General features: G+C 32.5%; 21 protein-coding genes, 2 long non-coding RNA genes, 1 other non-coding gene and 1 pseudogene across 30 annotated transcripts; 14 read left to right on the forward strand and 11 right to left on the reverse strand.

The window, feature by feature from the left end:
* The first annotated feature begins 52975 nt into the window (after window positions 1-52975).
* On the forward strand, window positions 52976-75576 carry LOC149906988 (fasciclin-2-like). The gene is made up of 16 exons (XM_090104043.1): window positions 52976-53203; window positions 64135-64288; window positions 64730-64887; window positions 64957-65090; window positions 65767-65907; window positions 66202-66339; window positions 66803-66940; window positions 67455-67597; window positions 68892-69004; window positions 69441-69588; window positions 69915-70113; window positions 70368-70645; window positions 71423-71546; window positions 71921-72089; window positions 72773-72947; window positions 75069-75576. Exons 1-16 carry the CDS (start codon window positions 53152-53154, stop codon window positions 75193-75195), a joined length of 2391 nt encoding a protein of 796 aa, XP_089960169.1. The 5' UTR covers window positions 52976-53151; the 3' UTR covers window positions 75196-75576.
* Window positions 75577-84767: 9191 nt separating this feature from the next.
* Window positions 84768-258449, reverse strand: LOC149906989 (uncharacterized). Its single transcript, XR_016456961.1, has 2 exons — window positions 258394-258449; window positions 84768-85046 (listed from the first exon to the last, which is right to left on the reverse strand). It is a non-coding gene; the product is annotated as an uncharacterized LOC149906989 (long non-coding RNA).
* LOC149906990 (galactosylgalactosylxylosylprotein 3-beta-glucuronosyltransferase I-like) lies at window positions 88909-97223 on the reverse strand. Its single transcript, XM_090104044.1, has 5 exons — window positions 96803-97223; window positions 95834-95987; window positions 94165-94296; window positions 92901-93122; window positions 88909-90479 (listed from the first exon to the last, which is right to left on the reverse strand). The coding sequence occupies exons 1-5, from the start codon at window positions 97012-97014 to the stop codon at window positions 90315-90317; spliced, it is 885 nt and encodes a 294-aa protein (XP_089960170.1). The 5' UTR covers window positions 97015-97223; the 3' UTR covers window positions 88909-90314.
* rsh (Rap GTPase activating protein radish) lies at window positions 229635-278974 on the forward strand. 3 transcript variants are annotated; one of them, XM_090104047.1, is made up of 18 exons: window positions 229635-229669; window positions 231778-231986; window positions 232095-233504; window positions 238685-238773; window positions 245216-245402; window positions 250839-250989; window positions 256833-257084; window positions 262781-262961; window positions 267777-267921; window positions 268426-268683; window positions 269778-269907; window positions 270304-270467; window positions 270826-271057; window positions 272840-273001; window positions 274068-274219; window positions 275164-275276; window positions 276282-276464; window positions 277539-278974. In XM_090104047.1, exons 1-18 carry the CDS (start codon window positions 229635-229637, stop codon window positions 278052-278054), a joined length of 4569 nt encoding a protein of 1522 aa, XP_089960173.1. In that variant the 3' UTR covers window positions 278055-278974. The 3 variants fall into 3 exon arrangements, with proteins under 3 accessions (XP_089960173.1, XP_089960171.1, XP_089960172.1); XM_090104045.1 differs by having other exon boundaries at window positions 250839-250985; window positions 256823-257084; XM_090104046.1 differs by lacking the exon at window positions 229635-229669 and adding an exon at window positions 231665-231699 and having other exon boundaries at window positions 250839-250985; window positions 256823-257084.
* LOC149906992 (U2 spliceosomal RNA) lies at window positions 274548-274740 on the forward strand. Its single transcript, XR_016456971.1, has one exon. It is a non-coding gene; the product is annotated as a U2 spliceosomal RNA (small nuclear RNA).
* Window positions 278975-280729: 1755 nt separating the features above from the next.
* On the forward strand, window positions 280730-314805 carry Actn (alpha actinin). 2 transcript variants are annotated; one of them, XM_090104049.1, is made up of 20 exons: window positions 280730-280978; window positions 302684-302888; window positions 303304-303434; window positions 303540-303774; window positions 304194-304279; window positions 305819-305911; window positions 306228-306331; window positions 306465-306591; window positions 306963-307110; window positions 307422-307572; window positions 308162-308347; window positions 308698-308824; window positions 309236-309331; window positions 309914-310102; window positions 310938-311065; window positions 311604-311782; window positions 312135-312257; window positions 312421-312527; window positions 313108-313266; window positions 313907-314805. In XM_090104049.1, exons 1-19 carry the CDS (start codon window positions 280859-280861, stop codon window positions 313264-313266), a joined length of 2694 nt encoding a protein of 897 aa, XP_089960175.1. In that variant the 5' UTR covers window positions 280730-280858; the 3' UTR covers window positions 313907-314805. The 2 variants fall into 2 exon arrangements, with proteins under 2 accessions (XP_089960175.1, XP_089960176.1); XM_090104050.1 differs by lacking the exon at window positions 304194-304279 and adding an exon at window positions 305118-305203.
* Grx5 (Glutaredoxin 5) lies at window positions 314565-316308 on the reverse strand. The gene is made up of 3 exons (XM_090104051.1): window positions 316277-316308; window positions 315904-316188; window positions 314565-315323 (listed from the first exon to the last, which is right to left on the reverse strand). The coding sequence occupies exons 2-3, from the start codon at window positions 316157-316159 to the stop codon at window positions 315142-315144; spliced, it is 438 nt and encodes a 145-aa protein (XP_089960177.1). The 5' UTR covers window positions 316160-316188; window positions 316277-316308; the 3' UTR covers window positions 314565-315141.
* A 269-nt stretch (window positions 316309-316577) lies between these two features.
* LOC149906995 (uncharacterized) lies at window positions 316578-318398 on the forward strand. Its single transcript, XM_090104052.1, has one exon. It carries the CDS (start codon window positions 316703-316705, stop codon window positions 318125-318127), a length of 1425 nt encoding a protein of 474 aa, XP_089960178.1. The 5' UTR covers window positions 316578-316702; the 3' UTR covers window positions 318128-318398.
* A 1086-nt stretch (window positions 318399-319484) lies between these two features.
* LOC149906996 (putative 4-coumarate--CoA ligase 3) lies at window positions 319485-337739 on the reverse strand. Of its 2 annotated transcripts, none has more exons than XM_090104053.1 (9): window positions 337629-337739; window positions 333626-333836; window positions 332400-332546; window positions 331716-331916; window positions 331522-331630; window positions 322034-322260; window positions 321215-321393; window positions 320648-320803; window positions 319485-320400 (listed from the first exon to the last, which is right to left on the reverse strand). In XM_090104053.1, exons 2-9 carry the CDS (start codon window positions 333798-333800, stop codon window positions 320116-320118), a joined length of 1479 nt encoding a protein of 492 aa, XP_089960179.1. In that variant the 5' UTR covers window positions 333801-333836; window positions 337629-337739; the 3' UTR covers window positions 319485-320115. The 2 variants fall into 2 exon arrangements, with proteins under 2 accessions (XP_089960179.1, XP_089960180.1); XM_090104054.1 differs by lacking the exon at window positions 337629-337739 and adding an exon at window positions 336601-336951.
* Window positions 337740-338541: 802 nt separating this feature from the next.
* Window positions 338542-345781, reverse strand: LOC149906997 (ATP-binding cassette sub-family B member 10, mitochondrial). Its single transcript, XM_090104055.1, has 10 exons — window positions 345260-345781; window positions 344701-344907; window positions 343391-343593; window positions 342974-343108; window positions 342643-342789; window positions 342290-342521; window positions 341859-342136; window positions 341539-341622; window positions 340744-340896; window positions 338542-339712 (listed from the first exon to the last, which is right to left on the reverse strand). Exons 1-10 carry the CDS (start codon window positions 345618-345620, stop codon window positions 339416-339418), a joined length of 2097 nt encoding a protein of 698 aa, XP_089960181.1. The 5' UTR covers window positions 345621-345781; the 3' UTR covers window positions 338542-339415.
* Window positions 345782-350272: 4491 nt separating this feature from the next.
* On the reverse strand, window positions 350273-356289 carry LOC149906998 (Golgi resident protein GCP60). The gene is made up of 10 exons (XM_090104056.1): window positions 356071-356289; window positions 355223-355436; window positions 355005-355073; window positions 354820-354924; window positions 354190-354456; window positions 354027-354109; window positions 353488-353673; window positions 352938-353048; window positions 352295-352410; window positions 350273-351441 (listed from the first exon to the last, which is right to left on the reverse strand). The coding sequence occupies exons 1-10, from the start codon at window positions 356189-356191 to the stop codon at window positions 351325-351327; spliced, it is 1389 nt and encodes a 462-aa protein (XP_089960182.1). The 5' UTR covers window positions 356192-356289; the 3' UTR covers window positions 350273-351324.
* A 603-nt stretch (window positions 356290-356892) lies between these two features.
* Nprl3 (GATOR complex protein Nprl3) lies at window positions 356893-362805 on the forward strand. The gene is made up of 11 exons (XM_090104057.1): window positions 356893-357340; window positions 357686-357880; window positions 358556-358650; window positions 358849-359062; window positions 359365-359519; window positions 359815-359946; window positions 360194-360358; window positions 360849-361050; window positions 361195-361846; window positions 362113-362306; window positions 362402-362805. The coding sequence occupies exons 1-11, from the start codon at window positions 357142-357144 to the stop codon at window positions 362551-362553; spliced, it is 2355 nt and encodes a 784-aa protein (XP_089960183.1). The 5' UTR covers window positions 356893-357141; the 3' UTR covers window positions 362554-362805.
* A 499-nt stretch (window positions 362806-363304) lies between these two features.
* LOC149907000 (motile sperm domain-containing protein 1-like) lies at window positions 363305-365225 on the forward strand. Its single transcript, XM_090104059.1, has 4 exons — window positions 363305-363502; window positions 363576-363739; window positions 363814-363977; window positions 364415-365225. The coding sequence occupies exons 1-4, from the start codon at window positions 363382-363384 to the stop codon at window positions 364602-364604; spliced, it is 639 nt and encodes a 212-aa protein (XP_089960185.1). The 5' UTR covers window positions 363305-363381; the 3' UTR covers window positions 364605-365225.
* On the reverse strand, window positions 364661-367700 carry LOC149907001 (beta1,4-N-acetylgalactosaminyltransferase B-like; annotated as a pseudogene). The gene is made up of 3 exons (XR_016456962.1): window positions 366627-367700; window positions 366089-366440; window positions 364661-365983 (listed from the first exon to the last, which is right to left on the reverse strand). The product of XR_016456962.1 is annotated as a beta1,4-N-acetylgalactosaminyltransferase B-like (transcript).
* Window positions 367701-367925: 225 nt separating this feature from the next.
* LOC149907002 (uncharacterized) lies at window positions 367926-373462 on the forward strand. Its single transcript, XM_090103731.1, has 6 exons — window positions 367926-368616; window positions 369550-369641; window positions 371350-371570; window positions 371745-371967; window positions 372167-372315; window positions 372629-373462. The coding sequence occupies exons 1-6, from the start codon at window positions 367950-367952 to the stop codon at window positions 372834-372836; spliced, it is 1560 nt and encodes a 519-aa protein (XP_089959857.1). The 5' UTR covers window positions 367926-367949; the 3' UTR covers window positions 372837-373462.
* A 2074-nt stretch (window positions 373463-375536) lies between these two features.
* LOC149907003 (uncharacterized) lies at window positions 375537-377922 on the forward strand. Its single transcript, XM_090104060.1, has 3 exons — window positions 375537-376975; window positions 377128-377346; window positions 377539-377922. The coding sequence occupies exons 1-3, from the start codon at window positions 375662-375664 to the stop codon at window positions 377755-377757; spliced, it is 1752 nt and encodes a 583-aa protein (XP_089960186.1). The 5' UTR covers window positions 375537-375661; the 3' UTR covers window positions 377758-377922.
* A 25-nt stretch (window positions 377923-377947) lies between these two features.
* On the reverse strand, window positions 377948-386425 carry Dip-C (dipeptidase C). The gene is made up of 13 exons (XM_090104061.1): window positions 386251-386425; window positions 385813-385987; window positions 385168-385359; window positions 384671-384718; window positions 384427-384488; window positions 384305-384349; window positions 384073-384148; window positions 383202-383395; window positions 382709-382843; window positions 382356-382470; window positions 381734-381925; window positions 380925-381076; window positions 377948-378105 (listed from the first exon to the last, which is right to left on the reverse strand). The coding sequence occupies exons 2-13, from the start codon at window positions 385981-385983 to the stop codon at window positions 378051-378053; spliced, it is 1437 nt and encodes a 478-aa protein (XP_089960187.1). The 5' UTR covers window positions 385984-385987; window positions 386251-386425; the 3' UTR covers window positions 377948-378050.
* Window positions 386426-388978: 2553 nt separating this feature from the next.
* LOC149907005 (uncharacterized) lies at window positions 388979-390553 on the reverse strand. The gene is made up of 2 exons (XR_016456963.1): window positions 390478-390553; window positions 388979-389451 (listed from the first exon to the last, which is right to left on the reverse strand). It is a non-coding gene; the product is annotated as an uncharacterized LOC149907005 (long non-coding RNA).
* Window positions 390554-398220: 7667 nt separating this feature from the next.
* LOC149907006 (organic solute transporter alpha-like protein) lies at window positions 398221-409604 on the forward strand. Its single transcript, XM_090104062.1, has 7 exons — window positions 398221-398603; window positions 402896-403044; window positions 406410-406558; window positions 406861-406947; window positions 407666-407762; window positions 408421-408667; window positions 409396-409604. Exons 1-7 carry the CDS (start codon window positions 398447-398449, stop codon window positions 409596-409598), a joined length of 1089 nt encoding a protein of 362 aa, XP_089960188.1. The 5' UTR covers window positions 398221-398446; the 3' UTR covers window positions 409599-409604.
* Window positions 409605-409620: 16 nt separating this feature from the next.
* LOC149907007 (uncharacterized) lies at window positions 409621-415234 on the reverse strand. The gene is made up of 6 exons (XM_090104063.1): window positions 414215-415234; window positions 413199-413416; window positions 412885-413029; window positions 412577-412805; window positions 412246-412454; window positions 409621-411698 (listed from the first exon to the last, which is right to left on the reverse strand). The coding sequence occupies exons 1-6, from the start codon at window positions 414851-414853 to the stop codon at window positions 409782-409784; spliced, it is 3357 nt and encodes a 1118-aa protein (XP_089960189.1). The 5' UTR covers window positions 414854-415234; the 3' UTR covers window positions 409621-409781.
* A 1825-nt stretch (window positions 415235-417059) lies between these two features.
* Window positions 417060-424771, forward strand: LOC149907008 (uncharacterized). The gene is made up of 5 exons (XM_090104064.1): window positions 417060-417166; window positions 417596-417768; window positions 418942-419116; window positions 419492-419575; window positions 420047-424771. Exons 1-5 carry the CDS (start codon window positions 417137-417139, stop codon window positions 422378-422380), a joined length of 2796 nt encoding a protein of 931 aa, XP_089960190.1. The 5' UTR covers window positions 417060-417136; the 3' UTR covers window positions 422381-424771.
* A 4722-nt stretch (window positions 424772-429493) lies between these two features.
* Window positions 429494-431947, forward strand: LOC149907009 (uncharacterized). Its single transcript, XM_090103702.1, has 4 exons — window positions 429494-429676; window positions 429887-430009; window positions 431331-431494; window positions 431833-431947. Exons 1-4 carry the CDS (start codon window positions 429503-429505, stop codon window positions 431936-431938), a joined length of 567 nt encoding a protein of 188 aa, XP_089959828.1. The 5' UTR covers window positions 429494-429502; the 3' UTR covers window positions 431939-431947.
* Window positions 431948-432395: 448 nt separating this feature from the next.
* Window positions 432396-451837, forward strand: LOC149907010 (uncharacterized). Its single transcript, XM_090103729.1, has 13 exons — window positions 432396-432529; window positions 437238-437271; window positions 437518-437649; window positions 437954-438001; window positions 442856-442997; window positions 443645-443728; window positions 444831-444964; window positions 446507-446643; window positions 447660-447814; window positions 449917-449995; window positions 450283-450445; window positions 450942-451098; window positions 451588-451837. The coding sequence occupies exons 1-13, from the start codon at window positions 432513-432515 to the stop codon at window positions 451761-451763; spliced, it is 1458 nt and encodes a 485-aa protein (XP_089959855.1). The 5' UTR covers window positions 432396-432512; the 3' UTR covers window positions 451764-451837.
* A 2992-nt stretch (window positions 451838-454829) lies between these two features.
* On the reverse strand, window positions 454830-483358 carry Setd3 (SET domain containing 3). Its single transcript, XM_090104068.1, has 9 exons — window positions 482925-483358; window positions 482490-482711; window positions 481364-481452; window positions 480337-480476; window positions 458034-458142; window positions 457155-457282; window positions 456025-456224; window positions 455332-455518; window positions 454830-455009 (listed from the first exon to the last, which is right to left on the reverse strand). Exons 1-9 carry the CDS (start codon window positions 483208-483210, stop codon window positions 454901-454903), a joined length of 1470 nt encoding a protein of 489 aa, XP_089960194.1. The 5' UTR covers window positions 483211-483358; the 3' UTR covers window positions 454830-454900.
* LOC149907012 (uncharacterized) lies at window positions 471478-479883 on the forward strand. Of its 2 annotated transcripts, XM_090104067.1 has the most exons (6): window positions 471478-472098; window positions 475791-476534; window positions 476639-476767; window positions 477030-478341; window positions 478438-479004; window positions 479078-479883. In XM_090104067.1, the coding sequence occupies exons 1-6, from the start codon at window positions 471952-471954 to the stop codon at window positions 479572-479574; spliced, it is 3396 nt and encodes a 1131-aa protein (XP_089960193.1). In that variant the 5' UTR covers window positions 471478-471951; the 3' UTR covers window positions 479575-479883. The 2 variants fall into 2 exon arrangements, with proteins under 2 accessions (XP_089960193.1, XP_089960192.1); XM_090104066.1 differs by lacking the exon at window positions 476639-476767 and having other exon boundaries at window positions 471480-472098.
* Window positions 483359-486617: the final 3259 nt, after the last annotated feature.

The following is a 486617-nucleotide window of genomic DNA, read 5'->3' on the forward strand; positions in this document are numbered from 1 at the left end:
TCGAAACCTCGATTCTCTTTAGACTTAAGTACTTAGGAGGCTCGTTCATTCTCATTAGATTTAAAATCTACTTACAAATATACTTAATTTATGTTTCTAGATTTATGTGGATTAATTAGTATTGTTAATGAACAAGACATTTTATATTAGAGTAATTCTTTATCTCTTATATTTACTGAGCACCTGTTCAATACATTAAGACTTATTTAGGCAGGCTCTCTAAAATCAGATAACTACAACATTTAGTAATAAGAATGAAAAAATCACAAAGCATTTTCTATAACTAAATTCTTTAAATATACCGTAGTCATATAAAACACATCATTTTTGTACTACACAGAACTTTTTAAACAAACACATTATAATATTATTCCTACCTATATGTACCTACGTATTTATAGTTCTTTAATATATGATTTGTAAAGCAGGCGCAGTTGCAATGTATTCTTATTTATCGTAAAATTAGATATAAAAATGGAAGCTTATATATTTATATTTCAATGTCATTGCTTCAAATGTAACTCGCATGAGTCTCGTGAATGCAAGCTTTATGAGACGTTATAAGTGAACAACTACGCATTTTTATAAAATAAATGTATTAAAAATACTTTTTGTTTTATTTCTATCCTGGTTTACTATTATACTAGTTTGATCATAGACAATTTATTCCATTATTTTCATTTTTGAAAACATCAAATTCCTGATTAAAAATAAATAGGGATTGCTTCGAATTTTTTGTCGATAAAAGTACAACATTGTTTTTTTTTTCGTTTTTAAATGCAGGGGTGTAGCAAGACTTAATTTATTCTCGTTAGTGGGACAAAGAGGAAGTATAATAGGCACGCTTTTTAATCGCAGCTCATATTACATTGTAATCTTTACTAAGGGTTGCGCGTGAGCAGACGGGACCCGTATTTGTAACAATATCGATGTTGGCCAACAACACTTACCGACTTATTATAAATAGGGATGTGAATATAGAATATCGATGGAAAAAAGTTCTTGTGATTTAACTTGTGTCGAGTTTCTCTTAAATAAAAAGTCTATCAACAACGAAAATAGCTGTCTGTATATTATATAACATATTAAAGGAAAGTCACTGAAAGTAGATTAGAACTAATGGATTATATAAATAGATGTAGTTGGAGTTTATTGATATTTTAAACAAATTGTATAGGTATTAGGTGTACCTACCAAGAGGCAAGAGCAATTTCCAATTGAAGTACTCATTCAATTTTATTAATTTTTTTAAATATTTGAATGTAAACAAACGTGATGACGTCATAAATGTAGTTTATCGAAACATCGATAGTTACAGCACAACACTACATGCGTCACGCTTCACACTGGGTACAGTCAATCGCCGTGGTTTAATACATTTTGAGGTATGGACACAATGACACACCCCGCTGAAGATAATTTATGTATTGTGCTTAACTATGGGGGAACTACGGGCCCGTCTATCTAGTAAGATAAATGGATGCACTTTTATAAATGCAATAAAGTTAAAACGCAATCTTGATGTTCGGATCTGTGTGATTTGTTGATTGGTTTTGAATGGGTTATAGTGGAACGATTTTTTACACTTATGTAGTTTCATAGAAGATTATCGATAACAAATTACAACATAATCTTGATAACAACACTACTTATAAGTTAATTCAAAGGTTTTGGCAGTAATTTAGCACACATTTTACAGCTTACAAATAGAATAATTATAACATGGAAAATAATCATAATTCTATTGGAAATATATCAATATTTCGCATTACTGACTAGTTTTGAGGTAAACAACTCAAACTATAAATAGCAACCCCGTTGCAAATACATAGTCTATGACAACGAATATAACTTCATGGTAACCCCGCATTAAGCTGTTATTGGTTATCGAACGTAACAATTAGGGCCCGACACGCGCAGGAGCTTACTATCTCCCTTTAAATAATTACCCAGTAGCAGATGATACGGATTACAGTTCCTTTATGAAAGCGAACTGCTCTTATTAAAGAAGAGACCGTTAAGCCGTTATTAGATACAAATTTTGTATCAAATGTTTTTGAGCCGTATCTAGAACATATTTAATCTATGGTCACACACGTGTTTTAAATATATAATTAGGTATAGGTACTATATCATTTTTTTCCCTATTAAGGTGTGTAATTTATTGATGTTCTCTATTGTTAAATGTCATGGCATCAGCTATTAAGGATCGAATTGAGTTCATAAGTTCGTATTAAATAGGACATGAATATTTTAGTGTTTCATTTATACCTATCATTATCAGTTAAAGAAAATGTAAAAAGTCAAAGGTAGAGTCTACTTGCAAAACTAAACATTTATTTTAATCATAAGTTTATTCGAAAATTAGGATCAAATTGCGTAGGCATTAGTTATGTTTATACAACATTATCTCATCAGAAAGTCGGCCTTTGGCTAACCTTTTGGCTTCACTTGGGATCTATTCAGAATCCTTCTAATTGTTACGTTAATGAGATCAGTCTAACGTTACTTTTGGTCAAGAAGTTTATAACTACGTTTTCCTTAGGTACCTATATGAGAGTAGTCCCCCGAAGTTTGTGTATGAAAATAGGACGATAAAGATACGTAGGTACTTCAATTTCATAGGGCAGTATACATTTCAGGTAATATTATTTAGTATTGTGGTTATAAACCTTGTTAATATGTTGGAATACCTTGTTACATGGGAGCTACTATTCTAGCAGCAAAGACGCATCAATGCCTAAGCTATACGCAGTGTCAATTCTAGCATCAAGATTCAAAACCATTTAACAAGGCAAACATGTTCCCATCATTTACATGCAAATTGATTGAAATTAATTCGGCAGCGACAATCCGACGCCTAGTCGACTCAGGCACAATTACTTGCTGTTGCTACTAAGCCTCGTGTTACAGTTAAGTAACGATCACATAGAATAATATAAAAGTGGTAATAAGAAATAGATTCTCACAGTTTCCTTATTTATGTATGTCCATATTGCCTTGTTTGGATTATTTCTATCTAAAGTAGACAAAATTTGGTATTTTTTCAATCACGATCGCTTTATTCTTCAATCTTGTTGAACTGAAACTCAAATACAATAACTACAGTTTCAACAATTTGTTGCAAGTTCGTTGACAAATTAATTTTTACCTTGGTAGGTATTTTATTTTAAACGCAATATAAAAATGATGATACTACGACATTAGCTTCCATTTTTTGAAGTAGGTACAGTCATTTTTTATCTCTATTTGATCTAAAAAAGCTGATAATTGAATTTATGTGGAGAACATATCCTTTATCTATCAGCTGCACAAAATCGTAACCCAATCTTTGAACCTAACCCGACTCCGGTGTGAACGCACCGCTACGTGATCTATCAACTCACTAGTTATTGACTAAAAGCCAAGTGTTATCCATCAAAGTGTCAAGCTCCCTATCTGAGGGTGCTACAATAGCTTTAGATGCAAAATATAATAAATATTGTGTCCGAGTTATCGGAATGAAAAATTGCTGAGAATATCGTAATTTCACACTATTTCCCTAACTTCCGTGTTACGCACAAAGTTTGTAACCGCATAACAATGATATCTGTAATAATACATTGCTGATATTTATTGTATACAAATCAGTAGTGTACTAAATTGAAAGACTAGGACTTAATCGTAACAGAACTTTTATATACCTACTATTACAATTTACAAGTATGTGTTCACAATATTATAACATGAGCTTTTCTGCGAAAAATGTCACAATGCTCTAATTCTGTTTGTGTTTACCTACAGCAGCATTTTAGTAATTTAGTTTTTAAAATCAAGTTCTACAATTATATAATATCGTTGATTCTACATATTATAGGTCGATTCTACTAATCAAGAATATAATAAACTCATCCTTCAAATAGTCCGGGATACATCGCCCATTTTTGCAAGTGATTACTATCAAGCTAATTTTTCGTGAGTAGCTTTATTTTGATGAGATGCCCAATAATTTCATGTATGAAACTCTCGATTGTGGTAGCTACCAGAGGAAACAAGGATAAAATATTTTGATTTGATGGTTCTCAAATATTAATTACTAACTGAATGTTTTTTTTTGTTCAATCTCAAGATAATTATCTAAATTATTCGAAAAAATATTTGTCCTACAAAATCTATGGTTTGATCAAAGAGTCCCCCTTTCCAATGTGTATGGATAACGAAGTCATCATAAATGATTACTAACAAGCTGATTTTTTTATTTTCACTTATTTAATACTTATATAATTCAACAGACATATTGTCCTACAAATTGCGTAATAAATATTTGAGAACCGTCAAATCAAAAATTTTTATCCTTGTTACCTCTGTATAAGCTACCACAATCGAGAGTTTCGTACATGAAATTATTGGGCATCTCATCAAAATAAAGCTACTCACGAAAAATAAGCTTGATAGTAATCACTTGCAAAAATGGGCGATGTATCCCGGACTAAAAGTAATACAAGAGAATAAATCATTAGTAGAAAACAATCGATAAAAGCTTAACGCGTTACTTACATTCCACTCATGTGATAAGACCTCAGAAAGGAATTTCGCTTATCAATAATTCATTGCGAATGACGAATCGATGGTCGGTAATAAAACGCAGGTTCCCGAGGGAAATCTTAGCGGTGTAATGAAGCCAATGAATTTAATATTGACGAAAAGGAATTCTGTATGAAATTGTTTATTCACGAACCAATAATGACAAAGGTTACAAATGATATACAGACGAAAACGTATCAATTACTTTGTTTAGTTTAAATAAGTAGGTAACTAAAATGTACCACAATTAATGTGTTTAGAAAATACTATACCTACTCTACAAAAAGTGGCCGTACGTCGTACACCTTCCCTAAACTTGGCTAATAACTATGTATATTAAACAACCCCTGCGTCCCATTAAACGACCCATATAGCATTGTCTTCATAACACCTTTACAAACAAAGCAATGATGAATGCATTAGTGTGGCCACCGTTGTATTTACTTAGCTATAGGTATACAGGGTTCAGGATTATGCCGTTATACTAATTGACATAGGTATTTAGCAAAAACTGTCCCCTTGTTTCGTGTTGATGCATTTTGATAGAGGGTTTTGCTAATCCGCCTTAAGCTGGGTGGAATTAAAATTAAGCTCGTACAAACCTTAATTTTAGACAATTTCGGTCGCATTCTGCAGAGTCTGATTTGTAATTTAATTTTGACTGAAATCTTGTATCTCTTAAATCTCTGTTTCCTTCATAAATGCAAAATTCGAGATATTTTTAGTACAAAATATAAAAAATATGATTTCCAGAAAAATAAAACAAAATTAGGTTATCATATGTTTTATTACATTTTCTCTTCATTTGTACAATGTTAAGAGGTATTTTTATTCCACATAATAGGTAGATAATGAAATATATGACATGGTAAGTCGAACTATAATAATTACATATAATATAAGTTTTAATAAAATGTATGGCTTATCTGAATTTCAAAATATTAATAAATCATTATTCTATACTCTTGCGTAAAATATATTTGCATCTAAACAAGACCACAATTGTTTGATTTTACAACTAAAGGTATTCGATATTTAGGACAGAACGTAGGCTTTGAATATCGTATTTACCGCAAAGGTCGAGTCAGGAACAATGGATAGAAAACGTTAAGGTTGCTAACCTTTTAGCTAATACCATTAGTAAGGATCTTCTTTGTACTGAATAAGTAAAGTAATGGGATTGTACAGTTCGTATGCTAAAGTCTTAGATACGTGTCTTTGCGATACAAATCTATACTAGTATTATAAAGCTGAAGAGTTTTTTTTTTGTTTGTTTGAACGCGCTAATCTCAGGAACTACTGGTCCGATTTGAAAAATTCTTTCGGGGTTAGATAGCCCGTTTGTCGAGGAAGGTGGAAGGAAGGCTATATATCATCACGCTACGGCCAACAGGAGTGGAGCCACGGGGGTGAAACCGCGCGGAGCAGCTAGTAAGTAATAGAATTTATTGCGATATAGCAAACCTACTGATAGTCAATGATAGAAGATATTCCTATGATAGTAATGATATGAGATTCCAAGAAAACGAATTAAAAAAAAAAAAAAATCTGGTATGACATAAAGACCTCTTTGACGTGTCACTATGTAGGTAAGGAAATCGTTATAACATCGTAGAGCTCATTTTATTTACAGGTAAAGTCACATTCAGAGTCCTTTCTCTACTTTTATTATTTAATACAAACTGTTTCTTTTTACATTTCATGTATAGTTAAAACATTCAAATTTAATGTGTGTTACTGTTAGGTATAAAACATTGTATAGGCTCACAAAGGAGAGGTTAGGAAAGGTTAGTATAATATTTCAAAATTTGTGTCGCAGTGATACATTTTCAATTATCCACGCAATTCAAATATAAGGTATATCGTACGTGTAAGGTAACGGATTATGGAACCATTCAACAATTCATTTTCTGTAACAATGAATAATTCCAAACTTTACACTAGTTTTGACAATTTATCGCGTTGTACTAAAACCGTGCCCAAACGATTACCCTCCTGTTATAGAGCAGATGGTCAAGCAACAAATGTTATTGATACTTTCCGACAATCCTCGCTAATACTCGAAAATTGCCCGTAACAGATGTTATGTGGCGTTCGCTGGATTTGTCACAATATTAATTAAAATTTACCTTTATGAGCACTAACAACGGGAAACAATGTATTGTTGTTTTAATAGGCGATATTTTGGTAATTAAGCTACAACTGTTTTATTGATTTGGAAATATTTATATTTATCATATATTGCTTTGGAAATTAAATATATTGGAGTCGGACATGCTTCTGCAGGAATTGGTCCAGCTCTCACCTAAGAAGGTGCCACCTGACACCTCCACAGAAGATCAGTGTCAAATAGTAGCATATCGATGTACCTAACTGTGTTTCGTATTATGAGTAGATACCAATGTCCACGAGCACCTTTGTCAACGCTGAAATAATAAAAAATGTGTTTTAGTTATCATAACTTACCCATTTGTTATTAACAATTCTAAAAACTAGTTAAAAGTTTATACTACAAATTAGTACACTATCGGTAAGTAAGTATATAGATTTTAGAAAATGGAAATTTTACTTCTATAAACAGTTACCTACAGACTGTCCACAAAACCACGAATAAAATGCTTTTCACAGTAAACTTACAAATCTTATTCTCTATTGTAAGAACTCGTAAGCAGGTCATCCTAACGAGGCCCTGTCGGGAGCCGTTGGGACACTGATGACGTCACGTACATACGTCACTATTTAGCTAAAGAGCTTTGTACTGAAATTGAATTGCATTTGGCGGCGCGTGATCGCTGACTGACGTTGACGAGGGAAAATATATCTGCACGGCTCTACATATGTCTGTCAGCGCTGAATGTATTGTGTTTTTTAGACAGTTTTATACGAGTAATAAAGGTTTTGTTAACGTCTTGTAGGTTACAAATGTATTAGATTCGATATGGGCTTTTTTCTATGATAATTATCAGAATGGCTATCATCAAAACTAGCCGCATATTTCATTTAGCTTCGTCACTAGAATACATGCTCAGTATATATTTGCTTCTTTAGATTATGTCATAGATTATTAGATAATATTACACAGGTACATATTCGTCGTCATAGATGTCCGCATTGGACGACCACAATTCCATTTTCTGCTGACTTGGCATCGTGCTATATTATTATTGTATATAATCGCAGAGGTCAATTTAATTGGATAATGCTGTAGCAAGATAAACCATGCTACGTACCTAATATTGCTTGCATGGCGGAATACAGAGGAGGCTTTTTGCCCCGTCTAGCATCCTTAGGATATAATTTAGTAAAATCATTGTCACACGTCGTCAATTTATTTGAGAATTCAGCTTTCGAATGTTTCTGTTACTTATGTTAACAAGTGCTGTTTATTTCCATACTTTGTAATGCAAATAAACAAAAATTAGCATGACAAAATTACAAGCAATTAATTCAACTCCTTCCTTTAACAACTTCACCGAAACGAGTGTAAAAGTTTATCACCCCTTTATTTGGCACGCTGTAAACTTTTACGATATAGCATTTACTTACGCAAGTTGACCCCTTGCTACCCGCGTACCGTGTACTAAAGTTATAATTTAATTATAACACCCTCAGGAGTCGTTTTCACGTCGAATGAATACCAGGCTTTATATAATACTAGTGGTCCGCCCCGGCTTCGCCCGTGGTACATATTTCGCAATAAAAGGTAGCCTATGTCCTTTCTCGGGTATCAAAATATCTCCATACCAAATTTCATGCAAATTGGTTCAATAGTTTAGGCGTGATTGAGTAACAGACAGACAGACAGAGTTACTTTCGCATTTATAATATTAGTATATGGATAATATGGTTATGTATCATTAGATTTTACCATTATCATTTCATTAGTACTACAAACGTAAGTACAAGTTCGGTTGAGTTTAGCCTTTAGGTAAGTTTGTACCGAGGTGCAGATTGAGCTAAAGTTAAGAGAAGTTACCTGCTTCTGTTGGACGTGTGTCTTGTTTCGTATGTCTAGACATCGCCTATTTAGATAATACAAATAAAATAAACCAACCTAGGTTAATAAAACGAAATATAGTGAAACTGAGATAAATAATCGCTTTCTCTCCTTTACACCTACGATATTCATTATTATTTTTCCAATGACATTACAAATATAAAGAAATGGGCAAGTAATAAGCGTATAAGTTGGCGTAGATGGTTGACTTTTTATTTCTCGACCGGTTCATCAAATCTTCGGCCTCGTTTCAAAAATTAATGAAAAAGTAAGCGAAGTCCTACCAAGGTAGAGCTTTCATATTAATTTTCTTTTAGTACTTACCGCATAAAGAGCTAAAACTAAGGAAATGAAAAAAATAATAACAACATTGTATATTTGCTTGTTTCATGGTGATTCAGGGGGCGAGTAGTGGGATAGGTGATTTTTATTTTTTTTATCATTATCGCAGATCAAGGTAATGTTCAGTTATTAAGTACAAAAAGTTAATTCTAAATATCCTACTAATATTATAGGTATTATCTTATAAAACTAGCATTATTATTTTAGAATTTACGTCTGTCTCCAACACATTTCAAGCAGATAAAACCGTGTATAGCATGAGCTACTAATTCCGTTAAATTTGAAACTGTAATTGAATTGAATTCGAATTGAATAGAATCTTTAGAACGTTAAAGGAATTCTCTAATTCTAAGGTCCGTTTGTTTGCGAGCGCTCACCGCTTTAAGCGCTTTTTCAAATTTAATTTTGTCGCAGGCGAGATTTAAAAGGACAATTTGCAGAAGACAATTTTCTTTGTAAACTTCCGAAGAATTTTTTACTTTGGACAACTTTTACCTAATCTATCGTTAATAGTTCATTAAAGTTTCTGCATAGTTCTACCTTAGAAAATTTCTCATCGAAATACCAACTTCAAAATCTCTTTCTTCACAACTAGGTAAATAATTTAAAACTAAGTAAGTGCGTAGTAAACCGTAATTTTATATTAGATATACTTATCAACACGTTCCTAATTAACTCTACTAACTTCTATTCGTATACATTTAGAATTGTTATTAAACTTATTTAAATACTTACATTAAGAATTATAGAATATAATTATTTTAATTGATCAATTATTATGATAATTGGTAACAAAATATGTATCCTTCATTAATACCCTCTACTAACTACAGTCCAAAGGTTCTAATTATTTCGTTTCACCATAACGTTAATGATGTGTATGTTGAATAATAACACTAGTGCTAACAAACTTGTATGGAAACTATGGCTATTGTTTCGCAAAGTTTTCCGCCTCTGATGAGACGACATATAAAGATAACAACATATGGAGGGGACACCGCAGCCTCCCCTAATCACTGAAGTTGGCCGACAAACGTCGCATAGAACTATTAGATAAAAACAGATCCTCGACGTCTCCATAAATTTTACCTGCAAAGTTATGGTGTAATTTTCTGTTTACGTTCACAGTGAAACTTTACTTTTCAATGAAAATTGTACCGTCCTTGAATATAGAGGATCATTCTACCAGCCTTTTTATAGGTATCCTTCACGGATCGAACTCTTGAATCTATTGCCGGGAGCCACTTGAACGCAGTCACATCGAAAGCTTTATCATTGAAGAAAAAATCATTAGCGAATATTCGCACTAATGTGATTAAGAATTACCTAGTTTCATTACCGGGCTGTGTAAATATATTTAAAATTAGATCCAAATCGGTAGCAAAATGTTTCACACAAATTTTATCTACAAAGTCGTGTACGAGGAACTTAAATGTATCTAAATTCTAAATGCAATAATTACAGCAGTTAGTTGCAACGCTTGCAAATGGGATTGGAATTTTGTACTATTTCTACATAAATTAAGTTATCTAGAGAAAGTTATCGCCTTATCACAGCAAATTCATTACAACGGTTACAGAGGAAATGTGGATTGTTTAAATGTCAGTTTAAATTTTAATCTTAAGATTAGTATTCACATGGATGATGATGATGATTTTTACGAATAAGTAGAAGCAATATAATTCCAGTAAAAATAATAGGAGCAAATTGGCATCGAATGTAAATAACAGGACCAGAATGTTCCTCGTCATTTAATGTAGTAAAAACACACAATACATCAAAACGAGGCAATAATGAAGCAAACAAATTCGCAGCGTCTGTACCTATTAAGAAAGTCGGCATTGCTCTTATATTAACTGTAATATTAGCAACATTAGGCTGTTTGTGTGAGGACCTCGCTAATGGTGGGATGCACTCTCCTGTCGGCTAGGCAGCTGCGTCTCCGTTCAGGTACTTATGGTGTAAATACACCTAAATAACACCCCTTAGTTGGGGATATTAATTCTGGTGATAAAGTACCTTTTAAGGTTATTGAAAATTTATAATAATAAGCGGGAATTACTTGAACGCAGATTTTTCTTTTTTACTGATAATAATTTATTGAAGGTTTGGGCAAGTCTGTAAATAAATGTTTTCTCTCTATGTTTATCAACTGTAAATTTGCCAAGAAACAGTTCTTAACTTACCTAAGAACGTTGCCAACGAACGAAAGTTTAAGTTTAAGTGTATTTATTTATTTTAATAACAACATTAACAAATAAGTATATTTGCATGACTTGTGGGAAAGCAAACCAATTTAGTCTTAAATTAATATCATTTAAACTTCAAAGCGTTATTATACTGTATCCAATCAAACCTACAAGCTAAACCACATTTACTCCATCAATGTCATGCGCAGCTCAACTTTCCCAAACTATCAACTGACTTGCACCAATAATTACAAGTAATTCAATAGCAATATTGCCTGAATTGTAGTAAAGTTTAACGAATAACTCAATTACCTTGCGGTGTTCTTCCCTAACTCTATTACTTGACCGGATCTCGAACTGTTTCACGGAAATTGGTTCTATGGAAGCAGAGTTATCATATAACTTCGTCACGCATGTAAAGTGCAGCCGAAAGCCACGCTGAAACTAAATTTAGCAAGTAACGTCCCTTGTTTGCTGGAAATTAGGGAAGTTGGGAACACTTAATATGCATTAAAAGATGATATGATTAGAACAGTGGAATAGACTTACGCCTTGCTGAAAGTGAAGGCAATGTTCTGTGAATTTTGCTATTTCAATACTGTTAGGATATATGTTTTTGGTTTTTTCAATCGTTACAGTTCAGGTTCATGAGCTATTTTTAATTTTATTGTGATTATTGTGTATTAATTACTTTTGTTGCTCTTTAAAACATATTATATCAGCATAATCTCTAAAGAAGAATCACGTTAAAACGTTTTTTGGTTCTACAGAATAATCCTTTTAAGGTAAATTGTGTAAGATAAATCAAATAAATAATGTTTGTATGAAAAACATCTTACCATTAAGAACATTCGTGTATCTAATTCGCAAATGAAATGGTTATAACAAAATTATATTTCGAGGAGCAATATTTAATTTTATGGAGTGGAAAAAGGAGGGTTGGGATAGGACAATGGCATGATTTGTTACGGAGACAGATATCATCTAACGAGAAAATTTCCCATCTATGAAAATTGCTAAGAATATAACAATTTTTTTCCGAGGGCACCTTCGTTTCATTCTTTGTAAGAGTTTTTATTAACCTTATTTATGGCTTTCTTTCTTGAAAAGATTATCAGATTTGAATAAGGTTTTTTATTTGTTAGTCTGCATTTGTGTATTTGTGTTGAACGAGGGTTTTTGTGGATTTAAAACGATATGAATTGTGTGAAATAATTGAGTACGGTATATTTGCCTTTCATAACTGCACTAAATTAAGTCTACTATTCTTATTGATATTAAAAATAGAAGATTAGATTGGACGGATCGATATTTGTAACCTGTTTGTTGTAATTTCATTCTCGTAAGAACGAAAACCGTAAGACGATGTTTCAATTCTTGACGAAATTTGGCAAATTAAATGTGTTTGAATAATCTGAAATATTATCACTTTTTATCTAGTGAAGTATTTATAAAAATAATTATTATCTCAATTTTAAAGAATGATAAGTAATTTTAATTGTAAAACGAGCTGGTCTCAGCTCCGCCCAGCACTCTGGGCCGGTCAGTTTCCGGAATAAAATTTAAATAAAATATAGCCTATGCTGCTCGGAAATAATATACTTTTCTGCTGATATATATTTAAAATCGGTCCTGGAGTTTTGCGTCTATTCGTTACAAACAAAAAAAAAACACAAAGAACTCTCTTTATGCTCTAATCTCTATATAATGTGCTGCAGATAAGACAATAGATATTTTTAACGACTCTATTGCCAAGTTTATAAGTTATGCTCTACAGTGTAGGTACCTAGAGCTTGAATAAGTGTAATTCAAAATGTATACCTTGTTCGTGAAAAAAAATCTGTTAAAAGTATTAAATATTACAATTGAAAGGTACCTATATACCCTGCAGAAACTAATAAACCAGTGGACTCTGCCACGCTATAATTATACTAATAAGTAACCAAATAGACTGAAACTTAATATACCTTTTCAATACCACCCTCGATATTTTCATACGCAGCACAATTGACCAAAACAAACTTCGGACGCTGTTAATGTTGAATAACCCCTCTATAACCTATGCTCAGGAAAGAAATGTGTATATCAGGGGGCCCCTATGGGGCCTTTTTACATTCAAAAACTTTACGAATAATAACAAAAGTTCAATTTTCGTACCTAAAAGTGGTGTAAAAAGTATAAAATAACATTATAATAAAATTTTAAATTTATAAATGAAATAAATTCTACAGTAAAAATAACCCTCAACACCATTTAGGATATGTTTTGTTACGTGTTGTTGTTTTCACTAGTATTTTTTTTTTCACTTCAGTTCTTAGAAATAAAAACATAATATGTACTACATGTACCAGATACATCTTCGTTCCCGATACTTAAATTTTTAACTAATAACAAAATACATCCCTGTCTTTACCCCTCTAGGTGTGCCCTCTGTATTGTTGTCAATTAATTAATTATCTTCGGATAACGGATTTCTGGCCAAAGTTATTACCAAAACTAATGAGTTTTATTAGAGTGGTGATTGATACACGTCCACAGCTCTAGCTCATTAACGTTTAACGCACAATGTCATGATGAAACGTAACTTCCTATTAGCTTTAATTAAAAAATAACATGTTGATCGCATGGTGACTCTATTTTGATTATTTTTATCATACCTTATATCTGTGCCTCCAGTGAATAAGGGAATAACTCAAAAACAGCACTTTTCAGGAGAGACAAAAAACTATATATCAATACTAAATCTTTATTAATTCAAAATTTTAAGCTTGTATGTGTAAGATATGATGTTAGACTATATTTTTACATATGAACACATATTGTAACAACCCCATAAATATACTTTTTTCGTGTTTTTTTGTAGTTGTGGCCTTATGAACGAGTACTTCATGGAATAACTCAATGTATTCACATACTTTTTTTTTTACTCTTTGCAATGTAACGACTTATGCCCTTATGCACTATGTTCATAATCGCACAACACGACTTATATTATTGCCAGTTTTGGTTTTATAGAAATGATGTGACTTATTATGCTTGAAATTTGTGTACTTTATGACTCAATTGAGGCATTTTAGTGGAAAAACTATGCACGTAGCTTGAAAAACGAATGAAATCAACGGGTTTTTTATCGTTATTAGATAACAAAAACATAACAAAATTTAGGTATTTATGCATATAACCCTAGAAGTCCAATCTACGTAAATTTGACGTATGAACTCTTCTATATTTACCATCGAATCGCTGACAAATCCAGAACCAACTTATTAGCCGTCTAGACCTAGCAGTACATAGTTGGCTCATCCAGGTAAATTCCGCAATTTGGTTGTAAAGAGGATGTTGTGCGTCATTTTGACGTATAATTAGGCTTTTTGTAACTTTTAAGATTGTTTCAAATTTTTATTTTGTGATTTATTTCACATGATATCTATAGATTGAGTACAAAATGGGATCCAGACAACTTTTATACTAGGACGAAAAACCTTCAATTTTAGTAAATGACGATTATTGTCCTCCGCTGGATTTGGACTTCAAGCAAGGGGATTGGGTGGCTGAAGATGTTGTCCGGAGTAAAACCGAATATGTTATGGGGTTTTGTTACCCATGTATAATGAAAGTCGTAGATTGTAAAATAAACCTTTAATCGATCTTTCAATAATACAGTACTATGTTGTTAATGCTATACAATGTTTCACCAGTCACCACAATGAGTCTAGTCTGTACAGGTTAGCAGGAGACAATCATTGAGTATTGGTATTAAATACGTATCAACTGCGTATTGCGTTTTGCGTATTAACTATTGTCCTAGTGAAAATTAATCGTCGAATCAATTTAAAATTCGATCAAGTGCGTTCCGTTTCGGAACGCCACAGATAATAAAAGTGGCAACGCCACAATGTCATGGTGGTTGGTATACATTGAGGATACAAGCACTATAAAGAGATAAGAGTAGCCCGAAAACCATATTCCTGTATGTTCAGTTAATACAGGAAAAGTTATAGGTGGTCAGTGGCGATATTTTACGGCATGATATAGAATTTTAACAATTTCTATATCATATAATATTAAAATAATGTAGATAAATAAAGAAAATACAATGAGCCGCAAAGATTTTATGAAAAAATTAAGCACAGATTTGAAGGTGCCTTGGATGCAAATACGACTTGTGGCACGCACTTTGAAGAGACTCTACGTGACAAAAGCCCAATTTTTTTCAAAATATGTGGTACCAGAGTATCCATAAAATGTTTACGAAAATGCAGGACCAAAGAAGTATCGATATTGCGGATTTTTTTCCTATAAAAAAAAGCAAATTACCAAAGCACAGTGGCTAAAACGCTATATGCGGAGAAAACGATATTCATAATTGTCAAGACTGGTTATAAATACTTTTTTTTATGCGACTATTATAGACTATAGTATTATTGTCTTGATTGTTGTAGTTAGATAATTTAAAAAAAAAGATTAAAAATGAGTTATTTTTTAAAAACTTACCCAATTATAAGAAGAAAATATAAGTTTAACATTTTTGTTGGTTTTTTTTAGATGATTCAATTATCGTTCTGTATTTATATAAACAATGAGTATAATATCATTAAATGCACTTAATGTGTTAACTGTATTTTTAATATCTATTGCAAAAAGTAGTTAATTTCCATAGAAATATATTAGTATCCCAAGTTAACTGATAAATACCTTTTTTAAAAAATATAAAGATTTGTTGTTGCAGATTTATTGAAAAAACGATTTAAAAATAATAAGGAATAGTGTGTGTTGTTTCCGTGCAGTATTCAATTAATAGACCAATAGCACCACGGCATTAATGCCAAACTGTCTCATGTCGTCACTTGAACCAATGACACTAAAAGAGTTGTTCCTTTATGCTCATGTTAGAAAAATGACACAAATGCGTTTATACTAAAATTGTGTTAGGACTGATGGAACAAAATGAATTAAGTCTTTATTCAAAAAGTATAACTACACATACGTCTTTGTGTTCGTGGGTACTTTTGACTCGAGACGAATAGTTCCTTTGCGATTGCCTAAAATGATGGATAAGGTAACTTATACCGTTAATCACACCCTACTTATACCGTTTGGGTCATTCGAAAAAATGGGTTAGGACGCAGCTAGAGATATGACCTTTTGATATGTTGTGTATTTTGACGAGCTGAATCCAATGGTGCAATAAAAACCAAAGGGAATAACTCGTCTTACTCCCTTATTCACTGGAGGCACAGATATAATCTTTTTAATTATTTTTGGTTCTAATTTTTTCTTTGTTCTCTAATCATAATAAAATAATCTTTATTTACATTAAAGATGGCTAACTAATATTGATAACTGTATGCCTAGAAAAATTATGAAAATATATATTTTTTTAAATAAAAAAGGAAAATCAAGACGAGAAAATTAGAGCAAACTACTAAACATAATTTAAACAGGGAGTTATTAACAGGATTTTGGTTCTTCATTAGCTTGAGTACTAATATTTATTTAAAACTGAGTCTTAATACTTTGTATAAAGGCTTACACAAAGTTGGGATGAAACTTCACCACTTAATAGTAAACATATCAAAACTTGGTTTCATAAAATTTGTACCGCGAATGCTGGTTTTATGTTGCAACTTCTGTAAACTTATTAAAGTATTACGAGAACTTTTTAACATGAGCTTATTGAATTTATGTTTTGATCACTACACTATTAAGGATTAAAATGTAATATCCAACCAAACAATGTAAATTTCCTAAATTTTCTATTAACACAACATTTTATTATTCGTTGTTTTATTTTTAAGTATTAAGTTTCATGCATTCATTAAATGTTTATTTGTAATCAGAGGAATCAAATTGATCAAGAGGTAAATGTTGTTTTTTCCCATAAGTGACTGGACAAAAAATATGAAATCTTATTAATTAAATAAGTAATAACATATACCAATATGTTTTAATTCAGCTTACAAAAAACATCTAAAAGAAGGATAATCGACAGTCAGATTCTCTTTCTTCTAACAAGTCTTTATAAGCCCTAAGAAACAAATAATGTATTCTTAACCGGGGGTTTTTAGGGACAGCAGTATCAGTCCCTTCGTCCTTAGGGAAACGGATAGTCTTTGTTTATACGAGTAAACGTTTAGTCAATATGTCTTCGTATTATTTAAACTTAATGGAAATTTATTTACAATTTGGTAGATATTACCTACTTGTTCATGTGGAAATAAGTGGCTGTTTTAGGACGTAAATAAAGAATTACGCGTACATTATAATTTATAACATTATTAACAACAACATTTCTATCGTTACAAATATTTAAACGGTTGTACAGTTTCATTTTACCTTACTTAACTTCAACCACTTCTTAAGATAATTCGAAATGAAGTTAGCCAGCCTATGAAAAAAAAAAACAAAACGCAGTTCCATAATGTATGTAATATTTCGACATCCTGGAAATACCTAGTTTCTTTCTATGTGAAAGATAGTTCTCATGAAAAAGTTCACACAATCGATATAGAAACTTGTCCTTCTAGTTTCCAAAGCTTACAAGCTGTAACCAAGGTGAATGACCCCGCCCCATGGGACCAGCTGATGTTATTGACAACCATGTTGTTTCTTTTATTTCCAAAGGGGATGAAGATTGTCGTACAGGTGTGTTTATATCAACTCCCTGTTTAAACAAAAACAACGGTTTCATGCTGTTTTTCTGCCCTTGTATTCGTATAGTGTATAAATGAAGTAAGGTTAGATGCTCATATATATTTAGGACTGTTAAAAGAAATCTTTTTGAATAAAAGTATGTTCAAAAACGCTCTGTATAAATAAAAACTCACATCACATTGTTTATCAACCCTTGTATTTCGCGTCTAGTGTTTAAATGAAGTTCTACTAGATGCTCATAAACGTTTAGGTCTTTTAAATTAAAATTTAATCTCTATGAATAGATCTAGTAACTAGGTATAGAGAATTTGTCCTAGGAAATAAATCGGAACTAGAATACATGTATCACTGCAGTTTTAAAATGGTTATATGAAACGGAAATGTGACTGTTCCAAGCAGACTTGGCAGTGGATTATTATGGCGGAAGCAATGGCTGTCTGAAGATCTTGGTGGATAGTTATAAGGAAATAAAGAAAAAATATTATACGACTGTTTTTCTTAGAATAAATAAAAAGGGCATCACCTGCATAGCTTTTCCGTAAACATAATCAATCAGTGAAACATAAAATAATGTTGCGTATGACGGAACACAATTAATGTCCTTTATAGATCTTCTAATCGTGTTCTAATCATATATTTTAAGTAGGTAATTAATTATTTATGTCAAATATTACTTTTAAGTAGAGCAAAAATCTTACAATATTTTTTTACAAGCCTGATAGGAATCGTTATCTTTTATTCAATTTCATATTACATTTATCCCCAGCTTTAAACGATTCCAAAGGGACAAAAACCTGTGGTTTAACCTTAACGCTCTTACCTTTGGGGTCGAACCATAAAGAATTCATATAGAGAATTTTCAAGGAAATACTCGTTTGTCGTTTCCGTCTAAATTATCTATGGACAATGTGATCTGTATTTTCGTCATTGCCTTTATAAGTCTCAAGGAGGACGTAAAAGGAAATTTATGTAAAATAGAATTAAGAATGTATTGTATGCAACGAAAGGGGCTGTGAGGAACTGTTTGGATATAATAGGATTATTTTTAAGGCAATGATGCATACGGGAATATTTAGCATTGTTTTATGATACAGCTTATTGTAACATTTATTTATTTCATGGAGTCTAGGGCGGTTTTGCGATTGAAAACAATATTTCATATGACTGGAAGCTATAAAATAATCATCATGTTTATTGATATGAATTACATTTCACTACTTAAGTACCTATGATTTTCACAGAAGTGTGGTTTATTGGAAATCAAAACAGAAGACGAAACAAATAAATAATGTAAAACTGGAAAAACTTTGCTTGTTTTGAGCGCTTAGACCCAATTTCACCAATATTTTCTAAATCAGACATTTATTAATCGAGCTTCAAATTAAACATGAATTTTAACATCGTTGTCAACTCTACAGGTCCCAAGAAGGAAATCTAACAGCCGATTATCAAATCGACCATTAACTGAGCGACTCACGAATCATTCATTCGTATTTTAAACCGCCCGAAGGCCCAGTTTCATCAAGCTCTGTTAGTTAGTTTAACACGCTGTTAACTCTTTTAACGGGACATCAATGTAAGGGAGTGTCCCACCATGACCTAATCGAGGATTAGTTTCCTTAACACGGCATTATATTTAACCCGTGGCATAGAGGCTCTTTAAATTTTTAACAAGCGATTAGAAAAAATGATTTGAAGTTTTCTTGCTGTCAAGATGGACTCTGCATACTATTTTATTTTTGTAAATGAAGATGTGTTGGATGATTTGTATAATTTGGATTATATAGTGCGACCGCGACGGCCCAGAATTTATAAAGACGTCGTCATTGTTTCGAAGAATATGATGATGTTGATTTTAGTACAAGATTTCGTTTATCAAAACAATCGGTTTTGGAAGTATTGCAATTAATTGAAGATAAACTCGAATAACCGTCGGATCTGTAAGTAAAACTATCTCGTGAGGTAATATTTATATTTATGTGCATAAAAGGTTCCTTCCTACATACTGTATTATTTTCAATTAAACCATAATAATCCTGTGAGTCATGTCAAATCTAGTATTGAATACCAATATAGGTACTTAAAATGTAAACTTCACCACTACTCAGGTAAGGCTCAGGCCTCCTCATGATTATGAAATGTACCTACTTATCTTAATTTTAAATTCTGTTTTAGGAATCTATCAGTTTCACCTACAGACCAACTGCTTCTTGTAGTGCAGTGCAGTGATGGCTCAGTGGTGAAAAACATTGTGAGGAAACCGACATATCATAAGATAGCGTTGTGGATAATGACCTGATCCCTTACCGTGTTTAAGTTTAAGTTAGCACTACCAATCCCATGTCCCAGCAGTGAGAAAGTATATGGGCTGACGATGATGATGATCCTTATTTAATTTAAATGTGACATTGTTATAGAAATATGTAATTTTTCATGTTACCTAAATAAATAAAACTTGTGTTTTTATAAAACATTTTTATTGTACCCTTAGATTGTACCTATCAACATCATTCAATAAATAGGTTATACCAACTAGATACTAGGTTATTACAAACAAGAATTTACTATTAATTTACTTTAAATGTATCTTGCTGCTTTGTCTTTATTTTTCTTGTTTTAATTGCTCTTCTAGTATGAGATCTCTCGCACTTTCCTTCGGACTCCGAATTTTTTTTCGTAATTTCAACCAGATCCAGTTTACCTTCGACCAAGTGAAATTGAACCGCGATTTTTCTTCAACATTATTGTATTTATTCAACTCAAAATAAAATTAAAATAACACAAGAAAAATCACAACAAAACAATCTCCAAATAACATCAAACATTTGTAACCATGGTAACGACCAAATCGTTTGACATATAAACCAGCAAACGTAAAAGTTTCTACATGATTATTAAATTGTATACTGTGTTAGAACATTTCAATTTAGTCGAATTACCAAACATGACAGTTATAATACAACTAGAACAAATAGCCCCAACGTGCGAAACTATGGCATTGTCAACTATGACATTTTGTTTCGGGCGGTTTAAAATACGAATGAATGATTCGTGAGTCGCTCAGATATTGGTCGATTTGATAATCGGCTGTTAGATTTCCTTCTTGGGACCTGTAGAGTTGACAACGATGTTAAAATACATGTTTAATTTGAAGCTTGATTAATAAATGTCTGATTTAGAAAATATTGGTGAAATTGGGTCTTAACATTTCAGATTTCAGATATGGAATTGAATGGAGCTGTGGAATATCTGTATGATAGCTACCTATGAGACGATATTATTATGTTAAAATGACCTTTGAAATTTGTCTACATTAAAAAAAGGCTACGCTTTTGCCATTGAACTGTATTGTGTATAAGATGCAAATATACAAAATAGAATAAGAATACAATAAATGTCTTCACTCTCTTACAATAACAAGATATAAATTATAATTGGAAGCGTGGCGTGAAATCGGGGACGGTCACCACCGCCCCAAACGGTTATACTAAATCACATTCACAATAAAAGTCGCGTATCGATAAAATAATAAATATTGCCTTTATATTTATTGTGCCCCTTCTAAGGCCTTGTCACTTGGAGGCAATGCCTTGTGAATTACAATGTTATTTTTAATAATTTGTAATGTATTTTTAGTCATACTTTAAATAGAATTACATGTTAAAAATATGCAAGGATTATTGTCATTTTAAAATTGCATGTAGTTTAAAAAATGTAGACAAGTTATAATAAGTAGGTACCTACTACAAAAATAGAAAGCGAATCGCAAGAAGAAGGAAGAAAAATTGCTCGAACGTTAAGGAAATCTAATTAAACATAAAAATGTGCAAGATTTCATTTGTTAACAATATAAATTTATCCATCATTTATATAAATGCTGTTACGATATCCAGCTGTAGAATTTAATTACAGATAAGGGCTACAGTTTCCCGATTCGATTAAAACATTCGGATTTTCTAAATTTATCGTCGGATCCTTAACGCTAATTAATTTCCACCGCTATCCGAAACGTTTAAAATTGTAAGACAAGCCGGCTAATTAGAGCTCAAAACTTAATGGATACCTTTGTTCGGAATAATACAATATTATATTAAATGTCTAATGTTTTGATTCATTTCTTTGTTATAGAATTTCGATCGATCGCGGTTGCTAAGTTTTGGTGTCTATTTCATTAATTATGAAACTATAAAAATTACTACTCATTCTTGTTCGTGTTATATAATTATTATAATGAATAGTATTGACGGAGTTAAATTTACTTTTTATTAGGAATTTATCCCAGTTAGACTGGGGTAGAAGCCTTTGAAAATAATGAAAAGATAAAAAAAATCGCAGTCGGATGAAACCCATTACAAAAGGAGGGGAATATGATAAAAATGTAAGGAAAAATAAATTACGGTCAATCCGAGTTCGGGAAGCGGGAGGGGGGAGCTTTTAAGAGAAAAAAATGGTTTCTCTCGATTTCCGACAAAACTACAAGTCCTATAGAAAAAAGTTCAATGGCAAAGTTGTAGGTAATTAAAAGTTCTACAACTTTTGTATTCACAATTTTTTCACATAACCTAAAAATTTAGGTGAAAAATTCAAAAAACCAAGTTTTTGGTCTTTTATTTCTATCTACTTCAAAATTTATTTTTTTTCTACGAAATTTGGTGGAAACTTACTTTATTATGTCCCAAATACACTGTAATTTATTTGATTGAAAATATTTATTTTTTCGCCTTATTTTGAATTAATACCAAAAAAACAACCTAATTTTCAATCGAAAAGTCACCCGTCAAAATATCAGCTTTTTTCAAAAACTTAGGGTGTCTTTTATTCATTGAAATCTCTACTTTCATATGGTGTAAAAAAAATAAACACCACCATAGTAAATGTTCTCAGGAAATGCATACAAACAGTGTGATAATGAGCTTTTACTAAATCAGGCACACTTCTTGAACTCTATATCTCCTCTTGTATCGGCTTTTCGGTAATATTTCAAAAGAAAAATAATTATCTGTTCTAAGTTTAATATTTTACAGCATATTCAAAAGCAAAATGATGTCGATAAAAACATTTCAGGTAGTTCGAGAAGTGTGCCTGATTTAGTAAAAGCTAATTTTCAGACTGTTTGTATGCATTTCCTGAGAACATTTACTATGGTGGTGTTTATTTTTTTTTACACCATATGAAAGTAGAGATTTCAATAAATAAAAGGCACCCCAAGTTTTTGAAAAAAGCTGATATTTTGACGGGTGACTTTTCGATTGAAAATTAGGTTGTTTTTTTGGTATTCATTCAAAATAAGGCGAAAAAATAAATATTTTCAATCAAATAAATTACAGTGTATTTGGGACATAATAAAGTAAGTTTCCACCAAATTTCGTAGAAAAAAAATAAATTTTGAAGTAGATAGAAATAAAAGACCAAAAACTTGGTTTTTTGAATTTTTCACCTAAATTTTTAGGTTATGTGAAAAAATTGTGAATACAAAAGTTGTAGAACTTTTAATTACCTACAACTTTGCCATTGAACTTTTTTCTATAGGACTTGTAGTTTTGTCGGAAATCGAGAGAAACCATTTTTTTCTCTTAAAAGCTCCCCCCTCCCGCTTCCCGAACTCGGATTGACCGTAATTTATTTTTCCTTACATTTTTATCATATTCCCCTCCTTTTGTAATGGGTTTCATCCGACTGCGATTTTTTTTTGTTTCAAAAATTATCTACTCTAGTCTAAGTATCTACTTATCATTTTCTAAAAGAAAAAATATCAAACTTATTATTTCTATTTGCAGTAACAGTATATTTTAATTCTTAGACAGAAAATGCGCTGCAACATGATAAATAAATTTCTTTATTTCTTGTTTTCTGTCTAGTCTACACATTGATAAATTCGCGCAAACATATGAGCTCAAAGAAAGTTGCACGTCTCACCGCATTTGTTGATCGTTCTCATGACACAGCAGACAAAGAAGGTTCATTTGACTCTATACATGTTTATTTACTATTGTCGAATCGTCACCCTCTCGAGGCATTTCCGAATTTCACAATATCAATATTCCACAGCCGTACGGGCGGCGCGAACAGCATTTCATTACACCCTGCAAGTAGGATATATATAGTCTCGTATTTTACACATTTAGATATAGAGATAGATACACACCTATAGATATAGTCTCGTATTTTACACATTTAAATAAAGCCAATTTACGGCGCCTTTTGAACGACTTTTTGTGTCTGCTTCTTTGTCTCTATTTACGTGATGCTTTCGTAATGGAATAGAAATATAGTACGTCTATTCGTGATATGATTTCATAATTGAAACAATGAGATTTTGTGAATGTCTTTTTAAAATCACATCATGTCCGTTTTCTGTTCCTCGAGTTAAAAATTTAATAAAGGTAAGGAGATTATACGCTTTCATTAAACAAAATACAATTTTAATAAATTAATCAATGCATGTGCAATATACAAAAGTTTAACACTAGATAAGGCTTTTCTATCCAAAAACAACGATAGTAAGAAAAAAAAACCCTACAAAACAGTAAAGTGAATTCATACCCAAAACATTTCAACAATGTATTTTCTCCTTAAGTTTATGCACCGACTATCGAATGAACTTGGTTTATACAAGTGACTCGGAGCGACATTTTCTTTCAATCGTATTTCAGAGTTAACCAAAGTTAAGTTTATCCGAGTAAACCGAGCTTAACACAAGCTTTTAATTCGCTTTGAGTCCGCATTAAACGGCAGGTCTTATTGTCGATTTAGTTGCAGTATTCTATGTACCTTCTAAAATAAACATGCATAAAATTATGAAGAATGCATAATGGAGAGGAGACATTGTTTGTTGCTTTATGAATAAAAATTCTCAAATATTAAAAAAAACATCACTGTATTTACGCAAAACTTGTGGTAGGTAGGTATAGTTTGACTTTCTTAAGAAAAGTTGCAAAAATTTGTCATCATTCATTATGTCGCTAGACATCAAATTCACGACATGCATCTAAAGTTATTTATTATTTTTTATAAATTATAAATCTAATAATTATGATCACCAGTGCAATTTATTATACTATCATACAATACAGATATTCTGATTAATCTTCCACGCTTTCAAACAAACAATCGTTAAATAACTTTTCGATAAGAAAGTCCAAAGTTCAAACATCGTGTTGTACACAAACTTACCACAAATTAAGACAAATTATCAATCCAGACTCCCTTCGTTACGATAGGCTTTTAAACTCCAGTCGGTATTCCCTCCACGTTTTGTTTTATTGGAATTAAGCTTACGGAACCCTTTACAATGTCGACATTTGCGAGAATTGCCCGGGATTACTGGCTACACTACGGAATTCTGTCGGAATTAGTTCAAATTTGTTGTGAAATCTGCGTCATTATTCATTTATTTTAAATTCCAATGCTGATTCTAAGTAGACATTCTTCGTAAATGTAGTGAAAACATCAATATCTATTATAGAAGTACTATAGAATTAAGAATACGATTTTATTTGAAGAACAGTAAACTTTCATAGTTTACGTTCACATTATTTTTCCATTCAAAATATTTGGCGTACACAAATAAAACAAAAGAAACTGCACCAAGGCAATACGATGGTGCTATAAAATTCGACGTACTCGTAAACTATTGGGGGTTTTATGATTCATTTTCTATGTTTGCCTATACTCGTGAAGCAGCTGTACTGTTGTGCAGAAAAGCTTAGCATAATATTTCAAATCAATATTCACGAGTAAATCTCAATTGAATGAAATGAAGGAAGACTTTTTTTCAATTTTCGTTTAATGCAGTAGAGATAAATTATGTTTTTAAAAAAGCAAACCAACTTCTTCTAGTTTAAGTTCGGTTTGAGGTTGGGTTGGTTTGCTTCGCAATATGGGACACTTTTCCAAACGATCAGTTTCCTTTTAATATTTTATTTTTGCGAAAAACACTTAAGTTGGTACCAGGTTCGTTGAATTGTTAGTATAATAGTTGAGTATTGTTCAATAAAATGAATCGCAATTCATATACGACTGTACAAAAGTGTCGAAACCGTCTCGTGTCTAAGTAAATTTGGTCATCTCACCCAATCTCCGTTTACGAGGGGCCAGCCCCTTTGAGGTATCGAGATTTGAGTGCAGTAACAATGAATCATACTGGCCCTAAGACATTTCTTATTTAATTTATCCTCTTCTGTTTTATTTCGCTCTTGACCCTCGTTAATAAGCGCCAATTTCTAACAGCGCCGTTATTTTTAATTTAGAACCAATCCTGATTTTCGATTCATCGGTCGAAGATGATTCATAATAAACGACCGTCTCGCTTCAATGGAGTAGTTTTATCTTTTTAGTCTGTAGACTGGAAGTTAGTTTAACGTGAGGTAGTTTAATGGTCGTTGGATTAAATGTACCTTCTCAAATTGTTATATTGTCGTATAAAACGGAGATCTGCATAGCATTAGAAAATTAATAGTAGTTAAAAAATGTAGATAATAATACCTCACGATAGACGAGTAAGACTGAGGATTTATGGCTATAAATGCCTGCCATTTAGCACGCAGGAATTTAACTTGTAGCATACCTTTGCTTTTTTTTGTGAAGGCACGTGAGGTATGGGCTCAGTATTAGCTGGGCCGTTTTTTGTTGAGAACTAGGGAACAATATCAGATACATATTATTGAATATATGTATTATTAAGTTCAAGCTTAGAATAGAATAAAATTGAACACATACCGACACAAAATTGGCTTATTGAATCGAGGACACAGCACGCAATCTGTAGGACAATACGTCATTTTGCACATAGATATTTTGTGATTTTCCGCAGCTGATACGGCGCGATTTTCAATGTAAGAGGTTTAAAAGATAGAATGCTCGGCAGTCACGTATTTCCTCTTACATCGCGATCTTCAATATTTCGAGATCACTTCAGATCGCACGTGGCGAATATTTTGTTGCAGAATACAATATCTGAGGTATTTGTAACAAACTGTAACATATAATGCGGCAAAATTGAAAATAATTCGTTTTTATATACCGACTATAAATAGGAGACGCCTCATTTAATTTATGTAAAATTCGATGATTGTTATAGTGTGTCCTATGTGTATATCTGACAATTTACAAAATGAATATAAGTAAAAATAAAAAATGCTACATTTTGCCAATCTATTATTTAAATAGTACCTAAAAAAATTATTTCAATTTATAGATACGCACTTTATAACATCTCTACTACGCATAAACAAAAATATTATGAATTATAAGAGCGTTAATAATTTTTATACAAAAAGTATTCCAAAAATTAAAAAGGAAGGCACGAAATTCACAAATGATGTACCGTCGAATAATGATGGAAAAGCCCGAATTCAAAGAGAAACGGGAACAGGCAATAGTCCAAAATGAGCTATTAACATTTATGTAAATGTAGACGTTGCTTAATATTACAATTGTAACTTGATTTTACTAAGCAATTGCAATGTAAAGTTTATTTTCATAGGAAATTAGACTTAAAAGATATAATAAATTAGTAGAATATATGCAATATACTCCTTTACATATCATTCATTGGTAGTTTTATTATTATTTTAAAATAAAGCCTCATTTTTGTCGTCTGTAATACCTTTGTATCCAAGGACGTCTTCCGTTTTTGCTGCAAATTTTCGACATTCGCAAGGGAATCAAAACTTCCCGTGAACACAGAATCTTTAAATTTGGTACGAAACAACACCTTTTAGCACAGAAAGGAAAAATAATTGTGAGAAGTATAAAACTATAATGACAACATATAAAAAGACAAGTTTAAGGGTACGCGCAGACAGAGAGCGTTCTGCGTTCCGCGTTCTGCGTTCTGCGTTCCGCGTTCTTTGTAATGTGAAGGATCTATAGCGCCGGCGCACACAGAACGCAGTTAGACCGCGGCGGTCATTCGGAACGCTTGCGTTCTCGCGTTCTCTGTACAGAATTACAAAGAACTCGCGTTCTCGCTATGGCTGGTCCGTCTTCTCCAATTGGTATCTTGTTTTTCTATTTCAGATTTTACATAGTCATGTAACTCATTGAAGCTATTTATTGACATTCGAAAATAAATATAAAATCTCTCTTCATCTTGAAGCAGCTCAGGCATAAGAATACTAAATTCTCCCATATCATCTCGTTTCGTGTTGATAGGGTGTACCCAACATTTTCTACTTTTTTTTGACTCCTCTAGACTCCACAAAAGCAAGGCTTCATCTTCGGAAGATGAACTTTCGAGAGACATGTTTCACGTGCGGAGAGTCACGAAATAGAACGCAAAAGTCTTGAACGGCTCCTGTGTGCGCTAGAACGCAGAACGCAGAACTGACGAACGCAGAACGCAGAACGCGGAACGCAGAACGCTGTATGTCTGCGCGTAGCCAAAACGGAACCCTTGGAGCGTGAGCACTCGCTCCTGTCACAGGGACAAAATTGCATGTGTAAAATACCAAAATGATTAATATCAAATAAATTTAGCAGAGTAAATTAAACATTGTGCTGTGTTTAATTGATAAGCAAATACAAATACGCTTTGAGAACAACCACAAACTGAAACAAACATTAATTAATTCGTCTCGATGGTGGCTCATATCGACAATTTTCATTACCTACGATTCGTTGCAGTACAATACCTCATTTCAATAATAGTAATCATAATATGCCACATTAATTTAGCCGGGCCATTAGTGGTCAGCGATTTGTAACGTTTTGTATAGTACAGCGTAAATATGATACGGTAATAGAGTGTGTTTCATGGAATTTGTAAGCGTACAAGAAGAATTGCAGAGTGAAAAAAATTGCAAAATCTGTTATGTAGAAGCAATTTTTGTGCTATTGAATAATGAATTAGATTTTTCATGCTGTGATTGTGTAAATTTTAATAGTATGCCACGACGCGCTGTAACTTGCCCCACGCTGCACTGTAGGTAGGTACTCTGAAAAAATAGCAAAATTAATAATTATTGAATGTAGTTCAACTGAAAAAATATTTATGGCATCTAATGGATCATATACGACTTATGGAATATGTTTTATAATATGGATATAATGGACACTCTTTATTTTCTATTTTCCACACCTACTAATTTTTCACATTTACATCTACTTATAGACCATTACTATAACAAAAAGAGTTTATTTTTGATTCTGGATTATTTACGCTTCCGATTCCGACCTCATCTTTATTCAAGGTATAAAGATTGAGATCTGATACGAAACTCTGATTTTCATTTAAAAATAACGGCTCTAATATTTTCTAATAAATCTAATAAATCTTAAAGTAGGTATTCGTATTGACTTCATTATAAGACCTCGCTAACGCTCAACAAAATCGTTGACCCGCTGTTGACCTGTTTTTAAAGTGATACTTTAGCTCTCATTCTTAAATATAACTTTTCATTTCGATAGTTCCATAAATAGTTTTCAAGGTTGTAATTTTGTGAACTCCGTGTTTAATAATTTAGTCGTAAAATTTCGTTACCTATATTAAAAACGTTAGTGATTTCATAATTATTATCAGCTTCAAAATGAGTAAATGTGGCAAATGTTCTATATAATATTTATTATCTTTTGTTATTGATACAAAGCAACTATGTATATACTTTCCTATACATGAAATGTATACAAAACCTTTTCCAACGTTAAAATTGAGATTTAATTATATATATAAATGAGATAGAAGGTTAAAATTCTTTGTCTTTAATTGAATCTACCCCTCTTACTTAACGGAACGAATATTACTGTTTCGCATCCTTATCTTTGGAAATAAGGATTTAAAAGCCTGTCCCTTTATTCTATCTTGTTTTGTTGTTTATAGATTTAATTTATATTCTACTAGCTTTCCGCCCGCGGCTTCGCTCGCTTTGTCGAAAACCTATCTAATAAATTATATACATACTAAAACCTTTCTCTTGAGTAAGTAACTCTATCTATTAAAAAAATTCCGTTGCGTATTTGGGACAGAGCTACATTGTTTTATACTATGTAGTGATAGTAGTAGAAAAATGTTACAAAATTAGTTCATCAATTAAATTTTCAAAATTTAGTCAAAGGTCTAACTGCTAACAGCTTTGAATTCACAATATCAAACTATGCAATATGCTTTTTGCATATGTGTTTCACAAAACAAAGACCACATCGTACAATGAACAGAGAACGCATTATTTAATATTTCCATTTTGTTTCAAGTCAATCGTGTTTCGCCTGTAACTGACAGGGATAGGAAAGCGTATGTCGGTATTCATAATTAATACAGTGGAATGTTCATTCGAACTGTCTGTTAGTCGGGAGTTTATTTGCGGTCATGGTTTATCTGATTCGAGTTCAGCTTATGTATATGATAGAGTTTTGATACTACGTGGTTTGCGGTGAAGGCCGTGGTTAATTCTTGATGTGTATTTAGCAAGTTTAATTGAATTGACTTGCTTTTAATGATATTCATTGTACATTAAATTTATACTATTTTCATTGCCTTTTTTCTTATACGGAGATATTAGACCGGGAGATACTGACACAAAATTTCGAGTCATTTGTAACAGGATGGCGGTTCTACAGGGGTCTTAGTACGCAATGACAAAAAGAAAAACGATGGCGTGAACGCTGGTACCGGCGGCTTAGTCGCGTGGGCGTTAGTTGAACTCGTCGGAAAATAGCGAAAGTCAAACGATTTGTAACAGTATGGCACTTATTTTTCCTGTAAGTTTGAGGATCAACAAATATAAATACAAAATTTCAAAGATCTAAGTGTTGGAAATCCTCACTTATATAAATTAATAATAAATTAAGTTTTCAAGTATAACAGCACTTTTTCCCCCTACTAGAAGTATGGCAAATATAATAATGGTCACATTTTATCAAATACTCTCCAAAAATCCAAATGCAATACTGGTACAAAAAGTTTGGCGAAATAAAAATTTTTTGCAGATTTTCGACGGTATGGCGACCATTTGGAATCGTCCGAAAAGTATGGCATGGCGATTTTCGTAAATGGCTGCACGACGATAGTTACCTGTGCAAAAGTTAGCCTGGTACAAATGGTTGAATGATTGTTTTATTTAAATCAACACATTCGCGTCGGTATGGCGGGCTGTAAGTCACACCGGAAAAGTATGGCATGACACTACCGCCTACTACTTTTTTATGGGCTATCGGTAAATTCTAAAATTTTTGTGTTACAAATCGTTTGACTTTCGCTATTTTTCCGACGAGTTCGACAAACGCCCACGCGACTAAGACACCGGTACCAGCGTTCACACCATCATTTTTCTTTTTGTCATTGCGTACTAAGACCCCTGTAGAACCGCCATCCTTGTTACAAATGACTCGAAATTTTGTGTCAGTATCTCCCGGTCTATATACATTTTCAGTACATAAGAATGTAAGGATTCTCTACAATATATTTTAGCCGCCCGCCCAAACTTTGCCGCGTTGAAGTGTCGTATACCCAATATAAACGTCTGCTATTTGGTAAAGCTCAGGTAAATAAACTGTGTACATTTGTTCTAGGTTTCATCTTTAGTATTGGCACATACGCTTATATATTTATTACATAGCATACCTAAATTCGCAGAATATTTTCAATGTAAACCAAATTAGACTTGTCAGTAAGAAATAATCGCAATCAATTTATATTATATTACAATGTTCCCACAAAGTAAATATTAACATACAGCAAGGGATAAAGCCATTGATTTTATTGCGTTTTCATTAAGGGAAATAAAATGGAATGTTCGAGGCGAAATGAACTGAAAAGAGAAAGGGTTGTGACGTGGGCGGCATACGTAATCTGAACGTTGATTTGTTAAAACCATTACTGGCATACAGATGAGCACTTAGGTGACAAATTGCTGTTTTCCTTATGTATATGTAGCTATCTTTATTATAATTGAAACGTTATCTGAAAATGAGGAACCTTTTGATGAACTTTGCATTTATAAACATTACCTTCATGATTAATTTGTTTTTCATAGACCTTAAGGCTGCAGTCTAGCAAAATTGCGTTTTCAACAAGTTATTTGACAATTTTTTCCCGGCTAATGAAATGATAAACTGAATTTTTTTTTCTTGTTTATCAATAAGTGTTATATACGCAATGCGCGTGAATTTTTTCACATTTATAAAGTTACTTTATGTTACCTTAATCAGGCCTTCAAGATAAGTCTCTTTCCCCCAAAGACATTTCGAGCTAAGTTTGTGCACTCACTACGTTGCAACCGATTACAATTTACACAATCTGATCAGCGCATTATTATCCTTATATAGTCGTTATTAAAAACTGCTGAATACAATTGCCGAAAAACTTATGATTTTCTTAATTAGAACGTTATAAATTCATTAAATTTCCCATTTTTTGCCTTACAAAATCTATTGATAAATACTGCTAAAAGTTATTTTTTCCATTAATTTATTCGAGTTGGTTGAAGTATTAATCCTTTAAAAATTTTTTTTTTTGAATTTTGATAATTCTTTAAATATTAAAAAAATATTTAAAATAATTAGGAAAAATCCTAGCGAATTTCTTTAGTCGCGCTCCTTGGGCCGGAGCGTTCTGACGTGTGCTCTACGCTCGATTTTCCTTCATACTGAAGTGAAAGTTGCTCTACTTCATTAAATTTAATATTTTTGTTAATTGATTATTTTTATCTTAGTTTTATGCAAATATTCGTATTTTTAAACATTTGATTTCGATATGGAAAATAAACGAAAAAAATACGCGTGTAACTACTAGAAGAAAAATTATCTTCGAACATAAAGTTAATGAAACCAAATAGATTGCAAAGGTGATTTGCAACAATTTCTTTATTTTACGGGGTGTCAGGAAAGGGATGTATATTTCTTTAAAACTAAAGTAAGCTCATAAATTTTCTTATAATATAATTTTTTGAAGTTCCAAAAATGTTTATTTTTCGTTTGAGAAATACGAAATATAATATAAACTTGTATTGAGAACTTGAACTTCCCAAGTTCATCCGGGGAAATCCCCATACGGGGAAAATGATTTGTTTACTCCAAAATTGATCCGAGGTGTTTTAATTTTTTCTTCTAGTCATTTTCAACGTAGCGGCATTTTGTTTGATTATTAATTTTGTAACTTAAATACAGGATGTTGGTTTTATATTCTGATCTTACAGACGCGCTGACAAATTTAGTCCGCCATTTCTAGTTTAGTCTACCAACTCTAAGTACCAATATTAAAACGAATGGATTATCATCACATCATCAAAACTCAGATGTTATGGAAGATCACAATAACATAGAAAATTCAGTAGTTGTTGAGAACTAAACAAACAGAAGTAACAGAGACGCGAAGAATAAAAAAAGAGGACGAAAACGATAATTCGTTGATGCTTTCCCTTTTCGACGTATTGTTAGGGTACATCACCAATCTGCAAAAAACAAAACTGATGATTCCCAATTGCTGATTAAAAATGAAAAACAAATAATCGACAACAGTGGTGAAAATTTGCTGATCACAATGAAACATCCTTCAGTGGTAGCAGATTTACTCATTTAAAATGTATCGGTGAACAGCGTAAAGGAGAGGAGGACAGGAAAACATTATGAATGTGGATGGTGGATTGTATACAGGGTGTAATCGATAAGTATGTGCAGGCGATTATGACGTTATTATTGCAGGTATCAAAAAACTTAAAACTGATATCGAAATTACTTTACCTAATGAGCAAAATGACAATAATAACTTTTTAAAAGTATAACGAGAAATATCTAAAAAATTTACTTTATACACTCCCATATCAAAAAGGGAAAATGGGACTAGTAGAAGTTAAATGTCTAATTCCGGCAAAAGACATGAATGCGGAAGATGCGTTTAAAAAAAAAAATTTAATATTTGAAATACAATGCAAAAAATAACACTTTTGTCATAGATAAGAATCATGACTATTTTTTCCAAATTCAGGGACAACTAAACGTTGCAGAAGCAGAAGTCTGCTTATTTGCTGTTTGGACTGGAGTGAATCATTCGTTAAAAATAGAATATATAAAAAAGTATGTAACGTTTAGGCAAAATAAAATGATGGACCATTATCAAGATTTTACATAAATTGCCTACTGTCAGTATTGATTGATTCGAGACTTCAGCATTCGATGTCCATCAAGGACCCATCCTATATCATTCAAGCGATTGAAAAAAAAGAGATAAATTCAGTGCAACCGATAAAGCATCAGAATGCTAGCAAAAGATTTATTAGGTTTATCAATATAAATCTATATATTATACATAATATATTAAATCTGTAGAAGACGCGAAGACTGACATCCGCGCGGACGGAGTCGCGGGCGGAAGCTAGTCAGAAATAAAATATATCTTTAGTTTTCATTTGCGTATTTTTCTATTTAACAATTTTTTAACACAAACATTACATTTTTTTTATTATAAGTATACAAAATTTGTTTATCCGTCTTATTAGTTAAACTGAACAACTTTCACTAAGAAACTTAGGTCGAAAAAAATGTATAGAGTTATGCATTTTGTATGGAAAGCTTATTTTTTTTTATATTTCGTCCAAAATTTCTTTGTAAAAGTTGATCAGTTATATAAACATGAAGTTGAAGATATCAATAGAAAGTATTCGCAAATTTTGTGTACTGATAAAAAAAAATCACCCGGTGTAATTTTCACGAAAATTGTTTCAAATTGTCATTTTTGGTACTTATTACGAATATTAAATTATGCATACGAATGATTTAATTTTTAAAAATTAAGTGGAGCAACTTTCCCTTAGTACATTTGTATTATTTACATATAGGATGACAGGATGCATTTGTTTGCACTACTAGACCAAGCCCTTAACAGTGTCAGGTGTCAAAAAATTCCGTTTCGATGTTGCTAGAAGGTTGCTAAATGCTAGATTGTATGGAAAATTGTTTCTTTACTACTTTGACGAATAAACAGTTAACGTTTTTAATTTATTTTATAAAAAAAATACTACATACATGTAAACTCGTGTTATTACCACTGCATGTGATAAATAAATCGCGTTTCAGCCTCTCTCTTTGCCTCGTAAAGAAACCCCAAGTCAAACTCATGCCACCTCATGCATTGTAAAGCCAAAACAACGTCCGTTAGACGCACAAATTAAAGGCCACACACGTGTCCCCTGTCCCATGTCCCCTGCCCCCTGTCCCATGCGGACGACAATCACGAAATGCTTTTATTTTTCCTCTCTCTACGTTTACTGCCTCATCAAGGAAGGTTATGGGTGGAACTGCATTACGTTCGTTAGAGATTTGTGTGTTGAAAGTATAGGACTGATATAATGTCTCACTATGTAGTGTAGCTGCTTAGATTTCAAGGATAAGAGTGCTAAGAGGATTCGTTAAAACGAGAAACCGATTTTTGTATCTCTGTGATTCCAAGAAATTGAAGGAAATTGCAGTTCTCGTACTGTACACATTTGCTGCACAACTTTTACACTCATATTTATTTATTTTATATAGTTTGTAAAAACGAAGGTAGGTACGTCAAACAATCTAAATATATGTAATTTACGATTATAAAAATGTATATTTGGGTTATTTTTGATAATACAAACTAAAATTACTTAACACTTGAAGGTCGCGTGCATCTTTATTTTACGTACCTAATAGCAAATGTTAAATATTTCTTTGTAAAATAAAACAAATAATATTAAACCAAAACTATTCATGGGCTTGAACTAACAAAACAAATAGAATAGAGACGTGACCGAAGTTTTAACAATTTTAGAACATTTAAAAGCGTTCCAAAACTAAAACTATGTTGAAACTGAAAAACATCACGTACTCAAAACTTCGTTTATAAATTTTTCTCCACGGTTAAACTTCATCTTTATTGTTTAAATTCTGAAAGAAAGTTATTTTAAATCTGTATGACTTAAGCAGTGTCAGAATTTAATGAAGTTTTTTTTCCAGAACTTTTCCAGAAGTTACTGGCTATTCAGGAGTTTTATTCATTGTCCTGAAATAAGGAACTCGCCATTTTCAACGCAATCAAAATGCTATCAACATAGCTCAAATATAATAACTTCAATTCATGAAATAAGAAACATTACATAGTACGCAGAATCCTTGTCCAAAACCACTTTCTGTTTTAATCTATGTTGAATAATTCTTTTTTAGTTTTCCGTTAATTATATATAGTTAAGGCAGACTTCGATTACATATTAGATATCAAAATTATAATGTTATTGCCTAATAATTTCGAGTTAAGAAAAATGGGAGAAAGTTATAAGGAGGGACACATCGTTTGTCACAGGGTATAATATAAGCTGGCCGAAATATTATGATATATTAAGTGACGAAAAAATGGGAATGGTTCTCCAGTGAACACGTCTTTTAGGAGTTTTCTTTCAATAACCAGCAAGTTTATCAGTATTTCCACATTAATCAGAGTTCTGAATGCACAGCCACCAAGGGCTATTATTTATTTATTCATACTTTATTGCTCTTAGAATTATTACAATAATACTTAACCTAAGAATAGTAGGTACATTTAAACAATTGGCGGTCTTATCGCTATGCAGCGATTTCTTCCAGATATATACTCATTATATCATTCATTATAATATATTTTACTATTATTTTATTATATTTCTACTAAAACAGTATTATAAAGTGCGTTAAAAATTAACAAAAACGGACATAGCAATCGACGCATCCGCGCTATCGATTACGCAACATGACAGCGACGCTTTCAATTCACTCCTCATAATGAATCGCTCTTAATCATACTATTGCACGTAGCCGAATTTGTTTGTAAACTAGCGAGTTTACACACACGTACACATGTACACTCAAAACATGTTACATTTGTTGAATTTTAACACTTTGTCTTTTGAACTAGATAATCGATTATCTGTTCTATAGGGTAACTGTACGGTAAAATATGCAAATATAAAACCTGTAAATAAGGTTTTCAAATGCCAATAATTTATAAAAAAAAAATCTCACCACACATTCTTCATTGGCGAACCCCACTATAGTACTATATTGCATTGTAAACCAAGATAACTGAATTGTTTTGTTGTCCAAATCCTAGATCCAAACATACTGGAACGTGTATTACGTTAAAAAACATTCCTATAGCACTACAGACGGTAGCACGTTTTATAGCTACAGGTAACAGAGGTTCAAGTTAACAATTGAACCCTCGTTTCTAGTCCATTGATTTCAATCTTAGCTCCATGTTCAGGATTGTGAAAATTCGCTATTTTTCTTTTCCCTTGTTAAAACTATTTATCGGCTATAGAGTTTGTAGTTTTGCAACTTTATTATGTTCAAACGAGGCTATTTAATTTATTGGATTGCTTCGCTTTTGAAATTTCTGGAGATAGCTTTCGATTGAGATATGTTATGTATATATTATTTAGGTAGGTATGCTTAAAGAAGCACTATGGATCTATGTCAATGCGATTTACTTTTTTAATAAATATCAGAGGTATAACTCTACGCTTTCTAGAATATGTAGAAATGGCTTAGACGCTTAGAGCAATGCAATTGAAGTGATACCACATTATTTTATATCATAGCAAGTGACTGCAAGTGGAGGCATAACATAGAAATATATGAAAGATGATATTTTATTTTTTACCTATCTAAATGATAAGACATAATAATCCTAAACGTGTTTATGTATTTTGTGCACAAGGATCATACGGTACATAATAAAACACAATTACATAAAAGGCAATATTAAGAAGAGTACGTATGACGAATCAAGTAAATGGCTCAAGTTGCATTTAGGGTAATGAAAGCTGATACCAATTCAGCTCTACAGTAAGTTTCGGCGAAGATTTGAGTTGCCTTCAACTAACAGTTTACCCAGGGCTGCCAAAGTTTCTACTGTTTCACTGTTTTAAAGCCAATAAAATATACCTCAATTATTCAAACTGTTTAATTCATTAGAAATCAATTTGTGAGTCGTTTCTGAGAATCTGTCAGTTAATAATGAGGGACTAGTCTCATCTCTGTCTTTCTGGATTACAAAGTCATTAGACTTTTTTATTATCAAATAATGTTTTAGCAGTATGTGCTGATTTTATTTATTATTACTAATATTTTTTTAATTAGTCGATAGCCCTATTATAAGAGACATTTGGCTTTGTACAAGAGTAGGTTTAAAGATAATTTATCTCCTGAATACAGTCTCGTCGTGACAGTGTGAATAGTTACCAGAACAATTTAATTTAATGTTTCATGAAACATTTTTGTTCCTTTATTAATTTGTTAATATTAATTTAGTTAAGAACTTCGTGTGCTAAAATAATAATAACCTATAGGTAGTATAGTTAAATTATATCGAAGTGTTTCATGCTCCACATGATACAAAATGTCTTTGATTTTCTTAGAATGCGGAAATAATATCCTATATTTAAAAATTACATTTGCAAACTTCTTAGATTTCTGAACAAAAATCCGCTTTACGTGTACAATATTCCATAAAGCAATAAATTATTCAGCACATCGATGTACTTCCTTAAAGAATTTATCATATTATCTATATGATACGGAAGGAAATGTAATTTCGTGGTTGTGAGCACAATTCCGGCCATTTTAGTTTCATGATTCATATGGGATGGGAGTGACTCATTCTTAGATCCCTTTTATGTTAATCCCGTAATGCGACAAAAATGATGACGTGCAAAACAGTAGAGATATATATCCGATTTTTTTTTATGTAGAACATTGAGGAGTTTGAATATATTATAGCGTGTATTTCTAGTGTTAACAATTAGTTTTGAGATAGCTTTGTTAGAATTTAAATAATATCCATAGTAGATATCAAGGTCATAAAAAAGCTATCAAAATATTTTTACAAATACTTCATTTGATATTATTACATACTATCTCTATGTTTGATATATTATTAGATTTAAATAGATTATCGTTACTGACACCGGTTTCATAAATCTAAAAATAAAGAAATAGGTACTACTCAACATAATGCATCATTAAGCTATCATTTGTTGTAAAAACTTACGACTGGAAATTGTTTACATACAAATAATAAAAAAAATAATAAACTTAAATAATTTTCTAACACGACAAATCCTTAACGATAATATGTACTTACTACTTTCGGTCGCGGTGGGACGAAACTGGTATTGCTCATTCATATTTGAAAGTATGAAAACTAAATCTTTTCTTAATTATAAACACAAATTCCAATAATTAATGAGGTACCTACCTATATTAAATGTCCTAAATTATAGAAATCATCACACAATTCTATGAAACCAAATAAAATATTTTCCACATCATACAGAATTTTAAATAGATCCTCCCATAAATAACCAGCAGACTGTACATTCAAAGGTTGTACGGCATCTCAAACGTGCTCAGTGAGATACAGTCGCGCCACAAGTCGCGCCACTGTGTCGCGACGTCGCGTCGCCACCCTGAATTAATAACCATGGGTTTGCTGACCTCCTCTTAAACTACCCCCTGACACCTGATATTTAGTATTGTTATGATCGTTGATTATGATTGATGAGATGTTACTGACGTGTCATTAACCCAATTATTTATAGGAAGCTTTTCATTATTTATGATTAAAATATAAGTACAAGTTATACCTAGTTGAAGAATTTAATGAATAGGCTTTGAGTATAATAAAGTTTAAGTTATTTCTTTAGTCTATACCTACTTAAATAAGTCTATGACTAAAATAATTATTATGAAGTTTTAAATCAAAAAAATCAAATGCTGCCGTTGTCTGGTTGAGGTAATCTTAACCAAAATTTTCACCACTATTGTCATTTTGTTCCTACTGCAGGGACACAGACCTCATGTTAGGTATCTTAGGCTTAGGTTTGGCTTTGGTCAATGCACGACACAGGCCAAGTCCGGGTTGGAAGACGTCACATGCTGTCGAACTCATTAGTTCTGAAACAAAACATTATTTTTTTGAATACCCAGAGATAGATAACGTAAATTTATTAATTGTATATGTTTTCTTTAGCAATATATAATCGCGTGTATAAATAATCTCTTCAATTACTATTTGTATGTTGCTTCATCAAAACATATAGGTATTTTTCAAAGACTAGATTTAATATTGTTATATAAGTAATCATTGATTATATTGTTCAATAAATATTACCTAGTTATCACAGTATAAAAATTAAATATTTTCCTTAAAAACATACCGATCATTATCACGAAATTTCGAGTAGAATTTTATTATTTTTATAATTATCTGAAGCATGCAAAATCTTGACAAATTCCTTTCAGAAATTATTTTAGAAAGTAATTCATCTAGCTTTGATTGCCACTAAAATTCCACCATCTCTACTTATCCTATTATAATGTCCTGGTTCGTGCACAATGATCGTCCTTCTTATTTTATATTTCCTCACTATTTTATCACCGTATGAACGTTTGATGTTCCATAGTTTAGCTGCTGCATTGCAATCAATAACTAACAATATTATAAGCAAAAAAGAAACCGTCCGGACACTCAAAATCACCTTCATAATTACAACTTGTTACTGAGCAAATTTTACCAATTTCCTTTTTATAAATATAAGATTATTATTGATATTACATACTTTTTTAATCAATCTCGTTGAAAATCATGTCATGGCTGCCACGTGTAACGAATATAATTAACGTTAGTGTTTTGATTATTCTGTTTTATTTTGTTATAAATGTAAAAATTGTTACTCATACAATTATTTTAACAGTAGATTATAAACATTGACGCACTTAAATCGGATCTTTCCTATGTTTACAATCATGAGAAATCTAGTTATCTAGAAAGTTCTTAAGAAATACAGATAACCTTGTATACAGTTTATTCCTATATACTGTATATTGTATGCATTGTACAACTATTTCATTACTCTAATAGTTGAAAGGTCTTACCCGTTCAGAGAGAGCTTTATAGAATGATAGAAAGCTTTCTAAGCCGTTAAAGGTCGATACTTTACCTTGGCTATTCATTCATTACACTCTATAGGATTGAGCCGATTTATTTCAGAAGAATTATTCAATCAAATAGAAAACGACCAAAATTATTTCAGTTTGGTTTTCGTAAAATATTTTCTTTAAATAATACGATTGCGAAATTTTTACAGGGCAAAGAAAGAATTTTCCGTTTTAGTTTTATTTATGAATGTGGAAGACTTATAAATGTGGTAAATAGCCAATTTGTCTTTCATATTATGTTCAAAGGGAAAAGAAAATACAGCCTGGACTTCCTGTAACTAATGATTGTGTGTCATTATCGTCCATTACTGAGTTTGATTGCCGGACAACTGTTTTCTATTGTGGCAATATTAAAACGAATGGATATGTAATGAATTGCAAATATTGGCTGTTATAAAATCGATTGAAAGGTGTTTTAAAAAAATGTAGTGTAGCTGTCTATATTTTATATTATAGAATATATTTCTATCTGATATATTTATTATTTATTTATCTATGATTGGTTCATTTTAAGGCAGTGATTATTTTTAACTTTTTAGTAATAAGTTAAATGTAATGTCTTCAAATGCAATTATTCATTAAGAAAAATGTTTTTGCTCTTTCCTATCACCAACTAAATACAATTCCTTCATACAATTTTAAAAATTCGTAATGTTAACGAAGTATGAAATAAAATCAGTTCTTACCCAGCTAAGAATCACTAAAACCTAATTAAAGAAAAAAAAACACTTGCAGTTAGTTGAATGATTTAAATCGACTTTGTTTTAATAATAGATTTATTCTTGCTTGAAAGCACTTAGTTGATGACAAAGTTATTGCGTTAAATCGGAATTCTCAAAGCTTTGGAGCATGTGGATACATTTAACTTTACGGAGCCGAGGTTACATGAATAAACTTAAAAAAAATTCAAGTTGTTAAGATAGATAGTTTTAAAGTTTTGTATAAAATATTTTAAGAATTCATTATATGTATATTAAAAGAATGAATGTTTACTCAAAAGCTTTAGATTAGATTGCACGTAATATTAATAATTGAAGTAGGTACTAGGTAGTTTATTTTTTAGCGCCTTGTGTGTTAATTGAAATATTACAAGAGACGATCATATAAGCACAGGTGGAACTCTTATTACTTTTTTTATAGGTGATGTCAAGTCTACAGGAATGATTCATATATATTATCAAGGTATATTAACGTTTATAAATGGATATGACAGCAACCTGTTTCCCACGCTTTATGTATAATATCCCTTCGCATAATCATAGTATGATATAATACCCTACAGTGTAAACACATTCAGTTTCCATTACATAGGAATAGTAGATACAAATTCTGTGAAATCTCTTCGTTATTAAATCAAATTGTGTTGTTCGTTGAATCGTGTATGATAGATACTGGTTACTAATATCTAAACAAATACTGAGTTACATGGAATTAGTAAAAAGATTAATAATCAAACATAAAAATATACTATGTTTTTTTTACGAGAACAGCGGTTTTTAGGGTTCCGTAGCCAAAATGGCAAAAACGGAACCCTTATAGTTTCGTCATGTCCGTCTGTCCGTCTGTCCGTCTGTCCGTCTGTCACAGCCGATTTACTCGGAAACTATAAGTACTACAGTGATGAAATTTGATGGGAATATGTGTTGTATGAACCGCTACAAAAATATGACACTAAATAGTAAAAAAAAGAATTGGGGGTGGGGCCCCCCATACATGTAACTGAGGGATGAAATTTTTTTTTTCGATGTACATACCCGTGTGGGGTATCAATGGAAAGGTCTTTTAAAATGATATAAAGTTTTCTAAAAAACATTTTTCTTAAAGTGAACGGTTTTTGAGATATCAGCTCTCAAAGTCGTAAAAAGTATGTCCCCCCCCCTCTATTTTTATAACTACGGGGTATAAAATTCTAAAAAAAATAGAGGTGATGCATGCTAATTAACTCTTTCAACGATTTTTGGTTTGATCAAAGTATCTCTTATAGTTTTTGAGATAGGTTGATTTAACTGTAATTTATTATATTTGCTGCTACGGAACCCTTTGTGCGCGAGCCCGACTCGCACTTGGCCGGTTTTATTTTATTTCATATTGTAATTGTTATCATTCAAATAGGTAGAACTAGAATAATTTTTCAGGATTATTTTACATTAAAACGTCTGCCACATTGTTAAGCTAACTTTGGAATTAATTTTAACTTTGTTTTATTTTCAATTAACCCATTAAACATTGGCTTAAAGTCGGTCTAATTAAATTGTAGCGAACAAAATGTTCATTACACAAACTTGATAATCTCTCTTAGTTTGTAAGAAGCAAGTTTACGTGACTAAACCACGCGAAGTTAAAAAAAACTTTCGTTAGTTATTATTTCGGTATTACTACGCTGACAGACGCTGCTAACAGCTACATAGGTAATATTGATAAGAAAATGCATATAGAAATATAATTTGGAATTTTACAATACTAAATTATTATGAATTTAATAATATGGACGCAGGCCTACGTTAACATACATAATAGTACAGGACGAAGGGCGAACCACCGTATGAAACAATATTATCTCTCTCACGTTGTTATTTTGAAACACAATATTAGGACATATGATGATATATGTTCACATTATGTGATCTGAAGCAGTTACGTTTAGTGACCTGAGCGCCTTTGATCCCTTTTCGGGTTCAAAGCGAAATAATCTGTTTATAACGACTGAGTAGTCTCAAGTAAGCTAACAAAAAAAGAATTCGATAAAAGGACAAAGGTCCAGTTTATACATTAGATATTTATTTTTCTGGTCGTTTACCGTATTGACGATCGTAGCCTAGACCTTTCGTTAATAGCTGTTGCGTATTTTTCGATATAAGCCTTATCAGAGTTATTGGCATAAATTATTGTGTCAACATAAATTTATAGAAAAATTGATTATGGGAATTATATTTTTTTATTATTTGTAGGAACCTACAATGTATATTATAATATATAAAATATTTATTTTAGAGTAGGTATTATTGTATTTTGTGTAACACGTCCAGTATAAGTTACCGTGTTAATATACATACTATAGTTCATTTACAAATTAATTACCCTCAATGAAAATTTACCGTGCACAAAATGTCGCAAACTACACGAAATTTTAAAATGCACTTTCGCAACTTCCGAACATTAAATTTTCATTTCTCTTAGTTACAAAGTTGCCTAACCTATGTACCTAATTAACTATTTCCCGTGGAGTTTCTAATAGGATGTGTAAAATTTTTGCTGAAACTTTTCAAACTTTCGCAGTTTAAGACAATTTAAGAAGAAAATAAGATAATATTTAGGTTGGTTTGAACTGTGCATAATAGGATTTATTATAATATCTGATTATCAATAAATATCAACAAAATAATAAGCATGGTGGTTTCGATCTAGTAAGTTCTGATAGTCTATAAATAAAAGTATAGACTATCAGAACTGACTATGAACAGTAGCGGTTTCATTACTCGCTCAATAAATTTACTCATATTAGAAAACTAACCTTTGTTCTATTAATATTACCTAATACTGAAAATAATTAAGTTCTAATAATATATTATGTGATCAAAATATTCAAATACTGTGTAATAGATTCTGGATTTTCAGTAATTGAGCTTCTTTGTTGTCATAACATTACAATTTACAATCCCGCGAAGAGTTAAACTAGCAAGACGTTGTTAACTGTGAATTCTCACAAATTTATTCTCTCATTCCTAGAAATTTTCTTATGACAGGCAGATTGAAAAGAGCATCATTACGAATGTAATAAGAAATATTCCATTTGTGAACGTCAAGATAACATTTGCTCGTTGATATAAATGTCCTAAGGTTCTGCTGCTGAGAAATATATATTGGACAGCTTCCAATATTTCACTACTACGATAGTTTTAATCAATACCTAACTTTCCAGTGCAAAGACAACAAAGAAAATAGTGATTAATTTCGCCTAGACGCTTCTAGGGTTTCATTTGGGGACATTCTGCGACTTTTTGTCGGCTAATTAATTTTCTTTTCAATGTGATTGAGACCATTTAGCTAACCGTTTTTGCGATAATGAGGAGATTTATACAGAAATTACACCGTTGAGAAAATGAATCCACGCATATTGATTCTTTTCTTGTGTGAGTTATATTATTTATTTAATTATTATCAAAACTGAAACTTCATACACTTCAACGCTTTTCACGTATACCAGTGATAATTTATGATGTTTTTGCTTGGATTCAAACTAATGGTTTCATGCTTTTTACAGTTGTTTATTAAATGTTCTGATTAGTTTCGTAAATTCCACAAACCTATGTCCAATGCATTATTTACATTTTTAACATAAATTAACGCCACTTAATCCGCAAACAACGCACTATATCAAGAAAATAATGTGCAATAAATCACCCTTTTAATGGCATACTTCACACCAATGCGATACAAATGCTAATTAAATTAATCTATACTAATATTATAAAGAGGAAAGGTTTGTATGTATGTATGTATGTATGTATGTATGTATGGTTTTCACGCATAAACTACTGGACCGATTTTGATAAAATTTGGCACAGGTAATCTTTAGACCCTGAGAAAGAACATAGGCTACCTTTTATTGCGAAATATGTACCACGGGCGAAGCCGGGGCGGACCGCTAGTATTTTAATAAATGGGTAACATAACTGAAAAATACGTGATATTATTGAACCTTAAACCATAAAAAATTGGTCTTATTTTTAACAGATTTATATATTATCATTACAATTAAGTAATTAATAAAAATAATTAATAAAAAAAATCTTTTACACAATATTTTTTTAATTCAGTCTTCTGTTATTCCGTGACTGTATAATAAAGATAAATCATTTTTATTATAGTGCATTGTATCTGTACGAATTAATTGTACACACAAATGCAATGTAACTTGACAGCTTCTGTAATAAGGCTCAACTATTTAAAGGTCCAAGAAGCCAAGGCAAGAAATAATCACTCAGCATAATTTATCCTTCACAACGGTAATGACTACTAGATTACGTTGTTCAATGCACTTTTTACATATATTAATAATTATATTTTGATTACCCGGTCCGGTTTATTGCTACTTTATATTCCGTTATGTTAAATCGTAGCTAAGTCGGTTATTGAAATCGATATTAATGTTAGTACAGAACAGTAGTTCTATTGTAACAGTTGAAAAGCTTATTTATTTAATTTTATTTCGTTATTTAATTAAATAAAACAATGTACACCCACAACCATATAAATATGAATATGTATTCTCTATTTATTGTGTAGGTATCACTTTGGATTTGTATAAGCCAGTATAAATCGTCTTCCTATCTAAGAGGCAAAAAAAACAGCAGAACTAGCTACTATAAGAACGTGTTGGATTTTCACAAATATTTCTCACGTATATACTAGAAACAACAAGAAATTAAAATCTAATTTGAAATTGCACCCCCTTATCAAAAGCCTGCCGCCTTAGATACCGCCTTTGTTTTCGTAAAATTTGCTAAAATACATATCACATAATATACATTAATATACAACTATACCAATGAAGGATACCAACACCCATCTGCGAATTGTAACGCCAACCAGTGAGACAAGAACAAATGATAACTATGTTTGCAACATCTGCGCTCAGCTCGCACGTGATCTTTGCACGGAAGGAATCGATAGCTATACGAACAATATTATTTAACTCGGTTAAGTGTGGTGAGAATTCAGTATTAAGAGAATTTGAACCACACTTTCTTTATTGATTTTTTTTGACATCTTTAAAAATTCGCTTTAAAAATAACTGTAAAGCTAACCTGTTACGATGAATTGTATCTTTTCTTATATTGTACTAACTTTCCGCCCGTGGCTCCGCCCGTGTGTATAAATTTAACATAATACAAATATACTCAAAACTTCCTCAAGAACCATGAAAATAAACCGCATCAAAATCCGTTTTATAAATCTAATAGCATACAGACACACAGACGGCGGAAAGCTACTTTGTTTTAAACTATGTAATGATGTATCTGTAACATTAACAATAACAAAAATTCAGTAATCTTAAAAAATAATAGTACCTAGCATTGAATAATAACAATTAAAGTTTTAAAATTCCTGAACCTTCTGACCAATATTTTCTTTACAGTGCCAAAGACAATTTTATTAATTTATTATCTACCACTTAGGTATATCTCCTGTTAGCTCGCACAAGGTCACTTAATATTTAAGCCTATTGATTAAACATAAGGCTCCTTAAAGCATCCAGCCGTGTAGGTGGTAATATCAGTTGACCATCTGTGCCTTCCCCTTTGTGGGACCGCATGTGAAATCATTCGCGCGTTAATAAACCGATTAGTGAACTTCGCAAATTTGATTTTAACTTGCTATTCTTCTTTTTAGCAATCGATAGGACGAGACGAAGCAATGTGCATTGTTTTATCATGCTTTTTTAACTAATTAGCTGGCGTATGATATTTTCTTTTGTAATAGATGGAAAAATATCGTTTAAGTAAAATATTGTGGCTTTCGTTATTATAAACATATGAAAAGTATGTATATTTTCAACTGAATTACATTATAATTTCATTAGTTTATGATAAAATTCCACATACATGCACAATAATATTACTGTATACTGTTCACAAAATAGTAAACACGAAAGCATTATTTTAATGAAATACGTCACATCAGTATTAGAGTATCAATAATGGATTGATTATAAATGAGTGATATCCCCACTGGTTAGGTTTGATGAACATAAAATAGCTTTTACATTAAAAGCCGCAAGCGATTTGGTCATTAGGGAGTTACTGTCATGGTGCGATTTTTGCAAATTTTGATTGCAAGTCACAAGGGACTGGGAACTAACAAATATCAATGTTGCTTTTGCACATTGTAACAAGTATGGATTTTTTATGCGCTTATTATAATTAAAAAAAATGTCTGTCAAATGCTTTTAATGCTCTAAAAATATTTCTGAAATGTTTTAAAGCATATTATAGAACAACGCAAAACTTACTACCTACTTTATTTGAGAATGTCGAAATAAAAGCTATTTTGTTAATAATTCAATTTCGGAAATAAGTACAAGTAAATAAATTTGAACACAAAAATCCAATAAATACTCACAACTGCGAGGCATACCCAGTCAAATTTGCAAGTTGAAAATGTATATTGCACCGCGTAGAAGTTTTGATAAATTATTTCCAGTATTACTAGCATGGAAGTTGTAAGTTTGTTTTATTCAAGCTGTCGAACTTTTTGGCGGAAAACTCACAAAGTATCGTTATTAACTTGCCCAATGTTCAATGCTTTTGGCGCAGTTTTAAAAAACTTTCTAATTTAAACATTGCACTTTCTTTTTTAATCTTACTGCAAGGAACAAAGGCACTGGAGCGAACTAAGAATAAAAAAACACCACAGATTAAAAAGTTTTGTAATTACCTACTTAGATCCGTTATATTATGATAAGGTGTTATTTTATAAGATTATTTACCAAATATAAATTTGCGTATTATGAAAACAATTCAGTCATCGTTGATTTTCACAAAAGATAAAGAATGTGATTCTTCTTCTTCTTTTTTCAAGTGGCAACTCCCGATCCCAGTGAGGACGAATTCTGCCAATGTCAAGTTTTGAACAGAAGAATTGCGAAGTCCCTTTTTATTGGGTGGAGCCATTAATTAAGAGAAGAAGAAGTGATTATATAAGCATAGATAACATAATACTATACATATCTACTAGTTACTGTGACTAGTTAATATATGTATTATCTATGTGTTTAATTAATATCTATTTAAACATAATTTTGTCTGCAAAGATGCGCAAAAGAGTGGATTATAATAAAGTTTTAAGTGGTTGTCTTTAACCTCTATAAAACTCATTATTATGACCCCACTCTCATAGTTAAGTGTAAGATAGTGCATAAGGTCGCAACCATAGAAATCTAAATAACAAGACACTATAGTCCGTTCGCGTTAAGAAAATAGTGAGTCATCAGTGCAACTACAGGATGAGGGTGTATTCACAGTGGAGAAAAAGTACAAACATTTTTTTAAACATTAAATTATTATTAATGGAAAAAAAATGTCTTAAAATTACTTAAATCACTATTCAGTATCGCTAGATTCTTCAGTTACATTTATTATGAAAGAATTTTGTTCTGCGTGTTCCATCAAATCACACAATTTAAAGTACTTATAAACATTGTAAATTATGCGTCTCTCTCCGCTATGGATTATTGATGCACTTTTATTCTTTCGAATTGGTGAAGTATTCATTTTCAAAATTTATTGTTGAACGAGTCACGCAAAATACACAACCGTTCTGTTCGAAGGGCATATTTCAACTGGTCACTGTGAACTCGACTTTCTAATTTGGGGCGTGGCCAGGCCGGCGGACAACGATGACTCACTATTTTCTTAACGCGAACGGACTATAGAAGTCGTAAGCGTGCGTGACCTTGTCGCCACTCAGGTGATTTGCACATCACCAGTGCATTCGTCACTGTTCAGTTGCTCTGGAGACGTATGAGTGTATACATGGTGTGTTTCAGCAATTCCCATTGCGGAAATTCTTCCACAAGTTGTAATTATACTTATAAAGGAATAATATTTCATCGGAAAATATTTTTTTTTAGAAATAATGCCGTTTTTCCTTAAAATTATAGAATATTTACAAGTATTACGAGTGTCACCATAGTAATCGAAATAACAATGAATGACACAGTCAACCATTCTTATTATCACGTTTGTTCGTATTGGAGCAAAAAGTCTCATATACTTAGGGATGTTATTCTAAAATAAACCGTGAATTCGTGCGTTAGGATACATATTCAAAAGCTTAATTTAATAGATAAGTTAGTTTTCACTAAAATCAAGCTGTCCAATAAAAGACATAGTTTACTTGTGTGTACTGTTTAGCTTGCGGTTTGAATGTGTTGATTTTGGCGACAGCGGTTTTCATACGAATTATGACAATAAAGCACTTCTATGTGTCTTGTTATTTAGATTTCTATGGTCGCAACTCATCGGAACTAACTTGAGACAAAGTTTCAGAGCTTCATAAATTCCTCTAAAGCCTTAAATGTAATCGATATGAAGTTTGCAAGAAAACTTTCGTTGAAAACAAAACTTTTTTGATATACTGTTTAGATTTGTATCAAAAAGGTAATTAAATATTTAATGAAATTAGTATTTTTAGTTTCTATAAACTTCTCTATTGCGACAAATTATGTAAAATTCAATTAATAAAACAACAAATGAAAATTAATTAAAGAATTATAAAAATATAAACACTTGAAATTCCTGTATTTTAAAGCTAGTTGAGTAGAAAAGGGATTAAAATAAATCTATATAATCATGACCAAGGGTCCAAAGCACAGATGTTGGAACACCATAGACAATATGGTAACAGACTGACGACCCCAAAATTGATTTGGGAACGAATTAACTTCCCGCATCTTCGATCTCACGCTAAATTCATCTCAAATTAAAGCTCATTCTAGCATTTAAAACTTGAATTTTATCAATGATTGTGAAAATAATTACTAAAATTTTTTCGTTGGTAAGATACCTAGGTTTTAAATTATTATTTATTTCTAATTTAAAGTTATCTCCATCATAAGTAGGTAATCCACTGGTATGTTACGCAAAATTATATATTAGGTGTAAATAATTATGCTTCTGTTAATGTTTTTCATTGTATTTATTTTAATCGATGTTCCTATTAATTCAAAATGATATGTTTTTAAATACAACTTACAAGCGTTATAATTTTCAATTACCCGTATCTTTTAGACTGCAGTAGGATGTACTTATTATCTCAACAAATATTATCATTACTATAAAACTTTATGAGACAAATATAAACTTTTGTTTTTAAAACAATTCCACAGACAATTCTTTATTGAGCTAATATTTCCATTGACCTTTAAGTTAACTGTTAAGCGCGCTCCACATTCTCCACGAGAGGTTTTGTCTCGGGTCTCGCCAAAACTATTGACGAGACGAGAGCAGCTCTCCACATTCTCGCTCGCGCATTTGTGCGCTCGGTACTCGAACGAGATGGACGTGGAAACAGCTGTCGCTGGAGCATTATGTGCTGTGGCTTACTAAAATTATACGTTTATTCGAGAAAAAGTTGTGTCCAGTAAAAGTTACACTTATTACTATGACATGTATACTATTGCACAACTACTTATGAAAAAGTAAAACCTCGTCTCAAGTTTATACACCTCCAGGTACCATGGACATATATGATCTACGACAATAACAACATGCTAGTTTAATCAGGATCATGGAGAAATAAAATCGACGAAATCGGCGCTCTTCGTAATTTACCAAGAGTAGCGCGTCGGTCAGCATTGGACGCAATAGAAATTAGGGAAGAGTTTACAAAATATTTTTGTAGGTAACTTCTGTATTTTAATTGAAGTTAATCAATATGTCCAAAATCATTATTTTATATTAAACATGAAAAATCTACGATATAGCTAGATTTATTAGAGACCAATATTTTTTTTTTTTGAAAATATTGTGTGGGAATGTGGAGGGAGTGTTTTTTGTTTCGGCAAAACTACACGAGAGTCCTTTGATTCGGATACGAAATACCGACACGGGATGGAGACTGCACGAACATAGGCGAGACTTGCCGAATATGTCCTCCACACTCTCGTATTCGCTATGTCTCGTGTAGTTTTGCCGAGAATGTGGAGCGCGCATTATTGTATTTCAACTGAGCGCAAACAAAGTTATCAAAGTCGACTGTAAAGTTCACTGGAGATTCGAACATTGGCGATATCTACAATTACACTTCTACAAACTCAGCCGAGAACATTGTTTTCCTTCGAAAGGCTTACACCGCGATATCATCAGCTTTTCCATCCAATTTCAACTATGAACGTGTAGGTAAGAAGATTATGCGTCTATGTCTGTTTGCGGAACAATTCATCATATGTTTAACGACGAAAGATTCATTGCAATGTCTGCTTTAAAGCTTAGGGAGAAGGTGGGTTATAGTGTAAATAGTTTTGTTTATTCATATGATATGTAGGCCATATTAATGGATGTTGGGATATGTGTGTTAATTTTAATTGCTTGTTGTTAGCGCGTAGTTTGCGTTAGATTAGAAGAAAATTATAATGCGTGTGCTCAGTACTTTAGCAAGCACTTAAATCGTGTTTACATAGTATTTAATGTTCTGCTCTCCAATATAACTAATACATACATATCTGAAATGAACTAAGTACTTACCGAATAAATTATAGCCTTTGAAATATCTAACACATTAATATATGTTCTGTTTGATAAATTATTTGTAATTTTAATGCTTGTGATATTGAATGATTATTATAATCAACACAGGGCACAGGCTTATCCCATACCATATTCTGTATTTCAATTTTGAATTTATATTATAAATTTAGAAGATTAAACGATACCATATAACTAACAATATGGAAGAGCAATAAACATAATGTTCGAGATAATAATATGAAGTCTGATTTACTTACTTACCTATAATTTGTTTGATTTCGATGATTTTCCCCTCAGTAACGTTGTATTTTTGATTATTGTATATAGCTTCTGTAAGTAGAATCTGTTATTTACTTTGGATGTCTCCATAAAAAGTGTGGTAAAATATTCACACAACCGTGATACAACTCTTACATGACGTTTTAAAAAAATCTTCAGCTACGTCCGCTACTCGGTTTTAAACAAAACCATTATGTTACTCTTTGTGCTCTTAATACCACAATGATTAAGCAACGTTGCAGTTTTTATTCATCCTACCCCCGCTTACCCTTCTTTAATGCTGCGTTCAGTACCAAGAAGCGATTTATTTAACCAGAGCGTAAAAACACATTGCTTGTTCTTACCCTCCATAACAAGATCTTTAAAAGGGTAGATATTTTGCAAAAATATCATCGCATTAGCAGAACAATAACGATCCACGGAGATAAGGAAAATATGAAAAGAAATTTCCATCCTCCCGAAATTAGCTATCATTTTTCACAAACTTCACTTAGCCGTAACAAAAAGATTACATTTCGGTTAACGGCAAGACTTATGTCGGACAATTTATTTAGCAATTATCTAACTCAATGGCTAAATTAAGCGGTTGCTATTTCTAGTCAGGAATTTTTTTACTTCATAAATTTTACGTTTCGGAACCTTTAACTATCAAGTATGACATTCCATTCTGTAGCATGCCGACGGTTCTATTGAAACAGCTCTAAAAATAAGCGTGATGTTTAGAACAATATACGCGCCGTTTTCGAGCGTGTGTCGTTCAAGCAAAGCTAGAACGTCAGTCGTGTTACATCAAGCCGCTGGAATACATGAGACAACCGCACAAATCAATTAGTGCAAGTTTCCGAACGCATCCAAACATTCAAATTTGGAACGCCCGTCGGAGACGCGCGGTAAAATTGCGTCATTCCTTGTTTTCATTTTGGATTTCAGCTGTTGTTTATAAATAAACATGAAGGAAAGAAATTATATTACGATCATAGTTATGGTTTTCGTGCCCTATGGTAAGTGTATTTTTTTTTTGTTTTTCGATGTTAAGTCGCCATTTTATACATTAATATAGATATTAATATCAACGGAAAAGTTTAATTATCTATACGTAGGTGTACGTGTGGTATAAATTATAATTAAACTATTTAAGATTGCATGTTATTCCAGTACATATCTAAATTATAACTTCAGTTCACGTTTTGTTTATAACTGCTATTAAATCGTTGATGATTAATTATTACAATTTATAGTGCGCAATACTTTTTTATTCTACATAAATATAAACTTTATATTTGTAATTATAGTTTTTAAGGTTAGATTATTGTAAAACATATGCTAACTTAATTATTAATTTTAATTTATTAGGTAGGTAGTAGTAGTTATTTTATTAAACTACTTAAATTCATTAAAAATTATAATTTAGTTTATTTAAAATATCTATGAAAATAACCTAAATAAAGTTCATAAATTAAATTACCTTCCCATAACATTTTTTGATAGTTAATTAGACATAGTATTACAAAGTTTTAAAACTTAAAAACTCTATAATTATTAATCTAGTAACCTACTTTAATTTTAAATTACTCATAATCGTTATATCAATTCAGACAATTATTCCAAGGGATTTAAATATTAATAAAGTAATTATAAGGTTTATATTAAAGAACTAGCGGTCCGCCCCGGCTTCGCCCGTGGTACCTACATGTTTAAACTATCCTATCTCTCAAGTTGGATCGAACTACACATGGTGTGCGAATTTTATTATAATCAGTTAAGTGGTTTAGGAGTCCATTGAGGACAAACATTGTGACACGAGATTTATATAATATATAATATAATATATAAGATAAGATAAGATGTTACAAATTTATGTATTAGGTACAACGTAGTACAAACAACTTTTAAATTTTAATGGACATTCAAATTGATCTAATATCCTAAAGTTAAAAGAACATTAAATAACTTTTAGCAAAAGCCCATTGGCGTGTTTGATTTTGATTGATATTGCATAAACAAACATCTTCAAGGCTTTGTTGTTTTGAGTAAACATTCTCGTATATTGTTTGAGATATAGGAAAGGTATTTCGGAAAGGGCCATAACTTCATTTAGTTTTAAAGCATTCAAATGCTTTACATTTATAAAGCATTTTTTTAAAGAATATAAAAAATCGAGGGGTGGTCGCGCGTCGGGATCGTTTTTTTTCTATTTTCGTCATGTTTTACGTTACAACTGCTTTGTAAATTCTCGAAAATTATTTAATATGATTAAGCAATAAGTCTCAATGTAATTTAGAAAAGTAAACGTATAAGATTAATATTTATCAAGGATACGTGATATATGATAGTGTGTATCATGTGTTACCGCTCGTATGTGATATTGATCTACATAATATGTCACCTATTCAGCTATATGTTAAAAATAAACCGGATGTTTATTGTAATGCTAATAATAACATTGAAATAAACTTTTATACTATGAATTAAGTGCGTTAAGAGAAATCCAATAATTGATGATTTTTAATAATACTAGCGGTCCGCCCCGGCTTCGCCCGTGGTACATGTTTACGTTTTCTCTACATAAGAACCATCCTCGTACTTCAAGGAATATAATAAAAAAAGAATTATCGAAATCGGTTCAGCCGTTCTCGAGTTATGCGCTTACCAACACATTTTGCGATTCATTTTTATATATAAGAGAAGATTTAGGTATTAATAATTAAATCATACTGAATACATTTTTACTAGGAGATGCATAGTCAGTAAAAACTTTCCATTTTACAAGATTAACTTCTAAATGATAAAGTTCCCGGAGTTCAGTGTTGGCATTTATTTAATTAATTAGTCTAGTCAACTAACATAAAGTCCACATCTATGTTTTCTGACCATAAAGTTCACCAAGAAATAACGTGACAAAGGTACCTAAATGTAGCGTACTTTTTTCACCGCCATAATATATTATTCAATTTTTTACCGATTTAAACTCAGAATAAATCGCAAGAATTACGCTAAGTATATGAAAATTTATCCTAAGTATTAGATGGTAGGAATTAAATAATTACGAATAACAATTCATAACAAAAAGAAATCATGATGCCTCTAACAGTACACTATAAATAAAATCATCACTAATAATGCTCACTCAGTATAGTATTTATAATGATAGTTTGTTTAACGTTTCACCAGAAAATATAATAAACAAAATGCGTTGGAATGTTCAAAATATAAAAATAATAAGTGACTATAGCCATAACCATAGTACATTAATCGAGTCTCGGTCGCCAGCTAGTTGAGCTCGTTAAATCTACAGTGACGGGTCCAATTCCTAAAATTATGAACGTCGCATTATATCATGGCGTTCTAATAAAGGGTTACATGCATCTGTATTGATAAGAGAAACAAATTGAATGTTGCTGATTGATAAGTCTTTGATTAGTGCAAGCTGTTTGGAAGATGAGAAAATAAACATTCCAACGTGGTGAATAATATTATTGACTTTTTTCTCAAGAAATATTATGTGTGGTGTTGCTGGAATATTTAATAGATGAGTACGATCGCGGAAAGAATAAAATCATCTCGATGTATTTTAATTAACAATTCCAGTAATGAATGCAGTTTGCCATTCTCTAACATTAAATTGCAATTTTCACTTTGTTAATGGTCTCATCTTACACACTGATTATAGGAAATGATAAATTGCAAAATAAATATAAACTGCATTTATTGAAACCCCAAGATAAAAAAATAACTTTCTAAAGTCTAAACTAAGACCTAAAGCTGCTATACTTACTCATTTACGTAATTTAGGTACTGCCGATCTGAGTTAAATAAAATGTTTAAGTACTTATTTAATAATACTTTGGAAATTAACCCTAAATTAAGCGCCAGTCTTTCAACCATTACTGTAACTTTCGCAATAGTTTACACCAAATATAACACTACTGGGTAATAATGTATTTATCTCAAAGTTTCAATCTCTGCTTATTCCTAGAGAAATGCATTGTTGCTTTATGAATACGAGTTTAAACTTTGGATGGTTCAGAAATAAACGTTAGCTGCGTTGGTGCGGACTTGAAAACTTAATACTGAAGTCTTTGTTCGAGAAACCGAGATACAAAGTTAATAAAGTTAATGCAAGCTGTTACAAAATGTTTTTGTCATGTCTCTATCTAACTTTCTAGTCAAATTATTAAAAATTGTGACGATTTGCTTTGATAAGATATAGAGAGAAATACATATTATGAAAATGAACCTAATGCCTCGACCGAGGAAAATGACAGAAAACAGCTGCTCGTTTTTGTGGAATCGGCAGAATTTTCAGTTTTAGACATTTTATAAGCTTTTTATTATAATATGGTTAAAAGCTCTACTTTAAATGGAAAATTTACAGTAAAACCTGTTGAATTTTCCAATTTTCCAATAAGGTATATTCTCTAAAGTAAACTGATCAAATCCCAAGGCCATAGTTCACTATTACATAATATAATCTAGTGCAAATTAAGCACCTAATTAGTTTAAAGTACACAGGCGACGATAAACTTATATAACGGGACTAATAACCTAAATTGCCATATAAATAACTTCTAGAGAGCTCGTTCGGTTGTATTATTATGAGAGTTTAATTAGGGCGCGGAGTTTATAAAAGCAAGCTTACATCAAAGGAAAAAAGGCATTTATTACTTGTAAGAATACTGAACAATATGTGGTCGCGATAAATACTCTCTTACAAATATTTTATGATATTTATAAGTCTGTTGGATAGTAGGATGGTAATAATATTATATTAAGTGAAATGAAATGTAATATTACATTTTTATGAGAAGCCGACTTCCTTAACAACAATGAAAAGCAGACTAAAGCAGTTAAATGGTATTGTAACGTTCTATAAATAATTCTCATATAAAAAGTACAATAATTTATCTAATTGAATTTATTTAAGATATTATATTTATGATACAATATTAAATGATTTGATATTGCAAATTAATTTGTACATAGTTCGTCCCAACAAAATTAGGTAGGTATGTACTATGCAAAAGTTTGTTCAGCATATTAGTATAAACATTATATTCTTAGAAGATGTACGTACCATACATAGTTACCATTCACTGTTGATATTCATGCTGTTACATTTCAACTGTGCAATGTCCATGCTAGCTGAATTTCCAAGGTTTCCAAGAATGCCTTGCCTTTGTGTGGCGACTGGTGACACAAATCCCAAATGCACCAACTCAAGCTTCGACACTAAGTATACTAATTTAATATACTAATGCTTCTTGGGAAGAATAATTTACCAAACCTATGATTTAAACCATACGTTAAATTTATAAATATACTAGCGGTCCGCCCCGGCTTCGCCCGTGGTACATATGAAAAATAGATGTTGGCCGATTCTCAGACTTACCCGATATGCACAGAAAATTTCATAAGAATCGGTCCACCCGTTTCGGAGGAGTATGCAGACTAACATTGTGACACGAGAATTTTATATATAAGATTCATGAAATATCATCATTATAAAGACGAGTTTTCCTTGAGGTTTTTCAAAAGCTAGCACTGCGGTAGCTACAACGAAAGCTAGTGAGCTTGTAATAATAAACAACAAATACATTTGTCAAATTAACAATAATAATATGAAAAGGATTTTTTTATTGAGTTTATAAACAACCAACGTGCGATTTATATCTAAATTTACACCTTATTCATGCAAAAATGGATTATTCCCAGTGCATGATTACAGGATATAGTTGATTCCACGTTGATTCTAACCTACGTGAGCTTACATGTATCTGTACTATGTTATAGTATAACGTGGTTATAACAATGTGCTTTCTGGACGGTTATAATACGTAGGTACATAGAATTCCCTCGAAATAGTTTTAGGTGAAGCTTCTCATGAATTGTTGTGTGATGATTAATATGAAATGTCAGTGTATTTCCTTTGTAGATGGTATAATATAGCTTATTGTAGATGTTTTAATATCTTGTTCTTTCATTTAGACAGTTTCCATTTCATCTTGTTATAATGATATTATGAAAAAAAATGTATTGAATAATTTCTCATTTTTACCAAGTTCATAGCAATATCTTTTTATTCAGGAGTAGATTTTATATAAAAATAGACAATGTGATAAAATACACTTTAAGTGATGATTAAGTCTTACCAATTGTCTCATGTATTTTTAGGAAGAATAATTGATATATTTATTTATAGCGTTCTAAATTGCTACACGTGTTTACGTTATTTGCTAAACTGAATATTCCAGTTTTATTTAGATGGACACTGATTAGTGTGTGACTGTACAACTTGATGTACAACAATGTCATATGACAAAGCAGTTAACACCGTTTGTTATGATATTCACAAAGGACAAAATGAAAATGTACTTCCTATGACCCGCTGATCTAGATACAAATAGTATGAGGCTTTGTGATGTAATAATATATACTAATATATTTTTAAAAACCCACTTACAATTCTACTTGTGTAGGTATTACACGTGTTACTGAAGAAGTTTGTAGACTAAGTACTGAAGGAATACGTGTAGATCTTGAAGATTTTGGTTTTTCCGTTTGTCATTAACATCTATCTATCTATATTTTATTAGTATTTTTCCAATTATGAAAAATTTCACTTGTCTCGATAATTAAAAGTCACTATAAATACATACGTGTAAATTGATTGTTACTACTACCGTAGTATATTATTATTAGTCTGTGCTACTACTATTTATTTCATAAAAATGTATAGTGCAGTGTTAAAATATACACCTATATGCAGAAAAAACTAGCTATATGATATTGGGAAGGGTATCGCCCTAAGCCATTTTCAATGTGGTAATTTTTTCACTTGGGAGAAATAACATTAAATCGTATGGACTTCCGAATGCTTTTCCACTAACGAACCGATAATAATAATTCAAGGGGAGGGAAACGCTATTACCAAAGATTCGCTAGAATTCTTTGTTTCGTTTTGTAAGCGGATAATATATTTTAAAGCGCGAGGTGTTGAGTAAACTACATCTTCCTAGTCGGGTACTCGGGAAAGTTTAGTGAGATCTCGTACTTGGCTTTATGTATGGTTTGCTATTACAACTTTTAAACCTAATTTTCTTTATACTATAAATGTTAAATTCAAATATAACATACCGGATAAGGTGGATATTTAACGGCAGATGTTTGAGTTAAATTTAGCTACATGTTTGTCATAGTTTACATGTAGGTATGGATCGTTTACAAATCGCATCAAGTCAGGCTGGCTATTAATAAGAAATTGAGAAAGTTTGTATAAATTTAACTCTATGTTATGGACAACTTCACATTATTTATATGATTTATTTATACCAAGTAAGCTGCAGTATAAATATTTATTATTAACTATGTAAATCTATCATAAGTAGGTGTGTCTCAATTTATTTAATTTAATTTTGCGAAACTTCAATTTATATCAAACACAAGCAAATTCCTGGTAGTTAAGCTCATTGGACGTGGCACTTTTTCATTCAATACCTAATGTAGCTAATCATTCTGGCCTTGTAAGACGCTAGACAATTTATTTGCGGGCAAAATATATTTCGCAAGATTATAAGACAGCTGCATTAATTCAAGACGTCGTAAAAACGAAGTCCTTGAAAAATCCTTTGTTACGGGAACACTTGATATAGGTATGATGTCAGTCCATGACATCTTAAAATCATTTGTCAGATTTGCATTTGGCTCATGTTACAGTCTACATACTGATCTATTTAATACGTCTAGAAATCTTAAAGGTGAGTCACCAAGTTCATGCATCATATTATTTCATTATGTCCAATTGTTACGTCCTTTAACTTGAAACACTATTCAGAGGTAGAAGTTTAAGCATCTTAAGGCATTAACAGTCTAAAGTACTCCGTGAATAAGAACCAAGCTTAGTAAGCCTCTTAAAAATGTTTGAGGAACGTAAGCCGCATAAAATACTTTAAAAATAACTATGGAAAATTGTTCATCTGAGATGTTCTTGTTATATAACCAGTTTTCAAGGCTAGTGTTTTTGTAGAAATTAAATAATAATATCTAATAATAATCAGTAGTCTGGTAGGTATACATTATCTAGATAAACATTAATTTTCATTGCTCAGTTAGGATTTGAAAAACGAAATAAGAAACTAGAAACTGTTTACATTATTATATCATGAAACTAAAAGCTAATAAAAGCAATAATAGAAAATAATATTTTTCATATTACTCATCATAATAAAACTCAACTATATTTACCGGTTTGCGTAAGCGTCCACAGCTACAGTTTAAATCTTTGACCTATTTTTGCTAATTTGGACTCTCTTTATTATTTTATTGAATGTACGATATGGAACAGTGTGCTACTGTAGAAAAAGGAAGAGCTAAATTGTTGAAGTTGTTTTGAGCCAATATTTTTAGAAGGTAGTTAAATAAAACATGAAATTATCTATATCACGTCAAATTCGACTGAAAAAATTTGAAAATAATTTGGAAAATCCAAAAGTGCACATAATTTTTTTTTAATAAATATTTATTAATTATTATTTTTGTTTATTTAATAACAATTAAACCACATCGAATCAGAACCTGAAAAATGAAAGGGTTCTATTCCTGAGCATACTCAAGCGTAAGAGGAAAAAAAAGACTCGATTAGTAAAGTATTTCGGTCGCTATCGTGTTAACAAGAAAAAGGATCCGCACATACAGACACACGGACGTCCAAGACCACAGACATGTATCAAGATAGACTAAGCGAGTGTATGTACTTCCCGTGTCCAAACTAAGATTATGAAACTTACTTGACGCTGGCCTACACTCAGTCCGCGCTTGCAGTTCGCCAAGGAAAGACGTGAAGCTGAATAAAGTAAAATGCCGAATTACGCCGTTATAAACTGTAGAAACTCCACAGCTGTTAGTGGCCGAGTTAGCAGAGATGTTTCCTTCCACCGGTAAGTAATTTTCTAATCAGAATATGCACTATTTATTTTAAAATCAAATAAAGAATATCTGTGGAAAACGATCGTGACAAACACGGATACCAAATCATACGAAATGATTCAGAATACATTGCGGCTTTTACTTGGCACGGTAAAGATCGAGTCGTATGATAACAAGCAATGAATAGCGTCTTCTCATTTTTCTGTTCTCATTTTTCTGTCCAATTTTGTGGTTAGTGATGTTCATTTGATGCAACAGTTCTCGATTCTAATCGATTTTATAATCGAACAGAAAAATAATAATTTGAAGGAGCAATTTTTCAGAAAAAAAGGCATAGATTTTTTTTGTCAAAACTCCTTATTGCTTAGACTATGTTTGTTTTTTCAGTTTTCCAAGTAACCCGAACATAAAAGAAAAATGGATTGATGCAACGGGACATAAAGATTGATTGATTGACAGTTTCATTACTTTCTTTCGATGGCCTCTCTAGTACGTAGTACACGGTAACTCAATGGGCATATGTAAGAAAAAGCTAAAACACATTAGTTTACTTGTTAGAATATTAAAAGGTTTATAAATTTATTTTATCATTCCTCTGTCTATGGTAATTATCATTTTTCTGTCTTGAATTGATTTAGTAATCAATTACGATTCATTTATTTAATTACCTCTTAGACATAGATCTAGTTTGATCTGATTTCTTTCGATTTACTTCGATGGGATAGGACGATACTAGAATCGCCGCGCGAGTGGCGTCCTAATCGATTTAGCGTAAAATGAAATTACCATCACTAAAAAGCGCTCGTGACGTCATAACGCGTCAAGGTCAGTACAAAAAATATGACACGCTTGGTTTTCATACAGATCGCGGTACTTGCGTAGTCTATCTATGTCTGTGTCCAAGACAGAACTTTTTTAAACTGTTTTTTACCTAGTTTAAATAGCAAAAATGACATCAAAAATATCATGAACGTTAAAAATAGTGTTTTTTCTTAATATGTGTGTGTATGTATTATCTTACAAGTGCAATGTATGATTAATGATACATAAAGACATTTTAAGTTTGAAAAATCAGTTGTTTTGCGCGAAGTGACAGTAGTACCCACCTCAACGCTTCGCTTATGAGGCGTGCAAAAAAATAGCGTGTCAGAAGTGAAACTTCTTTAGCAAGATTATAAGATACCAAAATCGTCGCTATATTCCATGACGTGACGGTATTGCCATTCAGACGCGACCATGAAACTTTACAATGTGCTTTGAAGTTTCGCTTCAAAGATCATAAACTTGTGGTATTTTGTGATCAAAAGTGTATAAAATATCTACCTACCTATTCCTAGAACACAAAGTGATACCTACCTTATACCTATACAGCTTTTGTTATGTAAACGCTAAAATTTTCTCTCTACACACTCTTGTGGAAAATACCAAACTTTTTTACCAAATGGCATTGAAGTAAAACTGTATTTTTTGCTTTACCACTACGATTCGATACTTATAGTTCTTTGTTTCTAAAAGATCAAACATTTCGTTTTTTGTTTCATCTTTCATAACGATGTAAACACGACACTCATCATTTTTAAATACCGCTACTTTTGTACTCTTTCATGACTGTTCATCTGTTCATACTAGGTACACACTACCTACACATTAAAACTAAAATAGGTGTTACCGAAGTACCTATTTCAAAAGTATGTGGTCCTCGGTAGCTATAACATTTGTGACTTATTATGTCTATTTCGTAGACATCTGCTTGAATCTGCTATTTGATTGAATGACTAGCCAGTTCATTGAATGACGATATTTAATTGACACGATAGGTACCTACGCGTAATAAACAAAATAATGTACATCCTTTGTTACCTACCCGTTTGACTGAAATATAAGAATTATCCTCAATATTAAGTATCTATTTTTACTTATGGGGTGGCCAATCAATGAATTCCAACGAATTTCTTTTGGGACCCCACATAAACTTCGTATCCATTAGATGTCTGTCAAGATTGAGATAATGCGATTTTCGTCATTGGAACTAATTTGATAGAGTGGATTCTTTCTGTCTTCGCTGATTAGACGTTAAATAAACCATAGACTAATTGGTACTTAATAGTTATACTAATGGTATGTGGAATTTTATTTTATGTCGACAGAAGGAAATAATACATATCATATCTACTTGTAATCTTCCGCAATAATAAATAAGGATATTGTATTTATGTATGATGTAAAATATATTATAATCAATATTATTATTGAATAACCATTCACTCGTTGTCAATAATCCAGCTAAAATTGCCAGAGACGGATTCATTCAATCTCATAAATTAAGCATTTTTCGCTCGCGTATTTCATGCATAAATCCATAATCAATAATGCTTCCATTTTGAAAAGTATCTAGATACGTCCATTCCTAATAATAGCTAGCTATCTAAGAATATAAACTATAGTTACCACATGCCTACAGAAGCTATACAAACGAGTTAATATGTAACATCAAGGTGCTGTAAATTCGCTGAATAAATCTTGCTTTATGTATTCCAAAGATCACCTATTTATCTCATCAATCTTGCAACGTGAGTCGAACGATAAATTAGTTTAAACAAAACTTCAGGATGCCGCCACTCGGGAGATTCATATTGCGATCTCGACAACTTTTGTGAAACTTAAATAAGATTCGCCATGAACAAATTTCCCTCCATCTTTCATTTAGCTTCTAAAATTACTGAGTTATCTGACTCAGTGAGTTAAACAAATTCTTCGGGTTGGTTGGGACATTTTAAATAATCTAATAATCGTGGTCTTCTTATAGACCTTCGAGTTTATACCTATTTAGATACCATATAACAATATACGTATGTAAATTTTAGAGTAAAAGCTGTATTTAATAATCGATTAATCTTCTAATCAATTTTGATTGATCGATTCAATTCCTATGCTAACCCACGCATAAAAAAAGTTCAAAAATAAATACCATTTTTAAACTGACAACTAAAAAAAACATATTTCATTTCAGTGTGCTTCGCGTGTTTCACTGATAATCAGGAATATGAATACAGACTCAAAACAGGAAGCACATTTTATATGGAGTGTCGTTGCGAACAACCAACCAGCTCAAGGATAATGTTACAATGGCTCGATACACACGATCAGACAATCGAACCTTCGGGGTAATACAAGTTATTTTCTCCTTATCCGCAATTATATCTACTACCTACTCATAACTTCTGTAGATTGAATGTTGAGGACGATAGAATTTCTTATAAAATAAATATGGAATGTGGGTGCTGAACTACATTTTTTCTGATTTACTTTTAATGTTTTTTTAATACCTGAAAAAAAAATATGCCTATATCTATGACTATATCTTAACTGGGGCAATTTTATGCAATTTCAGTCTCATACTCTTCACAAATTTCTGTAATACTACTAATGTTATAAACAATAATTAATATGGCTATGGATCGATCTAGTGGCGTCCTACTAGATCGATCCCATAAAAATAAACAATCCTCTTTAGTGGAGTTTTGATTTGGTCACTCCAGCAATAATTATGGATTGGATCTATAACTGTAATATTTGTGTTATTCTTAAATAATTATTTCCACAAGACCAGGTACAAAATCGAACGTGTACACGGAGTGGTGGGACGAAGTGACCTACAGCCTTTACATCACGAACATAAGCAAATCCATATCTGGTAACTACAAGTGCGTGACTGATTACAACGGCCAGATACACTATCATACATATGACGTCGAAGCATATGGTGCGTAAAGCATATAGTTAATTACCCGATATATGATACTGGTAATTAATAATAATTATGATGTTATAGATCCACCGTACTTTGTTAACACGAAGGAAGCGCAGTATGTAGTTAGTGGGTCTGATGCGCTTATCAATTGCGAAGCTAGAGGCGAGACGGACCCGTTGATTACCTGGCACAAAGATGGGAGTGAACCTATTGAGGTGAGAATTGGAAATAAATTTAGATCACTCATAGAATTTTTAGCTTTTAGGACATACTATTGAATTAGAAGTGTTTTATTTTGCGTTTCACCTTCTAAATCTAAAGCAAATTTAATTAATTGTAATTTAGATTTGTAAACGAAAATAAATTAGAAAACGATTGTGATAGCATTATAGGGATTTCGTATTTTAATTAAAACATTAGCAGATAAATAATTTTAAAGAAAATATTATGCATAAAGCCAAAAAATACATTATAAATAATAGTAAGGAAATACAATCATAACATAATATTTTGATACATAACAATTTCCCTTGTAATTATTACTACTAATAAACTTATGAACTGTTCCCAACTTGAAAGTTGAAACATTAAATAAATATTGAATGAAAATACTCGCAATTGGATTTACAATTGAATTCTTAAAAGTTCATTGGGAGATAAATTTGAATGTTTTGAAGTCGTTAATTCTGTAGCTACACTCCAGGCTGTATTCGAACAATATATAGATTTATTCAAGGTGTTATTTTATTATATAATATTCAACAAATGACACTTATAACATATAGGTACATTACGACATCGATTTTCAACAACCATAACTTTTTTAAATTATTAGATCATATTGATTATGACGATTGACTATTTAAAATTATTGTTTTATGTACATTTTAGATAACAGATGATAGCAAATATGAAATATCTGGACTTGGCTTACTAATTCGTAATATAACCGATGAAGATACAGGAGTTTATAAATGTACAGCAAATGATTTTGAGACAGGTGAAGAAGTCAATATTGATATCAAAGTTGAGGTATGAGGTGACTCGCTTAATCTTTTTTCAGTGTTCAGAAAATTGTAACGATATTATTATTTCATTTCCATGGTAAATTTTCAATTTGTAGTTGCATAATGGACATTCTTTTTGTATTATAGTTTAAGTTACGAAGATGATCTTAAATCCTTATGATCTAAAAATGTTAGTTAAACTGGAAATACTATCATTTACCATTATACTGAAGTTCGCGATCGAAATACATCACTTATACTAAGACTTTCTCATATTAAAGAAACTATAAGTAATTATATAGTATTTAATTATTTTAAGGTAATAACAAAGCCAGAAATTGAAGAAGTAACCGCTATACCAGATAATGTAGCATACGAAGGAGCATCCATTGCGATGGACTGTAGCGCTCATGGGATACCACCACCGGAATACACTTGGAAAAAAGTTTCCAAAAATGTGAGATTTTATTCTAAAACTAGCTTCCGCCCACGATTTTGTACGTGCATCCCCGTTTTTCTCCGTTCCCGCAAGAATTTCGGGAAATCCTTTCTTAGCGGATGCCTACGTCCTAACATCTACCTGCATGCCAAATTTCAGCCCGATACGTCCAGTGGTTTGGGCTGTGCGTTGATAGATCACTATATCAGTCACCTTGAGTTTTATAGACTTGTGTTCTTAATGATGTGAGATTTTCTAAAACACTTCAAATTTTGTGATGGTTTAAATTGTCTTTGGTTCTAACTTTATTCTTGTTCTTGATTATATACGTGTAATACTGAGAAGGAATAATTTGCCAAAGGCAAACATAATCCAAGGAGAAACATTTTAATAAGTAGATACCTAGAAATAATATGAATAACATTTTCATAACCCGAAAAACCTAAACGTCCGTCGAAATATAAAAATAATTTATTTTCAGGATAACGGATCAAAAACAAATTATGAACAAGTTTTTAATAGAATTGTGTTTGAAAATATAACAGCAAGTGATAGAGGTATTTACGAGTGTATAGCTTCGAATAGTGCTGGAAGCGTCTCGAAGCAGATTGAACTGAAGGTAGGCAAGAAAAAGTATTTTTTTATAGTTTATGTTTTTATGTACGTACGCAAATAATTAGAAGTTAAAGAATTTAATTGATTTAAAACATAATTTATTCTAAAATTTACGTAAACGTAAATATTATTTGCATAATCTATACTAATATTATAATGCTGAAGAGTTTGTTTGTTTGTTTGAACGCGCTAATCTCGGGAACTACTGGTCCGATTTGAAAAATTCTTTCGGAGTTAGATAGCCCATTTATCGAGGAAGGCTATAGGCTATCATCACGCTAAGACCAACAGGAGTGGAGCACTGCAGGTAAAACCGCAGGGAACAGCTAGTTTATTCGAAAAGTTACGTAAACATAAATATTATTTGCATTTTATGAAAAATCTATTGGGCTGTAAGTAATAAATTAATAGAGTATAGTGGAGCGCATGTTTATTTTTTTTTATTTATTCGAAAATTACTTAGTAATCAGGAATTGGAATTTATTAAAAATAACTCTTGTAAGTACTATATGTTTTAGGTTCTTGTGCCACCTACAATAACTCAGTTTAGTAATATAACAGCTATAGAAGACGGTACAATACAAATAGTGTGTAAAGCTACAGGGATTCCGATCCCCAAAATTAATATATTGTTTTTAAATGAAGAAACCGATGACCACAGGTAATAAATAATAATTATCTACTGTGTTAATAAACCTCTATTTTAAACATAATATTAGTTTCCTAGTTTGAAATGAGACTTATATAGGGTAAAAGTGGGATAGATGCCGCACTAGGATAGATGCCCCATTTTCAAAAAACCTCACTTCCCAGAGTCCTGACTACGAATTAATGATTTAAATAGGAGCTCCTATCACCCCGCACCTCGTGTACGCATGAGCTGTTGTTTGGTGAAGACGTGTTTCGCTAGTGCGTGTTATAATATCGGCGGCGAACTTCACGAACACGTTAAAATTTAAAAAGGTTGATATTTGCCTTTGCATAACTTTATAAGTATTAATAAATTTCACTATATTTCTTATTATGTCTATACACTGGTTCATTAAGTACAAATCTAAGTGAAAATAGTGGCTCTTTTGTTTTTATTTAATAAAAAAACTACTGGGGCAGCTATCCTTATCAAAAAGGATAGTTGCCCCTTTTTTTTCGAGGGATAGATGCCCTTAGGGGCCTCTAAGGGCATCTATCCCTCAATACATATGTACATGTTAGTATCGATAATCACAGGTACTGTTTATATTTTTACCTGATTGCGTCAGAGGTTTTCTCTATGTTAACCGATTTTACTCGTTTAATTTGCTTTTTTTTTTATTATGTTTACTTACTTATTAATGATCTGCCCTTATACTGATTGTAGGAGAACCACGCCACGAAAATACAAAAGAAAAGAAGGAGTGCGAGCGCAAGTATATTCTTGGACAACAGAACAACTATGTGAACTTGACATTTGCTGGTTTATCATATTAATTTTATTAGATTTCGCGTTTATAGAGTATGTCAGGCATCTATCCCACTCTGCAGGCATCTATCCTCCTTAGTATTTTCATGGTGGGGCAACTATCCAACTAGGTAGGCATCTATCCTCAAAAAAGGTGTTCTACAAAAATATTTATTACACATTATCTATAAATGATAGGATTAAAAATATATATAGTAATTCAAAACAGATAATTAACCTAGCTATATTCATACAAAGTGTTCGTATAAGATTCATGTTTTTTAAATTATGAGGCTATTTCAATAAGTGGGGCATCTATCCCACTTTTACCCTAATATATACTTATCTTCTTCTACCCTCATTTATTTGTTATAATTTTTTGACATTATATTATATTTTATTTACGTATTCATATTCTATGATATATTACTTGAAATGCTATATTGTTTTTCTCTAATTATTTCTAAAAAAAATACGTGATTACAAATAAAATTTGAATTATTTATCTGCTTTTCAGTATAGTGTGGGACAGCAAAAACATAAGTGACACTGAAATTGAATTTTATTTATCATTTCTTCGCGTTAATAGACAACATGAGGGTAGTTACATTTGTAACGCAACTAATGAAGGTAAGGTAAACTCTATTGTAAATTGTAATGGTTTTTTTTACGAATGTAGGGTCTTTCATATTTTATAGTTTTAAATAAAGTGTGTTTTTACATACATTTGGTTTAGCCTTGCTGACATTGTTTCAGTATTTTTGTTTTGAATAGGTGATTTTTTCAGTTCTTATATTTTAATGTCTTATTCATATTGATTCTATATAATATCATATTATAATTTTTTTTGTAAAAGTAAGGAAATAATGCTCAATTATATGATTATTATTCATATAGATTACCTGTGTTGATCACCTATGCTTAAAAATATATAAATTGTGAATATTTGAAGAGTTCGTTCGTTTTAACTAATATTCAGCTTTGATAATGTTATTTACCGAAGTTAAATCCAACATAATTAATGTCTGTATGTAATAATTAATGTTATATGGTATTTTGTTTATAGTGGAATCCGTGACCTCTGAAATGCATATGTCAGTGCTATACAAACCATACTTCAGTAAGCCAACAGTCAACGTGTGGGGTTGGGATTCAAATCCAGTCAATTTAACTTGCGACTATGAAAGTAATCCACCTTCTAATATTACTTGGAGGTAAGACTATTTTCAGTACAAAAAAATTAACATTACATATTATATGGCAAGATTTTTATTTGGTTCAATATTTTTAGCTTTAATTTTTTGTTGTTTTGTTTTTAGTAGAAAAATGCTTGGAATTGCAATAATAACACAACAAAATATGACATTCAAAATATTGCAGGCTATATTCAATAATACTATGGTATTCGTGCCATAAAAAAAATATATAGTATAATTATACATAAACCCAAAATTTAGAAAGATTACCTTAAACTTATTCACATTTAAATTACTTATTAACTAATACATACTTACTACATAATATTATATTTATTTACCAGGTATCAAGGAAGCAACATATCAACGAATGTGCAATTAGAAATAAATAGGAGAATAATAGAAAATGAAAATAAAGTCCCCGTTGATTTCAACAACGAAACAATGTATGGTATTTATGAATGTACTGCTATAAATGATTATGGAGAAGCTAAAAAGATTATTGTATTTTTGGAGGGATTTCCACCACCGCCTATAAGAAATGTAAGTGCAGTTAAAATAGTGTAGAGTTTTTTCTGTTGTCATATTTTGATGAGCTTTAAAAATAATTGAGTATATTGCGGTGATTTGATTCTTATTACAATTCAAATTAACTTATAGAGTTAAGTATTAAGTTATTTATTTCCTACTGATGACTTTATTGCATCTTATATTATGTAGGTACTATAATATTGTCATTTATCAATTTAGCTATTTTAAGTACTATAAAACATTCAATATTTACCCCCTATTTTTAGGTAACAGTACAAAACGTTACATCTACCTCCGTGACCTTTTCAATCGAAGGTCCAGAAGAAATTCCTGGACCAAATGTGATAGGATTCACATCGGAATACGATCTCGCTGAAAACTATAACATAACAAATATTCACGTTAATCGTACTTGGGCTGTTGGAAATTTGTATAGAATAAATAAATTAAAACCGAATAGTAGTTATTTGATAAAATTTGCAGCTGTTAACGATGTAGGCGCGGGCGCTTGGAGTGATAGCGTTGAATTTAATACGCTAGAGAAGTAAGTATATTTTTTATTTCAAGTAGTTTTTATCTATTTCATTTCTTAAGTAAAGATTAAATATTCTATTTTTAAAGGGATAAATTGATGTTATGTTTTTAAATTCTTTTGATTTTTTGAGCTAAGGTATGGTTAGTGGTTACCTATTATGAATTAAAATTGCCACCTTCGATATTTTAAGTGTTCTATAAAATTTTATAAAAAAATGTAAAAATAGGTACCTACCATTTCAAATACCTTAGATACATTAAGAACTTAACCACGTGTTAAGTGAATCATATGCCTAATTAATTATATTATTAGTCATTGATCTAATAATTAATGAGCCGTATATTATGTGGTTTGAACACATGTGTTCAAAATAACATTATAACAGATTATTTTGTACCTACTTCATCTTATGATCATAAATCTATTGTTTGTTGCCTTATTGTACTAAATTTATAGCATTAAAGTAGGTATGCATACGTAAATAATTAACACGTTTTATAATCAAAGAATTGTATTATTTGAAGAAGTTTGTAAATGAACATTAAATAAAAGAGCGTGTGTACCGAGCACACGTGTCAGAAGTGAAACTTCTTTGGCAAGATTCAAAGATACCAAAATCGTCGCCTAAATTCATATATAATAATATATTTTCACCTTAAAAAATTTAAGTTACAAAGTATCTATTGCTTCCCTTAACGAAAAATTTGAAAGAATCATATTATAAAACATTGACTTTAGTAAAAGCACAGCTTGTTAGATTTCGCTAACTTTCGTCTCAACTTTTAGATCAACTCCCGAAGAACCAATATGGGAAACGGATTTAGACTCAATAAATGAAGGAATTCTTAAATGGAGGAAATCGGATGATACAGACGAACAAATCGAATTCTACTATATAAGATACTGCCCGGTAATATAATAAAATAAACATAATTTTCACTGTGGTTTTAGAAAAATATTAGTTCAAGTAAATTTCACAACAAACTTTCAAAAACATTATGAATAATGTGTTATTGTTGTATTCTGATCAATATTTTTCTGTTTTTTTTTTTATAACAGTCTTCAAAATTTCTTTACAAACAAAACAAATAAAGTTTAGTAATATTTAAAGAACAGCAAAAATTCAATCACGAGGCGGGATTCGAGCTTTCTCCATAGTCCATACTGGTTTAAAAGACGCGGGTTAAAAAAATCTATTGTTTAACAATTGCTCGATTATAAAAGAATTTGAATATTATAAAACTAAAATTTATCGAATAATTAAAGTTACTTATTATTTTCTAGGTTTTGGATCTCGTAGTACAATATGAGTTATGTAACTTAGAAATAATTGAACCAACGACTCAATTTGATTTAAATAAATTGGAGTCAAATACAACTTATTATTTTGAACTGGTAGCTCATAATTCTCTAGGAAATTCTACCGTCGCATCAAATTATATAACATCACCAGGTAAGAAAGAGTTTAATAATACTTACTTATATATGGAAAATATTGTCATTTCTAGATATTTAATTCATATCATAAAATGTGAGCACAAAATTATTACCCGCTGACGTAAAAGACAATAAAATTTTTGATGAATGGTAATTTTCAGCAGCTGTTAGATACGTAATTAGAATCATATGTGAATCAATTTCATTTTATATTCTATTTTGATTGTACGACTACTTCTCAAATATTATGATATAGTATTTTTGATTTATCAATTATTCCTTCACCTATTTTAAGTTACCTACTTGAATTATTTATTGTAAGTCCTTTTATGGAAGATAAAGCTCATTTGAAAAAGTTAAATCACTCTATTAAATTTATCTTATTCTAAAAATATTATACAGATTTCAATATCTAAAGAAATACACATTACTATATTAGTTTTCATTATTTTACATTCATGTTTGTTTCGCTTTTAATTTATATTATTAAAGTGAAACTTTTATTATATCGTCTCAAATTTTTTGGTCTGTGTAGCGCATGTCGCGTGTATCGCGGCTGCCGAGTAGGTATACCTACTCGGCAGCCGACCGTCACGCGACATGCGCTACACAAAGCAGTGTTCGGAACCGTTCGAACAGTTTCACTTTTACCGTGGTTTCATAAAACCACACAACATTTTTTTTATTTTTATTTCGTAGTAAAAGAGCCATCAACGTTATCAGCAGCAGCGATACTAGGAATAGTAGTAGTTATAGTGTTCTTGGTGTTATTGTTATTAGACTTTATTCTTTTGTTGTGGCGAAAACAAGGAATCATAGCCAGTTGTGTGAATAAGAAGAAAAAGGATAAAAAAGTCGATAAATTAGATGAGCGGTAAGTTATTACATATAAACATTTACACTGAAATTATTGTTAACAATACACAATGCTAAAAGATACAAGATTTAGATATAAGACTATGAGGGTTAGTGAACTACAAAATGAGAGTACGTACCTACATATTATCTATACTAATATTATAAAGCTGAAGAGTTTGTTTGTTTGTTTGTTTGAACGCGCTAATCTCGGGAACTACTGGTCCGATTTGAAAAATTCTTTCGGTGTTAGATAGCCCATTTATCGAGGAAGGTTATAGGCTATATATCATCACGCTACGACAAACAGGAGTGGAGCCACGGGAGTGAAACCGCGCGGAGCAGCTAGTTATATTATGTATTTCATAGTTCACTAACCAGATAATGTAGGTATATTTAGCAGTTCCATCAAGAATACGCTCGGTACTTAACACATAATCTTCATTTGATTTAGTACTTATCGAAACTGCATAATAAACACAGAAACTCTACCAATCGCCTAGCCTTATCTACGTTCTACTGCTACAAGTCGTATACTTCTATTAAAGTCTCCAAAAATAAATTAATATTCTCATATCATAATATCTTCCTTGTACAAACACCGATCAAATATATTTTTTATACGTAGATATCCAATATACATTTACAATCTTTATATTATTAGATGTTCCATCATAATCGTGATAAATTTGACGTCAAGCATTTATTTGCGTGATACTTACTTCCTATTAGGAAGGTATTTTTACGTTATAACGTTGCAAAATATATAATTATTTACGTTATGTACGCTTATTATACAGGTCTTCGTTATTATATATTTTATAAATTGGTACACGGTCGATAAACTATAGGTAATGATATGATATAGTGACTCGTAAAAATATTTCAGTCGATGATGAAATAAAATTTACGAAATATAAAAGTAAATTGTGTTTCCCCATTTCATAAAAGAGAGCCTTTCCAGTTTCAAAGTTACAAATCAAATTATATCGAATTGAATAGGTTAGATAAGATATGAAAATTAATTTATATGGATTCAAATTAAAATATATTTTAATTAAAACGTTTCCTTTTATTGTCATGAAACAAATTTGTGTGTATTTTCCAACAAGTTTCCTAGAATTGGTAACGAGGATTCAGTTCTTCGAATATTTCATAAAGTGAAATATAGGAAAATACATGTTTAAATTACTAAATAAATATTTGATCTTTTTATGAATTTGTTAACCAGTCGGAATAAGTATTAATTGAATTTTATTACAATTTACAAAATCACTTCTAAAAATCTGGCAGAGATTGTCGAAAAGGTCATTTAGATGAGACTTCATTCATCGTCTGAATAAAATGATACATTGCAAATTAAAATTAACGCAAATGTACCTTGTCCCCTGAAGATAATTATCGTTTTATATAGGTACTTATCTATCAATACGTTCAAGAACTAATCAGTAATCACTCTACAATAAAGCCCTTGTATATAGATTTGGATCAGAAATTCTATGGAATTTTATATCTCAACCCGCCAGTGTCTAAGCTTAAAATATATAAAAAATATATCTCCGTAAAAAATAATTAATCGCACTACGACAAGCTTTTGGTACAAAACGACGACCTTGTTCCCTTTAGTCCGTGGTTGTGTTTGAACAAACGGCTTAGCTGAAACTAGAACCTAACAACAACACACGTGTCAACTCTGTTAAAATTCAACTTGATGGAACTGCTAAAGTAAAACACGTACATACGTACGATTTTATCTACCTACTACATTCTAATTTAGGATAAAAAATACAACTGGACAGCTTATTTGGATCATGCTACAACCATCACCTTTTCTTAGTATTTCCAAAAGAGAGAAACAAAGTACTTATAGCAATTTCCTTGAATATTACACAAAAAAATCATGGTTTGACTGAAAATTCAGAAACGAGTCACAGCATTAATACCTACTCTTATAATTAACGATGAAATAAATTCAATTCCAATTTGTCGTCCAAAATAAGCACATTATATCATTACACCCTAGAAATGGCAGATTTAAAAATTGTATCATTATGAAAGTATTTTATAAGCGTAAAATAACGAAGCCACTTAACCTTCATTAATTCAAAGTAAAGATGATTTTAAGAGCGTTTTATTTTAGCGATAAAAAGGGTCTTCTGCGAGACAACGCTGAGTCAACAGAAGGTAAGAGGCCAGCCAACGGTCACAAAGAATACGAATATAATAAAACTACAGGAGTCATAACTGGGAAACATTCTGCCGTATAGCTTTTATTATATTTGTATACCTATTATTTTAGCGTTAAACTATGTAAGATAAGCTCTAAGAGATTGTTACTTTTCAGTATTTAAAAATTATAAATTATTTGGATTACATAAATGACTTATTGACTATTTTATAAAAATATATATTTTTATAGCTTTATTTTCAATGTGTATGTAATTTGTTGATAATAAAGATTTAATATAATATTGTATAAATAAATAAGTGTACATAAGTATTATTACATATCTGTACCTATTACATTTATTATGTTTATTTAAAATTCTAAGAATTGTTTAATGTTATTCGTAAATCTAATGCTTTAAGAACGTGTTGTTAATACCAAAGATTTTAAGAATTATATTAAAGACCTATCTTTAAAGCGATTTTTTTTTTTATTTCCATCGATTGCTCTTCTTATTTAGAACCTTCTTAAAAGTTTTTAATAAATAAAATTTATTGTGTGCAGTTGCACACAATAAATTTGATATAAACAATAAACAGAATACCTACAGAAAGATGAAATGTTATATTAAGATGTTGCAATCCGACGCAAAATATTACTTACCTATTAGGTAACAGTGAAAACATTGAACCCGATTTTCTGAAAAAGATTAGCTTTTTTTAATAGGACAAATCTGCACAACACCTTGAAGATGTGTAGATTTTATGTTAAACCATTCTTTTAGCTTTATCTAGAGATTATCTAACTTCAAAGAACAAGCCAAAAGCTCCGTGTTCATAAACCTTTAAACAATAGTTCTGAAAATCGCATGCAATTCAATTATACACGGAAAACAATAATCCAAGTTCGTGTTTAAGACAGACATCTGAGTGTTCTCACAGTTTCACACTAGAGGAGCAATTTGCTGAATTTATTGGCTCCTTAAAAGAGCAGCGCCCGGGCAGGTGTCAATAATGGTGTACTCTCTGCCGTTATTATCTTGCTAGAAATACTATTATATTGCTGGCTATAAAAATAACGCTTTTCAAATTGCATTTGCTGTTTGTTTATGCTAATATTATAAATGCGAAAATTTGTGAGGATGGATGGATGTTTGTTCACGCAAATACTACTGAAGTCTGAACCGATTACAATGAAATTTGGTATGTAGGTAGCTGAAGACCCAGAAAAAGACATAGGCTATTAAGGGGGCGCATAAAGCAAAATAACCAATCTTCTATTAGATGATACGTGTAATATGCAAGACCAAATCTAAAAAATAAAATATATATCAAACTAGATGATATGTTCAACGATTCTGTTTAATCAAAAACATAAAATATTAAAATTTACTCGATAAAAAAAAATCACCAAGTTAGCTCTAATTTTCACACTTTTACGTTTTCTACTTGACATGGTAATACTTATTATGATTTTTTTTTCATAAACAATTATATTAAAACATTTGCAAGATATTTATCAGAGCATTTTGTGTAATTACTTTTAGTTTTGGTTTTATCTGCGATAAACCACTTTTGGCGCTCTTTTTTTCTCGAGATAAACGTTTGATTTTGTCACGATAAAAGTGGTTTATCGCAGATAAAACCAAAACTAAAAGTAATTACACAAAATGCTCTGACAAATATCTTGCAAATGTTTTAATATAATTGTTTATGAAAAAAAAATCATAATAAGTATTACCATGTCAAGTAGAAAACGTAAAAGTGTGAAAATTAGAGCTAACTTGGTGATTTTTTTTTATCGAGTAAATTTTAATATTTTATGTTTTTGATTAAACAGAATCGTTGAACATATCATCTAGTTTGATATATATTTTATTTTTTAGATTTGGTCTTGCATATTACACGTATCATCTAATAGAAGATTGGTTATTTTGCTTTATGCGCCCCCTTAACCTCGAAATCTCACAGGAACGGGGACAAAGCGGGTTTTTCGTAGAAAACACGGGCGAAGGCGCGGGCGGAAATCTAGTTTATTATATGGGTACCTACTTTTTATTTTTAGTTACTATTGAATACAAGAAACAATAATAAACGTTACCAGTCAAAATACGTGATTGTTTAATTATTTATTATGTTTAGTTTAATGCATAATGAAGAGACGTGTTAGCTGAAATCAAGCAACAGGTGTAAGTGAATCAATTAGTGCAATTTATGCTGTGTAAATAATTAAGCGAAACACAGAGAGATAAGACAAGAGGTGAATCCATATAATATTCTAAATGCGAAAGTAACTCTGTCTGTCTGTCTGTTACTCAATCACGCCTTAACTACTGAACCAATTTCATGAAATTTGGTATAGAGATATTTTGATACCCGAGAAAAGGACCTAGGCTACTTTTTACCCCAGGACATAGGATAGGTTTTATCACGGAAATCCCACGGGAACGGGGACTTTGCGGGTTTTTCTTTGACAGCGCGAGCGAAGCCGCGGGCGGAAAGCTAGTAAAATATAAACAAGAGAACACTATGTGAGTAATGCCAACAAACTTGGCAATTTACCTATTATATAATAAATACTATGAATTGCTTACTTTCTAAATATATGGAATAAAATAAGGATATGACAAGAAAGAATCCGATACGATAATGAATTCCTAAGAATGTTGTGAACCTCTTTTAAATAAATGATATATTTAATGTGTAGGTAATGCATCTGCTAATTGAACACCGATAGTATTAATTATTCTATACTTAAAGTAAGGATTCAATCACGTGTGTTCTAATCATGTATTTGAATCGTAGCTAACTATGTTTAATTTGTGTAAGACTTGTATCACATGAGTCTTGTACATCATATCAGCAAACAATAATTACACAAAAATAAGATGAAAAAAAATCCATGTTCTGAAGAGTCTCGTAAAATGAAGATAGAGCTGTTTTTAGTGTTTTTGATTTCATAATATTATGCCGCTTACAACGACAATGTTTTGATTGTTGTAAAGGTTTACTATGAAAATTCCATCATGCAGATTTAAATTTATAAAAAATAAAGCAGTAATTCTCAATATCAGAACAAAATTAACGCCATACCTCTATTTTTGGCAACATAATATCTCTAACATTTAAACACGTGTTCACATTCAAAATTATTCCATGTATGTATCAGTTTTAATTAAAACGCATGGTTGATATACGACACACAGTATAATAATTGTGGAGCTCGCTGTTCTCGCTATTGATTTATGTGGAAAATTTTGCATTTTTACTCATGTATCGTTCCCAACGGTAAATCCGCGACTTTGTTTTGGCACGTGATACTGTATTTAAATAATGGGCGATATTTTTTTACTATATTAACCTCTTAACTCTGTGAATACGCACTGTGCTTTATTTATAGACCGTTTTTATTTTTGTGTAAAAACATGTACGCGGAAGGGAGGAAATTCAACCTTATACAGTAAGTTTTTTCTCTACCAAGACCTATGGTAACATTGAACAAGTGAATCTATAAGGCTTTTCTTTTAAGTAGGTGACTCTTATATACCTTTATATTTACTAAGAGAAATTTAAAAAAATTGAATTTCTATTACAACGATATATTGTATTTATAAGTTATCAGATGTTCCCATACTCAATAAACAATTAGGCATATTATAGTAAATAATTGGGCTTTGAATCAGGCATAGATACATTATTATATTAACAAATCGTATCGTTTCAATATAATATAATGGAATTTTAATACCTCCACCAAGATAAATGATTATTTGATATATCCTCTAACAATTGGAAGTAATAACACCGTCGTCCGTCACGTGATGGGAAATGTTCACAACACGTGCTAAACTTAGGTAAGTTCCCGATTGAAATCAATTTTCTCGTCCATTGAAATTTATCATGAGATTTTCGCACACATACCTACACACGAATAAGATTTGTTGGCGTTGTATGGTAGGTATACATATATATGTATATTATATACCTACCTTACAGATATTTTCAATATCCTTTACGTTTTACTTTGTGCTTTAACAGATTTAATAGATTTCTTAAAACTACAATTGAATATTATCTTTTATAATGTGCACCCGTTACAATTTATAAGATGAGTCATTCCGTTGCATTTATCAAACTTTATCTTATGAGCAAACATGTTACCTGAATTTCAGGGATTGTATAAAAAATATGGTCTCAATTAAGAATTCTGAATAACCAGCTACACCTGCAGTTGTATAAACCTTAAATGCAACCAAGATTATAATGATATTAAGCATCGATTTTACTATTTAAAGTTTAATATCCGCTTACAACCAAGGCAAGTTCATAAACGTGCTTACTGCTTATTGCCGTACAAAAAAATTCAATACTCCTGATACATACAAATGGCATATAATTATTCGAAGCTTGGAAGCAGCAAGCACGTCCAATCTTGCCATTAGGGAGTTGGCAGAGGAACTGTTGAACTAATGTTCGATACGTGATCTAGCCTATGTCAGCTTGGCTTACAACACCTATAGATGCGCTTCAGATTTCGATTATTCTACTGTGAATACTGGACGATATAGGTATGGTAAGTAATGCAGTTAAATTGAACAGGAACAAATTAAATGATACATTTGTGATGGATTGTATATTTCGTCGTCGAGTTTTCAGGAGGGGCGTTACAGTGTGAGTTAAATTAATATCTTTCCGACAAGCTTGAATTTTATAAGGAATCATGAAATGCTATGTCTGCTGATATATAGCTCATAGCTTACATCTGCAAGAATCTGCATACATTTCAACAACTCAATAAATTATAAACAAAAACAACTCTATTTTTACAGAATGTGGCCTGAATTAAAAATGTTATTGTTGACATCAATTAAGGAGGAATTCAAATGGACATTTCGTTTTATTGACACATTTTATTAAATATGTATATTTAAAGGGTTATTCGCTTTATAAAATAATAGATAGAGTCACACGTTATATTTATATTATACGAGCAATGGATCCTTTCAACAAGGGTTGTTCGCTCATACATAAAATATGTGGTTGAATAATATTTATTTAAATTACTGTTCCCCGGAGATTCCGCCCTAGCAAACTAAATGTTTCATACACTCAGCACGTTGGGCTTTTAAGGGAAAAACTTTATATAATTAAATAGATTACGCCGCATTAGCAATAAATGGAGGCATTTATTTGAATATTTACACAGCGCGAAAGTTTAAACATTCTCTAATCTAATGAGGTGAATGGCTTAAATTTTCATAATACCGAAACTTACTTTTTGGAGCTTTTATTAAAGTTTATCATATATTTTGTTAGTACTTTTATACGTAGCAAGTAAGATTACTATTTAAAAATTCCAACCAATTTTAATATAGTAAGTATCTCTATTTCTATAATGACACTTTTTTCTTTTATTATTATTTATTTCGCATATGTATTTATTTTCGGTATGCTACTGTGGCACGAGTGCTTACTAAGCAGATTTTTTGTACCGTGAAATATTATGCCAAATCTTGTTGCTAGAAAATTTGTAAAAGAACACAGATTTCACCATTGTTTTATAAATCGCTAAAGGTGAGCACCATAATTCAATATTATAACATTTATATGCACTAAAATATCTGTATGTATTCATAGCGTTGCATAAAATTCGAGCGTGACTCGTCGTAAAAAATTCAACATAGCAATATTCAGGATTGGTTGTTACTGGTTTAGAGGTACATAAAGCGAAGTACTATTTTATTGTTACGTGGTGAAACAGAATATAAAATTGTATGCATACTCATGAACACATAAATACGAAAGAACCCTAAGTGAATATTCTTTAGTTAGTTTAGTTTTTTTTTATCTTTTTCAAAAACATTGGAAAAAAAAAATTTTCATGAAATTTTATTTTGGTTAAAATGCGCCTGGATTGAAGTTATTTTAAAAAGCTACTTACCCACTTGTCCATTATATCTACTTCCTATTTATTTTTATAAAATATTTTCCCTCAGAAAACGCATACTTTCCATCAATTTAAAGACGTTCTAAGGCTTCTATTATATAAAGGAGAGTGCTTCATTGGTGTTGGGTTTTGATTGATTGCAATAAAATTTTATCTTGACGGACCCTTGTTAATCTCTCTCTCTCTCTCTCTCTCGTAAAGTACACAATTACATAGATTTAAAAGGCACGTTGAAGCTTAACAAACAACTTAACAACTTAGATAATAAATTTGCTCTCATAAAATCTATTTTTTGAGTAATTTCTGCTTGAAGGTTAATTAAATATGTTTTGGGGGTTTTAGATAAGAATGTTTGGATCTATTTTTTTTCTTCTTTCACACCTCTATGCAATTTAGTACAGGAGCTTGATAAAATACTTATACTTCGGTAAGAATAGGCTACTTTTTACACAGGTACCATGCGATTGAATAAAATGGTATATTATTATATCCACATGAGATATAAATTGATGTCATAAGAATTTTGTAACAATATGATCTCGATCTTTTACTATGGTGCTCTACCTACTTACGAGTGTGATCACTAATATAAAATTTCAAAATTCAAAGATTTTATTCGTGACTTTCAATGCGTGTTTAAACTGAATAAAAAAAACATATTATTTTATACAATTTGAAAATCTATTAGTAAGCAAGACACAGTCCACAATCAATTTCATAGATAGAGCTTCAGTGAATTCTCTGAAAAAAGCTTCATAGGTGAGCTTACAAAAATCGAACCGCAAGGCGTAAACCTTACAACCGATACAAAGCAGACTAATGATGAATAGTGCGCTTATGATATAACAAGAACTTTGATTGCGCTCCCGATGCTGTAATAGAGACATATTGCGTGACGGGAACACGTGACTTGCATCTTTGTTCAGTTTATTAAAACAAATCTTCTATCTTTTAACGACGGGTGAAAGCTAGTGATAGAATGTATTTAAATGCATTTTTTAAAGGATTTATAAGTGAAGATAACGCATCGGACGAACGAAGTGTCGGCATCAAATCGATGTTATTTAGGTACTTGCGAAGTTAAATAAATTATGGCCATTTTATTTCATTATCTATACTTTCACCAATATTGTCCTAATTCCAAAAAAGATATTTAAAACCCAAAATTTTAATTGAGTAACTCGCATTCTCCGTATAAAATATTTGCATACATTCCAATTCCATTCTTTCAACAGATTTAAAGTTTCAGCAAACTACAAATGCATACCTGCGGAGCAAATCTCTCTCAAATGCTCTAAAACGAGATAATTTATCTCGCGTTGGAATTCACTAACAACATTTGTGTGAACTGTGAATAAAATTCTGCAAGGAAACTGTTACAGTTCCGCGCAAAAGTTAAGCGTAATGTTACGGCTGTAGTAAAATAAATGTTCCTCTGTGTTACCGTTACGAACTTGTTTTGTAACAACATGCAACTATTTGAAGTTACTTAATTCATAGTTGTTCACTATTTGCTTTACAGTGATTATTATTAAAGTTGGTAGGTACTAATTAAAGATATAGGTATGCCTGGCAGAGTTAGAGAATGATTTGAAATCTTGAAACTATTGCTGTGAAATATCCTCATCCTTTACACGTACGCGTTTGTTATGTGTACCACCGATATCGTATCCCATACTTACGACATTTTCAATTAGATCCGCATGAATGAATATTGAGATATAACGAATTGGCAAGCGTGGGAGTTTCCCCACTCTATAAAGTAACAAGTTTATCTTATAAGGAGTTTATTACTATAAGTACAATGTTTTATACCTACTATAAGTAGCTTAAGTAGGAACTTACTTACCTTAGTAGGTATCAAAAATACCTTTATGTGGAAAACTTCCTTTTATTCTTCTGAGACAGAAGAATATATTATGCAGGTTACAGGTAACCTTCAGCTAATCAATCAAAGTGAAACGTGTGTCGGCCCAGCAACTTCTATCCTGTGAAGTGCATGTAAAACAGAGTCACTTTTCGTCGTCTGTGTGTCTGTATGCTTACCTAGATATTTAAAATAACACTACTGATTTTGAAACCTTTTTTTAATAGATAGTGATTATAGAGGAATGTTTAAGTATACTTATAATTTGCCAAGTTTTAGATATTATTATAGCGGCTGAAGCCGCGGGTGGAAAGCAAGTAAAAATTAAAACACAATTGTAATAAGAGGAAAATCGATGAAAACAAGCCAATATTTTGTACAGACTACGAAACTTTTTATAGCCTCACTGTAAGTATGCTGGGTTTATTTAAATTCACCCCTTGGAAGAAAAAGGTTTCCTCTTGTAAATCGACTCAAGTTGTAATAGAATTTAACATTACAAGTGCTTCAATCGGCAATTCAGTTAAAAGTTGTTTCTATTTGTATAATAAAATATGTTTGGGAGAGTAGCCAAATATCAACTTTTTACAAAAGCTCTGAGCTTTTTTGTTTCGCTACGAGTATTTTATTAAAGAATGACTAAGCATCTGTTTCCTTCTGCTTTTTTCATTATGATTATAATATAAAACGGTTTGGTTTTTCAATTGTCATAAATTAATATACCTACTTAGGTGATATTCATGTTTCAATTTTCAAAGTGATTTTTTTGCAGAAACACTATAAAGTTGTATTGGTTTGTATGGAATAGGTACTAGATAAGGAAGATAGTGAAAAATAGTGTCCGATACATACTCTAAGGTCTAACTATAATTACTAAAAGGTATATGTATTACAAATGCGAAAGTCTTCTGTCGCCTCTTCACACCTAAACTACTAAACCGATATGGATGAAAGATGGTGCAAATATTATATAGTTTGACTATGCGGGCGGAAAGCTAGTTTAAACATAATTTTATGCATTCAGTTTTATACAATAATCCTACTCGACTTAATATCAGCGCCATCTAGACAAATACTATATGAACTATAGGAACGTGTGCTTCTCAGAGGAACCTCTCTGCAAGTGTGTTGCGTGGAGCTGTTGGAGATTATTTATGTGCTTAATAAAATAAAATGTATAGGTACCTATGTAATTAGTAAAATAGTATTTATCGTAATAAAATAGATTTTATATTAGAACTTTTGATTCGTTTCGATATATTATGTAGGTACTTGTAATGTAGATGGTGGAATGTAATCTTTAGAGGTATACAGGAGAACCTATTAGCACAGACTAATAATAATATACTACGTATACAACTATTAGTTATTTTAGAGTTCTAACAGACGAACGGCAAGTCGTGAACGGCTACTTCAGCCGTCGCCACTTGTCGACGGCAGTCGTCGGCACGCAAAAATGGATGCCGTCAAACGTCGAACGCTTGCAGTTTGCCTACAACACAAAACTGCAAGCGTCGCCACTTGTCGACGGCAGCCGTCGACGTATTGACTACTGCCGCCGACGCTCCGACGACTGACATCGACATGTGGCGACGGCTGAAGTAGCCTCTGCCGTTCACAACTTGCCGTTCGTGTTAGAACTCTTACCAGTACAAAATTATGAAATAAGTTCTAAGAAGAAAAATCACAGCATCGGATAAAAAATTGAATAAATTAAATATTTTTCCGTGACTTGCCTGGCAATGAACTTTTGATGATTTATTTGAAATTCATCATAATAATATAGTAATTACTTAAATACATTATATTGATAGGTACTTAGTCATTTATGATAAAACAAGGTAAATAAAAAACTGGAATCACAGGAATAATTTATTTATGTATTCAAAAATCATACATAGGGTATACATTAAATACTATGGATACTTAATTTATTTTTCTATTAGGACATCAAACAGTCCGTTTAATTCTTTCAAAACGTCTATGCGTGTCGATGTATGTGTAATTAACATTTAATTTAACATTATCTGTGTATATGTGCTTATTACACACACATACAAACACACACGCATACACGTTTACAAACATTCAAACAACTACATATCTGAACCATATTGTTATGTTGTCTTGATAATTATCTATATAATGGGGAAAATAACACATATTATAAAGAAAATGGGTTATCGCAAATTTTGAATACAGATACGATCTATTATATTAAATACCCTATAATATAAAATTATAGTTCACAAATTATTGCTCGGTTACAGATATGAAAATAGAAATAAAATGCGTCAATACCCATGGAAAAGATTAAAAAAATACAATTTGTATGTGGTATTTGAAGCTTCAAAACAAGTAACTTACTACGGTTTTAATTTTATTTTTTTAACTACAACTGAAGCCATTAACAGCCCGTTTGTAGTTTTACTGACGTAAATACATATTTAATATTTATAGCTTTATTTTTTTGAATGCACTTGAAAAGGTTACCCTTTTGCGATTATTATTTTAAAGCAATTTTATCGTTTATTTTACACATTACACAAAATTTCAAGACATCGCAACATACTTAAGGCTAAAGGCTGGAAAGAAATAGAATAAAACATCATACATATAATAAAACAACATCCCGTACGAAAATCACTGGAAATAAGAATTCACAGAATCCAAAAATTATCTACGTAAATTATAAGTACAAAAATTACAATACAAATCACGGACGAAAGTATTAGACCGATACTTTGAGCATATTCTAACAACTAAATATTATGCATTGAATTATAATCATATAGATAAATACATACATATAATTATGTATTTTTTATGATCAAATGTTAAAATGCAAAATTACCTGTACCAAAAACGATACATGAAATTTCAGCGTAAAACAAATTATTTAAATAAAAAATTGAACCTACATAAAGGTTCAATTTTTTATTTAAATACCTTAAAAGTTTAAGCAACATTATACAAGTTTATTATAATAAATTTAAACCAATTTTCTATAAGGTTTACGTATGAAATACAATATATTATGAATCTAAATATAATATATTGCCTAACTCCTGTCTCAGAAAAACTATATTTTGTTCTTGTGATGTTTTCTTTCATGATCTGTGATATTGAAAATTTGTTTTTAAAACGCAACTGGTTACAACATTTTGAATTGTGTCACTTACATAGCAGATAATTAAATAACTATGACACAAAATAAAGGAGAACGCTAATAAATTATTATCTGTCATAGTTGTTATATAAAATAATATTCGATCCTAAATAATGTTTCAAATTTCAATGTTAAAATTTTCTCTAGTTGTCTAAAGCTATTCCTAACATCTATATTCATGAGGAACTCCCAACTATTTTCATATATTTGTGCGTTAGATACATACAATATCCTATTGTTTTATGAGAAATATAAAATGAAATCAAAATACACACATATATACATTATAATATATTAGACTTTATTAAAATAAACGATAGGCCATATACTTACGTTGAAGTCAAATAGACACACAAAGGTAATAGTTATACTAAAATTTAAAGTAAAATTAAATAAATTCATTTATCCGTTTTAAGCGTTAGATCAAAACAGATAAATAAATAACGAAATAAATATTGTTCCTACACCCATATATAATAATGAATAAGATACTTGACTATTTCAGAAAAAAACTTGGTACCTTATATTTGGTACTTTTTGAATATACATATCTAATAATATGTAGGTAATATTTATATTATATAATTTGTTTTTCTATTTGGATTGTCATATTGTTATATCTTTAAATAATGCTGAGTAAAAGATACATACTCACTGGGTTTTGAAGATCCTTGCATGTTGAATTATAGTTATGGGTGATTATACAAAAATGGGGTAACTCGATGTCATCAGCCAATTTAAACAAAGTCTTATTATATTTTATTCAAATAACAATCTATTTTAAAACAATGAAGCGTCCTTTATTTGGTCACTCAATTTCACTTCTTTATTTAAAATACAAATGAATAAAAATAATAAATTAATACCTCAAATGTCAGTACTTTGGCATGTCACAACTCCGAAATCCAACAATCAAGTGACTATCGTTTAAACATTATCATCGATTTAAGAAAACTTACTAATTCACTACAATCTTTGATGTACATAGTATTATATACTACAACTTTCTTAACGCAATGTTTTCCATTTTATTTAAAAAATAAAATTAAACTTTGTCATCGTTTTCACTAGTCAGTCCGTTGTGTGTTTTTTAAATTCGAAATTCTCGCTAAATATCACCAAGTCGAGGTCAAATCCCTGTCTAAGTATTAATGATGGTAATGAAGTTACTTGTGCACCGCATATTTTGACGGCCGTCATAACTGTACCAGCGCTAGGGTTGTGTTTGTCCTCTAAAATCTTGCTGCGCCAGTCAACATTTCAGTCCTATGGTGAGTCGTTATTTTATTGTTAATCCGATTTTTATTTTCATTTATAAATGGTTAACTATGATTTGTAAAAATATAGTTTGTTGATATAAGAAATTAGGCAAAAAAACCTAATTTGTGATTATAACCTCATATTAAGTCCCTTTTCATCAATCCGCTGGCATCAGTCCTTTGTCAGATATCGCGCCAGAGGACTGACGGGGCCCCATAGTACTGATGACTCTATCATTTTTGAGAACTTTTATCTTGATTGCTATTGGTATAAGCATTTCTATATTATATTTCAGTTAAAAACATCATGCGCCACGCTAAAAGAAACTGAATTTGACTAGGGAAGAAACATTTAAAAAAGAGTAGCAAAGAAAAGAGCTATTGAAACAAACTACTAATAATTTTATTAAAAAGATCTTATTTTCTTTTAATTATTGATTTTGATGCTTTCAGGGCATAGCTTTTTATATTTATCAGATAAATACGTATACGTATAATACTGTGAAGTAAAATTACCTCAAAATAACATAAAAGTTAATTAATATACTTAATAACATTATAAAAATGTCAAGGGGCTCTTATGAAAACTCAGATGAGACTTTCATTCGAGCCTTTGGTTTTTAATTTTATAATAATTAGTACTTTTAACATAAATATTGGTAGATTTATAGGGCTCCGAACCTCAAAAGGAAAAAACAGAACCCTTATAGGATCACTTTGTTGTCCGTTTGTCTGTTAAGACGTTTTTTTGGAACGCGTGGAGGTATCAATCTGAAATTTATATTGGATACTCAAGATTAAGAACCCTTGGGGATGTAAAATAATCAAACTTATAACGCAACGCAATCAAAAGATACCTACATCCGTTAATACTGCAAATTTCCACAAAATTCAATATTCGCAAGGGAATAAAAAAACACACAGGATGCTTGCCGTGTATACAGTCTACTATAGTTTACTTCTACTCGGTAAATAGCAACGTCTTATAACACAGATAAAGGAAAAATTGCTAAAAGTGTAAATTTTAAGTTACAAACATAATAAACAATAGGTTTGTTAGGAGTCCAACTCGCACTTGGCCGTTTTTTTGTTTCTATTGTTTGTGAATTACTTAAAATATCAAGTAAAACTAATTCAAAGTAGTAAAAGTTAAGTAAGAGAGTAAGAATATTCACGTTGCGTTAAATGTCAGAAGGCTGTTTTGAAAATTGAGACATTGTTTTTCCCAGTATCACATATTATAAATTATCATTTTTAAACATGTTAAGTACGTAAAATACATGTGCCATTATTAAAACTGAGAGATTTGTAGTAATTTTCATTGAATTTCTTTAAGAATATTACAAGTTATAGTTTTTTATCAGTACCATGTTAGCCTCGTCAGTCCCCTGGAGGCCAAATCCAGAAAATTTAAAATATCTCACAATCTATTTAAAAAAGTGGCTGGCCCGATTTGGAACAATATATTCATTAGATTAGCTATCATATACACCCTAATTTGTAACAATCTGATATAAAAAATATAGTAAACAAAATATCCTCAAAAGTTACCCCATTTTTGTATAATGACCCTTATATATTTTGATGAAATGTCAAGTATCAAATTAAAATTAAGTTAGTTACCTACTGTTTTAAATGTTTTCGACGTATCAACTTAAAAAGATAAAAAAGGGGCTAACAAAAATAAATTAAGCGAATAAATCAAACTCGAATAATAAAATTTATATGAAATTAGACTAGCGTTATATAGCACTAAGATTTGCAAATTGAAATTGCGCAGTTATGTATAAAAATACTTACTAAAAATCTAAATCCTCCTCCTAAAACTAAATTGATATCTTAATTTACAAGTATCAAATTCGCATAGCATTTCCGTATAAGGATATAATATAAAATAATACTGGATTGAAATAAAGTCTGGGAATTAAAAAAATCTTAAATTATCTGCGAAATTAATGTTTGTGATGTTGATTTAGTGATTAATATTGCTGATGATTTTATAAAATACGTATATTGAATAATTAGCCTTTCTTTAAAATATTTTTTTTATTGCGTTTAATATAAAAATCTCTTCGGCAAAATTAACTATAATACTGATGTATATTTTCGATTTGGAATATTTTTAACGATTATTTTCTACCAATTATTGCATCAATATTAAATTTACATTTAAAAATCTATTCTACGTATTTAAGTAGCAATTACCTATATAATTTTATTGTTTGATCGAATTATGAGTATCCTTATAGAGTATTGTTCTATATAATATTTATCATTAAATATTCACTGGAATAAATGTCGATACATTAACATTTAATTTGTTAATAAAATTTATCTTAACCAATTACGTGATGATAAAATATTGCTTTGGAATGTGTATTTTCAAATACAATTCTAATCAAACAAATGATTTTCTCATTCTAATTCCGTATTCAATAATTAAAAAGTAGAAAAATGTAAAAATGGATACAATAAAAAAAACTATAATAATGACTAAAACATGCGTTGTTCATTTACCAATAAAATAATGGTAGACATTGAAATAGACGTCTGATTGTAATACTATTGCGTAATTACACAAGTTTTTGACATATCCGAGTATTTATTTGCGAATCAAACGAATAGGTATATTTACGCGGTATGGGTTTCTTCACAATGGGCAGCGTTGGGCGAGTAGTGCAATCACGGTTGTGTAAAGGGCTTAAATGTCTATGATAGGCCGTCGTTGTAGATGTTTATTCATAATCGCCGTAATGGCGGCCAACATCTACAAACATTTGTTGGGCCAACGCTGGCCATTGAGAAGAGGGCCCATTATAGTAATACTATTGCATAAATAGACATATTTTGACATATCCGAGTACAATCGAATTAGGTATCAACGCATATTTATGCGTTTAAAACCTCGATATCTCAAACATTGATAGAATGGTATACCGTCAAACGGTGATTATTGACCAATAGGATTCGAGAGATGTTCAAACCTCAATATGGTCGTCGGGTAATGGCGGGTTCTTGAGTTTCTTGGGATTCAAGATGGATGGCTTCTGTGTGCGTGTGTGCCATACGTACACTTTGGTGCAGTTGTCCGCGAGCGGTTCGAGTTCGTCCTTTGTTGTTACGTATTTTAAAATCTCGCTTTCCTGAAATTTTAAATACAAAGGGTTAGAGTAGATCTATAAAAATAAGCGTTTTATAATTTAGTATTTTCAATAGTCGTTTCTAAAGCATGATAATACAGTGAAAATAATAAGTCTATTTTGTGAAAAACCTATCCAAATCCAAATTGCTCTTTGCTTTACTTATAGAACGTTATGGTTTATTACGGATCGAACATTTTCTTTTACTAGCTTATCAAAGAGCGTTTATTCAAACAGCTTGTATCTACCAAACTGGATAGCGAATAGAAATATCAAATAATGTAAAGATTTCAACACTAAAATCTAGTTTCAGTCCCAGCCTGCTACTTCAGCCCTTGTGAGAACAAAAAGCGAACCAAACGATAACGAGTGCCATAAATAATTTTCGTTACATTATACATTCAATGGCATAATTATTTCCAAGAAAATGGAGTAAAATTTCGAATAAGCATATGTGTGTTCCACATTAAATAACTTTACCTAAATGAAAGTTTATCACGCATGAAATGACCTTGCCTTTAATTAAACTGTTTTTTTTTTTTAATATACAATTATTAATAACAATTAGATCGTTATATTTTAGGGCACACCTACGCAATCAATCAAAGTGTAGGTAACTATTGTATTGTAATTTATTGCTTCTTTTCACTTGGGTACTAGTACCCAAAGTACCTTGGTACTTAGTCTAATTAGTTACATTTTATAAACTCAATATTATTAAAAAAAAACAATAATAATAACTGAAGTAAGAAAAGCACAACCATCGTTTTAATAGGCACTTATACTACTGTATAAAACCAAAAAAAACTGTTTTGTTTAGGAAGGGGCTTTTAATAGTTCAACATAGACAAACAAATTTAATTTCTTAACCCTTTAACAGTTTGTTAAAAATAAACAAAAACAAAAAAAGGAAACACATACCGATAAACAGTGAAAGTGTTACCCATATTTGTTATCGCGAGTGACCTTAGACCCGCATGCTATCGGTCAATCGTGTGCAAATGTTCAAATATACTTTAATGGTAATAAGTTATTGCTCCGTATTCCCATAACTTTTATTTTTAAGCTAATTATTTTTCGTTATCGAACAGATTTAGATGAATTAGAATCCGTTGGTTAACTATGAAATGATTTTAAAAGAGCAACTATGGATTTTCTTGCCGGTTCTTCTTCATTACTGCTTTCCGAATCGGTGGTAAATTTTAAAAATATTTTATGACGATTCAAAAGTGCTTCTAGAAGAAGTCTAATTGAATAAATAAATGTTTGAGTTTATGTCGATTTTTTATTACAATCACATGATAAAGTAACTAGATACCTATCAAACAATAAAAATGTATGAATCTTAAACTTTTTGGTACAATAGTAATTATAATATAAGGAATAACTTTACCACGAGAGTATTTATAAAACAAATCCTAGTTAATCACAACCGGAAATTATGCGACTATAAATAGTATTGGTTTATACTATCATACAGAATGATAACACTTAATAGATTAAAAGTTATTACAGTAATACAAACATTGCATATAAATGATTATTATTATAGTTTACAGCCAATAAAAGTGATGAACCTTTAAGAAAGATCATTAGCTTACACTCCGCCAAGATAAAAAAAATACGAATTTAGGGTGTATTGTCATGACGATAAATTATATTGTTTATAGGTGTATAGGTTTATCGTCATGACAATACACCCTAAATTCGAGGAAAAAATTAAACAAAAATAATACGCATGTTTAAAATACATTAATAATTTTGACAGGCCCGTTCTCATTTAGTATGTAGGTTAAATGGTAAGTTATAAGTTTATTTCAGTAAAATATTTCTCTTTGAAAATTGCTCGTAACGTTAACGCAAAACCTATGTATTTCGCACTTGGTGGGCTTTTAAGATGAATGTTAATATAACCTATTCACAGTGAATGAGCATATATTTCAAGTAAACCCACTTTCTGAAAGCCTTGACCGATTTACCTGTGGGTAAAAATTACGTAAATGTATAACTAGTACATTTAAGTTGTACATTACATTTAGTACATTTACGTATTTTGTTTCTCGTAATAACAAATGTACAGATAGCGGTATTAAATCAAAAGAATGTATATTGTCAACATAACATTTTAATTATTAATCTCATGTAACACGTCTAACTGATGCTAATCAGATTGCGTAGATTTCAGTAAAATTATCATCAATATTGAAACACTATTCATGTCATTTATTGATAAAATTGTATACAGCTAGGACACAAAGTGTATATTTTTTTCAATTCTGAAATTGAGTAAAAAGTTATATTTAGATTTTCCAGTTACACTAAATAACGCTGTCCAAAACTTAATAATATGTTCCTTAAAAAGGAAAAACTTAGAATCTTCAGAAAACATTAGCAAACAGAAAAAAACATGAAAAAAATGTCCACCTGAAATCCGGACTGGACCTTTCTAGAAAACTTCGCTTCCGGGTGATCCAGGAACAATGTCGCATTAATAGCGAACCCGGCCATATCAATGGGAAACGGTCTGAAGGGTTTCCACACCGCGTTGTAACCTGAGACCTTTCCGTTGGTGACTAGAGGCATTTCCACCCTCATCCCTCCGACTATACCCACCGGCCATACTCCGACTTTCTTTATTTTTCGCATCTGGAATAGATATATAGGTTTCCAATAAAATTCCTGTAGTAATTTAAGTATTTGAGGCAGAGCATAGAGCACTCAGTTGAACTCATATTGTTATGTTAAAATCGTAATTTTTTATCCAAACGGACATCTCCTTTATCATTAGGGACACCTCCCTTATCATTCCAAGTGGTAACCTTTTCTAACAAAAAATACTTAGATACTTATCTCAAAAAAATTGTACCCGAAAATGATTAGTAAGTACAATTAAATGGCTGTCTCTGCTGAATTAAATTACTTTACAAATATAACCTAAAGCATGTGGGTAGTTCTCAAAAATTTTTGTTTTTCTACACACATATAAATTCAGAAACCTCTAATTTCAGTCCGAGTAACTTTTCATTTTAATATTAGCAAAGGAATGTGACAAAGTATTTATGAAATCATTAAAATGTTATTGTATCCACAATAAGTGAGTCAAACATACAATAAACATTATTGTTTAAATGCTTTATGTATGAGAAATTAACATACCTTCAGCTGAAAATGTAAACAATGATAATGTAAACATAATATGTATCATATTAAAAAGAAAATTTAAAACACTTACATCAACATTGAAAATTGATAGTTATTTTATTTACTTAGTTGGTACAGATGTTAAAAAATTCATGAAATAGGAATTTCCCATATTTTTTTATCTCTCAGACAATCATTATGTAAAGTTGATTAGAATGAATCATAATGTAAAGTTAAATATTAAGGTTATTAATGAATATTAAGTATAGTTTTCTACATTTAGTGTCTCAATTATCTGAATAAGGTAAAAATAAAATAAATTCTTAACTAGTCCGAGAATTCTAAGCGCAGTTATTAGTCATGCAATATGACTCAATTTTAGAAATAATTCAAGAATAATAATTGAAATTGATTGCAAATTGAATAAGAATGAGAATTAATTGTTGATACATTAATTTACAAACACGAATATTCCAACGGCATTGAATACTGTTATAGTATTCCATAGAATTAATAAAAAATATAATTATAGTGAACTCAAACTTACCTCTTCAAAGACTTTGAGCGCATATGTATTGTCATCATCCATAAAGTACACAACACCTTTCTTATCTTCAGATTTACGCAAATGGTCTCTAATCCAATTTAGAGCCACATTCCTCTGCTCCACACCGCTGGCCTGTTTGGAAATTAAATATAAATATTAATGTTTTTGCATTGTTATTCCTTCCTTGGATTTTAAAATGTACATTCCCTATTATAAACTATTAAAATATTATATTTCACACATCTAAAAATGACTCATGTCTTTTCTTCTTTGTAAAATAGTATGATGTTTTTAAAAACAACAGGCTAAGATTTTTTGACCAGTATTTCTCTGAATTAAAACATTTACAATCAAACAATATTTAATGTCTTTGGTTAAATATACAATGGGAAAACATGTTATTCCGTATAGTCTTTTATTTTTAATCAATTTTATAAGCTATCCCATATAAATTTTACAATACCAGCCTTGTAAGCCTACAATATTAATTATCTGGTATATGAATGGAACATATGCCTTTGCATATTACGGCTATTTGCATGATGATACAGTTATCTAATCTAGTTACACAGAAGTAAAAGGCGAAAGATTTATACGTTTTGAAGGGAAACCAGAATCTTAAGTCACCTCATCTGATAAAAGTCTTGCGACTGATTGCAGATCACTATAGCAAAAAAAAAAAAAAAGTTACACAGAAGTGAATATACAAGTAATTTTTATGAAGTAACCTTGAAACAATGCGGTTGTTAATTGCAAATTAACGAGTTTAACTGGTACTATGCTATTTGTATTTTTTACTCACTCCTGTTATTAATAGATTTTAATATAGGGTCCATATTTATTTCTTCTACAGATATATACAACGAAAACAAGTCTATAGCTAGACATACACTAGCTTACTGTTTTAATTTTGATATTCTATTGCATGTGTTATAAAATGTATTTCCACAATCATAATTATTGTTATTACACAATTTTTTAACAAATTCAAATCCAAAGATTATGTTTATTAGGGGTTTATTATATTAGTAAAATAACTTCAAACATTTAGTGTAGTAAAAATTGATATGTTTATGCCACATGAGGTGATTCCAATGACATTCTAATTATCCAAGGTATATGTAGCAATGATATCCAATTATTTTTATGTATTTCATATTTTGTACTTTGAAGTAGGTAAGCTATTGAATAATTTTGTAGACCTTATTCTAAATAGACCAGCTTCATGCGTTTCCTCATGTGGCAGACAATTTTAGCCATTATAATAACAAATATTAATACATTAGCAGTACAAACTCGCATAAATCAAAATGAACCACATACACAATACCAAGATGTGTAGTATGCATCTGTTTTAAACACACAAATATTGATATCCATCACCTGAAATATTGCAAACAGTGGGAGTAAAATCTACAAATACATGCTACTTCTAGTCTAGGAGATAACTTATTATAATAATATGAAAAATGAAGCTAAAATTTACTACTTGAAATGTATAAATATATGGTCAGGGCTCGGTACCATTTTATAATGAATGGTTTTGTGTGGTCTAATATTAACATTAAAAATGGTGATAAGTTCTTAAGTAAAGAATCTGATTAGAATGCTAATGCTACAATCCTAGAATAATTTATTGTATTGGGTTGTAGATTCATAAAATACTTACAGTGGAATGCTTAGACTTTTGTGTTTTCATATTAAGATGTGTATATTTGAGTGTGGATTCCTTTAGAAGATTTTCAACCAGTTTTGTTTTTGTCTCAGAGTCCTCAATAACGATCCAATGGAAGTTCCTCACTAACATTAATGTCTGTGATAATCTTAAAAAAACATTGTTTTTTTAGATATAAGCTTAAAATTATAAGCATTGTTAAAACAATAGTTTTCAATAGCTATACATTGTTGCATAGTTGAAAATAATATAAGAATACTAAAAATGTTGTGTGGTTTTATGAAACCACGGTAAAAGTGAAACTGTCCGAACGGTTCCGAACACTGCTTTGTGTAGCGCATGTCGTGTGACGGTCGGCTGCCGAGTAGGTATACCTACTCGGCAGCCGCGATACACGCGACATGCGCTACACAGACCAAAAAGTTTGAGACGATGTAATAAAAGTTTCACTTTAAAAAGAATAAAAAATATGAGAACACAGAGAAACTTATAAGAAAAAAATATGAGAACACAGAGAAACTTATAAGAAAAACTTTTGTTTAGTATCCATCTTACGGGTCAGTTACTTAGACATAGACCTTTCTCCAAAAAAATTTTGGTTGCCCAACTCGATGGCCCTTAAGGTACATTTTAGCCTCCATCTTATTTGTTATATTTTTGATAATGCATGCTTTAATTTATCTTAATTATTAATTTAATATATATTTCTTTCAACTTAAATTACAATACTAATAAGTTTTACAAATTTAAAATGATGAACATAGGTGAATCAATAAAGCTTCGTATAATCAAGGTTCTTCTTCTCTGAGTAACTATAAATTCGATCACCACTTAAAAATATTTATGAAAGAAATCCTAAACATGTTTGTACAGACAAACCAATTAGATTGCCAAATAACGAATCAGACAATAAAATTATTTAGCAAGAGCATTGAAGCCAAGGGCAATAACATCATGAATTACCTTGTGAGATCAGCCTTTTGTGCCAGTCGAGCATAAGTTGGGGTGATGCCGTAAATCGTCGGTAAATACGTATTCACTTCAGGTGTTATTTGACACTGAAAAGCCGGACGGCTATTGAAGAAAAATAAAGCTACAAAAACTAACATCCCGATTGCTAAATATTGCTTCTTGATATTAACAAAAGGCATTTTATTGTCACTGGAGCCGTCCATGTACAGTTACGGTTTCCGCGTCTGTAGAACCACAGACTATTAATTCAATCACAGTATTATCTCATTATGAGTTAAGTTGACCATATATTAACGTCGGTTAATCAATATTCCCACACTTATCGTGGTTATCGAAACAACCACCTCGCCGAGAAAGCAAAACTTGACTCTGAATGAAAAATCTAGGAACGTAAACTATCCATATTGTTTGAATGACATCTGACTGAACTCAGAACTGACAACTGTACAATCATCTATCAATTATTTTGACATTTGACGTTGAAGGCAATACAAACACTACGTTCGGAAATGATAATCTTTAGTAGTAGTAAAAATTTGCTTCTCTAATTACACTGAAGCTTAGATCATTAAGTAATGGATAACACTCGCAGGCGTTTCCCCTTTTGCCGAGGTATAAGATTATTTTCATCGAAAAATCTTATCCTTTCATAAAAACTACTTGCGTAATCGATTACAAGCACTCTGCGTATTCGTAAAACGTCGAACGGACGTCTGCGAGTGCTCCGCTAAAAATGCCGTTTTGTACTGTCAAGTCTTGCAGAAGCAATTCAAACATGTCGAATATTAAAAAAGATGGAATAACCTTTCATTTGTGTATATTTTTTTATTTTTTTAACGTACATTTCTAATAAAATGCAATTTCTAATAATCGTCGATGTATCGTTTAGCGATATGATCAAGAAAAATAATCGAGTCATGTTTACTCGATCATTGATGCGGCCCCACGAGACTATCATGGAAAGAAAATATACAAATTTAATCTTTATGAACTAGGAGATAAAGTTGAATTTAAAACGCCTTAATAAACCGCATTCCTAAGACCTCATTCACACGAGAGCTTTTTTAACGTCCGTTAAAAAAGCGTCCAAATAGAACAAATGCATTCCCAAGTATATGTTCACACGTCAGCGCTTTTAAAGCGCGACGCTTTTTTATCGCGCAGTGTTCTATTTTCAACGCTCGGCGTTGGGCGTTAAATAAAATAGACCATAGGAAACTTCTTACTATTGTTCAGACGAGCGCTAAAAAAGCGCCGGCGCTGCGTTCAGTATGCCGCACGCTCGCTCAGCGGTAGCACGTGTTTGTTGTGCTTATAATCATCAGAAAATCGATACGAATTACGATGTCGTGGATTGTTGATCCCGAACTATTAATTATAGATGTGGAGTCTCGTCCGTTCCTGTATTCAAAATCGTTATAGATATTTGAAAATAATTAAAAAAATTCCGGGGTATTGCCTTAACTCTTCGTACAGTGTCACAAACTGCCCTTTTAAGTATCTCTGTTCATTCAGAGGATGTACCCAGAATGCCTTTTGTTTTCTTTTTCGTCTTTCAATAACACAAATCGCTAGTGCCAATCTTTCTTTCTTTCTTTCTTTCAAATATACCTAACATATAAAAATTAAAACAGTAGGTATTTTTATCATATTCCTTTAAGTAACATGTTTATCGATGACGAGTTTGAACAAATACCTAAGTAGGTACCTACAAGTGGTTTATTAAGAACAAACTTTCCGAGGAATTCTAAGCAAATATAATAATATAAATATCATAAAGATATTACGCAACTGACATTACGTAATTATTTTAGCAGAAACCATTTCCACGTCTTACTGAAGCCAGAGACGAGACATGAGTGATTTTAAAGCGTTAGTATGAACAACCACAGAGAGAACGTTTAAAAAGCGCCAACGCCGGGTTTTAACGCAACGCTTTTTTAACTCTCGTGCGAATGAGGTCTTACGAAACTATCTTGTAAAGAAATACAAATTTAATCTTTATGACCTAAGTGATAAAGTTGAATTTAGAACGCCATATTGAACCCCACTCCACATGACTATCTTGGAATGAAATACAAATTTAATCTTTATTATCTTAGTGATAGAGTTGAATTTAAAAACTCGTCGCTTAAAAGGTCGTAAATTTTTACGACTTTCGTGACACAAATTATTGAAGTAAAACTTCTTTAGGCGCGACTAGGGAGTAACTCAAATTTTTTTTCTGACGGAAGTAACGCTTACTATAGTCTGTGTAGTTTCCGCCATTTAAAAATAATAATTCTGATTGGTTGTAAGTATATGTCATATACTACACGCTTCTTGACTTATACGCCAGCTAGTGGCAAATATCATAATCAATTAGGATTATTTATTTTCAAATTTTCAAACGGATCAATTGTGAATAGCAAAGTGAATGAAAAATTCAACAGTTTTAAAAACATTATTTTAAATTGCAAAATTTTTTGAAAATCTCTAAATATACTTACTTGTTTATTTATTACTTTTAAAATAAGTAAATCTTATATATAAAAATGAATCGCAAAATGTGTTGGTAAGCGCATAACTCGAGAACGGCTGAACCGATTTTGATAATTCTTTTTTTATTATATTCCTTGAAGTACGAGGATGGTTCTTATGTAGAGAAAACGTAAACATGTACCAAGGGCGAAGCCGGGGCGGACCGCTAGTATGTATATAAAAATGAATCGCAAAATGTGTTGGTAAGCGCATAACTCGAGAACGGCTGAACCGATTTCGATAATTCTTTTTTTATTATATTCCTTGAAGTACGAGGATGGTTTTTATGTAGAGAAAACGTAAACATGTACCACGGGCGAAGCCGGGGCGGACCGCTAGTCTTATATATAAAAATGAATCGCAAAATGTGTTGGTAAGCGCATAACTCGAGAACGGCTGAACCGATTTCGATAATTCTTTTTTTATTATATTCCTTGAAGTACGAGGATGGTTCTTATGTAGAGAAAACGTAAATATTATGTACCACGGGCGAAGCCGGGGCGGACCGCTAGTTAAAAATAAAAATAAACATGTTGCGGATTATAATCAATCTATTTTAAATATTGCTGAAGACAAAGTAGTATCCATAGCAACAGATATGTATATAGGTTGTCATTCAGTTGAACAAGAAGCATATGTACGCCAACAATTTCATAAAATGTCAGTTATTGATACAGGAGGATCGCCTTATGAAATCATATTAGTTCTTAACAAATTTTACATTATTACAACCAATATTGATGTACTTATCTGATGGCTTAGCCAACGGTTGTGTTGGAAAGTTAGTGTATATTGAACGTGATGACAGTGATAACATCATACGCTTATGGCTTGAGTTTCCTGGTAAGATAGGAGAGAAAATTAGGAAAAAAGCTGCCCATCATATTCAAACTCTAAACATTAGTAGAACAGCAGTCCCAATTTTATGAAGATCGTCATCTGTACCAATGAATAGAAATAAGACAATATTTGCAAAGAGAAATCACTTTCCATTAGTATCTGCTTGTGCGCTTACAATACATAAGTCTCAAGGTGGTACTTTTGATCAAATCGTTTATGAATACAATAAAAGTCACAGTCAGCAGCTGTAATATGTAGCATTATCACGAGTAACTGATATAAATGGATTGTTCATTGTCTCAAACACCGATGACAACAAATTTTATCATGGAAGAAAGCGTCCAGGGGGAATAGTTGATTTACAGTGTGAATTTGAAAGACTTTCAAATTCTCGCCTAATAACACAACAGGAAGAATTATATAACCTTGTAAATGAGAGTAACATTACACTATTTTCCTTCAACTGCCAAAGTTTACGTGCTCATGTTTCTGATCTGAATGATAAAGTATTAAAAAGGTCCACATTGCTGTTATTTTCCGAAACTTGGATGAAAAATGACGAACAAATTCTTATTGAAAATTTTTATTGCGTTACCCAATACAAACGACCCAACTCAACTGCTGGTGGAGTAGCTGTATATCATTCATCTACAGATACACTGAACAATGTAACACCAATTCAAAATATTTCACAAACGATATTATCACAAATTTCCGATGAGGTTTCACAAATTGGTGACATCGCCTTGGTTCGATGTGTTAATACGAATGACCAACCTGTGATTATCGTTGTTATTTATATTTCTACAAATACTAGCCTGACAAATATCATAAAATTTATTCATCAGCAATTACTTCATTTCACAATTGAAGGTTCTCGACTTTTAAATAGTAATTATCATGAATTACCGATGATTCTAACTGGAGATTTTAATGTTAATTTTCGCTCTCAGGAATCTCAGCCGTTAATTGATTTTTTAGAAGAAAAATTTGATTTATCTATGAATACTTCTCGACTTCATTCAACAACGCGTTTCGGTACAACGATAGATGCTGTATTTTCAAGAAAAGTAGCAAATTTAGAGAGTAAAATTTATGTTTCACATTATAGTTACCACAAACCTATAATTTCGTACGTAAGAAATTATTATGACATTCAATTACCTGTTTCGAATGAATAATATTAATATAACATTTAAATAATCTTTGTAAAGCACATGAATAATAAATATAATTAAATTATAATATAATATTTATTTATTTAAGTTAATATTTAATCATTTCAGTGATATAATATGTCGTCAACGCCAAAGAAGTTTTACTTCAATCGCGCGTAAAGGTTACACGCACACACTTTTTTTTCTAAAACCGTCATATAAGGCGTCATATAATTATTGCAAATACATGAAAAATTTTATCTTGCAAACCAAATTTACTCCGCTTCGCTGACGGGACTCCCCTTCTGTGCCATCCGTACATAAAATACTAGCTTCTGTCCGCGGTTTCGACCTCATAGACCTTGACGCTTGACTAATGACTGTGTCTATGTGTACCAGCTTTTTTTTAATTACTATTGATTTTTACTGTCTAGGTACCTACCTATATTATGGTGAATTATTATGAACACTCTTTATTGAATTTTTTTATTTATTATTTTGGATTTACTGTGATTACCTATTTATTTATAATTTAGGTATACATTTATGTTGCCCGCAGATTTATATCTAGAAATTGTTAAGACAAACATCATGCATTATCTTCTTGTTACTTCAACGGATTATGCAGCCCACGCCAAGATAGATCTTTGAGGGTAGGAATTTTCCCACTTGGTACAATATTATAAATATCCATTAAAAATATATAACGGCAAAATATTTTCACAAACAAAAAAAAGGTACATAAATCTATACTTTAATATTAAAAAGCTGAAGAGTTGGTTTGTTTGTTTGAACGCGCTAATCTCAGGAACTACTGGTCCGATTTGAAAAATTATTTCGGTGTTAGATAGGCCATTTATCTAGGAAGGCTATGGCTATAAGTATAATATCAACACGCTAAGACCAACAGGAGCGGAGCAATGCGGGTAAAACCACGGGGCACAGCTAGTGAATAATATAGATACATTAATAATGGTTTCAATGATTTCATTTAACTTATTCTAACCCTAGTTACTGGTATGGTATAATTTACATAGATAGCAGATGTGGTCAGCCATTTATAGACCCACCACGTCTAGGTTACCTACTCTTCCCGCAAAATCGTTTAAAACTATTAGTGAGAGCAATATTATTATGAACGAACCTCAAGAATCTTATTTCAAATATATTGGAATAATTACAATCATGCGAAATATTGTTAAATCACTCTATTTGAAAATTATTAACAAAAATATTGTATTGTATTTTAATTATATTGTATACCACAAATTAAATCTTAAAATGTTCAGAATTGTGAAGGGATTTTTCATTAAAACAGGTAGTTGATCTGAAAATAGCCTGATGACTTATTAATACGCTAGGCATAATTTCAGATACAAATCTTAAAATTGCAACTAATAATATAATAATATAAACGAAGAGATTATTATGCTTAAACACAATGCTTGGAGTTTACCATGCCATTGAAATTAAAAATAAACAAAATAACATCACGTTTACATTATCCGTAGGGTGGCATGTACTTACATCAATACCCTACTTATGTACCCACGTTAAGCTTAAAACGTAACAACGTTTAAGTCACTATTGAATAAACCATAGATAATAATATAAAGCCTTTTATCGAATCTTGATCTTCAGGTGCCAGATTCTTGTAATTTATAATATTTTAAGTTACTTATTAAGCTATTGCATAGCTTATAGCTCAGACTTTGAGCGCGGCGACCGAATGTAAAAATTCCTTAACGAACAAACCTAAAACCCCCCACTCCAACCGGCACAGCGATGCGATGCTATGCAATAGCTTTACCGAAGAGAACGATGTACAAAATAAAAAAAATGTACCCATACCAAAGCCATAGAGAATATATTGCTTTGGTATATTATAGGTTAAATTTTGTCCGGCTAAAACGCGCGTAGAACTGCCGTCTTCAGCTAGTAGCGTTATAAAACAGCATCAAAAAATGACTTTGATTTATTTTCATCACATTTTATTTAAACTACACCTCTAATACGATCAATGTAGAACTATATAGAGCGTACTATTTTAACCACTAGCTTTTAACAACTTTGCCTAGCAAAGTAGTGATTAATTTATTCTCTCTATGCTACGTAGGTATTACGTAGTAAAAGCCGTAGCAAATGTAGCGCTCGATGCTACGAACTTATAATACTCAACTTAGTCTTCTTCACAATATTGAAAAGCATTAGGTAAATGGGTTGAAAATCATAAATAAAAGATGAAGTTACGACTTTGGGAACGTCATTATTTCCGTAACAAGCTTGTTGGGCAGCTTACGTCTTAAGAAAACTTGTATGCATTGAGTTTGATAGAACTAAATGTAGAATATTGCAATATGATGGAGATCGTAGAGCTTAAATAAAGCTATGTTCTCGGAAAATGGTTGATCAGTTAGAGGAAAGGAGGGTTTATTACTCATTGAGAGAATATTGTTTGAACATTGATTTTAATCTAGGTTACATAATCTTAACCAATATAACGTACAAAAGAGGAAAGATTTTTTAATGTAACAACACTCAAAAACTACCTATTGAATCACTTTTAAAAAAAGCTGCATCTTTTTATCTCGGGTCAACCCGGGCGAGGCTGCGGCAAGAATCTATCGGCAAAATATTTATAATTTTTCAAATACATTTGTGGCAGAAGTAAGCAAAGTTTATAATATCGTGTCGAACAAATAGGCACTGATAATGTTGTTAAGTAGGTACTCTGTTTATTAAATAAACTTTCATCTAATTTCGAAAGCACGCAAAACTTTCGTTAGCTGCCGCAAGAGGTATGCCAACTTTCATTGAGTTTACGACAGAAACGGGTCAAGTATTGTGATCGCGCATACGTTCAAACATTAAAGGACGCAGGTAGTTTATGTTTAGCCAGGTATTTCATTGTAAAAGCATTATAGATAGGATAGGTAGCTGGCTGGGGGCCGCCGGGCTCACCTGTGCTAGACCTGTAGGCGCCATCGACGACGGAACACACGCGCAGGTCACGCACACACAGGTAGGGGCTGAAAGCTCGGTTCGCTACACGCTCAAAGAGGGTTATGCACACAGAGGCACATTTACAGTGACGCAAATAACAATAAGGGTTGCTGTGTAAGGCCAGGTCGCACACAGGCGCAGTCGCCCGTTGAGGCGGGAACGTTAGCTCAGAGCATTGGCGGGCGAGCGATCCCGCCGCGTGGTCGTTCGAAGGACCCGCGACGCCCGCCTTCACAAACCACTTGTTGAATCTGGACAGTTTTCACACTATATTTGAACTCTATCGAGACACGCCGCGCGATACCATAAACAGTGACCCCTCTCTCTAAATCTCACTTTTCCTAGCGCTTATGATTTTTTCACTCCTCGACTGACCTGTAATGTCCATTCTTCACCTGAATGTTGTATCATTTATTTTCCATTTCCCAATTACGCTTGATTTGGTCTTCTCCATGTTGTTGTTATTACGAACTCTTGTACTCGTGATGTAGCTATATTTATTCGAGATTGTTGTATCTTTAAATAATATATTGACTGTTGTTATCTGTGTTACCTGTTGACTATTTCTTAAATATATTGTATTTATTCCAATTCTATATTTAATACTTACGTCGCTGTAAATTGTCTAATTGCCATCGTCATCGAGTGGTGTTCTTCAGGTTTGGGTAAGTTGTAATTATAATATTATATCTAGATATGTAATATATAGGTATCATATTATATTGATGTGCACTTTCAACGATTTCATTGTAAGATAAACTTGAATTTACTCTAAAACTACGCTATAGTGAAAACTATAAACTCTTATTTCAAATACAAAAAAGCTGTTGTTGTGAAAACACTTTTTTACGCGCCGTTGATTCACATTTGCATCAAAAAGTGAGCCTCTGAATTGGGTCAAGTATTCAAGCATAATATGTCGTGAAATTAAATATGCATTGTCATTTATATTCATTTCTTTTCTCATTATGGGACCAAAAAATAACATTTATGATAAAATCCATTGGTATTCTGTACAATTAAAATTTTCTATTCATTTATAAAGATTTAACGATCGAACAAATATAGCTTAGACTATAGGTATTATTATGTGTATTTATTGAAAATGACTTATATTTTATTATGCATCCTAGGTACTATTTTAATTAATATTGTTTTAGTTTTGATGTTAACGTTTATCTTAAAAGAAGAATAATTTTTTGCAGCAAGTACAGCCTCATAAAGTCAGAACCCAGTTCTTCAACACTTAATGATAAAACAAATTTAGCTTTTAGACAAAAAACCTTTTTAAAAGATCGACATTTAGGTAAATCATTATAATCTACGCAAAACTCTGATTTCCCACAAAACGATTCATTTTCCCCGATTATTTATAAGCGGATCGATCGAGGTTGGACACGACTGGTCAGTGAGAAAGACTTCTGCTAGATAATGCTTATCTGAACGATTTATGACTTGGAAAATCCTAGTTTCCTCGACTTTAAGCTTATCGTGAAGGCATTGACATGATTTTATAAATGGGGACAAAATTTTAAATCAATAAAATATAGAGTTTTAAAGCAATATTAACCAGTCGCTAAATTGTATAATAAAAATATACTCTTTATTTTATCGCTTTAAGCTTATTATTAAGACATCGATATGATTTCACAAATGGTTACAATGGTTTAAATCAATAAATGTAATTTTAAAGCAATATAAACCAGTCTCTAAATTGTTTAGTGAAAATAGCTTAAAATATAGATACTCTTTACTTATAGTTAAAATAATTTTAAAGATACTATACCTACTCAGTTAGATTCAAGCGATCGACGCCTGAATTGTAATAATGTATTTGAGGTGAAAAATGTTAAATCAGTTGCTAGATTAATTATTATTCTTTTGTAAGCTGATGTACTGCAATTAATTTGTACCTTTGTAACTATATTAATATAATCTGTGTAGCGTGTGACCACTGGAGTCTCAATCAATTACGAAAGGTCGTTAATTAAGTGTGATATATACTTACTGATATTTGATAATGGGTATTAATTAACCATCTTATTATTGAAAAAAGTATTTGAATTATTATCTGCCAGTTATTTTTAAATAATTTTTTGAAACGAAGACTATTATTAGGTATAGAGCTAGAGCCTATGTGTATTGTTTAATTGAACATTTTAAAACTGTCTTACATATTCTTATTCGAATTAATAAAAATAAGTAATTTCTAAAACCTCATCCCATTGAATATTTGGTGATTACTATCGCAATTTCAAAATAACATTTATTTCCTCGCTATTTCTACCACGACGGACGTAAAGATTTATGTTACTGTATACATCTTTATTCAAAAATTATGTGAAAAGAAGATTTAAAACATAGTACCTAATAAGTTTGCTAATAAAATAGGTATTTTATGACATGAGAAGTAAGACAATGTACATCGCCATTATAATGTGCGAAGACATCTATCGTGAATAAAATAGATATTTATTTAAAAAAAAATTACTGAAATATAAAAATATAAAGCTAAGAAAAATATATTGGTAAAAATGATTAGCGTCATGTTCATAAATACGACCACATTAAAATTCAAAGGAAATTGCCAAGTGCCGCGCCGGCAAGTGAAGCAAGCGGATATGAACTGCTTTATACATAAATTATTAAGGCAGTTTTATAGACAAGTTGTTGTTTATAAAAATGTTTATCTTTATTATTAAAATTTAATGAGCATTGCAACGCCTTCACTTCGACTTTTGGACTTAAATCACAGCCTATCTACAATGGCCTTAACCTTCGGAATAGGTATCATGATAGTATTTTGTGTTTTGTAAATTGCGAATAAAATACAGCTATTACAGCAGAAATTAAACAAACTTGGATTAAAACCCCTTTTTCTTGGGTTAATCCGGGGTAATAGAATAAAATTAAGCTTATTCAAGAAATAGTTTGTTTTAAAATAGTAAATAAAAAGTCGAGTAATTTTTCAGCTAGATCGTAACAAAGAAAACTACCAATCCTTTCATCTTAATATTATTAGAGATTACATAAAGGAATACATTTCAGATAAATATTAAGATTTTTATGATATTAACTAAAGAACCTTCTTGGTAGATAAAAGTCTCTGTATCTCCATTCTAAAACTTTTTACTTTCAACGTAAGACAAAATTAAATTAAAATTATAGCATAAAACATTCTTTCTAGTTTCTCTAATAACATGTTCTGTGTTTTAAAAATAATTATCTTGTATCTCTGAAACTATAAAACTAAAAATATATTCGTAGAGCGTCTACAAATCTCACAAAGTTAAAGACCACTTTGCCTGCGGCGAACAAAACTTAGTAACAGCTTAACAAAGAATTGAGTTTATTTAATACTTAGTTAAACTACGTAGTTAAATCGCTAGTTAGTTAAACAAGTTGGAAGATGCTTTTTGACGTCTTTATTTTAATTAAAAGCGCCTGTGAGGTGCTTGATTGATAGCGTCACTTGAGTTTAAATTCATTACTGAGTTCATACAAACTTCATTAGGTACCTACGCGTTTTGATTTGAATAAGATTTAGTTGTGTAGTCAGTGAGTTGTATGTTTGTCTCATACAGTTAGTGAATTATTTTTAGTATATTAATTATTAAATGCATGGTATTTCATGTGTATGTTACGTATATTTCATCATGAAATATTGACCTTGTCCTGTTGACTTTTGTTTAATATTCTGCTGCTGCTAAGTGTATTCTTTTTGTAGAGTAATCAATTTCGACTGTCCATCCTTCGAAGTTGTCTATTTACCTTGTCTATTTTTTTTAAACAAGCATAATCTAATAATTCGAAGCAAGTATCTCAAAGATGAATGTTGAATTGTTAATTGACGGAATTGAGATGGAATTCTATAAGTAAATAATATTCTAATCGATCGTCCTTCATCAAACAAGATCACAATATTGAAAGCTCTGTAGCTAAGGTTAAATTAAGCAACAAATACAATATTTGAATCATTCATTTAAACATAACAAAGGCGATTTATTTGAAATTCTAAATAAATATTATTTTTGAGCACCTCTCGTAAGAGAACGAACAATTATTGCAAATAGCCTTTGAATTCGACGGAGTGAAAACAACTTATTTATTTTATATTACACCCACACACTGGAAAATAATAATTGTAGACTTAAGAATAATATTCAAGTTGTTATGTCTAGAATAGTAATATAGTTTATTGATACGTTTATTAAAACTTTTTATCATACGATGAGATACGTTTTATGTAAATAAAGACGCCCTTTATAATATAAGAATAAATAAAAATTTGGATAGGCTTTTATTCTCTATTTGCGAGGGTTTTATCAAGATATTCTAAAAATAAAAGAAAGGATATAAATCTAATTGATTTGACAATGCTTAAAGTTCTTAGATAACATAATGGTGTAGGAGTTATATCAAAAGAGAATAAGGTCTAATGTGGATAGCATTTCTCTTAACCACCTACGATATCCTTTACTAAAACGAAAAACAACTATGATTGCATGTTATGTTTTTATCAGTTATATTATTTTACTGAAATTACAACTTTTATATTTTGACAGCGCCTGAAGTTAACGAAAAATCGATTGTACATTGATTATACATTTAAAATTTCAGGAATTAACAGAACACACCTACCAAAAAGCCTTGAATATCTACATTGTATCAAAAAATATACGATTAATCTTAATTTTACAAAAGACATCCCGGATCTGGTTACATCACGCAAGCTTTGAGCTAACAATGCTTGTCATATCATTAATACAAATTAGCCGCCTTTTATGTCGGAAGCTACACACCTGAATTTTGAACGGAAATTTTGTAACTTAATAAGGTTTTTTACATAACGAATGTATTACGCAATTTCGAAGTTACGCAGAATATTCGAAGAATTCTAACATTTTTTTGTTAAGAAAGTTGATTACAAATATTACACATTAATAAACTTGTTACAAAATATGTAGCAATTTCATATCCTAGGTACTCTCTTCTCGTGGGAGTAAAGAAAGGTCAACCACTATTTGTTGTTTGAAAATATTTTTAGTTTTGTAGGTAACATATCTATCTATAACACAAGAGTAATCAATATAAAACAATCGTCCGGTAACAATACCTGATATTAATTGTAGAGCAGAATCTTTTTGGTTAGTTGGTTTGTTGCTTTACTAGCTAGAGAAATATGTATCTATATTTGTAAGGGAGTTTTTATAACTTCTCTTTCCCCATAAAAATAAAACGTATTTTATGTAATTAAATATGATACCACCTCTAAGCACCTTTCGGGATGCGGGTCAATTACCGATTCTTCGGTTAGATTAATATTTTAGATGATGATACAAATAATTGCCTACTTGGAAAATATTCCCCGGTACCTCCATCACTGGGTTTCACTTAATAAAATATTCAATCAAGGAAAATCAGGAGGAAATTACATTTAAAAGGTTTCCGACTTATGGACCCTTAAAACGTCTATCAAAGGATGAAATGACTGAGTCCACTACATTAAAAAAATATATTCAATGTATTTTCAACTGTCTCGTTCGAATTTGGACAGAATTTAATTAGCTTCACATCGAGGTCGGTATTTAGAAACAATTTTCATTCAGTTATGAGAAAAACGTGCAACTTTGTTCTCAACTTGTTTCTCTTTCAATTTTCAATTTAATGAGTATGTTGCATATTTTAATATAATGAATACACGATGGTTTAATAAGAAACTACCTATATTTATGCAGTTTCTTAGTAGGTAACTTAAATGGTATATCTACAATTCTTTTACGATTAAGAAACGTATTTTTCTGAAGAATTATACGGTTCTATTAAATCCTAAGGACCTTAATAAAAGGATCTCTGATTTCCTTATTTGGATGTACGTGTGCCAATACAACGTTATTGTAAGGCATCCGTGCATAAAAAAGGTCATGATGCTTTTTCACCTGGTAAATCTTCAATACTTCCAGTGATTTTATTATTTGTATAAGTGACGTATGAAAACAGGATAAGAATAGAATCATCTCAAAGTTTATATTAAAGTAAATGTATGTGGATACTTCTTTGGGTTTTCGTTGGTTAAATTATTACAATAGAAGTATTCATACAACCCATACATACAGCCTAACATAAACTTTAAAATATAAAGTAGAGGTATCTATGTACCGTTTCGGACAACAATCAATGTCAAATAACGACGTGGCGATTATGATATTTTTTAATAAAATATGTACGTAAAATATGATATTTATTTTGAATTTGTCGACGCGCCTATAAACAAAATAATTTGAATATATTTATTATTATAATGAATTTATTTATTCGTTTCCCCTTAAAACATTGAAGACTTTTCATTTGCGCAATCTTTATATTACTTAACCTGTCAACAAATTCTAAAGCTTTATATAATTATTACTTAATTAAGAAATATTTTAATTCGTTATCGAAGCGAGAAGTTGTATAAAGCGAAGCGAAAGCGGTTCACTGGTCCTTAATTGTTTATTAATTAGAAATTTCAATCCAAATAACTAATAACTATACGTGCTTTGCTCAGTTATTTATCTTATTGAAGCAATTACTTTAAATGTGGTGTACGAACAAAGTTATAGCGAAATTAAATTAATTAAGGTACTCAAAACGAGCTCATTAAATTTAATCCCCTCTTGTATCTGCTTCACAATATTCTTCGTTATAATATAAGAAGGGCTCACAAATTAGAAATAATGTTTAATAGAGAAAAATGATACCTATCGTACTTGAGATATGATTTATAATGCTTTAAAATATATTTTGATAATAGCTTTAGGTTCTAAGTTAGGTTGTTGTTATGAACAAATACTTTTTATATAAATATACTCATAAATAATAAAGATTGAATTGATTGAAACTTAGAAAAATTTTGATACTAAAACAAAATGGTACGCTAGTCCAGAACATTATAATTATGTTATAATTATTATGATTCATGCACGAATAATAAAATAATAAGATGTCCGCGCTCACATTATGCCAACGTTAAAATTTAAATCTAATTATACGCGATTAGTAATTGCGTAAAACTAAAAAGTATAATATTCAAACACATTATGTATATTAAAATTTTAAGAACATTAAAATTAAATAAACTAGTTTAACAGTACTATAAGAGATGGTAGAGACACGCAAAAAGGTATCTGATAGAAAATAAAACAAAAATATAACATACTGCTCATATATTGTTATTAAAATGAATAGTCACATGTCTACAAAATTTCATCCATATTGTCTTTTCATATCCTCCCAGGATAAGGGCTGTCACAAGCGACATAACGCAAAAGACCCTGACAGATTTCTGTCATACAATTGCGAGTCCCAAAAAAGGTAGTTATTAAGAAACAAATCTGGTCTTTACAAAACGGGTATTTTTTTATAATTTGTAGTTAGTAATAAAATTACTACTCATAAGTATGATATTGATTGTATTCTTACGTAAATATGAGCATTATTATACATGATCAAACTCTTTAGCCGGTCTACACAAAGCGAGCAGCCTCGCGAAGCAGCCTCGCATTTGCTACGCGAAACAGCTCTGCCGAAAATGCCTCATCCGAGGAAAACGCGCAATGCCATTTAGCTCGCAATGTGGACCCGCCTTAAATCTACACATTTTACCTCACTGTAGAGCAAGTATCCCACAAGTAATTAAACTATGATCCCAAACATGCTATCATCACTCGAAGGCGTTCGAATGTTAGTGTTCAAACAATGGTTAAGCCTGGTACATATTTTCAAACTTTACGCGCTTCAGTTGCTTTAGTCGTAAAGTTCGGTGAGTGTTTAACTTTGGAACGTTTTCGGAACGTCTAGTCTTTTAAGTGCTGACTTTAAACTTGATAGTGTGTGAATTTGAGTACATTATAGTCGGGTTTGTTCGGTTAAAATGTGATATGAACTTGGATGAACCTCGTAGCAAGTTCGTAAGTACGAGAACCATTACCTATACGTTTTTGTGTTGGTTAGGTAAGTAAATAATAAATTTTCAAGTAAGTAACTATTAAAATGCGTATCTGGAACGCGATTTGTATATTAATAGATATATCTATAAGAGCACCTAGAAACATTATTACATTACCCTATTATATATTATGTTTCTTAAATTCACAGATGCAGACAAAAGTGAGTTAGTTTAATACAAGTGGTTTAACCTGATTTATTTATGAGTTCGAAATAAACCAAGAGGGTAAAGTTATTGGACCCGTGTATAAAGCTTTTAATTTCCTTGATATATGCTATGCATATTAAATTGGTTTCATAAAATTAATAACAGCGGAGTATATAAAGTTGAACACAGCCTTCGCTTGTCAAAGACGAGATCTTTTTGAAACTAATTTTAACCACGTAAGAGCTTTTAAGTCCTTACCATATTTTGTTTATTGAATACTTCGCATAATATTCTCGCATAGAGGTGAATGAACATGAAAACCAATGTTACAGTTTGTCACTTGTACATCTAAAAATAACGTAATTAATATGTGTTTTATTCAAAATCTTATTTATTTGAAACATATCAATATGGAATTTACCATAGAAATATATTTATTAAAAATATATTATATAAAGTTAGCATAACCCGTAATATATAAACTTAACAATAGCATCATTTTTAATGAAATTTAGATTGACACAATTTACGAATACATTCTACATTTTACAAGCTCAGACAGATAGGTATCTAAATTATATTGTATATGTTTAGTTATTTAATACACGTATAAACCGTTTATAATTAGGGATTCCAATAAGTACGAATCTATCCCAATATTCCAATGAAATTAAAGCGACGACGTCAAAACCTGTCTAATTTGTATGAGATCACGAAACATTATGACGGATGATGAAAATTTCTGGGCTAAATTAAATTTTAATTACGATAAGCGTCTATCAAGGAAGTGAAATGAATAAGTACGAATGTTCGTGGAATGTTTGAAGGAAAGTTTATGTTTCACGTAACGATCATTCCAGCCCATCTAGATAACGTTTATCTACAGCCTACGTCAATCTCATACATTCGTAGTCTATTCTATTGAACGCTACGCTAACAGAAAGCCACTTGACTAGGGGGGCAGATTTTGTTACTTTGGAATGTACGGTAGTGTTTAATTGATTATGGAAACGTTTAAAATTACAGATAATATAACGATAGGTTTTTCATTAAAGAGGACTTTAACGTAAAGTAGATAAAAAATAGGATCTGAATTCTAAAGTAGCTATCAGTAGTTAATAAATTAATAGCCTATAATTACTTACTTACTGATTTTGCCAGTTCATAAAGTCACTGGTCGCAGAAAAATAAAAAAACATGTTTACTAAAAAAAAAATTGTTTACATCTACTTCGGGTTTTTTAATAAACAGAAAATCCGTTTATTAAAGGTGATCAGTATTATTTGCTAGAAAAACAGTGAGTAAAAACAAAATAGTGAAGTTAATTAAAAGGTTCGCTTCTGAGTACCGCCCGCAGATGTTTTCAAAGGACTGAAATGTTTACGTTGACATTTCAATAAGAGGGAAATTTTATTGTGAGTAAAAAAACTCCGTACGGCGAATAAAATTATATCATAGAGGCATTTAATTAAATTTCGCTATATGACGTTCACAAAGACAGTGCATTATTTTTATTTTGCGGTATACTCTTTAACAAAAATAAAATAACAAAAATAATCTCGTTAATAACGAGCTTAATTTTCGAATAGAATTTTTTTTTGAAACTGGACAAAAATATTATGTGCCTTTTTTGGTGGTTTGCGTAGAATTGAATTAAAAAAGATATTATCATTGTATTTGAAAGTAACTCATTAATACGTTAAACTTAAACATAATTAATTTTTGCTTTACATAGAGCCCAAAAATTTTATTAAAATAAGGAATTTGTCATAAACACATGAATGTCATGAATCAAATTGGATTTATTGTACATACTAAGTATAATGAGAACTGAAAATAACTGGTGCATTAATATAAAAGTAGAGTAAGCCACCGCTTCACGACCTATATCGAGGAATTCTTAATTTTTATTGTACTTTCAGGTTGTGGTATAATAAATCATCGTAGTAACTTCCCATAAATAGTATTTGAATACTAGCTGTGTTCCGCGGTTTCACCCGCATTGCTCCGCTCCTGTTGATATTATATAATAGCCTATAACCTTCCTCGATAAATGGGCTATCTAACATCTTTTTCAAATCAGACTAGTGTTTTCTGAGATAAGCGCGTTCAAACAAACAAACTCTTCAGATTTATAATGTTATTAGTATAGATTTAATTGAATTATCCACTATTAGTAAAGCATCTTCAACACTAAGAACATTTAATTTTTAAAATAATATATGTTATATATAATATTATATAATATAATATATAATATATATATATATATATATATATATATATATATATATATATATATATATATATATATATATATATATATATATATATATATATATATATATATATATATATATATATATATATATATTTAAAATAATATATAATATAATTGCCTTTTGCCATTAGGAAAATATACGTAAAGTATAAGTAAGTAGGTACTTACTATTTCTTTTACCAGGATTATACCTACTCATAATATTGTACCAGAACGAAAAAGCATTAGGTACTATTGGGTAATCTCAGCACTATACAGTAATTGATAAAAAATGGCGCTAGGAAATGGAATACTACTCGAGTTTCCATCATAATTTAAGGGTCATTAGGAAAATGGCAAGGTCTCTGCTTCGTGACTAAAATAATAAAACAGGGCGATGACCGACTCGGTGTAACATGCATGCAGTTATATCACGTATGATTTTGTTGTGATTTATTGTTTTGTAATTTAAGTATAACTCCTGGGTTATTGAAAGGTATTGGAAATGGTCACGGCGTGGCATTGGTCAAGGCATGACGAGTGAACGGCTGGACCGATTTCGATAATTCTTATTTTGATGTGTTCGTTACTGTCAGAGATAATCTCAAGAATTTGCACCAAAAATTAAGAAAATGTGAAAACAAATCGGTTACTTCTCGGGTTTAATAATAATTTGCGCGAAGACTGGTATAAAATATAGCAGATAAAAATGAAGCTGGGTTATTCTGGCCAAAACATGACGATATTTTTCAACTATGGAATACCTTATGTTGTACTTAAATCAAGCTGGGTTATTCTGGCCAAAACATGACGATATTTTTCAACTATGGAATACCTTATGTTGTACTTAAATCAAGCTGGGTTATTCTGGCCAAAACATGACGATATTTTTCAACTATGGAATACCTTATGTTGTACTTAAATCAAGCTGGGTTATTCTGGCCAAAACATGACGATATTTTTCAACTATGGAATACCTTATGTTGTACTTAAATCGACCTTTTTTATTACTATATTCACGCTATATCTACGTATTTCAGAATATAAACTCTGACATACCTAATGTTCACATTTTAGCGCAAATTTTAGGTTCTCAATCTCGTAAAATCATACGTATAAAATAGCTAAAAACACCGTTTCTATATACAGCATAAACCAAAATAATATTATGCAGTTTAATTTAATAAAATCACAAAATCTAATAACGTCCTCCACTTCTGCGAAGTACACATTAGCGGAATGTGAAACCTCGTTCGTGGTAAGCGTTATTATAAATATACCCAGTGTCTAAGGGTGCCGTAGGATATGACACCACCGTTTTGTTAATGTTGCTTCTCAACCCATAATGTGGCGTCAGCTTATGGATATTATTCGTAGTTGTAATTTTGGTGATGACAGTGACAAATTGTGCGTTATGTTACGTGACCTCTAAACTGGAACGGAACGGAATGAAATTGTTTTAACGTTCATTAAATTATAACAATGAAATTGTTTGAGCTAAATTATTTATTTGAACGTAAACCAGACCAGTATTTTCTTTAAGAAAATAAGATATAGTGTGTTAAACTAAATTGTAAGTAATAACATCTGATATTAGCTGTTATCTCGATACAAAAAAGTATAACAATACATTATTTAGTTTCAACCGTTCAATATGTATCACGTAATTTGACTAGAAAAAAATCCAAGATTACATAAGATCGAAACCGATGATACGCTTTTTACTCAACAGTATATTAGTAACAATGTTAAGGGTGGGTTAGAAAACATAAAGGCACATTGAATTACGATTCCCATGGCTTGAGTGCTTTTGTTATAGCTTCAATTCAATCATATACGTTTCACTCGAATTACTAGAACCTCCGTGATATGGAATAATATCAGTGACGTGAACGTATCGTGTTTAGGGTATTTTGTTCAAGATATTCTGTAGTAAATTGAGTAATGTCAGATATTTTGACACCACATGATAGCACAGTATAACGTGGGAGAATACCTATAATTATTAATTTGAAGACTACGTAAGTCGTAGGTGAGTACTACGTAGATACGTACATAATATTATAATAGAGGATGGAGGATACAGGCAGTAATTTTAGTTCAATTAATTAAAGAAGCGGAATAGATATTTTTTTAAACAAAAAATCGCTTATACTTGCTTTTCCATATATAGCAATTCCCTTGTTATTATAAGATCTCAAGAGTTACAGACCAAAACAAAGTATACTTTTACAATAAATTATGCACAAAAAGTATTTAACCCTTTAAACCATAACTATAAACTTAAGCAACATTCGCAGGGCCCTAATAAAGTGAGCTTTAGTAAGCTAACATGGTTTTCCGATATACCACATCAGGCAACTATTGTGCCGCGGCAATGGGTTCACTAAGTGCACTTCCATTTATGTTGACGTAAACATATGTGGGACAGGTGAATTGGAAAGGAAATAGAGCCTGAGGGTTTATAGAGAAAATTTGGTCATTGACGAAGTTGTTATATGAAATTAATAATGTTAAAGGCTACCTATTATAACATATTTTATACATATAAATTTATAAAGATTAGAAAAAATTCGATCACGAGGCGGGACTCGAACCCGCATCCTTTCGCGCCATTCCGGGGCGGATGCCTGACCAACTCAGCCACAATATTATATACAACGAATATTTGTTACAACAATATTCACTTATACAAATACTGTAAGTTTTTTGACAAAATCATAGAAATCGAATCAAAATCTAAAATATAATTATCGTGCTAACTTACAAGAAATAATGAATTTGCCATGATAAAGCAGTGTTAATTACACTGTGGAAAAATGAGAAATCTCCATAGCCATCTACGGCTATCGCTTTCCCACCCTCGAATAAAAGCACGGCATATTAAAGCATGCATATAACACCCCTCGTAAAAATATGTTCGTTGAATAATATCAATAAATTATAAATATATTCTGTATATCAAAAAACTACAGCAACATATTAAAAGTTTAAATTGACACTAAGATAAATATTAGCAGTATATCACCATCTCACTCTAGTATTTACGGTACTAACTCCGAAACTAATGTTTTACAATTAAATTCAACTCATCCAAACTACACTGATGGAGAACTAGCATCAGTATTTATTTAAATAACTCAAACTACACTGCATTTCGGTAACAACTCATTAAAGTATAGAACACAATGTCCATTTCCCGTTCATATTTAATGTGGAGAGTGGTTTTTCGTGTCCCGTCTTCTGATAAATCTATTTTAGATCAGAGTTATACGTAAATAAATAAGCAATGGACTAAGCTGGATCGATTTGTCATTTTGGGAACGACAAATCGTGGAAAATTATACCGTAGAGTTATAATAACTCTACCTATGTTACAATATGTACATAATAACCTACTAGTATACTTAAATAAGAAAAATTCAGTTTTAAAATTAGGATTCAATATATTTTACATGATATAATTTAAAAAAAATGTGTGCGTGTACTAGAGTACATACGTAAGAAGTGAAACTTCTTTATGTCCTTATTTTTCAAAAAATAATTTACTATATACAATATTAAAGAAATACGTTAGTCACACGCTCGTCGCTACCTACTTAAATATTTACACCGGCCGCTGCTGCAACTCGCTCGCTTCGCTCGCTCGGCTCGTGCGGTAGTTCAAAAGTTAACCTAAGATGCTCGTCGCTTCGCTCCTCGCTACCTATTTACATATTTACACCGGCTGCTGCTGCAACTCGCTCGCTTCGCTCGCTCGGCTCGTGCGGTAGTTCAAAAGTTAACCTAAGATGCTCGTCGCTTCGCTCCTCGCTACCTATTTGAATATTTACGCCGGCCACTGCCGCGACTCGCTCGCTTCGCTCGCTTGGCTCGTGCGGTAGTTCAAAAGTTAACCTAAGATGCTCGTCGCTTCGCTCCTCGCTACCTATTTAAATATTTACACCGGCCGCTGCTGCAACACGCTCGCTTCGCTCGCTCGGCTCGTGCGGTAGTTCAAAAGTTAACCTAAGATGCTCGTCGCTTCGCTCCTCGCTACCTATTTAAATATTTACACCGGCCGCTGCTGCAACTCGCTCGCTTCGCTCGCTCGGCTCGTGCGGTAGTTCAAAAGTTAACCTAAGATGCTCGTCGCTTCGCTCCTCGCTACCTATTTGAATATTTACGCCGGCCACTGCCGTTTTCAGCTTATAAAGGATTTCGACTTAGGCGGATTTTGATTGGACAGAGAGTTTGAGGTTTATTCTTATAAATTTTGAATTCATAAAATTATAATTGAACACCTGACACCAATCAAGCAAACACGTGTTTACGTGAGTCATAGATTTATTATCGTATACTCCTAAAATGTTTTCTAAGAAACAATAGTGTACTTACATTGTCGGCACGTTCTTAAAGTCGGTAACTTATTTTTGTTCGAACAATAGAGGTAATAAATTCCTAATGATCAAGTTGTAAAGGTTGTAAAATAAAAAATATTCTATATTAAAACGTATATACAGGGTTACTTGTAACTGGACGTATTCCCGTCAAGAATAGATCGGGGAGCTCAAATGCAACAAATTTAACCCCCTATATGTATATCCGAAAGTTAACGGTTTTCGATTTATATTTAACTTTGTGATTTTTGAAAAAATATCGACTTTTACCCCTTTTTGACATTATTTAAAAAAAATGAGTGGTAAAATGTTATCAAATATTAATGACGCACATAGTACATAATATATACATATTAAGACAGAGGTTAAGCTTAAATAACTTGAAAAATAAATAACATGATCACGCCCACGTGTTGGTGTTTTAAAAAATTCAATCATAAACTGAGAATAACTGTAAATATTTTAGAATTAGAAAAATAAATATGTACCACAATAACATTCAAGTATTAGAAAAAATTTATACATAATTCCACCCACGTGCTAGTGTATCTATACATATTATCTATACATATTATAATAAAATTGAAAAAATTGAAAAATACAATCAAAAAGTGAGGTTAATTTTAAATAACTTAGAAAAATAAATACCATAATTACACCTAAGTATTAGAAAAAGATATGTAATTACTTACTTTTTTTTTAAATTCACTGGAATTAGAATAATTCAAATAAACACTTTGATTGTGCTGATCACTTTAATATAATATTATCACGTCACCATAGAGCGTTGGAAATAAATACGAGTGCAATAGAAAAACGGTCAAGTAAAGTGGTAGGACGTACGTTAAAACGATACGATATCCCTACTCCGCTGGAGAAAGTATACGTCGAATCACGCGTGGTAGGGATAAGAAAAAAAATGTCACGAGTACGGCGTAACGCAAAAATGTAACGCGCGCGGCGTAACGCAAAAAATGTAACGCGCGCGGCGTAACGCAAAAAATGTCTCACAAAATTTTTGTCCACCCCCGATAAAGAAGTTTCACTTCAAAAAATACGAGTAAAATAAAATAAAATAACAGCACTGATTTAAATAATTTATTTCAAACTTAAATCTAATCAAAATACAATATCCATACTAATATTATAAATGCGAAAGTAACTCTGTCTGTCTGTCTGTTACTCAATCACGCCTAAACTTCTGAACCAATTTGCATGAAATTTGGTATGAAGATATTTTCATACCCGAGAAAGGACATAGGCTACCTTTTATTGCGAAATATGTACCACGGGCGAAGCCGGGGCGGACCACTAGTCTTCTATAAAACAAATACGAATCACGATATCAATACGTCAGAAAAATTCAATAACGAAAGGATGCCACTATAAATATTGACTCGGTCTGAAAATCCAAACAAATCCACACATCCAAGGCCACGAGTGTATGCTCTATCCAGGGAGAGATTTGTGAGGACTTTATCATACATACTATACAGAAACATTCTGTAGCTCAGATAGATATTTTTACTTCAAAGATAAGTGCCAATACAGTGGATTGCAGTTTCAAATCCTTTTAAATTTTGCTTTCTTGTAAATAACCTTAAATACCTCTAGAGTAATCTGTATTAATAATTAAAACCTCGAAGCATATAAATTACAATATTTAATATTTATTGCTTATTTTGAGTGTTATCATTCTGTACTGTTTAGTATGAATAGGTTTATTTTGTAATTTTTAAATGTACATTTATAAAAATCTATCTTACCTCTCTATATCTACAGGACATTTTGCTTATCTTATCTTTTACACTTCGATGTAGTTAAATTTCTAAAAGTTATTATATAACCAAAATTTACTAGGCATTTTTTACAAACTTAAACACAGAACTGTTAATTTGATTCGAACACACGTTAAGCAAGGCCTGAGATTGCAGTCACAGGCTTTAATTGCGATCTGAGCATATTTCAATGACTACACTCTGGAGAAATATGTGCACACTCAACCGCAAACCACCATGTATTAACGCGGACTTGTAAGTTATGTCTCATTTCAATCCTTGGCATTTATACCCTTGTCATGAGGTAATAGAACCCACAGCTTTAATCGAAGGAAATTGGTTTGGAATGTGACTGTAATAATTAGGTACTTTATATATTTTACACACTTTTATAAGCTTTTTAAATATTACATTCCTACTAAGTAGTAACTACACTATTTCATAATAGTACGTTCGACCTACCTTTGTGTTTTCAGTGTATATTCCTTTTGCATACCAAATTATTTACACTAAATTAGTTTGGAAGTTTTTGTGGGAAAGAACAACAAACATACCATCCATCCAAACAAAACTTTTGGACGCGTAGTGTTAGGAGCTTTTCTTCAATATATGTTACATTATTTAATAATTTTCGTATACATACCTTTATATATTTTAGAGTTTTTATGTACCTATGCATAATGAAAACGTATGATAAGATTTAGGCGTAATAACAGTAATATGATATACGATAATTCAGTTCAAAATAAGCCCCTACCTGTTTTAGGATGTGGTTTGTTAAATCTATTTGTTTGTTTATAAAAACTATCTGAATAAAATCATTTTAATATTTTTATGTAGAGCTTCCCTCCAACATTATTGGGTAACAAAAACACGGTAAACATTCAAAATCATAAACCGTTCATTGAAACAATCACAAAACCAACAAGCCAATTATCGTAAGCGTAAAAATATAAACAAAAATGAGGTCCGTTAATAAAATTTATATTTTTAGATTTAATTCCAAGTGTGATATTTCCGTAGCCAACCAGCCAGGTGTGGTGAGCCGGGTCGCCGGAGACCCACGTAGGCGACGCGGGTCAACTTTTTACGGTCTACTTAATAATATATTAACGTTTACTGCAGACTTATGTCGGGTTGGAATTTTGGGTTTTGAATAATGGAAGCTTTAACATATCTATGTTATGTATTTTGCTTTGGAAAACCTTTGCGAATTGTTTAAATATTTGGTAATGTTTCAAATGGCACAACATTCCATTGAAGAAAAGCCCTTAACATTGTAATGAAGTCGTACAAACTATTATAACAATGAATATTACCAAAAAGGTAAGGATTTTCAATCAAACATCAGACCTATTCTTCGTAAAAAGGATACAACATTATTGAAATGTATTGTAAACATCGAAACATCGAAGTCTTATTGCTAAAGGTATAAATAAATCTATTTCACCGTAGCTCCTGCGAAACATCACCATCATATTTGATGATATTACGAATATTTGCTCGGCTGCATTGCATTAAAGATTAATAAAAATAAAATTGGATATCTGCCCTTACATACTCCGATTAGAAGTCAGATATACGACTCCTACCTCTTGAGTTCTATTATTAATGGTAAATAAGCATGTATAATTTTATTGGATCCGTATATATGGATGGAAAGAAGAAAACTTGGTAACGAACAAAAATAAGAATATTTTCCTACAGGTAGATAATATGCAATAAATAAGTTTGGAAGTATTTAGTACGTACTGTATTATATTATCTACATGTAATCATTTTACTACTTAGGTACTGTATTGTATTTACATATAAACATAAGTATAACTAAGATAAATCCAATATAATTTAAAGACGATTATCAGAGGCTCAATCGTCATAATACGCATATTGCTTCAACACTGCACCAATATTGTTTAGCAGGATTGTTTGAACATGAACTGCATTGGATTATAATATTGCTATAGATAAGCAGAGGAAACTATGAATGGATTTCTATTAACTACTATACTAACTACTATAGAATAGATTATGTCGCATGACCCCTTCTGGGAATTCTTGCACGCTCTATTATCTATTTACTCTGCATACAGCTTTTATCATCCATGAAATATCGAATGCACTGCGTAAACCGACAAGTTTATGTTCAATATCTTTATTTATACAGTAAAATACTCGTACATAGAGTAGGTATAGGGTATACACTCGTATATAGAGAAAAGACCTACACATAGGTAGGTACTCAAAAATCATTTTATTTCAAAATTTAAGTATTGGTAGATATCATATTTTAAAAACTACGAATAAAGAGTAAAAAATGAAGAGAAGTTCCAATAAAAAAAATATACCTAAATTTTCTGCTGAGATATAAATGCCTCGATTTGTTTAAGGACGCTTGTAACATAATTTACAACGTCATTATTATAAGATTAGCGCAAAACTAATGACTTGCGGTAAATAAATGGGACGAGATGGAGTATAAAATTTCTTATTATACCTATTTACGAGACAGCATATTTCAAAACCGTATTATTAATAAGGATAGGGAAGAATGTAAGCAGATAAAAAAATATTAATAAAAATCTAAAATATTAAAAAAAATCTATCTTACCTCTCTATATCTACAGGACATTTTGCTTATCTTATCTTTTACACTTCGATGTAGTTAAATTTCTAAAAGTTATTATATAACCAAAATTTACTAGGCATTTTTTACAAACTTAAACACAGAACTGTTAATTTGATTCGAACACACGTTAAGCAAGGCCTGAGATTGCAGTCACAGGCTTTAATTGCGATCTGAGCATATTTCAATGACTACACTCTGGAGAAATATGTGCACACTCAACCGCAAACCACCATGTATTAACGCGGACTTGTAAGTTATGTCTCATTTCAATCCTTGGCATTTATACCCTTGTCATGAGGTAATAGAACCCACAGCTTTAATCGAAGGAAATTGGTTTGGAATGTGACTGTAATAATTAGGTACTTTATATATTTTACACACTTTTATAAGCTTTTTAAATATTACATTCCTACTAAGTAGTAACTACACTATTTCATAATAGTACGTTCGACCTACCTTTGTGTTTTCAGTGTATATTCCTTTTGCATACCAAATTATTTACACTAAATTAGTTTGGAAGTTTTTGTGGGAAAGAACAACAAACATACCATCCATCCAAACAAAACTTTTGGACGCGTAGTGTTAGGAGCTTTTCTTCAATATATGTTACATTATTTAATAATTTTCGTATACATACCTTTATATATTTTAGAGTTTTTATGTACCTATGCATAATGAAAACGTATGATAAGATTTAGGCGTAATAACAGTAATATGATATACGATAATTCAGTTCAAAATAAGCCCCTACCTGTTTTAGGATGTGGTTTGTTAAATCTATTTGTTTGTTTATAAAAACTATCTGAATAAAATCATTTTAATATTTTTATGTAGAGCTTCCCTCCAACATTATTGGGTAACAAAAACACGGTAAACATTCAAAATCATAAACCGTTCATTGAAACAATCACAAAACCAACAAGCCAATTATCGTAAGCGTAAAAATATAAACAAAAATGAGGTCCGTTAATAAAATTTATATTTTTAGATTTAATTCCAAGTGTGATATTTCCGTAGCCAACCAGCCAGGTGTGGTGAGCCGGGTCGCCGGAGACCCACGTAGGCGACGCGGGTCAACTTTTTACGGTCTACTTAATAATATATTAACGTTTACTGCAGACTTATGTCGGGTTGGAATTTTGGGTTTTGAATAATGGAAGCTTTAACATATCTATGTTATGTATTTTGCTTTGGAAAACCTTTGCGAATTGTTTAAATATTTGGTAATGTTTCAAATGGCACAACATTCCATTGAAGAAAAGCCCTTAACATTGTAATGAAGTCGTACAAACTATTATAACAATGAATATTACCAAAAAGGTAAGGATTTTCAATCAAACATCAGACCTATTCTTCGTAAAAAGGATACAACATTATTGAAATGTATTGTAAACATCGAAACATCGAAGTCTTATTGCTAAAGGTATAAATAAATCTATTTCACCGTAGCTCCTGCGAAACATCACCATCATATTTGATGATATTACGAATATTTGCTCGGCTGCATTGCATTAAAGATTAATAAAAATAAAATTGGATATCTGCCCTTACATACTCCGATTAGAAGTCAGATATACGACTCCTACCTCTTGAGTTCTATTATTAATGGTAAATAAGCATGTATAATTTTATTGGATCCGTATATATGGATGGAAAGAAGAAAACTTGGTAACGAACAAAAATAAGAATATTTTCCTACAGGTAGATAATATGCAATAAATAAGTTTGGAAGTATTTAGTACGTACTGTATTATATTATCTACATGTAATCATTTTACTACTTAGGTACTGTATTGTATTTACATATAAACATAAGTATAACTAAGATAAATCCAATATAATTTAAAGACGATTATCAGAGGCTCAATCGTCATAATACGCATATTGCTTCAACACTGCACCAATATTGTTTAGCAGGATTGTTTGAACATGAACTGCATTGGATTATAATATTGCTATAGATAAGCAGAGGAAACTATGAATGGATTTCTATTAACTACTATACTAACTACTATAGAATAGATTATGTCGCATGACCCCTTCTGGGAATTCTTGCACGCTCTATTATCTATTTACTCTGCATACAGCTTTTATCATCCATGAAATATCGAATGCACTGCGTAAACCGACAAGTTTATGTTCAATATCTTTATTTATACAGTAAAATACTCGTACATAGAGTAGGTATAGGGTATACACTCGTATATAGAGAAAAGACCTACACATAGGTAGGTACTCAAAAATCATTTTATTTCAAAATTTAAGTATTGGTAGATATCATATTTTAAAAACTACGAATAAAGAGTAAAAAATGAAGAGAAGTTCCAATAAAAAAAATATACCTAAATTTTCTGCTGAGATATAAATGCCTCGATTTGTTTAAGGACGCTTGTAACATAATTTACAACGTCATTATTATAAGATTAGCGCAAAACTAATGACTTGCGGTAAATAAATGGGACGAGATGGAGTATAAAATTTCTTATTATACCTATTTACGAGACAGCATATTTCAAAACCGTATTATTAATAAGGATAGGGAAGAATGTAAGCAGATAAAAAAATATTAATTACTTATACAGATGTATTGCATTTTTCCGTGACACAATATATTTGGTTTTCGTTCTACAGTATCTAGTTATTACTGTGACCTTTATCAGTTTGCGTTTGTATATAGTCGAATTGCGTAGAATGGAAAATCGCAGCACGAGAACCGAGCATTACAAAGCTAAGCAATACAGCCGCACTCGGAAAGTTTGCCCCAAGTTCTAATGATACAAGAGCATTTCGAGAACTTGAAAATTATTACACAACTCACAGATTTGTCAAAGCACAAACCTTTGTATAGTTTTCTGTAATATACGGTTCCAATTAGCTGAAGTAATGGAACTCGGAATTGAACTGGCTCAAAACGTTTGTGCTACAAACAAGGTTGAAAATCACTTCGGAGCAACAATCATGTAGAATGGATTAGCGTTTCAGAAATTGTTTTCGTTTAATTCGTTGATGTCATTACGCAGTATTCTACTTGGTTTAACTTTACATTAAGGCATCGAAAACGTTTTCACGGATTTTATCTCTGGAAATGCGATTTATTCACCCATATGTCCATGCCTTTAATTCTAAACGTACTCGTTTAAAATCAAACAAGATAATAATTACTTCACTGTATTGAATTAATTTAAGTACAAGTTTTGGATTGTGTGTCATCGGATTTTTTTTTCTATTATGGATGGTTCTGTGATAAAATTATATTGTTAATGATTTTAAACAAATTTATTTAGAATTATGAATTGTAATATGAAATAATGGGTATACCTACTTAATAAGCATTTTTTTTATATTGACAGTATACTAATACAGAACTAACTAAACAAATTGCAGTTTACTCATTGCAGCTACTATCATTAAACATTTAAATTATTGCATTTTAAGTCTAAGATTATATACAAGGAAAATTGTAAGAATCAAAGGGTTAACAGACAAATGAGAAGACTTAATTCACAATTTTGGTAATGCTCCTCAGTTCCGGGTAAATTAATCGTTTTGAAAAATGCCCTTAACTGACCTAAACGGTCCATTTCGCACCGCAAACTCGAAATAATTACGTAGTATAATTCAAGTACGCAAGAGGAATGCTTGACATTAATTTTAATGTTCGTATTGTTCTAAGTCTAAAAAGTTGGAACCCTCCTTTTAAGTGAGCTCTACTGATGAAATTATTTTTCCACTTATTTATCGTCAACTGTGATAAATTTGTAACATTCTCGGGGTGTATTACGGAGTTAATTCATGACGGCATTTGTATCGAGTATTTTTATTTTACTTTAAAATGAGCTTTGTTTTTAATGTATTTAGCGGAGGTAGCTGGCATTTGAAATAGCGCTAGCTGGCATTTAAATGTTTTTGTTTATTCATTTTATATCTGGAGTAAAGTTTCAAAGCTATATATAATGAGCCAGTTGATTTCAATACCCATTTTAGAATTTGTTGGATAGTATTATTAACTTTATACTAAAAATAATTGAATGCGACATTTTCTAACTATTATTTTAAATCATAGTCCGGAGCAGTGGCACCGTTAAGTATTATTTTACAAAAGCAACAAGCGTTATTCATAGTTTTCCATAGGTACTATATTTACCTACCAACATTATATAAATAATGATTACAAGAATTGAATAAAATTCGTATTTTAAATTAAATATTTGTTTAAAAAACAAAAAATATTATTACTTCCATACTAATTTACCTACAATTAATGATCGGAAATTTTCATTCTGCAAATACTGAATAACTGCAATACCTTATACCTAAGTATGTTTATTTTGGAATAAATACATGATAAGTACTAGTTTTTTTCCACAGTTGGCACGTACTACGAATAATTAATCAATAAACCATATTTTAAAAGCTGGTTACAATCATACAACAGTAATAATGAATGCGGTTACACATATTATAACAACGTGTAACACAAGGACGCATTCAACCGCAAGTAATAACTGTCTATAACGATATTTGCTCACGTGTTGATGATTCAGCCCTGTAAATCATTATTTTAAAATATTCATATACGAAAACAAAATTTCAATAGACATCATTTTGTGAAATTTCTTTATGCAATTTTTATATTGTATAAAATTTCGCATCGAAAACTCCGGCGTAATTTCAACTGTAAGTTTCAGTTTTTGTATGTCTTGTACTTTATTTTCAAGAAGCAGAGTTTAAAAGTTGGTAACTTTGTTTGTCATCGTTGAAACTATTGGATGTTGAACTATTGAACATTATTGCTTCGACAAAATGTGTCGTATATTTTAATTCTAAATAGCTTAGGCTCAGCTGAGAAGATCTACAAGCAAATAATTAGGCTTTGTCAAAAAGTGTTCAGTCTATATTATTATAACCTTTACTTTTATCACTGGTAGAGACTTCGTTAGTCTTCACGTATTTATTACATTTATAGCATATTTTAGAATAACCATCAGGTTTTACATATAGGCGTCATTAAAAAATCGGTCAGAGCAGATCCGAGTTTTGCCTCAAATTCTACAAGGGGAATACGATGCGAATTACCAGGAATGGAAGAGCGACAGTTAGGAAGAAGTTCTTATTACTGTCACCCTATATTCTTTGATTCTAAATCCTCTTTTAGAAACAAAACTAGCTGTAATGCATATCTTCATGCTTTTCAATTTCAAATTTAGTTACGTAAGCGCGTTAACGTCACTGCATTATTATAATATGATTTACTAACCACTAATCTCCTAATTTAGCTAATCCACTGCACATGGTAGACATATGGTATATAAATCAAGTGAGAGTACAATAATTTTGATGAGCGTGGGTTGGGCGAGCTCATCGTAACACCAATTTGTAAGACGACACCTGTGTCTTACTCTTTTGTTATGTACCTGCTCGTGACATCGAATAAATGGGGCTAGATTTTTTGGACTCTCTCAGAATTCTGGAGATTATTTCTAAAATAGAGTATGTTTTTAGGATTCAGTTAATATAGATAAAACTTAGATTATATGTTTATGTTGTATTTCTACATATGTATTACATTATATACAATATACAATACTTATGTATTTTCAATGTAGAAATACACAACATAAATCCATACTAATATTATAAATGCGAAAGTAACTCTGTCTGTCTGTCTGTTACTCAATCACGCCTGAACTACTGAACCAATTTGCATGAAATTTGGAATAGAGATATTTTGATACCCGAGAAAGGACATAGGATAGGTTTTATCCCGGAAATCCTACGGGAACGGGTTTTTCTCTGAAAACGCGGGTGAAGCCGCGGGCGGAAAGCTAGTTGTCTATAAAAATTCCTATGATATTCTGAATCGGAGTTTGTTTTGAGGAAAACATTATTGTGTTTTTCCCCATCATGTAATACTAAAAGAATCTTTATAATTTGGAAAGCCGAAAACATATTGTAACTACATTATCTTTGTTCGTACCATGCGTGCAAAACCGCGAGTCGAAGGAAACGAATTAATTAATATGGTAGTTGAAATATAACTAAAATATGGCTAACTTTGAATTTCACGGAGCATATTAACTATACTAATTTATTTTATTTTACGGAGCATCAATATAGTAGGTAGGTATGTAATTAACCTCTTTCTGATTTCTTATTTTCGCCAATGACAACCGCCCACGGTAGCTGAATAAGAAATGGAACCGTAGTAATTAGTATCTTTTAAAATATTATATTAGCTTCGTTCTTGTATTTAAAAAAATATTCATATACTAGCGGTCCGCCCCGGCTTCGCCCGTGGTACATATTTACGTTTTCTCTACATAAAAACCATCCTCGTACTTCAAGGAATATAAAAAAAAAGAATTATCGAAATCGGTTCAGCCGTTCTCGAGTTATGCGCTTACCAACACATTTTGCGATTCATTTTTATATATAAGAAGATATTTCCACGAATCGAGTAATTCAACAAAAGGTTTTATTTGTGTATTTACTCATATTTTTATACAATAATACCTACATCCGTATTGGCTCCGGAAATGTATTGTGTACAATTTAAATATAAATAAATTTACTACCGGACCGATATCGGCCTTATATTAAAAGCGAGTTGACGCTCAGTAAACAAACTCCATTTAATAACAGTGCAACTTTACAAATGGATCAATACGAATATATGAGGAGCAAGTAAAGTCGATGAAACAAATACGTTTTATAATTCAAAACAATTACGCCTATGCCAGCGACTCTAACTGTGTAGTTATAACACTATTTTTTTAATCCAGCTATCTACGTCATGTTTTAAACATACGAAACTTACTGTGTGTATTTTAGTATTGGCTAACTATACAACATAATATTGCTGAATTAATTAACGAAAATATAGATATTATATTACAATTATTACAATATCTGTAGTAATATATGCCGAACAACAGGGCTTCGCATCCAGATTTTGCCAAAATGAATATCGTTCAATTTTAAAACCATCTCGTCCTTTGTGATGCTTCAAGTCACTCTTATGGCTTTATCTGGTTAATTACTAATTAGGTAGCTTTGCTTTTCACATAATTCTGGGTAACCTTTGTAGCAAACGTTGATTAGTCCAGGAGGAATCGGCGCATGAGTACCGAAAACTATTCCACCTCAATTTTTTTACGTGATCCTCTTCAAATTGCCCTACTGATGATATAAATGCATGTTGCCATGGGGCAACCCGGTGCCATATTGTTTAAACCGAAATTGTTTAAACAATTGCAAGGAATTGTTATTTTTCAACCGGACAAATTTTTTTTATATTTTTTATCGAAATACCAATAAAAAAGGTCCAATTACTTTTCACGATAAAGTTAATATTTTCAAAGATATGAATTTTTTAAGGTTTGAAAAATCTCAAATTTGGGTACTTTCGACCCATGAAAAATATATTTAAAAAAAAAATAATATATAAGTAATATTTTTTTTTCAATTCTCTATACAATAGTTAATAATATTGTTAATAGAGATTTAAGAAAATTTCATTGTTTATATCTGTTTTTTAATTGTTAACTTCGCGCGCTCACAAGTACGCGCCGCTTACCTTTAAGTATCGCCGTCTCTCTCTTACTCATGCGCTGCATCGGCCTCTCTGTGTCTTGAATCATTATTTATCATTTATCTTAAAAACTATCAACTTTATCAAGATTTCTAAAGAGAGCAATCTTATTAATAATTAAATTGTCTACAATTTGTTTCTTATATATTTTTTTCTGAAATCAATTTTTTTAAAGTTATTTAAGCATAAATTGAAACATGTAATTAAAATTACTTTTTTGTCAGTTTATATTACTTTTTTGTTATTGAAACAGCAAGTAAGGTAAAAGACCCAGTTATTGACACTGGCCTAGTTGTTTGACACTCGCAATTTGATTTTAATTAAAAGAATGAAATGTTCTCAAAAAACCAAAGATCTTAAAATTTTTAATTCAAAAATTATATTTATTAATTTATTAGAATTGATTTGTTTTTTTTTTAACTAAAATAAAATTTAAAGTGTCAATAACTAGGTCTTTTACCTTATTAATTACATTGAATAACTTCTTCAAACGAAAGTTATAGATGGAGAAGTATGAAATAATAAAACAAGATTTAAAAATAAGTATTTATTTATTATCAATATTATTTTTATATATTATATTCTTACAGTCTTCTGAATCACAACCACATAGAAGTATGCAACTTATATTATTTTTTTTACAATAACAAGCTTTGGTTTTACAGGCTTTCTTACAATTACACGGTTTTTTAAGATTAGTTGGGAATGGTAAAAAACAAATATAATAAAGGTAAAAAACAGATATAAACAATGAAATTTTCTTAAATCTCTATTAACAATATTATTAACTATTGTATAGAGAATTGAAAAAAAAATATTACTTATATATTATTTTTTTTTTAAATATATTTTTCATGGGTCGAAAGTACCCAAATTTGAGATTTTTCAAACCTTAAAAAATTCATATCTTTGAAAATATTAACTTTATCGTGAAAAGTAATTGGACCTTTTTTATTGGTATTTCGATAAAAAATATAAAAAAAATTTGTCCGGTTGAAAAATAACAATTCCTTGCAATTGTTTAAACAATTTCGGTTTAAACAATATGGCACCGGGTTGCCCCATGGCAACATGCATTTATATCATCAGTAGGGCAATTTGAAGAGGATCACGTAAAAAAATTGAGGTGGAATAGTTTTCGGTACTCATGCGCCGATTCCTCCTGGACTAGATTACAATTCCAAAAAATGCCACTCGCTTATTAAGATATATTTGACAGAACATTTCAAAAACCATTATCAGTTTAATTAAGAAAGCAATTAGAAATATAATCACGTGTATATCAGTTCAACATTTCAGTGATTAACGTTTATTGTTTAACAAAAACATTGTGGAAGGTTATGACAAGACAGAAACGGTAAAAGATGAATGGCTAACAAAAACTTTATCTCGCTTTCTCGGAGGCGCTGGCTGGAACAAATAGGAACCTGCAAAGAAGTAAAACAAATGCCTTCCTGGAATCATCCTTATAAGAAAAAGGAGATATATTTTCATTGTGCGCATATTATTTTGCTACGTTATTAAATTCTGTATGATGTGTGATGCTACATTGTACTTTAGTTGTTTAGTTAACAAGTTTTAAAGGATTGTTTCATTATGCTTTCACGTGATCGTAATGTAAAAAAATAATAACTAAGTATCCGTATCTGAAATCTTCACTTTGGACTTAGGGCTCTTATGAATTAAATTATGTGATTTCCTAATAGCAAAGAAGAATCAATGTAAAGGTTATGAAAAAAAATATACTAAAATTACTCCGATAAGAGCTAACTAAAGCTGTATCACTCGAATATTTTTGTTTAGGTTAGAATCCTGAACATTTATCAAAAATCATTCAACTTTATTTTTCCATGTTTTGTAAATTCAATGCTTCAACGATAAAAAATACTTTGGTACCCGAATTTCAAAGCGTTAACACCAACGAAGAATTCTTTTGTCCTGTAAAATAAAGTAACCGGGCGGTTCGGGGAACACGAACGAAAAATCACATCGACTACCTGTAACTTCACTTTAAACATTTTAGCAGCACTTTGGGTGGTGAGATAGGAATTTATTTACGTAAGGACATCGCCAAAATAATCTAAATAATATTTAACACCATCAAAAATGTTCGCTCCATTGACAGGGATCAACTGCGCACCTTTTCCCCTGGTGTCCGTTTTAGCTCTTTTCATGATAAAAAACCTCGATCTCTTAAAGTATCCAAACGTATCCATATTCACAATAATAATATATATACAATTCAAGTTGATTTTTACAATCTCTATACTAGCAATCCAATGTTTCCAATATCGTCTACCTATGAACAACATGCAAGCCGCAGCCTCACTGACCGTAAAGCGGTAGCAAAAAATATTGCTATTAATTTCATAAGCAGACGTTATTAAAAACTCAAGTCACCGTCTCATAATGTGCCCCGAGTCCCGACGCACTGACCTGTCGACGCATTTCACGCTGAGACAAGTTTGAACAGCATTCGGGTGACATGAGCGAACATCAAAGGAACCAAACCATTGTTGGAGTGGCACATTTTGTTGTACGTACCTAATCTCAATCGGGTTTTTATTGTACCAAGCCTTGATTGAAGAGATGTTTGTTTTGTTTGTAGTACGAATGTTTGGGGAAACCAGCCATCTATGATTATACTTTATAGCGAAAAAGGTGTGGTTCCAAAAACTTGTAAAACACAAATTTATTTAAGAATATTATTTTCTATTTCTTTCAAGATCTCGATACATTCTGGAATATCCTGATCGTTGTGATAAAAATGTTTGTCATTTTTATTTCTGTGCGCTTTACATCTAATAATAAATGTTCACATAATTATCTTTAAGGGAAAAAAGGTTATTGTAAATTTGGGTTGACCGCCTCATTTGTCTGGGAAGTAAGTTGGAGTTACAACCAGGAAGTTTTCATCCCCCGAGGAAAACAAAAATATAGACGGCCACAGAGGGAGTTTACTGTCAGCTCGAATTCATTACGAAACCTCGTTGTCTGCCATTTTTATTCTAGAGAAAAGAGATTCACTGGTTAGTAGAGCACGTTGACTTTAAATACTCTTATTTAAAATCTGACCTTTTTATGGTATCGTTTTGTACATTTTAATATTAGGAGTACCCGTGCAATTCATCGTGGTATTAACGTTTTTATTCATTTTTCTGTTCCAGTATCTAAAACTTACCTAATTTATGTAACCTCTACTACGGTTTTTTTGTTTTAGCTAGATGAAATAAGCATCACAAAATGAACGCTTATTTCATAAAATGTATAAAATACAGTGGCACATTCAAAATGAAATAATCGGACAGATGGTCCGTTCAGAAATCATAAAGCATGTCAAGGTCGCTGCTTGAATTAAGGAGGCTGTAAAAATCACTTTACAACCTATTGCTGACAGAGTGGAATTCCGCTAACGACCCGGACCGCCTTAAACGAGGGCGCAAACGACACTTGTAGTCAAAGAAGTGCTTAAGGTTTTACGCGACTTGGTTTCTTGTACACGAGATGTTTATTGACGGCGAATGCCTTTGAAACGCAATTGTAGGTGTGAAATTTGTTTTCCATGATTACAGTGGGAATGATGCAACGGCTTTGCAACGAATCGTGGAGATTTTGAATGTTAGACGAAACAGTTATTTAACAAATAACAAATATTACTAAACTGAACTTTAACGGGAAAATAAATCAGTCACAGTCACAGAATGAAATTGTTAAATACCCTATTACATCTCGAATTTAACAATTAAGCTCTAACGATGCTGAAGGGGAGTTGTCTTTATAATTTTGGGCAAAAAAATCTCCCTCAAAAAGTTACGGCAGCTCCGTTGTCTAATTAGAAATAGAAAACTGCCATTCGAGTCAAATTACGCATAAAGACTTCACGAATATTTTTACCGAATAAATAGAACCCATTCAAATATGTTCAAATTCTATAATTCAACAAAAGTACAACGTAGTAATTTTTTTGAAGACCTCAATCAGCATTTATTTTATTTTATTTTTATCCGCGAAAATAGGCTCTAGAGCAATTACTTTATAATATGCAAGAAATTTTCTTTATAATTCTTCTTATGAAGCTCATTTATTGACACAATTTTGAGAGTTCGTTTTAACTCCATTACTCAAAATGTAACTAATGGTTTTTCATAAGAATTTTCCCCCTTTTTAAACCAACGATTAAAAGTTTATTTTTTAATAGGATAAATCCATATTTTGAAGTAGGTTGATATTCAGGTATGTAAAGGGACTTATTAGTAACCAAAATCATTAAAAATACTTTTTAAAAAATAATCTATATGACAAAAACATTAATTGTATTTGGTGCGTTCAAGATTTTGTGCAATTTAAGTAGGTACGTACATCTGAATTACATGTACATTGTACAATGTCCATACAAACATTATCACTGAATTCGCTTATGATTAATGGTCCAAGCATATTGCTGAATAAGAACTTACTCAAACTACTAGAAACTAACTTATAAATTATTCGAAATTTTCCAAGTCATGGTATAAGCATGCTTGTACATTCCGTGGGAATATTCACAAGGGTATTTCGAAAACATAATAGTGGCAATCCATCACTCCGCTTTATTTTATTGCCTCTTATTTATTACGTTTTCTTTTGTTATGCAAATAAGATTCAAACCAATTGTAATGCTGCTTTTAGTTTAGTAAAAACAATATCGCAAAGCTATCGTTATACATATATGGGCATTAAATGTAGGTTAAAAATAATTCCGTGAAAAGAAAGTCATACGAGATATTGGTAGATCGTTTATCATATCATTTATTGTATCTTCTATCTGTGCTTCTAAATAGCTCGTTTTATACAGGACGCGGATGTTACAAGTTACCACAATAGGATATATTATTGTATTGTCGACACCTCGACAATATGTCTATTTAAGATAAAATCACTTCATAAATATATGTAAAACCCAAGAGATTTCTAAAAAAGGTTTCCTTTAAATACCCTTTTTATCACCCCAGAATAGCTTTTATTTAGCTATAAATTTATGAACAGAGAAGACAAGCTTTTTACAAAGTTATTTTAAAGTAATACTAAAACCTATAAAAATGCCACTAACTTTTATTAATCTCACATCTCAGCTGAAGCGTCAACTTTCTTTAATAAACAACTTTCGATATCATGAGTTCCATAACAGTATTCCTCCTGAAAGGTACTAAACTTAATTTTATGTCTGTTTTACGTTTCCCTGAAGACGTAGTAATTGTTAGATAAGCTATCTTGTAAACTCTTATGAAACGCCTTACATTCTTTCGCCAATTCGGCACTAATTTCCTTAAGGGATACCTACTTAGAATATTTCTTTTGTTACTTAAAAGTTTAAATAATACAAAACAAAAAGAGGTTACAAACGAAAAGTTTAGAATATAGATAGCTACCTAAATATTTAAACGAATTAAAATGGTTGAATCTTTGAATTTAACATCCGAAATGTAAATGTTACAAACATTTTGCAGGAAAATTAAGCAAATTTTAAGAGCTAATTAAAATCAGATGAATTTTTAAAACAAGTTTTTCACTTAAAATTGTTTGACTGATTTCGCTTAACGGGTCAACGATTTTGCGAAAAGGTTTGAAATATTTAACAGGTATGCTTTTATTAAATGATTTTGAAGTTGATTAAGCTCTTGAATTGGGCAACTGCTTATTAGATAAGATGTTAAAAAAATGTTGGTACTGAAATTCCAGTACGTACATAATACAATATGTTCAAAAAATGCAAAAAATAAAATATGCATTGGAAAAGTTCGCACCTTGTTAAACTAAGCGCTAACTATCTAAAAACAAATTTAAAATGAAAAATACATGGACGTATAAAAAAAGACGGACGCCGTATTACGAACAAACAACGTGAAGCCACCATAGTAAGCTAGCGATCGTGTAAAGACAATAAACACGCACACACTCTCACCATAGTAAGCTAGTCGGCCGCCATTACATCGTGAACTACCGACTGATTAACTGCGTCACTGTTTCACAAAAAATATTTAAAATGCCGTCTTGCGTGGTTAAATGGTGTCGCAACAGTACAATTTTAAATAACAAAACACAAGGGATTACATTCCACAGGGAAGCAAGTTATTTCTTTTATGTTTTAATGACAAAATTATTACGGCAAAATTTATAGAAAAAAATACAGCCGCCATTGTCATCAGGACAGCTGTTGCCATGGCAACATGGCACACACACATGGATGTTTCGCCGCCATTACTGGGCTTCACTCAATGTTTAGGCGATATACCGTCCGTCTTTTTTATACGTCCATGGAAAAATACATATTGTTGAAAACACGTTGAAAACAATTTTTAGGGTAACATGAAACGTGATCAAGTTGTTAATGGCTTTTTCAACTTACAAATAAAAATTTGTGAATAACATTAAGCTTATAGATATTTCGTATTATTATTTATATACTTTTATAACTTAAAATTTTTAAAACATGTTTTGCTCTGCCTGTTTAATTTTTACAGTAGTTATAAATTACAGGTGAATTCAGGCTATCCACATTAGAAATATTATGTGTTTATGATTTGACAGTAGATATCTACATTTTCGTTCGTTCCAGTTTTTTGTTTTATTTTGAGCCCGCTTTGAGCACTCTAATTTGTTCAAAGAAAAATTTTTGGCCTAGTATATCTACATAATATTATAAAAAAATTGTTTCTATATATAATCGTAAACAATTCATTTAATCCTGTGACGATCTTCAACAAAGACTTCTGAGTTGGTACGACCAGAGTAGGTACTAATGACGAAACCCGGGTGCTAATAAAAAATATCAATGTGAATATTACAGTGATGTTTTCAATAATTCACAAAACTTCAATTATTTTCCACCATACATCGACCACAGTGCCATTATATTAAATCTCGATATCTTTTCAGGTATAACTAAACGCTTGGTCGGAAGCACTTGTCATTTTCACTTACCTTGACGAGGGTACACCGCTCTTTTGAAATTCCTCCTACCCTCATTTTCTTACCGCAATATTTCAAAATACCCTGCACTGTAGTATGATTTGATTCTTTGTCTCCTTTTAATGGATATATTTTGTTCATAATTAAGTGGATGCTAGCTAAATAGTGTACGGTTACAATATAAGGTTTTGTATGGAAAATAATTGTATATAAATTGTATATAGATTTATAGTAAATTAGATAAATTAGAATCCATTTCTTTTACTCTTACATTACACGTTAAACCTTTCTGACTTTTTAGTCTTTGGGAAATAAACAACATATACCGACAAAAGTAAAGAAAGGTCGTAATGGATGACTTTCATACAGGGATTTGAAACTTTCATCAATTTGACAAGACATCTTGATGCATATGGGATCCCCGATGGTAAAGTTATGGTGTCATAAATTAGAGAATAGCTGCCAGAGTGGCATCGTAAAGCATTAGTCGAATAAAAAATCGTAAAGACTGTACACAATTTTATTAACAAAGTAAATAATGAAAATATAATGTAAAATGCCGATTTCGATAAGCTCTTCGGTTGAAATCATATTATGATACATGAAGTAAACCGTTAAGAAACTTTATAAATTATTTCCCGGTATTTGAACAATTCCAAATCCTAACAAGATCGTGCTTGAACTGATAATTACTTCACAGCAAACTTGCTTCTAAGAAGCTTAGAGAGATTCTAACGAGGATATTTAAAGAAAGAGTTTACCAGCGTTTAAGTTAGAATTCTTTTCAACTAATGTCTCAACATTTTGCTTTCTGTAAAATATTATTGTTTTTATTGTAACGTGAACGTTTTGCAAATATTTTGCTCGGTCATGCTCATGCAGACTGCGTACCGACCATTTGTTATCGTGTTTTACAACGTAACATATTTTTGGCATTCGTCATACTTTTTACCTATACTATAATGTGTAATGTGATACTGGCAGAAATCACTGCATAGTGATAAGGCCGCCCTTTGTGCTTTTGTTTATTGTAAACTGTTATTTTATGTATCTGGTTTATTGCACAATAAAGTGTTAAATAAATAAATAAATAAATAAATAAATATAATAGCCACAATAATTTTCAATTCTTTGAATCATAACCGAAAATATTTTCAGAATATTATACAGTAAGCAAGGATAAAATACAGTGGCACACTGAATAAAATGACATAATCAGCACAGTTGGACGTTCAATCATAAAGCAAGGTCACGTCACGGCTTGAAATAAGGAGGCTGTAAAGTCACTTTACAATTCTTAATAATCACACACTTATCATAATAGTAAGGAAAAATACTTATGTTAGTTATCTATACAAATATTATAAAGAGGAAAGGTTTGATTTTTTGTTTGTTTGTTTGTTTGTATGAATTGAATAGGCTCCGAAACTACTTGGCAGATTTGAAAAATTCTTTCACTGTTGGAAAGCTACATCATTTCTGAGTGACATAGGCTAGGTTTTATCCCGGAAATCCCACGGGAACGGGAACTATGCGGGTTTTTTTTGAAAACGCGGGCGAAGCCGCAGGCGGAAAGCTAGTAAATTATATTAGGCAGTGCATCAAAGTTATAAAAAATATTATAAAGTCTAAAAAAATTAACTTTAAATGTAACATTACAAAGAATACCCCACGATTATAAAGTTACGAAGATAACTAATTGATTCTCATAAAGCTGAATAAAGTTTAATTCCGAAGTACAAAAAGTAATTAGCGAAGCTTGCACGAAATAATCTGAAACAATATGGAAACAATCAAATACATTGCAAATTGCAATCAATAATTATTTTCCATAACTGGTATTCAAATGAAGGTAAATATTTGCATAACACAGGCTTTAGCGAAAGCAAATATTATATTGGAGCAAAATGTTAACTTTGTAAACAATTTGGTCTATTTTGTATTAACAGCATTTATGTATGTTCGTGTAAATCTGACGTCGAGACGTATTGTTTTATATTTGAATAAAATTATTTATGATATGAAGCCGTCATAAGCACACAGGTCGGCAAGATGTAAATGTTGAGATTTAATAGCCAATAGGTGTCTTATTATCATATGATCAATACAATTGAATCAATTTAGTATTAGAAATATATCTTTCGTAAGTAAATTATATTAATTCAAAAAGGATAAAGGCTTGTGTACATACAAATAATTATTAGCGAGAAATTCAGGAATGGGTTTCAATAACTCGATATTATAAAGGAGCGTTTGCAAAGAGCAAATACGTCAAAGCTCTCTTAAATCCTATCTCCTTTTTAAAATCATATTGAACGAGGATTATTGGCTTATAAATCAGCTTTTCCTGTCTGTTTACCTAATACTCTCGAGAAATTATGTTTATTTTGAAAAATATTAATCTTTTTATCAGAATAGCAACGATCTTTACTTTGAATGTTTTTGTATTGTTTGCTTCTTTCTCTCTGTTATAATACCCTGCAACTGATCCTGGCCTTTTAGTTATTTATTTCTATTATTACAACATTGGCTAGAGCAATTTAATAGTACCTAACAGTATTACTACTGTTAATAAAAAAAATCCAACCAATTCAGTTCTCATAAAATATAGACAAGACACTCTTCAGTCTTAGAAGATTTAAATTAATAAAGAATGTTTGTATAGTTTTTCAATAAACCTACAATATTATTTATAACATTGTATACAAATAGACTTATAATTAATTTAGCCAGTAGCCTTAATTAATTACTACCACATTTCCGTCCCATAGTACATAATATATGCTAGGATTTTACATAACTTTCGAGCGATGTAACTTTAGCATGCATGAGCCAACAAATTAAACATTTAGATGTGGTCAGTTTGAATTCTGCCTCAATTTACATTTAGCTTCGGGCTTTATACGGACAGTTAGCAAAAGTATATAGTTACCGTTCTTAATTAACGATGACGGTAACATTCAAGGGATTTTTAGGGCTTCCAACTCGTTTACGATTAAAAGTTTTAAACAGTCCATTATTTAAACAACTAAGAAAACATTTACTTGTACACAGTGAAGGAACTTTGTTTTAAAAATGTAGTAGGATAGGGAATAAAACAGCATAGGTTAATTTACTCTAGGAATTCTGCTTTAAATCTTTTCTTTACTTAAATAATGATTTGCATATCAAATATCTATAAACTAATGCTTTTATTAAATACATTTATTTGGATTCGAATTCTATTACAGATACACTAACATCGTATAAAGTTAAGGGACATTCAGAGGACGCACGTTCCTTGCCGCTAGGTTTAAAGTGAATGTCGATAATCTCAATTCAGCCAAGTTCGGTCGCTATAAACACTCAATAGAATGTTGGAAATTCTCCAATGAAGATTTGTCTGTTCGTACTAAAACCAGCCTTGTAAATTTAATTAAAACAAACATTTATAAACAATGGAATAAAGCTTTTGATATTCATCACAAAACAGCATATAGTTTTTGCAAATAAAAAATGACAGTCATTGAAATACGTGGGCAAATACTAACCATAAATTTATAAAAGTTCATATCAATATAACAACTGGCAGGTAATGTTTGCGAACGTGATAACTCATTCACCCAAAACTATTTACATTGAACCCTTTTTGAAGGTATAAATGCCTTACTCACTTTAGGGATAGCGTATTTAGGGTATTATTTGAACTAACTAACGTGTATTTGCTAAATCATGAATATGTTGAAAGTGTAATAAATACTTGATCTTATGAGAACGTAAATCAGAAAAAATCGTTAGATTAATCCTTAGGACTTAGTGCTAATTTATAGGAAAGAAAAACTGGGTTTAGACCATCTATTAATTAGGTAAGTGGGTTTAGGTGTATTAAGGAATCCGCTTCTAATCGTGTGGGTCGTTAAATGCTAAGTGATCACCGCTGACGACTATATACACCCTAATCACTGTCATAGGTGATTTGCCGGCCCTTTTATTGACACATAAAAACGTCTCTATGTCGTAGTTGATTCAGTCAATAGGTTTCTAAGAGCTGTGTATAAGAATAATTGTCAGTTAATAATAGTAAATCTATGACAATAATAAAAAGCTGAAGCGTGTGTTTGTCTGTTTTTACGCACTAATATAAGGAACTACTGAACCAATTTCAAAAACTCTTTCAATGTTGGATTTGTACCCTCTTCTTCCCTCAGTGCATATATAACTCGGACGAAGCCGGGATAGACCGCTAGTTATCCATAAGTTGAGAACTATAAAACATACTGTGTCTGGTTTTAAAAGAAAATTTCAAGGGTTTCTTGTTGATTCTCCTGTGTAAATACTGTTTTCCAGACCGTTGGTTCTGAATCAAGCGCTTCATCAAGTCTTGTTGAATGAAACCATATTTGAGTTTGAAGTACCCATGTAAAACATTATTAAAAAAAAACTAAAGTATAAGTAACACGTGTTTAGATAATAGTAAAATAATTTATCAAGCTGCCTATAGCACATCTCCAAGGATCATTTATTATTAATTTTTGGGCGGGATAATATCTATACATATAATAAATCTGTAGAAGGGTCAATTCTGTACATTGAAAATATTGAAAAAATAAATAGCAGGGGGTGTTACTGGATCGATACCAAACCCAAATATGTGATTAAAAAAATTTTTGGCTGTCTGTCTGTCTGTCTGTCTGTCTGTCTGTATGTTCAGGCATCACGTAAAAACTAACGGTTCGATTTCGATGAAACTTGGTATAATTATACCTTATAAGCCTGGGCGTAAAATAGGATACTTTTTATCCCGGAAAAATACGTAAAAAAAAATTAATCTTAATTTTTCAGTTTTATCCATAGACGTTGTTCTGTAGAACCGCGAACACACGTTGCGTATTATTATAGGCCTAGCCGTATTTGGGTCCAATAGATATTTATAAGATGTCATTGTCAGAGTTATCTATATGTCACGGCTAAAGGTAGGTGAGAACATAAACTTAAGATTAGCCGGCTAAACTTAGGTTTATTTTCGACGAGGTGTTAATGTTAGTTTGTTCTATCTTTAGCCGGCTAAACTTAAGTGTAACCGCAGGCCCGTGGCTAAAAATGTCAGGGTGGGTAGATTTGGTTAGCGCCGGGCCGGTGGAGGGCTTGAGGGGCCCGCACAGTGCCAGAAAACACTCGCCCTGTTCCTTACATGTATTATAGTAACCAAATCTACCCACCCCGACTCAGGGCAGAAAGCTGGTGGCTAGGTTAGGTTAGGTTAGAACTCTTAAGACCCGCACGAGCCGAGCGAGCGCAGCGAGCGTGCTGCGGCAGCAGCCGGCGAAGTGCCAGAAAACACTCGCCCTGTTCCTTACATGTATTATAGTAACCAAATCTACCCACCCCGACATTTTTAGCCACGGGCCTGCGGTTACACTTAAGTTTAGCCGGCTAAAGATAGAACAAACTAACATTAACACCTCGTCGAAAATAAACCTAAGTTTAGCCGGCTAATCTTAAGTTTATGTTCTCACCTACCTTTAGCCGTAACATATACATATAATAAATCTGTAGAAGGGTCAATTCTGTACATTGAAAATATTGAAAAAATAAATAGCAGGGGGTGTTACTGGATCGATACCAAACCCAAATATGTGATTAAAAAAATTTTTGTCTGTCTGTCTGTCTGTCTGTCTGTCTGTCTGTATGTTCAGGCATCACGTAAAAACTAACGGTTCGATTTCGATGAAACTTGGTATAATTATACCTTATTATCCTGGGCGTAAAATAGGATACTTTTTATCCTGGAAAAATACGTAAAAAAAAATTAATCTTAATTTTTCAGTTTTATCCATAGACGTTGTTCTGTAGAACCGCGAACACACGTTGCGTATTATTATAGGCCTAGCCGTATTTGGGTCCAATAGATATTTATAAGATGTCATTGTCAGAGTTACTCAAAATGGAGAAATAAACCATCCACGCGAAGACCGACATCCGCGCGGACGGAGTCGCGGGCGGAAGCTAGTTTTCAATATAATGAGCTTAACTTTGAGAGATTTCAATAAAAATAACACAGATTAGATTGTTGGGATGAGGCTAAAATCGACTTTACACCGTTTTCCTTGCGGCTACAGTTTTGTAATGAAATTGAACGAACTTTAATCACTTCAGGTGTACCTTCTTCGTAATTTACTTCGCTAAAATTTACTTACGTTCGGAAGTAGAATCTTCTTTTGGAGATCCGTGGGCAATTATATATATTATAATATATTTGTACTGACATTAAAAGTTTTTTTTTGCTATATGCACATTACATAGGTAGAGATTGTCTAATCTAAAAATGAACGCCCCTCCACTAAACTTAATTGTTTCAATGTGTGAGGACAAATAATTATTGAACCACTTTATATGTGTGCGCGCGTCGATTCTACTGCAAACTTTGACACTCGCGCACTGATTTGTCAACTAATCGGGCGATCAGTTCAGGTGCCTAGCATTGTATGGCGGGGAGAGCGCGCTATGTACGGAATGACACGTCCGTTCTGTCGTGCATCGCGTCATTTATGCACTAGTTGGCCAACTGGTCCTGTCGTTCGGGCATGGACGGGACTGGAGGACTGAACGACCAATGAGGCAGACCAATTTGTGTGTATTGCGTCTATACACGTACTTTGAATGTGAGCGTAAACACAGTGGAGGGGCGTTCATTTTTAGATTAGACAATCTCTACACATTGTTTCGAAGTTTATTATACCTAAGTTTGTATATTTGAAATGTTATGTTCTGGGAACCTCCAACATACCTACATAATATTTCCAAATTGGACAGAAAGGTCTCAGAAAATATACAGGTATAATATTATTATATAATACTAGCCTTACGCCCGCGGGTTCGCCCGCGTTTTCAAAGAAAAACCCGTTCCCGTAGGATTTCCGGGATAAAACCTATCCTATGTCCTTTCTCGGATATCAAAATATCTCTATACCAAATTTCATGCAAATTGGTTCAGTAGTTAAGGCGTGATTGAGTAACAGACAGACAGACAGAGTTACTTTCGCATTTATAATATTAGTATGGATAAATGGTTGTGAGAATCCATTTTTTAAGAAATATAGTATAAATTCTCATTACATTTGCGCAATGCACAACCCTATACGTTCTTGTCTGTTATAAATTAGAATTAAAACAGAATGAATAAATTCTATCGATGAAATATTTTCCCAGAAAGAGATATTATTTTAATACTTATTTCTCAGAAAACTAGCAACTTGTTAATTTGCTACAGAGAAACGCAATCGTATCTTATTCCTTTAACTGGAATATTTCTCTTTGCTGTAATTTCACGCAAATCAGATATCGGTACCTAATATATAAAATGTTTGCATAAGATTAGTCTTTCTTGGAAAAAAATATTATTGCTGCATTCTTCTTAAAGGTAACTTCAATGATATCTTTATTATATAAATACTCATTTATGATACGTGCAAAAACACAATTTCAGAGAAAGTAAGAAATCACCTATAATATATAGAAACTGATTACCTACATATTTTATATTTGGAAACGTAAATAGCACCTACATTTCTCTGGGACAACTGAACTAATTTCAATTTGGACCGAGGTTTTAGGGTAACGAGTAGGCGTGAAGGGTGTATTTTTATCCCGGAATAACTACGGGGATTTAAGTGGGAAAGCCCGTTTTATCACCTCCCGTGCGACCGAAGCGAAGTCACAAGCACAGGAGTTAAAGAATTTATTCTGTTTTAAAACCGTTAAAAGTCTTCAATTTTAAAAACTGTTCTACCTACCAAAATGAAATTTACTCTGACAATCTTCTAATAGGTATTACCTATTATTTACAAATGTTTTGCTGACTACAAATATATTTTGTCATTAAATACAAGATACATGAATATACTTCAACATCAAAGCATTATAGAGTTTAATGAACAAAATCACAATACGAAATATCCTTCTTACAGAATTTTTTATTCGTAATACACACCGATATAATATATCGTATCAACGACATCGTTATAAAGCAATTTAAAAGTAACACTCATTACACAAACTAAGTTATACTCATTATAAAAATAAATGTCAAGTATCTACAGGAAAATTCAAGATGTGCCAACTGCCACGTTCGATTTCATACACGCGCCGCAGTTACCCTTCAAATAATTTTATTTCCTGCACATACGAACTTACAGGAACTATTAGTTCTCGATAACTAACTTACGCCTACCTTGACCCAGTGCTCTGCTGGCTTCACATCACCTGTAATTTGTTTACGGGGAATATTTGTCCTAGATCCTGCGCAGACCTCGGGAATGGAGGCTACTGGGCTGATTACTATGTAGGTCAATGACGAAATATATATAGAAATGCAGTTGTTCTATTGGTTAAAGTAATTGTTAAGTATCGATGGTTTCAAATAGTACCTACGCTGGATTAATTTAATGACACAAGGTTATAAAATTTACAGGTTTAATTTAAGAAATGCCCCGAAGACGCGGATTTGTTGAGAAATGTTGAAATAAATTAAAACAGATGAAAGAAAACAGCCTTTAATTTTAATAATATGGGAATAATTCCATGTTATTAAAAATAAAGGCAAAATATTTAATATTAATTTATTATTCCTCATTTAATTAAATCAAAGGCAAACATTAATCTATAGGTACAACGTATTAATTATATTTACAACGTTACCAATAATAGCAATACATTTTCATAAATTAATTTCTGGTAAAATTATAACGTATTACTCAAATTATGTTTCCCCCTCAATTCATTGCATTCCGTAGTCAATTAATATATGAAATTTCAGTAAGGGATTAATGAAAATACACACAAATCATGGTTCATTAATTTTGAAAGAGCAAAATACAAGCCTTTGTGGATTGCGTTCGCACCTACGCTTTGATAAAATAACATAATATATTAAAGAAATAATTATCAATTCCAATAACTCATTTGCTATTTATAGATTTTGTATTTGCAATTCATGTTTGAGTCTGAAAGTAATGAATGAGCTGTGACCGATTTTTCCTTATTACAAATGATGTAAAATATATTTATGCGGTTTTATTGATTCCATAAATAAAATATAGGCCATAATTATATGAGAATATTTTCAGAGGCACCTAAATATCGAGGTCATATAAAATCTTAAAACAAAATGACGAATAAAAAAAGATTTACATATTTTTCAAGCTTTTGAATGGTCATTGGTCGCCTAATTGTAAGGATATATTATACATCCTAACCAGTATGCCTGTCCAGAGAGATAAAGCGTAGTATTCACTTTAGCCGTGAAAATTAGTGGGGTCGGAATATTATAGACAAAATCCTGAAAAACAGTTTATAACTACGTATATATTAGGAGCCTGGGTAATTAAATGTATGTAGGAAATAATGGTGGAAAATAAACGATTATTTATTTAAAATGGAAGTTTTTAATTTCTAAACTTACGTTATAATATGATACCGTAAAACATTTTTATGTTTACGATTTTAGGGTAGGTGTAAGAAGCAACTTAATTAAAAACAATTATAGATATTGGGTTAATTAATAATTAAAAACAATTATAGATATTGGGTGGGAAATTCACAGGACAACGTATTCAATATCGTATTAATTTAGTTACATTAAGTACATTCGGCATGTCGATTGAAAAGCTTATTCAAAATACCCACATAATAATATTTTAATAAATAAATGCGGGTTAAACTTTTATCACTGCCTCTCTTTTGTATACAGACTGGTATTATGAATATTTCTAAACCTTATAAATGAATTAAAATATCATATTATATGACAAAACATAAACAAATGCTCAACAAATAAAACATGGAGGAATATTTTTATTAAAAAGCTGAATACTTGAATAGTTTTGAAATTTTCCAAAGGTATTTCAGAATATGTACATCGAATATTAAATTCCGAGAAGCATGTACGGGTTTCATGGTATATTAATTAAACCAACAAAATGAAAACTTTTATTACGAATATATCTGGGAAAATAATTTAAATAAAAATACATTTTTAAAATGTTAACAATTTAGAAGCTAGCAATGTATTTTAAACATAATAATGATGAACATATTTGATAGCGCTGTTTTCAAATATCTATTATTTCTTTCTTTTTAATGTACCATGCAGTAAATATATTTTGCTTTACTGCACTTATGTACATTCATGCTTGAAGCTTCCATTGTATGATAAAAACACCTTTGAAATATAAAAGTAACACAATATCCTTACTCCTTAGACTCCTTTTGCAATCGTTCAATCATCAATACGCTCACTTTACGCCTTTATAGTCAATTTTTATGCAAAAGCTCTTATTTCATAAACCTAAAGAAATGATAAGTGATTATTTATAAAAAAAGCTTAGGAAAATACATCCAACATGGATGCGCTATAGTTAATAGATTCTCGCATTAAAAAAAAACAATATGTACGTAAAAAAAAGTTTTAAGAATATTGATTATTAAACATTATATAATTTTAATATTATTTTCGTATTTTTATATGATAAGAAGGAAATATTTTCGTTGTTTCTTTCCAACAGGCACTCTAAAAATCACTCAAAAGACGAAATTTGAAAAAAAAATTTGAAGGTTTTGTATTTCCTACTTCACATAAATTACAAAAAAGCTATGTACGGCTTCTGATTTTTATTAAACAAAGGTTATCCTATTTCGTTAACACAAAATACATCAGATTTATGCTGGTTTTAATAAAATAAGAACTCCCAAAGTATTGCAAAATTAGTTCCAAGTGTGTCTTTACAAAAATAATGTTATCAGTTTATTTTATTTATTTATAAACTTTATTGCACACAAAACAGAAAATACAAATTTTACTTAAAAGGAGAACATTTGACAAAATGCGGCTTTATTGCTTCAAGGAATTTCTAATTTTTTATCGTTTTTACAAATATATAAATACTCCTTTCAAACTCACTGTATCTCATTATAGTAGAGCCATTTTAATAGGCAACATTTGACAGTTCAACAAAATTCAACACCGTAACCTAGTAACGACGACATAGAATAACATGATATTTCGTTTTGTTAGAACTGCACATTTGCTTAACTTTTTTCAATTACGATTACATATTTATAATGATAATGACCGATGCAACTAATTTTAAGATTTGATTTTACTGATAAACCATTCTAAACATAATAAACATTTTCTTATTTAAAGAACTGACGTCGCTACAATTTTGTGTCAATAAACCTTTTTTCTTTATAAATACCAGAGACGTTACTCTAAAAATCGAAATCTGACATCTAGAATCGAATGCATTGGTTACTTGGGAATAAAAATCATTATAAATTATTGACATGTGTTCCAAGTTCGATTGACAATTGTTTCAAGTCCGTATCGATTAATTCGCTTTAAATCGATGTTTTTAAGCAGGTTACCACCCTATGAAGATAAAATTGATAGACGTCAAATGTTGCCTATTAAATTGGCTCAACTATAGTTTGGAATTTTAATTAAATAAACAAATCTTATGAAATTTACAAAACTTGTCGCTTTAAACCTCATAATTATTCAAGAGAAATGATAATCAACGTTATATTTGCGGAGAATTTAAATAAAAAAATTATAAGATTACTTATACGATATGAAAATTAATTAAGCACTCACAACTGAATACATTATTACATGCGTGCGTGTAAATGGTCCTCTGGGTTTATTAAAAAAAAACACAAATTATTTAATATAATATTAATTAATAAACAATATTTTGAGGATAAAAATATTTAAATGAAAAGCAAAAGATTTAAAAGAACTATTAATTGAGTTACTAGTAAACGCATTCATACTACTTTGGATCGTTATATTTTTTTTAAAGTTAATTATTATTTGTTTTAAAATTTTTGTCATTTTGACAATCTCATATATCTTTACAATATTCAGGTGTGTAGATTGTGGTTAAAAATCCAACATTATATATCAATGAATCGTATTAATACTGTTCAATATTGGTTCCAATATATTTAATTTTTGTATTACACATTGTAGATTTTGTATAAACTATTGATGTGTTACGTTTAAATACGCTAAGAAGAAGACTAACACACACATATGAAAGTGCTACCTCACTTCATCTTCATTAAATATTCATAATATAATCTTGGATGTAATTTATAAGCCCTTAGAGTAAGTCTTCGCATTACATTATTTATTGCAAAAGTTGGTTCCCAACGTTTTTTTCGACAAAGTACTTAAACGTCAATCAAAAGTACGCTTTATTGTTTTTCATGAAAATAAGAACCTTTTATTACTTACGAAACGTTAACTTTAAGGTTTTAGACGTCGATCAAATAGGTAGATAATGATTTATTTTCCTAAAATAAAATACTTATACTATCATTCATAATATTTATTACATATGAAACTGATAAAAATACTTTAATCAAACTAAAAACCCAGCAAAATATGAGGATTACAGAACAAAATACATACAAAATAAATACCATCGCTATTCGTATGGAATATATTTTCTAAATTCGTTTCGTTTTGTCCTACGTGTGCCGCACAATTTAATCCGATATTGATAGATCACTACGGACAGTTATATATCACTAGTTAAAAGAAAAACGCTTGGTTGCTTTATTTAGGGAGGGTTAAGAGAACAAATGATTGTACTGAAAATTTACAAACTCTGCTCTACATTATTGAGAATATAAAAAGTTCTAGAAAAAGTGTTTGATTGGAACTGGTTAAAAAAGATGAGTTTGCGAAAATACTATTTTAGTATGCCTCAATTACTTATCTTTTTGGGAGTTTAAAAAGTTAAATATTCGAGTTTATGTCTAGCCATAACCAAAAATATATTTTGTTTTATTGTGAGATATTGTCGGATAGTACAGTTATATTTATTGTGTAAATGACGTATAGACGAGACTCTCAGTGGAGTTTCGTTTGCAAAAATAGCGGACCTAAATCTGACTTCTGATATATATTGTATAGATCCCAGACATCCTATAGACAGATGTGGCCAACCAGTTTTGTGGTCCCCTTCCCCGCATCCCGGTAATTAAATATGGCATACAAAGAAAAAAATAAACATTTCCAAAACATGCCGCGTGGGGTATCAAATGAAAGATCTTATTGAGTAGATCACGAATATATAGCATACTATAACATTTCTTACACTTTCTCTAAGATTTTTTAGAAAATTTACGAAAATGGTCCATTTTTGAGTTAACTTTAAACCACTATAGATTGAAAACTCATGAATATATTTTTTAAATTATTATTTTAAATGATTAACAATAGTCCATTGTTTACGATTCAATAGTTCGTACAGTGAAATAGTTGCATGGGAGAGTGGGGGGAGCATCCAAAGATGGCGAGTATATTTTCAAGTTTATGCCAAATCTAATCACACAGAGGCTGATTCAAGAATTTTCTGCCATATTTTTCATTCTTTCAAACACAAAGACAGTGCAGAGATAATTATTCTAAGCCCTGACACCGATATTTTTGTATTAGGCCTTTATTTCTGGCATAATCTTGAAAATATACTCGCCATCTTTGAATGCTCCCCCCACTCCCCCATGCAACTATTTCACTGTACGAACTATTGAATCGTAAACAATGGACTATTGTTAATTATTTAAAATAATAATTTAAAAAATATATTCATGAGTTTTCAATCTTTAGTGGTTTAAAGTTAACTCAAAAATGGACCATTTTCGTAAATTTTCTAAAAAATATTAGAGAAAGTGTAAGAAATGTTATAGTATGCTATATATTCGTGATCTACTCAATAAGATCTTTCATTTGATACCCCACGCGGCATGTTTTGGAAATGTTTATTTTTTTCTTTGTATGCCATATTTAATTACCGGGATGCGGGGAAGGGGACCACAAAACTGGTTGGCAACATCTGTCTATAGGATGTCTGGGATCTATACAATATATATCAGAAGTCAGATTTAGGTCCGCTATTTATGTAAACGAACATCTCCTTGGAGCCTGCTCTAGTATAAGAAGTCAACCTATTGCGCATTATTATATTTAGGTATTTGCTATAATTAGCTACAAATATAAACTAAAACCGTCAACTCATTAATTAGTACCCTGAAACTCAGCGGTGAGCTTATTTGAACTTAAATCTACAAACTACGGGTATCTGCTCATTCAAATTTACGTGGAATAGTTCAATAGTACGTTTATTACGTAAATATAAGTTTATTGGCAGAATAGTGGTTGAAGCAAGTAAATATTTTGAGTCGTTATATATTTATTTCCTGGTACCTAACCTACCTAGTTTGAGTTTGAGATTTTTGTATCATAGAAAATTATGTATGAGTGATAATGACTTGAAACTCGTAGTACTATGAAATGGTACAATGTTATATCATACTTTAAAATTTTAATAATGAAGACGATATTTATTGCAATCATAATATTCATATATCTGTATTTTGAATAAAAAAAAACATCCCAAATACAGTCTAAACAGGCAGAGCGTTCCCAAATTCGTGCACTTAAGAAGGCGTCGCACGGAACATACGGTAATATAATTTTGTGAAAATATGAAAGCGAGTAAATAGCATTACCTACGTATCTTTGTAACCTGAACCCCGAACTTCAAAGGAACAGATAAACATGTGTTGGGTAACAGCAAGCCGAATGGAAACTGTGGGAAGTATTTGGGTAGGGTTTGTAGGTCATGAGCACGGAATATGCATATAATATGCATATTATAGATATTGTTAGGCTGGGAACCATTGTTGATTTAATGTGACAGGGGGTAATTAAGGTTTGCATCCCTTTCGGTAATTATTTTTGAGGTTATTTTGTGAATGGTGATTATTCTCATTGTATCTACAGCATGCCTAATACCTATAAATTATCGAGATTATCTTTTTAGAGCTAAGTTTTAGAGAATATGAGAGTTTTTGAATTGTAGAATTTTTTCTTGTATACCAAATTATTATAATAATTTTAAAAAGGACAAATGTAAACCGATAGAGAAATAGGCAACAAACAGTATTTTATCTTATTTATTCCGCTTTAGTTTGCAGATCGTTGCTAAGCCTACTCATGGACCGTTAACAAATTGTTTGCTGACTCTGGGACGGGAAGGGTAACTCCTAAACTATTGCAAATTACCTAATACAATTACCTCTACGCCGCTACGACAAAGTGCTACGAAACATTTTCATTATTTACAACCTATTTGTATTCGAATTTACCCTTATTTTGTAGTGAAACTATATTTAACAGAATATAGTATTAAACCATACGTTATCATTTTATCTAATACTAGCGGTCTGCCCCAGCTTCGCCCGTGGTTCATATTTATGTTTTTTCTACATAAGAACCATCCTCGTACTTCAAGGAATATAATAAAAAAATAATTTTCGAAATCGGTCCACCCGTTCACACGTGATGCCGTGACAACGCGAAACGGGTTTCTATTCATTTTTATATATTACTAGCGGTCCGCCCCGGCTTCGCCCGTGGTACATATGAAAAATAGATGTTGGCCGGTGTCCCTTCGTCCAGCATACTCACCATGGAATCCTGATATTTCATGAATGTCAAAAAACTGTTCTGAAATAGTGCTAAATAGTGCCCAAAGGAAAAAAATAGTGCTCTTGTACTTGCGAAGTTATAGCCATAGTTCGATGAGTATGCTGGACGAAGGTTTCGCCCAGCATACTCACCTCCGTCCGGAGAATCTGTATACGCTTCAAACATAATTCATACTTCAAAAAATAGTTCCCAAATAGTGCCAAACGGTGCCCAAAAAGAAAAAAACAGTGCTCGAATAACTTCGGAGTTACAGGCTTCGTTCAGTGAGTATGCTGGGCGTAGGTTCTACGCCCAGCATACTCACCTCAGTGCGCGAATATCGAACGAGCTATAGGTACAATTTACGTCTCAAAAAATTGTGCTTGAAATAGTGCCCAATATCAGTCCAATTTTTGCTTGACTTTTGACCTAGAAAACCATTAAATTTGATTGTAAACTTCTACATACATTACATTGAGTACAGTCGAATACAATATTATTAACTTTCTTTCTAACAATTTTTGTCTTGTGTAAATTATTAATTGTCTATGTAAGGGAGTATTTACTTTAGAATCGCAATATTATTAATTACACATTATTTTAATAATACTTTATAATAATATGATTAAGCCTTCGCGCGTCGCATGGGACCCCGGTAGCTAGGAACAATGATTTTATATATTTTGTCTAGATCACGGCGCTTGAAGGATTAAGATATCAAATGAAGTAAATCATGCATGAAAAATAAAGTTGCTGTTATTAATGCTTACATTACAACTGACAAAATTATTCAAAATAATCATTTTCCGGATCAAGGACGGTACCACAACGTTTACGGAATTGACCTGTATTCCTCATGTGATAAAGTTCAATATAGTGTGGCAGTAATGGATGCACGTACGGTCAATAGGTATGGGGCTTACGACGCGCGGCGCCCGCGACGCAAATGAATATGTTTATGTTTAAATACTAGATGGCGCTGCCCTAACATCTTACGATTATTAGACAAGACTGATCTGTATTTTGAAGGTGATAAGGGTCCATTTTGTGTCACAAAGCAATCGAAACGAACAAGCGCTTCTCAGTTTCTTTGTTTGTTTACTTCGTCGCACATCATTAAAATAACGCCGGCTTTTGAGTTTGACTACATAGTGGGTTGCAAAACCAAACAATGTGTTGGTGATGTCATTATTTACCTATATAAAATTGTGTATCTAGTACGTAATCAATATAGGAGCTGCACCCAAATCAGTAAGTATATTTCAATTTATAATAGTGGCATTTAACTAAATTGATTTTACACTAATTCATTAATTGCACTGTAAAACTAGGTAGCAAGCGAGTTGTTTTTTACAAAACACACAATGCAATGAAGTAATAGACTTCATTTACGCTTAAAGTTTCATTCATTTATTATTATTTATAAAATATATAATAATGCATTTAATCGAAAGTTTTTGACATGTGAGAAAATACCATAATTATTTCCAATAACATGAAGTCTACAATTAGAAAGTTTAATATTTTTGTCCAAAAACATGTGTCGACGACTGTACCCCATTTTACGTTAGTATGTAGAAGTTTACATTAAAATTTAATGGTTTTCTAAGTCAAAAGTCAAGCAAAAATTGGACTGATATTGGGCACTATTTCAAGCACAATTTTTTGAGACGTAAATTATACCTATAGCTCGTTCGATATTCGCGCACTGAGGTGAGTATGCTGGGCGTAGGTTCTACGCCCAGCATACTCACTGAACGAAGCCTATAACTCCGAAGTTATTCGAGCACTGTTTTTTCTTTTTGGGCACCGTTTGGCACTATTTGGGAACTATTTTTTGAAGTATGAATTATGTTTGAAGCGTATACAGATTCTCCGGACGGAGGTGAGTATGCTGGGCGAAACCTTCGTCCAGCATACTCATCGAACTATGGCTATAACTTCGCAAGTACAAGAGCACTATTTTTTTCCTTTGGGCACTATTTAGCACTATTTCAGAACAGTTTTTTGACATTCATGAAATATCAGGATTCCATGGTGAGTATGCTGGACGAAGGGACACGTTGGCCGATTCTCAGACTTACCCGATATGCACAGAAAATTTCATGAGAATCGGTCCACCCGTTTCGGAGGAGTATGCAGACTAACATTGTGACACGAGAATTTTATATATAAGATATAAATGATGTTCTAATATCTTTGCTACGATTAGAAAGCTTTGTTAATTGAAAATGTTATACTTTTTATATTTTCTTTTGTGTTGTTTTCCAGTGTCGTTATAGAAACCACAACAAATTTAAGCATATTGTATACAATTCAAGAATGCATAAAAACTTATTAGGGGAGGACTTGCGGTTAAAACCCAAAATATATAAGGGTATTATACTAAATATAAAACGCAACCCGCCAAACTGAGGTTTGAATAAGTAAATGTTTGCTAAAGGGTAATTTTATTCTCCGGCGTACAATTAAGCTACCCGATATTGTTGCAAAAGTCTTTAATTAAACTTCTGCTTTTCTTGTATTATGAAAAAGTCAATCAACCCTTCAAGTTTGGGAAAGTACTGTCCATTCGGACCCACGTCAAACATTGTTCATCTTACGTTTGTTAGGAAATTCACTATACGGAGATTCCGTATTGATCTTGAAACCACATCTTTTTGTTGAAATACATTTATACGGAACGTTAGGTACACTATACAATGGACTGTGGATCTCTATAGCCGTTCTGTATACAAAGAGTATTCACGATGACAAAGCATTTTTAAAAATCTGCTTTGAATAGTACTTTATATGATTTCGAGGAAAATAGTTGGAACACGTGCCGTGAAAAATCAGATTTCATGAGCATTATGTATAATATTTTATATTTTGTGAAGTATTTTTTGAGCTGCATGAACTGGTTAAAAGCTACAACAATAATCTTATTGAGAGGGAAGATTTGATTATATGTTTGTTTAAAGTATTTTTTATCTTTGCTAGGAAGAGCGAGTAGTTTGGCAATAGATATCTAATATTCATTAATTTACAAAATCAATTATATTGCTTTGTTTGTAGTTTTAAATCAAAATAATTGTAGGTACTAATATTATAAACGCAATATAAATAATTGAAATTAATACAAAAGCGGTCCATTATCCGAATAGTATTATAACTTACGGTATATTTCAACATTCGCATAATCGGATTAACGTGGCCATCAAATAGCACGTGTCGCGCGGCCAGAACTGTTTCATTATCAAATATACGTGTTGATTCTGTTAACCGGTTTTATTACAGCCGTTAGACGCGAATATTGTTATAGGCGTATGAACTTTGAGGTGATACATGGTATGATTTTTGAAGAAAAAATATATACTTTTATAATTGCTTACACAAAATATCTTTAGGTAAGATTTGACTCTTCTGTATTATAGAAAAAATATCTGAAAATACGTTCACGGAGAAGGTGAGTCTTGATTGTCTTTTGTTATATCCCGATCTGATATGCCGAATCAACAGGGCGGAGGAGCCGAGCATTCAGCTTCAGTTAATATTTCTTAATTTATACAGTTTGAGGCACCGTAAGCGCAATAAATACAATGCATATATCAACAATAAACATGCCCAATTCTGTTTTTAAAATTATATACCTAGTGACATGGACGTATAAAAAAAGACGGACGCCGTATTACGAACAAACAACGTGAAGCCACCGTAGTAAGCTAGCGATCGTGTAAAGACAATGAACACGCACACACTCTCACCATAGTAAGCTAGTCGGCCGCCATTACGTCGTGAACTACCGACTGATTAACTGCGTCGCTGTTTCACAAAAAATATTTAAAATGCCGTCTTGCGTGGTTAAATGGTGTCGCAACAGTACAATTTTAAATAACAAAACACAAGGGATTACATTCCACAGGGAAGCAAGTTATTTCTTTTATGTTTTAATGACAAAATTATTACGGCAAAATTTATAGAAAAAAATACAGCCGCCATTGTCATCAACACAGCTGTTGCCATGGCAACATGGCACACACACATGGATGTGTCGCCGCCATTACTAGGCTTCACTCAATGTTTAGGCGATATACCGTCCGTCTTTTTTTATACGTCCATGCCTAGTGATATGTAAAGTTTTATATTCTCGTTTAGAATAAACAGGCGATTATAATTATTTATTTTTTTAACCCAAAATAATCAAGAATTTTCACTTAAAAACAAACTTCTGAAACTCTGATTACTTAAAATGTAGTAATTAAAGCGTTGATTACAAGATTCGTAATTAAGAATAAATCAAAATACCTTCACAAACAGTCCCGAGGGATGAAATAGAAGATTTTTTTTCTCTTTCATTACAAAAAGGGGGAAAGAGAGGGGTGATTATTTGTTAACGGTTCGTACATTTATAAAATGTTTGTGAGCGTCACATTTCCTGATTTATGATGAAACCATAACGCACAGCCACCTGAGCTGACAATTTTTATCGTCCATTAACAGAATGGTTCATTATTTTACGATAATGCGTGAAATGTAAGTATAAAAGCCAGATACCACTACTAATAGTCGAACATAAAATTTCACTATATTCCACTACCGCAAATAATAATTATGAATAATTGAAATATGACCTTAATTACTTTTAATGAGTTATTTATTACCCTTTTCTATCATATTTTTAAGAGCTTCATTAGTCCTTTAATTAATAGCCTAGCTTCTATTTAAAGCGCCGTTGGTATAGCGGTCTGAATATTATGTCATTAATCTGCAAAAAATCAAGTAGGTTTCAAGTCTGATCAAATCAGGTACATAATATGTTTAGAAAACATTACTAGTTTATTATTTCGGTTAAAATATATACACATGTGTATCAAAATATCGAAAACTTTAATGCCATAGAGACCACACATTGCAATTTGCATCTATGAAAACTTCAATAATTTATTAAACTTGATACACCCAAAGCAACCGCTGAGAGTCCGTTTCATATGAAATCTCATGTTTGACTACCTTTGCTAGATAGCCAAGTATTCCTTCCATTTGCCTTTCATCCTAAACTTGTTAAATAGCACTGACCTAATATTACTGCGAAACTTTGCTTATTCGACTTGATATTTGAGATAATTTTAATTAGTTTTAGGGCCGATTTTTCAATGCTTGGATAAAACTTATTCGTCGAATAATGTATAAAACTACCATTTTAAAAACGTATTCTAATTGCCCGTATTTGACAGTTTACGTGACATTTTAATATTATCGTGTAATACTTTATTGGACGGATAAGTTTTATCCAAGCATTGAAAAATCGGCCCTTAGTTCGACATTCACTGGATATTTACACGGAATAAATTCGAAACTAGATAGTTGGTAAATATTACAATTTATGCAATGTACGAGAGCTACGAGAAAATTCGTATTACGTTTATTTATTTAACAATTATTTCAAAATGAAAACTCAAATACAACAGTCTGTAGTGTTCAGATTTTACCATCTTTATTCTAGAAAGCGCTAGAAACCCTAAGTCCACATTTGTACGAAAATTGTTAACATTAGCCGTGCGTTCCCGATTTTTCCCATTACCCACAGAACTTAATCCATCGAATGTATTCCAACTCACGTCTCCCTTGCTTGTGTTATGGAAGTCCTGCTGATAGCTCTTAAAAGGATTTAATACTATCCTGCTGTGACTGGACTAGCCACATAAATAATCCTTAGCGAAGATTTAATGGACTGATGCATGTTGGTGAACTTAGGACAGTATTCAATCCGTGCTATTAGGTACGTCTACAATCAAACTTTGGATAATGTTCAAGCAAGTAGCATTCTACGGTGAGCCGTAATAACTAGCTGAATTAATTCAAATTTTATGTAAAATAAATGTGTTGATATTTAATAAAAAATATTGTTATTTTATTCTTAAAAAACACGATTTATTCGTAGTAAAGCAGCTCAAGTATTCCGAAAATTCAATAAGATGCCATTTTCCAACGATAATTATTTTAGACGCCTTTTGTAATCAATATATTTGTCTCGAAGAAAGAGGTACACGACCTTTTCACTCATACGTTCTATATTTTTAAGGTAAAAATACTGCTCATCATTTGAAACATGAATATGAAAAATTGCAAGCAGATGGTTTTATGGCGAATAATATTACGGTTGAAATATAAATTCTCTGGCGGACAGCTAGTGTCACGAACAGAGGCAGGGTATGGATCTCTATTTAAAAATAAAACTCATCAATTTAACCAATACTTCAGTTGCTATAACCCACCTTTGAGATCGCAATTTGCGTTTTCTCATTTCCACCAAATTGAGTAATCCCAAATTTTTTGATTGCATTTTTATGTTGTATAAATTGCCTGTTTATTTTTTATTATAAGCGTTTGTATACGAAGCATATTTGATTGATTGGTGTCAATAATGGGTATTCCATGTACAATAAGTATAAAAAAAGAGAATATATATTTTATGTTTATGAAATAATGTTAAATTTAAACTACAAATTGAAAAGAAAAAAACTTAATTAACTCATGATGATGTATCCTAACTCTTTCATTTCATTTCATATATAATAGCTTACTAATTAGTTTCTTCAATGTCTATATAATTAGGTAATAGGGATAAAAATAGATAATAAAATTTCATAATTTATTAATAAGCACTTCAGAGAATTTTATTTTCATACTTCATCCTCTACCAGCAACCAACATGTTTTCCTCGGAACCCTTCTCAATAACAAACGAAATAAGTTATTTAAATTATGCTTTTTTATGCCTTTGGATAAACTTTATAACAAGCACACACATATATACCATTATTAATAATTTTATGCTTATGAATGCACACATATACACCATATATGAACAATACTGTAAACTAATTTATATACCTACTACAAGCTCAAACTGTTAATTGTAATTTACTTTCAACACCTTTCAATAAATTGGGGCAAGTAGGTAAGTTTTTTCGTAAATCTCGCCCTGAAATGCGAGAGTAAAGGTCTCTACATTTTAATGTATTTTCTATTACAGTTATTAAATTATTCATTCCTGTATTAAATTATTTATTATTAACTGTATTATGGAATTATAAGATATTCTATAATGTATTAATTTAAAAAAATAACTTTTCGTCTCTCTTTTGAAGGACTCATGAATTTATAAACAAATATTCTATATTATTCATTGGCATTCATTAATATTAATAATACACTTTGATTGATAAAACATAAACGCTAAGGTTGAAGTGTCTCCTCAATACAAATTTTAATGAGTCTCAAAAAGTTCTGAGTTACAAGGGCTAATATTTTTTTCATACATACGTTTATTTACGGAAATTTTATTTCTTTTTCTTTATAATAAACTAGCTGAGCCCCGTGATTGTATCCGGAGTGCTCTGCTCCTGTTGGTCTTAGCGTGATGATATACCTATAAATGTGCTATCTAACACCGAAAGAATTTTTCAAATCGGAAAAGTAGTTTTGAGATTAGCGCGGTTCAAACAAACAAACTCTTCAGCTTTTTAATAATAATATCAGTAATTAGTATAAGTATTAGTTGTATACGTAGTATATTATTATTAGTCTGTGGTATTAGTATAGATACGTCTACTAATTCGAGTGTGACACAAAAAGTAGTTAACATTATATTAATATGTTATATTATGTCTTCTTTTTTCATATGGAGTGTTATTCTTCAAAAAAGATTATGATGTGTATATAATTTCCGATGGTAATAGAAGTTGAGCAAACGTCCGAAAAGGCTCGGCCACTAATACTATTAAGTAATTTGCTAATGGCCATTATTGTGTTCATACATCAAGCTCATAACTAAATAAACGAGTAATGCGATGATCATTCTTGTCCTGTTAATGTTTTGTTTTTATATTATGCCATTGAAAATCATATCCATTCATATCAATTACATATATCTTCATACTTATTCACAACGCATAATTCATGGATCATCATTAAAATAAACTTAAATATAAGATTTATACACGCTAATTAAACTTTCAGATTTATATTCCAAAGCGATAGGGATCAGTTTCATCTTTGTTTATTTGATAAACTAAAACAATTCTAGCACAAATACTTAATTGATATTATAATGGAAGTATTCAATTGCAATCATTTTATTGTAAGAAATCTATTTTTATAACAATAATCCAATACTGCTCTTGTAAAACCTGCAATATGTTGGCTATTTATTATTTGTTTGAGTCAATAATACATTAAAATCATTCAATTTCTTAATACCAAAGCAATAACTAGGTATTCAGTATTTAAGTTTTCTTTAAGGATATTTTAACTCGTGTTCAACCTATAGTTTATTTTATACAATTCGCACAGTTCACTAAAACACTTTTATCTACGAGCCTTCAGCCTATGAAGGAATATTTATCAGCTACCGTCCATTCCACTATACATAAGACTTCGCAATTCAATAAATAGCCACGATCTAAGCAATCCAGTCGCACTGTCAAGAGAATTGGAATATAGTGTAACTTCGTATTATAAACAACTAGCTGTAACACGCAGCTTCGCTCGCGTGGTGAAAAAAATTCCCAAGAGTATGAGATGTTTCACTGTGGAAAAAAGTAGTCTATATCACTCTCTAGCCTCCTCTACTATATCCAGGCACAAAAATTACGCCATAAAATCACACCTTGAGACCTGAAAAATAGAAACATACAAAATATAATTATTCGCATTTCTAATGGAGATGAGAAATTAATAATAATTTTATAATTTAATTATTCGTTCTGTAAATTCAATTTTCCATTTCATATATCACACAATAAAGTTTTAGAAATAATTTCGTAGAATTTGCGATTTATAGCAGTAATACATCCAGCCTAGTGTAATATGTTGATAATAGTCATCATTAAGTTCTGAAGTTATCTCACACGTAACTAAGAATAATGTCCGTCTAGGGTCGGAGTTAGGCGAATGTAATACTGTTTATCTATTTACATGTACGGTAATGAATATTTATGTACATCACTTCATCTTATATGCACTAGAAATGTGTATTTAAACTGGAGTGTTCCTAAAAATGCAATATCAGGTAAGAGCCATTAATTTTGGACTGGCGCGGTAGGAGATTAATTTTCCGCACAGCGGTTGGCGAAAAGCGTTCATTCGAAAGTTAGTGCGGATAGCAGGTCACATGTGCTTCACAAACATTTTACGTATATTTTTAAATACACCTACAAAAATGCACTCAAAAGAATCGACGTCCGATGTTATTGAATTAGGTATACTTAAATATGAATTGGGGTTAAATTTACTTTTAGAAAGGTGTCCATTTTTTATTTTACTTTATTGTAACTTTAGGTTCAGAATATGTTACTCTATTAACAAATATCTAACGTTGACCTATGATTGATAATGCCTTGTTGGGAACATAAGCTTCTTACTACACTAGTTGAAATATAGAAAACACGTATTTCAATCTCTATTGCAAAAGTTATAAAAACCAAACAGAATTATTGTATAAACGACCATAATATAAAGACCCAAAAGTTTGACGTATTCTACAAACAACGACAATCATCTTGGTAAAGCTTTTTCAATACTAAAGTTTTAAACACTAACTGACAGATACAGGTTGGATATACGACAAACTACGGTATTATTAAAGTGATGGTTAGGGGTGGAATGTTCTCAAATATGTAGTTCAAGAGGTCGATCTGGAGGCCATTAAAAGTTACCGCTTGTTCCTAGGTCACTTGACTTTGGAAAGTACGATCGTGAGTTGGGGATTATTTTCTTTACAATAATTATTCATTGACTAGGACACGAAGTCTAAATAGATTATTAGTACGGTAACTTTTATCTCCTTCGTCTAACTGAAGTAAAGTAGAAAGTCTAAACTACCTACTGTACTGTACTATTTCCTTCATTAATATTATTTTTTTACTTTTTATTTTACTGTATTAATAAGATTGTTACCTATCGTGATTTTAATTGTTTACTTGTCTTCCTTGTTTCAAATTGTTTGTTTTCTATGTTTACATTAATTTGTCCTGTGTCCATTGTATCTTGTGGAGACAAATAAATGTTTCTTTCTTTCTTTCTTAAACAAAATTGCCTCACTAGCCTGTTTATATATAAAATAGTGTCGTTTTATGTTTATATAACTTTTGTTGACTAGCTACATTTAAGTAATACTATTCAATAGTACTGTGTCTTTTGTAATATATTATATCAAGTAATATGTATGACCCAGCTTGTAATCTATTTTGCGAAAGTTGATCGTATATTCTTTGGAGAAATCAAACGACCCTTTTTATGATGAGGTAACTTCTTTACAATATAACTCAATTTCTATGACATAGAGTAAGATATGTAATTTCTATGTCTCCTTCCTTAATATTTGTCACGCTATAGGACCTCGCTTTTGTACCTCCGAACATTACTGTCAAATATTTTTTTATTTTTAAAAAATTAACATGCTAGATTGCTACGTAATTATAATAAACTGTATAAGAAAGAAAACAAAATAATAAAAACAATCCCTTACTTAATTTACATATATTTAATCCATTTGTAAATGCTTAACACATTTAAGGGCAGTAAATTGCAAAATAAGAGCACAGGCAACTCATATTATGAATTTAAAACTCATACAGCCGCCTCAGGGCCTCATGAATTAAATAACAATTCTATTACTTACTATCGGAAACCCGTTAAATTTTATCCGGATACTTGACCGTAATCTTAAGGGTCAGGTTTCTGGTTACCCGTGGGTATTTCTTATAACATTTTAAGCAAACATTCAATAAAAAAGTGGCATTCAAATAAATAAAATGTAGGCATATTCCAAACCTAAATTCATTCCAGTAAATCCCTAACTCATTGATAGATGCCGTTCTTATGACTATTATATATTATTCCTTAAACCTCCAGTATTATCTGTGCATCCAGTAACACAATTTGAGTTTTTCCATATTATATTATGTAGATATAAGTAGCTACTCTTGTTTGGACAAAAATAAACTTAACCCACTTAGTGAAGGACGCTGGGATACATTGTAAAATAAAACCATCCACTGTTTAAAAGCGCCTGAGGCATCGTTCTGTTACCCTCCCTCGGTTCAGTTCCATAATCAATTACTTTTACCCTTCGGCTTTGGAAAATATGTCTTTACATTTATTCTGATTTTATGTGATTGTGAGATTTGTGAGAATTCACTACTATTTGTCAAGATAAAGATAAACTCACTAAGAGATCTCTTTAAGAATACTGGTATCCTTACTGTACCATCACAGTATATATTTAATAATATTTTGCATGTACACAAAAACGCCGACTTACACACAAGAGTAGGAGATAGACACTGTTATGGCACAAGGAACAGAAATAGAATTGAAATGCCATTTTTCCGATTAGCTAAAGTTAAAAATTCATTTATGGGTCAAGGTATACGCTTTTACAATAGAATTCCTCATAATATTAAAGAGTTCAGTAGTTCTAAATTTAAAACTTATATAAAAAATGTACTAGTTCAGAGAGCGTACTACAGTATTCAGGAATATATGGACGATAAAAACCCATGGAGGGTTGTCGCGAAAAAACCACAGGACAGTTCTTTGGCATGTTATTATAATATATTATAATGTTATATGTATTTTGTAAAATTGTAAAACTGACATGATTTAAAAGAGCAACTATGGAGTTTCTTGCCGGTTCTTCTCCGTAGATATTGCTTTCCGAATCGGTGGTAAATTTTAAAATATGTAATGACGTTTCAAAAGTGCTTCTATAAGAAGTCTAATTGAATGAATAAATGTTTGAGTTTGAGTTTGAGTTTGATAAGATACAAATATGCGACAATAAACTCTAAATGAGATGTATTGCGATAAATGATTAAAGAAATAGAGAGAGGATGTGTGGTGATACAGTACTTGTTTTCTGCTATTAGTAGATACAATTATACCTAAAAATCTAATATAATCGAGCAATAGTAACTCAATAAATGCATTTAAATCACTATGTAAGTTTTGTGTTACTAGATGGTACCATATATGTATATAGTAATACTAAACTTTATTTTACCGCAAGGGACAAAAAAAGTAAAACATTGCCCGTAACTAATCCAATAAGAGCATAAAACAAAAGCGACATGTACTCCATAATTGGCAACTAACAGCAACGAGAGTACACTTATCCACCTAATCCTGTCAAAACCGTAATACTTACTTGCTTTGAGTCTCAATTAATATTGATTTTTAGTGAGTTATTTTCAAAGAACATTGATAAAGTTGTGAAAACTTAACAGTGAAGTGGACATCAATTGTTTACAAGTGAACATTATATTGGATAAATGTGTTATTAACGTGAAAATAACAGTTTTAACTTGTGTTGGAACATTATTATTTTGAATTGTGCGGGCAGTTAAAAATAACTTCAAGTGATGATTTTTACGTTACAAAGATATATTATTAAGCAATATTCGCCCAGTTTTGAATGACTTCACTTGTGATTAAGTGTCATATTGGTCTGCACCCTCTATTGACAACTGTCAAGTTAAACAACACAGATAAGAACAAAACCGCGTCAATCATCATAGATCACAACAAATTAAACAGATAATAAATATATTATAGTACAGATAAACTATAAAAATAATTTGGGAAGTTTTTTCAACTTATATTTATACTTATGTTTTTTCAATTTAAATATATTTTTTTGACTGTTAAATTTAAGTTCTGTTTTCATCATCTGATTGCATATTAAATTGAATATACCCCATAAATTATTAACTTTCACGCCAAGATGGTATTATGCTCTAAATGTAAAATAAGCATACTCGTTACTCAAAAAAGAATAAAATGCAGTTCTTGCAGTCATCAATATCATGCAGATTGCGTAAAAATTGGGCAAGATCAGCCTAGATCTAAATGGTTATGTTCTCCTTGCATGTCTGGACAGTCAGACGCGGCATGCTCTGTTTCTCCACCGAATAAAAATATACAAATAAGTAATGAATTCCAAAGTCCTATTAATACTGAATCTATGTCTTTTGACCGCATTCAAGAAATTTTAAATAATACATTGGATATTAAAATACGGGAATTACGCGAAAGTTTACAGGATGTTTTGAGAAAGGAAATATTTGGAGAGATCGAACGTTTGAAACAAGATTTTACTGCAACTACAGATTTGCTGCAAAATGAACAATTAGAGCTTAAGACATCTATAAAGAACATAAATAAGTCTATTCATACCCTAGAATTGGGTGTCATCGAAATGCAAAAGGAAGTAGCTTTTCTCAAAAAGAAAATAAATGATTCTGATAAACTAACACGCAGTCAAAATATCGAAATTCAATCAGTTCCGGAGCGCAAAAATGAAAATTTAGTAAAAATTTTTACAAAATTGTGTCAAATAGTATCCGTGACTATAAATGATTCTGACATTGTTTCTTGCCGCCGCGTTGCAAAAATGGATAGCAAGTCTACTAGACCTCGCAATATCATAGTTACTCTACCTTCACCGCGCCATAGAGACAATCTTATATCTGCTGTTAAAAGATATAATAATACACATCCCCAAGACTTATTATGTTCTTCACTACTTGGCATCGTAGGCGAATCCTCAAGAGTCTATGTAAACGAACATTTGTCTCCAGAACAGAAGTTATTATATGCAGAAACTCGTGCGTTTAAAAAGGAATGTGGATTCAAATATGCTTGGGTTAAATATTCTAAGATATATTTACGAAAGAATGATAACTCTGGTGTCATTTATGTTAAAAATACACAATCACTTGATAAATTGCGTAATTAATTATATATGTGTATTTTTTTTTTATCAATGTTACTCTGATCGGTATTTAAGTATTGTATTAACTATTTAAATTAGTAATGGATCTTTTAATGTACTATCAAAACGTAAATAGAATAAGAAGTAAAACTAACGAGATTTTCTCTCAAATTTTAATAGAGAACTATGATGTTATATGCTTTTGTGAAACAAATCTAAATGAAGGTATTTGCGATAGTGAGTTGTTTGACAATAGGTATACCGTCTTCCGTAGAGATCGCTATACGTCACAATGTAGAAAGGTGGACGGCGGTGGGGTTTTAATAGCGGTTAAAAAAGAGATACCCGCTGTGCGTCACCAGACCTGGGAGAGCTCTGCAGAGGACATTTGGCTATCTCTTAGAATAGGTAATGTTACTGAAATCATTATTGGTTTAGTTTATCTCCCACCTGATATACCTAAGCAAATCTATGAACACTATTTTGAAACATGTTCACAGGTACTCACTGAAAATGATAAGCAGGTTATAATTATTGGTGATTTTAATATTCCAGAAATAGACTGGAGTCACGATTTAAATTTTATGCAAGGATCTCTGTCTCATAAGGCTAAGGCTCTTGTTGATATAATGTCTATAGGCAGCTTACATCAATTAAACAAAATAGTTAACGTAAATAATAGAGTACTAGATTTTTTCCTTACGAATATTATGGGATTAAAAACAGAAAATGTAGATCCTTTAATAAACGAAGATAGACATCATCCTCCTTTTAAGGTATATATTTCTACACCTAAAAAACGTAAGTCTAATTACAAGATATCTGATTCTTTTAATTTTAGAAAGTGTAATTTTACAGAATGCAAGAAATTTTTGAATAATATAAATTGGAATAATGAATTTAAAGGCTTTATCGATGTTGACGAATATGTAAATAAATTTTATGAGCTACTTTATATTGTAATTAAAAATAATACACCTTATAAAAGATGCAATGTTCATGGAAACGCACAAACTCCTGTTTGGTTCAGTAACGCCCTTAAGAAATGTCTGAGAGAAAAAGAAAAATATCACACAAAATTTAGAATATTCGGTAATCCACGGGACTATGATACTTTTTCTCTTTTACGCAAGCGAGCAAAACGCCTTATCAGAACGTGTGAACGTAACTATAAGAAATCAATAGAAGAATCTTTACCCCAATCTACAAAACTTTTTTGGTCTTACATTAAAAACAAAAAACGCGCTTCGTCCGTTCCTCCCACGCTTACTCTGGGTAATCGTTCAGCACATACAGATATTGAAATAAGTAATATGTTCGCAGAGTTCTTTTCATCTGTCTGGGAAAAAGACTCATCAGATAATCACATATTAGAAGTTGATAGTGTCGATAGGTCTAATTTTACATTGCACGATATTCAAATTGATAAACTAAGCATAAAACAACATCTTAAAAATGTTGATATTAATAAGGGTCCAGGTCCTGACCGCATATCCCCTTTATTTATAAAGGAGTGCATGCAAGGTCTTGTTGAACCTCTTTACATTATTTATAACCTCTCAATAAATCAAGGTAAATTTCCGACTATCTGGAAAACTGCTCACGTAGTACCTGTGCATAAGGATGGTGATGTAACTAGCTGTGAAAATTATAGACCAATCAGCATTCTTTCATGTTTTTCAAAAATATTAGAGGCTTTAGTGTATGATCATTTATTCTTTTTTATTAAACCAGCTATTAGCACGAAACAACACGGCTTTGTGAAACAAAAATCTACAACGACGAATCTTTTAGAATATACAAATTTTATTCATGGGGCGTTAAATAGTCAAGTACAAGTCCATTCTATATATACAGACTTCAGGAAAGCCTTCGATAAGGTTAATCATAGGCGACTACTTGGTAAACTATTCTGCGAGGGAATCCGCGGTAATTTGCTGCGCTGGCTCTCTTCATATATATTAAATAGATCTCAGATAGTAAGAATACTTGGAAGTTATTCTCGTCCTATATCTGTACTATCGGGTGTTCCTCAGGGCTCAAATCTGGGCCCTTTATTATTTGTGATTTTTATAAATGATTTGTGCAATAATTTATCATCAAATTGTTTACTTTATGCTGATGATTTAAAAATATTTAGAAAAATTTTCACTATAAATGACTGCATTGAACTGCAAAATGATTTGAATAAATTAAAAGATTTGTGTGATACAAATGCTATGTTTCTTAATGTAGATAAATGCTATGTTATGGAATTTGGTAGTACGACGGTAAAAATAAAATATAATTACTCTATAAATGCTAAAAATCTGATATGGAAGTCAAACGTACGTGATTTAGGAATTATCCTTGATAGCAAACTCTCATTTTTGGACCATTATACACATATTTATAAATCATGTAACAGATTACTAGGGTTTATTTTACGTTCATGTAAGGGTTTCCGGAATCCTAAATCTTATATTTGTCTTTTTAACTCTCTCATTCGTAGCAAATTGGAATATGCAAGTATGATTTGGTCCCCCTTTTATTTGATTCATATAAAAAATATAGAAAAAATTCAAATCAAATTTATGAGAATACTTTCATATCGGTTTCATCTAAACAAAACGCTTCATACTTATGAGGAAAGATTATCTTATTTTAAACAAGTAAAACTGTCAGATCGCCGAAAAATATTGGAATTAATATTTCTAAATAAAATTATATGTGGCCAACTGTCCACTGCAGCTCTGTCCCAAATTTCCTTTCATATACCACTTAGAAGTAATCGAAATAATCGAACTTTCACATTACCAGTCCACCGCACCCAAAGAGCATATTATAGCACTCTAAACAGAATCTGCACAAATTACAATAAGTTGTGTGAGATAATACCAGATCTTGACATTATCGGGAGTAAACCTATTAGATTTCGGAAATGCCTATTTGAAAACCTTACTTTGCTGTCGCAAGTCCTTCAATAGATTAGAAATTTGTCTCTTGTAGTTTTTTTACCATTTCCCTTTTTTAAATTATCTGTTATCTATAAGTTAGTATATTGATATAACTCTTTATATTTATGTGTAAGCGATTGTAATATTTTATAGTCTAGTAGTCAACACATGTTATTGCAATAACAATTAGTCATTAAGGTTTAAAGTGAAATAAGTATTGTACCTATATTATTGTTATATGTGTTTGTGTTGCAAATAAAATAAAAATAAAAATAAAATAAAAATCGCATGATATAAGGTCGGGATTTACTCCATGATGTAACCTGTAATAGAAGTTGTTCCCGCGGGCTGGTCGACGTGACGGGCGTAAATGGACACACTTGTATCATAGAATACGAACAGTAGGGCAACTAACACTCTACGATAAAATAATTACCTACGCTACGCTATGCTACGCTGGCAACATTGAAGCAAAAGGGTTTTTACTTTGTATATTTTTAACTTGTCATCACGATGTAACCTTTACGTGCTCTCTTTGAAGAGGACACTCGCAACTGACAACACCGCGACCACTGCACCAGTCTAACAACTCTTGTTAATGCGTATATTTGTGCGAGTGCCGTTCCGTACGTTTTGTAGGTAGTTTCCGTACTGTTTGTAGTTTATTTACTGTACTTATATTGACGTCCCTTTAAGGGAAGAGCTCGTGCGAATATATTATTGCCTCCATTCAGGTGAAGTACGAATCGCTCGGCTCTTATTTTCGTGTTTAATGTATTTCGTGAGTACGGGATCAATCTCGAATTAGTCTGACGAGGATATCATTGTTGTGTGTGACCTATTTCTATTGTAATAAGAAAACCATGTTATGTCGCTGTTAACCATTATTATGTTTAAAATGTTTTCTTATAACAGTCCTCTCTTATAATCGGTAAAATATTTATAAAAATTAACACGTTTATGAAAATAAAACTTTGCTTTATTTTACTAAATATAACCTGAAATACAGGTTTTCAAAGATTAACTTTAGTTTAAAATCTCATGCTTACATCCTTACTAATATTATAAATGCGAAAGTAACTCTGTCTGTCTGTCTGTTACTCAATCACGCCTAAACTACTGAACCAATTTGCATGAAATTTGGTATGGAGATATTTTGATACCCGAGAAAGGACAAAGGCTACCTTTTATTGCAAAATATGTACCACGGGCGAAGCCGGGGCCACTAGTTTAAAATATTATGAAAATTTGAAAACAATGAAAATTAAAAGCACTCCTTTTCAGAACTTCCAAATTCATTTACACGGCAAAATAAATTGAAATTTCATTTAAAATTTTAAAAATCTAATAGCATTTGTTGTCAAAATGATGAATAGCCTTTTCAGAAAACTCCATCTTGAATTTTAATATAGGTAGGTAGGTGGGTCCAATCTTTTAGCCGCTTGATGCATGAAATAAAAGGACAAATATTTAAAAGCGTATAAAACCTATAACGGATTACCATCTCTAGAAAATGGAACATAATAGGATAACAAATGGGATTTCGGTATTAGTTTTCATTATACTTTTAAAGGATAAAATAAAATTTATCAGCATATATAGGTTATTGATCGAGACGAGATTGCGAAGTCAATGTATTTGCCACTCGTCTTCATAATTTACATAAAATAAAATAATTTTGAAACATCTATGAGAAATTTTTGAGAAACTATTGCGCATTATATAAGTTGACTCAACTAGAGAAAAGCAAAACGGAACCAATTATTACCCTTTAATAAAATCAAGTGTACTTTTTATATAATATCTAGTATCTGAATAATCCGGTAACATATAGGTATACCAAATGCCGATATTTTGTGACAACACTTTTTTCTAAAGCATCAAACATACAGTAATTGCTGTATTTTCATGAAAATGTTGCTTTCACCATATAATATATTTGCCTACCCGTTCACAGTAAGATGAAAGACGAAACACAATTTAATGATAAACATCTACATAAAATTACATATTTCACTCCAATGACTATTTAAATTGGAAACGTGAAAATTTGCTTTTACGTATTTTCTATCTACGTTCTACACAACGAATGAAGTTCATTATTCGATCTCTATTAAAGTAACGACTAAATAAAATACAAACGGTGTTATTGGCTTTCAATAACATTTAAATAGTCATAAATTTTTACTGCTTTTAAGATGTTAAATTTATTTTAACTTCGCAGTTAATTCTTGAGAAATAGCGTTTAAAGTATAGTAAGTGAAATAGTTCAATTTATTGTGGGAGTAAAACAATAGTTCGAACGGGGTATAACTTCAGCATGAATTCATCTCATATCGGGGTAAATCAACACTAACAGACGGTCGTTGTGATAGCGTTAACACTAGTAACATATTAACCTTTCTCATACAATAATTGAAGGGAGCGGATATTCACCCTCCCAATTCCTATCTCAAGATCCAAAACATTGTCTTAATCCCAAATTCTATTAACAGCCCATTTGTAGCTATTTGTCGTATACATTACCTACGATATGTTTATCATCAATTAAGTTCCTTTTCATCCCTTTAAAAATGTAAAACATTATATCAAAACAGCATATCTGCAAGGGCAGATATGCTGTTTTGATACATGACCTTTCATGTATCGCATAAAACTTGGTATCGATGTTCAATAATCGAGTTATATCCACGGTATCAATTTCACGGAATCGCCGGCGGCGTTGCAATCTGTTGCTTCGCTAAGTTATCGAGGCAGCAATATTTATGTGTCACTTGGTAACATTTTGTCTTTCGATATTGCTCTTGAATTAGCGGTTTTTAATGAAATAACAAATTATAAGCGTATAAAGCCTTGTTTCCACTTGAGCATGCTCAGGCGAATGAGCGGCTCATTTGGCCGAGCCGCTCAAGTGGAGACGCCTGAGCATGCTCGGGCCGCGCGTGCTCAGGCGTCTCCACTTGAGCGGCTCGGCCAAATGAGTCGCTCATTCGCCTGAGCATGCTCAAGTGGAAACAAGGCTTTAGGATTGATGAAGGTTTATTATATCAATGAAACTATACCGTTTTTTGAGAGAGAGTTTTAATCCTGATCGATTAAAATACAAGAAACAGGTAATAAAAATGTTTCATGATTCTTTTATCACACAAGAAGAAAAATTTACTTGAGTTATAAGAGAGAATTTATATCCATCATTGTTTGTTCGTGTATCAATTACATATTGTGCCTACACTCTACAGAGACCTGTATATATAATCCAATATATGATATTCTGGAATATAGGACTTCCAAAATATATTTGTAATAGTTCTAGATAGATTCAGCAAACCCGGCATAAGTTTATATTTCAAATCGATAACACCCACAACCGATTCAATTCAAGTGGAAATAATGCTTGAATTTCAATATTGAAGCATTAATAACATGAATATTATCTACGGATATTATACAATTATATAATACTGTTGCCTGCAGTTTTGCCTGCGTGGAAAAGATAAATTTTCATGGTACAAAATTTCAACCCCTATTTTATCCCCTACAATTGATCAAAATCCTTTCTTAGCTTAGGCTTTGCGTTGATAGAACACTATGTCAGTCAATCAGTCACCTTTGAGTTATATAGAGCTGTGCTCCGCGGTTTCACCCGCATTGCTCCACTCCTGTTGGTCTTAACCTGATGATATATAGCCTGTAAGCCTTCCTCGATACAGTGGCAATCTAACAACGAAAGAATTTTTCAAATCGGACCAGTAGTTCCTGAGATTAACGCGTTTAAACAAACAAACTCTTCAGCTTTATAAAAATAGTATAGATTTAGATTGAATAGTTATAATAAAGTATCAATTTTTATTACTTTTATAAAATTCAATAAACGTATCTAAATATACTTATTTATATTGCCTACGCAGGTATGTTGTAAATCCAAAAAGCTTAGAGTTATGAAATAGTGTATGTACTTTCTTTCGTTATTCTAAGCCAAGAAATTTGCCACGAATACACTTATATTGGTTATATAAAGTAGTCTTTTATAAATGAGTTACATGACAGCATACAGGAGCATTGTACCAAATTACATGAAAAGAAAGCATGAGAGAAATACAAGTTTTAGTACGTGGACAAACTGTTTTACAAAGTTTAGCTTCCGTGTTAACTTACTTTGGTCCCCGTACTGCTAGTAACAAACATAGTAAGTATATTGCTCTATTTTAGACGGAAAATAGTAAATCTACTTTAGTTTAGAATGTTTTATTTTGTAGAGAGACCATGAAATAGACCTTTTAAAGGAAGGACCTTTTTATTTCTAGTTGAAGGAATGAGCGCAGCTATTGGTCTATTTAATAATTATCACATGATTAAGTTCAAAAGGCTTCAATCAACTAACATTTATGGCCGAAAACCCGACATCGAATCGAAAAACGATTTAAAATAGCTTTTTAAATAAGTATTTATTCTGATAAATATGTAAAAGAAGATCGTGATACGAGAAAAAGGATTATAATTAAAGATAGGAAGAAGGATAAGAAAATAAGAAACACATAGAAATCATGCTTTATATAATATATAGGATTTATTGAAGCTATAAAAATCACATACATCTCCGCTCTACACAACTCTACATTGGCTCTGCATTATTATACATAGTATATATCTACAACACATAATAATTATATGATAAAACAAAATATTCACAAATTAACAACTATTAATAATGCATGCGCTTGAAGTGGTCCCTTCAAATCGTTGACATTAAAACAAGTATGTAATAAAGAGCTCACCTTAATCAGTATAATTTACAACTCACAGGCACCATAAAATATTATAGGCTGTTGTATGGTCTAGAATATAAAATTTTATGTAACTATAACCTTCGTATGGTGCTGTCCTTTATAACCTAGTTAAGAGCTTATAGTTTTCCTTTGATGATCTTAGAAACTTATAGCTACTAAGTATAAACTTTCTACAACAATAATTAATCTTCCATTTAGCCTATATTGAGCTACTAAATATTTCACCGTTAAAGATTACCTATTTTTACATAACAGGCTATTTCGTATTATTTGAATATAACTAAGTGTTATGTATTGTTGATATATATCTTCCAAATATACACTGAAATACAATAAATAGAATGTGTATAACAACATTTGCAAATGATAAAATTCAAAAACAAATTACGCGCAAGTTGGTTTTCTTCCCAATTTCCATCACAAAAATATGATAACAATGTCACATTACTAACATGACATGCTAAGCTCATTAGTTATTCTGATCAACGAAGGTATGACATTATACAATTTACTCCTACAAGGAAAATGTTTTATGCCCTAAAATTTCGCCTAACGTAACAAAGTGTTGCTTTTATTGTGTAATTTATTAAATTTCTTAAGGATCTAACAATTTCGTAACATTAACATTATTTATAGTCGTTACATTAATACTTAAACTTTTAAAATGAATCGTGGGATAATAATTTTACTTAAGCTTTATTGAATTGTTTTATAAAACCATGAATTAACCCACCGTAACAGCGTAATGGCTAACAAAATGTAAGACGAAATTGATCAGTAAGTTTTATTTATTGTTGACAGAACATAAATCTTAAATCACGTTTTAAATTGAAGTTTATTTTGTTATCCATAAAATAAGAAAAGATTATTATTTTTTTCACTTACCTGTGATTTAAAATTAAAGTCTAGTTTGCTAACCTTAATATTAGAAAAGATTATTTTTTCACTTATAATAAAACCACTTATTGTATCTTAGTTTTTTAGCCTTCGTAAAAGAAGAGCTTATCGTTTGAGTGTCTTCTGATAAAAGTTATTGTGTATATCTTAGTGTTATGTCAAATGTTTTGTGTTTTGCTAATAAAAATAATAATCCTATATATATAAAAGCTTGTTTTTTTAGTTTTACTTAACGTATTATTTTATTAAATAACAAAATCGAGTTTAGAATTATTCTCTGGATTATGGTATTGAACTTTTATTGGACTTCATCATAATCAATCTGTGGTCTTACTACATTACCTTTTGTGGTATAATAACCATCGTATTATGTATAACTAATTAAATTTTACCTTACAAAGCTGTTCCGAAAGTGTCATTGCAAATATAACGACTGTGGGCTTGATCGTGGTTACGATTTGCATATAAACGAGCAATAATCGGGTTGCTTTTGTCACTAAACACTAACAGGACATTATTAACTCTTGTTTAAATGTCACCATTGACTAAATAATATCACAGATTATATCTATTAATAATACGAAGCAATCTGCGTATCACCACCCACTATAGAAATAATATTCTGAATCTAAGGAAGGACTACTAAGTGCAGGAAGTAATATTTCTATTTGTTAAGCATTTCACAATACTTCTAATTAAAAATTAATTACTACAGATCACGTTTCAGAATTTAATTAAAAAGCTACTCTATATGCAGGGAATAGAATATTGGAATATAATGTTTCATTATTATTGTATTATGTTATTATATTTCGCAATAAAAATATAAATACGCTTTTTAATTATAGAACGCCGTATTTAAAATACGCCAGTTACTATATAGGTATAGTTAAGTGCATGTTATACAAAAAGTAATTGTAATATTATGATGATGATTTTATGAGCTTTTACAATCTAATCTAAATAATTATGATACAACTGTATGATTTTCTCTATTTTGTGTAACGTATAAAAAACTATAAAATATATTCAAGTGTATAAATCAATTTAAATAATAAAAGCAATTTCTTAAAGACGATGGAATTATCCCTTAAATCTCGTTAGTGTTTTAACGAACCAATTAAAATGGAATAAGATGTAATTTCTGATTCGCTAACCCCTGCAAAACGACAAAGAAAGTAAGTTGTAATCTTCGTGTAACTTGCCTTGTAATTTCGCCCGGGGTTACTCTTCAATTAATAAAACTCATTCCTCGACACCCACTGAGAATCATTCTTCAAACTTTTCAGGTCAATAACAAAAGGTGACTCTATATTACCAGCCTTTGGTTCTTTATTTCTTAAAACCTGAGAATTTTTTATAGCAAAAAGTTCTTCAAGTAATTACGCTCAAACTTCAAGTCTCAAGATTATAGGTACGTAATATACTAATGATGATTTATACTTTATACAATTTCGTCTATAAAGATGTTAACTACTAGCGATGGAAAGATTTCACAAATTTTATGGAATGTTCAATGTATTTTTTGTTTGAAATGGAAATTGTATTTCTGAAATAAGTTTTAGAGATGTATTTGTACCGTGACCTCATTTGCATGTTGCGATAGTATTGTATTGCGAAGTATCTATTGAAATATTTACCTTTTCTGAGGTATTATATTTTTAGAAGATTGCGATTTCTCTTCACCACTCCGTAACTATAGGCGTATAATAAATACGTTAAAAATAATATATGATAATTGAGATTACATTTAACTTTCAAACTCTTTATTTATTTATATATATAACATTAAAGTATACAAGTATAATTTAAAACTTATTCAAGCTAAAGCTGAATCGCGTAATCAAAATGAAAGAAGTCATCGTAGATCTGTTGAATACAATACTCATTCATAACTTTTCTATTGTTACAGCTGATTCAAGACAATATGCTTCAAAGTCTAAGAACTACTACTACTTTTTGAACAATTGTAAGTATTCTTAACCATTTAATTGTTTAGTTGTTAATAATCTTACAAATAAATTAAAATGAATGTTGATAAGGGCATAATTCAAGAATGGCTCGACCAATTCGTTTTTTTTTGCATGTTCCTTAAGTTCCGGAAAGTTATGAATTACTTATAAAATTTTGGAAAGCAACAAAGAAAATACGCGGCGTGCGAAGCCGAGCGAACAGCTTGTTATGCATTATAACAATGTGAATAAAAATTTCTGAGCAAATTTGTGTTCTCGTACAATTTGTATTTCAATATAATGATTTTAAAATAATATATTTCATCGTTAACTTCGGACTGCAGGCGACTCATGTGTAATAACAGTTGCCCCAAGTAATTGAAACTGTATCGACTTCAAAGAGAAATGAGAAATTGTGTTTGTTGGTTGATCCTTTATTCAATATAAATAACTTTCTGCTATGCTATAGTTCCTCTAAGTTTATATATAATTAATATAGGTATTAAGAACTGCTTCATTTGGCACAACATAAAGAAGAGGATTCAATTTCTAAAAAGTATGGCAGAATACTACAATTCTAGAAATACAAAAGACCGCAAAAGGTAAGTTTAAGAATAGATCGTTATTATTTGGTTAATGACGTGGAAGTAATTCAGCCATCATTTCCTTTCTTTGTCGGCCATTGTTGTGATTTGGATTATTACTTACATTATTCAGTATTAACACTAACGATATTTTTATATAACATAATAATATGTGAAAGTCTTGCTCTGCTTTTAAATAATATAAATTAGAATTGACTGTTTCAGTAACATTAAAATTAGTTCCCATATTCGCATGAGTAATTCATCATGAGTATAATATATTATCTAATAACTTTTATAAAAGAGCTTGTCCTAACAAATATAATATCCATGTCAAGTTACTTTATTTTTAATTTCTTACCGTTAAAGAAATCCTGAATATTTAAGTATGTAACTAGTTATGTTTATTTTACACAAACGTGTGCGGTTAATATAATTGTGTTTAGAAAGAAAAACTGCGAAAGTAAGTATTAGAGATTCAGCTTTCAACCTTTTATTGTAATGTCATGGAATCTATTTGCATGCACGAGGCCACTATCGACAATATGTAATAGGTATTATTAGTAAAATCCGAACAAACTTATATTATAACGATACAAATAGATTTCAATATCTATCTTTCAACAAACAGATTATAGTTCAGAAAATAAAGGTTTATTCTATTTATACACTGTATTTTAATAGATTAAGGTTCCCGGGAAAACTAATAAGCTGGCTATCAAATTTGTAACATAAAACGGATTTAACAAGAGGAAATTGCCTGCAATTGTGTAACGAGATAATATGAAGCGAACACCAAATAGCTTGTTATACATATATTGCAGATGCCTTAATAAATCAGTATTGATTTAAAGCGATGCTTTAATATGAGCACATTCTCGGCTGTTTCGACGTTGATAAATCTTTGTTACATCATCAATGTCATCGATTCGATGAGACAATCTGGAGTCTATATGGAACTTTGAATTATTTTCTAAGTAGGCTAAGGGTATTGTTAAAACACAATATGAATGAATGAATTAATTAATAAATCTTTTATATCATCTCTTTTAAATTGAGTGACTGAAACAGGTATCTTACTTTTATCTTTAAAATAATATTTGGAGAGGACATTTCAAAAATAAGGTAGCCATAGAACATAGTTTATAATTTTTATCATAATGATAGTCTAAAACAATGTAGGATTTGAAGCGATTGTAGGATTTAAGCGCATTTGGATTTCGTCGAAACTACACAGATCTCAAGATCAACCTTTCGATCCCGGCAAATTGGAACGGTTTTTTGCATAATTAAAAAAATAAAAAGTGTTACAAAACTTATTAAAAATTCTAGGATAAAATTTGAAATCATTCAGTTTTCAGAAGGGTCACGAGAACCTTGAAATATAAATGTTTCTAACGATTTAACTACTTAAATAAAATAGAATAATATTATCGCGTTTATTTCATTCCAGACGAGTAGACAAATTCGCAGAGATATTAATTAAGGCACTCAAACAGAGCTCGTTAAATTTAATCTTATCTGCTAAACCTCACGATATCATTCAATGTATTGAAGTGAATTTTGTGCTATTCGCTAAGATTTTAAGTAAATCAAACATAGATTATATATAGATAGATATATACAGATATTAGATTTTGTTATATATTACCCAACTAGTTATCATAATGTTGAAAGCTTTATATGTTTTCAAAATTCTCCTAATATTTTCTTATTCAAAATTGTCTTATTTAATTGACAAGCTGTTAGCCTCGGTTTAGTCCAGATGGACATTTTTTTAAATTTACTGAACTTATAACTAATTTATATTTAATTATTTATGATTATTCGGTATTTACTGATTATCCATATCCGAGCTAAGATGAATCCATCAAACTAAAATTCATTAAAATCCGTAGATTCGTTCGTAAGGGTACGTAAGTAACACGACTTTCTTTTACTCTTTGGTATATAATATATAATATATAAATAGATGTCATATAATAAGCCTTACAAAGAAAAACAAATGATTAAAATTTATTATGCTTACAAAGAAATGCTGCAAAGGATTTGTTTTGTTGTCTAATAATAGAATTGGACGAGAATTTATTCATTACGTATAAATCCTTTATTCTTTGTAAAACATTTTCTAAATGAGTTATGAGATACCTAATTGTGAAGAATGAAAGTATTATATAACTGAACCTTTATCAAGTCCATTTGTTGCAAATAAAAATTTCTTTAGTTGAAATTACTTTTTATTTTCGTTTCCAATCACAAATAAGACTATATATACCTATAATATATAATATGAAAAAGTCTAATCAAAGCTTCTTTTTAATTTTACTTCCCGCTTCTATACTAGTAACAGAACCAAGCTCGCGACAACATAAAGTAAACAAATACATACAAATTTAAGTACATATGTATATATAATTTTTGTTTATATAACTATAGGTATATCTCAGATAGGTGGACACAAGTAAAACAAGGCCACATTGGATTACGTGATTCCCGAGTCTTATTGATTCAATCAAATCATATACGTTGCTCGTATACATCGTTATTTCTTAACGTACCGATATTAATGTTATTGCTATTGATATCCCGGAGAATATTCCTTGACAATTTATTTGTTGAGCGAGATGTACAATAAATCATATTATTTGACGATATTTACACAATATTACAACTATGAGCCTGTATTTATTTGAGTATTTGCCAACTTATAGCAATGATACATTATTATGACTACGTAAGTAGCAAATCCGTCAATGTTGGGAATAAAAAGTATTGTGGCCTCGCTCAGATTCAGTTACCTTTTTAATTTTTTAGAACTTGATAAAAATATGTAATAAAATTAGCATATAAAAATATGATTGTAACAATAATTTTAATTTGTCTCTATCTTAGGTAGAGTAATACGCCTACAGTTGAAACATATTCAATTAAATAATTAAGTAGAAAATATATATCGTCTGTAAATATTTCCCGAGCCTCTAATTGGTCGTGTAAATTCTATTGGCACGCTTTTAGGACGTGTCAATGTCAATAATGTGCGTGTTCATAACCTAATAGATGATGGCATTATACTTTCTTCCTCAATATTGTTTTCATTTGGCCAGACGTCTTAAACGTTCTCCCTTTTAGAATAAAAAAATGTACAGTTTGCAATAGTGCGATGTTAAGTAAGATTTAATAATGTAATCAATTGGAACAATCGGGAAAAATACCGGCGAAGTTTACAAGCCTTAATCAAGCCGAGCCTTAATTACTTTGATATTCGTCGGGATTACTTATAATGAAAAGAGGCAGCAATCTGTGACTACAAACGTTAATATAGTAGTAAGTTTAACTATAATTAAAATGTTAATCGATGAAGTTAACTCTATTGAAATGTCATTTAAAGGATTAGCTCTTATATTAAATAAATTACTTACAAATAAGCGCACAGCGTTATTCAACAGTTATTTACTATAACACGACCTTAAACACGACATTTCAATTCCAAATGTCAAAGTTAACTCTCAGTACCGATGCAATTACTAATACTGAACAATATTTATTAACCCTCACCCGTAGCACTCACAGGGAAACCACAAAACAAGTAAACCGTAATTTAAACTGTGGTTAAATACTTGTATCATTAAAACTCCAAACAAAGTTAAAATTTCAGCTTTGTACATACGTCTAAACATAAAAGAAGGGCGTGCAAACAATTTCACAGGCACAATTGTAAGGTCGTTAAAATATCTCCGACCTGCAGGGCTCGCAGAGGTCCGTGTAAAGAGCAGCTAATTAATATTTAGTTTCTCTTTGAAAATCCACGAGTCAACGAACCGGTGTCTTAAAATTCTTCTATAAATGTAATCATATAATTTCGTTTTGAATTTAGAGCAAGCTCATGATATATTTATAAAAAGGTTGTTTTTATGTAGATTTTTCCATTAAAAAATTAATTACTTGCCATCAGTTCCCTTTTCCTCGTTTTATCTCAATTTTAAGTACTAATTAATATGCATATTTAAAACGCGGCACGTAATGGAACTTTTTTGGATATAGGTAATGTAATTACAAGTTTAAGGATACTGTGCTACAGGTACATGTATAGTAAATTATTTCTACATATTCACAACTAGCTGTGCCCGCGGGCTATCTCACACCGAAAGACTATTTCAAATCGGACCAGTAGTTCCTGAGATTAGCGCGATCAAACAAACAAACTATTCAGCTTTATAATATTAGTATAGATATAGTATAGATAATAATTCATTGTAAGTAGTACTTTTTTATTTTATTAGTGTTTTATTTAACTCCTTCGAACATACATTTCACACTTACTAATTCCCTCCAAGCGTTACAATATTGACTGGCATGATTCAATAGACAGACCCGACAAGAGCTCTGAGGCATCACAATTATTGCTCGTATAAATGCAAATTGTAACCACGATCGAACTCAATGCAACCCTTTAGCCCAATTGATTTAATTTCATGAACCTGCCTTCGAAACGCCTATGAAGTGATTGTCTTGTAGACTTTCTTTAAATAAAGAAAGGAACTTAATTTACATATACAATTTGTAGGCTGCAAACTTTGTTTCAATAATATAAGGGGCAAGGGCATATCAAACATATCACAGCCTTGTTTTTTCATAAGTTGGAATAGAGTATTCACGAGCTTTTTTCATATAATTCATGTTAATATACCACCTAAAAATTGGCAAGGTTTTTCATTGTGATAATAAATTATATATACTATAAAATCATGAAGATTTATTAATTAAAAGAATTAATTATTTGGATATTTGTTTTTTCTTTAATAATACACTGTTTCGAAGTCATAACAGGTACACAACCTTCAAAGGTTATTTAATCTTTTGAAAGTTGAAAGTCACAGCTTTACATAGAATACCTTGTAAATTGATAAACCTTTAGAGTATATCGCAAATTAAACAATCTTATCTGAAATCACGATTAGTGGCAAAGATGAGGTTTACCTTTAGTGCTTTGAGCACTTCATTAACGAGTTAAAAGCTTTACTGCAGTATTAGCAGAAATACACTTTACACTATAAATATAAAACTTTAGATAAAACAATCTGATAGTACAATTAATAACTAAGGTAATATTTTATTCACATAGATTTTTCTGATTGTTTTTGCTCTACCATATTTTTCGATAATTGCTTCTGTCCAAAAATAAAACAGTGTCTCGTTAGTCTAATTGTGTTTTATGACTATAAATATTTTAAACTAAATCGTTTTATTTGACTCTGATTTGCCCGAAAAACGCAGATTTTATTTGAAACAATTTAAATCTTCCAATTACCAAGGAATGCCAATCAAATATCATTAATTATTATTTATTGAAACTGAAACCTTTTCAATAGCACGGGATAAGTTTCGCTTTGTCATCGCTATTGATGAGGTGAAAGATGAATATTGATTTTGTGCTCGTTAAAATATAGATTAGGGTTTTCGTATTAAACGTATAAAAAGATTAAACCAACAAAATTGCTTTTACGTTTTAGGTAACGCCCTTTATAGACTTAATAGTTAAGAGGATTAGGTAATAAATTGAAAATACAAAAGTTTGTGTATCGTCCAACACAGATAGTTAATGCTAATAAAGTAGCTTTTAACTTAATTTTTCTACATTGTCACAATTTTAAGGTATGCTTTCAGTCTTTATTGACTGAAATATAATATTATTTATTACATGTTTCTTGTATCTTATCGTATATAGATCGAAAAACTAAAAATACAATTTTAAAGGTCAATTTCTCAAACTAGATTTTCTACACGTCACTAAATTTAGTCATAAAGGTGGCACGTTAAGCGTATTATTTAAGATTTCATGTCGTATAAGGTCATATACATGTGTCCGTTAATGGGTAATGAAGGACCTATAAAATTTACGACGACGCTGTAAAGTGACCCTCTATATCTTTGTTATTGTTTAATCATATGTCTTGTATGAAGCACAGGTAAGTTATTTTCCATAAAATAAGGAGCAATCGCTAAAATTTTAAACCAAACTTTTCATGATATTATTGTATCTGATAGAACAATTAGGTTTACTTACTACGGTACGATACTTTATGGTACATGTTGATTATTTCATTAAAAATCTTATGGAATGTGTAATTAATTAATGAACTTTTTTATATTTGCAATTGCTGTTATAATAAAGATATTAAAAAGATCACAGCAGTTCAAACGATAACATATTATTATACCGTTCATTATTTGAAAATGAATTTATAACTTTACACATTCTATGAAAGATGAGCTTAATGAATGATAAAGCCTTGCACCGTGCACCGTAAAATAATATTTCATCCTTACTCTAATATTTCCTCAAAATAGTGTATGAATACAACATTGCTTATCTGGCTACTTTCGTTTGCAAGCCATAAAATGTATGACTAATGAAACAGTTTCATCTCCTCTAAACTACGAGTTTAAGGTTTCATTAGTGCTACATTTCCGTCTTCGTGTGACTTGGAATTGTATTAAAACTTCCATAGTATATTTCCATAATATTAACCAGTGTTTCACTGACCTATAGTCTGTCCACTATAAGAATTGCTTTTTGACAGCTCGACGAGTGATACCAGAAGTGATGTTCAAAAGATTATCGATTGTGATACCATTTCAATTATAAATTAAAAATATTATCATAAATCGAATCAGGTACGTAAATAATAATTACAACGTAAACGTACTAATAAGATATGTAATAATAAGACCACATATCTATGCATTGTATGTTAAAACTAAACTAAACTAATATTTTATTATTTATTGGTTTCTATCTTACAATTTGGTTGTCTTTACGTTTAAATTATATAACATAATAGAAGAGTTATTCTGCATCGCATATATTTTACAGAGTATTTCTATCGATTATTATAATCTATCGACCCATCATTGAATAATTCTGTGTAGACATCACTAAGTGGGCGGGACCTGTCCATGAAGAACGATAATTATTTGTATGACATTTTAACATAGACAATACAATCTTTCATAGGCGTTTAGCTGTCAAAAAGCAAATAATATAATGGACAGAGTATAATAGATATTCCAGTGGAGCGTTCATTGATGCAGAATAGACAGAAACCAACTTAACATAAACTTTGAGAAACTGTTCCTCTGTGTTAGCAAAAAATCTTGTTTGAATTTATAAGTGGCTTCTTGCAAAGCGTTTGCATAAATGTTTAGTTTGTTGAATGCATGTGAAAGAGCTGATGAAAATATTACTCGCAGCTCGCGACTCCAAATATTTTGAGTAAAAATCTTCTCATTAGTTTAATTTGTAGCATTTTTTCTTTGTCAATTTATTCACACATGCACATACCACAATGAAGATTATAGTCAATGGTTTATTGTGTTGCTCTTTTACCAAATAAAAGAACAATATACATGGTAACTTTAACCAAGCCACAGATCATGCACAAATATTGCAATCTCAAACGTAGATGTAACAGATAAAACACGCATCGCTCAAGCCAGATCTCGTAAATCGATATCGAGTGTAGGAACATGATTATTCAGCATCAAAACTCGATTCCGAAGTTTGTAACTGAAACAGTATCATATTTGTTTTAGTCTGTGGTAAAGCTTTGACATCATATTTGTTTGTATATCCTGTGTTTCCGATGGCGATAAAATGTTCAAAATTCTATCACAACATTTTTAAATTGTGAAACAAAATAACAAGACTGCTTTGGAAAAAATATTTAAACTTGTAGCAGTTTTTAATAAGAAAAATACTGCTCAAAGCTTTGGTTTGTTTTCTATTTTCAATTTATAACTTTACTCTAGATATTTACCTATTAAAATGTTTTTTAGAAGCTTAAAATGCCATATTTTTTCCATTGTTGCAATGTAAAACAATGAGTGCTATAATGTAGACATAAGAATGATAATAGTGCTATAAAACTGGACATCTTCACAATGGTTTATTACCACTTGTGACACTGGAGGAGGTTTATTGTCTTAGGAAAACGTAAATGTATAAATCTACTAAAACCTACTAAAACTAGTATTATCGCTCATGTATTAATAGTAGTATTTATAGCTACAAATCTTTAAAATATAGCGAATGGAAAATATTAAACTGAAAAGACACCAATATAATAATATTCAAATTCCAACTTATTCATTCTACTACAAAACTTCTATTCTAAACTACTATTACAAGTACATACTAAACGACAAAAATATACTGGCCAGGTAAGTGCAGTCACTCAGATTTTTTATGACAAAGAAAATTTATGATATTCCTCGAAATAGACGGAGAAACCCTTTTAGCTTAACTTATATAAGTATGAGATATAAGCTGGAAGGCCGTAGGTACTTAGATATGTATTGTAAGTATAAGTGTTGAGGATATGGGAAAGCGATTGTTTCTTATTATAAAAGCTTTGGTTAGGGTAGAGTTAATATGATAGAAAATCCTTCTTAATATTGAATCATAATAATTATTAGGTACTAAATTTTACTGTCTCTTTTTTATGTTTTAATAGCCCAACGTTTCGAACACTTTTTAGATACTATGATGATAAAATTAGAATCTACTTATATACCTATCTATAAATTTAGACACCAACTGGTATAAAAACTTCTATAGAATAAATATTTAATCAACAGGCGACAATGTGAAGTCTCAGTGAAAATCACAGCGAGCAAATGATATTATAACTGGTACCTCATATTGTGTTTCTCTTTCCTTACCACAATCCCTAAACACGCTTAAGTACGCTAAACTAGCGTAGAAATAATATGATATCTAATAATTTCTTTCGATAGACATTTCGTAGAACCCCTGCATTCAACCATTTTCTGTGTATAACAAATTTTATTATTGAAACGAATTTTATTATTTATTAGAGATTTCTAAGAATGTACTTTGATCGGGGAATGATTTCAATTTAGTTTAAATATTAGTGTTACAATAATAGAAACTTTACAATCAATTCATTTTAACAAAGACCTTCTCTATTGTGTTTAAAAGCAAGCTGAAACAATAAAACCAATACACTTTGTTTTACCCCTTTAATTTATAGGAAATACAATGGATGGCTTAAATGAGAAAGCTTCAAAAATATTCGAAATTATTGCCAAAGAATAGGAACATAGGAACTACTTACTCTTAAAAATATCAGGAAAATAACTTTAAACATATTTTAATATCATCATCTTTTTGAACTTTACTTACCTAAATAATAATAAATCTTTCTAATGCATGCGTAGTATGCCACATAAAGATTACAAGTCCTTTTCTCACCAAAATGTAAACAAATTTAGGTAATTCGTTCCCCGAAACCTGAACAAAGTTCAACAAAATTCAGAGAAAGAAAGTTACATATAAATGTTTTGTTAATGTCGGGTCAAAGATAGATAAAACTAAACCTATTTAACTACGGAAACCAATGTTTAATCCGATTATGTTCCATTTGGGAGTGATTTAAAATGCAAAAGCTTTTAAAGAATTTCCAGTTTTAAATGAGTATTCGTAAGTACGTTTATAGTTTGCTAATTTCTTGTGAACTTTGAAAGAATGACGACGACAACGACAAATGTACCGTATATTTTATTGTTAAAAGTATAGGTACATAATATGAAGAATAGCAAAAATATTAACATTCATAAGAGCGGTAGGTATTGCCAAAACGTTATTTTAAATACTGTATTATATTATGTAAAACTAGGTTATAATGGATGACATACACACAGAATAACTGTAATTGTAATTGTCACAAATATAACATTCTTTAAATAGTTACCAAAACCTTATTTTAAACAAAAAAATCTTCCATAAATATAAGCGCACTCTTATTCCTATCACGTACAAAAGTCTCCGGGGAACAATTTCGATTTTATAGGTTACTAGCGACCCGCCCCGGCTTCGCACGGGTGCAATGCTGATACTAAATAAACTACAGGAAAACTGTGAACGTTGTATATAAAAAAATAGCGGCCCGCTCCGTCTTCGCACACGGGTATAAAATAGGTATATAGCCGGGCGGCCGGCCAGTACCGCCGCAAATGCTACGTCCCGCAATTTTTAAATCTGTAATATCTTCGAAAATATTCACTTAAATCATACGGTGTAAAGGCCCATATAGATCTATATTAAATGAACAATGTATTGAAGGTATTTAATTGGTTAAGGATTAATGCTGTATTGGTTAAAATCGCATCGAAAATTAGCCATTATTTGTCGTAAAAAGTAAATGACAAAAAAAAGTTATTGTGGGTTATCCATAAGAGATAGACATATACCATCGCGGACTTTTCTATAGACCTTTTCAATGTGTATAATACTTAGTACATTATTTTGATAAAACTCGTAGGGTTCAGCCTGCGTTTGCAATGTAAGCGGAAAAAAATGTAATTTTTTACGACATCACATTAGAAACCTCAAAAATAACAGTACTTCTCCACTATTTAATGGATGTTATTATACATATAAACCTTCCTCTTGAAACACTCTATCTATTAAAAAAAACCGCATCAAAATCCGTTGCGTAGTTTCAAAGATTTAAGCGTACAAAGGGACATAGGGACATAGGGACATAGGGACAGGGAATGCGACTTTGTTTTATACTATGTAGTGATACAGCTTGTAGTTAATCGCGATTGGAGACCTTACATCACGTGATTAGGAGGATGAGTAGGGAGTAATTGTTACTATTTACTACATTAATATTACATTTAGTTCTTTATTGTTGTTTAGCTTGAGATGGTAAGTACAATATATTACATGCCTACCTACCGCTCTTATGAATAGTAAGGTCTAAATTGTGTAAATAATGTCTGCGTGTGTGAAGAAATAGCAATGTTGGTTAGGATAGGAATATTTAATTATTATTATTTATGCGTTATTCGTCGTACAGTATTCGATCTGGAAGAACTTTTTGATATAGGAACTTACCTATAGCATGAATGATTAACTGTAGCATACGTTTAAAAATGCTTTTAATTATGTAAGAGGCTGAATTACAGTAAATTTTTACAACTGGTTAGGTACAAGAACATTCCCCATATAATTTATGCTTCAGCTATTTAATTATCGTATCAAGAGGTTCTTGATACCGCCTTGCTTAAGTGTTGATTTCTCTAGAGATCTCTCGAGCAAGACAAGTACATTTGTTAATGAATTAAGACGAAATATGAAACGATATTGTACTACAGAATGTAACACAATAAGATTATTTAGTTTACATAGCATGATTGTGTTTAATTAAGTGAATATGGTTAAGACATTCGAAACCTTTTGTATTTTATGTGTGTGTTGGTAAATCAGTCATTAAATAGGCTGTATATACCTTTATAATATGGCTTTGTGATACAAATCGTTAGAGATGCACATTGTCTTCGAAAACATAGAATTTAATTTTGAAATGATTTTCTTTTTAATAGAACCTAATAATCTCTTTACAGCATTATTCTTCTCAAAAGGGTAACAGCTTTTTAAATTGGAAAACTCTAAGGGTATAAAAGATGCGCTTTGTCACAGGGTCGTTCCATAAACACAAATGCCAATAATGAGAAAAGTTTTGCGAGATATTTTGACAGGCTATTTTATATCGCCTTCCGTTTCAATTCACGCAATTTTTTCCCTTTTTAACTGACTTCAAAAAAAGAAGGAGGTTCTTTTCTTCGGTATATTTTTTTTATGTATGATTTCGCCGAGATTTCTGAACCGATTTACGTGATTCCTATTTTGTTTTCTCTATTATATCTTTTCAAGGTTTTATTCACTTTATTTCACGTCGGATATCAAATAAGATTTTGTGCCCGAATATAAGGAGAATAAACAACAACGCTCGATGTTAATGAATTGGTTGTTCAAAATTAATGAAGCCAAAACCATAGAGAGTAGAACCAGCAATGTCTTTGATAAATAAATATAGATGAAACCTTTCATTGGGGAATTTATTCTCAGATTATTTGTTTACGGTAAAAACGGCTTTATTTCTGCCATAAATATATTCAAGCGGCTATTATCCACAGACTGGACCACAGATACAACTTACAAGAAGGTTTTACGTAGGGGTCTTGAATTCACTTGTTGCATCGTCGGAATTCAGCTCGTCTTAACTTGAAAGATTTTTTATATTCATTCTATAAGTTTTGAATGAAACATTCTTTATTGTACTCTACAGTATTACAAAACAAGAGAAATATTAGTGTACATCTTAGATTACAAAATAAAATACAGATGGAGCATGTCAATCATTCATCGACCTTGTCAAAGAAAATACGAAATCAAAAACGAATACGTTCCTCCGCTAGTGCTATAGCGATTGTGTCATGCAATACGTCAAAAGGGGTTTGATATTTTAGTAAAAAAATGCTGTCTTGTGATATTAAAACGCTGTAAAACTTGTTCCCGAAAACAAACAAAAAGATAAAACATCGTTTTACAGATTTTCTGTAGATTATTTGGCTTATTTAATTTTGTATACAAATAATAATTTTACAAATACGAAGGAATTCAAAACTTCAACGTATGCTGCCAGTATTTTGAAAATGAATTTGCCATTTTTAGGGGTAAAATGGTTAAAAGATATTCGGGGTAGTGCTGTTGGATTTTTCGATCGTGAATGTGATTATTTGTATAGTGCAATAAAAGTTCATGGTCATTATTAGATTATTTTAAAAAGCATTATACATTTTTTTGTTACTTTTATAAAAAGCGTCGTTTTCGCTTGCGATTTAATTCATGTGAACACATGATGGATAATATGATGAAAATAAAATGTCCAGCATTCTCGACTAAAAACTACCGCTATTCGCATTCATATGTTTTGAAAAATAAAAACTTTTTTTAATGTAATTTATTTAATAAATTTAATGTAATTTATTTAATAAATTTAATGTAATTTATTTAATAAATTTAATGTAATTTATTTAATAAAAATTGAATAAAATTATTTTGTCCATGTGTAGATAACTTTAGTAGATAGCTAGATAGGTGATAAAATAATTTTTACAATATTATAAAACAATATCAAAAACCCGAATTTATATTAAAATAAAAATTAAAACATGACTGCTAATAATTTATGTAGCCTACGTCACTACCACCTAGAGGTCCGCGCCGCAGTCCAAAAGCCCAGCGGCGGCGCGCCGGGTGCGGCACCCGGCGCGGCGCGGCGTCGCCGGCGTGGGCTAGTTATTTTTAAAGTTATTAGGGGGTGGACGGGCAGTAGAAAAATCTCTCTTTAAGTTTAATAAAAAAATATTTTTATTAAAATCAAGTAGTTGTGGGCCACCTGAGGTTAAGTGGTCACCACCGCCCATAAACACTTGTAACACTAGAAGTGTTACAGGTGCTTTGCCGACCTTTTATGGACAAATAAGCTCTTTTCTTGAAGGCCCCAATGTCGTAGTTGTTCGGAAACACCGCAGGTGGCCAATCGTTCCATAGTTTCACCGTACGCGGAAGGAAGTTGCGGGTGAAGCGGACAGTGGTGGAGCGCCAACCATCCAGATGGTGCGGATGGAACTGGTTTTTACGGCGTGTGGTCCGGTGGTGGAACTGTGCGGCTGGTAAAAGGTGGAATAATTCCTCAGAGCACTCCCCATAGTAGATTTTGTACAGTATACAGAGAGACGCAACGTCTCTTCGCACTGACAGTGGATCGAGCCTATCGGAAAGCCTACGGTCATCGACAATTCGAGCTGCTCGACGTTGGATGCGGTCAAGAGGAAGGAGTTGATACTGTGGGGCTCCGGCCCAGAGATCAGAACCGTACTCCATATGCGGTTGCACCTGAGCCTTGTACAGCTGAAGTCGGTGGGCCGGCTTGAAGTACTGTCTCGATCTACTGAGCACACAAAGTTTTTTCGAGGCTAATTTAGCCTTCGCTTCCAAATGACTACGGAATTGAACGTCACTCGAAATTTCAACTCCGAGGATTCCGATTTTCAGCGATATACTAAGGGGAGTACTCTTAAACCGATGTTCTACGACAAATGGGGTCTTTTTAGCCGTGTTGTAGACAACAACGCGTGCGTGACACATGGTTCGCGCGCAAAATTTGAACTCGGCGCCAATTTTTCTGTGACCCGGCGGCGGCGGCGGCGCGCCGGGGTCTCTCGGCGGCGGCACGCCGGCGTGGCGCGGACCTCTACTACCACCACAGCTACCTTCATAATTCAGATGATTGCAATGACACCTCACAAGTCACAACTCAAAATCGATCCAACAGTTTATACTGCAGGGCGTGTCAAAGAAATATTATACATACATACCTACACTCGAAAAACATAACCCTCTTTCTTCCGTAGTCGGGCAAAAATTTGGGAAATTTTTCATTATCTGGTAACATAACACGCACACAGAAGCACCGTGTACGTACAGTGCAACGGCGAAATGACAGCACACATAGCTTTATGGAAATGACGATAAATTATTCGGTTTAGTTCGGCAACGCTCCATCTGTCTTTTATTTTGTAATCTAAGGTGTACATGTACAGAGGGCGGACTTATCGTTATAAGCGATTTCAGCCAGGCAAAACAGTTTTAATTTGAAACAAAAAATATAATAAAACATAAAATATATTAATAATAATATTATAACACACACATAATAAAACAACTGTAACCTATTGCACGCCTCATAAGCGAAGCGTTGAGGTGGGTACTACTGTCACTTCGCGCAAAACATCTGATTTTTCAAACTTAAAATGTCTTTATGTATCATACATTGCACTTGTAAGATAATACATACACACACATATTAAGAAAAAACACTATTTTTAACGTTCATGATATTTTTGATGTCATTTTTGTTATTTAAACTAGTTAAAAAACAGTTTAAAAAAGTTCTGTCTTGGACGTCCGTGTGTCTGTATGTGCGGATCCTTTTTCTTGTTAACACGATAGCGACCGAAATACTTTACTAATCGAGTCTTTTTTTTTCTCTTACGCTTGAGTATGCCCAGGAATAGAACCCTTTCATTTTTCAGGGTCTGATTCGATGTGGTTTAATTGTTATTAAATAAACAAAAATAATAATTAATAAATATTAATTAAAAAAAATTATGAGGCGTGCACTTTTGGATTTTCCAAATTATTTATGATACATTGTTGCTGGTAACATTTGATTGAACTAATCCTTATAAATTAACTTTATTATCTAGAATACCTATGCTATATATTACAAGATTATTATCATGAACATAACGGCTTTTGATCAATAATATAACAAAGACATAATGATATGAGAATGCCTTTACATGTGACCTGGAAAACTTTACCCTTTGCACATTATATATACTTCATATGAGCGGCTTACCAAGAAGGAAATAAGCCGATTGATAGCAAACGTAGGTATGTCATGTGTGATATTTTATAAAAAATATTACTTTTAGTTTGTAACAATAGCAGAGAGAGATTTCCTTAAACTAAACGAACCAAATTTTTATCTTATAGATAGTGTCATGTATCTCCACTAATATTATAAATGCGAAAGTAACTCTATCTGTCGATCTGTTTGTCTGTCTTTTCTTCACGTCTAAAAAATTGAATCGATTTGGGTAAAATTTGGTAAGGAAATACTCGTAAACCTGGGAAAGGTCATAGGATAGGTTCTATCTTATGTCCTATGGCATAGGTTTTTAAATAGGTACCCGGGCGGAGCCGCGGGCAGAAACTTAGTATATTATAAACTATAAAGATTATGGCTTAGGTTTTTGGTTTACAAAAAATAATCTTCAATATAAAAACAAGCGAAATTTCAGGAAATAAGTTCTATTATGTAATTCACGACAAAAATAGTTGAGTGAGAGATGTGTTTCACAGTTAAAATATACATTAGATAATGAAAGGGCTTTGTAACTGATTGTGCAGCTGCTTTTGACACTAGCTGTCCGCAAAATACGAGTTATAGTTTGCTTATTTGCAACAAAATTAATATCCGCTCCAGGAACTTCGATAAAATCGTGACTTGAGTTTTTGCGTGTAACGAGCTAAGAAGATTTATAGCAAATTATAGAAATATCAGAGATAGTAGCTTGACCTTCAGGTGCTTCAATAAAGTGTGAATTAGGGATTATTTTAGAAATAAGGCATTTTACAACTTACAGTAAAGAGTTACACATAATGATAAATATCTTGTTATGAATAATACCATAATAAAAATTAAATGTATATATGCAAAATTAATAGCTGTAATTGATTATTGTATTGAATAGGAATAGTTTAAACAGGTACCTAATAAGCTACAACAGTGTAAAATCTATACACACAGACATATCTGTCTGTGTGTATAGATTTTTATAATACACAAAGTAAATAGGTTAGTCACACCCGATGGTTTGGAAAATAAAGGCACATGTGATAAATTTATCTCAATCAAATTCTAATAAGCCTCTAAGTGGTACTTATTCCTGAGAAAATGGAAATTATTCTGAAGAAATTTAAAAGTATAAATTTGAGAATAGGGATAAATTTATTAAATTTTAAACATTATTTCTACTCTTATGCTTTTCTCATTTACATAAATTAAGCTGCGATATTTCCTTAACAATATTATGTACCAATAGATAGTTTTACCTCGCCTATTTAATCCGATTAATCCAAAGTAAACCCCGATAGTAAAATTTTGTTTCAGGAGGTATTTGCATATTAATAAGTATCGAACAGAATAATAAACACACTATGATTGTACAGGGTGGACCAAAAGTCCGTTTACATTTCAAACGATGATTTAGAAGAAACTATTTAAGTAAGATGAAATCTGTTTATTTATTTAAAAAATACATAAATAGGGATTTTATTTTTTTTAAATCACATCGTCCATATGTGATCCTTCTCTATTTTACACTGCTGCAATCTGGAGCGAAAATTTTCAATCATGGCCTCACAAGTGTTTTGTGAAATGTTAATTCTCATTTCCATTCGAATATTGACTTTTAATTCATCAAGAGACACCGGATTACTGTTGAAAACTTTACTTTTAAGGTATCCCCATAGAAAGAAATCCATTGGGGTAGGTCCGGACTACGAGGCGGCCAGTTAATGTCACATCTTTTAGAGATCACCTTTTGTCCAAAAATTTCACGAACAGCGAGTCATTTAAAGTGTGGCATGTGGCCCCGTCTTGCTGAAACCACGTTCGTTGATTAAAACCATCGAATTCCTGTAGCGCTGGTGTAAAAAAGTCCTGTAGCATGGCAATATACCGCTCTGTATTCTCTGTAACAGCATTTTCACGAAAAGACGCTCTTAGACGCTCTACGTTTTCGGGGTCTCTTGATGTTCTAGGTCGGCCGGATCGTGGTTGATTCATTCTTGAACCTGTCTCCTCGAACTTTTGTACCCATTTCCTAATCAATTGAACTGACGGAGCTTCATTTTTACGCCGTATGTTGTAATGAACGCAAAATTTTCGTTGCGCTAGCGTGAAAAAATCGCTGTTGCGGTTGTGCTCGCGCACACAGAATGCTCGTTGCTTGTCGCTGAACGAATCCATGGTACTGAATTCCCATAGACCGCTCTAGCACTACGTACCCCTCCCGCCCCAACCCGTTGTCGCTGCTTGTTGCAGCTACCGATTTAAATTTAAACGGACTTTTGGTCCACCCTGTATCTTCATTGTGTGCTATATAAACAACCGCATTTTGAAATGCCACATAATATATAACAAATTACTATTGCCTAATTTATATTTTTTACACAAACCAACAAGAAGAAAGAAACAATTAATTTATTTAAATATAATCATAAGCATTTAGCAGATTATTATTTTTATCTAGGAATTTTATTGCTTTATCTGTGCCATCAGATATCCACATTCCTTTATCTCATTGAAATTGTAAAATAGTTCCAAGTTTTCCATAATGAAATAAGTTTAATTACATTTTTATAACAAGGAAAGTAGCAATCGGCTAAGACTGTTAGAAAGACTGCTTTATAACTACGTGCAAATTACTTTTGCAAGTAACTCTTAGCAATTGCGATCATAAAAGTTTAATCATTTATTAAAGTTGACGTCCGTTCAAAGGAAAACACGGATTAGGGGCGTATTTTATTTGAAACTAGATTTTCCCGCGCTTTTACGCTTCAATGTTCTTCTTATTTTGTGAACGGAGAAAAATGGGTCATTGCAAAAAAGAACTTGATTAATAAGAGTAGTTAAGAATCTACTTAAAAATTTAATAAGTATATAAAATTCCCGTGTCACAATGTTAGTTGCCATACTTGATACTCCTCCAAAACGGCTGGACCGATTCTCATGAAATTTTCTGTGCATATCGGGTAGGTCTGAGAATCGGCCAACACCTATTTTTCATACCCCTAAGTGATAAGAGTAAAGCAGAACAACGTTTGCCGGGACAGCTAGTATTATAATAATTTAATATGGCTGAAACTTAATGAATACAAACTATGAAATTTCAAGCATATCATAATATTATAACATTAAAATAAGGCAATCAACAATAAATATATTGTTTGGATATGATAACAAAGTGTGTAGGGGTAAAAATAATATAACAAGGAAAATTACTCTATCTAAGTAGTAAAATGAAGAGGCGTTTCATCTTAAAAGTTATATTTAAATTCTTCAAGCTGGAATACTAATACCTTCTGTATGTTGATACTAAACAAATACTGCATAAAACAGAAGCTTGATGTTCAAACTCTGAAAATCAAATTAAATCAAATCAAATCAACATCTGAGTAACTCTATATAAGACTGGCAACATACATAATATAAAAAAACCGGCCAAGTGCGAGTCGGGCTCGCGCACAAAGGGTTCCGTAGCAGCAAATATAATAAATTACAGTTAAATCAACCTATCTCAAAAACTATAAGAGATACTTTGATCAAACCAAAAATCGTTGAAAGAGTTAATTAGCATGCATCACCTCTATTTTTTTTAGAATTTTATACCCCGTAGTTATAAAAATAGAGGGGGGGGGGACATACTTTTTACGACTTTGAGAGCTGATATCTCAAAAACCGTTCACTTTAAGAAAAATGTTTTTTAGAAAACTTTATATCATTTTAAAAGACCTTTCTATTGATACCCCACACGGGTATGTACATCGAAAAAAAAAATTTCATCCCTCAGTTACATGTATGGGGGGCCCCACCCCCAATTCTTTTTTTTACTATTTAGTGTCATATTTTTGTAGCGGTTCATACAACACATATTCCCATCAAATTTCATCACTGTAGTACTTATAGTTTCCGAGTAAATCGGCTGTGACAGACGGACAGACGGACAGACGGACAGACGGACATGACGAAACTATAAGGGTTCCGTTTTTGCCATTTTGGCTACGGAACCCTAAAAACGGCTGAATAAACTAAGCTTTCCTAAAATCATAAAACTAATTATTATTCAGGTATAATATTAGAGTTGATAATAACTGTTACTCGGTTGTAAAAGCATTGCGGTAATATAATAACCCAACAGAGTATTATTCGATACACAATATTCATCAAACTATTGAACACAATATGTTTTGCATGTCGAATTTTTGCTCGCTTTTGGTTTTATTCCCTTGTATTGTGAGTACTTAATCGGGTTATCCGTCTATCTATAAACAATTTTTCTTTTAGCATTTTTATTCAGGGTTTATATTTTGATTATCTTCTTCCAATTAGAAACAGAGTATAACTACATCATAATATTCGTTTAGACGCTTCAATTTTTTTTGAAGTTAAAAAATAATTAAGTACATTAATATTGCGATTTTACCATACATGGACGACTTTAATAATATTTAATCAAGATAGTGGTACAAGTAGATACAATATACCTTATTCATGGAATAATCTATTAAATAGAAGCAATGTTATTTTAACACTATAAATATAGAAATTCCATTGACAATTTATAAAATAATGTTCATTCTCCACACATAACATAAATTAAGGCTATTTATAAGCATATAATGTGGGTCATTTATAACGCAACAGGCCGCTGGCCTCGCTCTACGACCATTCCTTTTTGTTTTTTACGTTTCCACACAAATATCCATATTATAGCTGTATCGCTTATTACGTTCATTTGGAGAAAGGAGGCACATTTTTACCCGGCGAGCAATTTTATGGGGTACGATCGCATTTTGAGGAAACTAAACGGAAAATCAAGGCTGAATAAATTATATTTTATCGTGTAATGCCAACAAATTGTTTTAAATTGAACACCAAATAACTTGAGATATTTCTGATTAATGTTTATTGTATATACTAGCTTGTTGAATTAAAGTTTACCGATCGTAATATTAAGCCCCTGTATTAAAGTGTATAATGTTTGGGCTTTTATTGATATATTTTTTAATAAACACCTTAAATCACGTTCAGTTTCTTCCATAGGTATTTGTTGAAAATTCAATTTATATAGTAAAGTAATGCATCTTACATAATACCAGTAGGTAACATTTTTTTTAATTCCGATGCTTAATACAACATTTGCCATTTTTCTTTTAACAATCAAAAATACCTTATTTGTTTATTTTTATACTAGGTACCTTATATATATATGTATATTATACATACATATGTAATCCTCACCAATTAGGTAATGTTACCAGGGATAAAAGCGTTAATTAACAATGCTATATACTATATACAATTGGGGCGTCTATCACAAAGCATTGTCTCACCATTGTGAGGCAATCAAGATCACAGATGCGATCGTATTACACTATCATTAGGCCTTGTTGGAGATTGAGAGCAATTCGAAGGTATATCACGTATAATACATGTAACGTATGCTACTTGAACTCAATCTAAAACGCTTATACATGATCTACAAACCATTTGAGAATCGTCGAATAGTACGACGATTGTATGAATGTAGAAGATGTATTGTAGACAACAGTGTGCTTATAATCTTAAATATAAACTATACACAACATTTTTAATGTAGATTTAAATATATTATTACAATAGAGGCTAACGTTAAATTCGGATATAATATTTTAATGTTAGTGTATACGATACGATATACGATCGTTGAAAATTAACAAGTTATTTAATACATATTGACCGTATAGACAATAATCGTTTTAAAATACTCTATAAAAAGCTGGCTAATAGGTTTTATTTTATATCTCTGTAACGTTATACGCAGCATGTTTAAAGACTTATTAACCTGGTTGCCATCTTCCATTTTCGTAACTAATTATATGGATATTTTGAGGAAACTGATGTTAATTAGAAGCTTGTAAGCATGGAATATAATTTTGTAATAAGTATACTTCACCGATTCAATTTATTTTCAATAGAATTTAGAAATTTTTTACACCTTACATTCTAAACATCCTCACATTCCAATTTTTAACAAGGCAATTACTTATGCATATTAAATTAAATTTGATAAAAATTTCAAATTTCTTATTACGGACCATGAAAATGTTTCACATATTATGATACTCTTCTTATATATTAGGGCTATTGTTTTAAGAATATAAACCAAACCCTTTCTGGTTTTTGGGATGTAAGCCACAAACGCTGCTTTTGTTTTCGTATGTAATTTTTACTGTGACTCTCCGGTGACTCTACTTATAGACTTTCTCTATCTATTTGCCAAAACATATTTTTATTCGTATCTTATGAAACTTTGTGGAAAAACATGTTGTATTTTCCAGGTCAAAAGGTGAGGATGAAAATATTAAATTTTCAAACAATTCCAAATCACATATTATATATTATATGAGAAATAGGTACCTACAAGTTACATCACGTACCTATTTTTCATATAGCAATCATATCTGAGTTTATGAATCACACATTGAGAGTAACAAATGAAATAAAAGATACTTATATTAATTCACATTTCGAAAAGAAAAGGCCAAGGTCGGTATCACTAACCCGACAAGAGTATCTACTTGAGCATTCTCTTTTGTTGCGTTCTCATCTAAGACTAAAATTCAATTGTTCAAATTCAAGTGTAAAATTGTCAATTACAATATAATATGTATAAAGTGTTTTATACGGAGTCAAGAAGACCGAGCCTAGAGGGGATTGTCCAGCTATGATATAACCAGTTTAAATGTATTTTATCCGCTTCATAGAAACTTAGACTACATAAAAAGGACGCTTTTTTAAGCCTTTGAGTATAGATAAACAGCACGCAATATTTCTTTCAGATTTTAATAGACATTGGCTCTTATTATCTCTGTAATAATTTTCCTTGTCATCTGATTTTAATAAAATAGGCTGGTGGTATTTGGGTATATAAAGGTAAAGAGGGAGGTTGATACTTCATCCCTCATTTTGTTTTAACGAAAGAACCTAAGCCTTTAAATTTTAAATATAGCAGAAAAATCAATGAATCAATCATAGAATGAACACGATATCAACACAAAGGTATAAGAAATAATATTCTGCAAAATAATATACTCCCACTGGGTTTCTATCTTTTATCGCGGCTTTATTTAATTTTAAAATTCCCCTGAAAAACCAAACGCAACACGTCAACAAAAAGGCACTACTGTGTATTGCACACAAATATTTGTTTTTCATGCACACTGCAGGCGATTCTATTTAAAACAACCGTACAAACATCTGACATACATTTCGCAAACTGCGCAAAGATCAATAAGTTATTTTGGGTATTCAATTTTCTGAGTTTCCATAGCCCGCTGAACAATGCTTTTGACGTGGGACTAAATATACTTTTCGGCCAGCTAGTTGATTGACTTTCACAATAAAAGTTGAAGACCACAACTTTAATTAGAAAACTCGGTTTCCAAAACAGCTACTTCGGCTCAGGTTTCCAATATTCTTAATATTATACGTTCATTGATTACCGCTTCGGAAGTATTAAATTTACAGAATAAATATTCCCCTTTACAGAGGTTTCACTCAAAAATATGTACTCCCAAAATTGGCAAAGTTAACTCGGCCAAACATATTATAATTTTACTTTGGAAATTTTCATCAGTAATTTAAGTTTCTAAATTCGTTTTATAATATTACATTACATTAGAATACTCTAATGTATCGTTAATATAACGCTACATTAGAGCCATGTTTATGTGTTTATTTTATTGTTATATTTTTTTTATAAATTAATCGTATAGGAGCTACCTACGTTGACAAGAGAGCATTTTAGTATAGTTGGTTCTTTGATATACTGTTCCTCTTGCTATTTCGGTTAGAGTCCGGGCTGTCTGGCTGGTCGCAGTGGTTGCGTTTATTAGTGCGCATTTTATCTGCACAGGAAAATATCCTTAATTTAAAGTCATTTTTTAACGCGTAATTTTTAATCTTTTGCCTTTAGATAGATCCATGAGACATAATTTTTTTATTGCAAAACGTTTTTTTCGTTGTTGAATAGGTGCCAGACGCAATTTTTTATTTCAAAATCATTAAAATGTCATCCAAATAAGTGAAATTCCATCAACATGAGTCCCCGTGAAGGATATACTATGTAAAATATTCATTTTACTATTTACAATTTTTTAGCAACAATCTACCATGGTGCCTCCTTTTCCCAATGAACCTCAAATAGGACGTTAATGTAAACTTGATAAAAACCAAATATCATCAAATTCATATTAATACCCAAAAGTGTAATAAACATGAAACTATCTATTAAAAATATTAGTTTACTAATTATTCAATAAAAGTATTAAAAAAGGATAATATAATATAAGTAATAAAGTTATTACTTACCTTTTAAGCGGAATCATGTTGATGTAATTTCACTTATTTCGATGACATTTTAATGATTTTGAAATAAAAAATTGTGTATGGCACCTATTTAACAACGAAAAAAACGTCTTGCAATAACAAATTTATGTCTGATGGCTCTATATAAAGGCAAATGATTAAAAATTACGCGTTAATAAATGACTTTAAATTACGAATATTTTCCTGTGCGCACTAATAAACGCAACCACTACCGCCAGCTAGACAGCGCGGACTCTAACCGAAATAGCAAGAGAAACAGTATATCAAAAACCCAACTATACTAAAATGACTTTTTTATAATTTCCCGTACCATAACTAAGTATATAGTCAACTCATCTAATTCTGTGACAAAACAGAATATGAAAAAAAAAACAGGTTAAACTTTATAAATTTTATTTTTATTTTTAATAGGAACATTAATCAATCTTCTATTTATCAAATGGAGCAAGTGTAATCTTAACACATATGAATTAACTCAGCGTAAAATGAGCTTAATCAAACCGCGATGACTTGTCTAATTCTGTGACAATCACCATAATTCGGTGATAGTACTTCTCTAATTCTGTTATAACCGAATTAAGTGAGTATTATTATTTTTTAACACAAAAGTAAAAAAAAAATACAATTAATAAAAAATATAAACATATTGAAAGTAATAATTATGTATTTATTTATCAATGAGAAATTATCAAAAGAGGGGAACCATAAAAAATTAATATTGGACTTTATAATAATTGTTTGTGTGAACAGTGTACAGACTCATTTTTGACTGCAGAATATTTTTAATTGCGGATGTCAGCGTTGTTTCATTATATTTTCTATTTTTATTTTTGTCTTCCTCCATGCTGTCTAAAATAAAAAAAATAACTCACTTAATTATGTGATAAAAAAAATAACGGACTTTTTTAAAATGCTTGAAAGCGATCCTACTTTTAAACCTGAGTAAAAATAAATATTTTCTGACTTAAACGACTAACGTATACGTACTAAAAACAATTATTTATACACGAATTGAAAATAATAAAAATTTGCTTGGTTAATTCGGTGACACTGTTTTGAGTTGCAATCTTGAAAATCGTTAACTTTTTGAACCCAGGAAATAAGGTATTATGCAAAAACAAATGAAAAATTACTAAAACCTTTATCGGTATCAACAAGAATATGTTTCTAACAATTAATTATCAAAGTATCATGAACTTACGCTCACCTTTTCCATTTAAAATTAATTAAATAATGACTGCACAGTTGCACGCTACCGGTGAAACGTCAAACATGGCGGGCGCAGTGACAAATCCCGTGATTGTTACTATCTCACCCGCACGATTTTAACAAAAAATTGTACACGAAAAGAAGCTTTATTACCATACCATAGGGCTAATTTTAATGTATTGGATTTTACTCCTATAACGCTGTAAAAGAGTCCAAACGTTGTATCTCCGAATTAAGTGAGTCACATAATTAGGTGAGTTTACCCTACTTCTTATTTATTTTTATCTGAATAAATATTAAAGGGCAAACAATGATACCCAAAAATACTTTTTTCACTTGAAATAGCAGAATGATTAAGTATCCACATAAATAATAATATAATAATATGAAATCAAATATTATAACAAGATGTTACACAATACCTTTGTTTAATTTACGATCATATAACATTAGTTCGTAATTGATTAACCTCCCTTGATGTAATGAGATGTGAATGAGATATTGGTAAATATTGTGCAATTATTTACGCTTCCTTCTGATTTACCTTTAAAAAAATCTCATTAAAAACTGTGTTTTATTTCACCCACGCCGTTTTTATCGAAAATGTTCAAAGAAACATTTAATTGGCATCTAAAATTAGAAAAATACAAACAACATTTATACAGGGTGTAATCGTTAAGTGTGCACAGGCGATTTTTCCGTAAGTATTACAGATAACAAAAAACTTTAAACTGATATCGAAAGTACCTAATGAGTAAAATGGCCGTAATAAATTTTTAAAAATAAATCGAGAAATATCAAAAAAATTATCTTTAAACCCTCCCATACATTAAGTATGAAATATGAATATCCCGTATACATTTAATATGAAAGATTTTTAGCTTTCTTTTTCTTTTTTGGTTTTCTGCTTTAATTACTTCGCAAATTTGAAGTGGCATTTTCCACGCTTTTTCCGGACATTTTCACGCATTTTCCGGATATTTTCCGGGGATTTTCCGAGCATTTTCCGGGCATTTTCCAGGCATTTTCCACGCTTTAACCGGACATTTCCACGCATTTGCCGGATATTTTCCAGACATTTCCCTGGCATTTTCCAGTTATTTTCCGGGAATTTCCCAGGCATTTTCCGGGGATTTTCCGAGCATTTCCCGGGGATTTTCCGAGCATTTCCCGGGGATTTTCCGGATGTTGCCCAGACATTTTCCGGACATTTCCCTGGCATTTTCCGGGAATTTTCCACGCATTTCCCAGGCATTTTCCGGACATTTCTCATTTTCCGGGGATTTTCCAGGCATTTTCCGGATATTTTCCGGATATTTTCCGGGAATTTTCCAGGCATTTTCCGGACATTTTCCTGACATAGCCTGTAAATGTCTGGAAAATCCCCGGGAAATGCTCGGAAAATATCCGGAAAATGCGTGAAAATGTCCGGAAAATATCCGGTAAATGCGTGAAAGTGTCCGGAAAATATCCGGAAAATGCCTGGAAAATCCCCGGAAAATGCCTGAGAAATGACCGGAAAATGCCTGGGAAATGCGTGGAAAATCCCCGGAAAATGCCAGGGAAATGTCCGGAAAATGTCTGGGAAACATCCGGAAAATCCCCGGGAAATGCTCGGAAAATCCCCGGAAAATGCCTGGGAAATTCCCGGAAAATGTCCGGAAAATATCCGGAAAATGCGTGGAAATGTCCGGAAAAAGTCTGGAAAATGTCGAGAAAATGCTCGGAAAATCCCCGGAAAATATCCGGAAAATGCGTGAAAATGTCCGGAAAAAGCGTGGAAAATGCCACTTCAAATTTGCGAAGTAATTAAAGCAGAAAACCAAAAAAGAAAAAGAAAGCTAAAATCTTTCATATTAAATGTATACGGGATATTTATATTTCATACTTAATGTATGGGAGGGTTTAAAGATAATTTTTTTGATATTTCTCGATTTATTTTTAAAAATTTATTACGGCCATTTTACTCATTAGGTTAAGTACTTTCGATATCAGTTTAAAGTTTTTTGTTATCTGTAATACTTACAGAAAAATCGCCTGTGCACACTTAACGATTACACCCTGTATATTTTTATTCATGTATCTTAAATTCGTACTTGTTTTTGACTGAAATGGCGTAGTTAAAACATTGAAAAAAGCTATATGTATCTGCGAAGCGATGAATCGTCGACCCATTTTATATTCAAACGAAAACTTACCTTGTATCCAATCAAGCAGCCATTCATGAAGGTGGTCTACGAATTGCATGCATCAGAAATTATTTTCACTCGGCCTGCACTCAAATATTCACATACTGTATCTAAATTAACTACGTTTTTGGTATTCCGCTCGGTGCTTATTTTCCTGGAGTTATTTTGATATGAGATTATTATAGATAGTGATAATATAAGTAAAGAACTTGAAAATTCATTTTCAACATTAAGATTTAACGAAAATGGTCTAATATATAATTTTTTTCAGTATAAACAAGTTAGTTTAAATCAATTTCATTAATAAAAGTAAATACAGAAAAAAAGAATAAGAGCTATTACGCACTGTCGACCAGTCGCTGGCGACTCAGTCGCCGGCGACTGTGACTTACTATAGTTTAAATAGGGGCTTGCGCACTTAGTCGTCAGTCGTCCAGGAGTAAGTCCTGAGTCGCCGGCGACTGGTCGACAGTGCGTAATAGCTCTAAGAGATTTGAAAAAAATACTCTATCACATGACATCTTAACTATTTTTTTTAAACTACGACAATAACTATCGCGATATTGATAAAGCAAATATATTTATCTACATAGCAATTCATTAATAAAGTAATTAATATTGCTAATTAATGTGTAGCATCAGCTTTGCAGCGATATTATCAATTATCATTGCTTGCAATTAGTCATAAACTAATGGCATGGGTGGAAATGCAATACATCTAACGTTTGCAAAACTAGATACGATATTTATACTATATTTTTATTATTTTCAACTTATAGGCACTAGCTGCTGCAAGTTTTTCTTTAGCTTATGTGTTTTCTGACCACCTCCTTGGTACAGTGGTTGACGCGTGAGCGAAGCACCGAGGGCTCCTGGGATCGATTCCCAGTGGAGACGAAGAAAAAAAAATGTCTTGGTCTGGTAGGACACAGAAGGCTAATCACCTACTTGTCCCTAAAGAAAATCGATCAGTGAAACAGATGTATAATGCATCTGTCATGACATGGGACTTCACACTTTTTTTATGTATTCTCTGGTACCAAAACTTCGCAACGGCCAAGTATCATCCAGATAAGTTCTGTAGTTTTTTCGTGAAAAAGTAACATCGATCCTCAAATACATCTATCCTGACAAACTTTAACATTGATGATATCAGTAGGATAGGATAATACATTATATTGTTGAAGCTATGTAAGAGCTTGTCTCTAATTTTATTTTATCGCGTCAGGTTTGAGTCACTAGTTTTCTACCTTTGGCTGTTTCGTTTTTTAGCCTCTAAAAGAGTGAATTTTTTCTCTTTTATTAGAGCAAGTAATTGTGAGAACAGTTTTTTTCTCCATGTTTATTATACATTAACTTAGTAAGTATTAAGTCAAATATACTTAAAGATATTCTTTATTGTTTTATATTCTAAGGATAAAACCACTTTTCATCAAATTCTTAATGACTGATCATGATATCAACTTTTATTTCTTATTTCATTTCTTTATATATATTTTAATGAAAAAGATACGTTTTATAATACCTATATTATGAAGATTTTAGAAAATAATATCGATACATGCACTAAACTAAAATCTTCGCATCTGTAAATTAAATCAATCAAAAGGATTTGGCTTTTTTCTTTTTACCTATAGGTAAACAACCTTTAGAAATATTAATTCACGCAACACATACACAATACAGGAAGAATATAAGCACATTGTATAAAGAAGAATAAAAATGTATACCTACCAGTATTGAACTTTTCAATAAATAAAACAGATGTATTGTCTGCCCACGCTACATTATATACGAGGTAGACAACGTACCTGCCACGTAATAATCTATTTTACGATGAATTGCAGTTTGTCCGACTTTTATTGAATACTCAAGCACTGAGCTTTACAGAAATAGTTAGCCATAAATTGTGTTGCATTTTACAAAGTAACCTTCATGTTTTCAACTATAGTGTTTTACATTTTTGTATAAAATAATGAAAAAGTAGTGCTTACAACCAATTGAAGCATTTTGTTATTGAAATTAATTTATAAATATATCGCTCAGGTCATTTAAGGAAATAGCATGTGATTCTAAATTCTAATTTCACAACACTTCATTTGATATAATTAAATTGATTGCTATTTCTTTATTGTTATAATATAAGGTTTATACAGACTTCGCAAATATTGTTTAATTTCCTTTACTTTTACTTGCTTCAGTGTTTTTATCTATCTATTCTTATCTCGTCTAAAATAAAATCCCTACTAATATTATATATGCGAAAGTAACTCTGTCTGTCTGCCTGTTACGCTTTCCCGCTTAAACCTCTCAACCGATTTTGATTAAATTTGGCATAGACAATCTTTAGAAAGAACATAGGCTATCTTTTATTGCGAAATATGTACCACGGGCGAAGCCGGGTCGGACCGCTAGTACATAATATAATTTAGGTAAACTTTTGAATGACGTAGGTACGGAAACTTTTTATGTAATTTACAAACCTTTACGCATATTCTATTTCAACAATTCGTGCTCTGCATTTTTCAGAAGCGACAAGCAACGAAAATTTAATAAATACCACTTTCTTTTACTTTATCTTGTTTGGAAAATATTGTTTTTTCTGAGCCTGCGAAGTATCGACATGAATAATAACAGTCATTACAAAAACACCGAATTATTGTTTGAAGTTTCGAACTTTTTTCAGCCTATTGAATGCTATTGAATATGATTTTCCATTACAAATTTAGTTTAATTAGAAACGAAAAAATATCTGTAATTATTTATTTGCTGCCAATTCAGTTAAAAACCGTTTAATTTAAAGAAAATTGTGGTTTTTCAGCGACATTAAAAAAAATGACTGTATAAATAAAATGTGTAATAAATCACATTGAAGAGCAAAAGCTATTTGTGAGGGTCTGAAAGCGTTTTATGTAAATAGCTTCGGGACAAACGTATCTCCTGTGTAAATAAACATTACCTGCCGATAGGCCTTCGTGATATAAACGCTCCAATATACATTTCAAATATTAAAAACCTAGGTCCTATAACGCGTAATAATTTTGGACAAAATTATTGTACCCACTATGTACAATCAAAGATAAGGTTTATCGTCATTGTTGTTCTCGTTACGAAAAAATAATGTAAAATAAAGGCAAATTTGTAAAGTATTTATATTATGGCCAATGTAGCTAATAATATTATAGGGTGTACCAAAATATCACCAGCCACTAACCACCCGACAACTCTTACTCAAAATGAAACTTTACGATACGAAAAAAAGTTTTTTGTTAGAAATATATCTTGCACAATTAACTAAATGAAACAAATTTTTTGAATATTTTTCACTATAAGAGAACACAATTTCAGAGATGATGTTCAGATTTTGATGTTGAGAACTAATTAAAAAGTTTGGTTTGAGAAGTTTTCATATTATCCATGAAAATATCTGTTCATAAAAAATTACACTTTAAATTTTACGATTTGATAAATCCATACTAATATTATAAATGCGAAAGTAACTCTGTCTGTCTGTCTATTACTCAATCACGCCTAAACTACTGAACCAATTTGCATGAAATTTGGTATGGAGATACTTTGATACCCGAGAAAGGACATAGGCTACCTTTTATTGCGAAATATGTACCACGGGCGAAGCCGGGGCGGACCTCTAGTATAACATAAAAAGCCTATCCATCGTATAAGGCTTTGATTTTATTATATTCTTCCAAATTACATAATAGCATCAAGGATTCACGATGAGCTGTGATTTTTAAAATGGATTGCAATAAAGGTGATTTTTATGTGTTTTGATGGAAATTTAAAGAGTTCCGTTTGGAATCCGCTCTTAGAAGATTTAGGAGATATTCGCGAAATCGGAAACCATTTCGTCGGATCATTTTCCAATAATCTTGGATTTCACGCTTCCAGATGCCATATTGGCGGTAAGATAGTATTTGTACAAATATACGGTTATATTTCTTGTTTTTATCGTCTATGTTTATTTCGAAAATTTATCAGAGTTTTCTTGTATAATTTGTATGTCTAAATTTCTAGAGAAAACGCTTTAAATTTAGCCTGAGATGAACGTTTTAATGTAAATTAATTTGTGAAAGTTAAAGAATTTAATATACTTAACTACAGGATGAGGAAGAGGAGGTTATTTTAATCAAAGTCAATACTGAAAGATGATTTATTAACTCTCACAACTAATTATTTTATAATATGACCGACAGAAAAGTTTAGTATATGAACTACTTCTATTCCCATATTTTTTTCAGAATAAAGCTTATATTTGATTTACTTATAGAAAATACACTGTAACTTGAAAAAACTTTCATCAAATGTATTGTTGATTCTTTCTCTAGTATAAATAAATAAAAATATCGTTGGCCACTTTAATTAACTTGGTTTGTTTTATTTCTAAACAAAACTACGAACGTTACTTCGATGCTATTTCAAACATTTGTAATATCCTATTTCAGATAAAATTGGCTCACGATATCTACGTAAGTATATATGTATATACCTAAGCTAGGATTTTAGTGTAATATTTTTTATATTTAAAACGGACTAAATGAAAAACATATTTATTTTTATTAAAGGCGCATTTTTCTCACTTTCTTTTTCTTTGCATGTAATCAAGGGAACACTAAAACAATGCAATACATCTTTAACCTCTGTGTTTCCTAAAATAACACTATAATCCCAAAAATAACCGAAAAACACCACATGTATTTTCACACAGAAAATGCTTAAAAATATCCATATAGTAGTTATCTCGGACATTCCAAACATACTCCAATGTAATTTATAGATCATTTGTTTAAAAACATACCGGAATTCCGGGTAATATAATATTGTATGTGGTCTCGCTTTATACACGAAACATCAAATATTAAACATAACTTTTAAGAATTCCACAGTATGTTTTAATAAATATTCATTTGCGCAAAAACCTCTGTTATGCAAACGATACCCAATCACTTGTATTCCAATTTTCGGTGCAAAGTAAATATCTATTAATATTTCAATAAACTGATTGATTGAGTAGTGATTGCTATGCGAATTTCCTTCATTTTGATGTTCATGTTTGATTTATCATACTTTTGACATCAATATAGAATTGCATTCTAATTATTTCAGTAACATTGGAATGTAATGATATACAATTTTTTCTATGAGTTATTTTCATATCAATGAAGTATGTTATTATGTCTCTAATTAACATTTTTATCACTGGATATCTACGCATCAGAAATATAACATATTTTATATTGAACAGCGTGATAGAGTTTTTCATTTAAACTATTGAGCAAATTACTCTTTGAGAGCATTTCTCACTTCCCTTAATAAATCTTACGACAACTGTGTACCCTAAAATCTAATAGCAATTAGAAACCCCAGAGGTATACAAAATTGATTGCAGTTGTGGCGTTGTGGAGCACCTGCTCGACAAATCGAAAATGTATTATTTTAACAATACATAATTATATTTAACATTTTAACTTAAGTTTTGCAACCTACTTCTACTTCTGGTTTAATAACGTAATTCATTTATATTTTTAATCTTAAAATACTAAATATCCAAATATGAATTCGAATGTGTATTGACGTAATTACAATAAATAAGTAGAGTTAACCAATAGGTAATGAAATATCGCCTGTATGGTCAAATAGTGTACATTTTTATACAAACTTTATGAAAAGGGTCGGCAATTCTTGGATATTAGAAGGGACCAATTCTGACCCTTTTGTTTATTGAATAATTTGTTTCAGCAATAATTCATGAACAGACCAATCCTATTGTTGCCATAATGAATAGATTATCCATATTTTAGTAGTCTAAATTCATATTTATAGGAAATATTGAGATAAAGGTAACAAATTAGGTATTTACATTTTTAAAAAGTCTGTTATCCTTTACATGTCTATGACGAGTTACAGTGAAAGTATTTCTGAATTTTTCTTTAACGCATCACAAAAAATAGTAAAAAGTTCTAAAACCTCCAATTAAAATCCTTGCCTTCCTTTCTGTACATAATAATTATATTCTCTGAATATAATTTATTTTTATAAACATAACCTCTTGTAATTATCTACTAAGCGATAAAGACCACGATATTAAACTTTCATTGTAATTGAATGTTGTGTTAACAGGAAAATAACGGTAAATTAATTTAAAATACAGAACACAGACCTTCGCGAGCCGTAAAAAATTAATTAAACAGTTCTCTTTAGTGTTATCTTTGTTCAAACAAAGCTTTTGCGTTGCTTTTTATACAATTTCGTTCATCCTAATTAAATTTACTTTGCCAACAAATAGAATTGAGCATTCAGATGAACCTAGAATCATTGTGCTTTTAAGATCTTAAACAAAGCTATGCTTTGAGCTGACTCTCCGTTATGTTGCTTCTTCCTTGGTATCACAAAGGAAATTCACGTCTTAAAATATCCTTTACCTAAATTTTTAATCTGATTTAAATTCTCCAGGTATTTAGTTACTAAATCGGATTTAATTCCCACTGGACTTACGACTACGAGCGTTACCAATTTTATTAGGAAATTGTCTTTATATTTATATCCGAGATTCACAATTAATAATTATTAAATCCATTTCATTCTCTTATATAATAACAATTTAATAGAATTTGTATCAATTTTTCATCATTTGGCGTTGTGATATCCTGAATTTCTCGGAAATATCATTTATTTTTTTAGTATTTCTTAAACAGTATGTTTTGATTGAAATATGGTCATACTTCAACTATTAAGTCTTGTGACTCTAGATTCTAGTATGAGCTACGCTATTTCTATACTTTTGTAATTTATATAAAAAATATCTAAAAATTAAGACACATCTTATTGTCGACTTACCTACTAACACGGCCGCTCTGAAGTCCATAAGGATTTCGTCCTTATTACGATACATAAATAAAACATGCATGAGCCTCTTTCAAAGATAATGCTTCTTTCGTGTTTCCCCAACACTTACCCAAACATGATAAAAACGTATTATATGTAACGTAAACGTCTACTATTATAGGCTTCTAAGCAAACAATAAAATTATACTGAATAGAAAAGATTTGTGAGTTATATGGCTAGTCCTTTTAGAATGTTTTTAGTATTTTTTAAACATTTTTTTTTTTGAGCAGTTTATGTGTTCAACGTGGCTATGAAGGTATGTGTATATTTCTATATGCTATACAATTTCAGTGAAGTGAAGGTTCTTAAATTGCTTTAACAATATTCTACTTTAATGAGAAAATAACATCTATGTGAATGTTAGTAGATAGAGAAAAAAAATAAGAAGATAAAAATAGATGATATAAATTTTAAAAACGAAAAATAAAAAGATTATAAATCACAACCGTGACATGTTTAGCAAACATGTATACGAAAATTATATTTAAATCCTTTGAGAAAGAAGCGAAAATTTAAGCGAATATAAACAATCATTAATCATGTTGTTCATTACATAACCTTATATTTCCAAAACATATAATTGTACTCTTTGTGAGCATGAAGAATTACTGCGGAGTAGCGTCAAAGAGAATCCGTCTCATTAGAGGAATGTCGTAAACATAATGAATGGAATTTGGCCAGTAGAGGCGAATTCATACTGGCCTATCACAGTAATGCCGCATAACTTTGTTGTACTAATGGCATTACGAGGTACATTATGAAAGAATTTTTGTTTTAGGTGATTATTTCCGAAATGATTTATCTAATTATTAAATTCGGACTCTTCTCTCTGTCTTAGTTGGTTGTGTATGAAATACTACTTATTGAAGTGGTTTTTTTTTATGTTCCACTTACACTAACAAATCAAATCTGAGAAGATGCAGAATGCAGAAGGAGCAATAGATATAAATAATAATTAGCAGCGTACTTTTTGGTTAACATATCACCTTATGAAAATACATCATGTAAAATTTTCCAAGCATTTTCTTGGGTCAAAACCTTACCTTTTTCAAACAACCAAACTAAATAAATATGACGATACTTGGCCCGAGCTTTTTTATCATTCTGCAACTGAAACATAATGGAGTGTAGAAGGTATCTATTATAAGAGAAATCTGAACTGTGTGTAGAATTAACAATGCACAAAACTATTCTATTAAAATGTACAGGTAACCGTGGATTAGAAAATGAACCGAATATGCACGTCGAATTTCATTTTGAACGGGTTTAGCTGGCATGTTTTGATATAAATGGAATTCAAAACCAGTATTGCGCAGTAAAACATGTAATACAAAACTGGGAACACGATCCGCGCTATTCCGTGGGATGTTTGTTAGTCAATTATGCTTTTAATGAAATTCTAAATATTTCTGTTTCGCTAAAATTTATACTAATGCTTCAATAATGGTATCTCTCATTCGTGTAAAACCTGATAGGTTATGTGAAGGCTTCATTGTCTTATTATTACATGCTACGTTGTCTAAAAGCGTATTATTAACAGAAATATCTTGTTTATGTTCATAAGCATAAAAACGTGTACTTAATATAATCTCTATGTATTTAGTAAATATGATACTATTAGTAAAGCTTTTACTTAGACCCTGACCAATTATTCTCGCTCATTTTCAGTTCAAATTAGCCAAGATTAAGAAACGTCAACTTGGGATCGTATAAAACTTCATCTAGATACATGATTTAGAAGACTACTTGTCTAGTACTACAACCCACGTCTCGTTTAAATGAAAAAAGCTAATATCATGAGTAATTAAGGTATAAGTATAGTGTAATGCGTATTGAAAGTGTGTTATATAAAATACTTAGGTACAAAATTACCCACTGAGCCATGGAATTGATAAAATATACAAAAAATCACCTCGATAGATTTCAAAGCATTTCAAAGTTATCTGATAGTATCTGATGCTCGGTGCATACTGCATAATATGCTTCATGTGACGTATTTGCATGTGAATAGAGAAATCGAAGCTCACTGAAGGCTATCTCTAAATACAAGATAGCTATCGAGAGATTTAACGTACTAAGACCAAACTTTGTAATGATAGAAGGTTTAATGGAGATTAAGCTATTTTACGAGAGGCTCCGAATACAGTAAAACCTTTACAATATATCCAAACTATGGTGACTACCAAAACTATTAGACTGTAAAGTTTATCTTACCTTATATTTTATTTTAAAGACATTATACTTTCTAGAGGATTAAATTGGTTTTAAAATTAATTTACATAATTCCCTATATTTTTCTATTTGCGAATCTTTCGTAGGTGTTTATGCAATAAATGAAAATATTCCAGAAATAACTTTTATTACAGCAAATTGTTGTTCAATTTCATCATCAAAACTAAACTAAATTACTCTAGATTGCTTGGGATTACTCTGGCTTCCTATTATTAAAAGTATGTTCAAGAACTAGTAGGTTGTTTGTGTTTATTTCTGTGTAATCCATCCTAACATTATACCCTTATGTAATAGTATTGCTCTGTCTACCCTTCCACACCAAAATCGCGTAACCAATTTTGATGACATTTGCAACAAAGAGTGACGAGAGCATAGGAAATGAATATACAATGAATGCCATAAAAATTCCAAAATAGCCAAAAAAATTATAGTTCCATCAGGCAAAAATATTTTCTGAGAACATTAGAGCTTTTCATATGGTAAAGTAATTCTATTGAATATTTACTTATATTCATCTACTTATGTTTCAATATGTTACTCCTATTTATAGGTACTTAGATCTAGAAAAAAATACATTGACGTCAGACACTCGTAAATTTTATAAATAAATTTCTCAAACCGTTGTTCCCTTGCAGCTGACATTTCTTAGTCACTTCATCACACAAAGGCTTGTTAAATGCAGCTTGTAATTGATTATAATGTTACAACGTTCGATTAGTAACCCTTTTAAGAAGGGACAAGAAGTGTTTTCCATTCGCATACGAGCTCTAATAAGAAAGACTATGTAATTTGGATGACAAACTATTATATTTAAAAAATGTAATAACTTACCTATTGCTCATCATAGGAAGCTACACGCTACATATTTCAATTTATTTTTAACTAAGTACATACTTACCACACAGTTCGATTTTTCATCATATTTTTTATCCACAAGAAACAAAGCCGGGATACAAGTATTATATAAGTATAGTCTCGTAAATATGCGGTCCATTTATGCTATTTGCTGCTAAATGGTTCGTTATAATTACTAAAAGCATTTTAATGGAACGAATAAAACCTTGAGTATATGCGCGACTATATTGCGTCGCTAGTTTCTAAAATGCAGCAAAATTCTACAACAAAAATTTGCAACAACTAGTTCAGCGTTGGTTTTCATGGCTGGAACTTTCTGATATTTCTGATAAATCTGCAACCTTAACCGCGGTAGAAGTCTCAAACTGGAAGTATGCAAAAATCTGGCCAACGATAGCTACTCAAGTGTTACAATCAGAATGAAATGAAAACGTTTTTATTTTACACCATGTAACAGTGTCTAATGCATAAATAACATAGATTGGTTAAGTGCTCATTTAATATTTACCTACTTACCGTCCTTACCTTTTTATATACCTGTTGTATGGCATCAATTTAAAGTCATCTAAAAATAAACACTTAGCAGTCTATCAAGATATCGATTGCCGTATCGTCCGATGACAGAAACAATTTCCATTTAAAAAACAATAGAATCACCTTTGTCTTGAGGAATTGAAAGTAACAATTTATATTTTGTTGGGAGCAATATATTTGCTATGTTTCTGTCCCCGGGGAATGTTCTGGAACATAATAACCGCGAACACTCGTTTATTTATTAATTTCACAAAAATTCAGTTTATTTCTTATGGCAATTTTTCTGTGTCCTGTTTCTGTTTCTGTTCTTTTTTTTCATATTTAATTCTATAACTTTTAGATCTTTTTCATAAATGTCTTGGTAACTGAAATAAAAGGTTATGAATCAGCACCTTTAACAATAATACCTTTCATTATTAAAAAGCAATTTTTTGTTTTTAATTTTTCTCTCATTTCATCCTAAAAACATCGCAGGTCAAATAATACAAACCAACAATTGAAATGATACAATGGCTGCAGTTATATCTGTATTCGTTGATATTTATTTTTAGGACAGATCAATAACTACTGTCTGAGTTCCGAAATAACCAGATTACAAGAAGGTTACCAATCTGTGGAATTAAAATATATCTTTTATATATTTTTCAGAAAGGAATCTTGAATGCTTACTTTGTTGTAGAACTCGGGTACATATTTACGTACCTTGGCAAAAGTAAAAACTACAAACCAAAACTGGACATATCATTCTATAAAAAAGAGCGTGTGTGCTGAGCACACGTGTCAATAGTAAAACTTCTTTAGCAAGATTCAAAGACATCGTCTTAAAATTTTACTCTTAACGCGCCTAAATAAGTATCACTTTAAAAATGGTTGCAACGAGAATTTTTAATAAATAACAGTACGTAAATATCGTTTGAATGATGATTATTTGTTTTGAAATCGAAACATTGAATTTACTAAATAGACTGACAGATCGGATGATTGAGTGACTTGTGGAGTGACTTGACTACATTGTGCATGAAATTAACACATTCAAATACATAAATCCAATAGATTGATACCACATTATACCTACTTACAAAAGCTCTTAATTAGTTTATAAATCAAACAAAATCGTATATTCTGGTACATTTTAGAGCCAACACTTGCAAAGTACCAGCCTATAATAAAATTGATGTATGGAATGATTCAGTAAAACTAGAATTAAATTTTCCTGCTATTGTAAAAATACTCGATTATGCGCAGATATTTGTATACAAACCCTCAGATAAAACCTCCTCTATTATGCAAATTTATCTATTGGGGATTGACATTTTTTCTTGTAAGGTTCTTTCTAGGTCGTGTAACTCGTCACCCTCCTACTGTTTACATAAATAGTTCAACAGAAACGTGTAGAGTATATTTCGCTGCAAGAAATTTGTTAAACTTTATTTCAAAGTATTTTAGGACGGCGAAAGATTGTGCGGAGAAAGAACTTTGTAAGTTAATTACATCAAAACTTGGAGACTTATCAAAATTTAATAAAAGAATGTTGTATCAAAAATACATTATTGGTTAACAATTTGTTCTTGATTAAATTTAAACTGTATTTCATTAATATTATAAAACATCATGAAACAATATAACAGTATATTATTATCTATAATTAAGTACCGTAAATAACTCCTAAGGGCCACACTTGTTTTATTTGTTAGGGAACCCTGTTTGTTGCTCGGTATCTTCAAAGAGCGTGTACGAGATAAAAGTTTTTGTTCATAACACGCAATGCCCTTTAGAAATATATTTTGCAACATTTCCCACATTTTCATAACAGCTACTTCATATTTGTTCCACTTTAATTTTAAGCTACACACTTTTGTACATTAAGCTCGTTTAGCGTTCATACTTTATGTGACTTTTAGCTTTTTTACATTTCAATTAATAAACTCTATCGTAAACTCAAAAACTTCATAATTAAACCAAACTGTATGACCATAATCACCTTATAACAAATTGCTAATTAAACCGATTATTTCTGCTCTATATCTGTGACACAATTACCGACCAAACCATCCGTGAGCTTAAAACTCCTATCATTTGCCTTTCCCATTTCAAGAACATTATTCACTAGTAAATTTTAATCCCCGACCGCACGCCAGTTCGACAGCTTTGAATACTAATGACTCCACTAATTACTAAGTCCTTTTCAATAGGCTCACTATCAATAAAATAAGATCACATCCCCGTTTAAATTGGCATTGGGGCCATTCAACGTGATTGGTGGATATATGTTGCAAAAGACTATTCATGCCGTAATTGGTGTATGTATGACAAAAGTAATCCTGCATTGGGCGGAATATTCAGTTGGTTGCTAATTAACTAGAGTGAAAAGCCACTGAAATGATTCGATGCATCACAAAGCTCAATGGGCAGGTTCGGACTATTCGATCCGCATATCGTGTGTATGATTATTTTAACCGCATTTTATGTTAGAGTAGCGTTATTGAATTTAAAGTTCGAATATTATGTTAGTATTTGATTTTTCGAAAAGGCTTTCAATTGAACACATCCGACTCAATTGCAATATGGTGCGATAATTACTTAAATTGTGCTTTGCTACTTCGATCAAAATTGCCATCCTTGATAAAAAAATATCCTTCCTACATAAATTAATATAAAATTTATTTATTGAAAATCTGACGTCATCAAATTTATTACTTAAAAGCTGAAAAACTGCAGTGAAAGCATTATTAAATAATTTCACTCAAAACTTTAAAATTTGTTCTTTTTTTTTAAACACGTGACATTTCGACATTGTATAACATAATTAATGTCGGGAACATTTCTCTCGAGTGTTATAAATTATGTTACGGGAATTGTTTCCATTTTATGGAACAAAATGGTCCTAGTAGAATACTTTGACGGAAAATTTTATTTTATATATTATCCATACTAATATTATAAATGCGAAAGTAACTGTCTGTCTGTCTGTTACTCAATCACGCCTAAACTACTGAAACAATTTTCATGAAATTTGGTATGGAGATATTTTGATACCCGAGAAAGGACATAGGCTACTTTTTATCCCGGGAAAATGACGCAATCCCGGAAATCCCACGGGAACGGGAACTATGCGGGTTTTTCTTTGACTGTGCGGGCGAAGCCGCGGGCGGAAACCTAGTTATAAATAATTATAGCTCATCCTCAGTTGTTCTTGTCAAGTTCACCCTGGAATAAAAAGTAGGTATATATACATACTAGAATAATAACGACAATGATACATTATAATTAATTAAATGAGTTTTCAGACGATTAATCCTCCAACATTTATGTATCAACAACATAGCCTGAAGCTATACAAATACAGCAAAATATGCAGCTTCAAAAGTTAATCAAATAGAAATGTTAACAAATTCTCTATTTTAATAAATTTAAATGTGTGCTATTTTCAGATATTTGAAAAACCGTAACTTGTATTATTTGTTCTCAATTACTATGGACGCATTAAGTTTAGTTTTTTTATTTAGCCATTTCATCGACATTCACCAAAAAGCTCCGTGCTACGTCGTTCAAATAAATTATTTTAACATCAACATATGTTCTGTTGTCTCGGCTAAGATTTAATAAAACCAAGAGAACATTATTCTTGAAAAATCTGTCCAAAATATGTTTTTCTTGAAATAAAAGGATAAACCCTTAAAAGCCTATTATTAGCCGCCTTAATTCCATTTCCCAAGTTAAACATTTTTGACCCAGCTTAGAGCAACGGTCAAAGGTTCTAGTCTTTAAAGGTGTTATCAAAATAAAGATTGCCTTCATACATAAACTTTCAATATTATCCTACGACTTTCCCCAACATTATTTAACTTTGACAGGTTTCATTTGGATTTATGAAGCCACTCATACAAACTGGTTCACTTTTTCGGATGAATGAAAGTCTGATGTAGAAGTTTATATTGTAACCCATTCATATATTTAGAGAAAAAGATTTCAGGAGAGTTAACTTAGGGATTTGTAAGAAAAATTGTTTATCTTCAATCATCAAAATAACAATTTATTGTGAGCTATTTGTAATACCTCGTGTGTGTAATTTTGAATATTACATAATCTTTTATCTAATAAAAACTTCACAGAGTAATTTTCGATATCTACCAAACAACATAAATCAACATTTGTTGATTGCAATGGACGCTATAATATCTATATTTTATAAACGACACAAACTCGAAAGTAAAGACGCCAAAGTCAAAGGCCAATAAAACGAAATTGATTTAATCAGTGAAACTCATAAACGAAACAGTTCATAAGTTCGCCAAAATGTTTTAAACATTAGTTTGCTATTTGTGTTCCCAACATCAAAGTCGTACTATGTTTGATTGTGGCGAAGCAATCAGATTGTGACTGCTTTGTCGATGCCATTATCGGAATTAATTCTCAACTTTATTTAATTTATAAACTTTAATATATTAGAGGACCGTTGCTCGTGGGTCACGGAGCAGATGTCTGTAACTGCCGTTTTACTGACTCACTCATCTGTGTCTTACCAATCCTTTATATTTTATTGGTATATAAGAAGATACAAATATAAAATTGTAGAGCAAAAGCTCTGTTGAAAATTGAAGATATTTTCGTGGATATAGAGGTGAAATAGTTTTAAAATTTCATTGCGGTAATTGAACAGCTTACTCGTGGAAACTAAATTATTAATTTTCAGATAATAATCACTTTTAAAATTACATTCCAAAGATGTTTAAAAAATTACGTCAATATAATGAAAGGTCATTCGATGACCAGAAACTCTGATCAAATTGCGTCGATAGTAAATTACTAAAAGCAATTAATAAATATTTATAAAACGTTATTTAAAAAGCACACACAAACTGCAATCTGCTGTACATTTAAACGCATTTATATTCTAACGAAATATGCAAATTCATTCTCGTGGCGTTAACGAGAAAAGTGATTAACTATATATTGCAAACTTTCACACATATACTCGTATAGCTTGACAAAATAGGTAACTCATATTGTTTGCTATTTTCGTACTAATTTATAACACTAGGCGGTTCCCAATTTTCATACACGCCCTTAATTGTGCCCTTAATTGGTTTAAAAATTTCGCATGCGGTTTTTTCATTTTATCGTAAAAGAGTTTATGTTTATTTGTAACTTTACACTTTTATGGACGTTGTTGTTTTAATTACATCCGCATAATGTCTGTATTTACCCATATTGTACCTAATCATTTAATTTAAAGACAGATTCTGGAATCTAGGCTTAAATGACATACAAGTAAAAGGCCAATGTCGCTGATAGCTTATTTGACACTTTCTAACGTACATTTACATTCATTTGTCACTTAATCTGGCAGATAAGCTAAACAGAACATATTCAAAAGCAGTAAATCCAGCCATAATACTTCCCAATATAACCAACTTATACTAATATACAAATATTTACTACATCATTCAGTAACTTTAGCATTGTTGTTTAATGTAATTAATTAGTCACGGATTATTGTAAGCGAACCAAAGTAAAGAGACATTCGGACTAGCTTAAGGAAATTGAAATAAATTACGAAATGGATGGTCTCTAAATGATATTTAACGAGAGATTAATGCTACCATTATTATGTTCCGAATAAAGCTAAGAGACACAATTAATCTGTCACAGCTGTTGTTTTATATTGAGTGTATTAATTACTAATTTGATAACTGATGGCTCAGTGGTTGTAATAAAAAAAAATAATTTATACGACAGTGGTCTTATTTATTTCTAATACTTATTTTATGAACGTGAAAGTTTGTGAGGATGGATAGGTAGATGGTTGTTACTTTTTCACGCAAACCAAGTATTCGGACTTTTGTTTTAATAAGCATATACATTTTACCTAAGTACCATGCAAGTGACACCGTGAGCTCTACCTAGTATGAAATGAATCTGCTGCTGTGACTTGAAATCATATTAATTATTAATGTATATTTAATGTGTGTGTGTGTGTGTGTGTGTGTGTGTGTGTGTGTTTATATAAATTCACTTCTTTTCGTAGCAGTTTCGTAACTTCGTAGCAGATAGAGATGCAAAATATATATATAATGTGAACATAAAAAAACTGTACAAAATGTATTCATAATATACAAGCAGCAGCTGTAGGCATAAACTATTCACGCAAATCCATAAATTAGGATCATATACTGACGTATAAATCTTAAACAACAATATATGGCGATATATCACATGATTAATGTACAAAACCACTGTATATGAAGGGACTAATCCGAAGATTATTGTGTTTACCCTCTTTCTCGATGTTTGAAAGGTTCTTAAGAAAAGTCTTAAAGGTTCCAGGGGTCTCATTCATCAAGTTTTTCCTGTAATTCGTAACTAAAAGATTAAATTTTTGTACCTTATTTGACATCTCAATTCTATTGTGCCGGGCTATTTCAATTGGATTATACACGTGGGAAATGCCAAATTGTAATTTTAAACAACATAGAGACTCTTTTCGGTAGGTATCTCTAAAAATAAACTCCTATGTCATTCCCACAGAACAGTATAATCTGTGCATAAATGTTATTGATTTATACATAATCCTTTTCATATATAAATATCAAAAATAGTGTTTCTTAAATAAATAACACAAAGCTGAAATAACAATAAGTCAAAATAAAAAACACGCCTCTATGGATGATTAAACACTCCCGCGAAAGGTTGAAATGGAAGTGAAAAGGCTTAAAATAATTGCAATGTCAGTCCTCATACAGTGAAACGCCAAAAATAAAGGCTAAAAACGGCTATTTCCTTTAAACGTAGCTTAGAGGAAATTGGAAACCTTTTCCAATTGTTCCGGCAACGACATAAAACCGCGGCTATATTGTATATTTGTCATCTATAATAATCATTTTATTATTAAGATGCTTTATAATGTAAGTGTAATAGGTAAGCTCAAAAAAGTTGAAATCTTCATTTCTGCTATACAATTAGCTACGCAAAATGTTAAGCAACAAAGCCTGAGTTGACGAAGCGCATCTTAGCATCAATTATGCGTGGTTATATGTAAATAATTCACTTCTTTAATGTCTTATAACAATAATATTTATAAATTTTCGTAAGGATATTATTGTGTTTTTACGTGGAAAATATTAGACATTTTAATTTGTGTGCTACATTTTCTCAACTCCATTCCTAAGATCAATACGTATAGCCAGCGTGCTAAAATGCGTACAAAAGTATCTAGTTCAAATACCTATTTTTATTCCCTTAAAATCGTTAAATTTACTAGTACTTCAATGAATATGTAAGGTATAAATCTGTTAATATATTCACAAAATAGTGTGAACTTGCCTTAAGCATATGCGTCGAGTCGCAATGACTACTTTTCCGTAGCAGTGACGTACGGATATAGGCGGCAGTGTCAGTTTCCCTATGTGTATCAACTTCCAAGTTTTGCAAATATCGAGGAATACATTTTACTTTTATATACTTATGTTATGGTTTTATTCAGAAATAAATTGTTAGAAATCTATCTATCCAGTTGATGGTTGTTTGCTCAGCATAGGAATAAGCTTTAATTACATTTTCAATATTCTTGTACACGGTTTCTATAGTAAAACTAAATCGTCGTTGTAATACAAGTTATGAAGGATTCCTTTCAATAATAAATAAAAAAATATTTTTAAATGAGAAAATAATAACATTTCAATTCAATTTATTTGAGTAAAACTGATTGTACATTTACCTTTCTATGAAAGATTAAGATAAAATTAATAAAACTTAGCTTTAATAAAACCAATCCGTCATTTAAAATTATTTTTAAATTTCGTTCAGTTGCTTATAACAAACCAATCAAAAATAATAATACAATCAGTTGTTGAAAGATAAAAGAAAATTTATCCGCGTATTTTTTTTCTCGTTGTAACTTTTATTTGATTAACTAGCTAAAAAACCCGGCTTCGCCCGGGAGTTGACATGGGATGACGTGGTAGAGTCGAAGTAAAAAAATAAACTATGACGTAAAAAGTAAAAAAAAAGTTTATTGAAAACGTTTTCTCATTATTTACAATACTTGTTTATAAACAACATTTTTCATTTTATTGTCCGGAGTATATATACATAAATTTTTCGGATTTCCTACTCTTGAGCAAGCTACATATAGCTGACCGTGAGAGAAGCAGGATTCTTTGAGGTTAATGCCACAATATTTTAAAGTTTGTCCTTGCGCTTTGTTAATTGTAAAACTAAAGGCTAATTTTATTGGAAACTGCAGTCTTTTAAATTGAAATGGCAATTCCGAAGAGATCAGAGGTATTCTAGGTATAAATACTGTCTGTACAGTCATAAGTTCAGCTTCAATGATATTATTCGATAGCTGTTTTACGATCATTCTAGTTCCATTACATAATTTTGGGGAGTTGAGATTTCTGAGTAGGTAGTATGATTGGAGTTCCAATTTTCAGACGAAGGCAGTGTAATGGCATTCCTGGTACTTGTAAAGAGTTTAGAAATTCAGTGGGGAAGTTTTTCGCTGTTCAAATTAAACTAATTCTGGTGAGCGACACCGGGCTCTTATATATTCAGAGAGCTAGGCTCTAGAATATTCGAGAAAATTTGAAAATATTTTCTCTCTCACACCTTCTAGAGTATTCTGGTCATTATCGTCCGCCATAATAAAAGAATATTTAAATTTCGCGCCACTACTACACATGCTGCAATGGCTCACAACTATGGAGACTATGTACAGTGTACACTATGACTATTGGAGTGTATAGTCTCCGAAGTTCAAATATTCGATAACAGATGGCGCCACTGCACTTAATTTCCAAGTTGAAGGGTCGGAAAGTCCCTTATATCTTTAAAAACATGCCCTTTAGATTAAAACGGGAACTTTCTTGTTCGAGGGGGGATAAAGGGCTATCACACCACATAAGTCCCTTTATCGTGTCGGGACTCCTTTTTAAGTTTTATCGGCACGCACATTTTATCGACTTAGTTTTTTTTATTATATATATAGATATTGAGATCACCTCTGACAATGCCTAAAAATTTATTTTCTTTGAACCGATCCAATACTTTTTTTTTACAGTTTTTTTAATAATTATTTCTACTTGACATTAATTATAAATTTTCCTCTATATTCAAAGATTTGTTATGTGGGTAATAAATCAAATAAATATTTGTATTTCGTTGTTTTTATACCTTAATACAAACCGGGTTAGAATATATTACGCACGAATGTAAGGGTTATTGTTTAGTTTACAACAAATACAAACACATTTAAGGTCTTAAATTTGGAGTAAGTTAATATGTTATCATTTTATATTTCATGAACGAAAGATTAGTAATGTGTTAAGTATTTTTAGGAAGAGAATGAAATTATAAAACATATTTGAATCGACTTAATTTTTATTGTTTTATTAGGTAGATGTATTGTCTATCATAATTTTAAATTATGTAGTTTATATTATGACTTTTAGATAATGCTACGAAGCTACGAGGCTACGTGTCTACGGCTACGCTTTATGATAATTATGTAATGTAAATTATTGAGAACCGTTTGCTCTCCGTAACAATAACTACGCAATAATATATTAAATATTGCATTATAGTATTATTATTTAATGTTTATTTTTACTTTTTTACAACACGTTAAACGTAACAAGTCTAAGACATAAAATGTTTGATTTCATACTATATGTATCATAAATTAATTTATCCTATCTTTTGTTTCAGGTATCTTCCAGTCCTTGAAGACACTGGCTTGTTAATAACTTTATAAGAAAAAAATGTAAGAACCCGATCTTAGTTGTTTATTATTTGTGGCGGAATAAATGTATTTAACCCCGCTGGCTTGCTTAAGTATTTCATGTGTAGAAGATATACATGTCCATATATTATTATAAATTGTGCAACTTTACACATTTACATACAATAACAGTTATTATGAACATTATACATTTAATTCGGTGACAAAATTATAAGTAAAAAGCAGTTGAAACACATAATTGCTCTAGAACATTATGGTGTAACCATGGTGTAACCTATTACCTACACGGCTGAAAACTAAACTATATACAAAGGTATAAACCTGTTATTAATTGATACTTAATTACTGTGTTAGACATCAAAGTATGTTACAGTAATACACAATTACTATAACTGATATTTTGGTAATTAGCAAGCATAATAATATATTCGTTACGACCTCTTAAGTATAATATGCTTTAATATGCGCTGTTATAATTTAGGTTATACCTGTGGTTATACGATGCTGCGTATCGTCAGGTATTTTATAATAAAAAAGAGGATCTGAAAAACAATGAAATGAATAATACATAATGGATAAAGTTCTAAAATGGGATACCTAAAATATTTTTATCCTTTAGGTATCCCATTTTAGAAATTTTCCCATGGTTTTCCATGAGATACATAAAGTGACCAATACATTTTTTAATTGAATGACCATTCGTTAATTACGTAATATATACAGGATAAATAATTATAAATCTACAAAACCAATTAATTAAATTCATGGAATTCAAATTTCAGCAAGCTCAAGAATTTGTTTCTTTTACAATGACTCCGAACCGTATTAAAAATAAAATATCGAACCTTCTCAAGTAATTTCCTAAGGGACAAGGCTATGAGATGCAAAAGTGATCTAAAAGCTTTTTGTGTTTACAAAAATAAGACTTAACAAATATAAAAAAATAATTGTTGATCGGTTGACTGATCAATTTATGACTAAAAATAGAGAATGTTTGATAAAAGTATCTTATGAAAGTCCTAATTATCACGTGAAAGTCCTGTTCAAAAATACAATTATTTAAGGAACATTTCTTCTATTCTATTCTACACAATTAAAATGAAAATAAGTATATTTCACAATCTAATATCGATATATTTAAAATTTGAAAACACAACTCTATCGAAACATAAAAATTACCTTAACACATAGTAGAATATTTGAATATCTCAAAGTTAAATAGTGACCACCTGATTCGTAACTAACAAGACTCAGCTATAACAAAGAACAGAGTTGCAGCGTTGCTTTTGTAACTCGATTCAAAGCAAGTATTAGAGCTTGTTTGACGCTCCATTTATGATATGAACAGATAGGAAACATACGTATGCTGATTCAATGAATATTCCAGGTCGATGATTACTTTAATGTGTGTATAAAAGAAGTTATAATTATTTTTTTATCTGACTTTATATATCGGTAATTTTTAACAGTAATATTAATATGAAGTTTCTTTTGAGTTACCTTGTCTATTCTTCCTTTACCTTCTCGTATTTCCAAAGTAAATGTACGAACTATTCCTGTTTCTAATGCAAAGTTCCAGAAAGTTGGCAAATGCAATCTCGCCAATGGCCACTTCGTCAACCTCATTTTATATATGTTTACAGTTCACATCCAACACGTAGTCAATACGTGCTCCGAATCTATATAAGATAAGTCCAACTAACCAAAAAGCCAACGTTTAAATATACATAAGGAATAGCTTCAATGTAGGTAACGTTACTTTGATTTAAGCTACGATTGGATAATAAAATATTAAGATTATCATGATTTAGATGTTAGTATACTATTTTATAGTATTTTATTACCTGTGGTTTATACTAAAGTACCTATATATATTTAAATCTATGAACCTGTAGGTAGAAATCATCTAACAAACAAAGTAAGCTTAATTTCCTTTGCCTTTTTATTTGTTTATGATGTATTTAAAACTATAAAAAACAAGTCAAAAGGAATAAGAAATAAAAACTTTGAAAGTGTTCCTGAAGAAGAATAAAAGCAAGTTTATTAATCCTTCTACGAGGCTTCGTATTTTTATAACAGCTCTTATAATTATTTCAAAGCAAGGAAGAAATATTACATTTTACATGTTACATCAAACACGATCCATAAAAACATTTTCATGAGCATTTTATTAACTTATAAAATCTTTAAAAAGCTCTCAACATTAAGTACGTAGACTTCAAACAACCAAGTGGATTATCGTGTTTAAGAGGAAGACGACTTTAAATACGTTTTAATATTCAATCAAAGAATTCTCGATAGATGTGACATAGCCTTTAATGGAAGGACTTAGAAACATATTTCATAACTCTCTTTAAGAAGCATCTAAGACAAATCAAACTTTAATTAGTATAGTAATTGTTTTCCCGTCGTTGAAATTATATTAAAATAGACCTAGATAATCGTTACTCCAACCGTCGTCGTTCTATTAAAAAAATACTACTAATTAAAAACCGTACTTATTATCATACGTCTCACGTTAGCTAACTTCTAATTTAGTTTTGTGTTTATAGTTTTATAGTAGGGGCCAGTTTATTATTTAAATCGGTTAAATGTTGATCTTTTGCTAAAAAAACCTATGAACCTTTCTCATCAATCAAAATTGTTTGTAAACAATGAAGATTCGCTCTGAACATTTATGAAACAAGGATTTTTAGTGATCTCTGGTTAACTTATAATATAGAAAAAACTTCGTGCATATTATTTCTTGGAGTAGGTTCATAATATTCTTGTTGACTTGGTTAAGTTTACAGCCTTATAATTTTAATATCAACAACGTTAAGTATTATGTTACAAATGTGAAAAGGCTGAAAACCAACATATTCTAAAGGGAATTAAACTTCATCTTCAGTCAAAAGGAGGAAACTAAATTAATTGGTATAATACCTGAGTGCGAATTGCAATTGAATAATACCGTGTTTCTATTTAGGTCTACTCTATACGGTATTACGTTGCACTGACTTCATATTTCAAGTAGCTTCATACCTCTTCAGTTTTCGCTATGAAATAATAAGCTTAAAGTTGTTCTCGTTAGTGAAGTATTACATGTTATTACGCGGTATTCCTTGTTAATTTTCGGAATTATAGCGGTTGATAATAATCATTTTAAATGAATATTAATATTTATTTTATATTAATAACATAATAAATAAAAAGCGGGAAAAATTAAACACACAACCAGAGCCATCTATTCGCCGCGCCTGAAACGTATTGTATGAAGAAAGTTACGCGATGAACAGCGAATATTTTTAAAACTATGCCATCTAGCGGTAAAAGGAAACAAGACAAAAGAAAATTTCTTCTTACATACGAGTTGATTTCCATATTTGACGCTATGCGACGCTCGTTGTTACTTTCATCGTAAGAAAGCAGCATATTACTCGCAAAGAAAACTTCTGTATTATGTATCAATAATAAAAAAAAGAAATTTCTCTAATACCTAGTTGAAGAACAATAAAGATAATAAATAATGACTGTTCTTTTAATAAATGCCTCTTGCACGTTCTACATAAAACATTATAAATAAAATTTTAACTCTCCAATTACTTTAAAAACAATTTCTTATAAAAAATATGACAACTACTTTACTACTGCTCTCTAACTACTAGATACACATGTACAACAAACTTCATACACAACAAAACAAACACATATCCACATTCGAAACCAGAAACTCACACACACAACCACGTCTAATACAATGCCTATTGTTTCAGATGTTCAAAGTGTTTGATGTGATATTGTATATCGGTAACGTGAGCTAGCCCCCATGACCCGGCTTGCGAGATGCAATCCCCTTCACCTCGTCTGCGCCACTACAGGTCCCCTATGTCAATCCTAGCATGCCCTATGTTAGCCCAACTAGCCTTACGTTCGACCGACAATCAAACACATTAAGATGATTTTGTACACCTTATAAATTATCAGTATAAAGTATACACTTTACCTACAAAATTATAACATATGAAAAACTTCTCAATGTATAAGATTATAGAATTAAGCTCGATAGTATTAGCGTTAAAACAGCTTTTTACAGATCGTTATGAAAGTTGTATTATTTTTTCATAAAATGCTATATATAACAGTCTCAGTTTTATTTGTATTCATGCACGCAAAACAGAGGGACTGAAGCTATTCAGACCACGTAACTTCAATTCAAAACTCAAATAAATAAAGATTTATTTTCAACATTATGTTAAAATAATTTTTAAACTGAATGTCGAACTTGAGGTTAGAAAAGCTTATTAAGCCAACTCTCCAATGCTTTTCAAATTATGATCTAATGGTTAAGGCTTCTTAAATAACAATATGCATGCTATGCGGAACCTAGATACCCATGCTGCATGCCATGCTTTACGCGCCGTCTAATTTATATGACAGGAATGACTTGCAACCTGCGCAAGCATTTTAAATGAAAATAGATACATGCCATTTAAGATGACCTTCAAGGATTAAGATAAGATCAGGTAAGTATAGGTAGGTATTTATAAAGTGTAGAAATATAATAATATGTACGTTATTGATACTTAATTAAGCATTACTTACTTAATATTACTTAATTTAATAGATTACTAGTGAAAAGTTCCAAGAAAACTTCTTACATCTATTTATAACATAGATATTAAGCTTTTTAGTCTCACCAGTTGGTACGTATTTGCACTGTTCCGAGCACTATTTGATTTTCTGAAGTATTTTAGTATAGCTTTGTCAATACATCGTAACCAAAACACGCTTTGAACTAAGTTACACTTTGCATAGAGCACGCAGAGGTTGGTATATAAGACAAATAATAATAATTACAAATATATGCTAGTTGAGGCCTGAGGGTAACATTAATTAGTGAGAACCACACTTATTATTTTATTATTATTTATTACTACAGTTACCACGTAGATTACAGGAATGTTAATTATAGTAGGTATATCAGAACAATTATAGTTCATTATACTTTAAGTTCGTCCTAGATACTTTATTTAACATTATTTTTCAAGTTTTGTTTCATAAGTCATTTCATGAGTATACCTACCTAGTATGTGCATATTTGGGTGGTTCCATAAAAGCATCATCATCTTCCTTCAATTCTCAAATCTAATTATAGAGCATCAGCATTTCGCTAAACAATACTGTAGTATCAAACATAAATTGAAATTGAACTTCATTGAACAAATCATTTCAAACCGATTGAGCACATTTGAAGTTTCCACCTCACCAGTCTCTTCCAATATAATTCGCATAGTGCCGAATGGTTTTTAGATGTGCCAAGTGTAGTAGTCATTCGGGCGAATAGACGACTGATAAGCTTATCAACACATCACGCTGACTGGCAACGTAATATCGTAGCTTTATCAATACGTTTTGATGATTCTGTATGCTTCCCGCAGGGTCGCTCAAACCTACCTCTAGACTATGATAACCTTATCATCACAGTGTTGAAATCATTTAATATTACAGTAATAAATAAACATCAATTGGGCGTTTCATTGGTTTTAAGACCATAATATTATGACAATAATTTAAATTCAATTAGGAAAAATTATATTAAATATTAGTGAGAAGCATTTAATTAATCTATAAAGTAAAGAAAATGATCACATTCTGTGAGATTAAGTTATGAGTAGTTGAATAGTGGCAGCGGTAAAACTGTTTGTAGAGACCATGAATTGTTTATTGGTGTAATAGATATTGTCGACACGCATGGGAGCGGTTATTATTTAATATCTTGTCGCCAGTTCAGTTATCAGACCGCTGATGTGAAAACAAGAGTGCGATATCTAAAGTTTTACGTTCGTGTATCGAGTATGTCGCGAACAACCACCATGTATCCATATTCGTATTTTAAAAATAACAAATCGTAAGTTAGTAATGGAAGAAAATTCAACCAATAATTATTTGTGGTCTATATTAACAACAATGTTTCGTCATTTAACAGGACTATGACTGCAATATGTTTCGTTTGCAATCTACCGATACTATCCCATCAAGTGGGATTGGTATGGGCGGGCGGCAACGGCTGGGACGAGCTGACGCGCTCTACTCTCGAAGAGTCAACTCTCAGACAGCGGCTGGGCAGCCGAAGGGACTCAGCTGCTCAAGTTTCATGTCTCTCTCCACCAGAACCCGATAGCGACCAGCCAAGAGGTATTATTTCATATTTTTAATTACTAAGTAACGATATACGGAATACGAAATTAATATTTTAAATTACTTTGGATTAATGTTCATATTTGAACGAAAATGTTTGTTTAGGTGGACCCCGCCGCCGCAGATCATCGTTAGCTCAACTCACAGACATTCTTCGAGAATGGGGTGGTGGTGGAAGCAATGCCCCAAGACGTCAAAGGGCGCCTTTATCACGACGAGAAACTTTAGCAGATCTGGCTCGCTCTCTCCCATGGGCGCGCCACGAGCCTCCTCCACGAAGGCGGCGCGATTCATCCGCAGATTCTGGCATCAAGTCAATGGCGTCAAAACGTCGCGATTCAAAAGCACCCCAAGATTTCAGATCTGACTACCCACACTATTTTGAAAGAAAAGACTCCACAACAATTATTCCCTCTAGAGAACGGCGTATAAAAAGACGCGGTTCTGGTGATGATAAAGAACGCAGAGATTCTGTTGATGGACACCGCCACAGGCGTGATTCTGTAGTAGCCCCACCTCCTAGAATCGTTGCAACGCATAAAAAGAGAAGACCATCTCCCCCAATGCAGGCACCACCATCGTTTGTCGATGCTTCGTCAGATCCTGGTCCATCGCATCCACCATCAGTAACGGTTGTTACCGTACATGAGCCGAGTCGATCAGATGGCGAATGTCCATCAATGACGATGCCAACTATCATTACATCTGCAGTAACACCATCTCCAACGTCGCCAACAGTGCCTACCGTAAATACTGTAACAACCCAAGCATCTCCAACCACACAAGTAAATCAAATAAGTACAGCAACGCAAGAGTCTCAATCGACGCAGGCTACACAAGCAACACCTGGAGGTAGAACACCGCCTAACTTGGGAGGTAGGCGCGATTCCACGACACAATGCGGTCGAACAAGGCGTGATTCAAGAGCAGCAGCAAGTCCAGAACGTAGGCTAGGAAGACTGCAAAGACAAGCTACCGCTTTCGATGATCCTATTGGTCCGCCTGGAACGCGACGGCCTTCTTTAGAGCCTGATGATGCTGGAAGAGCTCGTCGTGATTCTTTAAGTCCAGATTCAGCTGCGCGATCCAGAAGAGAAAGGAATCAATTGAGCCCAGATAGAGCGGGAGGTGGTGAATTAAGTCCATCAGCAGCACGACGGCGGAGTCGTCTGAGAAGGCAAGCATCCTGTGCTAGAATGGGACGAGCACGAAGTCCAGAATCAAGCTCTTGTTCCAGCCGAGATCCGAGCCCGTGTGCAAGGCCACCAGAAAGAACCATATTCAGGCGGCAATCAACTACAGAAGAGATACTCATTGCACGGGGTTTTCGACGTCAATCAACAACAGAAGAAATGATACGTTGCAGAAATTTTAGGCGTCAAAGTTCACAAAGCGATGATGCGTGTATGCGCGCTAGGGGTCGCCGAGATTCATCAACCCAGATTTTAGACGGCACAATTGGGACCATGACTGTTGAAACAACAAGTACTTTCTTCGATTCAAGTACACAGACGGGTGAGTAATATTTGTTTTATTTTTTTGGGTTATGTGAAATAACATAAAAGAATTAAAATTACATTATGTAAAGCGACATCTCCTGATTTCTGCAGTGAAACTAAAGCCTATACATACTTTTTTTTCCACAAACTTTTTCTAATATGCGACATATATTGATAAATACTTTTCGATATAGCACTATGTAGAAATTAATATTTAATAATCAGATTTTTTATTTAACATTCTATGCTTTCTTTATATATAAAAGGTAAACTACATTAAGTTAAGGAATAGGAATAGCTTACAAAAACTACATAATAAAACACTAACTTCACTACTATTATGTAAAGAAGATTCTTTCAATTGAGCCTTTTGTTGGGATTTTCATCTGTACTTTACAACAACATAGTACTCGATTACAATAGAACACCACGTGTTTTCCATCCGCCTCTCTCAGTCGACCAATCATTACGCTCGTATCAGCATCTCTTTCACTCGCAAGCTTTCACCCGAGAAAGCGGAACGGGGTAGTAGAGAAGGTTTTTGAGAGGATGCACAGTGGCGCCATCCGTACAAGCTTTGGCAGCCGAGAAATAGTGAGTCACTTTGAATTGGTAGCGCTTTCGCGCGGACCTCGGGACCGAAATGAGATGAGTTGGGACGCCCGGCGCAGGCTCGCTCGCCCGCGCCCTGTCATCTGTTGCCCACTAACGCTGCCATGTTTACTAAAACGAAAGTGACGTGCCGTACACAACGAATAACCTCTACGATATCACATTGACACGACTAGGTATATCGCGACTCGATGTAACTAGGCCAGTTTCAGTCAAATTGACGCTACAACGAATATGTTAACCAGACAATGAGTTTAAAATCACATAGAATTTGCTATTTTTAATATTGTCGTATATTTTTTAGTTATTTAATGTGTGGTTCAGTGATACACCTTTGAACAGTGTAAAGGTGTGACATTTGTACAACAATATTTACAAGGAGTGAACTTAACCTATATACTAACTTTCATTTTCGAACGAACGCTGAATTTTGACTCTATATTTAATGTTTTTATTGCTGAAGAGAGAATATTACATTTTTATATGACAAATGGTGTGTAAATAACGGCGGAACGATATGGTAAGTCTTAAAATTACTCGAAATACCTATTTTCATACATTTTTCTTGATAGAACTTCGATCTTTTCAATAGAAATGTAATTTATGATGATTTTGAATGTGGTTTGTAAATAACCAAAAGCATTGGGATGTAAATATCTAAATAATCAACCACAATGATATCAAGTTTAAGGTAAAACTATATTTTTTTACCTATTGCTTTAAATATTATAAAATATAATATACTTACATAGATTTTAGTTATTAATGACACATAATAATCTGTTTTTTTTTTTATATAAACAATGTAACAATGTGTAAAAAAATTACATCGCGACTTTTCAGTCATAAAATTATCTTTCTATTTGAATACACATTCGATATTAATAATAACGTATTATGAGATAACGTACTTATTCCATATTCTCATTATGAATAAAAAATTAAATTCAAATTGGCAAAAATAGGTCGGTATTCTGATTATTAATTTATATTTCTAAACACATGAAAAAATGATTGAAGCAATATTAACTCGTGAAATGGGCTGTTACATTTAAAATAACATCGCGGACTCCCTGGTTCGTGCAATAAAAAAAGAAATGAAAATACCTATTTACCGCCCACTTTACTACCTACGAGGTCATTAATTACAGCCCATCTTTCTATTGCTTTCGTTTTATACTTCAATAAAAATACAGGTAGCTTTTTATGCTATCATTAATGTGATCGGTGCCTACTACATAATGTGTTTTAAAATACAGATACAGTAGATATTAAATAGCGTCCCTATACAGAATATGAAATTAAATTACACAACTTCAACATTAGTAAGCAACGCTGAAACTAACGTAGTATACCTATTATCTTTAAACTTTACGTTCGGAAGTTGTAAATTCACTTAGTGAGAGCGACTATTACGTAGAATTTGTTGGTCGTGGAAAATAATATTATTATTAAAATATCCAGCGGAATATCACAGTGTCACATAATTTCTTATTAAAAAACTTGAGAGCTCAGTATACTAATACCGTACGATATGAGTTTTGCCTTAAAATTTTAAAGGTCCACAAAACTTGGCAGCTCTCCTGGCGAGACCAATATGCCCTTTGGCATTGCGCCAAAAGAAAATCGCTTTCACTCTTTCAGTGGGTTACCGATTTGGCACACATATCTCGTTGTTCTTTATTAAAGGTTTCAAGTCGAATATTATTTGCTCTTGTTTATGTTACCTACAATTTCCTTTTTAAATTTTTAGTGGCCAGTACGTCATATGATTTACAAAATGTACCAATTTATTTTCTTAATTTATAATTGTAGGTAATAAATTAGATTAATTAGGTTAAAATAAATTTAATGATGACATCAAAAAAGACTGAATGCATTTTTTTTACTTAATATAATAATTAATTTGTTCAAATTGTCTGTATAGGCCATTGTCCAATAACTTTTTTAAAAAGTAAAATGCGGCTATTCCATTTTTAAAAATGCCGCGAAGCGAAAGTCTTTTTAACCAAGAATTTAGTAATATGCATTGAGATAATATTACTACGTATGGAGGAGACACCACGAACAAAATCTGTGCGCCATTTTTTTGCTCTAACTAAGTTTTAAAAATTATTATCTAGTTAGGTACTTAACGATGAAAGTTATTCCTTTGCACTTTTCCGTATTATTTGTATTATTTGTGCAATATCGTAACACACACGAAGGCATGTTTGATGCGTTTCACTTTAAAACCATTAAAAAATACCGCTCAACATACGTCACATGACGTATGTTGAGTGGAACATAAGTGATGTAGGCGGTGTCGTCTCCTATTAATATTATCTCAATGGTAATATGTCATTTATTTTTTTTTTTTTTTTTTTTTTTTTATATTATTGGAGGGCAAACGAGCAGACGCAATGCCTGATGTTAATAGCGAAGTGCGTCGCCCATAGACGTCCACAACGTAAGTTGTGAGTGTTGCCTACCAAAGAGGGGAATGGGATGGGATAAAAACGGAACAAAGAGATGGGAGGAGCTGTCCGTGAATTAAGAGGCGGCTTGCTTTCGGCCTTTGAGAAACTGATATGTTCTTTTCTTAAAAGTCCCCAAGTCATAGTTCCTCGGGAACACAGCTGATGGGATTATTCCAAAGCTTACATGTCCGTGGAAGAAAGCTACGGTTGAAACGTACTGTTGTGCTGCGCCAACCATCCAGGTGGTGAGGATGGAATAGGTTTTTGTGGCGGGATGTGCGATGGTGGAATTGAGCTGCCGGAATAAGGTCAAAAAGTTCCTCGGCGCACTCCCCGTGGTACATTCGGTAAAATATGGCAAGACTCCCTAAGTCCCTTCTTAAAGAGAGAGGGTCGAGCCTTTCGGTTAGCCTGTGGTCGTTGATAATTCGAGTTGCTCGACGTTGAATGCGGTCAAGTGGAAGAAGATGGCAGTTTGGGGCGCCAGCCCATAGATGAGAGCAGTACTCCAAGTGGGGTCGCACCTGCGCTTTATATAGCAACAGCAAGTGATTTGGCTCGAAGTACTCTCTCGATCTATTGAGCACACCCAACTTTTTAGAGGCCAGTTTTGCTTTTTCTTCCAAATGACCACGAAATTGGACGTCACTCGAAATATCAACGCCAAGGATACCGATGTAGGGCGAAATACTGAGGGTAGTGCCCTGAAAGCGAGGTGCAGTGCTAAAAGGAGACTTTTTTGCTGAAAACGCGCAGACTTGTGTTTTCTTGGGGTTGAACTTCACGAGGTTTAGTCTACCCCATTCCGAGACCTGTTCCAGGGAAGTCTCAATAGAAGAGACAAGGCTCATTCGACTCTCATCTATAGTTTCCTTGAGGGAATTTGCATGGCCGGAGTAACTCGCATCCACCGTGCTGTCATCCGCATAGCAATGTATGTTGCTGGTATGCAACATATCATTGATGTGCAGGAGGAACAGCGTAGGTGATAGCACGCAGCCTTGGGGTACACCAGCATTTATCGGTAGAAGTGAGGAGCATGAACCGTCCACAACGACCTGGATGCTCCTGCCAGCGAGAAAGCTAGCGACCCATTCGCACAGTCCCCCAGGTAGTCCGTAGGATGGAAGTTTTGAGATAAGTGCCTTGTGCCAGACCCGATCGAAGGCCTTGGCAATGTCCAAACTTATAGCTAACGCCTCCCCCTTGCTCTCGACTGCTTCCGCCCATTTGTGGGTTAAGTAGATGAGGAGGTCTCCAGCAGAACGACCGTGTCGAAAGCCATATTGGCGATCGTTTAATAACTGTTTTTCCTCTAAATAACCCAGGAGCTGGCAGTTTATAATTCCTTCCATTATTTTGGAGAGTATAGAGGTTATGGCGATAGGTCTATAGTTTCCCGGATCTGTGCGATCGCCTTTTTTTGGGATCGGGTGCACCAAGGCAATCTTCCATGAATTCGGAAAGATACGCTTTGAATACGAGAGCCGAAACAGGCGTGTCAGAATTGGTGTAAGTTCCGGTGCGCACGTTTTCAGCACAGAAGGGGAAATGCCATCAAGCCCACTCGATTTAGAGGTGTCCAAGGAGAGGAGTGCTTTTCGTACAGCTTTTTGCGTAAACCGGATTTCCGACATCGAAGAGTTACACCTTGGGATGGAGGGCGGTGAGAAGCCTTTGTCATCCAGATTAGAGTTCGCTGCGAAAATGGAGCCCAAGAGGTCAGCCTTGTCTTTTGCAGAGTGAGCCAGAGTGTCATCTTTTCTGCGCATGGGTGGATAAGAAGACCGACTAAAGTTATTTTGGATAGCCTTAGCCAGCGACCAAAAAGCCCGGGTTCCTGATGGAAGTTTAGCAAGTCATGTCAGTCATGTCATTTATTAAAACAATGTTGGTGTTATTTATTATTTTTTTGTTAATAGCGATGGAATAATTATTGTTAAAAAGAATATTAGTTTTTTTTTGTTGTTTAAAAACCACGATGAATTTGTCATCTAAGAAAAACATTCGGTAAATTTGTTGGTGCGTTCTTACTTTTAGCAGTTTTTAAATTTGCAAAGATATTTCAATTTAAAATATAATTGTTTCTGATTTGTTTGTTCTCATCTCTTTATTTTTAAAACAGAGCCATCACCATTGTACGACAACAATCATTACCACGAGGAATGTCTGCGTTGCAACTCCTGCGGGTTGAACCTTACCGGACCAAATCAGGTGTGTATTTTATGTTATTGTGAAGTAATTATAAACAATTAAAATATACCTATTACAAAAATATATTTATTTTTGTACATAATGCAAGCGTTACAAAAATTACGTTAGGTTCCTAAACATGTTAAATTACTTACTTACCTATATTACTCTTTCTGTTATGCAGTAATAGCACGGGTGAAGCCAGGGCGTACGACTAGTCATAAATAATTTTCTTGTTATATTCTCCAATATTGCTCCAATAGCGATATTGACATTTTATTGGCTGTCACAAAATGTCAATTGAATTCTAAACAGTAATGTATATATTCACATATTTCTCAATCCTTTGAACTTGTCCTAGATAGCGATGTAATATATTATAATATATCCTTTGAAATGTTAAATAATGAAAATAATTTAAATAATTTCATGTTCTCTACAAAATTTTATACAACGGCACATTTTTCAAACAATTAACTTTTAATATATTATGCTTTATTAACCCTTGGCATGCCTGGTGGGCATAAGTTACACTCTATGCCTGGTGGGTCTCTCAGACCCCGATCTTAAAATGGTATTTTTTTCTATAAATTTTATTATGTAAGGTGATTTAATGATTCAAGACGCATGCTTAAAGGGCAAAAAAGAGATAGTAAAAATAATCACATTAGAAATTAATCAACTTTATTAAAATATTTGAAATTAAACTTTAACTCACATTTTTAAGCAATATTTCGTGACTATAACTTTGTTAACATATAATTAGCATCAAAAGTAATGAGATCATAATCAGACTTTAATCCAGTGTAAGGCACTATCATATACTTAATCTAAATAACAAAATAATTAGTCTTCATCACTTGCATTTACACTTTGTAAAGCTTTGGTTTGGTAACACCTTGCGCATGGAAAAATCGAGTGGTCAAGATAAATGTGACAACTACATGTCTTACAAATGTACTAATGGATGGACAGAGGCACCTCCATTTCAGTATCCGAAGAGGTGGAGCCTGCATCATTTTCTTCCTCCTCAATCAAATGCAACTAAGTCTTCCTCATCCAACTCTTAGAATAATAAACTAGCTGTATCCTCGTCTGTTAGTTGTTTATTCATGATTAAACTGAAAAAAACCAATAAAATAGGATAATGTAATGTACAAACTAATATTATTTAATGCCAAATTCCAATATTTATAAGAAAAAAGGAAAATAAATACTTACAAAATAAAGTCACGCCGTATGTCTGGTGGGGTCTGTGGGACCCGCACGCACTTTAAGCACGTCCTTTTACGCTCGTAGCTCGCCTCGGGCTGAGGAAGCGGGCGGAGGGCATTCCGCGGTTAGTAACGGCCAGCTACTAAAAACGGTGAGGCGCGAAATTCAAATTTAAACGAACTACAACGGTTCGCGCGTTGGTGTGGGTCTGACAGACCCTACCAGGCATGCCAAGGGTTAAAATGTGAAATTCTCGTTTTAAATTGTGATATTTAATGTACATATTTTTAGTAGGTAGTTCATTTAATTCAATTTATTGTTTATACATATTTTGCATTTAATAATTAAAACACGTCTGTCTGATGAAATCCGTGTAATTGCAATAATTAATAGAATGAACGGTCTACGATAAGTTTTAAATTGTGTCTCGATAGCAAAATACACGAAATCACAAACAAAATAATCATTTTTTGTTTTCTTTCAAATGATAATTTTCAACGACATTTTACAATTAAACAGAACATAAGCCTTCCGTCGTTTAATCCAGTGTGATTCAGTACTGCTGAGCTAGATAATGCCTACAGTTTATTCCTACAATTTTCTTTTCCCTTGCTCAACAAGTTTCTCTATTATATTTACCAAGCCTGTTAATTTATTTGGTTGCGAATAAGCTTCTTATGCAATTTTTAATAAATTTATAGAAGCGTATTGTAATGTATTTTAACTAGTAATTAATTTTGAAATAAAAATTATTACAATACAATATAATAAATATTATGAATGTTTTTCTTTATATCATCTAAGCAGAATAATTTATAATTAAAATTGTGTCATGTGCAACGTTCATTCGGGGTAATCCTTAGGCACCACTTTAAACGTAAATCAAACGAAATTCTACAGGGATACTATTCGTTTAGATTTAGTTCGTAGAAGCAGGTGAATAGCACTCCAAACCTAAAATAATATTTATTGGAGCTGTCTGTTATTCAAAGAGAGCGAATAATTAAAGTTATATTAATTGGAACGAACAAAAAAATAACACCTCCTAGGGCGTTTAAAATAAATGTATTGTTTTTATAACAAGCTGCACGCACCAGCTTCTCCTGATACAGCAAGGAAAAGCAAAAAAATATATAAAAATAGGTATAAAGCCTACCTATATACCTAACATAATTCTGGGTCAATATTGGTTACTGGTGATAATAAGATTGTTAAAATCACTCCAGTTGTTATCAAATTATCTATTTCAAACGATATAAAACAAAAATTTACAACTTTGGTAAAAATGATTTGTTGTTTACACATAAAGCAATAAAACAACAATACCACAGTATTACCATTATTTCCTACAGTAGTGCGACGAATGTACTTGTGCAGAGAAACGGAGGGGAACTGGCGGGGGTCGGGCGACGCGGGCCGCGTAAAGCAAACACGCTTAGTTTGCTTTACCTAGCGCGAAAGGATGTCGCAGTCGTATTTTTTGTGTAATAATTTTATTATACATAGGTACTTACATATTCTATTATGGCGCGCACAAACTGTTCGGTTTACGGATGTAAATCTACATTGAAATCCCAGAAGGAAACAATATTTCAGAAAGATTGTATTAATTGTATCTGTTGAATTAAAATCAAAGCTATGTATATAATATGTTGTCCTCATTCTTTTCTAATCAGATTGTACATCCCAATGCGAAGGCATTACTTAGTTAAATGTTATAATATACAATTAAGAACATCCAAAAATAAAGTGTCCACGTAAATAATATTTAGCAGTGCAATATCTGTAATTATATATTTATGAACAAATAATTACATCAGATTTAATCGCAATTATTTTGAATTTACATATGAATAAAGATTTCATCATAATATTAATAATCACAATTGTTTTATTTCCCATTTGTTGCAACCCTAGCGTATTTTCGTGTGGCAGCGTCATTACCTACGCTGGCGGCGGCATCGCGCGACATCAAAGGCGATTCCTTACTGTAGGAAATAATGGTAATACTGTGACAATACTACATAGTTAACCTATAATACATCTATTCAACATCAAAACACGCCTATACGATGAATATCGTATTCACGAAAGCAATTAATAAACCGCTTACATGAAATCATAACTAAATGTTATTAATTCGTCGTTCCGCATAAATACGAGGCGTATCAGGGGCACAGCCTCCGTGCGGCCTTGAACAGAATTAATCAAAGAAATCGCTAAGGAAGCCCACATGAAGTTATTATCGTCAATAGGAAACCATCACGCGGCCTGCAAGTGAAACCAACGAAATTTTAACAATGTGCCATTGTTTATTAGAAGCTTCACAATACTTGATTGATTGCTTTGTGCAAATATTATAATTAGTTCAAATAATGTTAACGCTTGGTATATTTTAATATCTACAAATTATATCTGATTATAGTGGATGGGCAAAGCTCTAGAGTCCAGGGGGACACTGAGCAATATTTACTGTGGTAGATGGAGTTTTCCATTCTAAAGTTATGTAGAGTAATTATTCCTATTATCTATTTAATATAGATTTGGCTGCTTCGGATACCAAGACTTGCTATTCAATTTATTTGTAGATATTAAGCGCAAATATTAAAAACAGCTCTAGATCCTCGATTAATTCTTTAAGAATTTTTTTATTGTCTCTTATTACAATACAATTTTCTTCCAAACAGGAGATAGAAAATGAGGTTATGCTAATATTTTTTTCAAAATTTTTGAAAAAGAAAATAGCATAGCCAATGAAGCAAAATTCAAATCATCACCATTTGAGAAATAATAAGTGGGTAGGTATGTAAAATGGGTATGGGAAAATATCTAGTTTAGGTTCGTATAAAGTATAAAAAAATGTATTCCTTAAACTTTTCCATGAACTCTTGGGTACAAAAGCACTGATAACTTGTACTTCTATTGAGACATTCAAACGGATCGCTTAAATTCTCTTTTCTTAGACGAGGGTTGACACATTAAGGAAGATATCTATTTCGATTATTCTTTTTAGGTTATCGAAGTGAATTGCAGGTAGGTAATATAGATATTGTACTACAAAGCACCTTTCTAGTAATGTGACATATTACAAGCTCAATACATTTAAAACAAAAGGTCGGTTGTAAGAAGGGTTCAAGTTATATCATTGAATTGTTATTTTTTTATCCTCAGATGTTTATTTTTTTTTAAACATTCAAAATGCATGAAATTCAAAACGAATGCTGCTACAAAGAATTCTCAATTTTGTCCTTAATTATTTTTAATGATGTTAAAGCGTATTTTAGGAACACGTGAATTTAATTGTTTAAATCAAAAACAAAAAATCTATTTCATTTTGAATTAACTTTTGATCGCGCTCTTGAGGAAAACATTTCGTTTTAGAACCAATCTCACAATACCGTGTGTTGAATCTTATTGTAGCGAAACAACCGTGAAATAGAATTTTTATTCCCAAGTATGTACTTATTAAAAAATCTATATGTAAAAAGGAATTTAAACCGACTTTATTTTGAAAGCAGTATTTGTAGAAAATAGACGCATCATCTGACTCGCATCATCGTAAATGTATTCTTTCAACTATGCTAAATTATGCATTGTTTCGTGTAGAAAGGCTGAATATTATGATGTAACGTAATTCCATGAAAACACAAACTTACGAGTATCTTAGATTTAAGAAAGGAATAGAATTTTTTTTATAAGACACTTCTATTAAACTATGTGCTAAATAAATAGTGTCCAATAATATCATTTAATAATTTTATTACAGAATAGAGGGTAAATTATACTATGTACTTGTTATTAGTTAATTTCCATTCACAGTTTGATTAGTACATTTAATTAGTTTGCGAGTTATGTTTTAATAACCATTTATTAGCCGAACTAATTGCTGAGTAATTATAGTCCTGTTGGAAACAAATAAATAATTAGAAAATATAATCAGTGTTCAGTATTTCAGTTTAAAATTCATAATTCTTTAAAAATAAAATCTTAACGTGTATTATATGTCTTAAAGAGAGGAAAGCGTCGATCGACTATAGCACAGGTCTAGTAGGTACCTAGTTTAGTCGATCGTCGTGTCTTTAATTTATTGTGTAACTATTTTATAATGTGTGTATAAATAAACGTTTTTCATTTCATTTCATTTCATTATAATGTAGCTTTAAACGTGATTTCACTACACAGATGAAGTTTATGCAAGGTTCACGCAATCCCTTTGCGATTCTCTATTACTTTTGAGGTTTTAAAATGATATAATGAAAAATACTTTCATTGCTTAGATACTTTCTTTTCTATTTATTTTTCTCCTAGATTGTTTGTGATGATAGAATGTATAGAATAGAGATTAGAATCCTCTATTTTCTTGGAAGCGTTTGTATAATATTACCTTAAAAACACAAACTACTTTTACCTTTATATTTTTCATGTGAATATTCGGTATTCATTTGTCGCCTTTCCGGTTCATCGTCGTCGGCTCTATTCATTTTTCATTCTGTCGCATACCAATGATATCTGCTTCCAGGAAATGCTTGCATTATCATAAATATTTATTAAAATGTGTATTCTTCATTTATATAAACGAAGCGATATTCTACTTCATGTAGAGTGAGTGCACACAATGTACGAAGAAAATAATTTCATACAGAAAAATCAAAGGTTCAAAGGACTGATGATTTTACTGCTAGATGGTCCCAATTCTCTAAAGAAATACTTTTTTAATTTACGGTATTCATACACAAACAGTAGCGAAACTCCCCACAAAAAGTTCGAAATCTCTTCGATGCGTAAAGCGCGTCACACACGGTAAAGATACTATAATATTTTATCTTAAGATACTGTCATATTTTATATTACAGTATCTTAACGCTTCCGGTATCAGCGTTCGGACCATCATTTTTCTTTTTGTCATTGCGTACCACCCACCCCTGTAGAACCGCCATCCTGTTACAAATGACGCGAAATTTTGTGGGTCATTTGTAACAGGATGGCGGTTCTACAGGAGTCTTAGTACGCAATGACAAAAAGAAAAATGATGGTCCGAACGCTGATACCGGATGCGTTAAGATACTGTAATATAAAATATAACAGTATCTTAAGATAAAATCTTCACCGTGTGTGACGCGCTTAATGCGTATGTTTGTTTGTGTGAGCCGTTTCGAACGTTTTATATGGGAGTTTCTGTACTGTTTCTGTATTGTTTACTGTGGTATATCGAAAAGCTAGTAGATTTTGACTATTCTCTCATCACCAGAAACGTGCGCGCCGCTTCAAAAACCAGATCCTGTGCGACCTTCACTTCGCGGACGTCGCGCTCATGGAGTGCAGCGACTTCATGCAACAGCTGCGCAGCTTCAAACCTCAGTCACTCGGCTGCGCTGTGGCCAGGCGCAAGTCGTCAACTACCCTCATATTCCCTTTGCCACCACAAGCGTGTTCAGGTAACTTTGAATGCTGTAACGAATACTGTTTTTATTTTAAATGCTATAGATCCTAAATGTATGGTTCAACTCATGTGCTTCAAACTTTTATAAAATATGTTCCAATTTCGCATAATGTATGTAATTGTTCCGTCTTATAGAATAATGCATTCCATTATAAAGCTTAATAAAAATATGTATCTACTTGTGAAAAATCTGTTTTAATACAGTATGGCAAATAGCTGCGAAATTACACATCTCAGACACGCTGCTTAAAAGCCAAGCGCAAATAACTCGTTTAAGCTTATATTGCAACTTCATATAAATTTAAACACCTTATTAAAACTATGAAATGATGTTACTTTGATAAAATCTATGCTACTATGAAGTTCTCATCCACATTACGTGTTGGTTGCCTAACGAACCAGATTATAAGCTTGTTGGTAGTATAAAAACTTTTATAATTTATCCAGTGGAATAAATGTCACTCTAAATTTACTTTAGATAGAAGCTTATAATCGGGTTAGAAATATTATAAGCGCTTAAGAACACCGCATCCGTATTAGGGTGAGATTTCTCCCAATTTTACGCTTAATTGACAAGATAAAACGCGTCGGCCATTTCGTTTTGTCCTTTCAAAGTGTTCACGAAACTCATGAACGGTAATTATATTTAAATGAAGATTTCGCTTGACACTTGCGGCTGAATAAATGAAACGCTTTAGTATTTTTGTATTGCTTGAGGGCTGGTCTGGAAAATGGCTAAATGTTTTTTAAATGATAATTGGTTTATCTATACTTATAAGTGTAACCTCGTAAAGGGCACAGATAAGTTAAATTAAACATTTTATGGATAAAATATATTTAAAGCATGCAAATATTATCACGCATGATATTATCCTGTCCAAAATAAAATTGGTATATTACTTACCGACAAACAAGAGTGTTCATACAATCCGTACATGTGTCTACGTCTACCCATGTTAAAGGCCCGTCATCATTATAGGCGGTTATTTATACACATGCCAGTCACTGCAAATAGGCTTCAGCAGGGCGGATCCATCTCATATTTCGTATTTTCATCTGCAACTCAGCAGGCTGCATACTACGCTGTCAGCTAACAACCAGTCAATAACTGTCAAGTGAAAATGGAGGAAACGTGTTCGCGGTAATCTCATCCCGACTATTGTGATATAACTGATATTGTTCTCGACGTATTTTCAACCCCATGGCACCTGCATAATTGAGTTAATAATATTGTTAATTATGAATTTATTAAAGGAATGCTGTCGCATCTTTTGACGAGTTTACAATGATTGTTGTTGTTTATTGGTGGTGCAATAATAAAGAAAATTTTAACACAAAAATAAATTAAGATTTTAGTATTATAGAAAAATTCGTACAGTTATTGAATCTTGTTTTTAAATACATTTAAGAAATTATACATTTCAACTAGATCAGTTCCCTGAATGCCATCGACAACCGAAATCAAACACAAAAAGAAACGACAGTCACACCACGCCCATCCACGCCACGTCTAGAATAATTGTAAAACGAAAAGTAACTTAATTTCCGCTATTTCCTGAGTCAATCGCGTTCACCACAGACTCACAAACCCGCTCACCCTCCGGAAACCCCCACGTAAATGTATAACGTACCTTTATAAAATACATAAGCTCTTTATTCTGGGAAGGATGCGAGGATACTACACTGTCAATTGTGTACGTTTCGCGTATTGTTCGCGACGCAACACATCCATTTATATACGACATTTAAGAATAACAGAAAACTATTACGATTACCTGAAACCTTCAACAAAGAGAAAGCTTGAGACATCAAAACGTCTGCGTATGTTCAACTGAATGTAGTTCTAAAAATAACCCTTTATTGTCACAAATTTTGTACCTACCCACATGTATGTTTTGTGTGTTGTTGTAAAGATATGAAGATAAATGAAAACATTTATCTAAAATGCGTTATAAAGCGTAAGCTTTCTTCAAATGATAGATAAAAAAGTCGATAAATGAAACAAATAATCTCGGTAATGGTATTCTTAAAAAAAAGTTGTAGATATCTATTTAAAAGCATTGTAGATTCCCAAAGCGTAACGTTTTTTTATATTATTTGGAATCACAGCTACGGGAAATGTTTACTTCATTATATTCCCCAGCAGTTCCAAGCCATTAGAAAACCCAAACAGAATTCTTTGAGGGCAACTTAATCGATTTCCCAATTTTTCACAATTGGATAAGTCGACACACATCGTACATTAAAGGTAAAACTTGTTCAGTATGGCAGCCCCAAATCTTGTTTGTGCCGCCCTTTTCCCTGAGACTAATATATTTGCTACCACCCCATTGACGGAGCCGGCCAAGTTTAACACTTTACTGCTTTCAATCTAATGTAGATTCACAAACCTACATTCGATTTATAACGAAACCCTTTTGATAAAATTACCCTCGTGTGAAATGTGTTATTATTAGGGTTGACATTTATTATTTGCGTCTAATAACTTAATTTATATTGTAGCAATTTGTCTTTGTTCAGTTTTGTCAAAAAGTTTCCCATTTTGTAGTAGGTATATTATGTACTATGTTAAATATATTATGTATATTGTATATATGTCAGTTTTCAACCATAATTAAGGAGGTTAAAATGTCTAACTCAGTTAATTTACCCATAACATACCTACGGATTAAAAACCAATTTGTGCAAGCCACGAAGTAAGCACCTTTTTGTGTATCGCACAAAAATTACACTAGGCGTGACATGATATCAAATTAAAATCCAGCAAAGGTTTACGTTTGCAGAGAGCCAAAACACACAGTGAAATATTAATTAAACCTTCACATTGTATGATAAAGCACGTAGTTCATAAAAACCCGCGATTCAACCGACTACCGTTTACTGCCAATTACTTTTTGTTTGTCAACAACGCTATTTAAACACTATATTTCATTGAATGTGAAATTTAAATGTATAAGTTGTAGTTATTGTTAATTATTATAGTCATAATAAAATTTAAACGATAATTAATATTTATACTTTTTATGTTCAGAATTTATAATATCATTTTCTAAGCCACTTTTAAGTAACATTGAATATGTTAATGAATGATATTTTTATATTGTGACATTATGTAAATTAAATTAAAATAATTATATTTTGTAATTCATCCATAATAATATATCAAACTGTAACGCAAAATTGTAGAAATAGTTCATCTCATATAAATTAATTATAAATTTGCGATGTGAAATATCACCAATAAAATATTATTACAGAAAATATATTTTGTAAGTTGTAACCTTTCTTATTATGGAAGATTCGTCTCATATAAATCAATTTACAAGGGTCCTATAATTAAATCACCAAAAAGTCGTTTGTTTTTATATTATGTCAAAGACTTTGAAATATTCCAATTAATGGTATTCAATTATGAGCCCTTATTTTATGCTATATTTGAAATTAAAAATTGATGAATAAAGTAATTAAAATTCCAAAAATCCCATACGTTCAAAGGGATTTTCGAATACGTTTCCAAGAAATTTACGATATTTTTGTCGAGCTAAATGAAAAAGTCCACATTTGTTTTTAAAATTAAAAAAAATGGAAAATGAATAATCTTTCGTATGTGTTTCGCTTTCATAGATGTTGCTATTATGTTTGTAAACTAATTCTGTTTAGTGTATCTATAGTACATAGTAATGAGAATAATGTATTTTACATACATGGATTTTAAAATAGATTCTTGATATATTTTATGTTTTGTTATTGAAAATAATTATCAAGACCTTGGAGGATGAGCAGAAGAAATAATTCCTTATCTCAGTACACTCTAAGTATGAACGCCAAGCATAATAATTAAAGTTTGGTGTTCTACCTTACAGTGAATTGAGTGATGTGAACAAACAGCGAAAAAGAAGAAAGAAGAAAGAAGACCTCATTTAAACATACTGCGTGATAAATTTGTGTAACTGTATAATATTTCATATTTATTATATTATGTATTTCAAATTTTTATCTAACATAACTAAAATTTACACTCTCCATAGTAACAATAAATATTTTATTTATTAAATAATAAAAAACACTGTCTATTTTCCAACATCAGTAAAATTATCTTCCCTTCATCAAGTTGTCAATTTCCTTATTTCGTTTTCGCGTTGGTACCTTTAAAAATATTTACCAGATTGAAATGAAAATTTCCATAAACAATTTCATAACATTAAACTTGACTGAAGCTCGTAGTTAAAATGATGTTTTCCGACCAAATAAATACATTGAAACGTGCACAAGTCTTTCATGTAAACTCTAAAATAACATTCATAAAATATTCAAAAGCTGTGAACATCACGGAATATTCACTTGCATCAGTAAAATGATGTGGCAACATTGCGGATTGTATTTTCCGAAAATTTTCCGCCAACAAGACCCTAAGACCGAGTGTAAATATTTTATTTAGGACTCTGGGACCGGCGGGTAATGGCGTGGGTATCAGATTTCCGTCCCATGGACTGCTTTAAATATAGGTGTGTTTTGTTGCGAACCGTAAAACTGTAATGACATAAATACAACGCTCTGCAGAATCTGCGTGCTCATTTAATTCTTTTGGTTTACTTAACAAATGATTGTTTGAGCTTTGTCAAATTTTACTGTGGTTCAAGTACTTTCAGCAAAGCTTCACAGGTGCTCTACATGATTTATTTTTAAATAGTAGGTAGGTTTTTGTTTACAATTATGATTATATGTAGATACTATCCGTAGATACTAAACTTTTCTAAACACAAAAGTAACTTTTGCTAAAACAAAAAAAAAATATCACAGAGCGAGATTATTGAGAAATGATAGGTATAAATAATATGAAAAACATGGAAATAGTTCTAATATTAATAGAAGGGCATTTATTAGCGTTGAAGGAAAACGTTATTCAAATCGGCCCAGCTGTGGCCATTCCCCTAAATGCTCTAATTTGGCTTTCTGTGAAAAATAATATAAACATTAACATAAAGCCGCCGTATTTCACTAACTAAAAATGGATTCAATAAAAAATATCACGATTCCTTTTCGTCTTATTTTCTTATTTAATGATATGACCAACGTTAACGGCAGTTTAGGATTTTGTTAAGAAAATAAATAAAACATAGAAATATAATAACGTTTCTTTTTTTTTCAAAAATTTTGTACAACAACACAGGGCCGTAATAACCTACCTACCTGTAGTGTATGTCCTTCCCTATTATCGGCTCTTAGACGCACACGACCTCTCACTCCGACCGCCTGCAGCCAACTGAGCTGTGTGAGCGGTGTCACCGTTGCACGTGCGCAAGAGATGACATAATACTTCCCTCTCTTTCACTCACATACACTACACTACCAACCACCGTGCGTACCACCCTATGTCAGAACCTTTTCATTGAAAACGTCATACATCTCTCTAACCCACTTATTCTTTTAGATGAATTCTGCGAAGAGTACCCGCACAGCCTGATTCCCACGCCGGGATACTGGATAGAGTGCTCACGTCAGAAAATAGCAACAGACACGATATGGGACGAATCGGAGTCAGAACATGACAGCGGGCCGGACAGGGACAATGATAATGGTAAGTGTATTATGTTGGACGACATGCAGTAATATGTTATGAAGTAAATATATTTTTAAACAGCCAGATGTTATAGAATCAATCAATCACGCCTAAACTACTGAACCAATTTGCATGAAATTTGGTATGGAGATATTTTGATACCCGAGAATGGACATAGGCTACCTTTTATTGCGAAATATGTACCACGGGCGAAGCCGGGGCGGACCGCTATAGTAGTACTATATATATATACTATATACTCATCGACTTTTAAGTAAATTCAATTATCGATATATTATTGTTACAGTAAAAATCAAATATGTTATAAATTGTTTCTTAGTAAACAAATATTTTTTGTTTAATACGTTTCCTTTGCTGCAGTCTGCAGTATACAAATAACGTATGAAATCGAATCGGTACATTACTTTCATATCACTTGGCTCTACGTAGCTTTTAAAAATTTATCTGGTACTCTAAGAAATAAATATCACGTAGTATGTTTCCCCCTATCGTCAATATCGTCGTCGTATCAATATCCAACCCTCATGATTCTAAGTTTTCGATTCATTTATTTTTTACTAGCTGCGCTCCGCGGTTTCACCTGGGTGGCTCTGCTCTTGTTGGTCTTAGCGTGATGATATATAGCCAATAGCCTTTCTCGAAAAATGGGCTATCTAACACCGAAAGAATTTTTCAAATCGGACCAGTAGTTCCTGAGATTAGTGCGTTCAAACAAACAAACAAATTCTTCAGCTTTACAATATTAAGTATAGATATCACATCAAACACCGATGAAGCTACCTTCATAGTGACTAATAAAATCTATCCTGTAACAAAAATGATTGATAGAAGTCTCCCAAGGCAATCTGTCAAGATGCTACGTAAGAGAATGCCAAGAAAAATGGGAAAATTATGATGATATTATGTATGCTTTTGTCATTGAATGATTCATCTACTAATGAATTACGTATTACATAAACACGATTTTCTACTCTCTATTTATATGACACACTGGTGATGTTGATGGTCGAATATAAAGAATTATTTCAACAATAAACTGCTTCATAAACTTTGAATAAACTATTTTTATACATTTTTTTAAGATAAAAATAATAATGGATAGAATGATTCAACCACCATTTGGAAATGCATTGATCTTGGTTTTAAAATTTTTAAAAGGCATATGAAGTAAACTTTTTAAATATTTTTAATAAATATCTGAATGAATGAATCTACGAACAATACTCATACCAACCTGTTCAAACACTAAAAAAGCCGTTACAAAAAATTACTCCCCATCGGTCCTAACGAGAGAGCATTTAGGGAACTTTTTCAATTTCGATAAATTTCATTAGAAGAGTTTCCCAATAACTCACCTTCAAATGTTACACACGTTAAACTTTTATAGCACTTTTAATTAATTTTTATCGCATTGACCTATTACTGAGAAAAACGAACATTTATTTTAAAAAAAGGTGTATAATATTCCATTATTTCATGAGTAGGTACTACGGCGTAGCCTTCCGTAGCAGGCAAGTTACATAATATAATAAGATATTTGTTCATGAAAAAAAATTACAATATACAATTAATACATATTTAACTCTTCAAAATACTTTTATTTATTAAATAATTTAATTAAAAATGAAATTAGTATTTCGTTCAGTCAAGCACTTTAAGTTACGAAGATTAAATTTGTAACTTCACAACGACAAAACGTTCACCAGTTAATTCAATAATAAAATATTTCAAGCGTTTACGTTGATACTTCCAAAGAAACCAAAAGTAAGTAAAGTTGCTTGGTGGTTAAAATGCACTTTGCAAAATTTACGACGACCGCGGTTGCACTCTTCAAAATACTTAGTCGATTATTTAACTTGTTGAAGTGAAAAATCTTAAATTGTAAGAATTTCTGTTTAAAAATCTTTTTTATAATTTAATCAAATTGTGTTCTACTCATTTTATTGAAGCAAATATTTTTTCCAATGCTCAAAAGTTCTTTAATTTTTTTCCACTTATTCTAACTATTGTTATTAATGATTCCCTGATTTTATCGCCACAATATTTTTTGAAGTGAAACTTCTTTATCGGGGTTGGACAAAAATTTAGTGTAACATTTTTGCGTTACGCCGTACGCGTGACATTTTTGCGTTACGCCGTACGCGTGACATTTTTGCGTTACGCCGTACGCGTGACATTTTTGCGTTACGCCAAACTCATTTTAAAGGTCATAAAGAAGTTTCACTTCTTACGTGTGTACTCTAGTACACGCATACATTTTTTTTTATAAAAGATTACATTTTAATACGAAAATAATTTGGTCATTCATCAACAATAATAAACTAAACTATGAAGCCACCAAGGGTCAGTCTTTCATTCGGCACACGTTTTCAATTTATCGAGCGGTGTCATTATATACGGAGAGGAAGATGTTTGGCGCCCGACACCACGTCTCGATTCACAACCCACAAACAGACAATGAGCTTCAGTTTCCACGGTACACTTCCTTACACTGATCTATTTGTTCCAACTAAATTAAACTCGACACCTGTACAACAATGGCTACAATAAAATCACGTTTGATTATCGCGACATCAAACATAACGATATTCTCAAAGAATAAGAAACCGAAGGAGTAGTTTTCAGAATATATATGAAATAAGGTTATCGGGCAACGTTATCATAAAATCTAAAGATAATCAGAAATAAGTTAATATTGAGCCTTACGAAAAAAAGAATGAGAATCAATCAATTTCTATCAGATTTTCATTCCGTCTTTACCTTTATATTACGTTACGTTAACGTCTATTTTTTTTTATTTTTTTATTACGTTCTTAAACAAAATTTTCAAACAATGAATATGTAGAGGAAGTTTTATAACAATTTTACTACTTCAAAACGTACATTAAATGATAAATGAATCGGACTGACCTTATCACAATACACTTACAGACGGTACTGTTTGCGGTTATATTCTATAGGGAGTAACTTCCGAACCCAGTATCGACTCTAATTTGAATAGTTTGATACTGTTTCAGTAAACATTTCTAGTCTACATTTCTACATTTTACATGAAAGCCAATCATTCTGGAAATGTATATAAATAATCACGTTTTAATAAATTTCAATTTTATATTTCACCGTAATTCATAAAAATATATAAATATAAATTTTATCTAGTAGCCTCGATTATAGATTCGAGTGAAGTAGCCGTGTAATCACTAACTGAATATTTTATTCAATATAAATTTGCTAGCTCTCGAGTTTTCTATCGTGAAAATGTGTTTCGTAAATCTAAGCACCTCCATTTTATTTCGTGTATAAACGTAAAGAAAATTTTTCGCGTTCTTTGTACGAATTTATTTACTACAGTCATGCGAAAAGGGGCATATTTTCGACATTTTCGTACTTTGTGCGTCGTAAGCGGCAATCCCAGGAACATAGAATATTCATTTCTCATCTCAACGAAGGCCTAATCGTGTAGGAGGGGACTAAGACATTTTTCCGGTGACGTTCCTGCGCATTATTGATGCATAAGCCAAGTTTCGTCTGACCTTTGTACCTCGCGTCCCGGCGACATTTTACATTGTATTTTTAACAAGACGTTACCCGCCGTCAGACTTTCTAAGTTTGTTTTGACTCTATGTATAAATTAAACTTTATATGTTTATTTTCATGATTTAAATATTACAACAAAAATTCTCCATTTTATCATGGATATAGGGTAATTAACATTTAACATTAAAATATTTAGGTATTGCAGCAGTAGAGTTCCATTATTAATCGTTTTTAATTGCTGCTTTTGACCGTCCCGCCTTTGACAGGAAAACGTGATAGACATTTCCCATTTTGGACTAAAGCTAACTTATATTTCACCAAATCGTTAAATAATATAACTAGCGTATTTATAGATTAAAATAACAAAAACGTGATTCCATTTAATCATCATAACAAATGTATCATTGAATGATAAAATTGGGCAATAAAAGCAATTTAAGTTAAATAAAAAGTCTACTCCGATAGACTCAGGTGTACGCCGGGATGACAAATGTTCGAATCCTAATTTACGAACAGAGAAATGAGAAAGGAAAAGCGTCACTAAAATGTTCCCTCATAATTTTGCAAGCAGAGAGGTATCATTTTTAATAATTTACCCTGACACCCTGTCGTCTTTGCACTGAACAAACATCTCTCCTGAATTTGTAAGCGTCGCTGACACATTATTCTTCAAAATTGTTTTTAACATATCAGACTTCATAAACTAATAAGGAATAAACATCATTACCTATAAGATGATGATATATTTCCCAAGGCCCTGACATCTGAAAAATCAATTGAAAAATTAAATTACATTGGATAGAGTTGGATAATAATTAATTTCCTTCTGGTCTACCGTATCGAATTTGCGTAAAACATATTATTATTGATCTATCTAAAAACACAGTAGCGTAACCCACGTACAATTCTCAGCTAAATAGTTTTAAGCCAATAAATATAAAGCGTCAATAAAGTATACGTCTATAAAGAACAAAACTTGCATTTTACAGAAAGTAACGCAAACTTCGGGGATTTCTTAATATAAAGTTCACTGTTCTTAAGAAAGGATAAAACAGTCTGGGAATTCAAATCACATACATTTTAGCAAAGTATCTGGTATAAAACAGGTGAAAACTTTTAGTGCTTTCAGTGGGGTTATGGAACTTGTTATTATTAAATCTTTATGAGCAAGCATCCCTTCGATATAAGTACCATATAAAACGATTATAGCACTTGAAAACTAGCCATTAATGATGAAATAAAATATATATTGATATAATTAAACAAAAAACGGTTTTAAAACTAGGTGGCTTTTTCGATAGTTTTAGGTTTAGTTAATAAAAACATTGTATTTTAAAGATAACGTTGTCATCATGTTTTTTGCCTGAAAAGAATCAGTGTATGTTTGTGGAAACTAGAAAGCAATTTTCTAAGGCTTTTGTTGGCACAAACGACTTATAAAGATAAAATCATATTCGCTTTGAATACAGTTTTTGCACCGACTTGTAAAATATGCTTAGGATCTTAGGTACAAAATATTGTATGAAATATCCTTCTTTTCATAGTAGGTACTTATGAAGGAAACTAGGTATCTGAAAGATATCATATAAAGACACGTTTGCAAACCAAACGTTGAAATCAAAGAAAGGTAAAGACCATATCAATAGTTGCTTTCACAATAATATAATTACCAAATATTTAACTTTGTAATACAATTTCAACGTGAAGCGAATTTTCGGGGAAATTTAATCATAAGGTGAAATGGGATGCGACGACACAATAATCTGTTTGGCTCAGGTTGACAGTCGAGATACATGCGGTGATGATAATATGGCTTGCATGCGACCGCGAACAATGGCTGCAAGCCTTCTATTTGTAGCTCTCAGATAATAACGTTACTACGCTTTAACGTTATAAATATAATGCGGAAGTAGATGCCAACGCACGATTTAAGCCCCTCGACAGATATTGAAAAAGTTCGGTATGAAACTCACCCTGAGTTTTATGAAATTTCAAAAATATTTTCTTTGGTATTATTTCTACTGATACTTTTTCTGGTTAGGCACATATTATTAGTTGTTGCAGTTGCGTACATTATGTAGATAATTTAATGCCTTCTTTGTATCCTATATCTATACGGTCAAATAATTTCAACATGGGAAATCAGCTGAGCTAACGGTAATTCATCGTCATTACTTTTTAATTATTTTTTTTTTTTTGGTCACTTCCAAATTCAGTTCATTTCAACATCGTATTGATAAAATATTGATCAGGCGCACATACCTATGGACAACATTTAGATTAAATATTTTCCACAGATCGTCACAGAAGATCTGGTTCCCTGGACGAAGCGGCAGAGGACAGCAGTGATAATGGCGGCAGTACGCCCAAGAAGAAAACCGCCATAGAGGAACAATGGGAGAGATCTGGCGGATTCGAACTAACGTCCGTCGAACAGGAGACATACGAAAAATACTTCTATGGCACAGAACATTGGAACTATTTCACAAATGACGAAGACCTCGGACCTGTGATACTTTCTATAAAACAAGAAACGCTTAACTCCAGGGATCAGTTTAGGTAAGTAACTTATAGCACATTTTTCGCTACACCCTTCAGAATTATGATTGAGAGAAACGACGGTATAGCATTATTGCCATATAAGTAATATGTAATATAATCTTATCTACTTGGCGAAATATTATATTCTAACTATTCGTAAATTTATTGAAATGGTTATGTGTATTGAAAGCCTGTGTTGTCATTGTCATTTTGTGTAATTAATATATCTAATAATTTGTAACGCGATTATTTTAGATCCTTAAGTTGTCTAACTTAAATTGTTTGAAGTCCATCATATAACTCGACTTTGTTCGAAACTCAAATTGTTTAGACCTAAACATTATAAAGGATCACAAGCCCTTAAAACTTGGGATCGATTCTCATTAATCTATATTGGCAATACTAAATAAATTTGACAGTAGCTTAATCGATGAAGCATCTAGTTTGAAGTTGTCCCCTCAGGGGAATGTTATGAATCTCCGGTCTTCGCTGAAAGGCGAGAATAGAATTTAATCAAGCGTTGCTTTAATTAATACCTATAGTTTATTTGTCTGTGAAATTATTCGCGGTCAAGCTAAAATTTATTATCTCATGAATATTATAAAATCTTATTTAAATATACACACATACATGGTTAATTAAATTATTTGCTACATTCACCCTCCTCCGAAGTTATTAAAGGGGTGTGATTACTCTTAATAAAAAAGACTACCTGAATTTTATTACAAAAAAGTACTATATGATCGTATTTGGTATAATTTATCAGGCGTTCGATACGCATTTTTAATTTATCGCAGGCAATTCTGTTCCTACATAATATTATCCTGATAGGTAAAAATTGTATATTTAAAAGATAAGCATGGTTAATATGAAACTAGCTTACCTATCGAACCGTTAAATAACGTGTTATGGATCGAAATCAATTACAGCAGCCGAACCTTTTAGAATTACGTTATCCAGAATATGTTTAACTTCATACACCCGTCTCCTAATTTCCATCCTATAAATACAGCTTATATTACAACATTAAGGCCGTTTTAATTTAAAACGAGATGTAAAATGCGGGCATGCAAATTACGGTAGTCTTTAATTAAGTGCCGTCGCGACGCAGGTTGATTTGCCTCTAAAGGCCTATCGTAAACGCACGAAAGCGGGTCATCATAAGAAAGTGGTATTGTAAGTCATAAGCGGTAGATAAACAAAATTAAACAGACAACTGTTAGGTACATAGGTATAATATAAGTAATACTAATTACCTACCTAATTGAATTCGACTAACGAGAACGTTACAGATCATAGTTGACTTGAAATGTGTTATTAAAATCACTACATAGTATAAAACAAAGTCGCTTTCCCTGTCCCTATGTCCCTATGTCCCTATGTCCCTTTGTACGCTTAAATCTTTGAAACTACGCAACGGATTTTGATGCGGTTTTTTTTAATAGATAGAGTGATTCAAGAGGAAGGTTTATATGTATAATAAGATTAAGTAGTGGAGAAGTACTGTTATTTTTGAGGTTTCTAATGTGATGTCGTAAAAAATTACATTTATTCCGCTTACATTGCAAACGCAGGCTGAACCCTACGAGTTTTATCAAAATATTGTACTAAGTATTATACACATTGAAAAGGTCTACAGAAAAGTCCGCGATGGTATATGTCTATCTCTTATGGATAACCCACAATAACTTTTTTTTGTCATTTACTTTTTACGACAAATAATGGCTAATTTTCGAAGCGATTTAAACCAATACAGCATTAATCCTTAACCAATTAAATACCATGAATACATTGTTCATTTAATATAGATCTATATGGCCCTTTACACCGTATGATTTAAGTGAATATTTTCGAAGATATTACAGATTTAAAAATTGCAGGACGTAGCGTTTGCGGCCGCCCGGCTATGTATTTTATACCCGTGCGATGCCGGAGGCCGGAGCGGGCCGCTATATTTTTATACCTATACAACGTTCACAATTATTTTTCTGTAGTGTATTTAGTATCAGCATTGCACCCGTGCGAAGCCGGGGCGGGTCGCTAGTATATAATATATATATATATGTATTGTGTGTGTGTGAATATATAATAAGAATGAGTGTTGTAATCACAAAAACAAATAAAAATAAAGAACAACAGTCGTACCAATCTAATCTCATTTGCAACGAATATGGAGTACCGCAAGGTTCTGTACTAGGGCCAATTCTATTTCTTGTTTATATAAATGACTTAATCGATGTTTCGGACAACAAGATAATCTTATTTGCTGACGATATATCCATAATCTTTAAAACAGACATTAAAAATTTTGACCATATAAATTACCAACGTGACATAAATTATAATATTGACTATTTAATTAATTGGCTGACCTTGAACAATCTCAATTTTAACCTAAATAAAACAAATTTTATTCAATTCTTAAATAAACCTAGATCTGACTTAAAACTAGAACATAACAATATAATAATAAATAAAACTCATGAAACACAATTCTTAGGCATAACAATAGACATGAATTTAAATTGGACATCTCATATTGAAAAAGTATGTAATAGAATAAATAAGTATATATATGTACTCAGACGTCTTCGTAAAATAACTGACATAAAGACAGCAATATCGGCATACCACGCATACGTAGTATCAATTTTAAGATATGGACTTATAGTATGGGGAAATGGAGTAAATATAAACAAAGCTTTTGTATCACAAAAAAAATGCATCCGAGCTATATGTGGTGTAGGGCCTTTCGAATCATGCAAACCCCTTTTTATAAAACTTAAATTATTAACTTTGCCGTGCCTTTACATATTTGAAATTTGCAAATTTGTTAAAAATAATCAAAGATTGTTTACGACGGCTCAAGAAATGTACGGGAATTTACGTCATCCCGATAGATTGATACTTGACCATAAACCTAGAACATCTTTGTACTCAAAAAACTGTCATGCTATGTGTGTTAAAATATATAATAATATTCCAGACGATTTAAAGAAATTTGACGCAAAACAGTTTAAGACAAAACTTTATATATGGCTATTAAGCAAAAATTTTTATAATGTAAGGAACCTTTTGGATTGTAAACATAAATATTGACATGTATGTTATTCTTTGTTGTTCGTGTGTGTAATCGTTCGTTTGTGTGTAATAAATAAGTATATTTTGAACTTAATTATAATAAGTATGTAATGTTTGTGTAATAATTTTTTTTTCTGATTATGCGGAGCTGTGAAATTATGTTTGCATGCCAGTATAACTGGCGAATGTGCTGTACTTTTCCATAAATAATAACTTGTGAACCACATTTGAGCAAATAAAGATTTATTTATTTATTTATTTATTTACCTAAGCATTTATTCTAACTAATGAAAGATTTATTTTACAAGAGAAAGAACATACCTACCTATTCACTCACTAAATGAACTCCCAGCAATTATTTAGATTAAAAAAAATACTTCTTCATATCGTTTACTCCTATCACTTAAAACTTGGAACTGTTTTTCGGGAGTAAAAAATTTAATTAACATAATGTACGGGCAAAATGTGTAAAGGTAGCATGGTCCTCCTGTCAATTTCCTTTATATAACGCGCTTACCCTGTCGCGAAGAATTTATTTGACAAGGCATATAAAAAAAATATTGTATGTTTATTTCTACACTATAAATTAAAGCATTTTAAAATATTATTTTTGCACAATTCAAAAAAAATTTTAAGGATATATACGTTTCATTGTTAAAAATATATTTAAACATTACATTAGAAACTGGCTGTAACATAAAAATATTCAGATAAGAACCAACACCGCATAAAAAGATTTGTGGTCAAATATATATGTATTACGCCTACATCTTTTTGTTCATAATAAATCCTTTACGTATTTCGTTTTTCTCTAGTCTCGGATGTATTCATAAAACGGATTTTGGAATACAGGGAGTATTCACCTAAAAATAATTTACATATTTACAAGGGGATTTATTCGCCGCATCACTCGATCAAAAGTATATTTGAAGCTTTTGTACGTGTTTTATCTAAATGTGCCTCATAAACTCGACTTTTCCGTACCTATTCTTCATGACTTTACCGTGTGGAACGTATGAAATAATCCTAAATGATTGGGGTGTGGTGTGGGTATGGGCTTCATAAGCAAAAGGGCCAATATTTATATCTAAAGCACGATTACATATTTCAATGTTACCTCCAATTATTTTGAACATTTATGGCAATTATTGATACACAAAACGTTTTCATATATCAAAGTTTATACCCATTAGTTCGGAATTATAAATACACGTCATTAAAATCAGGACGCGTAACAAAATATCTCTTTTTGAATACAGAGTGCTTTGAGCGGCATACTGACGTACACAGGTATTTTCATTATTCTCTGTCGTAGAGAAACTGAAAAAGGGGGAGCAAGGGAGTTTCATTTAAGCTCTATAAATTTTCATAAACGCTGCATCTTGCATACTTCTATTGTACCTTAAAATAAATTCTTGGAAATTGAGATTAAATTTTGAACAAAAATTATGTATATGTATAAAATTTAATCTACATTGTCATTAAAGCATTCTTATGCTGATAATAATCTCTCATAAATTTCTTTTTCTGCAGACGTTTTTGTGTCAAATGCTAATTCAACAGATTTTTTTGCTATTGGTACCTAGTACCTAGATCGTCTCAATTTATATAATATAGTTACGTCCCTCAATTTTTCTTACATATATTATGTCAAACATTTTCACAATATGTATTTCTTTTATTTAATTACATTGTAACAATAATAGAGTTCCCTAAAACACTGAACATAAAAGTGAATAAAGTAAATTGTAAATAAAATCAAGCTTAATTGAACAAGCGTGGACAAATAAAGTTCTAATTTGTTTCTTGTTTGTGGTCTGAAAAGTCAATTTGTAAGCCAAGTTGCTGCGCTGAACATACCGTCGTACTTTGTTTGCGTTAAATGTCCATTAACGTGTACCTACATATAACCACGGTATTCTGTGATACAGATAATGTTTGACAATTATGTTTTATTTTTTTATTAAGAAAATTAGTAAGAATTTTTCGTATAGTTTAAACTAGGGCACCTTAGTTGGGAATTCGTATCAAGTGTAATAAAATTTAATACCTATGGTTTCAATGAATCTAATTTCTATTGAAGTTGTGTGTTTGGATATTATTATGCTATATTTTCGTGGAATGTTAATATTGTATTTAATACAAATTCCACAATAGTTATTACGAACGCGCTCAGTAATGTAATAAAATCACAATTGGATTTTAATGATTGTGATACTCATAAATATACAATATCTTTAGGTAATATCAACTTATTAAATTTCATCCTAATCACAAAAACCGATACACAAATGAAAATTCACGCAACATTTTTCCGATAATGATGTACCCCGTTGCCAGGGAGACATAAAAAAAGTTTATTAGGCTCAAAATACATAGACAACATTTTTTAGTAGGTATATCCATTTTTAATACAGTATGATTTGTTTAAACAATGAAATGACCAATGAAATGAAATGAAATGCGTAGACGCAAAGTTATGCCTATGTTAATTAACAGGTCATTCGTCTGTCCATACTTTGAGAGATTTATTTAACGGACTTTACAATTTGCATGCACTACCTTCATATACATGGCGATGAAAAGATGATAAAAATAAACATGCCGTTCGTTAAAAACATTATACATTGTAGGATTTTAGTACGAGCGATAAGTTACACGGTGCACGGTTTGATTCCCGCGTCGTGCGTGTTCGCGGACCGATACAACCGGGAGGAGGTGGTGCGGTCGCTCGGCAAGGAGGTGAACATCAACCCGCCGCTCATGCTGGGACAGCTGCCGGATACGCCGGAAGAACTGTTGAAGCTTGACCAGGTATTGTATTAAGTACAGAATATAATAGATTTTTGGTGATGTATTTTTGATGTATGTGTCGTTAGATGTTTAAAATGGTATTTGAAATTTTAAGTTTATAAATGTTATTAGAACTAAATTTATATTTAAACTTTCGATATCTATAACCTTTAACCTAACCTTCTTTTTGGTGAATGATCCGATATTTTAAAACTTGGTTAACTTCTATTAAAAAATTTCGGTGGTCACCTAAAAAATAAAACGAATTCGTTATACTGAAATTCTGATAAACACAAATTCGATAGGTACCAACCTAATATTAATTACGCAATTTCATTGTTCAATGTCGCCAACAGAGTGCTACGTGCAATAAAAACCCAATTAGACATTAACATATAAATGCTTAATAAGCCGGTTGAATCGTGCCTCATTCGGAATTCGGCCAAACTCTCGATCGCTAATAAATTAGTAAGTCTCGCAGCGATTGTTTTTTCATTTCCCAATCACCAAATAAACGGCGCCTTCGCTCACGAGCGTGAAACATTAATGAGTGTTAGGAAGGGATTCTCTCCCTTTAGACCCGACCCCTTGCAACTAATCACGGTAATGAACAAATGACAAGTTTCAAACCAAACTACTAGACACACGTATCAAGTTTGTGAATGAGCGCCTAACTTTACTTGTAAATTATCTAAAATATGTTATGAAGTTTCGTTTGAGGTATGGTAATGTGTTAATCCGATCAACACCAAATGTTATTAATTTTATTTTAATTAGTAGATGTTGTTGTCATCATTATTTTGAATTTATAACTACCATACCGATTCCTTTATTTCAAATCGACGTATTTTTGGCGTTATGTAAAAGGTTTTCTAAAAATATAAAGGTTTGAAATAGATAACAAACGGATAGAAAATAGAAATAAATATTTCTTACGAAATACACACACAACAATGACAGAAAATCACGTCATCAATCTCTTAATAGTAACATAGATCTATATGATCGTATCTACTCAGATAAGAATGATAGGCTTGAAGGAAAATATATTCCATACCCGATTCTGTTGTTTCAAAATGTTCTCTATGAGCACAACCCAAAGTTTATTCTTGTTGCTCATAAAATACCCATTGTTTGAAGCAAGTTTGTTCGATCCAGTGACCTGCCAATTTTCATTAAGTCCCGTCAGAGGTGCGCGTAAGTCGGAACTTTGTTGAGAGCCGCCCTGTTACGTATCATGTGTAGGTATGTACACACATACACACAATCTATAAGAAATTCGATTTACAAGTTCTAGATTAAATCTAGATATAGGTGCTTGAAAATTATGATACATAGCTATATGCTTCTAACCTAAGCTACCTACTATTGTTCAGTGTTCTACAATGATTGAGTGATTACAACGAAACCCGATTACGGATTTCACTTTATTTGCAAACAAACCGATTGTGTTGTATTACTAAATAAAATTCTTTCAATGAATTCAAGACCTTTCGCATAAATTCTAGTAATTGAATCTACATGAATTTCAGTTTGAAATTCAACACGATTGAGCGCTTCGGTTGTATTCACAATTACAGATTTCGAATCAAAATTGTTGATTCTGAATTCGTTGCTGACGGGAATAAGCCTTCCTGTCCGTCCCTTATGCTGAGTGAAATGTTGGACTTTATGAATACAACAGCCTGGGTTTATATGAGTGACGTAAATTTTAACACGGCCTCACATCGTACCATATTCATGGATTAAATTCAAAGGGGAAATAAAAGAAGCAATACCGAACTTATACATGAAGTATAAAATCATGTTTTTATTAAATTGAAGAATATGTAAGTGTGGGTAATTTTTGCCGCAATCTACATATTATTCGAAAGTATTTTAAAACCTTTTATCTGGTCCTTCAACGTTCTTACGTACTTAAACCGACGAACAGATATCTAACAAATCGTGAGATTAAACCCTCTGGATTCGTAAGCAGTTAAAATATAATTATTAACGAATTAGCCAGCCAAATAAGGCGAATGATTGAGCGTTGTTTTCTGCCTTCATGAGAAGTAGAAGTTCAAGGAATGACATGAACAAGTAAATTGATTTAGAAAGTTAAGGCTTTCCTACGCCGTACGCCTTACATTTTCCAAGGATTAGAGCTCGTAAAGTAATGAACTTAGAAATCCAATTCCATTACGTCTGCACGTGGCGAGAAGCTGGTTTTAATGCCCTTTTGTATGTTAACTACTAATTTGCACATTTGTTTAATTTGAGTGAGATCCATCAACGGAACTTATAGCCTATGCTATTAGCTATAAAATTTGTAACTATAGTATTCAACTTCCATTTCAATAGCTACTTAATAACTTTATTAGAAATTTGACCGTATATTCATAAATTTTACTCATGAATATACTAAAATATGACCCATGACTTTTCATAAATTCTTATACCTCTTTTGTCAAACTACATTAACAGAGTGACGTAAATAGTGGAGGTAAAGTAAGTTTCAACGTCGTGTTCAATATTGCATGAATTTTTACCGAGGGAAAACCGACCGACTTTATTATTGACAGCTTTTCGGAGACGTTTGGACTTTGGTCTGATGTTAACTTACCTGCTTTTACAAGACGTCTTAAGATGGACAAAAAATAATATTTTATTAAAATTGGCCGAACGAGACATACCTACATTTTGGTTTATTATTTGGTTATAATTATATATTTATCGAAATAATTTTGTAGGATTAATCAATTTATGTAATCTCATAAAGATGCTTGGCACTTTTCCAATATATTTTACTTCCTTAATTAGGTAATTTTATTCAATTAACAACACGGTCAATCGTTTACCTACCTAGGTAGTATTTATGCATAAAACTCACTCCTAACTGAAAAAATGATATAACATTGAGTTCCTAATCAAGTAATAAAGCAGACATAAAACTAGTCCGGGAGCGAAGAAATACTTTTATTTGTGCTTTATTAGGTAGAAGAGTCGTAAACTGTGCTCTCATCATACGATCAATTACCCCTGTCTGGACTCCCATTGTGCGTAGGTGTAGTGTTTAAAAAACATAATATATCCTACACGCTTTGTTCTATTTCACTATAGGATAGTAGGTATAAAATGATAAGTCTATATGACCGATATGACCACTTAATATTTGCCGTAAGTATGACTAGTCGATAGGTAGTCGATAGTACAGCGAACAAAAAAATTATATTCTAACGAATTTTTGAAATAAACAGAAGCTTTGAAATAAACAAAACAGTGCAGTGTTAATTACAAAATATTCAGCTTGACTAGTGAATTTAAATCAAAGGTGGACACAAATAAGTTATCAGTTATTCTAAAATGAAATATGCAAAGTCGACATTTCAATGTTAAGTGGATTTTCATGTCACATCGATTGTGGGCAGGTTAATATTGTACTAAATGCACAAAGCTATTTATTCAATGATATTTCTGTGACTTGGATGTAAATGGGAAAGTTTAAATAGGTCAGTTAATTCGGCTTCAAACCGATGTTAAAAGTTAAAACTCTATCAACGAGATATAAGTAAAGGTTTTACATCGTAAACGTGTTTGATTTTATGACATTTTCCTTTTATTTTGAAAACTACCATTTTAGGTACTTTTTATTAATTGTTCTAGAAATTTACTTTTATTATAATTTTATAAAAGTCTTTGTATTATTATCAACTATGTAATGTTAATATAATGCGGGATTAGGGTTGTCTTGTTTTTCTTATCGTCAATAATAAGCAGACGATACTCTCCGTTATTACTATTTAACGGCAAACGCCCATTAGATGAGCACTTTTATAGGAAGGGAATTTCACTCATTATAGACATTTATAGGCTTTCAATGCCGAAGCATCTTAATAACCTTGCAGAGCTTGTAAAAATAGCTACACGCTTAAACCCTTATCATAATACTTTTAGCATTCATAACGATTTTACTACTGGATAAAAGATAATCTAAATGGATATATTCGAACTAAGTAAATTATAAACGACTTTAATATGTTGCTAATACTGGAAGTTAATTTTATATAGTCATTCAATTTAGTTGATTATGTTTAATAAACCCCGAAAATTAATTGAATTTAGTGACCTCTTAATATAAATTTGCCCAATTTTAAGTCTTACAAATAACTTCAGGATGGAGCACTGAATATTAATCAGTTGCCTAAGCCTAAAACCAATATCTAATTTGGCAAATTCTTATCGTTCTATCGCTCGGAGGTTTGGACTTTAAATAAACGATACAACATAAATTAACCTTTACCTACGAGGTCTCTTCTTTATTTTTACTTACTTTATTATGGAAGTAACTAGGTATTATGTTTTTTTCTTATAAGTTAATTTTCTACGTCCACATGATTAAATGTTATAAATACATATAATGTTCTACTAAAATAGAAATGGCTAACGTATTATAAAACAATCAATTTAAATGAAGCAAGTATCACAATTTTATATAAAAAGGATTAAAGAATCAATATAAAGAAAAACAGAATAATAAAGGAAGTCTCCTGAGACTGAAATCCTTGTACAAACCGGTACTAATAGATCGAACACGGAAATAGATTGCCTCCTTGGCTGTAATTTTCTGATAAATTACTCCATCGCCTTTGTTAGGTTCCAAGGAAAATAAGATTAAGTATACAAGATTGTAACATGTGTGATTTATTAGACCTTGGGCAAGTAATGAATAACGATACGATTAAAATAATATTTTAATACCTAAAACGACGTAGAGACTAAGAAAATCATGATTTAACGCACATATTTTGACTTCGAAAGCTCGTTGAAATTAAACATTCTAACCCCTTATTTCAGGTTTTCATCAAATCCGAATTAAAAGTTGGCATTATATACGTTAAAGAAAACCAATATACTGAGGAGGAAATCTTGGATAATAATGAGAATTCACCGCTATTCGAAGAATTTCTTCAAGTTCTCGGAGAAAAAGTGCGACTCAAAGGTAATGTCATTCATTCTCAGTTCAATCATAACAACTTGCTTTTATGCAAAACCAACGTTTATTAAATAAATTATTACGATTAAATTGACACAACTTTTAATAACTCCTTTCTTTGAATATTCTTTTTAGTTTAAGATCTTTAAATAGATGTCCAGCCTTATGTTAGTTATTTAGGACCTACAGTACAATTTAGGATAGTAGGTAGTAGGTAGGTACGTTACCTAAATTTTAAACTTTTGAATTAAAACTTCTATATTTACACTTATTAAGCAACTTCATCTTCTTTTCTAGTAATAAAAGCGTGGCCTGGAAGAAATCGCTTTTAAGCGATAAGGTCACCTTTTGTACTTCGCATCCAAACAGATATATATTTTACTGTACATTGTAATATTAAATGGTGTGGTACAATAAATGATTAAATAAATAAATATATAAAATATATGTATGACGTACATACGTATGACCCTTTTTAAACTACTCGTTTTACCTACAAATCTCACACAGGTTTCGACAAATACAAAGGCGGTCTGGACACAGTCCACGACCTGACCGGCCTGTACTCCGTATACACAAACTGGAGGAGCATAGAGATAATGTTCCACGTGTCCACACTCCTGCCTTACGAGAGACATGACCCTCAAAAGTTACAGAGGAAACGACATATCGGCAATGATATTGTGTGCGTCGTGTTCTTAGAAGCTGATAACACTGCCTTCTCACCAGCTTGTATAAAGAGCCATTTTCTACATACGTTCATTTTGGGTAAGTCATTTTGATTATTTAATTATGGGCGTGGGATTGGTTGTAATTATTTCTGAAGTCCTTCGAGGACTGAGGACTCGAAGGACTTTTTTATCTATTTTGTATTAGGTTTAACAATTTGTTATTGTTCAGTACAGTCTCAATTAGTATAAAATAAACTATGAGTGAAGTATCTGTTTCTAGAAAATTTCTTGAACTACTACGTAATGTTAAGTAATTAACTCTCTTTAGTGCCCCTTTAAATAAGTACAATTAACTGGAAACCAAAGAAAACAATTGCTGTAGGCGGCATCTAAATATATCTACTGATGTGTCTGGGGAATTTATTTAATTTCTTTAAATCTCTCTCCATTAGTGGTATCCTGAGATAGATTTAATTCGATTCTAACACAATTTGTTCCTCTGCTTCTGTACTACATTAAATTTTCTTTATAAATGCGGTACACACATTATTATTGCACGCATTCAGGTTTTTAGATAAAATCAATTTTTATATATCATAAAGAAAAATACGCATATGATATTTCCAGACCCCTGGGGAAAAATGCCGCGGGTTACTTTAGCCTTCCACTGACTTAAACCCTCTGGATATCCGGAATATTCGTGGAAGTCTTGAATAATTTAAAACGTGCCATAACATCATCGTATATTTTTTGACACAATATATTAATATGCACAAGTAATAAAAAAATTATAATCTACCTAGATATCAATACCGCATACCACATACGATAAGTTGCCTCATATTATGGTTCCACCTTATAAGGATTTTTCGTTTTTAACTTCCGTTTATATGCAGTCCTTATAATTGCACGCTTAGCAATTAATTTTGTGCATACACCTTTTCATTTGTTTTCTAGTCATTTGTTTTCATGAAGGAAAATATTTCGCCCTAACGTTTACCGTTGTCGTAAACACCTTTTGTGTGTTTGTGTACTTATTCTTTCGTGGAATATTAATTATTGAACAAATAACATAAGCAAAATATATAAGCATAAAAAAAATTGGTATTGATTAAGATTGAACTTAATGCTATATTTTTATGTTTGCTTATGTTATTTTTTTATTAATTCGAATTTGTCTGCCAATTTCAGTGCGAGTGTCGGCCAAAATCAAGCGTCGACCGACACGCTATGAAGTGTCGGTGGTGACGCGGGATGAAGTCGGCGCGTACAAGCCTTACTTGTGGGAGCAGAGCGTATTCGATAAGGGGGCTATGTTCCGGTGAGTAAATTATTAATAAGAATTAAAATAATATTTATATCACATTTCAGAAAGAGGTCTACTGACGTAAGAATTTCCAAACTTTCTGGACCGGTTTTTTGGATTTCCAAAGTAAAACAATTAAAGAGCTAAATGAATGCATATTGAAAGGTTGACGCAGCTAATAAAATTACTGTAATGCATATTTTAATAATGTAACTCTAGAAATTAAAGATTTTAATTTTAAACGGATTTGAAACGCGATTTATTCATTACATTATTTTCCCGACGTTTCGCACACTTTGCAGCGAGCTTGGTAATTCTACTTTTACGATAAAGTCATATTCTCGTACGGCTCGGAAGGTGATAGAATGTAAAAATAATTAATTTTCATAACTCCTACGTTAACAATTCCAGAGAATGGCTCCTCACAAAGATAGTGAACGGCGAACGAGCCTCATACTCTGCTCCGAAGTTCGCGCGAATGCAGGAACGAACCCGCAGCCAGATGTTAGAGGACATTGTGGCCAACCTGCAGAACCACGCGGAGACGGGGCAGATACCGAAGCCTTATAGACGAGGTAATATTGTATAAGATAATATTTATTTTTCAGAGAAAATTTTTAGATTCTACTGCCAACTGTTTTTTAAGTTCCAGCTTTTCTTTAACTACATCCAAAAGGTAACATTTTTATGTATCATCTATTATATTATGTTTCTAGACTCTAGATGTTCCAACGCTGCTATAGAACCACGTAAATCTGATCAAACACCTAAACTTAATTAACGAAATATGCTCTTAATATTTTAGTTGTATTTCTAATTACCTTAATTGTATTTCCAATGCTGTAAAAACGAAAAAGTTTTCAGGTTGGCGACCTAACATTACGGGGATATTTATGAAAACATTGGTAACATGATAATGTTTCTCATTTGCAGGTTCCTGGCGTCCCATCGGACACATGCGTCCATCCTCTCCCCTGTTGGACTCAGTACGCGACCAGTTCGAAGACTACGACCAACTTGCGAAGGACTTCACGCGTGTGTTTCTGAACAGCGAGTTAAATATGGCCCACAATGCACAGCTCTTTGATGTCGTGTTTCTTGTGGGACAGTCCAAACAGAAGACGCGGTTTATTGGAGTACGGGCGATATTGGGGGTGAGGAGCAGGTAAGGATATTATGATAATATTGTGTAATTAGTTCATGAATGAAATAATAATAGTGAATAAATTAATTGTGATATCAGATAATCTTTAAAGTTTTAAGTGTACTTCAAACTCAAACTCAAACTCAAACATTTATTTATTCAATTAGACTTCTTCTAGAAGCACTTTTGAAACGTCATTAAGTACATATTTTTAAAATTTATCACCGATTCGGAAAGCAGTATCTACGGAGAAGAATCGGCAAGAAACTCCATAGTTGCTCTTTTTAATCATGTCAGATTTACAATTTTACAAATTACATATGTAATATCATAATATATTATCATAATATGCCAAAGAACTGTCCTGTGGTTTTCACGCGACAACCCTCCATGGGTTTTTATCTTCCATATATTCCTTAATACTGTAATAGGCTCTCTTGACAAGTACATTTTTTATATAAGATTTAAATTTAGAACTACTAAACTCTTTAATATTATGAGGAATTCTGTTGTAAAAGCGTATACCTTGGCCCATAAATGAATTTTTAACTTTAGCTAGCCGGAAAAATGGCATTTCAATTTTATTTCTGTTTCTTGTGTCATAACAATGTCTATCTCCTACTTTTGTGTGTAAGTAAGCGTTATTATGTACATATAAAATATTATTAAATATATACTGCGACGGTACAGTAAGGATACCAGTATTCTTAAAGAGATCTCTTAGTGAGTCTCGAGCACGCAAATTATATATAGAGCGTATGGCTCTTTTCTGTAATATAAATATAGTTTCTATATCTGCAGCCCTGCCCCATAGCAGAATTCCATAGGACATTATGCTATGAAAGTAGCTAAAGTAAACCAATCTAGCCGTTTCTTCATCGGTGAGATGCCTATTCTTCTAACTGCATATATGCAGCTGAGCTGAGCTTAGCAGCGGTGGTGGTAACATGAGCCCCCCATTGAAGCTTCTCATCTAATGTCAAACCAAGAAAAACAGTCGATTCCACAGGGTATAATACCTCCCCAGTCCCCGTTTAAAATAATATTCCTTTTCACCTTTTTTACATTTGGGAGGATAAATTCTACACAATTTGTTTTTTTTTGTATTTAATTGTATTTAATAGCATGAAACCAATTGGATATGCGTAAAAGAGCAGAGTTTACTTCGTCAACATTTGTGTCATGTCTATCCACATTAAATATTAATGAGGTGTCATTTGCAAACAGTACTATTTCACACATATCCTGCAAATAATAAGGTAGGTCATTAATATACACTAAGAACAAAAACGGTCCTAAGATAGATCCCTGCGGAACACCTATGTTAATCGGTGCACCGTGAGATTTCTCTCCATTAAGGACAACTTCAAAGGGATACTAAAGCAATTATTGCGGAGAATTAATATAAGGTGTATTACACCTACCTTTTATACAAAATAGAATGCAATCTCAAATAAAACAATAATATAACGTACGTGAAAAAACCTGATAGCTGTGCAAATTCAATGGCCACTGACGATGACGAAGGCACTCACCAGTACCATTCCGTGGGTATTTATTTATTCATCTTCATCTTCATAGGTACTTAGACATACACTTGAAGCAAGTCAAAATTAAACAAATACGGCGTAGGTATACGGCGGCAGTTCACAAATTCAATAATGTGCTTGAGAGAGCTAACTTACCACGTCATTCAGTGCGTAAAATCAATTCCGTGCTTACGGTCCAGAGATGCAATATCGGTGCATAAATTCTTGCAAAAGTTCGTAAAACAAATATTGAATTCTGTGCACGATTATCCAGGGTGTTCCAAGAGATGCTGTACGGCATCCAGTCGGGGTTCGGCTCCCCGCAGGTGCCGGTGGCGGAGCTGCTCGCGCGGCCCGCGCCCACGCTGCTCTCGCCCACGCCCAACAAGCACAAGAGCAGCAACTTCCTGCAGGTGCCCGATATTGAGTCGCCCAGGTACGTGCACACACATATTTTACTGACGTGACAACGTCTTATAATTCGATAGAGCCGGCTGCACGCACGAAAAAACATGACTCATGCGGCGTTACCTCGCTCTGAGGCGTTCCGTAAGGCTTGAAGTGCAAGCGAGAGCGTGGAACGAGCGACAACGAAGCACAATCGGCCGTTGTCACGTTCAACTATCGTCAGTAAACCGACTTTACAGACAACCAATTTTTTAGTTATTTTATGTATGTAACATGTCTACACACAACTATACAGACGCATACAATACATGTTTTCTAACTAATCATTAATACCTAATTTAAGAGTGATATTTATTTTCCACTAAACGTAGCATCTATCCGACATCCGTACTATCCCGTTCGGTTTCACGATATATTAACCAATTCACTTACTTACCTACTTCATCAATAATTAATAACACTAGAAAAAATTCGATCACAAGACGGAATTTGAAATATCTCAACCAATATGAAACATTATTTCAATCGTAACAATATTATAATTTATAACGATATAAGTATTATTATTACCAACGTTTTATTTTGACTGACCGGTTGGCTTGGTTGGTAGTGGCCCTGCCTTCCAAGCCAGAGGTCGTGGGTTCGATTCCCACCCGGGGCAAATATTTGTGTGATGAACATAAGTGTTTGCTCTGTGCCCGGGTGTTAATTATCTATATAAGTATTTATTTAAATGTTATATAATATTATGTATGTTTATCAGCCATCTGGTTTCCATAACACAAGCGAAAGCTTAGTATGGGATCGATTGTGCCGTGTGTGAAAATTGTCCTGAAATATTTATTGAAGTGAAAACTTCTTTAGCGGCGTTGGGTATAAAATCTGAAACTCGCGTCAGGACACGTGACCTGATCGAAAAAGCGTAAGACGGATGGATATCAAACATGCTCAACGTTAATAATCAAGTTTTCACTTCCGCCGGCACTCCCGTCTTTTTTTTTTGACTAAATATGTCCTACTAAGTAAAATTTGTATTTTCTGTTTGTGTGCAATAAAGCTTATAAGTAAATAAAATATTTATGTATATATTGAAGGCCGAAGAGCGTCCCGAGCTCCCCGATGGTGAAGCGCGCGTTCTCCCGGCTCGGCACGATCACGGCGGGCTGGGGCCGCTCCATCCGCAAGCAGCACTCGCACCTCAACGCCGACGACAAGAAGAAGTGGGCCAGCTCGCAGGACTGCTCCAGTGAGTAGCTGTCACATGCAGAAATGCGCGCCTACACAAACATTTCCTCTTTACACCAGCTAAACAAAAAAAGACGTACACTAGGCATGAATTTTGTTTTGGCTATTTTAATGAAATTTTAAAATAATAATTAATTTTTAAATTGTCGAATTTAGCAAAAACACAGAATAATAACTAGTACCTAGGCAAAAGTAACAATAAATAAATTTACCCAATAATTCAGAGTTTCTACAACAGATGTCGCTACTAGCGGAAATCGCGCAAGAAGATCACGCTTTCGAAGTTTTTTTTCACTGTATTGATATACCCCCGAAGACCTTGTTCGGGTATCGCTTCTCGGCCTTTTGGCTAAGATCAAAGTGTAGTATCTGTTCTTTTCAGCTTAATATCTGAAAGTTCCCGCACAGCGGGACCAGTATATTAAACTGATTTTTGTAAACCGACGGGATGTTCGGGGCTCGCTCCACTCCCGTCACGGGTCGGCCCGGCATTGCAGTGCCGCCGGGATCGGCCCACATAATTCTATAAACAATAAATTAATTAAATATATAGATAAGACGTTACTATCCGTATCATATGTGATGTGATGATCTACTTATATCGTTATTCGTTACCTTATATAATTAACAAGTTTACGGATTTAAAAATGTCCTCATCATGTCCCGATACCCGGTTATCCAGGAGGGTTATGAAAATCACACAATAACTACATCACATAATATATTTTTATATTACATATTTAGATATTAAACGTTAAAACGTAATTACCAATATAATATTATAGATTTATAGAACACAAAAAGCTGAACTATGCCCACCGTCCCACGCCATAATAATTAATCATTGTACTTTGTTTTTTTTACATTTATTTTAAATACATTTATATGCAAAAATGCACTACAAGTACAACTTAAAATAATAATATAATCTTTCTTGTATTCTAGACAAAGAAGCAAAAGAGAAAGAAAAGGACAAAAACGCAGCGTTAGCCGTACCCCGGCTATCTGTCTGTGCTGACGCGCAGAAAGTCGACCGTGCCAAACTAGCTCAGACTGAGGTATTATTTAATAAACCATAGATATTAGTGATAAAATACCGTAGAAATAATTTAAAACAGTTCTAAGTACATTAATTAGCTTTCTATGTTAGGTGTCACTTTACAATCCCATTGTCTGTTTAATAAATTTGTATAATAAAAGTTTTACTCTTTTACACAAATTTGCTCTTACATTATATAAGGAGTCATTAATTGTACATTTTCAAATATTACTAATACACGTAGTATATTATTATTAGTCTGTGCTAATACATTATAATAATTTATACCAAGTCATGTTGCCTGGTAGAGATCGCTGCCAGCGATAAGGCTGGTTTCTTTAACAATTTACTTCAATATAATCTATATATTATAACTACAATAAAGAATTTTCCATTCATTTCCATTTAGAAATCATATAAATTTCTTGGGCCCCGCCTTATATAATTTTGCTAATAAGGAGTTTAAAATATCTAATCTATCTAATTACAAACTTCGAACAGTAGCACACGACTGGTTTCAAGGATTAAGCTATGATGACACTGAAAAAATTTTGTATGATATCCTCTAAAAATCACACAAACACACACATACATACGCACACACACGTACACGCAAGCGCATACACACTCACTCACACACACAGACACACATACTCACATAATTAGATAACTTGTAAGAAACCATTTTATAATGAATATCTTTATATATATTATATGTACATATATTAATCTTATTTATTTATATATTTATTTATTTTTTTAAAGTTAAGTCTAACTAAGTTTGAAGATTGTACCTACACAAAAATTTCTGTCTCTAAATATGTACTGTTAAAATCATATTGTTAAAAATATTATGCTAAGCCGACGGAGGTCACTGGTTGACCCCGCACAGGTTTTTCCTAGTGGGTTAACCAGGGATTAACTACAATTTTATATGAGTTGTAAAAATTGTGAAACAAATAAATAAATTTGAAATTTGAAATTTAAATTTTATTCATTCATTAATTCCTTCATGTTTATTCAGTTCTCAATAATCGAGTTCGACCCGGAGACGTTCCGCACGCTGCTGGACTACCTGCACACGGGCAGCTGCCCGCTGACGTGCGCCTCCATCCCGGGGCTGATCTGCGCGGCCGAGCACTACGACCTGCCCGAGCTGCTGCAGGCCTGCTTCCACCATGCGAAGCAGTTCTTGAGGATTGAAGTGGTCTGTTCTTATTGATATTTTTTATCTGGTCATTTTTCTCAAACTGCTGCAGGCCTGCTTCCATGCGAAGCAGTTCTTGAGGATTGAAGTGGTCTGTTCTTATTGATATTTTTTATCTGGTCATTTTTCTCAAACTGCTGCAGGCCTGCTTCCATGCGAAGCAGTTCTTGAGGATTGAAGTGGTCTGTTCTTATTGATATTTTTTATCTGGTCATTTTTCTCAAACTGCTGCAGGCCTGCTTCCATGCGAAGCAGTTCTTGAGGATTGAAGTGGTCTGTTCTTATTGATATTTTTTATCTGGTCATTTTTCTCAAACTGCTGCAGGCCTGCTTCCATGCGAAGCAGTTCTTGAGGATTGAAGTGGTCTGTTCTTATTGATATTTTTTATCTGGTCATTTTTCTCAAACTGCTGCAGGCCTGCTTCCATGCGAAGCAGTTCTTGAGGATTGAAGTGGTCTGTTCTTAGGGCCGATTTTCCAATGCTTGGATAAAACTTATCCGTCCAATAAAGTATTACACGATAATATTAGAATATCACCTAAACTGTCAAATACGGGCAATAAGAATACGTTTTTAAAATGGTAGTTTTATACATTATTCGACGAATAAGTTTTATCCAAGCATTGAAAAATCGGCCCTTAGTGATATTTTTTTATCTGGTCATTTTTCTCGAACTGCTGCAGACCTGCTTCCACCATGCGAAGCAGTTCTTGAGGATTGAAGTGTTCTGAGATTTGAGGCTTTTAAAATATTTTTTAGTGTTTATACTGTTATTTGTCAATTCTGATTTTAAGATACCTTCCACTGCTTTAACTTAAAGTGTCTGTACGTGTAATTTTACGGTCTACTTTTATTTGCTTGTTTTCATAATTTTCTTTGCTTCATTGTATTCCACTATTTTCCAGTGCTCTTTTCAAGCTGTCTTTAATTGTTTTTGTGTTGCTCCCTACCTTTTCCATTCTTCCTTATGCTTCTACTCATGTTAATTGGCTTCTTTCTTTTGTTTTTAGCAGCAGAAAAATATTTTATACAACAACCTTTAAGTATATTAAAATATTTTGCCTCGTTTCCAGGTATGCACAATGCTGATATCGCTGGAGAACTACTACTGGCGTTACACATCGGCCTCCGAACTCGTGAACATGATCCTTGCATTCATTGAACAGCGAGCCTATGCTCTTTTCCAAACACCGGAATTTCTGAACCTGTCCGAATCAATGGTCCAAATGATCATGTGCAGGAACCTAGAAGTGCCGGAAGTGAGGAAATTCGAAGCGATGCTAAGCTGGGCTAAAAACAAAATAAAGGCCAAATCCGCTAATAAGACTGACGCTAAAAATGAATTTAAATGCATCATGGAAAGGCTGGCTAGAGATCTGAAACTTTACCGAATATCGCCCCAAGAGCTGATAAAAGTGGTGCTTCCATCAAAGGCCATTAAGAACGAACGCATTCTGGAAACTCTCATGTACCAGGCCAACTCGGGAATGTACAGAATCCAAGAAGACTACATCGAGGCCTGTCAACAGCGTATACAGAAACAAGACTCTAGATTTTCCGAATTCGAAAGCTTTGACTATGGCATTTAAACTTGGAGCTGTGAGGAATATCAGTGTATTAGATAGTTTAGGAACTGTTCGGACCGGGTTCTTCTTAATGTGGTATGTTGACGCCTTCTAAAAGTATTATTGTTGTAGATGTACTTTAGTAGAGGTGCGAGAAATTTTTGTACAATTCTCGAAAACCTAATCCTTGTTGTTGTTCATTGATACCTATATATTTTATACATCTAGCTAGACGTGTTCAGTATAAACAAACATCTCTATTTTTGGTACCAGAAATTTGGCAAATAATATGTGTGGAGATACTTATTTGATAATATCGTCAAAAAAGCTCGAGTACAAAAAGCGAGATAAGAATATATGGGTCAAACGCTGGGGAGTATGTTCTAATGTTCATATTAATGTAATTTGTTAATACCTTTACACCTTGCAACTATCCGCCCTTACAGTTAACTAATGTTCGAATGATTTTGCTCATAATACAAGTTAAGACTAAATGTCCCACTTATCAAATTCCTTAGAATAGTTCCCCAGATTGGTCCCAAATCATGTAGAGGATATAATGTGACTGATGAATAAATTGAAAAAAAAAATATGATGGAATTCTAAATGTTAGATGTAATGAATGATATTTATGAAAATTACGCGAAAAATATTATATTATCTTAAAAATGTATATAAATAGTGGCGAATAAAAATTATCAAAAAATAACTGTGTTATGTTGAAGTAGAAAAATGTGTAGTAAAACCTCTTCCTATCTTCTAAATAGAATATACCCTGTGAATTCTTCCAAGAACTATCATTGGTTTCTATACATTTTATACTGAAAACCAATAAGTCAAGCTTTAAATTCTATTATACCTTAGCGTGCCTACTTTGTACATACCTCTTAAAATTATATATTTTCACCTTCTTATCCTTGCTCTTTGCAATTTCCTCAATTTATTTTATATCTTTCACAGTACCCACATATTAAATGATAACAATGAAATCTTATATTCATAATACAATTTAATATGTTGTCATCAAAATTATATTACGATAAAAATATGTAATTTATGTTACATAAGTTTAAGATATTAATTTAACCTTAACCACTGTCCACTGTTTCTATAAATTTGAATATTATTGAAATATGAGTAGATTATGTTGTGATAACATCTTGAGCAATGCTTAAAACATAATTTGCGTTTCAGGGAAACTTTCTGTACCATATCTTTTAAAAGATCCATTTCACCAAATCTACTTGCTCATAAAGCAAAGTATATAATAATATTAATTATTATAATAATGATATGTATCCAGACATTAATTTTCATTTAATAAATAAGTAAGTATCCTTTTGGTGAAGTGGATTCTAATAAATATCTACAATATTATTGTATATTGAATAGGTGTTAATATATGAATATAAAATATTATGTAGCCTAAACTAACATTTCTAAAATCTGATAAAATTAAATTTAAACGTCAAGTTGAATTGTCAGTAAAATTTTTATACTTGTGAAAATTTAAAGAGAGAAATCTACCACTTACTATATTTATGTTATCGGTAATTGCTCAAAAGCTTTGAAAGTGTATGGCTTTTATCCAATAAGTATTTATTTCTCCTATATCTTCAAGTATATGACCCACTGCTTAGTCCTTCCTTAAACTTCCCAAATGTGTAATACTCATAAATATTTAATAATTAGGTTTAATTTGTAGAAACACCAAAATATATAAATTATTGATGTGTCATGTTCTTAATGATTAATATAAGTTTTCTATTCCAAAATTTAACCTTCCTGTGATTGTGGATGTTGCTATATGTATAACATACGGAATCTTCAAATGATACAAAATTTAAGATATCTATAACTGTTATTTTGCGTGAGCAAGATTATTTAATAAAATTTTATGTGGTGAATAAATTTTTGTGTATGATTCTTGTGTTTTATTTATTAAACCCGCTTTTCTTTGCTTCATTTGTATGTTTATAAACTTATCTAAATAACCAAAGGAGTTCTCTTAGATACAATTTTAACCTACTTCAAAACAGACAACTTTGAGATTTAATTCTTTAAAGTTTGAGATCAAAACAGTACGTGCACCTTTCATAAGGATCATTAGAAATAGTATCCTACATAGTTACTATACTCTTTGAATAGTATATAGGTACCTACCTACATACCTACATTTTCGCACGAAGAAATGAATTTACAAGAAGTTGCACTTAATCATGTTATTATAATGAAAACCTGTTTTGCGTTTAGAATTCTAGATTTTTTTAACTACGAAGTAATAATAGCTCAATGTTTATAAATAAAAAATTTAAAAACTTTCCAAATTAATACACAATATTATGTACTTAATTAAGTATTTATAATCACGTGATTTAAACACTAGTAAACTTTTGGTTATTATTTTATAATGAATAAAGCAGAAACCATGGGCAGAAACAAAGCTTTTATGAAAATAATAACTTGGTAGTTGGTAAAGTTCGTGGTAAAGTTCTAAAATAAGTTACAATACTGATTGCTCTCGAAAATTCAAAAATGACGCGCGACTGATGACATTGGCATTTTCCAAGAGACGTCACACCAATGTTACCAGTCATAAATTAAATTAAGAACATTGAACAAGCAATGCGGCGGGCACATTACATAAGCGTGAAACAGAACGAAACTCAAAAGTTCCAAACGCGGCCGCGAGTAGCGCTCGTGAGCCAGTCTTCTTGCAGCAGGCGCGCGGCCGGCTGCTTGTTGCAGTGCGCGGTGCGAACTATCACACACGAGTTCGCGGTCATAGGCTCGAACGAACATCGAAATCGACGGTCAGTGCGGTGACCATGATGATGGACAACGGGGTGATGAATAATTATGAGTATGGGGACGGATACATGGAACAGGAGGAGGAGTGGGAGCGCGAGGGTCTCTTAGACCCGGCCTGGGAGAAACAACAGAAAAAGGTTAGTTTAAATGAAGAATAAGAGAGGGTATTCGTTAAAAAGAGTGACATCGTACACAAAACAGTATACATATTCCAATAAAAACAATAAAATAGGCAGCATAAACGTTATCGCTTAGTGACTCATGTTTTTGATGTTTATGTTTTTCCTTTCGTTATTACCTAAAAACCGCGATATCCATAATGCTATAATTGCAATTTTATACCCGTTTACTTATCTAAGCCTATAAACGACCTTTAGCTAGATAGTTGGCTTGTTCTATTTTTAGCTTTTCTGTGTTTTTCTTTAATATTTTTATGCCATTGAATTAGGTATATTTAAAAATAATTTAAGTTCTCTTATCTGATGAGATACAAGCTATATAAAAACATATGGATTAATATTTTCTATCGATATAATTTATTGTTATCGTCTCGCGTTTTTTTTTCTGCAAAAAAAATCAAAATAATAAAAAATAGTTAATCTCATTTTGGTGCCCTCATACATAATACACACTGGATCAATCAAATCACAAATTCAAACTAGCAAGTTTCCCGCCTCAAATTGAAAGTAGATCGCGGCCGTGGACACTATTAAAAGATTTCTTGGAGCTTTTCGTGTGAGCGAGATGCGTGCACACTGTCACGCCACGGGCGGGAGCGGGCCGGAGCGAGAGGAATCGAATTTCCGTTAGTCATGTCCTAAAATGGGTCCGACGCAGGCGCCGCTGAAAGCGCGGGCGTCCGCCTTTACGTCACTATGAAAGCCGCATTTCAGGAAAACGTTTGGGTCCAACTTGCTACGTAAAATGCATCTTAACTTATGTACTATTTATGTAATACTCTTCAGATCCGTGACGAATGCTCTGACGCATCTCGACCAAGTCGAGTGGAATGTCATTAACGAATTACGAAAGCAGTCCCCCGCAGGGTATTGTCAAATATAAAAGCACTATTTACTATTAACGGTAAATTTATCATATTTCGCTTCAGACCACCAAAAAAAAATATATAAATTATAAAATAATATATCAATCATACAGCAGTAAAAATCTCCGAAGAGTTTCAAAATAACATACCGACTTTGGCCTTTGCATATTGTTATTCAAAGTACCTACATTTAAATAACCCAATGAAAATTGCAGTTTGCTCAATAATAAGGCCAGATTTATCACCGTTAATGCAAGACCTTACAAGGACTATGATTATCGGTGTTGCTTCCTGTGGCGGCTTCTCATAAGAACCTCATTAAGAAGCTGTTTTGTCATTGATTTCTCATCAACATCACATCACGTTTTTGCCACTCACATGATTACGTTAGCTAAATTGCGTGCGCGAGGATGTAATGTCTAGTGCTTAGTGGCAGGGCAAAACCAATATAAACAAAGAGCCTGCAACCGGTGCATTGGCCGTTCGCGTATGGCGGGTCAATGTCGCGGCCATATTCCTCGGATGCGTCTACGGAAAAGTCACCCGACCAGTCACATCGAGCTCTGAGCACGAGAATCGATCTTACACAAGGGGGTCACTGGTGCAATGCTTCCTTTACTTTTACCAAATTCGACGAATTTGCAGAATTATTCATTAAAACGAGTAGGTAATTGACACAACGATGAGAGGTCAAACTATAATTTGAGCACATTTCCGATTCGATTCGATATCTAGAAGAATAATCTGATAAAGTAATAAGAAGGAATGGATTTGGCAAAAACATCATGAACATTGGCTTTTATTTTAATTAACCTCTAGTAAAAACTGCATTCCATCAAAAGCAATACCTGGTCTCATCAGAAATCAGATGTGAAAGTGGTGGGTTCCAGTTAAAAACTGGTTATAAATTTACATCAAACTAATAGCCCCTACAAATGACACACCTCTGCAATTTATTCTTATAAATGCAATTTAAGATTTATAGAGATCCGACGTTTTGATATAAACAAAATTATTATTAGAGAAGATGTTGCCATCATACCTATTTGAATAACTATTGCAGAGAGTGGTTGATATCGTATCTTATTAATCAATATCTGCGTTATCTTAACAACATGTCTACATAATAAGAAAATCGGATTATCATAATCTGGAATTGTACATATTACTAGAATCGGATACGGAAATTGGTAAAAAATTGTCGTTTGAGGGATCCAAATTTATTATTTAATAAGTATCATTATCCTTATAACAAAAGTTCACTTGAATTACATGAAGAGAAATATTCAAATTAATCGTGAATTTTTACTCAAAGGTCTACAAATTACAATGTTCATACAGCCTGAAGTAAATTTCATTCCCACTCCTGTCGGCCTAGAAAGTTGACACTCAGTTAAAGTATAATGTTAAAGATGAGGCGAAATAACGGCATCTGAATACCCAAGACTACCCAAGATATTATATTAACACAGTTCAACGTGATAACATAAAAAATAAAACCCCAACCGAAGAAGTAACAAATGAAAAATGTTATCAATCCATTGCTACAGGGCATAAATACATTTACGACGTGTATTTACTGCCCCTAAGTGAAAGAATTATCACCCCAGCAGACCTTTCGCATATTTCTTGTAAATTTGAGGTCGTTGGCTGACATTATTGAACACTACCAATAATTTTGTTTGAACATTGCAACTACATGAGTTTTTACATGTGTTAACTGTCATTGCTCATATTTATAAGAGTGCATAGGAGCCAAGTACCACAAATACCACCTTTGATCCTAAACTTCATTTATACCTTGTCTATCGCTAAAGCATTTGGGTTGTAGAAATAGATCGATATAATTAGAAAATTAGTCTATATTGAATTGAAATGCTACTGCTTCATGATAGACGTTGACGCAGAGCATACGCAGAGTAATGCGGGTTACGTAATATTTGACATGCTATAACTATTTTTTCTTTAGCGTCGTTTGTTTGCTTTTGGCAGACGTTCAAAAGTCGCTATCACTGAATGCGATGGCTCGCAACTGCTGACTTTTGACGAGGAACTTTAAAAAACATGTCTATACCTCGGAAACGATTTAATTATAGAACCGTAACTACTGCTTTATTGATCATAGGAATGGAATCTTTATCAATTAATTGAATATGTCATACACATCGAAATTTCTCATGGTTAGTATTTCTGTATATCATAATGAATTTAACCTTGTCCAACTATTAGTGTTCTACAATACAATTACATTTATCTATTTAACTCGTTTCATGTTTTGTATCACACGTAGGTAATCACGATATTCCTTTTAATAAATGACTACCTAATTGGGCATTAAAATATTTTTAGATAATTTTTGCTATATGTGTGGAACATACATAATATTCAAAGACGTTTTAAAGGTATTATATATTATATAGGAGAGCCAAGATTTAACAAGAAAATAAACATAACATATCAATTTCCATTTACCAACTTACATATTGATTCTAAATGTCGACTAATTACAAATAACACAAAGGTTTCAACATTGACCACATCCTTGGTGTCAAATGTTTACTAAAGGAGGTATACACCTCCACCCACATGAAGTCATGCTTGATGCTATTGAACTTACAGATAATTTAAAAGGTAAAATGTATTGTAGTTAATTTTTATTGTTTTGTTCTTAAAACACAGACAAGTACTGATTAGTTGATATCGTCTAATATTATCAAAATATGTACATATCTACATATAATTATTATTTTACGTAGAAGTACATACGTGAAGTAATAAAAAAGCTAGTTTTTTACAAAACATAATCATTTAAAATCTAAGATAATATTATGTTAAATATTATTATATTCAAAAAATCATAATTGAATAACGTGTGACTATAAAAAAGTAAGCTGTACTTTTAAGGAAGTGTAAACTAACGATTAGGATAAAAGAACTAATATTTGAAATGATCGACCAATTGTTCACTTTATAAAAGTAGAAAGTTTCAAATTATTTATTTACTGTTCAGTTCCGCTTGATGTTGTTCCACAAATCAATTAATTAATACGTTAAAAACTTAAGTTACCTACAACATTATGAACAGAGTATTATATATTTATACACACGCAAAATATAATTATCAAAAGGTAGAGACGTAGAGACTGTCTCTTCCTCATTAAAATATTCAGATATATATAGATAGGTAGTAATATTTTAATAAATAATGAATCATTTACAATAACATTCTTGTAACTTATGTGTAATGGTGGTAATCCAAATATGTTTGAGCGATCCACTTCGAATATCAATATACCTTAATATGACGACATGATTTCAACAAAATAGAGAAAGTGTTCTCCCATGATTTGGAAAACCGTATGCTTTCTAAAATCAGGTTACGTTTATAAATTAACCATAGAGCACAGAAGTTTGAGATCAAAGATAAGTAGGTACTTAATAAAAATATCTAATTAACGTATGAACCGTAACGATACTTAAAATCTATCTATTTATACATATTTAAAAAATATGTAAATCGGCTTGTTAATAAATGCTAATGAGTAGTACAGTTGATGATGATAATTAATAATAATTATTCGCTTATTATATTTCATTTCTGATCATTAATTTGGGAACAGATTTATCAAATGGGTCTATAGTTAAGCCTTAAACTTTACGGCATATCCAAATACATAATTATTCAAATCTTCCCATAAAAATACTGTTTCGGGAATGTTTTTGTTACTTTTAATGCAGAAAAGTGTTCGCTGCGTACATTCAATTATTTATTTCATATTATACAAATGTAAGGCCAACATGAAACCATTCGTTATTAAGCGCTGGGGACACGTTTACTATATTGACCCACGTACTAGGCACTAGCCCACGTCAATAATAACATTATAAGTAGACCGGTTTTCGTCTACAATCCTAAGTATGTGGATATGATGTTGATGCATTAAATTATACACTCTATCGTATATAAGTATCTTGATTTTACTTTCAGCTATCAATTATTATGGACAGTTTAAAAATATTTTACTTTCTAGGATGTCAAACATCCGGATACAATCGAACTTCATTTAGAAAAATATTTTTTATCTGTGACAAAATGTCCATTATCTGTGGCATAGCTATTAAATTATTAAATTCAATTTTAATTTCTTTTACATAATTCTTGTAACATCACGTTCACTTGTTTAAATACTGTAATTTTCTTGTCCGTATAAACACTATAATTATACTAAGTAGGTCTACAGCATAGTAGGAGTGGACTGGATGCAGATATAAAAGCAGGTTTCTTGATGAATGAACCGAGAGAGTAATTTGAACGTTAGTGAAGGTGCAGTGAATATTTTAGTATTCTTAAATTAATTGAATGCTAGATAGAATTGTTTATTATTCATTCTTGATAATATTTTTTCTTTAGAAAATTTATAAACTTTTTGTGGCATGATTATTTGAACTAATCCATATAAAATTCGGCTTAACTATATGTATATTGTATACAGAAACCAGTTATTTTCCGGTACCTATAATTAATTAAAATAAGTTTACCGTATACGAATATAAATGGTCTAATCACATATTATTAATTTATTATCAACGGCACATAAGGAAACCTTAGAATTAAAAACCGTTAAAACTTAAAACCAACATTGGTATGTTTTGGAGTAATAAAACTAGATTTGTTTTGTGCTTACCAAAACACATACAACGATACACCTACGCTTTGTACTCAGGTAACCCTTGCGTCGCGTCAACCTTATCTTTACGATATACTTATACGTGTTTACTTGTATGTGTATGCTCTTCTTTCATATCGAGTTGCATTCTTTGAGACAACAAACTAAATTGTGCTGATCTATTGAGACTTTATACACGGCAAGACGGACATGATTTATAGATTCATTCAATTTATATTTCTCTCAATCATTTGTAGCGCTTTCACACTCAAGATGATTTAAATAAAGACGTTGTTTAACGATTTTACTGAATTGATATCCTTTGAAGATGCTCTTTTATTACTAGTTCATGATAAGGCTATTTTATGAGTTTGAGTTTAATGTTATTAATAATTCATATGAATGGCAACTTCTTCCCACCTTTATGCTGACGTAAGTAAACTTCAAAGTTCGATAGGTTCAGTGAGGAAACGTGTGTTTTTCAACTAGAACGGATGATGATCATTCCGCCTTACTGGCATAGCTATAACACTGCCAACATCTATTTCAGTGTCTGTCCTCACGCCCACGCAAATTGCTTACACTCGATATTATAATTAGAAAACTGTTTATACATTTATATTTAATTTAACGGCCAGTAGACTATGGACGATACCTTAGAACTAATTTATGACACATTTACATCGAAAACCTTTTACCGTGACAAACATAATCGCTTACAAATTACAATCCATTTAACATTCACATTGTTCTATGCGTTATGTCGCATCGAAGAACTGATTTCAATACCGCCTACAGGTAGAACTGTGAACGAATATTATTTACACCGTAATCGACTTATCGATAACTGCATTGTTATCTATTGCCGTCCTTATCACTCGTGATATCTCTGTCGATTATCCGTTTAGATAAACCCAGCAGCCGGCGCACTACTGAGGGGGACTTTATTATTCACTCGTAGCCCCTGTTTGGGATGTTGTGAAGATAATAGAACCACACCGGTCCATTTGGAACACAATATGAAATAGATCACGGCTCTACTTGAGAGTCTGCCCTGATTACATTTAAACGTAATATTTTTTTAAAACTTTATGAGTCAAATATTTGTCGTTTTCAGTAATTTAACTACAAATACCTTAATGATATTATGTCATTACGGTATTATGCGGTATTATGCTTATACATAAATATGGATGTAATAAAAACAATTGAAGAGCCATAAGCATAAATTTAAACTTTTCATTTTATGTTATCACGGACCCTTACCCAAATATTATAAACATATAATAATTTTGAGAGCATCTTTAATGCAAATTAATTACACGGTCATTGAGTCGTCGAGCTTGTTATAAAAGTTAAATATTTTAACACTGCAATAATTTTATATATTGAGGGCAAAAAACGATTCGACCCAACCAACTATGTGTGTCAGAACGCCCTTTAATATTTTAAACATTCAAGTACCGTAATTGGAGGGCTTCATGCAGGCAATTTTATACGCGGATAAATATAAGGACGAATTGCAAACGATTGTTATAATTTCGAATTAGAAACCTTTCATGTCGGCGTTTGTTAGTGTCAGCAAATTCTTTGAAGTGTCACATTACATTTGACCGCTTTGGTCAACACTCCTTGCGTAGGTCGCATCCGTTCTCACTGTGTACTCTAACATACTAATTTCTATTACACCACTAAAACCATTTTGTAAACATTGAAAGCTTTCCAGTATTATTAGTATACTTCTCGTTCATTTATTTGTAATTGATTAGACTGTCTAAATTATTTAGACAGCTTAAAAACTATTATGATACCTACAACATAAAGACGTCTTTGTACTGGCTCATATTTATCTATTAAACTGAGATTAAACCACTGCTAAGTGAGGCTTTGAGCTTATAGGTTAAGTATTCTCAAAGTTCAAGTACCGACTAGCCTACATTCAGAAAGTAAGAGTATCAATATAGTGTCTAGTTAATTTTTAACAATAAGGTTCCTTCAACAGTTTTCAATATCGTTTTGAATATGGAGATGTCTTATGAATTTGATGAATACTTTTAATATGTAAAGAAAAATAGTTAGCTGCTAAAAATAAATAATCTGTAAATGTGTAAATTAACCTAATGCAATCAATTAAGCACATAGCCCCGTTGGCGGTTTCCTAAATTCTTGTCATTTTCATGAACCCGCATGAGTAAAGATTTAGTATGATAAAGCAAAATATCACTTCGGAGTATCATATAAAAAATACAATAACTTGATGTGAACAATATATTCACTGTTCCTAAACATAATTAGAATGTTCTTATCTTAAATTATTATAGTCAGCGCATAAAACGCAATAAAAATGCCAATTCTACGAAATCCTCAGAGAATTATGTACCCACTTTGCTTGCGGAAACATTAAAATTGTCGCTCTAAGTATTTTTATTTTACCTATCTTAGTAAATGAAGTCATTCATTCCTGTATTTTATATGTACTTCCTCATTGAAATGACGGCTCAGCTCAATTTTCCTTCTGCAAAACTAAAAAAAAATTAAACCGCGAAAACTGGAGATTTTATTTTTGTGAATACATTAATAAAATTATAGTTATCTACTATTCAAAATTGCATTGCTTTTTAATGATTATTACGTTTGTTATCTTTAACAATTACTTGAAGTTAATTTATTATATAGGTGCACCGTGCAATGTTAATTAATTGCTCAACCTAAGATAAATTATTACCGTAATGTCAATAAAACTTACGTAGTAAATATTAAGTAATCTCTACTTACTATACCTACTTATTCTTATGATAATTTATCGTTGGTATAATTTTTAAATATTTAAACGTATTAGTTTATTCATTATTCTTAAAATACAATAACATAAAGAAATTATAAATACCGTAATCGTATGCCATAACAATAACCATTTCGAATATTATCAATGCAATAGTAAATTACAACACGAATCCATCCATCCATCTTGATAATTATTTGATACTTTAGTATATTATATCAATTATCAAGCCTTTTTATCGTTATTCGTATACCTACTTATTAAGTCATTCTTACGTCATTTAAATTAATGCATTTTTAAATACATTTTTTTATACAATTAGCATGCATTAAAAATATAACTTCCTACTTACTTAATTGTTTTTCATTCCTTTCGTAATCTGTATCAATGGGCATACGTCATAACCTATATTTTTTTTATTTGTCTACCAATTAGATAAACAATCAACAGTTGCAAATGTAACTGAGTGTCATGTCAACTTTTGACTAATTATAACATTCAACAATGCTACAAACAGGATATAACGGGTCACTTCCTTTTATACTCATTACTACTTATCTCATAACTTTTCAATGTGTAAGATTAAAAATAAATTCCGGGCCTACGTTAAACGTGTCTTATCTCGAATCGAAAATAACATTGTATCAGGTATGTAATGTTTTGTTTAGTTATCTATAATCATTGATTTCGATAGCCATTTAAGCAATCGCTTGTACAGTGCTGTGTTATGACATTCAGATTTTTTATTTACGAGTAGACGGCTATAATTTTTAATTTCTCAGGCTTATCTTAATAGTGTGTAAATACAATAAATCGCTGCGCTAACATATTTCGTAAATATTGACGTAGAGTTATTCAGTCGCGGTTATTCTTACACTTTTATTCAGCGGTGAGTTTTAAGAGTTCCAACATGCTTCGTGACAAATAACAATAGACCACTTGAATGTAGTGGCCGGCGTCCAAATGGTTATCATTTGAGTAGGCGTGAAAGGGATTTTGGCCGGCGCATTAATTGTTTACTTTGTATAACTTTACGCTAATTAACGATAAATGATGCGATGTCGATCGTTAATACTGTGAATTGAAATACTTACCAAGAAACAAATGCTTCCAAACTGGACATCCTACATTACACGTTACCGAAAAAATGTTCCTTCATGAATTTTCAAGTTCGAATACGAATAGTGTGTTTGAAATATAACTTGTATAGATTTTACGCATTCAAAAGTCTACATTTATTATTATTATTTATTCTTAGCGTGCAGTATGACAATGCTCCGCGTCATTGTTAGAAACGGTTGAACACAGCTATCTATTGTTTGGCTCGGTCGTTGTTTGCGAACGAACCAGCCACTGTTAGGCCTTATTCGGGAGCCGTTTATATCACTGTTGCCTTTAAATCCCACCTTTTATGATACCTACGTGGATAAAATTCCAAATATGTACAGAATAAGCACTGGATTTCCATCCACCAGACAAAACAGGCTTTAGAGTTTTACTAATATGGATTTTTGTTTATAATTGACCAAATTAAATCTGAATAAAAGGTACACAACGGGTCAGCTTTGATTAACTAAATGCATTAACAAAATATTAATTATTATCAATTTTACGTGTGTTAACATTTGACCTAACATCAAGTCAATACCGTTTGGAACTCGAAACAATTCAATTTATGATTTGTCATTGTTGCATTCGGAGCGGAACGGGCCTTTGACCTCTCATCTCTACGCTAATCAAAGACGTCTTGCATTATTGATTTTTAATCTATACGCAGAAATAGCTCATAAGTTTGAAACAATATGCAAATATATTATTTTTTAGTTGGGAGTTTGGACAGCTCATGTGAAGAAATTTAAATACAATAACAAATTATGTAGGTACAATACCTACAAGCAGTGTTAGAAGTTTTCTCACTTCAAATCGGATAAGCAATAAATATATAAGTTATTGGATGAGTTATAGAAATAGAATAATTTCGATGAGTAAGGTTTCCTTACCTAACCTTGAACAGCCTTCCGAGAAATATGCGGCTGTAAGAAAAATATCGGTTTGTACAAATTCGAGATGGATGTAACAATGAGTGATTTAAGAAGGATTTTAGAAATAAATCTATTTTTAGAAAAACGTCAAAACAATTTAACAAATAGGTACTAGGCACTCAAACGAGCCTTGTACCGCTTCATTAATTTTTCGTTTTTTTTTCTTCGTTATTGTTTTCAATGTTTTAAAGGTATATTCGGGATAGGCAAAATGTTTGACTACACAAGCCGAGCAATTATATATTGCACGCCTCATAAGCGAAGCGTTGAGGTGGGTACTACCATGTAGGGGAAGGTGAGGTATAATGATCCCCTTAAGGGAAAAAATTTAACTGTGGCTAAAGTTGAAGGCAAAATCGCAAGATTTCTATTGTTGGAAGTAGTGAATTTACTTAACTTTGTAACTGCATACTTATTTTTTATTACATGAATATAGTTTTTTCGTATTAGAGGCTTTTGTTAAAGTTTAGTAAAGGATCATTTTATACACACCTATGTATAAAATGATCCCTGAGGTTGGGGTAAAATAATCCCAGGGATCATTTTATACCATAAGTTAATAAATATCAGTGAAATAAAACACTCGGCTGTTTATTTTAATCATATGTATTGTTCATAACAATTTAAGTACTATCACAAGTTACAAAAAACTTTTGAAGTCTTTTAGTTTCATTTGAGATTTTTTTTTTATATATTTAATACTCAATCAAGAAAACTAAACATTAAACTTTGCACCAAACTTTTAAAAGGTTTGAAAAATTAACAACTAGTCAAGCAATAAGTAAATAAATAAACTCTTCTTCTAAATAAAAAAAAAAAACAAATAATACTCATCCCTATCAAAGGTTTTTCTATCAATGTAAAATGCAATAGAAAAATCAACTCTTCATTAAAAAAATAATAATTTGCTTAGGAACTTAGAAATAGACCTATAGCCTTAAAAATTTTTTCACACTATCAAATTGATTACCAGAAAGGCAAATATCGCAAATGTCTTTGGAGTAGCTTTCAGTTCTGTACTGAAAGCTACTCCATAGGCATTCGGTATCACTCTCCTCTTCAGAAGAAGATTCTTCTCTTTTTCTGATCTGTTTTGCTTTTTTTTGCCTTTTCCCTTTCCGGGTCCTTTTCCTTTCCCGACTCCTTTTCCTTTCCCACCACCTTTTCGTATATAAATTCTCGGCATGATCTGTAAAAACAACAAATACTAATGTGGTAAAATGATTCCAGGGATCATTTTATACACACAGAAAGGGATCATTTTTCCCCAAACACCAAATTCCAAGATATCGATAAAAACATAACCTTCAAATACCGCGTGTGGTGATCGAAAATTGCTTAAATATTAGCTAACTGTTATTAATACCCGCAAATAAAACAAAATTTCAATAAACACGAACATGTAAAAAGTAATGAAAGTCCAAAAACAGGCTTACCTTAGATCAGAGCCACACTTTTTGATTATTTTTTAATAAAATCACGCCAAGAGCTCACACCGCGATGACACTTAAAGAGGCAACTGGCAGGGGTGCAGGGAATATGTTACATGCGTATTTAGATAGATGGCACTACTTGTCTTTGATTTAAGCCGGGGGATCATTTGACCTCCAGGGATCGTATTACCTCAGCTTCCCCTACTACTGTCACTTCGCGCAAAACATCTGATTTTTCAAACTTAAAATGTCTTTATGTATCATACATTGCACTTGTAAGATAATACATACACACACATATTAAGAAAAAACACTATTTTTAACGTTCATGATATTTTTGATGTCAGTTTTGTTATTTAAACTAGTTAAAAAACAGTTTAAAAAAGTTCTGTCTTGGACGTCCGTGTGTCTGTATGTGCGGATCCTTTTTCTTGTTAACACGATAGCGACCGAAATACTTTACTAATCGAGTCTTTTTACCCGACTGCCAAAGAAGGAGGGTAATGTTTTTCGAGTGTATGTAAGTATGTATGTATGTCTTTTCCTTTGTGACCACCTGTAGCCTAAACGGCTTGATGGGTTTTGATGTATGAGGTATCGTTAGATTTGTCTTGATTACGGGAGTGTCATAGGATACATTTTATCCTAAAAGTCCCACGGGATAAAAATTTTACTCTTTTTTTAGTGTGCAGTCGGGTATTTTGTTTTTTTAATAATAATTATAATTCTTGTTTTTTCTCTTACGCTTGAGTATGCTCAGGAATAGAACCCTTTCATTTTTCAGGGTCTGATTCGATGTGGTTTAATTGTTATTAAATAAACAAAAATAATAATTAATAAATATTTATTAAAAAAAATTATGAGGCGTGCACTTTTGGATTTTCCAAATTATTTTTAACTTTATTATCCCAGGAATAGGAACTACGTAATTAACCGCGACAAAAGCGTCATACGAAAACTCGCGAAGAGATTTTCCATATTGTGGAAAAAATGGTTGCATATTTTTCCACACCATACATTTAAAGAGAAAAGTATGAAAGTGTAAATAGTGATGTATGGTGTATAGCTAGCTATATAGGCTTTCCATAACGATTTCACACGACCCGCCTTTAGAAATGAAAACAATAGACCGTTTCAATTTTACTACAAAGATCTAAAACTTCAAGCTATGTTTGTAAATTAAAGCCTTCCAGCTTTTCGAACAAATTTTATTTAAAATGATGTGGTTTAACTTTCGAAAGCTCAATTTTGAAAAAGTTAATATAATATCATTAGCTTTTAATTAATGGTATTAGCACAGAATATAATATAATAGTACTAGACGTAGTATAATAGTAGATACTAGAGGTGTACATTACCTACATAGACAATAGGTATAGATATTGAATTAGGATAATATTCTAGAGGATTCTTTGTATTTAGTTCTGTCATATTATGTTAAACTATTACCTATTTATATTCTTTTAAAATACATTTATTACGAGTCTTATAATATAAGAACACTACCATTATAAGTTATAACCAAGCATAGTATTCAACATTTCATATTGGTAATGAAGTATAGGAACCTAGGTACTTTCTATTCCTTCTAATAACAATTTCTGTTGCGCATCCTCACTTTAGAAGAATGATGAGGCAATTGCGTTGATATTATTATTTATTACAGTTCGATCGTGCAACGTTTCCTAAATATTTACTGTAACGTTACTTACGAAAGCTCTATTGCAATATTTGATATTTTTAGTTTAACAACTGGTCAGAAGTAGGTTTACAGCACGTATTTTTATAACCCGCATATGCGAAGCTCCCACATTGAAATTTGAACTTTAGAACAATGATCTAAGACTCGTTATTTATTTCACCCGTAAATTGCATAGGTACTAAGTCGTATTTGTATAAACAATTCTAAATTATAAATGGTACATTAGTTTCAGAAACACCTTGTTTGAAAGGCTGGCTATGAATTTGAGTCGTTAGCCTTCAATGAATTTAAATGTTGCATGCAGTAACAATGAAAGTGTTGTGCTCCCACGATATCTTACTTTACCTATATTTGTAGCGGTATAATAAATTTTCTTTCGACAATACTCTCAAAATAAAGTATATATTTAGAACAGATTTGTGAAACTAAAAAAAATTAACATTAAGTAGTAGTCTTCGAAACAAAATAAGTATGATAAATGTCTCGTGAACAAGAGTAATGTTTTGTATTGTTCATGTAGGCATATGACATGCATATTTAAGATATTTTTCTGGAAGCATCCAAACGCTTGTCTGCTGATGTTACGACTACATACACGTAGCCTTCAGTAGTTGAAAATATCTGAGACCACGGATTCGCACGCCCACGCCTGAAATTATTACTATCTTGACGAAAATACGTATTCTTCGCGATATTTTTAGGAAATCGCTAAGGAAACATTCACACACACTAAGCTAACTTTTATATGTATGACGTGCGCTTAAAAATATGCAAAATTTCTTAATTTTAAACTAAAACCATCGTCTGAATCATCATAACATAACGCAAGTCTTATGTGTTATTGGGCTCTCTAGTTTTATGAAACACGGAGAAAGTATTAAAAGGCACATTGAAAATGATTCATCTTTGTTCCAGGTACCTATATAGAAGGCAGAACACAAAATCACAGGACACTAACTTGACACTCGACGAACACTCGTGAGTACGTATCGCTCGAACAAAACAGTTACCATTTACGACAAAAATTAGCCTCAAGGTCTTCGCTATTTACTTTTAAGCTTTATGTCAATACGAGGTCGTTGATCCTAACATTGATATCGCGATTGCGTCTTGAGACACGCCCCGGGATAACATTACATGTGTGTCGTTAACGGTCTTTATTGTTTATTGAAATGATAGTGACCGAGTTGGCCGTGCACCAAATTGAAGCACCTTCACAGGTGATGCCTTCTATTTTAGCATTCTGTACGCATGTTGCCCCAAATGCGATAATGTCAACATTTGTATAGTAGCCATTGAACAAATAGCGCCGAATTTACAATTACTTAATACAAATTGACTTCAAGGTCAGTTAGAATTAAACTTATAATTTAATTGGATTCTGTTTAGATCTCAATTAAGGTGATGCTTGCGTTTCTTAAATCAAAGCACCAATAATCATAATTCAATGTACACTAGCAAGTACATGAACATAAAATCCAAATATAAATAACTAATATTGTCCTCAAATTCATTATCACTTTAAAATCTGAATGATATGTGCCAAAACCCATTACACTTATTTAAGCCTCTGGAAATTTGTAAATGATGATTCATTTACAATTTTACATAGAATATAAATCACGACATACGTTAAAATAAAGACATTTATTATCTTTATTATATCCTTTATGAATATGCTTATGAGGTGAAACATGAAGCTTAATGTGCAAGTGCATAATTTGTCGTATTTTAGTGCTCATTCATTCTCTTACAATAATACATTTATTTATGCAAAAGAGCAGAAACAAAATATGGCATGTTAAGGTTTTGATATAGTTTACCTCTAATTGAGTGAAGAGTAACAAAGTGCCGACTATTTCTGTTAAACATCTAAATTACTTCAATTTAAAAAAATACGTATTAGACTTGAACACAATTCTCTGTGGTATGTTAAAAAATATTCATCAATAAACAATTCATTAACACATAATCCCTCATAATTATGTACCAACCCGACCATCGCCCACAGCCAGTAGTCACAATCGATCACAATGATCACCGATTGTGCTGTCACGAGGCTTTGTTACCTCTCTTCACAATAACTCACACCCAACCGTGTCAATTGACTCATAAACGTCAATTAATTTCCCATCGGTTCTTTAAAAATATCGTTCTATTCTTTGCAAATTGTCTGCACACTATCACAACCATTTTCATTATTTGATATAGGATACTATAGTGCAAGAATGTAAAGTTCGTAGCTTTATTAGATCCATAAACTTGTATCGTGTATGAGTAAACAATTCGAAACTAATACCGTTATTAACTCGATACTTGTGAGTCAGAAAAGGCTCTCATCCATATTATTTTTATTGTGTTTTATACTTATATAAATATTAAATGCACTTTGTACGTCACTGTTTTAAACAAATTTATTTGGGTAATCCAAAAATGCCGTTAATAGTTGTAATTATGTTAACATTTTATGAATAATTTATATGATCTTACTAGTTCTGGGCCCCACAGTTCTTGAATCTTGCCGCATTCCACGCAACGTTCCTATATAAATATATTATCAACACCCGTATAATATAAATTATAATATGTGTGTATAATAAATATTTTTTGAACATTTCCTACCGGTTTTAGATAAAAAGGGAAATTAAAAGAGTTACAAATCTAGTAATGTACGAACATAAGTCCAAACACCTTTGCACCCGTTATATTGGGACCTTCTATGTATAATGTACTTCTCAATATTTTTCAACGCTTAGAAAACTATTAGTTATTTCTGCCTTCTTAAACATTTTACAAAAATGTAAATTTACCTGTCTCATGTTATTTTTTCTGTTAACATATTAATTTCTCCGTTAAATTATTCATTGACGTTATCCGAAATCAGTTAACTAATAACTAACAAGTGTGCATAACAGTAATTAATAAATTCTTCAAAATACGAATTTATAGCTTTCTAAACAAGTTAAATCTCTAACTTTCATTTAAATGTTTACATGAGATGTAAAAATTGATAGGAATATTTATTAGCAAAGTTTCTCTATCAGATAATCTCATGCCAAAAGCAATAACCCACCAGTGTCAAGCTCGAGTTCTTTAAAACTATTTCTAGTTCATAAATAACAAATATAAATTATGAATATTAAACACTCGAGTCTTGACAGTTCATAGTTAGTGGGACAAGTAAAGGCCATTTAGCTAAATCAAAGGTGAAACTAAAATAGTTACGTACCTACTGATAATTATTAGGTGAAGGAAATTAAACATGTAGACGTGAAATATAAAATTTATCCTAGATTCATGGTTCAACATTATATTTGTCCATGGTTCAACTAAACATTAGAACAAATTTTAAAACGCTTTCTACGTTTTAAACACATTGGAAATACCTATTATTCTAAAGATACGATGGCTAAACAGTTATCATTGTATAAACCTATTGTTCCGTACATAGTCTCAATAAGAATAACAATTCCAAATGAAAGGCAATCCTCGTCAATATAAGATAATGTCACGACTTGAAATTGGAGCCAATTCTACTATTTTCGCCTTGAATATTGACCTTTGGAGATAGTGCTTGTGGTAAAGATGTCGCACTAAATAACACCTACTAATGTTATTTTAGAAGTCCGGGCGATACAAATATTCACATTCTAGGTTGTGTGTTCAGGGACACAATTTTCCACGGCGAGGCCGCTTTGTTTAGAGTTAAGAGTAAGGTTAGCTGTCTCGTTTATTTTGATATTCTTACAGAACATATTGAAATAGTTCTAAACGTATCATGTTTCGCTTTATTGCCAAAATCCTGTTATATGATTTAGCATTCACTGACATTGTTACAAAACACTTTTACGTTTTTAGTTTTTACCAAATACCTAGGTCAAATTGGATATTAATATTGATGCATAGACAAAGCTTTTATTAAGAAAAGCACTAATATGATATTATTTATAAATTGCACATTTTTTTTATTTGCTTGCAATTACTGTTTTATTAATAAATATACTAAGGTTACTTAGATATCCATGTACTTTTTATATTAATTACTTCGTCAAGGCTATTTTTTCATTTATTCGTGTCAATACTTCATGCAATTTTATAGTCAATTCTACACCAATGGCCCAGTTCTCAGGCCCGTTAATTATTATACATATACGATACAGCTATAATGTATCGCCATGCTCTAATAGCAGGTACCTATATCTTATGTCCTGTGCCAAGATGCGTCGATGATGAGTCACCGTGAACTATATCAGAATGTAGTTCGGTCACTTTTTGGTCGAAGTTCCGTAATGTCGGTATTTACAAGTTCATTTTTTTGTAATACTTGTTTTTAATAATCATGCGCGTCAATTGACATTGAGATATGCCATACGCAGTTACTAGCCTATAAGTTAAAACGTTTGAGTTGCATTTTTATTTTTTAAGGATTCTGAATTAGGCTACCAGTGTTCACATAGCCAATCAGCCAAGTTTAAATAACTTTATAACAAATTCATAATAAAATTAAATAAATTAAATAAATCTTCGGAACAACAAGGCAATCAATTTTATTTGAGACATAGGTAGGTAAGTCTCAAATAAAGTAGAAGCGGCAAAGCAAATACCAGGCAAAGATGTTATATACCTACGTTGAAAATGTTGTAACTCTAAAGCAAACTGCAAAGCTTACATGTAACGTTGGCATCGGAGCTTTATAAATGGCCGCAAGCTTGTGTAAAGTGTACACATCGTTAGCCAGAACTCGTTCATAAAACCTTTAATAATAAATAGTGCGCTAAAACTTTATTTGTGGTAATTAAAACTCTTTATTGACTTTTAATAGGAAATAAATGAGTAAGAAAGGATAAGTCAAAACAATTCGGACAATAAACAAAACCGCAAATTGGCCATTGACTCTGACCCGGTTAGTCGATCAAAATCAACAACATTGGTAGGAGAACAATCGTTTAACGTGACGGATTTAATTTCTTCGCTTCTCTAGTGATTATGTTCTATTTTACACGCTATCCACCATATCTAAGCAGAAATCAGTTTCGATTACGCATAAATTTCGTTCTAAAACCGTACTAATATATTCTGCGTGAGTAAGAGCAATAGAGGATATTCAAATTTAGACCAGAAATTGTTTATAGTAACCGATCGTTTACCTTGTACCAACAATGTACAAAAATAAATACGATCACGTTAATTGCAACGTGTTCCGGTGGCAATAACAATGAATCCCAAGACACTGCAATTGTATCAATTATTCCAGCAACGTCAATTGTACTCACGTTCTTTCATAATTGTCCCCTACGCTGCGAAAATGCGCAGCAAATGAATGAAAAGTATTCTATAGCTATCGTATCGACCTTGGCGCGACCGGAACCCAAGGAGTGGCGTTTGCAAAACGAACTCGTATTACAAAAGCAAGACTAGCCTTACCTACTTCCATCACCTGTTTAGCAGCTGCCCGTCGCAATTAAGCCGGTTAGCACGTGTCTGTTTACAAAACTTGATCTCTTAACTATTTTTAAGCCACAACAAACAGGCTGTCCAGCTGAAATTCAGATATCCCAGGACTGACGGTCATCAAACAATGTCACCTTCGAACATTACTCATGTGTAATTAGTATCTTTGGACTAGCCAAGATTGTTTGCTGTGCGACATTCGATAGCTGTTTGTCGCAGCTGTTTTACGTGTTAACACCTCCCTCTACAAAGTAATAAATTGATTTATTTGAACGCGTGACCCCTTATTCCTCTATTACAATTTAAGTCCAAACTTGATTATATAAATATCATAATAAATAGAACTTTCAATTTAAACTTCTTCCTAGCTTACACAAAAAGCTACAAGAATAATAATTTTGATAACGCACATACGCTTTAAATTTAATTGCTTTATAAATATTAATACACTCACTTTACGCTTTAGGTTCCTACATATTTATGCAAAATCTTCTAACTGTTCTAAATATACATGTGTTCTTTTCTTTTCGAGCAGTGACTTTCGATACATTCTTATAGTTTCTGGTTTATTTGCTTATCTAAGAACGGCATTATTAATTCTTCTACAAAACTGGTTTTTTTTATTGTAATTGGAACAGGTGACATGAATATGTAAATTTTCTTTCTAAGATACTTATGTTTATGGTTGTCGATAGCCTACATTTCTCTACGAATAAACTCGAACATGTTTGCATACTTTTGAGATGTTTGTTATTGTTTAACATATTTTATTTTTAATTTTTTTGCAATTTCTCACGTTCAAAGTTATCGACTTTACTTTGTTATGTCAAAGTAAGATCGATGTGATCGATGCAATATTATTTGGCACAATATATTCAGATCCAAAACTTAGGAATTTGCTCTATTGACCTGCGTTTTGTTATATACTATGAACCGTTTACCGTACTAACAGATATAAAATATAGAAATAAATTTTTAAAATAACTATATATGAATTTTAGGAAACTGTTCAGGATAAGGATGCTTAATATTTTGGTACAGCGCTTTAATTTATAGAATGTTTATACAAATCCAATTTTACATGGCGTTAGACCAATATAAATCAATGAAGAAAATATTATCATGTATCAAGAATGCTTAATCTGTATTAGATTTACGTCTAACATCTTTAAGATTAACCTCGAAGGTAACGATCGTGATGTGAACGAGCTCTCTCTTGTACTTGATATTATATTGATCTGCATTAGCGATACAATTGCTCATTTGTGGACTATTTACAATCCATATTGCAACTTTTTCATTGTTGCTCAATAGCGAATGGGTCAGCTACGTGATCTCGGCATTAGCTTTGTAAGTTCTTTATCGACAGCGATAATTTGGTGGTTGATTTTGAAACTGAAGCAACCATTTTAAAACGAAACTCCAATTTATACCTAGCACCCAATAAATTAACATTATATAAAATATATTTTATTATACGTAACTTGCTTCTCCAAATAAAATTTAAACGATTGCTATGTAACTTAGCCAAGTAATCACTAGAAATAACACAATTCTAATGATAATAATTGATAGGTACCTACCACATGTCTCAATAAGTTCAGACTTTAGAAGTTATTGTTAAAAGTGTACAAACCTTGTATGCTCTATCAAAAGAAGGTCCTGAAAGAAAATACTCTCACAATAAATTATGTTGCGTCCATGCTTCTTGTCGATACAAATTATATGATTATCCTTACTAAATATGTGTAATGAATCATACGTTGTATAAATATTGCGCTTACGTGACCAGTGATTTATTTTATCGCTCATATACACGGTTCGTGGGTCCCACAAGTTTTATAACACGAAAACAATTTTATGAGCACTAAAAATTATCACGATACACCTGGTAATTGTTACTTTTACACTCGCTGCTAATATATTAAATAGCGTCGCGTTTATTATACTTTTACGTGATTTTAATTATATCTACATAACAAGGTTGTAGATTATTGGTTGTTTGTAAGAAATAGAGAAGTGAGAACCCGTGGTTTTATTTCAATCAAACACAAAATCAATATATTTATAATGTTTGACTATGAGTAAATAATATTTAAACACAGTTAAAATTTTCCACTCACACAGCAGACATAATATTATTCCTACAAATGAACCAATCAATAAATTGGTCATATATTAGCATCAAATTTGTAGCAAACGAATACCATGAATCATCTATATATTCAAAGGAATAATACAATCAAAGACAGCAAATACACTCAATATAAGTTTAAAGCTGTGAAAGCATTAACCGTCTGCAAATTTGGCGAAGGGTCGCACCCTCGCTCCGTCCCCGCCTGTTGCAGTTGCAGTATTGATTAACGTACACGTGGTATTCCCTTTTCAAAGGGATTGAGGTAAATCCCATGATGTTAAATGAAAGGACTATTTTTGAATTCTTTGGTGAATATATATTTGACGTAATTTACGTATCTTATCGCTGGTAGAAAAAAATGCAAAATGTATGCGGGTTGTGATAGCCTATGTTGAACGTTTTTATCGATTATAATTGGTTTCGCGTTTCAAATTAAAAATAATTACAAAGACAAGAACTTAAAAAATTATACAGCAACATGCGAATCGTACACATACACAAACGAGTCATACACTACACTAATCAATTAACCATTTCCTTACTTATAAAAATAGTTTCTTTAAATTACTCATATTGTTTCCAGACTTTCACAGCATGGTGTAACAGCCACTTGCGTAAAGCCGGTACCGGTATCGAGAACATCGACGAGGACTTCCGCAATGGGCTAAAGCTCATGTTACTGCTGGAGGTCATCTCCGGGGAAACCCTGCCCAAACCCGACCGTGGCAAGATGCGCTTCCACAAGATCGCCAACGTCAACAAGGCGCTGGACTTCATTGCTTCAAAAGGTTCGTTTTTAGACGATTTAATTAGCTTCATCTATATGTTTGTAACTGACTCCTTTAGATTCTTGGATTTTGACCCACTTTAAACGGACATATTTAATTCAAACTTTGTACACTTATCAAAGATCGCTAATAATACGATAATTTCATGAGCCTTTTTGTAGTTTTTGTTCAAATGCATTCGTTATGCAATCCATTATGACTCATTTGAAATAAAAGAAAGTACTTGCAAATTCATTAACAAAATCATTGGCATTGATTTTGTGACCAGATAATTTGAATAAATTCTTAATCACAGCTGACATCATGGTTCGGGCTTTCCTCTTGCACTTTGCAGGAAGTTAGCAATATTGTAGGTGAACAGACTACCGCTATACCCACAGACATGTATCTATCAATATATACTTCTCATTTTCAGGCGTGAAGCTAGTGTCCATCGGTGCTGAAGAAATCGTCGATGGTAACCTGAAAATGACGTTGGGTATGATCTGGACTATCATCTTGAGATTCGCCATCCAGGACATCTCAGTAGAAGAAATGACCGCCAAGGTAAAAACCCTGATTCTTTCTTGTTCCTATTTGAATTACGATCCAATTTAATGACATTCCTGTCCCTAAACGTAAATTCTTACACATCATATTATGCCTTTGCAGGAGGGTCTACTATTGTGGTGTCAACGTAAGACAGCGCCCTACAAGAACGTGAACGTGCAGAACTTCCATCTCTCGTTCAAGGACGGTCTCGCATTCTGTGCCCTCATCCACAGGCACAGGCCTGACCTGATCGACTACAGCAAGCTCTCCAAGGACAACCCGCTGGAGAACTTGAACACCGCCTTCGATGTCGCCGAGAAGTATCTCGATATTCCACGCATGTTGGATCCAGATGGTAAGTTTTGGCAGCAAATATATAGAGGTTCCTCAATTTTAGAACAGAAATGCAATCTTCCAATTTAATAGGAGTAATTCCAGGATTGCTTACATTTCAATATTCACAGAGTAAATATTTATTTCTTTTGCAACAGTTCAGTATAATCATGTATGTAGGTGTTGCAATATAGGTAACGTAATTATAAGTAAGAATAAAGAAATGAATCATCATATACCGATATGTGCGATCATTTCACAACTTAACAGTGAATCCACCTTTGACGTCAGTAACGACGGTATATTTTTGGATGATACGTTAAACATGATTAAGTCTTAACTACCGGCAAGTCTAAAATCTAATCCAGAGTACGTAGAACTTAAATCCAGAGTAAATGATTCAATGTCCAAATAAATAATGAACTGTGAAAAACATTGCAGACCTTATAAACACCCCAAAGCCGGACGAACGCGCCATAATGACCTATGTGTCATGTTACTACCACGCCTTCCAAGGCGCGCAGCAGGTACAATAGAGCCTCCTTGCATCGGACCCTAACGCGTGTGTCACTGATAGCATGATCTGAGTGTATTTATGTAGAGGAGAGATACGGTCACAATATTATGCTGAAATTTTCATAATTGTATGCTTACATTTGCTTTTATATTGATAAAATTGTTGATAAAATGATCATTATATGGGGTAGTTAATAGGCATTCATTAAACCATGTCGTAAACTTTCTTAAAAATAGTTGATTAAAAATATAAGCTACATATTATACCTAATAGTTACTAATTTAAAATTTTATTTATAAATTTTAGATTCAAGTATTTTATTTTTATAGCTTCTTCCAACTCTCCTCTACATTAAACTGACTATAAAATAATATGATCCCCTCTTGCGTGCCAAACTAAAAGATGCGTATAAAGTATTCTTGTTTATTTTATTATTGTGTTTTTACATAACCCTATTTTAAGCTTTTTGTTATTAACGTATTTTCCAAGTAAGCTTTCAAAATAGAAAGAATATTGTTTTTTGTAAATGCGTATACATCTGCTTTCAACAATAAAATAATGTGAGGTCACAATTACGACAAAATTTTAATCGTTTTGTGATGCCGACTAACTGTAGATATTATTACATTTTTAGAAAAATTAAAAATGTAATAATATCTACAGTTAGTCGGCATCACAAAACGATTAAAAACGCTCGAATTACTAAAGTCTATTTGCGCTCGATACATTCACCTCACAGCTTCTGTTTATTTTATTATTACACAGATTTATACGCATTATTTTGAAACATAGGCGTTTATGATAACTGATAAGCATGTAACTAACCCGTGTCGCTTGCCGCTTACTAGATCTGCAAAACACTGCGATGCCGGACGAACGGGCGGTCATGACATACGTATCTTCGTACTACCATTGCTTCTCAGGCGCTCAAAAGGTTCGTTCTTTATGCTGAGACATGTAGTTTTGCAATATTTGAGACATGATTTTATTATAACATTAATTTATAACAATAATTTAATTTTATGAGACCCAACCCCATTATAACCCCTTTATTTATTTAATTATTTCCACTCCATTGCTTGAATTTTTTAAATTTAAAGCCAATAAATATTATCTATTTTAATTTAATTAAGCATTCATGACTCCTTTATTTCTTTATTAGCTACAATTTAGACCATAATGTACACAAAACGTATGAATATTTAACAATGTGTCTTACCTATAAAATCTTGTCCTTAGTTTACTATGATATTATGACGGAATCAAAAGTCTCCTCAAATTTTTGATTCCAACCGATCGTAACTAGTGATGACTATACAATTAGTACATTTGCACTTTTAATTATAACCTAAATGTATGAGTAATTCAAAACTTTTCAGTCTGTTTGAGGCATTGTAAAGTCATTGTACAAACGTCCTGTCTCATGACGAACATTTAAATAAGTGTTCAAAAGGAGTTAATTAGTGATTTAATAAATGGAAATAATAATTTTTAATGTCATTAATTAATGCTATAATGTGATTTTATAGAGTTTTTGTCAATATTATAGGCTGAAACGGCCGCGAACCGCATCTGCAAAGTTCTCAAAGTTAACCAGGAGAACGAACGCCTCATGGAGGAGTACGAGCGCCTTGCCAGTGACGTAAGTACAAAATACAACATTCCATCATATTCCAGTTGGTATATATCAATAACATTTTGATCCATATTGAAGTGAAACTTCTTTAGGCGTGTTAAGACTAAAAGTTCAAGGTAGCGTCACGGCTATTGCCGTGGCGACGATTTTGTTAGCTTTGATCTTGCCAAAGAAGTTTCACTTCTGACACGTGTACTCGGCGCACACGTTCTTTTTTTTTTTTGTTTAGCCGAAGTACTATCTATATTCTCAAAAACATTTATTTTATCGATATTTCTAGATACATTGTAAAACGCCTACTAAAATTTTATACAATTTCCAGTTACTGGAATGGATCCGCCGCACAATGCCGTGGTTGAACAGCCGCCAGACCGACAACTCGCTTGCTGGCTGCCAGAAGAAACTGGAAGACTACCGTACTTACAGGTAATTATAGATAAAAAAGGAGTCATATTAAGTTATGTTTGTCAAAATAATTGAGATATTTATATATATATTAATAAATGTATTATTGTAAAATGTACATACAAATAAACATTTACCTATTACTGAATTTTAGGCGTAAGCACAAGCCACCTCGCGTAGAGCAGAAGGCAAAACTGGAGACCAACTTCAACACGCTGCAAACCAAACTGCGCCTCAGCAACAGGCCCGCCTATATGCCCACTGAAGGCAAAATGGTTTCTGTAAGTATAGAAATACTATAGACTTTTCAGAATTTTCCGTTTTTATGTTTCTGTTTGATAAAATAAAGCTACAAATATATATGAATAAATAGCTATTCAGCTTCGCCCGCTATTTATAAATCTCTACAAATGATATACAAAAGCCTTCCTCAAGAACCACTTTATCATTTAAACCTCTACAAAAATCGTTGTTTTAAAGATTTAAGCATACTTATGGACAGACAGAGACCGCGAAAGCGACATTGCTTAATACTATGTAGGTAGTGATTAATAAAAACAGCAGTAATAATGCATTATGCATATGCATAGCAAGTATGCATTCCGAAATAATTATTAATTTTAAATAAATTAGACTTTGCCAATTTATCCAGGACATCGCCGGAGCCTGGAAAGGTCTGGAAATCGCTGAGAAGGCGTTCGAAGAATGGCTGCTCAGCGAGATGATGCGTCTCGAGCGTCTTGAGTACTTGGCGCAGAAGTTCAAGCACAAGGCTGACATCCATGAGGATTGGACCAGAGGTAATTCAGAACTTTGTTATTTATAGATCTATGAATGAATATGTTTTTTCTGGGATTATTTCGTTTATCTACTTCTTGATATTTTACACCAAACACAATGAGCGTTCTAATTACTGCAAACTTAATAAAATTCATTCAAATATATCTGGGCAAGGATCTTTTACTCCTTTCCTTTAATTATACTTACTATGAAGCCTTCTATTATTGACATACTTGGGTTTCCAACATTCCTTATAGATGGCTATATTCCACTTTACCTGAATAAAAAATAGTATTTTATACGATTTTCTCATTCACTATCGAATTTCCAGGCAAGGAAGAAATGCTCCAATCACAAGACTTCCGCCAATGCAAGCTGTACGACATCAAGGCGCTCAAGAAGAAGCACGAGGCCTTCGAGTCCGACCTCGCCGCGCACCAGGACCGCGTTGAACAAATCGCCGCTATCGCTCAGGAGCTTAAGTATGATATCTGTTTATATTTTAACGATTTAGTCTATTTCGTTATTCATTATGTTGTTACTTGTTTATTTTTTGTTCATTATGTTCTGACGTTAAGCAATGCTGATTTTAAATTGATGTTACTATTAATCATCGTAATTTAAATTTATGCAAACTTTGTTTTATGTTCCAAATAAACAATTTTTGAATTTTAATATTTTGAGATTTTGTGTTACACTTTATAACAAGAAGTTTTTCTTAATGCAAAAATGAAAAATGTTTTTTTCTGTGATAACGAGCTTCTTTTCTCTTAAAAATATAGTCAAAGGTACGCTTCACTTTTCAAAATATACGAGCTCGTATATAGCGCCTCCAAGTTCATTATCTTATAAGATCTCGTCACATTTCCATGTAATCGCACTTTGACTTGCTCTTATAACTCGTACCTCGTATAACCTCCTCATATAACCTCGTATAACTCCCATGTACAACATTGTATTCGAATTATCAGCCTGTAGCGCCCCCAGTTCATTGACCCGCTCTTATAAAACTTCATATCCCTGCTATACAAACCACACTATCATATAACATAATATTGTGTATGTGTACAGCACGCTGGAGTACCACGAGGTGGGCGCAGTGAACGCGCGCTGCCAGCGCATCTGCTCGCAGTGGGACCGGCTCGGCGCGCTCACGCAGCGGCGCCGCGCCGCGCTCGACGACGCCGAGCGCGTGCTCGAGCAGATCGACCTGCTGCACTTGGAGTTCGCCAAGCGTGCCGCGCCGTTTAACAACTGGTGAGCGAAAACTACACTACACTACACAAAACTATAACATTGTATCTGTGTATATACACTACACTACGCTATAAAAAAAACTAAGCTACGTTGCACAGAACTTTGCTACACTATACAAAACTACGCTACGCTACACAAAACTACGCTATGCTACACAAAACTATAAACAAATACTACGCAATGCAACATCTTTTCAGTAGTAGATAGCTAATCTCAATGAATTTAATACAATAATATGTCGTGCGTTTTATGTTTGATTATTGTATAGAACGAAATATTTATTCAAAAATCTTTTAGAAGAACAATATCCTCTTATCTGATTATAATCTTAAATTTATTCAATTCCTCAGGCTGGACGGCACCCGCGAGGACCTGGTGGACATGTTCATCGTGCACACTATCGAGGAGATCAGCGGCCTCATGGACGCGCACGCTCGCTTCAAGGCCACGCTCGGAGAGGCTGATAAGGAATACCAGGTTCGATGACATTTCATCATCATCATTTTTTTAACGTGATAACGTTTTTAAAATCGTTTTAGTCGGGTGACATGTTCAGAAACTTGTGTCACACCAAAACCTCACGAGCGCGATCGCAGGTATAACGAGAGAGAGACGGACCGATCTCCCGTCTCATCTCGAGCGCTGCCACCAATAAGACGTTATCACGTAAACATCTCGATAAACCTACTTTACAAACAACCAATTTTTTTTTCTTCTATGTTAACTTCTTGTAAAAAAATTGGCCATAAATGAAAACGCTGCACAAACGCCGGTTGGCATTTAACATCAATCTTATTTTGGTTTTAGGATATGGTCACAACGTTTGTAGGAACCGATTAAACAATTGCATCATCAGCAAATTAATTACATAAAATATTTTGCTTCTAGGCGATAGTCAACCTTGTACACCAAGTGGAGTCGATCGTCAAGCAACACCAAATCCCTGGAGGACTTGAGAACCCCTACACTACATTAACCGCACACGTAAGTTAACTTTACATTTTGCAAGGTAGCAATGTCCTATTGTGCAAAAAATATTATGAGTGAAGTACTCGAAGTATAAAATTAAACTAGTAAAAGTTCAATAATAAAGACTTCTACATTCTACATTTGTAATCAAATGAACTGTAACTTTTATTTTATTAGTATGTTTTCTTTATCAATTTACCTTTGGATGACCTACTAAATATTAGCATCGAGAGTTCAACCACAAATGGTTAAAATTTTATTGCTAAGTACTAAGCAACAGAAGCAGCACAAATCATCCACAATATTCTATTGCTGAACACTGAGCACCGTACTTACAAATATCTAAATCTACACTAATATTATAAAGAGGAAAACTTTGTTTGTTTGTTTGATTGTAATGAATAGGCTCATAAACTACTGGACCGATTTTAAAAATTCTTTCACCATTCGAAAGCTACATTATCCACGAGTAATATAGGCTATATATTATCACGCTAAGACCAACAGGAGCGGAGCCACGCGGGTGAAACCGCGCGGCACAGCTAGTAACCACATAAAGTCGCTAATCAATAACTAATAATATGTTATATAACCCAGGAGCTGAACCGCAAGTGGTCCGACGTGCGGCAACTAGTGCCGCAGCGCGACGGCACGCTGGCGGCGGAACTCCGCAAGCAGCAGAACAACGAGACGCTTCGCCGACAGTTCGCGGAGAAGGCCAACGCTGTGGGGCCCTGGATCGAGCGGCAGATGGACGCTGTTACTGCTATTGGCATGGGCCTGCAGGTATACATTTTTTTTAAATAGTGGAGAATGTATTTAGGCATACCCAGAGCGCTCGGGGAAAGGGCCCTGGGTTATGTCGGACTCACCCTGCAGAGTGCAGGGACCTACCGACTAAACTTCACTGTGAGCCGCGGGTATTCGGTAGAACGCATCCGCAGACCCGTCAGCGGCAGCCTATCTCCAGGCCCAACGCGACCTCCCGCCAGCTCTACCTTCCTGGGGGGCGGAACACTTCTCACGCCACCTCTCCGCACCGAATGATGGATTATGTCCGCCTATCATCAAGGAGGCAAGTTGCGACCGTGTATAGCGGCCGCGACACGGCGATGACGCCCAATAGGGTCCGCGGTAGGATTTCTCTCACGGACCCGCTCTGCCTCCTCCTTCTCTGCAGGTATACATACAGCAAACGATATTATATGCATATATCAAATACATAGGTCAGCTACTATAAGCATCTAAACTCGCGTATCCGCCTATATACATACACAAAAACTTAGATGATATTATGAATATAAATGTGTATTCTATAATTGCATATATATATATATATATATATATATATATATATATTATAAATACCTACAGTAGTCAGTAATGCAACTATTCACGTTTGTTGATAAATTAGTATCTATGTATTCACTCGTATTGACACATTTACTTTCGAAATTAAATCAGCAATTATAATTCAGTTATATAACTTCACGATGTAAAAATATAAAAAAATATCTTGCGAAAAATTCTTGTTATATTTCCTATATACGTACACGCACATTTTTATATAATGGAGATAATATATGTTGGACCAATATCTAACATACAAAATACTTCGCAGGGCTCACTGGAAGACCAATTACACCGGCTGAAGGAGTACGAAGCCGGCGTGTACGCGTACAAGCCGCACATCGAAGAGTTGGAACGCATCCACCAAGCCGTACAAGAGGGCATGATCTTCGAGAACAGGTTAGTTACTATTTCTATAACTACTCTCATGTTGTTATTTCAAAAAAGGTGGGAGATTTTGTCATATTTAAAATTGAAAAAATTATTAGACAAAAGTCGGTTTTTCAATAGCTTGCCCCAACCATAATCTGTACATTTACAGGGGAAAATAAGCCACTTTTTTCTCCTATCCTTAACCAAGTAAACTATAGAAATCCAGTGTTTTATTTACATATTAGTAAATACGCATATTGATCACAAATGCTTGAATGCAAATTAAAATACAGGCTACAATCCTGTAATAAACATGATATCAAGCAAACCAAATTTTCGAATAATTATACATTTTATTAAGCTATTGCATAGCTTCTATCGCGGGCCTTGAGTGCGGGGACCGAATCCAGAAATTCCGTAACGAAAAACCTCACGCTCCCCACTCCGACGGGCACGGAGGTGTAGCTTGAAGGCATAGCATGCAATAGCTTTACCGCGGCAGTCCCCGAGTGCCACACGTCTTTTTTTATAATCTTCCGATGTACTAAATACACAATTCGTTCAGGTACTCCCAATACACGATGGAGACGCTCCGCGTGGGCTGGGAGCAGCTCCTCACGTCCATCAACCGCACCATCAACGAGGTGGAGAACCAGATCCTCACGCGCGACTCCAAGGGCATCACGCAGGAACAGCTCACAGAGTTCCGCGCCTCATTCAACCACTTTGACAAGAACCGCACAGGTGAATAAAATACTACGATGTCAGAACAAATGTCGTCTTAAAGCGTCTGATAAAATAGTTAACCTCTGATCAATTTTCTTTTGAAGGGATTCACTGTTAATCCATCAGTCCTCGGAATCACAGACACAATAGAAAATCTATTGTGTCGCGCCCCGATCGGGGCTTACGGTGGTCAATGGGTTAAATTGAATTTTGTTTTAAATATTTCTGTTTTTCTGAAGGTAGTTAAAAAAAAATTTGATATCAGAACGACGCTTATTTTAGGACGCATGATTAAACGTCTGCTTTTTTAAATACATGATTTGTTTTTCTATCAATGAATAGTTAATTTTTATATTTTGTCATATTTTAGGACGATTGGCACCTGAGGAATTGAAATCATGCCTGGTGTCTCTCGGCTACAGTATTGGCAAGGACAGACAGGGTGAACTCGACTTCCAACGCATTCTCGCTGTCGTTGATCCCAACAATACTGGTAAGATATAATTTTTCATCTATTCATAAATTAATAAAACAGCTGAAGCAATGACATAAATAAAAAAATTGTTATTTTAAGAATACCACAAAAGTAATAACAGTTAAAATTGTTGATAATTAATGTAATTTCTGTTAATTCAATGTTTGTATCACTTTCTTAGGCTACGTATCGTTCGATGCGTTCTTGGACTTCATGACGAGGGAATCCACCGACACTGACACAGCTGAACAGGTCATCGATAGCTTTAGGATCTTAGCTGGTGACAAGGTAACGAAAATTTTATGTGCACTGTATATTTAATTTCATTCAAATTGAGTAGTCAGTTTCCGACTTGAAGGACCAATAACAACCCAAATATAAAAAAAAATGTTGTGTGGTTTTATGAAACCACGGTAAAAGTGAAACTGTTCGAACGGTTCCGAACACTGCTTTGTGTAGCGCATGTCGCGTGACGGTCGGCTGCCGAGTAGGTATACCTATTACCTACTCGGCAGCCGCGATACACGCGACATGCGCTACACGGACCAAAAAGTTTGAGACGATGTAATAAAAGTTTCACTTTAAATACAAATTATCTTATTTTTAATAAATTAAACTCAACAGTAATTCTAGTCAATTGTCACCACTGTTATTTTTCACTTAAAAAAATATAGCTATTTTACTTACATTAATAATGGCGGAAAACGAGTATCATATAACTTCATAACTTAAGCATCTGCTTTATTTATTATATCTTTGTTTTTTCCCATAAAAAATCATTATTTGATTTTATTTTTAATGTACCTAAGAGCTACAACTAATACCAAAATCCCCAAACAGATAACCATAACTAATGTTTAATCCGTAGCCGTTCATAACCGCGGAGGAGCTCCGCCGCGAACTGCCGCCCGACCAGGCGGAGTACTGCGTGTCGCGCATGCCGCCGTACCGCGCGCCCGGCGCCCCGCCCGGCGCGCTCGACTACATGGCCTTCTCCACCGCGCTCTACGGCGAGACCGACCTCTAGGTTACACCCCACTACTGTATACACATACATAAATCACACCAAACACGTGGTTACGGAATACTTAGCCAGTCTGGCCGCTAGGTTACACCCCACTACTGCATTACCTAATAGACCAGACCAAACACGTCGTTACACTTAAGCCAGACCGGCCGCTAGCTTACACCCCACTACTGTAGACTAGATTACAAAATAGACCAGACAAAACATGTGGTTACAGAACACTTAAGCCAGTCCGGCCGCTAGGATACACACCACTACTGTATAGAATGCATTACCTAATAGACCAGACCAAACACGTGGTTACAGAACACTTAAGCCAGTCCGGCCGCTAGGTTACACACCACTACTGTATAGAATGCATTACCTAATAGACCAGACCAAACACGTGGTTCAACAACACTTGAGTCAGACCGGCCATTAGGTGCCATTCATATATGTCCCTACCTCATTATTAAAAGATATATGTACCTACATAATTTATAAAAAACTATAGGTAAATAAAATTGGCAAACAACCAAACTTCTCTAGCTAATGAGTTGCCAAAGTATTTTGTTTACTGCTATTAGTTATTTATGATTAAGAGCATCGTGGTACATATCATTTTACACCTTTTTTTGAATCAGTCATGTATTATTTCCAGATCTATCTTCGCCATAAAGTCAAGAACAGGTGACAAAGGGTAGAGACCTTTCGAAGAACATAAGATCTGCACTCCGCCAACAGAAGCAAAATTTTACTAACACGGTGGATTAATTAGTCATGGAAAATTGCGAAAAATTATATCACTTTCGTTGATCATATCACGCCGCCCTAAGCATGGTCAACATAAGAGAACGATTTTTGCAATAAGTTGTTTTAACAGTTTAAGTATGTGCAATGTCAAACCAAAAATGTCATTAACTTTGAGAAATTTTACTCCCTAAAATATGGACTTTTGGCTCAAATCCGGAGAAACTTTGTATGTTTACAATTCTATTTATATTAGATTTAGGTATTTTAACTTTTGTATGAGACCATCAGAGAAGTCACAAAACATTTATTTGTAAGTTAAATGGTGCTAATATTAGGCTCACTAATGTGTGACACCAAATTAAGACTCATTCATATTGTGAGAATGTTTTGTTATATTTTATTTTTAAGCAAGCATTATTTATACAAATCAAATTTTATTACTGCCATTAGTAATTTAACTTGAATGGTAGGAAATACATAACATGTAAGCAAGATATTCAACAGTGTTGCAAGGAATAATCATACAAATTATTTATTTATTCAATAGATTGCCACACCTTGCCCGCATCTATTTATTATCATTTGAATATCATTTTATATAATCGTTTGTGAGAGTATTTTTGGTTGAGTACTCTAAATAAATGATCTGCCATATTTTAGTCTTTTAATAATGACTGTGTTGTTAATTCAACCAATTATATTATTATGAGGAAGAAGTGGGATGTAGGCTAAGAATGAATTATGTGCCCAAAAAGTATACTAACTCGAATGTACAGCTAAATTAATAAAGAGCTCTTAAAACAAAAATTATTTTATTTATCAACAACCAAACCTATTATAATATTACAATCTATTACTAAGTTCAAAAGATAACATACAGGTCTACACTATGTGCTCTCATAAATAGGTTACATTGCATTTGTCTTTATATTTATTTATTCTAAATTATTGCAATTTCAGAAATATACTGATAATTCAGAGACCTGAAGCTTATATAATGCTATATCATATAAATAAAAGTAACTTTTTGTCTTAATTTAATTTGTGAAATTATTAACATTCTTCAGGTCTGAAAACCTGTCAATATATGAATTGTACCATGCATCAATTTCAGATCATTATTGATAAACATGTTTTCTGTATTTATGCTCCTTCTTTCTTAGATTCTTCTGCTGTGAGTAACGCACTTTTGATCCCAACTTTTTTCAACTCTTCGACTAGTTCCCCTGACTGATGCATTTGCAACATAATATCACATCCTCCGACAAATTCTCCATTTATAAATACTTGGGGAATTGTTGGCCAGTTAGAATAATCTTTAATACCTGTAAAAAATGATATCATCAAAACCTCTTATCCTAAACAAGAAAAAAGGTCCTTATTGTTATATGAAAGTCATTGTAAATTGCTTTTCACTATGAATTTACTGAACTTTACTATATTGATACAGAAAAAGTTTTGAAGACAAGGACTTCGTGCTCAATACTTATAGAATCTATGACATAGATAATAATTGATACAATGCTGATTATTAAAAAATCCCTAATAAAAAAGAGACATAGCTTGATAATTATTGATAGCCAAAACCTATCAAAATATGCAAAAATCAATAAATCAAAAACCATTGATTCATAAAAGGGAAGCTATATTCATTTGCAATATTGTATTATCACTACATATATGTACTTTTGCTATTATTTTGATATGTAAATGTAAAAACATAACCTTTTACAAACAATGATATGAATAATTATTCATGTAGCTGAATTACATTCTGAACTTGACTAATAGAACTGGTTCCCATTAATTTAACTATGACAAAATATACTCTAAATTACTTAAATTAATATTTTAATATATGGCGCATATTATATAACATTAAATAATATATCTTCTAGAACTAACCTTGCCTAAGATTTTCGTCAGATAAAACATCATGACTTTCATAGGGAACAGCATGCATTCTCATAATTTGTACAACGGCATTACTAAATCCACATCTGGGAGCATCTGGAACTCCTTTCATAAATACCACAACTTTGTTATTCTTTACTATTTTATCAATTTTCTCGTTCACAGCAGCATCCGCAAGAAGCCGACTTGTTATTTTAAAAGTATTGTTATAAATTGGGTAAATGCTTCTCCTTAATATGGAATTCATGATGAATATTTTTGTAAATATACAGGACACTGAAAAATGATAAAAATTACACTTGATTATGTATGAAAAAGTTAATTTTTTTTAATTATTTCACAATTATTCACACAGTAAATTTACCTCAAATCTCAAATTTTTTTTTAATCTGTCAAATGTCAATTGTCATATTCTGAGTTCTGACAAAAGTGACGGATCCTAAACAGAAGAATCAAAAAACTCGAGAAAAGAAGAAATTAATGTAATGTAATGTGCCTGAGTATCTATCGCACCCAAAAATTTTAAAGAATGATTTAAAAACATTTTGAAATAATTGAGTTTTATTCTTTCACTAAATCATATAGTTTTAAATTTTTTAATCTGTATTATGTTTTATGTTTTATCTGTATTAAAAGCTGTCGCTCTCGCTTGAGCCTTGACGCCTTGTCATTTCACATTTGGTGATTTGATTTGTAAATTGTTTCGCTTTACGATTGTGTGGACCGTTTTCGTGACTGTTATCGTTTATCCTATAGTTAATTTATACAAAATAAAGAAAAATTACGAGTAATGGAAAACGCAGAGGAAGTGTTTCAATTCTTAGAAGAATTCTCCAAACGTAAGCCAAAAATAATACCACAAGAATTGAATGATTATTTGGAGTATGTAGCTCGTACCGGAGACCCCGTATATCAATGGTCTCTAGTTAAAAGTTTATTCAAAGAAAAGTTATTAAATGTAATAACAGATTTTCATGAATCCACACCTAGTGTCGATATTCCACCATGTCCTAACGTGGATCCATTCAACTATGATATTATGAAAAATAGTCTCATTGAACGTCTTGATTCATTCACATCAGCACCTTTTACGGTACAAAGGATATGTGAACTACTTACGTGTCCGCGGAAACAATACAACCGAGTCGATAAGTTTATGAGAGCCATTGAAAAAAATATCTTAGTCGTAAGCACAAGAGAGCCTGGTCCACAGAGACATCAAGAACCGGAAAATGGCGAAGCAATGGAACCCATGGTAAATGGCTCTGACAACAATTCTGAATATAATGTTGATGTTGAAATGGAAGACATATCTTGGAAAGAAAATGCTGAATCTAGGCAGGAGTCAGAACCTCAGCCAAGTTCATCTGACGCTCATATTTCAGTAGACGATTTAGAAGCGAGATTGCAGGCTAAGCAAAATGAATCTAGCACACAAGACAAACAAACAACTGAATATGAATCTGTTACTCCACCAGAACTTAACGTAGTTGAAAATAATGAGGAACCCTTACAAGAAGAGAAATCTGAAGAAATACATAGCCCTCCTTTAAGTGACGAAAAAGAAAACAATACTGTAATAGTAACGGAGAAAAATCAAGAGCAAAAGATTGATGTAGAAATGAATGAAGCATCTACCCCTCCTGGTCCATTAGTCATTCCAGATATCAAGGTAGATGATGCAGAAATGACAGAACAAAAGTTACATGAACAAGCCCAGGCTGCAGATAATATTGAACCAATTAAAACTACCAATGAAGTTGTAGAAGGTAATTCTATAATTGACGAAAAATCAACTGATGAAAGTAGCTCAGATGCTAGCACAAAGGATGAGAATGAACCTAAAAATATATCAGAAGCTTCCTCCTCTAGTGAAGAGAGCTCATCCTCAAGTGATAACGTAGATGGAAACAGTAATTCTCCAAAATCTCAAACTGAAGTTACACCAGAGAAACAGGTTTCACAAGATGATAAGGAAAATAATGACAGTGAAAATGCAACATCTGAAGTTATTGATACACCTGCTGTAACAATTCAGTCTGAGAACTATTCCATAACAGATGTCAATTCAGAAATACCACAAGCACCTACTGATATTGCAAATAAGGAAGAACAAGTTACACCAGAAAGTAGTCAAGAAGACCTTAAGGAAGAAATTAAAAAAGACGTAACTGAAATTGATAATGAAACAAAGACAGAAACTCCATCATCTTAGGCATAATTAATTTATAATGTTACAAATTGAACTGACCTTACTTGAGGTGTCTGAATTATTATCAAGATGTAAGATAAATAAATAAGTTATTTCAAAGTGATGGCCAATGATAAAAGCCCCACTTAATTTTCTTATTCGTAGATAAGCAATATGCACCCTTTTTGTATGTATTTATAAGTTTAAACAACAATTTATGTGACAAAGGGATCTCCATTATTTGTATTCTAGAATGATTGAGATAAGTTATGATGTAATAAATGAATGATTTGTAGACGGTTTGTTTTATTTTAATATATAGCTAATTTATTTATTTATGGCAATTTTTTTATTTATTCCCAATCCTACAAACATAAAACTTAATTCTAAACTTATCACTATGTCCTTAACTCTAGGAACCTCTTATTCCTAGAGTTAAGGTTATTCTTCTCCTATCATTCCTATCCCTGACACAAAAAATCATATATTGATGCAGAATTGAAGAATGAGTACAGCAGCTAATGTAATGCTATACAATAATAAACTTTCCTACATAATTTCTCCTTCACTCTTATAATAACAAGTATTCTTTTAGTTTTTTGTTCACATGTACCAATTTCATAGCCCCAGAGGCCCTTTTCAAAAATTATTACATGCATACTTGCATCAAATTGTGTAGATACAACCTATACTTAGTGACCTTAATGTATACTATACTCGATTGTGTTTAGCTACACTACACATGAAAATAGCTGATTAGCTGACTTGTGCAAGGAACTTGTATGCAGTGTAACTTTAACTGACATAAATGGGTGTTTTTTCACCAAAGATATGCGTAGCGAGGAATAAATAATTAAAAGAACCAATCATATCGTTTCTCGCCTCGATCAGTACAGCTCTGGTGGTGGCTCAGCCGTGCTAGATTTTTTGCGCATGCAAAACAAGCGAAACATGTACTATGTGAGGTGTGTTTATTACCTAGTTCTATAATTTTGAGCAATAGAAGAAATAGGGTGCTTTTTCACACATAATGTGCGAAGAATGTGTTTGTAGTATCGCCTCAAATTAAATGATTCAACCTTCAAACTAAATGATGCGATATGAGCCTTTGAGAATAAGTCCTATCCTATACTAATATTATAAATGCGTAAGTTTGTGAGGATGTGTGTGTTTGTTACTCTTTCAAGCAAATACTACTGAACCGATTACAATGAAATTTAGCACACATATAGAGGGTAACGTGGATAAACACATAGGATAGGTTTTATACCGGAAATCCCACGGGAACGGGAACTATGCGAGTTTTCTTTGAAAACGCGGGCGGAAATCTAGTACGTAGTTGTATAAAAGGGAAAGGTTTACTTATTAAAAAAGAAACAAGTAACAACAATACAATTTTATTTTCAATAAACAATATCTCAAATACTTCATAAGATATATATTTGTATCAAAATTAATAAAAATATAACTTCCTACTTATGTTACCTAATAAAACTATTCACTTACAACTAGGTATTTAACTAAAATATATCAAAGCACCGCGGTCTTTATTAAAAATCGATTCACAAATTTACTTATGACCTTTACTACCTTATAGTAAAAATTTGTGTTGATTGAAGGCTCTTCGTAATAATGGAATTTATTCTGTAGTTTAACATTATAGAAATTTAAATTTAAGTATTATTTTATAACGTTAGTAAATGTTCTGGATATTAACTTATTTTTTATCAGAGTAGCCTTTATGATTTAGTCTTGTATAATGTATACCATATTATAAATTTATTTTTTGACCGCTTTCAATTTGGGATAACTACATCTATGAAACTCACATACATCAGACCATACCACAATAAAATATACAATAATCTGTTTAATTAGTCGCCTCTTTTACAAGTTGATCAGAAAACATCTCGAAATAATTTACAAATGGTTTTCATTACATTCACGCGGTATGCTAACATCATACACTATGTTGTAATTAAGTACAAACAAAGCAAATTTATCTATTACATCTATTTTTTTCTTCCTAAAACTTTCAGTTCATTTCGCATGATTTTACCGGCTGCGTTTCGCGGTATTGCGTCTAGAAACGCGACGCCGCCCTCTAAGTGTTTGTATTTGGTCAGTTTATTAGCGACTATGTCGTAAACTTGTTTCTCTGTGAGTTTATGGTTCGGTTTCAGAACGACGAACGCTTTGGGCACTTCTCCCGCCAACGCGTCGGGCATGCCGACTACAGCGACATCTGCCACTTCTGGTTGTTCCATTATGATACTCTCGATTTCAGTTGGTGATACCTAGAAAAATAAAATATTACTTTTAAAATTACATTTTATTACTTTTAAATTAGGGGAATTATATTGCTGAGACAATTTCGTAAAAGTACCAATTTGTCTCAATTATTTCATTTATCCATGCAACACACAAAATGTGTGTGTAAATAACTAATAAATACTTTTATTAAAAACAGTAGGTACATTTTTATCAAAGATGTATGTGAAACTTAAGGTAAAAATATTATGTAACAGAATATTAACTATTAACCTGGTTTCCTTTAACTTTGATGAGCTCCTTAGTCCTATCGACGATAAAGAAATAATGATCCTTGTCGTAGAAAGCAACATCACCAGTATGGAGCCACCCGTCGCTGTCCACTGTTTCTTTTGTGGCTTTCTCGTTGTTCCAGTAACCTTTCATTACCTGCAATGGAAAATAATTTTTGATTTATTTAGAAATAAAGTTGTTTACAGCGGATTTAAAAAAAAAGTATTTTTTTCTGTGATGGCAATTTAAATTTAAATGTAACTAAACGAGTAAAATTTTAAAATAATTTATTTAGTTTTTTTTACACATAAAATACTTTAAATTGTAACTACTTATCTAGTTATTTGAAAAAAATCTAGTTTAAAAACATTATTTAGAAGATGTTTACCATTTTTAATCCATCAGGCCCCGGAATCACAGACACAATAGAAAATCTATTGTATCGCGGCCGGATCTGGCCGTTCGGGGCTCAATGGGTTAAGAACCTAGTTGTATTTTCTTAATTTACTAGAACTATTATATATTTTTACGTGAAAATTTTCGTAAATAATATCAAAAAAACCTCACCTGCGGTCCCTTCAACCACAACTCCCCAGACTCATGTGGCCCCAGGGCCTCACCCGTAGCAAGAGACACGATCCGCGCCTGTGTGGACGGCACGAGTTGGCCCACGGAACCGATCTTATCGTACGGGTATATGTATGGGGTTAATAGCGTTACGGGGGAACTTTCTGTCATACCGTAACCTGGAAATCGAAAAAAAATGTACGTATTATAATAAATAAATATAAATAAATAAATATTATGGGACATTATTACACAAATCGACCTAGTCCCACAGTAAGCTCAATTATTAAGGCTTGTGTTGTGGGTACTAGGCGACGATAAATATAATACATATTTAATAAATACATATATAGATAATAACACCCGGACCCAAGAACAAATAATTGAGTTCATCACACCAATATTTGCCCTGACCGGGGATCGAATCCGGGACCGTCGGCTCAGTAGGCAGTTACTTTACCACTGCGCCAACCGCGTCGTCAATAATAATATGTATAATCGTGATTATGAGCTACATTTTTTAAAATGCATACTTACATACTCAAATTGAAAATGTAAGAGAAGATTAAATTGAACTTTTGAATGCATTTTATAAATCATCGAATATGAAAAAAATATTGAATATTGTGTTTTATAGGTAGAAATACTAAATATTACTAGCTGCCTCAGCAGACGCTGTTCTGCCCTATTGACCCTTTACCGTGTATTCAGTCCACAATAACCTTCCTTGGTCTTTACTATAAATATAATAAAATAGCCAAATTAGTCCAGCCGTTAGTGTCTTACGCTAATAAGACTACAAACAGAAAAATACAATACCTTGCAACAACTTAATCTGTTCCTTAGTCTTTTCGCATTTAAGTAGAAATTTCTCTAGCATGCTGTCCGTAGTTGGAGCAGCTCCTACCATTATGGTTTCTATGGATTGCAAATATTCCTTTTTCACAGCTGGATGTGTTGCCAGAAAGGCTAAAAGTGATGGCACTACGAATAACGTCGTTGGTTTATATTCTACTAAACACTTGATATAGTCATCTGGTGTGAATCTGAAAGAAAAAACATTTATTATATATCGTAATACCTACTAATTTTTATTCATATTTAGTCAGTATTATTGTCATGGAAACGATTTATTTTAAGATTGTTAGATTTAGCTTTTTATTAGTGGAAGAATATTATAGAATAAACTACGCATTTCTCTTCTCATCATTTAACGTGTCTTTACGCTGTAATACAAATTCGCTAAGATGTGATTGAAATATGAACAAATAGAACTCAAAGATCGACATCCGTGCATTGAAGTCAAGCGCGGATCCAGGGGGGGGGTCACGGGGTCATGACCCCCCCCTGGGCTAGGTGATAGGTCCACCACCTAAGTGGACCACCAATTTAATATTAACTTTTTTAAATTAACAAATTAATACCGTTCAATATGATGTTTTTATTGAATTTTGAGACATAAAAGTTATATAGAACAATGAAAATTGAAATCAATTACAAACGGTAACGGAAGAGAATATAACAAAAATTATAGAAAAAGTTTATTAGGGTCGACCTATGGTCGTAATTTAAGGACAAATAACAGGTTTTTTGATTTAAAAAAAAACTATTACCGCGGAATAAAGTGTAATGGTAAAGTTGTATCATTGTATGTAAGTAATTAATTTTTTTTCTACAACTTTTGCTGTTACACTTTTCACACAAAACCTCAAATATCGCAATATCCCAGTTCGTGGATAAGACATAAAATAGCAATTTTTTTTTAAATGAACAATAGAAAATACAGTCAAATTACAACAAAAAATCGGCCAAGTGCGCGTCGGACTCGCGCACCGAGGACTCCGAGCAAACATATTTTTTCATTATGTTGTATCTTACAATTTTGTTTAAAGGATTTTTTTCTTTATCTGTGCTTGTAAGTGCTTTTAACCAAATTTCAAGACTGTGTTCACGAGAAGTACCTTGTAGGTTTTGATTGATGATTCCCTTGCAAGTAGTTGCGAATTACAGAATATGCGGCTCTAATCAGTCGTATACGCGCCGCTGCGGTAACCGGTTCTACTGTGCCAACACATCGCGTGCAATAACTACAATGTCAAAGTGCGACAACTGTAACAAGGCCCTAACAAAAAGAACACCAGGCTTAGAATGCGGCAAGTGCGGAAAGATTGTTCATGCCACCCAATCATGCACTGGACTGTCATCCAAACAACTCTCCGCCTTACGGAACGCCGGAAGCCTCGAATGGACTTGTGAGGAATGTCAACTTAACTCGCCTCACAAAAAATCATCTTTCATAATACCATTAGAGGAGGAAGAAGATGATACTATCTCAGAAGGGAACCAAGGTACGAGTTGTATAGACACTAACAAATTCCTAAAAGATATTACTTTAGAACTGAAAAGAATACTTAAGAAGGAGCTTCAGCCCATCGAAACATCCTTAAGCTTCTGCTGTGACAAAATCGACGAACTAACGAGAACTGTTGAAGCCCAAAATAAACAAATAAAAGAGCTAGAGAAAAAATATACTAACCTCAAAAACGAAAAATCACACTTCGATCTAGAAATAAACGCATTAAAACAACACGTGCGTTATATGGAGCAGCAGCGTCTGGATACCGTCATAAAGTGAAGTCCCGTGTCCCCGTAGTGGGGTAGGGGGCAGATGCATTATTCATACATCTGTTTCACTGATCGATTTTTCTTTAGGGACAAGTAGGTGATCAGCCTTCTGTGTCCTGCCAGACCGAGACTTTTTTTTTTTTCGTCTCCACCGGGAATCGAACCCAGGACCCCTCGGTTCTACGCTCACGCGTCAACCACTGTACCGAGGAGGCGGATACCGTCATAGAAGTTGCCAACATTCCGTCTCGTCCTAATGAAGATCTTAATGACGTATGCAACAAGTTAGCTAATAACCTTAATCTAACCACAGAAGGAATCTCCAACATGAAGCGCCTGGAAGGAAGAAACGGACAGGATGGATGTATTCAATTGGAGTTCAAACAGGAGGAATTATGTAATTTGTGGATACGTGCTTCCAGACGCAAAGAGGTACTAGTGGGACAGGTGGCATGTGATGCAGCAGTACCAGCAGCTAAAACCAAAGTGATAGTACGCAAAGCCCTAACTAAAGCGAATAAAACCCTACTTTGGCAAGCTAAGCAAAAACTAACACCAAACTATAAATATGTGTGGTTCCAGCATGGGAATATATTAATCCGTAAATCAGAGAATAATAAACCTATTGTGATCAGAAGCGAAACAGACATTGAAAATCTCTTAAACCAGGCAGCACCAGCACATCATCGGCGGTAATAGATATAGTATTTTATATGTGTCACCACAGTTCAGTCGAATATCCCAAGCAATAATTTAGAACTTTTTAATTGTAGTACCTATAACTCATTTTGTAAAAATGTTCCATTGTTAGCGAAATCTCAATTTAAGTTAAATTTAGTCCATATAAATATAAGATCACTAATTAAAAACTTTTGCTATGTTTTAGAATTAATAAACAGTTCATGCTCACCAATAGATATTCTCATACTAACTGAAGTAAACATTAAAGAGAATATCGCAAATATGTTCAATGTAAATGGCTATGTAATGCACAAAAAGTTACGGAAGAATAAAAAAGGTGGCGGTATTATAATATACATACGGAACGTTCACGTATTTACAGTCAAACATCACACTTTAAATCACTGTGAATCAATTATTGGTCATTTAACCACTAATCACAAATATGTTGCAACAATTTGTGCATTATATAGGCCACCCAACGAAAGTAAATACTTGTTCGTAAGGGAGATAAAGGATCTTTTATCTAGTAAGCCTTTTAAACACTTCGATATTTTTGTTATAGGAGACATGAACATTGATTTAAAAATAAAGGGTAACATTCAAGATTTTTACATAAATAGCATGGCCGAGTGCGGTCTAACAAGTGTTATAACCGATTATACAAGAATTGAAATAAGAAACCAAATAATAACGCGTAGCGTAATCGATCACATTTTCGTAAGGACGCAATTGTTAGACCTGTACTCGGGCGCGCTCGGCACTGCAATGGCTGATCACCGTATGATCGTATTGTCGTGCATTGGACAATCATTAACACAGGTACAGGGTGATGTTAAAGTCATTCGAAAAATAGATAACAATAAACTTAATAATTTGCTTGATCATGTTAGCTGGGATGATTTTACGAATACAGAGTGTCCATATAAATTATATGATAACTTAAAAACTACCATTCAAAACTGTTATAATCAATCACAATTTGAACAAATAATTTCAACATCAAGTAAAAGAAACAAAGATCCTTGGATCACTACCACCATAAAAGCTATGTGTAAAAAAAAAGATTTATCTTTTATTGAATGGAAAAATGATCCGACTAATAAAATACTTCGATTAAAATACAATAAATTACGTAACAAAACGCGCAAATTCATAGAAAAATCAAGAAATAATTACTACCTTAATCAAATTAATCAAAACTACAACAACAGTCATGCTTTATGGCAAATTCTGAATTCATTAACAGGTCGCTGCAAAAATTCTATAGACAATTGTATCTTAAAAGCATTTCATAAAAATAACATAGACATTAAAACAATTGCTAATAATTTTGCACAAGAATGTTATTATAGTATTAAACAAATTATTCCTAAATGCAATAAGCGTCTATTATGTGAAAATGATTATTATTATCCACAAAATAAATCAATGCTACTTAAAAAAGCTAACAGAGAAAAAGTATGTAATATAATAAAAAAACTTAATATCAACAAAGCTCCTGGACTCGACAACATTCGATGTATTGACATAAAAAATATATGCACTAAAATCGTAGACATTATCGTTAAATTTATTAATGCATCTATTGTTAATGCTAAATATCCTATAGAGTTGAAAACTGGGATAATCCGACCTATTCACAAAAAGGGTTCGCGAAGTGAGTATGAAAATTATCGCCCGATTACCATTCTTCCGGTATTAGACAAAATCGTGGAAAAATTTATAGCCGAACAAATGCAGAATTTCTATGCCGTAAATAAAATTTTATCTGTCTCTCAATTTGGATTTCAACCATGTAAGTCAACTTCACAACTCTTGTCAAAATTTACAGATGAAGTAACACATGTCTCGATAACAAAAAACATGTACTTCTATTATTTATCGATTATAGTAGGGCATTCGATACACTCAGGCATGACACTCTTATACACAAACTAGACAACTCTGGTATCCGTGGACCTCTTCTGGGATGGTTTAAAGATTATCTTGCTAATAGAAAATTTCGTGTTAAAATAGGCGATGAAATGAGCAATGAAATGACCGTCACCGAGGGTACAGCACAGGGCTCTGTGTTAGGACCTTTATTGTACTTGGCGTATGTTAATGATATGGAACATGTCATCAACAACTGTTCTATCTATCAATATGCTGATGACACCTGTCTTATAGCCTCAGACAAAAATATTAATATTGCAGCTCAACAGTTACAGGAAGATTTTACGCGTATCCTAATGTGGTCGCACGATGCGGGTCTTGTCATAAATGTTAAGAAAACAAAAATAGTACATGTACACTCGAGCCATTTGAAAAACTGTAATAATTTTAAAATCATTGCGCATAATCACGTATGTCTTCACAAGGCTACATATTATAACTCGGACTGCTCGTGTGAATGTGTGGATCAAGTGCCTTACTATACTTACTTAGGACTAATTGTTGATAATAGGTTTAATTGGAACCATCATATAGATAATCTGTGTGAAAAACTTAGGGCCATACTCTCAAAATTATATATCATCAGAAATAAAGTACCATACAAAATTCTTCTTTGTGTCTACAGATCATTGGCAGAATCGATAATACAGTACGGTATCACAAGTTATGGACGCACATTTAATACTTACATAGATAGGATCGCAAATTTACAACTAAGAATAATCAAAAAAATTGTACCTATTAATATTAAAAACAAGTTTAAAGATAAACCTCTCGAACTATTTAGCTATTGTAATGTACTGCCAATAAAACAAATGTTTCAAAAGTTTTTTCTCATAGAACAATTTCATAACATAAACCTTCAAAATCCCATTTCGCATCAGTTTGCTACCAGACAAATAACTAACAATAAATTAATGATTCCTAAAGTACATAATTTTTATGGGAAGCGTACGTCAAATCTCTTATTACCCACTATACTTAACTCTATGCCACGAAAAGTCACGAAGGTCGTTAATATTAAAAACTATAAAAGAATATACAAAAGATATTTTCACGAATTAATAAAAACAATAAAATGATTATAAAAAATAACATTGTAATGAACACCCTGTATTTGTATGTCATGAATAGATAAGGAACCGGTTTAAGTAGGCACATCTTTTGTCTTCCTTGCGAATAACAAACGGTGTTTAAGCGACTGTGAGCGTTGCTACAAACCTCGTAAGGTTTCGCATCGCAAAATTGTATTTTAAATAAATGTGAAAGCTTGTTTTCTAAATAAATAAAATAAATAAATAATTGTTTTTTCTTCAGATTGCGTTGACATAGAATTTGAATTAAATAACAGATTTAAGTTATTAATTAGTATAGACCTGAGTTCTGATGTGAATATCAATTAAATACATGTAGACGTTCATGAGTAAAGGGATTGTAAGTTTAAAATTATTAAAAAAAAATATTTTTATTTAATTTAATTAAATAATTAGGGTTTTCGCAGTTATTACTACATCTGTGCTATAACACGATACTTTTTACTCAATTTCAAGACTGTGTTTACTGGACAGGGTGCTCCCTGCAGGTATTGATTCCCTTGCTAATGTCGAAATCCTACGGTCTACGGTCCCTTGAATCTTGATGCTGTGAAAAATTCAAACGTTTTAGCCAACGCAATCAAAAGATGCAGCTGTAATTGCTGAAATTTTTCGACACTCCCTAAGAAATCAAAACCTACAGGGTAGCTCCCGAGTACACAGAGTCATGAAATTTAGTACAATCAAACGTCTTATAACGCAGACTAGCTTACCGCCCGCGGCTTCACCCGCTTTCTCTAAAACCTTATAAATTATATACTATTCCTCTTGAATCACTCTATCTTTAAAAAAAACTGCATCAAAATTCGTTGCGTAGTTTTAAAGATTTAATCATACATAGGGACATAGGCGCAGAGACAACGACTTTGTTTACAAATTTCGAAAAGCATGAATTTTTTCTTAGATTATAATATAAAAAAATATTTAAAAAAAAATTTAACTTACAACCCTGTTACTCATGAACGCTGACATATATTAACTTGATATTCATACCAAAAACTCAAGTCTATAATACCTTTACGCTATAATAAAATCAAACTTCTATGTCAACGAATCAGAAGATACAGCCATAAATGCCGAAAAATTTCGCAAATTTCGACATTCGCAAGGGAATCAAAACTCAAAACCTACAGGGTACTTCCCGTAAACTCATCAACGAATCTTGAAATTCGGTACAAAGCAACATCTTATAGAACAGATACAGGAATAATTGCAAAAAATATATATTTTTCAAGTTTGTCTGCCTGTCAAGACCCTTTTTCTCAGGAACGCGTGAAGGTATCAATCTGAAATTCATACCGAATACTCAAATCTATTGTTCCTTATAGCTGTGAAAAAATCAACATATAAGCCAACGCAATCAAAAGATACAGCCGTTTATGCCGTAAATTATCGCAAATTTCGACATTATCACAAGGGTATCAAAATCTATAGGTATTGTACTACTTCCTGTGAACACAGAGTTCTGAAATTTGGTTAAAAGAAATGTCAGCACAGATGGAGGAAAAATTGCTAAAACTTGACATCTCTATGTACCATGTTTTAAGCAAATAAATATTATTTTATTTTATTTTTATTTTACATACATTTCATGCTTATCAACATTCGCAAGTGTTGCCAGGAATCAAAACCTACAGGGTACTTCCCGTGAACACATAATCTTGATATTTAATCTTTATTTAATAGAAACGTTTACGTCTTATAGCACAGATAAAATAAAAATCGCAAAAAGCATAAATTTAATATTAAAACATATAAAAATGTTTGTACGGAACTCTTGGTTCGCCAATCCGACTCGCACCTGACCTTTTTTTTTTATCTACGTATCAATTAAATTACCAAAATATAGCTTTTGAAAATTGACCACGTGAGTCTATGTGACCCCCCCCTGGCACTAAAGCTGGATCCGCCCTTGATTGAAGTTTTTTTTGTAATCAATTTTGTGAACTGCACTTAGTTCATTTTATCGTAATAAATTACAGAAATACTGAAAAAACATATAATAAACATACATACTACGTATTAGTTCAATAAAGATAACGTTTTATTAAACCATTTTACAAAAATAGTATTCATATTGCACGCCTCATAAGCGAAGCGTTGAGGTGGGTAGGTACTACTCTCACTTCGCGCAAAACATCTGATTTTTCAAACTTAAAATGTCTTTATGTATCATACATTGCACTTGTAAGATAATACATACACACACATATTAAGAAAAAACACTATTTTTAACATTCATGATATTTTTGATGTCATTTTTGTTATTTAAACTAGTTAAAAAACAGTTTAAAAAAGTTCTGTCTTGGACGTCCGTGTGTCTGTATGTGCGGAGGATTTTCTTGTTAACACGATAGCGACCGAAATACTTTACTAATCGAGTCTTTTTTTTTCTCTTACGCTTGAGTATGCTCAGGAATAGAACCCTTTCATTTTTCAGGGTCTGATTCGATGTGGTTTAATTGTTATTAAATAAACAAAAATAATAATTAATAAATAATTATTAAAAAAAAATTATGAGGCGTGCACTTTTGGATTTTCCAAATTATATCATTTTATTGTAATTTCATGTAACAATAAATAAAATTTAATACCTATTTGGTAATATCGGAAACTATTTCAGTTATATCTACATAAATGCAACGAAGGTTTGCATATTTAGCAATGCGATAAATATAAATTTATAAAGATAAGAAAAAATTCGATCACGAGGCGGGATTCGAACCCGCGTCCTTGTCGCCAATCCGGGGTGGACGCTTGACCAAAAGCTTGCTTCTTTTATATTTACAAGGTGGGCCAAAAGAAGTCATCCGATGTTGTTTGGCTCTCATTTTTTTTCTAAATGAAAAACTTTGATTCTGTTTTTTGATTATGTTTATTTGAACCTTTAAAATTTTATTGGTTAAGTCGAGAAGATGATATCGGCCAAATGGGCGCCGTCACAATTGATTGCCATACGGGCTCGTTTTATGGCATTTCTCATCACTTCAGCGAGAACTTCGGGCGACAAATTCTCGCACTCGTGTCTAATGTTGTCCTTGAGGGCTTCCAAGGTCTCAGCCTTGTTCATGTAAACATGGGACTACAAAAAAACCCCACAAAAAAGTCTGGAACGGTTAAATCGGGCGATCTTTCGGGCCAGTGCAAATCGCTAAAACGAGAGATGAGGCGACTCGGGAAAGCCGCCCTCAGAATATCGGTTGTGGCTCGCGCAGTGTGTGCCGTTGCTCCGTCCTGTTGGAACCACATATTCTCCAGTCCTAATTCGTCCAATTGCGGCAAAAAAAAACTCAGTCAACATGGCCCTATGGCGTGCACCGTGCCCGTAGCATGTTTCCGGCAACAGCGGCGATATTCTCGGCAGAACGGGCGCTCCGGGGCCGGACACTCTTGGCAACGTCGCGTGTGGTCGCATACTCTTCAAGGTTGGTGGCCAAACGGCGCAGTGTTTGCGCAGTCAGTGTAGGACGGCCGGGGAATCGGCGACGAATTGTTACGCAAAAAAGTTGACACGATTATTCCGCGTTATTGGGTACTGTATCGCTAAGGTATCGCTCCATGGCTTGTTCACTTGTATTCTACATCTGTCCAGTACACAAATGTCAAAACAGATTTGACATTGGCGGCCATTTGCAAAAATGAGAGCATCTTCCAATAGGGTGATTTCTTTTGGCCCACCTTGTATAAAGCACTAGTGCTGTGCTCCGCGATTTCACCCGCATTGTTCCGCTCCTGTTGGTCTTAGCGTGATGATATATAGCCTATAGCCTTCCTCGATGCATGGGCTACCTAACACCGAAATAATTTTTCAAATCGGACCAGTAGTTCCTGAGATTAGCGTGTTCAAACAAACAAACTCTTCAGCTTTATAATATTAGTACCTATAGATTTGACATATTGAGAATGCCATAAACCAAAAAATATCAAATTCATTGCAATAAATTGCTATAATAGTTTTTATTTACTTACTTAGGTATAGATACAATGTGGTATCCTAGGACTAGGTTATAGTTCAAAATACCGTTAAAACCATAGATATGGAAGAACGGCGGAACTGTTAAGATACAATCTCCTTTACCTGAAAATATGAGTTATGTATTAATTGAATAATTAACATTTTTACAATTATTATATTCTTTATAAGTAAAATAAAAATGTATTACCTTTCTCCCCATCATACTTCATGAACTTAGCGACTTGTACTTGCTTCAAGTTGCTAACCAGATTCTTATGTGTGAGCATCACACCCTTTGGCAGGCCAGTAGTTCCACTAGAATATGGTATTAAACATACATCATCTGCATTCACCGTTGGAAGATCTGCTTCGTGATCCGCCATTAATAGAGAACGGAGACCATATACATCTGAAAAAAAAATTGGTTGTCTGTAAAGTCGGTTTACTGACGATAGTTGAACGTGACAACGTCCGATTGTGCCTCTTTGTCGCTCGTTCCGCGCTCTCGCTTGCACTTCAAGCCTTACATGGAACGCCTCAGAGCGAGGTAACGCCGCATGAGTCATGTTTTTTCGTGCGTGCAGCCGGCTCTATCGAATTATAAGACGTTGTCACGTCAAAAATCATTTTAATAATTAATAGTGGGTGTTTAAATAGTCTGAATAAACTAGGGGTATTTCATAAGTAGACTTATTGCTTATACTCTTTGGTTCTTTTATTCTCGATGATCAGCGAGGTCAGTTTAAAATAGTATACAACCATAAATCATAACTATCGTATGAAATATTTCCCCACTTAAAAAATATAATATAAGGAAAGCATAGCATAAAACATGTTAATTACGAAGTATAAAAATATGAATTCTATTAGCCAAAGTACTTTTAGTCCTTACCTTTAGTTTTATCATCCTCCCCACCCACCCAGATGGTGCCTTTGTAATCTTTGAGAGACTTGCTAACTTCTAGCGCGACAGGCATAAACATTTCTATCGTAGCAATCGCCTTTACATTGCAATCCATGAATTGGCGACGAACTTCATCTGTATTAAAAAATAATAATTAAAATAGAAAGTTAGAATAAAACATTTATAAGATTGTGTCTAGTATAGCGATAGATTACCATCAAATTACCATGCACGTTTTCGGTTTAGAATTTTCACGTTAATTTAAAAATGTAAGTAAACATAAAAAACAAGAAACAAATGAAATGAACAGTTTTTTTTTTTCTAGTCCAATTGTCTATTTTTACACAAATACTTTTATTTTAATAGATAAGTAATAGACAATTATTTATCAGTTGGATAAGCATAATTGTAATCCGGAGGCATTCGCCCACGCGGCTCTCTCTAATGATAGTGTCTCCATTAGGTACACGTAACTTTACAATATTATGAACGGCTACCTAATCTTTAAAGAGTACTATTTTATAGAAGACAATGTTGTACTATTTCCATAAAGTATGGTAATATCGAAGTCTAAATATGTGATAGACATTTCAATTTGTAAGGAAGGAAGCTGTTCTTATGTTGTTCTTATTATATCGGTTTATCTAGATCTTATTTAAACAATTCTATATTTAGAAGTACCTATTCAACTAGAATCTAGATACATATTTCTTGTTTGTATAATAAATAAGTATCTCATTTTAGAGCAAGTTATGTGCAATTATAAGATTTAAGTAAGTATTGTTTTTCCCATAAACCATTATTAAAAACGTTAAACTTAAACATGCGTATACCATAATTGTTCAGTGTACACAAATTAATTGTGTGGAACCTACCTTTACTATATAAAATGACCTTTGAACATGCCGTCGGATCAACGAGCTCACATTGTTATTTATGTTTAAAGAAATAATTATATAAAATTACCCACTCCGTGTTACCTACAATCCGGTCTGTGTGTTCGTACTTTGTCCCCACAATCAGTATCGTCTCTACCCATATAACTACATATACACTTAAATATTCAATAAAATTTTGCAAATTGTAATGTAAAAATGTAATTAAATTTACACCCAAGTGCTATTAGATAATTCGAACACTAGGCACTAACTCGCACTAGTTTACGTTTTCGTTCAAACCTTACAATCTCGTACAAGCTTTTTATTTCTACTCACCAGGTGTGTACAATGGGTTAGCAAAAGTAACCACCAAGCCGGCTCTCATAGCACCATGTATAAGTACCACAAACTCCGGTATGTTGGGTAGGATGAGACCGATTCGTTCTCCAGACGCCATCTTCAAATGGCCGGCGAGAGCATTCGCACATCGCTCTATCATCAGCCTCATCATCCCATATTCGTAAGAGCGGCCTGATGCACCGCAAGTCTGAAGAAAGAATAGATTTTTACTTTGAAATATTTTTTTTTTTCATATAAAAGTCGTTATTATAAAAACTAAAAAGTGAACCCCTTTTACGTATATGGTGACTGGTAACATAATTTATCTTTTGTGGTTTGCATTCTAATTATATTATTTCCTTCAGCCATATTTAGCACAAAAAAATAAACATCATGACAGATTAATAATTTAATAATATACGAGTATATTATGGAGTTAGCAAGATTTATCATTTATGGTGGTGGTAGTAAGTATAAATGTGTGGTGGCATTGAAGATAAAATTGATTGATTAATTAGCCATATACGTTTAAATGTTGCGCATAAATTGCACGGTTTTAAATATAAATGGTTTATAAACTGCCTGTTACTTAGGTGCATACCCTAAATATTTTTCATTTGTAGCAACTTTACGCGGGCTATCTCAATGAAAATGTAACTCCTACACATGGACGTATAAAAAAAGACGGACGCCGTATTACGAACAAACAACGTGAAGCCACCATAGTAAGCTAGCGATCGCGTAAAGACAATAAACACGCACACACTCTCACCATAGTAAGCTAGTCGGCCGCCATTACGTCGTGAACTACCGACTGATTAACTGCGTCACTGTTTCACAAAAAATATTTAAAATGCCGTCTTGCGTGGTTAAATGGTGTCGCAACAGTACAATTTTAAATAACAAAACACAAGGGATTACATTCCACAGGGAAGCAAGTTATTTCTTTTATGTTTTAATGACAAAATTATTACGGCAAAATTTATAGAAAAAAATACAGCCGCCATTGTCATCAACACAGCTGTTGCCATGGCAACATGGCACACACGCATGGATGTTTCGCCGCCATTACTAGGCTTCACTCAATATTTAGGCGATATACCGTCCGTCTTTTTTTATACGTCCATGCTCCTACAGCTATTTAAATAGTCCCGTAGTAATAAAAGGTGTAAATATTTACAATATGAATAGCAAGCATTTAAAGATAATATACCTAATATTTTTCTTAAAGATTATAATATTAGGAACCTATGTAGTTCTAGGTACAGATTTAACCAAAAAGTAAACTAGACACAAATTTTTGGGACTCAATTATGGAGTTTAAATTATTTCCTAAAGTTCATTAATCATTCCTAAGGTATCCATTTATGAAAGTCGTCTGTATGACATTAGCCTTAAATGTAGTTTGTTATAAAAAATAGTTGTGATCAAAGTCCAAGCTTGAGCAAGTCTAGACACAAATAATACTAGAACCAGTTAGCTCAATCTTGGTATGAACTACATTTTAGGTTTCAACTATTTCACGATCATTCATATATACCTAGGTACTTCGTTTGACTAGTATTAACGCCTAGTTACCTAACTGTAGAGATAATGAATGATAACAAAATTATTATACCAGGACTAGGTAAGTATTTGTATTGCGCCTTAACACACGTGCACAGTTTATTGTCAAGAACTTGCGTAACTTATCAATGATCACGAATTTACTATTAAAAATTTAATATGGCACTGTTTAGTTTAATCTACGCGATTATAGATCTAATTTAAATTGGTATAAGATATCTTTCTGAATTAACTTTTTTGGCAAAGGTTTTCGTTGCTGCCTGGTCGTAGCTGAAGTCTGAGAATGCATTTACCTATTTATTAAGTTTTTTTAAATATAGTTTGAGTTAAGTTGAAGCGAAACTAAATCTCAAAATATATTTGTTAGAGACTTGATGTACGCATTGACTGCACTGCACTGGTAGGACTAAGGACACCTTATATTTTTTTTATTTTCTAATGATTATCCAGACTTGTTTGTATATTAAACATCCATAAATCATATTTTATTTATAATATTTACTCGTGTAGAAATGACCGGTATTAACGTAAACATACTTTACCTACTCATCAGTCATCATCAATTAAGAATCGGTCATATTTAATTTTTTATTAATTACAAAACATGTGATTTTGAAATTTTCCCATAATTTTAAATTCGTTTATAGAAAAATGGATTAATTTTTATCATTTTAATAACGTTACATTCACAGCCCACAGGTTACAGTTTTCGGATCTTTGATTCGAAGTTCATCAATTTAAAAATATTAATTATCTATATTTTACGACATATAAATAAACAACCGCAAGCACGCACGTATTTCGAACTCGCAAGACTTTTGGCACATGAAATCGATGAAGACGGCACCATTGAAGTTTATTTATAAACAAGTTTCAAAGATCAAAGTTTACCCTTTCTTTTAAATCGTCAATATTCACTTTCTTAAACTAATGTTGGCATGGGTGCATTATTGTAATGAAATAATCGTCATTCACTCGTTTTGTTTTAGACTCAAAGTTCAATGTTAAGTATTTTTAATTCAGAAGATTCCCTACACAACACGCGCGTTGTAATAGACATGGTATTTTGAACTTTGTACTGTCAGCAACTAATGGCACAAATCAATAAACTAGGCAGGTAATTAGAGATTTTATCATGATTTTATATTTCAGCATTTCATTAGAATCTATGATTTTTACTGTTTTTTTTTAACATCAATTTGCTCAATTAAGTTTGCAATTTTTACACTTCAAAATTAAATATACCTATTAGATAAATAGAGACCTATACTTACCTAAATTGATAATACTTAAATTTTAAATGGAAACAATGGCATAATAAACAATAAAAAATATAAAAATAATTATTAGTTACCGTTAGCATAGTTACATAGTTAAATCACGCGAACGAAATAATTTTTACTCACCACGCAAGGCATATCCGGCCATAGTTCAAAATCCCTAAAAACGAATTCCGGCAAGGTTTCGTTACCCACTTCAATATCTCCATACAGAGAAGTTAGAACATTATTTTTCAATGCAGGTGCAGTCTGTGTAGCCAAACACCTTGATAAATTTTTCACTACATTATTGGTTTTAATATGGCAACTATCATTTTGGGCTGTTAAATTTTTAAGGATTTGGCGCGCAATTTTCCCGCGCAAAATTTTCAAAGAAGACATTTCGCGGTGTATGTTTACCCGCGAAGGAACAACGCGTGAATGTTGCTGGCTATAATGTTGGCGCGTGAGTCGGCCTACGACGACAGCTGACGTCTGCCTCTCACAGGGCAAGGTCCACTTTACTATTTTATTACTATTTAAATAAATGCATCATGTAGTGCCGACTGTTATTGTTTTCATTTTGTCCTCTGATAACAGGTGTATGAGACATCTTCTTATCTTATATCTTATCAACATACAAAAATATCTTACATAGAATTATGAATTAAATACCTACGTTATAAACCCATTTAAATTAATTACATATAAAAGAGAGAATGGGTACATAATATCAACACTGTAATTCCTGTCCCTATACGAAAATGGAGACATCGAATTACATTGGGACTTAGAACACACACACAAATCTGATACTACTTGTGTATATTACATTTGTATCATTTTATACCACCCTACAATCTACATATTTTTCAAACTCATTCTTAGGTATTTTAATTATAATTAAATATATTTTTTTAATTTAATTATAATTAATTTTAAAGCACAATATAGTGCTATATAAATTTTATTGCATTTAAAAGAACAAATCGTAATATAAAATAAGTAGTCATGCAATAACTAGGGCTAGTAATAATCAATCATTTTAAGGTCATCCAACAGCTTTATCATCTAATCATCATAATTGCTCGTTTATTGTTATCTAAGCGTATTAATTAATATAACACTTAATGAATGAGTCTTATTAGTAAATAAGGCTATGTTATAAGACTTACCTAAGTATCGAAGCCGCAAGTTGATTGCAATCTGAAAATATACAAAAATATTAAGATGTGTTAGGTAGGTATATATAATATATATTGAAATACAAAATATTTACTAACCTCCTTTTCCCTAGTTTAACGAGGGAAGATACAGTTTTCGGATCTTTGATTACTTATTTTTATTAAATAACAACTACCTACCTAAAAATAATGTACATAAAGTTATGCTTAAATAATATAAAAATGATTGAAAAATAACAATAGCTTTTTATTTCATCCAATTAATTTATATTTTATTCCATTACCCGTTATATCTACACTATAAAATAAATTTGTACATAATTCTTTAAAATTTTACATACACAAAATGTCACTTGCCCACCCATATCACAAGATAAATTAACAACAAAAAAAAGCATATAAAACCTTTGTTCCAAAGTTCAACGCATAATTTATTAGTGCATCCAATACGATCATTGCTTCATTAAGGGTGCACTCACACACATCAGTCACCGTCACGGCACGTCACCGGACAGGATTAAAAAAAAATATGTATCAATAGTTCTAGTATGACTCTGTTCCCACACGACAGTCGCCGGCACGAAATCTATCAGTGACGTCCCCGGTCAGGCACGTCAAATAATCTTTCCATACATGTATCATACTTTTATCCCCACTCACCCGGTGCCGTCACGTCTCAGTTCAGTCAGCGTCGTGCTACCGTCAATTGCTACATGTTCTGTAGCGTGACACACGTCTAATCACTCACTAACCTGATGTATGTGTTCAATGATTCAGTCAAACCGGCGACGTGACTGACGGACAACATGACGGTGACTGGTGTTTGTGGATACGTACACAAACCGTCACCGATCAGTCATCGGTGACTTGACGGTGACTGATGTGTGTGAGTGCACCCTAAGACAGTTTACTCAGTCAATGCTAAACGACGTATTCGAATGCACTTTGTCATTTGAAATAACATAACAAAATATAGAACTAAAACAATACCTATACTTTTAATTTATACTCATCACCAAAATTGTCAACAGCGAAAAATCATAGATATATATATGTATTATTCTATAGCTCCTTGATGTTACTATAAATAAATAATATAAATTTCTTTTACCTCAAAATAAAGCAAACTTTAATTCAATCCGATCACCTGTGCTATAAAGTTGCTAAATAAATAAGGTATTAAATCATTTTATACAAAAATGTGAATATATGGCAGTGATGTGATCCTTAGACACTTCATATGAACAAGGAACAGAAATAAATATCATATTGTACTTGTTAAGCAAATAAATTTTATCTTACATTTTTTACAAGATAATTGTATATACAGTATATAATATTTATATTTATTTTTAAGAACGATATATGTATAACAAATAATAGGTATTTCTTTAAAAAATCAACAGAGAATCATTGACTATTAAGCATCAACAACTAATTTTAAACTACGCAATATAATAATATAGCATCATATCTTATTGTGACTTTAGAAAAATACTTTACATATTTTGATATTATAATCTTTTGTAACTTAGCAATAGCTATATTTTAAAGGCATTAAACAAATTGCTTCATCGATAACAAATAAGGCTTAACGATACAATTTTGAAGATGAACTATAGATTAAATATCAGGAAGACAATTTTTTCATATCCACATCCACAAAATTAAAAATTACATTCCAAAAATAATTAAAAAATTTTTTTCACAAAATAAAAAAATTAAGAATCTTGCTGCTATAGTTCACTTTCAAAACCCCATAATTCTTCCGTGATGCATCATTTCACATTTAATTTATCCTTTTCTGACTTCGGTTGCGCGAAAGCTTGGTGCGTGATAAGTTCTCTAAAATAACCGTTCGGTTTCTCAATTAATTCCTTATAAGGACCCTTTTCGATAATCACACCATTACCAATTACCGCGACTTCGTCCGCCGACTGTATCGTACTTAGTCTATGCGCTATTGTCAAAACCGTTCGCTCTCTACTAATTTCCTTTAACGCTTTGTCTACTAAATATTCTGAATATGCATCTAGGGCTGAGGTAGCTTCGTCGAGTATGAGGATTTTTGGATTCTGAAAAGAAAAAAAATATAAAAAACAATTCGTTTTTTTTTTAAACTAAGTTCAATCGCTATTGCAATGGCATACGATATGAATTCGGGATACTAGAATAAATAATAATAATATGACGAGTTAATATTAAATATCTTATTTTTATCAAATGAGACATATTTGTGTTTATGATTTATTAGAACAAATTGAAAACCAACGTTAGTTATCTTGTACTAAATCCTTGACCCTCTTCACGTGAACTAAAAAATGTCTGACGTTGATAACGTAAATACTTTAGCGTAAGTTTTTACGGGCTATTGTTTTCAATCAGAGTATTCAAATGAGATAGGAGAATAAAATAATGTACAGCTATATTAGTGTAATGAATGATTATATTTGTATTTGTTATATGGGTAGATTTTTATAACTTCCTATTTATATTTACAGACCCGTTGGACTGATATTTCGTATGTAGAATTTCCCTACGAAGCGTACACCCCCGACTGCGTCCGGACTCCGGATCGACCAGAGATTAAAACAAAAACATACAGCCTACATATCTCAGTAATATATTTCGCTCTCTACTAGTAAATCCATTACCAAATTCTATCACGTAAAAATTTAAATTATAACCAAACAAACTAGGCAGAAACAAAAACAAATTTCTCTTCTTGCAACACTAAGTAGAAGCTCATATATTATGTATAACATGTGCTCTGGCGACACTAACTTCGTAAAAATAAAACTGAAAAAAAAATCTGCCATCCAACTTGTGACCGTGCCAACCGTTGCTTAACTTCGTTTTTTTATCACTTGCCGCTCCCACCCACAGCTATTGGGGCACTACTACACTAATAGCTCTGCAGCTGTGCCCCCGTACAGTTCGATTAAAACTTAATGGCAGTTCGGAAGTTATATGCGAATGCACGTGCGCTCAAGTACCTGTCCCTTGGCATCCCGTTGGTATCTAAAATTGTTTTCTTCGCATCAAATCGTTCGATGTTCCGAGCCGCCATTAAGTTTGAATCATACTGTAGCACACACTCGCTCACTTTAACGATGGCCCTTGCGATGGCGACGCGCTGCTTCTGCCCGCCGCTGAGCTCCGAGCCGCCCGCGCCCACTTGCCGCTCCCACCCCGCGCTGCTCAGGCTGGCCAGCTCTTGGAGCTGTGCTGCTCGGGCCGCTACGAGCCATGCTGGTTCCTTGGGGAATGAGTTGAGAAATTAAAACATTTCTTTTAACACAAAAAATTGGTTGTCTGTAAAGTCGGTTTACTGACGATAGTTGAACGTGACAACGGCCGATTGTGCTTCTTTGTCGCTCGTTCCGCGCTCTCGCTTGCACTTCAAGCCTTACATGGAACGCCTCAGAGCGAGGTAACGCCGCATGAGTCATGTTTTTTCGTGCGTGCAGCCGGCTCTATCGAATTATAAGACGTTGTCACGTCAAAAAAAACATTACCACCTAAGACTGGTTTTGGTGGTGTTTTTACGAACGCTTTCCACAGGCGTGTGGTTGAACCACGGGGTTAAAAAACTTGCGTTAAGGAGTTTCAAATATAGAGCACCTTTACGCAGCGTGCCGCGCAGTTATGTTGACGATATTCATATTTTACGTTTCAACTTGTACGGCAAAGAACTAACGGTCATAATATGAACGTCTTTTTTATAGGTTTGAAATTTATGCGTGCATACAAATGTATGCAGGTATGGTAAAACGTAGTTTTGTAGTTTGTTAATAAAAATGGAAACTTTAGTTAAAATAACGACCAAAAAAGACAGTATTTAGTGTCCACACTAAAATATATACACAAAAATATAAATAAATCAGACTTTAGTCTTTACCTTGTTTTCTTCATCCACTGATTCTTCATCAACAAGGCCATAGAGAATATTTTCTTTTATAGATCCAGTGAATAAAACCGGCTCCTGTTACACACAATAAGATTCAATATTTTAACATATAACACACATTAATATGAATAAATACTGACGTCAATAGCAATGCTTATGCATTTATAATTTAATACCATTTTTAAATGTTCCTCTAAATATTAAAAAAAATGTCTGCCTCAAAGTCTTTAAGATAGAGAAAACAAAACCTCTGAATATTATTTTAACAAAGACTTGTTTGAGTAATTTTTATAAAAATGAATGTCAACTACCTGACTAACAAAACCTATATGGCTCCTCAACCATACAGGATCGAGTTTCCTTATATCCACACCATCCAATAGTATCCTGCCTTGCTCCGGGTCATATAACCTCAAAATGAGTGATGCTATCGTACTTTTTCCACAACCCGACCTTCCAACCAACGCTACAGACTTCCCGGGCAAGAGATGTAAGTTCAATCCCTTGATCATTGGCTGCCCGCCGTATGAAAAGTTTATGTTTTCTAGAAGGATCTCGCCTCTAGGCCGTTCTACTGGTCTTAGGCCACCTGTAAAAAGCAAAAAAAACATACCTACAAGGTTTGCATAGACAATAGACATACACAATACAGGTAATTTTCTTAAGTTGATGATAAAAAGAAATTAGAATGAGGGTCCCCTAAAAATAAAAATAAAAGTTTTTTTTTTCTATTTTAGCTAACCTGATACAGGTATTTTAGGTTCCCTGTCGATAATCTGCCAAAGTCTCGTAGCAGCACCGATACCCTTATTCATTTCTGTATAAAAACTGCTCAAGCCGCCAATACTAATGCCAACATACGCCGCATAAAGCAGGAACGAAGTAAGATTGCCGACAGTTAATTCTTCCGTCGCGACCATGCCACCTCCGTAGTAAAGTACTAATATGATTATTGTGTTGCCAGATAGACCTGTCTGAAAATAAAAATTAAAAAAAGGATAAAAATTAAATCAATTCAAAAAACCAAAATAAATAATATATTTAAATGAGACTGAATTGTTACTAAATTCATACTTAAAAACTCAATATACTTACCAAACCATAGAAACTGCCAACTGCTAGTGATTCCTTGTAGGCCAATTGCAACAGATTTTCAATCCTTTGTGCATATGATTCACATTCTTTTTTCTCTTTACTAAATGCTTTTACTGTTTTTATATTCGATATTTTCTCTTCAGCTAACTGCAATAGTAAAATAGCAACAATATATTTTACTCATTATATTATTTTATATGTATTGTAATGGAGCGTAATTTTTAGAATTTTTTTTAACACACTTTACTAACAACTGTTTTGTGTAAGGAGAAGGAAAAGTAATATAAAGTAATATGTATAAAATGGTAAGATAAAGTTAATTATAGCTCACCTCACTTGTTTCAGCTAAAGAATCCTGCATCTGCCTTGTTATACTTCTTACAAATCGTCCATATATTACGGCTAACATTGACACTGGTGGTACAACCAAAAGTCCAATTAGAGCTAATGATGGCGACATATAGAACTAAAAACAATATGGATAAATATTAGATTCATATTAACAAAAGGTACTATGTTCACAGTAATAATTTATGTTATTGAAGTTGGAAAAAAAAATTCAAACATCAGTTCTGTATGACCTTAAAATCGAAAGAGTACAATTTCGATTTCTGAGATAAAGCAAAATACGCCTATCAAAGCAAAATGATATATTTTTGTCTGTTGTATTTTTATAAGTTAATAATAAACTTTCAGAGTAATAAAGTATTCTTGTTGCATTATTTTAATTTAGAAATGAAACATTTACCATCATACCAGTCCCAGCACCAACCATAAACAGCGACCTCAATCCATCGCTAACATTCTGACTCAAGTTGCGTCCTACCAACTGAGTATCCGCAGACAATCTATTTACTAATTCACCTGTGGAATTCTTGCCGAACCATTGCGGTTCCTGTCGTAATATAGCGCCAAAAACTTGCTTACGAAGCGACTGTGTCATTCTTTGACCTGAAATGGATTAGTATATTTACTAGTGCAATAAAAAATGGGAACATTTTATAGAAAACTTTCAACTGATGATTTTTCCTATTTTTATGTTTCAGGAACTTTTTTCAAGTATATGGAATTGGAGATATTAAAAATTTTAACCAATATGCACATCAGATGAATGGTACTCTGAATTTTAAAGGTAAACAATCATTACATTAGTGACAAAAATATCACAATTAAATTTAACTCTCCAGGTGTAAAAATGTATGAAAACATTACTTAGTATGTAATTATTAAGGTAATTAATAATTATCATCATAATATAAAGATAATAAACCAGTACGCATGTAACATGTAGTATACATACTACATGCTTTTCCTTTAGTAAAGTTATAGGTACATACTATAAAACGGCTTCCTTGTAAAAAAAATTTTTTTTTGATATGTAAAAAAATATGATAACAAGGTTAGCCTAGATAACTGGAGTTGAACAAAATAGATTCTTTATCTAGACTTGATACAAAGTTTTGTTTATGATGAAGAATTATCAATTTCTGAAGAACAGAAATTGATATATTTTTGTAATATTACTGAGCTTTGATCGCTGATAAGAATGTTTCATACAGCCACAAGTATTATTGTCAAATAATCATACATTTTAGATAGCGAAAATATTTATCTCAATGCCTGTACCTAATGGTGATATAGATACATACTAAATTTAAATAAAATATAAAGTAATAGATGTTTTGTTATGAATTAATCAAAATAAAAATACTATTTTTAAGCCAGTCTATTGAACAAAGGTTGGTCAAATGTTCTGATAACAATAATTATCATTAGTTATACACTTCTCATTTTGGCAATTCATTACACAGAATCATAAACTTTAAACATATAAGCATAATGATTAATCAATATAATTTAAAGACAGTTGTTTTCCTATCTGATATTATCATTATCAGATATTAAATATAACCTAAAAAATGATAATTTTTTGAATAAGTAGAGAAACATAATACTGAATTAAAAGTACTTTGAAGTACACAAAATATGTTTGCTATGATAATATAGTTTGAAGGAAAACTAAATGTGCAACTGACTTATAAATATACCATTGTTTACCCGATATTGACATCAAGTATACTCGTCCAAAATTGCATAATCCTCCAAGAAGGAACACTCCACATAGCATTAGGCATAGTGAATCTAGTTTTTCCCGCGCAGCTCCCAAATCACTAGTTGTGTTATAAATGATATCTAACACTTTTCCGAGGGAGAATGGTACTGCCATTGTAACACTTGAGGATATAACAAGAAAACCAATTGCACCTGGAAATTTTGAAATAATAACATTATTTCTGTGAATGTTCACAGGCAGTGTGTCTCAGTAAGTTATAAAGGATACACATTTTCAATATACAAAAGTTTATTGAGAATATTTATAAAATTAACACATTAATATATTTATATTCCATTAAGTGACTTTTGGATTATTATATACATATTATATTGTAAAATAATAAGTGCTTTTTATTGAGTAAAGAAATAACTGGTTTAAAGTGATTAACATAACCAGTAATTTTACTTATAAATTTGCAACCATGCAAAGTTTTTAAGATTTGATAATCTATTCTGAGTTTTTGATATCTATTCATGACAGTATAGTATAAAGATGAGTTACCAGTCAGAGTCCATTTTTCTGGTGCAGCTAAACCAAACAATCTCTTCAATTCTGAAGACTTTAACTTCACATTTGTAGTAACAACAGTTTTATCTTTTACTGTCTCAATCTGGGCGCTTTTTTTCTGAGCATCCACTTGACTTGTATAATATCTTGTTTTTAAAATATAAATGTTATTTTTGCTACACAAAGTTCTTTCATAATTATTCGGTAACACTCCAAATTTATAACTAGAACTAGAATATAACCTGGAACCACAGTGCTTACAAGGTCGAGTGTGGACAGGTATTTTGCGAAGGAATTTTGTTGTTCTGCTTGTTATTTTCACGTCAAAACCTTTAAAAATCAAATTTTGCAGCATTGTGAAATTAAATTTTTAAATTTTAGTTAAATAAAAACAAAAACATAGCTGTCAAATCCCTGTCATATCTCACACAATCAAAAAGCCACAAGAGTCAAGGCGACTCTCAGCTGACACTGGTGACAGAACACTGGCAATTGGCATCTAATAACTGAACTGACGGCTAACTTTTTTAATTTTAGAATGTTACCATATTATTTTGTTAGATATCTCAAGTCTCAACCTGCTTGATAAAATGCAAATTAAATATTAGAAAGGAACAGGTTTAGACGGTTTTTTACTACACATTCCAATATCGTACAATGTATCAGTTTTGTAATACATTATTGTAAATTTTTTATATATTTAAATTCTATGAATCTTTTTCAAATTGGTAAACAAATATTTATTTATAGGGTAGACCGTAGATGAAATTAAAACAAACGTAAATAAATACATACAAATACATTTATTTAACTGCGTGAAATATCAACTCTCAATCACTCACAATCCAGTTGGAAAGAAAATATTTCTAGAGTTCCTTTTTTCTACAATATTGACATATCTAGCAATTATCTGGAATATTCATAACTGTCTGAGGTGTTTACATAAATTAATACGTACTTGAGTACAATTTACATAAACTATACTTATACATTTATGCGTCATGGTTAGTGACATAAATTATTTTTTTCTAACAATTGAGATTAAATTCAATTCATAATCGTATTATATTATTTTTATTCTGAAACTGAATAGTTTTATAGCTTGACAAAAAAGATTAGAGAGAATGAAGCTGCCACTTAAAAGCGTATGGCTACACCATATAGCAAGACGAAAACAGTTTTGATATTTTATTTTTGTTTATATAGTTTATAAGAAATAAAAATAAGTTTCACCTCTCACCATGTCAAACTGTTTTTGCCAAGCTATTTATTATTAATAAATAAAATATAAAAGTGTTCAAATTTAGAGAATGGCTTTAAGTACAAATCTTAGATCGCTATAATGTTTCACAGCACAAATATATAACAAGAATAATGTATTTATTTAATAAATATAATAATATAATATTATAACTATATAAATTTACAACACTACTCGCGTCCGTAGGCAACGACTCTAGATACCCTACACGTGTTCCCTGGGTAGTGCCAAATGAGTAGTCAACTGGTGGGAGACCCTGTCGCGGCTTGTAACCACCCACTGGATAGAGACGTGCCGCCAAGCGGTTTCGTGTTCCGGCACGAGTTCCAGTGCTGCCAATTCGGGAGTTTGGGTCTGATCAGTTGTGTTAGTGTTTATTGGTTACATGAAGTATCTTTAGTGGTGCGCCGGGTGCCTGTTTTCGGAGGGTAGCGGGATCCGTAGCACGGTTGTCCGCTGGCCGACCGCTAGTTGTAGGGGGCCCAAGTAGTAGGAAAGCCACCTACGAAAGGCTGCCCCGCCGCTTGCGCAAAATCCCGGAATTGCCCCATCGTGCCGGTTGGCGACCGGATGGGAGGACCCGATGGCGATTGCCGGGGGGGTACGGGCGTCCCCGCAGTCTCCGACATCAGGCCCCCACCAGTGCTCTATTATTGTTTGCTTCGAATTAACCAGTTCACTTCACCTCGATCAACTGCCACTCACCTGCCTATTCACAAAAAAAAAAAAAAAAAAACAGAAATGAAAAGTACAAAGAAAAGAAATAAGTTTATACAGCGGTCGCACTTCCTCCCCTTTAAAGTGCATCACTCGAATATTCGTGGTCTGCACTCAAATATCGATCCAGTCCACCACCACCTCGAGACTGAGAAACCGCATTTGCTTTTTCTATCTGAGACTCAAATAAAAACACCATCCAGCACAGCATACCTCAACTATCCCGGCTTTGTACTTGAACACAAATTTAAGCCAAAGGCCGGAGTGTGCGCGTATATAAGAGACAATATCTGTTATCAGCGTCTTCGAAACTTTGAAAATCCAGATTTTTCAGTACTCTGGCTCCTTGTTGACTTCGGTGCAGACCAAATAGTTTACGGAAATATTTATCGCTCCCATACAGGTGATTGGGGTACAACACAATTGTTCCAGTACCTAAGCGAAGCTGCTGATTCCATCCAGCAAATATACCCGTCTTCACAGCTTGTTCTCTTAGGAGATTTTAACGCCTGCCATAAAGATTGGTTATTTCCCTATCTTAAAACTGACCACGCTGGTAAGGAATCATACAGTCTTGCAGTGTCGCTGAATCTCACACAACTTGTGAAACAGGCTACTAGGGTTCCCGACGTTGAAGGTCACACAGCCAACTGTCTTGATCTGTTTCTTACTTCTGACCCAGATAGATATTCTACTACCATTTCGTCACCCTTAGGTTCTTCAGACCATTGTGTAATTAAAACCGTAGCAGCATACTTTCCGCCGGATAGTAATCCTCAAACAACTAGGCGCATCTGGCGATATAAATGGGCTGACTGGGACGAGATGCGGCACTTTTTTTCATCTTACCCCTGGCGTCAAATATGTTTTTCTTCTGACGATCCGACAGCTTGCGCTACCGCCGTCGCAGACGTTATCAGACAGGCAATGGAATATTTTATTCCTTTTTCAGAAACCACTGCTTCATATAAATCCCGTCCTTGGTTTGATGCTGTTTGTAAACGCGCTGAATCCAAAAAACATCTAGCTTACTTGAACTGGGCAAATGCTCGTGCACAAAAGTCTTCTGATGTGCACGCTAAGAAGAAAGCTTTTAATAAAGCGACCAAGATGTACAAAAAAGCATTACGAGAAGCTCGCTTTAAGCGTATACGGCATATTGGGTCCAAACTGGTCTCATATCCATCAGGCAGTAAAGCTTTCTGGACCTTGGCAAAGGCCGTAGAAAACAGCTTTTGTCGAACTTCGCTACCACCTCTACTCAAACCCAACGGATCACTAGCTCACTCTGCTAAAGATAAGGCGGATTTATTTGCCTCTCTTTTTGCAAAAAACTCTCATTTGGATGCTTCGCAACTGTCACCTCCTTCTTTGCCGCACTGTGGGTATCATATGCCCGAAATTCGCATTAAGCAAAAAGAGGTACTTAAACTTTTGCGTAATCTCGACGTAGATAAAGCTAGTGGTCCGGACGGAATTCCCGCCTGGGTACTGAGAAATTGTGCCCCAGAACTATCCCCGATACTAACTCGTCTCTATCGCCTCTCGTACTCTACTGGAGTCGTACCCGAATCTTGGAAGATCGCAAACGTTCAGCCTATTCCCAAAAAAGGTTCTCGTGCCGATCCTACTAACTACAGGCCTATCTCAATAACTTCTATTCTAGGTAAAGTTATGGAACGCCTACTAAATAAAAATCTCATGTTGTATCTTGAAGGTAACGATCTTCTAAGCGACCACCAGTATGGATTCCGTCGAAACAGATCAACCGGAGACCTCTTGGTACACATGACGCACACGATTGGGCAGGCTATTGATGGACAGGGAGAAGCACTAGCCGTCTCTTTGGACATCTCTAAAGCCTTTGATAGAGTATGGCACGAGAGCCTTTTATGTAAACTTCCATCCTTTGGAATCTGCCCGGACTTATGTACTTGGATTAGTAACTTTTTGAAGAACCGCTCTTTTCAGGTCACAGTTGAAGGATGTTCCTCTGACATCCATCTAGTCAATGCAGGTGTCCCTCAGGGGTCAGTCTTATCTGCAACTCTCTTTTTGCTCCATATTAACGACCTCTTCGGACCAGGTATTTATGGGTATGCAGATGACACTACAATTATAGATAGTTACATATCCGACTCACGACAGAATGAGGTGCAGATTCAACAACAGCGTGATGCAATGCTTGATCGTTTAAATATAGGTTTGAACAAAATATCTAATTGGGGCATCGGCAATCGTGTGGAATTTAATGCATCGAAAACGCAAACTTGTTTGTTTACAGCGAAACGAAGTCAATTAAAGTCTACACCAACATTTCACGGAGTATCTTTGGAATTATCCGACAGATTGGATCTTCTTGGTCTTACGCTCTCTCCAAATCTAAACTACAAAACTTTTATTGAATCCAAAGCAAGTGTTGCAGCAAAGAAGCTAAGTATACTTGCCAAGGTAAGGCAGTACTTTACACCGGAACAGCTTCTGAATCTCTATAAAGCACAAGTTCGGTCGTGTGTAGAGTACTGCTGTCACCTATGGGCTGGAGCTGCGAATTACCAACTGTCAGCACTTGATTCAATCGAAAAACGAGCGAAAAGGCTTATTAACAATGACGTATTGGTCAATTCTAAATTGACCTGCCTCGAGCATCGTCGTAAGGTTGCCAGTTTGTCGGTATTTTACAGAATATTCTTTGGTGAATGTGCCGAGGAGTTACATAACTTGATACCGGCATCACCTTTTCACCATCGAACAACCAGACGCGGAGCAGATTTCCATCCTTATGTTGTAGACATCCCTAAAATTCGCACAAAGCGATTCACGTCATCATTTCTCTTGCGAACATCTAAGGACTGGAACTCTCTACCGAATACAGTTTTTCCACCTTCTTACAATCTATCCAAATTTAAAGCAAATGTGAATAGGCACCTTCTAGGTAAACATGTTCCAACTTAGGACGCGTTGTCACTTACCATCAGGTGAAACAGCGGCCAAATGTTTACCTATTCATGAATAAAAAAAAAAAAAAAAAAAAAACATAATGAATAGAGGAACTATAAATAATTAAAATTCTTCTAATTTCTAATACTATAATCGTAACAAATGCATAATAGACACATAATATAATACTTCTAGTATGGACTTAAACTACTTTTACAAACGTATAATATATCAACGAAACAATTACATACTATGCTAACTAGATACAAGTACGCTATATAAAAGATATCTATAAATTATTTATAAAGGTGACATAAAAAACAAACGATGTAAGGTTAATTGTTACATAGGTTCTTAACATATTCAATTGTTTAGATTACTATGGCATTTATATGGACATAAATAGAGTTGATGTGGTATTAATGTACTTTAAATAAATAACTGCACTTATAGTCTTATACAAGGATACCTTTTAAGAAAAAAAATATTCTTCAAGTCTATTTCTTTCCAAAACTTAATGTGCTATATATTATGTTAAAATTTTAAAGTTATGATAACCAACACAATTACAATCTAAACACCAATAAATATAGTTTCTTACATAGAAATAAGACATGAGAAACGTCATGTTTTACTTGAAACAAAAATAATACAAGTTTATCCATAAATATTTTGTTGGGCAACAGCCTTAATTATTTTAGACTCTTCTTTATTAGATAGACAGTGTTACAATTTATACATCCATCTTATCGACTAAGTATGTCATGATTTTATTAATAAATGTTTTTACAGACAAACAATTGTGACAGTATAATTCGGAGTTTCAAGTGTTCATTTTTTTATGGAGGGAAATCTCCTATTAAATAAATTATAATTTGTTAGAGATGGCTTTATAAAATAATAATAATTTACTACACATATTATAGCTATTACATTTATATCCAAATTCTCAAATAATACTCAATTTTAAGCTCTACCTGTAATCTGTGGCACTACATACATTTTATTGTTTTTTAATTATGCACTTAATACCGACGGGATGTAGCTCAAATTGAGTTGCATTTGAGAAGTCAGTTTTATTTACATTTAATATTCTTAAACAGTTTTTATAACAACATCGAATATGAGTCAGTGTCATAATTTATTGAATGTAGTAAACTTTATAATATAAAGTTTTCGATCGCCATAAACTGTATGTGTTATCAAACTTAAGTAAATAGACGCCTTCTCCGGGATAAGTGTGAGAACCAGCATATACCTTTAAAAAATAGTATAAATAAAATGTTACAACTTAGATATTATTTGCAACGTCATGTAGCCCGAAACATAGCTAGGTAATGGACTAACAGCTACTAAACATATTAATTTTGACGTGACAACGTCTTATAATTCGATAGAGCCGGCTGCACGCACGAAAAAACATGACACATGCGGCGTTACCTCGCTCTGAGGCGTACCATGTATTAGGCTTGAAGTGCAAGCGAGAGCACGGAACGAGCGACAAAGAAGCACAATCGGCCGTTGTCACGTTCAACTATCGTCAGTAAACCGACTTTACAGACAACCAATTTTTTTTTCTTGTTCATCCAAACATCTAAGAGTTTGTAACAATGTCTGTAACAGCCAGCTTAATATCTCAACATTAACAATGCTTTACCAATGAGCCACATGAGTCTTTTGAAGACTTGTTATTGACTACTAAAGTAAACAAAGAACTACCCACTATAGCATTCTATTCTGTACATGTATTTTCTACCGTAATTTGTCTATTATCTATTTAGATAATAGACAAATATATTACAATACAAGCTATTCAATGTCGCTTTAACATATTATGCATGTTCCATTCTTTTGCATTTAAAAATTTCAAATTTGCTATATAGAACTAACTAGCTTTCTACCCGCGGCTTCGCCTGCTTTGACTAAAACCTAATAAATTATATACTAAAACCTTCATCCAGAATCACTCTATCTATTAAAAACAAACCGCATCAAAATCCGTTGCGTAGTTTTAAAGATTTAAGCATACAAAGGGACATAGGGATAGAGAAAGCGACTTTGTTTTATATACTATGTAGTGAAGACTAACTCATAATATACATTATACATACCTCAGTGTGACAATCGCGTCTGTATATGGGCACTACGAGGCTAACTAGTGGCCTCGAGTTCGCCAAAACTCTTTTATCTGCACCAATTTCTGGATCTGTCCCACGGATTGTATACTCTGTAATCAAAATATTATTATTAATATGTTTCTAATTCAAAATGAAACAAAAACTAATTCACTTATAACAAATGGGGAAGCAATTTATTATTAGCATTTTATCTTAATTTATAGGTCTTTATTTATATCTTATGTCGTTATGTCTAATTAATTTGCAAAAAATGTTGCAAAGAGCTAATTAAAGTAAAATATTGCATGTTTCGCCATTTCACTAGATATTAAACTAAGGGCAATGACTGCAACCTATTCCGAGTTTTTATAATAATGAATGAAATACGTATAATAAAACAAAAAAAGACGGTCTCAGGGAGTGCCGGCAGAAGTGAGAACTTGATTATTAACGTTCAGCATGTTTGATATTTTGGAATGGTATCCGTCTTACGCATGGAATATAAGGGCTAAAAAAAAAAAACATCTATCTTACGCTTTTTCGATCAGGCCACGTGTCCTGACGCGAGTTTAAGATTTTATACCCAACGCCGCTAAAGAAGTTTTCACTTCAATAATTGAAATTAATGATGAATTACCTTCTTCACCATAATCATCATCATCACCATCGTCGTCATCATCAGATTCGGAGACGTGTACTGTCACTTCAGTTGTGGGAGATTTGCTCCATTCAAAGTGCAGGCCGAAACCTAAAAATATTCACATTAAATATATTTTCTTTCCTTCCAATACAAATTGGCATGTTTCCAGGTATCCTTTGGTTAGAAAGATAAATAAAATCGCGGAACCTTATATTTATTTATGCTCGCATGCGAAGTTACTGTGGAAAGGAATTGTAGCAGTATGATTCGACAATCTATTAAGTCACTCAGTAGAAATAAATCCATACTAATATTATAAATGCGAAAGTAACTCTGTCTGTCTGTTACTCAGTCACGCTTAAAATACTGAACCAATTTGCATGAAATTTGGTATGGAGATATTTTGATACCCGAGAAAGGACATAGGATAGGTTTTATCCCGGATATCCTACGGGAACGGGTTTTTCTTTGAAAACGCGGGCGAAGCCGCGGGCGGAAAGCTAGTTACATAAAATTTTGTTTCTTTAGTTAGCTATAAATAACGTACCAATATCATAGTGGTCGGTCGCAAACTCCCAACAAATGGACCTGGCCCGCTGGTGCGTGGGCACTCTGACCGTGACCGTCTCCCCGTGGCCCACGGTCAACATGCCGCCGTGGGCTCGCGCCGATTCCTTGAACTCTTGCACTTCACTGCGAGTCCACATACGGGCTTCTTCCACTGGTAGACCATCTTGGTTTTTTCAAATGTTGAAAGAGAAAGAAAAAATATTTTAACGTGATAACGTTTTTAAAATCGTTTTAGTCGGGTGACATGTTCAGAAACTTGTGTCACACCAAAACCTCACGAACGCGATCGCAGGTATAACGAGAGAGAGACGGACCGATCTCCTGTCTCATCTCGAGCGCTGCCACTGCATTATGTTATCATGTAAACATCTCGATCGTAAACCTACTTTACAAACAACCAATTTTTTAAGCAGGATTTTAACTGCGGCTTTCGTCTACTACGTATAATATTCAACTACTATTCCATCATAACATAAATGATGCTTTTCTTGATTTCAGTTTATTATGTCGACTTACCATCAATTTCTGATTCGCCTTCATCTTCTCTTGATTCGTCATTATAATCACTTATTTCAGCTTTCTCCAATGTTTGCATTGATCTGATAAATAATGAAATAATTATTTACCTATTTAGTACACAAAAAATTTAGATATTATAGATACAAAAATTAACACATACTTATTATCCAGAATGTTATCAGTTTCATTCGAATTACAATCTTTCGTAACTTCAATGTTTTCTTTCTCCAAGTCTTCTTTGCAATTTATATTAGAATTCGCTAGTCTTTCATCTACTGCCAACTGTTGTATATACTGTTGGTAATGTTGATCCTGCAATTGGCGTATAAGAACGGCTTGTTGATCGAAATTGCCTGGAAACTGCTGTTGCGCATATTGCAAAAACTGTTCGTAAGACTGCGCGTTGAGCGCGTCTTTTATCCTTTGCCTGAAAGAAAATTTGCATTGTATTTTTTTTTAAATATTTATTTAATAAATATGCCATGAAATTATTAGTAGTTTATCCAGTATGGTAATCAGCAAAAGATGGTTAAAATAATAAAAAAAGAGGGTGAGTGCCGAGCACACATGTCAAAAGTGAAACTGCTTTAGCAACATTAAAAAATACCAAAATTATTGCCTTTCTCCGGTTGTGCCGGTATTGCCATGACACAACCTTGAAATTTTACTCTCAATGTGCCCTAAGAAGTTTCAGTTCAAAAAATGCATTATTATCAATTTGTAAAATTTATCCATTCAAACATTTCTAGGACTAATTTTGTTTATTAAAGTAGATTATACATTTACTCACACTTGCTGCTCCTCTGTTAGCTTAGTTCTAGTTTGTTTTTGTTCTTCAAGTATTATCCTATTTTCTAGTTCTACATGACTTTTTTCATCCTGTTCTTTCTTCATCCTAGAAATAAAATTAAAAAAGGGTTTTATGAATTCTAAAACCATCAGTAAAAGAGCAATTATTAATAGTATAAAACTTACTCTTGTTGTTTTTTATCTTCAAGGTCTCTTTGAATTGCTTCAATGTATGGTCTGAACAAGGGACATAATCTGCAGAAAAACATTTACATAATATGAAAGAAAATAAGGGAGCGAAAAATAATTAAAATTTTATTATTATTCGTAAATAACACAAAAATAAAAAAAAATAATTTGCTCAAAAATTTTATACAACCATACCAAGAATGTAATTATAATACCTGTCTATTGTATGCACAAATCCGGCCATAGCCTGTGTTTGTGACGTCTGACCTAGCGACTGCCATGCTGCCCGTCTATCTCTGCCTATAACATCCAAAACTCCCAATGGTGGAGCAGAATTAACATCCAACGGCCCATGAGCTGCCTGTTGTGTATATGCCACTAATTTTAATCTATCTTCATAACTTAAGTGCATTGCCTTGCCCTCTTTATCTGTAAAGAAATATCTAAGTTAATTAAGCTTAATTGGAATAAGCATAGGCTTAAAATAATTGCATTATTTATAATCAGTACAAAAATTTTCTTCTGTTTGTTTTATATTACTCATCTATAAAAAAAAATGTTTATAACTCCAATTAGGCCTATAGGTATATGATATCCCAACTCGTTTATTATTGAAAAAAAAAAAACTTTAAAAATAAAAATAAATATTACTTATTAGAATTTTATAGCAGTAATGACCTACACTCCTACAGCATAAAATAATTTTGTATTGAAATAGTGCAAGTTTCATAATTTAGGGAAATGATATTGTAAAATTGTGTGTTTATTTTGTGTAAATATAAATTCACATATTTTCAGCAATTAACTGAATATTAATTGAGTATGCATGAATTTATGCATAAAAACATTGCCGTCACAATTCATTAATGCCATTTTTTAATCAATTTATGCCATGAAAACGTATTTTTCATATAAAAAAGGAATATTGTGAAGTAAAAATTGAGCGAGTATTCTCACTTAAATTCGTCACTCCTGTAACTCCTAATATGGATGCTACATCAAAATTGAATTTTAAAATTACCTGAGCTTAATCAAAATACAGTGAAATATGTATCTCCTTTACCTTTATAAAATGATAGACCATGTTTATAAACTTCACGCAGTGGTAAGCCCCATCTTCTCTCTTCGCTTTCAATAATCCCTTGGTCGATTTCCAAGGATATTTTCTCTGGATTTACTTTCATATTTAATGCTCTATATTAATAAATGAGGTCCTAAACTTATTCACAAATTAGGGAATATAATTTGTCTCAAAATACAGCAAAACGTATACGTCAATAAACGTCAATTCTTATTCTTAAATGTCAAATTCACAGTCAATTTCATAAAGGCGTTCGACAATAGACAATCGAGTGCCCATTTGAGACAGAGATAATAAATATATTTTTCTTCTGTGGATTTATCTTTTATTATGCTAGGCGTCCACTAGGCGGATCGGGCCGGGCCGCATCGCAACGCAAAAATACGCCGGCCTATGTTTTGTATGAAACATCGTCCATTAGCGACGGATCGGGTCGGGGCGGGCCGCAACGCAGTGGCGGATATCGCTTCGCAGGCGGATTTCTGCCGGCGGTGCGCTGCGGCCCGGCCCGCCCCGACCCGTCTAGTGGACGCAGGCAGGCGGATGTGAGTGGCGAGCGTCTGTTAGATAAAATTCGCCTAGGCGGTCCGCCGCGCCCCGTACAGGTGGACGCAGGAGCAAACAGCGCGTCCATTAGAGACGGCCCGTTGCGATGCGACCCGCCCCGATCCGTCTCTAATGGACGCCTAGCATTAATTCCATTAATTCACATATTATGTCAATTTGTCAAATTGACATATTTCTACTGTCATTAAAATTTTGACACATTACAAAAGCAAAACACTAACCTGCAGCACGCCTGCAGCCTAATTACAAAAATATTTTATGTGTGTAACACAATAACACAATAGAACGCAGTAAGAACTCAATTATATATAAATAGTTTCACATCTAGTGCTGTTATTTGTAAAATGTGCAAAGACCTCAAACAATTCAAATCGTTTAATTTTTTATTCGAGTGCCCTTTGCATGAAAGTCTTGCTATCGAGTTATTTAACAAAAGTAGGAAAATATAAATTTTATTCTGTTTACGTATCATATAATTGAATTGAAATGGAAGTTAATCCATTGAATATATTTTTCGTAAAGTCGGATAGCAAAGGAGATAGATTACTATTTCGATATCCATATACAACAGAAAACAAAGATGAAAGTAAACAGAAGAAATGTGGTCGTCACAACCCATACGCTATCAACTCTACCGAAGATTTATTGCAAAATCCCCAATCTCAAACTTCTAATATTTGCAAAGGTAATTTAAAATATTATTTCGTTTTAAAGGATTTGTAAACTTGGTAATATAAATTACGACTTAAGATAATTTATTCATTATTATGTGATTCATTCTTTGCAATTTGTTATTATGTTGAACATACTATCTATGTATAACTAATTTGAATAGTTGAAATTAACATAAAACATAAATATAACATACCCGCAAGATCTCCTTTGTGGAGTTTATAGAAAATTAAAGCTAGTTTTTATTCTATGCTATGGAATATTTGTATCAATGTATTCTTTCTAATTAGTGCATCATACAAGATATTATATGATATATCAAAATGATTCTAGAATGACTTTACATGTATTTTTCCAGGCCAACTAAGTGGATTTACTGATGAAATGTTATCAACATTATTTGCTGTGAAAGCAGAGCTTTGCAACAGAAAGTTTGAGCTCAAAGTGAATGATGTCAGATTTGTTGGCCATCCAACATTGCTTCATGACACTGCAGCTATGATACTCATTAATATTGTGTTTGCTTTACAAGCGTCGGCTAGCCATTCAATAGGTAAGTAATGTTATTTTCAATTACAATACCTTAAATTAATCCTGGGCCAAAAGGCGATGATTCATAAAGCTTAGAAATTTGTGTATTAAGTTTATGTATTTGTAAGTATTGTGTATTCCTTTTTAAAGGATTTAGTTGATATAAATCATTTTGAGACTTATATGTAGATTATATGCACATTATACGACCCTTGCAGAATAATGAAATTAATTCAAGTAGTGCAATACTTGCTTATCTTGTGAGTATATTATAATGTAATAAGGACAAATATATTTAACCTTTAACACATTAGACTTGCATCATGAATCTTAGAGCGTATACGCACTATGCGGGTAGCCGCATTGCGGGTAGCCGTCCGGTTGACCGCAAGCACAATTATGTACGGAATATTCATTTCTATGCGCACTGTGCGGTCTGCGGTAGCCGCATCGCAGTGCGCATAGAAATGAATATTACGTACATAATTGTGCTTGCGGTCAGCCGGACGGCTACCCGCATAGTGCGTATACGCTCTAAAATACATAATAGTGTACTACATTAAAATTTAAATATGTAAAATGTATAATAAAAGCAAAAATTATTGTGTCATGTCATTCTAAATTCACTATTTTTTTTTCCAAACTGCTTTTTTATATTTTACTGTTGTTGTACAGCTTATTTTATTTTTGTTTTCAGTTAAATGTTACTATGATTTGAGTAAAAGGCTTGGTAAAGCACTAAGGCATGAAGAAAAAAGATGTTCCTATTTGACTGAAGAAATGAAAATCATGGTAGGTACTTCTAACACACTTGTCTTTTTTTCCATATCTTTATAAGTTAGTCAAACAATTTAATTCTCACCTATTTAAAGAAATAACCATTGTAAGTTTTATATCATGTCACATGTCAATCACATGCTTTTGTCCAACAGGGAACAACTAAATTAGATAATTTCATCTTATTTTCATAGTGTAACCTTGTTTTTCTAGTTAGCAGCACATGATGAAGTATCAGCACTAGATAGTGAAATAAATGGAGAGAATGATGAATATGAAAGCAATTCGCGTCACTCCATCAGTTCGACAACACAAGGAACTGAAAATGGTTCCGAACCAATGCCCAAGAACGCATTTCATTTGATACTACAAAGAAGCTCTCTGGCTAAATCTATGAAGTCTGTGTTTGAAGAATTAAGTAATACAGGTATGTTAGGATGAAACATATAAATTGTTAATTAAAAGGTTTGATAGGTACATCAATATCACTACATAGTATAAAACAAAGTCGCTTTCTCTGTCCCTATGTATGCTTAAATCTTTAAAACTACGTAACGGATTTTGATGCGGTTTTTTATAATAGATAGAGTGATTCAAGAGGAAGGTTTTAGTATATAATTCAAAGCGGGCGAAGCGGCGGGTGGAAAGTAATATAATAAGAATAAAAAAATAAATAAATAAATACTTTCCCACAACATTTCTTAAGCTATGGTAATTTTTTTATTTCAGGTATAGTTCAAGTTAGGATAAATAAATGGGTGCTTCTGTCATTTTGTTTACCGCACAAAGCTCATCAGATTCATAACAGAGGCCTCTCTGTAGAACCAGAAACAATAGACAAATGTGTTCTCAAACTCAGGCCTTACCATGGAATATTGCTTATGGTGAGTGCTACCTCTTTCCTAGTGAAATTTTCTATTGTAACTAAATTAGTATTCTATTATTTTATCATAACTAACAACCATCTTTTATTGGAGGATTTTGTGGAATATCTACTTTATATAGAGTAAATTTCAAAATACATATTGCATATTATTTTTATACACACATTTGAAAAAACAATATCAAATAGAGATCACATACATTAATGCTATTGAACATTCAGTGTCTTACTATTGAACGTTCAATACACTGTCAATTTATCAAAAAAATAAATGTTCCATAAATTTACTATTTCAGGTGAATCCAAATGATTTATTACAATCAATACCTTTAGACGGAAGTCCAGCGCTACTCCGTCTAATAAAATTATACAGCCCATTGAAGAGCTTACAAACATTGGCTATTGAAGCTGACTTAACATTAACACAGGTAAGGAAACATCGCTATTAGTTATAAACAAAGTAGACATATTGTATCAAAGTTATAAAAAAATTATTACTATAATTTTAGTGCCCTTGTTCACTCAAAAATGTTGATAGTAAAATTTTAAAAAGTAACATATGCCACTAAGAAATTAATAATTATCATGATTGGGTCTCCATCATCAGATTTATTCTGTTGCAAGACTTTAAAAAGCGATGAATGTAATATTAAAAAATAATGTTTCTTATTTCAGGCATTTCAGTTAACTGGTCATCTTGTATATTGGGCGAAAGCTACAGTTATATATCCATTATGTGAAGGCAATGTGTATGTTGTATCGCCGGCGGCTAATATTCATATACATTCACCTCTTGTGGAGGAGTTTGCAAAGGAATTCCCTGGATTATGTTTATTACAGGTAACACCAATGTTTTGAATTATAAATGAAAATTAATTAGAATAACAAAATCTAAAAAAAGAGTGATGTTATTAAAATTGTCATATTGAATATTGGTAAAATTGTCCAAAATTTAAATGACAATAAAATGCGAAACTCCCCATTCTGGTACTTTAAAAAAAGTTTCTCAAGGTTAAGGGATAAAAAAGTGTTTTTGCGATGGTCAAAGAAAAAAAAAGGTTATTTGGACCATCAAAATTATATAAAATACGAAATATTATAAAATACAATAAAAATGGTACTTATGTCTAATCAGCTTGGTGGCAAAAATGGTTTCATCATGTGCTACACTTGTGAAGCGCTGTTTTTCAGTAGCCCCTTCATTCACTGAAAATAAATTTAAGTCACTAGCTTTCACGCTTCAAAATTTGAAAAGCACACTGTTCCGTCGAGCTGCTTTAATGAACCCAGTTACAGCTGCACCTAATACGAGCGTTTTTAATTGATACAGATGCTGAGCGAGTTCTCGCTCCCCGCGCCGCTGTGGTACGTGTCCCGCAGCGGGGCGTGGGGCGCGCGGGGCGGGGGGCGGCTCGCGCGCCTCGTGGCGTGGCTGCTGCAGCGCCGCCTGCTGCTGCAGCTGCACACCTACGTGCAGTTCAACTCGCCGCACTGGCCGCGCCACCGCCACCAGAACAACCCGCAGGCGCTAGGTTTCAACTTTTTAACTGTTTCAAAATATCTAATCTAATCCAGAGTATTTTAAATGATACGAAGTAACTTATTAAATGTGTATAAAAATTCGCAATAAAACTTAAAAATTTAATATTTTAATAATATCTTTTTTATGATTTCAGATGGAAAAGAATATTACTGTGAAAAACACGATACGTATTATCAATCAAACAGCATATCGTTTTCATCACTTAACCAACTGCAATTGAATGTCCCCGAGCCGGTTGAAACTCGGGAAACTATCAAGTCATTCCCTGACTCTAATAATGACTATCCCACACAAAACAACCTGAACCAAACCGATTTCTCGCACACGAAGCCCATTGTTATAGAATCTGACCACACAAAATACGATAAATTCAATGAAATCGATTCCGCCAATCATTCATTCGACGATGGAGTTGATGTAGTAGATGGCATTATAAAAACCGATATGAATGGTGATTGTGATAAGGAAAAACCACAAAAGAAGCAAGCGAATTCAGTTGACAGTGGAATTTCGAATAATATAAATGGCAATGGCATGAATGGTGATCACGTAAATGAACACACAGATATCAACGGTCACAATGATCATAGTAAAGAGGAAAAATCACTGACTTCAAGATTGTCGGATTTATCCCTAAAGGATGGTCTAAGGGACGCGAGTAGTGATGAAGATAGGTTCGAAAGTGATGCTGATGTGTCGCCGAGACAAAAATATCACGGCATAAGTAATGGTGTGGACAAGAAGAATGGTGTGTCGCTGAATTTGAAGTTACAAAGTGAAATGAGGTAGGTAAAGCTAAAATATCCACATATCAGTTTAACTAGACAGTAATTTTCATCATTAAATTTTTGTGTCTATTCTGATGGTACACAGTTTTCAATTAAAAATTTTCTTTTATTTAATGATTTTCAATTATTCTAATAAAATTTCTTTTTAGACTCTAGAGTAATATTGGTCCATGCCCTACATTCAATTATGTCGCTTTAAATGCAGTCTGTATTTTTCGCATCTCATAGAGAAAAATAACCATCTTTTTGTGTTTTTTTTACAGTTTTCAGTCACCAACAGTATGGACGGCGCCGCTCGGCTGCGACGCAGTGGACGCGTGTCGCCTGCCCAACGATCCGCCGACAACTGAATCTCTTCTCGATACATTCACTGCGGAAGAAAGAGCCGTGCTCGCTAAAATACCCGCAGCTGAAAACCCCGATGATTTATTGTTACTCGCACAATTACATAAAAAAGGTATACTTAGTTATAACTTCATTATGATTGGTGACGAAAATTAAGAAAAAATGTATTGGTTTCATAATAATACTATCGGTTTTTTTTTATTTCAGGTTATTTCCGTGGTGAACAGCACCTAGAGGAAATTATGTTTATGGAAAATGTCACTCGGTCACAACTAATGCAGCTACTAGACAAATTTAAAGATGTCCTCATAACGTTTGAGACTGAGGACCCCGCCGTTGCCATGTTATATCCGTATTAATGTAGATTCTTGTTTATTGTTTATAACCAAAGCATAATTGACAATTTCTTGTGATAAAGTTTTTTTGTGAAAATACATTTGCTTTTGTTTACATAAAGTTTTTTGCATAACACTCAAGGATTTATATTCAAAACTAAATCTGCCATAACTACTCATTATTATTATTTTTAAGCACATACATCGTGAAAATGCAAAATTAGTTTCCTATAAGACGTGTATTTGGTATATAGCTCAATAAATTATTATATTGTACGGTTTTTTTATTCATTTAATATTTTCAACATATAATTGGTGAATAAAGTACAAGTGTCCCAATTAACTGTCCCTAGGTAAAAAAGTAAAGTTGATAACAAATTTTTAATAAAAGTTTATAGTAATTTCCATCCCTTTCCAATTTAGTCGACGAAAAGTAATGATGTCGATTGTAGATGTTCTCCACGACTCGCACAACACCGTGTTTCAGACAAAGCGTTGTATTATCAAGGCATAAATGGTAAAAAAAAAGTAGTAAGTTTGACCTTGGGCCTCAACTATTTGCATACCAAATTTCGCAATCGAATGCAATTAAAAGATAATTTTTACATTTTAATGTTTCGTGAATGACAGCCTTATTGAACCTTTTTGTCTGTTTGTGGTGGTTTGTGGTCATTTTTGTAGATATGACATTTGACATAAAGTCAGTGTCAGTGTCAAATAACAAATTTAGAGATGCAAAAATCCAAAGAGTACTATAATAATACGGCAGACAAAAATCCCACGGAGTTGTGATTGTGTTTCTGTTTTCGCTTTGTTATTGAAAAAAAAGTGACTGCTACAGCTTTTCGCAAAATGAAAAACTTTCCAGTGTTTGTATTTCCTGTTTCATTAGAATTTTATTTAAACGCTAGGCATACACACAAGCAACTACTTACTGTGTATAACCCATACGATTTTTCTGTGAATTTCAAAGGTATGATAAGCTTAACTTATTCTGCGATGTAGTCGAGGTGGTTTTTATTAAATAGATTTACGTATTTTTCCAGTACTATGTACTTCACCAAACAAATTTACTGTTATCGATCCAGAAGGAGTGATTGCTCCTCAAAGTTGTATCGATATAGTTGTGCGATATACGCAGCCTTCAGTTTCGCATTGCAATACAATAGAGAAGTTTAGGATAACAATGTATGACAAAAACACACAACAGGTAACATTGTTATCATCTTTTTAGTGTTATTCATCTGAAATACATGTTTGTTGTCAATGTATGTTGTTTTACAGGCACTGGGTAAACGAGACATTCCTACAAAATTGATAGACGGTGAACCATTAAGTATTAATCAAGAAAGCCTTGGAGACAATTTTCATCCATTAACTACTAGGCCAGCCCCAATTAGGCCATCAGAAGAGCATTCAAAAGGGACATGCAATCATCCATCACATAGGTAAGTACATACCAATTTAGATCAGTCTAGTTTATTCATATAGAGTTGAACCTGTACAATCAAATTATTAAATATATTATTAACTAGCGGTCCGCCCCGGCTTCGCCCGTGGTACATGTTTACGTTTTCTCTACATAAGAACCATCCTTGTACTTCAAGGAATATAATAAAAAAAGAATTATCGAAATCGGTTCAGCTGTTTTCGAGTTATGTGCTTACCACCACATTTTGCGATTCATTTTTATATATAAGATTTTAAATTGCTTAGGTATTTTATATATTAAAATAAGTTATAATATTTTTGAGTTCAAGGCTCAAGGACAAACCACAATGTTGTAATTTAAAGACCTTGTGTTGTCTCTTATTACTGTAATAACTCTTATTACTCTTATTACTTATTAATGTAACTATTTAACAATTTCATTTCATTATTTCAGAGAACATCAACCAATAAACATAGTAGCAGTTGCAGTTAGTATATGTTGCATAGCAGCTTTGCTTCTGCCCACTCAACCTGAACAAGTAGTAAAATCACAGTGGCCTGAATGGCTTCACATTGGGTCAAACCTCAAATTAGTATTCTCTTTTGTACTTGGATTGGTCAGTATGCTGGTCTTACGGCCTTAGGTATTATTCAATTAAGCATTGGTGTATGGGTAGGTGGTTGAAATGACAAAGAGGACTCAGTTTAAAAAATTTATTAACAAAGCGTACATAACATGTAAATAACTATGCTTATATTATGATGTTTCATAATAAGTAATGTGTAAAAATATTATACATTGATGTTCTTTAATTTAAACATAATATAGAGGCAACTTAAATTATTTGTTGATGCATTTTTTATATATTTTTTTATTAATGTGTGTTAAATATTAATTTTCCTCATATTGATTTGGTGTGATGGTAATATTTGAATGGTGCTTTGACATTGAATTTCGTGGTGTGATATTTTTTATAAATTCATAGTTATAAGTTAAATTTTATGTGCATTGTGTTACTTGTTTAGATTTTGATATTATTGCTGCTATGCTGTAATGTGTATGACAATTACATGTGAAAGTTATGTGGATTTCACAAAAATAAAGATGTAAACAACATAAAAATAGTATCACAATCCATCTAAATAATTTCTACTTAATAATAAGTAAAATTTTAAGTTATGAAAACATTTCAACATTTTAGTATTTTCCTATGTTCCTTGGGACCATGTTATAAATAAATGAACCAAATATATGATAAACACTACTTCACTAGTTTTATTTTTGAATCTATATATGAGTAATGAAATTAATAACTGATTACAATCTACAAATGCGTTCAAATCTTAACCATTAACAACATGATAATTTATCTACATATAATTAATATGTGTTATTGTCAGAAACAATTCTAACTTGTTTGTTTTATAGGACGGCTTGAACTACATGACAATGCATATTATCAATTATGACAATTTATAATTGAATAGGTACATTCCAACAGCTAAGCAAAGGCACATGAAACTTAATCCAGTAATTTGACATACATTATATAATTCTAAAATAATGTTTAATCCGAATTATTGCTTGAAATATATGATGAGCAATCCTACAGTAAAACTCTCAGGAACTTTGAATATTCTAGTGATATGACTAGTGTAACCACAACTTCTAGCAACATGCAGTATGAAGAACTTTTAGATACAGTCATACATAAAATTATTGCTTCTGACCATGTTTTGTGTATAAATAAAGATCTGTTCTGATACAATGCAAGGCACTATTTGTATAATCTAAAACAAAAGCTTCCACAAAAGTATTTCATACTTACTCTAATGGCAGGTACATTAATGACTAGAAACCAGGAACTAAGCAACTAACAACTAAACTAAAATCTACAAGTCAACCATGATATGAGTAAATAATGGATGGAGTACTGTTGCCACTTCTGTATACTCAATTGAATTCAATCCATTCTCTAACATACTCTTCTTAGTAAAAGTAAGTTTGCTTTTTTTCTGTTCACTGAAATGTCATTAAAAAACCAGTTTAGCTGCAATATACGATTGTACTTTCAGTTATAAATATTGTATTAGTTATACAAACTAGAGAAGTACATTTAATACTCACATTTCAAATTCTGAGTTATGTGTTGTCATATAATATTCGCTTGTGGTAGGATCAAACCTACATAACTTTAAATTAGAGGCCTCAATTCTGGAATATAAATCATCATTATCACCACTAGTGGCATAAAAATTGTTATTCATTCCATTTATTTTCTTATATTGGTTTGATAATATGGATATGGCAAGGATATCCCGCCTGCATAGCAGCTAATGCGCCAATATTCAACAATTTTGCTCTGTTAAATGGATGAGTGTCAACTTGCTCTATAACATAGATTCGGTAATGTATATGTTGATGGTGCAGAAATGAGTGCATGTAAACTAAAAACCCTCTTAGTTGTTCAGCTCTATCCCTGTAAGAAAAAGTTGTTTTATTACATAGAAACATATACCTGCCTAAATAACTAAGAATATGATGTAAGTAGTTAAACCAAGTACATAATATTAAAAAAAATCAAACGGCAGGCATAAAATGAATATATAATGTATCCTTAGAGAAATGTAATTGGAATAAAAGTAAGTAAGAGTCAAATATGTACCTATATGGTACTATAATAGCAGTGCTATATTTTGGTTTACACTCAGATGGAGCATATTCTCCTCCTTCTTTAATTTTGTGAATTTCTTCTAAATCCGCATCAACCAAACTTATAGGTAAGGATGTTTCATCGTAAATAACATCATAATATTCACATTCTACGTATGCTGTGCTTGTATAATTTTCGGAGGTTCCTACATGGAGACTACTTATGATATTTTCCTTCATAATATAATCATATTTTTTTCTTGAAACATTGTTGGAATGAAAGAATAATAATAATAATCCCACTACAGTGCAACAAAACAAAATTTTCTTTTTGTTGAAATGATACATGATAAATCAAATTTTTTACTTCTAAACAGAAGTCATGGTTCCGACATTTTCACGGTTTTCATATTACTATCTTGTCTTTAATAAACTGCAATAATACATTAATTTGATAGGAAAAACAAACATGAAAAATTCAATGTTTTTGAATATTGACTTGACGTTTGAATTTTGACAGCTTTAGGCTCTTGCCCATTGGGCAATCCGCAATGTCCTTGCCTGTGGTCCCTGCAGTCTAGACTCTAGACCATAGAGGTAGAAGGTACCAAGTCTAGACAATGAAAATTGCAAACAGTGCCCAGTGGCCGACAGATTGTCGGTCAGAATTGTCACTACGTACAAAAAGTGTTATTTATTTTTTCCCGCTTTTTATTCAGAATTCCGCGTTTCCACCTGCGGCTGCAAGTAGACTTGCAAGCTGCTGTCAGACAGACTGTCGGACATATTTTCTAGCGCAAGTTTTCTTGCAGATGGAAAGGCGGCCTTAGAGAATTTTGATTTGATTCATTATAAAGTGATTATAAACAATGTGCATGAGAAACGTGCATACTTGAAATCATTAATGGGCTTCCTTAATATTAGGACTAAATTAAACATCTTAGCCACCTGTGATGAACACACTACAGCTACGGTACAAACCACAAACGGTTAAAAAAACTATGCCATCAGCAATTGCGTATCGTAGATTTTCCTCTAGTCTTGTTTCATTTATTTCCTTTAGTTACAAGATCGTACGCATATACAGTATTATCTATGATCGTACGTTTAAATCCGCGGTAGAAAATTTATTTTATTGTGTGACGGTAGTTTGAAAAAAAATAAATTAATCGAACCATTTTTAGTGGTTACGATAGTTCGTTATTCAAATAATTATGTGCAAGTTGGTTAGATTATTGCTAGTTAATTCATAGCTTAGTTTCATAGTATAATTTCTACTACAAAGTAAAAACTTTATTAATATTATATGTAATGCTGGCATTTTATATACATCAACATGGCACTTATTGTTGAAAAAGAAAATAACTTCGTCATAGATACTCCGGATAGAGAAGATGATTCCCTATCTAACATTATAGAACCTGTTCGAAGATATAACAGAGAAAGTGGATTAGATACATCTTGGGATCAGAGTATTTACGTTTCATTTCAAGACTCAAAGGATTGTGAAAATAACAAAACACCGCCGTTCGTAACCATAATTATGCCTGACGTAAGTTCTGAAGGAAGCAGGACGAATAGTTCTACACAGACTGAACCAACTGTACAAGATTGTGACATTGTGGATATAAATTTATCTTTTAATAAAGATTATAATGAATACGACCTGGAGGAATCGACGTCCACCGAGAATACAGCTAGGTCTAAGAGATTTAGACAAGAGACTCATGACGAACACAGGAATTTGCGCCCGTGGAAAAAGATTAAATCCATCGAGTCCAATACATCAAGCGCGTCAGATCTTACTGAACCAAAAATACATGGAACATCAAGTTCGTCAAATCGTCTCTGTTCAGAGTCAGAAGCTTCATTTAAATCGGTTAATAGCAATTATTCATTTAAGACGCGAAAAAGACGAAGAAAATCAGATACCAGTTTATTTAAAGATGCGATTTTTCGGTCTCGAAAACATGTTATAAATTATTCTGCCAATAATACCCCAGGTACATACTTTTTATATTTTATTATCTCACACTTTATAAAAAAAAAAACAAAATTATCTCTACTCACGCCTAAAACTGCAGGAATTATATATGTATATCCATACCGTTTTGTAATTTCATCCTAGAAAGAGAATAATTAACAATATTCTATGCCTCAACTCGTTAAGTAGGTACTAATATCTAAACAAATGAACATTTTGTCATGGTACCTATTATTATCGAGATATATCCATCTTCATTCGTCTAAAAAAAATTTAAGGTCCATCTCTACAGATTTCACAGAGGAATACCAGTTACCAGAGTAGTTACATGCTTTAAATCATAATAATTAAAAATTAATAATTGGTACCTTTATATTTCTAAGAGATCAAAAGCCAAGATTTGTGGTTAGGATAATAAAATGATTATACATAATAAAAAAAGGCCGATCGATCTTAATCCGAAGTCAGAAACCATTCCAATTAAAACCGTGTAACTAGTTAGATAAATAAAAAATAAATTTATTTATTTAAACTAGTTAGATATTATTGTAACTCGCTAAATATATTTTATTGGAAATAAGTAATACTGTGACGTAATACTCTGTAATTGTTAATTAAAATAGATAGTTAATATAGGTTTCATGATTAGAAAATAAGATGAGATTATTACGTATGTAAACAAGCTGTGAAAATATTCTAAGTATACTCGTATTAGACGTGATATATATAGAAGAGTGACATCATGCCGCAATACCATTCTCCTTCGAAAAATATGTAACGGTCGAAAACTTGTTAGGACCTTTATTTAATTTTTGTTTGTTGTTCGAACATTTCGCGTATCGAATATCGCTTGTCTGAGTTCATATTACAAAAATATGATGTTATTGATTTGTTATGGGAATTATGGGAACATCTAGTGCAAAGTTTCATGTAGATTATTATTTGTGTATAGCTGGTACTCCTAGGAGAGAGAAGGTTCTTCGACGAAGTAATCGTACGCGCGTTTGGCGAATAATGGAATTATGTTCATGGATCGGAAAAAAGGTACTTAATTGTAATATTTTTAATATAACTAGGTTTTTTAAATATTGTGATTAGCTTTGTATTTTATTATTTTTGTCGTAATTCTTCACTCCATAAAAAGCACTACTCAACTGATATTTTACGATTCATATTAATACTAACATTTTTTATTTAATTTCTCGGAAAATAGAACAATCTAACGCGAAAGAATGCATTTTTTATCGTGAGCTATATTTGAACCCGCGACTTTTGTTTTATTTTGTTAGGTATCTTATATAATAATCTATTTGATAGAGTTCACATAAAGTTAACTAACTAAGTATATGTATATAAAATTTACGAAAAAAAAAATTGTTAAAATATAAATCTATACAGGGTGTCCCACTGTTGGTATACTAAGCTCAAAGGAGGTTATAGTTTTGCATACGCTGAGTACGTAAAAAATACTTATAAAATTCCAAACACATTTTTTTTCAAATAGACGATTTCTTAAAACTCTATGTGTACACCCCTAACAAGCAACCCGTCCAACTTTCCCACCCGCACGTGACCTATTGTTTAAGATTATGTTTTCATAGACAAAATACTCATATTAGCGAAGCGTAATATGCCAGCAGCACGAAGCTAGAGAAGAAAACATGGATTTTCAGGAAAAATTTAGCAAAAATTTTTTGATATAATTTTGTTGTTTAAGTATTTTTTACGTGATCAGGGTATGCAAAACTACAAGTCCCTTCGCGCTTAGTATACCAATAGTGGGACACCCTGTATAATAAAAATTAATCGTCAATGTAGGTATTGCTAAGCACAAAACTGAAGAACGGCTGAACCGATTTCGTTAATTCTTTTTTTATAATATTGCTTGAAGTACGAAGATGATTCTTATGCTGGCCATACACCATACTTTCTATCGTCCAATCGGCATGACGCTGTAGCTTGATCCAATCTGCAGTTTGTCCATAGAGACCACACACACAACGTTTGAATTGTCCAATCGGCAGCAACGTTCAGTTGAAGCCATGGCGTCACCGGTGGGCGGTGACAGACGACGATGTTTTAGCCGTTTTGGGCGTTTTATTCGTAAAAATGAAACAAAAAAAGGATTACATACCGGGAAGCTTAGGAAGATTATTGTTATATATATGTACCTATTTAATGAGAAGTACCCAATGTGTTAAGTAATCTGGTACTTCATCTATCTCCCAAACAAATCTTATTCAAATCCGTAACCGTTGACATCTAAACATCCGTATACTTTCATATTTATACACCAAGCGAGCGAAGCGCCTATGCTTCAGCTTGGACGAAAAATGACCAGAAAATTGACCAGACTGAAGTGACGATCGCATACCGCCATACACGGTCCAATCGACATGATCCAATCGCCATGATCAAGCCAAAAGAATCGAAATTCGATTGTTCCGTCAAGTATAACTATCATGCCAAATAATGCCAATCCACTCCCACACATGGTCAGTTCTAACTGATCCAATCGGTAGCGTCATGCCGAATGGACGATAGGAAGTATGGTGTATGGCCAGCATTAAGGAGAGAAAACGTAAACATGCACTACGGGCGAAGCCGGGGCATAATTTCATTGCCTATTTTAATTTCTGTCTACAGAATTGTTGATGCGGACGAGAGAGACATTTAACTATGTTTATAATCTTAACAACGTATAATACTTATGTTATTAAATACTAATACTTGTACCATTTGCTCTTCATAGAGCGTACAGTCTATTACTGGCTTGTACGCGGACATGATAAGGGAACCAATAACTGAAAAGGAGACTAAAGAAAATGCTATCGCAGCAGAAGTTGAGGAATTAAAAAGATATATACAAGAGATGGGTCAGACGCAGGCAACGTTGGCCAAAGAGAACAAGTGTATGCAAGAGCAGATGAAGAGAATGATGGGGAAGATTGAGGAACTCGAGGGTAAGCTCAGGTAAAATTGGTTTATTAGTACATAGCTTATTATGGTTTCTGTTATTTCTGTAAAATTAAAAAAAAATGACAGGTAACTATGTATACTTACCTATATTTCATTTGTTTTAAGTACTCACTCTATACCATCCTTTTTTTATTTCAACTGGTACATCGAATTCTTATTTTTTTCCAGTTCTCAAGAGACCCAAACGCAGAAGCCATCCTGTCCCCCACCCCCACCACCTCCTCCACCGCCTCCCCCTCCCCCTCCGCCTCCTCCACCCCCGCAGAACTCTAAACTACCGGTACGGGCGAATACGCTGCCAAGATGCGGGTCCGCCCCATCGCGTATACCGGGCCCAAGGCTCACCATTACACCGGAGGATATTGCGAACGTGAAATTGAGAAAAACAAAGGTATGAAGAATTGCTACTCAAACGTGGTTTGTTTATTCTCTTACTTCCAGTTCTTAATAACTTTTACATAATAGCGTGCATATCCCACATAATGTGAAACAAGCCTAATAATTGTAGCGTATAAAAAGGCGTTTAATTCTTTTTATAGCCTTCTGAATGATAACAAATATCATTTTTTGAAAATCCAATGTATTTCTAGAATAATCCTGTTCGAGCAAAACCAACACAAAAGGAAACAAAACAACCGTTGGTGACGCAACATTTACTCGAGACGACACGAGCAAGACTCGGTAGAAATAAACCCGTCGCAGCTTCTACTCCAAAGCAGCAGCTTTCGGAATTGGAAAAGTAAGTTCTAATCCTTACTGATATAATAAATGAGAAACTGTGTTTGTTTATTTGTTTTTCTTCATTTTCACGTAGTCAATTGACAGATTGTATGATATGATTTTTCTGTCTGAAGATAGTATGGAGGATAGAGATTGTCATACTTTTTCCGCTATGAATTTCTCATTCCCATGGATCCATGGTTACTTTATGTGGACGAAGCTGTGGATGAAAAGATGGCTAATACGGCTTATGCCCGAGACTTAAAATAATTATAAAGTGCTATTCCAATGAGAATTAAATTCGCATTAAAACACACATTACCAATTTTCAGATGCCTCCTACAAGAGACATCAGTCACATCCCTATACCGGCGGCGAGTGACGCGCGGCACGTTCCGCAGCGCGGAGGAGCTGCGCGCGCGGCCCTACCCCGCCGCGCGATGCGGCCGCTCGCCGCGATCCCCACGCACCGCTTCGCTCACGCGCACCGTGCAAATATCGCCGCTCAAGTTTCCCCTGCTGTGCCCTAATAAAGATTAACGTCTTGTCACTTTAATTCGTCACAGACGTGTCGCTCGCTCTGTGCAGACCCGCCGTTCGAATAAACCCTTCGTGGTTACATGAAAAAACGCTACAAATTTGTTAATGTCAAACAACGCTAACGTTTAACACCGCTAGTTATAGTTACGACCGCAAAAGACGCTAATTCTCTTTTTAGCGGTGAAATATTTGTTCTCGCTATAATCCACCTGGCTGTGTCCCAATATAAATTAAAAATAGTGCCGTTTTTCACCGCGTATACACGGCCTTCATAAAATATTCGCCTTGGCTTGCATCAAAAACACAGCCCGTATAAAAAACTTTGATAAAACTTTTCACTGCTTAGCTGTACTGTATGTTTTATGAAAGGACACCCAGGGCTTTTATAAAAAACGCAACCATTCTCAAAAAAAGAAAAAAAAATGTTAGTCTTGTAGTTTATACGTCGTAAGCGAATTAATTTTTCATAATATGTTCGAATAAATATTAAGATGCGCTAACGTGTTAAAATTCTAAATTAAACATTCAAATTACTGTTCCAATTAAGTTTAACAAAAGATAACGTTTATTACCGCTAAATGAAATAGCGGTTTATATGTATTAAAAAACGCTTCGTTTTTTTCAGCGTTAATAATATATGTACTCTATTAAGTACGTATAGTATATTTTACACTCTAATGTAAAAAAACTAAAAATGTTTACAGACCGAAATTTATGACTTTAATGACATTAATTATTATGATTATTTATTGATATTTTAATTTGAGCTTATTGCTAAAGGGAATTTTTGAATTATCGCTATTGTAAAAAATATGAGTAATTATTATTGTTTATATAATTTTATTATGTTAATTGCGTAGTCCATGTAGTTACTTAAATATTATTTGAATTTTAATATAAATCTGGGCCACACAACAAATTCTTAGTCGAACTTTGAAACTGGACTATGTTTTTTGTTAGAGTAATAATGTTATTTGAAACTAGTCGCAACTTTATTAAAAATAAACGATTGATTCATAAAATGTCTATTATTTTTTCTTGCTTCATTACCAAGAAAAAAGAACCTTCATTAAAAGTACATAAAGGTAGGTAAACAGTAGTTGAAATTACCTCGTTACGACCATTGAGTTACATGTACTACGTGCCTTAGAGAGGACATCGCTACTACACTTTTTTTAACACGAGTTAGAGTCAATCGTCTCAAACTCAATTTTTTTTGGTTACATTGATTGGTTTTAATTGATAAGTTTATTCATATTTTTTTAATAAGATAAACATTAAACAATATTTATTTGTTACATTGATTGGTTTTAATTTATAAGTATTATGAGGCAGAATATCTACAAAGTGTATGACTCACTAGCCGCCTCGCGCCGCCGCGCTTGTTGCACAGATTTTGTTCGTGGTGCCCTCTCTAGTAATAATACCTCAATGGTTACGACGATAAAATTTTCTTCATAAACGGCTGTTTTCCAATTACAGAGCATAATGTGACTCAGTGGCGCACAATGCCGAATTATGCTGATGCAATTGGAACGTGAAACGCACCAGCAGGTTGCGCGTTCAGTGTTGAAAAAAAAAAAATTCATAGAGTTAGCAATAACCTCATTAATGTGTAAATAAAGTGGTATACATAATAATTGGTTGAAAAATATTGACGGTTATTTTATGTAAGTAATTTGAATTTTGATTATTTCATTAACATTTTTTTCAATGTTTGTACCTTCATCCATACTTATCTTTATTTTTTTTAACACAATTTAAATTAACTTTGATTATTTCAAAAAAACTACAATGAAACGAAAGCTTTAAAATTTTTTCCAAAAATTAATAATTACTAACGATAAATCAAAATAAAGCATCAATTCACGCGCATTACTTTTATGAGTGCTCGATTGTGCGAAGCACAGGTGCGAAGCGATGCTGTAGTTGGAACATTCAACGTTAAGCATTATGCCGCATAATGCGCTCTATATAGTGCTATATTTGGAAAACACGTTTTTGACTTATATCTTCTTCTTCTTCTCTTAATTAATGGCTCCAGACCACAGACTAATAATAATATACTACGTATACAACTCCAGACTTATATCAAATTGAGCAAGTTTAACTGACTTGTCATACGTCAAATTACAAATTTCAAAGTATTCAAAGTCAAATGTCAATCAACCAAACAATCAACATTTATAAATTCTATTCCTACTAAAAATATAATAATTAGATGTATGTATGTATTGATAAAATGACAATAAAAAGTACTATACTATAATTGTGAAAACAAGATTTTTCAAAATCACGGTATTAGTTAAGTTATAATAATTAAAACATTTCTTATAAAAATCATGGATTTTATAGTCCTTTTCACCTATGATGATTCCTGTGACACTTCATCGTGTTTCGAATTACGTATTTTATGTTTAAAAAGTCAAAATAATTTTTGAGCATAATATTTTTATTTTATGGCGGCATTATTACGAAAAATATAAAAATGAAACATCTTAAGCATATAAATCAAAAACAGTATTGTTTAGTTTAATATAATTAAAAATAAAATAAAATAACACAAAAATTTAATACCTACGCAATTCGTGTACATGAAATGGATCGTTGAAAAATCATAGAGTTGGAAAATCATATAATCGTCGCCCATCCTGTGATCGTTTGTCAATCGAGTCAATCGTCTGTACGTGTACGTCAGCCTTGTATACAGGTTGCATTTTTATATTGATACTTTACGTGGTATTCTGTTATTTTTACTAATTGTTATTGTTGACTTTTTTTTGTTGCTGTTGTTTGCTAAGTTTCCTTAGTTAATTGTTGGCGAAATGCCGAAAAAACTAATTTTGGTACTTTATTCAAATCGATTTCATTTCCATATAGAATATTATCGATTATCGGAAACAATTGATACGATTTCAGTAACCGACATCTCTACACGTGTCAAAAATCGATGTGTCACAGAAATCATCTTAGGTGGAAAGGACTATAGTTCATGCAATCCCGCATCCACCAATTCATTAAATATCGCTGCTAGGAAGAACGATGTCCACACTGTAAAACGGTTACTTGGGAAGATAAATCCGAATTGTGTTGATAATAGAGGATGGACTTGTCTTCATGAAGCAGCAGCTAGTGATAGTTACGAAAGTTTAGAGCTAATTTTAAAGCATCCAGATACACGTCCGCTAGCTGAAACACACGAAGGGCACACTGCTCTCTATCTGGCATGTCGTCATCGTAGTTCTATTAAAGTAATCAAAGCTCTGCTTGATCATTTGCCTGACATGGTTAATTATGGTAGTACTGAAAACGTAACGCCTCTCCATATTTGTTGCGCCCAAGGTAGGATCGAAATCGTCCAGCTTCTAATTGAATATAATGCAATGTTAGATGTACAAGATTTTGATGGTGATACTCCACTGCATGATGCCGCTTTAGGCACTGAACATGAAGCTGTTGCAGTATTACTACATGCTGGAGCTGATCCAGAAATCAGAAATGATGCTAATTACACTCCATTTCATCTGGCATGTTATAAGGGCTGTTTCCAAACTATTAAAAATTTATTACCATTTGTAACTGATATAAACCAAATAACAGTTCATGGTGATACTCCTTTGATTTTTGCTACACAAGGATTTAATGATGAAGTAATACCATTTTTATTGGCACAAGGTGCAGATCCTAATATCAAAAATGTGGATGGAGAACTTGCCTTAACTCAAGCTTTAAATTTGGGATACACCAGTATATTCAAGATTTTATTAGAAGTCACTGATATAGATGTTATTGATTATAATATTATATTAAGAGCCTGTAAACCTCATTACTTTAAATTAGAAATATTGGAGAGCCTCCTCAAACACAATAATCTAGGCCCAGAATTCTTTAATATTTCTGACCAGTTTCTTGTGACTTTAGAAAAAATTGGAGATTGGAGACCTACTTATGCTGTAAATGCACCATTGAATTCTTACTTGAATATTTGTGAGTATATTTTTAAGAACTCTCCAGAGAAGTTTGAAGAATTCTTTCATGTATTTTTGAAGAGAGGGCTTTTGGTTGATGCATTCAATATACATGAATGTCCACCCTTGGTATACATACATTATTGCATGCATTCAGCTTGCTTTGAAGATGTAAGTTTACAAATTAAACTAATATTCTCATTAATTTTACTTGAGTGTTTCATTGTAGTTTTATTAGAACCAATTAAGATTTCATTAAATTTTATTTAATTCACTTTTTTAATTTAGAATAACAATTTAATAAATGTACATAACAATTTTAGGTTTTTAGGCTATTCAGGCAGTATGGTTGTAATGTTGACTATTGCAGTGCTGCAAAGTGTATTGATAAAGAGAATTGTGTGCCTGATGCATTTATTGCCTCTTTGACATCAGACCCAAATACATTACCAATAATGTTACCGCACAGTTTATATTGTGAACCCGCATATTTATTAGCATTTGCACATGAAAGTGGTGTTTTGGGGAGAATACCACAAAGTGTAAGTATTTTAGATATGAAGAATATACTTTTATAGGCTGAATTCCCATTCTATACATTGCATGTTTCTTCATAATATCTTTGAAAAATCTATTACCCAAAGTTTTGTAGTGCCTTTTTTCTAATCTAACAAATACTTCAAATTTTATGTTGATACATGTTATAGTTTTAAGTATTAAATGTTTGGTTATAGGTGCAGAATCATCTACTGGCAATGATTGGTATTTTGAGTGAAGGAGCAACATCAGAAACTTTGCCATTTATTGTTCTACCTTTAAAACATTTATGCAGGGTAAAAATCAGATCATGTATAAGGAAAAGTAAAACTGTCTTCACCACAGAAAAGTTCTTTGATGTTTTAAATAAAATTGAATTACCTCAATTAATAAAGAACTATTTGCATTATGCTTGAATGTATATTATTTCAAAGAAAATTAAGTGTGAACACTTAATTTAACTCATAGTATGTGATTTATTATATAGCTTGTTATAAAATTCGTTAGTTTTATTTAAGTCAATTGTTTTGGCATGTGATTTTATCTATTTAAGTAATATATATTTATATAAAATGCTACATAAAAACATGAGAAATAAAACAATAATAAACAAAAATAGACATTTTATTTTAAACCCTTAATCATAAAAGGAAAACATAATGGGAATATATTGTATCACATAATATACATAGTCGGTTAAATATTTCACTTATATCTGTTTAAAATTAGCTCCATTCGCCATGTGCTCTTCAATTTCCGCAACACTGTAAGCACAAAACAGTATAATTAGAATTGACAATAACAAAATAATTGATGATACTTATATCTAAAACCTTGGCCTAAATTTGATTTTTACAATAACATTTTCTAGTAGTTAAATACCACCTTATTTAGACATTGTTTTTGACTTTTGTTGTTTAATTTAACTACTTAGATGTCTTTCGGTGGTTATTGAGTGATTGTTTATAAATTTCAGTTACTAGACTTAGGGCCGATTTTTCAATCGCGAGATAAACAGTCTAATAACTACCCCTCGAATAGATTTAGGGCCGATTTTTCAATGCCCAGATAAACAGCTAGATAGACTTTATTATTCAGTTAACAAAATATTCAATTTTTCAATAGACGAATAGGCCTTATCTATTCAATAACTACGTTATTTGAGAAATAAATCTATTTGCCGCTCCAACGGCCAGATAGCGCGCTATTCGACGGTTAGGCGTTTGAGTTGACAACTGACGCGTCAAATTTGGGATATTTTCGTATGTCATAACATAGAGCGTAGAATTATTAACAATTAAACCTCTTTCTATATAATTATGATCAATTAAAATCATATTGAAATTGATGTTTTTGATAGTACTGATGACCATGCCATTGAAAATTTGCCGAACGCTGCCTTTAAGTATGTCGTTTCTATCGTAAAATATATAAATTGAAACACAAATTTAACCAAACTCTACTCGAATCAAAACAACAATCAACAATCTTATCCACTCAAGTGCGGGAGCCATTTTGCAAAAATCGGGTCTTGTGCGGAACCGGCTCCCGGTGCCGCCGCAGTTGGGGTTTTTGGCGGTCCAATATTTTTTTAAAGTCGATTATCTCAGATTCCTTTATCTAGCACATTTGCAAGTATATATGTATATTCATAGATAATAAAATAGTCTATGCCTTGTCAAAACATGGTAACATTTAAATAAATAAAAACAACTTGTAAGTCAAAGCAAATGTACCCTTGTAATTTTTGTTACATTTTGTCTGCTAATAAAAAATTAAAACAGCTGTTCAGTGAGATTTTAATATTTATTGATCCTTTGTTACACTCTTCTTACGAGAAAATAAAAACATCATACCCTCCCATACATTTTTTTTACACATTCCTTGTTTATTTTTTTGTACAAAAAACTACCTACTCAATGTGTCATGAAAAGTGGGCCACTTAAATCATGTGGTTATGTTGTTATCTTGATTTATAGCTAGCCTGTTCTTTCCTTAACATGTCATATAAGTTAGAAAGAGGAAGGTTATTAGACCGTTTTATAAAGCGAACGCAAAACCCACGACTGTTGATCGACCGGGAGCCGGTCGCAACGCACAAGCCCCTGAATGTGGATCGACCGGCTCCCGGTCGTTCAGCACTTGAGTGGATAGAAGACAAGAGCAATACAAGACAAACTAAAATGCACTCCTGACGTGAGTCATAATGACGGTTGTTGACAAATTGCAAGAGTTGACTCTATCCCGCTCTAACCTGACTAATTTAATATTTTTGTTTCGCCACTCCGAGAGCAGAGCTGCCAATATGGAAATATTTGGTCAGATAGTTATTCATCAAATAAATCACGATTGAAAAATAGGCGAGCCGTTATGAGTTAGATAAATAATTGAATAAATCTATTCGAGGGGTAGTTATTAGACTGTTTATCTCGCGATTGAAAAATCGGCCCTTATTCAATTATTTATCTAACTCATTACGGCTCGCCTATTTTTCAATCGTGATTTATTTGATGAATAACTATCTGACCAAATATTTCCATATTGGCAGCACTGCTCTCGGAGTGGCGAAACAAACATATTAAATTAGTCAGGTTAGAGCGGGATAGAGTCAAATCTTGCAATTTGTCAACAACCGTCATTATGACTCACGTCAGGAGTGCACTTGTCTTCTATGATTGTTGATTGTTGTTTTGATTCGAGTAAAGAGTTTGGTTAAATTTGTGTTTCAATTTATATATTTTACGATGGAAACGACATACTTAAAGGCAGCGTTCGGCAAATTTTCAATGGCATGGTCATCAGTACTATCAAAAACATCAATTTCAATATGATTTTAATTGATAATAATTATATAGAAAGAGGTTTAATTGTTAATAATTCTACGCTCTATGTTATGACATACGAAAATATCTCAAATTTGACGCGTCAGTTGTCAACTCAAACGCCTAACAGTCGAATAGCGCGCTATCTGGCCGTTGGAGCGGCAAATAGATTTATTCCTCAAATAACGTAGTTATTCGATAGATAAGTCCTATTCGTCTATTGAAAAATTGAATATTTTGTTAACTGAAGAATAAAGTCTATCTAGCTGTTTATCTGGGCATTGAAAAATCGGCCCTTAGTATACTGTCATTTAGGTAAATTGAATTAGTTATATAGAAAATATTTTCTTATGTATGGTTAAAGTTTTTGAAATCAATTTGATAAAGTAGACATTTTATAGTTGATCATCAATTCCATAAATTGTCTATGGATTTTAAGAAGATTTCAAGGACTGTCAATTAAAAAAAAAAAAATTAAATCGTATCTTAGGGTGTATGCAGAAAGAAAGCTGGAAACTTATAAGCGCTTACCGGCGCTAGTCAGCGCTGGTAACTTGCGCAGGAAAATATATGAACACGCGCCAATAAGCGCTGAACGGCGCCGACAAGCTTCAATACGCGTTGGTCAACGCTGGGCGCTGCCATATAAAATTTGTCTTGGTCTGCTTCAACCTGCTTCCTTTGTGAACGAACGAACCAGCGCTGACAAGCGCCGGTAAGCGCTTATAAGTTTCCAGCTTTCTTTCTGAATACGGCCTTACGTTCGCGGCACAAAAGTGAGATTTTCCACTCCATCTTCAGTTATGAGCACGTCGTCTTCGATACGCACACCGCCCGTGCCGCGGTACTTGTTCACTTTGTCCCAGTTGAAGAATCTCGCTTGCTCGGGGTTGGACTGCGCTCTATCTAAGAGCTGCAACATGAAATTGTCTATGGTTATGTTTTTTTTTATTATATTATATAATATATCTATTACTACGTTTGCACACTGGGCGGATAGTACAAAAATTGTGTTTATTTATAAACAAATACATAAAAAGAAATTACATATTACAACATTACAACATATTTTAAGAAAAAAATAATATAGAGCCCGCCCTTTAGAATTTCATAGAAGCGATATTCTGAGCTATATGTAATTTTTTTTAATCTCAAGTTTTGAGTTTAAACACCACACATACCATTCTGCCAATATTTATTTAAATTTATATACATATTATGGCCGGGTTGAAGTTAGCAGCGCATCGTTGCATACATACGTAAGATGAAGTGACAATTTCAGCCTGCCACTAAATTTGTGTTCATTGAGTTACATGTACTACGAACTAGAGAGGACATCGGTACTACACTATTTTTAACACGAGTTAGAGTCAATTCATTCAGAGTCAATCAATTCAGTCTCAAACTCATTTTTTTTTGTTACATTGATTGGTTTTAATTTACAAATAATAAGAGGCAGAATATCTACAAAGTGTACGACGTACTAGCCGCCCCGCCCCGCCGCGCTTGTCGCACAGATTTTTTTCGTGGTGCCTTCTCTAGTAATAATACCTTAATGGTATGACTATACCTTATCGATGAAGTAGCAGCCCGGCTCGATAGTGAGCAGCATTCCCCCCTGCAGCACCCTCGCGGTCCGCAAGCGCGCGAGCGGGCCGGCGGGCCGCGGCGGGCAGTGCGGTAAGTACCCGCCCACGTCGTGCACGTCTAAACCAATCAGGTGACCGAGCCCGTGGGGCTGCAGGATCGCGTTCACACCGTGCTGGGGGATTTTGTTCGAATTAATTCGTAATTCAGTCATTTGGTTGAAAAAAATTCAAAGTTTAAAAAAATAGGAAATGAATGGATTTTGCTTCTTTTCTAATCTCTTCTTTGTATCATGTATTAGTAAGAGGGTGTCCTCAAGTAGGTTTTTGGCAAAAAACAAGATAAAAAAAGCACTTGCACTCCGAGAGTGCCGGCAGAAGTGAAAACTTGATTATTAACGTTGAGCATGTTTGATATTTTGGAATGGTATCCGTCTTACGCTTTTTTGATCAGGTCACGTGTCCTGACGCGAGTTTAAGATTTTATACCCATTACAGAAAAAGTGCTCAACGCCGCTAAAGAAGTTTTCACTTCAACATTCTCACCCGGGCGACACGATACACGGATGGCACAATTAACAGGAATAATAATAATACTTATTTTACCTTAATCATATCCTCAACGTCGCCAACCAGCAAACCACCGTCTCTCAAATGTTGTAGCATACTCCGGTTAGCCGTCAAATGCATATCGGTCCATAGCACACCAGGCTTGGCTTCTCTGCAAAGTGTATTGATAAAAAATATTAATTAGAATTAACATTTAATTTTGGTGAATATAATTTTAGTAAAAATAAGTCTTGAAGTTGGACATAGACATTTTTTGCAAAGATATAATAGTTAATTAATGTTTAGATTTTGTATGGATAATAATTACTACTCGTAAGAAGCTACTATCTCGCAATAAGAAGTTAAAATATTTTAATAAAATAATTAATCATAAAATGTAGTATTCTAACCTTACAACGGCGTCACGAGCTTCAAGCACTGCTTCATAGACGAGTTTTTGTTCTTCTGTAAACTTGCCATTAGCTGGGAAGGTACATGTAATATCTGCGGCGTAGCCCGCATAGTTGCCACCCATATCGAATAAACTTAAAAAAATAATAAGTTAATGTTTTGGTATTCTATTTGCATCACAATGCTATATATTTGTCCACACTCTGGAGCTACATATATCAGTTCACAGTTGTGAACAACATTTACTGCAAATTCTATCAAAATGTTATATTAAACATGACTTGCGGGTAGACAGAGGTCCCAAGCCACGTGACTTTTAGAATTTTGTATCATGCGAAAATATTGATAATTTCCTCTTCATCAAGTTCATCGACATGAGTCAAGTGATCAGTTGAATCTTATGCATATAAACTATTTTACCGTTTCCCTCCATGCTAGTTTAATAACACATTCTGCATATCTCTATGGTAAAACAATGATAGAACTGCATACCATAGATCACCGTCCTCTATAATCTTGCTGTTGGGCGCAGCGGCATGACCATAGTGCAGAGTTGCCGCGTTAACTCCCGAACCACAGATACAAGTATAGGAAACATGACGACACCCGCCAATACGGTAACAATGGTCTAGGAACACTGACTCGCATTGGTACTCCTTTAGACCTGGTTTGGCGTAGAGCATCACCTGCCAATTGTACAAAATATATTGTAGATGTTAAGTAATATTATAAAGTGAAATGATTTACTTTTTTGTTTGATTGTAGTGAAGACTGGCACCTTAAAAACAGGCAGCTATATGCATGCATGTTCTCTGCATTTTTCTAAGTTTAGAACACAGGTCAACACTGTTTTGGTAAAATATGACTGTCTGAACAATTTCAATAATTTAAAGATAGAGATAATAAATAACAAGATATCTTTAATGTGTTATTATTTATTAATTATTAAGTATCAGAGAAATGTTGGAATAGTTAATAATATTTTGGTAATTATCATTACAGATAGCATAATAGCATAATCAGCTAATCTCTTCTTATCTATTACAAATAACAATATTGTAAACACTTAATTGATATATCCATTTATCACAGAGTTATAACTCTTTAGATAATTAATTCGAAAGTGAAAAACAATAAACAAATTATGTGACAAAAGAAAGTGGTCGAATTTGTTTAATAGCAACAATTTAATTATTAACATCCTATGTGACACTTCTACAATAATTAGTCTCCATATTTTTTGAATTAAAAAAAATAAACATCATAAGCTAATTTTTATTCATTACAGAAAAACAAAAAGCAGAAAACCAAATCAAGAGCCGTATAGAGGAGCTCTTAACGTTTTAGATACAATGTTACATACCTGTTTGTGAGCATCAGAAGACACTTTGCACACATAACGCATCACTTCAATTTCTTCTGGTGTTTTGATCACTCTCCTGAAATATTAAGAAAACATATTGTGAAGAAAATTGTTAATATGTATATTTAATATTGAACATGAAAAATATATGGAATTCAAAGATATATTATTGTGTTGTTTTTTTATCACCAAACTGCATAAGTTTTATAAAAATTAAAAATAAAATACTTACAATTCAGCTATAATTGGGAAGAGAGTTTCATTATCAACTGTAAACCTGAAAATGTACATAAAGTTTTATTTTAATAAATACTTCATAAAAATAAATATATTTTTTTATAAGTTCTTACTTACTCATCAATGCCTTCGAAAACTGCTTCACTTGCTGTCAAACCACTATCTGTATTTGGACCACTCTGAAATTTTATAATTTTATAAGATTGAAATCGGAATAAATAAACTTCGATGAATACTATATAATATTAATGATATCTTTGCTATATTTATGTTGAACAATTTATTTTACAAAAATTATTTGTAACATTTGATTCCTGTGAGTTCAGCATAGAAATGAAAATTCTACAAATAAAATACTTACAAGAGTGAGTAATTTATCAGGGTTCATCGATTTGAGAATATCCCTTAGCTGAAAATATAAAAACGTATCACAAATTAAATAGATACCAGAATCAGATTATTGTTCAAATTGAAAAAAATATTATTTTCAATTTGAACAATGATAATTATGAAGAATTATTCTTATTGTATCCATTCCAAATACATACCATGTTTTTAATTAATTTTGTTGAACTTGTTCTACTTGCAAATACAATGAAGGAACATGATATTCATTAAAATTACTACAATATTGAATTGGCTTTTAACTATTTTGTAGGAAAACATTCTAATGTAAGACTGTTTTAAAAAATACATAGGTTTTGGTTGTTATTAGGAGCATAAAAGCTAATATTATACAAATATGAACTGATACAAAAGACACAGTAATTAAACAAAAAAATAGTTTTCATGAACTATTACACGATTTAATGAAAAATATTTTAGTATGCATTAGTAAATTTGCTACCTGATAATTACCTCATCAACATAATGAACTTCATCAATGGCATACATTTTTCTGATTTGTTCACAAGTTAACAATTTGCCCATCCACACTTCATATTCATCTGGCAAGCGAGGAACGAAAAGATGGGCCTTTTTAGTTTTCACATCTAGAGCAAAATAGCACCCAGGCTCTTTGACTCCACATACCCAGGTGAAATAGGCTTCCTATAATTTTTTTAAATAAAATAGCTTTTACATTTATAGATTTTCTTTAAAGTAACTATAAAAATATATAAAGTACCTATAATAAATTTCATTGGTATTAAATATCTTTAAGAATTATACAACAAATTGATGTAGCGATTTGGCTGCTGAGGATAGATTATTGTAGCTTGATTTCATATCACATGTAATGATGTAGTATCACTACATAGTATAAAACAAAGTCGCTTTCTCTGTCCCTATGTATGCTTAAATCTTTAAAACTACGCAACGGATTTTGATGCGGTTTAATTTAATAGATTGAGTGATTTAAGAGGAAGGTTTTAGTATATAATTTATTATGTTTTAGTCAAAGCGGGCGAAGCCGCGGGCGGAAAGCTTGTAAAGTATAAAGTTACACCTGAATTTGATTAGATGTTTTGTTTGTTTACTGGATAACAATAAAAATTAACTTACCTGCCTAAATACATATTGAATATCCGTATCATAATGACTAATGTCATCTCCACCTTGCAACAAAACCACTTGCCCATCTTCTAATTTCTCTGCCAGTCTTTGTCTGTTTTTAGCAAACAATGACATAGGCACTTCTAAGGTGCCTGGACCCATGGACCAATACGCCTCCATATTTCTATGCAGTTAATATCGAAAGAGATGTAATTATTATCTGTATAAGCATTTATAATATGATGATAATGTTATCAGTATATTTTATCATTAATCGTTTAGATATGAATACCTATGTATTCACAATTAGTGACTTGTCCTCGGTCCACGCCATTGACATAAAAAGGGCGTTTTATCAATAGAAATAACGCATAAGTAGCAAGCCAATGCAAAAACAACAAATATTTCTAAATGAAAGTTGAAAAGCTTTGTTCCTATATTCTGTACCTGTTTATGTATTTAAAAGTTTATTCTTGCACTATGAACTGCAATGTCTAAACCACCCTATATAAAATAAATTATGTTGAGACAATACAATACGTTTGCTTGGAAATCAGAATGATAATAAATATTTGTTTTAATGTTTTTATTTTTAAACATCGAAACTTGACAATACATTTGACGTAGGTAATGACGTTAAATATTTCTGGGACTGTCAGTGTCAATTATGAAGTTTTGTCAAACGTTCAAAAAGAACCGTAAATTTAGAGTTTATTTTTTAATTAATTTTAAACAGAAGCTTTTATCACAGTCACCACAGTATAACAATATATATATAATATTGTAATACTTTGGTTTTATGTTGTTAGGACTCTGATTAATTAAATAACAGAATGATATATGTATAACATATGTATTGTATATAACGTTGTAATAGTAAAAAGGTATTCACAGCGTTGCAGTTGGCATGTTTTTTAAAGTTATTTAATACTAGCTTTCCACCCGCGGCATCGCCCGCGCAGTCAAAGAAAAACTCGCATAGTTCCCGTTCCCGTGGGATTGCCGGGATAAAAACTATCCTATGTCCTCTCTCGGGTATCAAAATATCTCTATACCAAATTTCATGCAAATTGGTTCAGTAGTTGCGTGATTGAGTAACAGACAGACAGACAGACAGAGTTACTTTCGCAATTTATGATTTTATAGTATGGATTAGCTGTGCCCAAGAAGCTTATATCTAATACACTGGATTTCAGTATGTAACAAGAAAATATGACCTTGAATGACGCTTGTATGTTTTTTTATCCCTTACACACCTAACTTGGCAAGTGGGTGTGAAAAGGATAAAAAACATACAGGAGTCATTCAAGGCCATATTTTCTTGATACAAGTTAATGTTCATACTGAAATCTCCAGTGTATTGATATATAAGCTTCTTGGCTGTGCCCCACGGTTTTACGTGCAGTGCTCCGCTCCTGTTGGTCTCAGCGTGATGATATAATATAGCCTTAATATAGCCTTCCTCGATAAATAGGCAATCTAATACCGAAATAAATATTCAAATCGGACCAGTAGTTCCTGAGATTAGCGCGTTAAAACAAACAAACTCTTTGGCTTTTTATTTTTTAATATTAGTTTAATCTATACAGCTGAGTATTGCATGAAGAGAGGTTAGATTTGATTTTTATTTTGTTTGTTTGTACAGGCTATGAAATTATTGAACTATTGAACAATTCTTCACCAGTTGCTGCTCAGGGATATGATCATTGATCATATGATGAATAAATATAATTATATGTACATATAAAAAGTGAATCTGACGACGTAATTAACGAAAATGTCATTTAAAACATGTTTAAAAGTTAAAACATATTTTAAATAATATATTAATTTTCATAAAATGTTTGATTCAAGTAAACAAACCACTTTAGTAATAATTATTATTGTTATACGTATCTAAATTTTGGATAATAAAAGTACAAAAAACTCGACAAAAAAGAAGTTGCACTTACTAATAATTAAAAAGATAATTTAGTGAAGATTTCCTGAAAAAATATTTGCTTTTACTTGTGGGTGAAATCGCACGGTATAATAAACTGGTAACTTGTATTGGAATATTGATAAACTTTTTCTATTAGATACAAGAGGGCGCCACTGCTATAAATATGTATGTAAATTGTAAATAAACATAAGACTTTATATGTTTTCGAAATTTATTCCATTTATTAGGTTATAACTTCTTTACTTATCTAAATCACAAGATCGACGATAAATTAAACTATCTAAAATCACAAAATGCACTAAAACATGCACACATGTAATATTACATCATTTTTTATACCAGGTTTGGTACGATTGTACATTATATTAAAGACTGTTGACATTAAAAAGAATTACATTTATAATAATAAAAATATTGCCTAGAATTTTCCTAAATATAAGCAGTTATGAAAGCGGTTTACTGGTCCAGAATCTATTTAATCTGAACGGGTAAATACTTTATCATATCTGCTTTAAATCGCTCTTGTGCGATACCAACTTACAATAGCATGCGAGGAAATAACTGTACTTATTACATTGGTGTACTGTTATGTTCATAGTGTAATAATATTGTGAAAGTATAACGGACTAAGATTAGTATGGATAGTTTTTACTTGATTAATATTATGAACTAGTATTAGGTATGAAGTTGGTAATTTATATAGATAGGTATTAGGTACATAATATTATTAAAATGATTGAATCATAATATTTGATATGATTAAACTATTAAGAAAGAACTCTAAATATTAGTTACACATCTATAGGAAAACAATATTTAAAGCTCGTAAATACTTTACATTTATAAATGAACGATTTAATTTACATAATATTAATTAACATAGCTTGGAAATGCTTTACATTAACGGCTTTGTCATATAAATGAGAAATTAATTTGTTTAAATACATAATTAAACTTAATACACAATGCTAAACGTTGGTTACGTCATTCAGTACTTTGATCAGTTAAGGTCACTATTTAACGAAGAATAAATATTATGATTGTAGAATACCAGCGGCCATTTTGGTTCATTCTCGTGATTCGTGTCGTGCGTGACACGTCATAACCGGCCATCTCGCTCTCGCATGCTCTCCGCATATAGCACCATTGTAACCCGACACGTTTCTCGCACACAAACGATTTCACAACACGTTCCACACTTTCACAACTAAAATGTTTTGTTTTATTAAAATAAATAAATTAGGAATCGACTGATATTTCATGACACGGTTGTTTCTTTTCCTGTAATCTACGAACAGCCTCGGCGACAAGGGCACGTTGTTCCAGTAACCTTTCTACGAGATCAACTGGTTCTTGCTTTCTAATGTAATAAGGCGCTGCTCTTGCTCGAGCTTGCAGATGAAGCTTTTGCTTTAAGCCAAGAGTAAGCTCTTCAATAGCTGGCAATCGGCTTGATGTTAATGGACGCCTCTCCTCTTGACTTGTATTTCGACTGTCATAGCGGGAGGTCTCTTTCAACATAGCGTTGAAGGGTAATAAGGTAGTAATAAACGAGTAATTACAATTTCACTGGCTGCGTGTAACAACGTTTGCGAATGTCGAATGAATGAGCGAGTGAGTCGGCTCGACCCCGGTGTAGGAATTGCAGGTCTCCGCGGGGGTATGCGGGAGGGGTATGACGTAGACAGATGCGCAGTCGTGCCGGGCTGTATACAAACAATACGATGGACGTAAATAAACACAAGAGCAAGTGAGCAACTCAACATGTCTGTAATATGAACGGTGTTATCTATGTGGTAGTTAGACTTGCCGCTCCACTTAATCGACGCGCATGGTAGATGGAAGGATTTTAAAGCACAGTTAACGAACAGGTGAAATGTTTACAGTACGCCTTATAAAATTAAATATGCTTATCGTTATATTACATTAATATTGCAATGAACTAAAATTCTAGATACTCGGCATTTTAACAAGGCAATTGGGTCAGACCAGAGTTAAATAAACGTACTGTACGTAGAATATTTTTATTTGTTTACAAGCAGGTAGGGGGTTCCTACACTAAAAGATTGGAGCAATTCTAAGGAAAATCACTGCTACCTCATTATTTTTAGAACTGCCAATTTGACAATAGTACCCTTAGTACCAAGCCACCAAGCTTAGTACCTATCAAGATTTATCATGTATGCAGGTTAGGTTATATTAAACAATTTATTCAATGTTAAAATGTGTTGATTGATTGGAGTCCAACTCTACTGTAAACATAGAGCTGGTTTTCTAAGGACTACATTTTAGATTCTTTAGAAAATTAACAATATAATATACCTATTATTTATATGAATAATAAAATAATTATGTTATGCGCTTATCAACCAGTTTGTAACCATAATACCACATTATACTATGAGGTACCTGCTTCCACAATCCACTGTGACACGTGGTGGTACCATGGTGGTACGCACACGTGTTGATTTGTTTTGTCGCAATGAAAGGCGTGTATCGAACGTCCCTATATTTAAATCTGGTGTCACAATGTTTGTCCTCAATGGACTCCTAAACCACTTAACCGATTATAATAAAATTCGCACACCATGTGCACTTCGATCCAACTTGAGAGATAGGATAGTTTAAACATGTAGGTACCACGGGTGAAGCCGGGGTGGACCGCTAGTTATATATTAATTATTAGGTACACAGGTAATATTAAATATTTTCATATAAACACAAATACTTACGTTGCACAATTTATCCGATAAATGCCGTGAACTCATTTCAAGTAGGTATAGGTATTAAAAGAGTAATATTATGTTGTTTATTTTGATTTAATTTTGTCAAATGCAACGCATTTCATCGATATTATTTGTAGCAAAGTTAAGAGAATTTTAGACGATAAGAATGAATAATAAACAATTTCATAAACCTTGTTTTCATTATCTTCAGCAATTCTTATGCAGTAATCATTGAAAAATACACTGTAACGCTTTTAAATAAAGTCTATATTTGTATTGTATTTGATATAAGTGAGTCAGAACTGTGAATTTGCGACTATATTATTATTTATATGTATTTGTAAGTCGACTGCTTCGGTGAACCAAAACTCAAAACGGCCGTTGCCCTCGGTTTTGCGCAGTTTTTTCTGGTGTTGTTATTGAGTTCGTTAAAACGTTTTTATTTTTCATTTTATGTCTTAAGTTCATTGTCTTAATGACAAAAATCCAGTCTGTTCGAAGTTTTCATGCAACACGACAATAACCAGTTATTTATTTATTTATTTTTGTCCAAAAAATATGAAATACATGTACACGTTTCAGTTATTGTTCAAAATGTGAATATGCTTTTGCTTAAGTCCCACGTGGTTAAATTATTAAATTTGAAGCAGGTGTAACTAATTTTAATACGAAACATTATAAATAATTGTAAATTATTTATATAACATTGCATTGCACAATGAATAGTAGAAATTGCTTAAATAAAAGCATTTTCGCAAAACTTATTTGTATGCGTACCTACTAGTAACAGAATCACAGAGCAAGTAATATTGTAACATAATTGAATACTTTGCAACTTGTTTATTCATAGGTATGCATATTTTATAATGCTGTAAGGCGGAAACAATAATATTATGTATTACCTATAACAAAATTTATATAACACCAAATTTTGTCAATTGTACAAGCTGAGCCGTGAAAATTGTTTTTGTTATAAGTAATTATAACCGTACTAAATTAGGTATGTCGTTACAGTTAAATACGTTGTGTTACGATTATCAAGAGTTCACTTATGTTTAATGTTAAATTATTGTTAAATGAAGGGAGTTTAAATAAGTTACTTACAGATAAAGCTTCTTTAAAAAAAGACATGATGATGTAATTCTTTGAAATAGACGAAAGAGGCGTCTACTATTTTCATAAACATTCACAAATTGAATTGGTTAATTTGAATTAATTAACACTTTAAATTAAATAATTTTATTTTGATAAGCTACCTACTTAAAAACAAAGTCAGCGTTTTATGCAGGTAGGTAAACGATGCCAGAATTTATAGAGTTTAATAAAAATTACCTGAATAAATATACGTCTAACCCATTATAATTTGCTAAATACACATGTGTCTATTAAAGTATATTCTATATTACAAAACCATAACGGTTAAAAAAATTAGGTATCTATTTAAAATTTTATTCAGTTTAATACCAGATTATTTCAACGATAAATTTGGTTTATTTAAACTTCCTCGTTCGTAACCTTCAAAAAGAAGATAAAAATATCTTCTAATAATTCTATAATGTCGTAACACTTACGGCCACGCGGTCATTTTCAGAGTGATTTATGTTTATCAACATTGTAAACTATCGCCATCTATTGGTGAGTAGTAATAGTAATGAGCTAAAATTTTTGCATTTATTTACATATGAATTTCAAATAAATAATAAATAATAATTATTTATTATTTATATCATAATCATAATTACTTAATCATAAATCAAAAAGATTTCTTTTTCCAAAATGATTAGCGCCATCTTGTGGAGTTTAAATATGATAATATCGCGGATTTAGATACAAGAACACGCTCGAGCTACGCAGACGGCTCGATTGCAATTTGATTATTAATTCTTTAAAATTATTATATTAATGTTACTATAAAATGTAACGGTTAAAACATAACCATTGAGGAAACAAAACAAATTCTGCAATGTTCTCATTTATTATTTCGGTGTAAAATGTACCTATTTTGATTTACCGTTTAATCCTTTAGTTCTTTTCAGGCTGCTAGATGGCGTTCTGAACAATGACACCTCGGAGCAATTACGAGAATGACACTGTATAATAATTATTATCGACATCTACGCGATCTCGATCGGTCTAACTTTGGAGTTTTAATAATAATAATCTATCAGTACCGGTCACAAGTTGGACATTTGAGTTTTTTGGAAGAAATAAATATTTTTTGATCGATTGATGTGATAAACATGGGAATATGTAGTATGGGGAAATTGTTTGAGCCAAAGTCATTTTTTACAGCGTGTAACTCAGAAACGGTAGGATATAGGAAAAAATGAGTGTCCCGGGGTTTTAGTATGTTTTATTATTTTATTTTTATTGGCAATAGGGAAGCGCTTGACCACAATCTCGCCTGATGTTAAGCTGAGATGTGGTCTAAGATGGAACGCGCTTCCCTAGAAGGTACCTGTTCACTCTACGCTTGAAGACCCCCATGTTGTACTCGTCGGGGAACACAGACTCAGGAAGCATGTTCCAGTCCCTCGCGGTTCGGATAAAGAATGTGGAACCGAACCGCTTAGTCCGGGTACATGGAACGTCCACCATATGGCGATGCCTAGAATCTGTGCGCCTATTACCTAGGGACTCTTGACATGTTTCCGAAGAAACATCTTACGTTACTAACTCACGCACTCTAGACCCCCCCTTGGAAGGACACATTCAATGGACTAATAGTATATCCTATGTTTATGTTATAATCACTAGTCAGTAGTATGAGTTGGGAAAAGAGAAGGAAACTCCAAGCATAAGTAAAATTAATCCTTGATGCCAATTTTATGTGGATTTGACTGTGACTTCCCGGTTCATGCTAGAACTGAGAACATTAACGTTGAAGCGTGGCTAAACTTCCACCTTCCAAAAGTTACAATTCTTAATAGAGTTTTGGCCTTGAATTTATTTTTATATGTAATAGACCTTGTTTTATTCGCCCATTTGCCTATCGATGTAAGGAATGTCGTGACGCGTCAGGCGACTCGCACGCAATTGCAAATTAAAACAATTACCGGGTAAACTAATTGCAATAATAGCATTAATTATAGGTCCTAAGAGAACTATTATAATTGGAGTTAGCAAGCCATCAAGCATCAAATAATAAACGTATCTTTGTATTATATCGAGTGAGTTCAATTATTAGTACCTACAATTACAAGAAAATTGCGTTCAAGTCCGTTGACACAGTAAATAAAATTCGAAATTCGTGAAACATCGCGGATCGCCATTTTTTCATTACGTATATAATTAAAGCAATTCATTTATTATTAAAGTTTCACTTCTCCTTCTTTAAAAAAATTACCATTTTCACAACCTAGATATTAGGTATTTCTCTGTTTGGATTTTTCCCTAGCCTATAATATGTAGATATATGCCATAGCATTATTGATTAGTATATGATTGTCGATGGCTGCACTAATATATAGATTCTATAAATATAACAATTATAGATACGTTTTTATGTGTATTCAGTAAATTGAAAACACGTTATATGTATGTCTATATGCCCCAGCAGCTAAATAATGATAACTTTATACATATTATAGTTATAGATTAAAAAGTACTACCTATGTAGTACCTATATAATTCTGTCGTTAAAATAAGCCCAACCCGGAAAACGGCAGAGTATTTAATAATATGTATATGTGATGTGTTCCTACAGTGGAATGTAAATGGGAAAAATACATTACTAACTAAGTATATATTTATAAACATGTTGTATCTTTATAAGCGTTAAGTATAATGATTCACGGAATTTCAATTTTTTTTTATGTAGGTAGAGTTTCTGAGCAATATGAATCTCAAAATAAAGAGCTAATCCAAATTATTTGCTTAAATTGCTTATAATCATGTACATGATCACAATACATGATATTATAATTCAGAAAGTTAACGTTGAGCGTTAAAAAACTACATGTTTTTTTAAAGTTCTAGGCGCTCTACCAATTATTAAAAATTTATGAATTTTTTGAGGAAACTTCGGAATACTTATGGGTAACTTATATTTGATTTATAAGTTTGGAAATAAACAAATAAATGTATTCGTGATTACATAATAATTTAAAATGTTCTATCACCAAGAAATGCGGTCTGCATGTTCTTTGCAAGCGTTGGTTGGTTCCTATACTCAAGAGAGCAAATTAAAGCTCGACTTCTTTATTGTTCAATATTCTTGGCTATGATTCTAGACTTTACATTTACCATAAAATAAGCTATGTATCTGTATTACATATATTTACGTACTATACTATAAAAAATTCAAGGATATTTAGACATTTGATGAATATAAAATATTCCTAGATGTAGTTGATGTAGAGCTATAAAATAATGTAAGATTAATGTCTAAAAATGGTTTTTTTGTAGTGTAGTAAAAAACACGTTTTACGAAGTTACATATTTTTTATCAAAAAACAGAAACGATACCTACGATCATCAAAAGTTTAAAACATATCGTTTGCTGTAGTTTCCTAATCTTACATCTAATTATTGATTATTTCTGGTTGTGCCACTGCCAATTGCCAACTATTTATAGTGCGTCTGCCAGATTTTTTGTAAATGCAGAGATGATATTATACTACTATAGCTATTGTTTTAGTCAGGCGCTAAGTGATTAAATAGTTTAAATAATAATTTATGTAAAATAAAAATCAAAAACATTTATTACAAAGACACGTTTAATTACTTATGTTGGTTTTGTATATGATAAGATTTTATCTGTCGTAAGTATCATACGCTGAGGTCACAGCTCAAAAAATTAACCTTTCATAATATTATGTGGGTATATGTATGCTTTTCTGAAAATTCTGTTGCCTAACATGTTGCATGTATAGACTTTTTTTCCACAATATATTTTACCCATACAATATGAAAACTAATATGTTGGTTTGAAATTATGTTTGAGACTATTGAATTGTAATTAAAGATTAAGGTAATGCTCAATTTAAAAACTTGGTTAAAATCACAGGTTAAAATGTAGATAAAATTATATTTGGTAAAGCTAAGAAGTAAAGATGAAATGCTGCAGGCAGGTACTTACTTTAAACTTTTATTCATTTATTGTTCAAAAAATTAGATTCGAAAATATACCTTATTTTAAATGAACAATTACAGAGTTTTTATAGGTATTAAATTAGACTACTCTTTTCTGAAGAAACTGTTTTTACGGAACGGCGTGGGCGGTAAATCATTTCCATGTCTATATAATGACGCTTCAAAAAAGCTTCTAAAATAAATAAATATTTTATAATTTATTTAATATATCCTTATGAACAAATTAAACAAAGTACGTAATTTTACGTAGTTTACTTTAAACCAGATATAGATTTTTTTTTATCCACGTTAACACACCGTAACTTTTTTTTTTCTATCGATAACGTCCATTTATTATGATTATTTCCTGAGTATCTCATGGTCATAACGAAGACAAAATTTATTGCTCAATGTAATTCCATTTTAGTGTAAAATCGAGGTGAAATAATTCCCTTTCAATAAATTATATTAAATCCAGTGAACTTATCAAGAAACTGTTAACCTATTTAAAGCATTTTTTGAAATATTTTAAACTGCGACATTGTTCCTGTGGTTGATAATTAGGTACCTACTATTTTACGTAATTAGTTTGTAATTATCATTGAGTTAGTATTTACTACCAGTTCATAGTAGTAGTTAGTAGGTAGTTATAATTTTTTTAATCAAACGGTTACAACCCTAAGGCTAAGTAGTAAGTACATAATCGGTCTGCAAATAATTATAATTACCTATATGTAGGTATTAGTTTAAATATATTTTTCTAATAATTTTTATAAGTTATTTTTATCCTACTATCCTACTAATACATATTATAAATGCGAAAGTTTGTGAGGATGCGTGTGTGTGTTTGTTGCTCTTTCAAGCAAATACTACTGAACCGATTACAATGAAATTAAGCACATATATAGAGGGTAACTTGGATAGGTTTTATCTCGGAAATCCCAAGGGAGCGGGAACTATGCGGGTTTTTCTTTAAAAACCCGGGCGAAGCCGCGGGCGGAAAGCTCGTTTTTCATAAGTTTACCAGCTTTCAGTCACTCTAATGTTGAATTTTGCTTGTAGGTGGCAGAAACTTCTGAGAATATTTTTCAAAACAATCCACTACTGTCGAATACTCGTTTTTGTGATTGGCTGAATGAGCTGAGGATTTTTCCTGACTCCAGGACTTTACTGATTACAAAATAACAGGTCAAGTCAATAATTAATGGTATGTATATTATTCTTTAGGGTCTAGGGTCTAGTCTCTTATTTAGGTGACCCTTATGATTGTGAAACAGTTAATTAAATTTAAATTTTGCGTTTGTAAAAGATAACTAACTTGGTTGCTTGGATCAAGAATTATTCTTTTTTAAAATAAAACTTTATTTTATACACATATAAAACATAATGAGAGATAAATAAAAGAGATAAATTTATTGCCAAAATTCGCGTTTTTTTAGATTAAGTTGATCTTTGTGCACGAGTTGCATCTGAAACTAATTTCAATTTGACAACAACAAAAAATCTATAAAAGCAATGGCTTAGAACCAACTTAGAACGCAATACAATATAACTCAAATAATTTATGTAACAATAAAGACTGGGATTTGAAATAATTTAAAAACTTTTTTAGATGCACAGTATGCACGCTACATTGACTACCTACCTACTGATAAAGTTTGAGATTTTTCTTGATAGATAGTCTATGCTTTTTGCGTTATTTTGGTGATTTTTAGACAATTAATGTTCATAATATTTATTTTTACTATTTAGTGTGTATATCAAACGTACCTACGCTTTTTATATGAAATTTACAGTTAAATGCGTCTCTTGTTTTTAATTTTTTTATATTTTATCTCATCTATATCTCATCATATATATTTACTACTAGCGGTCCGCCCCGGCTTCGCCCGTGGTACATATTTACGTTTTCTCTACAAAAAACCATCCTCGTACTTCAAGGAATATAATAAAAAAAGAATTATCGAAATCGGTTCAGCCGTTCTCGAGTTATGCGCTTACCAACACATTTTGCGATTCATTTTTATATATAAGATTTATCTTTATATAATATATTATAACTAGCGGTCCGCCCCGGCTTCGCCCGTGGTGCCTACATGTTTAAACTATCCTATCTCTCAAGTTGGATCGAACTGCACATGGTGTGCGAATTTTATTATAATCGGTTTAGTGGTTTAGGAGTCCATTGAGGACAAACATATAATGTGACACGAGATTTATATATATTAACTAGATAACTAATAATATATTATATGTATGTATGTATATGTATACTATGTGTAGTCTTAAACTTATTTATTTTATGATTTTTGTGTTCTGCACTATCAACCGCATCATAAAACGTAGGTAATTCTCATGATCCTCGACTAAAGGTTGCCTGGAAGAGATCGCTGCTTTAGCGATAAGGCCGCCTTTTTGTACGTGTTCTTTCCTATTGTTTTCTTGTTTTGGTGCAAATAAAGTATTCTCATTCATTCATTCAATATACAAAATCCTCATTTTTTTGAAGTGGATCATAAAGATTGGAATACTTGCAGCATTTTCATACATTTATAAGCATGAATATTCGTTAACTATAAATATTAATGATGGATACAGTTTTAAGTTTATCGTATACCTAGATAAAAAACGATAGGGACGCGACGGACGCGGACGTACCGTAGTATTACTACTCATGTGGTTGGGGATATTGTACAACGCTACGTGTTGCGCAGACCGAAGCCAAAATGTCGAAAGAAAGTGAACGCGATCGTGAAGCAGCAGTCAGTTAGTCAGTATAGAAAACGTTGCCGCCGATACCCGTTCACAGCGACCTTTAGCGCGGCATGTCATTTAATTATTTACGCGGGTTTTGCATTTTAAATATGGAATAACGCGTCCATAGACAATTTTGTTTTTCAAAATGGATTTATATTCAGAGGCTAGCAGTGGTGCGAGGGTACTAACTGCGAGGCATATTAGTGTGGATGTTCGGCTTCCAGACACAAACAATGCGATAAATACAACTTTGTTGTGCCACAGTTATAGTCTAGCACCTGATATCGGAACCTATATTGCAGGTAACGTATTATAATTTTAATAAAACAATCCTTTCAAACTTTGATACGTTTAAATTATCTCAGAATTACATCAAACAGAACTTAAATCCTTGTATGTAAAACAAACTTCTAATCTCTAAAAGAGTTCATTTTGAAAGTAGGTAGGTAACTTTGGGATTTTTGTTTACGACGACTACATTATCTGTAGAAAGTTGCTGTTGCTTATCTGTATCAAGACTAAAGAAAAAAATCGTTACTTATTTTAAATACTCGTACGTAAACCCGGTTATTTGATAGATTCATTTTGTTTCTATTTAAAATTTAAATATATATGAATTTAATATTAGGTAATATAAAAGATCTGAAAGATGTTAACTATGTAGGTAGTATACTAAATAGTAAATATTAATAATTATATATTAAATGTAGAAAACAAGCTAGAGCAATTATAGCCGGTGTGTTTTCTTATTAATTTTTTTTACAAAAGTTTTAATTATATTTGATATGTAGGTATGTTGTTTGTAGTATACATTTTTAATGAGGTTTTTTTTCATAATAATATGCCAATGTCTACATGAATAGTATAATATATTGTTAATTATAATTGTAATCGAACAAATCGTACACTCGTATATTAACATAGTTACCGAAAAAACATACAATAGTAGAAGCCGCGTAAAAATAAGCCTTTGTACTAATCTCACGTGAGATTAGGGGATGGGTTAAATAAAATCTCACGAGGGGAGTGTGGGGTTGGAAAGAGTAAAAAATATATATATATATTTTTTTTACTTTATATATAAAGAGGGGGATAGAGATCTCTATGATGTCTTTACGAATTAAATTTATTGTTTCTTTAAAATATGATTAATCGCCCACACAAATTACATTTCAAAAGTTCCTTTATCCGTGGTAACTCGAATAATTTAATACACAGGCACAGAATAATTTTCACAAGCCTTTATAATATTGTTCTAAATGTAACTAACCCATAATTTACAGAACACTGAACATTTAGTAATTAGTAGGCGTACTTAGAAGTATCCTATTGCAAGAATTCACTTACCTTCTTACGAGTGTATCGTGAAACTTGTAAGGTAAGTAGGTACTTGAAATCGATACGTAGCATTTTGATAAAATATTACATACAATACTATGTAGTTTTCTTCCTTCCTGGATTGGCGAGCTTTACTCGGTATAGGTATCTGTTATGCTATATTTCGCGGTACAACGGTTAAAGCTTAAAAAAAATATGTGTAGAGTTTTACGTAAAGCCGATTGTTTTACCCACATTATGATTTTATTATTCTTCCTACCAGGATTAGCGAGCTTTACTCGGTATAGGTATCTATAATAGTTCTGTATTTCGCGGTAGAACGGTTAAGCTTAAAAAATCATGAGTAGAGTTTTAGGTAGAGCCGATTGTTTTACCCACATTATGGATTTATTATTCTTCCTACCTGGATTAGCGAGCTTTACTCGGTAGGTATATGTACCTATCTATATTTCGCGTATAACGGTTTAAAATAATTACGTGTAGAGTTTTATGTAGAGCCGATTTTATTACCCACATTATAGATTTTAACTATATCGCCTTTACCATATTTGAAAATGCCATAACCTGTTATAAGGATGTTAAAAACAAGCAATCATAGTCATAGGTACTATTATATATTCTGTGGTCATAGTTTTATATAAAAGTCAGAACCGAGAGGGAAACAGCGAAGTTTCTACAAACGCAAAGTAGATTAAAGCTTATAAAAATAACTGCGTTAAAAACAACCAACTTCAAAAACGGAAAAGTAATAAATAAAAAGATTTGATATTATTAATTACTACATATTATTTAGATGTGCTATTTACTAAAAAGGTTTGAAGTCGGTGAATCTTTTTATTTATTACTTTTCCGTTTTTGAAGTCGTTTGTTTTTAACGCAGTTATTTTTATTTAAAACTTTTTAGTGTATTTTTCAACATGAATCAAACGAGCCCAATCTCGATAAAATTGAGTCAGTATATTACTGAGTTCCTATGGCCACCTTCCGATTCCATCATCAAATCAGCTCTATGTCATGATAATGTTTCATCGCTATCCAATTTACATACGTATACAAAATTTCAGCTCAATCGGTTACCGGGAAGTGAATCAAAGTTACTTGCTACATTTCAATTAAGTCATCGAGTACAGACAAAAATGCTCATAAAATAAAAACTACTGGGCCTATCCGAATAAAATTTTTATGGGACCAATTCGACACCATCTCGCATCGAACAAAAAAAGAATCACGTAAATCGGTTAAGAAACCTCGGAGTAATCGGTGTACATACATAAAAAAAAATATACCGGCCGAATTGATAACCTCCTCCTTTTTTTTGAAGTCGGTTAAATAGGGTACCTACGTCTATATCATGAAGCTATAAAATAATAAAATATCAACAAAAAAATGTCTTATAAATACGATACGCAATATACATAGGTATATGTTTAATAAAATTCAGCGAAATTACTATGTTAATATATTTCACATCTTATGAACTATTACTTAAGTAAATATTTAATTAAAATAAACGAACTTGCTTATTCGTTTGTTTAAAAGATCGAAAAAAAGATGTCCTCGTGAATATATTGGGTATTGACCCTAGTTTCCTGCTTATGTACTTACAGGTCACTTAAAGGTCATAAGTTCGCATCCATACTCGTAAGTGTGAAATTTTTCGCATATTATACGAGGAAATAATTTAAAATGAAATTTTCAATTTCCTGTTGACGAGAACATTGTACTGTAAACTTTAAAAAAAATTGCCGATTTTAATATTAAATGGTATAATATTTATTTGATTTATAATTTTATATAATATATTCCTATTCAGACATAATTGCTTAAAATATTGATTTAAGTAGTTCAATAATTTAAAATTTAATAAATATGATTAATAAGTAAGCTACAAGGACGATGGTTTAATTTTAAAATATAATTTCCATAATCAAAGAGCGTTCAATATTAAATCAATTATTTAATATTGATGATGGTACATAATATTTGCGTTTGAAGCTGTATTATAAAAAGTTGACGAACAAATTACGTAAAGCAAACAATCACGGCAAGATAATTCCTATAATATCGCTGTGAGAAACTAATTGTGTAATTAATGAGGTAAACTTTGTTTTGCCACGAAATAAGAGGGTCATGGTCGAAGGGCTGGGTGAAAGGTAGTGTCCATTCAGTCTCACTTTGTGGTTAAGATATTCAAGATTAATCTACGTGTTTCTACCTTGAAATACGATAATTTTGCAAAGAGGATTAATCATCATTATAGTGAAGGTTCATCATATCAATTTTGGCAACAGACAGTAAATACAAATTAACCGTTTCTTGGAGTTATACTCAGTGCCGATTTATAGCCCATTAGGAATGTTCCTATTCATATCTTATGATTAACGATGGCGATGTCCATTTTGTATGATAATAATTTCTCAACAAAATAGGTCTTTTGCCCGGATTACGGCCAATCCGGGCAATCTCGTTATAGAGCAGTCAACTCGTATGCACATAAATATACTCTCTAATAACTAATCCATCTGCCTTTTTTTCGGTTTTGTTGACAGTAAATCTTCAGACGTATGAGCAATGGAGGTAATTACTAAATGGCACTGATCTTCAGATTGTACAATTAACCTTTCGTGCAATCAATGTATGGCGGCCTTCTTTGTTAATATATTTTAGTAATTGCACAGATTTTATAGGTTTACCTATATTATCAGTGGGTTGGCATTTAACTTAGGGCAAATCTTCGTTCTTCTTCAAACCGTACCATAATTTTTCCCTCTACAGATTACAATAAAAAATCTTTTCTATAAATAATAGGTGACCGACATTCCTGGGATGGAGAGGTTCTACTCCAATTTCTAAAATGGAAAGGGCGTCAATTTCCTATCAAACACAAACCCATGGAGTTATAGAGCAATAACGCCAAAAACATCAATACACTTGAAAACCTCCTCCATTTTTGGGAATGTCGGTTGACAAATTTAGTTGTGTGGTTGTGACTTAAAATCCATACTTAATATTATAAATGCGAAAGGAACTCTGTCTGTCTGTCTGTTACTCAATCACGCCTAAACTACCGAACCAATTTGCATGAAATTTGGTATGGAGATATTTTCATACCCGAGAAAGGACATAAGCTACCTTTTATTGCGAAATATGTACCACTGGCTAAGCCGGGGCGGACCACTAGTATTACATATAGGTAATTTAAATGCTAGAAATACGCATTTCACTGTCTGTTATTAAATGAACCCTTTGTCCACAGCCCTCAACACATATGCATGGGTGCTATTTATCTGCGGTCTGTTCATCCTACTAGCTCTATGTATATTGTATATAATAACGCTCCGATCGGCGCTAAGGCACTGGAGCGAAACGAAATTGAGTGTGGGAGTAATACTCGGAATATATCCTGTAAGTACATACTTTTTTATTTATAGAACGTATTAATTTTTCCTAGAGCTCTACATAATATGTAGTCGTGCTTGTCTGAAGTCACTGACGTTTATTGAGAGATCGACAGACAAACATTTAAATATTCGTAATTCCATTTATATTTTAGGAAAAATTTGTGCAGTTTTTAACGTTTGGATGCACTTTTCAATTATTATAGAGTTAAAATTGTTTGTTATCTTTAGGTAATCGTCTCGCTCCGCCAAACGCTGCATAGGCATTGCATTGAATACGATTTGCGACGATAATTCACTTTAAAATCTTTAGCGTATTTTCGACAAAATTATTCCTAATTTTCAAGGATTAATTGAACTACAAATACATGAAACAAAATGCCTTTATTCCGTGATCAAAAACATTAAAGGTTCATTCTCAACAATACTTTTTATAAACCATCACCATCACGCACATTCTTTCAGGTTATCTTTTTGTAATTTGGTCATGCAAATTTTTAAATAATATGGGATTGTTTATGTTTAAAGCTTATATCCATGGCACATTGCCATCCTAAAAATAAGTGTACCTATAGTTATCAGCGTTGCATAATCTATAAACGAACATATATACAACAGAGAGAACATGTATTATTGATTTCAACAAAAAAATCTTGTTTGTATTGATAAGATTAGCACTGTAATAGATACCAATACGGTGTCACAATTTTTGTTAAACACTGATATGAATATAATTTGATAGGTCAAACTTTAATCTGCTTTCGGTGAAACTTGGGGTTCCACCAACCTTCAGATTGCTTTATAAAATGATATGACTCATGATTAAACATAAACATAATATTTGATATTTAGTTTTATAGCGTTCAAAAGCTTCATCAATCAGAGTTTTTTTTACCGTGGGTTCGAACGTTTGTGAAATTCTACGGTTCCAAATGGGACATGTGGCAACTACAGTTGAGAATAGAGTCAAGTCATCGGAATACCATTGTTCATAGATTATAATATTTCCAAATTTATCCAAAAAGATACAAACGAAAATCGATAGTACCGTACACTTATCGTGATTATTAATGAACGAAATGGTAGAATAAGTGGTACGTAACAAATTACGTAGGTCTGTGACCACGCATCGTCATCTTTTGTTACATCATGCTGCATGTGCGAACAATGCAGGTGGTGGAAGGTTTGTATCGATGTCATTACATTCACAGTCAAGATAATTGACTGTCACTGTGGTAATACTTAAGTGTACTTAATTTGCGAATGTTGTTCCATTTTTGCTTCGGATATTACTTCATCAACGGCCCAAAAAGTTAAGATGAAACATCGCGTATAGAGCACGTTTTATTTTATTATAGAACGTTTCTTATACCATTGAGAGGAGGTTGCTTTTCCTACCAATTATAGATTCGGTATAGGTATACTACACATACGTAGTTACACATAAAGAAGCTTAAAGATTTTATTGTTTAATCAATTTACTTGTACAATATTATTACTATAGGTAGATAATTACTCATTTTATCTATAAAAACTGTAATTACAGTTATTGCTTACATTCCTACCTATTTCCTCTGTACCTACATTGATTGAAACCATTATCCACATTGTGTCCATTATTAATAATTATAGCTCTACATAATTCTTGTCATTGATTAAGATCTTTGTTTTGATTACTATTATGAGTAATAACGTAATAAACATATATAATATATTTTATTTTTATTTTAATGAGTAGTTTGGTCCGATAAAAGAATATATACAAACAATGAGGGTGAAGAAACGATGCATTTAAACTTTAAAGGATTACAACGGGGTCACGTTAGGACACACGAACCAGTATTATAAAGCCAGTGTTGCATAAACGATGGTTTCATAATATTATACTGCTGTTTTACGCTACTTGTGCGGGAAACCGTTAGTAGTATAGATTACTATGAATGCAACTCTCTCTTTTACGTTATGTAACTTTTAAACGCAGATAAATCTGTAATAAGATTAATCAGGAAATTAGTATGGTTGTGTACTGAGTAAATACTGAATTAACAGCTTAAACGGTTCGAGGGAAAGGAAAAATCTAAGTTAGTAAATACTTTAGATTTTTAATCCCAATATTAATAATTATTTTTATTCCCTGTGTACCCTTAAATTAATGTACGTATGTGTCCCGCTGAACACCAAAACAGTTACACTGAATCATTTATACGGACCGATATCATATTGATGAATTATATAAGCTTATTACAATTAGTATTAAAAAAGTGACATAGTATTTGTAGCGAGAACTAAATTATAGGGTGTGATAAATACAGGGTTGAAAATCGTAAAGAATTGCTGTCGCTCGATGGCGTGTGGTTAGCGACTGGAAAATTAAATATATCAGTAATAATAAACGCACATCAAGTTGCTATTTCAAGCTCTAATCAATAATATTATGTTCTCCCAGTCTAGTCGATTTTATATTCCGAGTATCATGATTCATAGCTGAAATAAATTTTACGTAATAGCATGGACTAATAGAATCTAAAGGTAATAGTAAGTTCTATATGAATAAAAGTTCAAGTTAAAAATTGTGATTTATTACATCACTCTATATTTACATGACTTGTAGGTGACTATTTGATACATTTTCTAAATTAGTTTTGAATAATATAAGTTATTATAACTAAATGTAATTTAATTGGTAATTGGTACCAATCTATAGTAAGTACGTAACGATTATTTAAAATTAAGATACATCAAAAATTGCAATAACCAATTCACACTCTGAAACTTCAAAACCTCGATTGTAACTTGCTCTTCTAATTAACTTGTGTTAATGAATGCAAAATACATCATTCACATACCTAAATTGCGGTCGTAACATAGAGTACTTAAAGAAAAAACTAGGTTTATAGTGAAGAACCGCTATTTTAGTGTTTACTGTTTATAGTGCGTTTCATTCCAAAGACTAATATGTATTCCAAGACCGTAAGGTTTTCGCACGATATGCCCTTGCCCACGTTATTTCTACTAATAAAAGCGGTCACTGCATCGATTTACTATACATACGATATTATCAAATTATAATTCGCCGCATAGTTTATGGTTTCAATAAGAAACATAACGTTTGAAATCATCACAATGTCATTATTATGATATAATGCAGCATATTAAAAAAAGTGGACAGCAAGCAGATAGAAGCTCACAATTCGGTACAATAAAAATAATAATTGATGGTACACTTTCTTAATTTGCAACTGTAGAATAAACAGAGAAGCTATTGGAGTTCGACTCTTTCATCTTATAGCAGTCTTTGGAGACACTAGAATAAGTTCATAAAATGCTCAGGATCGTAAGAATAACAAAGAATGTCATTTTTAACATTTTCAGATAGTCGGTGCTATGGGTTTCGTCGCAATAATCGTCCCTCGAGCTCGAATCATTACGGAGGCGGTTGCACAAGAAGCTGTGATGATAGCTATGTACCATATCTACTTTATGATTATGGCTGAGTGCGGTGGCACCAATCAACTAGTCAGGTATATATTGCGTATTCGCGAATTTACCGTAATAATGCATGTCGTTATGTATGTTAGAATCGTCATTCATTTCATCATCAATCTTTCATCATTTTTTTTTATAATTAGACCATGCGGTCCATTGGCAATTTAAATTTGGTCTAAATCAACTTTAGACATTTTAGTTTTTTGTTCAATTCAATACTTAATATTATGACTAGCCAGGTGAAAAAGGTTGGTCTCCACTTTCAAATGAAATTCTATAAATGTTATAGAAATATTAAAATTATTTCACTAAATAGGTATTAATTGATGTTTTTCAGACGTTCAGGAGGATCACATTTGGAAACACGTGTTCTTCCTTGTTGCTGCTGGCCCTGCTGTATTTTACCAAGGCCACAGATACAAAAGTGAGTTGTACATTTTTCCTTCACAAGTAAAACTAAAACGACTTTCTTGTAATTACAACCTAGGATACAATTTTTTTAAGTGCCGCTGCCATGTTGTTTGTTCGGGGTAAATTACACACATTTAGTTACTGAAAACTAGTACCTACGGCATTTAGTTTTACGGCTATTTGTAATTGTTTTCGATACAACGAACTCAATTACTGACGTATTATTATGTTGTAAAAAACTCAATTACAGGTGACGTTAATTGGAGTTTTCGCAAAGTTATATAAATTTATCAGCCATTGTTGCCGTTATGGTTTTATCTAATTAATTCGTCCAATTTTGGGAACATGTCAAATAAGGGTGCCGCGTGGACCTTGGTTATATAATTTTAATGGGAAGAGGCTATAAATGCGTGCTTCATTACATTAACAGCCTTTAATGGAAATTGGAGAAGTAGTTAATTGAGGAAGATAATACCTATCGCTTAAAGGGCAGTAGGAAAATTAAGGGACTTCTTAATAATTTTTATAATGTCTGAAGTGGAAAATTTATTTCTTCATTACTGAATATAAAAATAATTTAAGTAACTAAAGACATGATTCATTGTTATGTAAAACATGGTAACACTAAGGAACGAGGGACACATACTTATTTATAAATATGACGAATGTGTGTATCTGTGGTGTATCCAGTTCTTGTATTGTGTACAGTAAATTGTATTATTATTTTTCAGAAAAACTTTGACATGGTTGAGGTTACTAATCCTACAAATGCCGATAATCCAAGGCATAATATACTTCATCATTCTCATCCTGTGGGCTGAAGACTTGGTGCGTATATTACAGCAGCTTCCTCTCTATTCCCTAATATTATTCGTCCTGTAATTTATACTTGAATGACTTTTGGGGCGTGTTATACATATGTATAATGTATATTAAGTATGAAATGTTCAAAATTAAGTGCTTATTTATTCTTTTCCCATTTTGATCTACAAATCATTACTCCGTTGTCAATTTCTTTTAACTTTTTTGAAAATTAAGATAAAAATCGAATCCATTTTATTGGCCTAATCAATTACGAACATATTTTTCTCTTTCTTCATGGCAAGAAGATATTATGACTATTTGCAAAAATTACGGACTTTACTATCAGGATTTCCCAAAGCTTAAATATTTTACTAAAATATAATCCATACTTAATATTATAAACACGAAAGTAACTCTGCCCGTCTGTCTGTTACTCAATCACGCCTGTCTGTTACTCAATTACTGAACCAATTTTCATGAAATTTGGTATGGAGATATTTTGATACCCGAGAAAGGACATAGGCTACTTTTTATCCCGGGTAAATGACGCAATCCCGGAAATCCCACGGGAACGGGAACTATGCGGGTTTTTCTTTGACTGCGCGGGCGAAGCTGCGGGCGGAAAGCTAGTAGTATATATATACCTAACCAAGTACCTAACCGATAATTTCTTTTTTTACAGATGTTACAATTCAACAGTTTCGTATACATGCAGCCATTTATTGCGGCGTCTATTCTCTCTGGTATCTGGGGTATCATGATGTGTATCCGAGCGGCAGAAGCGACTGGCGCGAAACCTAGATTGCGATTCCTTGTTGTCCAACTGGTGTTAGTTATTGTTAAACTGCAGTGTGGTATCGCTAGGGTGGTGCCGGATCTGTTTAATGTGACGTGTATTATGCCGCTACACCCGTCTGTGATTGTTAATCGTAAGTGCTGGTTGATTTTTAAATGAATGATTTTTTAATTTTTTAATAATTTTTAACGTATGGGTTGGTGGTGTAAAGGGTTTAAAGTTATGTGATAAACCTAGCTACTGCTTTTTTATAGTTTATACATTTAACTCTACCAAGAATCATAAGTCAATTCAGATGCTCTTGAGTTATAAATACCTAGTGTAACTAATCCGACTTTCTTTTATTTAAATATGGATGCGTAATATTATATATTTAGAAATCTTTAATGGTTCAATGTTATTGCCGTATCTATGCATTAGCTCTTAATGATTATTGGTCTAGACTCAATTAGTAGCATCTGTTTTTAAAGGTAATAGAGATGAAGATAGAGTCAACGAATATGCAAATTTTAGAAAAAAGTAAATTGTTTGATCATTCTCACATGACACATCTTATGTCGCCGTTTTATGTTTGATCTTTTGAACCCTTTTTCATAACTTATAATGGGATCGAACTTTACTATGAACTTTCGGTTGTAGCAATCACACATTATCTAATATGCCACAATCACGTGTTACAAACTTAAACGAAACAGAGTACAAAATATGTCATAGCAATTTATCAAAAGTTGTGTTATGACTTCTTACTATTTATGTATAATATGTTCTTGTGTGTTTTTTATCAGGGAATTTATTGCATAAACTTTTAAACTACTCGAATTATAATTTCACAAAATAACGCACATTAAATATTTCTTTCAGTAATACAAAACATGTTGATGATGTTCGAAATGCTCTTGCTCTCTCTATGGGCGTGGCGACTGTACTCCTCACCTCCAGGCAAAGTCGCCGACAAGGTCCAGCAAGTTGTCGTGGCTGTACTCGACGATAGCATCAACTCTATCGATTTGAAGTGCAAGGACACAGACGAGAAACATACGACTGACATTAAACATGTCATGTAAATAGCTTATTGTATGCTTACTGTTAAGTTTATTTTAATGTTTACGTTAAGAACGCACGAAGATACCTGTATCTAATAATTTGTTTTATAATAAAACACTATAAGAAACTATAGTTTTGTTTATTTTTCACACACATTTAGATTATAATATAACATAATTTATTTATATTCTGTATATCGAATATTATTTTGTTTCGTTTTCTTTTTCATCGTCGTTACTTTGTGAGTGCTCACCCGTATCTTCTGAAGGTGTTCCAGATCGAGATTGGTCGGATCCATAAATGTTATGCAACTCTTCTAGTTTGTAATTAATTTTTACGCCTTTCGTTGCCGTTTTGTTAACTTTACTAACAAGTGACTTCGTTTGTTCTTCTAATCGTTTCAATCGTATATCTCTGGCTGCAAATCTTGCTTCGTGGTCTATTTCATTTGAGGTCGATGCTTCTGCCTGGTTATATATGCTGTTAGAGGCAACAGTTTCCTTTTGAGATACTTCATTTGATGCACATTGGTCATTTTTAGTATCAACTACAGTGACATTATCATCACATTTGTTGTTCATATTCATGTCTACATTTTCTACTGCTTGATTATGTAATTCAGTTTCAGTTACGTCAACATCTGTTTTTTCGAAAGAATTTGATTGTTGAGATTCACCATTCTGAATGCCTTTGTCGTCGTCTGAATTTTTATAAAATTTCGTATGAAGTGCGCTTAATCGTTCATTTAACTGCTGTCCTTTGTTTATGGCATTTGATATACTCGTTACAACTTCTGAGCATTCGCTTTGCAGTTTGTCCAATTTCTCATCTTTATGTTTCAAATGTTCATCCTGTTTTTTGACATTTTCCAGTATTTGTTTAAACTTATTTTCTGAGTTTTCTATAAGATCAGTATTGTTTAGAGAAGTGCCTGCGCTTGAATTAGTTTCTAGTACTCCACAAACAGATTGAACAACATCAGTTTGCAGTGAATTAACATTTTCAGTCCCCTCATCCTTATTTAAGTGCTCGTTTTCCTTATGAATTCTGTTCCCTTTTCCACTTGATGTTGGTTTATTTAGAAGATTATCGAGTGTGCTATTTATGTCATTACTAAATTTCGATAGTTTATTGGCTTTGTCCATTAGTTCAGAGCTATTTTTTTCTAAATTATTTAATTTCCTGTCCTTTTCAGCTAACCTTTCGTTTTGTTTTTTTATATTTTCCAAAATTGTAGCAGGATCAATTAAAGAAACAGATGGATGTTGTGAGTCTGATAGAGAGCTTGGTAAACATTTTTCACGTAGTTCACTATCACTAATATTACACGTGGTAGCAGCATCTGGTTTGATATCAATTTCTTTGGCTTTATCGTATTCTGTATTAGTTTCCGCGGCTGAACTTTCTTCATGACATGAGTCGATAACGATGTCGGCAGCTTCGTCTTCAGTTTCATAACAAATTTTGTCACTTTTTAGTAGATTTTCGCTACTACATGAGTCGTCAAGTATCTCTTGGTTTTCATCTTGCGTGTCGAGCGAAAGATCTGCTACATCTATCATGTCACTCACAGGATCATCTCTTTCAGCAGCTAAATTGAAATCGGCACTTGAATCGACTACAGTTTCAAATGACTTTTTAAACTTCTTCTTACATTTCAATTTTGACTCTGGAATATATTCACTTTCATCATTAGACTCTGAAGATTCATCAGTTGGTTTCTCATCGCTGTAGCCACTCTCCGCAGAATTGTTTAACGAAGTGGTATCTTTTAATTTTCTACTAGAAAATTCTGCTCTTAACTCTTTCCAATCTTTTTCAGATTGAGTATTCTTCTCTCTTGCTTGTTCGAGTTTTTCCCGACAGTATTCAAGCTCTTCTTTTAATTCATTCAAAAGTTTCCTTTTCTGTTGTAACTCATATTTAAGTATTTTTTCATGTGTATGCAGTTGATGATGATGTTTACGTAATCTACCAACAACATGCCACGTTTTGCTTAATTCAGTGGTAACTAAACAAAGTCGCCGTTCTTGTTCCTGAAGCCGAGTTTCTAAATGTGTATTAAGTTGCTTCATACGATTTACTTCCTTTATTAGGCTCAGTTTCTCAATTATCAAATCCTGTAACAACAACAGTTCAATTACATACTTAATTGGATTAAAAAATAATGTTATAAATTGTTAAAGATTCAATTTAGTGTCAGTCAATCCCTATATATTGACTGGGATATTTGTTTATGGAACTGTATAGGTTCTATTTATATACGTAGTATATTATTATTAGTCTGTGTCTATCTACGTTTTTTTTTGTATTTATATCAAATCATATAAAATTCTATGTTATCTTACTTATTTAAATTTCGATTTGAGTCTATTAGACGTTCTTTAAAATATCTGGTACATAACTAATTACTTTTTTTAAACAGTTTAACTTTTTGTTGTTGAATACAATTCAAGTATATTGGCTGAGGTCCAAGAATCATACAGAAGTTGTACCTATTTTTATGAACATGCGTCTTGCTCATAAAAGTATTTTTGTTTTCATGATGTTTTAACATTGTGACTAATTTCAACGAAATTATAAAGATAGAGTTGCATCATTAAACCGTGAAAATCACAATTATATTAAGTCCCTTGGTATAGTTATAAATATGTTTGTAATAATTACCTTTAATCTTATATAGGTTTGACTAACACTGGGCACTTGTACCTGGCCCGATTTTGTTTCAACGGTTTTGTAACATGTTGTTACTTTTTCTTCTGTTTCGTTTGCGTTTGAGTCAGATTGATGGCTGAGGAGTTCTATTAAAACTCTCCAAACTTTTGGCAGATTTTGAACTATTTCTTCTGCCCTATAATTTCCTTGCTCGCCGTTAGCTGAAATTAAAGTTTAAATATTATGTAAGGTTGTAATAAATTTTATAAATAATATTCTTTATAAATTTTGTTATGCAGTTTTATTTCGTAATTTAACATTTTCATTAATTAGCTATTCTTACCTGATTCGTCATTCGTTGTTGTTTGAAGATTGTCCTCAATAGTTTCTTTATTACTATCATCCACTTGATTGACTAATTCTAATAGCAATTTTGGCAATGCCGATGAGACTTGAGAGCCGTTTTCCTGTTCAGCCATGTGCGTTAAAATGCCATGATTCTCTTCAAGTAGTTTTACAAGCTTGTCTAGGTCTCGTTTAGTTTTGTAACCAAGTAACACTTGTGAAAAGAGCTGTAGAAAAGAAAAAAGTACAAGCATTAATTGCGTTGTTATTATTAATACTTAAAAAAAATTTCAAACAATTGCAAACCTTGTGTACAACAGCCATTTCAGATTTGATTCCATCCATTTCTTGTTTGCATGTAAATATTTCGTTATTTTTATCTTCCACGGCTTCTTCAAGTCCTACAATCTTGGACTTCATTTCTTCAAGTTCGGAATTTAGATCATTGCATCTGGAAAGCAATTTTATTTTTGTAAGTTTAAGTGAAGGTGAATCTGTAAAGGCCCTAATAATTAATAATTTTATTGTACACAATATTCACTAGATATATTATATTATTTTCTCCCGATTCAAGGCAGTAAAGAAAGGGTGAGAGACTGAACAAATATAACGGCGTTTACCTTGCATGTTCTGCTTCGTATAAGGCTTTCTGCTCATCAAGATCCCTTACGAGAGCCTGTCTTGTGACTTCTGCTAATCGTGCTCTTTCCTCATACAATCCTCTGAGGGTTCTTATATTTTGTAATTGACGTTCATATTCTTGTCTCAGGTCTGTTGATAGCATATTAGCTTCTCTATCAGCTAGGGACTGCTCTATTTCCGTCAATTTATTTTTCAACTGTAACAATAATTAAGCTCTAATGTGATTTTTTACTCATTACAAGATGGGATTGATTTCGAGTAGGTTTCGGAATGATGAAATTAAAAGTTATCGACCACCATGACTTGAAGAGGAACAAGAATAGATCCGGAAAAAAAGCGATGTAGATTCAAATATTGTTGTTTAATGTATGTACAATACTGTGTTCGAACTTCGAAACAGTAGAATATAAAAATATTCGAGTAGTAACGATTGTTAATAATTTTCTTAGTTCGTCGATTGCGCCTATTCGCTAATTTTTAATATGGATCTAGTTTAACAACATCGTAGTACATTAATTTGGCAGAATATCAAGTGCATGTGCCAAAGCTTCGATAAGCGCGGAAAACAAGTTGATAATGTTCCCGCGTCGCGAGTCGCGACGCAAGTCTCTGACCGACGAAAGCGTTTAGGGTCGTTGGCTTCACGTGCAATCGTGGAAAACATAACTTTGTTGCACTGTTTATGGAATTTGGTAATATAAAATAACACACGCAGTAAAGAAACGAAAGAATGTGGAATTCGATATTTTTAAGTTTCAAAATTCAGATACAATTTTAATACACGAATAAAATAATAGGTAGATATTAATAGAGTTTATAGCATTTAAATGGCTTTTCGGAGCATATTTTCTTTATAAATTATTTGAGGTTGGTATTTTAAACTATGAGCAAATAAAATGGCAAAAATAATTGAGAACGTAATTTGTGTAGTAACGTAGCTGTAAATTTTTGTAAATTTTTCATCATGCTATTAAATTATTAAGACAATACTTACTTCAGTCAGTTGATCTTCACGCAGGGAAATCATTGTTTTACTAACAGTTATCACCTCTTTCAATGCGTGTATTTGCTTCATTGATTCTGCATTTTGAGCGCTCAAGTCAGCCATATCCGAATATGCGGATTGTAGAGCAGCATTAGAATTTGCGAGATCGCACCTTAATCTATTATTATTAGCTTTTTGATTTTCCATTTCTTTTGTTAATTGATCTAAAGCTTCTTTGAATAGAGCGTTTTCCTCAGTCTCATGGGGAATTTCGGGAACGTCTATATTATTCCTAACAAGTAAATCACGAAAATGCCTGTTTTGTTCATAAAGTTGTAGTTTAGCTTTCCTCTCTTCTTTCAATGCATCTTCCAAAGTTTTCTTATCTGATTTGTGCCGCGCAAGTATCTCCTTTCTTTGTTCGCGCTTAATATCTAGTTGTCTTCTAAACGCTAACATTTCTTCTTCTTTCGATCTCGCTCGCGCTTCTTCATCATCGCTGACGGTATCGTGATATTGTTCGTCAGAGTTATCGCTGGTGTTAGCGTCGTCAATGTCACTTTTGCTTTCCATTGTTTCACTTTCACTCGATAAAGCTTCGCGTGAGCTTGAAGCTTGGTTAGTCGCACCACTGAGAATATTTCCCATTTTGGAACACTTTTATAAACAACGCTTGTAATTGATTAAGGTATTGACCGATATACTTTAAATAAGACAAAGGATTTCCGAGTGTTGGACCAGCATCAGTGTGAGACTGGGGTGCCCGAAATAGATTCGACGTCAGAGGGAGACGTGCGTCGACGTTCAAAGTGTAATCTCTATTACTCTGCGAATACGCCTCATCCGCGGTGAAATACTGACAATTCTTTATTTTTACCGGGATATTTCAGACGTGACGAACTATCTCTTGTGAAATGTATTGAATTTGGATCATGAAAATGACCTTGGGCTTTCATAAGTTCTGAGGATTTAGGACTTTCTGTTCTATTTTCAACCAAAATATGTATAATTAGACAGGGATGTTATTTTAATAAATAAACTAAATCAATCAGCCTTCTTCTTATATTGCATAATATTAAATAATATATTTTTACAAGTAGGTATATTATTGAGATTATATGACCAATAGAGTATTAATATAAGTTAAATAATTTAAATCCTCAAATTATCCTTTGGATATGCGCTATCCTCTAGTTTTTCTGTAGGTCTGTAGGTTTTTCTGTAGCTTGTAGGTACTTGTACTGGGCTTATGAAATATTATGCAGGTACTTGTTAAATACATATGTTGTATAGGGCAGACTGGTACAGGGAGACTTAGTGAAATGCTAATCTAGTAGTAATAAGTAGGTACACCAATGCTTACGAATATAAAATTCCTATTTTTTTTTAATTGGGAAAACCTATTACTGAGGTGAGTGAGCATGAAAAATTTGTCGCGACTGTTTCCTCTGAATCGCGCAAGTGAAATATTTTACTGTGAGGCTCTTGCCAGCCGGCCAGTGAAGTTGACTAGTCAAGGATGAAGGATTCCTCACGGATTCGCTCTTTCCGATAGAAGAATTTCATATTGCTTCCCTCTGCAACTTAAATTATTATTTTTATTCACTCACATCGCATTTCCCATTGTTGGCTTCAGTTGAGGAAAAAAGGATTAAGTAGCTGGAAAGCGGTGAGTTAAAACACGTTTCTGTAAAAGTATCAGCAGTCAATATATTTTAATCTAAGATTTTAATCTCAATACTAACTTAAGGTTTAGTTCAGAGTTTCGGACAACATATTTTATTGTTTATCCACTCAAGTGCGGGAGCCATTATGCAAAAATCGGGTCTTGTGCGGAACCGGCTCCCGGTGCCGCCGCAGTTGGGGTTTTTGGCGGTCCAATATTTTTTTAAAGTCGATTATCTCAGATTTCTTTATCTAGCACATTTGCAAGTATATATGTATATTCATAGATAATAAAATAGTCTATGCCTTGTCAAAACATGGTAACATTTAAATAAATAAAAACAACTTGTAAGTCAAAGCAAATGTACCCTTGTAATTTTTGTTACATTTTGTCTGCTAATAAAAAATTAAAACAGCTGTTCAGTGAGATTTTAATATTTATTGATCCTTTGTTACACTCTTCTTACGAGAAAATAAAAACATCATACCCTCCCATACATTTTTTTTACACATTCCTTGTTTATTTTTTTGTACAAAAAACTACCTACTCAATGTGTCATGAAAAGTGGGCCACTTAAATCATGTGGTTATGTTGTTATCTTGATTTATAGCTAGCCTGTTCTTTCCTTAACATGTCATATAAGTTAGAAAGAGGAAGGTTATTAGACCGTTTTATAAAGCGAACGCAAAACCCACGACTGTTGATCGACCGGGAGCCGGTCGCAACGCACAAGCCCCTGAATGTGGATCGACCGGCTCCCGGTCGTTCAGCACTTGAGTGGTTATTGGTGGTTTATTGTACTTTGTATCAAATTTTTCTTAAAATCTTATTTGTTGGCTCTATGGGTAGATTCATTATACAGATTACAGCGTAGGATTACAGACTAGAAAGTATAGAGTATAGAGTACTGACATTACTGCGTACGTCAAAAACGTCAATACATTTGTTACAAAATCGCGTCCCAAGTAAAATCAAGTTTAAAAAATCCGATGTAAATTAAAATATAAAATACAATAAGTGTATTCATTTTTCTCATTTCTCACACTCAATTTTTAATAATTCACGACTGAAATATTGTAGACGAAGTAAATATATGATACACTATTCGATTTTAATTTTTATTTTATTTTCTCATCAGAGGCTTATTGATAAAATAGCTGTTTTAAATCACTTTCCGTGTACGTGAACGTGACGTGGCGTAGATATTTACTCACAAATCGGATGTTAATTATGTGAAATGTGATGTTAAATTAGTTATTTGAGTGATGGATGAAAGCACAAATTCCCCTTGTAAGGTAAAGAATATCTACAGCTGTTAATATAGCATTTCAATGCACTATCAAGAAGTGATTCTTGCTAAACTTCACAAATTTTATAATTCTGGTTTATTGGTGCATGATTAGTCATTTGAAATGGGTTTTTCGTAGAATCATAATTTTATTGATCCTTAATATATTATTATAATAATATGGTAGATAATAAATTGTTTACATTTGTTACATGTTATGAACATTTCATTTTGCTACCAGTTATTAAATGGTTAAACATCTCATATTAGTTTAGATTATATACTTCATTCAAAAATTAAACTAATATCATAACAATTACGCACAACGCTTTTCTTTATTTATTTGCAGTTTCCATAAATTTGTTTATAGACACATTATCCGTTACCATTTCACATGCTTCTTTGATTTTATTTTGATATCGCACACAATTACTAGGATTGCAATGAAGGTGTTGAGGTACAGTTGCGAAACGATTTGGAGCACCTGAGGCAACACCTCGCTGAAAAGGATGCTCATTTTGTAGCTCTAGAGGCGGAGTACTTCAAGTGCAACGCAAGGGCTACAGATCTAGATGAGCAGGTCAATACTTGGAGGGAAAAGTATGAAAGGTCAGTGATAAATTTGAAAATGAATCTTGAAATGTAAATTTGTAGTGTAAAGGTGGCGGTTCGCGCCGCGACAGAGACAAGCGACCGAGACAGGAGACCGCGGCCGAAGACCGCGACCGTTACTTGACGTTCGGCAATGTATAGGCGACAGTTCGCGAGCGAGACAGAGACAGGAGACAGAGACGCGAGACGGGAGACAGCGAGACGGTCGCTGCCCCAGACCAGTAGTGTCTCGTGTCGCGCTCAAAAAGCACATATGTTTTTGTCATCAAACATTAGGTGCTTGTTTACTAATAGCGAAAATGATCCTTCTTGGCCTCTAGTTAAATATAATTCTTTAATAGGTAATATTCTTTTAGTTTTGTATTTGTAATAATAATATAATAGCAAATCATCGTCTTCTTCTTCCTCCAATAGAACTTCTACTACTTACAGTACATGCAGAAGAGACCGAGACAATTGTCGCAGTCTTCGGTCGCGGTCTCCTGTCTCGGTCGCTTGTCTCTGTCGCGGCGCGAACCGCCACCGGTGTGATTTTATGTTTTGTTAAATAAAGATCTCTCTGATATCCTATCAGAGAACAATAACATTGTGATTGAGATAAAAAAACCATAAATTCATAATACATAAATTTTTAAGGGCCTAATCGAATTATTAAAATGAATTAATAAAGTCAATATTGTATGATAAGGTAATTACTTACACAATTAATAAAATATTAAAGGATCTATCAACACAATCAGTAGTTTTTCCATATATAACATCATATCCCTATTATGTAAATCTTTATGAATATTCCTCCTTTTCTTGGCTCCTTTGGCTGTTCTTTAGTTGAAAAATAGAAATCATTGTACCATGAGCATTTTTCCACTTTTTACAATCATATCAATCAATACATTAAAATCTTAACAAATATGTATGCACCTATACTTAGGAAAAACTGTGCATACATTATATAATGTTATATCCAATAGTAATCCTAACCCATTTTTATATTCACATCTTTGCACTGTTTGGTCTTAGATAAAACATGTAAAAATGCAACTATTAAAAAAGTATGTAAATACATATATTATTAATTGCAACCATAGTGAATTAACTCTTTGTAAACAAATCCAAAATAATTTAAATTTTTTTATTTGAATATCATCTTCATATTTCATTCTTTTTCAGGTTATACGATTCCCACAAAAGAGTTCAGAAACTGAATCAAGTGTTAGAAGATAAACTGCTGCAGATGGTGGACAAGATGAAAGGTGAAAAGAGCCAGCTGACCAAGGACATAGCCACTTTGTCTGTGCGCTTGGCTGAGTCGAAACATAACTACAGTATGCTGCAGAAAGAAAATGTATGTAAAAAAATGTGTGCGTGTACTAAGTACACACGTAAGAAGTGAAACTTCTTTATGACCTTAATTTTCAAAAAAATAATTTACTATAATATGCAACTTTACAGAAATACAAAAAATAAATAAATAAATAAAATAAATCACGCGTAGTAGGGATAAGAAAAAGATGGCACGTAACGGAAAAATGTCACGCGTAACGAAAAAATGTTACACTAAATTTTTTTCCAACCCCAATAAAGAAGTTTCACTTCAAAAATATGAGTATATGTAGTATTTATGTTTACTGATTTGATCATAAAATTTTTTATATTTAATTTATTGATAAGTAATTTCATAATCATAACATGTTCAGTGAACCAATTTGTTTGTTTACAGGAAAGATATAAAAACGACATGAACCTTGCAATTCAATTGTTGCAATGCAAGCCTGACAATTTTGTATCTCAAAAGTTGGACAATGTGAGTAAATCTAACGATAACAAACAACATTTCTATACATTTTCTTCATTTATAAATTATTCTGGCTTTGGAGAACATAATCGAAATTTGAAGTTCTGTGCTATGTATGTGAAGTAATATTGTAAACTATGTATTTAAAAAATTGTGCATGTCCCAATCACACATCCTTATGTGTCAAAGTAAAAGGATTTGATCAAATTATTTTTTTTATACAAGAATTAAAACATATTCTATGTAGCTGGTTATGTTTAATAGAAAATTAAATTATCAGATAATGCAGGAACAATGTTTTGCATTTAAGTTCAACCCCGTGGCGGGGGGACGCCCTTGCGCATGTCGCTACCAGGGTGAACCTTCAGTTCACCCACGCGTCCGCGTTAAAATGTAGAAGCCCTTCTGGCTAACATTAAGAAACACCACACAAAAAAAAAGGATTAAGTTCATATTTCATTTTATTTATATTTGTTCCAGCTCCCTGTAGATACACAGGCGCGAGTATCTCAATACGTTATGTCGAAAACACCAAAGACTGCCAGTTCAGCGGCTTCAAAGACTGGTAATGATATTGATACTTTTGACGCGAGCGAATACGAGTTTAATATTTCCGCATCTCTTATGTCTAAAATACTTGAAGATAGTATTCAAGATACAGTCACCAAGCATTGTGATACATGTACATGCTCTAAATCTCAGAGCAAACCGTTTTGCTACAATGAAAGTTATTATACTGTTTCCACTCAGACACAACTTAGTGGGGAAATGAAGAATTCTCTGTGTCTCAACTGCAATACAGAGATTAAGTCTTTGAACTCGGGTCTCAGCGTGAGGAGTGTATCGCCTCATGCTATCAAGGTTATCAATGAAAAAATTAACAATCACAGCCCGAGCCCAATGTTCATAGTTCCACAAACATTGCCAGTGGAGGCTAAAGAAAATGTGCCATTAATTGAAGTGGCTAAACCAAGCACTATAGTTGAAGTTCCGTCGAATGAAAAGATCGCGCCAGAAGTAAACACGCATGAAGCCAATATGAATATACAAAAAGAGGCTTTTACAAAACCTGATGAAATAAAAAGGAAGGATATGAGTATGGAACCTACTATTCATCATAAATTATGCGACAGGACAAAGACTTCTATCTCTAGTAAAAAAAGCAGTATTCATAGTGTAGGTAATGACGATCTACTAATCAAAGACATTCCAAATACGAAAGAGATTAAAGTTAAAAACCAAAGTCCTTATACAGATTCATTACATATAAGAAAGCATTCTCATAGTTCCTTGGGCAATGGTAGCCGAACTTCGTCCGTAGCTAAATCGACTGTTAGCACGCATAAATCTACCAATCAAGTAGGACCTGGGCCGCGATTCTGCCACTTACGTATGCAAGCTGGCTCCAAAAATATTTTGCTTGACAACGCGGAACCAGATGTTCCACCGGTTTTGTATCGACGACAAAGTAGATGTAACGAAAATTCTATATTCATAGACCTTAATGATGGCATGGACAATTTTATAGATTTGGAGAAACAAGACGACGATGCTAAAGTTAACAGCAACAATGAGACGGTAGTGGTTGAAAGTACACTGATAGATGTTCATGTTGATAATAACAACAAGGATTCAAATTCCAGCAATAAAAGTAATTCGATAAATCCAATACTTTTGAATGTTGTATCTTCGGCACCATTGCAGCCATTGAAGACACATAATTTCGCTACTAATAATGAACAGCATGTAAATAATGAACAAAGTATTACAAGTCAACAGAATTCATGCGAAATAGACAATTTATTGAGCGATTTCACTGTTGAAAACGCAGTTCCGCAAAAAGATCTCTCCCCAACTCCTATTGATGAAAATCCTAAAAAAGTTGATGTTACCACCCCTACCGATAACCATGAAGTGAAAATATTTAATTTCGATCGTTACGAACAAAACAAAGTAGCTAGTCAATATGCAAGACCTCTAAAGAAGATAGATATGTCACAATTTCATACCTTGGAAAACACCAAGATTTCCAAGGATGCTCCTCCTCAAGGTGTATTACCCAACAAGTATAACAAGAAAATGGATCCAGCTTTCAAGCCCGCAACACCGAACATAGTAAATGTCTATCCAAACTTGACCCAAACACATTTAAAAGTTAATGAAACTACTAAGATATTTACAAATGAACAGAGTACAAGCTCACTATCAAGTGACGACAGCGCTGCGATGTTACAAAAGCAGCAATTGTTACGCGTCGCCGAATGGGTCGAAAAGAATTTGGAACAACAGAATAATTTGAATGATCCATTGGAAGACGAATGCAGTTTCGCAAACCGTGCATTGCGACGAGACAACAAAATAAACAGGCTTACTGAAACATTAAACGAACTGGCTCTTAATATGCCACATCCTGTCAGTAAATACTCTAAAGCTTACAACCGCGATGCCCGTAACAATTGGATCCAGAATTCCATTGCAACTCACGCTAATCCAGAGAAAGCAGCTAAACATTCAGCAAACATAAAACTCATGAATAACGTCGCCAAAGAAACTATATTTCCAGTAGAAAGTGGTGACGCAACTGTGACAGAAATAAACGATAATACAAAAAGCCCAACTAGTAGCGAATTTGATCCGAACAAAGAATTAAGAGAGGCTCTAAAAGCGAAAGGAGATAAAGATATATCGCCGGAAGATTTGGCACGAATGGAATACAATGTCAAGCAATTTTTATTGAGCGGCCCGTATTGGGTAAACCCGAATTCGGCTGGTAGAAGCCGACGCACAAGCAGCAAAACTGAGACTGATGTATAATTCCAAACGTAGTTGTCTAAATGGATAACATTCCAAATTAATTCAGAACAGTGTTCATAATTTATTTATACATACGCTTAAATACGGCTTCTAATTTATATAGAGTTTTCATCGCTAATATGCTTTTGCAGGACGTACCTTAGATATTAATTGAAATATTGTGATGTGTGTAGAAGCTTTATTGTATAATTTAATTATTGTTTTTCAAAGTATTGTCAACCCTTTCCGAAAAGTTTGTTTTATATTAATGTTTGTGCTCCTAGTCTGTATTGATAAGTATTTTTAGATAGAATTATTATATAGTATAATGATTGTGATTATAGCTTAATGACTTGTGTTAGTATCACAATTAAGTGTCTATCTTATTACTATCACGGTGCAGGGTAAAATCTAAATACTTAGAATTTTCTTATTCTGATGAAAAAGTTTAATCAATAAAAACAGTTGTATGAAGCCCGAAATATATTTGAATACAAATAATTTATATGAAAATAAATTTTAACCAAAGAATTATAAATTTCTTCTCTTCCGTAGTGGCAAAGATCTTTTGGAGGGATCCATTCAGATCCAAATCCAAGGATTCTTTTCTCATGGTTTATGATATTATAGTTAGTTTATTTCTCTACTTATTTAGATTTTACCGTGTGCTCACAAATGAAAATGCAGAATACTGCATTAATTAACAAATTATTATATCTCGGGCAAATTTATACAAATGTAATCTCAATAGCGAATGCACATTCCTTGTTAATATATTATTGTATAAACCAATGTATGCAATATAATAAGACTTGGCTAAATAATATGCTGTAATTTCCATGTCATAAAGTAAATGGAGCTGCCATAATGAAATTCTAATATATCCTAGCATCACAACTATTTATAATTTGGACGTATACAAGTTTCTAAAATATGTGATAAATTAATTAGTACACAATGTACAAAATTATAGCACCACTATTTTGTAATGATGGTTAAGGTGAAAAATTCATATCTCTTTGATTAAATAATACAATTTTTATTTTCCTTTTTGGATTAATATTAATGAATTATTTTTATCACAGATTTATAGTGAATTTTTATTAGAATTAAAATCTATAAGAAAAAAATATATATAAAAAAATGGTTTGGTTTAGACAATCTAATTTAACATAAGTATGTATATTTCCAATACAATAAACATTTAATCAAAGGGATGTTTAATTTTTCAGAATTAGCGCTTTCCATATAGGAGAAATATTTTAAATTGCAAGACCAAACTGCGTTCGTTAGATTGTACACCGTACGATTCACTTGCCGGTGGCTGAGGTGATGGAAGTATATTTTATCACATTAGTCACGTTGTTAGATGAAATTATCCTTTGTAATATTGCCTTAACACTTGCATATTCATTATATTATTATATATAAGGATCCGGGTGTTACTTCCTTGTGCGTGAATATCTTACATACAAGGAAATGAGGTGATAAAATACGCTAAACTATGTCGTCAACTCCAAATTTATAATTCTTAAATTATCTATGACTCTTCTTTTGTACTCGCTTCTTTTTTTTCTATATTCTAAACATTTAAGTTTCTCCTTAGTTTGCGTACTATTCAATAAAATGACAAGTCATAATTCTTATGTATATCTTAAAGGAATATCAATATGAGAAAAATATACTTCCATAAGCTCGGATGCGTTTCTTTAGAAGTGAATCGCACATGGCTTGTTCGTATTAAACCGCAACTTTGCATCTACTAAAGTCCACATCGATTCCGTCGATAAAACATTATTGGGAATAGCTATATACACAATTATTTACGCTTTCTGCTTACCTGACAGACAGCTGATTCAATATTTTACTACTTGTAGTGTTATTTAATGGGTGTTTTAAAAATACTTTAACTGTATAATTGAATGGATTTATATTTTTTAAATAGCGTAGTTAGGGTAATGAGAGATTAGGATGGAATGTGGAAATTTTGCTATTTTTCGTGTGTAATTTATATTATAGCACAATTTTGAGAAAATATTAAAGCCTCCAACTATTATTCCAAAAATGACATTTATTTATTTGTTTTTATTTTGATATTTATGGTGCGATTTAACGACTATTTTTTATTATTGTTTTATCATCGAATTTAATTACTTTAATAGGGTTGTATAGGAAAATGAGGTTGTACTATGAGGCACAAAGTACTTGGCAGGATCTGGATGAGATATATTATGATTTGTAATGGTGTATATGATTATCTAAACGACTTTTATATTCATTTAAACCATATCTGAATGAAATTTGTTAGCACTATGAATGTAAAAGATTTTTTGACGTGAAAACAATAATTGTTTATTATTATCGATTTTATTTCTATGTGGTTAAGAATATTACAATAAGGGTTTTAACGATCTTATATGTATGGATCTTAGATTACAAAATAAAAGACAGATGGAGCGTTGCCGAACTAAACCGAATGATTTATCGTCATTTTCAATAAAGCTATGTGTGCTGTCATTTCGCCGCTGCACTGTACGTACACGGTGCTTCTGTGTGCGTGTAATGTTACCAGATATTGAAAAATTTACCAAATTTTTCCCCGACTACGGAAAAAAGAGGGTTATGTTTTTCGAGTTTATGTATGTATGTATAATATTTCTTTGACACGCCCTGCAGTATAAACCGTTGGACCTATTTTGAGTTGTGAGGTTTCATTGCAATCATCTGAATTATTATGTTATACATAAATTAGCAGTCAAGTTTTAATTTTTATTTTAATATTATTTCGGGTTTGTTGATATTTTTTTTTATAATATTGTAAAAATTCTTTTATTATATAAAGTACCTGCCTACTAAAGTTATATATGGACAAAATAATTGTATTCAAATTTTAATTAAATAAATTACATAAAAAAATGTGTGTGTGTACTAGTGTACACACGTAAGAAGTAAAACTTCTTTATGACCTTATTTTTTTAAAAATAATTTGCAACTTTACAGAAATACGTCGAATCACGCGTGGTAGGGACAAGAAAAAGATGGCACGTAACGAAACGAAAAAATGTTACACTAAATTTTTTCCATACCCGATAAAGAAGTTTCACTTCAAAAATTTTCAATATTAACTATAATAATTATATTATTTTTTATTTTTCAAAATATATGAATGCAAATAGCGGTAGTTTTTAGTCGAGAATACGGGACATTTTATTTTCATCATATACATCATGGAGTTCACATAAATTAAATCGCTAGCGAAAACGACTATGGCGTATTTAAGCTTTATAAAAGTAACAAAATAATGTATTATGCTTATTAAAATAATCTAATAATGATCATGAACCTTTAGTGCACTTTACAAATAATCACATTCACGATCGAAAAATCCAACAGCATTACCCTGAAGATCTTTTAACCGTTTTACCGTTTTACCAATAAAAATGGCAAATTCCTTTTTAAAATACTGGCAACATACGTTGAAGTTTTGTATTCCTTCATATCTGTAAAATTATTATTCGTATAAAGAAATAAATCAGCCAAATAATCTACAGAAAACCTGTGAAACGATGTTTTATCTTTTTTTTTGTTTTCGGGAACAAATTTTACAGCGTTTTATTATCACAAGACAGCATTTTTTACTAAAATTGCAAACCCTTTTTGACGTATTGCATGACACTATATGCGCTATAGCACTGGAGCAGCGACGTATTTGCTTTTGATTTCGTATTTTCTTTGACAAGGGCGACGGGCGGTTGTCATGCTCCATCTGTATTTTATTTTGTAATCTAAGGTATGGATATAAATTCGGTACGAAAATACCTACGTATTTTCATTACTCGATTCTTTAAAACCTGTTTTACGTTTAATCTAGTTCCGGTTGAAATTCGAAAATTTTCCAATGAAGATCAAATCTAGATATTTTCGATATTTTTGAGTTAAAATGAATAAATCTTTCCTTAATCTGAAATTAATACTCAGCATCCATCCAAATTATGTTGTTATAAAATATGATCGAGGATGAATGCTAAAAAGAATCAAAATTAAAAAAAAAAAGGTTACCACAAGATCTTATTACGCTTCTTATAATACTCTTTCATGAATTAAACTATGTTTGTTTTTTGTTGAAACTAGTGTTAAGTTGATAGGTCTGCTTGCTGAAATTTCACGAAATGCTACGGCTGGTCCATACATAGCTTCGGCGGCGTAAATTGTAAACGTGTTTATTTATTAAATACATGGTGATTATATGGTATTTTATTTTACACCACTATAATAACCTATGTATGAAAGTGATAAAATATTGAAATAAGTATGAAAGCTATGAAATTATTCGTAGCCATTTATTGTGAGCACTTATGATGATAGTACCTATTTTAAATGGCTGCCAAATAAGACTGGCAATCAACGTTTTTCTTGCATTGTTTTTATTATGTCTATTTTTTCTGAAATTCTAAGTCAGTATAGTAATGAAACAAGATGATAAAAGTACCAGTTTAGGAGCGGAAGATTTATGAACATCACTTAGCTCTTTCTATTTACGAACGAAGCGGACTTGAAGGGAATGGAACAGCAAATTAGAATTGTTGAGCAAAGCGAAAAGCTAGCAAAAAATAAGAAAGCCCAGTCTATTTTTTATGTTGCATCATGTGACCTTTGATTTTGATCACGATTACAATACTTAATGAGCCTGCCCTTCTCACATTAAAAAAGGGTAGTTCAGTAAGATGTTCATCAGCGCATGTAATATATAGTTTATCTTACAAGGAGCTAGCGGTGTTATCTTCAATCAGAATGACGACCTTCGCTTTTCCAAAATAACTTGTCCATTGTGTGCGTGGCCTTTATGCAGCATTGTTTAGAACGCTACTGATTTTTGTTCAACATGAAATTTTACCTTGAATGTTTTAATAATTGACAGCGCAGTTGTTTATTATTTTACGTCGCATTAAGCAATTAACTGCTTAGAAGCTTCTTCATAGACATTGTATCTGGAGTTTATTCTAACAAAGAACATAAAAGACCATTAGATAGTCGAGTGTCCTGTGGAAACCCAGGAAGCTTTTCTAAAGCGAAAGTCAATCAAATGTTTTGCGTGGAATACTTTCAATTCCTTACAAATATTGCACGGTTTGCTTCGCATTCTGCGGTAATGGCTTCGTAATAGCTCTTCAGTTGTTAGCTGCAAGTGAACGACCCGCCGATTCGCGACACGCGTCAGGTGGCCCAGCTTAAGCTATTCCTTACACAAATGCAAGGAAGAGGTCGACGGTGGACGGACTATTTTCCCATAGTCGCAGGACGTTCTAAATGTGCGATTTAGATTGTTTGATCGGCTCTTCTTAATGGTGGAAGAATTTAGATCTAAGTTCCCTTTACATTGAATAATATTTATTGAGTTAAAACTTAGAAATATAAAAGTTAGAAAGAACGGCTTAAGTTCGTACATTTATTAGGATAAATATACATTTCTGTAATAAGTATAAAAATAAAAAATATTTCTTTAGTTAAATAAAAAATTTGGGCGATAGGAAAAAGAGGTTAATTTAATTTTAATTTTTGTGTAGAGTTCTCGTACTCATTACCATAAGATTTATTAATAGCTTACCTAATGATTTTTGAAGTGTAGCCAACATTATATATTTTAATACTTTAGGTAATAGACGTTTTTTTAATAAATTTGCAAGGTGTAGCCCTTGATACGGAAAAGCTTCGGAAAAGTATATAAATTCCGATATGATCCCATTTATATTATTGTAACCATTGAACCTTTGACCTGTTTAAACTTTAAAATTACGTCTCCCTTGTAATATGGATCGTCGGATACCTGGCAAAAACTGACAAAAATTGTTTTTAACAAAAAACAAGTCTAGTTAAAAAACCGACCATTACGTATGCATAGGTACCTATTAAGCACTAACTTGCAGCAGAGTGTAACTTTAAACTTTTCCGAGGCGTTTTAATCATTATTTAGAAATAGTTAATAGAAAATTATTATCGTACTGAACCATATCTACTACTACTTGTAGTTAACTAGATAAATGTCCATTTTATTCTAGGTATTAAAAGTTTAAAAGGATACAATGTAGAGATATTCGATTAAATTAATATATACTCTAAAACGGTCAATAAGAAATATTAATATTATTATATGCATGAATGACTGAGTTATTGACAAAACACAAAGGTACAACACGATTGATATACTTAACTAATCTTTTTTGAAAAATTGGTTAAAAGCTAAGAGTCGAGTCAAGAATCGTAATTGATTGCTAATAGTTTTCTAACGAACCGCTTAGCATAGGTATAGCTATAACAAAGAAAGTGTCGCTAATTTATAAGCGATTAAATAGTTTCAACGTGCGTGCTTCCTTCGTCTTATTCATATTGCCGTACAGTACGGTTCATGTAGCGGTACTATCGAAATTTCTATACATTTCTTTATGTCAACGTTTTAGTTCTCTGACCGTGAGACAATATGCAGCCCTACAAGAGGTCGTGCAAAATTCACATAACTCATGAAACAGGTTGTATAACATTACACTCTGGTCTCTGTGTGGTCCAGTTTCCATATGTTACGTTAGTTACGTTTTGTAGAATTGCAGTGGGTAATGTTCTTAAAGCGAAAAGTTAAGCTTTTAATGCTCGAAGCTAACAGTTTAAACAATGATATAGCCCTTGTTATTGATATTGTTAACGGGAATTGGTTGTATGCTTCTACCCATGTAGTAACGACAATGGGAAAAATATGATTATGTGAGTGATATGATAATTATTTTTCTTATGAGAACTTATGTGCTATAAACACAGGCTATAAATGTTTATGAATATTAACTAATCTTTTTGCTTACACGTTGAAGTTTTAATTTGTTTGACATATTTTTGTGACACAATTTTAGCAACTATTTGGAAGCGCTATTTTACTGGGTTTTCTGGGGGTTATGTTTACTGAAATGATCTAAATACCGTAAAAAATCGAACGCTATCACGCGATTTATTTTTTTATTAAACACGTTATGAATTTTAGTAACTAATTTTGGTGGATGAAGCAGAAAGTACGTTTGTCGTTTTGCCTTATCATTATCCCTCACAAAAATAAAAGAAGACACCTACACAACTAAGATAATTTTCAGTGTACAATCTGAGATGGAAAATGAAAGGTTCAATGTTGAGAAGGCCCGTTGCAGTAAAGACGAGGCCTGGAGGCGAAAGTGTGGATGTCTTCGAACGAGTGAGAAGTTAAAGAAATTATTGGACAAGTTCCCGGCGCCGCCTCCTCCCTCGCCAGATGAGTCTACTCCGGTTACTTTAAATTCAAAAGTGAGAGAAGTTTCTGTAGGTAGAAATTATAATATGCGGCATCTTAGTAGTAAAGTAAAAGTACTAAAACACTAGCCTGAAAACTACTAGCACTCCGCCCGCGGGTTCGCCTGCGTCGTCAAAGGAAAACCCGTATAGTTCTCGTTTCCGTGGAATTTCCGAGATAAAAGTATAGATAAGATATCTTAATAAATATAAATTTTCTTACAGTTGCATAATGCAACCTGCATATCTGCATATTGCACACAAGTCCATAATAAACTATTTTGCCAAGCCGAAGTTGCCGCTAAGACGAAATTGAAGGACATTGAAAATGATGTAACAATAAAAAAGGTGAACTAGTATTAAATAATTAGTACGTGTAATTAGTTTCGTTCGTTGTTGTAATTAGTTGTACTAGTAGACTTCCTTCAGAATCATTTTTGAATCGTCAAAATCCGTAATGTAATAACTATTTACCACCGGTTTGGAAAGCATTCTATAGAAAAGAACCGACAAAAAGCTCTTTAATTTCGCGATGTATATTATATTTATATCATGATAATTTTCCGTAAAAATTTTACCTTGATAAATTATAATAGTTACTTATTCCTATTTGAACGTGAAGATATTATGTCATAGGCACGGTCTTTATGTGGACATCGTGAATTCAGATACGATCGGTTAAAAAGTTATTTTATGATACAAAATGATTAATCCCACGATAGTTAAATACTTACCGCCGCATAATGTAGAGATTATTTAATATAAGAAATATTTTTTACTGAAAAATTTTTACGAAATACATAGTTACTATAATTTCTTAAACTACAGACAAGCATTTAATTGTCTTTTCGTAGAGACTGATAATAATTATAACGATTATTATATGGACTCATATATACAGAGTATAGACTATGTATATATATAGACTGACAATATTACGAGTGCTAATACAAAAAAACACTAGCTCATGTAATTATGATAGTTCAGGAAACTCTGGATAAATATTAGCACTTGTTGTAATGTCAATAAACAACTTATTGCGATGTTCTATTTAGAACAAAATTGTCGCTGAGTTTGCCACTTCTCATTGCTCTACCAAACGTCTTATTCCACAGTCTACACTATTTTAACAATGCTTGGTCTAAGCCTTAGACTCTAAGGGTTATGATTATACGAGGTCTCAATTCTCATTAACGTCAGTCGGAAATAAAGCGTAATGCTATTTGTTTAATGCTAATTATTAAATCGTAGGTATACAGATTACAGGCGATTAAAATCTCTAGGTTAAGACCAAGTACAATTTAATTATGTGCAAACCAAACTCATTGAAATGGTGTTTATGTTAATGTTGTTTTAAAATAATTTATTATCATACAGTACTAATAATTTTATTTTTACTTGTTATCATGGATGATTTAAATACGATAAATAATTTAAAAGAATGATTTATATTTTAAACTAGTTTTCTACAATTCCAAAATGTATGTATTTTATCAAAAGCGGGTTGAAACGTTTATAATTTCCTTTAAGGTTTATAATAACCTTCAGCTGCTAAAACCTTATTAAGGTACGAACTGAAAAAACAACTCATACATTACCAAGACGTATTTTACTTTAGGATTTCGACAAATAAAGATTGTGTTTGTCTCTAAACGTAAATTTTAAACAGGACATCAACAATGTAAAGTCTTGGCGCATACTTCGTGAAATGGTGCAGCTTCTACAATTCTCAGTGACGGCGACAGCTTTGGCTCTGTACTACTTGGTATACTGCTACATGCAGCTAATATACTATACCCTGTGGAGCGCTGTCTACTTCCATAATGCTGATGGGTTTGTGTTCTAAATGTATTGTACTTGTAGAGTAGTTAGAGGCTCTCTTACTGGGATAGAATTTACTCATCCTATATAAGTAAGTATGAAAGGTGAAATCGATAATTTTAATGTATGTACCTATTTATTGCAATGAACAAACTATAATAAAATATAAATATTAATAATTGAAAGTGATTCGACTCACTCCAAAATAACTCAAACATATAACCAAATAAATTATTTCATTATCTGATAGATAGATAGTTCACTATAAGATAGAGTTTGCTCTAGCCATTAAGAAAATTACCACTTACCTACCGAGTTTTACATAAAACATGTTTTGTTTTTTTTTTCAGACCTATGAAGATAACAATAACAATTGTAACGATAACGTCTCTGGTAATAGCTTTCAATTTAATAATAAAATTCGAAAAAATTATCGGCATAGGTTTATTTCAATGAATCAAATATATAGAGCGATGTGATAATCGCCATTCATTGATTTGAATTATTCACAGTTGATAGATAACTGAATTGTCAAAAAGTATTTAATTAACTACGTTTTAAATAAACAATGTGATGAAATGCAATAGCTTTTCTTATTTGTAGCTTAGCTTGTCTCGAAGCAATAAAAATATAGATACCTACACCAAATCCTGAAATGAAAAATAGTAACTTTCAATATCTGAAATATTTAAATGAATTCTTTCTATTTGGTTAGAAAGCGTTGATAAGTGATGTTCTTACTCTGCTGCTCAAAATTAGATACAACATACATAAAAATAAAGCTCCACAGTGACCATAACCTTAGTACAAACTAAATGTATTATGAAACGAGCTTTGCAATGAAGTTTTATGGCACTGAAGCGAAAATGTACGGAGAAGGTTCTAAGACAATCGGAGGCTGAACCGTCGACGGTCATCACTTCTGCTCCAAGCGTTGGCCGAAACGCATACCGCGCAGTGTTGCCGTCATAAATATTAAAATAACATCGTGTGTAGTGTAATGATAGTGCCTGCTAAGTGTTAGTGCAAAATGGTGCTAAATGCGAAGTAAGTAGAGTGCGGAGACAATTTCTTTTTGTTTGTGCGTTTCGTTTTTAGGTGTTGATGATATCGTCGATCTGTAAACACGACCGTTACATATTTTGAAAAATGAATTTTCTTTCAGTTCGTGTTAAGGGCTATTTTCCTTATTCAGAAAATACATGTCTAGCCGTTTTAAATTATTTCAGTTCTTTTTAAATTTGGTAGTGAGAAGATTTGTAGCTTGATTATTTAGAAACATTTTACTCTATATTTTTATATCCTAAAAAATTTTTCGATAATGGTGGTTTTTGATTCATATATTAACCATATAATAATTAAGTGGTGGTAAATTGTAAGTAGGGACTTTTCATTTGAAAAAAAAATAAGAAAACACACTGTCCTTTATCCATTTCAATATTGTCATCTTGTACCTAGATAATTCTAATTGTTGAAGTTATATCAGTCAAATCTTAAATAGGTATCCATTCATCATCATCATTGGCCTTATACATCTGTTTCAGACGATTATAGTGGTTTATGAAGAAGTATTACATTTCTTAAATTATGTTCATGAAAAATTTGCAATGGATCTCCAATACCACGTTTTAGGTGTCACTCTATACTTTGTAAGAATAGTCATTGGGAAAATATTATACAAGAATGCAGTATCGTCTCATAGAGCAGACGTTTTAAAGATTTGCAAATAAAATTATATTTGTACTAGTTCTGTGACCCCGCTACGCTTGAATGGGATAAACCACGGTGATTATTTGCTTTCAGCGATATCGAATATAAAATTTTAGTGGTAAATAAAAGATTGAGCGCGACCTTTCTTTGAGGTTTCGATGGTATAATTCATGGTAAACTTTCAGAAATGTTAGGCGGCATACTCCAAATTACGAGGTATTTACTTTGAGAATTCAACCTGTTTACCTGAATAAGTTGAGCCACATTCGAAGTTCTTTTTTAATTTATTGAATACAGTTTGAATACAGTAAAAATTGCATATTATAATAACGTATTGATTTCGTATGTTTAATTCATAGGTAAATAGTTTTCGATTAGGCAAGTTGATTCGATTTAATTTGTTACAATCGATTACTCTGCCTAATAAACATTAACAATATTGTCTTTAACAGTGGTTCTACCTGTACAGCTACTTTTCCATCTAACTAATGAATGAACTAGAGACGTATACGTGTGACTTTTGTGTCATACCTATATTTAGCAAGTTCATTAATAGATTTCATGAGTTAAAGTCGAAATAACTAATAACATTACTATAATACGAACTAATACGTATTCTAATTTTCATTCCAACGTTTTCGTAGAATTAAATCGACACATTTGCTACGAGCCTACAGATCAAAATAATTAGTTGAACTATTAGGTAGTAGGCAGGTGCATTATTCATACATCTGTTTCTCTGATCGATTTCCTTTAAAGAACAAATTTTTTTAGATTTTTTTTGTTCGCCTCCATGGGAATTGAACCTACAACCCTCGGTTCTACGCTCGCGCGTTCTATCCACTGTGCTAGTACGGTATTAAATTATCTGTTGTTTAAAATATTGGCGAATATGGTAATTATTGTACGTCGGCACAAGGTGTAAAACGTTTGATGTCATACGAAGCATGGCCCGTGCATGTCGTGGTAACGGTGCGTTCCGCTGTCGACTGCAATTATAGACGTTTACGATTTTAGGTGATGGAGTGATAAAATAATGTTTTGCTTTAGAACTGGTTACGTTTTGGAAATAAGTTATTCGTAGTTTGGGACTTTACTTGTAGCTTTAGTCTTATAAGTTTGTAAAAGCTTAAGATAATCTCATACAAAGTTTAGGCACCTAGTCTGTAAAACTGCTTATTAATTTTCATGTAACTGTGTACTCAGAAAAAATTTAAAACTGAATCGAATTTTGACACAAATTTGCGGTGGAATGATATGCTCTACCTAACCAGACAAACTTGCAAACTTTTAGCACTGGGATACCTCCTTACGCATTACGCAATAACTATCTACATCCTTATCTTTTGAATCACTGCTCCTCTATATTAATTAATATATGAAACTAGCAGTCCGCTCGCCTTCGCTAGTTGTACATGTTTACATCGTCTCTCCATAAGAATCATACTCATACTTCAAGGAATATATATTGCTTAGCAAAACATTTGGTGATTAATTTTTTTATGTAAGTAGATGAACCGTTAGAAGCAATCAGTAAAATTAGATTTATCATTATATTTACTTACTTACTATAATTTAATATTTACTTTTGAATTTAAATATCCGGGTACGAATTTACCCTACTATACTTCTCCAGGTTAATCTAGATATATAGTATCTCTGTACCTAATTTTATACAAATCAACTGGTCTTGTGTGGGAGATTCTGTCCTTGATCCAACCATGCATTCTCGCAACTAACACGTTTTATTAGAAAGCTAATTGTATTTTTTATATAAAAAATTAATCTTAATATTCAAAGACTCATATAAAAAATCCAGTTCGTTAATAATATTCGTTTTATTCTGAAATATTAAATACAAAACATTGACGGTCCCCTACAGTATAAAAATAGTTATAAAAATATTACATAAGATATGTAAGTAATTATAATAATTATTGACGCCCTTGTAAAATACGTAGGTAATATGTTTGTTATGGAAGGAAGCGTATATGAGGTCGTCGAAATTTAATAAATTTAGGAAGTAAGGAGAGGTCAAGAGTGTTTTTGTTTATAAAGCTAATGTTTATTGAGGAAAATAAACAAAAAAATACATTAATGAAATGTGTATTACTTTCAGGTCTATCTATTAATCTATTACAAACTAACAAATGTCTGCAAACTGTGGCAATATAAGAATTGCTAATCTTCATTATTTAGGAAATTGGGTAATCGAAGGATTTTGTGTTTCGTAAGTTGTTTTAAACAAAAATCATAACGTTATTTTTATTATTAGCATAAGAGCGTATAACGAAGTAGGTAAAAATATATGTAACGTTGAACTAATTTAATATACCTATCACAAGAAAGAAACAAATAAAAAAATATTAAATCCAAATATTGCACACCTCGGAGGGTAGTGCTCTACTATCGTTTTTCTCATGCCACGTACTTAATCATTACCTAGTACTTTTCTTAAAAACTATGGTATAAAACAATATCTCGGGAGACTAACGGGCACAATTCGATCACGATGTAAACTATTATAACTGGGGTTACGGTTTCAGAGCGTTTCGTTTGATGCGATTAATTGGCTATGAACGATCCGGATTCGTTGGTCAGAGTTTAGTAAAACGCGCATAATTAACGATTCACTCATTTTTGTCAAAACGCCTTTGTTCTTGGATAATTGGTAATTGCTGTTTATCTTATCGAATACTTGTAAATTGAATTTTATATTTTTGGTTTTATGGCATTCAAATGCTTTGTAAATGTAAATTTTTAATTCTCTGTTTTATATTGCTTATAAATTGTTTGAGAGTTTAGAAATTGATAAAGGTTTTTTTTTACTTATTTTTAATAATATGTATTTGCAAATTGCTCATGTTTATGTTGTTTACAGCCTAGAGCTCTGTCGCATACGTGAGGTAATTGAATGAAGGAGAAGACTCGATTGCCGGATGCGGATGGCAATATAGGGATCTATAATTTTGCATTTGCAATTTTATTTACAGGTTTTAAATAAAACAATATTCACATGTAGCGTAACAAATACTGTACAAAAAAAAAAATACAATACGTTTATGTCCGCATTCTATCTACCTTCAGTATTTGCATCACGACGGTACGACACAATATCGTTACGACACTCTGTCAACCGGCTCCCGATAATTTATCGGATTTCCTATCATTAAGGACACGCAGGTTACGCTCGGACGCCCATAAGGGGTCGACGACTGCGCTGGGAACATCTCACACTAAACGATTGTCACTACGCTTTATGCAATCGTGCATAAAACTTAATGATAATCGGACATTAAGCCTGCAGGTAGCCATGGAGCTACGCCTGACGGAACCACACTGCGAGTGTATTGTCGTTCGTGACTGAAAAGAGCGTTTATTTATTAAATAATTTTTGACAAGTAATTTAAAAATATATGTATCTCTACCACTAACACATATGTAAAGCAAATTGTCTAAAGACACACAGTTTATTAAATAAACATTATGAACATCGATATTTTACGTAAAAATTATACGTATAATATGCACAACAACACATCACACTCTCGAAGATTTCCCAATGAAAATTCACTCATGGTCCCATTATTTCGTATCGCATAAACTCCGATTGAACGAACAACGAAATCGCCACGCGCGGCACAAAAGGTCATTGTAGTGTTATTAATTAATTTAAGCTTACACTGGATAGTTTCTATAATCTGCGGTTTGTTCCCGTTACAATACTACCAATGATCCGAATACTCATTAACTCTATAGTGAATTTATTCCATCAAATTATTTTCAGCTACTAAACCAATTTCGAAGTCATTCTCTCCCCTGTCATTTGACCTGCCATTATGAATATTGTAATAATGCCCTGTAATGCCCGTATCACGAGTCTGCAGATTTTGCTACTTTATACTTAGTTATATTACTTTTTTTACGTAAGCAAATTGTTTTACAGATCACGATTTCTTCAATGCGATTTTATTCGGTATCTTGTGAGAAAATGTAATGATAAATTATGCTCATAGGGTCTCTAATAATGTTATATTTTTTTCAGATTGGTATTTTTATGCAGCCTCCTTTTGTTAAATGTAAGTACCTACACGTAATTAATATTAACAATAATATCATTGGATTTATAAGATATATTATGAGATTGTATTGAATACTGTATTGAATAAGTAGTCAAGTATTTTTAACGTTAAGTTTTTTGAACATGATAGAAATAAAAACGCTCTATCATAATTTTGGCCTGAATTTATTAAAAACCAATTGTTTTACAATTATCTTCGAATATTTTTCTTACTCATTTAATAACTAAATTTTATTTATTTTAGTATGCAGCTTCCGCAGTATCACAGACTCAAGATTCAGTGGAATCCTCAGAGCTGTCAACAGATTTGCCCTCTTCAGAATTATTGCATGAAGGGTCTGGTGACGAACCTCCAGGACCAATTTTGCGGACAAAGGTTAGTATTGGATAACACCGAAAGAATTTTTCAAATCAGACCAGTAGTTCCCGAGATTACAGATTTATAATACCTACATATTAGTATAGATGACCAGAGTAAATTTCACTGCGATTGCCTTTTTAAATTTATTACATTATAAGTAATGAAGTATTTTTAAGAATAAATACAAGTTTCAGTTCAAATCTCCAATTTGCTTTTAATTGTGTAAAATTGACCCTGTTCCTTTTAATTATGTAAATCGAATATCTTCAGCGAAAACCGAAAAGGCGAATTGACATTAAAGTAAACCATTTTTTTACAGAACGAAACGAGAGATGCGCTTAAATCTGATGGAAGTGAGCAGGATCCAGTAAGTATTTATTACTTTTTAAAATATTGTAATTGTATGATATAAGATTATTTAACTTTAATTTTATGATATTTCTGAAGGCTAGCGAGCCGTATGTAGGTAGGATGCGCGTTGAAATCGTCGATAAGAAAATTAGTGCGTTACCTTTTTCCGGACTGAGTACGATACGGTCTACTAGAGTGATCTCATTCAAATTATTTCTTATATTAATCAAGTGGTTATAACGTACCTACCTTTTTATAGAATTAAAGAAAACTAAAATTTAACAATTGAACTTTAGAATTTAACTATTTAGTTCTATACATAACTATACAATGTATGAAATCGTTAAAAATTTAATGCTTTTTTAATTATTTGAGAAAATCAAGCCTTTACCATCATCATAAAATCAAGTCTCATAATGTAGAGCACTCTGCTCTACAATCGAAAAATTTGTTTTGACAACTTTTTATGTTTACTTCAGATATCTCTATAAAGATTTTATAGATATTCAATACTTTTTTGCGTAAAATATAATACAATATTTGCTCTATTTTTCCGACGTTTAAGTTATTCATACAAGCGCAAAGCTGTAACGGTTTCATTTCACTTTCGATTCGCATACATAATTCGACCTTGTATAGAGACTCTGTTATCAGCCTGCAAAGAACAATAAGGTTATACTCGCAATAATAAACCATCATCAAACCACTTGTAATATACAATTTCTTATGTCCTCTTTTCATATTGTTAGAGATATTTCATTTAATGACAGTCACGGCTTTAGAAATATTACTTGATTGTAATTTTATGGGATTTTTTCTAGAAACTTCTTGCGGACAAAAAATATGATATACTTTAGATTGGACACGGTGAGGTCATAAGTTCACAAATACTGTTGAGAATGATAAAGTCTCTAAAAATACAAGTAGAAGTTTTGTAATTTTTGCTAAGTGAAAGACATACTTAATATGTTTCGATTTCTTAGATACAACTGTAATACGTAATAAGTATAAGTGGCATGTTTAACAAAGTGTGAAAACCAAGTTACTTACACTCTGTAACTCCATTTAAAAGATTAAATTCTTTGGTAATCATGTCTCGTGGGATTGTGGTACCATTGATATGGCTTACTTGCCTGCCAACCCTTATATTGTAGATTTTTCCCTGGATGTAGTCATCTCTAAAATAAATAAAAGCACGCTTAAACTCATGAAATTATCGCACAAAGTTAGAATTAACTCTGTCCGTTTAAAGTGGGTCAAAAACGAATCGTCTAAAGTCGGTAACATACAAACATACAGGTGAAGCTAATAAAAAGCGTGTTTAAAAAGAGTAGATACCTATAAATTTGTAAAGAATAGAAAAATTCGATCACGTGGCTGGACTCTAACTCGCATCCTTTCGCGCCATTTTCTTTCAGTTTAAAACTGAAAGAATAGAATAAATTCGATTGCTCTGGCGGGTCATGAGTGGCTGAGATGGCCAGCGATCCGCCCCGGAATGGCGCGAAAGGGTTCGAGTCCCGCCTCGTGATCGAATTTTTTCTATTCTTTACAAATTTATATTTATAAAGCATTTGAATGCCATAAAACCAAAATATAAATTTAAAAGAGTAGATACCTATCATTCAACAATGTAAATAAAAAAAACACTAATAAAAATCATACTATGTTTAAAATTATTCCGTTTTCACAAAATAAGCAATTTGGAAACAGTAACTATCACTTTTTATACAATTACTAAAAGTTAAAGTCGTCGGTGGATTTCTATCACGCTCCATAAGTAAACATTACTTACATTTCTATCCGTTCCTATAAAAATTTAGGCAGGTGCTTATGAGTTTTTGCGTGATATTACGATTTATTACGTATAATTTTTTTTTTCAAATTTTGCTCTAGCTAGCTCTATTTCCATACAACCTTTATTTATGCGTGAGTGAAGATGAGTTACGTATATATATTCCACAATCTCGTTCATGTGTTCTATTAAACTTCAATGGGAGGCCACCGGTAGTAGCTTATGCAACACGTACACACAATAACACCATACATTTTAATTATGCATCTTATCTTTTGATGAGCAATTATAATTTTAATGTGTTTTTAACAATTATTTCAGAGTTAAATTGTGTAACGACTCTAGGCTCTATCTTCTTAAAAAAAGCTTTTGGTATTTGTGTCGCATGATTTTAAAGATAAAAAAATTGTTTATTTTTGGATTCGTTCAAAGTTTTGACAACTACTTTTGGAAAGCGTGAATAATCAGTTATACCAACAACCTTGCAACATGGAAAATATTTACTTACCCAATAATATAAGGAACTTTTTTTTAGAACAATTCTATTTGGGTACAAAAATGTATGTTTTACACCAAAAATAACGGTACAGCAATTCTATTATAATTAAATTATAGGATACGAATCAGCGCATTGTACTGCCGACTGCTGGCTAATCTTACCCACACTTTCCTTAGTCGGTCGCTAAGCCTAAACATTGAATTAGTACGATGTTGTCACCGTGAGAATTGTTAGCAGGTATTATAGTAAGTGCACAAGATATGCATCTTTGACCCGGCGCCGACGGCGTGTGATAAAGTAGCTGTATCTCGACTCACATTGCACGCAAACCATGAACGGTGCTCGCATTGTCTGCCCTACATATATTCCCTTCCCATAAAATCGCGATTTGAACGAAATAGATTAAAATTGTTAAGTGCACTTCCTGCGTTCCACTCGAACACTCGTAGCTTTGGGCCGCGCCATCGGAATGCAATCGACGATTACCTGCGGTGTAAATAATGTTAATTATTAAGTATTATTTCATCTGCTGATGAAAGGTGTGCTCCTGGCGGGAAATTAGTTACAGATTTTTTTGTTGAGTTTCATTTTTATAAGACACCACCGTGAATTTGAAAGAATTCTGGATTTTGTTGAATGTAGTTTTGGTATGGAAGAATAATTATAACCTTTTGGCGATAGTTGTAGTACTTATAGTGAAGTATTTTTTGTATAAAAATGTAGCACAGTTGTTACCAATTTGTGCTAATGCACCATCGATGCATTATACATTGCAATGTAAGTGATTGGTTAAATCGGTTAAATATTAAATTATAGATTGGAAATTGCCGTCAAATTGGCATGCTCGTCCGGGCCACCATGATGTCATGTTCCCAATTTGTCTAATTCGCACGTACAGAGTTTTTACTTTTATTATCTAATTTGTCAGAGCATAGAGTCGACAAGGTAAAGGCCATCCAATTGCTGGTCCGCTGGTCCGCTGGCCCAATTGTTATAATGCGTGCAGAGAGCGGCGTGCGAACCGCCCTGGCACACTTACGGCGAAGCACTATCTACAGCTACTTTTTTGTGCAAAACTCTTAGGGGATCGTGACTGTGAAATGGTGCATTACCGGCGGTAATGCGATAGTTTGTTTTGAATTTTTTAACGTACTGATAATGGATGCAATTTCAATTCGCTCTGGATTCTTTATTGCTGTTAAATTATCGATTCTCGTTTTACTTTCGACGAAAAATTAACTCAACAACATTGACCCACAAATGTTGTTGAGTTAATTTTTAGAGCGGTTGTGTTGGATTATACGTACAATTATCGGAGGCAGTCAAAAGTCGTCGCAGGAAGGAGGTAGTTAGCCCGAAGACTTATCTCAGGGCTATCGGTGTTGCATGTTAGTAGTGCCCGGGAAATGTGGAAAACTACTTATTGTTTCATATTCATTTTAATCGACAGTTTATTAAATTAGCGACGTACCTAAATGAGGTTTTAAGTTATGTATTCAGTATAAGTTATAACATCATTTATCTAAGTTATTTTTAGTATTTAACTACTTTATCTTAAAATATAAAACGTAAAGGAGACTGCAGGCCGAGACGAACGTCAAAACGCCAAGGAATAGAATACGCTATCGATAGAAATTGACATAAGCGTATGATGTTTTGCCTAAAGATTCGGTCACCCTACCAACGACAAAGACGACCACGAAAAAAATTTTCATCCAGTCGCAATTAAATAAAATTGTGCAAAACACAATTAAAAATGAAATTTAAGAATTTCCTGTCGTATTGGTGTTTTGTAAAAAAATTTTTGAGATCAATGGATAAACAAACAGGTTTTTCATAGAAACGGTGGCTCCTAGAAAAAAATGTATTTAACCTTTTTTATAGATAATTAGATGATCTACAATTTTGGTTCAGGTGATTGTATGATAAACTTACCGTCTCGGCGAAAATCGCAAAAAACCTATTTTTTTTTATTAATTGACCTCGAAATTTTTTATTTCCGAGTACTAGAATGACGGGAGATTTTAATTTTGATTTTGAACAAATTTCGGCAAGATTGGAATTTTGGTCGTGGTCGTTGTCGTCTTTGGTAGTGTGACCGAACCATTACTTACATCTCATGAGCTTATGTCAATAATTAGCGTTAGCAGTTTCTATTCCATGGCGTTAGGTACGTTTGTCTAAAGGCCCTGAATGACTTATCTATCAATGTAGATACAGCCCAAACAACTGGATCGATCGGGCTCATGCTATCTGCCACCATTGTTTAGGCATCCGCTAACATAGGCATTTTATAAATTCTACCCCAATAATAAAATAGAGGATGATAATTTATGCTTTGAAAAAAATTTTTTTCACCACGCGAGCGAACTTGCGTACCACAGTTAGTTTAAGAAAAATATTAGCATAGATTTTGATTCCAAGAAAATGTTTTCATTGAGCTTTTCCATGTCCAATTAAGTTCCAAGTATGAGATAGAGCTCGTTTTAAAACATCAAATTAACTTAACGAATTCTAGCATACAACTGTATTTATTATTTATACATCTAGGCTATTAATTAATCGTATTATTTTAGGTGGTATTCCTAGCGGATAAGAACAACTACATCCCGGTGAGCATCAAGCCGCGATCGCCGGCAGCAGAGGCGGCATGGAGAGAGCCGCCCGCGTGGGAGCGGGAGTATAGGCGACATAGGACTAATGGCAGTCGGGTGCAATGTGAGATTTACTTTTTTGTGCCTATTTTATGAAAAAAAAAAGAATAATTAGTCATGGGCATATTTTACTTTATTAAATCTGATGTGTACCTATTACAAAAAAAAATAGACTCATAAGTTATCCATTTTAACGAATTTCAGTAGCTTTTTAAATGAGATTATTAAAACCTAATTTTAAACATTATTACGAATTTCATCAGCATATTCAATGAGATTATTATAACCTATTTTAGTAACTCATACCTATACATTATAAAGTTTTGTAGGTATATCTAATATCATCACAATTATTGTATTTTGCATACATACATAACTAATGCGGGCATTCATGTGATGAAGCTGTAAGCGGCGGATTTCCCATTTAACTTACCGTATTGTTGCGAAACCGGAAAAATAACGATGTTATCGATATCTACAAGGCGTTTGCCGCCTTCTACCTGTGTTCTGTACACAGATGTTATATTGCTGTAATATTTTGTGTAGGCTATTGCTTATTCGATGTGTTATTTCTATATTTAATTGATCTATCTATTATTTAATAAGGTACAAAAACGTTTACAATTCATTTCTTTTTCATAAATAACATTAACATATTTCTATTATTATTTTCAAGCTATGTTCATTTAATAAATTTAAGATTTTTTCCAGATATTGAAGCGGAATGTCAAGACGACTTTATGAAGATACGAGTGGGATTCAACGGATCGTTTTCTGGCTTAGTATATTCAGCAGGTCAGTTTTATTATAATAAATAAGTTTATAAGCTGTTTATGATCGTCATTCTCTACACAAATTTTGAATTAGTTTACCTTTTGTTGGGATGCGTTCTGCTCCCGAAAATAATGTAATGCCTATAAGAATAAGTCTAATAAGATCTTATCTGTTGCGTGTATTTAAATTAAATAAATAAATGAGTGACGTTTTAGGGACTTACATTACTTAGTTTCCTTAACCAAATATGAGAGAGAACTTAAAATTATTATATAGATTGGCTTGGGACTTGGGAATGCTGTATAAATAGTACCTAATTGTCCATTATTTTCGACATTTATTGTATGGTTGGAATTTTCCCGTTATTAAAACTGCGAGATAACATTATTGTTAAATCGCACGACAGACGATATGGTCGAAATCACGTTTTATTCAATTTCATTTAATTGCCGTTAACAAAACAATTATACACTTGCCTTGTTAGTAAAATATTTATTGTCTGACCTGACCGCTGATCTGACCTTCTTCTATAAAATGTTGTATTTTTATATGGGTCCCTTTAAAAAAATGTCGAATAAGGAATTTTTGATATATAGAGAAAGAGCATTAAGTTCTATATCATATCTACTCACCACCCTTTCAGAATATTCTCGTCGTAGCATCCCTATTACAGCATGAATAATATGTTTATGAGCATATTTTTCAATACTACTATTATAAAGGCGAAAGTTTGTATGGATGTTTGTTACTCTTTCACGTAAAAACTACTGAACCGATTACAATGAAATTTAGCACACATATAGAGGGTAACTTGGATTAACACATAGGATAGGTTTTATCCCGGAAATCCCACGGGAACGGGAACTATGCGGGTTTTCCTTTGAAAACGCGGGCGAAGCCGCGGGCGGAAATCTAGTTTTTCAATACATCTCAATTTTCATGTTACCATATAGGAGTCTCAGGAAAAGTTTAACTAACGATAAGAGGATTTATTTGTTAAGACGAAATATTTAGTTATTATTTCCATACAATGCTCTCGTCTATGTTCTCTGTGTGTTCTCTCTATCGTTTATATAATAACAAATCCTATTATATCATATTTATATAATAACAAACCCTGCAGGCTATTCCTACGACCCCGACTGCATGTACATCAACGGCTCTGGTCGTGACTACTACGAGTTCTACATACAACTGAACCGCTGCGGCACTCTCGGGAGGAACGGCCAGCATGATGATACTAGGAAACATCCTACGGTGAGACATAGAAAGACTATAAGGCTTATACCTTTTTAAGATAAGTTCCGGTTGATTTGGTTAATTTGTTTAGCTTTTGTCATAACTTTTAAAGGTTCCGATTTGATGCGCAACTAACTAAGCAACAGAGGCGGCTCGTGACAAAATTTTATGGGTGTTCACTTGAAATAAAACACTGAAAATACATGGTGTAAAGAAGTACAATTTATCAAAAAAATTACTTATAAAGAAAATGCATACGTGATACGTCTTTCTTTTTGGTGTGCAAAAATATCTATAACTTAAAGCGACAAGACCGATAGACGTCAATTGCAGTTCATTCAACAAATGGTACCGAGATTGTGAATGTTTTTTCATCTTGATTGAAAGATGAGCTAAGTCGTCAACGCCCGTTTCAGTCCAAGCACTCTCACCTCCGCCGGCCGCGCCCGCTTTAAATAAAAGACACGGAAAACAAAATATCTAGTTTGTTGCTTTCATCACAACCACACAACCACGGTGTTTTCACATATTGTTCAGATTTAAACACACGCGTATATGTTTGCGTTTTTGTCGTACATTTTTGCGTAAGGTCAAGTTCAGGCCGTGGCGGTCCCTTAGCTTTACATTCAAGCCGAATTTGTAAAGTTTTATCACACTTTTTAATGAACGCCACATTATAATAATTATTGTTCATTTTAACACTCACAAGTAATACTGATAACTACAGGCTATTTCAACACGTATTTTATAATTTTAATTAGAAAATTGCATGAATCGCGCGCGTGCATTGAAGTTGACTCGAGTGTTTGTTTATAATAAAGAAGTGGTAACAGCTGGCAACGTCGCGCCGCGCGCGCAATCGTTGTCCTGCCTGGCGGTAAAAACGAACCGGCAACGTTTGCGGGTGCGGCGCTCCGAATTTTGCTACTTTTCCATAGAAAATCTTTTGTTTCACGCGCAGGGCTCTGGCAAAACCCTCTCTTTCACTCCTATTGGATTTCGTATTAGGAAATGTACTAAATCTTTTTTCATTGGAGCGCAATCGTGAGCGCTCCGCTTCGCGCGTTACATAATACAGTAGGTATTATACAGGTGTATGGGATGATGGAATGATGGATATATTCATTGGTATTAACAGTAGTTTTAAAGATTACGATTGATTTTAAATAGTAATAATTAATGTTAATAATTAAATTAAGGACTATGATTTTATTATAATTATTTATGGGAGTTCACTGCACCAGCGCTCCTTAGGGCAAGCCGCCTCTGCTAAGCAACAATATATCTAAATGGAATTCATTTAACTATGCCTAAAGCAAAAACTTATAAGTACTACGTATTCACATAATTATTAAATGATCACTTATACAAGATAAATATTTGGCTTGGAAAAAATGCTCCTAAAAAATCTCTACATAATGGAATGAGATAACTTTCATCTACCGCATAAGCTACATTTTCATTATATTTCTGAGGTCCTAAAATTATTAGATTTTTAAAAGAAAGCCGTACTTCTACGTTTATATTTAATCTCATAACTAAACAAGACGTTTCTCGCAGAAGAACCTAATGTGGAACACGATCACGGTGCAGTACAACTCTCTAATCGAAGAGGAGTTGGACGAACACTTCAAGGTCACGTGCGAATATGGATATGACTTCTGGAAAACTGTCACTTTTCCCTTTTTGGATGTTGAGTGAGTATATTTAGGATTATTTACTAGTTTTTGTGAATGAGAACTATAATTGAGGGAATTGATAGGTAATTGAATTTTTGCTGTCAGTGATTAGTGTATGGAAATTGCTAGAAGGTTTCAGCATTTTCAGTGAAGTGAGTTTAATATTTTGCTGATACTGATTAGCTATACAATTTATTTGAATTCTTGACAGTATAGTTTAGTTCAGCCATTAGCTGTTTAAACATTTGGTTTGTGCTCAATAAAGTTTAAATTTAGGACTCCATGGCAAAGTAGGATAGTTTTTAACTATAGTTTTATTAATCTTATACCAATAATAGTTTAAGCTTTCACTGTTTTATTTTATGATAGAAATGTAGGCATTCAAAAGCTACCGTAAACGTGTAAATTATATTCGACATACAAATAAAACATACTTTTTGATGGTCAAGAACTATTTGGCACACAAATGAAATACTTCGATTTAACATGGATTGGGATAAAGTAGATTCAATAGGCACTGTTAAAATGGAACTAATCGTATAGTGAAAGTATATTACCCACTAAGGCACGAACAAATGGACAGCATTAAATTTGTAGTTATTTATTTTATCGATTTGTGAGATTTGTTTGCATTAGCCTCGATTTTATAATCGACAATGATCCAGTGTATTAGTGTGTGGTGACCTCAAAAATTAATTTGTTTTACTTATTGTGAGATATGTATTGTGCAGTGGGAATTGGTTTAATTCGCGGTTTGGATAGAGTATATACTCTACACAATTATTATTAATGATTTAGAGATTAATTTTTTTTTACAAAAAATGGATGGCGTATTTATTACTTTACTGGGAAATTAAATGTTTATTATTTATCAAAAGGGAACAGAGAAACTTAAACTTGATTAATTGATGGTACAATGCAACAAGTCTTAATCTGTAAGGATTCGGAATGTTCGATAGCCTTTTTTCCGTCGTAGCTTTTCCACGTTACGTCACATACCAATTTGCTCTATATTTATTCTTTTTCCTCTCTAGGGTAGCGACGGGTAATCCCGTGGTGTTCACGCTACAACCACCAGAATGTTATATGGAGATACGGTCCGGGTACGGCGCGAGCGGGGCCCGCGTGTCGGGGCCCGTGCGTGTGGGGGACCCGCTGACACTGCTCATTTATATGAGAAGTGCTTATGGTGAGTACTTCTGAATGTTATATTCCTCTGTAGGTTAGCGACAGGTAACCCGGTGTTAACACTATAAAGACTAGAATGTTATATGGAAATAAGGTTTGGGTACTTCGAAAGCAAGGCGTTGTTCCGAATTTTATATGACTTCAAATCGAGTTGAATAAAGGAGGAGGTTCTCAGATCTCTTCAGGTTGTTTATTGAAGTGAAAACTTCTTTAGCGGCGTTGAGCATTTTTTCTGTAATGGGTATAAAATCTTAAACTCGCGTAAGGACACGTGACCTGATCGAAAAAGCGTAAGACGGATACCATTCCAAAATATCAAACATGCTCAACGTTAATAATCAAGTTTTTACTTCTGCCGGCTCCTCCGGAGTGCAACCCGTCTTTTTTTTTAATTATATTTTCTTGGTTCAGTTAAGGACGGTCGATTTATATTCAGAAGAAGTTTACTTTTATTTTTCAATCGTCAGACAGTAGCGATACAGACTACAGTATCTATACATAACAGACAGTAGATAAATATACGCAAAATTAAAGTCAGCAATAATAAAGAGAGCTAATTAATAATTTATAAGGCAAATGTTTTACGGGACTAGTAATAGGTATTAGCTAAAGCAAGTTAATTGAAATGATACCAAGAAGTTCAATGCATCCCAAAATGATTGGCTACGGTGAGATGCAGCATTTTGGTTTCTAAGTATAATGAGATAACGTTAAAGTTGTCAGGAAAAAACCGTTTAAACTGCAAAGTGCAGTTATGTTTTGTTTATAATTATTTAAGGAATTTGAATACAGTTGTTAAGCATTCTTGGTACATGGTGAAATCAATATTTATCTGTAAAAAATTCTATGAAGTCCCTTCGAATATATTGATTTATCTACCTACTAATTGAGTTACTGCTTAACAACTTTATGTACTTAAATTTAAATTGTCGGAAAAGATATAAAATATGCTTGAACCGGCTGAGATTCGTTCGTAAAGCGTGGTGTTGAAACTATCGTGGGAAAGATGTAAAGATATTCCTTATAAAGCATTTGTCGGTTAATATCAATGCTAAAATCGACAGTGTTGCCTTGACGTGATCGTAACTGTAGGCATAGTAAGCACGCATTATGTTTTTTTAGATTTTAAACTTTTAGCAGTCCTTTAGTAGGATGAACAATCGAATGTTTTTCGCAGAAATTATGTTATGGTGCTCTATGAACATACCTAATATTATATCTATCATAAAGACATGTTGTTGTTAAATTTCTAAATACTACCTATATTAGATTATTACTTCTGGTCTATCCATCGACCTCTAATATTTGTATAACTATATTGGTTAGAGTTTGTAATATTGCAGTTTCCACTATTAATAAATTTTATTTAAAAGTTTAAAGTGGCTTTGACACGAATAACGTAGACAGATAGTTATTTTCCCGTTTATAATATACAGATTGTAACGTAACAGAACATAAAATTTAATACGTAATCGTTACATGGATCCATCGAAATCTCTATAATCAAGGGCGTAGGATTAACGGGTTGTTATGCAGTGATCGCGTGCCGAAACTCTATCGCAAAAAGTTCATTGATCCGAACTATTGAATAGAATTAACAAAACAGTTGTGGATGGTTCGTTGATTGATAAATGTGTCAGTATCGTCAAAACGGTGAGCGATCTTGAGGGCTAATTGCTGGCATTAGACATGGATGGTAATGATCTAACAGTGAAACGAAATAGTTCATTAGGGACAGTCACGCTCCGGTCGGATCATATTGCTCTTTCCTGCTGTTTATATTGTCGATAAATTTAATTAGTTGGCAAGGAAAAATTGAATGTAGACAAGCAGAATTTTCCCAATTATGTGGTAGTGTGGATTTTTTTCAATTACATTAATTATTAACTTTAAAGGCACCTTTAATGTAAATAGAAAAGTAAAAACGGAATAAGTACACAGATTTTTTGTAATTCATAAAAAAATAACTCCCTTAAATCTCATCAAAAGCTGCCACTTGGTTTACTGTGTTTCCGAAATCAATTCATTTTTTAAGATCATTGGCCCCAGAATAAATTATCTGCTTTGTTGTTACAATAATTTGTAATCAAAATTTATTTACAGATGGATTTGACATAGTGGTGAACGATTGTTTCGCACACAACGGAGCTGCAAAGAGAATTCAGCTTATAGATGAATATGGGTAAGAGTCGATCAGTCATCTTCGAAAATTCCAATAGAGAGAAATGTAAAAATATAACTAAATAATAAATAAATGAATTCCGCTTCTTCCTTTAGTTTATCGCTCATTAACCGAATCCAGTTGATCCCAAAATTCCATTAAATTAACTCAGATAGACGATACAAAGATCGTTTCCATGTCCTTAAACTGTATCGTTTCAGTTGCAACGTGTATGAAATGATGTTGGTGAGGCTGATGATTATGATGATGATCGTGACCACTTCAATATATTTAATTAACAATTCCAGATGTCCAGTGGACGATAAGCTGATATCCCGGTTCCGCGGCTCGTGGTCCGAGGCCGGCGTGTTCGAGACGCAAGTGTTCGCGTACATGAAGACATTCCGCTTCACTGGATCGCCCGCGCTCTATATTGAGTGTGACGTGCGCATGTGCCATGGAAGATGTCCCGTGAGTGTTTAATTAACTCACATATTACTTGCTGACAACTGGACACACAGAAATTAATACTCGCTTACTAGAACCACACTAAAACATTACCCGCAGACAACTGGTAGGCTAAAGTGCCTACTAGAAATTAAATTCGTTCAACAGCTGCCGTGCCACTAGTGTAACACGATATTGATAAAATAGTCCTATTCTGCGACATATTGCAATTCTGATAGAAATAATTGTTCAGTCACAGCCGTTGCTACTGACGCAACATAATACTGATGATCAATGTTTAGTGCCACTTACAGATAGAGTATTATTACCCAGTCGCATACACTATGATATTGATTAGTTAAAACTGCCCAGTCACAGCCATCGCACTGGCAACATGATACCAAAGAATTAGTACTGTTTAGTGCCAAATGTTACTCTTGAGTGTCACAAACAGATAGCGTGTAAATACCAGTCGCCTAATTACGATGATACTAAAGTCTAAAATAATATGATTTTACAGTCGCAGCCGTGCCACTGGCGCAACATGAAGAGCGTGCAGCGTCGAGCGGCGGAGGCGAGCGCGCACGTGGCGCCGCGCCTCTCGGAGAACGTGTCGCTGTTCCAGTCACTGCGCGTGCTGCAGGAGGGCGAGGAGGACGACGAGTACACGAGGGCTGGTGAGTGTGGGAGTGTGTTGCGAACTATAAGGAAGTGTCTGTGTGTAGTGTCTTTATACAGAGGCGTATGGCTGCTGTATGCTGGAATACGTGTGTAGTGATTATAGAGGAGAGTGTGGGCATATAGCAACTGTGTATGGTATGACTATGGGAGAGCTGGTTCGTATGGACATATTACTTTTGTGAAGATGTATAGGTATTAGTTTCAGCCATGGGACATATTATTTGAATAATGTATAATAGTTTTAGTCCTGGGTTTTGCTTGTATGCTTACAAATTACAATAATTACAATATTCCAACAGAATATCTTTGTGCCAAATTTCTTATAGATCCCTCTTAAAGTTACAAAAAGTATCAAACATTAAGAAACCATTAAAAAAAAGTAACATTTTTACTTTGTCGAACTCGAAAGAAAGAAGAAAACCTTATAAAACGAAAACCTTCATTTGTCCCAAACTACATTTTCCAATATATGTTTGTTCCCACAGTTGCAGAAGGCCAAACGTGCATGAAAACCTCCGCTCTGTCCGCACTATTCGCATCTTGTGGCGCAGTAGTATGCGCACTGGTAGCGGCGTTGTTAATGGCCGCCCGTCGCTGCGGGCGGCGGGAGGGGGACGCGCCGCACCACGCGTACGTGCCGCATAAGGGACGGATCAAGTAGTTGGAAGGTATAGGGAATAGTGTGGTGTAGATTGGCTTTTGTGTAAAATCTGAATAAAGTAGAACGTGTAAGTCCGTCTTCGTTTATGCCGTATATACAGGGTGTCCCACTGTTGGTATACTAAGCTCAAAGGAGGTTAAATTCAAATTCAAATTCAAATTCAAATTGCTTTATTTGCAGAATGTAGAATTACAAAGATGTTTGTAGATACAGATAATATAGATCCTTAAACATTCTGCTCGTAATTGAGCGTGCAAATATATTATAAACTACATTAAATACAATATTATATCCCACAACACTTATAGATCCCAATACAGTAGCAGAAAAAGATTAAAATATTAATTTATGTCCCGATATGATATCCATTAATTTTAAATTACTATTTTTGATTTGTCAAGTCACTTATATCATAGAATTGTTTTGTGATTAGCCAGTTTACTAACCTCGTCCGGAATATATGTACAGGTAATTCTTTGAAATCGTCTGGTATTTTATTGAATATTGTAATGCTTCTAAAAATTATACTATTTTTCGCAGTATTTATTCTACACGTCGGAAAATAAAGTTTGTTTTGAAATCTGGTCATAAATTGAGTATTGATTTCTCCTTTTTTCGTGTAATACTCGGGATGCTTTCTTACAAATAAGCATACATCTCTAATATACATACATGTCAATGTTAATATACGAAGCTTAGCAAATATGGGTCTACAGCTGTCTCTTTGTCTCAATCCTACTATGGCCCGTACGCATTTTTTTTGCGCTATAAATACCTTTTGTCTATCACAAGATTGCCCCCATAATATAAGTCCATATGAGAGAATTGATGACACATATGCATGGTAAGCATTTAGGGCCGCCTCCATGGACACTGTGTTCCTTAGTCGTCTTATGACATAAACAAATCGGTTTATCTTGTCACATATGTATTCAATGTGCACATTCCATTTTAAATTTTCGTCCAAATGGATACCTAGAAACTTGTGGCTTTTTACCTGTTCTATGGTTTTGTTTTCATAATCAACTTTTAATTCGAATTGTCGACTATTTTTAGTGTAAAATTGGATCATTTTAGTTTTGTCAAAGTTGATTTGGAGGTTATTACTTTTTAACCACCCTACTATATCACATAATGCTTTACCTATTTCTAATTTGTAAGAAGTATTTCTTGCATTGCCTTTCACAATAAGTGTGGTATCATCAGCGAATAAAACTGCTTTATGTTTGGTTATGTTTGGCAGGTCGTTTATATACATGAGAAATAGAAATGGACCGAGAATACTGCCCTGTGGCACTCCGGAGCTATTTAACCTTCTACTGGATTTATATATAATTTTATTTTTGTTAACACATTTTCCTAGTTCGACATATTGCTCCCTTTCTCTGAGATAGTTTTCAATCCATTCATTCGCTTTACCTCTGATCCCATATTTTGCATACGCTGAGTACGTAAAAAATACTTATAAAATTCCAGACGCATTTTTTTTTCAAATAGATGAATTCTTAAAACTCTATGTGTACACCCATAACAAGCAACCCGCCCAACTTTGGCACCAGCATGTGAGCGGTGAGCTATCGTTTAAGATTATGTTTTGATAGAAATAATACTCATATTAGAGAAGCGGTATATGCCGGCTGCGCGAAGTTAGAGAAGAAAACACGGATTTTCAGGAAAAATTTAGCAAAAAATGTTTGACGTAATTTTGTTGTTTAAGTATTTTGGATACGTGATACGTGATCAGTGTATGCAAAACTACAAGTCCCTTCGCGCTAGTATACCAATAGTGGGACATCCTGTAGGTAGATAATAGTGTGAGATTGGGCCTTTGCGTTGCGTAAAATCTGTTTAAATAAAGTTGTATGTGCTGTGCGTCTTTGTCGTTTAAATTACGTACTATTATGGTAGATACCTTCTCATAAATGGACAAGGGAAGCATTATATAAACTATACAATGTGGTTATTTCTGAGGCACGTATCAAATAGAATATAGAATTTTAGAATCGCCAATGTGCACAAGTTACATTTTAAATAGAGCTATGTCATGTGATAGATAATGGATTTTATTTAATGCAACCATTATGCTCACCAAATGGATGTATTCCTGATACTAGAGGGTAATAGTGATGATTTGATTAAGTAACTCAAAAATGTAAAGAAAATTGTGAGCAAAAATTTGTAACGACTGAAAAATATTCATGTATAAGACGGATTTTAATGTTAAGATATTAGATATCTTTTACAAGGTAAACTTTGTACCTACTTAAAAGTAATGGTATGTTATTTTGTACAATGTTTATTATCACATTGAAGACAAATTGTGAGGATTTATATTTTTTACTTTAATATAAAATATGTCTCCTCCTGTATGTCTTTTTAAAAATTAATAAAATTTGTGTATTAGAAATTAAACCATTCTGTACCGAGCATTTAGCGAAGATATTTAGTATAGGACCCGTTTTATGGGTACAATGATATGAATAAATCAAACTCATTAAGTTTAAGTAAATAAGTTAAGTAGAAATAAGTATTTATAACTATTCTAAGGTGATAATCAAGTGTAAATATTATTTTAAGGGATATACTTTAATTTATACTTTTATAATGATAAAATATAAATAAAGTGCTATGAAAACAATGCTGTCGTTTTATTTAAAATTTACAATGCCCCTGGGAACGTTGCGTTGGCACCAATATGAAAAGTAATCGCTACGGATTACGTGTCTGGAAATATACATATTATTAAAATTTATAATAGACTACGAAAAACCAAAATCATTAAAAAATACTATGGGTACATTACATATGTAGTTTAACTAATGGACTAATATAACAGATCATCTTTCTTCTCTTTCTTAAGTAAAATAACATCTTTGTATTTACGCATACACAATATTCACTAATTGAATAAAAGGTTTAGGTTTCTGTCAAATGAAACACAACTTATTAAAACAACATGTATATTAAAATTCATAAAGCAGTCACACAAAAAAGTAACAAAATGCCAGCATTACACATAAAAAGTAACAAAAAAAAATTGTAAAAGAATACTGCTATGATTTGTTAAAAAATATTAAATTCGATATAATAAAAATTATTACATGATTAATTCTTATATAAATAATCGATTTACTAATTTAACTATTTTCTTTCTTCGGTGGGAGTGTTTCTAAAACAGAATTCAAGTACTTGATGGCACACTCTAACATTTGTACTTCACAGTCCTTGAGGAGTTTTATATTCTTCCTGAAATTAAAAATAAATTGAGTAAACACTTAGAAAATAGTAAAAGCCATACATGATATTTTGTACACCGAAATATTTAAATTGGGGATACTTAATATATTGATTTTAAAAAGAGCATAATATTATTTTGTATAAATTGCCTCGTCCATTTTCTTATCGCAAACTAATTGATATTTCAGAATCATATTAAATTAAAAAATACAATTTTATCTGGTAAACATATAAAAAAAATCGACCATATGCGGAATCCTCTACTAATTAGTCAGTCAGTCAGTCAGTAATCCAGTCACATTAAATGACTTTTCAATCCATTTTCTTTTACCTATTCAAATTATTAGCTTCTTCCTTGTTTTCCAATTTCTTATAAGCGGCCATTAACAGTTCACATCGAGTGAGCAGATATTTGTAAGAACGACCATCGATATCAACACCAACTTCTTCTGCACTAACCACTTCAGACGATACCAAGTCACCGGGTAGACCGTTTTGCATCCATTTCTCTAGTTCCTCTGAAAATGAAAAAAAAAATGTATGCGTATACTGGAGTACACACGTAAGAAGTGAAACTTCTTTATGACCTTAAAAATGTCACGAGTATGGCGTAACGCAAAAATGTCACGCGTACGGCGTAACGCAAAAATGTCACGCGTACGGCGTAACGCAAAAATGTTACACTAAATTTTTGTCCAACCCCGATAAAGAAGTTTCAGTTAAAAAAAATCCTTATTTAATTGGTTTATCTGAGTAAAACATAAAAAAAAATACTTATAGTAAATTAATGGAAATGGATTGAGCTTTCTCAAGATGAGTGTTTTTTTAACAGATTTTTATGAAAATGTTATGGAAAATGATTAATGTAAGGAATGAATTGAAGATATTAGACACTTTAAATTGAATAAATGAGAGTGGGATACTTAATAAGTTATAAATAATATTTTTTTAAATAATTATAGTGCTATTATGAAACAAAAAGGGGATATTTTTTGCTTTTTTTGTATACAACAATGAACCATACCTTTATTCATATTAAATATCCGTATAAACGACAGCAATTCGGGGCTGATTGGGTTTTCTTTCTTATACAACTTGTAATGCGTCAGATTAGCGAGTCCCAGTTTCTTCAGTAGCGTCATTTTAGCCTCTCGTAAGGGGTCGCTGTTGCTCACTCCCAGAGCCAGGGAAAGAGAGTCGTATTCGTTGTTTGGGTATACGAAACTATAAAAAAATATATTTATAGTTAGATTATATTTAATTGGAGTAATTTATTATTAATCATTTCAGTAATCAATATGAAATGAGATTTTTTTAAAGAAACTGACAAATTTAAACGTTCTTATTCACAATTATAAAAACAGACATTGGACAAAGAGTTTGTTTTATTGATAATTGATAAATATTTTGGGCGTGTCCTAATTTTTATTATCAATAGACATACCTTACATTTAGTTTTTGATTACCAAAGACTTATTGTAATATTTTTATACGTATTCATGGCTGCTATATATTTATATAAGTCATTATAAATTTTTCTAGCTATAAAATATATAACTTTTACAACGACAGTATAAATACTAAACTAGACAGTTTTTCTACATTACAACCGACTATATTTCACACACAAGTTTCCGCATTATTTAAATTAAATAACCATAAACCCAAATTACCCCATTCCTACATTATTTCATCGACAAATTATAATAGATCATATGCATAAGCAATAGATCGTGATATAATTGTGCGTAATAACTTACACAACGTCTTATGTCATAGTATTGTTTAAAATTGTTTTCAATTTGTTCTCAGCGTTATTGCTTCTCGTTTAATCTTAATAGCTATTGTTTGGTGTTTTCGTTGTTTATTGGGTGTCCGAAGATTTCGTTTTAGTTCCCAAAACCACCGGGAGGTTGTTAATTGATAGCGTCACTTTTTGCAACAAGTTCATGACGTTCATTTTTATTTTAATGTAATATATTCATGACTAGGATTACCTGTTTTATAGTTTACACTTATTGGTATATCTTCACTTTATAATAGACAAAGAAATTTTTATTTAGTTAAATCAACGAGAGGTTATATTTTATTCCACTATAAAATTATGAATTACATTTCACAAGAAACTTATATGACAATTTACAATAATCATACCCATTATGCAGAAACAGATCAGCATTAGATCTCAGGCCGTAGAAAATGAAGATTTGATCTCCCGCTTTGAAATCGCGCAGCGCGTAGCACTCGCCTCGATTCAGATCTTTGTTGAAATCAGTTGTTATCTGAAAAATTTAAAAGTCTAAATCATAGATTTTTGCATGAATGATATGACTGTAGCTACAAATGCTAGTCTACATAATCTGGCCTGTAATACAAATAGTAGAAATAACATTTTAAGCAAAAACGTAACGTTGAAGCTATCTATTTAGATTTTTAAACTATTGCATAGCTTCTATCGCGGGCCTTGAGCGCGGGGACCGAATCGAGAAATTCCGTAACGAAAAAACCTCACGCTCCCCACTCCAACGGGCTCGGAGGTGTGGCTTGAAGGCATGCTATGCAATAGCTTTACCGCGGCAGTCCCCGAGTGCCACACGTCTTTTTTTATTTAATTATGTCGACTCAGAATTGGAATGTTGTAAAGAGTAGTCAGGAAAACGACTATTATTTTACAATTTGTCGTTCTATATGAAGTAATATCACAATGTATATGTGATGAGTGCGATATGATATAATCAAATTGCAAATTACTATCCCCTACCATTTCATAAAGTGTGGCATAAAGCTAAGACAATAAATGATACAAAATTTGCCAAAACTGCATTCTATAAATCAAATGAGCAGGCGTGTCATCTGGTGTAAATATTTGTCACCACTGCCCCATACATGTAACACCGGTGGTATTATAAGTGCTTTGGCGACGTTTAAGTGTCACCTTTAACGCTCTCTTTTACGGGCGTCAGTTTAGAAATCGTTCGGGACCCCCTATGTTGTAGGGGGTAAAGCTTCTGTATAAGAAGCAATTTTCCTCACCTTTCCTTGCTCATGATTGCACATGTCCCACAGAGGTATGAACGCCGTGGTGCTTTGGTCAGCCAGCTGTATGTGATTCTGCCGCGTCATCACTGTTGACACCGCCCATCTGGAAACAGAGAGAAACTTTGTTAAATCAACTATTTTCTTGAAGAGACTGTTGAACTACGTTGAAAAGACATATAGGTAAAAGGTTCCTGAGTTTGAAATCTGGTGAACATTTGTTAAATTATATTATAGAGAGTTCTATTGATTTTGTTTCGCCCATCATATATTCACTATTATTAAATGGAATTGAATAGAAAAACTTGATAGTCATCAATATAAAACACCGGACGTGAAGAAAGGATGTGCCAGTACATATTGACAAAACATACGAAACTCTATCGTCAAATATTTACAAATATTATATGCCCGCATTTTATGCTGGCTGATGTCGTAATAAGCAAACATAAAACTATTTTTATCTGTTATATGAGATGTTGTTTAATTTTTCCTAAAGTGAAAAAGTGAAGTCCCGTGTCCCCAAGTGGGGAAAGGGGCAGATGCATTATGCATACATCTATTTCACTGATCGATTTTCTTTGGAACAAGTAGCTTTCTGTGTCCTGCCAGACCAAGACATTTTTTTTTTTTTTTTTTTTTTTTTTTTTTTTTTTTTTTTTTTTTCTTCATCTCCACCGGGAATCGAATCCAGGACCCCTCGGTTCTACGCTCACGCGTCAACCACTGTACCAAGGAGGCGGTCAATTTTTCTTAGATTAAAATTTGTTCGAGAATATTTATAAATACATAAAAATTTAGTGTCTGATAGTTATATAAGAAGAAAAAATTAGACTGTTATTAATGGGACATATACAAGTAGACAGTTTATACAAGAAATAATTGGAGATATATTATTTTTCTGTCCACTACACAGTAAAAGTATGGATATAAAACATAATCCATTCATTTTAAATGGAAATCCCAAGCCATTATTTCAACCGCAAGCTAATCTTTCACGATATTATAAAAAGAAGTTATGCAATTCAGTAGAAAACACCCACCAAATTATTGGGAGTGTGGTTTACGATTACGATTACTTTCAAAAGTCATGTTTCAATTACCCACTGTATAATGAAAATTATTGAATGCTTGCAAATACATTGACAGCAAATTTAAGATATTCCTTTGTTTGGAAGTACAGTTAGGTCTGTTTTATCAATGTTCCAAGATTACAGATCAAGATAATAGGGTACGTGGTCCAAAAGATACAAATTATAAATCCAGATTGCAATTTTGCCGGAATATCTGTGTTGTTCAAGTTCAACAACTCGGTATGTAAAAAGTATTATAGTAAATTTCTATTTGCTGCTGCTTTCTGCCGCTGTATGTGATAAGGTAGAGATTTTGTCCCCCCCATAGTTCCAAGCCTTGTCGTGGCGGGGGGGCTCAGTACCTGGGTTGCAAGCCAGCATCTTGGGGAAGCTAATATGGAATACACAAGTGCCGCTCCCGATTTGTTTTTTATAAAACTATACGGGATGCGGCTATTTGACGTTTGACTGAATGCCATTGGGCATCATTGAAGAAGGTCCTTGGAGACCAACGGCTGCAACACAGCGATGGATGGCGGTTGGTGAACCGCGGCGCGGCGGGCTCAGCGGGAGGATGTCTCTTGCTGGGCATTTGGGCTTTGACCCTCCGCCGGGCAAACTGTTACCTCTAACGTGTGACGTTGTCATGTCTAGCGGCACGTTAGAGACCAGGGGGCTTGCCTTAATCGGCTGGCCCAAGAGGAAGGTGACCTCAGAAAAAACCCCTCCAATTCGGCGTTGGGGCGCCCCACGGGGCCAAAGCGCGGCGTCGAATTCCTGCCTCCCGCTGGGTGGCAGGTGGCTTGGCGAGTGGATCAAGTCGGAGCGGCCAACCCCCGGATACCGCCCGCCCTCCGGGGCGTAATAGGGTTACCCGGGAGCAGGGGGCACCTCCCGGGTGGACCGTATACATCCCCCATGCTCGTGGGAACTTACCAAGTACAATATGAAACCCCAACTTGAAGTAGAAGGAGGTATGCCGAGCGAATCGGCGATTAAAAGGTGTAACGTTGTGTTGGAGCGTGTGACAGGCGCTACTCCAACACCTATCACAGCTACTGGTGGAACTGTCAACCGCTCTTATGCGATAACAGATGCGGCCGCAGAGTCGGACTCTCCCAACTCTATGGCAAGCATCAATTCACGAACTACTATGAGTCCCCTGGCTCGCCGGGAGGCTCTATGTACCCCGAATAAGGAGTCACGTTTTTGGCGATGTCGAAAACGTTCTCGGCTGGAGGATGGAAGCTCTAGTGACACTTCCATTCCGTCCTCGTCTGGAAGAAAACCTCGAACAGGTCTGCGCAAGGCGCACAGGGTAGATAAGGATAACCAAGAGGAAGTAGAACCCAGAGCACCAGGTTTAGGAAATCCAGAACCAAAACCTGTGCGTTCACCCACCGTTGAGTTGCATACGACCGGTGCAAACGCAAACACAGCGACTGAAGATTTACGGAAAAGGATCGAGGCTAACCTGGCGACCGTAGAACAGATCGCCAAAGCGTCCAATCGCCTAAAGACCACCTATGTAGCCGATCTGAGAAACGCTGCTAGGGCAATTAGAGAAGATGCCGATTCCCTTGCTGTTAGGACGTTAACTGACGAAACAAGTGCGCTTCGTGCAGAAAATGAGCGTTTGCGCATAAGGCTAGACTTTCTCCAAAGTGAGATGCGAGAAATGCGACTGCTCATGCAACGGGGCCCGGTTGCCTCTGCACAACCAGCGGAGTTGCCGCAGGACTTCGAAGCCAGAATGATCCGTCTACTGGGAGAGCTGATCGATGCACGGTTTAAGAACTTAGTGCCTCAACCAAGTCCACAATCGCAATCCCGCCCCTCTACCGCTTCGGATAGACGAGGAAGCCGGATCGCTGATATTCGACAGGAGAGTTGTTCTGAACCCTCAGAGGATACGAGACCAAGACTAAAGGGAGCTAAAACCATAATGACTCAGGATAGGACGAAGAACAAAGAAATTAAGGACAAAAAGAAGGGAGACAAGAAGAAGAAGAAGAAGGTAAAAGGATTAGGTAACGAAAAACAGATGGAAGAACCGGCCCCTGCTATCTCCCCCGCGGTGGTGGTCTCTACGCATCTTGACGTGGAATCTCCTGCTGTGCCTACAGCTGCTCCTGACGAGGGATGGTCAGTTGTGGCAAAGAAGGGCAGAGCGAGTGCAAACAAAGTGCAACAGGCCGGGCTTACCAAGCTCACGGCAGAATCGCGAAAAGCGTCTCAAGGGCCCCAGTCAGCACAACCCAAGCTAAGGGCTCCAAGGTCCGCGGCAGTCGTTCTGACAATCCCAACTGAGGCCCAGACCAGGGGTATAACGTACGCTACAGCTATCCAAGAGGCGAGATCCAAAATAGATCTGAAGGAATCCGGAATCGAATGTGTGAAATTTCGCCAAGCGGTCACGGGAGCCACTATCATACAGATTTCTGGACCGGGCAGTAACGAGAAGGCTGACCTGCTATCGGACAAACTGAAGATCCTCTTTAAGGACAAAAATATCAAAGTCTCTAGGCCCGTAAAAATGGCGGATCTACGCGTGTCGGGTCTAGATGCGTCTATAACAGCGAACGACCTGAAGGAAGCCATAGTCAAAAAAGGCGAATGCTCGGCTGAACAGATAAGGGTGAGTCAAATACAAAAGGACAAAACCGGATTGTACGCAGCCTGGGTAAACTGCCCTGTAACAGCGGCCAAAAAAGTCAGCGAGACACGGTTCCTCGTTGGATGGGTTGCGGCGAGGGTAAGAGTGCAAAAACCACGGGAGCTACGTTGCTTTCGCTGCCTCGAAGTTGGTCACGTTGCCAACCGTTGTGTTGCGGAATGTGACCGCAGCCAGTTGTGTTACCGCTGCGGGCAGCCAGACCATAAAGCCGCCATTTGCACCGCCAAGCCAAATTGCACAGTATGCGCGGCTGCTGGCAAGAAAGCAGACCATCGTTTAGGCGGCACCGGTTGCTCAGCGGACAAGGCGCCTAAAAAGAGGCCCATAAAACCTACTGCGGGCTCCCAGACAGAAGCAGCAAATAATATGGAGACTATAGAAACCGTTGTAGTATAGCATGGCCCTACGGTTCCTACAATCCAACCTCAACCACTGTGCCAGGGCTCAGGACTTATTGATCCAGAGCCTGGCACAGTGGTCAATACATCTTGCAATATTATCGGAACCCTACGCTGTACCCGGTGGGCGTGATAATTGGATCGGAGACCTCGATGAGGTGGCTGCCATAGTGATGACACAGGTGGATGGCTCACCTCCGGTTCGCGCGCATGTGAAGGGTCACGGTTGCGTGGCTGTTAGGCTCATCGACACGGTTGTTATCGGAACATACTTCTCACCGAATAAAACGCTTCCTGAGTTTGAAGCGTTTTTGGGAGAAGTGGGCTCCCTGATTCAGTGGGGCCGCCCTCATAAAATAATCGTTGCTGGAGACCTCAACGCTAAGTCTGTGGCTTGGGGTTCTTCAGCTTCGGATGCCCGTGGAGATGTCCTCGTAGAATGGCTCGCGGCTCAAAATCTGGTTCCACTTAACCAGGGCACCGAAAACACATGTGTGCGAATGCGGGGTGGCTCAGTGGTGGACGTGTCTTTCGCGAGTCCCTCTCTTGCCTGTCGTGTCCAAGGTTGGCGGGTCCTGTCGGAGGTTGAGACCTTATCTGATCACAAATACATCAGATTCGAGGTTCTCCCTACGACAGGTGTTACGAGAAACACAAACCATGCTCCTGTCGAGACCAATCCAAGATGGTCCCTTAAAAGTCTAGATAGAAACCTTCTAGAATTAGCATCTCTAATCAGGGCGTGGTGTCCAAAACCCGATGCTACAAATGTAGATTCAGAAGCGGAATGGTTTGCCGAGACAATGCGGCAAATATCGGATGCCGCAATGTCAAGACTAAAAAGATATCTACCACAGAACAAAGTTTACTGGTGGTCGACGGAACATGCGCAGCTCCGATCAGCCTGTGTAACCGCGAGACGCCGTTATACTAAGTATAGGCGAAGGAGGAGGCGTGCGGATTACTCAACTACTGAGGAGGCTGAACGATATACCATGTATCAGGATGCCAAAAAGGCTCTTAGAGATGCCATTGCGGTCGCGAAGGAAAGAGCCTGGGCTGAATTGCTGGACACGTTGAACCTAAATCCCTGGGGACGCCCTTACAGGCTGGTAATGAATAAGCTGCGTCCCTGGGCCCCACCGCTAACATCTACGTTGGAGCCAGCGCTGCTTCAAAAGGTGGTGACAACACTATTTCCTGGTCGTAGTCAAAATGCAATTGATCCTGCGAGCCGAGTCGGAAGCGTTAATCAAGAAGAGCTGACCTGCGATGAACCCATTCCGGACGTGTCCTTAGCTGAATTGAATGCGGCAGTAGACCGTCTGAAAAGGAAGACTACCGCCCCGGGCCCGGATGGAGTGCACGGGAGAGTATTGTCCCTTGCCCTGTCTCATGGATTGGATCAGCGCTTCTGTGATCTTTTAACAGAATGCCTTAAGATCGGTAGGTTTCCAGAGCGATGGAAGATGGGTCGCCTAGTTCTGTTAAAGAAGAGTGGCAAACCAGCGGATTCACCATCAGCATATAGGCCGATCGTCTTGCTTGACGAAGCTGGAAAGCTTTTCGAGCGCATTATCTCCAGCCGCATCCAGATCCACCTGACACGGATAGGACCAGATCTGCAGGAAGCGCAATTTGGTTTTAGGCAGGGACGCTCTACAGTGGATGCCATAGCTCGACTGCGCGACATCTGTGAAGAATCCGTCTCCCAAGGTGGGGTAGCAGTGGCAATATCCTTGGATATTTCCAATGCTTTTAACACCCTGCCTTGGGACAAAATTTTAGACGGCCTTGCCCGACACCAAATACCGCCGTATCTCTGCCGTATTATCTATTCTTATCTCTGTGGGCGTCAAATTACGTTTCAAAGGCAAGACGGCTGGGGTAATCACAGAGTTGCATGCGGTGTTCCACAGGGCTCTGTATTGGGGCCTCTTCTGTGGAACATCGGATACAACCACGTACTTCGAGGAGGGCTGCCGCAAGGAGTTTGCGTCATCTGCTACGCCGATGACACCCTAGTGGTGTCCACGGGCCGAGATTTCAGGGAGGCGCGACTCCGCGCCACAGCTGGAGTGGCACAGGTGGTCGGCCGAATCAAAAGCCTCGGCCTAAAAGTAGCCCTCGAAAAATCTGAGGCTATATGCTTCCATGGCCACCGGAGGGCCCCACCACCGGGGGAAGAGATTGTAGTGAGCGGAGTGCCCATCCGAATTGGGCCCAGACTGAAATATCTCGGTTTGGTGCTCGATCCGCGATGGACATTCCAAGCTCACTTTTCGGCACTGGCCAACAAGCTCGGCACCACGGCAGCGGCTCTCTGCCGCATAATGCCAAATATTGGAGGGCCGAGTTGGGGGTGTCGCCGACTTTTCGCTGGTGTTGTGCGATCACAAGCATTGTACGGGTGTCCGATATGGGCGGATAAACTGTTGACGCGCAATACAATCATACTGCGGCGGTCACAACGAGTGGTAGCAATAAGAGTTGCTAGGGCGTATCGCACCGTCTCCTATGATGCGGTTTGCGTCATCGCCGGAACAGCGCCCTGGCACCTTGAAGCCGCTGCCCTTTCACAGGTTTACTGGCGCAGAGCTGAGGCAAGAGGGAGAGACGAGAACCTGCCTCTCGAAACACTCCAAGAATGGAAACGGGAAGCTCGCGACGTGGTGTTTCGCCGATGGCGTCGAGAACTAGACTCGTCTTGCGTGGGGGCCTGGACTTTAAATGCAATCAGACCAGTACTAAGAGAATGGGTGGAAAGGCGATGGGGTTCGATCAGCTACCGACTAGTGCAGGTTCTGTCTGGGCACGGGTGCTTCGGCAGCTACCTGAACAGGATTGGTCGTGAGCCAGCTCCCGCCTGCCATCATTGTAGCAGCCTTCAAGATACGGCTTTGCACACCCTGGTGGAGTGCCCATCCTGGACAGACGAACGTAGGTCCCTCCAGAGCCTGCTAGGAGCAGACACCCAGCTGACACTGCAAGCTCTTGTAGAGGCAATGGTCACTGGCGACACTGACCATCCATGGAAGACCGTCGTCACCTTCTGTGCGACGGTAATGAAAAGAAAGGAGGACGCAGAGAGGGCCCGGGAAAACGACCCAGCGGCGGATCCTCTGCGTCGGCGCAGACCAGGTAGGCGCAGGCGTCTATATGACCAGCGCCAGCCATAACATGGTTACACACTTAAGGGAAAAACGCGGGGGGAGGTTTCCGTAGATACGCGCATACTACAGTTATGCTCGCGGCAAGGAAACCGGATCCCCTCGCGTCGTAAGGTGGGTAGGTCCGGAAATGGACGGCGATATTATTTAATATCGGCAGGCATTGTACACTCCCGGGCCTCGAAGGGCTGCGAAGAAGCAGCAGTCGCCACAGCTCGGCGGGGGTATAAGGCCTGGCTGTTAACCCCCGCCGCTCAGGACGAAAGACGGCCACCGTTGGGTTTTAGTGGGTATGGCTTCGTGCGAGTCCCACATACCCCCTTGGACAGCAAAACTGCCAAGGGGGATGCGTAAATGCATTTCCCAACGTTAAAAAAAAAAAAAAAAAAAAAAAAAAAAAAAAAAGGTAGAGATTTTGTGGAGGGGTTTGAAATTAGATTATAACCTTTTAATTTCAGGGCATGTAAAAAGAATCAAGAAAAAGTATGTTTTGTGCCTTAATGACATAGTACACACTTATTCTGATAATTATTAATTTTCTATAATTACATTAGACTTAAATCTAAATATAATGATTTGCTCATAATATTATACATTTCTTCTAAATTAAATTTACATATTACAACATGTCGACACACAAATTATTCTAGGTAACTATCGCACCAGACACGTATTTTAAAGTGCTATTTAATTACATAAAGGCCTACGTGAATCGTCAATGTTCAAATTAAATTGTAATGGTCGGTCCACACGGAGTCAAAGAAAGTTTCAGAACGATAATCAATTCTATTTCTATATACGATTATGGTACTTTAATAAACGCTCTGATAGTATTAATTACGAAAATAGCATGAAAACAAAATCAAAATGACTTGTACATTTTACGATGAATTAAGAGAAAATTCAAGTGAAGCAATCTCACATAGAATCGTAACTGCGAAGGTGAGAAAATCATTTTGATTACATAAACAACATAAGATTCATATTGAAATGTAGCACATACAATTAATTTATATATTTGATATCAATGTTATACATTTCTATAATTTTATTTAGTTAGTTTTATAAATAATTCGCAGAAGCACAAGTATTGGATACGAAGAAAATATATGAAATATTCTGACAAAAATACCTTAGCTCCATGTGAACGTACCATCATCATGTTACATAGATGTTCTACATCGATCGCGCATGTCATTTGCAATAACGAGCTTTTTTCCAACAATCTATTATGAGTTGGAAGAAAGTAAGAGTTCATGTGAAACGCTAACAATGACCCATACGTGGAGAATAAATGTTTTCTTTAGTACTCAGGGCTACGTAATGTTGTGACGTAACAAATTTTTATTGGAGGCGTTGTTTAATATAGTTTACTTACTTATTCAATATTATTAAACATAATTTTTATAAACACCTTATTGTACAAAATTTTCTGTAATATATAAATAGTTCATTAATAAATAAATAAATAGTTCAATATAATATTTTTACAGGAAAACAAAGCATTAAAAGGAAACCTAATTAAAATTACGAAAGTATTATACTATGCTCATTGTTTAAAACCATATTTAATTTCATCAACCCTTTATAAAAGGGAGACCAAGAGCTTATTAGAGCACACATTTCATAAAAAGCATCTGTAATCGTGATACTTGAAATGCCAGTGTGAAGAGAATTACGGTTATGTAACGATTTTACATAATTCCATTATGTTTACGACTAATTATGAGGTGATACGCAGTTTCACAGTTCATAATGCTGCAGGAGAAAATATAACCATTGTTGGATTTTGTATTCACTTAATCTTGGAATTTTAGAATGATCCAATCGGTATGAAATCGGCTTGAGAAAATAATAAGAATGCCTTTGAATTTATATTTTTGGTTTTATGGCATTCAAATGCTTTATAAATATAAATTTATAAAGAATAGAAAAAATTCGATCACGAGGCGGGACTCGAACCCGCATCCTTCGCGCCATTCCGGGGCGGATGCCTCACCAACTCAGCCACTCGTGACCCGCCCGAGTGATCGAATTTATTCTATTCTTTCAGTTTTATGTGTCTGAAGGGACACACCGCGCGCCATCTATTGAGATGATTAACAACCATTTCAACCAATATGAAGCACTTTTCAGTGAATACAATATTGTAACGATGGAACACGACCTTTTTTGTTGAATTTATATTTTTGGTTTTATGGCATTCAAATGCTTTATAAATATAAATTTATAAAGAATAGAAAAAATTCGATCACGAGGCGGGACTCGAACCCGCATCCTTCGCGCCATTCCGGGGCGGATGCCTCACCAACTCAGCCACTCGTGACCCGCCCGAGTGATCGAATTTATTCTATTCTTTCAGTTTTATGTGTCTGAAGGGACACACCGCGCGCCATCTATTGAGATGATTAACAACCATTTCAACCAATATGAAGCACTTTTCAGTGAATACAATATTGTAACGATGGAACACGACCTTTTTTGTTGAATTTATATTTTTGGTTTTATGGCATTCAAATGCTTTATAAATATAAATTTATAAAGAATAGAAAAAATTCGATCACGAGGCGGGACTCGAACCCGCATCCTTCGCGCCATTCCGGGGCGGACGCCTCTTTTTTCTATTCTTTATAAATTTATATTTATAAAGCATTTGAATGCCATAAAACCAAAAATATAAATTCAACAAAAAAGGTCGTGTTCCATCGTTACAATATTGTATTCACTGAAAAGTGCTTCATATTGGTTGAAATGGTTGTTAATCATCTCAATAGATGGCGCGCGGTGTGTCCCTTCAGACACATAAAACTGAAAGAATAGAATAAATTCGATCACTCGGGCGGGTCACGAGTGGCTGAGTTGGTGAGGCATCCGCCCCGGAATGGCGCGAAGGATGCGGGTTCGAGTCCCGCCTCGTGATCGAATTTTTTCTATTCTTTATAAATTTATATTTATAAAGCATTTGAATGCCATAAAACCAAAAATATAAATTCAACAAAAAAGGTCGTGTTCCATCGTTACAATATTGTATTCACTGAAAAGTGCTTCATATTGGTTGAAATGGTTGTTAATCATCTCAATAGATGGCGCGCGGTGTGTCCCTTCAGACACATAAAACTGAAAGAATAGAATAAATTCGATCACTCGGGCGGGTCACGAGTGGCTGAGTTGGTGAGGCATCCGCCCCGGAATGGCGCGAAGGATGCGGGTTCGAGTCCCGCCTCGTGATCGAATTTTTTCTATTCTTTATAAATTTATATTTATAAAGCATTTGAATGCCATAAAACCAAAAATATAAATTCAACAAAAAAGGTCGTGTTCCATCGTTACAATATTGTATTCACTGAAAAGTGCTTCATATTGGTTGAAATGGTTGTTAATCATCTCAATAGATGGCGCGCGGTGTGTCCCTTCAGACACATAAAACTGAAAGAATAGAATAAATTCGATCACTCGGGCGGGTCACGAGTGGCTGAGTTGGTGAGGCATCCGCCCCGGAATGGCGCGAAGGATGCGGGTTCGAGTCCCGCCTCGTGATCGAATTTTTTCTATTCTTTATAAATTTATATTTATAAAGCATTTGAATGCCATAAAACCAAAAATATAAATTCAACAAAAAAGGTCGTGTTCCATCGTTACAATATTGTATTCACTGAAAAGTGCTTCATATTGGTTGAAATGGTTGTTAATCATCTCAATAGATGGCGCGCGGTGTGTCCCTTCAGACACATAAAACTGAAAGAATAGAATAAATTCGATCACTCGGGCGGGTCACGAGTGGCTGAGTTGGTGAGGCATCCGCCCCGGAATGGCGCGAAGGATGCGGGTTCGAGTCCCGCCTCGTGATCGAATTTTTTCTATTCTTTATAAATTTATATTTATAAAGCATTTGAATGCCATAAAACCAAAAATATAAATTCAACAAAAAAGGTCGTGTTCCATCGTTACAATATTGTATTCACTGAAAAGTGCTTCATATTGGTTGAAATGGTTGTTAATCATCTCAATAGATGGCGCGCGGTGTGTCCCTTCAGACACATAAAACTGAAAGAATAGAATAAATTCGATCACTCGGGCGGGTCACGAGTGGCTGAGTTGGTGAGGCATCCGCCCCGGAATGGCGCGAAGGATGCGGGTTCGAGTCCCGCCTCGTGATCGAATTTTTTCTATTCTTTATAAATTTATAAGAATGCCTTTATCAATTTATTAATCTCGTAACTAGCTGTGCCCCGGGGTTTTATTCGCAGTGCTCCGCTCCTGTAGATCTTAGCGTGATGATATAGTTTCCGCGATAAATGGGCCATTTAACACCAAAATAACTTTTCTAATCAGACCAGTAGTTCCAGAGTTTAGTGCGTTCAAACAAACAAACTATTCAGCTTTATTATATATTTAGTATTAGTATAGATAGATATCTTTCTACTCAAGTTTTTGGAATGATATACACATGTGACAGTAGGCAGGAATTGCAATATCGGTTTTATTATTAGAAAGTTGAATCTATTAACCTGAATTATTTTTTTAAATTGATTTTTATTATATAATTGCATTTAAATGACCGAAAAACAACTTTTAAAATTAAGTAATATCTACATACCTACTACTTTTGGAAACTAAGAAATACCGACCTGGCTTGAATGTATTTTTAATATATTAGTTTAGTGAATAATATTTCACTACTTGATTAATTGATGTGAATTAAACATCGGTCTCCAGCACACATAAATAAATTAATATGAAGATTTTTTTAATAGTCTAAGAACTTCAATTTTAACCACTTTATCAATTACCAAACCATACATACATCTTGCTATGGTGTATAAACAGTTGTACACACTACACACAGTAACTCGAGTAAAAGTGTCACATCTGCAAAGCCATCTTGCGCAACGTGTATCTTGTAAAACATCGATAGAAAACAGAAATGCCATCGAGCAAGATGGCGTGAAAAATCGAAATTCACAGGTTGCTAATCACACGGAAGTGTAGGCAACACTTGTTGGTGCAAATCATATGACAATATTCGTGTGCGGTCGAACACCCAGTGTGACATTATCGTAATTTGAAAGCGTACTTTGTACGTAGTTCAATAATTTGGTGATAAACTTTTTTATAACCTACGCATTGATACCTGATGATTGAAAACGCATATTTATTATTTATGCATTACGAACATTGTTAATTGCACGCATGTCAGGAATATTCTAGTAGCTCTTAATAAAATGTCGCGATGCGTTGATGTATGAAATACAAGGAAAGAAATTAGTTCGATTACGATTAGATTTTATAAATTCAGGAAAGAGCCTAATTCGAAATTTGGAGATTTACTTATAACTTATGATATTTGGAAGAACGTTTTGTAAACGTAAACGTGCAAATTATTTAACGCACTTGGTTCAACCAACCTCTTAATTTTCCAATAAATTTTCAAGCAAAAAATTCACAACAAATAAAAAGTCTTCAATTATACATGCAAATAAACATTTCCATACATTAAATCACACATCCGATTATATGGTATATTGATTTTTGAACAGCCAACGTACATTCCTCATGGCAGGCGACGCGTCACATAAATTCCGTTTCACATAATACTAAGATCAGTGATCAGCATGGTAGATTCCTCTTACGTTATGGAAATCGTTTTAATTCTTTTAATAGACGTCTTATTAAGTCACTGCGAATTTCCAGTTATTGCTTTTCTAGACGATTCTTCGCATTTTATGACGGCTGGATCATGGATGGATGGAGTACCTATAACTCATCGAAACATTTTCGTTTTGCATTATGACGTTTGCTACCATTCTAGTGAATATTAGGAAATTAAAATTGTAATGAATTGTGATCAATAACGGAATTTAATTTTCAGTTGCTCAAATAGCTCAAATAGTGATGTAAATTAACATAACATCAATTTTCAGAATTGTTAATTTTTGTCGAATTATTTTTAAATACCTATATTTTGCGACAAACATTAAATTGTATCTTTTATTCAGATATAATTTATTGAATTCACTGACTGATTGGCTGCGCGCACTTTCTATATTCGCATAAAATAAGAATTTCTAAATTTTTATTATATATTACAATATATTTAAAACAAACAATACATAATAATACATTAATGTATGAGCATAGAATGAGTTTAAGATTAAATGACGTCACGAACGGAAGAAACTGTACGTCCGGGATATTAATTTAAATTAAATAAAACTATCAAGCTTCAAAGTTCTTCAAGCCCAAAGCAAAACGCCACTCAGAGCCGCCGTACCGCAGCGCGCAAACGTATACCGAGTCACTTTCACGTTCGAATAAAATAAAAACGGAGGGAAACTCGCGCGAGAAATCTTACATTTTTCCCCACTAATCAAGCAGTTAGTTAATTGCCGCCGACAAAACGACACTCGATAACGGACTGTTTACAAATATACCGTCGATAAGGGTACACAATTGATCCGGTGCATGCGTGGATTGATACAATTTTATTTCCTTTCTTAACCCTTCATTCTCTTAGCCTCCTTCTATCGGGCTTCACGTCTGAACTAAAGTGGACTGTGTGTGTGAAGTGCCTTAGGGTTTTGTGTATTTTGTTGTAATATGGGTAAAGCAGGAATCACCATGACACTGCTCAGTACGTTGGCTGCGTTGGTTATTATTGTGCATACCGCTGAGGAGGAATACGAGAGGGCCCAGAGGGGGATGCGCGCCCGGTCTTTAGATGTCGAAGTACCTAGCTATGAACAGGTAACTAATACTTAAGTTAAGTACATATATACGTATATAATTAATTAATTAACTTTAATCATCGAACGCTTATTTAGTTATCAATTGTGAAGTGGTTAAAATAAATTTACTAATATGAGGTAGGTTCTTATTAGCCATAAATGCATGCTTTCATTCAAAAAAATACAGCATAATTACTTATATTGTTAGATAATATTACAAATAAGAAACGAAATAGGGGTGTATTGACCTTCAAAAAGTAGTAAATTCATTAATAAAAAGTCGGCATATTACGATAATCTGAAATTACAAATAATTCCGTATTAACAAAAAAACCCTCATTGTAAACATAATATAGGTAGTCACGCAACGGAACATTCAACGTTATCATAAACAAGTCAAATATATCTTTCTAAAATGTCATATTATATGATATGATGACATATAAAATATATTTCATACCTCAACGCTAATTAAAAAATGCGGAAAGACACTTGAAACTCAATATTAATTAAATAACTGTAGTTTTCTTTTCAAACGCTTGTTATACCATGAAAAAAATACTTTGAACGCGTCAAATACAAATCTCGCCGTGAAGTTTTCTAAAACATCGCATTACAGTTATGTAACTAGTTATACAAAATTTCTAAGTTTAACATAATTATATAATATAAATATAAAATATATTTGTCTGCATAATATGATTAGTATAATTTCTTTCTTACATAACAATAAATATGGAAATTGCAAATGCTATATTCTAAATTTGTAGTAACCGGTTGACGCCCGCGGCATCGTTTGTGTTAAATAACTTAAAGTACCGTCTTATTGACGAAATCTGTAGGCGTTTATAAGTCGAGAACAATGCATTTAAACGAAGCAATGTATAATGTGTAACATGAGCTATCTGGAGGTGAAAGTCTCGTTAAACATGGGCCAGCGGTTTCGAAGATTTGCCAGAACAAACAGACAGATGAATGGAAAAGTGTTTAAACACTCCCATTAGCATTAAAAAAACTTTGATGCAACATACAATACCTACATATTATAAATCCAAAAATGCGTATATTTTGTAATGAGGAAAAGATGCACACATAAAAACAGATCTTCAATATTCTAGAGTTATTCTGATTCTGACATTTTCTTATATTTTTACACAATTATCAACTACACATTACTTTAATTCCTCATTCGGTCATCGCTCTTTAAATAAAATTACATCAACTTGATATTAATGAATGATAAGAATTTATTCAATAAATTACGTTTAGAAAACTTGTTAGTAGAAAGATAAATGGTCTATCAGTTACGGGGAGATGGTAGAGACAAGTTTTCTATTTCCCACTCCTTTATAAGGACTTGTTATAGACATTGGTAGCTTGGAAGTATAATCTCGTTGGTGTTTATACATATATTAATTTATTAAAAACGTTAAAACTCATGTTATTATTGTATTGCCACCTATGCTTGATAAGTGCAGAGAGTTTGAATTCAATCTAGAAATTAAAGACTTTTTAACGGAATCTAAAATCGAAAATATGAAACGAAATCTAAATGTATAATACTCGCGTAAAATCAAACATTAGAAAATATTATGAATTCAATCTGTCAGTTAGTAGGTCAAAATAGCGTGTATGAGTCGGTTACTAACGAACATACAGGTGAAGCTTATATTAAGCTTGAGGGTATACTGTTATTATTTAAGAGTTAATATAATTGTATTCGGTTGAATTATAATTGTATTCGGTTGAATTATAATTGTATTCGGTTGAATCATAATTGTATTCGGTCAAATCAGAATTGATGTGAATTAAATGAAGACTGCTCTCCTATCAAGGTTTGCATTAATCTTCGATAATTGTATATTTCTATCGATTTCTTCTTTGCATCCAAATACTAAAACAATTCTTCGATTAGTTATTGACAAGTGCACCAAATTAGGGTTATGTGAAGTCCCGTGTCCCCTAGTGGGGTAAGGGGCAGATGCATACATCTGTTTCACTGATCCATTGCCTTTAGGGACAAGTAGGTGATCAGCCTTCTGTGTCCTGCGAGACATTTTTTTTATTAGGGTCATAATCATCATTTATGGATATTTTGTATAACAATTAACAATCAAACACGATATAATAAAAATGTATAATAAATAAATTATTGTTCATTATAATACCTATGAAATAAAAATAGATTTGTCATCTAAAGAAAACGCATGTTGAACGAACGGTAATAGAATCTTCTCGACAGACACTAATCATCATCAATACGATCATATTATGTTAATGCAAATATATTGATTGAGAAAGTATATTATTGCAAACGAATGCAAGCATATTTTTTGTATAATATGAAAGTTTAATTGACTTAATTTAAAAACTCGTTTATATTTTTATGGCTGAGGACAGCCATAAATTATGTATACTTAACAGTTTTTATGTGTTCATAAGTCTATACAATATTAATTATGTTATATTTATTTTTAGTACCTATTTTACGAAAATTTTCTTGAAATTTAATAATTGTAAAATAAACAACGTTGATACAAGAAGTAAAAATTAAAAGAGAAAGTTATTCCTGTTTACATAATTTTAATGTTCAAAATGATATTATATTAATTAGGATAGGAAGTGTGTAATTTCAGACATGATGGGCTTTGATGGACTTTGACATAGTAGGTACTAAAAGTAAAAAAAGGTAACGGAAAAGTAATTTTTTTGGATATTTATTATTAAATGTAAAATGAAATTTTGCTACTGGTACTGTCTCTCTTCCAAGATAGAATTAATACAGTCAGAAAGTCTATATGCGCTTCTGTTATGATCTTTAAAAAAGTATTAAAAGCTTCTTCAGCAATGACAGAAAAATTTCACCCTAATTTTAGCGTATTTAGGTTACATACAATTTAGGTGTTAATGAGAACTAAAGCATATACCATATCGCACATAACTTACAAGTTATTGGTTATCAGGTGTGACGTATTCATTAGCGAACATGAGTTAATAAACCGCAGGTTGGCCAAACCGGTCCAACCACTTTCAACTTTCTTAGCATTATGCCATACAATATTTTGTAACGGCTTTCTTCGAATATCGATGAGATAACCGAAAGATGTAATAAATACACTTTTGATATTTGAACTTTGACTTCTAATCTTAAGGTGATTTCGATTGAACCTCGATGAAAGGTTAGAAATTTCAATTTACATATTGTAAATTGAAATTGTTATTATTCTTTAGATATTTAGTATAAGAAGATTTATTATAAGAATTGGGTGTTATTATTCTTTAAGATGATGAGCGTCGAGCGATATACAAATTAGCGTTTATAAATTATGCCGTTATGATTTATGTAATTATTGTTATTCTGCGAGAAAATTTTCACATTATTGTTATTAGTATAATCGTTGCTAGATTACAAATTTTCACATATAATTATGAGTGAAAAGTATATATTTATTACATAATATAGGTCCTAAATAATTTTCTGAACTATTGTTCAGCCTTATTAGGCTATATTTCTTTCTTTTATCTTATAAATAAATCTATTTGGATTGTCCGATTAAAAAATAATTACTTAAAACAATAAGGTAGACCTTAAAATAACAATCATTACATAACTTTACTATAAATATATCGTGTATTTTATGAAAATATTCATTATTTATAGCGCATACGTCATGACATATTAAAATCAACAAATATTCTGTCATTTTGCAGGCGTGGAGAGCATTAGAAGATCCAAAACTACCAGAAACTCCGCAAAGTGACGCTTGGAAAAACGACACTCCAGATGAAGTTCCCAAACGAAGAAGAACGCGTAAAAGAAAACGTCGGCCACAAATATCAGCAGATGACCTTGAACCGCAGGAAAGACATGTATTCCACAGCGATGTATTACCCCGTAATCAAGAATATTTCGTCACACCTCCAGAAACGGTTAGGCGAAGGAAGAAAGTCAATCGTCACGACAAAGAAAAAGATGAAACAGATCGATGGGGAGACCAAATAGGCATTGACCGCCCAGTAAGAAGGCGGGGTCATAGGCGAAAACGTCCCATCGATACCGAGCAACAGCCTAGATTGAGTGAATTTGATGGTTTTAGATTTCACGAAACAATACCTGATGAAAACCCATGGAATAATATAAGAAACGAGCAGTTTAACGATGGAACCTTAAATGCTACGAATGAACAAGATAATATGGAACAGAACGAAGAAGATGGTAGACTACCTTACTCACTCAACACAGAAATAGACAATGGGGACGATGTTGCACCCCAAAATGATCACAAAATTCTTATTTCGGAACCTCTTCCAGCATACAACGATCGATCTTTGTCAGAATTCTCATTAGAGTCTCTTATTAAGCCAATTCCAGAAGACAATATAAAAATAAAGAAAGATAAGATAAAAGAAAAGACCAAAAATACTATAAGCCAAAAAGAGAAAGCTTTATTAAAGGTAATAGGTAACTTTTTATTTTAAGCACTAGATAGAACCTACATTATTAATAAGAAATTTAATATCCTAGTTATTGATAAAGTTTGCTTCAAAATTACTTTAAGTTAAAGGGTATAAATCATAGTACACGTGGAGAAGCGCAGAGACTAGCGAAGAGCATGAACAAAATAATACCACTTTGCAAGAAAATGACTTTAGAAGAATATAAAAATATTGAAGAAAATCTTCAAATGGTATATCGCAGTAATTAAGTAGAAAATATGAATAACAAAAAGTAGATAATAATCGCCGACAATCATCTCACTAATAGTTCTAATATAATGTTGAATAATCATAGATATTAAACACATCGCTTGCTGTATGTTGCACAACCGTTAATAAATATTAAAAGTATTGTACTAAAATTTACTTTCAAAATATTTAAATCTACCTATATAAAAATGTGTATAATTTTACAAAATGTTATATATGAACTAATTTTATATTTGTTTTCAGGATAATGAACCCCTTGAACCTCAGGCACTAAAAGCTATATTGAAAAGATCAAACGGTCGAAGTTTGAGTGAAATTTTGCAACAAAATAATCTATCTTTAAGTGACTTACTGCAAGGTAGAGAAAAAGCATTGTCTTTACTTCAGGCCGGCGATTTATCCGAGAACACAGAAAAATTAAGGGATGAAAATAACATCGAAGCGAACAATACAAGTTCGAACCACAATGAGGATCAAAATCATCTAACTTTTATCCAATCCGGAAGTCAAGAGCAAAATAATATTCAAGAAATAATCGAAGAGCAGCCCATTACCGAACAAATATTAACAACCGCATATACTCCGGACGAAACGACTACCACTCAAAAAATTGTAGAGATTAATTCGAATGCTCATATCGAAAACACTACTGAGACTCATACAAGACGTCGATTTCCATTCCATGTACGTAGGAGATTACGTACAAGACCATATAACAATACGCGTAAAGTTCAATTAAGTAGGGATCTAATTTCTTTAACATCTAGAAAGTATCAAAACAATAGAAATAAAGATTGGATTGAATTCATGCCAACTCATACAAAAAATAAAAAAATTAAGCAAGATTCAGATGTTCCAACCAACACAGATACAAAAGATCCTATGGTAAGTGAAAACAGTTTCATATCAACAACAGTAATGGTCGAGGATTCTACTGAACACTTCCAAGAAACTGATAATACTGAGATCCCAACGACACAGTCAAGCTATGTGGACATGAATTCTCATTCATTTAAGACTACTATTGACACAGAATTTAATGACAGAAATACGCAGCAAAATGATGAATTTATAACTACTGATACTGATGAAACAATACCTACTACGATTGCCATAACCACTACAGAAAAAATCGTAACAATAACGCAAAAGCCAAGGATACACTCTTCCATAAGACCAACTTTAAACGCATCAGAATTAAGAAGGCAAGCTTTTAACAACAGGCTAAACAAGAAACGTATGAAACAAAAGAAGCAATTAGAGGAAGAATCTCACGATGGGGCCAGAAACGATGTCTTCTCAATGGGTAACTTGGTACCAGCATCAGAATTTATTGCTAAAACGCAAGGAACAACAAATGCTTACGATCGGAATAATTTGACGACTTTGGAAGATTCGACCATTACAGAATCGACCACGAGATCGCAAAATCGATTTAGATCCACCAAGCCACCCAATGTGAAATCTTCTATACTACCTAAAATTCAGCCCTATATGTCTGACACAGAAGATACGGCGAAATTTGAAATAGAAGAAATTCTTAACGACTCTATGAGTAAATATACATTTACCATATATTTTTACCTCATGTTTACTTTCACGTTAAGTTATCAAAATTATAATTTATTATTAATATTGTTTGTATTTTCAGCACGGGCGAGGCTTTCGAGAATACTGAAGGAAAGAAACATGACACTTAACGAATTGGTAGAACATAGAGAGCGTGGTTCAAGTCATGTCCATTTAGCGGATATATTTCACAATGCATCGAAAGAGCCAAATCCCCCAGAGCCATTTTTGTCAAAGTCTTTGATTGAACCAATATCCAAAGAAACATATCCTTTAAGAGCTCTCTTAGAGGCAAATCTTCACGACCCTAAGTCTAATTTAGATTTAAATGCACTTAATTCAAACTATTTGAACATTCCTGTGGTTATGGATTTTGGAAATAATGTAAATGAAAATGGTGAAAATATGGGAATTATGTCTTTATTCAGTAATACAAGTAGACACAGTGAAAATAAAGAAAATCGAAAACATATGAACGCAACAGATTATAAAGCTCCATCGAACAGCGAAACTATAAGCGAACAAAAATCTGGTCGAGAAGGTCGTGTATTTAATACTGACAAAGGATTAGTCAATTGGAATGATATATTTAAACTTCTTCATAATAATAATAATCAAACAGATTCGGACGAACTGGTTCAGGCCAGAGGTAAATATAATTTTAGAATGTAATGTGTTTAGTTTATGAATTATTTTAATAATTGAATTTATATTTATTTCAGTATCTTCGAAACCAAATACGATTAAGAAAATTTTATTAGAGGAGGATGACGATGGTGAAAGCGTTATTATATTTGAAGACTTACAACATTTGAAAAACAACAATGTGGCATCAAACGAGGAAGATCTTGAAGTAAAATTGTTAGAAAAAATAGAAGAAAGGCCGTCGAAACCTGCATTTAATACATCTAGTAATGCACGATCAGTTACTGTGGTAACAGCAAGTATCATAGGATTGGCTCTTGTACTCTTTTTACTGACATATGCAGCATTTAAATGGAGACAACAAAGTAAAATGATCGAAAGCAAACAGTGCGCCAATGAAGAAAGAATTCCTTCGCCAGTGTTTGAAAATCGATCAACAAAAAATAACAGCAGCACACGAAGTAAAAGTCCTATGCTTACTTCAAATATTTATTCAATTAATACGTTAGACACACACGCTGATGCCGATTCGCCTGAATACATGTGGGACTCATTAAGAAAACCATTCCAGTAATTATTGTTGCATTTGTCGTGAGATTAGACTGAAATTAAGCATAATTTATTTTTAATACATTTAATTGGATTAGGATTATGAATTAGGAAACATATATGAACAGCTTTTAAAGCTGAGTTAATTTAAGATTTAATTGAAATAAGCCGCAATGACCAATACATTACGCTTAGCAGAGCTAAGAATGTTTTGTGATTGATTCAATATTGGTGCTCAGTATTACGTGGCAAGTGCAATAATTAAAGACAAGACTATATTTGTTTGTGTTTAGTGTGTATTTCAAGGATTGAATAAATATATTAGTGATATTTACATGTTATTTCAGTTTAAAAGTTCAACACCCTCCAATAATTGCTTAAAGGTCTTTTAGAAAAAGACGAGGTTAAAATAGAATGCTAATTCACATATCCAATGCATTTATTTATGAGGTCCTACCATATATAATCATAAATTATGAAAAACAATTTAAGTAGATGAGGGAAAGAAAAATGTACTTAATAGTTTTCAGATCATACTTAAAATAATACCAACATTTAATAGCAGTTTGTTTCTTTTTTCCTATTTAAATAAAACCATATTTTTTTAATTTTCTTCATGTTTTGACATAAAGCTGCAAGAATTTTTTTTTCGAGTGCTTACATCGCGAATGCTAACAAAATCGTAATGTTTTATAATTTATCATTAATAAATAAATAAATAAAATCGTAATGTTATAAATATGAACAGTATATTTATACATATATGCTTATTAATTTAATAACTGACCTGTAATTCTCAAAAGTAAATATATCCTGCAAACTTTTCAAAACAGGTACATCTGGTTTGTTGATTTTGTGCCAAAAGTATGCATATTGTCTCGCTATATTTGTGAACAGTTTCAGTGATGACTCAAATGTTGGTGATGGCTGAAAAGACAAATAAAATTGTATTTAGAATGGCTTAATTTTTTTTGAATTTTTATGTGTATTTTATGATATTATTATAATTAATTCAAAACAATGCAAGTAGGTAAGTCATGTATAATTGTTATAATATAAGTCACTTTGTGTAGAAATTTTTCATATCTCAAAACCAAATTCTTTATTTAGACAAATTTATGAAATTCAGAGTCTATTAAGAGACTAAAGTCAACCATTTCTATTATATAATTACAATTAAGGGCCCTTAGTAGGTGAAAACGGCAAAATGGACTGTTTTCTATGAGCTATAATTGAAAATATTGAAGTTTTTTCGCACTGAAATTTCTAATATGTCTTACAGAACGTATGTGTGATGGGATGACTGTTTCCAAAACACGATTGGAAAAATTTTGCTCAATAAAAAAAAATCCTGAAGTTACCTCTAAAATATCATATAAATGCTCATTACAACCGTATTTTACGATAATAATTCGTATAAAATCACAAATACATAGGTATTTACCTTCTCGATTTCGTGACTGTTTTAGATTTAGAAAATACTAAATATTTTCATTCACTTTTTGATAAAAATGTGAATGGCGCTTACGATTTTTAGTTTCGAGCATGTTGATTCCATACTAAACGCAGACCCCATCACCGCTTACCTCAGGCCCGAATAGCTGAATTTTTGCTGACCGCCTAACCCCCCTTAATCTAGCCTAGCTTTGTTCACAATAGCCCCGTTTTTCTTAATGACCGGACTGAAGTTTGCAATGTATGCATCTTGCTCAAGTAAGTAGTTCTTATTACTATAGTATAATGGATATTTTACATTCTACAAATTGACTTGTACCTAACTTCAGCGCAGCCGAAAATATTAGACAGTATAGTACCTTCAGTTCAGCAAATTCTTCCAAATCATAATACAGAACAGTTGAATATTTCTCCGGCAGAGTATCAATGTATGGTTTCCAAAATGAATCTGAAATAATATAATTTATATAAGTACTTAGTTAGCTGAAGGTGTTACAAATTGCATAATTTCAATATTGATTGTTTGATTTAAATTACAATAAGTAACAATTATATTCATTTGCTAATTACAACTTAAAGCAATTTTTTCATTAATTCGTAAGTTATTACAGGTTGTAATAATCTATACTAATCTATAATTATAAAGCTGAAGAGTTTGTTTGTTTGTTTGAATGCGCTTTCGGTGTTAGATAGCCGATTTATCGAGGAAGGCTATATATCATCACGCTAAGATCAACAGGAGCAGAGCAATGCAGGTGGAACCGCGGGGCACAGCTAGTTTTAAAATATAATAGAATAAACTATGCTTCGTAGCTTTTGAAATTTCTAATAACTGTAAAAATTATAGAATGTATATTGCATTTAATTAAAATAAATTAGAACCTATTAAGAATAAGGTCACAGAAATTACCGCTATTGCTAGTTTACAATTCAAATTGTGTTCAGATTCATTCATGGTAGGTAAATGCATATAATTGTTATTTCTTATGACCTTGTTTTGTAAATAACATAGGTACATATTAAATAAATACTTAGCAAACTTGAGTTCATGAGATAAAATAAGATATCATATTATGCAAGTTGGGTTAATGAAAGCATTTAGAACTAAAGGACAGTTGAAATCAATATTATGATATTGGTTTTGTTAATACCAAAGACATTTATTAACACTAGCTTTCCACCAGTTGCTTCGCCCGCATAGTCAATGAAAAACTTGCATTGTTCCTGTTCCTGTGGAATTTCTGGGATAATAAAACCTATCCTATGTCCTTCCTCAGGTCTAAAGTTATCTCTGTACCAAATTTGAAGTAAATCTATGCACTACTTTTTGAGTTAATATCATGATATTGGATTTGTTAATATCAAAGACATTTATAAAACAACAGAGAAAATAGGAAACAAAGCAAAATCAAGAGATTATAAGAGAAAAAAACACATACAATGGCAGAAATAATAATTAAATATAATAATTTTCAATAAGTTTACCTGGTTTACTTTTCTCAAGTAGCAGAAAGAGTGCCAATGTCACATTAGGCATATTTTGCATCAATGGGTCTCGCTTTATGAACTCCGACAGCTCTGATTTATGTGCATCCTTTTCAGTCATCATAACTTTCTGCGGTATAGTCAGGATGAGGGAATCTTCTGGAAACTCTTTAAGTGCTTTCAAGCCGAGATCATAGCCCGCAAATTCAGCTATTTCGACACCTGGAAAAATAAATGTTTTAAAATTATTAGATCGCTCACTAGTGTGAGAAACATTAGGTAATCTCAGATTTATGTATTGCAGCAGATTGTATTAAGAATGTTATGCTTTTGTAAGTGATAAGAATTCAAGTGATGTCACTATCATGTCGAAGTTAGAAGTAACAATTATTATTATTTAAAACTAAGGCAAGATATTAAAATAGAAAAATATACCTTCAAATTCTGCTCCATTCTCTTTTAACCAATTGACATACTTTTCTATATTGGCTTGTCGTGACACTATTTGCGGTTTTTTTGGGGAAATTTCCAAATTAGTAATTTCCTTGATAAGGGGATCAATTTCTTTGTGATGATCCCAAACTTTGGTCGCATTACCCGTTCCATAAAATACTGTTGTTAAATTTAACAGCCTCTGCACAATATTTGAAAGTTCTTTTCGTTTAAGCTGATTAAATTTGTTTTCTTTTTCATTTGGCTTTGACTGTGGTTTCCGCCCCATATTCACTTATATAAATAAAATTGATGTGTAAGAGTTATTTATACTATCTAAAATAATTTCTGTAAATGTGTAAAACAATTTATAAAACGTGAAAAAATGGATATCTAAATATAGAGAGCGACTACAAAACAATGAAATATGAACCCAAATTTTGTGTCAAAAATAATTTTGACACTGACAGATAAATATCAAGTAAATGTCACATGACATTTCCACTTCTTCTGTAGCAACCTATGAGATGCTAGGCTATGTGACTGTTTTATTTTTTATTTTAAACAAGTAACTTGTATTGTTATTATTATGAGTTATAAACTAACAATTTCAGGATTCCACTTTTATTTTCCAATTATTTATTTAATCACAATTTTGTATTTTTTCTTATAAATATTTTTTAAGCGGCGGGTATTACAAAGATGTGGTTATCAACAAGTTATCAAAGGCAAAATAGTTGTATTAGGTATAAGAATTCATTCATTAATATTATGATGATTCTAGGGTAGAGTCTTGGTAGAGTCATTAACATTAATAGAAGGTTAAGATAGCTTATGGTGTCTATCCTAACACAATCTTATGAAAAATAATTATTGTACATATTATAATATTATGTAGAATAACAGCTATAATAATTAATACGTTTTCCATAATTGCGATAAAATTAAATGTAAATGATTACTTATTTATTATAATCGACGTTAAAAGCTAAACCCATTGGTGTAAAATAAGATATTTTATATGTGGGATATCACTTCTACTCCGATTGTTATCAAAATTTGAAAACCTTTTTGGGTCCACTCAAAGTGATAAGATTTTTTATGTGGACTTTTAAAATTACATTACTTTAATTACTGAGCATTGACATCGAAATATCTGGCAATGGCAATGGTGCTTCTGAAACTTGGCAAACGCTTACCAACTTCTCAGAAAAGTTATTTGAAAGCGCCCCACTTGTCAACTAAAGAATTGCAATTAAATAATTGCACTCGTTTCGTACTCTTGTTAATATTTAATTCTTATCACCTACAAAAATATTTAAATAAAACTCGTGTTTTTACTTTTCTTAAAGTTACTGCTTTGCGCTCTTGATCCTCTAACATGTTTCTTGTAAGACTTACCCTATTGAACCGCTTAACTAGAATAAAATTTTCTATAAGAGTTTAGCAAAATTATGATATTTAGATCATTGATAGGATATTTACCTAATACTTATGTATAACTACGTATTTAATTTAGAACCAAAACGTAAATACATACCTATTATACTTATTTATTTTTTAGATAAAAAATTAGGTGATTGAAACTGAAAAAGCTTAGAACACTTATACTCAAGCACTTTTAAAAATTTTATCTATTATCAGATTAAAAATGTAAAATGGTTTGAAAGTACACGTTTAAAATTTAAGACCTTCTCAGTAATCAGGCGTTATAATCAATACTTCTTAGAATAATCATATACGTTCCTCAATTATTAAACAATATTTATATGAGTAACTAGCGGTCCGCCCCGGCTTCGCCCGTGGTACATATGAAAAATAGACGTTGGCCGATTCTCAGACTTACCCGATATGCACAGAAAATTTCATGAGAATCGGTCCACCCATTTCGGAGGAGTATGCAGACTAACATTGTGACACGAGAATTTTATATATAAGATAATTAATGCAAAGTTTGTTTGTACTTATTGAAGTCATGCACCTATACTAGACTGGGGTAGAAGCCTTTGAAAATAATGAAAAGATAAAAAAAATCGCAGTCGGATGAAACCCATTAGAAAAGGAGGGGAATATGATAAAAATGTAAGGAAAAATAAATTACGGTCAATCCGAGTTCGGGAAGCGGGAGGGGGGAGCTTTAAAGAGAAAAAAATGGTTTCTCTCGATTACCGACAAAACTACAAGTCCTATAGAAAAAAGTTCAATGGCAAAGTTGTAGGTAATTAAAAGTTCTACAACTTTTTATTCACAATTTTTTCACATAACCTAAAAATTTAGGTGAAAAATTCAAAAAACCAAGTTTTTGGTCTTTTATTTCTATCTACTTCAAAATTTATTTTTTTTCTACGAAATTTGGTGGAAACTTGCTTTATTATGTCCCAAATACACTGTAATTTATTTGATTGAAAATATTTATTTTTTCGCCTTATTTTGAATTAATACCAAAAAAACAACCTAATTTTCAATCGAAAAGTCACCCGTCAAAATATCAGCTTTTTTCAAAAACTTGGGGTGCCTTTTATTCATTGAAATCTCTACTTTCATATGATGTAAAAAAAATAAACACCACCATAGTAAATGTTCTCAGGAAATGCATACAAACAGTCTGAAAATTAGCTTTTACTAAATCAGGCACACTTCTTGAACTCTATATCTTCTCTTGTATCGGCTTTTCGGTAATATTTCAAAAGAAAAATAATTATCTGTTCTAAGTTTAATATTTTACAGCATATTCAAAAGCAAAATGATGTCGATAAAAACATTTCAGGTAGTTCGAGAAGTGTGCCTGATTTAGTAAAAGCTAATTTTCAGACTGTTTGTATGCATTTCCTGAGAACATTTACTATGGTGGTGTTTATTTTTTTTACACCATATGAAAGTAGAGATTTCAATGAATAAAAGGCACCCCAAGTTTTTGAAAAAAGCTGATATTTTGACGGGTGACTTTTCGATTGAAAATTAGGTTGTTTTTTTGGTATTAATTCAAAATAAGGCGAAAAAATAAATATTTTCAATCAAATAAATTACAGTGTATTTGGGACATAATAAAGCAAGTTTCCACCAAATTTCGTAGAAAAAAAATAAATTTTGAAGTAGATAGAAATAAAAGACCAAAAACTTGGTTTTTTGAATTTTTCACCTAAATTTTTAGGTTATGTGAAAAAATTGTGAATACAAAAGTTGTAGAACTTTTAATTACCTACAACTTTGCCATTGAACTTTTTTCTATAGGACTTGTAGTTTTGTCGGAAATCGAGAGAAACCATTTTTTTCTCTTTAAAGCTCCCCCCTCCCGCTTCCCGAACTCGGATTGACCGTAATTTATTTTTCCTTACATTTTTATCATATTCCCCTCCTTTTCTATTGGGTTTCATCCGACTGCGATTTTTTTTTTGTTTCAAAAATTATCTACTCTAGTCTATACGGAAATTTAATCACATTACAATTTTTATATTTTGCTTCGACACTTATCTCACATATTGTATCGAATAAGGGTGGTATCGTTACGCTGGCCGCTCGGTGGTTGAGAGGTTAAATATGTAATTAAATTAATTTGTATTAAAAACTAGGTAGGTATATGGTACCTAACTAGTTGATACATACCTACATGTGTGAGACCCAGATGGTGTAGAACTTTATATCATTTCGCCTCTAGCTATAGGCGGTTATTTAATAAAAAAACGTTAATACTATGAT

This window comes from Colias eurytheme, chromosome 7, assembly GCF_061535395.1.
Source record: "Colias eurytheme isolate Ceu_HAF_F1 chromosome 7, ilColEury1 Martin Lab GWU primary, whole genome shotgun sequence".
Lineage (NCBI taxonomy): Eukaryota > Metazoa > Arthropoda > Insecta > Lepidoptera > Pieridae > Colias > Colias eurytheme.

Excerpts from the sequence above, each read along its gene's own strand:
- Dip-C (XM_090104061.1), bottom strand. The coding sequence starts at position 385,983 with ATGGAGGCGTATTGGTCCATGGGTCCAGGCACCTTAGAAGTGCCTATG. Across the intron at positions 385,360-385,812 it reads TTCAATATGTATTTAGGCAG|GAAGCCTATTTCACCTGGGT; the intron begins GTAAGTTAATTT and ends AAAAAATTATAG. Across the intron at positions 378,106-380,924 it reads CTCACTTTTGTGCCGCGAAC|TGTTGCGGAAATTGAAGAGC; the intron begins GTAAGGCCGTAT and ends TTGTGCTTACAG.
- rsh (XM_090104045.1), top strand. The coding sequence starts at position 229,635 with ATGCAATCCCCTTCACCTCGTCTGCGCCACTACAG. Across the intron at positions 238,774-245,215 it reads ACCTTACCGGACCAAATCAG|AAACGTGCGCGCCGCTTCAA; the intron begins GTGTGTATTTTA and ends TCTCATCACCAG. Across the intron at positions 262,962-267,776 it reads AACTGTTGAAGCTTGACCAG|GTTTTCATCAAATCCGAATT; the intron begins GTATTGTATTAA and ends CCCTTATTTCAG.
- LOC149906997 (XM_090104055.1), bottom strand. The coding sequence starts at position 345,620 with ATGCTGCAAAATTTGATTTTTAAAGGTTTTGACGTGAAAATAACAAGC. Across the intron at positions 344,908-345,259 it reads AGAAAAATGGACTCTGACTG|GTGCAATTGGTTTTCTTGTT; the intron begins GTAACTCATCTT and ends CAAAATTTCCAG. Across the intron at positions 343,594-344,700 it reads ATACTTGATGTCAATATCGG|GTCAAAGAATGACACAGTCG; the intron begins GTAAACAATGGT and ends AATCCATTTCAG.
- LOC149907007 (XM_090104063.1), bottom strand. The coding sequence starts at position 414,853 with ATGGGAAATATTCTCAGTGGTGCGACTAACCAAGCTTCAAGCTCACGC. Across the intron at positions 413,417-414,214 it reads GTGAAGATCAACTGACTGAA|TTGAAAAATAAATTGACGGA; the intron begins GTAAGTATTGTC and ends TTATTGTTACAG. Across the intron at positions 412,455-412,576 it reads AACAACGAATGACGAATCAG|CTAACGGCGAGCAAGGAAAT; the intron begins GTAAGAATAGCT and ends CTTTAATTTCAG.
- LOC149907009 (XM_090103702.1), top strand. The coding sequence starts at position 429,503 with ATGGAAAATGAAAGGTTCAATGTTGAGAAGGCCCGTTGCAGTAAAGAC. Across the intron at positions 429,677-429,886 it reads CGGTTACTTTAAATTCAAAA|TTGCATAATGCAACCTGCAT; the intron begins GTGAGAGAAGTT and ends ATTTTCTTACAG. Across the intron at positions 431,495-431,832 it reads TACTTCCATAATGCTGATGG|ACCTATGAAGATAACAATAA; the intron begins GTTTGTGTTCTA and ends TTTTTTTTTCAG.
- LOC149907006 (XM_090104062.1), top strand. The coding sequence starts at position 398,447 with ATGGATTTATATTCAGAGGCTAGCAGTGGTGCGAGGGTACTAACTGCG. Across the intron at positions 406,948-407,665 it reads CCAAGGCCACAGATACAAAA|AAAAACTTTGACATGGTTGA; the intron begins GTGAGTTGTACA and ends ATTATTTTTCAG. Across the intron at positions 408,668-409,395 it reads CCCGTCTGTGATTGTTAATC|TAATACAAAACATGTTGATG; the intron begins GTAAGTGCTGGT and ends TATTTCTTTCAG.
- LOC149907003 (XM_090104060.1), top strand. The coding sequence starts at position 375,662 with ATGCCGAAAAAACTAATTTTGGTACTTTATTCAAATCGATTTCATTTC. Across the intron at positions 376,976-377,127 it reads ATTCAGCTTGCTTTGAAGAT|GTTTTTAGGCTATTCAGGCA; the intron begins GTAAGTTTACAA and ends TAACAATTTTAG. Across the intron at positions 377,347-377,538 it reads TGGGGAGAATACCACAAAGT|GTGCAGAATCATCTACTGGC; the intron begins GTAAGTATTTTA and ends GTTTGGTTATAG.
- LOC149907010 (XM_090103729.1), top strand. Across the intron at positions 437,272-437,517 it reads GCAGCCTCCTTTTGTTAAAT|TATGCAGCTTCCGCAGTATC; the intron begins GTAAGTACCTAC and ends TATTTATTTTAG. Across the intron at positions 446,644-447,659 it reads TTTCCCTTTTTGGATGTTGA|GGTAGCGACGGGTAATCCCG; the intron begins GTGAGTATATTT and ends TTTCCTCTCTAG.
- LOC149906996 (XM_090104054.1), bottom strand. The coding sequence starts at position 336,855 with ATGTCTTCTTTGAAAATTTTGCGCGGGAAAATTGCGCGCCAAATCCTT. Across the intron at positions 331,917-332,399 it reads GGAGGATGATAAAACTAAAG|ATGTATATGGTCTCCGTTCT; the intron begins GTAAGGACTAAA and ends TTTTTTTTTCAG. Across the intron at positions 321,394-322,033 it reads ACAGATTAAGTTGTTGCAAG|GTTACGGTATGACAGAAAGT; the intron begins GTATTGTATTTT and ends TTCGATTTCCAG.
- Nprl3 (XM_090104057.1), top strand. The coding sequence starts at position 357,142 with ATGGAAGTTAATCCATTGAATATATTTTTCGTAAAGTCGGATAGCAAA. Across the intron at positions 359,520-359,814 it reads ACCATGGAATATTGCTTATG|GTGAATCCAAATGATTTATT; the intron begins GTGAGTGCTACC and ends TTACTATTTCAG. Across the intron at positions 359,947-360,193 it reads CTGACTTAACATTAACACAG|GCATTTCAGTTAACTGGTCA; the intron begins GTAAGGAAACAT and ends TTCTTATTTCAG.
- Setd3 (XM_090104068.1), bottom strand. The coding sequence starts at position 483,210 with ATGGGGCGGAAACCACAGTCAAAGCCAAATGAAAAAGAAAACAAATTT. Across the intron at positions 482,712-482,924 it reads GAATGGAGCAGAATTTGAAG|GTGTCGAAATAGCTGAATTT; the intron begins GTATATTTTTCT and ends TTATTTTTCCAG. Across the intron at positions 480,477-481,363 it reads AAGAATTTGCTGAACTGAAG|CCATCACCAACATTTGAGTC; the intron begins GTACTATACTGT and ends TTGTCTTTTCAG.
- LOC149906990 (XM_090104044.1), bottom strand. The coding sequence starts at position 97,014 with ATGGACGGCTCCAGTGACAATAAAATGCCTTTTGTTAATATCAAGAAG. Across the intron at positions 95,988-96,802 it reads CAAAAGGCTGATCTCACAAG|ATTATCACAGACATTAATGT; the intron begins GTAATTCATGAT and ends TGTTTTTTTAAG. Across the intron at positions 90,480-92,900 it reads AGGTCCAGTCCGGATTTCAG|GAAAGCGAGATTTTAAAATA; the intron begins GTGGACATTTTT and ends TTAAAATTTCAG.
- LOC149907008 (XM_090104064.1), top strand. The coding sequence starts at position 417,137 with ATGGATGAAAGCACAAATTCCCCTTGTAAG. Across the intron at positions 417,769-418,941 it reads TGGAGGGAAAAGTATGAAAG|GTTATACGATTCCCACAAAA; the intron begins GTCAGTGATAAA and ends ATTCTTTTTCAG. Across the intron at positions 419,576-420,046 it reads TATCTCAAAAGTTGGACAAT|CTCCCTGTAGATACACAGGC; the intron begins GTGAGTAAATCT and ends TATTTGTTCCAG.
- LOC149907000 (XM_090104059.1), top strand. The coding sequence starts at position 363,382 with ATGAAAAACTTTCCAGTGTTTGTATTTCCTGTTTCATTAGAATTTTAT. Across the intron at positions 363,503-363,575 it reads TTTTTCTGTGAATTTCAAAG|TACTATGTACTTCACCAAAC; the intron begins GTATGATAAGCT and ends GTATTTTTCCAG. Across the intron at positions 363,978-364,414 it reads TGCAATCATCCATCACATAG|AGAACATCAACCAATAAACA; the intron begins GTAAGTACATAC and ends TCATTATTTCAG.
- LOC149907002 (XM_090103731.1), top strand. The coding sequence starts at position 367,950 with ATGGCACTTATTGTTGAAAAAGAAAATAACTTCGTCATAGATACTCCG. Across the intron at positions 369,642-371,349 it reads GTTCATGGATCGGAAAAAAG|AGCGTACAGTCTATTACTGG; the intron begins GTACTTAATTGT and ends TGCTCTTCATAG. Across the intron at positions 371,968-372,166 it reads TGAAATTGAGAAAAACAAAG|AATAATCCTGTTCGAGCAAA; the intron begins GTATGAAGAATT and ends ATGTATTTCTAG.
- Grx5 (XM_090104051.1), bottom strand. The coding sequence starts at position 316,159 with ATGAATTCCATATTAAGGAGAAGCATTTACCCAATTTATAACAATACT. Across the intron at positions 315,324-315,903 it reads TGACGAAAATCTTAGGCAAG|GTATTAAAGATTATTCTAAC; the intron begins GTTAGTTCTAGA and ends CATTTTTTACAG.
- LOC149907012 (XM_090104067.1), top strand. The coding sequence starts at position 471,952 with ATGGGTAAAGCAGGAATCACCATGACACTGCTCAGTACGTTGGCTGCG. Across the intron at positions 476,535-476,638 it reads AAGAGAAAGCTTTATTAAAG|TTAAAGGGTATAAATCATAG; the intron begins GTAATAGGTAAC and ends AATTACTTTAAG. Across the intron at positions 479,005-479,077 it reads CGAACTGGTTCAGGCCAGAG|TATCTTCGAAACCAAATACG; the intron begins GTAAATATAATT and ends TATTTATTTCAG.
- Actn (XM_090104049.1), top strand. The coding sequence starts at position 280,859 with ATGATGATGGACAACGGGGTGATGAATAATTATGAGTATGGGGACGGA. Across the intron at positions 306,592-306,962 it reads CTGAAGGCAAAATGGTTTCT|GACATCGCCGGAGCCTGGAA; the intron begins GTAAGTATAGAA and ends CAATTTATCCAG. Across the intron at positions 307,573-308,161 it reads GCTATCGCTCAGGAGCTTAA|CACGCTGGAGTACCACGAGG; the intron begins GTATGATATCTG and ends GTATGTGTACAG.
- LOC149906995 (XM_090104052.1), top strand. The coding sequence starts at position 316,703 with ATGGAAAACGCAGAGGAAGTGTTTCAATTCTTAGAAGAATTCTCCAAA.
- LOC149906998 (XM_090104056.1), bottom strand. The coding sequence starts at position 356,191 with ATGAAAGTAAATCCAGAGAAAATATCCTTGGAAATCGACCAAGGGATT. Across the intron at positions 354,925-355,004 it reads GAAGATAAAAAACAACAAGA|GATGAAGAAAGAACAGGATG; the intron begins GTAAGTTTTATA and ends TTTTATTTCTAG. Across the intron at positions 354,110-354,189 it reads GATAACATTCTGGATAATAA|ATCAATGCAAACATTGGAGA; the intron begins GTATGTGTTAAT and ends ATTATTTATCAG.
- LOC149906988 (XM_090104043.1), top strand. The coding sequence starts at position 53,152 with ATGAAGGAAAGAAATTATATTACGATCATAGTTATGGTTTTCGTGCCC. Across the intron at positions 70,114-70,367 it reads CACCACCGCCTATAAGAAAT|GTAACAGTACAAAACGTTAC; the intron begins GTAAGTGCAGTT and ends CCCTATTTTTAG. Across the intron at positions 71,547-71,920 it reads ACTATATAAGATACTGCCCG|GTTTTGGATCTCGTAGTACA; the intron begins GTAATATAATAA and ends ATTATTTTCTAG.